The sequence below is a fragment of the Camelus ferus genome, chromosome 21 (genome assembly GCF_009834535.1).
Source record: "Camelus ferus isolate YT-003-E chromosome 21, BCGSAC_Cfer_1.0, whole genome shotgun sequence".
Lineage (NCBI taxonomy): Eukaryota > Metazoa > Chordata > Mammalia > Artiodactyla > Camelidae > Camelus > Camelus ferus.
The window spans coordinates 22,614,277-23,030,967 of record NC_045716.1 but is presented as its reverse complement, the minus strand read 5'-3'; the positions used below and the strand labels follow the sequence as shown (position 1 = coordinate 23,030,967).

Below are 416,691 nucleotides of genomic sequence, written 5' to 3'. Positions count from 1 at the left end.
TATCATCTTCAGTTAAAACCAAAATTCCTTAAGTCATTTATTGTGTTGATGTGCTCATGGCCTAGACTGAATTTGAACTTCAAGGGTTTTTTCCCTATATAGATGCAGTTTTTATTTTTCTCTACTTTCTTCTCTCTTTCTGTTCTTCCTTCCCTTCCTCTCTCCTTTCCCCTTCCCGTCTTTCCCTCTCTTTCACTCTTTTCTTTCTTTCTTTCTTTCTTTCTTTCTTTCTTTCTTTCTTTCTTTCTTTCTTTCTTTCTTTCTTTCTTTCTTTCTTTCTTTCTCTTTCTCTCTCTCTTTCTCTCTCTCTTTCTTCCCTTCCTTCCTTCCTCCTTCCCTCCCTCCTCTCTTTCTTTGTTTTCCTCTGGGTCTTCTAAAAACAAGCCATGCAATTTTTTTTCACATCTCCCAAGAATCACAAAATTTTAAAGCTGGCCAAGCCATCTAATAGAAACTTAAAGAAAAAAAAAAAGACTAATGACTTTATTGTTTTCTAGAAATGACATGCACTCATACAGAGGTGCAGAGAAGAAGTTAAAATCACCCCAAAATCTGCCTTTGAAATAGTTATTGCTAACATTTGATGAACATCATTCCAATGTGAACTAGAAATTGTTTGATGTTGGATATTTAATATCAACTCCCTTTATATTTATAGAAAAGCCAGTCTGCCTCTTGCCTCTTCTGCTGGCCCTGGCACTGCCATTCCTAGCCATGTAAAAGTCTAGTCTCTTCCAACAGCACTGCCTGCCTCCCCACCTCCCCCACCACCTGCCCCCAAATATGACATCTCTAGTTGGGGAAGGGTACAGCTCAGTGGTAGAGCACACGTGCAGGAGGTCCTGGGTCCAATCCCAGTACCTCTACTGAAAAACAAACAAAAGCCATAACATCACAGGTTTCTTTAGAGATTTCTCCAAGGTTCAGCTCTGAGCTCTGTACCATTCTGGGTGAGCTTCTGTGGGTTCATCCTGATTTGTCCACATCCTTTGACAGCCTGCCTCTTGGTCTGGAGCAGAATCATCCAGGTGCAGTCTGAGGAGTGCAGAGAGCAGGCAACCACCACACCTCCTGGCATCTGCCACATAACGGGTGATTATGGAATTTGGCCACACATACCCCTCCCTCCCTCCACCTCCAGTTTTTCTCACATTGCTGCTGTTAATCCAAGTCTCTCCCAACCTCTTCTCTGTTACATTTTAAAGTGAAAAATACCTGTTTTACTAAAGATTTCACATAGGAGATGGGGAAGAGGAGAGAGCACAGTATTTCTACCTAAAAACTCCATTAGACAGGTTTCTTGTCTCCTCAAAGTCCCTCTCCAGCTGGCCCCCAGCCAGGATGGGTCTAGTTTTTGTGGGGCATGAAGTGCATACATTTGGTGGACTCTGTTTAAGAAAAAAAGACAAACTTAAGTATGAAATATTTAATTAGAATGTGAAAATAAGTCACAAGTCACAAATCTAAAATTTCAAAAAATTGGCAAATATTCAAACGTGTCAAAACCTAGAAAAATAACATTAACTTGCCTGGCAGATGTCTGTAATACTGCATCCTTCTGTTCTTGTTGCATATTCTTTGGTTGCCTTTTCATATGACAACGATTTCATAATATCATTTTCTATGGAGGGAACAGAGAGGTAAATTCAGCCTTTCCTCTAGCAAAGTTAAGTGACATTTATTTATTTATTTATTTTTGTGAAATTTATTTTTTACTATCAGTAAGTGGGATGCATAAAACACGAAACTTCCTATACAAACTTGTAAAACAAATAATACAAAATTGTACTACTGCTGCAAGTTCATGCCCTGGAGCAGAAGCTCTGATGCTAAAATATAGTTTGCACAATTTCTATCAAAAATGAAAAAAAAAGATATATTTATAATTATATACTACATAACTGAGTATATTCCTGATAGGGAAGGACTTCTGTTTTGACTAGGCATCAATTAAAGTCGAATTCTCCTTTTATAATTTTACACATCTGATGATTGGCAAGATTTTCCATAGGCTAGTTTCTGGCTCTGTGTACTTCAAAACTGGTTTCTCCTCTACTAACCACATGCTTTCAGTGCTCAGCATAAAGGATATGTTCACATCCTATGTTCCAATAGCCTCTGACCCTGTGCCTGTCATAATGCTGGGTGAGTCTGCCTAGTCCATGGCAGAGGACTCCTGAAAGCTATTTCTACACAGAAGTGGTTAGCAACAACTGTGCATGAAGGGGACTGCAAATTATGAAAATATACCCCATTGAACTGAAATGAAATGTATTCTCAACCAAACCTCACCTTAGCCAGATCACCAGAATGCCTCTGGTCTCTCTCCTACTATACAGAAGAAGAGGAAGCCTGCAGAGGGGCACGAGTGGAAAAAAAGTGGTCTCAGCAAATTATAGCTAAAATAGCTCCCTTTTGCAAATGTTACAAACACACATGAGCACGTTGCTAGACCCCCTCCCAGGCCTTGGAAGCAGTCAGTGCAAGTAAGTAGCTCTGAACACTAAGCTTTATCAGTTCCGTATTAAATCTGCCTCTTCTATCTCCAGCCCTTCCCTAAAATTCCCCAGAATCCAGTTCCTAGAGGACCACAGCACCAACCCTTGTTTAATTGAGATGTAACTGACGTATAACATTATATTAGTTTCAGGTGTACAACATGATTCAATACTTGTGTACACTGTGAAACAGTCACCACAATAAGTCTGGTTAGCATCCATCACTATACAGAGTTACAATTATTTTTCTTGCGATGAGAACTTTGAAGATCTATTCTCTTAGCAAGTTTCAAATAGGCACTACAGTATCATTTACTATAGTCACCCTGCTGTGCCTTATATCCCCATGACATTTATTTTATAACTGAAAGTTGGTATCTTTTAGCCATTTTGCCATCCCCACCCCCACCTCTGGCAACCACCAATCTGTTCTCCTTATCTATAAATTCAGAGGGGTTTTTTTATTTTTGTTTGTTTTAGAGTCCACATATGCAATTTTGGGCATTTGTCTTTCTCTAATTTATTTCACTTAGCATAATGCCCTCAAGGTCTATCCATGTGGTCTTTTTTTTAAATTTGCATTCTTCTTTATTGAAGTATAGTCAGTTTACAGTGTCATCCATGTTGTCTTTTTTCTGAATATTTTATTTATTATTGTATTATTTAATTATTTTATTTTGGCAGGGGAGGAGACAATTAGGTTTATTTATTTTTAGAGGAGGAACTGGGGATTGAACCCAGGACCTCATGCATGCTAAGCATGCACTCTACCACTTGAGCTATACTCTCCCCCCATGTGGTCTTAAATGGCAAGATTTTCTTCTTTCTTGTGGCTGAATAATATTCCATTGAATATACATACCACATTTTCTTTATCCATTCATCCATCAATGGAAACTTGGGTTGCTTCCATATCTTGCCTATTGTAAATAATGCTGCATGCATATATTTTCAAGTTAATGTTTTCTTTTCCTTCAGATCAATACCCAGAAGTGGAATTGATGGATCACATGGTAGTCTACCTCTTTTAAAATAAACGAATTGAATTTTAAAGTCAGCAATTACACAGTTCAAGAATAAAATATGTATATAAAGATATGCAATGAAAAGTTTCTTTTGCATCTGCCCTGTTGTCATCTATACCCACATACATATAAGTAAGCACTTCCATTAACTTTCTTTTCGTCCTTACCAGTTTCTTTATGTGAACATGAGCACACACAAATATTTATTATGTTTTCCCCTCTCTTATATAAAAAGTAGCATCTTGCTTAGCTCACTTAATAATGTATCTTGGGACTCTTTCCATTTCAGTTTGGAAAGAGCTTCCTTATTATTTTTGAGCTGCATAGTATTAATTTTGTGGATATTGTCATAATCTATTAACCTAGTTGATGGACGTTTACATGTTTTCAATCTTCTGCTGTTATATATAAGACTGTGATGTTTAACCTCATATCTATACCTCATGTTTCATGCAATGTATCTTCAAGGTAAACTCCTAGAAGTGGGACTGCTGAGCAGAGGGTATATGTGTTTGTAGGTTTTATATCTATTTCAAATTGTCCCTAGATAGGGTTTACCAACCTGCACACCCACCAGCAAAGTGGGTGACTAATAAGTGTAACTAATTCCCTCAAACTTCAACAACTGTTTTCAAACTTTGGAATTTTTGCCAACCCGACAGATGAAAACTAGTGTCTCAGTTTAGCTTCATTTGCTCCATTAAAAATTTTGAGATAAAACATATATATATAGTAAAATGTACAGCTCAAAAAAATTTACCTATGTATGCCATCACCCAAATAAACTGTATAACCATCACCCAAATAAAGATCTGACTCTTCCTAGCACCTCAGAAGCCTCCTTCTTGTCCCTTCCCAATCAGTACCTCTCCCAACCTTCACCCTCTGAGAGTTAATTATTCTCCTATTGGTATAGATAACTTTTAGTATTCTTGAACTTTACATACATGAAATGATAGAATATATACTTAGTGTACCTGCTGTGTCCAGATTCTTTTTTTTTTTAAGAGCACTTTGAGGTCCCAGCAAAGCTGAGGAGAAGGTACGGAGATTCCCTACATACCCTCTGCCCCCACACATTCATAGCCTCCCCCACTATCAACATCCTACACCAGATTTGTACATTTGTAACAACTGATAAACCTACTTTGACACATTATTATCATCCAAAGTCCATAGTTTACCTTGGGGCTCACTCTTGGTGTTGCACACTCTCTGGGTTTGGACTACGGTATAATGACATGTGTATCCATCATTATAATAGCATACTGAGCACTTTCACTGCCCTAAACATTTTCTCTGTTCTGCTTATTCATCCCTCCATTCCCTCCACCCACCGGCAACCACTGATCTTTTTATTGTCTGCACAGTTTTGCGTTTTCCAGAATGACATAAAGTTGAAATCATACAGTATGTATGTAGCATTTTCAGAATGGCTTCTTTCACTTCGCAATATGCATTTAAGGTTCCTCCATGTCTTTTCATGGCTTGATACCTCATTTAATTTTGGTGCTGTGTCTGGATTGTTTCCATCAACATTATGTCTGTGAGATGAATTCAATGTTGTGAAAGTAATGGAGTTTGGTTTTTTACCACTATATAGTATTCCATTGTATAAATATATCTGTAATTATTTATCCTTTCTATTGTTGATGGGCGTTTGGATTGCTTCCAGGTTTTTTTTTAAGATTTTATTTTTTTTAGAGTAGCTTTAGGTTCACATTGTTTCTGTTGTTTTTTTTTTTTCTCATCAAACTTTATTTTAATGGGTCTCAAAATTCTGTGACAGGTTTTTCGTCAAGTTGTTTCCATTAAAAAAGTACTGATTTTTAAAATTAATGACTTAAAACTGCCACACACAAAAGAACAAATGGTCCACAAAACATTCTCCCTTCCAAAGGTTTCACGGTGCATTGTTATCATTAACTTGTCTTTTACTATTAAATGTAAATGGCCAATTGAGACAAACAGTCCTCAGATCATTCTTCCACCACTGATTAAGGAGGGTGGCAAGTATTGGGGATAATATTCATTTAGCCTTCTGGGCTTCCTGGGTGGACTTGGTGACCTTGCCAGCTCCATCTGCCTTCTTGTCCACTGCTCTGATGACACCCACAGCAACTGTCTGTCTCATGTCGTGGACAGCAAAATGGCCCAGAGGAGGATAGTCAGAGAAGTTCTCAACACACATGGGCTTGCCAGGAACCACATCAACATTGTTTCTATTTTTTTATTGTAATAAATAATGCTACTATGAAAATTCTTATACATGTCTTTTAGCAGAGACACACACTCATTTCTCTTGGCTATATACTTGGAGTGGAGTTACTGTATCTACCTTTGGTAGATACTATTCAACAGTTTACTAAAGAATTAGTCTAATTTCCACACCATCCAGCAGTGCATCATAGATAGTTCCAATCACTAGACATCCTCACCAACACTTAGTATTGTCAGTCTTTTAAACCTCATAAGTATTTAGTGGTATCTCATAAGGTTTTTTTTTATTTTAAAATTTTGAAGTAATTTTTAATTTACAGAAATGTTGTAAGGAGCATACAAAGAACTTCTATATACCCTTTAACCAGATTTACCAATGAACATTTTACCACACTTTCTTTATCATTCTCTCTCTGTCTCCCTTTCTATCTACCTATCTGTCTGTATATATCTATATATCCATATCTATAATATAAATGGTTAGGATTTTATATATATATATATGTATAAATATATTTATATATTATTTCATATATATTTATCTTACATAACCACTATTTATATGTCAAAATCAGGAAATTTACTTCTATCTAATCTATAGAAGTAAATTAAAATGTTTCTAATTTCTAGTTGTCCCAACAATGTACATTATAGAAAACAGGTTTTTTTTCTGTCCAGGATCCAGTCTAGGATCACACATTACATTTAGCTGTTATGTGTCCTTGGTATTTTTCAATCTAGAAGAGTTCTGCAGTTTTAAGTCTAAATGACCTTAACATTTTTGGATAGGGTAGTTATTCCATAGAATGTCCCACAGTTTGGGTTTCTCTGATTCTTGCCTAAGTCATTATTACTATGATTTCTGTCAAATGATGACTTTTCATTGTAGTTTTTAAAAATTATTTTTTACCTTGGTAAAATACATGTAACACAAAATTTGTCATTTTAACCATTTTAAAGTGTAGAAGTCAGTGGCATTAATTGCATTCATATGTTGTGCGACCATCACCACTATTCCCAAAATGTTTTCATCACCTCAAAAAGAAAGTCTATAACCACTAAACAGTAACTCCCCATTCCTACCTCCCCTAACCTCTGGTAACCTTTAATCTATTTTTGTGAATTTGTCTATTCTAGATATTTCATATAAGTGGAATCATGCAATATTTATCCTTTCATGTCTGGATCATTTCACCAAGCATATTGTTTTCAAGGTTACTCCATGTTGTAGCATTATTTGATTTGTATTCCCATTATCACTAATGATGTCGACCATCTTTTCACGTGCTTATTGGCCATTCGTGTATCTTCTTTGGACAAACGTCTCTTCAAGTCCTCTGCCTATTTTCTAATTGGGTTGTTTGGTCTCCCTGTTTGTTTTTGAGTTTTAGGAGTTCTTTGCTTTTTGAGGGGCTGCGATTAGGTTTATTTATTTGATAGAGGTACTGGGGATTAAACCCAGGACCTCATGCATGTTAAGCACACGCTCTACCACTGAGCTATACCCTCCCCCTCTAGGAGTTCTTTACATATCACAGATACTAAACACTCATATGACTTGCAAATATTTTCTCCCTTTCTATGGGTTGTCTTTTAACTTTCTTAATAAAGTCCTTTGATGTACAAAAGTTAAATTTTAATGAAGTCCAGTTTATTTCTTTCGCTGCTCATGCTTTGGTTATCATTTCTAAGAATCCATTGCCAAAGCCAATGTCATGAAGCTTTTATCCTATGTTTTCTTCTAAGAGATTTATGGTTTTAGCTTTTCTGATTAGGTTGTTGATCCATTTTGAGTTAATTTTTGTATATTGTGTGAGGTAGGGGTCCACTTTCATTCTTTTGCATGTGGAAATCCAGTCACCCCAGCACCATTTGTTGGAGACTGTTCTTTCCTGTTAAATGGACTTGATATCCTTGTCAAAATTGATTAGCTATATATACATTTGTCACTTTATCTCTGGACTCTCAGTTATATTCTGTTGATCTATATGTCTGTCTTTATGCCAATAGAACACTGTTCTCATTACTATAGCTTACTGTAGTAAATTTTGAAATTGGGAAGTTTGAGTCCTCCAACTTTGTTCTTTTTCCCCAAGATTATTTTGGCTCTCGTTGCAATTCCATGTGAATTTGTGGATTGGCTTTTCCATTTCTGTAAAAAAGCTGGAATTTTTATAGAGATTGCATTAAATCTATTGATCAATTGCTTTGTATAGTAGTGACCTCATAATATTAAGTCTTCTTACCCATGAACATGGGATGTCTTCCATTTGTTTACATTTTTAATTTCTTTCAGCAATAGTTTGTAGTTTTCGGTGTACAAGTCTTTCACCTCCTGTTTAAATTTATTCCTACTTATTTTATTCTTTTAATGATATTACAAACAGAATTGCCTTCTTAATTTCCTTTTCAGATTGTTCATTGCTGGTATACAAAAACACAATGGGGTTTCATGTATTGATCTTGTACCTACAAGTTTGCCGAATTCATTTATTAGCTTAGGGTCTTTCTTATGAATTCTTTAGGGTTTTCTATATATAGGATCATGTCATCTGCGTATAGCGATCATGTTACTTCTTCCTTTCTAATTTGGATGCCTTTTATTTCTTTTTCTTTTCTAATTCTCTGACTAGAATTTCCAGTATCTCATTGTAGTTTTAATTAGTATTATCGTAATTATTGATTATGTCCACAACCTTTTCATGTTTGTTAACCATTTGGATGTCTTTCTTTGCAAAATGCCAGCTTATGTCTTTTGTCCATTTTTCAAATGAGTTGACTGTCTTTTACCTATCTATATCACTATTTATATATCTTGTGATACACATCTTTTGTCAGATATGTGTATTACAAGTATTTTCTCCCAGTCCATGGCTTGTGTTTTACTCTCTTAATGGTGTCTTTTAATGGACAGTTCTCAATTTTAATGAAGTCCAATTCACCCATCATCCCATCATGACTTCTGTATGTATTTAAGAAATCTTTGTGTATCCCACTTCACTAATTTTTTTAATATTAATTTCAGGAACTCACATTTATCTCTATTTGTCTTAAATCTTTTTTAGAATAAGGCGTAGGCATGTAAATAAGTACACTTTTCATTATTAAATATCTTCTTGTTTAGTTCATTCTCTTACCTCACTAAGAACTTTTTCGGTGCAGTCTCATAATCCAGTCTATTAGTTAGTAATCGCATCTTTATATTTTCTGTAGATTTTACACTTGATCCTAGCCAAAAGGCTGAGATTTTATAAGCATGCCTTTTTAGTCTTCACCCAAATCCTTTCTTTAATTCATCATTCTGTCAGAGGTACGGAAGTTTCTCCATTGTCACAACCCAAAAGCCACTCAGGATTATGAGGTGTTTGGTTGTTTTTGATTTAATGGGGGAACTTTCTGCAGCACTGTGACTCTTTTTAATTTTTTCTTGATTATAGGGCCTTATTCTTCAATTCTTATTAATGATAACTAGCCTCTCCCCCTCTAAAAATTTTTGCTATTTGTAACCTCAGTTGCCTTCTGCATAGGGTGGATTTTGACAAATGGAAGGTCCTTTGTTCTAGAAATCAACTAGGTAGGGACAGGATCAGGAAAGAGCTCGATTTCTCCAGAGAAGAGGAGACTATTAAAGAGAATGAAGTAGATTTCCATGTTTTGATTTGGGAAAAAATGGCCATGATATAAACGTTAATTGAGCAAGAACCAAAAAAATTGTAAAACATAATCTCATTTTTGTTAAAAGCCTAAGGAAAGCAACCAACCAAAGACATAAACTGTAGATATGTTTCTGTATTTTGAGAAAGTAGAGAACTATATACAACAAATTAGTGACACTGTTGACTCAGATGATTGGATGGGATGAAAGGAAAAGAGAGGGTTCACTTCTCCCTACTTCAATGTTGGAATTGTTATAATGAGTTTTTATTGATTAGATAGGTGTGAGTCATTAAGTTCATAAAGGATTTGGGAAATTTAGTTGTCTGAGAGGGAAGTTTAGGAAGATTAAAGGTGTGGAGTGGATTGGAATCCATTGTAATTCCTAAGGATATACACACACACATATATATGTATATATACACACACACATTTCTATGTGTCTATATATATATACAAATTCCAAAAACATTTCTAAGGGAAAGATCAAAAGGCTTTTAGTAACTGAATATGGGATAAAAAAGAATGAATGTCAGAAACAATAAGCTTCTGCTCTTGGGATTGTTGGGGCAAATGCCAATACTAACACAGATAAAGCAGGGCTGTGTAGAGCTTTCAGAAGCCTTTCCAGTAATGAATCAGTGAGCAATTCTAATGACTTGGTGTGCACAAGTAAGCCCATGCATTTTCTTTTCTTTTCTTTCTTCTTTTTTTTTTTTTTTTTTTTTTTTTTTTGCAACGTCTGGCTGAAAACTGCACTGCACGAGCACATATACTTGCTTGCGTGATGCACTCCTAGCTCCAGAAGCTGGCTCTATACCATCTGATGACATTTGCTCTGGGACTGCTTAAGGGTTAAGGAATCCACTCCCTGGCCCTGCACTGTCAATTCGTAGCCAGGCTTCGGGTTTCCCTAAGCCACCCAAGAACAGTGCCCTGGTTCCCGCACCCACCCTAGCTTCAGAAAGAGGCAGGAAAGCAGGGCGGAGGCTGGCGCCGCGCATGCGCATCAATGCACGCAGGCGCAGCCTATCTCCTTCCTGATCACCTAGCACTCCCACCCCACCTCCGGGAAGTCGTTCCATCCCGCCCTCCGAGAGCAAAGGAGGGATACGATTGGGCACTCTGGTTGTCCATCAGACCAGTGTCTCTTCTGCTCAATACCATTGGCAGCCGGGGAAAAGGCTGGCGGGCCGACGTCGGCCTCCACCTTCGAGACTCAGCGCCACCGCGGAAGCCGCTATTGGCGGAGGCCAGGGACCGCGACTGCTCACTTCCGGCGCGGGCCTCCACGATTCCTCCCCCTCCCCCGCCGTCTCCCTCAGCCTTCCCACCCCCCGCTCTTCCACCATGGCCGCCTCTGTGTGGTGTAGGGAGAAGCTGGTCCTCCGTGTCCTCCTATAGCGCTTACTGCCTCACCCTCACCCCCTGGGGGCCGGATCCAAAGGAACCTCGCTCCCCAACCCTTGGGGCACCAGCCAGGAAGGTTTCCTATCCCCCTGCTTCAGGGGCAGGACTCTTCTTTCCCCCACCTCCTGAGGCAGAAACTTAGGGTTTTCCCTGCTTCTCTTAGTGTCAGAAGCCAGAAAGGGCCCCCTTTGGACTTTTCAGGGGCAGAAGCCTCTCCTACCCTTCCCGTAGGGGCGCAGACCGTCACCCCAGCATACTGAGACGCTAACGGCGTTTCCTCAGTACTGCCACTCCAGAGGCAGGAACTAGAGGCCCGTCAGCCTTCGCCTCCTGCACAGGAGCGGACTTTCGGAGAAGAGGGAGGAGTGGAGAGGCCAGGGACCCTTTCCCTTCCCTCCCCCACTTGTTCCTCTTGCCCTCCCCAGTGCCTGGCAATCCCGAGTTCCTCATTTCTAGGACTTCTCACCTGTCCACTCCCTGGCCTTTTCCCGTCTCCTGGCTGCAGCCATGGAGTTACAGAAGGGAAAGGGGCAGCTGCAGCAGCTGCTTCGGGAGCAGCGGGAGGTGGAGGAGGAGCGGGAGCAGGAGCCCCAGGAGGGGGGAGGCTGCTACTTTCAACCAGTTTGGATGCCAAGGATGAGTTAGAGGAGGTAGGTGTGAGGGTGGGGAAGGGAGTTAAGAAATGGGGTTGAGGAGGGATACTGGAGCGGATATGGGGTGGGGTGGGGGGAGGCCTTCAAGTTTTTTCTAAGGCACCACGAACACTGCTCCAGACTTCCTGCTCCTGAAGGAAGAAGTGTGGTCAACTTCCTGGGCAGGTTGTCATAGTAACAGCAGCCACTAGTATGAAAATGGGTGGGGGGATACTGAGGAAGAAGGGATGCAGCATCCAGATCTATCGCCACAGCTATTCTTAATATTTACCCTGTTTCATTCTTAGGTCATACATTGAGTTGGGAAGTAATATATGTGTGTGTAGGTGTCTGGGGGGCTGATAGGAGCTTACAGTAGACCTTGGGCCCTCCTGTTAGATAGTATTGGTTTCAATGTAGACACAGTCAATTGCCAGTGATGTTAACTGAGTGTTTAGAATGAGTGAAGACTTAAGGAAAAATGAGTTGTGTTTAGTTAGGTAGCATCAACTACAGCAGTGGGGTGAAGGATGAATGGACCTAGGGGCTCTCCTTCAGAACCAGATAGCACACACAGGGTAAGGGGTGAATGGACCTGGGGCTTTCCTTCAGAACCAGATAGCACACACGCAAAGGAGAAAGTACATAGATGTTGAGGAAGAGGGTAGGGTGAGGCGATGCAGTGGGCCTCAATGGGGATTTTAGACTACTGCATAGTTGACCCTCCCCTCCCCTACTGATTCCTCTTACTGTGTCCCTGACAACCCAGAGTTGATTATAAATCCCTTTCCACTGCTCTACATGAAGAGACATACTTAGGAATATGAGACCCAGAAGCGGGACATGATTGCTGAAGTGTTCATAAGACCTAATACGTTCAACTCAGTGGTTATCCAGGGACAGGACAAGTAAATTAATAGGCTCTGATTCTTCACTGCCATTTCCCTGCTTCTAACTTTGTCACTGTTCTTTAACAGGTATTAGAGGGCAGGCAGGCAGATAGGTGGAATTCATGGTTTAGATTTGAAAAAATGTTGGTTCAGATACAAGGTGATGGAACATAGGGGCAAAAATGAACTTAGTGAATCGAGAAGTGGCTGGAAAGCAACTTTGTGGATTATCCATCCGCAGATGTCTGCTTGGAGATTGGCTTCCCATCATACTCCCCTGTAATTCTGTGGGTATTTAGATAAATCAGAGTTTGTTTTCTGCTGTTGTTTTTATCAGCTAAGGTAGGCATAATTAGGAACATAAACAATGCTTCTAAAAGTAATGTATTCCCCAAACAAATTTAAATGGCTTTGCCAGGGTTGCCTGGCAATTTAAATTACCCACTTTTTTAGAAATGGCCACTGTCGTTGTCAGAGCATTTATTGAACCTTGTGTTCTAGCCCTGGAAGTCTAGAATTGCAGCAAGAAAATGGTCAACTACCTTTGATCCCTACGCCAGCTTGGGTGGAGGGGAGAAGACCCCAAGGGTTGGTGAAACTCTGTTTATTCCCCACCCTGGTTGCTAGAGGGGTCATCCTGCTATCGTTGGCACCACAGAATAATACAGCATCCTGTTCTTCTGAGTGATGACATGTTTGCTAGTAAACGAAATGATACGGCAGAAGGGGACCACAAAAGAGAGGAAGCATTTATTTTCTTGCTTTTTTGGACTGTCTGATAGTGAACTTTCAACTGTTTCCAGAGAGAAGTGGGGAGGAAGGGTCACCTTTTCTTTCCTGATATCCTTTGTGGTGCAGATGTTTCCCAGCATGTCTCGGGCTCCCCCCTTCCCTTCTTTGCCCTTTGTCCTTTGCATTTGAGTTTTCCAGCAAGCCTTGCCACTGTTTTTAACCCCATGTGTGTGGTTCCCACTAAACCGAGTGTCTCTAAGGGCAAGACTTGCTTTTTCCTTTGCATCTCCCCACAGATCTCGGTACACAGAAGTTATCAAACCCTTGTGTTTGTTGATCTCTGCTTGTTTAGGTTTGGTTATTTTCCAGCATAGGTCTACCTGTTGCCCAGGAACACAGTGGTAGCTTCCTGACCGTATATATTTACTGTGTGCCAAGTCTGATAGGAAAATAGGATGAGGGAGACCCAAGGTGTGCCTTCCAGAGCTTATCATCTGAAGACTGAGTTAACACACACGGAAGGTTAAAATGAAACAAAACAAAAACAAAACAACCCGGTTAGGTAGAGAAGAGACTGGGGTCATTACAGCTGGGTGTGTTGAGGAAAGGCCCTTTAGAGGCTTGGAGTCTGAAGCCCTGGTGTAGAGTGTCCCAGGCAGGGACAGGGACTCTTCTGCATGCCCAAGGGAGCATTTGTTGGATCCTTTCTGCTCTTTGGCCCTGTTCCTCTCTTTGAAGGGGGAATTCTTGCCCATCCCCATCCAGATTTGGGGAATGAGATAAAAATAGTGCCAAAGACTGGAGGCGCTTTGAACACGTAGCTCCTAGTCTCATGAGCCTTCAGTGGCTCCCGGTCATTCCTCTGTGGAGAAGGACCCGGTCCATTTTGAAGTCAGGCTAAAAATAGGAGCGGTGGCCCAAACAAGTTAGAACTTTCTCTTAAGCTATGGACAGGTTTCAGGGTTGCATTTGGTTAGAGGCATGTCCCTTGCAGGTTTTCTCCAAGGAATAACTCCCATCTGGTCTGCGAGGGTTCTCCAGGGAATGGGCATTGAGTCATTTCTCCTTTTTCCCCCTTATATCCTCATTTCACATACAAATGACTCTTGGTTGTAGAATCCTTGGAACCCAGGTTGTTCAGTAACTCTTTACGAATGTGGGTCTTTGGGGGTTTTGTAGGTCAGACCATATCTTCTTTTCCTGAAGCTGATGGAGTTTAGTCCCTCAAGGCCACTGACTTCCTATAAGGGGGCAGTATTTAATATATAGCTTTTACCAAACTGTATGTTCTTCTGATGGAGGCAGGGGAAACTAAAAGGTTAGACAGTCTTCTGACTTCAGTCTCCAGCTTCAGGTATATATTTGCAAACTGGAAGGCCTCCCCCTTCTCTGCCCCAACTCCATCTGCCGCTGCTGCCGTGGAAACCACGGTCAGGTGGTCTTAGTAGTAGAAAAATTATTTCAGAAACTCCTAGAGATGGTAAATATTTACTCCGATCTCTGAGGTGCTGTCATGGAGGGCTTACTCTGAACAGAGTCATTCTGCCAGCAGTTGTTGGCAACTTCATGTATGATTCCATCTTTACTCAGGGCCGCTGGAGACTGGTGGGGAGGTGCGTACTGCTACTTCATTGTAGGGATCTGGCTTCCTGCAGCCCTCTGTGAGGGGATGTGGTCCTTCAGTCACTCTGATTTGTTATTAGTTCTCCCATCTCTGTTTGGAAAAGTAATTTCTGTAGTTCAGGAAGCGCAGCATCTTTCTACTTCTGTTGCCTGGAAAGGACTGGCCCTCACAGTGCTCTCCTCATTGCTTTTATCCACGCATCCAAATTCTGGACTCTCCCACTTTCTACATCCTTAGCTGGGCCTCCCTGTTCCAAGAGGCCACTTTTCTCTCTTCACTGGGCAGTGACCCACAGAATTGACTCAGGCGTCTGAGTGGAGCTTAGAGTATCGAGGAGGGGCCTAGAGAAACCTGGTTCAGTCCAAGCTCTCTGTGTGTTACATCACAGCCAGAAACTAGACCAGCTCATAGGGCTGCATATCCAGCTTGCGCAAGGATCTTCTTGGTGTGGGGTCCATCTGTCGGGCCTCCTCTCCTCTCCCATACTCTTTCCTCTTCTCCTAGAAGGCAAAAACAGGAGAGAAATCTTTTCAGCCTGATTAGGGACTTAGCCATGCCCCGTGGTAGGAGGCTCCGTTTTCAGGAGTCTTTTGAAGAGATGCCATTAGAAATAGTGGCAGGGGGCTTGGGGGGTGATCTGGTCCTCTTGGATTTAGTTGTGTGATTGTTGAGCTTTTTCACACGTGGCGTAGAGACTAACTCAGCTGAGGCTAGGTGCTAGGTGCTGTCACATACGGTGTCTTGTTTAATCCTCAGAGCGACCTTGTGATACTGGCTTTATCCGAAAACCAGGATAAAGGATTAAGTTCTAGTAAGTTAAGTAGTGAGTGGAGTAACTCACCTAAGATTAGCCCAAGGCAAGCAAGTGGTGGAAGGATCCTTCTGCCGTGCTTGTCAGCTGGCTTGTCAGCTGGCTGCTCTTCTGACTTACCTTGCGTCGGTGTGGGCTCAGCAGAGGTTTCTTCCCTTGAGCGGGAAGTAACACCTAGGGTTTAGGGTGCCGCGGCTTGTTCACCGTCTCCCTCCACTCTGAAAAGCTGGTTAACCCGGGCTGGCTGAGCAGGGCCCCCCAGAGCTCCCTGGCAAGAACAGTCAATTTAGCAGCTGGGGGAACTGGTGCTCTGTCACTGATGACTGTCTTAGGTGGAGAGGGATAAGATTTAAAAAGAGAAAATCCAACCTGAGGCTTTTTTCTTCCCTTACCATGTAGGAGCTGGCCTAGGTAATGATGGGAGATTTGTGGGAGAGGCGGGTTGGGAGATTTACACCTCAGCTTTCATGTGATCTCACAGTTCCTCTTCTCAAGTATGCAGGAGCTGTTAATTATGGCTGAGCATGCTGATCTGACCTAATTTGGAGGATGACCTGATGTTGAATATTGTCAAACCTGGGTGGCTTTGGGCCTAATTTAGGTTGAATTTTTGTGGTTATAGGAGCTCCTTGCCCTAACACTCAGTCCTCCACTCTTAAATGTGGATGGATGTAGGCAACCTCAGAATGACGGTCTAAGGAGAAACATGGTTGTCTTTTCTTCCCAGACCTCTTTCCTGTTCTTATTTGTCAGTTCTTCACAATGCTGCAGTAGTTCTCAACAAGATGCTTTGCCATGACCTTTCGGATGGGGAAAGTCACTCGCCTTTGTCCCTGTTTTAGCATCCATTGATGATATCTGCCTGAATCAGTTATTACTCCTGTCATTCCTTCTGAATTTATTAGTGGGCATTCCACCATAAGGAAGAGCTTTCTCTTCTTTGTTTACTATGTATGTATGTATGTATCTGGCTTATCAGCATGGATTCTTAAGTTTATTCAGTGATTTATAATCTTAAGCCTCCTTTAATACATGGGTTTCCCCCTTCCTACTTTTTCCCCTGCAATTTAAATGCTAAGCCAGGAAACCTGTCATGGTTTATATGTTCTGGATTTTGCTGATAATATCCCCATGGTGACTTGTAAACTACTAGTTAGGTCTAGAGACATGATGAGATTTAAATTTCAGAAAACTTTTTGGGGGCCAGAAATGCTTCATAGGTGGTGGTGTGACACCCTCTAAATGCTTTCTCACCCCTTTGCAGAGGTTGGAAAGGTGTATGAGCATCGTGACATCCATGACTGCTGGTGTCTCAGAGAGAGAGGCCAATGACGCCCTCAATGCCTACGTGAGTATGGTGCTCTCCTCACTCCCGTCTCTGCTTCTCTGAAAGCTCTGAGACAGGATCAGAGAGGTGGAAGGGTTTCAATGGCTAAGAATTGGGGGACTGATGCTCATTTCTTAGTTCCCCTAAATCCGGCTTCCCAACTCCTTTTTTTTCTTTCTTAATGGAGCCCCAGGTCTTGGAGCCTTCAGTAACAGCTTTAAAAAATAACTCACAGTCTGTAGTGACTTTTTTCTTCGCAAGTCATTCTCACATATTTGACCTTTTACATTTCTTAATCAACCTGTGAGGTTGAAAGAGTTCAAAATAGTGCATGTAGAGGATTCAGAGTAATTCCTGGCACAAAGTGAATGTTCTGTATTTCCCACTTATTATGTTATTCTTATTATCATCACCTTACAAATACCAGGGATTCATTGGTTTGCCCAAGATCTTGTCTTGGCAGGTGTGCTTTTTACTCCATGAATAACTCTTTGCAGCTCCCTCTCTACTGAAGGCTGTTAAGATCTGGTAAAAGTGTGGAAGAGGATTTTTTTCTCCCCTCTTTTATACGCTCTTTTTATTTTCTGCTTCTGGCCTCCATCCAGCCCTGGGGAGAGCAGTATGGGTGTTTCCCTTCAGCAGCGGAGGCCCCATCACTTTGAGGAGAAGGAAGTCATCAGATTGAAGAGTTGATGATTCTCCTTTGCAGGTTACTCGAGAGTCCCAAGTTTTCTGGGAGCAGCTGTGCTCCAGAGCTTTCCTCCTGTGAGTGACAACTAGTTTTTTCCTCCCTCATTTCTCAGGTATGCAAAGGCCCCCCCCAGCATGAGGAAATCTGCCTGGGTCTCTTCACTCTTGTCCTCACTGAACCTGCCCAAGCCCAGAAGGTAAGGCTCCCTACTCTGGACCCACATTCCTTTCTCAAATGTGATCTGGGAATACGGTGGAACTATGGTTTAACTGGCATAGGACCAGACCCTTTGACCAGAGCTGGATCATCTTGTTCTCCAAATATAGCTACAGCTCCCTTTTTTACTCTCTGGCCATCCTCTGACTAAAGTCCTTTCTGTTTCTCTAGATTCTAAAGCTAAAAGGCAGTTGTGACAGAGAAAAGGCATTTAAAGGGTTTTAAATTTTTTTTTAATTTTTAAATTTTTTTTTTAGTGGGGAAGGTAATTAGGTTTATTTATTTTTAGAGGAGGTACTAGGGGATTGAACCCAGGACTTCGTGCATGCTAAGCATGTGCTCTACCACTTGAGCTACACCCTCCCCCTTAAAGAGCTTTAAGTTTTAGATTTATGAGTCAAGGCTAGAAGAGTTGGGATTTAATCCAGAGGAGAGAGGAGCACAACTGTAAGCACGTCTGTTGAGAGTTCGTATCCAGAAGAGTGTGACCCGTAGTTTGCAGGTTGTATCACTGCAGGTGAACAGAAAGCCGGTTTGACATTGCAGCAAGGAGGGTTTAAATTAGACAGCTTAACGTTAGGTGATTGATGCAGTAACAGCGTAGTGACTGAGAGAACACTGCAGTACACTGGAGTCTGACTTCCTGGGGAATACTGTATGAAAACTCGTCTGAGGTTCTTCATAAACAGAAGGCTCTCCTTTATGTAGAATAGTCTAAGCAGGGTCCTTCCTTGAGGGGAGGGACTGAGCAGGATGATCTCTTTGAATTCCATTCTTTTTATAATAAAGTAGCAAAATTCTATCTTTTACCTCTCCGGATTTCCACTTTCTGTGTCCTTTGAGTCTTGGCATGATGGTTTAGAAGCATACGTCTGGTATCTGGCATTACCTGCATGACTAACAGAGAAGCACTTAGAGCCGGGGAATTCAGTATTCTCCTCGGCCTTTCCTTGAACAAAGAGAGTGTGGAAGGAGACAAACATGCTCTGTGCCCAGCATTGTGTTTGGCTCTAACCAGACAAGATCTCATTTAATCCTTTCAAAAAGCCATGTAAAATTTGTGGTTTTGTTCCTTTCCCCCAGATTGCTCCCAATATACCTATAAGGCAACTGGAGTTCAGAGACTTTGTCATTTGTTCAAGGAGAACCGAAGGAAAATCATTCTTAGGGACAAGGACAGGACGCCCATGGCCCTCTGGCCTGGCTCTTGAACTAACCGCAGGGGTAGGATTTATGGGCACGGCAACCTGATGTGTTTGTACTCTGGTGCCACTTGGAGTAGGTTCTGGGGTGAGGGACAGTGGTAGAGCAGCAGGTATTCACAAGTCCTTGATCTCCCAGGCCATTTCTGAGCTGGGACCTTGTCAAGTTAAATTGGCATTTTATTTTCATACTGGATTTATCGTCATCAAGATCTTTGAAGACGAATGAATGTCTCCAGTTTGGTGGCATTAAACAGAATGTGAGCCAGCCCAGCCCTTCTATTTTAAAGAAAGTGTTGGCAAAGATGGGGGTGAAGGGTTGGGGGTTAAGGTTTAGTTTTCTTTTGTGTGGGTTTTTATAAATACAACTAAAATCTCATTTAGTCATCTCAGTGTAGATTCGTCTTGCCCACTGGTTTTATTTGTATCTCAGTGGGATCTGAATCAGCTAGGGTAAATCAGTAAACCTCAGTGAAGGGGGCAGGGTGTCTGATGTTTCCAGCTCTTTGTCTGGTCTGGCAGTGAGAGGCCACAGAATTGTGCATTATAAATGCTTATTATGTCATGAATTTGGCCCTCCGGGTATGACAGGGACTAGGGCACCTTGTCTTCCTTTTGCTCTATGACAGCCCCGTGAGGGTGGCCCAGGCCCTCGCCTTGGGTCTCATAGCTGGTTAATAGCCTCAGCAGGATTTTGTTCACATGCTAAAGGTTTCCAAGTAAACCCCCTACCTGGGAGCCTCCTAGGCTGCAGGCCCCCATGTCAGGCCTCTTCAGACACAGTGGGTAGGGATGCAGAATTAGGAGGGTACAGGTTTGGGCAAGTGAGGAACTGTCAGGTAGTGGCTCATTCAGAGACCCTGAGCCAGGTCAGAGGATGGGGGAAGAATTAGTGACCTATCTCTGTAGTTCTTTATCCTTCTCCCTGAAAGGTAATTATCTTGTGCAGTACTTTCTGGCCTGCAGAGGGTTTTTAGGTGGGAGTAACTGATGAGGATTGACCCTAATGCATTGTTTTAGGCTTCAGCTTAAAACAAGGGGAGTGTTTTCTAAGGGTTTATTTGGGGTTAAGTCTGTCTCTGGAACAGAAACCTCAGGGTAAATTGGAGATTCAGTTGTTCCTGCATTTCCACAGGCTGAGAGATGGGAGATGGGGATGGTGGAGAAGGTGGTAGTGGAAACTGAGTCTTGAACACATAGGAAACGTGCTCTGGGAAAGCATGAGCTGAGGAGCCCGTGTCAGTGCCAGCAGGCTGGTTCAGAGAGTGAGGGCCAGCTCTCTGGGACTTCTTAGTGGGCGGAGCTAACGAGAACTCAGCTGAGGGAAAAGCAGGTCAGGTACTGGTGGAGAGTGAAATATGCGGGGGGTGGATTTTGCTCTAGTTCTGCCTTTTTAACTTGCACCTGCCCTCTTGGCAGCTTTTGTGTTTATATTCTGTAGATTTATTTCCTATTTGATGTCTGAACTGAATAGCTGGGAGCAGCCCGCTGGGGCCTGTGCTGGCTCTAGCAGTCAGTAGATACAGGTAATAGGAAAGGGTTTAAGTCAATGCCAAGGTCCCTTTTCATCAGAGGGTCACGGATCCAGGCTCTGGCAGAAAGAAAGCTGGGGACTATGAGGGCCTAGGCTGGGATGTCACTACTCCCAACACAGTCAGACAGGTGTGCTGCCTCATCGCTGTCCTGTCACTTTTTTTTGAGGCCCTCTGCTTCTCTTTTCTCTCCCCCGCTGAGTTTTCTTCCATCTCCTTATCTTCCAGGCCAGTCAGCAAACTGGCACAGAGGTTGGAGAGACAACTGGCAGCATCAGGAATATGATATTCCTGGTACCCAGCTGCCATGTGTTACCAGCAGCTGTGGTCCGTAAGGTCCCAGAAGGAGCATGGAGCGTGGAATGAGGCAGACGAATCTGCTGCCTTCATTGGACCCTGTGTCTCCTGAGGGGCTTGTCCCTTCCTTGTCCCAGGTCTCTTCTGCATTTCTGGGATTTCTGCTTTCGTTTGAACAGACAGGGATCCTCTCTAATTAGCAGTGTCTCTATCTTTGGCCTGACATAAGTTTCTTTCTTCCTTTGCCTCCCTCATGCTCTGCCCATTCTGTGACTCACTCCTCTGGGGGAGGCTCCAGGGCTGAACCATCAGCATCCAGTGACCGGCCCATTGGCAGTAGTTCACTCGGTTCCTTATCTCTCTCTTGTTTCCTTGCTTGTACTTTTGATCTCCCAGTCCTCCCCCAAGATGGAGTCAGAGGATAATCAAATTCTCCTTTGAGTATGAAAACTTTGTAGCACGTGGGGGAATCTCTAAATGTCAGTATTTCCATTAGAGCAGTTGTTCTGCCTTAAGGACAACAGAGGAAGCAGAAGTAGCAATAACTGATCTCTTCGGAGTCCCTAGTCACACCAAGGCCAGGGCGCACCTGGTCTTGAGGAGTACTTCTCTTAGGATGAATGCGCTTGGAAATGTAGCCGTCTCAAAGCCACCAGACACTCTTACCTCCGTCTCCACCAGCCTCTTCTCCTCTTAGTTGTTTCTGATGATGCTCTAGGGGTGGTTAAGAGCATGGAATCTAGAATTGGACGGCCTGGACTTGAATCTTCCTCTTATCTCTGGTGTGATCTGGGACAAATTCCTTTAACTTCTCTGTGCCTGTTTCCTCATCTGTAAACACAGAGATGATAATAAATAGCATCTATTTCAGAGGGCGGTTATGTGATTCAGATGCAGTAACATGTATGGTGTGAAGTTGGTGCGCAGTGCCGCTGCACACTGACCTGCTACAGCTGCCGTGATTGTTGATGCTGGCCTTGCTGCTGACCTTCTGAGGCCGTGCGATGTTACCTACCTGATTGTTACCCTTAGTGCTGAGACCCTGACAGCATGGAACTCAGCAGGCTAAGGAGGTTGCTAATGAGGTCCAGGAGTGTGGTCTCTTTAGAGAGACGGAGTGAGAAAAGCTCTAGGGGGAATGGAGACGAGAGGTCTCAGAGGAAACCGCATGCCCCCCCCGCCTCCCCCCGAGGTGGGTATGCCGAATGCCCCTCCTTTTTTAATACTTGGCAGAAGCAAAGGGCAGCCCAGACTAAAGAGCAATGTTTAGTTAAGGAAGTTCCTTTTGGTTCTACCCTTTCTTTCCGGGACCCTGGTCCCTGGATCCTCTTCCCTTAATACTCCTAGCCCTTTGCTTCGTCTGGCTGTGTCAATACAAGTCTAAAAATCTCTTTGAGATCCTTTCCGGCCTGTTCAACCAAACCCATTCTGCAGTGACCTTTTACTGGCAGATGAAAAGCAGATGGCCTCCACCTGGTTTTGCTCAGCTGGTAGCATCAAACAGTATGACACTTCCTAAGAAGGGAGGTAGGGGGATCGGGAGCCTTTCTAAGCAGGCTTTTGTGCCTCATTAAGAGAGGAGTTCAGTCCCTCTTCCCACCCCTGTGTGACAGAGTGAGGGGTAGGCTTGGCGGGGGAGGAGCCCTATGGAAGGGTGGCATCTAGAGTGCAAAGTCTTTCATTGCCACTCATACCCCATTGGTGGGGATTAAGTTGGAGAGGCTGAGGGGCAGGGGGCCCACAATGGTGGAGTCAGGAGCCTATGCTCAACTTGCTGGTTGCTCACAAATCTTACTTCTCACAGTGTTACCGGGACTTGGCTCTGGTGAGTCGTGACGGCATGAATATTGTCCTGAATAAAATCAACCAGATACTTATGGAGAAGTACTTGAAGTTGCAAGATACCTGCCGTACTCAGGTAAGGCCAGAAAGAAGAGAGAGCTCCAGCTCAGAGACATAACAGGGAGGAAGGGAAGGAGGAAGCGGGAGCAACTCCCCCACCCTTTGTACACCTAAATTATGTGATTCGATTAGCCCCTTTCTCAGATTCACATCTGTCTTTTCCTCTCTCCTTTAGTTGGTGTGGTTGGTGCGGGAACTAGTGAAGAGTGGGGTTCTGGGAGCTGATGGTGTTTGCATGACATTCATGAAGCAGATTGCTGGTGAGTTGGATGGCAAGAGCGTAAAGAAGAAAGGAGAGGAGCCCAGAGCCTGAATCGAGGCAATGGAAAATGATTAAGTGCCCGGGGGACTCGATTCCTGGATTGCTTAGACTCTCTCCTTCTGACACAGGCACCTTCTGGCCACATATGTTACAGAAAGAAATTGAGAAATTACAGGGGGCCTTTTGAAGCAATAAGTCGTGCCTCATTTAGGAAAACTCAAAACTTCCTGCCAAACGCAAGGCCTGATGTAGAATAGTTGGCCTCTTGTAGCCAGTCCTTCCTGGGGTTTCATGGCATATTGGATCAGGAAGAGTCTGGAAGGAATAGGGAGAGAAGTGAGGGCAAAATAATTGGTTCCCATCACACTGTGCTTTCAGAAACCCAGACATCTCTGGCCCCACCCCAGTGTTCTGAGCACTTGGGTCCAATTTGAGGGACGAACTATGTCACAGAACAGACCCTGACATTTAGGTTTTGTTATCTTCTTGGCATCGGTGACATCTGTCTGAGCCACTGAATATCCAAGAGGCCTGCCCCTTCTACCTTTTCTGTTCCCAAGATTATACGTGGTTGTTTAGAAACAGCCCTGCCTCTCTCTCACCGTTGCCCGTTGGTTCTTTGCTTCCTCTTCAGGATTTTGTATAACACTGATGCTCCTGTTGTGATGTGTATAACCCTTAATCTGTGTGACGTGTGACTCTGTGAACATTGAATTTTTTAATTAGGATCTGGGGCAAGGCAAAGCGTTGTTGTGCTGGCTATTTTTATCCACTCTCCTGGCACTTTCCTCCCTCCGTGGCACGCCCAGTCCCCACTTCTCATCCTAAGACTTTGGTCTGGCATTACTGCATATTTAATTCTGCCCAGCAAGCATGGAAGACTTTTGACACCTGGAAACAAGAAACCCTTGGCCTGTCGTGAGCCTGACACGGGCTTTGGGACATCCAGTGGCTGGGCTGCAGTTGTTACTGGCCATCCGCACTTCTCAGGCCCTGTCTGAAACATCATCCTCTCTTTCCAACCATGGGCTTTTCATATCTCCTTCCCAGACACTCCCTTTCAGGGATTGAAGTATTCCCACTCAAGCCCCTAGTCTGAGGAAAAATAGCAGTTCTGGTTTCTGGAAAAATCCAGAACCTTCCCTCCCTTTCTTTCTGGAGGCAAAGGAGGAAACTTTAAAGCCTGACAGAACAGGAGGCAGATTTTCTAGCCCTCAGAATATCAGTGGTGGGATAACAGGGATGGACCAGTAGGATGGTTAAGACGTATACTGGATAAGCCGCGGTGCTGATCAGAACCATTCTGATTCTCTTGTTTTCTTCCCCTTTGATCAGGTGGGGATGTTACAGCAAAAAATATCTGGTTGGCAGAGAGTGTTCTGGATATCCTGACGGAGCAGAGGTAGAGTCTGCCGTGAAGGGTGGGGGAAGGAGCCAGATGCAGCCACGGTGGGTGTGAGTGTGGGAAAGGGGGATGAGAGGGTCACGGGAAGACTGTTAGGTGGCCGAACAACACCCTAGATTAGAGTGGACGAGGTGGGGAGGGGGAGGCCAGTGTGCTGATGGCAAGTGAGGGACTTAATGTCATGGAGTGGCCCCAGGGATGAAGGAGTGGGAAAGAAGGTCTTTGCTGAAATATCTCGGAGCCCAGGAAAAACTCATTTCATCTGATAAGGGTTTATTTTTGATCCAGACCTCCTTGGAATGTTTATCTTTGGGGGGAGGTAGGGGAGAATGAGCTCAGCCGAGCGGGCCCAGCCAACCGCCCAGGCCTGGCAGGTAGCGCTTTCCTCCCTTCCGGGACTGTCCGTCCAACCCGTGCCCTCCTTTAGTTGAAGTGGCTCGGTGGCAGTGGGAGTGAGGAGATTGCTGAGACCGGTGAGTCCTCCAGCCGTAGACAGGGCATGAGGGGGGATGCTGGGCTTTCTGACTGATTCTTTCCCTTCCCCGTCAGAGTAAAGTACCAGAAATTTTGTGAGGGCTGTTCCATATCTGAACTTGTTGGGGGTGAGGCCTACCTCTTGTCCTGTGGCCTCAGTCTTCCTGTTGCTTGATTTCAGAGTCTCTTTCTGGGTGAGAACACCAGAGTAGTCAAATAATTGAGAGGGCTGATAGTCTCCGTATTTCCCACGGTTTAAAAGAGTGGATCTCCTCCTTTATTCACACTTGCGGAAGAGCTGGCTGTGTTCTGTGCTCTGCCCAAGCTTGAGAACCGTGTCAGGTCTGCCGTGCAGCGCCACCTAGTGCCCTGGGCCTGGGCGTGCAGCTGCAGGTGCACTTCTTCCATCGTCGTACCATCGCACAGCACAGAGGTCCTAGCGGTTTCTTACCGGGTCTCTGCCTCTCTTAGGTCGCTGTGCCTTTCTAGCTGCCTGGTCAGAGGGTTTCACTTTTTCACTTTCATCTTTCTTCCTCTTCATTACCCTGTCCCAGGATTTAGATACATCCATCACCTCTGCTAGCAATCTTCCTAAAAAGTGATTTTTCTCATTTTGTCCCTGGTGCCACAAACCTCCTGTTCCCATACCTTAAAGCAGAGTTCCCCTCACGTGGGCACAGTCTCAGTGTGCAGGTGTCAGATGACTGCCCTACCTTTTCTCCTGCCGTCTGGGAAACTCACATCCTTTGATGCAAGTGAGTCCCTAGAAGTTTGAGACACCCTCCCTCTCACTCCTTCCCAAGTGTCTCTAGGACTGTGGGGTTAAAAGGTAGCAGGTGAGGGGAGGGGATCCACCCCAGTGTCCTTGGCTGCTGCTTACATTCTGTGAAAGGAAAAGGCCAGAGTCTCTTAATTAGGTGGCTTGAGCACTTTTCCGGAATCAGGATGTTGCCTGGTTGGATTAATTAAACTCCCTGCCTTCTTCCTCTGGTTCCCTGCCTTCCAGCAGGGGTGCCAAAGCGCTTACAAACTACTTGCTTGGAGGAGACAGCTCCCCAATTTTGGCACTTTGAGCCAGCATTGGAGTTTTTAGAATCTCCCCACTGTGTCTTAATACCTCTTTTCAAGCAGCAGGAAACACACAATTCTTTCATCACCCCCTTTTCCCCAGGGAGCTTCTTAAACTCCTGGGAAAAACAGACATTGCCATCCAAAATCATGTTCCTTTTTTCAGATTATGATTTAGGGCAGATGACTCATTGTCTGGGAGTAGGATCAGTGGCTAGAAAGCGAGCCAGGGACAGGTTTGTGACGTGGTGGGCTACTAATGACAAGCTGACACAGTGTGTTCTGCAACCTCCAGGGTCCGGAAAGGGTCTTGGTAATCCCTAGAGGTCCTTGGACCTCACTTTTAGGACTGCTGACTGAGGGACACTTACAAACCTTTTTCTTCATAGTCTGGTAGAAGCTACGGTTTATCTCTGTCCCTGGTACCTCACACAGTGCTTGATAGGCACTCAATTAATGTTTAAATGAATGAGTCAACAGACGAAATTATTTTATTGGAAGCCAAGTAGTTATGTGGCAGAGAGATTGCTTTCATTCAGCACTTATCTTTATTGGGCACCTGGTAGAATGGTAGGAAGTTGTCCCCACCTTAACCAGTTGATAGTCCAAGATAGATAATGACAGCACGAGCAAGCAATTAAGGAACCAAAAACCCTACTCCCAGCACTAATCAAGCATTTCCGAGGCACTAGAGCCAAATGCGGGGGCAAATTGGGAGGGTGAGCGGGTCTCAGCAGAGTGCAGGTGCCAGTGTCTTCCCTCCCTGCAGGGAGTGGGTACTGAAGAGCAGCATCCTTATTGCCATGGCCGTTTACACATACCTCCGCCTCATCGTTGACCACCATGGGACCGCCCAGCTCCAGGCCCTGCGGCAAAAGGAGGTGGACTTCTGCATCTCACTGCTTCGGGAACGGGTGAGGACAGAAACAAGGTGGGGAAGTGAAACCCAGGATGGGACACCTCTAGGTTCTGTGCAGTACCGGGGCCCAGAGATGTGCTGGAGAGATGGAACTGGTTCGAGGTCTGTTGTTTTTTCATCACTCTCAGATGAGGGCAGAAGGGTAAACAAATCAGTGTGGAATGGTCCTGGTTCCTAGAAATGTTGCCTGTTATGCTGGCATCCTGAGGATTTTCCTGGCTAGCCTCGCGGACACTTTTGTTAGCACCACTGACATAAGCTGCCTTGTGTGCCCGCTGTGAGGCTATCCTGGCCCACCTACCCACTTGGGTAGTTGCCACGGTCAAGTGGGATTGTGAATTGTCCACTGTCAGATCTCCCAAGAGAGACAGATCCTAGAGCTAAGTTCTCTGATGCAGTAGCCACTAGCCACATGTGGCAATTTAAATTATAGTTGATTAAAATTAGAAAATTTAAAACTCAGTTCCTTAGTTGAGTTAGACACATTTCAAGTGCTCATCAGCCACATGTGGACAATGGGTGTCCTTTTTCTGGACAGAAGATATGGAGATCATTTCCATCACCATAGAATGTTCTGTTTCACTGAGCAAGTTCTGGGGTCAGGTGCCTGGGGCTCGACTTGCTAGTCCCATCCTTTTGGAATCCTGGTCTCCCTTGAGCTGGATCTAAACAATTCTGGGAGGAGAGGGCAACAGATTAATGGGAAAGCCCACAGGGCTTTTGCAGTTTCCAGTAACCTCTCATCCTTAATATCAGCCCCTAACTTCCCTGACCAGGTAGAAGCCAATCCTTTGGTTCCAGAAGAAATTATATAATCCCTTTGACCCTCTTCCCTTCCCTCCCTTGAGCATGTTGTTTCTTCCTCCCTATGGGAGGTAGGCAGTCTGTGTTCTGCCTCTCTTTCCTCTCTCCTGCTGCCCACCCCATCTAGTTCATGGAATGTTTGATGATTGGCCGGGACCTCGTGAGGTTACTTCAGAATGTTGCCAGGATACCCGAATTTGAACTGCTTTGGAAAGATATTATCCATAATCCTCAGGCCTTGAGTCCTCAGTTCACAGGTAAGTAAGGGTTGGCGCATCCTGTCCTTGAGAGGTGGGAGGTCAGGATAGATAACACTGCTTGAGTCAAGAGGGTGGAGGTTGGTGGATAGGAGAGGCTTTGGCAGATAGAGGAAGTCTGGGACTGGGCAGGCTCCGCCGGCACAGCTGGACGTAGGAACGGCAGAGGCACAGAACAGTTCACGTGGTTCCCAGACAGCCCCTCTTTAGCAGACTCCAGCTGTCATTTAAGAAAAAGTGAAGCAGAGAACTATGATTCTCCTCCTCCTCTCCGGCAGCTCCTCAGGAGGTGAGCTGATGACCAGTTCCCAGCTTCCCTGAGTCTGTCAGGGGAGTCAGGGGTCAGCTTGTGAGACTGAGTCAGCAGAGGGGCTGGAATTAGTCCTGTAAGCGAAGGCTCCTCCCCAGGAGCAGTCTTGCCCCTGAATTCCAAGGATCCAGCTTGGCCAGAATCCTCTTTGGAGAAGAGAAAGAGTCTCTGTGTGTTTCCCCCGACAAGGTCCTTTTCATATCCTTTTCCCCTCCCCAGGGTCCTGCTTATGATCTGAACGATAAGGGTACAGCTTTGCTCCCTACCCCACCTCCAGCACACATGTGTGTGCGCATGTGCACATGTGATGTGAATGCAGTAGTGTAGGACCTGGGAAGTCAGGAAGGAAGAGAAGAAAGCTCTGGTTCTACCGTACTGTACTGCTCTTATGTTGAACATGGATTCAGTTGTTTTGAGCACCTGCTGTGTGCTGGACACATGTATGCTGACTCATTTAATCCTCAGGACCCCTGTAAGATGGATACTTTACTTTCCATATTTACAGATAAAGAAAATGAGGTTCAAAGGGATTAAGTAATTTGCCCAAGGCCACACAGCTAGTAAGTGTCAGAGGCAGGATTTGGATCCAGGTCTGTCTGACTCCAGAGCTCATGCTTATACCACAGAACCACACTGATCCCAGGACCCAGTGATGGGACCGTTGGGAGGAGGAGGAGAGGCTAGGGTTTCCCATATCTTCCCCTAACTTTCCCACGTGTTGCCAGCTGGAACAATGTGAGTAGGGGGCTCTGGATGTTCTGTAGATGAGAAGAATGAATATATCTGGGTCTTGGGGGTGGTGGTTGGTTGGAGCAGGTCATGCAGGTGCTGGTTGCAACCCCCACTTGTACCTGAGCTTGACCTCTCTGGGTCTTGGCTTAGAGTTTCCCTGTGAGAAAGACCACTGGCCATCAGTACTTGACCCAGGTTCCCTGTCTGCTTTCTGTTCCTTCTGGTCCTCAGTCTTCTCTCTTTCTCTTTCCCTCCACATTGGTTCAGGTATCCTACAGCTTCTTCAGTCAAGAACATCCCGAAAATTCCTAGCATGTCGTCTAACCCCAGACATGGAGACTAAGCTCCTCTTCATGACGTCCCGGGTAAGCTCACCTAGCGCAGTAGGAGGAGAGGCTGCGGGCGCCAGCTGGGCTTCTAGCCTCAGCCTGCGGGTGTCTTACTGGTGGCTACTGACTGGTGGAGCGGTGGTCAAGTGCGTGATTGGGCGCGGTGCTGAGAACTAGGGGTACAGTGTTGGGTAAGACAGGTACAGTTTCAGCTGTTAGGAAGCTTTCAGTCTGTCTAAACCAGTCGTTGTGTACAGATCATGTAATGTACAAGTGTGCAGTGTGCCATGAAGGGGTAGAATGAGAGTGTTCGTTCTGGAAAACTCACGATTCCTCTGAGTGGACCATGACCTCTCAGGAGGAGCGGTCAGGCCATTTGGTTTCCAAACATGGCTGAATTATGGCAGACTTGCTTAAGGAACGTGTTAAAAATACATCTTCCTGGACCTTCCTCTCCCAGAGAATCTGATTGAGGAATATGTATTTTTAACAGACTTTCCAGGCAGCAAACTCCTCAGCCAGTCTGGTGTTAGGGAACCATTGCTCTAGCCAACTTTCGGTTTCCCAAGTCATCCAGGAGAACTGTCTGGATCTGGGCTGCCCCATGTGGCAGCCACTAGTGCGTGTTACAATTCCAATTCGTTTAAGTTAAATAAAATTTAAAATTTAGTACCTCAGTTGGAGTAGTTACATTTTAAGTGCTCGGTAGCCACCATCATTGCAGAAAGTTCTACTGGACAGAATTGGTCTAGATGTATATATAATTTTTAATCTTTCTGCTCTCTGTTTTGGTTGAATTGGGGGAATAGAAGAGGAAAACTAGATCTTTCCCCGTGGGTAGTGTTGCTGTTGTAACCACTTAGAGTCTATTTAGGGGAAGGAATTGCTGCAAGGAGGTTTGGAGAGTCTGTGTGCTTTGAATAATGAGCCTGTTAGGTTATTCAGCCTCAGAAAGCTTCTAGTCAGTGGTGAGTCATCAACAGCATTTTCTTTTTTTGATTAAGGAAGATTTAAATCAGGATGTCTTCCCAAAGGAGGAGAGACTTGAAAGACAGTATGAATTAATGAATAAACTGTGGGAAGAAATTGAGGTCTAGGTCAAGCCTAGAGTTGACCGGTCCTCATTTTCCTCTGCCCAGAGACCCCACCCTCCCTTCCAAGTTTCTCTTTCTAACATCCCCTTCCCCTAGGTGCGGTTTGGTCAACAAAAGCGATACCAAGATTGGTTCCAGCGCCAGTACCTGTCAACCCCAGACAGTCAGTCTCTGCGCTGTGACCTCATTCGCTACATCTGTGGGGTTGTCCACCCTTCTAATGAGGTGCTGAGTTCAGATATCTTGCCCCGATGGGCCATCATTGGCTGGCTCCTCACTACATGCACGGTGAGGGCCTGGGCCATGGGGCAGACGCCGCTGGGTGACGAAGGGCCCCTCTTCCCTTGTGTCCCATATTTCCGTGCTTCTTCCTGACTTTCTGGGCCACGTGACCTCTTCACTCTCTTCCTCCTGAATGTCTCAGCCTTTGCCCCATCTCCCTTTCTGTCTCTGGAAGTTTCCCATTTGGGTTTGGGGTTGACCAAGTTCATCTATGCCTTTACTGCCAATCCCCAAGCCTGGGTTTCTGGGGCATTCCTGTCTTTCTTTTTAGCTTCCAGAAACCATATATGATTATTCCTCTGAATTATTCCTTTCTCAGATTCAGGGTTTGTGTTTCTTAGACCCTTACTTTCATGCCTTTTGGCATCAGCTTTGGATACTTCCCTTCCTCAAACACAGTGAATCTGCAAGCAGAGCCATTTCCTTCCCAGCGTTTCCTCCTTGTGCCCGGGGTGGGAAATTCTGTTCTCTGGCATCTAGCTGCCCTCTGACCTCTTCTGACGGGGTTCCCCCTCCCACCTCTGACTGGGTCCTTGGAATGTGCTGATTCAGATACAACAACAGGCTATTCCTTAAGGGTCTTTCCCTCAGGAATGTGCCTGGGGAGCTCAGCAGGGACAGCTGAGGGGCTAGTCTTGAGTGTATCTCAGCTCAGGCGTGAGCAGGGGACTCCCAGGCCCAGGTGTTCTCCCTGTGGGATCAGGGTTATGTTTACTGGATGCGTGAGAGCCCAGGCGGATCTCCAGCCCCCTTGGTTGGTGAGACCACGGCGTACTCACAGTCATACAGATTTGGGTGCCCTTCACCCCTGTGGAGTTTCCACCCTGTCTCACTAGAAACTGAATTCAAGTAGATGGAGCAGTTACATGGACCCTGGAATGTGCCTTGGGCTTCTGAAGGGAAGGGAGCTGGTTGATGAAACTAGCCCTCTTTTTTCCTCTTTCTTTTCCAGTCAAATGTCGCTGCGTCTAATGCCAAGCTGGCTTTGTTTTACGACTGGCTGTTCTTTAGCCCAGACAAGGATAGCATTATGAACATAGGTATGTGACCGAGACCAGGCAGCACCCCCCCATCCCCCAGGCCCCGCTGCCTTGTCTCAGCGATAGCAGCCATAACTCTCAGGGCAGCGTGGAGTGGAGGCAGCTTATCTGGGAGCAGTTGTGTTGTTCCTGTCAGTGCTCCCTTGACCTAGAAGGAAAAGTGCTTTGATGAGGCCAAGCGATCACTCCACCCCCTTGGCCCCATAGCCTGAAGCTTGGGCTTCGAGTGGGGAGGACCCAGGCGGAGGAAAAGGCTGTGCCATCTCCTGCTTTTCCTCTCCTGCTGCCTCCCTCCAAGCTGATGCTGGGGACCAGAAGGAAGATGAGGGCTACAGGCCGTGTGGGGGTCGTCTGCTTTTGGGTCTGCTCAGTAGGGGTCTGGGGATAGACCAGCTTTCTCTGGAGCCATTCATATTTATTGAGGTCTCGTTTTATGGAGCTGGAAACTAACTGTCTGATGTGGGTGGACCCTCTAATTCCACATTCTCCAGAACCAGCCATCCTGGTCATGCATCACTCCATGAAGCCCCACCCAGCCATCACCGCCACACTCCTGGACTTCATGTGCCGTGTAAGTGCCCGTGCCCCTTTCTCCCCACGCCTGCCCGGGCAGAGCTGAGCGTGCGACCTTCTAACCTTGTAGGTCAGTGAATAGGTCTTTCCAGTGCCCCTGGACCGTGGCAGCAGAAGTGGTCATAGGTCCTACCTCCCAAGTTAGTGAACAGCTTCCCTTCCATAGTCCCACTGTCTCCAGTTGGATCTTTCCATAGTCTCCATGGGGTTTCTCACTCAAGGAGGATGATTTAAGGTAGAATCTGGCTTCCTCGGGGAGCAGTCAGGTCGAGTAAGAGTCTCCCATTTTAGCAGCCCGGACCGGCGGGGGACATTGCAGTCCTGTCCTCAGCCATGCTCCCCAGCGTCTCCTGATTAAAACCGAAGCAGCTTTTGAGATCTAGTTCAGCAGGACACTCTGGATGGAGAGTCCTGTGCTCATTCTTCCCTCCTCTTCTTCCCGTCCAGATCATTCCCAACTTCTACCCACCACTGGAGGGCCACGTGCGGCAGGGTGTCTTTTCCTCCCTCAATCACATCGTGGAGAAACGGGTCTTGGCGTAAGGACTTAATATGTCTGAAGGGCAGAGAGAGGGGTTGTTTTCTCATTTAACACCAGGTCAGGGACATCCAGGTGCTGCTGTGCCACTGCTGCCCCCCCACCCCGTGAGAGGTGTGGAAAGTGCTGGCTCCGCTGCAGGCTGCTAGGCTTGTGTTCTCTTGAGTCTTAGAGGAATTTGTCTCTTGCAAAGGGACAGATGGCTTCCCTGTGCCCTGGTGACCCTTCCCAAGGATCTGAGTCTGGCCCAGTTATACTAGTTGGGCTCAGACCTGTTTAACTCCGTGTTGCATTAGAAGTGAGGAGCTCTGATGTTGACCTTCATTCACGTCCCCGCTAGGCATTTGGCTCCCCTGTTTGACAACCCGAAATTGGATAAGGAACTGCGGGCGATGCTGAGGGAGAAGTTTCCTGAGTTCTGCAGTTCGCCCAGCCCACCTGTGGAAGGTATGGAACACGCCCATTCCATCACCTAGTTCGCAAGCGGGATGGAGACGTCCAGGACGCTCAGACCAGAGCCCTTGTTTAGGATGTCACCCCTGTGCAGTGCTCCACCTCTGTGACACTGTCCACTTCAGTTTTTCCTTTTACTCATTTTTGTGTCATCTTCCTTGGCTCCCCCTCTCCATCTAATCTTACCAGATTTTCACTGAGCTCTCTTGTTCTCTTAACTCCTATTTTTTCTCTTACTAACCTCCTCTCTGTGAGTAGAAGGCTTTTAGCTTTGCCCATCTCTCCACCCAACCCTAGGCCCTGGCCTCTGATGAGAGCTTGTCATGTTGGGTCTCAAAGATTGCTTCCAATTCCAGACACACAGACGCACACACATACAGACACACACAGACACACACACACACAGACACACACACATACAGACACACACACACACACACACACACCTGCTTCCTTTGGGATCATGCCTGGTCTTATCTACTTGCTGATCCTCAGCTGAGCATAGAGGAGTCATGTCCTGTGCTGTTCTCATTCCTGGCAAAATCCCCCTGAAAGCCCTGGAGGGTTAAGGACAAGATGCCTGTCCTTCAGGGTTCATATTCCATTTAGAGCATGAACTTGTTATTCTCCCGCTTGCCCTCTGGTCTCCCCTTCCCAGAAGCCTGGGACACAGGAGACCATCAAGTGCCTTGTCTTTCTTTACTTCCAAGTCAAAATTGAGGAGCCAGTTTCCATGGAGATGGACAACCACATGTCAGACAAGGATGAGAGCTGCTATGACAATGCAGAGGCAGCCTTCAGTGACGATGAGGAGGATCTCAACAGCAAAGGTGAGGGTGGCAGCAAAGGTGGTCCAGGCTTGTGTCAACCCCGAGAGGACTGGTTGGCAGGAGCAGCTTCTCTGCAGTCTCTCTGTCACCTTTGCAGCTCTGAGTTAGCTTTGTTAACAGGGTTACTGGAGGAGACGCCAGGGTGCAGAGCCCTGCACTTGGCACTGAAGCAGGAGGGAAGCAAGGAGTGGTCCCTGCCCTTGTTTGCTTCTCGAGATTCGGACACGCACTCACTCAGGGAAGTGCTTCAGGCACGCACAGCTCTGAGTAAACAGTGCACACCCAGCGCGTGTGAAGAGGGCCGGACTATTCAGGGGTTGTCCCTGCTTCTGGTGTTTGGGCAAAGTGACTTCTTTCCTAAATCACTCCCTTCAGGAAAGAAGAGAGAGTTTCGCTTCCACCCAATCAAGGAGACAGTCGTGGAGGAGCCGGTCGATATCACCCCTTACCTCGACCAGCTGGATGAGTCCCTGAGGGACAAAGTGCTCCAGCTGCAGAAGGGGAGGTGGGTGCCGGCCCTGCTTAACCTTGGGAGGGCCAGCCCCGGGCTTCCAACTGGTGCTTATTGAGGTGGCAGGCTGGTGGGGTTGGTGGGTGTGTGTGGAGCAGCAGGTGAAGCTGCATGGGAGATGCCTTCTGCAGTTTAGGCTGGGAGGCAGTAGGCTAGGAGGGGGCAGCCTTGTCCCTCAGTGTCCGAGTTCTTACTCCAAGGCTCTGAGTAGAAGAGCCTGAGACCCAGAGCAGGACTGTGGGGGTTTCCCTGCTCTCTGGGCCTCTGCCCAGGGAGCAGCTGGTTCTGCCCTGAAGCCCCCCACTGCAGCCCGGATTCCCACAGAGCTCTTTTGTTTTGTCTCTGTGCACATGAGTGCACTTGTGCACGCTGTGCTGGGTGTGTGTCCTGCCCTCTGCTATCACTTACGTCCCTGAGATTTCCTCTCCCTTCTGCACTGCAGTGATACAGAGGCCCAGTGTGAGGTCATGCAGGAAATCGTGGACCAGGTCCTAGAGGTGAGGAGGAACCCACCCCCTTAGGGAGGAAGCAGCATGTCTGCCGCCGCCCAGCTTAGAGCCCCCCTGGCAGCTGACTCCCTCCTTCCCCTCTCGGAGATGGGTCCCCTCTGATGGGGGAGGGGCCTGCTGGTCCTGGAGGTGGAGGCAGATGAGTTCAGAGGCTTTGGGTAGTGGCGGCAGTGAGGCTTGGGGCTGGGTGCTGATTCCCCTCCTTGTTTCACCACCAGGAAGACTTTGACTCGGAGCAGCTGTCTGTCCTCGCTTCCTGCCTGCAGGAGCTCTTCAAGGCCCACTTCCGAGGGGAGGTGCTGCCGGAGGAGATCACTGAGGAGTAAGGCTCATCCTTCCTGACCGCCCCGCAGGCCTCAGGGAGCCAGAAATGTGCTCTTACGGCCTGAGTCCAAGAGGCACCTTGCTGTGGAGTTGAGAAAGATAATCTCTTCCGTTGTTTTTATTCTCACACGTACTCAATCATGTAAAGAGGATTTATTTTTGCCTGCTGAACACCGAGTGCACCGGGGCAGGGAGCTAGCCCCCGCCCCGAGTGAGCTGCCCCTGCTGCCGCCCCAGCGGCCCCAGCCTTTGCTGCTTCCAGTGGGATTGGACCCTTGGCCTGGAACCTCCCTGAAGGGCAGGCCTCTCAACTTTCAATGATGACAACCCAGACTGTGGTTCCATGTTAGGAACATGTTTTCTCTGTGAGCCAACCTCTGGGGCAGCAGGAAGCTTAGGTTTGGTTAGTAGAGGAGCAGGCTGGCATCTAGCCTCAAGCTGGTCCTCCGTAATACCTGCCTGCAGCCCAGCCTTCCTCCGCTCACCTGGACTCTCACATATCACCCTCCTTTTGTAGGTCCTTGGAGGAATCTGTGGGAAAGCCTCTCTACCTAATATTTAGGTAAGCATCCAGCTGTAGGAGACGCTGCTGTGCCATCCGCCTTCCCTCTCAGTGCGCGTATGCTTCTGTCCTGGGGTATCAGGGAGGAGGCGGTGCGCAGCGAGCACAGACAGCCATGCAGCCATGCCCCCCGGAAGCACCACAGGAGAGTCTTCCCCAGGTAAAGCTCTCTCCTGTCCTCCTGTCTCCCACTCCAGGAACCTGTGCCAGATGCAGGAAGACAACAGCAGCTTCTCTCTGCTCCTGGACCTTCTCTCTGAGTTGTACCAGAAGCAGCCCAAGATCGGCTACCACCTGCTCTACTACCTGCGGGCCAGGTGGGTGTTGTCTCCATGTTTAAGAAAGTGTCAGGAAGCATCCTGGAGAGCCTCTTCCTGCCATGCACTGATGCCCCGCCCCGCCCCGCCATGGCTGTCGTCATCAGGGCCTTGTATGTGTGTGTTTGTGTGTGTGTTTGTTTAATAACAGCTTTATGGTTTAGTGTTTAATATATTCACACAGTTGTACACTATCACTACTGTCTAATTTAGAACATTTTCATCACCCCGAAAGGAAACCCCATACCCGTTCGCAGTCACTTCCCCATTCTCCCTTTCAGCCAGCCCCTGCAACTACTGACCTGCTTTTCTATTTCTATAGATGTTTACGGGGTAGTTCATGTAAATGGAGTCATACGTGTGATTTTTTTCAAGACTGGCTTTTTTCACTTAGCCTAACGTTTTCAAGGTTTATGCTTTTTGCGCGTATATCTGTACTTCATTCCTTATGACCAAGGAATGCTCCACTGTGTGGAGATACCACAGTTTATTTACCCATTCAGCCACCGATGAACATTTGGGTTGTTTGCACTGTTTTGTCTGTTGTGAATAGAGCTGCTAATGAAAGTTCATGTACAGATTTTTGCATAGACATATGTTTTCAACTTTCCTGAGTATATACCTAGGAGTGGAATTGCTGGGTCCAAAGTTAACTGTATTTTTGTATTTTTAAATTTGTGAGAAACTGCCAAATTGTTATATCTTTTTTTTTTTTAATGGCGGTACTAGGGATTGAACCTAGGACCTTGCGCATGCTAAATAAGCCAGCACTCTACCACTGAGCTGTCCCTCCCCCATCATGTCTTTTTTTTTTTCTGTTCACTTTCTTGATGCCATTCTTTGAAATGTTGATCGAGTCCACTTTACTTTTATCACTTGTGCTTTTGGTGGCATGAGATTTACTCCTGTGTTTTCTTCTAAGAGTTACGTAGTTTTAGTTCTTATGTTAAGGCCTGTGGCCCGTTTTCAGTTAAGTTTTGTATATGGTGTGAGGTAGTGATCTCCATGTGTTATTCCTGTCATTTCTCAAAGCCCAAAAAGCAGGAGAGAAAGCTTTCTCTGGCCTGACCTGAGCACTCTCTCTCTCTCTCTCCTGTTCTTGACTCTCACCAGGAAGTAGCTTCACTAAATGTGGTCTGAGCCCTGTCTGGAGCGCTGTGGAAAGATGAGGAGAAAGAAGAGTGTCTCCTAGTTCCCATAAGCTACTGAGTCCTTGGCAAAGGCCGTGGGACAGATTAGCCCAGGGCATCTAGGGCAGCAGAGGGTTTCTGGAGCGAGGGTCTACTTAGGGGACGTTTGAGGCCGGGTGCCGGGTGCTGGGGTCAGGCTGCTGACTAAGGCCCAACTGGTCTTGCAGCAAAGCCGCCGCAGGGAAGATGAACCTGTACGAGTCGTTTGCCCAGGCCACCCAGCTGGGCGACCTGCACACCTGCTTAATGATGGACATGAAGGCCTGCCAGGAGGACGACGTGCGGCTGCTGTGCCACCTCACACCCTCCATCTACACAGAGGTCAGCACCTTTATCCGCGCCCACGCGGGTGGGGCCGCCGTGCAGGTGGGCTCGTGGGAGACTGTCCTCTCATCGCACGCAGCCCTGACTGTCCTTTGCCCATCCCTGCTGGCCTCAGTAGGCCCTTTCTTCCTCCACCACAGCCATCCCCTCCTTATGCCTCTCTTTATCAAATCGAAAAATGTTTAAAATCCCCAGAATTCTTACCCTGTGCTTTGTCTGTGGTGTGAGTTGGGGTCTGGGCCTACACATTTGTCTCCTCTGCTGTGGCCCTGTCCTCTGGACCCAGGACAGGGCCCCCCAGCCAGACCCACGTTCACATATCCCAAGCCCTCTTGCCACCTGGTGGCTCACCCTCTGGTTCTCTCTAATGGTTCTCAAAGACCAGGGCCTCAGGAGTGGACACTCACCGCTCATTTACCTGGTTCACTAACAGTCTTCTCTAGGAACTGGGACATAGGCGGAGGTATCAGCTCTTCCTCCTTGTGGTGAAAGCTCCCAGGAAGAGGGAAATCAGGGCACTGGGTGTGTGTATGACCGGAGGAACTGTGATGTCAGCCAAAAGCTGGAGGGAGGAGGGTGCAGGTGCCCAGCAGATGGCAGTCTCTTCCCCTGCTCCCTCCCTGAACTGGCCTCTGCAGAAGGGACCCTGCCTGCCCCGCACCCTCACACCCCGCAAACACACACACTCTGTACACCTTCTCTTTGGCAAGTGGCAGTGTGGACTGGATTCCTTTGCTGCCAGAGATGGAAATGCTTCTGTCACCACTCCACACACAACTGACCATCACGTCCAATCTCTTTCAGCTCTAGCTTTGTCTCTAGATGGTTCCAGTTCCTCTCCTTACACACACACATACACTCTCACTGTGAGTACACACAAATAACAAAAGTTGGGTTCTTTAAAAAGATTAAAATCCCAGCTTCATAGCTGTTGGATCTTTGTTTAGGGACTTCTGTAGGACACCATGTCTGCTAACCCAGCCATCCCCTGAGCATGCGGTAAGGACAAGGAATGGGTCATGAGGTAGCAGCTACGGGGTGCACCCTGGACTCCTGCTCCACTTTCCCTCTTTTTCCTCCAGTTTCCAGATGAGACCTTGCGGAGCGGGGAGCTGCTGAACATGATCGTGGCCGTTATTGACTCAGCGCAGGTGAGCAGAGAGCCTGTCATCCCAAGAGCCTGAGGGGCTCTGCCTCCCCACCAGCCTGCAGACCAGGAGCCCGCGCTCACGTGCACCCGGCTCCTGGCTGCAGCTGTGTGCACCTTAGGCTGGGAGGGGAAGTGGAGCCCCAGGGAGGCAGGCTGGGGCTGGGCCATTCCAGCCCGGAGTTCCCCTTACTCTCCGTATTTCGGGGGCACTCCTGTTCTACAGGGAAAGCGAGGGGGTTGGGTTTTTGTTTGTTTGTTTTTACCTCTCAACTGGCCTTCCCCTTGGCTCAGAATGAAAATGGTCAGACCATTTCCCTTTGCCCTCGCTATCACATGTAGGTCCTAGGAAGCTTTGCTTGTGTCCATTCTCAGGCCTAAACTGGGATCCCCTTCGTGCTCCTCCTTTCCACTTAGTTGCCCCATCCATAAGAAAGGAAGCTTAGCAGTCAAGGGTCCTTCTTTTGCTTTTCTCCTACCCACACCTATAGTCCAGCCTCCCAGGGCCCTTCCCTCCTCAGCACAGACTGGGATGGCTCAGAGGCCCAGACTACATCCAAGTAGAGAAAGAAGTTGCCCGTTCTCTCTCTGCCATCAGGATGTAAGGGGTGGTTTTCCTTAACTGCTTTTACTCCAGATAGGCCTGTGGTTACCACTGAAGCCTGTTGCTCTTTTGCCAGCCCCCTTCATCCTTCAGAGCCCGTGGCATCCATCATGTGCCAGTTCCTCCCTGTTCCTTTAAAACTAGGTTTTCACTTCCTCTGATTTTTCCCCGAATAAGCTCTCTTGCTTCTCCTTCCATACAAGCCTCCTGGCCCCTATTAGAACCAATGGGTTCTGCCTTCTTCCTCCTCTTCCTCAGCTCCAGGAGCTGGTCTGCCATGTGATGATGGGGAACCTGGTCATGTTTCGAAAAGACTCAGTCCTCAATATACTCAGTAAGTGAGCAAACCCTTGAGGTTCTCTGGGAGGAGAGATGGGTGGCAGCCCTGTGTGTTTTCTAGTAACTGGAAAGCTGGTTCTGGGGCTGAGAATGGGGTAGAACCTCATTCTGCCCTGCTGTGTGGTCCTGGGCAGTGTCTCTCTAGATCTGTTTCTGGCTCTGTAAGTTGGAAAGACTTCCTCCTGGCCCTCCGGCCTTGGGGCTGATGGGAATACAGAAACTATAGGAAGCCTTTGGAAATAGGCTTTGTGTGGAAAGGGAAAGTATCTGTAGACTTAGGATCGCTGTCGCCAGCCCTGTACCACCCCTGCTTGGGGCGCTGGTGTCAGTGGATTGTGTGTGTGTGTGTGTGTGTGAGAGAGAGACAGAGAGGGAATGGGAATATGAATATGAATGAATGTGTCTCTTCAGTCCAGAGCCTGGACTGGGAGACCTTCGAGCAGTACTGCGCCTGGCAGCTCTTCCTGGCCCACAACATCCCCCTGGAGACCATCATCCCCATCCTGCAGCACCTCAAGTACAAGGGTGAGTAGGGATGTGGGCAGGGAACGTGGGGGAGAGGACACTCGCAGTCTGGCTGCGGCAGGCCTTAGGCCTCTGGGCTTCTTTCTAGATGAGCCCAGGTCCACCACGCCCTTCCCCACCAAAGTGCCAAGTTTGGAGAGGCAGGCTCCTGTCAGTCACCTCTCCTCTGAGAGTAGCTGAGCCCTTCGGGCCGGTTCCAGGCCAGGCGCTGGTGGCTTGGGACCTCACAGGAGTAGGGGAGGAAATTGCTTTTCCTGGTTTCTTGTTGAAGATTATCCTTGCTCCTTCCAGTGGCCATTGGTTGGGGGATGGGAGAGGTGCCAGGATTTCTTCCTGGAATTTCACATTCCTCTGAACAGCCTCTCCCCTCCCCCACAGAGCACCCAGAGGCCCTGTCCTGCCTACTGCTTCAACTCCGAAGAGAGAAGTGAGTTCCACCCTCCAGGTTCTTTAGTCCTCAATCCCAACACACCAAGAGATGCTGCCGTATGGTATAAAGGGCTTCTGTGCTGCTCCTCTGGCCATGTTTTTCCCTATTGTTGACATCTGCTTCTTCTGCCCTTCCCTCAAAGAGATTTACAAATAAGCAGCTCCCCTGGGATCTGGGCTTCCTCTCGACTTTACCCCCCTGCCCACCAGGAGCTGCCCTCAGAGGTGGGGACCGGACATCCCTGTTTCCTGCTGCCACAGCAATTCTAATCCCTGGTGACTCCTGCTCCCCTCCCCCACACTCCTGAGGCCACCACATGGCTACTCCGAGAGGAGGAAGGGTCAGGGTAGAAGGGTCACACACCATCCCCTCCCTCAACCTGCAGAGAGCAGAGCCGGCTGGACCCCTGTGCGCCCTACCAGGGGCAGAGCGTAGAGGGAGAGAAGGCAGAGGCCCCTCCCTCCAGCAGCAGTTTTCCAGCAGCCCCAGATAAACGGGGTAACAGCTGTGTATCTTTTCCTTCCTACCTTCTTGCCTTCCTTCCACCTTTTCTCTTTTGCCTGAGACACTAGAAATGGTACAGCGTGTCCGAAAGGAAGTGCGAAGGCTGGGGGGCCTTGGGGGGCCTCCCAGCCCCCTCCTCTATACCTCCCTTGGGCTAGATACCAGGGTGGCTCACAGCTCTAGTAGGGCAGTCAGTGGTGGGAAGCGGCATGTTCACACACCACATGCTTGTTCTTTTGCCTCCCTGGCCCGTTTCCTGACTGTTCTGGGCAAAGTGGGGGATTCAGTGGGCCTCCATCCCAGCACACCTGCGCGCACACACACACACACACACCTACCACCACACAAACTGAAGAGTCTCACTTCTTGTCTCCTGGCTTCTGCAAAGGATGAAACCAGGCATTCCTTGGCCCAAAGAGAAGAGGGAGAGAGATGTGAGAGTAGGAAGCTACAGCGAGTTTGGGGTGGGGCAGGGGTGTGGAGGCTGGGGTTTGGGGGGAGAGTCGGTGGGAGAGCCCCAGTGGTTCTGAGGCCAGCTGTGCAAGAAGGGTGTCCCCCTTCATGCCTCCAGACCCAGTGAGGAGATGGTGAAGATGGTGCTGAGCCGGCCCTGCCACCCCGATGACCAGTTCACCACCAGCATCCTGCGGCACTGGTGCATGAAGCACGACGAGCTGCTGGCTGAGCACGTCAAGTCCCTGCTCATCAAGAACAACAGCCTCCCGCGCAAGAGGCAGAGGTGGGACACAGCCCCGCGGGCGCCCCAGGCCCCAGGGCGGTCCCGTTTGGTGTCCCGTAGGTCCCGGCCTGGCTTGTGGGCGACATCTAGTGGTGTGAAGCTGCCTGGCAAGCAGGACCACTGCGGCCCCTTCCCCTCTCCCTCGTGTTTAGGCACACCTCCTTCACCCTGCCCGGCCGCTCCCAGCCCCTTCTCTGTCTTAGGGAGGGACCCCAGTGGGGACAGGCGTCTCGCCCTCCTAGAGCCCTCACTGCGAGCTCAGACTCTGGCTCCTGTGACTTCCCACAGCCTGAGGAGTTCCAGCAGCAAGCTGGCCCAGCTAACTCTGGAGCAGATACTAGAGCACCTGGACAACCTGCGTCTCAACCTGACCAACACCAAGCAGAACTGTATGTTCTCCTGCCCCCTCCGAGTCTAGCGTGCTGGGTGCTGCCCTGGCTCAGACAACCCGTGGGTCCGGGTGGGGTAGAGGCAGGAGAAAGTAACCCTTGGGTACCATTTAACAAACTCCCAGACACCTCACTGTTCCTCCTTCCCCACTCTCCCTTCCTTCGTCTAGTTTTTAGCCAGACCCCAATTCTGCAGGCCCTACAGCACGTCCAGGCGAGCTGTGATGAAGCCCACAAGATGAAGTAAGGCTCCTTGCGCTTTTGGCCTTGGGAAGTAGTGGGAGAAGGCCTGGGGAAACCGGGGGTGCTGGCAACACAAACTTAATGACCAGCAAGACAATGGGGTTGAAGACAAATAAGAGACCGCAGCGTGGTGACCGTGGAGGATGGGAGGACGGCCGTGGGGCCGGGACGCTCTCCTTCGAGAGCTTGCTCTCTCCCTAGGTTCAGTGATCTCTTCTCCCTGGCTGAGGAATATGAGGACTCTTCCACCAAGCCGCCCAAGAGCCGGCGAAAAGCAGCTCTGTCCAGCCCCCGAAGTCGAAAGAATGCCACACAGCCCCCCAACGCTGAGGAAGAGTCAGGTTCCAGCAGTGCCTCGGTGAGAGCTCTGGTGGTGTAAGCCGTGCACAGGAGGAAAGGGGGGCGGGGTGTGGGCAGAGTTGGGGCAGCAGCTGCTCAGGCTAGTGCTTTCTCCCCCACCAATCTCTTCCAGGAGGAAGAAGACACAAAACCGAAGCCCACCAAGCGGAAACGGAAAGGGTCCTCTGCAGTGGGGTCTGACAGTGACTGAGGCCCTATGTTCCCCATCCCACCCCCAGTTGGACTGCCCTCCCCTTCTTGGTGAATCAGAGGTTAATAGGGGCTGGGGAGATAGTAGGGGAAGCACCCTGTCCCCATCCCAAAGCTCACCCTGTGAGAAGGATGAGCTGCCTCCACTGGCCTAGCCTGAGAAGCTGCCGTGCAGCCCCCAGCCCCTCCTCCCTCCTCTCTGGGGCCTCCAGCCCCATCACACTGCTGCTCCCACTGATACTTGGGTTCCCACTGAAGCCAGAGGCTGTACAAAACCTGGACTGTGGTGGAAGTCTTCAGCCCCCTCCCCACTCCCCTGGCCTCTGCTCCCAGTCCCCCAAAAGCTGTTTCAACAGGAGAAATGGCAAAGGGGCAGCTGGCCAGAGAGGTTAGGATGAGAGTGAAAACTGTGTGGATGCCCCTTCCAGCCTCCCCCTTCAGGTCTTGGTTTGCTCTGAACAGGCATTTTATAGTTGCCCCACATACACCAGTATGAAGTGGGCATTTAATCTGTGACATGGTCCAGCTGCCTTTTCCTCTCCGTGGGGCAAATGCCACAAGTGTTCGGGAAGAAACCTGAGAGGGAGGCCACAGCGCCACCTCGGGTGCCTGGGAGGCTTGTGTTGGCCTGAGGTCGGCACCTCAAGCTGGCCCAGGGCCCCGGGAGTCCCAGAGACATGCTCCCCAGAACTGTCAAATGGTCCCATTTCCTTGATTCTGCCTTCTTTCTTTTTTTTTTTTTTTTTTTTTCCTTTTTTTTGGCAGAGATAATTGCATTTTAAAAGTTGTTTTTAAATGACAATAAAACAAGCCAGAATCTCTTGTGCTGGAGTTGCTGCCCCCACCTACCCTGCGCATGTACAAGTGGTCTCAATTTAATTGGCACCCCCTCTTTGTTGCTTCACAGCTTCCCCTTTTCCCTTCCCACCTGCCCCTTTCTTGCCTGGACCAGGAGGGGCTTGGGTTTGCCCACCGCCCCCCACACCCCATCCTTCTGGCTACCACTGGCAGTGCGGGCCAGGCACCGACCTGTCCAGGCAGAAATTGATGCTGGCACCATCTCCCCAGTAGGCTCTGTCCTTACCTGTCTCAAGAAACTAGAGGCTTCCAGAAACTAGTGTTTGTCATGCTCCGATGCTTAGCAACTGCTGGAGGACCAGCTGCTTGGGGTGAGGGATGCTCCCAGCTGGGATCTTGAAGGACAGAAGTGTGCCTAGTCGAGAGAGTTCAGATACAAGGTAGAAGGGACCCTCTTCCAGTCTGGCCACTTGTCCATCCATGTGTACCAGCAGAAAAGAGCTCCTTGGCTGTGCTTTTGTTCGTAGTCCAGGGAGCTTGGGTGGCAGGCTGAGGAGAGGGGAGTGAAGTTTGAGCTGACTGCAGACAGCTCCTGTTTAGCCTGCTAATCTGTCTTTTACAGAATCCAGGTTCTCCCCTCAAAGCTGCTGCCCCTTCCTTTGAAAGTCTGAGCTGCCGTAGGGCCTCTCTTTTCCTTCTTCTCTCCTTCCCCAGTTTCTTCTGCCCCAATTAAAACTAGGATGGAAAGCATTTGCTGGCTGGCCCTAATTATTGTACCTTTGCCCAAAGGGAGGGGCCTCCGCCGTGGCCCCTCCAGAAATCTGGCCGTCTGGGCCTCCACCTTTCCCCCTGCTTAACTCAGCCCCACCCATCTCCTGGGGTTGCTGCTGCTCCTGGCAGCTGGAGGGAGGGCATAGGTCTGGCTATCTCTCCGGGACTTGGGGCACCATATGGGCAAGGGGCCGAGTTCTTAAGTCTCTTTTGGGAGAGAGCAGGGTGAAAATGGGATGTAAGAGGGAAAGATGGACTTGGAGCCTGAGGCCCTGGCACTAAGGCTGTGGAGTCCAACGTCCAGCCTTGCGCAGCGAAAACTTCAAAAAGCCCGGGGAGCCGAGGCGACCCTGAGATAGAAGGCGGGAGCACCGCCCAGGATCTGGTAGGGTGCGGGCCACGAGTAGCCCGGGACGGAGAGCGCCTAGGGCGGAGCGTAGCTGTGGGGAGGGCCGGGAGTGCGGGGCCGGCCCCCGCTAGCCCTCCTCCCGGGCCTTTGCTCTCCGCCCGTGGGGAGGGGGGCTGGGTGGGAAGGGGCGTGTGCCAGAGCGCGCGCTCCCGGGAACGAGAGGTCTAAACGCTAGCCAGCGGCCCCAGTTTTTCGGAAGGGAGTATCAGGGCAGTCTGCGAGCGCCTGGGGCCAGACAGGGCCGAGTGGAGGAAGAGGGCACCATGGCCGCCCTCCTGCTGCTACCCCTGCTGCTACTGCTGCCGCTGCTGCTGCTGAAGCTGCGCCTCTGGCCGCAGTTGCGCTGGCTCGCGGCGGACTTGGCCTTCACGGTGCGCGCCCTACGCTGCAAACGGGCTCTTCGAGCGCGCGCCCTCGCCGCGGCTGCCGCCGACCCGGAAGGTCCCGAGGGGGGCTGCAGCCTGGCCTGGCGCCTTGCGCAGCTGGCCCAGCAGCGCCCCTCGCACACCTTTCTCATTCACGGCGCGCGGCGCTTTAGCTACGCGGAGGCCGAGCGCCAGAGCAACCGGACTGCGCGCGCCTTCCTGCGCGCACGAGGCTGGGACAGGGGACCCGGCGGCGGCGGCACGGGGGGCGCAGAGGAAGGCGAGCAGCCGGCGCACGGCGCTCCAGACGTCGCGGCCGGAAGCGGAGCGGCGCGGGCCGCGCGGGAAAGGGATGGCGTGGCCCCCCTGGCACCTGGGGCCACCGTGGCGCTGCTGCTTCCTGCCTGCCCAGAGTTCCTGTGGCTCTGGTTCGGGCTGGCCAAGGCCGGCCTGCGCACGGCCTTTGTGCCCACCGCCCTGCGCCGGGGTCCCCTACTGCACTGCCTCCGCTGCTGCGGCGCCCGCGCGCTCGTGCTGGCGCCAGGTAAGGCTGGAGCGCTTGGCAGATGGGGGCGGGGCCACCCACGGAAAGGGGCGTGTTGCGAGCGGCAGCGACCGGGTGGGCTCGGAAGCGGGCCGCACGCTTTTCCTGGGGTTCAGAAAGGGTGGAGAGAGGAGTCTGGGTTTGCGAAGGGATGGAGCTGAGTCTCTGGTTCTCCAAGGATTTCCGAACAGTCGCGCTCCAGATCCCAGACCCGTGATGGACGTCCGCATTCCAGTCTCACCCAGGAGCAATAATACGGGTGGGAGGTGGAGGGGGGGAGTGAATAGGGTAAAGTGTGGAGAGGGCCTGTGGGTAGCGGCAGAGACATAGAGCTATGCTTTCCCACTCCACCCAGAGTTCCTGGAGTCCCTGGAGCCTGACCTGCCGGCCCTGAGAGCCATGGGGCTCCACCTGTGGGCTGCAGGCGCTGAAACCCATCCTGCTGGAATCAGCGATTTGCTGGCTGAGGCCTCAGCTGAAGTGGATGAACCAGTGCCTGGATATCTGTCTTCCCCCCAGAACATAATGGACACGTGCCTGTATATCTTCACCTCTGGCACGACTGGTGAGGGCTGGATTCAATGTTTACCTCCTAGAAACTAAGGTCAAGGAAGGCAGGGGTCTAAGAACAGGACCTGTGACCTCCTCTGCTACCAGGCCACGGCTTCAAAGCCCCCAGAGAGGGTTCTTAGCCCAGCGATCATATCCCCTCTCTCGCCAGTCCTCCCATCCCTCTTCATTTCTCTACCTCTCTGAACTTCCTCCATTTCTAAGACAGCTTGGCTTGTCTTCTCAGTTTCAGTCTTGCCTCTGTGGCTTTCTGTGGGAAACCCAGCAGGGACAAAGAGGGACACCAGGCTTGGAGCTCAGACCCTTCTCCTGATCTCCCCCACTACCCCACCCCCAGGCCTCCCCAAAGCTGCTCGGATCAGTCATCTGAAGATCCTTCAATGCCAGGGATTCTACCAGCTCTGCGGTGCCCACCAGGACGATGTGATCTACCTCGCCCTCCCACTCTACCACATGTCTGGTTCCCTGTTGGGCATTGTGGGCTGCTTGGGCATTGGTCAGTCTCCCCCACCCCAACCCCCGATTCAGTCCTCCAACAAATGCTCATGCCAGCAAACATTAAATATCCACTGTGGTACGCTCACCTGGGGATGCTTCCTGAGCCCTTCAAGGTAGAGAATCCAGGGGAAGGAGGAGGCAAGGCCTCCTCTCCAGGAGCTCCTGGTACAGTGGAGAAGCATCGCCTTCACAGACCTGCAGACTGGGCAACTAAGGCAGCCATGCAGCTCACAGAACTCCAGGGGCCAGGGCAGGGGAGAGCTGTGAGTGGCAGCCCAGGAAGAGGCAAATGGAGAAGAGGGTTGGGACTTGGAGGCAGGCTTCGGAGGATGGATGGCTTGGGGATGGGAAGTGGGAAGAGGGCATTAACCTCTCCAAGGCACAGGTGGGAAGGAAGGAGGGCCAGCTTGGCCTGTGCAAAGTGTGAATGTCACAGCCAGGCCTTTCCCAGGAACTACACTACAGGGGAGGCTAGTGCCTGGGAAGGAGGGGGTCAGGACTCCCCAGCCCTTAACCTCACCTCCTTCCTTCCTCCCCTCCCTCCCCACTTCTGGCAGGGGCCACAGTGGTGCTGAAGTCCAAGTTCTCGGCTGGTCAGTTCTGGGAGGACTGCCAGCAGCACAGGGTGACGGTGTTCCAGTACATCGGAGAATTATGCCGATACCTTGTCAACCAGCCCCCGGTGCGTGGGCACAGCTCCTTGCAGAGCCACGGAAGGGAGATGGGCAGTTGGCAGGAGCTGCCGAGACAGTTGTCTGGGAGTTGGGGGGAGAGGAAGCAAGGAGAAGAAAATGGCAAGAAAGGGTATGGGGTGCTAGGACTCTGATGTTTAGGGCATCCAAAGGAGGTCACAGTGGAAGGGATTTCTGGGGAATGTGAAACAGGGCTCCACTTGGAGGAGCTGGCATCTTGGCGTTCAGTCTCCTGCCCCTCTCCCCACTTGTCTCAGGACAAGGCAGAACATGGACATAAGGTCCGGCTGGCGGTGGGCAGTGGGCTGCGTTCAGACACCTGGGAGCGTTTTGTGCGGCGCTTTGGGCCCCTGCAGGTGCTGGAGACGTATGGGCTGACTGAGGGCAACGTGGCAACTTTCAACTACACTGGACAGCAGGGTGCTGTGGGGCGGGCTTCCTGGCTTTACAAGGTGAGTTGCAGGAGGAAACTGGATAACCCCTGGAACAATGTGGGGGGCTGGTGGGGCGGGAGCTCATGCAAACAAAATGACCCAGTGCCTGGGTCTCCCTTCTCCCAGCATGTCTTCCCCTTCTCTTTGATTCGCTATGATGTCACCACAGGGGAGCCAATTCGGAACATCCAAGGGCACTGTGTGGCCACATCCCCAGGTTTGTGCCAGGTGGTGTGGGCAGGGGTGGTGAAGCTCGCAAAAGAGGTTTGGATTTGGAGAGTGGGGCTGGGGCTAGGAGGCTCTGGGGAGGGTGGGCAGCCACCCCTGACTCCGGCAACTCTGCCAGGTGAGCCAGGACTGCTGGTGGCCCCTGTGAGCCCACAGTCGCCATTCCTGGGCTATGCTGGGGGGCCTGAGCTGGCCCGGGGAAAGCTGCTGAAGGATGTCTTCCGGCCTGGGGATGTTTTCTTCAACACTGGGGACCTGTTGGTCTGCGATGACCAAGGCTTTCTTCGCTTCCATGATCGTACTGGAGACACCTTCAGGTATCTGTCCCTAACTTTCTGATCCCTCTCCTGGGCATCTGAGCTCTGACCCAAGTCCTCTAAACCACAGTTCCCTAATCTGCCTAACTCAGCTCCTCATCTAACCTACCTCAGACCTCCTAAACACTCTTCCCTGTGACTGTCTGGCACCTCACCCTCATCTCTGACCTCTTTCCCTCCCCACCAAGCTCATAAGGCCCTGAGCCCTGACTCCCAGTTTCAAATCTCCGCTCTCTCACAGGTGGAAGGGGGAGAATGTGGCCACGACCGAGGTGGCGGAGGCCTTGGAAGCCCTGGATTTTCTTCAGGAGGTGAACGTCTACGGAGTCACTGTCCCAGGTGCCTGGGCATGGGAGGGGTCACCCAGCCCACCCAGCCCAACCCCCTATTACTTGGGCACAGGGAGCATGAATCCTCGTGGTGACTGGCTACCATGGCTGACCCTGCCCCCCACACCCACCAGGGCATGAAGGCAGGGCTGGGATGGCAGCCCTGGTTCTGCGTCCCCCCCACTCTTTGGATCTCGTGCAGCTCTACGCCCATGTTTCTGAGAACTTACCACCTTATGCCCGGCCTCGATTCCTAAGGCTCCAGGTAACCAGCCACTCCTGCTCTGACCCCTCACGCCCTCTATCTGCAGCAGTCAGTGCCTCCCAGACCCTACAAAAGGGCCCCCACATAACGTCCTCTGTGAATAGAAAGGACAGTTCTTTCCCAGACACATGCTTTTCACCCATTTCATCCTCCAGGCCTGGCTCTTCACTTCCCTGTCACCTCCTCCCCTAAACCCTGGCCTCATGCCCCCCTTCCCCAGACCTGCCCCTTGACAAAACTCAGGCAATTCACCTGAACCCGTGGGGCAGAACACCCCCTCCTTCAGCTCCCTTTGACACCTCCCCCTCCCCAGGAGTGTCTGGCCACCACAGAGACCTTCAAGCAGCAGAAGGTTCGGATGGCAAAGGAGGGCTTTGACCCAAGCACGCTGTCCGACCCGCTGTACATTCTGGACCAGGCTGGGGGCGCCTACCTGCCCCTCACCCCTGCCAGATACAGTGCCCTCCTGGCTGGGGACCTTCGCATCTGAGAGCCCTCCACACCAGGGCACCTGAGGGAGAGACTTCGTGGGGCGGGGGGATTGCAGGTGTATCAGTTGCTGTCAGGGATTTTTTTTAATACCAGATTTGTAATCATTTTGTAATAAATGTGGCCAGAGACAATCTGGCTGTGTCTTTCTGATCTACAGTGTCTGTCTTCCCTGTCTGTCTTGGAGCTTTTCCTCTGACACTTTCTACCAGCACAGAGCCACAGGCACTCCTGCCCTGACTTTAAGTGGGCCCGAGCCCAATGACTGGAACTTGGTGTTTTTCCCTCAGGTGACCCCATGTGAACCTTGTCCTTGGAAAACCCCTGGTGACTAATGACTGTGTGTGCTCATGTGTCTCCTGTCCCAGTTTCATGGAGGGCCCACACTGCTCTCTCTGGGGAGCTGGAGGACCCAAGCGGTTGGTGTAAATGGCAGAAGTGAACAGAGGCCCAGAAACGCTGCCCCCTGTGGCCAGCTGAAACATCTCCACAGACTCAGGTGTGGCTGGGGCCTGGGGAAGAGTCTCACCAGGCAAAATAAAGGTTTGATTTTGGGGAAGAGGATGCTGTAGCCGCCCCTCTCCCATCAGGGCTGTTTTTGATAAGCCAGTCGGTGACGCGGAAGGGTGGGGCCACAGCCTCCCGACTCAGAATTTCCTAATTTTACCTTCTCTTAGTCCTACCTTATCCCCAGAAGGAGCAACCCAGGTGGGGGCCCTCAGGTTCTGGGGAGAGCGTGACTGGAGGCCCTCCTTGGAGCAGGGCTCAGAGTGTGTGTGTGCATGTGGTGGCAGCGGGATGAGGGACTCAAAAAGAAAAGGGCTTTTCCTTGGCCCCTGAATGAAGTGTCAAAAAGGTTAATCATCTAAAGCTTGAAATGATGAAACTGCTGCTTCTCTTTGAACTAAAATCCCCCTCTGTTTTAAGCTCTGGGTCCTTGACATTTTCTGCTACTTTCCCCTGGGTTGTCTTTCCCCTTCCAATGCCTGTCCCCAACGTGAAAGTTCAGTGGACCTGCCTCATCACCAGCCTTGGGTCCCGATGGCCAAACCTCCTGTTCCAAACCGCGCACCTTGTCCCACTCTCCACCAACAAACCCAGCTCAGCCTTACTGACAGACCAGAGGTGCACACTGAGGTACAGATGATGTCTTCACACACTGACCAGCAAATGAGGAATTAAACCTTCTGCTCACCTCTTTAATCTGCTCTAGCAACAATACAACGGTTAGGGTATGCCTGCGGTGGCGTGGGATGGTGCCGGTAGGTGCGGTGCTTGGCAGCTGCCCTCTTATAACCTTAATTCAGCCCAGGTTTCCCAGGACTATGTGCTGAGCAGCTATCTCCTCTCTCGTGGAATCACAAACCACTTTCTTTTCCCCACAATCCCTGTTTCATTTGGTCTAAATCTGTGCAGTATGGCAGCCGCCAGCCACACGTGCCTAGGGAGTACTTGAAATGTGTCTGGTCTGCAGCAAGGTGCGCTGTAAGTGTCAAAAACACACCAGGTTTCGAAGATTTAGCACCAAAAATAAAGTAAAAGTTTCATTAATAATTGTTTTCTACTGTTTACATGTTGAAATACTATTTTGGATGCATTGGATTAAATAAAATATATTAAAATGAACTTTACTTGTTCATTTTTACTTTTGTAAATGTGGCTACTAGAAAATGCAGAATTACGTATTAGCCACTGTTAAATTTCTACTGCGTAGTGCTGGCCTAAATCCTGTCCCCACTCCTTCTGCAGACCCACAAATACCGGGTGTAACATGTGAGCTGTCTCCACATCATGCCTGCCTTTGAGCGGCTGAACTTTCCTAAGGACAGGGAGGGGAGGGGCTTCTTCTGTTCCAGTGGGCGGAGCCAAGTGGCTGAGGCTGGCACTCTGCCCTCCAGACAGAGCCGCAGCTCTGAACCAGCTTTGTGGCAGAGGCTGTATAACTGGTGGTAAGAATGGAGAGCTGCAAGAAGGCACACTTTGGATCCAAAAGAATTAGGTTTTCTATTTACTACAATTAAAAATAAAAATAAACTTTAAAAGGATTTTTCCTACCAAAGAAATCCAATGAAAATAAAATGGAATTATGAGATAATTTGCAAAGGTGAAATAGGTTGGTCCTCAAGTGGTGCGGCCCTTTTCTCAGGATGCTAGTCCCTGAGATGTTGGGACGCTGGAGTGGAAGAAGTGTGGAGCCAGAGATCGGCTTCACACCACCCTCGAATCAAGGTAATATTCTCAGCTTTGTGTCTGTGGATTCCCCGGGCTACTTAGGCATCGTGTCTTCGACAACTACAGAAACCTGTAAAGGGGCACTGGGGTCGGCAAACCATGCTTTTTTGCAGCCAGCGAGCTAAGAATGGTTTGCTGTTGTTGTTGGGTTTTTTTTTTTTTTTTTTACATGGTTGAAGAAATCAAGAGAAGAATATTTCATGAAATGTAGAAATTATATAGGATTCAGATTTCAGTGTCCAGAGTAGCTTTATTGGAACAGGCCACACTCATTCCTTTATCTATTGTCATGGCTGTTTCTGTACCACAAAAGCAGAGTTGAGTTAGTTGTGACAGAGACCGCATGGCCTGCAAAGGATAAACTATTTACTATGTGGCTCTTGAGGGAAAGACTGTCCACCCCCGTTCTAAGGCTGGTCCAGCCCCCGAAACAGGGCTCCGGTATTCCCCGCGAGCACGGAGCGGGAAAGCAGCTGACAGGGAGCGTCGGAAGCCCGGGGCGATGCGTGCTGACCGTTCCGGGGGCTTGGCAGAAAGCTCCCAGGTGAGGGGCTGCCTGTGCCCACTAGGAGCGGGGAAAGGGACTAACATGCCCCATCTGCTCACTTCCGAGCAGCCACGCGCCCCGGGCGGCCACGCGGAAGCGCGGAAACTGGGCCTCGGGGCGCAAGCGCAGATTGGCCAGAGAGGCGGGGCAGACCGAGGAGTGGGCGGGGTCGTCCTGCATGGGCGGGGCCAGCCCCTCCTCGCCTTCCAAAGCAGAAAGGCGCTTACGCACTTGTGCTGCCAACGCTGTGGCAGCCACTCCCGGAGACGAATGGAGGGGCGGGGATAGAGTACCTGGAGTTCTCTTTGGGCGTCTAAGGAGCAAACGCGGGGAGAAAGTTTTTTTTTAATTGGGATATAAATCATATACCATAAAATTCACCATTTTAAAGTGTAAAGTTAAGTGTTTGTAGGATATTCATAAATTTGTGCGACCACAGCCATTTATCTAACTTAGGACATTTTCATCACCCCTACCCGTTAGCATCCCCTGCTCACCCCAATTCCTGGCAGCCATCAATCTGCCTTCCGTCTATACGGCTTTACCTATTCTGTACATTTCATGTAAATAGAATTATATAATATGTGACCTTTTGTGTGCCAGTGGCTTTCACTTTTCGAGGTTCCTCCCTGTTGTGGCATGTATCTGGACTTCATTCTTTCTTATGGCCGAGTAATAGTCTATTCGGTGTATGTATATACCACAGTTTGCTTATCCATTCATCAGTTGATGGAATTTGAGCTGTTTTCACTTTTCGGCTCTTGGAATAATACTGCTATAAACATTCGTGTACAAGTCTTTGTGTGGCCATAATATTTTCAGTTATCTTGTGGGGAGGGTATAGCTCGGTGGTAGCGTGCATGCCTAGCATGCATGAGGTCCTGGGTTCAATTCCCAGTAAGTACCTCCATTAAATAAATAAATAAATAAACCTAATTACCTCTCCTCATAAATAAAAAAAGTTAAAAAGATAAAATAAAAATGTTTTCAATTATCTTGGGTGTATACCTGGAATTGGAACTGCTGGGTCTTTTAGAAACTCTGTGTTTAATTTTGTAAGGAACTGCCAAACTATTTTCCACAACAGCTGCACCATTTTACATTCCCACGAGCAATATATGAGGGTTCCAATTTTTCTGCATCTTTCCTAACATTCGTTGTTATTTGTCTTTTGACTATTGCAATCATGGTGTGATCTGGTATCTTACTGTGGTTTTAATATGCGTTTCCCTGAGGGCTAATGATGTTAAACATCTTTTCAGGTGCTTACTGGCCATTTGTATATTTTCTTTGGAGAAACGTCTATCCAAATTATTTCTTTGTTTTTTAATTGGATTATTTGCCTTTTTACTGCTGAGTTGTGAGTTTTTTTCCAATATATATTCTGGACTCATGTTCCCTATCAGATATGCGGTTTGCAAATATTTTTTTCTCATTCTGTGTGTTGTTTTCTCACTTCCTTGATAGTGTTCTTTGAAACACAAAGATTTTAAATTTTGATGAAGTACAGTTTATCTAATTTTTTATACAGGGAGAATATTGCAAGAGTTAGTTTTTTACCTAAGGACAAATAAAGACATAAAGATATGTTTCATTTTGTTTGGTAGTGTACCTGTTAATAGTAGTATTGGTGTTATTTGAACTTATTTTATGGCATATTGTATAATAATAAACATATTAGGAGTCACTGTTTCCAGAGCAAGAGAAAAGTTGTAAGTATAAAATAAAATAAAATAAGTAAAATAAAAATCTTGTCACTGAAAAAGCCTAAAAGCAAAGGACAATTTGACAACAGTGAGATCTCCTGGTACCCGGCTCTCTGTAGGAAAGGTTGGTTCCAGATCTGGGGCAGGAAATACTCAGAATGAGCCTTGGGGCATCTTGTGCCGGAAAGCAAACACACCAGAGGATGGGGAACCAGTAAAGGACACTGAGCTCCCATTGCCTAAGGCAGGGCAATCTGGACTGTCAGAAAGATTAATAGAAGGCACTTGAAACACTGAACATACAAAATGTAACCATTCAGACTGGCAGGAAAAGGGACGAGGAGGATAAAGGACTAGAACGGGAGAGAAACACATGGGACGAGCACCAACTCCTTACTCCAACAATTGGCAATTAAAGGAAAGAATCAAGCATTTGTCCCCCCTTTCCTGTGTGAATTTTATTTCAGGGTTACCAAATTGTCCTAGTTGATGAGGGAAAGTTCTTTACAAAAGGCTTCCAGTTAATGAGTGAGAAAGGAATTATAGAAATGGAAAATCACCATTTTGCAACCCCTAATGAAATCGCTGAGGCAAGCAATTATCATCAATGAATAAAACTATTAGATGAAAGACTGATGGGGAATTTTACCATGGAGCAATCTGGTTGTCACCACCTGAAGCCCCCATTCAATCTTAGAATCACTAAAAGTGGGACCACCAGACATTGCTTGCCTCCTGAAGACATGCAGTGTACAGCACACAGCACTGCCTGTAAGGTTTTCTTCCCTAAAAGGGGAGCCTGAAACTGACCAGGCCTCTAGGGCCAAGATCCATTTGTAGAGGAGCATGTTTAATAACACCAAAGAAATCAAACAGATCCAGAATACAGGTAATTCTGCTAGAAAACTTACCCAGTCTCTTCAACAACTCAATATATAAGAGGTGGGGAGTGGGGATGGGGCTTAGGGGACATAATCAAATAGAGTGTAGTATATGGACCTTGTTCCAATTTAAGGGGAAAAAAAAAGAATAAAAAGACATTTCTGAGACACTCAGGGAAATTTGATTATGGACTTGGTATTAGGTGATTATTAAGAAATTATTGTCATCGTAATAGGAAAGGAACTTTGTATTCTATTACAAGTTAATCACTAAAGGAATGTTGACTATAAGCTTAAATTATATGTAATGGTCCATCTCTGGGAACCCTGCCTCCCAGGTAATGGGCATTAAGCTAAAATACCTTTGTTTAGATCACAGGAAACATCCTGACCAGGCCCACCTGGGAATGGTTGCAGGAAGAAATTAGCACATGCCTTCTGGAGTCTGGAGGGAAGCAGGACTTTACCCCCTCCCCTTTCAGTATAAAAGCAGCCTGAATTCTAACTCAGGGAAGATGGTTCTTTGAGACACTAGTTCACCATCTTCTCAGTCTGCTGGCTTTCCAAATAAAGTCACTTTCTTTGCCCCAACAACTCATCCCTCAATTGGTTGGCCTGTTGTGCAGTGAGCAGTATGAGCTTGGATTCAGTAACAAATTTTGGCAAAGGCAGCCAGGAGCCTTGCTGCTCATGGCCAGCCATCCCTGTTTGGGGAATTTTCAGGTAAGTCCCAGCAGATGCTGGGACCACTTGTCCGGAGGATCTCCCCTGAAGCAGAACCGGCTGGCCCAGTGTTTGGCAGTTGGAACAAGGAATCAACATCTGGGAACCACTGGCCTCAACATAGGAGAAGTCACCGTGGTGTGTATAGTTGAAAACTTTATTTCCTCTCCATTTGGGGCTTTTTTCTCCAGAATAAGCCAGTTTGTTTTGTATTTGAGTGGGATACCATGTTGGAGAGAGGAAATACTTGCTGGACTTCAGCTGATTTGTGAACCAGTTTGTTTCTCTGGATGCTAGCATTTGTGTGTGCCTTTTGTGTTTTGTTTGCCTTTTGTTTCTGTCTTTAAAAATTGGGGTAATGTTTCAACTATCTTTAAAGAAATTCCTCTGGGGCACATTTTGGATAAGTGATCTGATTACAGCTATGAACCCATGACTGAGAGGAAGATATTTTATTGTAACAATGTGTGGCCACAGTACCCTGTTAGGATCTCCACAAGGGGTCTAAGCAGGGTTTTCTTGGGACCCTGTGTACCATGTGCTGTCACCCTTGCTGTGTTAACTACATTGTTTGCAGTCTCCTGTGTCATTGGTCTGGATCCAACAGCTCTCCAAGAAGTCACGTTGCATGGGGGTTGAGTTGATGCTTCTTGGCACATGTAAAACCCCGAGATCAAACTTGAGGGTTTATTTGGGGTTTTCTGTTTGTTTTTCAGGTTTTTCATTTCATTTTGTTTTGATACCATTTCTCCTTTTATAGACTGAAGTCAAATGGAGGAAAGGACATTCCTGGGGAGAACAGAAAGGTTCCACTTGGTTCCTAAAATCACCAAAAGCCCCATCCCAGACCTCAGCCTGGCTGGTGGATGCCAAGGCAAAAAAGGTACGTTTTTAATGGTTAGAGATGATCAATTGTTGTTTATGGTTTTACAGTGGCCTTTGAATGGCTCCATAGCTATTCTGTGAAGAAGCAGAGAAGAATGAGGAAATCCTCTATGTGCAAGCATTTGTGCTGGAACATCAGGGTAGGAGAAGGTCACAGTTGTCACCTTACAGTAAAAGAAACCCAAGGGAAAATTTGTCATACGGGAAGAAAAGAAAGGGAACAAGGGTGAGGATATGTTGCTCCAATCTTTGGCCGAGCCAGCTGTCCCAGCTGCTGCAGCCTTTATGCCAATATATCCACCACTTCCACTGCCTCCCATTCCTATCCAGCCCCAATTCCCAACACTGGGGCTCAGGAAGTGGCTGAACTGGCTCCCCTTCCTTATAGGGGTCAACTAGAAAATCCGGTGTTGGTTGCTGGGGCACAGGGTCCTGGTTTGGTATCACCATCTAAGACCCGACACGGCACCCAGTTTGGACCAGGAGCCACTCCCAGGGCAGGGCGGTTTCCCTTAGCCATTATCCCTTAGGGGGCCTAAGTGCAAACAGCCGGCCTGCTTGGTTTCTACAGCCCTTCTCCACCTTAGACTTGTTTAATTGGCAACCCTCCTTACAGGGAGGATCCTCGAGATGAAAGAATGATCTTTGATGAAGCAAGGGAAGAAGCACACCAGCTCCACCTAACAGACCCAAAGGTACACCTGAAGCCCACCTGGCAGTACCCACAGCCAAACAGGGACCACCCCCCCCCCAATGAGGGAGGAAGGCCCTTATTAGAGCACTGCTGTGAGTGCATCTTGGTAGGGCTTTGAAAAGGGGAACCAAAGAAAAGAGTCTGAACAAAATTCAAGAAGTTCAGCAAAAACCAAATGAAGATTTATCAGGCCTACAGACGTTGTACAGATGCAGATCCTGAGGCCCCAGGAAATACTAGAATGGTCAACTTGACCTTTTTTGGGCAAAGTGCCTCAGATATTGGGAAAAAGTTGCAAAATTTAGAGAGTACCTTTTGGAATGAACCTCTCTCAACTGCTAGCAACAACAGGGAACAACAGAAGACAGAAGATGCAAAAAGAAAACGCCACTTTTCTGGCAGCGGCATTGGCTTCCTGGAAGGTGAGTCACCGCAGAGAGGTAAGCCACCACTGGGGAAAGAATAACGAGCCTACTGGAAGGAGGAAGGGCATTGGAAAAAAGACTGCCCGTGGCCAAAATGTAAGGCAAACAATAAAAGAAAGATGGGAGCCTCTCATCTGATAGAAAGAGGAACGTGATGAATGAAGAGGCCCAGGGGCTTCCTTGGACTTGGGGCGTCCAATTCCAATTTCCCCACAGGAGCCCCGGATAAAATTGACAATGGGGAAGGAGCTGATTGACTTTCTGACAAACATGGATGCAACATACTCTGTGGTATAAACACCAAGGTGGTACAGAAAACATCTCAATCCATCCTGGTCATGGGAGTTTCTGGAGATGTACAAAATCGTTCATTCTTACAACCTCTAGAATGCCAACTAGGGGACCGCATCCTGATGTCCCTCATCATGTAAACAGCAACTAGTAAGCTGACCAAGCTGCAAAGAAGGCAGCAGAGGAAGGCGATTCTCAAGGCATGGTAGGTAGCATCACTTCTCTCACAGACTGGTCAAAATACCAGCCTGGTATTTTCAGAAAAGTACAAAGAGAGGGCCACAGAGTGGGGTTTCACTCTTGATCATGCCTTGCCTGGCAGGAAATGTAGTGCAGGAGGAATTGTTTTGATGCCTGAGGCACTCTTTCTGTTGTTGCTGTTGTAGTTTTTACTAATTTTTTATTGAAGTGTAGTCAATTTACAATGTTGTGTCTATCTCTGGTGCGCAGCATCATGTTTCAGTCACACATATACATACATATATTCCTTTTCATATTCTTTTTCATCATACGTTACTATAAGATATTGAATATACTTCCCTGTGCTGTATGGTAGAAACCTGAAGCATCCTGGACACTGCACTGCAGCACATTCATAATAGTGCCCATCAGGGGAGAGGTGCCACCTTACAGCGATTCAAAAGTATAAAATGGGGCTTGATCTACAGAAGACCATCCAGCGAGTCACTCAGAATTGCATGATTTGTGCTAAAAATAACCCAAAGCCTGCTATCAGACCTCCCCCGAAGGGGACTCAACACAGAGGAACCTGCCCCACCGAGGACTGGCAAATAGACAGACTTTCCTCAAATGCCTCGAGCTGCAGGGAATTGCAGATACCTGCTAGTGTCTGTGGCCACTTTTTCAGGATGGGTAAAAGCATATCCCACTCCGTCAGAAAAAGCCTCTGATGTGGTTGAAGCCCTCCTTAAGGAAACTAGCCCCTGATTGGAATTAAAAGCATTGTAAATGAATTGGAAACTACATTCATCCTGGAGACCACAATCAACAGAAAAAACTGAGAAAATGAATCATACATTAAAAAGGAGTATTATTAAAATGTCAAGAGATGTTTTTAACTTGGGATAAGACCTTGCCAGTTGCCCTGCTGTGGATCAGAGTGGCTCCCAGAAGCAAGCTTAAATTAATAAGCCCCTTTGAAATATTGTATGGTAGGCCGTTCCAGGTGCCTGCCCAGGTGGGACAATCTATAAATGCTCTAAAAGACCTAGCCAAGGTAGACAGAACCACGTCGTATCACTTACTAGGGCACTCATCTGTCAAGTTAGCTGGGGTAAAGCCATGGATTAATTACACTTGGATTAAAGCAGCACCACCGTCATCAGAAAACAACCCAAGTCCTGAGAGGTCTGGGAAACGATAGGTTTGTGAACTCTTAGAAGATTCAAGGCTAAAAAACAACATAACGTCATTTACAGCAATATAGATGTCCCTGGAGAATGTCATTCTAAGTAAGCCAGAAAGAGAAAGAAAAATACCATATGAGATCACTCATATGTGGAATCTAAAAAGAAAGAAAGAAAGAAAAGAAAAAGACAAATGAACATAAATACAAAACAGAAACAGACTCATAGACATAGAATACAAACTTGTGGTTGCTGGGGGGGGGGTGGGAAGGGACAGACTGGGAGTTCGAAATTTGTAGACACTGACAGGTATATATAGAATAGATAAACAAGATTATACAGTATAGCACAGGGAAATGTATGCAAGATCTTGTGGTAGCTCACGGTGAAAAAGTATGCGACGCTGAATATATGTATGTTCCTGTATAATTGAAAAAATCATGCTCTACACTGAAAATTGACACAACATTGTAAACTGACTATAACTCAATAAAATAGAATTTTTAAAAAGGAAGATTTCTTTTCACAAGTGTCAGCCGAGGCAGCCAATGCTGCCTGCCCCGCAAAGGTCGAGGCCAGGTTCAGCTCCAGCGCAAAGATCGTGAAGCCCAACGGCGAGAAGCCAGATGAGTTTGAGTCCGGCATCTCCCAGGCCCTCCTGGAGCTGGAGATGAACTGGGACCACAAGGCACAGCTGCGGGAGCTGAACATCACGGGGGCCAAGGAAATTGAAGTTGGCGGTCGTTGGAAAGCTATTATAATCTTCGTCCCGGTCCCTCAACTGAAATCTTTTCAGAAAATCCAGGTCTGGCTGGTGTATGAGTTGGAGAAAAAGTTCAGGAGGAAGCACGTCGTTTTCATCGCTCAGAGAATTCTGCCTAAGCCAACTCGAAAAAGCCATACCAAAAATAAGCAAAAGTGTTCCAGGAGCCGCACTCCGTCGGCCATGCACGACGCCATCCTGGAGGACCTGGTCTTCCCAAGTGAGATCGTGGCCAAGAGGATCCACGTGAAGCTGGACGGCAGCTGGCTCATAAAGGTGCATTTGGACAAAGTGCAGTAGAACAACGTGGAGCACAGGTTGAAACGTTTTCTGGTGTCTATAAGAACCTCATGGGTGAGGATATTAATTTTGAATTTCCAGAGTTTCAGTTGTAAACAAAAATGACTAAATAAAACAGTATTCACAAAAAAAAAAGGTAGAAGAAGAAGACTTAAGGCATGCCGTTTAAGAAAGGTAGGTATTGAGATGTAATTTCATTGTAGCTAAAGAAGGGTCAACCTACTTGTTTTAATCTTGTTCAAATGAATAGCACAGGAATCTAGGGTAATTATGGAACAGCTGGAAAGTTAAAATTAATAGTTATGAGGAACTGGAACCAACTGTAAATTAGACAACAAAGGCTAAGGGTTTCATCAGGTTCAGAACAGCTGTCGATCTAAGAGAACAGAGGACCGTGATGCTGACTGAAAGATTCTAAGGAATACTTCCTGTCCAGGGTGGATGGGTGCCACTCCATCATCACCTCTGCATGGCCTGTGTTCAGCAGGAAGAAGTTAGAGCCATCTTCCTCCCTCTTCCCATAGGATTGTGGAAAGGATCACGGACAGTGGGGAATTATAATAGGAAAGGAACTTTGTATTCCATTACGAGTTAATCACTAAAGGAATGTTGCCTATAAGCTTAAATTATACATAATGGTCCACCTCTGGGAAACCTGCCTCCCAGGTAATGGGCATTAAGCCAAAATACCTTTGTTTAGGTCACAGGAAACATCCTGACCAGGCCCACCTGGGAATGGTTACAGGAAGGAGAAATTAACACATGCCCCATGGAGTCTGGAGGGAAGCAGGACTTTACCCCCTCCCCTTTCAGTATAAAAGCAGCCTGAATTCTAACTCAGGGAAGCTGGTTCTTCGAGACGCTAGTCCATCACGGTCTTAGTCTGCTGGCTTTCCAAATAAAGTCACTATTCCTTGCTCCAACGACTCATCTCTCATCTCCATTGACTGGCCTGCCGAGCAGCCAATAGTAGAAACTTGGACTTGGTAACATTCTTTTTATTAGATATGCTAATGACATCATGGCTATGGGGAAAAGTTTGTATTTGTTTTTTAAGATACACATAAGTAATGAGATAATGTCCGGAATTTATTTGAAAATACTTCAACAGAGAAAGACGGAAGACCGAGGGAAGATGCACCTAGCAGAGGAGGAAACAGAGGGTGTAAAACCCCAGTGACTGGCAAGGTGGGAGCAGGTGGGGAGCCGAAGGACTGGCTGGTACCAGACCCTGCGGGCACTTGGGAAGAGATACCCTAGAGTGGGGGGGGCTCAGCCCCAGACGGACTCTTCTTGGTGGGCGGTGTCAGGGCGCATGCGCAAGCCTCGGCAGGAGGCGGCCCCCACCCGTGGGAACGCGCAGCCTTCCCTAACCTTTTGTCCCGGCTCTTCATAGGGCAGCCCGCACTGGAATTCGCCAAAGGGAGGTCTGGGCATGGCTTTGCAAGGCCGGCTGGCTCTCCTTCCCTCCTCCCTCCCCCAGTGCTGACCCGGAGTGTTAGGGGCTCTGGCTTTGGGCACGCAGCGAGACCACGTGAAATCCCTTCCCGGGTGGAGCTGGCATTCCAGCGGAGGAGAAGCGCGACAAACCCACGCAGAGGTGAAATGAGGCGTCAGGGGTTGGCAGTGTCAGGGACAGGAATCCTTTATCGCTCTCTTTGCTGCTGTAACAAGTTACCACAAACTGATGGCTTCAGACAGCACAAAGTTACTGTCTCAGGGCTCTGAAGTCGGACTCCACACGGATTTCTTGGGCTAAGATCATGGTATTCCCAGGGCTGCGTCCTTTGTGGAGACTGCGGGGGGACATCCTTTCCTGCTGGTTCCAGTTTCTAGAGGTCGCCCACATTCTTTGGCTCTCTGCTCCCTTCACCTCCAAAATCGGCAGCCCAGGGCTTGGCTCCCTCTCAGCAGTACTCTAACTTCTCTCCCTTTGACTTTTGCCAGCCGCTTCCACCTTTAAAGACCCTTGTGATGACATGCGCACACATGGATAATGCAGGATAATTTTTTTTAAGGTCAGATAACTAGTCACCTTAATTTCATCCGCAACCTTAATTTCATCCACAACCTTAATTCCCCTTTGCCATGTAACCAAACGTATTCATGGGTTCAGGGATTAGAACATGAATCACTTCAGGGCCCTTATTCCGCCTGCCACAGATGGGGAGACAGATGGAGATAGAGAAAGATAGAGGCAGGGGAAAAAAAGGGTATGAAGAGAGAGACAGATCCCAGGTGAGAGGAGGGATGGAGAGAGGGAGAAAGAGAGTGTCCAAGGTGTGCTAGGGGAGTCCTTGGGAGGGTCTCATCTGCCTGGGGGACCTTCCAGGGAAGTTGTTCCAGAAGAGCCTGGGGCAGTTCAGGGTCAGGCCAATTGCTAATTGTTGGGGAGGGAGGCAAAGAGGGACAGCTCTCCATAAATCAATTCTGCCAGCATTTCCTAAGGATCAAGGCTATTTGGGTCTCTCTTCCTGGGACAGCACCTCCCAACCTGGGGCTTGGGGTGTATGCAGATGTCCACGGGAACGCGAGTGTATCTCTGTCTCCTTGGTGGGAGTCGGGGGAAGCTTTCATCAAATTCTCAAAGAGGCCTGGGATGAATAAAAGTTAATTACTATCTTGAGGCTTATAAAAAGCAGTGCTTACAATGTAAACTGCTACAGCCATTTTGGAAAACAGCTTGAGAGTTCTCAAAATGCAGGGTTAACCAGAGGACCCAGAAATTCCATTCCTAGGTATGTACCTCAGAAAACTGAAAATATCTCCACACAAACATGAATGTTCACAGCAGCATTATTCATAACAGCCAAAAAGTGGAAACAACCCAAATGCTCATCACCTGGTAAATGGATAAACGTGGTATAGCCATGCAGTGGAACAGTATGCAGTTATAAAAAGGAATGAAGTACTGATACATGGATAAGCCTTGGAAAACTCATGCTAAAAACCTCATGCTAAGTCAAAGAAGCCAGACACGAAAAGACCACACGTCGTATGATTCCACTTATAAGAGGCATCCAAAATAGGAAAAGACAGAAAGTAGAGTGGTTGCCCAGGATGGGGGAGGGAAAGGGGGGCAGATGGGGAGTGAATGTTAATGGGTACAGTGTTTCTAGCGGGGTGATGAAAATGTTCTAAAATAGATTGTGGTGATGGTTATGCAGCTCTGGAAATATACTAAAACCACTGAGTTGTGCAGGTGAACTTTAAGGTATGTAAATTATCCCAATCAAACTCTTCTGAGGAGGAGGAGGAGAGGAAGAAGTGGCTCTTGACCCTTAAAGTGAAATGCATTTCACCTGTTCTGCAAGGCAGGCCTTGCCTTCTTCCCATCTTACAGGCAGGGAAATCTCAGAGGTGAGGGATACCAGCCCAAGGCAAGATGGCTGGTTAGTGACAGAGCTTGGACTCGAACCCAGGTCTTCTGTATTGGTCATTCTTTGTCCTGTGGGCAATGCTGGAGCGTGAATTCCGAGGTGATAAGGTAAGTGCAGCAGATAAGGAGGCATCTTCGTAGGTGTGGGAGGGGGGTTTTGACAGCAGCGGGGGAAACCAGATAGAGAAGAGAGGAAAGCTCAAACACTCCAAATGCTCATCTGGGCCACACTGTGTTCTAAGCCCTTGAACCATTTCATCCTCCCAGTCATGGCGGGAAGTTGTTTCTAGCACACACACACACCCCCGTCTTATCCATGAAGCAGGCTCAGAGAGGTGGGGCCGCCTACAGAAGACAAAGCTTGTATGCGATTTGGACTACGTCTGCCTGACCTCAGGGCCTGTGATCCTCTCCCTGTCCGGGCTGTTCTGACTCAGGAGGCCTCTCTGGAGGAAGGAGTGGGAACCAGCTTTGGCGGCTCCAGGACAGAGAGATATAGGGCTGGGTAAGGAAGGCCCAGAGGGGAGGCTGCAGGCTCTCTTCCCACAAGGCAGTAGTTTCGGGGTAGCCCAGGCTCAGATGCACCCCACCTAGGACTGCTGGTCTGGGAGGAGGAGCCGCTGAGCTGGGCTGGGAGAGGCAGTGTTGAGCTGATTCTGAATGCCTTAGTGCAAGGTGCGGGGCCAGAAAGGAGACTGAACAGAGAGGGGTGTGAGGGTGAAGACAGGGTGGGGGCTTGTGCTGAAGAGATGAGGGGCACAGCCTGAGCTAGGCAGGGCCAAGCCAAGGAGAAACAGTGAGGGGAAGGGGACTCAGGAAAGACTGGGTCAGGGGCCAGGCTGGCTGGAGCGGCTAGGAGCCTGGATGCTCATGGCCTTGTGTTCTGCCCCCACCAGGTTCCCCACCTCTGCTTCTCAACTTTTCTCACAGCCAATGCCCCATACTTTCTCTCTTATCTTTCCAGAAACTTTGCTTTTGGGGGGAGGCTGCAGTTTAGGGGAGGGAGATTCTGCAGAAATAGTAAGTCAGAAAGTCAGAGGAGCCTCAGGCTCCTCTGGCGAAAGGGCAGTCCCGCCCTACACCCCCCACACCCCCGCTTTTTGCATGTTTAGATGGTCAGCCTGGCAAGGGGAGGGGGCCAGGGTTTTTTCTTCTCTATAGGATGGGTTGGTGGAGGCTGGGTCCCCACCTCCTGCATGCTGGCCAACCCCCTTTTCTCTCTGTTCTTGTCTCAACAAGAACAGAGAGAAAAGCTTTGGAAAGTGACACTGTGAATGGTGAGGGGGCTGCTGGGGCCGTGACCAAACTAATGGGATGAGCTCCCCCATGCTGGGCCCAGATCAGCACCTGGGACAGCGACTCCCCTAGGAGGGTGGGGCTCTGCCCCCCTCCCCAGGACCCCAGTCCGTCTCCAGGCCTCCCCGTTGTGGCCCTGGATCCTTAGAGATGGGCTTAGAAGATGCCCCAAACTCCCTAGAACTTCACTCATTCTGTCAACGTTTGAGAGGGAGTAAGTGGTGGGTTGGAGGCTGGGAGAGGAGTCTGGAGGCTGGGAAAGGGGCGGGCTTGACCCCCCAACTTTGCCTCCTCTCATTGCCCCCCCCCCGTCCCCGCCCTAATTGTCTCGGTGTCTTGGTTCTGGCTCTGGGAGGAGGGGACAGTGGGGATGGGGGTGGGGAGGGGGCTCAGGCTGAAAGCAGAGAGAGACCCAGCTCCAGGGAGGACGGAGCAAAGGACAGCGGCCTCCAGCCTTGGCCCCAGGCTCCCCACAGCAAGGCCAGAGCCCCCACACTGTGCTCCCCGAGTGTGTATGTGGGAATGCCCACAGCCCAGGGGCCCCCAGGCTGAAGGCAGAAGACCAGGGCTGCCTGGGGAGCAGCCAGGGGCTGAGGGGGCCAGGCCTGTGGGGACATGGGGCGGGGGCTGCTGCTACTATTGTTGCTGCTCCAAGACTGGGGTAAGAGGGCAGGGCCTGCGGGGTATAAAGGGAGGAGGCAGAGGGGAGCAGTGGGGGAGAACCAGGTGGGAGGTGGGTGAAAGGCTAAAGGGAAAGACACAGGGGTGGGAGAGCTGGGGGGCAAAGTGGGGGAAGGAGGTGCGGAGGCACCTCGGTGATCAGAGCAGAGGAGCTGAAACCCTGTAGGTAAGCAGGAAGGACTGGCATGTGCCGGCAGGAAAGAGCCATGTGGAAGGAGAGCCTTGGAGAAGCAAGGACTTCGGCTGCAGTCCTTCGTCTACGCCAGCTGGGAGGGAAGCTGGGGGTCCTGCGGGCCAGGAGGGGCTGTCAGGCAGAGGGTCTTCTGGAGGCAGGGACCAAGAGGTTTCCCACAGATGTCCTAAGGGTACCGAGGCTGGCTGAGCCCTAGGCCTGTGGGCTTTGGCCCCTCACGGGTTGCCGTCTGCCCCTCCACCTCCACCCCCTCCACCCTTCCAGCCCTGTCCCCCATCTACTGGGTGGATCCCTGCCTAGGCTTGCAAGCTGAGTTACCACAGCCCCCCCACGGGTGTGCGTGTGGGCTCACAGCTATGCTCACACATTGCTGGGCCTGAGGCGTTGTTGTTCGTGGCCCTGAGTTTGTGTGCTTGTGACTGAGTCTGTAGGGACACCTGTATCTGTGTTGGGGATGCAAACCATCTGTCTGTGTCTAGGTTATGGGGTGGTCTGCGAGGTTGGGCTCTTCAGTCCAAGTGTGTGTGTCTGTGAGTGTGTATGAGGGCGCTCCTTCCCTGTGCAGGGGCCGGTCCGGCAGTGGGAGGGCAGAGCCGGGAGTCCTGGGAAGCTGACCCCGCAGGCAGGCAGGCAGATGGGCCGGCAGGGGAGGGAGGGAGCGACCTCATTGTCCCCTGGGGAGCGCAATGCCCAGCCTGGGCCCCTGACCTCGCTGTTGTGCCCGCCCCGCCCCCTCCCCATAATCACCGAGGTCCAGCCGGACAGCAGCCGGCCCGGCTCCTCCCTTGCTGGCCCAAGGTCCCCCAGAGTAAAGTCCTGCCTCCTCACCCCTCGCCCATGGCTGGGAGGGGGTCAAAACTGAGGGGACGCCATAGGCCACAGGAGGCCTCCATGTCCAGGCCTCACTCACTGTCCCCACAGGCCGTGCTGCAGGCTCTGAGCTGGCCTTCATGCAGGAGCCAGGGAACATGGTGGCTGTGTGGGAGCGCCCGCTGGTGCTGCTGCCTTGCCAGGTGGAGGGCAAGCCGCCCGTGTCCAGTTCCTGGCAGCGGAATGGGCTGGCTCTGGCCAACGACAGTAGTGCCACCCTGATGCCGGATGGCTCCCTGCATCTGGCCACCCTGCCCTCCCGCAGGAGCCTCCCCTCCCGCGCCCGTGAGTACCACTGCGTGGCCCAGAACCGCTAAGGGCGCCTGGTGAGCCAGCGGGCCCAGTGCAGCTGGCAAGTAAGTGACTGGGCTGCTCCTGGTGGGGAGGACGAGAGTGCGCAGGGCACCCAAAGATGGCACCCACGGGGCAGTCACCATGGTGGGCCTGGGCTGGGCTGACTTGGCCATTAGACATAGTATGCATGGTGCCTAGGGCCCAGGGTACTTTCAGGGGCCTGTGAACATGTTTGAATTCTAATTTCTTTAAAGCCAGAAGAAAAAATGAATATAATAATGAATATATAATGAGTTATAGTTTTATAGGGCTGGATTGTATTTGTCTTGGTACCAATGCAACTGTAAAACATAATTTTAAACATTTCTTCTGGAGGAAGGCAAAGTGCTCATGGCCAGCAACAGTCACAGACAGGAGACTGCAGGGGTCAAGCGGGTGGTCAGCAGGGAGTCGGGGGCTGGGGCCCTGGGATAAGGTTGCTGGTAGCGGAGCCGGGGCTGGCTCTGTGGGAGCTCAGGTGGTCCCCAAGTCCTAGGTCTGTCACGCTTCAACCAACATCCAGAGTCCGTGGAGGTGGAGTGAAGAGGAGTCACCCACTTCCAGTGCCTGATCCGGGGGGTGCCTGAGCCTTCCATTTCCTGGGAGCACAACAGCACGACCCTGAGTACCTCCAACCACCGGTGAGTACCAACCAGGAGTGTGGTAGGGCGGCTGGCTGTGGGCCACAGTACAGCCTCGGACCCCTGACTTCTGCATCCTCAGGGCCACGCTGCTGCCTGGTGGCATCCTCCACATCACCAACGTGAGCCAGGCTGATGTGGGCACCTACCACTGTGTGGCCCGCAATGTGGCCAATACCTGCCACAGCCAGGATGCCCAGCTGACTCTGAAGGGTAAGCAAGGACCCGGGGATCAGAGCAGGCACTGAGCAGAGGGGAGGGTGTGGGAGCTGGGGCCACTGCCAGTGGGTGTAGCTGATGTGGTCAGCTGTTTGTGGTGCAGATACTTTGTAAAGACAGACACTTTGAGCACTTGCTGTGTATGAGGACTGTGCTGGGTGCGGGAATACAGCAGCAAGCAGACTGAACATGCTTAGCCCATCACTGGCTCCCCAGAGCTTGCAACCAAGTGGAGAGGGAAGTGCTGAGGGAACCCAGGGCAGGGGCCTCTAACCGAGCCTGTGGGCTGTGGGCAAGGGATGGGCAGGGGCCCCAGGGAGAAAGCTGAGTGTTGAAGGGTGGGTGGAGAGAGGCTGGCCAAGGTCAGGGAGATAGGGTGGTATTCCTGGCATCGCCTTGAACAAAAGCACAAGGGTGAGAATAGTCAGTTCATGCAGCTAGTTCCATGTTGCTGGACCATAAAATGGGCAGAATTCAGAGTAATAAAGAATTGATGTAGAAAAGGTAGGTGAGGCCCACCGTGTAAAGGAGTGTGGGCTTGATCCAGAGAGCAGTGGGAGCCCTTGCTGGGTTTAGAGTAGGGGGCTCCTGTGTCTCAGCTGGGAGTGGTGGCCTGGGTGCACCTGTGTGTGTGCATGTGGGGTGTGTGCTTGTGTTTATACGTGGTGTGCCTGCGTGTACATGTGAGTGTGTGTGCACATTTGCATGTTTTCCTTCTTGGGGTGAGGATGAAAATAGCTTTGTACCTGAGATGGAACGCCCCATAATGACCCCAAATGCAGGCCAAGTGGGGTGGGAGAGTTCTGTGCCCGAAGTGAGGATTGCAGCAGAGTCTATGAAGAGTCAGTGCCTCGTGGGAAACCGAGGTTAAGACTCATACCACAGCCTGAGGCCCAGGTGCCACCGGGGATGTGAGGGGATGGCATGCCGGGATCATCCACTAGGGGGCCCCATAGTATCGGTAACAAGCGAAACTTGGGAAGGCATCTAGGTGCCTCTGCACACTTTAGTAAAATTTTGTCAGATGTTTTCAAAGGATGCATATTTTTTAAACTGAAGACTGAAAGGGAAGTGGGCAGCTGTTGTGTCTCTAATCCAGAGCTGACTTAGAAACTGAAAGCTAAGGGTGGGGAACAGGGGCTCCTCCCTGAGAGCAGAGGGAAGCCCGGGTGGGGCTCCTCTGGCCTCCCACTTCCCTTTCCCATCAACCATCTGGGGCAGGAGGGCAGGGCAGGATGCCAGGCTTCCATGATGATCAGTGCTTCTGGCCAAATGCCATGCTGTCCGGCCGGCAGGGGTCCTCATCCTGCTGCCTGCAGAGCCAGGGAAGTGAATGGTCAGAGAGCTTCAGGTGCGTAAGGAGAAGCAGAGGGAGCAGAGGGTCAGCCGGTAACTGAGGGTTCCTGGGTTGCCTAAATGTCAGGAGAGGAGCTGGGGTCAGTGTAGACTCATCCCCAGGGACTGAGCTGGGGACTAAGGCCCCAAACCATTCACTCCTAAAGCCCTTACCTGAGGCAGGCTTACCCTGGGTAAGCACCAGGGACACGGAATCCCAGACTTCCAGGGAGCGCAGTGGCAGGGGGATATGCTGTCAGCTGTCCGGTGCTTCCAGGATCCAGGTTTGAGTCCCACCTCCACCAGCCCCTCTGACATTGAACAAGTTGCTTAACCTCTCTGACACTTGGCTTTCTCATCTGTAAACTTGGAGAAATAAAAGCAAAGCGAGGATTAAAGGGGGCAGTGACTGTGGGGCTTACAGTATAATGCCTGGCACGTGGAGGGGTTCAGCCAGTGATGCTGAAGTGTCATTATATGGACCAGCTCTGCCTCGCTGAACGATCTGTCCAGGCAGAACACAGCCTCCTTTGCCAAGGCCAGGACATTCCAAGACAATCCACAGCCTGAACTAGAGCTTGTGGGAGGTAAATTGAGGAGTGCCTGGCCCACAGTAGACCCTCAGCATATGGTGGTGGGATGAATGGGTGGATGGATGAGTGAAATACTATTCTAGGCCTTGAGGCAGAATTAAAGATGTGGAAGACTTTTTTTTTTTTTTTTAACACCTTTATTGTGGTGTGATTCCTGCATAGTAAACTACACATATTTCAGATGTATAATTTGATGAATTTTGATAGATGTATATACATAGATGGAACCACCACCACGATCAAGATACCTAACATTTCCATCACTCCCCAACAGGTGTAATTTCAAATTCCCAATTTATCCCTCCCCAGCCCTTTTAACCTTTGTAACCATAAGTTTGTTCTTTGTGAGTCTGTTTCTGTTTTGTAGAAAAGTTCATTTGTGTCCTTTTTTTAGATTCCACATATAAGCGCTATCATGTGGCATTTTTTCTCTTTTCTTACTTACTTCATTTAAAATGACAATCTCCAGGTTCCATCCATGTTGCCGCAAATAGCATTATTTTATTCCTTTTTATGGCTGAGTAGTATTCCATTCTATATATGTACCACATCTTCTTTATCGAGTCATCTGTCAATGGACATTTGGGTTGTTTCCATGTCTTGGCTGTTGTAAGCAGTGCTGCTGTGAATACTGGGATGCATGCCTTTTTGAATTATATTCTTCTCTGGATATATGCCCGGGGGTGGGATTGTGGATCATCATATGGTAAGTAGTTTTTTAAGGAACCTCCATACTGCCCTCCATAGTGGCTACACCCATTTACATTCCCACCAACAGTGTAGGAGGGTTCCTTTTTCTAAGATGTGGAAGACTTTATAGCAGTCCTTGAGAAACTGTCATTTTAGAGACAAAATTTTATATGAGAAATTCTTAATATGGACATTTATGAAAAGGTTAAAGATATGTCACAAAGTCTCATGAAATACAAAGTGGCAAAATGGGGGTGACAAGATAAAGGAAAACAAAGGCCCCTCTGCCCTGTTGGTCACAGCTGTACCCCAGTGTGAGAAGAGTGCCTGGCACACGGCAGCACCCCCAGGGATGATTTGCTGAATAATAAGATGGGAGAAGGTGGTATAAAATGAAGATATGCTTTAGACCAAAAGAGCAGCATATTTCAAAAAACATTTGCATCTTTACTGAGCATTTGAGACAGGCTGAGTTCTCAGCGGGGCCTGACTTTCTTTTTGAGGGAGGGGTCTCCTGCCAGCTCTGTGGGCGACTTAGGGAAGGGGACAAGGCTCCTGACCCTGCCTGGGCAGTTCATGTTCTGACACTGATACATGCCATCTGGGGGTACCCTGGGCCCCCTCTTCTCTCCACCCCTCCAGTTTAACTTGGGGCCTGCTTAGTATGCCAAGTCTTCTTAGCCCTGATACAGGCAGACCTCAGAGGTAGTGTGCATTCGATACCAGACCACAGCAAATATGGTAATAAAACGAGTTACATTAAAAAAAAAAAAGTCAAATTTTTTTTGGTTTCCCAGTGCATGTAAAAATCATGTTTACACTATACTGTAGCCTATTAAATAGCATTATGTCTAAATAAACAATGTACATGCCTTTTTTTTTTAAGTTGATTGCTAGAATTGCTAACCATCATCTGATAACGCAGCGTTGTTGCATACCTTCAATTTGTAAAAAGCAGTACCTATGAAGCAAGATAAAACGAGATACCTGTACTTACTGCCATAGGACCTTGGGCAGGTAATTTTCTTAATCTGTAAACTGGAAGTAAAACAGCAACCGCTCTGAGGTCTGGTCACTCGAGGACTAGTAGGGGGCTCCAGAAATGCATCCTGGGTGCAGGGGGAGAGTCCGTTTCTTGATCCCCTCAACTTGCTGTTTCCACCTTGCAGTGGGAGCCCCGCGGCTGCTGCAGGAGCCAGAGATCCTGTCCGGGCCACAGAACCTGACGCTCGTGGTGCACCAAACAGCAGTGCTGGGATGCATCGCCACCAGCCACCCACGGCCACTAGTCTCCTGAAGCCGCCTGGGTGGGCAGTCACTCTGCCTCCCAGAGCCCCCAGTCCTTTGCCCTTTCCCAGCTCTGACCCCTTGCCTCCCTGCAGACGGCCGCTCCATCGGCGTGGAGGGCATCCAAGTCCTGGGCACCGGGAACCTCATGATCTCTGATGTGTTGGTCCAGCACTCGAGCATCTATGTCTGTGCAGCCAATCGGCCGGGTATCCGGATCCGACGCACAGCACAGGGTGTCCTGCTCGTGCAGGGTGAGCCCCAAGGGCCAGCCAGGGAGGGTCCTCACCCCATGGGAACCTGGATGGGGAGAGGGGCAGGGGCAGGAGGAAGACAAGAGGCCAGGCCTCATCCACCTGCCGTTGCCTGCCCAGCTCCCCCCGAGTTTGTCCAGTGGCCGCAGTCCTTGTCCAAGCCTCCAGGCAGCAGCGCCATCTTCACCTGCGTGGCCCAGGGCGTCCCTGAGCCCCTGCTGGTCTGGCTGAAGAATGGGAAGGGGCTGAGTCCTGGGAATAACATTCGGCTGACCCACAACAACAGGTACCCGAGGTACCGCTGTCCCACCCCTCCACCCCACCTACACAAAACACTCTACCTCTACTCTCTGCAGCCCACACAACCCCCTGCAATACCCCCACCCACAGGAGGCTCTGTCCTGCCTGTTTCATACAAGCAATACCCACACACAGGTGGTGTGTCCTGTCTCCGGGCAGGTCTGTGGGTCTCGCCGCCCCCCTGGGGGAGGGGGCTCGGCGGGAAGGAGCCCCCAGCGGCTGCATGTGTCTTTCCCTAGCACACTGATGCTGGCGGAGCTCTCAGCCAAGGGCGAGGCCATCTACCAATGCGTGGCAGAGAACAGTGCAGGCTCCAATCAGGCCAGTGCCCGCTTGGCTGTGACAGGGGACCCAGAGCCACCCCCTGTCCCCAGGGCCTGCAGGCAGTGACTCTCTCCACCTCTGCCATTCGGGTGTCCTGGGAACCACCCACCTCTAACGGGGACGTCATCGGCTACGTGCTGCACCTCCAGCCTGTGGGAGGTGGGTGTGGGTGGCTGGATAGGAGTCCCTGGACCTAGTCCACTCTGCCTCCAGCTGGGGGTGTCTCTGGGTAAGTTCCTCTCACTCTTAGTGACCCCCAGACCTGTCTGGGCTCTGGCCGGGCCTCTGGGTATGTGGTCCTCTGCTACTTCCTTCTGCTCATCAGCCCCTTTCTCACCCTCAGCCTTTCTTATCCTGGCTCCAACTTCTGCAGCCCCCTTCCCTGCCCTCCTTGGAGGCCTGGCTGGGGCTTCGTGCCCACTTTGTGGGGGTGGGGGATGTTTGTAGTGAGGGAAAGGGATGCTGGTTGCCAAGCTGCTCTGTTCCTCAGAGCCAGCTGGCCCGGAGCTCCAAGAGGCCGTGGGCAAAGGCACCTTTGAGCATGTCTTCTCCAACCTGGAGCCTGCCACAGCCTACTCCATCCACTTGTGGGCCTACTCAGCAGAGGGTTCCAGCCAGGACTCTGTCTCCATCCACGCCTCCACCATGGGCAGCAGTGAGTGACCACCTCTCCAGCCCTGTAGAGCCCTGGCCTCAGGCCGGCAGGGATGCAACCACCTCATCCCATTTCCTCTGCAGCTCCTGCCGCCCTGGGCTTCTCCACCAAAGTGCTCAATGCCACCTCTGTGCAGGCCTCCTGGGAGCTGCCACCCCAGATGGGGCCCATCCAGGGCTTTAAACTCACTGCAAGCTGCTGGCTGCCCACTTTGAGGGGCCCCTGCTCCCGGCTAGCACTGTCAGTTCCTTCCTCTACACAGATCTGGGTGAGGCCTCCCTCAGTCCCCCTCCTCAGTGTGGTCTCGCCCCAGGCACTGAGCTTCCTGGCCCACACAGGCCTGTTTGCCTCACACTACCCTGCTCCCCCCAGAGCCAGCCGCCCTCTATGAGATCAAGCTCCAGGCATTCAGTGGCAATGGGGATGGTAACAGCAGTGCCCGCTTTGTCTTTCTATGTGATGTGCCTCTGGTCAGCCCTGCTGAGTGGGGTCCAGTAGGAGGGTAGCAGGCCTGGGGTCAGAGCAGGCCCCTCCTGTAGGACCCACGGCTGTCAGTCTTTGAGGAGGAGGAGGGGCTGGGCTTTGCCTTTTGCCTGGTCCTCAGATGGCACTGTGTCCACAGGGTCCAAGGCTGGGTGCTCTTGCAGCCAGGATGAGAGCAGCTCACTGCCTGGTGTTGTGGTGGGCGTCCACGTGGGCCTGGCTGCCCTCATCGTTGCCTCCTCTGCCTCCTTCTGGGCTGGAGACACAGGTAAGGACCAGATGGCTAATGTGGAAAACGGCTAGGAAGACAGTCTGCACTATGGTGGCACAGGCCCAAAGAGTAAGAGCTTTTTATCCATTACTAATCCATTTTACAAAGAAGGAGACTGAGGCAAGGAAGGAGCACCAGTTCTTCTCAGAGGTGCATGGTACCAGGAGCGGGAGGCGGCCGAGTGGGTTGCACGAAGCCGGGTAGAGAGCACCGGGGTTCACAGGTGGCAGAAGTGGCCAGAGCCAGATCCCTGCCATCCTGCACACAAGGCGAGGCCCCCAGGGGAGTGTGGAACAGGATGAAGGGCCGGGGCCGATGGATGCTAAGCCAGAGGGACGCCTCAGACAGGTCGTGGTGCTGACCCTTCCTATCTGGGCAGCCTCTTCTGCAGACAGGGGTCTCGGGAGTGCTGGGTAGTGCCTCAGACTGCCATGGACAGAGCTGCACGCCACAGACGCCAGGCTCCAAGTGGGAGAAAGCCGGGGGAGAAGACTGAACTCATCACCCAGGTGAGGGGATTCAAGTGAGGAGGAGCAGATGAGGGGGAGCGGTGTGCTTGAGGCCGAGGCCTGACCGTCTCCTGACCCTCAGGTGACTGTGGAGCAGTCACCCTTAACCCAGGGCTCTCCAAGTTGGGTCCCTCCCAGATGCCACCAACTCCAGCCCCACCAACGAATCTACCTCCCTCACCTTTCCCTGCCACCCCTGGAGTCAGAAAAGAACCAAAGGTCCCTCAGCCCGTCTGGGGAGGGGTAGCCTGACCACAGGGCGAGAGGAAGGTGTGGCTTCTCTGCTTCTAACTTTTCCTCAAGAAATGGGGGAAACTGTCCTCCTCAACAAACCACATAACCTCAGACTAAGCCGTGCTCAAGTGGGCGTTCTCCCCAACCCGCTACTCCTGCCTCATGACTTCACCCAGTAAATCCTCTTGATCCAAACAGGAACCTGCCCAAAGACAGACAGCTTTCAGGGCTCCCCCAACAAGGGGAGGCAGGGCGAGGGGCTCTGTCATCACCTCCATCTTCCAACTCAAACCCCCCTGTCTGAAACCCATTTCTGTCTCCTCATGCCTAAGCTGAAGTGTGACCCAGGGACAGGCGACTGGCCTTCCTGGTGATCTGAAGAAGCAGGTTTGCAAAGGGGCTGCTGAGTTCCTTGCCCCCTTGTCCCAACAACAGAAGAGCACTGAACATCTGAGTTCACATGTGCTGTTCCTCTGAGTGACCAAATGCCCATCTCCCCCTTTCCAGCATCGGTCCCTTTTCAGGGGACATTCCTCCCAATCTGGTTTCTATTTTTGAATGGAGAGAATAGCTTGAGCTGAGGTTTTGGCGGCCTTGAACCCCCTGTCACATGAGCACAGAGGCTGTGGAACACCCCAGCCTCTATTCCCCTCAATTCTAGGTTTGCACAGAGCACCTCTTTCCCACTCTTCCCTCTGCTGACCTATGGCCCCCTGGCCCCCTGGTCTCTCCTCATCCAGTGCTACTATACCCTAGAACCAAAACCCGAGGCTCTCCCTCAATCTGTCTCTCCCTCTAGGGCTGTCTGGTATTGTGCCAAAAGTGGGGGAGGGTCTTGGAAAAAGGAAAACCTAGGGCTTAGGGGACCCCAAACTCTGTCCCCTCTGTGCTCCTGTAGGATGACGCTAGTACCAATGACAAGGCTCCAGCAAGGCTGGGCCCTGCCCCTCCACAAATGCTCCTTCTGCGTAAAGGGCAGAAGCAGCTGTAACTCAGAAATGTGGCAGGGGTTCAAGGGGTTAAGAACAGCCCCAAACTTCAAGTCATCGAGGAGATGGTATCCTCTCCTCTGGGTGGGCCTGGTCTAAGTGCTTTGTTGGAAATAAACCAAATGGAAAAAATAAATTAGGATCTGGTTAATGTTCTAGACTGAAAGGAAAATGTGGGGTGTCGTGGTGGTAAGACAGAGCAGTTCCAAGTTCTTCAGGGGATGCTGCCTTCAGACTAAGAAACTATATTCTGCAGTTTGCTAAGAAAAGAACAGTGTGAGCCATTGTTTAAGGTCCTCACCTGGAGAAACCAGCAAGCTATAAAGGATTTCGTTTAGAGACTAGAGCAGTGTGATGGGAAGAGCCAAGGATGGCTAGGGGACACCTCTCCTTAGTACAGAATGGAGATCTAGCATCTGGGTTAAATGCAGCCTCCTTCCAAATGCCTTTAGACCCCGAGTCATCAGGTAATTAAAGTGGGTTCAGTGGCTTCCAGAACATTGGATCTACATAAAGGTGGACAGGAACAAGAATACAGACGTAGGTAAAGACTTAATCATCCCAACTGAAGAAAAGTGTACAAAGTAAAGGGTACTCCATTGACTGGAGGGAGTACGAGCCATAGGTCATCTCCCAATCACCCCTTAAACTCTCCCACCAAACTGACGCCCCCACCCCTACCAAGACTAAAGCACAAGCCACAGGAAAGTTTAGAAACCATTCCTTTCTTTATTAAACATAGCTTGCAAGTGATAAATATTACAAAGTTTTTTTTTCTTTTAATCCTTTCTCCAAAAATTAGCTTATTATTTGACTCTGTCACTGCTGAAATGCTCAGCAGCATCTGAAACAGATGGGAGTGTATTTGCCTTTTTGAAAACCAGTTTCTATTGGTCTTAGTTTTTTTCATTTTAATTCCCAAACACAATGCAGAAAATTAGAATGAGTTTTTTTTTTTAAAAAAAGGAAACTTAAAGAGAGTTGTGCAAAAGGGTCTTGTTCCCCTCCCACCCACCCCATTCACAGAAGGCCATTCCCCATCCCACCTCCCTGCTCCCCACCCCCCACCCCCAGTCTATCCTTCCGCTTTCACCAGGGCTTCACCCATCATCCTGTTTTCTCTCCAGGCTTTACCAGCCAAGAACCTAAAGAGTATGGGAGTACTCAGCCCAGGCTGTGGGGACTTGGGCCCCTGAAGGTGACAGCTGTGAGACAGCTGCCTTAAGGGGGTTCCGATGAGATCTGAGGGAAGGAGACAAGATGTGGACTCTATCTGAGCTCTCCTCAGATGGGGGAAGTTCTGCATCCTGTAGCTCACAAAGGGTGTGAGTGCCACCGCCTGGGCCTTCACTGGTCAACCACCCTCCAGGGCAGCTGTTTGTGAGGTGGGTTTGCAGCCTGGTCCCTGCTCTTGGGATGACTAGAGGCATGAGGGCAAAGATGTCACAGGTCTGACTGATGTCCTAAACATCACTCTGCTGCCTTTCCCAAATCATAATCATAGCAGGGGCCTGGCAGCTCCCCAAGGGCACTGTCACACACACACCCACTTCAACACGAGTCACTTTGGTTTCCTCCCTGGGTTTTCAGCCCAACACTTTCCTCACCTTAAGTTGTTTTGTTTCGTTTTGTGGGTTGGGAAGGAAGCACAGAATAATTTTAAACTTGGTGGCCAATGATCCCCCCTGTCTGCCATCACTTAACAAATAAGAAAACTGAGACCCAGAAAATTAACTTTACCAAAGGTCACATGGCAGGTTAGCAGGAGAACTTGGGGCTAGACCCCAGGTCCCAGGCTGTGCTACCACCCCACCCCTTTGTGCTATGGTCCTCTTTCCTCTCCACAGTCTGGACTGGAGCCTTAGCTTTCACAGTAACCCAGCCTGACCCCAATTTACAAAGCCTAAAACTGTATGCAGATGGATATGGCTCTCCCTTGAGGAGACTTTCTAAGGATGACTTGTTAAAATGATTTCTATCATCCCCTGACAATCCACCTTCAAAGGCCCATGAAACTAGGTTCTTTTTTGGGGGGTGGGGGAAATCCCTTGCATAAGAAAGCTTGACACTGAATTTTGTTATATAGGTATATTGTATATATGCTGATGCAATCAGAGGAAAAAAAAAAAAAAACAGTGCAAATACAATTACAATTCATAATAATACTTGGTTTCAATGCCCCCGGGAACTGCCCCATTCCTCGGCTACCTCCCAACCCCCAGCACTTCCCCACAGTTTCAACCTAATGCTGGGGGATAGGGAGGGTGGGCAAGTTAGGGTAGGGAGTGGGCTCTGCCAAGGCAGTGCTGGTGACCCGGAGGGACTACTCCAGGGTGGGGAGGCAAGGCACAAATTAGGGGTGGGTGGTGGGGGAGGTGGCATCTCTAAGGAGGGATGGGGTTGGAGCAGCTGCCAGTCTCAGTGTGCTGGGCCCGGCCCACTCCCCTACCCACCCTCCACAGCCCTGCCTCCCTACCCCCTCCCCTTCCCCAGAAACCCTTTTGCACGGATCATACACAAACGGGCACATTACAAAATGACGTAACACAGTTTCACAATATCCATGGCTAGGGCTTTTTTTTCTCTTTTTCAGGTTTTTTTTTTTTTTCTACACAATGTACAATTCTTTTTAAATGGATCAAGAAATAGCTTATATACACGAATGAGTCCTTGTTATAACATCTCGGCAGCAAATATCATAAGCTAATGAAGGTCTTGTTGGAGGGGAAGGGAGCCTAGGACTGGGGTTGGGGTGGGGGGTGTGGAAAGAAGGTTATGCCTTCTGGAGGAGCGGGGAGAAAAGGAAGTGGTTGGGGAAAAGGAACAAAAGTAAAATATCAAGAAGCATCTTTACAAAGCAGTTCTATAGCTAATTCCTTTTAAAGGGGAAAGGAAAGGTAACCAAAGCAGGAAAACATTTATCTCTGTGTCTTAAAAAAAAATTGTCTACCATACATACATCCAAAAATGTGGAAAAAATACTTATTCCAGGGATGAAGGAAGTCCAGATGCTGTGGTCAAATGACAAAAAATAAAATAAAATAAAATAAAAAATAATAAAAAGAAAGAAAGAAAGAAAAGAAAAAGAAAAAAAATTTGACAAATAAGGACCTCTGTCCCTCACCTTTACCTAAGCCTTACCGCTCATCCACCCCTGTTTCAGGCTTCTAGGGAGTAAGCCACTGTCCATAAACTATTCTTAAAGCCTCTGGGGATGGAGGAAGCCAGGCAGAGCTGGTGGGATGCTCACTCTAGTATCACCTTGAGCTTCACTGCTCTAGGGATAAAGGAAAAAACTCTGAGCAAAAGGTCTTTCCTCCAATCTTTAGGGCATGAGGTTTAGTGTCTATAGGGCCCAAGACCTGGGGATGGACAGCAACAGACTTGGAGGGACACGAGGCAATCAGTGATGAAAACAGTAGAGAAATGAGGAAGACAGAAGGACAGGGGAGAGGGGTGAAGGGGAGGAGGTGGAAGGCTAATACTTTACCATGATTAGGGGAACCTCACCCCATCACTAATCCCTAGGAAAGGTGTGAAAATGGGGAGAAGAGAAGATAAGAAATCAAACCTCAGTGACTGAGCAAAGGGTCATGGAGCTATACTAGCAACAAGCAGCCTCTACGTAGCTGACCCTGAGGGGATAAAAACAGGGAAGACTCCACCCTCTCCCCTCAGTACCCTGGCAGGCACTGACTACAGGCCTTCCTTCCTCATCATCCCCATCTCTACACATCTTAACTTCCAAACCCCATTCAAAGGTGGCCTGGCTCCCAGGGAAGGGACTCAGCTCAGGGCAGGGACAGCCCCCAGCCAGACGGTATTGCACATTCTCTGTTCCTTACTTTTAATCTCAACTGACAAACTTGGGCACCTTGTACCTCTGAGCACCTCTGAGCTGGGGGAGGGGAGACATAACAGAAATGGCACTTCATCATGGGTGGGTGGGGCGGTGAGGAAGAGGCTAGACAGACATGCCATAAGGCAAGATGACTTACAGGGAAAACATTTTTAAAAAAAGCTTCCAATTTCGTGGAAGAGAGAAAAGCAAAACCAAACGATTTCTCCAGTGCTTTCAAAGCACAGAGGGCAAAGAAAAGATGTAAGAATATATCTTTATATATATATATATAATTTTAAAATAATCCCAGACCCAGTTCCATTAACCCCCCCTCCCTCTCCCACCACTTACAGTCAGGGGTTCCACATTCCCCAGAAAAATACTCGAAACGACCCCATCACTACCTGTTACTAGCGTCTCGCTTCCACATCATTTCACCACTGAGGGAGCCCAGACACGGGCTGCATCTCTACTCCTTTTTAAGTGCTCAATGAATTTGGGGGAAGGGAGGAAAGAAAAAAAGCCAGGAAGGCCCGTAGGGCCAGTATAATCACCCACAGTGGCTCTGGAGTATGGGGAGTAGAGGCCAGTGTCAGGGGAACTGAGCCTGATTCCAGCTCCTTCTCCCATCCCATCCCCAAACTTTACGGGGAAGATGTGCAGTTTGTATGTGTGTTAACTTTAAAAGTGCCTTCTTACTTTAAAAAATTATTTAATTTTAAAAAATAAACGTGGGGGAACTTCCCCAGGTGGCTTTCAAGGGCAAAATGTTAAACTCCTCTTCACACCTCGCTGCTGAGAGTATCCCTTACTCAAACTCTGGCAGCTTCTAGAGCTGAGAGGCAGGTGGGTGTATACTATGAGGAGAGCAGAAACTCCTACCTTTAAGGGGCTTCGCTTACCTCAAAAACAGCCTGGTCTCCTCCCCCTTCCCCCACGGTGTGGGCAAATGGGACGCTAATCTCCCCAATCCCCAGAACAGCAACATTGCACAATTCAATTCATTCTCTACATTAGTAGCACTTAATTAAAAAAAAAAAAAAAAGCACGATTAATAGAATTCTGGGGAGAAAAAAGACAACTACTTTCATAGCAGAGGTCCAGGACTGGTTTTGACATGACTTGTTTGGCTTTGAGCAGTTGGCTCTGCAGTTAGTGCAGCAGCATCAGGGCAGGGCTTCAACCTGACCAGGTGCCCTCACCCTCATCTCCTGGTACTCAGAGGGTGAAGGGAGAGATGAATGAGAAAGTCTCAATTGTTGGGAGAGAAACCCCTCTTCCTTCCTTTAAGTCTGTCTCCTCCCTTTGTCATCTGACTCATGCCCATTCCAGAACATCCAGCAAAATCAGGCTGGGAACCACCACTCCTCTATATTACAGTGGGCTGTGGTTACTGAGGGCAGGCTAGGAGTTCAAAAAAAGAAAAGAAAGAGGTGCAGGCAGGGGAGAATTTTACAAAGAAAGCAAGACAAAATAATTTTGGGCTACTTGGCCTGTAACATACTTCTCTGTCTCCACTGGGGTTAGGAGACCAATCTTCTTCCCCAGCATCCACAAGGCCAGGACCTGGTCTCAGTCCTCCTTGGTTCAACATTATGCTCATCGGCGTGCCCCCTTCTCCCCCTTCTTCATGGATCAATTCCAGGGTGGTTAACTTCTAAAGCTTCTCCTTCTAGGCTCTTTCCCCTCATCCTTAGAGAGCCCAACTTCAATACTAAACACTGCCTCCTGAACTGTCCAGCCAAGAGATGCTCCACAGCTGGTGTGCTATTCCTTCTTGTTTGATGCCGCCCCCCGCAACCCTGGGTTAAGTGCATTTAAAATTTCTGCCCCTAAAACTCTCAGTCATGTCTTACTTGGCAGTTGGGGACCCTACTGCAATGCTATCATTTAACTGAATGTTATTTGTGTTTAAAAAAAAAAAAAAAAAAAAAAAGACTAAAGAGAAAAAGAAAAATACTGGGGGGGAAATAAAAAGGTTTAACCGTCCACTGAACAAAGGGAGGACACACAACATCATTAAAAAAGATAATAATTATAGCATAAAAACGAACTTTAGACACACGTCAGAGGGCTTACATTTCTCCCCAGGACCTCATTCTGACCTCTGTCAGAGGCAAGGGTCCACCTCAGTGTTAAAGAAAACTGAAGAGAAGACAGAGCGGCAGAAGAACAGATCGCAGCAGTGTGAAACAAAGGGGAGGTGGCGGGGCAGGGCATGTGTTTTCTTGTTGATTTCTACTTTTTGTCTTCTGTTTTTCTGTTTTGTTTTCCGTGTATGGTAGGCACCAGTACAGGCACTGCATGCGACGGAAGTTGGGGACAATGGGAGAGGAGAGGGGTAAAGGATTCAAGGTTGGGGCAGTACAAGTGGAACAGGCGTTATTTCTGTCCACTGATGGACTGCGATATAGACCGGGGAGGGATCATGTCTAAAAGATATTCCCGCTGTCGGTCTGCCAAACTGGGGGCTTTGTGTCCTCCGATGCCAGTGTTCAAGTATGCAATGTTGACACCTAGACCCAGGAGACAAAAGTGGAGGGCAGGTATTAAAAGAGGAAATGACCCCTTCTTCTGCATTACCCTGGAGCTGCAGAACTGGCAATGAGGAGGAAACATCAGAAATTATCTACATCTGTCCAGACTCAGTTGAGATTTATTTCAGTAGCAACTACCTCCCTGCTCCCAAGCTTTAGGAAAAGAGGTCTTTCCAAAACTTCAGTCCTACCAAGAATAATAAACATGGACTGGATGGTGTAGAAGAGTCAGAGAAAATAGTGGTGAGAAGAAAATAATCAAGACAAAGAGAGAATTACTGAATCCGCTTTGGTTTTGCAGCTGCTGACTGTGGAGGAGCATCCTTGGATCATTCACAGGATTAGAACAGTTAACCCTTCATTATGGCCAAAAGAGATCAACAATCACATGCCCACCGAGAGGGCACACTAGATATTAAATTTATAATGGCAGGGACTATATCATTTTCACCACCAAAATCCTAGTGCACTGTGCCTGGCATGTAATATGGATTTAGCGAATATATGCCGAATAACAGAAATGAAGGGAGCAGGGCCTAAAGAAAGCAGAAAACAAAAGAAAGAACAATTCGCCTGAAGGGGCTGCTAAAGAACAGCATACTAACTTGTCAATCCCTGAGAAAGTTCTCAGATCAGCCCTTCTTACCTGGCATACCAAGGAGGCCACCTGGCACAGACAGCTGGGGTGCCTGTGCGAAGTTGGAGAGCATGGAACGGGCAGATGTGGGTATGCCACGCTGGAGGCTGCTTTGGGGCTGTGGAGCCTGCAACGATGAGGGACAAGTAATCATAACTTTGCCATGATGGAAGGTGAAAAGGGGAGGTAAGGGTGTGGGAGTACAGAAGAACAGTATGATTTCCCACAGAAGAAAGGACAGATTGGAATACATGGCTGACAAACCCTCAAGAGAAATCCTCACCTGCCGAAGCGTGTGATGTCTCATTATGGTCTCTTGTTTACTGACACTGGACACAGCTGGAGCCGTAGTAGGGGAAAGGGCTGCCTGCTGCTGTAATCGCTGTTCAATTTCCTGTTGGGAGTCATCAGGTCAAGTTGGGCAGGACAGCACCCAATTCCCTAACCAAAACCTAGAGGTCTTCTTACCTCTAATGTTGCGAGCTAGTCAGAGGGATATGGAAAAGGCAAGAGTCCGGTGGGGTAGGTGCACTAAGATCTCTGGGTACTAGTAATCTACATGCTTCACTGATTAAGGAATCCCTCTGTCTGAAAAAGCTGGCTCTCAGAAGTTGGCTGGAGACATCTGGGTGGTGGTACCCACCCAGAGCTGACTGATGTAATTAAGCCTGATGAGTTACTGAGGTTTTATTTTTGACTCTTGTCTATCCATTTTCTAGAAGGCCCATGATGTTACCCTAATGGGTCTGATGGGTGGCGGGGTGGGAAATGGGATAGAGGAAAAGGATCTGAGATTCCCAACATATCCTCCCTTCTCCGAGAAACTCTCATTCTATTAATACTATAGGAGAGTTCACACACTCCAGTAGCACTCATCTTCACTCTTCACTAATCTCACTATTTTATAATCTACCTTCTCCTTTGTTGTTTCTTTGTCAAATATGGACTGCAGATAATTACTTCTCTCGAAGAGATTTCTAGTACAAATATAAACCCCTTCCACCAAAATCCATTTGTTTGAGGAAATGAAGTCAAGAATAAAGGAACTTCTTGAGCGCTATCAGGGAAAGCCAAGTGTCAAGACTTTTGTCCCTTTCCTTTAACCTCAGCCATTATATGTCACTATGCTCGTACCCAATCAGAAAGAGTCAAATGGAAATGGGAAAGACAGGCTGGTAAGGAGGGAAAAAAGGGATCCCAGGCCTCTAGGTTCTAAGAACTTAGATGAGAAACCTAGATCACCTGGGCTGCGGGGATCACACAGACAACTCTTGTAAACTAGAAGGAACTACGTTTTGGGAAAACCCAACCTAGGCAGGTGGCTGGTAAGAAGTCAGAGTTCTTACCTGTTCCTGCTGTAGGGCTTTAACAAAAGCATTTTTCAGCCGGTTGGTGTGTTCTGCCTTTAGAGCCTTCTTCTGGTTGGAGGTCATACATTGCTCACACAGAATCTTACCATTCTTTTCTTGCTTCCAGTGAGGGGTGAAATCTGTGCGGCACTGGGCACAAACAAATGGTTCAACCCGCAGAAGTGAGGCACAGCTTTTCCCTAGATGCCAAACAAAAAGAATAATCAGCGGTTTCACATTTCCTCTCTACCTCCTGTTTCTCATCATCAGATGAATCTTTTTCTGAGAGTTTATTCTGCTGAATTGAGAAGACAACATCCACTGTCATCTATATGAACCTTGCCTCCCATATCCAACCCATATAGAGGGTTTGGATTTATAAAATACTGTAGTTTATAAAATACTTTTATTTCATTTGATTGCAACAACATTAGGGAATTAGACTGTACCATCCCCATTTACAAATGAGGAAACTAAGTCTAAGAAACACAGCTCCTAAATGACAAAGCTGGGACAAGAACCCAAGTTTTCTGGTTTCCTATTACATTACACTAAGAAAATAAGTGTCAATTCACAGCCAAAGGGTCCATGTAATCCAGCTAATACCTTTGCTTCTTAGCATCTCTTTACCTCAGACTGCACTTACCCCTATTTGTAATTTTTACCTATCAGTGTCTGAATTATTCACTTCACGATCTATTTATAGTCAATACTGAGCCCTTTAGGCACTTTACTATTAGGTGTTCCCTTAAATCCATATGTTTAGAAATTCAGGCTTGGGGGGAGGGTATAGCTCAGTAGTAAGAGTACCTGCCTACTATGCACAAGGTTCTGGGTTCAACCCTCAGTACTTCCACTAAAAATAAATAAATAAATAAATAAACCTAATTACCCACCCCCCAGAACAACAACAACAAAAAAAGAAATTAAATTCAGGCTTAATAACTTCCGTATGTATAGACTGTATGATGTTAATACTCTGTAGTCTGGTTCAGTGTTGTTTTACAGCTTTTATGTGGTCATAGTTATCCAAATCAGTCTATTATCTCAACTATAAGCATTCAAGTGGCAGGGACTGAATATAATAATGCAGCACAATGCCACATAAACACTGACATTAAAAGTAAGTGTTCTAGTCTTCAAATTATGCATGCATCATGCTAGGCATAATTTTAAAGAACAATATGTTGCAAAAAATTGGCAAGATATACAAAATACACAATAAAAAATAATAAGCTTAAAATATACATACAAAAAGGTTTTTGATCTGTTGCTCCCAAACAGCCTCCAAATAAGGGATAGGCGGTAGTTTGGCAATAGTAAGGAAAGATTATTTAATATTACCCAGTGCTCTGTGATCAACTCTGCCCATATCAGTCAGGTTTGGCAACCTCTCGCTTAGATAAAAAGACTGACCAGAAAAAACAGTCTTACCTTGACTGTCGATGACACTCTGTACGACTTCTTCCAAGCCTACCATGTAGATGAACTCGCTATTGGCTGCACTAGGCAGGAAGTGAAGCAAGGGAGCAGGTGGTTTAGGGGGTGGAATCTCCAGGAGTGTCTTTTCCAGCTGTTTGCGAAGGGCCAATTTGGCTGCAGCCTGTGAGTTGGCAGCATCAGTCATGGCGCTGGGGCTAGGAAGTGGTGAGGACACTCTGTTCACGGTCCCTGGCTGGATATGGGAGGCAAGGTTCATATAGATGGCAGAGGATGTTGTGCGCTGACAGGGAACAGAAGAACTTGACTGCTGAAATAGATTGATTATAGGGGTCAGTGATGGTATGTGGGAGAAAGGATCAATTCTTACTTTCATGGCAGAGAATACTATCTGATTCTAGTCGAAATGATTTAGCTTCCCCCAAACTCAGAAAAAGACAGGAGGTAGCCAACTTCTTCATTGAAAAAGAACTCTGGCACACAGGAAAAAAGAATGATACCGGTCATGAACTAAAGCTGTTAAGAGATAACTGAGGATGTAGGCTGCTTTGTCATACAACCTTATGCTACTTACTCCCTAAATTCCTCTCTTTCTCCTAGGCAGATTTTAGCTTACTGCTGCTCTGCTGTATATAACCTCTCTTCACTATTATATTCACATAATTCCTCAATGCTTACACTTCTGGGATCACTATCAACCCACTAAAATTACCTTTGTTGTCCTAGGCTTTCTCAGTGTTCAAAACTTAAAATCTATGGTCCCTTCAACAGGGAAAGCAAATAAAAGACTTCTCTGTTTCCACATTAGGGTTCCCCCTTACCGGCTGGTAATTGATGGCGGGATTCATATTGGGTGTTGTGGTGCGTACAAGGCCAGGCTTAGGTGGGCCCCGCTGACCCTGTAACTGGGCTGGGTTTGGTGCAATCACACGTTGAGACATCAACATGTGTGGGAGGGTGGTATTGGTCGCTGAACGGATGACACTGTGACCCTGAAAGAGACGAGGAGCAAAAAGTACAGTCATAGGTGGTAAAATGCCCCACAAAATGCCAAAGGGAAAATACATAGCCAAATGGAAACACAGAAAAATAGTCAGACTTGGTAATTCTACCTTACTGATCTATGAGATGAATCTACCATCACTGTAAAACCTGATTAGTGGTTAGGAATTCCCTGGCTTTTTTGGTAGAAGCTATCTAACCCTACATGGAAAAGGGCCAAGCTGGAAACCTATAGAGTACAAAGACTAGAGGGAAAAGATTAGTTATTTGTCCTATTGCAGACTAAATCATGCCACAAAGGATCAATAGGACTATCTATAGTAGTAACACCTCTATTAAAGCCAGGTTCTTCTATAAACCTCACAAAAGCCCCAAAACAGAGATAGGATAACAGAGTCCCCTGACACTAAGATTCCACTATGGGTCTCATACCTGTAATGTTCTCAAATTCTGAGGTTCAACCCCTTGGGCCCCGGGCCGAGAGGGAAGCTTGGATAGACCTTGCTGTCCTACATGGGCAGGAGATGGCTGAACAATAGATGCTGCATTCTGTACAACTGGAGTCTGGGAGAGAAGAGAAAATGAGACAGTGGAAAAGGCTAGTAATCACATGTAGCAATCTGGTCTACTTCTAGGCTTTTAAAGCTCCTTGTCAGTCTGAAGCTCCTGTTGACCAGGAGGGAAAATAAGAGTATCAGAATCAAGGTTTTCTCGAATAAGGCCCAAGATTAAAAAAAAAAAAAAAATCACTGTTCTTGGAGACTAAAAATCATGGAACCAGAGAAGAACGAGCCACCCAGCTCCATCTACCTGGGGCGGCCCATTCTCAAACCAGTTTTTCTTCGCTTTCTGCTAGTCCCTTATTTGTTGGGCATATTACCTTCTGGACCACGTTCTCTTTCTGTAGCTGACTCTGTCTCAGTTTCTTTAACAGCACCAGTCTAGCTTCTTCCAATCGCAGCTCATCCCTCAGCTGCTTGATGAGCTGCTGCCGTTCCTCAATGCCTTTCCCCTGAGGAAACACAGAGACTTATCAGCTATGGTAGCAGGTACTCAGAGTCCTTTCCTGCAAGATGATCTTCTCTTTTAGGTCTGAAACCTTCATCTTCCACAAGCACAAGTGGCCATGGGGTTGTTATCTTTCCGTTCCTACCACACAGTATGGTACAGTGTCTGGTATAGAGTAGGTGCTCAAAAATTGCTTACAGAATGAAAGGAGAGACCACACGTAAATGCTAATTAACCAGATTCCTGGCAAAACAGAAGTAAGGCCAAAGGGGGCTATTGTTTTTCTTTAAAATAATGTTTCTAAATCTTTCATGAAGTTACGTTTCCTTCAGAAACAAATAAAAACTTAGGAATTCTTCTATAAACTGAAACCCAGGACAGAGTGCAGAAGGTATCCTTTCAGCCAAGAGTTGAGTTTACATGATTTGGAAACATGAAGTTTTCATTTTCCAAAGATAAATTATATTGAATATGCTTTTCAAACTCTCTTCTCCACTTAATTCTAACAGTCCCCCTTAAAAGGGCATATCTTTGAGTTGAGAATCACTTATGAATAGTTTCATCAATAAGTAGTTATTTAGATCCAAAACTGGGAAATGGGATTCTCAGCAAATTAAAGAGAATAGCAGAAGCAAGAAATTAAGAAAGAAATCTTTTTTTTTCTTTTTTTTTTACCTTAAACATCTCTAGGTTGGCTGCTTTGAGTCTTTCTTCCATTCGGGAGCTGGAACGGGGACTGGAAGCCTCATTATCAGACAAAACAATGATGTCTGGGGAGGGAGTTAGCCTTCCTCGGTCTGGCTCACTAGAAAAGAAAAGGAAAAATTAAGGTATTTCCAACAGTGACAGTTCATAGAAAAGTTAAGAAAACTTATTCTCTACACTGAACAAAAAAAATCCAAGGGAACTTAAGTCTGTCCTGATTCACCCAGAGAAAGACAGAGACACCCAAATCCTAAAATAAAGGAGACATCAAGATATTGAGTGACGATGAAACCTCAGCAAAAGTACTTTCCCATCTAAATTCCTTACATAGGATGTAGACAGAAAGATACTGATTGGCTTTAGAAATGCAAATTAAGAGATGAGTGTTTTTTATCACATTGATTTTAATCAAAATTCCAAATATCTTCCACACATCTCACTCTCCTTTGGGGTGTTTCATTACTTACACAAAAGCTCAAGAAGGAAAGGGTTAGCTTGACAAGGGAAGAAGGGCAAAGGCAGTAGAGCCTACTTGTCCAACCAAGGTACACATGACACGCTGCTAAGGAACCATTCATGATACTGATATAACAACATGGTACTGGCTATCTGAGGATTTACAACAGAGGAGGTTATGTGACAACTCCAGTGACAGTCTATCTTGTCAAGAGTAAAAGCAAAAGAAGGTACTGCTGTCAGTGGCTTGAGAGAATGGACAGTCCTAAATAAAATATCTGTAACTTCCTGGAGGACTGAAACTCTAAAAATAAATATATGGGACTTGCATGTACTTGCCAGAGTTCTACTTAACATCTTCCTTCAGAAGTAAACTATCTAGAAATGACTCTGAAATCTAAATCTTTCACACTGGCTCCCCCTATGCCCTATCTTATTTACTACACAACTCTAGTTTTGGTCTTTCTGGGACTAGCCTTAAAAGCATCATACTTGTCCCTCTAAAATAATGAAAAATAGCACTCACTGCTTAAGACCTGGAATAATAAGACTCCTGTAAATACTAACTGCATTAGGTTCCCGAAGCAATGACCATATCCTCTAATTCTCCTTTGATTTCTTAACTCAGAGATATCTTCTCAGATCCTATTTCTCTAAGATCTATAATGCAGTCAGGAGCACTGCAGGTCTGAAACAATGTGTTCTTAGGTCTTATTTAAACATGTAACTCAAAACCTTAACTGCAGATCTTTAGTCCTAAAAGCCTCTCTATCATTTCTCAGGGTTTCCTGTCTCAGGTGTTGTTGGGACTTAGATGCCTTCTGAACAAGGCACCCTGGATGGTGGGGATAGGCATTTAATTTCTCTACAGGGTAAAACTGAGTCACTAGAATTAACCAAATTTAGCTCAGGAAATAAAATAGGGAGAGAGAATGATAATGATGACTATCTTGGGAACTATTAAGTTTGTCTGGGTCGCTCTATAACCACTGGTCAGAGACACAGCAAGCTGAGAATGCAGAGCTATAGGAAAAAAAGCCACTAGAGGGAGAAAAGAACCTTTCATTCTCTAACCCCAAGTTCCAGGAATGTCTGAATTAATTTTGGGGGTGATTTTATTTATCATTTCTGTATTCCTTCAAGTCCCTCATCCCTAACACTAAAGTGCGTGAACAACTTTGAGGTCTGGTAGATTTCTACTTCTATTTGATACCCTAATGTTTACATCAACAGTCAGAAGCTCTTTCCATTCTGGTCCTGGCTGGATACATACATCACAGATTATTTCTAAGATATGGAATTCTTCCTTTCTCAATCAAATGAGTGCCACCTACTGCTTATGGATTGTCCAGCAACAGAATAGGGACAGACATTCCTGGATGGAGATTTTGAAACTGAGTGAGATTTATCAGGAAGTTGTATCTGAGGAAAACCTAAGCGGTATTTTTTCCCAGATATAGTAAGACCCACATTAGATAGCTAGCACAGATAAGGAAAAGCCCAAGTCAAGATTCATTCCTCGATTTTTTCAAAAACTTGAAAAAAAAAAATTGGGGGGTAGGGCATGGTAATTAGGTTTATTTATTTATTTTTTTAAACTGAGGTACTGGGGATTGAACCCAGGACCTCTTGCATGTTAAGCATGGGCTCTACCACTTGAACTATACCCTCCCCACCCTGATTTTTTTAAACACTTTTGACCTGGGATTCTAGCCTCACTTATTAAACTTTCCAGGGATAAAAATTATGTTGCTACTTTCCCAAACACATATGATTTACAATATTTGGTGTTCTTAAACATGAAACTCTACCTATTAGATATTATTAAAAGCCTGACTTGCTGCTGACATCACTTTGTGACTCAGACTGGCAGATTTCCAGAAACTATAAAATTCCTTATCTTTATCCAGGTAGTAAAAACAAAGCCGGAAGAGAACGAACTGCCATGTCTCACTAGCATTCCAAAACACAAGCAATGCTGGTTTCACATATACCTCATTTCACAGATATCATAACTTGTCCAACTGATGGCACACAGACAAAAAAAAAGATATTTAGGCAATTAGGCAATTATGACTATCATGTCAAGAGCCCTTCCTTCTCTCTACTTTTAAATTATCTCCTCCTTTTATCCATATCAAAGAAACCATTGTTCTCCATATAGAGCAATCTATCAATCTTGTTCACTCTTTTAAAAAGCTTGAGGATAAATGGAAGTAGCCGTCAGTATATCTGGTCTGGTGAAAGGGAAGAAGAGTGACAGGGCCAACAGGGCCTGTTTTCCATGCAGACTGGAGATCTAGATGGTTTACATCAAGCTTCTTTTCCTGTAGGCCATTAAAACAGTTCCCAGTTTCCAAAAGTTCATCCCTCTAATAAAACTAAACACAGTGGTATGGTTGTCAGGGTAGTCTTAATTTTCAACACAGAATTATCTGAGATATAGTACAATTCCAACAGCACTAATCAGACCTTACCAAAGAGTGTAACAATGATTCTATGAAAAATATATTCAATTTCAATTTGGGATGTGAGGAATCCAGCTAACATGCTTCCTCTTCTTTGTCCCCAGTGAAGTAGAATTAGACAGTTGCTCCAGAAGTGTAAGGGTGATTATGGGGCAAGCAGGTTACTCAGGTGCATTATCTCATTCACCCACTTTTTTTCTATAAAGGATCTAAGGATCAATCTACTTTCATAACATTCTGCTGACACTACCTACAGCTCCCAAGGATTTTTCTCTTCTTCCACGACCACTAGAGAATTATACCTGAAATTTCCTAAGGGTTTTTTCATGCTATTACCAAGAATGTTCCCCCATTGGGTGTAGTTTAAAAAAATAATCCTGGTACAATACTAATAAGTAAACATTAAAAGGCAGAGAAATAAACCAAGGTAAGATTTTAACATTCCTTTCTTTTGCCTTCTTTCATCATCAGTCCACCTTAAAGATCCTGCTTTGGATCACTCCTAGGACAAAGTCAGCAAGGTTAGGTGGAGGGCAACTGAACACTGAAGAGTAATTCTCATGTCTATTATCTGTCTCTGAACCATGAATAAACTAACTGTTCTTAAAACGAGCATTGTCTATACTGTGATTCACTATTCAGGTAGGCTCTACCCTCAGCCAGTTCTAGGTACCTCTTCTTATTGCGTTCTCCAGAGCTCCAAGTACTCAACCTTGACAAAGGCCTGTGAAAACGTGTGCATGTGTGAAAAAGAGAGAAAGAGCACAAGCTTGGGGGAGGGTATAGCTCAAGTGGTGGAGCGCATGCTTAGCATGCACGAGGTCCTGAGTTCAATCCCCAGCACATCCATTAAAAAACTAACTAAATAAATAAACCTACTTACCTCTCCCTGCAAAAACAAACAAAAATTTTTTTAAAAAAAGCACAAGCTTAAGTGTACATGTACAAGTGAATGTGTATGCGTATGTGAGGGTTGGGACGAGTGGCACAACTCAAGTAAGAATATAAAGAATTGGCACATGAATTTCTTTGTTGACACAAGGAAAGACAGGCCACCCATGTTCTCTGATGTAATAAAAGCTGGGACTCCATAATAAACAGATCCTGAAACTCCTGGGATGATCTGAAGAAGACTTTTTCCCACCATTAAAATGGCCATAAGAGTGAAAGTGTACATTAACTTACTTCTAATGGGGTATCAACTCTATAGTGCCTCCTTTATCCAGAAATGGCCACTTTATCTTAAGGATAGTAATTACAATTTTCTGTATGCTAGTAAGCAAATTTTGGAGGCACCTAGCATCATTTGGAAATGCGAGGAATTCACGGTCAAGCCAAACAGCACAGGTATGTCTTCCTTCAAGAAGCTTTAGGATGAAAAATACCCTCCTCTCACTGGAATTCATTCCTTTTTCATAGGCTTAGTTTACGAGAACTAAGGAGGCAGCTGAACCAAGCCATACCTCCGTCTAGCACTCATATCCACAGGCTCATCATTGATGTTTTCTTTGCCTGGCCTTCCAGAAGTCCTGCTGTCTCCATGAGGCCTGAGATTCCCATTAAGTTTCTCTTCATAGCCCTTGACACCACTGCCATCCTGTTTGGTGGGCAAATCATGTGGCACCTCCAGATTTGCCAAATCCTTCCGTTTGAGCAGTGCCAACATTTTCAGACGTTCCATGGCCTCATGCCCCTCCATTTTGAGTCGCTTGGCCAGGACATCATCTCGCTCATCGGCTGGGTCCAAGCTCCGCTTCAACAGATTCAGGCGAAGAGCATCTTCTGTCATTCTATCCATTCTATGGAAAGAAAAATACAAGTGAGATCAGAATAAAGTCCCTTAAAAAGTCTATAAGAAAAAAGAGGATAGGGTGGTAAAGGTACTAAGAAGAATCACAGATATATATACATGGAAGTTCAAAATTAACTGAGCTAACATTCTACCCTGTATCTTCCTAGATGATCTATATTAAAGGAGATTTCGTCACTCAAGCTCAGCAGTGAAAGTAACATTCAAATGCTTTCCAGTCATCAAGGTCCCAACTGTATAGATGCTTGAAACCAAACACCATGCTCACCTGGATAGTCTATTAACAGTCTACAGCTCTCAAAAAAATAAACATTCTTTTATGACTGTTGGTTTGTACATGTATGCACAAAGTCAGATGCTTTGGTCTGAACTCTCATATCAAATTCTTCCCCTGGTAAAGACTCTTATGAATGGGAAGTTCTTCAGGTCACTCATGCATATCTTCAACTGGCCTCTTATTGATGGAGAAATATGAGAAAGATGAATTACATAAAGAACATCCAACAGGAACCTCAGTTGTCTAGATACAGCAAGGGTCAGAGGGACCCACCGTTATTGGCTCTTAATTCTATACAGATGCAGCTTTAATATCTTAGGATATTTGGCTTTGTTTAATGAAGAACTCAGGTGCTTAGGATGATAAGAAATAATATGTTCTTTTCTCATATAGCAAAATTATTACAGGCAAGCTAGTTATCATTTTTCCTTCTCATTTTCACACTAACAAAATTTTTCACACTAACAAAATCTAGATGCAGAATTTCTTCAACACTTCTAAATCCAGGGTTGTCTTCCTAGTATGACAAAGTGGCACTGGAAAGAAAAAATTTTGAGTCACAGAAATACAGGATTAAACTGCTACTTACTTTTTACAAGGTCAAATATTTAATAAGTTACTTTACATCCCCAAGTCTCAATTTCATATGTAAAAGTGGACACTCAGAAGAGTCTCAACAAAACTTAATTCCTATATCCTAAGGAAATGACTTCCACACCTAAGACATGAGATCATGCTTGATAACTTGTAGACTCAAGAAGTAGGACAGAAGACTTCCAATGTTAACTGGTGTTCTTGCAAAGATAAATATGTATGTGCTTGAGGCATCTTCCTGTGGTGCAGAGTAAAGCAAGAGCTGTCTGATTCTCTGCTAGTTATAATGAAGAAAAAGAGTAACCAACAAAAGAATTTCCAACAAAAGGAAACAGACCTTTTGGAGACCAGAGAAAAGCTGTAACTCAGATCTCTGAATTTTCAAATAATGTTTCTTAATTCTTTCTTTTTTAAAGAACAGCTCTGTTGAAATATAATTCACATATCATTGTAAACTGACTACACTTCAATAAAAAAATTCACATATCACACAATTCACCTATTTAGAGTGCATAACTGAATGGTTTATAGTATGTTCACAGAGTTGTGCAACCATCACCACAATCAATATAAGAACATTTTCATAATCTCCTCCCTAAAAAAACCATGCCCCATTAGCAGTCACTCTCCCCAATATACTTTCTGTCTCTAAATTTGCCCATTCTGGACTTTTTATATAAATGAAATCATATAGTATGTGTTTTTTGTGACTGACTTCTTTCACTTAGCATTATGCTTTCAAGGTTCACTCATGTTATAGCATGTATCATATCCTTTATGGCCAAATGATATTCCATGGCATAGATATATAGTATTTTGTTTATTCACTTCTCAACTAATAAGACATTTGGTTTTTCCTACTTTTTACTATTATGAATAATGCTGCTACTGAACTTTTATATACAAGTTACAAAACATATGCTACAAAACATATGGACATATGTTTTCAATTCTCTTGGGTATACACCTATGAGTAGAACTGCTGGGTCCTAAGGTAACCCCTCTTTTTAACACTTTGAAGAATTGTTAGGCTGTTTTCCAAAGTGGTTGTGCCATTTTACATTACCACTAGCAGTGTATAAGGGTTCTAATTTCTCCATTTCCCCTTAATTCTCTCGTAACAGCTTCAAATCTGAATCATATTACAGCAGATATAAACATTCTTTAGCTACAGGTCCCTCAAAGATTTGTTATTTTGACATGTGTTACTTCTGAAGTGGTTTACCTTTGAAAAATACCCCCAGTTAAGAGTGACTGTAAAGCTGAATGCTACAGAACATCAAAAGTTAAGCCCTAACTTCACAGTAACAATGTCCTGGGTAACTCTATCAACACCTCATATTGAGAATGACTGAGAATACCATGGTGAGTTACAGAGGTTGAAAAGTTTGTCACTCAACTAATTATACACCTAGATGCAAAAAGTACTTCAGAAAAGTACACAGCAAGATATACAAATATCTATTAACACAGTACAGTGTTCCAAGTTCCAAGATAAATTATATTCATGAGCACTGAAAATGTATGACAAAACGACAAAATTCAATAACCTGGAGCTAACTTGAGTTTGGGATGCCATCATCTTGGTTTTTTCAACTGAGTTTGATACAAATAGTTGAAATCAATTCAAATAAATTCCCTTTATTATACTCTGTCATAAACAGGTACACTGGAAGTTGGAAGAAGCCAGAGCCAGATATGTGAATGTCTGAGGTAAATAATCTTTCCCCATAGATGGCTTGAAAACTTTTGACCAATTTTCCTTGCCCACTCTTGACTTCACTATCTAAAAGGCACAACTTTATGTACTCAGAGCCATGCCTGTCTCAAAAGTCAATGAAATATGGATCAATCCTGAAAACAGCATGCTAAGTGAAATGTCAGACACAGAAGGACAAATATTTTATGGTTCCACTTATATGAGGTACGTAGAATAGGCATATTCACAGAGATAGAAAGTAGAATAGAGGCTGCCAGTGGCTGGGGGTGGAGAGAAGGTAATGAGGAGTTATTTAATGGGAACAGAGTCTCTGGGATGAAAAGAGAGTTCTCAAATGGATAGCAGTGATGGATGCACAACACTCTGAATGTATTTAAAGCTGAACTGTACACTTAAAAGTGGTTAAAATAGTAGATCTTATGTTATGTATATTTTGCCATAATAAGAAAAAAATCCAATGTAATTGAGACTGATTTTAAAAATGGGCACAAGAGATCTTTTTGGGGTGATGAAAATGTTCTAAAACTGGATTGCGGTGGTAAGTTGCACAACTCTGTAAATTTACTTTTAAAAAATTACTGAATCATACACTTACACTCCAATAACGTTGTAAAATTAGTATTCAATGTAAGTGTGTCACATAAAAATTCCTCTCCAAAAAAATAACACAAAAATTCTGTAAAATGAATGTTGCATGTTGCTTTTTAATGTCTAATCAAATTTTTCTGATTCTTCTAGGCTGCAAATAATAACAGCTAATATTTCTTAAGTACCTACTTAAAAGCCAAACATGCTACTAGGCACTATCATGTGTTCTTATTTAAATCTCCTCAACAAGTCACGTAAGTAAGTGATATTATCCCTACTTCAGAGGCAGAAAAAGTGTCAAATCAAGGATCCCAAGACTGTAAAGCTTTGGATTGTGAATCTGGAATTCCAACGCAGGTCTAGCTTACTTCAAAAATCTATTATATAGTACATCTCCTGGCTCAGAGCTAGATAATCTTAAGAAGCAGTGTTGTGTATTCATGTATTTATACATGCATCCAATTCTTCCATCCCCCACAAATATTAAGTATATATTATGTGCCAAGTTCAGGGCTAGGTACTAAGAGTAAAGATTAAAAAAGACTAGGTCAACGTCTTTAACAATTTCATTTGATAGGAGACAGATGTGCATATAACTAAAGTAAGTACTTAGATGTTTACATGAACTCATTTTCTCTGCCTTCCCTATATTCTGCTTTTCTCCTTCCTATCTCAGTGAAGAGAAATCAATTCATCCAGAGGCAAAAGCCAGAAGCCTGAGAATCACCCTTGACTTTTCCAGACTCTTAAATCTAAGTCACCAAGTTCTATCAATTCTATTCTTTTCCTCTGAATGAAAAAATATATAGCCCTGGAGTGTTCCTGCTGGCAGCCACCTTGTGACCATGAGGGAAGGCAGCCTGCAGATAAAGCAGACACTGTACACAGCAGAGCATTTAAACAAGAGCTAATAACATAGCTGTGCCACCAGATCAGACTACTCTGAAGCTAGTGTCTGGATTCTTGCTACACAGGCCAATAAATTCCCTTAATGTTTAAGCCAGTATGAACTGTGTTTTCTGTTACCTAAACTGAAAATATCCTAAAGGATAACTGTCAGAAGTGCTGAAATGAAATCAAGATGGAGATATCCAATAAATAGGCAGATACATGGCATACAAACAAGAGAGCCAGAGTTCAGGCCAGAGTCAGAGATAAATATTTGAACAGGTAAAGGAGGTAATTAATGAATGGGGCTGAGTGAAACTGCCCGGGGGGAGGGGGAAAAGTATATAGTCAGAAGGAAAAGGGTCAAATATAGAACCTTGGGCAATATCTACATTTAAGGATTGGTTGGTCAGAGAAAACTAAGAGTGACGAGGGGGAAACTAGGAAAGCATAACATGTCAATAAATTAAAGGAGAGTTTCAAGAAGAGTAGTTATTTGTGTCTAAGAATTACAGCAGAAGAAATGCAGGCAGCTTTAAATTTTCTAGGACTGTTGTAAAAAAACAAGAATGGTCAGATAGTAACACAGCTCTAGATTCATATTTGTCAAGTTTTTGACTCACTGTTACCCCCAAACCAAATTACAGGTCTGCAACAAAGACAGGATCTTGAGACCAAAGAGGATGAAGGGATAGAGAAGGTGAGCAAAGTGAATTAACATCTACTGAGTTGCCTGCTATTTACTAGGCAATGTATAAGGTCCTTTATATTTATTCCCCCATTTAATCATATTAGAGAATGATTTTAATTTCCAGCTAAGTCTGAAAACCTCCAATTCTCAAAAATGATGAAATTTAAACCTATATATAGTTATATAACATGACTTTTAAGTTTAAAGTAGCAATAGCCTAAAAGACTGTAAGATGGTTTTTATTTAATGAAGAGTTCCTAGTATTTATACTGAATGAGACAGCAGTCCTTACAAAGCAAAACAGTATTTCTTTAACACATAAAAAAAGTTTAAAAAAGTATTCTGGTTTCAAAATTCTAAGTAGGGATGTAAGGACTTTCTTTAAAAAAATACACCTTTCTCACAAATTCTAGTAAGTGTTTACCTTCTTAAAGTCTAAAGACTTTTAAATGAATATTAATAAGTGAGGGAAATTATTTTCATTTCTGTTTCTACTATTTTTATTTAGTGATTTCTCTCCCTCTGACCCAGTCTTCCAAATGGTCAAAATACAGAGCTGAAGAGAATTTTAGTGTTGTACCCAATGAAGAGAGTGTGTTCTCTTTATTATGAAACATCTCAATCATGGATATAAGCATAGAGAATAATAAACAGAAAATATTTTATCTGTATTTAATTTTTATTCAATTTTTAAACTTTGAGGTAATTGTAGACTCATATAAAATTTTAAGAAATAATACAGAAAGATTCCATATATCCTTTACCTAGTTTCCCTCAATGTTAACATCTTGCAAAACTATAAGATATCACAACCAAATTATCAACACTGACATAATCTACAGATTTTATCCAGATTTCCCCAGTTATACTTGTATTCATTTCTGCTAGTTCTATACAATTTTATCACATTCATAGGATCATGTATCCACCATGGTCAAGACAGAACAATTCCATCACCTCAAGGATCCCTCATGTTGCCCTTTATAACCACATTTACCTTATTTCCCCACCATCCCCAGCCACAACCCAAATCCTGGTGAATCTGTTTTCCATATTTAAACTTTTATCTTTTCAAAAATATTATATAATTGAAATCATCCAGTACTTTGGGACTGGCTTTTTTCATTCAGTGTAATTCTCCTGGAATTCATTCAAGTTGTTGCATATACCAATAGTTTGTTCCTTTTTTACTGCTGAGTAGTAGTCCATGGTATGGATGTACCACATTTACTTACCCACTGAAGGACAGCTGAGTTGTTCTTAGGTTTTTTAGAAAACAGTTATTTATTTATTAATTAAATAAGGCTGCTATGAACATTCATATACAAGTTTTCATTTATCTGGGATAAATGCTCAAGAATGTGACTGCTGAGTCATATGGCAAATGAATATTTCATTTTATAAGAAACTGCTAATCTATTTTCCAGAGTAGCTGTACCACCACAACCACATATTCCCACAATGCTTGAGAAGTTCAGTTTCTTCATATTCTGGCTAGTATTTGGTGTTGTCATTATATTTTAGTTAAGCATTCTGATAGGTATATAGTGATATTTCACTGTGGTTTTAATTTACATTTCCCTAATGGTTAATGATATTAAACATTTTTTATGTGCTTTTATTTGCCATTTGTAAATCCTCTTTTGTGGAACTTCTGTTCATGTCTTTTGCCCATTTTCTAACTGAATTGTTTGAGAGTTTTGTTTTTTCAGTTGTGTTTTGAAAGTTCTTTACATATTCTAGATACTAGCCATTTGTCATATATATGACTTCCTATTTTTAGTGAATTAAACATCACAGATAGTTGAAGCACCCCATGTAACCTCACCCCCAAACCATTCTCTACCCTCTTCTTCCCTCCCCAGAGAAAGGCATTATGATGGATTTGTTATCATTCTACTACACACATACGTATCCATAAATAATATATAGTACAGTTTGTGTTTTTATAAATTATATTTTTAAAAGTTGCTCTTGAATATATCTTTTCATTTTGCTTTTCAATATTTCATTTTTTAATATTTAAAATTTATCCAAGTAAATGCACAAAGCTCCAGTTCATTTAACTGCTGTGTAGAACTCCACAGCAAAAATATATGATTTAGTAATCCATTCTCCAGTTCACACTAAGGATCAATTTGTTGATGTTAAGGATGCTGTGAATTCCACTTCTGGCCAAGATGGTGTCAAACAGGCCAAATTTACCACCCCCCAACTAAAAAACAAAAAACCTCCAAACAAAATACATGAAACAAGAGTTTTCAAGATGCTGGACATCAGGCAACAAAGGACAGTGATATCAGAGGGACAACAAACAAACGAGGTGAACTCTACAGCTGCACTCATTTATTGCCAAAAGAGTGTTTCTGGGACATGATGTGGTCAGGGGGAAATGAGGTAGAGCCAGGCAGACTCTTGAGTTGAAGAGATGGAGATGAGAGTAAAAGGGTATAGAGAGACAAAGGCAACTAGATTTCAAAAAGGACAAAGTATCATAGAAGTAACAGCTGCAGAAAAATGGTTATCATAAAAAAGACAGATAGCACTGAATGTGTACAGAAACTGGAAACTTCATACACTGCTGGAAGGAATGTAAAATGGTACAATCACTCTGGAAAAGAGTTGGCAGTTCCTTACAAAGTTAAACATAGAGTCACTATATGACTCAGCAATTCCATTGCTAGGTATACACCCAAGAGAACTAAAAACATTATCTCCACACAAAATCTGTACAAGAGTGCTCACAGCAGCATTATTCATAATAGCCAAAAAGATGAAACCAAACATCCATCAACTGATGAACAGATAAACAAAATGTGGTATATCCATACAATGCAGTATTATACTGCCATAAAAAGGAATGATGTGTTGATACGTGTACAACATAGATGAAACTCAAAAAGCATTATGCTAAGTAAAGGAAGCCAGTCACAAAAAGCCTTATATTATATGATTCCATTTATATGAAAAGTCCCAAAATAGGCAATCTATGGAAACAGAAAGTAGACAGTGGTTGCCTAGGGCTGAGGAGAGGGGCAAAATAGTGAATGACTGCTAATGGGTATGGGGGTTCTTTTTGGAGTGATGAAATAGTTCTAATCTAGGATTGTGGTGACAGATGCACAACTCTGTGACTAAAACCACAAAACTGTACACTCTAAAAAGGTGAATTTTATGGTTATGTGAAATATATCTCAATAAAAGTTTAAAAATACAATGAATGATCTTAAGAGCAGATTAGATATAGGAAAAAAGGCTAGTGAACCAGAAGACATAGCAATAAAAACTCTAAAATCAAACAAAGATAGAAAAAAGAAAAAATAAGAAGAGCTTCAGGGGACTGGGAAACAACTTTAAGCAGCCTAGTATACAGATAATTGGAGTTCCTCAAAGAAAGGAGAAAGATGAAGTGAGAAAAAATATATGAAGAAATAATGGCCAAAATGAATGAAAACCATAAACCTATAAATCCAAGAACCCCAACAAACCCCAAACACAAGAAACATGAAAACTGTACCGAGAAACATCATAATCAAGGTGCTCAAAACTACTATAAAATCTTAAAAGCAGCCAAAGTGGGAGGGGAAAAGACATCATATGTAAAGATAAATTAGATTTCTTGTTGGAAACAATGTAAAAGAGATGACAGCAACACCTTTAAAATATTGAAAGAAAAAAATCTGACAATCTAAAATACCACACCTGTCAAAAAATGTCTTTTAAAAACAAAGATGAAATAAAAACCTTTCAGTTATTTTAAATTTCCTTATCAATCTTCTCCTTTACAATTTATATTTATTTGCAGATTAAAAGTTCCCCTAATTAATGATCTCAAAGCTTACTTTGTCTGTTATTCATACGGAGACATAACTTTCTGGTCAATATTTGCCTGGAACATCTTTTTCCATTCGTAATGTCAATTTCTTTGACAGTATTTACCTGAAACTGTTTTTCCATTCAATCTGATAATCTGTTTCTTTATCTAGTTTAGCCCATTTATATCTATCATGATTCCTAATATATTTGGTTTTATTTCTACCAGCTTCTGTTCTTTTATTCCTTCTGTTGACTGGATTTAAGTTTTCTTTATTCATTTTTCTCTTTTATTTCAGTCTTAATTTATTTTTAGCTCCTATCAAACTAGTCATTAGAGCATTATATATAGTCAAAGCTAGTTTAGATTTACCCACATTTTTTCCCCTGCCATTCCTACTGTATTCAGTTCTTTCTTCCCAATGCATATCCTTTATGTTCTTTTAATATAATACTTAAATGGTAAACTTGCTCATGTCTGCCTAAAAATGTTTTCATTTCATCCTCTAAAAACAGCATATAGTTCTAGCTGACTTATTTTCTCTCCATACTTTGAAAATATTATTTCCTTGGTATCTTGTTGTTGAGAAGTTTTAAGTATAATTTTCATTCCTTTGCAGTAATCTGTTTTTTCCTCTCTGGTTGCTTTCATAAGTTATTTGTCTTTATTTATTTATTTATTTTTTGGCAAGGGGAGGTAATTATAAGTTCTTTGTCTTTGATGTTCTACAAAACTATAGTATCATTAATGTGTTTAGTTTTATTTATCCTTTCAGAATTCACTGTTTATTCCTCAAGTTGAAGAAACATACATTAAGCAATTTTAGAAAATTCTTGGCCATTATTTCTTTGAATATTGCTACTCTTTCCATTTTCTCAATTCTATCCTAGAACCCCTGTAAGAGGTATCCTGGACCATTCCATTCTGGTCTCCATGTCTCAGTCTTTTTTTTTTTTTTTTTTTTGTATTTTCCATTTCTTTGTATCTCTATGACGCATTTTGCATAATTTCCTATTGCTCTTTATTCTCTCTTCAGTTATGTTGAATACACTGTTGAAAAAACACATCTGGTTGTTCTCTCTTCTGAGACGGACCGCACTCTGTCTATGCAGCATGTAACTCTGTAAATAAATCTACCTTCATTCAAAAAAAAAAAAATCTACTGAGATTTCACTGATATACTGAAGAACAGATAAACCTTGGATGTCTATTAGAATCATCCGAGGAAATATATACATTAAAAAAATTCATACCATAGGTCCCACTCCTAAAGATTGATTTAAGTGGTCTGCCATGGGACTCAAGCCTCATACTTTAATGAATTCCCCAAATGATTCCATTATTCAGCCAATGTTGAGAATCATCCCATTTTCATATTAACTTGGTATATTATTTCTCACCTTGAGAAAAATCTTCCTATGACCTCCTGTCCTATTCCATTTACTGCCCCATTTCCCTGTGCACTCTACAGCAAAAGTCCTCAAAAGTGCTATTTATGCTGTCTCCACTTTCTCTATTTTCCTCTTGAAACTACTTCAGCTAAGAATTTGTCCCCATTAATATAAAGAGACCATCTTTTTCCACATCACTAATTAACTTCATGTTGCCATATCCAATAGCTTTTTTAAAAAAATCAGTTCTCATTTTACTTGAACTTTCAGCAGCATTTAACTAAATCAATATTCCTTCCTTTAAATACTTTCTTCACTTGGCCTTCAAGACTTCACACATCTGGGGTTCTCATCCTATATTCATGACCCATGTATTCTTTCTTATTTTTACTGACATAATTGACATACAATATTATATTAGTTTCAGATGTACATAATTATTGATATTTGAATATACTCTGAAGTAATCACCACAGTAAGTCTAGTTAACATGCATCACCATACAGAGTAACACATTTTTTTTCTTGGGATGAGATCTTTTAAGATCTACTCTCTCAGTAACTTTCAAATACACATAACAGTATTATTAAAAGAATGAAAGACTGCCATTTGCAGCAACATGGATGGACTCAGAGAATATTATACTTAATTAAATCAGAGAAAGACAAATACTATATGACATCACTTATATGTGGAACCTAAAGAATAATACAAATGAATCTATATACAAAAAAAAGAAACAGACTCACAGACATAGAAAACAAACTTATAGTTACCAAAGGGGAAGGGAAAGGAAACATTAGGAGTATGGAATCAACAGATACAAACTACTATACATAAAACAGATAAGCAACAAGGATTTACTATATAGTACAGGGAACAATATTCAATATCTTATAATAACCTATAATGGAAAATAATCTGAAAATATATATATAACTGAATCACTTTGCTATACACTTGAAACTAACACAATATTATATATCAACTATACTTCAATTTTTTAAAAAAGTATTATTAACTATAGTCACCATGCTGTACATCTTTGTGATTTACTTATTTTATAACTGGAAGTTTGAACTTTTTGATCACCTTTAGCCATTTTGCCCTGTCCCCCCAACACCTTGGCAACCACCAATCCATCCTCTGTATCTATGAGTTTAGGTTTTTTGTTTTGTTTTGTTTAGATTCAACATATAAGTGAGATCATACTGTATTTGTCTTTCTCTGTCTGACTTATTTCACTTAGGATAAAGTCCTCAAGGGTCCATCTGTGTTGTCACAAATGGCAAGATTTCCTTCTTTTTTTTTTTATGGCTAATAATTCCATTGTATGTGTGTGTGTATGTGTGCATGCACACACATGCATACACATATATATCACATTTTCTTTATCCATTCATCCACCAATGGACACTCTTGTTGCTTCTAGGTCTTGGCTATTGTAAATACGACTGCAAAGAACAGGGGGGTACGTTATCTAGTCAAGTTAGTGTTTTCTTGTCTTCAGATAAAAACCCAGAAGTGGAATTGCTGGATCACTTGGTGGTTCTAGTTTTAATTTTTTTTAGGAATCTCCACATTGTTTTTCATAGTGGCTACACCATTTTACACTCCCACCAACAGTGCACAAGGGTTCCTTTTTCTCCATCCTCACCAACACTATAATTTATTACTGTCTTTTTGATAATAGCCATTCTAACAAGTGTGAGTTATATCTCAGGGGATTTGCACTCCCCTGATAATCAGTGATGCTGAGCACCTCTTCATGTACCTGTTAGCCATCTGTATGTCTTCATGACCATTTATTCTTACTCTCCTTCACTAGTTTCTACTCATCTTCCTAATTCTAACTGTAAGCATGCCCTTGGACTCAATCTTGTACCTTTTCTTTATTTGTACTCACTCCCTACATAATCTCACACATTCCTATGGCTTTAAAGAGCATCTAAATGCTAATTCCCAAATATATATTCCTAGAATTCATCTCTCCTCTAAAATTCTCTTTATATATTCAACTGCCTAATTAACATCTTCATTTGGATGTCACTTTATGAACAGACATTTTATGAACTTATGCCCAAAACTGAATTGCTGAACTCCCTAAATGAAAACTTTCTCTTCTCCTAGTGTTTCCCACCTCAGTAAACACCACCATCTAACCAATTGCCAAACCAAACACTTAGGAGCCATTCTTGGTTCCTTTTTCTCACACCCAACATGCATTCCATCTGTGAATTCTGTCAGCACTACTTTTCAAATATATTTCAAATCTGACCCTTTATCACCACTTTCATATTATTCTAGTCCAAGCTATTGTCATCTCCTGCCCAGACCACAGTAATTTTTGTTAACTCTGTTTTTCCTCTTGCTCCTCTTCAGTCTATGTTCCATAGAAAAACCAGAATGATCTTTCTAACACTAAGTGAGATTATATCATTCCTCTGTTTAAAATGCTTTAATGGCATCTGTGGTGGTTTACAAACAACGTCCCCCTCCAAATTCTCTGACATACCTCACATAATGAGGGTGTGCGTATGGGGGTGTCTATGTTCCCTTCCCTTGTATCTGGGTGGATTTATGACTGCTTCAACCAGTAGAGTACAGCAGAAGTGATGCTCGATGACTTCTGCCAGTGGGTCATAAAAAGCAATGCAGTTTCTTATTCCCTGGAACACTCAGGTCTGGAGCCCTGGAGTGCTTTCTGAGAGGTACAACTAGGCTGAGGCTGCCATGCTGTGAGGAAGCAAAGCCTCAGTGAGAGGTCACATGTAGACACTTCAGTTGGTGGGCCTACTCTCAGCCCAGGCACCAGTCATGTAAGTGATGATTCTTGCCCCCCACTAACAAGTCTTCCCCATTTTTGCATCTTCCCAGCTACAGTCTCAAGACACTGTAGAGCAGAAATAAACCATCATTGCTGTACCCAATTTAAATGAATTCCTGACCCACAGAATCTAAGAGCATTAATAAAACAGTTGTTTTAAGTTACTAAGTTTTGGAATAACTAATTTGTTATACAGCAATATAACCAGAACAGCATTCCAAGTCTTTATCATAGTCTATAAGGTCCCACATAATTTGGTCCACTACTGTTTCTCTTTGACTTTATATCTCGTACTACCCTCCCATCACTCCCTTTCTAGTCAGTTTAGTTTCCTTGTTTCCCCCTGATAGCCATGTGGCTTACTTTCTTATTTTCTTCTTATGTCAGAGAACGTTTTCCTAATGCATCTGTTACGGAAAACAAAAAAACACAGCATCTTCCATCATTACTCTGTCACCCTCTTACAATGCTTTTTTCCTATTCTTGGTAATTATGACTACCTGGCATATTATGTTTATATCTGTTGGTCTGTTCCCCACCCAGTAAAATGTAAGCTTCTTGGGACAGGTTTTTTGTTTTGTTTTTTCCTATTTCATTCAGTACCTGGCCCATAATATGTACTAGATAAATACCTGCTGAATAGAAGACCACAATCTGCATTTTTTTGATATTCTATTTACTTTTTTTTCAAATCTGTTTCCTCCAAAGTATATTTTCTTATTTCAAGTCTTTGTATTTAATAGTTTAAATATACTTATTTTATGGACTATAGTCAATGGATACATTACCTGAAGTTTTCAGTTTCTGCTGCAGGTTATATCTGTGACTCTTGTTGATGGTAAATGACTGTTTTCTTGTGCTTTTTGTCAATTTTTTAAGGGTACTTTGTCTTTATTGAGACTTTATCTGTAGGAATCCTGTGTGGTTTGGATTGTCAACCTGTTCCTCCAGAGTAGTTTTTCATGTACTTCTGCCAGTTACCCCAAGGGTATCAAGTATTCTGAATAATTTTTCTTATATTTATTTCTCAGTTTAGGGATCTCAGACAAAAATAATTTAAACTCATATGAGAGTAGGCTCATACTTCAATTTTCAGGGGGTATTCCTACCGACCCCTAGTCAGAGCCCAAGCTGAGACAGAAAAGTTTTCTTGTTTCCTTCAACTAGGGGATGGAATTTTTTATGGTCACCTCCTTTCCCTGAGCATGAGCGTTTAAGGTTCCTGGCTTTAGGGGATTTAAAGGGATTCTCACCTCCAACTCTGTTCCATACTGCCCTACAGCTTTGTTTCTTGGACCCCTCATGAGCATTAAAACCAAGTCTTTCAGTTACTGAAAGTAGAAAAGCCCCCAGAACTGTCACAGCTTTAAGTCACGTGCACACAGCTCATTTTCAGTTCCCTTTTCATTTGTGTGGTCACTGAGAACCTTCCTTACTTCTTTCAGACTCAGCTATGCATTTAAAAGGAAGCTTGTTTAAAAATAAAAAATTTTAAAGTTTGTTTTATTTTACCCGGTATCACTAGCTGTTCTGAAATGGAATTGCAAAGGGTTTTAATGTTATATGGTCTGTCACACTCCAAAGCCAAAAATGATGGTCTAGAAGAGGGAGAGTATAGCTCAAAGTGGTAGAGTGCATGCTTAGCATGTATGAGGTCCTGGGTTCAATCCCCAGTACCTCCTCCAAAAAAAGTAAATAAATAAATAAACCTAATTATACCCCCCAAAAAAACCAAAACTAAAAAGAAATCTAAAAAAAATTTTTTTTAAATGATGGTCTGGAAGTTAAAATTTTATTTTCATAGTAACTACTTCAGTATCCTTTCAGAGCAGATAGGCCTCCCAGCTTCTAATAAACAAAACACTACCACATACTACTAACTGCAAAGGGAATATACCTTAACATACCTTAACAATAGAGAGATCTTGCTGTCATCTTAACCCAGGGATAAAACTTAGCAATGTAAACAGTAAGACAATCAGATATTATGAGCTCCCTGATGGGATATTGCTTGAAATATACAGCCTCTCCCATAAAGTATTTTTCCCCAAAACATGAACTTTACATTGAAGTCCAATTTGTAGGAAAAACAGAATTAAAGAATAAGCTAAATGAAAAACCATACAGAAATAATCTAAGAAATCCACAATGCAGAATATGCTGCAAATCAATGAACCTGGTCTCTTCAAAAGTTTATACAAAAGATGGGGGAGTATTGACTGTTCTAGATTAAGAGACACTTACAGACATACCAAATGCAAGGTATGGTATCTTACTGGATCTTGGTTTAAAAGGAAAATCTACAAAAGATATTATGGGGAACAACTGGGGAAATTCCAAATGGACTGGGTATTAGATAATATTAGAGAATTATAGTTAATTTTATTAGGCGTGATAATGGTACTGTGGTTGAACAGAAAACTGTCCTTCTTGTTTGGAGAAGCAATCGTATTAGTTTTCTATGGCTGCTGTAGCAAATTACCATAAACCTGGTGGTTTAAACAGTACAAATTTAGTATCCCAGTCTGGGAGTCAGAAGTCTGAAATGGGTCTCACTGGGACAAATTCAGGGCAACAGCAGGGCTCCTTACATTCCTTCTGCAGTCTCTAGAGGAGAATCCATCTTCTTGCCTTTTCCACCTAGAGACTACCTGCTTTCCTTGGCTCATGGCCATTTCTCCATCTTCAAAGTCACTAATATTAGGCCCATACCTCCTCATGCTGTCATCTTTCTGACTCTCTTCTGCCTTTTTCCATTTTAAGGACCCCTGTGATTACACTGGGCCCACCTGGATAATCCAGAATAATATCCATATATTAAGGTTAACTGATTAGCAACCTTAATTCCACCTACTGTCTTAATTCTCATTTGCCATGAAACAGAACATATTCATAGGTTCTGGGGATTAGGATTTGGCAATCTTGGGAGAAAGGGCATTATTCTGCCTAACACAGCAATCTTAAGTAAATACTTAAGGTAATGTCTAAAACTTATTTTGAAATGATTCAGTAGAAATATGTATATGTTACATGTCAATGAAGCAAATATGACAAAACATTCATTGTTGATTGAAGATCCAGTTACAGAGCTATTCATTATACTACTCTTTACATTATTCTATATATTTAAACACTTCCAATTTTTTAAAAAATTGAAAAGGTTTTAAACTGTTTTAATTTTTAAAAAAGGTAAGCAGAACAGACTTTTCAAAAGAAGGCCTTTAACCTGACCACAGAGAACAGGAATGTAATGTGGATGTATGTAACATGGATAGTGTGTGACATTCAACAGAGCAGCACTACTAAGGTGAAGCGCATGTAGCTCTTGACACTGTAGATATGGTTACTGGCTGGGCTTGTTAGGGATTAAGTTGTTCTTTACATGCAGATGACAGGGTCCCACCTGAAGAGCAGGATCATTCTGAGCTAGTTGTCACAGTCCTACTAACTGCCTTGGGTAAAAAGACCCATTGGATGAGAAACCTGGACTCCTTATGTCTTGCTTTCATATTTAAAAGGAATAAACAGTATGCTTTATAATTTTTTTATAAATATAACTTAAAAAAATATATACATAAGGTAGCTCTGGCTTAGCTTTGGTACAGTGTTCTTTCATAGAACAAAGATTCCCTTTTCAACTGCAGGCACTAATAAAACTAGTTGTATCTGATAAAATTTTCATGTTGATAAAATATGTACAGATTAGTCATCAAATCCAGTAGATTCATCTACTCAAGTCTAAAAGTAGAGTGGTGAAAAAGAGGGCAATATAAGGAGAATTTAGATTACAGAAGCCTATGGGGCTCAGAATGGGACAGTCTTGGTAAATAAATACTTGTGACAATCATAAACAGGAAGTGTTGGAATCACCAACTCTTTACATCTAGAGAAGAGGCAATTCCTGGTTTGCTTTCTGCCACTGGGAGACATCAACCGAGGCCTACCAAGACCTCTTCACTCCCATGTAATATTATAAATAACTTCAAATTAGACAATCCAACAACACAGAAAAAGGTTGGAGATGAGGGGGTCAAGATTCAAGAAATCACTCAAACAGTTTTGAAGCACCTAGTATGTACATAGTAGTAAAAAGAAATACAAGTAATCTGAGGATGAATACAAGGATCACACAATAATTGAGAAATCTGGAGATGTGTTTATCCTCAGAGAAGTGGCCTGGTAATAAAGAGTGTTATAATGTGGATAACTTGAAGAATAGAATCCAGGTCTCAGACTAGATAGTTCTAATTTCTTCCCCATTCCTGCAAGATTCTTCTCGCTTCTCCCTCATGAATTATACAAATATGAAGAGGTATCCTTTCCGGTATCAATCTTATTATGTCTCTTGTATTCCATATTTACAGGATACCATCATTTCTTTGATCAAGTTAGAAACTCTAAAGTCATGTGAGATGATTCCTTTCTACTTCACTCATTTAACGAATTATTTTTTCATAGATTCTAATATACACATTTTCCTCCATTTTAACCTCTGATATCAGGGTGCATCTTATCATCAATGGCACCTAACAATGGACAGTATTTTTTCTTTCTTATTGGTTCATAAAATATTGATACCTCTTAAAATTAATGGCATCTTAGAGTCCATGAAATACAATATTTATGAAATGTCTAATATTTATTATTAGCATTTTTCTAGCACTGAGGGTACAACTCTGAATAGTCACTATCCTCACAGACTTAACATTCCAGTGGGGAAAAGAAACAATAAACAAATAACATGCACACACAAGTAGTGATAAATACCTTGAGAAAAGTTAAGTACGAAAAGGGGATAGAGAGTGTCAGATGAGGGGGAAGAGGGTATTCTTAAGAAGCACAGTTGGGAAAGTCTCAACTAAAAAAGATAACATTTGAGCTAAGTCCAGAGCTAAGTGATGAAGTGAGCTATGCATGTATCTGGGAGAGAATGTAACTTGTAAAGAAAAAAGCAAGAATGCTGCTTGAAACAGAATGATGCTTAGTATATGCTAGGAACAGTAGAAAGCTAGAAATGAAGTGCACATCCAAGAGGGAGAGTGGCAGAAAATGAAGTAGGAGAGGTAATTCAAGGGCCAAATTAAGTATCAGGACATACCTTGAAAGAAGAGCCAATAAAAATGCTGGTGTGCTGGATGTGAAATATGAGGGAAAAAGTAGTCAAGGATGACTCCAGGGTGGATATCTCTACAAATGAGTGAATAATGATGCCTTTTATGAAAATGGTGAATTATGGTATGTTTGGAGTGAAAAATTAGAAAGTGTAGTTCTAACACGTTAAATTTGAAATGCCAATGAGACACAAGTATAGAGTTAAGAGTAGATGTTTGGCTGAAGATACAAATTCAGGAGTCATAAACAGACAGACAGAAATTAAAGTCATGGGGGTAGACAAAATCATTTAACAAGTTAGTGAATGCAAACAGAAAGAGGTCTGAGAACTGAACTCTGGGGTACTCCAACATTTATAAATTGAAGACATCACCTAGCAAATACAATTGAGGAGTGGTCTGTAAAGTAAGAAGAAAACCAGGAGAGCATGGGGTCCTGAAAGTCAAGTGCCTTTTCCCCTACAAGTCTAAATATCTCTAAAGATCTAAATATCTCTGGAGTCTCTCAATTCTTTCCAACTGTCTTCCCATTCCTCAGTTTGGAATACCATCTTTTCTTTCCTAATCTACAGCAAATATTTTAAATGATTTTGTGGTCTCAGTATCTAAGGTCCCCCACCTTACCCCATCTTCATCTTTCATATGGTGTAGAGTGATCTTTTAAAAAAAATCTAATCTTACCATCCCATCCTTAATATCAAAGACTTGCCATTAGTTACAACAGTATACAAAAGTCCCTACATCATCTGGTCCTAATTTACCTTTGCAATCTTACCTTTTACTATTTCCGCCCTTAAGTATTTTATGGGCTAGGCACACCTACATATTATTTCATGCTTCTAAGCTTCTCTGTGTTATTTTATTTACCTAGTAAATCCTCCAACTCTTACTGTAACACTACACAAAGACATTTCTTTTATAAACAGGGTAACAGTATGTCCCAGTTTACATGGGACAGTCCCAATTTATACCTGTTGTCCCCTCCTGATGATTAGTAATGACTCTTTCACCTTTAACAATGTCTCATTTTGGAGGGTAAATTAGATGGTCATCCTATCTATGAAACCTTCCCCAATTCCCCAGGGCAGTTTTTCCTTTCTCCATGTTCTCAGAACATTTTGAACATGTCAGTACCTGTCTCATTACTGAATTCTTTGTCTTTTTCCCTTAAAAAATTATGAGCTCCCAGAGGTCAGGAACCTTATGTATTATTTTCTTATCTCTTGCACTTAATCTGTACAGAAAAGGCACTCAAAAATTCCCAGATTCAAGAGTCTCTATCTCCTGCAAACACTCTGAGAAGAGGAGATAGGCAGAAAAGAGAAATGGCATGGAGTTGGGCAGCAAGCCTGGCAGTGGGAGACAGTTGGAGAAGGGGTTATCTGCTCCAGGATCAACAGGAAAGGACCCATACACAAGGAGTACCACAAACTTCAACTCAAGAGTGCCTGACTCCAAAATGCTTCCAATCTATTTAGAGAAATATGTATACACTTTTAAAAAGTTCTTATTTCAAGCATTACAAAGAAATACCCCAAAGTTACATATTTTAAAAATATAAGCATGCTACTGGAGTTCAGAGAAAGGTTGTACAAGTCTAGAAAAATTTTTATGAAGCTGGAATTTAATCAGCTCAGCATACTGCCAACCTTATGTAACAAATATGTAACTGAATAGTAAGCTCCTGGCCATCTCTCTCTATATCCCTAGTTGCTAACAAAGTCCTTACACAAAAATATGTTCAATAAATGTTTCTGATGATTAACATAACTTCAGTTAGTTTTTCAGTTTGCAATATACTTTCACAAACATTACATTTTATATGAGGATAACAACCCCTACAAGACAGACACAGTAGTAAAACTGTCTCAATTTTATAGATGAAGAAATCAGGCTCCCTGGGATTTGTAGAAGAGACTAGGTTTCTAGCTCGCCAGTTTCAACACAAACTCATCTTCATTTTCTGAAGAGCAATGCTACTCAAAGTGTGGTCCACAGACTGGTGCTAGTCCATCAACCACTCTGCAATGAGATAACCAAAGAAGCTGAAAGTAAGCATTTAGAAACTTTTTCTTTAATTTGACAAAATAATTTTATGCCTGTTGAATCTAACAATAAAAAATATTGGGCTTTTTTAATCTGGGTATCTTTTTTTATCCTTCTTTTCCAGTAATTCATTTCACTATATTTACAAAAGTACTGATCCATGCTATATTAGAAAACAACAAAAAACTGGTCCTTCATCACAGAAGGTTTGGAGAAGTATTGCTGTAGAGGACAGTGTAGACCAATGTGTGTGACTCAAGGATGGAACTCAATAAATTTAGTCAATTTTATTTTACTTTAAATTCATGTTTCTCTTAAGTATCATTTTAGACCACTTCATCAGAATTACTTCAGATATGTGTTTAAAATGTATCCTTTCAGGACCATCAAAGTAATGAACTGGAATTTCTCAGGGAGAAGCCAAGGAATCTACATTTTATAATGTTTTCCTGGTGATTATTAGGCACTGTATAGTTTAAGAAAGACTGCCTTATTAAACTTTCACAAAAGAAACAGGTAAGTATGTAATCTAGGGAGTATATAAAGTAATAGGAGTTAGCCATTTTCCCAACCTCCTTCAGAACTTGTCTGTAACACTCTGTTTTACTTTGGGCAAAGTAGAAAAAATGTAGGCTTTCCTTAGAAATATTATAAAAATAATACTTAAGAAAACAAAATTTTTTTTTCATGTTTTATACCAGGGCACTAATAACAATGGGTGGTAGGAGGAGTTTTGAACAGCTGTGATCTTTCATACTGTCCTGAAAAACATGATTTCGTAGATACGTATCTACACACATGCTCAGAAGAGTCTCTTCTCAAATAAACCATTTTTCAAGTGATATATTCATCATACAAATCTAAAAACAGGGGAAAGTGCACTTCAACACATGGTGCAAAGGGGCAGGAGAAATAGAAGAGAGTAACATTTGAATGATGACTAAATATCAAAACTGAGCTAAGAACCACATAAACAGTATTTCATCTAATTTTCAGAACATTCATATGAAGTCCATATTATCCCCATCCTATGAATGAAATAACTGAGACTCAGAAAGACTAAATAAACCTGCCCAAGGTCACACAATAAATTGTAGAGTCATGATTAATAACTTCCATCACACCAAGGAAGTAGATTTTAACTCTCACATGCCAACTTCATTTTACTGATGATGGTCACCTGTAACATTCTGTTCCATCAGTAAAGACTTTTGTTCAATTACTGTCTGCTAGAGGTATAACATATGAAAACAGTAATATAAACACAGACCAAATATTTACCATATCCACACTCTCATAATCAGACTAGTAAAATCAGAGGCATTTGAATTCAGTGGCCTATAAGGGTAACCACATTTTTGTACTTTGGGGAAACAAGAGCTGGGAGATGGTCATGAAAGAGAAACAGCAGAGATCTGTAAGCCTTATGAAAGTCTCACAAAAATTTTTAGCCTCACAAAAATTTCTCCAGAATATCATTCAAGGATATTCATAGCTCTGCATAATAAATTACTCATAACAGAAAAGGGAGAATGTAATAAGCAGAAGCCTAGCTAGATATTTATTCCACAAAGAGCAGGTCTAATAAGTTTCTTTAATGAAAATTCTTTTTCAGGCACAAACATAACCATATAAATAAATTCAACCCCAACAGGGCATTGGAGATTAGTGGGCTCATGCTTTCTACTTGCAAATGTAAACTGAATCAATGGCCATTTGACTTCCATCAAACCGGAAGCAAATGGTACTTCTAGGTCCTGGCAAAAATCACAGAACAATGGTTCTGTTCTGCACATCTCTAAACCATCCTAATGCAAACCAAATAGCTGAGCTCCTTTCAAGCTATCTCATGCTTCCTACTGCCAATCATTCCCAGCATTTAACTCTGTACTTTCCTAGGATGGAACCTCTCTATTTCAGTTCCCTAAAGGAATTTAAACACATACAAACCAAACTGCAAAACAAATTCCACAAATGGAGGTAAAAGCACCTAAGGAAAAACAAAACGGCTACAAAATGTTAGATGCTACAAAGAGTAAAATTATCTCCTAACGTACCATTTTATTGGATCATCTTAGAAGTTGTTTCCATACGGTCCTAGAAGTAGCAATCTCTGGAATTCAGCAATTGGTGGACTAGAAAAGGTTATGGACAAGGGCTTGAGAAGAATATGCATCAATGTGGATATCTGAGCTCTATTAACTATTTCTCATTAAAAGGAAGTTTAGATAATAGGGAACCAAAAGAGACCACCCTGATCTCTGTATAGGACAAAAACACACAGGACATATCAGACTCTAAAGTGTTTATTATACAACAATATATCTAGCAATATTACCAACCAGAGGAAACAAACCTGGCAAATCAGAGAAAAGAACCTGACACAACTATAGAAGCCACTGGAAGATTACCACAAATATCACAAAAGCCGCTACAAAGCATCAAGCCTGCATAGAAAGAAGCTGGGATCCAAAGAGATCACAATTCATTTTTATCAACTTTCTAAGCCAAGACTTACTTCTCCAAATTAAAGTTGCAAAAATTACACATGACACATGTAGAATCTGTCCTAAGCCTTTCTTAGGTAGGGTATCATGGGTCCTACTTAAACTGATCCACACTGAAAACAAAGGCACACTAACCTTTTCACCTAAACCCTGATTTGTTTTTCTGACATAGTATGAATTTGGTTATTCTCTATCTCGTTCCTCCACTAACTTATAAACTCTAGGGAGTGAGGGGTTTGTCTACTTTGTTCACTGCTTTATCTCCAGTTCTCAGATAAGTTCCTGGTACTTAAAAAAAAAATCACTCAATAATTATCTGTTAAATGAATAACTGGACTCCTCATCTGCATGTTGTTTTGGTAGGGGACAGGGGAAGGGCATAAGACGGAGCAAATGCTACACAATTCAAGAGCAGAACTGATTTATTTCTGCTATTTCAGGATTATTCAGCCTTCTTACTAGACGGAGATTTCTGATGATTATTCTTTGTATAAAATCTTCCCATTTCTAAAGCAAGAAGCCTCAACCCAGGTAAATTATCCCTACCCTATTCCAGGTGGTCAACTAAGTTTTGGCTTTCCGTTTTTCATTTGGGTTTGTGGGCCAATGAGGTGAGGGGATATATCACGCAACTGCCATTCTCAGGGTCACATCAGAGAAATTTATGGATCAGATACACATATCTGGGTACTTAACATCAAGGCACCAAAAGGCCCTAAAATGACTTTTGTGACTACAATTTAGAGTGGGAAAATAACACAGAGCATCATCAACAGAGAACCTTAAGATCCTAACAGCAGTAGAGAACAGATTTTCAGTTGACTTCTTGCTGTTCAATTTATCATATATATCTGATAAGCCTTCTTGCCATATAATACTTTCCACTATTACTACCTGGTCTCCTGTACTCTGCCCTGCTAATCTAGCTACTCTGTTCCAATCTTCCAAAAGACAGTCTCACTTCTATATTTTCATATACCACTCTCCTAGACATGCCTTTGCCACAATTCTAAGTAAACTGTGAAGAATTCTAAGAATCCTTGTTCTTTATCTGATAAAACATATTCCTCAGTTACTTAATCCTATCTAAGTATTAATTTTTTCAGTGTCTTGATATTGTTGCTCACTACCCATCAAAATTAATTCACCCCTTCCTCCATAGTAATAGAAGTTCTGGCCACATGGCGGTTCAGCTCACAACATTTCCTAGCCTTCCTTGCTAATTGTTGTTAGGCTAAATTCTTGCCAGTGGAATAAAGAGGAAGTGATGTGTGCCACTTCCTGCCTAAGAACTATAGAAAGTAGGTAAACTTTCATGCTTTTCCCCCTTTCCTATTGGGTGCAACCCAGTTTCAAGCCTGCAGAGGAGGACAATATCCTAGAAGTTGATCTCCCTGCTAGCAGCATCAGCACCTCTTGGGACTCTGTTGGATATACGAACTCTTGAACCCCATTCCAGACCTATGAATCAGAAATTCTGGGCATAGGAACTAGGAACTGTGTTTTAACAAGCCTTCCAGGTGATTCTGATGCACACTATAGTGTGAGAACCAATGGGATCAGCAGAAAATCAGTGTAAGAGAACCTGAGTTCCTGAATTACATGGAACAACAGAGCAACAGGAACCAACCACCTCGGGCAACTACATGAAAGAAATACTTTCTACCTTGTTTGAGCCATTGCATTTTTGGATCTTTTTTGTAGCTGTTAGGCAAGCTCTCCAGGCCGTCAAAACTTTTTGGTCTCAGGATCCCTTTAAGAGGACATTCTTAAAAATCGAGACTCCAAAGAGATTTTGCTTGTGGGCTACAGTTAACATATTAGAAATTAAAACAGAATTTTAAAATTATTAATTCATAAAAAAAATCCACATTCCACATTACCATAAATGACATAGTCTGGCTTAATAAAACACAGTTGGATTCTCATAGCTGCTTCTGCATTCAATCTGCTGTGATACATTGTTTTAGTTGAAATATATAGGGGAAAAAATCTGGTCTTAAACAGATACGCAGTTAGAAAAGAAGAGTAATTTTTAAAAATTTAAAGTCTTTCATAAACTCACCATTAAAAAAAACTTTAAGCTTTGAAATAATTTTAAACTTACAGAAAAGTCGCAAGAATAGTTTAGAGAAGTCCCACATACTTTTCATCCTGTTCTCCCTAACGTAAACATCTTTTAAAAAGATTATTTTTTAAAGTATAGTTTTTTCATTAATTTTACTTTAAGTATAGCTGTAATATCAACATCTTATATAACTATAGTACAATTACTGAAACCAGGAAACAAATAGTGTTGATACAATACTATTAACTACTTTACAGGCCTTATTCAAATTTCACTAGCTTTCCTACTGATACCCTTTTCAGATCCAGGATACAATCCACAATCCCAAACAGTACTTATTGTCATGTCTCCTTGGCCTCCTTCAACCTATGGTAGTTTATTAGCTTTTCTTTACCTTTGCTTTTCTGAAGAGTACTGGCCAGTTCTTCTGTAAAATATCTCTCAGTTTGGGTTTGCCTGATGTTTTCTCATGATTAGACTGAGGCTATATATTTTTGGCAATGTCACAAAAGCAATGTTGTATCATATCAGGGAGCACATGATGTCAATATGTTGAATGTTAACCTTAATCATTTGACGGAGGTGGTGTCCCGCCATGCTTCTCTACTAAAAAGTTATTATGGGGTGATACTTGGAGGTTATGCAAAATGCCATTTTGCATCAAAATTTCACCCACTAATTTTAACATCCACAAATAATTTCTGCCTGCAAGAATTATTACTGTAGTATCTGCCTAATAATTTTCATCATTCTTACATGTTAATTAATCTAAATTTTACTATAACAGACAGCTGTCCTCTCTCTCCCATTCATTTATTTATTCAAGTTTTTATTCATAGCAGTATGGACTTGTGGATATTTATTTTATACCAGGGGTTATAATCCATTACTCTCATTACTTATTTTGTTCTTCAAATTGTCCCAGATCTGGTCATTGGAAGTTCTTTCAAGTTGGCTCCCATCTTTTTTTTTTTTTTTTTTTTTTTCTTTTAGCATTTCATTACTTTCTGGTACTACATGATGGTTCAGACTCACCTGAACTGTTTCTCTGCCCTAGTCATTTCTCCTAGGAGCTCTGGTTCTTTTTATTGGAGATTGGCATTTAGAAACCAAGAATTGGTGTCACATGTGCTCATGACTACAGTGGTGTCCTCTCAGAACAAGGAAATACATATTCCTATCTATTTTCTTCCCTTTAACAGAGGCACTGGGGATGGAACCCAGGACCTTGTGCACACCAAGCACACGCTCTACCACTGAGCTCTATCCCCCATCTCCATCCATATCTATTTCTATATCCATCTGTATAAATCTATGTGTACATAAACATGTACATAGATTAAAATTCATTCATTCATCTTGATACCAGAGAAGGGTATTCTCATACTCTTTTCAAACGGTCAGAATTGTGGATATCTTCATCTTTGATATACTCAAAACTCAACACATGTAGGCAAAGGACTTGAATAGACATTTATCCAAAAAAGACACACTAATGGCTAAAAAGCACCATGAAAAGATGCTCAACATCATTAGTCATTAGAGAAATGCAAACCGAAACTACAATGAAGATACCAATTCATACCCACTAGGATGATTATAATAAAAAAGACAGAAAATCAGTGTTGGCAAGAATGTGGAGAAAGTGGAATCCTAGTATACTGCTGGTGGGAATGTAAAATGGGACATTTACTTTGGAAAACGGTTTGGTAGTTCCTCAAAAAGTCACAATTCCATTCATAGGTAAATAGGCAAAAAAACCCCACAAAAACTGAAGAGAGGTATTAAAACAAAAACTTGTACAAAATGTTCATAGCAGCACTATTCACAACAGGCCACAAAGGTAGAGACAACCCAAATGTCCATCAACTGAAGAATGCATAAGCAAAATGTGCTATATTCCTACAGTGGATACTATTCAGGCATAAAAAGGAATAAAACACTGATACATGCTGCAACATGGTTGAACCTCAAAAATATTACGCTAAGTGAAAGAACACAGACACAAAAGGTCATGTATTGTCTAGTTCCATTTATGTGAAATATCCAGAATAGATAAATAAACTAAGACAGAAAGCAGACTAGTGGCTGCAAGGTGCTGGGGGATGGAGAAATGGGGAGCAATTGCTTAATGGCCACAAGTTTCCTTTCAGGGTGATAAAAATGTTTTGGAATTTGATTTAGGTGGCCGTTGTACAACACTGTGAATGTACTAAATTTCACTGAATTATACAACTTAAAATAGTTAATTGTTATGTGAATTTTACCTCAATTAAAAAAAATTAACACAGTAGTTTCAAAGGTTAGCTACAATGTGAAATGTGCAACCTTATCAATGAACTTTCCATACTGTTACTTTAAAATCCATTGTCTATCTTACACTCTGAATGGATCTTTTACCCAAACATAATTTTGTTACATCATGCATTAATCATTTGGAAAATTCTGGTCCACTAGGTCATGAAGTTTCAAATGTTGATACAGTTCATTATACAACATCAAAAAAAAAAAAATCCCACATTTGTCAATAACACCAATAATCTCATCAGAGAAGTATTTAAGTCCTGGGAAGCTGTTAAACTCATGGTTTAATTTTTATTTGAATTTTATCACTGGGAATAAATACAGTAAGTTGTTTTCTTCGAAAAATTCAAGAATATATCTGCCAAATACCCAAATCTAAAGGTGATAATCCATTGATTATTCTTCCATCAAGTAAAAACAATGTTCTAAGAAGAAAGCAGCTAGGTTGCTTGCAATTCAGTTGTACTTTCCCTGAGAAAGTCATTGTATTTCAATATGCAAATATTGAAATATTACACAAAATAATCAAAAGCCATGTTCTGAAAGGTCAAGATTAGATAAAACTCATTTCTACTGCTTCATCAAGAACATTCTTAAGTGAAACTGGATTTTTTTTTTTAACTGCATGTTTAAACTGCATGGCAATGAAGAACACAATGACTACTAGTACAGTTTGGCACCACTGCTTTGATACACACTAAGGCATCAGAGCAGTTTTACTCACCATTGCTTTTGGATTATCAGTGCAAACGCCAACAAAGGGAAAAGGCAAATAATGTCTTTGTAGTATTATGAAGATAGTTTTCATCTCAAGATTTCCCTGAAAGAATCTCGGGGATCCCCAGGAATTCATAGATCCCATTTTGAAAACTGCTAGCCTACTTTAACACAGTAGTTTAATAGGTAAACTACCAATTCATACCATTTTTCAGGCTTAATGCAAACTCCTCGGCAGCAAATCACTCTTTTTTGTACTTCCCTTATTACTCACTACTATGAAATGCCCCAACAGACTACATAAGTACTATTACTGCCTAACCAACTCCAAATGGTACTTTCCTTCATCTAACCCGTATCAGCTATGTCAATGGACCTCTTCTCACTATTCTCCAGGCTACAAAATCCCATTCCTAAAAACCTGAAATGATTAATTCCTTCTGGTCCACTTAAATCTACTCTATTTTAATTACTTCCCTTTTGATTTCTAGAACTTGCTTTCTGGCTCACTTTCCTAGGGGGAAAAAGACTCTTGATCTAGACCAGGAGTCTGCAAACTTTTTCTGCAAAGGGCCAGAGAGCAAGTATTTTAGATTTAGTGGGCTAACTACTCAATTCTGCTGTTGTAAGCAAAAGGGTATGGCTGTGTTCTACTAAAACTTTATTTACAAAACAGGCAGCTGTAGTTTGCTGACTCCTGATCTAGACTTTTCCAACATATAGGTCAATCAACTCAGTCTAACTAAAAAGATGCCAAAAGTTAAAAAAGGAGATAGCCACAGACAGACTGGCTAAAGAAACTAACAGGAACACTGAAAACAGTAGGAAACAAACCCAACAGATAAGAATATTAGTAATAGCCGCCAACATTCACTGAGCTCTTTTTATTTGCTAAGCACTGTGCTAAAGTGCTTTACAATGCATTACCTCATTTAAGCTCTTTAAAGGAGGACTTTAATAATTTAAATAATTCTCCTTTTACAGAACAGAAAACAGAAACAGATAAGTAACTTTCCAAGGTCTCACGATCTGTAAATAGCCAAGCCTAACTCAACCTCAACCGCAGGTCTTTCTTACTGCAAGGTCCATGTTCCTGATCAAACTATATGTTTATACTGTCATTTTTGGTATTTTAATCTAAACTGTTAAGACAGTAATTCTAAATAAAAATAGGCCATCATTGTTCAGTTGTTTTTACAGTGTCTTTTCTATATCATTGAGTTTACTATACAAACCTTGGCTCATATCCATGAATAGAAGAGCCTAGGTGACCTTGCTTTAGATGACACACTGTTTTGTTTAATAATATGCACCAAGGATCAGAAAGGCCCCCATGCTTAAATGTGACAAATTAGGGTGTGTTGCTAATGAATACGAGGTAAGCAGTCCTCTCCTCCCATTGTCACCTTATAATAAATCAGCATAAATATAACAGCATATACTAATATATTTTACAATAATATATTATAATGAATAATTATAATAAATCAGCGTAAAAGTTTTGACATATGCCAAAGGAAAGCTGCCCGACATTATGTAAAACAGGTGATATTAGAATGAAGGAGATACATATGGTCAAAGGACAGATTTCACACATCCTTCAAAACTACTCTACAGTCACTCTTAAACAGTAACTAGGGCCTATGGGAATTAAGGGGGAAAAAAAAAATCTGTCCATTCACAGAATGTGCTGACTCATGCCTCCCACTGATTGTAACTACCTAACCATAATCAGCTTTCAGGTACGAAGAGAAGAGTTAAAAGTAAAAGGCTGCAAAAGGTCTTCTTTGAAACCTATCAGTCTAATAAGCAAGCATCATATAGACAGAATTAAAACATGACAATACTATATATACACACCTGTGAAATGGCTGGTTCCTATGGAGAGCATTACCAAATAATAATATAAGAGGATAATAACAACTTAAAATGGTAATTATTAATTCTAAGAACTAGGGAATCTCACAACTCTGAATGAATCTCTATCTAGCCTCTAGATTTGAGCTATACTGGTCTCTGTTGCTGTTCCGTCATCTAGTACTCAATTGACTGAGAAACAGTGTCCCTTAATTCATTTATAAAAGAAATTTGGAAGAATGAGCTACAGCTACTTGTGGTGAAGAAATAACTGAAGGCAGCCTAAGAAATGAGCAGACCAGTCACTCTCTTAAGTCCCGATCAGAAACCTTTCAAGTATATAACCTCCTATGCACTTCCCAACACTTTCACCAAAATTCACATATCAAAGAGAAAAATATACACAGTATATTCAAAGACTGTTGCTTGTGAAATGTGGCAAGAACATATATTCATGGGCTATAACACAAAGATACAAAAAGACTGAATTAAGGAACTTCCTCCAGACTGCGACCTGACAAACCGTACTATAGGATGAACTAGTTCAGAAGTTCCCTCCCACTTCAAACACTCCCTACCTACATCAGCATCATTATCATAAATGATCAGACAGGAGCAAAAATAAACTCACATAAAGTAACTATAACAGTATGGCCTTCTTTTAATCAGTAATACTCTGTATTCACATTTCCACTTAACAAGAGCTATTTCATACATGTAACACACCTAGAAAGCACATGCAGAGAAATTAAGAAACTAAGAAAAAAAGACCATGGTAACTGGAGGCAAACTGAAATACAAAAAGACCACTGAAAGAGACAGCCATTCCAACTGAATCCTAAAATTGTGACACTTGCAATGTCTGGAAGCTTAGATTTTTCATTTTTCCTTCCTTCCATGTGCTGTCTGAGTTTCCCTTTGCACAACCCTAACTCTGCAGCAGATGGCAGGGGGAGAATACTGCATTTTTATACTATATTAATAGAACAACAACAAGAAATTAGAGAAAGGAGGGGGAGCTCAAAAGAGTAGCTGATAGATAATATTTGCTCTATTATCTGGATTTTTGCTTCTTCTTAAGAGCACCCCCCAACCCACACCCCACCCTGGACCCCTGACAATCCCAAATATTAGAAACAGTTCGGGAAAAAATTTTAAAGTATCTGACAAATTATAGCTGTTAAATCCAGGAGGCATTTCTCTTCTAGTCACCCCTCTTCATCAAGCACACACCTCTGAATGGGGGCAAGACAGAAGAGACTCAGAACAAAGTGCTTCACCTCCCAAAACAGTTACTACTTCACTAGGAACATGGTCACTATCACTTGGACAGAGAAGCTCTCTTTCATTTTGCCACAACAGAAATACCTGTTTTGTTTTAATTTTTTAATAAAGACAGGAAGGAAAAAAAATGTGTGTGTACATATATGTGCGTGTGCGTGTGTATCTCTAAAGGGTATTTTTCTTGCTCTAAGCCTTCCCCTTTTCCTTGTCCATCAGCCTAAATAAGCAGAGATGACGCAGACTTCCTTATATAATAGCCTGTGATTTCCTAGACTGCAGGCCTTTCCCTTTGTGTTCTGTATACACTTACACACGCGAGCGCGCGCACATTCTCATTGCTTTGCAGCCCCTGGCATGATGCCAGCACTCAGTCAGCTGGTTGACTCCATTCACAGAGCAGGGCTGGAGCTGACATGGAAAAAGGGGGGTGGGTAGTGAGGGTAAGGAGGAATTAAAACCATCATTTCTACAGACAAAAGAAATTTTTAAAAAAAAGAAAGAGAAAGAAACCCTTAGCATAACATTCCTCTCACAGCTTCAGCTCGAAGAAAACTAGAATCCACAGACCATTACAGCAAAAGGATGAAAGCAGAAGGGTTGAGGATCCAAACCGAAAGGAGCTTTGTATGAGAAACAATTATTCCGCAACAAATTTTAAAAAGCAACAATATTTATTACTTCAATCCCATCAAAAACCTCAGCATTATCACCTTCTACACATAGTCAGGAAAAGGTTGTGAAGAACTGAGTTTCTGCTTTTAGAAAAAGAAAAAAAAGGGAGTGGGGGAAGACAGTTAAATGTACTTACAGGTATACATTTTTCTGCTCCCTCCTCTAGCTGCCAGGAAAGCTGGAGACAAGAAAGGGGGGAAACAGAAAAAGGAGGAAAAGAAGGAATAAGAGATGGGTTTAGGTTTTTGTTTGTTTGTTTTTTTAGGGGGGAGGAGGGGAAAGGTTCCCTTTCTCTTTTCTATCGTAAGAGAAGCTCTTTCTATAGCACAGGAGCAGCCCCATACGTGCCAGCCCCCTTGAGAGACCTGCACAAACCCAGTCTCCAAGCTCTAAGCGGGCACTGCCCTGCCAATCACATGGCGTACTGTTATATTAAACAAAAGAAACAGGGGGATGCTTACTTTTACCCATGATGCCTAGCGGGGGCAGAAGAGGGGGGAGAAAAACCAGTTGTAGCCGGTTTATAACCTCAGGACATGGAATTATCTCTTAATTTTTTAAAGTCTGTGGTACAAAAGTCAATTAGTCTCCCCACCCTAACTATCACCCCCATTATTCTGGCCTAGTGCCAAACTTTGCCTTCATTCATGAGAGCTAGTTTCCTCTCAAATCATGATGCTTTAACCGTTTCGTTTCCAAAGCCAACATTCAAGACACAGCATCAATACCAAAACACACTCCAAATTACCAAAAAACAAAGACGTATTGCCAACCAAGCTCCTTTTCTTTATTTCTTATTGCCAGTGCTAGGGAACAGACACTGATAAGACAGTAAATGTGTTCATTAAAGATTCTTTCCCTGAAGCTGACCCACAGGTGTCTGATTTAGCCCTATCAATTCACACCACTCAGGGAAGTTGAATCCACATCTAACAAAAATCATATAGCAAGGTTTCACGGTGAATTAGTCATGACAGCATATGCACACTATAAAAATCGCTTGGGCCCTTACAATGCGTATTTTACAAAATTTAAGGAATAATAATAATTTTTAAATGGCTTAAGCCCAGCCATAGTATAATTGCAATATTATTTCATTTTTCTGTGTCTCAGCTAGACCACTCTTTCCTCTTCAAATTCCAGTAAATTCCTCACCCATCATGTACCATTTACCACACACATCCTATGTCATTGGATAGATCAAGACTCCGGACAGATCTGAGTCTGGTCTCCTGATTAACGTCTTTTCTTTTTCTTTTTTTTGAAGCAAATGTCTCCAATCATTTTAAGTTTTTATTTCCCAAGAGTACTGATAAGGGCTCAGAAAGTTGGGGAAGAAATCCAAGCAAATCAGAGGAGGTAAGGCAGTGGTAATTGTTTTGGACATCTATTGGCTAGGGGACCTTTATTCTAGGATCTTTGAGGAAATAAGTTCCTTATAAACAGTAACAAGGAATATGGGTGGGGAGGAGAGTTCATTAATTTTCAACAGATTTCAACTGGTATCACTCAAATACCTGCCTCGTTTGGGCCTCTGAAACTTGAATTATAACTGCACTTTACTTACTCCACCAGAATCTCTCACAAAACCGTTGTTTTTCCCAAATATTAAAGCTTCTAGAGTCTACAGAATATAGAGAAAATAATCAACACCCTTTCCAAAGATATTAATTTGTGAATAAAAGTCTTCCTGAGCAACTGAGTATTAACTTCAATTTTCAGAAAAGGAACACTGAGCTAAATCTGAAATAGGAGGTACTGACCACTGGCATAAGGCATTCAATAACTTATGAACTACAAAGGAAAACTACATCTACATCAAGCTAATTAAGCTTCAAGTGGCTGATGCGGTACCATCTCAGTCACAATAAGTTGTACTTAATAGGAGCCCATCAGAGTTCTCCAGATCTAGAAACTGCTATCATTTTAGAAGATAAAGGAAAACACGATGTCTGTGATAAATGGGGCAAAGAAAAGAATCCATTTTCCTCTTAGTCAACACATTTCCACAAGAGAGTAACTATAAATTTCAAATTGAAGCTTACTAGTTTCATGTTTAATCAGAATAGGGAAGATTGTGTATCTTTTAATAATCATTCAGAGCTCCTGCCCATTTAAGTCCATACATCTGACTGCATTTAAATACTGGTCAATTTTTTTCTGCCTTTAAGATAATATAAAAGGCTTAGATACAATTAAGCTGTCAGTAGTGATTATCATTTGCCAAAGTTAACTCTCCAACATTATACAGGCTAAGACAGTACACAATGTTTACTACTATATCTGCCTCTATATTAACTTGATTGGTAGTCAGTAGTTCAGAAGTACCAGAGATGCTCTCAAACCAACAAGTACTTTTCTTCAGGAACCCTGAAAATTAAGAACTACATAGTCGCCAGTGTCTGCGCTCTTTTCAGCTAAATCACAGTTATCCAAAACCAAAGGTATTTAATTGTGTGAGCTGAAAACTCTAAATTTAGAAATACTGCTTAGTAAGTTATCCAAGTGTGATGCTCTGAAGAATATCAAATCCTTTAAGAAACGAAAAAAATCTAACATTCACTGAACATTTACTGCATTAAACAGTTATTTAATCCACACAACAAACAAGAAAGGTAGGGTCTTTTTCTTGTTTTATAGATATGGAAAGTAACTTGGTGAAAATAAGAAATTTGAATGAAGTCACTCATTCAAGCTAAAAAAAGTAGATGCTGGCTCCAATGCCCATACTGGGTCCACTACAGCACAATGACTTGAGCATTTCTTGGCCAAACTCGAGAGACCAGTTCACTGTGTTTGCTGCGAAAATCTCCATTCTAAACCACTGGACTAAAGAAAATATCAGCTAAATACTCATGAATTCAAAAATACAAACTCTTTGGCAGGCATGCATGATTTCTACTCATATATTTCATCCAGGACTTCTTTTGAAAGGCTTAATAAGCATATACAATCTACATATGTACAAAAGAGACCTGATAAGACAAATGTCTGGGAAGGTCAAGTCATAAAGGGTAATCATCATAAGAAAAGAGGTTATTATCTATCTGGACTCAGTAAACAGGATTCAAATTAATTATAACTAAAAGCCTGAAGGTACTCCTAAAAGACAAATATGAACTTTATACAATCAAACACTTAAAAACACCTCAGGAATACCAGAAACATATTTGCAAAAACTATATAGCTATCCATCTTTGCTCTTCACAAATTTTATAACTAATTTGCTAAATTTTTTGGTACCAGTTTTAATACATATCCTTGGGCTCAGAAAACAAGTGGATCAAAATTAGAATCTCTGCTAAGGTTAAAAAATAAAGTCTACCTTTTTCAAAAGCCAACTTAAAAATGTTAAACTACACTTAGATTATTTTGTATAAAATTTGCAAGCTATTTATTGGTGTCAAAAAAAAAAAAAAGAAAAAGAAAAGAAACAAGCCAAAGTAACTAGCTGTTAGCCCTCCCCTCTCCTGCGAACTCCCTATAGCTGTTTTCAGTGGGTAAAGTCTATTTGGAGAAATCAGCTCATTACATTTCAAAATTACTACTATTACAACAACAATCAGATCACAGAACAGCACAACCCTATTCATATGATCAATAAGTGTCCATTTTTTATTAAGTATAAAAAAGCTCAACTAGCCAAAAGGAGACTTTAACTCTTAGGAGATGGGAGTTTTTCCACCACATATTTAGAAATAGTACACCATGCAATTAATCAGTACTACAAAGAAAACTATCTTGTTTCCCAAGCCCGACACACAAATTGGGAATTAAATCCAAAATAACACACTGATTTAGTCTCCAGAAACAGGTGATTTATGCTCATTAGGGAAAACAGAATTAATTTCTATTTTAAAAAAATTTTAATGTAGGTACTGGGGATTGAACCCCAGATCTCATGCATGCTAAGCAAAAGCTCTATCACTGAACTATACTCACCTCCTGAAAAATTACTATTTTAAAGGGGAAAAATCAGTCTTCAGTTACTTGGGAGTTATAAATTAGTGATAGATTGATATTAAAGTGTCTATCAATAACAGGAAAATGTATTTATTAAAAATTTGGTTAAAATCAAATAAAAACTAAATACAATGCCTTATAAAGCAGAATAATGATTGGGTCTTACACAGGTACAAAGGAAATGAGAACGAGACTCCCTATTTGGAGGTAGCATTTAAACTAAGGAGTATCATTTTTCTCAAAGTAGTATTCCTCAATGTGTTCACACCTGGGTTTATAGAAAATAAAATTGTTGTAGAGGCTAAGACCTCTACTAGCTCAAGTATTAAAAATAATCATAAAAAATTACTGTCATATCCTAATCTCAATGACTTAATCACCATATAGAAATACAGGGAGTAAAAATGACATCAACTATTTCCTCTTTGATGAGACACAAAATGTTCCTAGACCAATCTTTTCTATGAGGGTGATTTACCTTCCCAAGGGCACTGGAGAATTTCACCTCCTACCCTGAAGAAATTAAAATATAAAGATCATCTATAGCACTAAATTCGTATTCAGCACTTAGAAAATTATAGTTCTTCTCTTCCAAAAGACTAATAAGCACTTCTAGCGGGGGGGTCCACAAGGTACACAACTAGCATAGTCTTGAATCCCTAATTTATTCTTATCCTTGTATCAAAAGCATGCAAATGATTCCTTGTCACCAAACCTGAGAACATCTCATTTCTCAATTCTTGACTGCTGACTTTTCATTCTCTCCTATTTGTACCTTCCCTGTATCTTTCCAGGGGTACCAAATTTTCAGGCAAGGCAAGTCACAAATGTTCATATCTATCCAACAATAAAAACTCAACTCAAACATTTCAATGTGCTAACACCTGTCACCAACTAAATGCCACAGAGGAAATAGAGAAAAGTTGTGTTTCAGTAGTCAAATTAATGTTTTGCCCCACATTTTCTAAGCACTTGGATTCTTTTCCACCTGGCTTTTTTCTGTTACTAAGTATCCACCAGTGTCTCTCCCTCTCTAGCTTCCCAAGGGTAGAACTCCCAGTCTATCTATGAATAGCTTCTAATGGAGCTTCAGATATTTTACTTTACATTAAGCTTCTCATCTCTCGCTTCTGTTGACACGATTGCTCTTATCTTTATCAGTAAGGCATGAACAATGCCCCCCAAATATATATATATGTGTGTATATACCTTCTATATGCTGATGTTCCACTCAATCTGACTCTAAAAGAGCCTCCAACTATGAAGAAAAAACAGAGAATCTAACATAAGAAAATAGATTATCATAGCTACATAATAACTGCCATAAACTTTTAAAATCTATCCTCCACTTTAATAATTGCCACACTGGATTCCTATCCTCTACAGACTTTGCTAGAACTAGGTCTATCTATCCATTAATGATCAGAGTTGGAGAAATCATTTGGGAATCTAGCCTACGGTCCTGACTGGGCAAGTCTGGAATTCACTTCGATCTGTGACAATCTTCGTAGATTTCTGAGGCATCGAGTTACTAGAATTTCTGGACAATAACCTAGTGTTACACTAATAAGAAAAATGGAGGCTGATATAAAAGAAAAGATCTAGAAAAAAAAAGTAGTACATGTGTGATTGTCAAATTTAGAATAAACTTTCCTGTATTAAAATTTAAATACCTTCAAAACATGTTCTCTATATTTTCAACATTAAAATTAACTGTGGCAAAATGTTGAGATTTTTGAACTTCAGTGGTAGGTACATGGAAGTCAACTACTCTATACTATTTGGGTGTTCAGTTTAAATTCTTCAGAATAAAAAGGTTAAAAAAAAAAAGAAGAAAAGTCATTTTAAGTTTGTAACAGCTAGATTATCCACAGAAAGATACCAAGAAACAGGTAAGTTCTTCTCCAGAGAAGATGTCCTTTTTTATTTAAATCCTTTTTCCAACTATGAATAGTATACCATGTTATATATTACCTACCCAAAACTAACTTAAAAAACAAAAAAATACTAGTTGAGTTTAACATAGTTTCTGAAAGATACATATGTCCAACAAAAGAAAGGAACAGAGTTCCCAGGTCTAGCCATCAGCAAGACTCAATAGGAAAATAGGTAGTAAGACAATTATAGCATACAAAACACTAGTGTAGATACCCTAAAGGCTAAAGATCAGAGATGAAGGAAGATCTAGCTGACCAAATACTAAATATATTGGTAAATTAAAGGAGTCTTTCAGGGTCAAAGCAGCATTACTCATATCTGCGCAATTAACATGTAAACGGGTCAAAAGTTTTTCAGAATTGATAGAGGAAATACTCCAATGGGGCATTCTGAATGTTCACCACCTATATACAGCAATATATAAAAATATCAACCTGGGTATCAAAATCAACTGAGGATTAGATGTATATTTTACCCAGTAAGCTTGCAAAGAAACTTCTTTACTGAAATAAGGGATGAACATATTCATGCAAGAGTGAATCCAGTGCTCTGAAATTGTACCTAAACACAGGTCAAAGTAGAAAACCTGCCTGGTCTGGATTTCACCCGGGGGAACTTCTGGAAGTTCTATTAGCTGAGATTTGCCTATCAGCATCAACAAGCACATGAAGCCTACAGGACAAAAGGTGTCATTTTTCTTCAAGGGCAAAGATCTGCAATGGTTGGTAGGATATGATATAGTAGACAGACATCTGTTATTTTACCAGGCAGTAAATATTCTCTTTAAGAGTTCCCTGCAAATAGGGATTTTTTTTTTTTTGATGATTTCTCACAGAAGTTTCAAAAGCAGAATAGATTTTCAACAATTTAAAGTATCACTTATAGCCATAATCACTTCAGTAGGCTCTAGCTATCAGAACAAGGTTTCTCAACCTCAGTACTGGACCTCTGGGCCACATAATTCTTTGTTGCAGGGAGCTATCCTGTGCACTGTGGGATACTTACTCTCCAGAGCAGCACCACCCCCACTCCAGAGCTGAGTTTTAAGAACCAAAAATGTTCCCATACACAGCCACATGTAGGGAGGGGGCAAAATCTTTCCACTTGAAAACCATTACATTATGAGTAAACACCACCAACATGATTTTACCCTCAAGGAGGTCTGTGGCTATTATTACCAACAACCTCAACCCGGCAGTTTAAGACAAGCACTATCAGAGAAGTAAGAAAAGTAAGAATAGTGTTAACAGTTACCTTTGGGGATGGGGAAGGATAATTACTAGGAGAGAATATGAGACAGGCTCTTGGGTGGTGGTGATCTTCTGTATCTCTATCTAGGTGCTCATCTTACAAAACATTTCCAGTATGTTTATACCTCAGTTAAAAAAAAGAGCATACCAAAAAGCACAACAAAACAAAAACTGATAGATCAGAAGCTTGGTATTATTTTCTTGCTTCAGTGCTGCTAGAAATCAGGTGGAAACGGACAGACCAAAGACATCTGAGGGGTAGGAAGACGAGTCCCTAAATATTTCTGACGATACAATGATTTACCCTTGAATTCAAGATAGCTGACAGTATTCGGCTCCTTCTTTCAGCCACACAGCTCCAATTACCCATTCCTCTTTACCTATAAAGCGTTCTAAGATTGATAATCACACTGAGGTTAAGGTCATATATTCTGTTCACTGAGACTTTCATACTTTTGACTTTGGAATTTAAGAAAGGCTCTTCAAAAGCCCCTCTAACAAGAAAATCTCTAAGGAGCATTAAAGATGTTTCATGAGATCAGGTATGAAACATACTGGCTCCTAATATCAAGACAGTTGCCTATCTCCAAGCAAAAACACCATCGAAGAAGAACTGGATTCTCTACTCCAAGAAGTAAGGCAGTTTTAAAGGGGATAATCTGAAACAAAAAGGAAAGGAGAAGAGACCATAAAAACAGAATGGCTTGTGAGCCTGTAAGAGTGGAAAGGAAGATTTTCAGACCAAGAAAGCAATCCCTAATACTGACTGAAAGATTAACTACAGAGGAGTTTAGATCTTCCTATATGCTACTTGTACATCCATAATTTTCTTAGAGAAAAAAATGTCATCAGACTAAATGTTTATGTTTCATTGCTTTTTATATCCAAAGTAACTATATTAAGACTCTTTTTTGAAGGGTCTTTTAAAAAAGAAATAATGGTTAACCAAACATTTCCAATTAATTAAAAAATATCATAAGATACTACTATATATAAAATAAACAACAAGGTCCAACTGTATACTACAGGGAACTATACTCAACATCCTATAATTGACTATAATGAAAAGTATGAAAAAGAATATATATATATATATATGTATAACTAAATCACTATGCTGTACACCAGAAATTAACGTAACACTGTAAATCAACTATACTTCAACAAAAAAAAAATACTGTAGCTATGGCTTTGAAAACTAAAATCTCTTAAAACACTTTATAAGGAAGAAAAGATGAAGAACACTCAAATCATCTCATTTTGTCTTTTCCGTTTCTTCTAATATAAGCGCACAATAATCTTATGTAACCTGGGGAGAATGTGAACCAAATACAGTTACCTCAAATAGGATTACTTGACTTTTGATGCTAAATGTCTCAGACTACACAACAGAGTGCAAAAGAAAAATCAGTGCCTCTCAGGGAAATACTGACTATTATTAAGTCATTATTTTTCTACAAATAATCAAAATTACATCACGTTGCTCTGAAGTCTAAGTATGTGCCTTAGAACGGTTTCTTCTTTGGGGATTCAGCACTACATCTTTAAAAAATATCAACTGTACTGTAATGGATTCAAATCACTACACCTGCTGTATAGGTTAAGTTCCCAAAACTAAGCACTTGGCCAAAGTTTAATACATTTAAAACTAAAAGAAGGATTGCTGAATAAGATGCCCTTACTTCAGTGACTTTGTTATGTTTGCATATTTAAATATTACATTCCTTTAAAATGCTGCTTCTTTGCTGAAAATTCTTGGAAATAAGAAACAATAAGCTACCAAAACACCAATCCCAAATCACAAAGCTCTAGTAGGTATTTAAAACTCAGGATGGGGGTGGGTGGGAATAGCTCAGTGGTAGAGTGCATGGTTAATATGCACCAGGCCCTGGATTCAATTCCCAGTACCTCCATTAAACAAAAAAATTAAAAACAAAAACAAAAAAAATACAACCTGTCAAATATTCAAGATTAAATGACAATCAGGAATTTTAATAACAAGCAACTTAAGGAGTGATTCAAAGGGGGAAAATGCATTAACTTTAGACTTATTCAACAAGATGAAGACTACTATGGGGCAACTATTTAAAAACTTCCATAAAAGTCAGTATCTGGATGACTTTTCTTTGATTAAAATGTTCTTTCAAAAGATACAATCTGGGGATAACTACCTCCAACTTATTATAAGTACTCACCAAATAACAGCTCATTTGCTCAGTTATACCATCATTAATCTAGGACCAGAATTCACCTATACCATAGATTGGCTTTTTTCTGTAAAGGGACAGGCAATAAATATCTTAGGCTTTGGGGGCCTAATCTTTGCTGTGAGTAGTAACTCTGATGTTGTAGGAGTGTGAAAGCAGCCATTTAAAGAATGAATGTGGTGAGGGGAGGGTATAACTCAAGTGATAGAGCACATGCTTAGCATGCATGAGGTTCTGGGTTCAATCCCCAGTACCTCCTCTAAGAATAAATAAAGAAATAAACCTAATTACCTCCCCTAGCCAGAAAAAAAAAGAATTGCTGACAAACATAAGCAAGAATTAAAAAAAAAAAAAAGCAGGAGTGTGGTTATTTCCAATGAAACTTTATTTATGGACACCAAAATCAGAATTTTGCGTAATTTGTGCGTACCACAAAATATCCACCTTTTGATTTTTTCCAACCATTTAAAACTGTAAAAAGCACTCATAATTCTTCGTTCATAGGCTGGACAAAAACAGGTAGCAAAATTTGGCTTATCAGCCCTTAAGTTTGCTGACCTCTGATCTATACCCTCTCATTTAGTTTATTTAATTTCAAATTTACAAAAAAGTGTAGAGAATAATATAACAAACAACACCTTATTACCTAGCTTTAGAAATATAACACTATAGAGGGGAGGGTATAGCTCAGTGGTAGAGTGTGTACTCAGCATGCACAAGGTCCTGGGTTCAATCCCAAGTACCTCCATTAAATAAGTAGATAGATAGATAGATAGATAGATAGATAGATAGATAAGTAAGTAAGTAAGTAAATAAAACAAAACCTAATTACCTCCCCCTCCAAAAAAAAAAAAGGATAAAATATTGGGCTTTAAAAAGAAAAAAAAGAGTAAGAAAAATAAAAGTTAAAAAAAAGAAACAACTATAGACTGTCAAATTAAAAAATATTTTAAAAAAGAAAAGAAACATAACATTACAAATAAAATGGAAGCTCTCTGACTATTCCAATCCTATTTCCCTCTTCCTTTTCTCAAACGTAATCACTACGCTAGGTTTGGTGCTTATCTCTGCCATTTCTTTTTTTGTACTTTTGTGTGTACTGCTATATCTATATAAAAAGTATTATATTGTTTTGCAAGTTTAAGATTTTTATGGTATTATACCTCATAGACGTATGTGTATCACTTTGCAACTTACTTTTTCTTAACATTACCTTTGATATTTATCCAAGATGACATATATAACTAGATCATTCATCTTAAATGGTATACAAAATGCCAACTATGAGATATCATAATTTTTCTATTTTCTGTTCACTCAACAAATTAATCACCTATTACATGGCAGGCACTGCTGCTCTAGGTGCAAAGGTTACAACAATGAATTAGGTAAAATTCTTCCCTCCATCAAGTTTACTCTGATGGACACTAGCACTTTCTCTTTAATATTATCTCTGTCCCAAGTGAAGTCTCAAAAGTGGCACTAACCTAATTTTATCTAAAATATGGAAGAAAGTGAAGGGAAAAAAACCCATTTATATAAGTAAATGGAAGAGAAATGTTTCCCCCTTCACTAAGGTTTGTTTAGAGATGTTTCTTGTCAAGCTAAAAGAGATAAAAGAGAACTCCAGGAATAAATTTCGCTTCAAATATCACAATCATTAAGCTTTCAACATTTTAAAATTAGAATCCCCTTCACAGTTGCTTTCATTCAGGCTTATGCTATAAACAGGTAGTACTGATACGACAACTGAAGCTTCCGGTTTCTTTTCCTCAAACCAGTGAGGAAAACCAGTGAAGAAACCACTTCCAAAAACTAGTGTCAAGCAATAAGGAAGATAAAGATCAGCAATGGATCTAAATCTTTTGGTCAATCAACAGAAGGAAATATCATAGTGAATCCAAAACTTAACAGAACTGATATTAACAGGCCCAGAAGACAAGTTTTTTTGCTCCTTGGAAATAAAAGGGAAGACTTCCTGAATAGGAATTAAATAAGACATCATCACCACCAACAATTAATCTATGAAACAGTCTCCAATGTTCTTTTAATCCCAAAGGAGATGGTAACTTTGAACATCTCTTACCCTTGAATTAGTCAAATTTCCTGTCACTCCTTAAGGATATTTACAAAAACTAAGTCTGTTTTCATTTTACTTCTGACAGTGTCCTGAATATGGGATAACAGAATGTATGTGAGGTCATGGTACCAATAAAGGTAATTCCTCTACTCTAACCCTACTCTGGGCAGGTGAAGGCCTACGAATAAATTCTAAGTTCACAAAACAAAATTTAAATCTATTGAATAAAACAAAGCACCTTCACCCTAAAAGCAAAGAAATGGGATGAGGGGGAAGATGAGTAAGTGACTCATTGAGGAGCACAACTAGTCAGAAGGAAATCTAAGTTGTACAAGGCATTTGGTCTTATTCATCTTAACATCCCCATTTCCTGAAAACAGTATGACCCTGCCAACATGGCAGTGTTTGGCTCTCTGCCTCTGCCTACTGGGAGCTCAACAAAGTTACCTGAAGATGGTACTCATCACTGTCCAGCCATATTACTTTCCTCAAATTAAAATTTTTTTGTAAATTTTTTTGTCTGGGGAGGAGGTAATTATGTTTATTTCTATTTTTAGAGGAGGTACTGGGGATCAAACCCAGGACCTCATGGATGTTGAGCATGTGCTCTACCACTTGAGCTATACCTTCCCCCCTCTAACTTAGATTTAAATTGAGTTGTTTTAGAAATTCTCAGAGCCTGTTGGTGTGAATGTAAATTGGTACAAATTAGTGGAGGATAATTTAATAATATGTAATGAAATTTTAAATGTGCATGCTCTTCTGTTTCAGTAACTGTATTTTTAGGAATTTTACCTATAGATATACTAAAATGTACAAAGGTGTACGTAAGACGTTTCACTGGAACCCTGGTTATGACAGTACACACACACACAAAAACTGGAAACATCCTAATGTTCCTCAGAGAGAATATATTAAGTAAATTAAAGTATATCTATACAATGAAATGTTACAGACACTAAAACAATGACATAGTGTGTAATTCACACACACACACACACACACACACACACACACACAGGAAGAATACAGCATAATGCTCAAGAATTTCAGCTTAAGAGTCAGACTTCCTGATTTTGTATCCCAGCAATTTTACCTGCTAGATATGTGACCTTAGGCAAATTACTTAATCTCTTTGCACCTCAGTTTTTTTTCATTCATAAAATAGGAGTGATTAACAGTATCTACCTTTAGAGTATTGTGAAGATTAAACAAGTTAATCAATGTGAAGCGCTTAAAATAGTGCCCACACATAGAAAAGCCCGGTAAGTATTAGTTATTATTAAAAACATGTCCAAAGTATTAAATAGATATGGGCAAGCAATCACAATGGCTAAAACGAAAACAACAGAAGTTGGGATAGACACAAATAGATGGAATAAAGAGAGGTTCTAAAAGTAGAATTTTCAGGATTTGGTAATTTTAACCCACACTTTAGACCCAAGTTGTAAAAGGTGCTGATATGTTCTTCCTAATACGTTTGTTACTTAATTTATAAACATACTATATCTAGTATTATAGTTAATTTTAATACATGTCTTCTTCTGGACTATTTATCTTCTTGAGGAATAACGTTGTATCACTTACCTTTATATAATCTACACCACCTGTGTGTATGTCTTTTACATAGTAGATGTACAACAAATGTTCATACGAATATATGAATGATGGTCAGGCTTTTTCAGTTCCCCACAACCAGTGGATTTAGGTGGTTATAAAGCAAATAGAGCTCTGACACATAAGAAAAGAAACTCAAGTTTTCTCTTTATCAGAGTGATTGATTAACTGTTATTTTCCTAGACTGAACTATTCTAGAATAGAGAAAACCACTTGAAGCCTATACTCCAGGAACTGGAAAAATAACCCTATGTCACTGATCAGAGCCTTGGATTTTCTGACATAATTTGGGATTTAGGACTATAGGTGAAATTATAAAACAGATTTTATGAACTAGGTAATCAGCATTCCTAAATTAAGTTTAGGTGGTGCTCAAATTATGTTTATTCAATACCAAGAGAAAAATAGCAATGAAAGTCATTAAAAAGCAAGACTTGTAGGCAACAGAAAAGGTATACAGCCATAAATTCAAATATTCTTTCCCAATGAAGTTCTGATATTCATGAAAAATTTTTCACCCTTAAAATTCTCATTTAAAGAATAAGTAAATTCTCTACGTACAGATTTGAAAAAAGTATCCTCTATAATTAAACAAAAAAAAGGAAGATGCAGAAAACTATGCTATCTTCTACGTAAAAAGAAGTAAAACTAAAAATAAATTCACACTTGCTTGCATATATATAAAGAAACTGAAATGACAGAAAAGAAAGGAGTAACAGTGATAGGGCTTAAAACTAGGCAGGTGAGAAATGAGAAACTTTTCACCACATATCCTGATTTTTTTTAATTAAAAAAATTTTTTTAAAAACCCTATGACAGGAATCAGCTGCCATATTGTAGGAAGAGGATCCCATTCAGTTTAATTTTATATTGTTTAGCTCAATACAAAAAAGGATGTGAACAAAAAAACCTAGCCTAAAAGTCATACAGTATCTCAAGGAATCCCAAATAGCCAAAACAATCTTGAAAAAGAGGAGTCAGAAGACTTACACTTCCTGACTTGAAAATTTTACTACAAAGTTACAGTTATCAAAACAGTGTGGTACTGACATAAAGACAGACATAGAAATCAATGGGACAGAATAGAGACTCCAGAAACAAACCTCTGCATATGTGGTCAAATGATCATCAACAAGGGTGTCAAGACCATTCAATGGAGAAAAGACTGTCTTTTCAACAACTGGTGCTGGAAAAACTGGAAATCCATATGCCAAAGAATAAAACTGGACCTCTACCTTACAGCATATACAAAAATTAACTCAAAATGGATCAGAGACCTAAATATAAGAACTAAAACTATAAAACTCTTAGAAGGAAATGGGCAAAAGCTTCACGACATTGGAGTTGACAATAATTTCTTGAATATGACACCAAAAATATAGTCAACAAAAGAAAAAGTAAGCTGGATCTCATCAAATATAAAAACTTTTGTGCATCAAAGGACACTATCAACAGAGTGAAGAAAAATAACCCACAAAATGGGAGAAAATATTTGCAAGTCATTTACCTGACATAAGATTAATATCCAGTATAAAGAACTCCTACTACTCAACAATAAAAAAACAAACAACCCAATTTAAAAAATGGGCAAGGACTTGAACAGACACTTCTCCACAGAAGACATACAAATGACCAATAAGCAATAAAAAAGATACTCAAAATCACTAATCATGAGAGAAAAGCAAATCAAAACCACAATGAGATACAACTACTTCACAGCAGTGAGGATGGCTTTTATAAAAACAAAAATTAAAAAAAAACAAACAAACAGAAAATAGCAAGTATTGGTAAGGATGCAGAGAAACTGGAATCCTCCTACATCACTGGTGGAAATGTAAACAGTACAGTCACTGTAGAAAACAGTATGGCAGTTCCTCAAAAAAATTAAACATAGAATTGCCATATGATCCAACAATTCCAATTCTGGGTATATACCCAAAAAAACTGAAAGCAGGGATTCAAACAGATATCTGTACACTCATGTTCATAGTAGCATTATTCACAATAGCCAAAAGGTAGAAACAACCCAAACATCCATTGACAGATGAACAGATATACAAAAACTGGAATATTATTCAGCCTTTAAAAGGAATGAAATGTTGACACGTGCTACAACATCGATGAATCTTGAAGGCATCATGCTAAACTGAAATGACAAAAGGACAAATATTGTATGATTTCACTTATATGAGGTACCTAGAGTGGTCAGATTCTCAGAAACAGAAAGTAGAATGGTCGTTGCAAGGTGCTAGGGGGAGGAATAATGGGGAATTATTTTTTAATGGGACACAGTTTCATTTGGGGAAGATAAAAACGTTCTGGAAATGGGTAGTGGTGATGGCTGCTCAACAATGTGAATGTACTTAATGCCACTAAACTGTACACCTAAAAATGATTAAAATGGTAAATTTAAGTTATATACATTTTACACACACACAAACGATGTGCTAGGTTTACCATTATCTTTTGTAAAAATGTCTAACGCTTACTGAATTGTTACTATCTGCCAGGCACAGAGAAGTTAAGTTAAAGGTCTTACAACTAGTAAGTGGTAGAGTAGAAATCTGAACCCAGGACTTTCCGACTGCAGAGCTATATTCTTCACAGAGACCAAAAATTATTCCAGTTTTACCAAAGAAGGAACGGTTTCAACTAATTACATGAATAACGCCCCCTAAAATTAGTACCAATACTAGACTATTTTCTCATATCCAGACACCAGAATTCAATTTATGCATAACATTGAGAATGGCTGGTTCTGAGAGAGAGCAAGAGAGAGAGAGAGAGAGTGCATGAGGAAGTGCAACGCTTTCACAACAACCAGTAAAAGCTAATGTGGCACAGTCTAGGCAACACATGCAAGGTGTGCTAAACAGCCCCAATAACAACAAAATTAAAATGACCACATAAAGGCTTCTTCAGTTAATCCCTACAGCTATAAAACAATGAGTAAAAATCTCAACTGTCCTCCTCTAATAACCTCTCTGTACCATAAAAGTGTCCCTTATACAGTCCTTTTCACACTCTCAACACAACTGAATCCAGAAGACAGCACAGAAGTCACTCATAACTACAAACTTTCAAGTTTTATTTTTTGATACAACTTTTGTTTGTACACACAAAAAAATCATATTGTATTTTACTCCTTCCTGTGAATATGATCAGGTATTCAGCCTGCCAGAATAGAAGATTCAATTTGGAAATGAAGACTGCTCAGATTCTAACCTTGGATATACTCTTCCGAGACATCTACCACTCTATCTTTGACAAAATTGGGAATGTACAATTTAATACCAGATATACATCAAGGCTTTGGTAGTACAAATACAACAAGCAAAACAGTTAATAAGAGGTGGTAACTCTATGTATAGTAGTTATTAGATCTCAGACAAACTTTTACACCACTATTTAAGCTACAGAGATCTTACTCCACTGAATCCTCAAGGTTTTTCAAAGATGCAACTGCCCTTTTTAAGATGTTTCTGTCCACTGCAAACACAGCTGCAAAAGATTCTTTTCCGGTCACCCATGTTCCTTGAAAGCTTTCAGTTCAATATTAATGCATTATACAGAACTCAACTGGGAAATAGCTCTCAAGCAGAAGGTGAAGAGTTAAAAATGCAGGCTAATGAAAATTTAGGACTGGATTTTAGTGCAATAAGAGACCCATATTCTAGTTTCCATTCACTTGGCACAAAATATCTAGATTTAAAATACTCTAAGGAAGCAAAACTTTCAAATTCACAATTCACTCAGCTAAAGAAATGAGCATTCTTTATTAATGAATCATAAAATGAGAAAAGAATGGCACCAGAGTAACATAATAATTTATTCATGGACACTTATTAAAAGCCAAACACTAGTACATGGGAAGAGTGTCATGCTATTCACATCAAATTTCCGACAGAACCTAATATAGGGTCTTCTAGCCAATTTGTCCAGGGCAGTAGCAACAGACATGACCAACTGCTAATCTCGTTGATAGCAGCACATCAATCTAGCCTTATAAATGTTATTTAGAGTGGTTAGAAAACTGCCCCTCCCTCCAAAAAATGTTATCCTATTGGGGAAATATTTTCAGTATTTTTCACTGGTAGCTCAAACCATGGGATAAAAGTTTGTAATTCAGTGGTGAACACCAGTTAGGTAACCTTTATGCCTTTAAACAACGTAAGACAAGTTTCTCAAAGTTTTAATTTCAATACCAACATATCACCTTTAAAGGACTTTGTTCCTTCTCGCCTCTGATCTCCAGGTCTGTCTGCATGCCTCACAGAAGACAAAGAATCGTAGGCTTTACAGATTTCTTAGTGTGATACAACTATCTTTACAGAAAGAATTTCTTGCTCCTGGCTCAGAGATTCCACTCAATCACAAAGTTGAAACCTTACTCTCCTACTTTTTAGCACATTAGATGAAAGAAGGTGGGGGCAGCAGCTCAGTTACAGTTATCCTCCTGGGAACTCATTGAAGGTGAAGGCCAAGCTGGATGAGCTGTGCCATTTGCCTTATAAGATTCATGGGGGGAAAAACTGCAGCCTCCATACCAGTGAAGTTTCTAAAAAATATCTGGCCTAACACTACCATACTTGTTCTCTGGAAAACCAGCACACAAAAGCAGTTAATTCCCTCATTCAAGAATGACAACCCTTTAAAAAATATTTAACCCACAGAGGAACTACTGGGAAGCATAACAGCAAAGTGCAGTACTGTCTTCTCAAAGTATTCAGTGAGATCACTAGTACCTTAAGATGCTCTTTCATGGTCAAATAATTTTCAGAAGCTCTGCATCGTTCAGCCATTCTTTTACCACTCCTAATGTACAATGTTTATTTAGACATGTAAGGCTCTGGGAAGTTACACTGTTAACAAATCTGTGTTAATTTAACCCACAATTTTCCAAAACTGTATTTGAATTTGACCATGTAACTTTTTTCATATAAGACCTATTAACATTGAGGGGAAAAAATTTTTTTAAGGCAAAACAAAACCCTATGAGAAGCGTTAGGAGAATGGTAAGATCACAACTTTTGGAGTCAGGCACAGTTGTGCAAATACTGGATTCACTACTTTTATTATTAATCTTTGAGATTCCAGCAAAAGACAACCTCCCTGAGAATTGAGCTTTTTTATCTGTAAAATGATTATAGCATGTTCCTCACAGAGTTACTGTAAGAATTAAAATAGCACAAAGCCTTACACAAAGAAAGTGCTCAACAAATGAGTTTATATTTACATTTTAAAAATTCCCTTCAAGTCCCAAAAGCTGCAGAAATGCAATTTTTTTAATCTGAGAAAAAAAACTACAGAATTCCTGACTGAAGTACTCCTTGAGAAGTATAAACTCTCAGGATTTTACAACCTTTTTAATCCACTGGACTGCTAGGATAGCCTTTTAAACTTGCCACATTTAAGATGATATTCAGGAGCATACTACATCCACTGATGAAAATGGATATGAAGAAAACACATGCTGTCAAGTATTTATGGTTTCAATGACAGAAAGAAAGGGCCTTACATCAATATAAACAAGAAAAAAATAAGTTGTGAGAAAGTTCAGCTTGTGTCAGCACATAATAACATCTGTACAGTGCTTTACAGTTTATGAAGTATCTTTACATGCATAATCTCATTTGACTGACATAGAGACCTAGTGAAATAGATAAGGCAGCTATTGATCCTCATTTCTAATTGAGGAAACTACAGCTTAGAGACTTCAAGTGACTCAACCAAGGTCACACAGATAAATGGAACCAAGACTCCACCCTTGTTCTTTTGACCTCAGAACAAAAGGGGCATCTTCTAAATGTATGCAGCATTTTCTCAACCCACAGAATTATTTATATTTGAAAAAATCTTTTAGGTGACAGGCACCATTCTAGGTACTGGAGACATAATAGTAAAAAGACATCGTACCTCTTTATTTTAGAATGTTTTGACAGTCCACTGAGGGGAGACAAGTGATATTTATAAAACAGAGTGAGATCAAATTAGAAAGCATATCTAAGTCTCTTTGGGCAAGTCAAAGGAGACTTCCCAGAGAAAGGAAAACTTGACAGGAGATTTGAAAGCTGATCTGGGCACCAAAAGAACTGTATTTACTCATATATAAACTGTAAGGGAGAAAAGTAAGATTGGCTAGAAAGGCAAAGGCCAAGATTATAAAGTGCCTTTGATACTATGCAGAGTTTAAATTTTACCTTTAAATGATCTGAAACTATTGAATACTTTTGAGAAGGGGAAGCAGAATAAACAGATCTCTAAGTTAGACTACTTTGAAGACAGTATGATTGAGAGTTTAAAAGGGAATAAGACTAGGCTCACACAGGCACCTCTCTTCTGTGTAGCCCGCTGTTGTCTATGGCAGTGTGACCTAATAAACTCCTTTTCTATTCTCAAAAAAAAAAGGGGGGGGTAACACTAAAAACAGAGACACCTGTTACAAGATTGCGGCAGTATTTGAAATAAGAGTTGTTGTGATCCGGAATTAGGAGACCAGTAACAGAGATATAGGAAAAGGTAAAGATTCAGAAATATTTAGAAAGTAATGGATAAGAGAGAGAATTGACAGTGATCCTCACATTTCTGGCTTAGGTGACTCAATGACTCACGAAAGAGGAATAGATGATGATGTTGAGTGTCAGGTACCAATGGAAGACAGAGATGGATATGTCTAGCACACAGTAGACAACTGGAAACAAAGAGGGCTGGAATTTAGGAGAGACGTGATAATATATGCGAATATATTTAAACTTTTTTCCAATAATCAAGTATTATTTACCATTTCAATGGGAAGGCAATCGTTTTACCATCATTATTTGTCTAATGTTTCAAAGTTCAAAAGACATTTTAAGATCCTGTATCACACTTACCACATTTCATAGTTTTGTTATAAACAAACATGAGGTTAGAAAAAGTTATAATTCCTATTTGATCAAGAAATATTTACTGAATATTAACTATATGCCAGACACTGTACTAGGCATTAAACAAAACACCATAATAAATTCATGCCTTCATAGATCTTATACCAGGGGAACCAATAAGCAATGAATGTAACAAATAAGTATGTTAGAAAGTTGTAAGTACTATAAAAAAGGAAAAAAAAAAACAGAAAAGGATTAGGAGCGAGGGGTGGAAGCTGAACGTGCAATTTGAAATAGGGGTAGAATATGGTCTCACTGAAAAGGTGACATTTAAGCAAAGACTTGATTGAAAAAGGTATGAAAATTGGTCATATGTATTATCTCTGTGGGAAAACTCAGCTATTTCCCACTAGTGGGAGTAACGAGCGCAAAGGTCCTAAGATAAAGGACATGCATTTGAGGAACAAGTCAATGTGGCTGGAATGGAGTCAGCAAAAGGGAGGATGACAGAAGATCAAAAAGAGAACGGATGAGGAAGGGCAAACCATGTAAGACCTTAGAGTCCACTGTAAAGACTAGCTTTTACTGTGCAAGAAATGAGAGTTAAAAAATTAGGAGGCTTACCAAAGTCATATATCTAATACAGAAAAGCTAGAATTTGACCCAGAATTTCTAGACTCTCTATACCTGTGTTCTGATATTCCAGTTTGCCACTTATTAGCCCACAAACTCCCCCTTCCCAAAAGTCTGAATTTAAATACTATCAAAAAGCTAACTTTATAAATACCTTCTAGGTAAGAGATGCACAACCTGTCTGGTTAACATTTCGAATCCCTCACGACCATAATGCGAATTTACTAATCCTAATGTCTAATCTAAATCCTAACATTCCAGCCTTTATTTCGGGAGATTACAAATTCCATCTTCCCCTAAAATGAGACAAGATCAAGAAAGCTTTATCAGGAGGTTTATGGCAAGATTTTCAGGTTCAAGTAATGGTAACCTGAATTATTTTTTAAAATGTACATTAGCCAGATGTGAAAAGAAACAAGAGAATGACTCAGAAATATTGAAGTACTGGCATTTTCATTAAGAGTTTACTGGTTAGTATTAATAACAATTAAGTTCACATGCTGCCCAAGAAGCTTCTGCATTGACTATGTCTCTTTGATGTCTGGGATTTGACCATTTCATACCTCAAAAGCAACAAAATATTTGTTCTTATTCATCCGTTGCTTCTGATACTGTAACCCAAAACTCTTGATAGCTTCTTGCCAGTTGATGGCAACTTAAGGGAATGGCAAAGATGAGTGGATTTTCAGGGAGACACCACACGTTACTGAGATACCACCTAAGAAGTACATCAGACTGGTGAAACCCTAATGACCCTGGATCACTCCTTTCCTACTAGATAAACTCAAACAGTATAGAAATATTTCATATAATCATAAAAGAAAAAGTAAAAGATGGAACATGAGGAGGGAGCATTCAAATCAAATCTACTCTTCAGAGGCTTTCAACACTACAATTCGAACATGGGAGGCTCTCTGCTTCATGGACTCTGGAGCCGCCAAAATCCCTAACCAGTACCTACAGGAAAAGCATCACAGGGATTACTGAAGGTAAAACCAACAATATGCCTAATAGAAGCTCTTCCCTCAAAAGCCAGCTCTTTTCAACAGAAACTGAACTTCCTTATGTATCTTTTCCCAGCTCTAGCCAATGCAGGAGAACTGTAACTTTGTGTGGCACTGCCTGATAGGTTGGATTTTTCCTGAGCAAGAGGTGGACAGCTTTATGCCACCACTAGATTTATAGTCAATCTGAGTGTGTGTCTTTTTTTCCCGTTCCTCTCTAAACTGTCTCAGAAAATGCCTGGCTATTATGTCTTAATACATTAGGATACATGCCTAAGCACTGCACAGGGTCTGGAGAAAAAAGTCCTTTGGTTCCAGTTATGGCTCAAATCTTACAATTTCTCTAGCAATTGCTTCAATCAACCAAAGCTGGTTTGGTTTTTCTCAATGAGCTAAACAATATGATCATTCTGAGCTGAGGGGCTGCTTGTCAGCATGACTCTCAATGGGGTGGCTAACATGGAATATGCTCCACAGTCTAGAAACCAGGACAGCACAACTGCTGTTCCCCTATACATGCATCTCCAGCTTGGTGGGTAGGGGCGATAAGGAAGTAAGAATCAGTAAGTTGAAACAAGAGGCCTGGTTTACATACAACATACATGATAATGCTTAAAGCTAGGATGAATCCAGAGGCCCCAGCATATGATTAGGATACTATAATTGACACATTGACTCTTCTTCCACACTGCTGTTTTCTGATCAAAACCCAACCTGGAGGTCTGGCTAGGCCCAGCCAAGGGAAAAAACAAGGGGGGCTGAGCAGCACACAGGCTTTTGAATGCACTTTAAGACTATAAGAATCAGAACAAATTTCTCACATTTCCCTCCCTTCTCCACTCTGTGGCCTTATGCTAAACACTGCTGTAAGAGTTACTGCCAGAACTTAGATCTCAAGTGCTGATCAGGGAACCTGGTTAACATTGTTCCTAGACAAGTATTTGAATGCAGCCTCTATTCAGACCGCCTCTAAACAGGAAGTTAACAGACATCACACACAGTCAGGGAAGGCAAACCACAGTGCCATAAAGATGGATGCTGCTGTCAGCTACAAATCACTCTCACCTCATTCAAAATGTTCTCAAGCAAGGAACAGGCAGGACAAAAGTCCATAAGCCTCACCTCCTCTCAAACTGGGTTACTCAGCCTAAAGGTCCAGTGTTCTGATTCCCGTTGATTAATACTTATCTACTTCATTCCTTACCATGACTATCACTGCCACTAGACTAAAAATTATACTCTTCTTAAAACTGAAGACAAGAGGGGAGGGGGGTGGGAAGGGACAGACTGGGAATTCGAAATTTGTAGATACTGACAGGCATATGTAGAAAAGATAAACAAGATTATACTGTATAGCACAGGGAAATATATACAAGATATTGTGGTAGCTCACAGAGAAAAAGAATGTGACAATGAATATATGTATGTTCATGTATAACTGAAAAATTGTGCTCTACGCTGGAAATAGACACAACGCTGTAAACTGACTATAACTTAATAAAAAAATAAAAATAAAAAAACTGAAGACAGTACTACCAGATCAGTTATTCCCATTAACTCCTTATTTATATAGCCTATCCAAGGAAAAAGCCCAAGGAAAGACTATCCTTGACCCAATCCATTCCAAAACAGTCAGAGACTGGATATCAGTCACCAAAAAAGCACCATTTCCAACAGGTGTGGATTTTCCCTCAAAATACACAGAGCCCCTCCATGGCACCACCTTTAGCAGCTCCAGAAGTAGCCTCCTTCCCAACCAAGCACCAATGGAAATGCTACTCTAGGACAATATTCCATCAAGACTGATTCAGCACCAAAAATATGAATCCAAGTGGTTATCAGACCTCAAGGAAGAGTTTAGCTCAGTGTATCAAAGAAAGAGCAATACAGTTAGCACTGAACTCCCAAATAAGTTAATCTCTAACATACAGAAAACAACATATAGACTCCATGCTGCTGCAAGAAAACAATCAGGAGTCATCTGCACTGGGAGGAGGACTGGATGGCTGGAGGAAACAGGTGAGAAGATTTCTTTTCACTTTGATTCTATGCCTGCATTGTCTATTCAAAAAAAATAACTAAAAATTTTCAGAGAGAAATGTTTTAAAAACTCAAAAGCATCAGCTCTTCTCCTAACACAGATCTGCTAAACCTGCCTTTACTCGTGCTTCAAGTCCAGATCTCTCTGTTGCAGTCTGGCCTGAAAGCACTGCTCTTTTCCTTTGCTGAAATACACTAATATTAAGTATCTCCCAGCTCTCTTCGCAGACACACACACACAAGCCCTCTAAATAATCGTTTATCAGAAATGAAAAAACTGGTTCTCGGAAGGCTACCTGATTCTCCAGATGACAGCAGAAAAAAAGCGTGCTAGCTAGCTCAGTTAGCAGCCGCATGCCTCCCACCCACCAGCAATGCCTCCATCTCCACTTCAGTGCCAGCCCTATGAACTAACATCTTATGTCTGGAGAGAAGTTGATGCTGGGGAAGAACCCAAAGAGGCTACCATATCTTTGTGAGGGGGAAAGCTGTCCTGGGCTGGAGAATGGCACCCAAACCTCTGCACTCACAGGAGTGGCTAGCTCCTTAGTGTAATTTAGCTCAGAGAGGCAAAAACTACTCTAAGTCTGGGTTTGGTTTAGGGAAGGGTAAGTTCTGACTCCATTGACCCTCAGGCACTGAACTAGGATACAGATCCAGTGGGTCCCAGAAGCTCAGCTGAAGAAAGCGGTGGTTTAGTTGCTAGAGAAGTACCCACACAGACGAAGACAATTCCCTTCTCCGGGAGGACGAGGGAACGGTGCACGATGAAATAAAGGGGTAAGATTCTGCGCTCCTGATTCCTCTGCCTAAATCAAGATAATTATCCTGTGCTTCCTTCACCCGTAAGGATCCCCCATTTGTCCCAACCGCCGGCAAACACAAAACTGAGAGTAGGGAGCGGCCCCCGCACCCTGAGGGCACCACTGGGGGTGGATAGAGTTAAGGGGGGGCTCGTTAGAGAGGAAAGAAGGGGAGCATGGCGGGCATGAGGCAGTGAGTGAAAGCGGGGAAGGCGGGGGAAACGGGGCGCGAGGAAGGGGAGAAAGAGTAAAAGGAGAAGAAATGAAGGGACACGAGCTGGGGGCGCGCGAGGCCGAAGTGAAAGACCGGGGCGCGCGCGCGAGGAGCCGGGGGAGGGGATGAGGTGAAGGGGGAGCGCGAGGCGGGGGCGCGCGGTGCCGGGGTGGGGGGAGGGGGACGCAAGGCGGGGGCGCGCGGGCGGGCGTCGGCTCGCGGGCGCTTCCCCTCCCCCCGCCCCTCCACCTTTCCCTTCCCCCACCTCCGCCACCACCGCCTCCTCCCAGCCTCCCTTCCTCGCTCCTCACCGCCCCCGGGCGGGCGGGCGGCCAGGCCGGCCTAGGCCAAAGCTCCTCACCTGGCGGTGGCGGTGTAACTCCCGGCTAGCTCGCCTCCTCAAGCGGCGGCGGCGGCGGCGTCGAAAAAGGAAGAGGCGACAGCACAGTGGGTTCCGGACCCCGCTGACGGGACCGGGGGCGGGGGTGGGGGAGGGGGGCGGGCCGGACCGGGGCGGGCGGGCGGAGCAGACACTGCGGTACAGACGGGGGCAGCGGCGGCGGCGGCGGCTGCACCGGCGGCGGCGGCACCACACAAACAAGGACGCTGATTGGGCAGCTGCCAAGCGCCTCGGCTCCGCCTTCCCCACACGCCACGACGCCCATTGGGCGACCTAAGCCGGCCTCCCCGCCCTCCTCTTCTCGGCCATACCAATAGGGGATGGGATGCCGGGACTACACCCCACCCTTGAAGAGTGAGTGGCTGGAGAAGTGATGATTGGCGTTCTTAAGACCCAATCCTAAACGGAGGAGGGGGATGGTCTAGCGGGGGCGCGTTAATGGGTACCTCGGCCAGTCCCAGACACATCCGGGTCTTCAGCAGCCCATTAAGTGTCGGGGGTCAAAAAATCGCTTCAGGCTGCAACTTTACCTCAGAGACGTTTTGGTCCCCAGGCAGCCGCCGTACCCCAGTATCCCAAAACCGGGATTCCCCTTTGGCTAGCTCTCATTCTTCCAATTCTAAAGATGGAGACTGGCGAACGGCGCTGGGCTCTGCGCTGGGTGGTGTGTTTCATCGCGACAGAATCCAGGAATTTCACGATAGAAGTAGCTTGAGGCGCTTGGGCCTTGCAGTCTATTTGGGGCGTGGCCTGTCTCCGTCTGCCAAAGGCCTTAAGCTTCCCGGTCTTCATTGTATCTCGGCACGGTCCTCTCGTGACTAAACCACGACAGGAGGAAAAAGGGCTCGCCAAATTGCTGAGAAATTACGCCGTGAAGAGCCCTCGCAGCTCCTTCTCTCGGGATCTCCTGGTATGGTTAGGTTCACAGTGAGGGAAACAGCCTCCCACTCCACCGACTCCACCTAATCAACTCAAGGCCCAGCTCCTGCTAGCCTCCCTACTTCCCCGAAGCAGTTAGGGCCCACCTAACTCTCAGCGTTGCTCGAGCAACTAACCACAAGTATTGCTCTTGAACATCTTGACGATAGGGACCGAGTATCACAGAGTCAGTGTGTTGGGGAAAGACTGTAAGGCACTGTGCTATGTGTGCAGTCTTATTTATTCGTTTAAGAGGTTTACGTGGATTATTTATTCCTCGTAACTCTGTAATACTGTTATCTCCATTTTACAGATGAGGAAAATGAGGTACTGATCAAATGATTTACCCAAAGTTACACATAATTGGCAGAGCTGCAATTTGAACCGAGGTAGATCAAGAAAGGGTCTCAGAGAGGCTAAGTGACTTGCAAAGGTCAGACAGCTCATTAGTGACTAAGCAGTGGTTTAAACCCAGAAATAACTGGTTCCAGGAGGCACTAGAATGTGCTTTCTGAATCACTTAGAAGTCATGCTGTGCAATGGAAATGAAACTAATACAAACTACAATATACAAAGTAGAGAAACAACTAAGTCCTACTTTATAGCACAGGGAACTGTATTCAATAGCTTGTAATAACCTATAATGAAAAAGAAAATAAAAAAGAATATATATAACTGAGTCACTATGCTGTACACCAGAAACTAACATAACATTGTAAATCAACTCTACTTCAATTTAAAAAAAAAGAAAGAAGAAACTAATGAAGGGCATAGCCACAAAAAGACACAGGTAGACCTGGAACACACACAACATACAGAGACATGCCACAGTTCTTAAGTGGGTAAAAAAAACCTCATTCAAGTATAATGTCCTGGTAAAGAACATGGTATATGGAGTCAGACTGCCTGGGTTTGGATCTCTTACCAGTTGTGTGATCTGGGTGCAAGTTACTTAACCTCTCTTCTCTATGTCCTAGTTTCCTTATCTTTAAAATGGGGAGGATTGGTAAGTACCTAGTTCATAGGGTAATTGTGAGGATGATAAAATAACACATTGAAAATGCTCAGGACAGTGCTAAGGGTACAGTAAGTACTCAGCGAACATAATAGCAACTATTTTGAGAGTTTTCCTCACTTTTCCAAAATTTCACCCTCTTAAGTTCAAAATTCAGCTTCAGTTGTTATTCTACCTGTAGTACCTACCTTGTACTGCACTGAAAATTATTTCTCTACTAACCCTTCAATTTAATGCCTTCGCTGACTCAGTTATTTCCCATACATGATATAAGACCTATTATGTGATCAGACACTCTTCTGTGTGCTGGGGATATAGCAATAAATGGGACAAAATCACTGCCCTCATGGAAGGTACAGCCCTCTTTCCCAAACGTGCTGTTTTGTCTGTTATCAGTCCAATGCATTCTCTGCGTCTGAAGGGCCATTCTTCAAGGGTTGCAAGGATATGTGAGAAACACAGTGGTGGAAGATACCAGCCTGAGGAAGATACTAGTGAGGACTGAGGAAATGGCTTTCAACAAACTTAAAGTCAGGCCATGGAGGGGGGACTTTCAATCTGGAATGATTAAGCTCCAAGGAAGACAACTAAGTGAGGCCACTGGTGTAATGGACATGACCTTTGCCCCATGCAGGCTCTGCCTGTTTGTTCATTTTCTTTTTGGGGCTAACATTTATTTAGTGTGCTTAGCACTTTATGTGGATTATATAATTTATCTTTAAACAACCTCCCCAGTTTGCAGATGAGGAAAAACTGAGGCACAGCATTTAACTTGTCTGATATAATAAAATTAGTAAATGCCAGAAACAAGATTTAACTAAAATTTGTCATATTCAAACCATGTACACTCTGAAGTCTAGGAAGATAAATTGGGCCAGGTAATTTGGACATATCCTTTCCCCCATACAGCTCCCTAGGCCAAGGACGGAGATGTCAGATGCCATATGAGTACTTTGCTATTGGAATTCCCAGATACTTCTGTGGTTAAAGAATTTAGTAGTTCCACCCATCAGACTATACAGGCCTCTTGAGGAAGCCCCAAAATGTGAAGCATCAGCTGGGAGGTAAGGTTGATTATTGTTTGTGAACTGAGGGATACTCTAGACCAATAAGATTGTATGCTCTATTAAGGTAGGGACAGCCCTAAAATTCTCTCTGTAATTCCAGACAGTTCAGTACGTGGCTGGGCATACTACACTCAATAGAAACTTATGATTTCAGGAAGGCAGTTGCTCCCTTGCAGATGGCCCTTGGGGATGATACAGGGAAAGTCTGGTTCTAGGGAGTGGGTCTGATCAGAACCTGGGGTAACATGAGGGTTTCCTTCTGAAGAAGGCATCTCCTAGTCCCTAGCAAAAACAGATGGCATTTGATAAACAACAAGGACCTACTGCATGTTACCTACAGGGAACTATAGTCAATATCTTGCAATAACCTAAAAGGAAAAAGAATCTGAAAAAGACTGCATTTGTGTATGTGTGTGTGTGTGTGTGTGTGTGCACTTTGCTATGCACCTGAAACACAGCACTGAAGTTCAAAAAAAAAAAAATTAAAACAAACAAAACAAAACAGATGGCATTTTCTAAGTTCCTGCTTCCCTCCTGTGCAGCTCAAGATAGGATGGGGAAGCATCCTCTGGCTTGAAGTTCCCAGAATTCAGAAGCAGTACTGCTCTCTTCATCCCCTGATCACCCCTAGGAATCTGCACTGGGGCTCATGTAAGTTATTTCCTCCATTAACACTGCTGCCCTCCCTCCTTCCCCAAGGCATTTCTCTTTGGTTGGCTAATTCCCTTTGGTAATTGGTTTTGCAGCTCTGTTAGGAGTTGTTTCCTGTGTTTATTTCATTATACAGGAAAGAAAGGGAGAACTCGGAGTGGGCCAAAAGGATTAGAAAAATGATGCCTGGCTCCATGATGCCCACATGCAGTGAGCCCCTTAATCCTTGCCTCTGTCCTCCTGGTGCTGTCCCTAGGCTGAGACCCTGGCTGGAAGAGTATTGCCCGCAGCTAGAGCAACTAAGGAGGCCTAGGATGAGTGCCAGGACTTCCAGGATGCATGAGGGCTGCCAATACCAATGACCGGGGAGAGGGCTGTCATCCCTGTGGAGGTACTAGAGAAGCTGGGAGGGGGGAGCTGGGGGAGAGGAAAGAAGGCAGAGATGAGCTCAGGGCCCCCAGAGAATGGAGCCTTTGTGTGGGGTACAGATGAGGGACAAGGGGGTGATTGTGTGGGAGGGCCGGAAGTGCCACACAGACTGGCACCACCATAGCTAGTACTGGATTCACCCCTCTCCTGCCCTGAGAACTCCCTATGCCCCAAGGGACCAGTACTAGACCTGGTCAGGGAAAGCAGTGTGTGCCTGAAGGCAGCAAGGGATGGAAAGGTGGAAAGGAGGATGTGCAGCCAAGAGAAAAAGAGAGGTATCCCCCGCCATTACCCCAGACCCAGGGAACAGGAGGCAGAAGAAAAAAGACAGAAGCAGCTTTTACTATATTTACATCCAACAAAACTTCGCAAGGAACAATCCTTATTGCACAGTCAGGGCCCTGGGTGGGTGAGGCATTCCCCAAAGTGGAGTGGACAAGAAGGATCAGAACTAGAGGGGGCACCAATTCTCCCTAAGGGGAGCCTGGGACTCCTCTAGCTCCCATCTCCCGAATTTCAAGGAGCTCCAAACCACTGGACCATGGTGCCCCCATTTCCCTTCTCTTTCTCACCATCCATGAGAACCCCATAAGCAAGGGGGCTGTGGCTCCAGAATAAATAACTTAAAATAAAATACAAACACTTAAGGTAGAAAGGCATGGAGAGCCTTGGGCTCCTTCGACAACTCTAGGGAAGAGGGACCATCACTGATGGGGAATGACATCCCTCCCTCCCATTCAGGGCAAAGGCTCAGTAGCTCTATATCTTGCCAGTTGTTTTTTAAAACAAAAACTTATAAAAATGACCAGGGCACTGCAGATCTGTGGGTACCCTGGAGGGGAATTCCTGGTATAGGATGGGGAGGTACAGAGATGTGCCAGCTCCCCCCACCCCAGCCCCCAGGCCTCCTCCAACATCAGCATGAGCATGTTGGGCAGATTGGAAATAGGGGTTTTGTGACTTTTGGTAACAGTGGGTCCCTCTTCCTGCTGCCCCTGCTCAGAGCTTATGGCTGGGCATGCTTCCCAGCCTGTTCCCAATTCCTCTATAAAAGGAACAGGGAAGCAGTTTATCTCTAGAATCCTTTCTCCCTCACCTCCTCACTCCAGGCTGGATAAGGAAGCTTAAGGGTCCCTAGCATTCCAGAGGTGCTCCAAAATATTTTCGGCAATCAATGGCCTTTGGGGTGGGCATCTGTGCCCGCCGCTGCCTCAGCTCCTCCTTGCCCATGCTGCTGGCCAGCTTGTTAAAGGCGGACTTGTACTTCTTGTCGAAGGCCACTAGGGAAGAGGGTGGGGGTAAGTTAGTATATTAGGAGTCCAGCCTCCCACACCTGGCCCCAGGTCTCTAAACTCCTCAGCCCCCTGCCTGCTCCCTCACCTATATCCACATGGTCCTTGCCCAGAGCAGCCATCGTCAGGAATAAGATCTCACGGTAGATGCCCCTGGAGCAGAGGCAGGAGGGTATGAGCGAGGGAAAGGGGGCATGGAGCCGGGACAGACCAGTGGGAGCAGCATACCTCTGCAGGTGCAGGCCAGCGGGAGGGGGCCCTAGCGTTTCCAGAAGGAGCCCTATAGCCTTGTGCACCTCATTGAGACCGACATGGCGCAGCACCGACTCCAGCAATGCCAGGCTAAGGGATACAGGTACTGGGCCTGGCCATACCACCCGCTGGGGGATCTGGCCTAGGTGAAAAAAAAAAAGGTACCCAGGATTAATGAGCCCTCTAAGCGTGGGACCCACCCCTTCCCACCCTAGGCCAAATACCAGACTCACTGTGGACCCTCCAGAGCACATAGAGAGGTGGGCAACTACTGGGGTCAGGGGTCAGGACATCCCACAGCAGCCGCACCTGCACAGATGCTGGATCGGGCATTAGCCAAGGAGATGGGGCCTGCAGGGAACCAAGATAAAGGAGCCAAGCTCAGGGAATGGGAGGCAAAGGACAGGAAATGGACAGGCGATGTTCCCAGAGACAGACGGACATCACAGGACATAGCCAAAGAGAAGAGGAAAGGAACTCTTGTTCTCCACAGGAAGGCAAGCTCTGTGAGAGCAAGGACTTTGTTTTGTAGTCTGCTACATCCCTAGTGCCTAACGCTCTGCCTAGAACCTAAAAGGTGCTCAATAAATATTGGTGCAATGAATAGACGAGCATTAACGAATCATCACCGAGGTACCGGGCACTATACTAGGTGTCCAACAACAGACCAGTGAGATGAGTGCTTACACCTTTTTACAGATGAGAAAATTGTAGCTCAGAACAGTGAAATAAAAGGGCCAGGAGTCAATCCAGGTACAAATGACTCCCAAGCCTGTGCTCTTTCTATAGCACCAAGGACACAGAGGACTGAGAAACAGAGCTGGGAGACAAGGAGGGGAAGCAGGGACCACATCAGGGCACTGACCGGGGTGGGTGGGGGGCCATCACAGGAGGCCAGCACCAGGCATGGCAGAATACTGGGCAGGCGCAGCCGCTGGAAATACCACAGAAGGTTCCAGAAGATGATGGGGTGGGCAGCGGGCAGCTCAGGCAACGCCAGCACCTCACTGCCCTCGTTCTCTACCAGTGACTCCAGCTCCTTACGCAGCACCAGGGGGCTCAGGTATGCCCATGCCCCACCCTCGACCCGCCGGGAGGCAACCTGTCAGGCACAAAGGGGAAGGGCAGTGGAGGGCATGTACCATGGCCCCATCCTCAGAGCCACGCTTCCCACTGAGCCACCACAGCCAGCAGCTTCTGGGATGCCCCTTGCCCTCGATGCCCATCTCTCCCCAGCACCACTGAAGCCAACCACAGGGCAACACATACACACACAGCCCTTACCCCCATGTGGCCATTGCAGAGCTGGGGTTCATCCAGGGCAAGGCAGAGCCTGCGGTCACTGAGCACGGGGCCTGGGCCCCCAGGGACAGGAGCGTCTCTGTTGCCACTGGCACCAGCAGGCTTGGGGCCGGGGGCGCTGCAGGAAGACAGCGGGAGGGGTTAGCCCTTGGACCTTCACCTCCCTGGCCCACCCACCGCACTTTCCCCGCTTTGGGCACCTGGGTCGGGAATCAAGGGTCTGGACACTGAGCAGGGGCACAAAGGGGCAGGCGCAGAAGGGGCAGGTCGTGTTAAGGTTGGAGTCGTCAGGTGCCCAGCCGGCCATGATCTCCTCATCGTACACCAGTGAGTCACAGGCGCGGCACAAGGAGCAGCTGGACAGCAGAATCTGCAGGCAGGGAGACCCCAGGAAGCAGGCCCTTTTGGCATCCAGGCTCAGGTGCCCATGCTCCTTCTTCCCCTGCCCCTCTCACCTTCACATCCCAGCCCAGCCTCCCCACCTCCTCCCAGCCCCTGCCTGTGACAGAGTGAATGGGAGTGGTGTGTGTGTGTTCAAGCACATCTGTGTAGGAGGGGTTATCCTCACTTCCAGGGAAGGTGGTGGGAAGGATCCAGGGGTGTCGCTGAGGCGCTCTGAGGAACGGTGAAGGCTCACACTGCTGAGAGAGGATTCTGAGAGGTCCCACTCACTGCCCAGAGAGGCTGAGCTCTGCCATTACATGAGAAAGCACAGTTAGCCCACCCCATGCTCCTCTTCACCCAGGATGCTGGCTTCAGCCGCCCCTCACGGCCCTCTCTGGGCACACCTGGTCAGCAGCCCTTCCCCAGGCCTCCTGGTGCTACAGTGGCTGGACCCTCCCCTCACTGGCTACCTCGGACGCAGTGGATCCAGGGCGCTCCCGGGGGTGCAGAAGGCTGTCCATGGGGCTACGGCGGGCTGGGGGAGGAAGATCAGGGGGCAGCTCAGGCGGGGGAACGCGAGAGGCAGGGGAGCGGCGGGAAGGAGTGAGCAGCTGTTGGAGGCGGGCACCCAGCCCTCGTCGCGGTGTGCTGGCCTCATCCTGACGCCCACCAGTCTTGGGCACCCGCCCACTTGACCCTTCCAGGGCTTCAGTTGACTGGGTACTCAGGGCTGAGCCTGAGTCCCCTGGGCTGCCTCCAGCTGCTGGCTCCTCTCCGGTCAGGCTCAAGTCTGAGAGGCTTCCATCGTGCCAGGGTACAGGTGATCCCCGGGGTTCCAGTACCCCTAAGGCCTCTATCACTGCAGGGCAGAAAAGAATCAGGGAAGATGGAACTCAGCCCCTCCTCTAGGAACTGAGTAAACACAATTCCTGGCCTCACGAACTCTGGCACCACAACCCCCACCATGATGGCATTCCAGGCAAGATTCCCTCAGGGTCTACCCAGCACAAAGCGCCACCCCTCCATCCTGGCTCTAGTCTTCCCCTCTTTCACTGGCAAGTGGTTAGGAAAGCTGACAGGACTGAGGGGTGGGGGGTAGGACAAGGGTACTCACTGTGGGCCACGCCAGCCTCCACGGTGGGCTGTGCCCCTCGGGCACTACCCAGGCTGCCGCTTTTCACCAGACGCCCCGTAGGTGAGGCGGGGTCCCGCAGGCTTCGCCCAGCCCATGTAGTCTGGCGCTGAAGGGGGCGGGTTGGGGAGAGGCGCCCCAGATAGGGCTCTGTAAAAGATAGGGAGGGGGTTGAAGGCAGCCGGGTAGAAACCCAACCCCGGATTCCAAAACAGCTCCTTGCGTGGACCTGAAATCATAGGGCTTCTCCCAGGCAGAACTTCATGTCTTTTGTCACCAGCCAAGTGTAATTTCAATACCAACCACTAGGCCAGCCCCAGTTCTCTGTGACTGTCCCTGCCTGAGCCTCCCTAGTCCATCCCGAGCCATGTCACCAGTCCCTACCCACCTGTCTGGGAGCTGCCTGCCTCTCGTTGTGCTGCTGTCTCCGCCTCCTCCTCCTGCTTCGGCTGCTGCCGCCGCTGCCGCCGCTCTCTCAAGGGCTGGCGGAACTGAGCAGCCCCCATGACGACGTTCCGGAGCTTGGCCCAGCGCAGGCGCCCACCCGGTGTACCAGACGGCCACTTGCTTTCCAGCACCGCCTGCCAAGCACCATGCACATCAAGATGGCCTAGTTCCACACCCTGGCCCAGCCTGAGGCCCACTGTCTGACCTGGAGCCCCAAGGACCAGCTTCCCCTCCAGATGTCCTGCCTAGGACTGTGCTGCGTGGCTCAGCCAGGAACAAGAGCCCAGAAGAGGCAGCTGACAGGAGCCACCCTGTGGGGTTCTAGAGGAAGTCAGAAGTGATGGAGACAATCTGTATCCAGACTCTGCTGTTTATAAACTACAGTCTTTGATGAAATCAGTTCATTTTTGGTCATTAGTTCCCTCATCTAAAAAACAGGAAATAGTTTAGCATCATGGTTAAGGGCCTAAATTCAGGACACATCGCTATGCCTGTGTTCATACCTGAACTCCCTAACTTACTGTGGGACCTCAGACAAGTTACTAACTCTCTGTAACCTCATCACCTCATCTGTAAGATGAGGCTAATAATCATTCCACTTCATGGGGCTGTGCTGAAGATAAAGTGATTTTAAATGGGTAATGTATCTGGAACAGTGCCTGGCATATTGGCTCACACTATCGGTGATTACTGGGCGGTAGCAGTACTTGCCCAACCTCCTTGTCAGGGCTGTTGCGGGTGAGAATCAAAGCAGCCAAGTATGAGAAAACCCTCTGGAGGCACTAAGGCACTAGAGGGGCACAATGGATGACAGTGGTTATGGGACCTGGTTGGACTGTCTGGAGCCTGATCTCCAAGGACGGTGTCAGGGAGCAGCATCCCTCCCATAAACACCCCTGGCACAGGCTGCCATCCCACCCCTCACCCCAATTAGGTACCTTGTTATAGTAGCCATAGGTGATGGTGTTGGGCACAATGCCTGCCCGCCGCATGTCCAGCATGACCCGCACGGACAGCACAGGCTGCCCATAGTGCGAGCAGAGCTGCATCAGCACCCGGTAACACACCTGGGCCAGGAGATGCGCAGGATGAGAGCGGACTCACTCCCAACCCGAATCCTCCAGGCTCAGCAAGCACCGTCTTCCAGCCTCCCCAATTCTCAGACTCTACTGGCCCCTGGAAACTCCTGGGGTTGCCTCTGAGCCACCCACCCTTCCGGCTGACCCTGCCACCCTGCAGGCTCCACTTCTACACCCTGAACATGCTCATTAATTCAGTGAACGTAACGGAGTATCTGCCCAGCTCTCTGGCCTGTGTCCGTGCTCCCCATCTGCTTTCCCTGGTCACCAAGTCTCCCTCTCAGAGCCCCCACAGCTGCATGAGCCTTTGCTGGGGCTGGGTGAGGGTGCCCACCTCGTCAGGCAGCACCACCTTGCGGCTCTCCATCTGGCGCAACACCTGGTAGGCTGTGTGCAATGCCCGCACCCGGGAGGGCGCCGACCGCACGTAGGCGGGCAGACACAGGAACCACAGGCCATAGCAGTGGCCCAGCAGGCACCGGGCCCACAGCTCAGGCATGGCTGCTGACTTCTGCGCCATCCGCTGTGCGACCTTCATCTCCTAGGTAGGGCAGGGGACACACCGGGGTGAGTACGATGCCAGAGCAGGGCAGGTCTTAAAATAGTGTGGGAGAAGCAGTGCCCTCCCTGAGGAAGGGGCTGTACGCTGCTGAGGCAGGACACACAGCCCTGAGCCCCAAGGGAGATGTCCAGCTTGAGCCTGAGCAGGTGCCCAGGAAGAGGCAGCAAGCCCCTGGCTTCCCAGAGTTCTCAGAAAATGAAGATGAGGAAGGTGACAATGGTAATGAGTGCTAATGTTTCCTGTGCCTTTATGTGCCAAGCATGATGAAACCTCCTAACAACCTTATGGGGTAAGTACTACTAGATCCATTTTACAGATGAAGAAACTGAAGCAGCAGCCCTTGGTGTGAGCCAGATGCCTCTGTGGGGCCCACCTGCTGGTTACCTGTTTGGTACGGCGAGGGGCAGGACTGCTGGGGGCACTACGGGATGGACCCGGCACAGGCAGAGCCCCGGGTTGCTCTTGAGGAGACTCAAACAGCTCAGCCCGGAGCTCTGGGAACCCATCGTAGCTGGAGGGGCAGAGAGTTGCAGCATCAGGAGCAGTCAGCACTGTCAGCCTGTGGGGCCTTGGAACAAGTGAGGGGACGAGAGGCTCTCACCAGTACTGGGGAGTGGATTCACTGCCCTCTGGCACCGGGGGCTCCTCAGGAGGTGTGATAAAGACGGTGAGCTCACTTCCTGACAGCTCCTCCAGCTCCACCAAGGGTGTCGGCTCAGGCTTCTCCTGCTCTGGGTGGACCTGGAGCAGGATGGTAAGAGAGTGAGCATCAAGACAGTGGGCGTGACTTTACAATAGCTAAGAAATGGAAGCAACCTAAATGTCCATCCACAGATGAACAGATGAATGGATAAAGAAAATGAAATACTACTTAGTCATAAAAAGGAATGAAATAATGCCATTTGCAGCAACATGGATGGACCTAGAGATAATCATACTAAGTGAAGTAAGTCAGACAGAGAACGACAAATATCATATGATATCACTTATATGTAGAGTCTAAAAAATGATACAAATGAACTTATTTACAAAACAGAAACAGACCTGCAGACATAGAAACTAAACTTATGGTCACCAAAGGGGGAAAGGGGGTGGGGGAGGGATAAATTAGAAGTTTGGGATTAGCAGATACAAACTACTATATATAAATAAACAATAAGGTCCTAGTGTATAGCACAGGGAACTATATTCAATATCCTATGATAAATCATAATGAAAAGAATATGAACAGGAATATATATATTGCTTTATATTTTTAATGTAATATATTAAATATAATACATTTATATATTTATTTATATATAACAAATAACATAATTATATATAATAAATATACAAATATATTTAAATATATTTGATTTTTATATTATATTTATATTATATGTTTAATATAACATATATTCACATATTGTAAATCAACTATACTTCAACTTAAAAAAAAAAAAAGACTGGGCATGGAGCAGGGCCAGGGTGTCCTGAGGATGGCATCCCCCCAGGAAAGCACATCCATAGAGAAGAAGCAAATGGGCCCAGACTCTACCAAGGCCCTGGAGATGTCGCTTGAGATGGAGTAAGGAATGGGAAGATGGTTTAGGAAGCCCGTCATGTATGGCTGCAAAGGCTGTGCACTGTATAACTCCAAAGGCATCATCTCCACCACAGAGGAGATACAGAGTGTGTTTATAGTGACCCTGGGGTAGCAGAGACAGCCAGGATAGAGCAGAGGACAACAGGCACAAAGAGAAGGGGTAGTGCCCAATACCTTGTCAACACAAGAGTCAAAGAATTCCAGGGCAGCATGCCGAGCAGAGCCAAAAGAGCATTCCTCGATAAACTGCGAGAACATCTGTGTGTGCAGCAGCTGGGAGTACAGCTTGTGGCTGGAGCGTTCCCGGGATTTGAGGAAGCCTGAGGGATGAGAATGGAGCAGGGGAGGTTACCAGGGGTCCCTATCACGGCCACCCCCTTCTGAACCTTTTTCTTGGCTCCCTGCCAACTTGGCATCTAAGGCCATCAAAGCCATCCTCTCTTTGGCCCCTCTGGCACCCCTACACCACATGCCAAGCTGACCCCCTCAGCTCCCCCAGGACCATGGTCCCATGGAATCCTCTGTTTTGTCTGTCTGCATCTACTGCCTCAGACTAGGGGTTGTCCAAAGACAGGGTACCTAAAGAGAGTTTGGCCAGTGGGGGTGGCTCACCACAGGTGTCACTGTGTCCCCCAAGCCCAGGTCTTCCCAGAGGACAAGGCCACAGCCTGTTCATCTTTGTACCCTTATTCCCCCAAGCTCCCAAGAGCATATGGCTGAAAACTGATGCCCATAAAAACGTATGCCGAGTGAGGGAACAAGCAACTGTGTGGTTCCCAGTCCCCTCTGTCTTCCCCTGGAAGCCCAGCCCCTGGCCAACCCTCCCGTGTCACCCTCCCTAAGCAGAGACAGGCCCTCTTTACCCTGCAAGAAGAAGAGGTTGTCCACATCACGAGACCCCTCAGAGGGGGCCTGGGTGAGCGGGCGCAGGAAGTCCCGGTAGCCCTTGAGCAGACAGGCCATGAAGCGGAGGAAGGCTCCCTGGACTTCACGCTCCAGCCGGGCCCGGCGGCCACACACTGCCTCGTAGTCTGTTAGCAGGAATTCCAGGGAGGCCTCCTCCTCAGGTCCAGTATATGCTGGGGACCAGGGCAGCCGAGAATCAGGGCCAGCACCTGTAGGGCTTGCCTCAACCCTGCTCGTCACCCGGGAGTCCCCGCTGCCGCCTCACCACCTCCAGCTTCTAACAGACCTGGTGCCAACAGTGACTGAAAAATTACCTCCAGGTAACAGTTTCAAGCCTTCCCAATGGTAAGCTGGACCTTCCTGGCATATTTAGGTATATCCATATTACATGTCCCTCCCTTTTGCTTAAACCGGAATTTGAATTCCTCTCACTTCCACCAAATGAAATCCTAACCCCTCTAACCTCCTCCAGTAAGGTCTAACTCTGCACAGGCCTCCCTCCCCAAACTGGAGGTTTAAGGTCAAAGACAGTTTCCAGCCTCCCACCCCCAATCCAGGCTTCTCACTCTGATCCAGCTGCTGGTACAGGTTTGTCAGTGTAGCCAGCAGAACCTTGTAGGGTTTGCGGGGCAGGGTCCGAGGGGAGAGGGGCTTCTTCTCCGTCCTATGAGACAACAAAAGGAGAAAAGAGTCATAGGGCTCCTCGCCAGCCTCCTCTTTCTGCCTGAGGCTTCCTTCCCGCAGGTAGCACTTCATACACCAGCCATCTCCTGCCCAGCTCCACACAGCCCCCCGGATGAGACCCAGCCCTCTTACTGGAAGAGCATGTTGGTATCAAGATCAACACAGATGACATCAGCAGGCGGGTCATGCAGATCGAAGTAACTGGAGTGGATGCCCACGATGAAGGGCACGGGGGCGCTCAGCACGTCTGCCAGCACCAGCGGGCACAGCGGAATGTAGGGGCACTGCCAGTGCAGCGGGAAGATCATCTAAAGCATCAGGAGTGAAGACCAGTGAGCAGGGGGAGAGGGGGCATCAGCCTTGGCGGGTGGTGCCTGTTGAGAGAAGCTGTCTGACTTGGGCTCCAAAGAAGTGCTCCTGACAGAAGCTGTGTGTCCCGTAGACTGTACCCAAGGATAAGGCTGAGGAACCTTCCCCAAGGAAGGAAAAGTAAGGAGAACCAAGGCAGGGATGGGGGCACCAGAAAGAACATTCTGTGGAAGGCAGGCTAGGGAGGGTGGCACTCACAGAGACGAGGGCCTCGCAGACGCTGGTGAGCAGGTCCGGCCGCAGCGAATGAACTAGTAGTTTGTGCTCCGTGAGCACAGCCAGCAGCAGCGTGATAGCCAACTCAGGGTCCAGGCTCTGCAGCAGCTGCAGGAAGCTGGCACCACTGCAGGCAATGCCAAGGTGGGGGAAGGGTCAGCAGGAGGCCCTTCCCTAGCCACGGGGCGCAGACACCCCCGGGCCCAGCCTGCACAGACCTCAACAGCTGTGCCCATCTGCCTGGCTCCTACCATGGCCTTGGTCATCAAAGCCCCCCCAACCTGGGCACATACCTGAGGGGCAGGGGCGAGGATACAGGCTGGCAGAGGAGCAGGTTGTCATAGGGAGACATCTGGGAGGCAGAAGGGCCATGGGTCAGGGTAGGTGAAGGCTAGTCCCTGCCAACTCCCCTCCTCCCATCCAGCCCCTACCTCGGCCTCAGCTCTCACCTGCACCAGGATGCGGGGTCTCTGTGGGGAAGGGAAGGGGACATTATGAATGAAGTGGGAGATGTGCCTGGGGGAGAGAGGGATACAGTCAGAGGCAGACTCTCAGTCTACTTCACCGCCACATTCACTCTTCTCCTTCACCTGTCCACAAGAACCTTATTCCTCCCTGAATACCGCCTTGAGACCAATGTCAGCCATCAGAGTCTCCATTATATACAACATTTGTACAGCTCAGAAAGAGATTCCCTCTGGGCATGCACAGCCCCTGGCCAGGACTTAGTTACCAAGCGTAGAGTGGATTTCAGGCCCTGCTCAGCCCCTTTGCAATGGACCAACCATCCAGCTACACACTACAGCCCCATTCTCCACCCCCAGCTCCATCCTAATCTCTTCCAGCTCTCCTGGTCTCCTGATCCTCTTGTAACCCTTCCCGGTGTCAGGGAAGCCGTGCTCACGCTTCCAGGGGCAGGCGGTGGGGGCCTGAGACGGAGTAGCGGTAGAGGAAGGTGAGGAAGGCGCGGAAGGCAGGGAAGGCGGGCCAGCGGGACAGCACGGCAATGGCGCGGCGGGTGCGCACGTCTCGGCCCCCCAGCGCCCGGCCCCGCTCCACAGCGCTCAGCAGGCCCAGGGCCCGAGCTTGCCGCTCCGACAGCCTGGCCCTCGGGAATGCCTCGTAGAACTGCAAGGCAGCACCGTACACCTGGCAAGGGCAGAGGAGCAGTCAGGAGGGCCCTGTGGAGCCCGGACCCCTTACCACACTCCACACACCCACCTTATCACCAGCTGCACCCGTGAGCACAAAGGTGGAGAAGACGGGCACGGGGTACTTGGTCTGGGTAGGCCAGCACTCGATAGTGGCCCCCATGGGCAGGCAGAAGACGGGCACTGACTCGGGCAGCGGGAACGCCTCATTGTCCTCCTCTGGGTAGCGGCCCAGCAGCTCTGCACCCCCGGCAGAGTCGGGGATACCCAAAAGGAGTAGGGTCCATCAGACTCCAGGGGAAGGAACCAGAGGATCCCAGAGAAGGGCCAAGTGGCAAAGGGGAAGTGAGTTCTGGGGACACTGAAGGTGCCAGCCAAGAGGCACCAGGGCAGACAGACACAGAGGTTCAAGGGGTTGGCTACTCACCTGCCTCATACACGAGCGTGTTGGCCTTGGCCAGGCCCACCTTGTAGCACAGGTACACTGCTGGGCCCCACTGCCCCAGAAATGGCAAGAGACAAGCAGACACACGGCTAACAAAGATTTCTGGGGTCCATTTTCTCCACCACCCCTAAGTAGTCTTGGTGATTAGAACTTCCACTACTCACAGTCCTCCAAGACCAGACTCCCCTCTGGGCCCACCCTTGCCGATAGAGGTCTCAGTCCTAGGCTGCCCTTTGTGCCCAGGGTCCACACCCTCACAGGGAGATGGTGCAGGTCTCAGCTCTTAGCCGGGGCCCCCACTCACCATGCCAGGGTTGAGGTTGCGGGGCAATCGGCAGTAAGTATGAGGAGTGTCCTCGCCCTTGCTGGGCAGTACCAGGCAGAGGTCAGTGATGCCCAGGGCATGCAGCCCTGCCCCCTCTGCTGCCCGCCGGTAAGTGAGGTAGGTGCGGGGGTGCCCAGGGCCTGGAGGGGCCAGGTTGGCTGAGTGACTGTAGGGTGTCGTATCTAGCACTTGGAAGCCAGGCTTGGGACGTTCTTTCCCCTCGTACAACACCCTTGGCAGAAAGAGCAGAGAGATGTCAAGAGTTCAGGACAGAGAAGAAAGACCCCAGTCCTGCTAGATCTGCCTACCTAGTCCTATCCTACCTACTCAGCCTCGTCAAACCCTGACAGCACGATCGCTCTGCCCTCCAGATCCCCTCTTCTGCACTTGGCTCTACTTCTTGATCAGTAACAACCCCTCCAAGCCTTCCACAGCTCTCAGGCCCATTAATAAATGCTAAGAATAAAAGCTACCATTTATTGACTCTGTGCTAAGTCCCTTTACATGGATGATCTTATTTAATCTTCTCAACTACCCTATGAGGAGGTATTATTTCCCCCAATTTACAGATGAGGAAACAGGCCCAGAGGGGCTTCATAGCCTGCCCAAGGTCAGAGCTAGCAAGTAGCAGCACCAGTACACAAACCCAAATCTGTGAGAGGACTAAGTATATATAACTTCAGGCCCTTCTCCCTGACCCCCAGACCGCTCTCTTCCCATTCTCACTGTCCATTCCTCATCCCATACTCCTCCCTCTCCCTGCCTCACCCCGGAGCCCTTCCCGCCCTCCCTTGGTGCCTGCATGGGTAGGTGCACACACCCCAGCTCAACGAGGGGGGGCTTGTCACGGCCCCTGCGGTAGCAGATGACGGGTTGAGTTCCACCCAGGAGCCCAGCACTGAGTTCCAAGGGGTGGCCCCCAGCAGAAGCCTGGATGCAAGTGTAGCCCTGGGGCACCTCCTCGCCCAGTGCTCTAGCGATGACAGCCACATCTGTGATGGGCTCAGCTGGCCGGGGAGGGCGCAGGAGCCCACTGGGTTCAGGAACCCATGTTTCCTCAGGGATGGGTCCTCCGTTCCCTGCAAGCCCAGCTATCACGAAGTAATCCACCAGCCGGGGGGGCCGCTCCTCCGCCATGGCCCCCCCCTCACTCACTGCATCTGGAATGGTCAAGTAGGGCAGAGATGAAGCAAGGAAGGCTGGTGTTGCCATGGCAACCAGGGTGCACGCCCCCTCTTCCTAGTCCTTTCAAGGAAAGGCAGAATCAGTGGTCAGCCAATCCTGAACTCTCCCGCCTGTGACATCACCAGGCCCCCAAAGCCCACCACAGCTGCTTAAAGAGACCAGGACACTCCTTCAGTGGTACCGGCCCTCTCCCTAGAAAACCCAAACTCCACTGCACTGCACACAGCTAACCTGGGCTCTGACATCATATAGTTTCTGTATCCCTTTCAAAGGCCCCATCCCTCTTCACTCCCTAACAGAGAGCAGTCTTTTCGGTAATAGCCTGCAACGACAGCATTCATTCTGGCCATGACATCATGCCAACTTTAAACAGTCTTTTTATGGGTTCTGGCCTTCCTACTCTAGTTATGACATTCTAAAACCTCATGAGCCAGCTAATATTCTTAAAGAGCCCACCTCTAGGTTTTCATGAGGACCCCACAAAACCCAAGCTTTAAGTTTCTTTTTACCAGACTTAAGTGTCCTTTTTCCTAATCTAACTCCATTAATCTGACAAGAAAATTAGTGCCCTCCTACCTCCAGGATCCTTAGGTATCCCCAGTTAGGTCCAAAGCTGCTGTGGGAGACAGTCCCCGCCATCCCCAAGCCCTCCTCCGTGGAGCCCAGAGATGGAAACAGGCCCACAACAGCCCTTCAGTAACTGTTCTCACCTGCCTCCATGGCCCAACCCCAGGGAGTAGGAGCCCCAAGGGTCCCTGGGTGCCCCAGGGAGCAGAAGCTGGGAAAGCGCTTGGTGGGTGGCTTGCAGCAGAGGACAGAAGGCGTGGGGACTGCTTCAGAGGGGAAGGGAGGTGACTTCCTGAAACAGTGGAGGGGAAGCTGCAGCTCAGCGGAAGTCAGCCTATGGGTGTGTGCAGTGATGGTGGTGGTGGTGGTGAAGATAATGTTGAAGGCTCCAACACAGCATCATGACAAGTTGGAACCTTAGACTAAAGGACCTGCAACAAGGCTTAGAAAGCTCAGACTGGATCCAGGATGTACAGTCCTACCTAACCTCCCACTCCTCCCCAGGGAAGATGGGACGACGGAATCTCATGGAACCAGGCTGGTTGTCTCCTTAACCTGGGCTCTGGCCACCCCCCCCCCAACTCCTGCTAAATTTAGTCTCCACATCTGCGAGGTGAAGCCAGGAGTCAGCGTCAGCCTCCTGATTTAGCTCTGGGACACAGCCCCGTGTCTCGTCCAGTGCAGGCGAATGGGAGCCCTATGCCCCATGCCCCAGGCAACATGCGGGAGCCACGAGGTGGGACCAAGCTGAGGGGCGCGTGGTACCCATCGGCAGGACCTGGGCAGCCTGGCCTCCTCACCGAGCCAGGAAGAGTCCTGCAGAAGGCAGCCCTTTCTCATTGGGGAAGGCAAGGGGCAAGGGCGCCACTCTGGGTCCCAACGCCCACAAGCCAGGCGACGGGAAGTTCGGGTTGGGGCAAAGGGCGCGCCTAGCGGGAGGAGGCAGAGGAAGGAGCAGGAGGGCAGAGAGGAGCGGGTGCGTGGCCGCTGGGGACGTGACGGCAGCAGCGCCGGCCGCCGCGTGACCCGGGCAGGAGGGAGGGGTGCTCGGGCTCCGGACCCACGGGAGCAGGAGGGGTGCAGGGCGCCGGGGCACGGCTAGCTAACTCCCGGCTGCATCCTCCCCTCCACTTTCACTTCCCCAGGGGAGAGGAACCGGAACCAGATGTGCAGCGCCAGAGAACAGCTGGGGGAGAGCCCCCGCCCTGCCAGCGCTCCCTCCCTTCCTTCCCCGCCCGCTGCCCCGCCCGGTCCAGCCCCTACCTGCCTGCCCCGCGACGCTCCGGCCGGCCGGCCCGCGGGCGGGTGGCTCGGAGGGCGGGCTGGCGGGCCGGCGGGCGGCTGGGCTACCCGGCCCCGGACATGGCGCAACGGACTCGGGCGCCGCTCCCGCCGGGGCGGCGAGTGAAGGAAGAGGCGGCGGAGGGCTCCGGGGCGCGGGGCGCCGTGGAGGGAGATCCAGGCGATCCCAGCGTCCCCGCCGCGCTGCGCCACGCGGGGACTGTGCTTCCGCGCCGCTCGCTTGCGCCGCGCGATCGTCCCGGCTCCCGCCGCACTGGAGACCGGGTGCTCCTCCGCGCGCCCCGCTTTCTCCGCTCCCCCCACCCCCCTACCGGGCCGCGGGCGCCGCCGCTCCCCCCAACCCCCCTCCCCGGCCGGCGGCCGTGACCCTGGCAGCGCCTGCCCAGCGCCCAGCCGCCTGCAGCGCGACCCCTGGCGGCTGGGAGGGCCCCTTGCACCCAGGCGGCTTCCCACCACTCGGCCATTGCCGCAGGACACTGACCCCAGGCGGCCCCTGAAGTCCGAGGTTCGCTCCCATCCCGCCCTGGGTCCTAGTCAGATGTGGCTTGCCTGCCAGGGGGAAAGCCCTGAAAACCTGGTTTGCGGAGACCCTGGTAGCTCCCCCTACTTTCAGATTTAGGGTACACTGCATTCCCTTCTAGCCTTAGCCAGAAGCTCTCAGTTCTCTTTTCTGAAAATGACAACAGCTTTGAAAAGAGGAAGAGCAGAGGCCAGGACTGTAGGGTGTGGAAGAGCAGCAGAGGTGGGGGTAACTGAGGAAGGGCACTACTCTTCTGACTGTGCTGTGTGGGGAAGAGAAGAGGGCAGAAGCTCAGCTGGTCAGAGGGCTAGCAACCCAAGCCAGGAAAAGGAAACTATCAGAACAAGGTTAGCACTCAAGCATCTGTGAATCAATGAGTGGAGAGGATGGGGGAGGATGAAGTGAATTCACACATAGCAAGGGGTCAGGAATGAGCCTTAGGAGAACCGGGTCAGAGGCTGGCCAGGTAGATGTAACCAGGCCCTCTAGGCTTAAAGGCCATAAAGAGGGAGCCAACCTGGGGCCTACCTGGCATCAGCAGTTTTTAAATCTTCTCTTTGGAAGCCTTAACACTGAGGCCAGCTACCCTGGGGAAAGCTGGGGTCATTCTACCACCAGAAACATCCAGAGCCAAGAGCTCAGCCAGCAGTTGCTCCTCACCTCCCAACTCACTGCCAGGCCTCAGCGTTGAAGAAGGGCAGTAGCTTGCCTCGCCAGTCAGAGCCCCATCACCTGATACTACAGCAAAGCCCTGGGCAGATGAGAGGGCACGTGTGCTGCTAAAGGAGGCTACACCCAGCCCGGACCCCCATGTCCAATGCTGAGTACAAATTCTGAGGCTGGAGGCCCCTCCACAAACCACATGTTGAGAAGATGCCCAAAACTTAACAGATAAAAGGGTCCTGTGCCCCAAGAACTCCCCCAACCACGCCAAGGGTTTGATAATGATTTTTTTATTAACATATAATATATTTAATAAAAAATAATATCCACTCTGGCTCTCTCCTCCACTGCAAGGGGAAGAGTGGTGAGGAGGGGCTGGCACTGCCCACCCCAGGCATCCGGACAAGCCCTGCCTCTGGGGCTCCCCTCTGCCCCCTGCTTTCCAACAGGCTCTGACCTCCAGACAGACGGTTCAAAGTTACAAGTGCTTTAGGCCCTCCCTTGAGCTCCCCCAGGCCCGCCCCCTGTGCAGAACTCAGGGGCCACCTGGACAAACCCCTTGCTTTTTCTCATTCTTGGGATCCCTCATTCATGTTAGAAAGAGGATCTGGGGGCAGAGAGTGGAGTCTCTACTGGCCAGGGGGAAGGGAGGAACAGGACAGTGACGGGGAACAGGCCCCAGAAGAGGGATGGCGATGAGGAGCCCTCACTGCAGCCGGTCACTGCGGAACGAGTCCTCCACAGCAGGGTCGGGCAGCAGGGCACAGGGGTCGCTGAGCATGTTGAGCCCCTCCAGGCCCAGTGGCTCCATGCGCAGCTCCTCCTCCAGCCCCAGCCCCAGCTCAGCCGCTGACACCTCAAAGCCAGGCACTCCAGCCAGGGCCGCTGCAATCTCCTTAGAGAAACCGGGGGAGGAGTCTCCTGTGTGGGCAGAAGAGATGAGTGAGGACCCCACACCCACTGAACTCTTCCAAGACCCCCTCAGTCCCCTGCTGCGCCAACCAATGTATCACACCCTCCTTCCACCACTGCCCTCCTGCCCCTGTCACCATCCTCCCCTCTTACCTGTGAGGATGATGTTAGGCCCTGAGCCATGGCGGGAACAGTGGGTTAAGTTCTGGTGGTTGAGGGCATGGGGGTCCTGGGGGCCACTCACTGGCCCCTCACCCCCTAAAAATCCAGGCCCTTCAGAAAAGCTGGGGGGATCCAGCGCCAGGCTGGTGGATGGGTTCTCCACGCTGAACTGCTCCAGCTATGGACACACAGACAGACCTTGAGGAAGCAGGCTTCAGAACAGGGTGTTCCTGCCTGCCTTGGCCGAGCCCTGGGCTAATGCATCCCCTATGCCCAGTAATCTGCACACCCCTCCCCCCACCACCCCCACCTCGGGAACAAAAGCAGAGACAGAGGGAGACGGCAGCAAGCAGAGCGACGCAAGTGAGCACGGGGCCCAAAGTAGGTGTGGGCACCGTACCTACTGGGACAGAGCATGTGCGTGCCAGGAAGACAACAGGTCAAAGCAGTAGTCACCAAAGAGCAAGCTGCGCAGAGATAGCTGGGGAGAGGAGCAGGAGTGGGGTCAAATGCAGGAAGAGGGGGACCCCAAGTTGGCAGTGCTCTGTTAGGGGGTGGGGGGGAGGATCTCCCCCACTTAGATCTCCCAATTCAGAGCATCCTTGAGATACCACTCAGGCTCTTCTGACCCACCCCCATCCCCTCCCCTGCTTCCGAGTAGGGACCTGGGTACTCACACTCCCCAGGCTGAAGTCACTCATTGGCCGGTGGTAAGACTGCTGCCCATGCCCGCTGGAGCTGGGTGGGTACAGTGTCCCGTAATGCAGCTGTCTGCCCGGGGGCTGCCCACCTGACGGCTGCACTGAGCAGGCCTGGGAGGGCAGACCTGGCTGCTGTAGAGGCTTTGGGGTGGGTGGCTGGGTGGGCAGAACCAAACTTGGGGGGCTGTATGGGTATGGAGGCAGTCGCTGGTCAGTGGGCAGCTTACTGGTGTCCAGGGGGACGCCCTAAAGAGAAGCAAGGAAAAGGGGGGGCTTAGCCCTCAGTGCGCTCCCTAAAAGGAAGTCTTCATCAGGGCTTCCCAGCCTCTTAAGCTCAACACAAATCTGACAGCATTCCATTGGGCATCCCTGGGGTGCGATTACTCAAAAATTCATCTCAGAATGAAAGAGACTGAGTGAGGCTAACACGAGAATAATTTGGAATCCACTCCAGAAGTAAACTGTTCCTAAACCTTGGTACTTCAACTACTGCTAGTAATCAACCACTTGTGACAACTCACAAGCGACTGATCACACAAAAGTGATCTTGAGAACTACTGTTCTAAAGTCTTGAAGAGGCCAGAGGGAGCTGGAGAGGAAGGAGGGGAAAAGGAGGGAAGGAGAAGGGGAGTGAACCTCGCTCCAAGAGAGCAAAGCCCTTGCTGGCCTGGCCTTAGTCTTTCCTACAGGAAAGGGGACCTATGTAAAGATGGAGCACAGAACACACATTCCAGGGAAGAGCGAACAACAGAGAAGGAGAGGCGAGTAGGGCAGAGGAGAGGGAATGAGAGCATTAGGGTAGAAGGAGTGGGGAGCAGAAAGAGCAAAACAGAGAAGGATGGTGACGGAGGGAAGAGCTAAGGATTTGAACATTGAAGAAAAAATGCTAAACTAAGAAGCTTTAATTCTGGTTCCAACTGTTCTTAACGTGCTGTATAAACTTGGGAAAGTCACTTTCCCTTTGTGCCCCAACCTCCTTGTCTGTAAAATGTCCACAATCTGACAGTCTCTAACTCTCTGAAATCTAGGAAAGAAGGAGGGGAGATGGAGAGGAGATGGGACAGGAAGGAGGCAGGAGGGAAAAACAGGCAAGAAAAGAAGGACAGGAACAAAAAAGGGAGAAAAGGGAAAGGACAGGCTACCATCTGCTGAGCGTGCGACCAGGCTAGGTACAGGGCTGAGAACTTCACTTCCTTCAGTTCTGACAATACCAGCCTTGTCTTCTAGATGAGGACGCTCGTAAAAGTTAAATAACTAGCCAAGGAGACTGCTAGTAAGAGGCGGGGTGAGGATTTAACATCAGAAAGCTTAACCCCAGGGTTTGTACTCTAAAGTCAAGAGGAAACAAGATGAAAGGTGGGGCAGGAAGAGGACAGAGGAATGGAAGGGAATGGGACACCAGGAACATAGGAAGTAAAGAGAAGAGGGATTTGAGGAAAACCGGGTGGGAGGGAGAGAAGTTGGCAGGAGAAGAGAAGGGGAAGGGAGACAGACATGTAGGGAAGGCAGCCACGCATACCTGAGTGATGGAAGACAAGGTGGGTGACACTGTTGGCGAAAACTGTTTGGGCAGTTGCTGTTGGGACCTTCTGGCGTCGGCTGGGCCCGCGGGCAAACTCAGGGGGCTGAGGGGCACACGGCGGTGGCGGGGGGAGGCCCCAGGGGTAGAAGCTGGGAAAGGGGGGGCACCCAGCACAGGAGATGGAGCAGAAGAGGAGGAGGAGGAGGAGAGGGCCGGGGCACTGAGTGAAGGGTGACCCAGGGAGGTGGTGGGCAGTGCATGGCGGGCCAAGGAGGAGGCAGGCAGTGAGGGGTGACTGTGGGAGCCCTGGAGCTGGGGCTGAGGACTGCTCAGGGAAGCCTGGAGGTTGGGATTGCTTAGGGAGGACTGCAAGGATGGGTGGCTGAGAGGTGAATGAAGTCCTGTAGGCACAGACAAAAAAACCAGAGATGCCAACATTACTGATGGGAACTGGGCCCGTTTCTGCCCAGAATGGGGAGCAGTGACCAGACTATGGAAGTGGCAACACAATGTCCTCCCTACTCTGTCCCTGACACTGAGGTTGGCATTGCCCGCTTGGGAGTTGCTCTCCATCTTCTTTCTAGGAGAAGCCACACCTACCAGTTCTCCCTGGCAGAAAACTGCAGGGAGGGAATCCTGGGTTGGACAGGTGAGGGGCTGGTGTGGGCAGTCACAGGAGGATCCCAGGTGCTCAAGCCTCCCACTCTTTTGTCCCTCCAGCCAGACAGCACCCCATGGATACCTCGCTAGGACAGCCACTCACCTGGCGCATCATAGCCTGGGCCCAGGCCCAGGCCCCCACTGATGCCCAGGTGGGTCATGGTGTGGGTCAAATTGGAGGTACTGTTGCCCCCACTCAAGTTGGGGTAGGCTGTCTCCTCTGGGTCCAGAGGGATGGGCAGCGGTGGGGGAAAGTGCAGGTTGGTGAGGTCAGGTAGGGAGCCTCCCGTGTTCATGGCAGGTGGGAGGACAGGCACAGTGGCAGGCTGGTCAGGAGACGGAAAGATGCTGGGAAAGGAGAGGACAAGTTGTAAGTGGGAGGGGGCAGTGGACAGGGAAGAGCGGAGATCAGCCGCCCACATTTCCTGTTACTTCCCTCCCCCACCCCTCAGCCAACTTCATAGAGGTACTTACTTAATTCCAGGGACTTCACAGGACCGGGGTCGGGAGGAGGAAGAGGACAGCTGAGGAGAGGGAAGAATGTGGCAAATGAGGACAGGACTCAGTGGCGGACCCTGAAGACTTGCCCCAGGGAAAGAGGAGGGACCACGGGCCACGCCTACCTTCTTAGCATCCCATGGCTTCAGCAAATGCTTATCATCTAGCAAGTTCTCCTCAATAGCAGGGACTTGAAAGAGAAAGATTGGTGATGAGAGGGCTGGAGAAGCCAGTAAGGCAGGTCAGGGAGCAGAGGCAGGCAGGAGGGAGTCCCACTTCCGTGGCCCTGCACTAAACCCCCAGCACCGGCCCAGAAGTTCTCTGGCATGCAGCTCCCACCTGCTGAACGTGCTGACAAACACATACCTTTGGAGTCCATTTCACCATCCAGAAAACCTGCAAAGGAGGCAGTGGAGTTGGCTGCTATGCCCACCTGCCTACCTGCTTCCAACAAAAGCTCCATGGCTACCCGGGACCCTGGGACGTGGCCACTTACCTCCACGGCGGCTGGGCAGGACGCTGGGAGGGGCAGGGCCTGGGTAAGTGTCCTGAGGGCTGGGGTTCATCACGCTTGTGTGAAGGGCAGAGTCAGAGCTTGTCCTGTTGGGGGAACAGAGATGAGCTGACAGCACTGACAGGCTTCCTGGTCCTCATGCCCTGCTCAGTTGGGGAAAACACTAGCTGGGCTGGGACAGGGTGGGTTGAGGGAGTAGGGCCCCAGAAACTACAGAGAAGAAGAGATGTGGCCTAAAGAAGGCGAGGGCCATCACCTGTTAAGTGCAGATGGTAGTCGAAACAACTGCCCCTTCTCTGCAGGGAAATTGCCCCAGGGCATTGTCCTGGGATGGAAAAACAAAGTCATCAGGAGGAAGGCTAGCAATGGACCAGAGGCAGGGATGGGGGTTGGAAAATGTGGGGCAGCCAAGGTAGAGGGGGCTGGGCACCCAGGATCACGCCTCTTTCTGGTTCTTCTGAGATCTGTGATCCATGAACCCTCTTCCCAAACAACCTAGGAGACCAGGAAATTCTCAACTTCTATCTGCCAGGACAAGCTGAATAGGAATCTTGGAGCTCAGCAGCTCTGCTGGGAATGAGCATTAGGGATGAGATGGACAGAGGCAGGGTTCAGAAACCTACATGCCAGAATACTACGTCTGACACCCACTCTTGACAGGAGGCAGCCATTTTCACCTGCCACCTTGCCATTCTCCCCTCCCCCTCACACACACACCCCAGCTACCATTGGTCCTGCTCTGGTCAGACTGGGAGGCTTGGCCACCCGTGTCAACATGGCCAAGACCGGACTCTGACCCACCTACTCCACCTACCCCCTCCCCTCCCAGCCCTGGCATTAGGCGAGGAGATACTGCTGGAAGCCTAGCCCACAGGCTCAGACCCAACCCAAGCTCCCGCCAGAGACAAGTCAGAGAGTGGGCAGGAGATTCTGTCTGCCCTGGACACTGACCTCCGCCAGCTGGACTCCGGGGGAGGAGACAAGTAGGCAGGACTGTATGGAGAGCTGTCAATGTGAAGAGCATCAGTTAAGGAAGAGAGTGAGGAGGGGATGGATGGGAGGGAGACCAGATAAAAGTAGTGGAGGCAGCAGATGAGTTGTTTGAAGAAACAAACACCTTTCTCCTCCTCTACAAGGAGCAACAGAACAGGCAAAGAATGGAAGAGAAAAAGGGAATCAGGCCTAGTGGAGTCAGCAAAATATAGGAGAATATCTGGGCAGGGCTTGGGGGAGAGAGGTCTGTGGAGGTCTCAGATTGAAAGCTAAGAACAGAAATGTAAGGAAGAGGGACGCAAACCTCCTTTAGCAGGAGACATATCAGGGAGCCCTGCCTCTACCAGCAAAGAGCAAGCTGAAGTCAGGACAGTCAGCGCCAGCCAGAGATGGAGGGCACAGCCTCAGGAGCCGGCGCCAGCACTTGGGCCAGACTGTCACTTTTCAGGGAGGCTGGGTAAAGAACTTCTGGAGGATGGGTCTGGACAGTGCTTCAGGTCCCTCCCTACCACAAGTTCCTGAGGAACACCATCCCACTGCCCCCCAGACTCCCCAGACCCCTGTGAAGGATATGTGGCGGGGGTAGCGGCGAAGTGGGGACACCATTCTTCGGGGATCTCGCTGCACCCGTTCCACCAGCCCGTGGTGCCGAGTGCTCCGAGATGAATCCAAAGGTGAGTGGAGGGGGCTCTGCCAAAAGAGACAGGTGAGTCAACAGGGGGAAGCTGCCTGAGAGCCCGTGTTCTCCCAGGCTGGTGTCCACTCACCTGGAACTCAGCCAGGCCACAGCCAATCTGGTTCACGTTGGGCAGAGAGCCACCATAGTGGGAGCTCCTTGTGTATGCCAATCGCAGTTTTTGGGCCTGTAACTGAGACATGGAGGACAGATGGGAGTGTTAGGGAGGGTCTTGAGCACTGTTCCTGTGGCCACCCTGGCCATCCCTGTCTCCAGGACATGCTACTACTGCTGTGGCTTTTAAGAGATCTACCAGAAGAAAGACCAGCGCCAGGGGCAGGTCCACTGAGACCTGGTGCAAACACTGCCCTGGCTCCTCTGCACACTACCCTCATTGGTGCTATCACTAATTTTTGGCATCACTCTGCCAGGCGGAGCCTGACACTCTGCTCAGGGCCTGTTCCAGTTGGCATCAGTCTAAACAGAGTCCCTGAGGGGCGGCCAGGTGCCCCCAGGCTAGTCACATGGGCTAACTCCTGGGGAAGGGTGCCTATTAGGCACCTCTGCTTTCCCTTCCAGATGCGTCCAGGACTAATTGGAAGACAAGCGGAGGGCCACAGGTGGATGCCATGGAGCCATTAGTGCCAGCCTCTTTCCCTCCCACTCTGGAGGGCAGGCACAGGCTTCCCGGCTCTGCCGTTTGCCCAGCCTCAGGAAGGTTACAAAGAGCCTGCACCTCACAAACTCTACAAATAAGGAATGATGGCTCTCCTAGCTGAAAAAACAGTGCCCAAACCAAGAAGCATTCTTCTACCCGGTCCTAAAGCCCCTGAATTGGCAGGGGAGCCTGGATGGGGGTGAGAGAAGGCACGGTAGCCCACTCCAGCCTGGCCCAGAGCTATCTCCTTGGCCTCATCCCCGCTTTGGGGAGACATGTGCAGCAGTGGAGTAAGACACCACCACCCTCAGCCTGGCACAGTTTCAGTCTTCCTACAGATCCCGTGTCCCTCTGTGAGAGGTGAGCACCTACTTCTGAGGCTCAGCCACTGCCAACAGCCAAATAAGCAGACCCAGGGCAGTTGGTGAGTGGTGAGTTCTAAGAGCACACTGTTGTGCCTGGACTGACATCAGAACTGATTTTCTGTTCCAAAAGGTCAGCCCAGTGAGTCTGGTGGGCACTATGCTGACCTTTGGGCCACTTCAGGGCTGCTACTACTACATATGACAACCCCAGCCTCTTAGCAGAACAGGCCCCAAAGGCTACACCTGCCTCAGATGAGCCCTCCCAGATGGCCAGATAATAGGCTGGGCCCCAAGGTCTCCAATTTCTAGCCTTAGACTCTTGGGTCCCCAGGCCCTGACCATGTATGCCCATGAGATTTTTATGTTCAGAAGAGAAGTTACCCAGTAGGGGCAAGGTGGGTGGAGGGGATCTTTTGAAAGACCAAGGCATCACAAAGATAGAATGCTCAACTTTTGAGCCTTTCTTTGTAACATACAAGCCCCAAGGTCCAACTATGCCTCGCTGGAGTCACAGTCCAGAAGGCATGGCCTCAAGCTGCCAGCTGGAGGTCAGTAGTTTGCCTACCTTCTTGCCTCTGCCCCAACCATGATCAAAAGCTCCTAAAAGAGGAGCAGTGAACAGTCAGATCATGATCCTCATGGCAGTGAGAGGGAGTTATGCGTGCGTGCGTACACACACACAGGATTTGCTTCCCCACCTAACTTTCTCTGTTCTGACTCCCACAAACTAGGACACATGGTCTCTAGAGACTCAAAGGGGTAAAAAACACAAAAAAGACTAACAGAGTTAAGGGAGACACACACAAAAATACAACCAGAGTCCCAGTCATAGACAAGCTCAATGAAACGCAGCAGCGCTTTGAAATGTGGTATTTATGTTCCATCATCTCTCCATAAATTCCTCCTAGCTAGCTCCCTGACATGAGGGATCACTGCAATATCTTCACCTGCTGTTTTGAGAATAATGTGTCCCTAAATTAGGACTGCATACCAGCTGGATGACTTCCCACTCCTCACTCTCTCTGACATCCAGTCCTGGGAAGCAAGAAATCAAGGCTAGAGGGGCTTCAGAGGCAACTTTGCCAGGACTTTTTCCCTGAAACTTCTCAGGAATGAATATTTCCTACACTTATAAGACCCTCTAAGGCACCCCATAAGGGACCCACAAAGCAGCTATCTCTCTAATAAGTTCAGTAAACCATCAGGTTCTACACAACCTATAGCCAACTGGTTACCCTCTTTTGCGATTCAAAGCCCTATCTCTTCTCCAAGGCGACCAGGGCAAAACACCAAGCACCAGTCTGTGAGCAATGGACCTCACCTTCATTCACGTCAGGAAACCACAAGAAGTATTTGAAAAAGGAAGCAAAGGGACGGGACGCAGGAGGGGACTTCCTGCCCCATACCCAGCGCTGCCGTTCAAACCACTCAAGGGGCCCTTTCCCGGAGATAGTGAAGTGCCGAGAGTAGCACAACAGGACAGAGGAACCAGGTTAGAGGAGATCATCAACACAGAGGAGCCAGACGAGGGCAAAGAGGCCATCTCTCCACCCCATAACCCAACATCGGAGATGCTTCGGTAGAATCCCGGGGAGAACTCAATCAGGGATGCACGAGGACCACCCACCTCCTACCTCCGCCGGGCTTCGGGGACTACCTTCTCTCTCTGCTCACTCGCCTCACTTACTCGGTCCCAAGTCGTTCCCAAACCCTCAACCTCTCTGGTATTTTCGACCTCCTCCCGCAAAATCCGTCTTCCTGCCCCTCGGCCCTCCACCCGCGCCTCCCAGACGGCTGCGCCCGCTGCCCCTGCCGCGTTCCGCCTCTTTCGCCCCGGCTCCCGCCCCCGCCCCGCCTCTCGGCTCCTGGGTCGGTAACTGCTGAGCTCCGCTCCCGCTCCCGCTCCCCGGCGCGGCCCCTTACCCGGGTGGAGCCGATGTCCATCATCACCTCCTCGAAGGCCGCCGTCTCCTCGGCCTGACGCTGCTTCTGCAGCGCGATCTTCTCACTAAACTTGCGCGGATTAGAAGCTGAAGCCGTGGCCGAGCCGGGCCCGTTCGCCCCCGACGTCGCCATATTCCTCCCCCGTCCCTCCCCGCCACCCCCCCAATACAAGCCACGGCCTCCGCCGCGGGCCCCGGCCCGGCTCTTCCAGCCGTAGCCGCCGCCGCCGCCTCAGCGAGCACCGCGAACCCGGCCCCAGCCTAGCCCTGACCTGTTGCGCGCGGGGACCGCCGGGAATTGTAGTTTGTTTACGTGACTCCTTCATAGCCCCAGTCACGCTGTGAGGGAGAGGAAACGGACACCATTTCCCAACAGCCCTGTTGACTCCGGGAACTGGTAACTTTGCTCCTCCTCCTCAGCTCCTCTCTGCGCGGAGCAAGCTGGGAAAAGTAGTTCTAAACTGGTTCCGAGCCTACAAACGCTAACGGGTGAGGGATTAGAGAGGAAAGGAAACTGGGAGGAAAGGGAAGGGGTGGAGACAGGGAGGGAAGAGGAGACAAGAGGAATAATTTGGTCATCTTCAGGGAAGGGGACCAAAGGGGCCTGAATGAAAACAGTGAGACCAGGGATACTGGAACATCTCTAAACTTCTGGGGCTCAGGCCCTCTCAGACTCGCCACGTGCCCACCCCTTTCCCAAGACAAATAAGATACTGTAGAGATGTATACAAACATATTTTATTTGAGTAACATGTCCCAAAACAGGTCAATTAGTAAAATAGATTCTAGATAATATGGCCCTACACACAGCCCTCCCTCCCCAAAAATAACTATGGGGGTGAGCCTTTCCCTTCCCCCTTGGGATCCTCTGGTATAAAAAAAGTTTTGGCAGCTCAGTGTTTATCATCTGGGCATGGGGCACCATGTTCAGCATTCCTAGGGTGCAGCAGCGGTAGGGGACCATAGCTCTACCAACCTTCCCCCGACCCCAACTCAGCAAACATTTCTGCCCCACCCCAGGATCTGGGACGAAAACAAAGAGTAAGTAGTCACCCACCACTGAGGTGCTGGGCAGGGCTCAGTGCCATCGCTGTGCTTTGAGAAAGAGGGCGGGGACTTATTTGGCACTTTAAAACCAGAGGAGTGAGCAGGACTGGAGAAGCCAGAGAAAGTACCAAAACTGGCAGAAGAGGCTGTTTGGCACTAGTCCCTTGGGAGAAGAGAAGAGGAAAATAGATACGAGGGTAGGAGCAAAGAAAAGCAGGAGAGGTCCCCTCCAAGTGACAGAGGGCTGAAATGGGCTAGAACAAACAGGACTGCTGCCTCTGGGCCTGTGTTCTCTCTATACCTTTGTCTCACAGCAGCTGGGTGCCCACTTCCAGCCTCCTCAGTGTCAGCTTGTCCCTACATGTAGTCTGACCCGATACCAGCACTCAGTGTCTTCCCCAATACTAATGTCCCTTGATCATGTCTCTAGTGACTTGACCATCTTTTGTCCCTTGGGCCTGAGAGCCAGGCTCTTGTCTGTCCACTTCCCTCTCATTGGCCAAATAGTCCCAAAGGCTCTATCCCTACCTCCCAGAGAGCTCTTTGGTCCTCAATATCTCCCTGCCTCACTCCTTCCTATTCCCCACACATTGGGGGAGGGGAGGAAGGTCAAGGGCATGTGGTACCCAACCTCCCCTGCCCATCTTGGAGCCCCCTAGACTTGGATGAAGAGTAGCCCAGTGAGCAAGGCAAAGCCTGTTAGGAGCAGAATGACCTTGAGGATCCTCTGCTCGGAAGTGGCCAGCTCCTGGGGCAGGATTTCCAGGAAGGTGATATACAGAAAGGTGCCAGCCGCCATGCCCTCCAGCACAGACTGGGCCAGCTGGTGCAGTGGCCCAGCCGACTCTGCCAGAGCTGCCCCCAGCCCAATGCCCAGAGGTGTCATGCACGAGAAGAGGATCCCACAGCCAGCCACCACCTGTGCTCGCAGGTGGCTCTGCAGCAGCCGCAGGGACAAGCTAACTGCCAAGATACCCTTGTGGAGCAGCAAAGCCAGGCACAGCTCCATGGCCCGAGCCCGGTCTCGCTGCAGCCCCACCGCCAGGCCCTCGAATACTGAATGCAGGGCCAGGGAGAAGACCAGTACACAGGCACGCAAAGCTGAGGGCGCTGCAGGGGTTCCACCTGGCTGTGGGACCCCCGGTCCATCATGGCAGTGCTGTGGCCCACCGTTCGTTGTTCCCAGCAAAGCCCTCATCTCCTCTCGAGGTGGTGGTCCCGACTGCTCTTTGTAAGCCAGTGTGATCTGCTCCATCACCAGGACCAGGAAGAAGCCCATGGCCAGGATGAACTCTTGTAGGGGAAACTGGAGCTGTGGGCAGAGGGGGCAGCATGGAGTTCAGGAGATAGGTCAAGAGTGGGGAAGAAGAGTCAGATGCAGAGTCTAGGGGAGTCCCAGCTACACAGATTTGGTGTCCCACACAGACAAAACCACTCTCGTTTACACAGAAATACAGAGACACTTGGTGCCATAGACACAGAATGATACACAACCTTATGGATTTTATGGTGTCACTGACAGTGTTACATGTGGACTATGGTTTCTCAGCTTTGGCACTATTAACATCTTGGATTGGAGAATTCTTTGTTGCAGAGGGCTGTCCTGTGCACTACAGGATGTTTAGCAGCATACCTGGCCTCTCCCCATTAGATGCAGCAGCAAGCCCTCCCTCCCTGAGTTCGGACAACCAAAAATGTCTCCAGACATTACCAAATGTTTCCTGAGGGAAGGTGTGGGCAAAACTACCCGCAGCTGAGAGTCACTAATGTAGACAGACACAAAGTGCCACATGTAGGCATATAAACAAAAGGTCACACATTGGCCCATCTTTCCAAATGCTCACACACGGAGCCAAATACTGTCATGGGACAATCAGGGTTACACACAGTCACACAGAGACACAGGTCACTCAGTCACAGGCACACAGAGGGTTATAGTCAGTGTTACTTCCTCAGTTCCCCCAACTGTCTCAGTTTTTCCTGTGGGACTTTCCTATGCCTTGGACTTCATCTTCCCCACATCCTACTTCCTTGGGCTATAGCCTCTTTGGTCAGCAATACGAGGGCCCTGGGAATTGCCTCCTAGCCTTTCCAGGCCTGTAGAGACTTTTATCCCCAGCCCTTCAGGAAAGCAGTGAGAGGGTGAAGATGATTCTTGGAGTGCTATTAACTTCCTGGAGGCTGGAACTAAGGAACTGCCAGAGTAGGTCACACACCTGGTAATAAGGTTCCTCACACTGTCTCAAAGGGTACATAGGGGCACACAGGACTCAGGGTTTGGGGGGGAGGAGAACCCACAGAGAGAGTTAGGCTCTGTAACTAAAAACCACAACTCATAGGGTCACATGCCAAGAGGCTTCCACACACTCATGGCGTGACACATGAAGTGATCCATACAAACCACCTCTCCTAGAAGTATGTGATGGAACACCCACATACACAGGGTCACATGCAGTTGATCAGGACTTACCGTCACGTGCAGGGCCGCCAGAGCCTCATCTATGGCAGCCAGGTAGTCAGGCAGCAGGTCTAGGAGACATGTGGCCAGAAAGACACCACCCGCAAAGCAGCTTACTAGGCTCAGGGCTTTTTGGCGGGAGGCTGGGCAGGAGTGGACCATAAAAGGGAATGAACAAAGGAACCCCCTTTAGACCCCACTATTCCAACCCAAGCAATGGTCACTCCCCTCTTAGGTCGCCTTCCTTAGTCCCAGAGCCTCCCCTATCCCAAGCATCCATGGCAGCAGGGAAAAGACAAGGCTTACCTGAGGCTTCAGCGTTAGCTCCGGGCCGGCGCAGCACACAGATGGGCACCAGACTGCAGATGAGAGTGAGCACCAGCAAAAGCACCAGGGCCCCCAACTTCACCTCCAGTCCCACGGGCACCGGGGGCTCCGAGGCCACTGCCTCGGGGCGCCACACCAGGAGCTCTGGCTCTCCCCAGGGCCCCATGGTGGCTATGGTAGCTCCAATGACTCTCAGACCTAGGAGGACAGAGTGAGTGGGGGAGTGGTCACTTAGGAAAGACGGGGCCAAGGGAAGGGGAAGGCTGGTCAGCAGAATGCAGGTCCCTCACCCCAGCCGCTTCACGATCTTCCTTAACCCAGTATGACTCATCCACTCCTGTACTGGAAATACTCCCCTTTCCTCTCAGACTTTCCCCCTGTCAAGTGACTTATTCAGGGACCCAGCAAGGGGGAAACTGAGGCATGAGGACTGTGTGGATATCTCGTTTTACCCTTTCACCCAGAGCTCCAACAGAACTAGGGAGCTGGGGTGCTCTAAGCAAAGTAGAGGCCAGGCTCTCCTCTCCAGGAAGGAGTGGATGAAGCGAAGGGGGTTGGGGAGAGATGTCGCGGGTAGCTTCATGGACTACATGAGCCAGACGAGTTGGGGTGCTGGATCACTCTCCGGCTCCTATTTCCCCAGCGCCATCCCCCTGAAAGCAGAGTGACCACTTCACAGTCTGGGTCGTCTAGGCAGATGACCAACGAAGAGTGGCCCTAGGGGTCTGGGGTCCCGGGGCGGGCTGACCCGACAACTGAGGGCGGTGTCTGGAAGTCCGGGCTCCAGGAGGCGGGGTCTGAGATCGCCAGCGTCCCGGGAAGCAGAAGAATGTGAGAGCCGGGACTGGTTCGTAGGCCCCGGGAGGCCTGGGCAGCCTACCCCGATCTTGATTTCCGGGAGCCCACACTCACCTCTCGAGGGTCTCACTACACCGCATCCGCTCGGTTCCGGTGGGGAGTCGGGAATTCCCGCCCCCTCCCCATCGTTTCCCCCTCCCGCCTCAGCCGCCGCGTACCCGCCCCCGGCGGCCAATGACAGCGCTTGGAGGGCGGGGCCCGACTGGGAGTGACGTGATCTAGAAGCAATCAGAGACCAGCAGCCGGAGCCGGACGGAGGCGGAGACTAGCCGAGAGTTGGGGAGAGCAAGGAAAAGAAATTCCGAGAGGACCTGGGTGGGGGCTAAGGGCCTGGGGCTCTGCGGTGGATGTCTGGAGGGCGGAACTGGCGGGTCACAAAGGTTCGATCTTTTGGAGATTATAAAAGGGGAAGCTAGAAATCCCGTGGGCAAGGCTGGTGCTCTATATCCAACCCCCTTTCCCAAGTCTTCCGCCTACCACATTTTTAAGGGTATCTGCCGGGTCTTGGGCCAAAGTTCTAAGACCCCTTCTGTGCACCTTGGCGCCAAAGGGAAAGCATTCCCACCTTAGGACTGACTTCCTTGCTTAACCTTCCTCGCTAGCACCCACAAGGGGAAAAAAAAAAGACAAGGCAGACTTGGAAAAGGGGGGTAGCAAAGTGAGGGTATTTCCTGAATATCAAACATTGAACTACCAATGTTGTAGTTGGTACATTGAACGCCCGAGTTGACTTTTGTGCAGCCTTCTGCCTGCAAGTTGGTAAAGCGGTGGGACCCTTCTCAGGGGTTGCTGGAACACCACTCAGAGAATAGTTTCAGTACACTCCAATTTATCATCCTTACCATACCTCAAGGCATCTGTCCAGAGTTCGCTCCAAAGCCATCTGGAATTCTCCAACTTCTCTCCCTCCAGCCCTCTTGGCCTCCTTTTTGTTTTCTGTTCCTTGAATGAACCAAGGTATTTTCGACTCTGGACCTTCAGTGTTTCCTTAGCCTGAATTCTCTTGGCCCACATCCCTGTGCTATCAGAATCCTCTTCTAGTCTCATGGGAGGGTAGGGCACAAAGGAAGAAAATAAAGGGGGCTTAGTCTGTTCTTTTTTGCAAAGGTGAAAAGGCCTCACCTGAAGAAGGGACAAGGTGATGCCTTTGATAAGGCTCTGGAAGGGGAGGCAACTTCCTTAAGAAGAGGGGCAGGAGGACATCCTGATGGAGGGGGCCTAGGAGAAAAGAATCATTCTTTTTCTAAGATCAGGGTATAAGTGAAATGGGATATTTGTGTTCTATCATTTAATAAAAGAATAATTGTTGTTCCAAGCTCTTAATTAAAAGAGAAAAATTACTATTAGAGGCAACTCCAGATTATTCAAGGGAATATTATGCATGCTCTGGTCTGTCTGTGGCAAATTATGCTTTCAAAATTATTTTTAAAAAGATTATTGATGACTAGTAGCATTAACAAGGAATCATGGACTGGGAGTCAGGAGACCTGGGTTCTAGTCCCAGCGCTACCTTAATTTGATGTGTGATCTAAAGCAAGTCATTTTCTCTCTCAGGAGCTTGATAAATCAAGTGGAAGAAGGACGTTAGACTAGCCCACTTCTAACATTAATAGAAGCTGAATACAGTCAGTCCTCCCTATCTGTAGATGCAGAAACTGTGAATACAGAGGGCTGACTATGCTCTGCCATTTGACCTAAGGTATTTGAGCATTTGAGGAATTTGGTATTCACGGGGAGGTGGGTGGATTCCTGGAACCTATCCCCTGCAGATAACCAGGGGCAACTGTATATTTTCCACTTAATTGTCTCTACACATGCAGCCTGAAGGAAACTCTTTGAAACCTTTCTTGCTCTAGGAATGAGCTCAACAAGGACAGCTCTGCTTTCCTTGGAGCTCTGCATGAACCAGCTATGTCTCTTCATACTTGAGCAGGATGCAGAGAGATGAGCAGAAAAGACAGTGGGAAAATTTGAGAAAGTCCCAGCAAGATAGCTTCCTTCATATAGTGCAAAGAATATGGGCTCAGACATTCAAATCTTGGTTCAGCTACTTAGAGTAATCTTGAGAAAATTACTTACTCTTCTGCCAGCTGTGAGTTGCTATGAGAATTATAAGAGTAACAGGAAAATGCCTGACATATATCAATTATTCAATAAATATTAGACCCTGTGCTTGTCTTTACCCCTAGCCCATTCAAATTTTCGAGGGAAGAATTGTGAATCCACATCCCAAATTTTTGTGCTTTATTATTCACTCAGCTATCCTTTATCTGAAGTACTGTTGGGGAGGCAGGCAGATGAAAATCATACCTCTATCAGTATAGCTCCGTTATTTTATTTCAAGTGAATTCCTGGGTCATCAGTCTCTAGACCAAGGCAAAATGTTCTGAGTTTCCGTATCACTACATTCCAGTTGTGTATCTCCGACTCCTCATAGGTAAAATCGGAAAAACATCACCTTCCCTGTCTGCCTCAGAGCTGTTGTGGATTAAATGAGGAACAATGTTTATGAAAACATTTTGTAATCTATACACATGCAGGATATATATTGCATATTGTTGGTAATTATTCGCAAAAAATAAGACAGATTCCCAAACCAAATCCAAATGATTTTTTTAACCTTTTGCAGTTTTCTAGACCTTGTCTCTCCGTTAGTTAACAGAGTCCTGTGAGTGTGTATGTGTAACTGCTGTTCTTTATCAGTACTATAATGCTTGGATAACAGATTTGGATAACACACGACTGCACGACTTTCCGCCCGCTGAGTCAAAGCTGTGTCACTTAACTTGGGTCAACAAGTTATTTATTCCCGGCCTAGGGTTTCAGAGTCACGTAGCAAGCGAAACTAAACCAAGCTACCCACAATCCCGGAACTTTTCCCCGCTTCCCTACAATTTGTCTTCTGTCTCTTACCCTCCCTTTGGTCCCGCTGAACCCAATCCCCGGGGGACAAATAAGAGCCCTGGCCGCATTGGCCTCAGGCCGTCTCTGACAGCCCATTTCGACCAGTTACGGCGGAGCCTGCCTGGAGACGGTATCCCATTGGCTCAATGGCCTGCCCCTCAAAACCCCTATGTCTTTAGCTTCCAATCAGACTCAACCGTGGGAAGACGCCACAGGGTGGGGGAGGGGATGTCTCTGTAAGTCTTGAGCAATCCTTGTGGACTCTTCCCTCCTTTGTTTTCAACCCCGCCTTGGCCTATGAAATTGATGGCCAGAGAACACTCAAGCGTCCAGTGCTCCAGTCATCTCTATCCTTCCCTGAGGAGCCACTAAATCCTCAGGAAGATCTACTATCACTAGGAGAAACTCAGGCAGAAAGGGCAAGGCTGCTGTTTCCCTTAAGTTCCGTTTGTGGACGCTCAGCGTCTTAACACTGCTCCCAGATACTGCGCCCCTATCGTGGCTCCTGGCTAGGTGCAACCCACATTCGAACTGTTAAGATTGGGGGCGGGGCTTGGCTAGGCAGGTCCAGGATGCGAGATCCTGGAGAAAAGAAAAGGTGTAGTGTTTGGGGCCATCAACGGGCTACGCTGGCTTGGCACGGCTGAGCTCTTCGGAACAGGTAATACCCAGTGGGGAGCCTGTTGGTCTGAGCCAGAGATAAGGCTGGAGGAGAGAGCTCCGGGTGACAGGTGAGGGGGCTGCACAGGTGAGGAAGGGGGACAATGGAAGAGGGAGATGAACCCAGAAACTGTGGGGGAGGGAGGGGGAGAGCTATCACCCCATTTCTGCAACTTCCACCCCCCACCCTCCCTGCAGAAGCATGGATTTCAGAACCCCTGACCTGCTGGATGTGTGGCTGGAGCCCCCAGAAGATGTCTTCTCAACAGGATCCTTCCTGGAGCTGGGACTCTCTCTACCTCCAGAGGGCCCAGTAACTAGGCTGCAAGAACAGGGGCTGCAAGGCTGGGAGTCCAGTGGGGGCCATGGCTGTGTGAGTGTGATGAATGGAGGTGGGTGTGGGTTGAGACACAACTCTGTAATAAGAAGTCCAAGACGCTTTAGCCTCCACTCAGAGAGGTCTGAAGACAGAGCCCCTAAAATAGACATGAGCTGTAACTCTCCACCATTCTCATGTCCAAGGACAGAAGGAACTGAAACTGAAGCATGAAGGATCTAGTTTTGACATCGGATAGGACTTCCAGAATTCTTCCCTGTACACATATACACCCTCTTCTTCTGTAGGGTCTTCAAGAGAGTGAGTCTGAAGATTTCCTGAAGCTTTTCATTGATCCCAATGAAGTGTACTGCTCAGAAGCATCTCCTGGCAGTGACAGTGGAATCTCTGAGGATCCTGGCCATCCAGACAGTCCCCCTGCCCCGAAGCCACCCAGTTCCCCTGCCCTCTATGAGGTTGTCTATGAGACAGGAGCCCTGGAGAGGATGCAGGAGGAAGCTGGGACAGCTGTAGGGTTCATTTCCATCCAACTAGGTCAGTGTTTATGGGAAGGGGACAATGGCCTTTCGGGTCCAGCCCTAAACCTAGGGTTAAGGGGGTTTCCCCACCCTGTGCCACTACTCAGGCCCTGCAGCCATCAGGGTATACCCTGCATCTCCTTTCTCCCAATTCACCTATGTCTCCTTCAGATCAATGGAGCCCACCATTTATGGTGCCTGATGCCTGCGTGGTCAGTGAGCTACCTGCTGACGCTCATGCGCACATCCTGCCCAGAGCGGGCACTGTAAACCCAGTGCCTCCTGCAGCCCTGGTGAGTCTCGGGGGTCAGCTGGATTCAGTACTCCCTGATGTACAGAACTGGGGAGAAGGGGATGGGGGGGGGAACTAATGCTGAACACTGTCTTTGCTCCAGTTTTTGTGGCATCAGGCCTGAATGCCATGGAGATATGGGCAACTTTAAGAACAAGAAAGGACAAGAGGGACAGAAGCCCTCAGGGGTAAGGTGGTAATGCCTCAGTTAAGGAGAGGGTGAGGTGAGGGAATCCAGGGACAAGGCTCAGGAGAAAGCCCCAATCTGTGTGCACTGTCTGCTCAGCCAGGGCAATTGTCTCAGCTTTGGGTCAGGACTGTGGAAATGGGACAGGCCACCTGGATTCCAACTGGTTACTGGACACAGGGTGTAGAAGCAACTGCAACTAGGTTTATTACTGGAACAATGTTCAGCAGGCACCCACTGCCCAGGGTTACAGTGTAGGGGGGTCACACATCACACAGCTTCCCAAGACTGGCTGGGCTGGTTCCTGCAGTGGGGATGAGGAGGGGGCCTTGCTCAGGTCATTGTGCCTCCCTTTATCCTGGAAAGAACGCCTTGTGTGCAAATGGCAGGGAATGGGTTCTAGCCTCCCTGCAAATCTGTGGAAGCTACAACTGGACGCCAAGCCAAGCATCTTAGAATCTAGGCTGAGGAACCTTAAAAAGTCTGAGGCATCTAAACTTGACTATGTATCAAAAACACTGGGGAGTCTGGTAATATTTTGCCAAATAGTCACAAGAGCAAGAAGGGAACATCAGAAAACAGCAAAGATAGAAGTGGTATAGCTAAAAGCCAAAAGACCATCAGGAGGCAAAAACAAAAGCAAATTCCTCTTAAGTCACAAAGTGAACCATAAGTCTTTCAAAAAGGAATACGAGTTAGAAAAGCAAGTTATTCAGTTGATAGGCTCAGCTTACCAGATACCATCTACTCTCCCCACATACTTTTGTTATGAGAAGTTGTTCAGTCTGGTTGCCTTTGGGGAATTCTTTGAGATGGGACAGAACTTCAGTCTGAAAAGGGGGGCTCAGACTCTAGGGGAGAATGGGCCCTTGCCCCAGGGATTTCCCTGTGGTTGACAGGTAACTGGATAACACTCTGCCAAATTTAATGGCTGAAAGTGAATCATTTGCCTGCTGTTAAGATTAAGCAAACCCTACCTTAGTGAGTTACTCCACATCCTCTTCAAATACCCCTAAGGTCTGGGGAGACGTGGACCAGAACAGTCCCTCCCTAGCTTGCTCAGAGTGCCAAGGTCCTAAGTTGGTGGGCAAAGAATATGACAAAACCACCTCCCCTCTCCCTTGTCAGCCTCAAGAACTCCCTTTGGCTCAATCCAGAGTCTGTCTGAATTAAGGTCCCTGCCCCTCATCTCATTTCATGGTTTGTTATTCCTCAGTGTAAGAAACACTCTCCAGGAGGCATGCAAGGGGAACAGCCTGGGTACTGACAATGGCATGACCCTCTCTCCATTCTCATCTTCTCTTGTCCCCTACCAGCTGCCCTGTCCAACCTTGTTCCTGACAGATGAGGAGAAGCGTCTGCTGGGACAGGAAGGGGTTTCCCTACCCTCTCACCTGCCCCTCACTAAGGTAACGTGCTTCCCCAAAGAGTATCCCAACCCAGCAGCCCCTCCATGACCTCTGAGGAGTCAGGATACCAGGGGAGAGGTGGGGAATCGGGGGAGGTTAAGGGCTCAGGACTGATACACCCTGGGTCCCCAGGCAGAGGAGAGGGTCCTCAAGAAGGTCAGGAGGAAAATTCGTAACAAGCAGTCAGCTCAGGACAGTCGGCGACGGAAGAAAGAGTACATCGATGGACTGGAGAGCAGGTACGCTTGCCTCACATTGCTGGCTTACACATCTGGGCCCCCTTCCTTTACCAAGGGAGGTAAGGTCAGGGGCTCACGTGATTACAGAACCTTATCCTACCTTTCCACACTCCCTAGGGTGGCTGCCTGTTCTGCACAGAACCAGGAACTACAGAAGAAAGTCCACGAGCTGGAGAGACACAACATGTGAGTGAAAACACAGTATGCGTGTTGGGGGAAGGGTGCAGCATACAGGGTCACCATTCTTGGGCCCTGGTTCCAGGAGATCTAACTCTTCATTCCGTTTCCCAGCTCCCTGGTGACTCAGCTCCGCCAGCTGCAGATGCTTATTGTTCAAACTTCCAACAAAGCTGCCCAGACTAGCACTTGTGTTCTGGTACCATTAGTTTATTTCCCATCTCTCCCTCACCTCCTCCATCTTCTGCCACATTTCCATCCTGACACCCCCACTTCCTAGCCATACCTATCTTCCCATCACTAAAGACCCCAACTGCCCCCTGTTCCCTTCCTTTATTGTTCCCACAGCCCAAGTGTCCTCTTGCTTCTTCCCAGATCCTTCTTTTCTCCTTGGCTCTCATCATCCTGCCCAGTTTCAGCCCCTTTCAGGGCCTACCAGAAGCTGGGCCTGAGGATTACCAGCCTCATGGAGGTGAGAGGCAAAGGCAGGAAGGGATTCTGTTTTCCAGGGTAGTCAAGAGGTGGGAGGGAGATCCTGTTCTGTCTAGGATCCCCCAACCAAGGGACCACTATACTACTGCCCTTTTCCTTCACCCCACAGTGATTTCCAGAAACATCCTGACTCACAAGGACATGACAGAAAATCTGGAGAACCCAGTGGTAGAGTCTAGATTGGAGGGGCCACCTGGGGCCAAGGGTGCAAATGGCTCAACACAGACACTGCTTGAGAAGGAAGGGAGGGCAGGGCCCAACAGACACATCAGAACTGTGCTGCACGCAGATGAGATGTGAGCTGTAACACTTCCTGGCCCACTTCCCATTCACAATAAGGAATTCAGGGCTCCGCTGTGGTCCTGCTTCCCACCTGGAATTCCCATTCAGGGTTCTCTGGCCTCAGGGCTCAGGATACTCTAGACGTCTGAGCTCAGTCTGCCTATGTGAGGGGGTACCTCAAATACTTTTGTTATGTATCTGTGGTTTTATTTCTTCTTTGGAGATAGGGTTAAGGGGAAACAGACCTTTTGGCTGAGAAATAAACTTTTTGTTTTTTTGCTGAAATTGTATCCTGGAAGTTTTAAGTAAGTAGTAGAAGACAGGGAAGATAGATACTTGGTAAACTGGAGCCTGAAGTTGCCACCCCTTTTCCTCTCTACCCCCATGACTTCCTGCTCCAAATCCAATTACAGTAGGGAAGGAAATGATTCTACTTTTTATTCCACTCATTAGTGATTTAGATGAGGAAGATGGGAGAAAGGGGGTGCCACCATAAGGTTCCAGAGAACCAGGGGCATGAGTCAGTCCGTTCCACTTTCTCTGTCTGCAATAGGGTCTCTAAGACCCCATAAAAGGGGAGAAGGTAGCTATATGGACTCAATTTGCTTCCGGACCTTTTCCAGAGCCTTTCTGTCCAGCTGTCGGTGACGAACGATGACAAGGCAAGCAAAGACCAAGGCCACACTCACAACAGCCCCTTCAAATTTCCAGAATAAGTGTTGTTCCATCAGAGCTGAACGGCAGCTGAGGGCAAGAAGAAACAGTTATTTCCAGGGAAGGCCAGACAGCCTCTACCTTTAATCTCCCTCCTGCTTCATCCTAACCAAGACATATCTGAAGGGAAAAGAGGAAACCAGTCAGTCTTCTAAGGTGTTTACAGTATCTTAATCCCCCTCAAATATGTAATTTATTTTTTGGTGAGATAAACAGAGCTGGTATTAACCAATTTTGCTGATGAACAAATATGGCCAAGAATATAGTGCTGAAGAATAAAGGTGGGACTTGGGTTGAAGTCATTTGGCTCCAAATCCCCTTCCTTTTCCAAATATGCCCTGTTGCCCCTAGACAAAGAGGAAGAGGTGGGACTATCTACATAAAGTCATAGGAGCAAAGGAGACGATCTAGGAGGTTTCAAGACAGCACTTACCTTTTGAACTCGTTCCTCTTAGATGAGCTGCATGTGATTTTCTCCACATACCCTGTGGAACCACACTCAGGGGTGGTTTTCTGACAGGAGAAAAGGACCAAAGCACATGTTAGGAAGGGGCAATAGAAGCAGAAACGCTGCCATTCAGAATGAGCAGGTGCTCAAGTGCTATGGCTCAGAGCTGGTAGGCAACGGAGAACTACTGAAGAGTTCTGATGGCAAGGATGAGGCAGTGGTTGCATGATGCGGAATATGTGTTAATGAGAACACTTCAGGAACAATAGTCTAGGGGAGGTGAGGGCAGGTTCCGGAGTTTACTGGATTAAAAATGAACCGAACACGGTTATTAGCTGAATGTTGCCATTAACTTGGAAAGGAAAGGGCACGTGTTCAGGGGAAAAGACAAATTCAGGTTTGGCCTTAGTAGGAAAGGCCAAAGACAAAAACACAAGGAAAAGGACAAAAAGACAATGTAAAAGCACTCTTAGTTAAGACTTAGGGAGGAAAAGGGGAGAGAAGACAGATACTCACAGCCTGGAAGTTAGAACACGGAGCACACTCTTCTGCCACCACAAATTCTTCCACCAGCCAGCACGGCAAATTTGAGGTGCTCACTAAAAAGGGAGAGAAATGCAAGCCGCAGGTTTCATTCAGAAAACACTTCTCCGCAAAGTTCTGCTCATCAACTTCCCAGCCCAGCTGAACGCCCTCATTCCAAGTGATGCCGCCCTTTTCCACCTGTGCTGTTGACACATGGGAGAAGGTAGTAACAACAACAACAAAAAAAAATAGGGGCATCGGGTTCCCAGACCCATCACCCACCTGACAGCTTCTCCTCCCGCACGGGAGCCTCTGCTTGGCTGCAGCGGGTGAGGGAGGGAAAGGGGCAAAAGTCAGAAGCCAGAATACAGTGAACCGCCCACCTCCGCGGCCCCGGGACACGGTCTCCCTCAACCTGGGGGGCGGGAACGATCCGATCCTCCAGTCCCCTCCTTTTCCCAGTCCTCAGCCCCTCCTTACCAGAGCTTTAAAGTGAAAGCGCAGAGCAACCAGCAGAGGTGGCGGCCCTGGGGGGGGCCATGCCTCCCCGCGCCCGCAGGCATGGAGTGCTCAGTGTCGCACCTGTCGGGACAGAGGGACCTGCTTGACTGGCCTCGTGCCTCTGTCGGAACGCAGAGGCGGCGCTTACTCTGCAGTCCTGGGGAGGTTCCAAGTCGGGACTGCGAAATGCTATGGTTGCCTGTCAGTTCCAAGGCTCTATCAGGACGGCCCCATGGCCACGGCGAGAAAAGGCAATACGCATTTGCCTGACAGGTCCGTGAGTTTCCCTCCTCGGACCCGTAAGTTCCTCAGGAAAGAACGAGGAGGCGTAGGGCCTAGCACCCTGTCGGCTCCGCTTCCGCTCCCGGCGTGGCCATCTTGCCCCGCGGAGGATCCTGGGTGCCGGTCGGTTTTCGGCCAGTCGTCGGAGGCGGAGGTCCGCGAGTTGCTTGATGGGCTTTGTAGTCTTTCGAGGTTGGTGGCGCCGCGCCCGCTGCTCCCTGGGAATTGGATCTCACGGCATCCGAGCAGCGAGATGCGACGTATTGACGGGGCACACACGCGGTTGCACTATGGTCCTGGTAGTCTTGAATCTTTTGAGGGAACAGAGGAAATGGCGGTGGTGCGGCTTGTGGGCGTTCTCGGTTCCTTACTCCCTGCGCTGTTGCCTGTTAACCCCTCGGCGCTAGGTGAACAGCGAGACACAAAAAGGAACAATGCGTCACCCTCTCGGGGCTTTCTTCCCCCCTTAAAACCTTGGGATTCACCATTCAGCATCAGATTTTGACCTCCTTACCCTTTACAGTCAAGGGGAGAAGCTGAGTTGGCCGTCCAGGAACGGAGGCGAAACTGCACTTTCTCTTCTCTCTGGGGCCAGGAATGCCCGAGACCAGCGATGAACGTGAAGCCTTTTCCTGTCTCTGGGCTCCCACTCAGCTCTATTCAGATATCACCTTCTCTGATATTAATTGCTAAATCACTCTCCAGAGCCGGACCTTTGAATGACTTCCTCAAATGTTTTCAGCTCCCTTGCTCCTACATAGTGCAGTAAGAGCATGAGATTTGAACTCCCAAGAAGTGTTGAGTCTAGGTTCTGGTGCTTATTAGCAACATAACTTTAGAATGGTATCTGGCTCTCAGTGTTCTGTATAAAATGGAAATGCTAATATGCATTTTCTAGGTTTTGTTGGGTTTTTTTTTTTTTTTGCAAGGTGCAAATGAAATGTCTATGAAAATATTTTATCCTCTTCTAATTCTAATAATTTATCCTCTTCTATGTTGCCTCACAACATTTCTATCATACTTTTTGAATTCAGCATTTAGCTCCTTTTGATTCTCAGTAATCCTGAGGAGTCAGTTGGTTATTATCCCTTTTTGTGAATAAACTCAGTGTGTGTCACTTGTCCAAGGTCAGAGCTAGTAGGAAAGCTGAGGCGTAAACCTAGACTTTCACCTCCCAGGCTTCAGACTTGTGCCTGCTTTCCCCAGGGAGTCAAACCTTAACATACATCTAGAACTGCAGTGATCTGACCCACATTCTAGGTTAATGCTTTACTGTCTGGTAACATATCAGTCACTATCTTAATTCTGCCAGAATTTTCCTCCTAGTTTTACATATATGTATTTCTGCTGTCTCCCAGACAACTGGACCATATGAGTTTAGTTTTCTTGGTTGCTCAGTAGATACGTAAGAGGTATTTAAAAATAAACTTCATATAAATCTAGGCACTATTAGTTAATTTTATTAATTAATCTATATCCCACCTCTCAAAATCAAAGCATTTATCCCCATACTTTTTCCTTGTTAACTCTGCTCCACATTCTCCTCTCCCAACAAGTCTTTCCAGGCTAAAAAACATAGCCTACTCCCCTCCCCTCCAGCCTTAAGGGCTAGAACACACTATTTTGAGATTAACAGTATGTCTGATGCTACATCCCATGAATTCTGTCTTCCTATCAGACTTTAACCTGGCTTCTCAAAAGCAGGAACTGTCAGGCTACAAAGATCATTGGGTGAGAGTTGAAAAAGAAAAACCCAACACCTAGTGAGGGCTGAGCTTTAATTTTGCTTGAAACTATGTATTTGTTCCTTTATTATTTGTCTGTGTGTGTCAATAGTTTTATGTTATAGAAAGTAGGGTATGACTTTTTTTCCAGTACCTTTTAGCTATAAGAGTTTTGGCCGAAGTCTAGTATTCTGTTACTCCTTTCCCATTCCTACTATGTCTTATGACAAACTGAGATCTTGTAAGATCTCACTTCCCATAGCCATACCAAGCAACTGAATAAGATCTCTATGCTCAAACTGGACTTTAAAATATCTGCTCTGAGGTATGACAAAGATGTCAATCTTCTTCCTGGATTCACAAAATGCAAGTCTTTCCTCATCTGTTGAGCAAATTAAACTAGCTGGGCAGTTGACTACAGAGCTCAAACATAAGCCATAGATAAGGATCCTTACCCCATCAAAGCTTAGATACTTAATACATTTATCAAATTATTTTCTGAGTCCTTCTCCTGGCACTGTCACTTTTTTGCTGAGTGTTGTCTTTTACCAACAGAAACAGCAGCACAAAAACAAAAAGGCTTTGCTGATGATGAAGGTTGTGCCTTCCACACTGAAGGCTTGGGGATTTTTTAAATGCCTTGAACATCATATCCATGAATAAAAGTAATTTTTTTTGTCTAAACCAAATCTGACATTTTCATTATCCTGACACAAGATCAAGTCTGTGAGATAATTTTACTGTTTAAAACACGTTGTGTAAGGGCGAATGGGGGCTGCGTATACTTAAGGGGACTGTGTATCAAGCCTGAGTTTTTTGTTGGTGGTTCTGTTGCATGCCAGTAGTTTTGCCTCTTTGTTATTCAGTAGTTAGGAACTGTTTTTGTTGAATTTTACTAGTCCCTCTTCTTGTAAGTACCACCCAGAGGTTATAGAACATTAACTTGACCGTTGTGCTTGGCATGTAGTAGATGCTCAGTCAATATTTATGATTAAATCAACTTATTCTGTGTCTCGTTTTCCTCATCTATAAAAGCAGATAGTAATGCCACTAGTTACCTAAAGGGATTGCTGGCAGAATCAGAGGTGCCTGCAGAAATCACTGGAGAAAAAATACTGGTTCTACTATTTCCCTGAGGCTAGGGTTGTCACTCCCCTGGGGAGGCCCAGTAAAGAGCCCTTCTCTTTTGGAATCTCCTGGACAAGACTGCCCACACAAGGATATTCTAAACCCCATGCTGGAGAAAGGATGTCCAGACCTTCAGTTTCAGAGAAACTCTGTTCCTTGCTTTTCCTCACCAATTAAACATCTGGGGAAGGGAGAGCTGTAGGAAGGGTCTTGGCATAACAGGACCAGATTCAGGCAGATCAACCACCTTAGAGAGGCAAGAATTAGGTTTATGAGTAGAGAGCAATTCTGACAATGATGACAGTTACCCAAACCAGGGACATTCGTGCAAATGGTGGCCTTTAATACTGAGAAAGACCATGCAGAGTGACAGGATAGGACCAAACCTTCAGAGGGTGGTGCTGAGCCAGCCTCTCTCAGGACCCTAAAGCCTGATTCAGTAACAGAATAAATCAATTATTTATTTACATTTATGTTTGCCCTGGAAACCCAGAAAAGGCCTGAGGCCTAGGGCCATCTTTCTTTCCTTCTCCCTCTCTTCCTATCTCCTCACCTTTCACTTCCTCTATTCTTTTCCTTCTTTCTTCTCCTTCCTTCTCTATTCTACCTCCTTTTCCTCTTTCCTTTTCTCTCCTTCCTTTTTTTGTCTCCATTTCCTCCCCACTCTTCCACCATCTGCCTGTCTCTATCCCTCCAAGCCCCACTTGCTATTTCTCCCCTGCCCAGCCTCTCAGCCCTGCCTCCCTCATGTTCCGCCTCCAGGCTTAGGGTGGGGAGGGAGAAACGGGTCCTCAGCCCAGGGAGCACTTGTTGGTGTTCTTCTTGTCACAAGTTTTCAGGTCAGTGCTGGAGGGCTTGTTGCTGTTTCCCTAGAGGGAGAAGGGTACAGGGGTCAAGGTGAGAATGGCTGGCTGGGATCTGGGGCCATAAATGTCAGTTTTTGCTCCCAACACACACTTGTACTTAGCCCAGCAAATCCAACTAACTCACCGATCTGCGGCTTCCTGACTTGAGCAAGATGTCCCGGGCCAGGGAACTGAAAGCCTAATGGGGAAAGGAGAGACTGGTCAGAAGAGGTTGGAGGGGAGGATAAGCCTGTCTTCCAATACTTTATCTCTTTGAGGAGTGGGGGTGGGTAGGTCTCACCTCATCTACGTTCATACTAGATTTGGCACTTGTCTCAAAAAATCGGATTCCATGCTCCTGAGCCAACTGCAGGGGGTGAAGTGGGAGGAAGAGAGTTGGATGAAGGGCAGCAGCCAAGCCCTCTGCAGTCCGGCCTCATCCTGGCCCTCCCGGCCCAGTGCTGGAACGTTGCCCAGCCGGCTCTTACCTTATTGGCCTGCTCCTTCTGTACTTTCCTCTTGGCCTCCATGTCACACTTGTTCCCCAGTAAGAGGCGCTCAACCCCAGCAGAGGCATTCTGGGAGCAAAAGGGTAAGACGGACGAGTAAAAGTTGGGTCCTGCTCATTTTCACAGTCTGCTTCATCCTCCAGGTTCTACCCAATTCCCCCATCTCTCTGGGAGGGTCCTCACCTCTTTGATGCTCTTCATCCAGTTCTGAATATTCTCGAAAGATTTCTCATCTGTGATGTCATATACCAGGATAATGCCCTGGAAAGTGGCAAAGTTCACTTCTTCCCCTGTTTAGGCTTCCTACTGCCCTCTAAGTGACCCTGCAAATTCTATCCACAAGTCTAACGCTAGGCCATATGGGGCCTTCTGCAACCCATACTGTGCCTTTCCCCGTTCTTCTCTGCCCCAACTCCTGCCCCTCTGTATTCATATGTTCTATTGCCTCATGCCTCCTCCCTTGTCCAGAACCACACTTCATACCATGGCTCCACGGTAATAGGCAGTAGTTATCGTCTTGAATCGCTCTTGGCCAGCTGTGTCCCTGAAGAGGTGGAATATTTCATGGGGTGGGATAGAGGGAAGAGCTCTTGAAATAGAGAATCCCGCCCCCACGTCCTAAGAATTTAGCTTTTGCAACAAGGGGTGCTGAAAGGAAACAGAAAAGGAGAAAAGGGATGGAAGATAGCTGGGCTGATACTGAGAGATGGCTGAAGCCTAAGAAACAAGACCTTTCTGTTTTATTCATTGTTTATTCTGTGCTAAGCACTGTGTATGTATCATCTTATTTGTGTCATTTTACCTAATCTTCACTCTATCCTTGTGAGACATGTTTTACTGTCTCTATTTTACAAATGAGGAAACAGATTTGGAGAGGCCAAATAACTAACGAAGGTCATACTGTAAAAGAACCAGGATTGAACCACATTCTGCTCTTATCGTATCATAATGCCTCCATTAAGCCTCTTACCATTTAACACCGTCAGGGTTGCAGCTTCCTCAAGTCAGGTCAAACTTTTACACTTGGCTTTCTGAGCTCTCTGTAATTTAACAGGAGCACCAGACTTAGAGTCAAGGCTTAATTCTGCTACTTGCTATTCAACTGTATAGAGCTTGTTTCCACACTGCAGCTCAACAGCCAATTGTTGCCAAGTTCAGAGAATGCTCTAGAGCCGGGAGAAGCACGAGAATTATATATATATATATATAAAAAAGCTGAAAATAGTTGAGCAAGCAGGAAAAGCAGGAAGAGAGACAAAAGGACATCTGAGTGAGGTGACAGAAATGGATTAGAAAAAGTGCTGGAAGGAGCAATGGGGAAAGGGAGAAAAATGAGGCAAAATAGAAGAGAAAGGGCTACAGGAAGTAAATGAGGAAGCCTGGTTTAGGAATCCTTGGGGATTCACTCACCAGACTTGCAGTTTGATCTTCTTCCCATCTATATCCACAGTGCGGATCTTGAAATCAATTCCTAGGGGTGGAGAGTGGACACTGAGACTGAGACGTGTATGTACGTGCATGTGAAAGCGTGTGCTGAGAGAGACAGGAATGGAGCAGTGGCAGAGATTCTGCAGGGGACGCACCTGGGAAGCAATCATATTGGAACGGTAAAACTAGGAGGATTTTCTCAAAGCTGTATTTGTATAGCAAGCATATTGTTTTTACTTATATTTTATGGATTTCGTGGGGAAGATGATGATGAAAATTCTGCAGGAAGGTTCAAGGCCTTTAAGGCAACTTCTTGGATTCACTCAGCCATGCCAGCTGACAACCCTCTCAATTCAATGTCTCCCCCAAAGTATTACTTTCAGATTCCTTTTCTCTTCTGTTTTCTTAGAACCCTCTGCTCTAGGTTTTCCCACCCACCCTCCTGGCCCTACAGGGTAAAGATCAAGAGCGAGGTAAAAGGTAGCTGATGCCAGTCTATGTGAATTAACTAGTAGGCCAGGCTTGAAACCAAGTTTGAGGCCAAACAAGATTCCCCCTGAGACTGAATTCAGCGAGAGGGGCATTTTCCCATCCTCTTTCTAACCAGAATTGTCTGGAGACTCTCTTTGTCTTATTTCCCAGGCCAGAGGAGATTAGGAAAGATGAGAGGGAGGAGGGGGGACAATGTTCTTAGTGGAAACTTGTGCACCTCCCCCGAGCCTGTTGGGAGCCCCAGGGAGGAGGCTGAGTCACCAGGCTGACTCAGAGACCCCAGAAGTCCCCTCACTCCCACCTTCCTCACCAGGCTGACTGCATATTCATGATCACAGTCCAACACAACACAACCAGCCTCTCTGTTCCATCCTCCCCAACCCCCAATTAAGTTGAGGGGCATGGAGGCTGGAAAGTAGATGGTAAGGTGGGAATGTGATGGGAGAGTTTGCAACTCAGTGGGACAGAAAGAGGCCAGAAGAATTGGAAGACATATTCAGGGAAAAGGGGATACAGGATCAGGAATCCTAGGTGGATAGGGATGGGGGAAGAGGAGCGGAGAAGGAAATAGGGAAGGGTTCATGTGGATTTGGAGATGAGGGGCTCGCACAACTGAGGGGCTACCTGGAGGACTCAAAGGTTTGGATAACATCCGGAGACATACAAAGGGGGAGGGGTCTGAGACAGGGATTGAGGGACTGGAGTTTAGAAACCTGACTCTAAGGGGACTGAAAAGTGGGGTCACCAGTAATCCAAGAGCCAGAAGATGAGAGCATGAGGGAGCTGGGGATCTAGGGTATGGCCAGTGGGCTCACCAATGGTGGAGATGTAAGTGTTGTTGAAGTTGTCCTCTGCAAAGCGAATGATCAGACAAGTCTTGCCCACCCCTGAGTCCCCGATCAGCAGCAACTTGAAGAGGTGGTCGTAGGCTTTGGCCATGGCGGACACCGGGGGTGCCGGGGGAGGGGTGGGGAAGCGACGGGCACTGGTAGGCGGGATTGTAGGGTTGGCAGACACAGCGGCCCCGGAGCCCAGGCCAGGAAGTTTTCCTCCCTCTCCGCCCAGGCTCCGGGAAAGAGGAGAGGCGGCACTCCTCTGGGCCCCACCCCCTGCCCGCCCACCCCTTTCTGCTGTCCTAAGAGGCGAGTCCAGCCCTCTGGTCTCTGGGCTTTCCCTTCCCAGCGGCGCTGGCCTGTCTTCCCAGGCATTTCCCAAAGCTTTTTGCTTACTCCTCCTCCCCTCTTTTGACTTCACTCTTCCAGTCTGAGGCCAGAGAGACTGGAGCGATCTGAAGTAGAGGTTTAATCAAAATGACCAGGGGAAGAGGAATTTTGGATGAATTAGGGGAAAGGGAAAGTTTCTGGGAATAAGGGTGAAGGCCAGGATAACACTGGGAGTTGAGAAAAACTGAGGACTGATTTTCGGAAAGGCGACTCAAGGAAAATAGAATCCTTCTGGGGCAGTTCTAGAATTCTGGTGTTAGTCCAAGCCCTTAGTTTCAGAATCCCAACTCCTTTTCAAAAAAAGCGGGATGCCTGGAGTAGGCGGCTATTTGTTGAGTCAGTCTGCCCCCTGGTGTAACAGAGTAAAAATTAAAATTCATTATACTATAGAATTCGCACCCGCCTCCATCACCCACTTCCTCCTCTCCCCAACCCCGCGGCCCGCCCACCTCCCCCCACAAACCACACATACCTACCTAGATAGATTCTGGGGCTTCAATTTCAACAGCCTTTCTTCTGGGGCAGTGTATGTGAATTCTCACATGCCAGCTCAGGAAAACAAGAGATTGGGACTACAAATGTCTCGTCTCATTCTTCTGATGAGATGTGGATCTTTAACAGCCCTGCGGCAGTATTCCTGACTTCTCACTGAACAGACTGTGAATGCGTAGCCTTGGCAACCAGGAAACTGAAGTGTGAAGAACATGGCTATAAAGAAACAAGTTTATCTTTGCCTTTGGAAAAAATTATTCAAAATATCTGCTTTTCTAACAGCGAGTCAGTAGAATAGTCCTTGTATAAAGTTAGTGAGGAAGCATCTTTTTTGTCACTTATCCTTCTCAACTTTTGTGTCAATGTTTGTCTCTTCTCAAACACAACTATTCAATCCCCCTTTGTCCTTTATCTCACCTCTCATTAGGTCTTCAAGCTGTATTACTAACCTTGAGTTTTCTTTACTTTTCCTCACTGGCCAAACTGTCTCTCAACAGTCCTTTAAATTACTCTTTAATCTTTTAGGATTGTTCTGATAAAAATCCATTAGTTTTTTTCTTTTTCATCTTATTTTGTCTGGATCTGGACTTTTCATCCACAGCAATACATTATTCTTGCTCACCTCTCTAGACTGTACTTACGGGTGTATACCTCCATTCACTGGAACCTCATCTCCACAGTACTCTCCCCTTGGCTCTCAGAGCTTCCTCTACAATGCCTTTCCTCCTTCAATTTTGGCAGGCTCATTCTGGCCTCTGGTTTTGTATTCACAAGCTCTTCCTTCAACCTAGAAAGCTATTCCCCCAGATTGTTCCTTAGTTGGCTCCTTGTCTTTCAGATTTCAGCTTAAATGTCACTTCCTCAGAGATTTTTCCTGTCCATTAGTAGTGTGCTGGAACCAATTCTTACTGGCTCATGAGAACAGATTGTGCATCTCTCTTCCTAGATCCGTGTTTAATGATGTGACATTGGTAGTTTGAAATTGGCCATGGTGTGAATATTCACACCATTGAAATTAGGAAAGACAACAAATCAGGGCCTACTCTCCATAAAGCCAGTCGTTAAAATTTTTACCAGCCCACCCTTGACTGGAACTTATATTCCCTGCCCTATTCCATTCCTCTGGAATTAATTAGGTCCCCAGATGCCATTTGGATCATCTAGGCTCCTTCTTTATGAAAAATGGGCATTCTAACCCTTTGATCATCATTGTAGATTTGGTCTTCAGTTTCTCTTTCTTCTCATCCCGTCAAGCGTCTCAGTGCTGCCAAGATGAGAAATCCTGGAAATACAGTGCTGGTGAAAAATGCGGGGTAAAGGATGTGGGAATATAAATTAGCACAATCTTTTTGGAAGGCACTTCAGTAGCATACTTTGGACAATTTATTTAATGTCTCTGGGCATCACTTTCCTAATCTGTAAAATACTGATAATAGTAACCTGATAGAGTTGTTCGGAAGATAAATTAACGTACGAAAAGCAGTCAGAACAATGCACAAATAATAACTACGTAAGTGAGTGGTGTAATTATTAGGGGGAAAAGATGGGAAGGAGAGAATAAAATTCAACAATGGTTAGCCCTAGGAGTAGACTGGAGGTGGGGAAAGTATGAGGACTTTCTAAAATACTTACATTTCTTAATTGTTAAAAATGGGCAAACTAAACCAATTGGAAAATAGGAAAGAAATTTAATAAGTCTCATACATGGCTGAGTCTCGCTATTCTCCTAAGCAGTTCCTACTGTCAAAGTGCAGCCCGAAATTTAAAAATTGTCCATTTACTCCTCCACAGAGACCAAATGCGGACCTTAAGACAGCAAACTCACGTTTTCAACATGGCGACTCATCTGTGTCCTATCAGAGACCTTCTGTAAATGGCAGCCGTCTCCTCACCCCACCGCCCACAGACCTTGAGAGAAGGACCTTCCCAACATGGCGGCAGAAGGTCCAGGCGTCACTTCCTGCAGGTGGCGGATATAAGGGGGAGGATTTCCGCTTTCGCTCTTTTCCGGCGGTGACGACCTCCCCACGAGAACATGCCTGTGAGTTCCTTGGTCCAGGTTTCGGCGGAGGTCTCGCTCTTCTGTCCGCACGCTCCCCTCACGCTGATTTCGCATCGCAGAGGGCCCTCATTTGCCCTCCGCACTTCCCAGGACATTAACCACAGGGACCGCAGAGGCCCGCGGGGGCCCCTGCTTAGACGGGAGCGGAGAGGAGATAAGATGGCGGCCCAGCTGCGCAGACACCAGGGGCGGCAAGGGGCGAGCTCTCCCCGGTGTGTGGCAGTGGGGACTGTTTCCCATCAGCCCATGTTCGCCGTTGGTTTCTAAATCTTTGTATTTCTGCCTCTCTTAGCTCGCAAAGGATCTCCTTCATCCCTCTCCAGAAGAGGAGAAGAGGAAACACAAGAAGAAGCGCCTGGTGCAGAGCCCCAACTCCTATTTCATGGATGTGAAATGCCCAGGTGAGGAGATAAATTGTAGTAGTGGGGAAAGCACTGGACTCCAAGGATCGGAAAAGGGTATCCTTGAAGCGACACTAATTTTTAAAAATTCGAATATTTGAGGTGGGTAAAATTTTGCATTTTAGGAGGAGTGATCCAAAGCGATCTCTCTTCAAAAACTCCACATGCAAACTAACATTTCTTTGTTTTGGAAACACTGCTGTGGTCTTTTATGTAGTTGTACCTGGAAGCAAGGGGGTGGATATGTTGATCCATTACTGAGCATCCCTCCCAGCCAAGTAGAGTATTCTGTTTTTTGACTTTTGAATAATTTATGGTTCCACTCCTTTATCTTCCAGGCTCTAGATGATGATGTTATGAAGGCATTGTATGCTGGAAAAGCAAAAAATCCATAGGTGGGGGCATAGAGTCTAGATGGCTTCTGACTTGGCTTTAATGTATATGGCTTTAATGTATATGTAGAGCTAGGTAATCAGGTTTAGAAGGAAAGTTAATTTCAAGAATTTACATAACATGCTTGTCTTACAGTTAACACATGATAGCATGTGTTCAAGTGAAGAAAGGTATGGGAAGAATAGGTTAACTTCTTGATTTTTTTCTCAGGATGCTATAAAATCACCACCGTCTTTAGCCATGCACAAACAGTAGTTTTGTGTGTTGGTTGCTCTACTGTCCTCTGCCAGCCTACAGGAGGAAAAGCAAGGCTTACAGAAGGTAAATAATTTAACTAGTATTAGGATTTTGGGCTTTGAAACTTAAGAGGGATTGTGTGTAATGTGAATTACCAGACTGACTTATAAAGAGGGTTGGGCTCGATAGTCTTTTTTTATTTTTCCTACAAAAGCATTATCAGAAAGTATTTACTAACTTCAGAATGTTACTGATTAAAGCTGGGGTGGATGGGTGATAAAAGGTGCTTCACGTGACCTGAAGCTGATAATAAGGTCTTTAAGTGGCTAGGTAGGAGCTAAAGGAGTTGAGAAAAATACAGATGGAGCTTTCTTGTGGGTATCAGGCATCATTTTCTTTTGTGGGGGCAGGGTAAGTAGGCTGCTGTCAAGTTAACCTTCAGACACTTTTCTTCCAGGATGCTCCTTCAGACGGAAGCAGCACTAAAAGAACCCTCAATCAAGATGAATGGGAAACCGTCCCAATAAACACATTTTGGATACATCCTGTTTATTGTCTTGTTTTACTGCTAGGAAGTTCCTACCTCACGTATTCAGGGGCACCCAGAAGAGTGGACTACTAGAGTCATTTGGGGCAAGTAAGTGGCCAAGTATGTAAAAAGTTGATTTGGGACCTTTTCTATCCCTAGGCTCGTTGAGTAAATCTGCAGAGCTTGATTAAATACTGGGATAGTGTATAAATGGGGTATTTGTTTTGATTTTTAATATTTTCTTAGGATTAAAAACTGGTAATTGATCTTAAAAAATAACCCAACACACCACTTTAATACAAAACAGCTTAGGATCCTTTATTTACAGTTCTCAGAAGCCTTGTTTGGAGGCTCAGGAATATAGAAGTTGCTGCTACGCTCCTTGTCTAGGGCTAGAAATCTTCAGTACCCTACAGTTAAGGGGACTTGTCTGAGCAGAGATTAATGCCTTATACTCCAAAGCCAGTGTTGTAACCGATTATGGGCTGGTGGTGGTTGTGGACTCATGAAGGGAGGGGGAGAATGTGTAGATGTGTAAGAACCTAGAAGTAAAGAAGGAAGAGAAATAGATGAATAGTGAATAAAGGTGAGGGTGATATCAAAGCTTTTCAAAGATAAAGATAGTGATTCTTTACCAGACTGTGGCGTTCCTAGAGTTGGTACGTAAACAACTGGAACTGTCTGTATCTTGTTTACGAAGGCATTATATGCTGGAAAAACAGCAAGGGAGGATGTCACCAAAGAGATCAATTTTCATTGCAGGAAGGCCTTTAAGGGGCAAGTCAGCTCTAAAATTCAGAGATTTAAGTATTGCTAGATAAAAAAAGCAATGCTTCAAATTAAATAACTTCATAGTAATACAGGAAATTTTTACTTAGTGATTTTAGAGGTATTTTCTAACTCTTGGCTGAAAGATAGGAAATGCATGTGTAGACCATAGTTTTGTGTTGCTTAAGTCATTTCTAGCTATGAATTTGAGCAGAACTAGCTATAATAAAAGGTTTAGAAGTGATTTCCACTTCTCAGTGGTATTTGTTTGCCACATCTAGTTTACTGCTTGGTAGTAAGTTGGGCAGGAACTTCAGTCCACTAGGTGACTAGGGCTAGGGAGGCTAAATCAATTTCAGTTGCTTGTCCCAAATTAGATGTGATAAACAGCTAATTTTCATCCTCGTTTAGTTTGTGAAATAAAATGAAGGCAGTTTCCAAGTCAAAAGTCCACGATGCTGAAAATAAGGACTCCTTACCTAGAAAGAGGAAAGCTGTTGATGCCAACACCGCAAAGAGGGTAAAGAGGAGGATCTGGTAAGAACCCGTGAACTTCTGGAGGACACCTGAATCTTCACACTGACCTACAGTTTGGCAGAACAAAAGAAGAATATTTAATGTATCCAAGACAGATGTTGCACTTAAAAACTTGTGTGGTCCTAAGAGTATCTAGCTGAAGCACTCAAAATCCAGCTCTCTAGGAAATTCTTTTGCTTCTTACGAGAGAGGAGGAGGTGAACTGTACTTTGGCTCCTCCACCTCTGGCTTTTTACTGTCCCTACAGTAATAAACTAAATTCTTGAGACTCTTCTCTCCAGTTTACAAAAGAGCTACTTTTAAATGCCTGTTACTTTAATTGTGCACTTTTAACTCCAGGTGACATATTTCCCTTAAAGTTTGTGAAAGTCTATGGTGATTCAGCTTCTAACTTTAATCCCCCTAACCTGAAACATTTCCTTGGGTCACCAATGACCTCTTAAATCTAAGGGCTACTTGTCCTTTTTTACTCAGGTGTCATTTGTAGGGCACATTTTGATTTGTATATAACTTTGTCCTCAATAAAACTTTAGACTTGTCTTTGAAGCATACTTGGCACTTACCTTTGGTTATTTCAAATTCAGTGTCTAGAAATAAACTCTTCCCTGCTCCACCAAACTGCCTGAACTTAACAGGCCTTCCCTGATAAACTCGCCAGGCCCTCATACCTAGTTCCCTATTCTGCATCCTTTGTATGGGCACTCTAACTCTGGGCTCTGCACTGGTTTTACCTCCCAACGTACAACTGTTTTACAACTTCACACTGCCTACACGCTGCTTCACTTTGAAGAATAATTTGAGGTTGCCTACACTGAAAACAAGATACTATACTAACCCCTGATGAGGTCCCAATGTTGAGAGTCCAAATAAAACTGAAGAAACATATTAACTTTGATAGCACCTCTTTGTTCTGGCTACACTGAACTGTCTTTAATTGGGCCCTGCCTTAAATCTGATTTCTGTAACAGGTATCGTGCCTGTCTGGCGTAACAGTAGGCAATCACATGCTTGTATGAATAAGCTGAAATTCGTGTTCATATTTGTATCTAAACCACCAACCGTGGTTGTACTGCTTATCCCTTGTATCTCTGAGAAGGGCAGGGGTTCTTGAGTTTTGTTTCTGGTCGTGGGCAACTTTGGCAGTCTGGTGAAGTGGAGGGATTCCAATTCAAGTTTTTAAATGCAAAAGATAAAATGTAGGAATAAAGGAAACCTAATTTGTAGGATAGTTATATTGCGCAGTTAGCAAAATGTTAAAAGGCCTAATTTGTGATACACTAATACGTGTGTTTTAATAAGAACAAAAAGTAGCTTTAGGTCTGAAAACTAGTGTGTAATTTTGAGATGTGACAGTAGGAACACGAGAAAATCTATGGATTCCATTGCTGACAAAGTCATACATCTGATACTATTGTGACCTGTTGCCTATGCTCATAATCAGTAGAAATACTAATTTTCAGCTAGAGGTTAATTGAAAATAAAGATGCAGTTTTTTTTCCCATTCAAACCATGGACACCTTGAATTCTATCTGTGTGTCTGTGGAGATCCACAAAACCTCAATTTTAAACTCAGAAAGCACGGATGAATAGTTTCTGGTGGTGGGACCTTGACAAACATCTCAATTTCCTCAATACTCCTCCCCCCCCTTTTTAATATCCCACCCTGCCCCACAATTTCCTCAGCTCTTTAAAGGAAACATCTTTAGAGTTATAAAAAGTTCTTTAAAATCATGAGAATTAAAATCTATGTAGACCTACCATATAGCACAGGGAACTATGCCCAATATAATAACCTATAATGGAAAATAATCTAGAATATGTGTATGTGTAATTGAATCACTTTGCTGTACGCCTGAAACTAATACAACATTGTAAATTATACTTCAATTTAAAAAATGGTTTAAAAAACAAACTACATACAAATATGCTTAGGGTATTTATTGACCAGTACAAAGCATATGCTCATAAAAACGAAAACCTTTTCTCCCATTAGATGTATTAAGGTTCAGCCTAATTCACTCCTAGTAATTAAGAGAAGTACTGTTTCCCTTGAGGGATGGGCAAGTGGGAATGACAAGTATACGGATGGTTTTCTGGCTTTCCTAACGCCTCCTTCCATAATTGTTCCCATCCCACTCAAATTTGGCATTTCTAAACTGGGTAATGGTAGAATCAAGATTTAGGAACATGAAGTCTTGGTTCTAGGGTTATCACCATTTGTCCATTGATGCAAAAAGATCTGCTAAATACTTTTGAAAAAAGTGAAACTTCGTCAAGAGATTTAAAACAGGGTAAGAAGCCATGACATTTTTCACAGAACTAGAACAAATAATCCTAAAGTTTATATGGAACCAGAAAGAGCCAGAGTTGCTAAAGCAATCCTGAGGCAAAAGATCAAAGCTGGTGGCATATCCCTCCCAGACTTCAGACAATACTACAAAGCTACAGTAATCAAAATTGCATGGCATTGGCACAAAAACAGACAAGGATCAGTGGAACAGAATTAGAAGGAACAGAGCCCAGAAATAAACCCACACACCTACAGTCAGTCTTTGACAAAGGAGGCAAGAATATACAATGGAGAAAAAACTATCTCTAGCAAGTGGTGTTGGGAATGCTGCATGTAAATCAATGAAGTTAGAACACTCCCTCACGCTATACACAAAAATAAACTCAAAATGGCTTAAAGACTTAAATATAAGACATGACACCATGAAACTCCCAGAAGAGAATATAGGCAAAACATTCTCTGACATAAGTTGTAACTGTTTTCTTAGGTCAGTCTCCCAAGGCAATAGAAATAAAAGCAAAAATAAACAAATAGGACCTCATCAAACTTACAAGCTTTTGCATAGCAAAGGAAACCATACACAAAGCGAAAAGCAACCTACAGAATTGGGAGAAAATACTTGCAAACGATGTAATTGATAAGAGCTTAATTTCCAAAATACACAAACAGCTCGTACAACTCAATAACAAAAATCCAATCCAAAAATGGGGCAGAAGATCTAAACACATTTCTCCAAATAAGACATACAAATAAATGGCGAATAGGCCATGATGCTCAACACTGCTGATTATTAGAGAAACACAAAAACTACAGTCAGAGTGGCCATCATTAAAAAGTCCATGAACAATAAATGCTGGAGAGAGTGTAGAGAAAAAGGAACCCTCTTCTACTGTTGGTGGGAATGTAAACTGGTGCAGCCACTATGGAAAACAGTACGGAGGTTCCTTTAAAAACTAGAGTTACTATATGATCCAGCAGTCTCACTCCTGGGCATATACCTGGAGAAAACTAATTCGAAAAGATACATGCACCCTAGTGTTCACGGCAGCACTATTTACAATAGTCCAAGACATGGAAGTAACCGTCAACTCGGGAAGGAAGGACGAGGTATACAAATACAATGGAATACTACTCAATCCATTAAAAAAAATGCCATTTGCAACAACATGGATGGACCCAGAGATTATCATACTGAGTGAAAAGTCAGAGAAAGACAAATCTTATGATATCACATATGTGGAATCTAAAAAAAAAAAAATGACACAAATGGACTTTACAAAATGGAAACAGACTCAGACATAGAAAAATTTATGGTTACTAAAAGGGAAAGGGGGTGGGGGATGGATAAATTAGGAGTTTGGAATTAGCAGATACAAACTACTAAGTATTAAATTGATAAACAATACTGTACTATATAGCACAGGGAACTACATTCAATATCCTGTAATAACCATAGTGGAAAATAAGAAAAAGAATATATGTATATATGTATATGTGTATGTGTGTGTGTGTGTGTGTGTGTATACCTGAATCACTTTGCTGTACACCAGAAACTAATAAACACAACATTGTAAGTCAACAATACTTCAATTAAAAAAATGTAAAACAGGGTAAGAAGTACACTTACGAAGCTGACAAACTCATGTTAAAATAACATAATGATTCTTAAATATGTAAGTTAAGGATAACATCTAGCTAGTGATAAGAAAGCTATCTGAAGGTTTTATTTTATAGAGTAGGCTTGGAGAATAAAGATCCATGCTGCAGCTAGTTTGAGTGATCTTGGCCAAGTGGCTGAATGTTTCCCATTAACTAAACTGTAATACATTCTGTCTTTTTCCCTCTAGATTAAAATAGGAGCCCTCAATGCTCACCTGCACCAGGCTTCTCTTTCATAGCTCTCACTCGCACAGCCTCACTTTGACTGGTGAGCACACAGGAAATATTGATGAAAACAGGTGCTGCCATCTGCTGGAGGGAAGTGAAGTTGACTACTCTCACGGGGTAGATGGCCAGGCCAGGTGTGAGGGAAGACTGTCTATGGCCAGAGACCACTACAACTGGGGAGCTGGGGAAGACCTTGGAGAAAAGATAAAAAGGTACTTGTTTGAAAGATGAAAAATCAGTTTTGTATGAATACATTCCAATCTTAAACATATATAATAAGACATCTGGATGTCTAGTTCTAGCTAGCTGTCTGACAATAAGTCACTTTTTCACACTTAGATGTATTGAAGGGGAAGAAAACGATCTGTGAGAATAAAATAGACTTCAGGTGAGTGCCTCAGTTGCTGGTAAAGTGTGGCTGTTCTGTCCCAGTCCCGGTAGCCCCGCGCGGAGCAGAGGAGGTCTGGGGTCACGAGACAGCCATGGCTGAGGCACGTGGTCTTGGTTCTGGCCCGAGGAGTGGAAGGGGCCCTGTGGGCTTAAGCGAGGTTACCCTATGCAAGTGGTAAAGCAGGTTTGTAAATACCGCCTGCCTTGCTTGGCCCTGAATGCCTCCAGGGTCTCCTCTAGGTTGGGGCAGGAGGGGAAGGGCAAGGTTGGCCTCTGGTGCCCCTGGAGAAGAGAGAGGGCGGATGTGCCTGGGGTGGGGTCCTCTGAAGCTGTGGCTTGGGGTGGGGAGATAAGGCTGCTGTTTTCCCCTTGCTGCAGAAGTAGGATAGGGAAGGAGTGGAGGAAGGAAGGGGCACTTGGGATTCTGCTTTTGAGCAGAGTCGGTTATGCCCTTTGAGGGAAGAGGAGAATTGTAGAAGGAACAGTAAGTGTTGACAGAGATGTACGGATTCAGTTCCAGTTTCATGATGCGGTCCCTCTAAGGTAATTTTGCCCTAAACAGAGAAGCTTAACCCTTTTAAGATGTTAATGCCTAAGATATGTTTACACCTTTTGCTGTTTTCAAAGAGCATTCACAGTGGGATGCTAGTGAGGAAACTGAAGGGATAAATGACGTGCCCAAGGTCACACAGGTAGGGACAGATCTAAAAAAGAATAAAATAGACTTCAAAAAAAGTTTTAAACTAGCATTCTAAAATTGTTTTAAGATAGCATTGGTGTAAATATATGTATATATATTTAAAGCATTTGTGTTATCTTCCAGACTGACAAGGCACATGACCTAGATTTTGGACTCTGGGAGTCCCCTTGGCCTTGGGAAGGGGATACATTGTCTTCATTTTGTTTAAGAATTTTCTGTGGTGAATTTTATCAAGTCATTCAGTAACTGTTCCTTTACCCTGGACTGAGAATGAAAAATCCCCTTTTCAAAACTCTAATCTAGCGGGGAGGGCATAGCTCAGTGGTGAGTGCATGCACGAGGTCCAGAGTTCAATCCCCAGCACCTCCATTAAAATAAATAAATAGACCTAATTACCTCCCTCTGCCAAAAAAAAAAAAAAAAAAAGAAAAGAAAAGAAAAAGCAAAACAAAACAAAAAAAACCCTGCTCTGCTTTGCTTCAGTCCTTAACATACCTCTAGCTTCTCAAGAACTCTATCCACTCCCAGTACTCTTATCTCCCCAATGTCTTTTTTGTGGCTAAGAACCAATTCTGACTTGTTGATGTAAAAGGCTGGGATGAAAGGAATGAGGATTCTTTGCATTCCATTCTTGCTGTGTTCACTGACAAGTGTGGCCCAACCGTAGACTGAGGTGTCAGCCATGCTGAGGGCCTGGAGCAGCTCCTCTGACTGGGGTCGAACCTTGATTAGGCAGACATAAACCCCTGAAAACAAGAGGAGAAACTGAGCAGTAAGGCTCAGAGGCTCTATTTAGTCAACTGAATTAGGATAGGAAGGGAAAAATAGTTACATGCAAATTCAAAAGAAAACATGAACTCAATTTTTAGCAGTTCACTATTAGTACACTGTTGGCCACTATAGGGGAGGTTACCAGAGGAAAAACAGTCCCAGGGAACCCACGATTGAATTTAAGAATACTATCACTGGTAAATCGATATGTCAGAGAGTATTAAATAATATAGTACAAATGGAAATTAAGCGGATATAGGTAGGATAAGCAGTCATAGTTAGTGAGGTCAGGAAGGAGTTTGTGAAAGGCAAGCTTTGAACATGGTTTAATCGATTCTTTATCAAACCACCTCTTGATGGCCTTATTTCTGTTAATAGTATTGTTTTCCTAGTTACCCATGCTCAACCTTAGTTGTCTTTTGACATCCATTCCTTCATTCCTATATCCAGTCATTCTCCAAATCTTGCTAGCTCATCCTTTGAAATGTCTTACATTTGCCCCCTTAGTATTTCTCTGATTCTCTGGTCTAGACCCTCATCAGTTCATGCCTGGATTATTGCAATGGCCCCATTTACTAGTCTCCTTGCATCCCATTCTTCTTTCTTATCCATTCTGTGTACCCCCACTAGATTCTTTAAAAACTGCTTCAAACTTATTTTTGAAAACTCCCAGGACTCTGTATTGCCTGGAATGTCCTGTTCTCTTTGCATCTATTTCAGTCCTAATTGTCCTTCTAATGGTTATTTCCTTTGTGAAAACTGAGTCTAACCCCCAGGTTTGATGTAGATACTCCTTTTTTCTGCCATCCTATAGCATCCCACGTATATCTTTATTCTATAACTAGTTACCCTGTGCAGTACTAGTAAGAGTTAAAAGCCTTGTCTTAACTCCTTGTATGTCCAGTGCCTGACGTGGTACCAGCCATTCTGTTTGGTGCTCAACAGTTTGCTGAATGAGCCTTCTTTCAGTGGTTTCTCATTACCCGTACCATTCAAACTGCCTGACCTTGGAGTAGGAGCTCTCCCATGATATAGTACTACCTATTTACATTTGACATGAATTGTTTCATTTTAGATCAGTTGATTTATATTAAGTCTTCCCAATGTCAGGCCTATTTCTACTTTCTACTTTGTTAATGCTATTCTTCTGATTGGAATATCCTTCAGTTCAACAACATTCAAACATTGTGCTACTAGTTGGGGATAAAAGATAATGAGACATAATCCAATCCCTCACAGAGATAATAGGCTAAGAAAAGAGAAAATAGTAAGTTATAATAGAAAAGCACTGTATAATATAAAGACACATGTTAAAAGTTTGTTGAATGAACAGAACAAAAATGCTGATTGAGAAAGATTCCATGTTATAGAGCAGATGAAACTGGAAAGTAGAAATGCAATCCAGTAAGAATGTGACATTTGTACAAATATGAAAACAAGGGGGAAACCAGATTCAACTGGTGGAACCCACCTTTCTCCATGCTGAAATCTGATTGGACATGAAAGACTTCACTTGCTGGAATATCTAGCAAAGTATTACTGAACTGTACATGGCACAGAATGAGGGTCTCTGGAAGAAGCATTGTTGTAATGGCCAAGGCCTGACTTGGGGTGCAGGATCCTAATGAGCAGAAAAGAGGTAATTAGCTTTGTCAGTAACAATCTGTAAAAGGGGAGACTGTTATATAGAGGCAGTTTAGTATTTTTAAAAAAAAAAGCAAGAAAGAGGGTCAGTTCTGCTTTACTTGCTACAGCTGTCTACTTGCCAGCTCTGTTGGGTCCTACCACAATCAAGTGTAAGACCCTTGCCTCTGCTAGTTTGTGAATGATTATAATGAGACTATTATTATCAATATCATAGGTGGTGTCCTGTTTCAAAGGTTTTTGGAATTCATCAGTGGGAATAAGATTACAGAGAAATTGGACAGCTATTAGAAATAAAGTGCTACACTTGGGAAGTAGATTTTTAGTGTAGCAAGGTTTGTTTTCCATAACTGATTGCAGTGATTCAAGTCAAATATCTCTAGAAACTCATTACAAGTGGTGACTTAAACAGGAGCTGCATAGCACTGGCAAAAAATGGACTGGCGCCATTGATGGCATTAATTTTTTTTTTAAATGGAGATAATGGGGATTGAACCCAGGACTTCATGCATGCTAAACCACACCCTCCCCCTATTTAGATTAAACAGGAACTGGTGTCTTGTTAACAAGATTTTCCCCTGTACAGTTTCTTAATGGTCTCAGTTTACTAAAGCTTTCTCAATTGCCAGCAGTCCAGTAACCATTCTCATCTTTTGGAGACTATCAGCAATATTAAAGGAACTGCTTCATAAGGTTTCATAATAAGTTGTGGTTTAAGAAAGATTCTGCAGGGAAAAAAATTGAAATCTGTTTGTAAAATTAAGTGAGGTAGACAACAGTGAGTGAGTATGTTATGAAGAAACATTTAGTATTTTGTAAAAGAACCTGCAGAATTTTAAAGATCAAATATTCTTATTTATGCATACATACTTAGATGTATTTATAAGGTTAAATATTTTATCTGAAAATACGTTAAGTGCTTAAAAGTTGAAGGACAAAAAATGGTAATTAGAGTTTAAATTATCTTAAGTTTTATAGACAATTATATTCTGCTGTATTCTGGACTTCTCTGCTTGGTTTTGAGTGTTTTCTCGGCCAAAAAAAAAAAAAAAAAAATCTGGCATTTGTTCCTTTAAAAAATGGAAGGATGCACATGGACTTTGCTGTGGGACATAACTACCATTCCTGCCACTAACTGGTTGTTACCTTGTACAAGTTACTTGCTCTTAGACTCAGTATTCTCATCTTTAAAGTGATGATCATTACTACATGTTAAGATTGTTAAGTGAGATAAAAGATACAAAAATTCCTAACATAGCATTTAGAATCTATTAGTAGCTTCTTGTATTTTAGTAATCTTTCTGCACCCCTTTTTTGACAGTAAATCACAGCCCAATACAGAACAAAAAACCAAAAAACACACAAGGCAAATTTGCTGAGCAAATAACATTTCAGATGTCATCTAGTCCAACAATTCTCAAATCTGGGGAAGCTTTAGAAGAATTGTATCCTAGGCTCTATCCCAAACTTATTAAATTTCTGGATGGAGCCTAAAAATCTGTATTTTAAAAAAATTTCCTTGGGTAACCTTGAAAATCAGCCATGTTTGGAAATCCTTGGTCTAGGCTACCTCCTGTTCTAGGCAGGGTTATAAGTAGAAAGACATTAGTGACTAGGTTGAGCCTATTTCAAAACCTTAATCTAGTCATAATTTCTGAAGTCTCATAGCTCCCAGTGATTTCTTTGTAAAGGTAGAATCAATTTTGACATAAAAGAAAACTTGGATTGCTAATCCAAAGCGGTAAATGAATTGAGAGAGGATAAGAAAGATGGGAATAACCACCCACACCTATAAAGAGATTCCTCACCTTTAAGATTGACACCATTTCTGCCAGTGGTGATGAAGAGCTTGAACACAGTTGAACTGGGAGTATTGGTGAGATAAGTCTTGAGGTCATAACTGAGTGTGAATCTTGATGATGCATTGACTACCACCTGTCAGTAAACCAAAGGAAAATAGGTCCCTAAATTAGAGAATCTGGTTCCTTCCCTCTTCATGCCTCATAACTTATTTAACCAAAAGTATGTCTCACACAACAGCATATTGCCCTTCTAGTGATCACATATTTGAGAACCACAGAATCTGCTCACTTTTGAGAAGAAGATAACATTTTTTTTCTAAAAGGAGGTCTTTGTCCTTGATTCCTTCTGATATATCTTCCCTTTGTATAACTCCCTATTAAAATGCTTCTGAAGACAATCACAATTTTCTATTTATTTATTTTAACATTTTTTATTGATTTATAATCATTTTACAATGTTGTGTCAAATTCCAGTGTAGAGCACAATTTTTCAGTTATACATGACACAACTTTCTTTAGAAAGTTTTCTCTTTTCCTCTCTCTAGATGCATATAATCTCAACCTTTTCTGAAACTTTAAAGTACTTTGTTTCTCTCAATATACTTGTAATGTTCTGCCTTATATTGTAGGTATTTTTATACTTGTTAAAATCCCTCCTATTAGATTCTAAGTTCTCCGACTGAGAACTCTAATTTATCTTTGTACATTCTATACTGTGCCTTGAATATAAGGCAAGTGCTTAATGATTACAACGAGAGAAGATGATGATGGTGACCCTTTCCCCCAAATATATTTAATTTAAATGCAATTTACTTTCCAGTCTCCTTAGTACTACCATAGTTCTTTGTTTTTAAACTATTCAAGGACCTTAAAACCAAGTTAGTTACATTAAGAGCTCAGTGAGGAAAGGAGTTTTCTTTTCGTTTTTGTATTTCCAGAGCCTTGCACAATCAGACCCATAATAGGCTTCAGTGATTGTCTCCTAGTTAGTGAGTAATTAAATGAGGATTTTACAAAGTACACAAACTGGAAAAAGTGACCTTTTGACTTCTCTGTAGCCTCTGACACCATGGCCCATTTCCTCCCTTGCCTCTGTGACACCCTTTCTCTTTGCTTTTCTAGTACCTAGACCTTTCTCAGTCTCTTTTTCTAGTTATCTCCTCATGCTGCCTCTGTCCTCAACCCTCTTATCTGTCCATGATACAAGTTCTCTTTGAATGTTACCCAGTTTTTCCCTCTCTACCCTTAAAACTTAACCTGAAGCCACCTTGATTTATTCACTAGTCTACTCACACAACATATACATTTATTTGCCTTTGCACATATATGCCTTCTCCCCTTTTACCTGCCAAGTTACTAATCCCTAGACTCTGTTTAAATGTCATCTCTGGGAAATTTAGCCTCTAGGTAGAACTAGTGACTTTATTCTGTATTCTAAGAGAATTTCTGACATGATCATTTATGTTGTAAATTATGCCATCTATGTGTAATTATTTATGTTACCACTAGACTCTGAGCTCCTTAAAAAAAGGTACCATGTGGGCATTTATTGGACAATTTATTCATTTATAAAATTGCGATAATACTTTACTTTGCAGGGTTGAGAAGATTAAAAATGATAATTGTACTGCATGTAAAATCAAGATTTAAAAAATAGATGCAAAGTGCCAAGCCGATAGTAGATGCTCAAAAAATAACAGCTATTACATTTGAGAATGAAAAGAGGAATAAACAAGTTCTTTGGGCACAGAGGAAGGAGATATTACATGTATGTAAGGGGGAAATAGAAAAAGCTTTATGCAGACTACCTCCACTTGTTCACCTATCTCACCTACTCAAGGATATCACTTAAGCAATTCTTCCTCCTACATCAAATTTTCCTTCTCTACTGATTCATGATTTCTCCCATTTTAAACAATCAGCAAAACAAACCCTTGACTCCAACTTCTTGAAGAGGGCTGTCTTCAACTCCTCTTTTCAATTCTCCAAACTTTCACTCCCTTCACTCCACTGAAGCTACTCATCAAAGTCACCAGTCTCCATACTGCAAAAACCATCAGTCATTTCTCAGTTTTCATACTTGAGTTATCAATAGCTTTGTCATGGTTGATCACCCTCTCCCTCTCTGAAATACTTTCTTCACTTGCCTTCCAGGACACCAGTATCCTTGGGTTTTCCCCCCACCCCTGGTCATTTCTTATAAATCTCTCTTGTTGGTTCCTATTTGTCTCTCAGAGCTCTTAATACTGGAGTGCCCCCAGAGCTTAGTCCTTGGACTTTTTCTCTAATTACACTCATTCTCTTGGTGATCTAATGGCTTTAAATATCATCTGTCTGCCAATGACTCCCAGACTTTTATACCTAGCTACCTCAACACATTCATTTGACATCTAACAGACATTCAGTTTTACATGTGCAAAACTTGTCTTCTCTCCAAAACTATTCTGCCTACACTCTTACCCACTTCAGTTGATACCAACTCTATCCTTTTAGTTGTTCAATCAAAAACCATAAGTTATTTTTTATTCTTTCACACTCTACATGTAATCTGTCGGGAAAGGCTATCAACTTTACCTGTAAAATATACTTAGAATCTAATCAATTTTCACCACCTTCTCTGTTATGCCCCTGGTCCATCATCATATCTCACCTGGGTTACTGCAATAATAGCCTCCCAAACTGGTCTCTCGGCTTCTACTCTTGTCCCTACAGTCTAGCATCAACTAGTAGCCACAGTGATATTTTAAATCAGATTAATCATTCTTTTGGTTAAGAATCCTAATCACTATTTACCTTCATGTTCCAATAAAGTTTATTGGCTGGCTTAATATCTGATATGTGAATGTATTTCTTTTCTTAGGATTTGTTTTCTGTATGCATATCCCTATATATAGAAATTGTTGCTCTAGACTCTTCAACTTTTGTATCATTAGGTTTACCTCTCGATATGTTTTCACCAGTCCTGGGATGTCATGAAAGATTGTTGCTATTCCTGGACTCCTGGCCACTCCTACCCCAGTGACAATGTCTGTTTTTAGAATACTGTCAGTGGAAATCATCCATATCCCAGGTTCACCTAGGAAAAGACAAAAGAAAGCACTTGGCTACAACTTTTGATACAAATTGATGGTCATTGTAACCTCACTCAGAATCCAAATCAGTAGACCATTCAAGCATACATATATCCCTTCCCAAGGGGAACATCCAGCTTTGAGGATAACTTTGTTTTCTGAATGTTGGGTACCCCTTCATGTATTATGCCAGCAAAATAAAATAGGAACTACTGACTTTAAGAGTCACAAAAGGAGCTACTTAGTTGGAGAATGTAACTGTTCCCTTAGGAAAAAGAAAAACTCTTTTTACACATAGGGATAACTCTGATTAAACTTTGTATACACCCTGCTAAGGATTAATTTGCTTTGATCTACTGATTGATACCAGCAAGAAGACTGCAAGCAAGTATCAACTGGCAGAAGAGAGGATTGGTTTACTTTGGTTTAAGTCTCAAGGTGGCAGAAGAATGTCAAATGTTAGATTATATTACTGATCCTAGCATGTGACTCTTCTGCTTCCTCATCCATAGTGCTATGGGTTTGGGATGCCCCCAAAATTCCAGAATGGAAGACATAGGGACAATCCTGACAGAACCTAGGAAAAAGGAGTAAAAAAGCCTCTGTTTCATTGAGAAGAGATTAACAATCATAGTATTTTAAGCAGAGTTAGCTCATCGGCCCTGGATTACATGTTAGTAAGTACTTGCTTGCAAATCAGCTATTACAGGATTGGAGGATTTGACCTAGGCTGAATAGAGCTCCCTTTGTATCAAGTCCAAAATACACAGATAATGCTAAAGTCAGGCCCAACATTACATTACTTTACCCAAACACATGTATCCATAGTTCTCAAAAGAGGATGCAAAAACCAAAGCCACATACCACCGCAGCCAGCCTTACTTGGATGGATTATTTGGTTGCACACACCCAGTGTACACCATTTTGGGATATGCTACCTGTAAGTCCAAAGATATAATACACATTTCCTAACCCAAGACTGACTTTTTTTTTTTTAACTCAATAGTACTTAGAACAGAAATGCTTTGCTGATCAAGAGTATAGTGTAGCCCATTACAAGGCCAAACCTTCTTACAGTGATGGTGTATGTAAGGAGTTAGGCCTTCAAATGTGCCTCACAAAACAGTGTGAACACAACTGGTTCTTAGAACTAAAGCCTTATTGTCCTTTCCTTCCTTTTATTTCATCCTTTACTGATGTTCAACTCAGCAATTACCTTCCTGCAGAAGCTGAATGCAGGAGAAGGCACAGTACTCTACACTGCCTATATATTCAGTAGGCACTTGATAAATATTACTGGCTGACCTTTAATTAGCTGGCTATTGAGAGAAATGAACATTAAACAGAACTATCAGTTAACATGAAAAATAATAAAACACACAAAAGTATTTTCTTTCTCAGAGAACCCCTTAGATTTTAGATAACTTGGAAAAAATCCTCTAAGGGATGAGTTGTTTTTAATCCTGTCAGTTGTGAGGTTGAGAAAGAGAAGGTATCCAAACCATTCTGTCTGAGGAGGTGAGTACTGAAGCAGATGACATCTCCGACAAAGGTGAGCTTGGTGTCGGGTTCAATGGCATGATCTACAGAAACAGGAATATAATCTGCCATGCCTGGATGTCTCCGGTCCCAGAGCCCCACAAGTGTCACCCCTCTGTTCACAGCCTGGGCCATGTAAGTATAGTTCCTATTCCCTGGTCCAATAAGCAGCAGGTCATCCCTGAAAGTAGACATGAAAGGTAGAAATTTCTGAAAAGAGACAATAGTTAGGAAACAGTTCTGGGGGGCAGACCCTATCACAGTATTTTATATTCAACAGCTCAAAAGTTTAGATGGAATTCTGCAGTGGAGAGTAAGCAACTAGGGGCCATGGTTCAGGTCTATTACCTTCATAATATATAGTACCCAGTAAGGCTTTTTTTTTTAATTAAATTTTTTTCCAGTATGGCTTTTTGATAATACTTCAGTTAGCTCCCTAGAAGAGCTTTCTATGAACTAGGACTTGTCAAAGTCAAAACATCCTGAAATGTTTCTTCACTGAGCACTAATTCTGGATTTTTCCCCCATCTTAGTGAAAGAAAGAAAGATCAGATTCCAAGTGCAGAATATGAGATGAATTCGCTAGAGCTGCTGTATAATAGTAGGCTTATCTACAAGATTTCTACCACAGTGTCAACACCATTCCTTTGCCTTCCATACCTGTTCAAAGCCAGATAAAGCTGGGTATTGTGTGTGTGGAATTTCTCTCCGATGCTATTATAAAACTGAACAGTGAAGGTGAGAGACATGCCCAGTGGAAAGGCTGATAGGGTCCTTCCTTGAGCTGTGTATAGCTTGGGTTGGCTGCTCATTTGCAGGTATGTCACTGGTGCTACCTGTGGGAGACAAAATCTCCTGGTACAGAGAAGGATGCATTGGAGAAGAGCTGAGATTTATAATCAATGATAAAATGATGTTCCTCCTCTGTAGGAAATAGTTAGCTCTTGATTTGAGATGATTTAAATCAATGAAAAAAAAATATGACAGCACAGGCAATGGCTTCCCAAGAAATGTGAAGGGAAGCTGGAGCTTTTTGAGGAAAGGACTGCATTTTATCTATTTTGTGCAGAGTGTCAATATTTATTGTTAAATAATTTATCATTTATCAAGAATACTATAGATTCTGTCCTCACACTTTAAGAGCTAAACTATGATACAGTAAGAGAAGTCCAGCTTTGAATCCTAACTTCATCATTTCATAGCTTCATTTAACCATTCTAGGTTTCATATTTTTTATCAGTTTAATAGGGGTAATAATGCCTACCTTATAGGGTTTTTGTGGTAGTTAAAAGAGATAATATACATAAAAGGAACAACATAATATCTGGAATATACTAGATGTTTAATGCCTAAGTTTTTTTTGTTTGTTTGTTTTAAACTAACTTACCTCTAAGGTCCTTTTAATTCTAATTTTTTAAAAAAATTCTAAAAACAAAGCCTGATTTTGATAGCAATAGTACTATACTTCTCCCACACCAACCCTTTTGCCAAAGCTACTCAGGAGACAGTCATACCAATCTGAGGCTAATCCCTTTCACAACAAGGACTCTAAAGTCCACTTTAATTTGATGATTCATAACCATGTCAAGGTTGTCCTTTTATCTGAGTTCATTTCTGACTTCCAGAGAAGTTTCCAGTTCTTTTAAAGCCATGCTATTCCTTTTATTTTTTTGAGTGAGTGCCTGAACTCACCTGAACCCCAGTTATAGTTGTTTGGTTGACTCCAAAAGGTTCTATAGATGTGACTTCCAACACAGCAGTACCTGCAATGGAACCAGCTTTCAGGAGCCCTTCGCCGTCCTCCTCAATGACAGATGAATTAGGGAAACACTTGAGAACACGGGAACTCACAAAGGCGGCCCCTTCCCTAGGGAACAAATAGGGCAAGTGGCATCTCTTGGGGGCTCTGTTTGACCAGAAAGAAAGAAGTAGAGATTGCCAGGATCACTGTTACAGACTGTACTCTGAGGAAACTGCTTGCCATTCTCCATGTTATGTAGTTATTTTTTCCTCATGTAAAAGTGAGCCTTTGGATTATGCTTATCTCTTTAAAAATCAAATACTATTACATATTTATCATCAAAAATTATTTGGCCAAAAAAATTGAAAACAAGTACAGTCAGCTCCCGATAGCTGCGGGTTCTGCATCCAAAGATTTAACCAACTGCAGATTGAAAATTCCAAAAAGCAAAACTTGAAACATTGGCAACTATTTACATAACATTTGCATTGTATTAGGTATTATAAATAATCTAGAGACAGTTTAAAGTACACAGGAGGATGTGCACAGGTTATATGCAAATACTACACCATTTTATATAATGGATTTTTGCATCCGCAGATTTTGGTAGGGAAGTGAGGGTCCTGGAACCAATCCCCTGTGGATACCAAGGGACAACTGTATTCAAACAAACCCTTGTACACGAATGTTCATAGCAGCACTATTCACCATAGCCAAAAGGTGAAAACAGACCAAAGGTCCATCAATGGATGAATGGATAAACAAAATATGTTATATTCATAGAATGGAATATCATTCAGTCATAAAAAAGCATGATGTACCAATACATGCAACAATGTGGATTAACCTCAAAAACATTATGCTAACTGCAAGAAGCCAACACAAAAGGTTATATATTGCATGATTTCATTTACATGAAATATACAGTAGTTAAATTCATAGAGACAGCTGATTAGTGGTTGCCAGGGGCTGAGAGGAGGGGAGAATTGGGAGTGACTGCTTAATGGGTATGGGTCTCCTTTGGTGGTAATGAAAACGTTGTGGAACTAGATAGAGGTAATGATTGTACTGTGCATGTACTAAATGCCACTGAATTGTACACTTTAATTGTAGGTTATGTGAATATCACTTCAACTAAAAAAATTATTCATGGGTTAGAAAAATCACCCAGAAGGTAAATAGTTCTTTCCATGTGCAATGTTTCACTGAAGGTAAGGTTAGATCCTGGCCTGCCCTCTTCTCCATTCTCCTTACCTGTTGCTATGGAGTTTGAGCTGAGAATTCATGGGCATCAGAATTTGCTCAGGTTGGCACTCTGGATAGAAAAGCTGGAGTTTTTCAAACACCTATAATGAGAAAACTAGGCTTTTCTTATTTCCAGAAAAGACAAATGATGATCTTTATTCACAAATGAATAACTGCGAATCAAGTCTGCCTAATTTCAGTTTAGCCCAATGCCCCACAATACTCCTTTCCAAAAAGAGCCAGGCATTTAAAACATCTAGGTAATCTAGCATATATAACCTAACATTAGCCCTCCTTCTGACTACAAGGGAATGCACACGTGACAAAGTTTACACTTACCACATCCTCTGTATTACCTAGATACAGGTATAAAATAATTTTGAAATTTCTAGCTTTAGCTCTAGTAATCTGAAAAGAGGCTTGAGAACTAGAACCTATAATATTAAATTAGCAAGGGACACTATTCAGTCTTCCTCCTGGTAAAGTGCTCTTTCCTCTACCCACCACTGAATTAGGAACCAAAGCAAAAATAAAGGAGGAAAAAAAATTAGTCCCAAATTCAGAGACAGAGAAATTTATTTGCCCCACAAAAATGGTAGTTTTTCTTTTGAATTCTAGAAACAATAGGGTTATTTAGCTTTTAGCCTGAGAACATGTGTAGAAACTATTCCTAGTCTTCTACCTTACCAGAAGTTAGGATAGGATTTCATTTTACCTGTGCATGAGATAGTCCTAAGTTGACTGTATCATATTATCTATGTTAGACAGAACAAATCATAAATTAACCCCTCATTAGTTATTATGGTGTTCACACACTGTGTTCATTGTGTGGGGAGTTGAGGGGAGTTCATGAGCTGCAGTTTCTAATGTCAGTACTTACACAGAAGCAATTACCAGGGATAACAAAGATCTGGAAACCATAATCCTGTTCCAGAGATCCCTCTAGCAATTTCTCTATCTCTATCCAGATGAAGCTCTTCATGAATGATAAGAGAATATAACTTTCTCTCCTTGACATATTAAAAAGATTTAGGTTTGTGATCTTACCAGGATCTGAACTTCATCAGACAATTCCAACAAATTCCCCTCAAACTGCCCAGAGGAACTGTTCATACAGCGGACAGTGACTTTGATACTGGTCCGACCAGCTGCTTTTGTGTGGACAACCATGGCAAAGTTATTCTCTACTGGGAGTTGTAGAAAAACCTAGACAGTGAAGGGATGGATTAAGAAATATTCATGGGCCCGTCCCTCTTTGTTGTAACAATATGGAAAATATATGTTGGAAATAGCTATCTAGAAGAACTACAGTTCCAGGGCTTATTTTCATATTTATTTCTTTTCATATTCCCAGCAACATAGTCACCCCTAAAGTAAACTTCTGTTTTCAGTGTTCAATTAACTCTGCAAGACTCTTGTGCAATAGTTCTTATATTATCTTGAAGTTAATTTATTGACAGGAGAAGAAAGGAAATAAAGGAAAGGGTTTCTAAAATGGGTTCAGACAGTAGAACTTGAGACGGGAGAGAAGCAAGGCAATTGACTCCTGGAGTTCAGCGTGGTACCAAGGAAGGAAGAGGACAAGAAAAGGAAGCCACTGTTTTAGGACTATGCTAAACTGGCTGACCATCTCCCCACTTGCTTCACTCACCATTCTAGTCTAGACTGGATACAGATTAGCCCTTGACAGATTTCTGGTAAGAGGGAAAGGAAGGCTAACACTGAGGCAAATGTTGAAGTAGGCACTTGCCTACCTTTTAGGCACCATTTCATGTCCTATTTCCTCTGCCTTATTGTTGACCAGAGCCCTCAAGACCTTCCTTTTAGCTCTCTTGACTCACACAGAGTCTCAAGTTCCAAAATCACCTTTCCCTCCTCCCTTACATAATTCCCATTTCCTTTGTGCAGATTTAAATCATTTGTCTGGAAGAAAGTCTTCTGCAAAAGAATGAGTGGTTTATCATTTTTTAAAATAATTTTTTAATTCAAGTGAATTTCTAAACGGTGACACCACAGTGCAGGAAGTCTACCTTGTGGGGCATTAGAGACCTTTCTATTTGCCCATTTCATCACCCAGTTTGTCTATGTGGGGTCTAAGGCAGGGGAAAAAAAATCTTTGCATGGCTCTCAATCATTTCTTCCCCTAGAGAAGAGAGTAATTCTTTAGATAAGAAAATTATAGAGGAAGAGAGAAGTAGAACAGATGCCAAGACCTAGGCCATCCCCTCCTTTAACACAGTTCCTACTGGCCATTTAAAAAAAAAAAAAAAAAAAAGGCCAAATACTTATGCAGAACTCTACCAAACTAAGTACAGCTCTACCTCTCCTCAGTTCCAAGGATAACCAGGCTCTGGGCAGTTCATGGCATATAGAAGACCCAACCACCAGAGTCCCTAGGATATTTTTAGAAAATCAGAAGTAGATTTTTCTGTTTTTCCAGACTTTTCTTTTTAGCTGGCTCCAGAAATAACCTACTAATTCTAGCTTCTGTAATCTGTTCTCCCAAAGTCTAATTTGTTTTTGTGGGCACCTAGTTGTGACCTACTGGGTACTTTGGCCCCAGGTTCCTTCTTCCTAAGGTAAAGCCCAGGCCTAGGTGGCTGCCACTGACCTTGGACCACCTTTGGTGGGTTCCATTAATTATGATCAGGTAACAATGTTGTGAACTAGGTAAAGTTTGTAGCATCCACCTTTTTTTTGTCCTTTTGTTTTTCAGGGTTCTGAGTAAGATTTAGTGCTATATGTATTAAAACATCAAAGCTATTTTCAAAAACATAAAGACTTATGTTGCATTGTGGATTTACTCGAAGGCCATTCTTGGAAAACCAGTTTAATTACTTGTTCTTAAATTTGCCATTGGTATAAGGTACTCAGTCGAGAATCAGCTGCCAGTTGGTGGCCCACACTAGCTCCATGGCACCCACAGCACCCAACATGCTTGAGGTGGGATTCTAGTTCTTCCCCAGCTCCCAGGAGTGTGGGCCCAGGAATGTCCCCAGAATCCTCCTTTCTTATTCTTAATGTCAACTGCCCACCATGCAGCACAAACATGATTATTAATATAATTATGTCTAAACATGTTAAAAGGTTATACTATATATTTAAACTCCATGTATAAATACTTTATATTCATAATTTTTATTTGTATAACATAGTCATCTGCTTACAAATACAATATTATATAATAAAAATATATCAAAGGAAGCATTGCTTCCTTGAAAGTATATTAAAAATAATATAGCATTATCTGAATACTCAAATTTGGATTCTTCAAATGATTTGCAGTTTTCCAGCACTCACAGAACAGTAGGAAAAGCAGTAAGTAATAATATTGTGTAGTTTAGAAATGAGTCAGTCTAAAACTTATGAAGAAATAAAGTAAATTTAGTGTCAAGATCCCCAAGGTAATATAATAAACAGATAAATTCATACCTCTGAATGCCTGGGCACTAGATCCAATACATCCCTTTTGCTCATGGACCAATGGAATGTGAGCCCAGGATTGGCATTGCTGAAGGAGAAAGGAGTCTGGGTACTGGTCACTCCCATGACATAAACTGGCATCTGAAAAGAAGGAGTGTTTTGTGCTATATATCTTGTCCAGCTGGCATTATCAAAATAATGAACCTGGAACAGAGTCATCATACTGACCTTGGTAGCTGTAATGAGTCGAGTTGCAGCTGCAAGGATCCTAATAGCCCTTAGCTGAACAACTTCAATCTGCACTTCATCCTGCTCAACAGGGTGGAGAGCAAGCTTAGGCTAAGAGGGAGTGTCTGTTGAGGGGACAGAGATGCTTATGATAACTAGTCTGTTTGCTGTTGTTTGGGGCATTCAGCAAAAAAACATGCCGTAGATACGGGGTTTTTTTGTTCTTGAAACAATTCCTTAAGTGTTAGGGACTACATTATAACAATGCCAAGTACTCTGTGGGTTTTTCATTAAAGATTCCACATTTCCCAGTCCTGGTTAAGAGAATGCCAAATGAAGGAACTAAAAGGGTTTTCCTGGGCTGCTGACACCCTCCTTATCACTACTCCCTCCTCCACCTTCCAATATGGTTCCCAGATGGGAGAGTAAAAGCAGAGCAGAGAACCAATACCTGGGAAAACACAATGACTTTTCCAGTATCTTCATTTACTGTCTGGATGGTGCCGTGGACCACAGCTGTGCCAACTACCTTCCCTGTAACTTGGCCCCTCCTATTAACAGCAGCCACGGTCTGATTACTGATGGAGAAGTGAATGATAGACTGGGGCTGAGGGCCACCTTCAGACATTACCTGGAATTTAAACACATCAGTGTATGCCTGGAGCATGGGTAGAAGTCACATACATCTCTTTTCCCAGCACTCTGTCCAAGCAACTTGACTTCCTCATCATCCCCCACTTTCCAAGCAGCATATGCCACATCAATTCAAATGCAGGAGAAATGGAAGTGCTATAAATGATCCATGGGATTCCAAGAAGTGGTTCATACCATGATAATCATGGAACAAAGAAAATACTAATTTTCTTCTTGATCAGATCCTGTTGCACTTGGCTGGGAGTGGATAAGAGGAGGCCAATAGGAAGAGGTGTATGTGTATGTTTGTGTTGGTGCGGGGCAGAGGTGGGATAAGGAGAAACAGTAAATCTTATTTTTCTGGCTTTAGAATCACCTGCATCATGTTAGTCGGAATCAGTGTCATTTTCTCTGGAACAAGTCTGAATGGAGGAAATACCTTGAAGGAGAAAACCAAAAGGACAATGACTAATTAGAGTCAATTTCATAACAAATGATCAGGCAGCTTATTCTAAGGAAAAAAATCCTAATTATGTACAATGAAGTTATATAGGAAGACTTGCATTTTACTTTACTTATAAATACAAATTTTATTTATAATAGCAAAAAAATTATAAATTACTTAAATGAGAATACTTAAATAAGTTATTACATATCCACTTACTGAAATAATGGTGGTCATTAAAATTTTATTTATAATTAACTTTCTTTTTTACTTTGTTTTTTTAATTGAAGTATAGTTTTTTTTTCACATAAGGAAGCATTTATTTGAGGTTTAACATGAAACCATACAAATAAAATTTGTATAAACACAAATCCACATCAAGTCATAACACAGATAGCAAAAGACAAAGTAAAAACAAAGAAAACTAACTGGCGGCTATATACAGTTGGACACAGTTGTGTCTTGTACACTAGGAGGTCTTTTACAGAATTATCACCTTAGATCAACAGAAGACCAATCTTCAATGTCGTCCTGCAAGACGGGTTACTTTAGCATCTCCTGTTTTCTCCTGTGTTCTCCTTTAGTATGGCTGCTGGTTGTTTTGGTGATTGTCACCGCGTCGAGGCGCCTTGCCATTAAGTGCTCTGTTGGCCACAGTAGTCCGCATATCCCTGTCCATGTCCATAGTTCCCATAGTTCCCCCCAGCATAATCACAGCCACTGTAGCCACTATAGTTTTGATCACCACCATAGGCACAATTGTAATTCCCATATCCTTGATCATAACAGTTATTAAATCCTTGGTTCTGGTTTTGGCCCTGACCTCGTCCACGACCCCTGGTACCACCTTGCCCACCAGCTGCAGCATCTCTACCTCCTTTTGGTTGTTGCTGTTGCTGCCTATATACCTCTTTGGGCTGAGCAAGTTTAACTTCACACTTTCCAGAACCAATTTGATGAAATCTGCTTTCTAACAATTTCTTTACTGGCTCTTCATCTGTATATGCAAACAAAATCCTCTTTTCATTTGTTTTTGTATCCATGGGAAGTTCTATGTTTTCAATCTCTCCAAAGGCTCCAAAACATTCTTTAATTTGTTCTCCAGAAGTACCTGGGCTCAATTCACCCAAAAAAATATTTTTTGGGGTTCCTTCCCTTTTAAAGCTTTGGCCCTTTCAGGGTCTGTCAATTTGCTATCCAGTTTGTGTTCTTTCAGTTCCAAAACCTTATTAACACTAGCAGCATCTTTGAAAAGCACAAATCCAAATCCTCTTGATCTTCCAGTGACAGGATCTGTTTTAATTGTGCAGTCCACAACTTCCCCAAATCGAGACAAATATTCAGTCAGATCTTTCTTGCTTGTATCCCAGATCAAGCCTCCAATAAACATTTTTACCATCATCCTGCTGATTCTTGCTTGCATTGATCTTGGACCGCTCTGCAAATTCCTCTATGTTGCTGTACTGGTTCATGTCCTCCACGGCAGTGGCACTGTCAGCCGGGGAGTGCTGGCACACAGTCTGAGTCGCGGCAGCAGTGGCCTTAATTGAAGTATAGTTGATTTACAATGTTTTATTAGTTTCAGGTATACAACATACTGATCCAGTAATTTTATAGATTATACTCCATTTAAAGTTCTTATAAAATAATGGCTATATTTCCTGTGCTGTACAGGATATCCTTATAGCAGTTTTTTTTATTTTATCCATAGTAGTTTGTACCTCTTAATCCCCTCCCCCTATCTCCCCTCCTTACTTCCCTCTCCCCACTGGTAACCACTAGTTTGTTCTCTATATCTGTGAGTCTCTTTCTGTTTTGTTATATTCATTGATTTGTTTCCTTTTTAGATTCCACATATAGGTGATAACATACAGTATTTGTCTTTCTCTGTCTGACTTATTTCACTAAGCATAATACCCTCCAGGTCCATACATGTTGTTGCAAATGGCAGAATTTCATTCTTTTTTATGGCTGAGTAATAGTTCATTCTCCCTCTTCTTCATTCATTCAGCTGTTGATGGATCCTTAGATTGCTTTCATATCTTGGCTATTGTAAACAACGCTGCTAGGATCATTAGGGTGTATATTTCTCCTCAGACTAATTTTCATTTTCTTCAGATATATACCTAGGAGTGGAATTGCTGGATCATATGGTACTTCTACTTTTAGTTTTTTGACTCTGTACTGTTTTCCAAGGTGGCTGCATCAATTTACATTTCCACCAACAATGGTCCCCTTTTCTCCACATCCTTACCAACATGTGTTATTGGTAGCCTTTTTGAGGACAGCCATTTTGACAGGTGTGAGGTGATATCTCATTGTGGTTTTGTTTGCATTTCTCTGACAATTAGCGATGCTGAGCATTTTTCATGTGCTTGTTGCCCATCTATATATCTTTGGAGAAATGTCTATCCAGGTCTTCCACCCATTTTTTAATTGGATAGTTTGTTTGTTTGTTAGTTTTTTGATATTGAGTTGTATGAGCTATTTATATATTTTGGATATTAACCCCTTATCAGTCATATCATTTGCAAATGTTTTTCTCACATTTAGTAGGCTGACTTGTCATTTTATCGATGGTTTCCTTTCCTGTGCAAAAGTTTTAAAGTTTAATTAGGTCTCACTTGTTTATTTTTGCTTTAGTTCCCTTTGCATCAGGAGACAGGTCCAAAAAAATAGAGTGTTCTGCTTATGTTTTCTAGGAGTTTTATGGTTTTTAGTCTTATATTTAGGTCTCTAATCCATTTTGAGTTTCCTTTTGTATATGATTTTATAAAAATATTCTAATTTCATCTTTTACATGTAGCTGTCCTAGCATCATTTTTTGAAGATACTGTCTTTTCTTCATTGTATATTCTTCCCTCCTTTGTTGTAGATTAATTGATCATAGGTGCATGGGTTTATTTCTGGATTCTCTATTCTGTTCCATTGATCTGTCTGTTTTGTGGCAGTCCTATACTGCTTTGATTACTGTGGCTTTGTAGTAAGTCAGGGAGTGTGATACCTCCAGCTTTGCCCTTTTGTCTCAAGATACATTTGGCTATTCTTTTTTACTTTTTTCCAAACATATATAAAAGTAGAGAGAATAGTGTAATGAACTTTCAGCTTCAACAATTATCAACACATGGCCAACAATTAACTTTTAATGATATAATAAAATACTTTTTATATAAGATGAAGATGAAAAAAGCAGTATGATTCATCCATGTTAAAATAAGCATAGGGAAAAAAAGTGAAGGAAATACATTAAAATCTTAATGATGGTTGTCTCTGAGCAGTAGAATTATAGGTGATTTTCATTCTGCATCTTTTTTTTTTTCATTCTGCATCTTTATACTTTTTTGTGCTTTCCGAATTTTTTACAAGTGTATTACTTTTATACAGCAAAACAAAACCCCAACAAATATCATATTGTTTTAAGAGTTAAACAACTATCATGTTTTTAGTAAAATGATTTTCAACTTGCGCAAACTAAACCGAAAAAGATAAATAATGTTAAATAAGATGAAGTATGAATTTTGGATGAGAAAATTTCCTTACTTCAATTTGCCGAGGAGCTGATGTGAATTTTCTCCCCATCTTGTCCCTGGCAATAGCTACAAGTGTGGTTTGCCCAATAGTGATAGCTCGAAGGATATAATTTTCAGAGTATTCGTCCTGTTCCTCCATTAGCCTGCAAAGACCCATGTGTTTTTAGGTGAGAAAGATTTGGTTTTAAGAGTGGCCAGTTGTGCATATTTCTAAAGTGCTTAATATTTTCTACTCATTTTAACTCTAGTTAGAAGGAACTGCCAGAAAATAAATTTCCAGAGTCAAGACGAAGTTCATAGCAATGGTAGGAAGCTCCTGAAGGGCAAAAATTTGTTTTGTCTCTCCAAAGGAATAAGGGCAATATAAACATGGCAAAACTGCAAATACTAAACTGCCTTGGAATCCTTATATTTCCCCTTTTGCAGAGAATATCAATGCTTCTATTTCTAGATAGATTCTTTGAAGGTTCTCTAGCCTGAAGCATCCACAAAGGATAGCATCCAAGGAGAAGTTTCATAAAATGGAAATATTAATGAGCCACATGATTTTAGCCCCCAAACAAAACACTTGAGGAACTAGAAGGGGTATTTTGTAGAGAGCTGAATATGGGAAGAGAATACAGGCTGAAAGGTACTGGGACGAAAAAGGAAAGAAGAAAATCTGTAATAACCTAAGGGAGAGTTAACCCGGCTACCTGAAGGGAGATTCTCATGATATTAAGCATAGGGAGAAAGAAGTATTGAAATGGTACTCACGTCAGGGTGACAATGGCAGAGGCCAACTGCAGTTTGAGTTCCATGTTTCTGAAGTATTTATTTCGGAATGGGCGTTTCAAAGAGCCAAGAACCCTCACAGTTACTAACACAGTTTTACCTATTTCAACCTAGTGGTTAAAAATTAAAAAGATAATTTTAGTCGAGGTGTCTCATTCACCTAGGACAGTTTAACTCTTAGAGGTGGCAAACTCTTTGTTCATGCTAAATGTTTAGTCAGCCTTTGACTGAGCAGGCCTAATCTATGTGTACTCTTTGAAGTTGTTCTTTACTACTTTTTTAATCTTCATCATGTTTAATGTTGGAATGGTGTTCTTTAAGGGCAAGTATTTCCATTAACATTATCAAAGGACCTGGTATACACACACGGTAGCTGAGCATAGACTATATATTAAGAGACGTTAGAGAGGGAGAATGACGCCTGCTTCATTTATGAGATAAAGCAAACACCTCTCACCTTATCAATCAGATCAAGTTCCAGCTCTTGTATGTCTGACACCCTGAGGTGAGCCATTGCTGGACCCAAGAAAGCCAAACACAGATCATAGACCTCCAAGGTGAGAAATCCAGGATGTACTGGAACTAACTAGAAGGAAGAAGTTGGTAGCTGGGTAAAGTAGCAGACATGCTCCAAGCATAATCATGGCAATTATTTCCATCCACAGTGGAAAATACAATATCTTACTTTCTTTGTGATGAGAATCCTTAGAGGTCACATTACATGTTTCAGGCATAGCACAATATGTACCCTTAAAGTGATGTTTCAGCTTGTGGCAAAATATGTATCCTTAACAAATATTAACTGATGAAGAGCAGAGTTTTAAACTGATTGAATTCAAACAGAATCCAACCTACATATCCAGCTTCTTAATTATGAACAGGGAAAGGATATCATGAAGAAAATCAGGTATATTTGCGTTGCAATCCCAAATCAGGAGAGAAGGCACTGGATGGACTGACACTTGTTTTTCCTTCCTATACTACAGCTTTTGCAGAGCAGCGTGTTTTTTCACATCCTTTGCCTGCACATAGTGCCTCAATTTCCCCTTTTAAAAAGCAGCATTGTAACTATGGTAAATTAAATTCCTTTGAGCTTAGAAGGAAAGGAAGTAAATACATATATTAATGTAAGGTATTGTTTTCATTATTACAAGTCAACTAAAAGCAAGTCCCTTGGCATATTGACTATGGAGGCAGCTTAATATTTCGAGTCGCCATGTCCTGGCTGAAAATACCCATATACTCAGGTTATAAAGTCAATAGTACATCTAACTATCCACATAGTTCTGTGCATTGAAAATGATAAAAATGAACATTTTTTAATGGAAATCTTATAATTAGATGTCTCCTACACTGTCTCAGTTCAACCAGAACCAAAAATTGCCCCATATTGTAGCTAGTTACAGAAAAAAAAAACCAAACCAATTGTCATTTTTGGTTGAAGAATCTATGGTAGGTTAAAAATAGAAAGAGAGGCAAATGTTATTTTTGTAGCAAGTCTGAGACAACCAATGGAATTTTTCCAATCACTCTCTTAAGAAAGAACTTTGACCTGAGACTGTCCATCTGGAAATACCTCTAGAACTCACCTGGACAGAGCTTTCTGCTTCCAGGTAAGTGACGGTAACAATGTCTTGCTCACTACTGTTGACTAAAAAATAACCAGATCCTTCCACGAGGCTAAATATTTCCTATGGAAAAATCACACAAATAATATTCCATTCCCTTTGGTTTATAAATAATTCAAAGAAAATTACTTCTACTTACCTAAGAAAGAGTATGGTATTAAAAGATTAATGGACTAAACACAAAATATGATTATTAGAGTATTATTCCTAAGGATAATTATTACATATGCATTATATATGTGTAGCAGTGATTTTTAACATGTAAGTGAGATTTTTATTGTTATACTGTTTATTTTAATAACCGAGTACTCTTCCCTCCAATATGATTCTGTTTAGTTAGACCTGTGCTGCTTCTACCTTCACATCAGGGTGGTTATAGATGGTGGCATTCTCAGGCAATACAGTTACATCATCTACCAGGAGCAGCTCCACAGATGCAGATCTGGGCAAGTTGGAAAGTTCCTAGAAATGTAATTAGAACCACAAAGGTGAATATAAACTTTTAATTCCTCAGCTCAGTGAGCAAAGATTCCAGTACTCTTTCAAGTGCCAAAGATAACAGAATCATAGAGACTCATAGTTCTCAGATTTACATCAGTTATAAATGACTTCTAAGGAGACTTAAATTTCAGTTAATTAATATTTTTTATGTAACAATCTCTTCTTACCTTTGGACTTTTCTTCTCCGAATAGCCCACAAAATTGATTCCAATGAGTACAGTCCCTTTTTTTTTATGTACTTTAAGGATCTGATGACCTGGAGACATGCAGAAAAATACCCTGTGAGAAACAATAACATGTAGAATACAAAAGTGTCTCTAGAAAACCAAATTCTGCCCTATTTTTTTTTCAAATGGCGTTTTATTGCAGGGAGGAAAAAAAAAACACTGAATGGGGAAATAAATATACACAAAAAAACAGAAAACTGGGTTTTTGTGCTGACTCTGCCATTGTATTTCTTTTACTATGTGACTTGGGGAAATTACTTTATTTCTCAGTTCCTTTATTAAATGAGGGATTGGGCCAAACAAAATCTAAAATTCTTTTCAGCTCTAATGGTTTTGTGAATACAAAAATAGGCTGACAATAGTGTATGGGGAAATTTTTGTTTGATTTAAAAATGGAAGTGAGAAATAAGAGCCCTTCAGGACTTTTCCCTCTTCTAAACTGTTTTGTGTATGTAAATGTAATGTCGGTCTACTCAAAAATTTTAAATGGCTAACTATTCTTTATTAGAGCAATTCAAACTCCTTACACTAGTATTTGAAGCCATACATAATCTAACCCTGCTTTACTCATTCATTCTTTTTTCTTTCTTTTTAATTTAACAAAAATCTGCCACTTAGATCAATTCTTATTTTATCCTCAACACATGATGATCATGCATAAATCTATGAAGCATTTTCTCATGATGTCACATTCATTCATTCATTCAACAAAGATTTATTAAGGGCCTAATATATATTAGGCTCTATGACAATTAGAATACGGAGATGAAGAAGAAAACAATACAGTCCTTGTCTTCAAAGAAACCCAAAGCTTAGGAAGGTGACTGAGAGGTAAACCAATTACTGTACAGCATGATAAGTACTTCTACAGAAGTATATACAGAGCACATGTATAAGAGTATATAAGGGCACAAAGGAATATTTTCCTTAGATTGGGAATACAGAGAAACAGAAAACTCCTAGATTACCAGAGGAAGATTTCAGCCTAGTGAATATGCAAGAAAAGAGACTATATAACCTATGCAAAGGAAAGAGGTATGACAACCCTTGTCATGGTTAAGGATCTAAAGTTGTTGAGTATGACAAAAATGTAGGATATATGTGAGTGGTAATAAGAGGTGAAGCCAAAGAAGTAGGCAGCAGTCGTCCGTTAAGGTGCAACATATAAATTTTATCCGGAAAAACACAGTGACAACACACTGACAGTATAGTCAGTGGTTAAGTACAGGCTTTGATATCACAGAACTTGCTGCTTCATCGATTTATTATTATAATCTCAAGGCCTAAAACTGTGCCTAGAATATAGTAAAAACTCAATAAATGTTTGACAAATGTGTAAACTTACAAAAGGCGATAATATGCCAGTCTCTCATGACTGTTATGGGAATTACATGAGAAAATGTATATAAAGTATTCAGTGCAGTGCCTGGCATGTCATAAGAGCTCAGTAAACAGTAGCCTTAAATTCTTTTAAAAAGAATATTGAAAGAGATTCAGATTTGTATTTTAGAAAAATCATTCTGGACAGCAATGTGGAGGATGGAATAGAGGGTAGCAGAGACACAATGATATCACTTAGGAGGCTACTGTGGTAAAGTAGGATAGAGGTTATGAGAACATCAGTGACGAAGTTAGTCTCACTCACCTTATTTAGTTCTTTCTTTCTATTTCCTCTTTCTGCCATCCCTTCAAATCTCAGAATAAATGTTACTTTCTCAGAGCAGCCTTCTCTGTTCCATACTAGGTTAGGTCCTCCTATTATATGCTCTTAATGCACCCCATATTTGCTCTTCAAGACACGTAACACAATTGTAATGTTTAAAGTTTGGTTTCCTCAACTAGACTGTGAGTCTATAAGGGCAAAGGCTGTGAGTGTTTTATTCACCATTATTATCTCCAAGTGCCTAGCAGAGGGCCTTACATGTAGTAGCCACTCAATAAACACTGGCTAACAGATGAATATATCCAAAGTTTTAGGCAAATAATAGGCAATCATTAAATTTTAAAATTAATTTTATATTCTTATGAGAAATGTTGGACCCTAGATCCTAGCTTTGCAAATAAGGAAATCTACCTTTATGTTTTCTAAAAAATATAAAGCTCAAAGATGAAAGGTGAGATAGGATAAACTGTCACCCACAAGGAAATAGTGCAGAACCATTTAGGAGGTATATGAAAGGATCTATAAATATTTACAATACCATGTAGCCGGGTCTGCCCGCTGCCATCATCCTTTGCTATCATCTCCACAGAATGATAGTTTTCAAAATGAGCTAGTGTTTCATTTGAGGATTTCCATTCTAGCATTAGTGAACTGAAATTATCAAATTTTCTCCTGTGTTGATCAAACACTGCCAATTCTAGGACTGTGTCTCTCAGGCTTGATACAGGAATCTTCATTAAAACGAAAAGAAGCAAAAGAAAAAAACAATAGCTCAAGTGATTTCAGAGTTGCTACACTATGTTATTTAAGATATAAAGTTTTCAACAAAAATTATTAGCAATGCAAGGAAACAAGAAAGTATAGCCCATATGCAGGAAAAAAAATCAGTCAATAGAAACTATCCCTGAGGATGCCTAGACACTGGATTTACTAGACAAAGACTTTTAATCAACTATTTTGTTCAAAGAACTAAAGAAACCCATGCTGAAGTATAAAAATGATGTCTGATCATCTAGAAAAAATCAATAAATGAATAGAAATTATTAAAAAGAACCAAAAAGAAATCCTGCAGTTGAAAAGTATAAAAACTGAGATGAAAAACTGATTAGAGGAATACAACAGTAGATAAGAATAGGCAGAAGAAAAAATTAGAGAATTTGAAGATAGGTGAATTGAGATTATTTAGGCTGATGAACAAAAAGAAAAAAGAATGAAGAAAATGAAAATAAACAGCAACAGAGATCCATGGAAAACTATCAAGTGTGCCAGTATATGTAAAATGGAAATCCTAGAAGGAGAAGAGAGAGAGAAAAAGAGGAAGAATATTTGAAGGAATAATGGCTAAAAACTTCCCAAATTTGATGTAAAACATTATTCTAAATTGGCAGTTTGGGATTTCCAGCTACTAATTTATTAAATACTATTTATAAAATAGATAAATAGTAAGTTCCTACTGTATAGCACAGGGAACTATATTCAATACCTTGTAATGGCCTGTAATGAAAAAGAATATAAAATACATATATATCTGTATCACTGTGATGTACACCAGAAATTAATACAACATTGTAAATTGACTATAGTTCAATTAAAAACAACATTATTCTAAACATCCAAGAATCTCAAAGAACTCCAGGTAGAATAAAATCAAAGAGATTGGCATCTAGACACATCATAATCAAACTTTCCAAAGTCAAAGAGAAAGATACAATCATAAAAGCAGAGAGAAGGGACTCGTCACTTATAAGGGATCCTCCATGAGATTAACAACTAATTTCTCATCAGAAACCATAGCAACCAGTAATGAAAGAAAAAGACTGCCAATCAAGAATTCTATATTGAAAACAATAATTATTCAAAAACGGATAAATTAAGACATTCTTGGATCTAAAAAAAGTAGGTGGAATTTGTTGCTAGTGGACCTGTCCTACAAGAAATACTAAAAGAGGTCCTTCTGGGTGAAATGAAATGTTACTTGAATCCTCATAAAGAAACAAAGGGCCTAGTAAAGATAACCATATAGGTTAATATAAAGAACAGTATAAATATATTTTTGTTTGTAATTACTTTTCTCCTATCTTGTTTAAAACAAAAATGCATAAAGCAATCATTATTAATCTGGTAGGTATGCATGTATAAAGATATACGATAATAACAGCTCAAAGGAAGGGAAAGGAAATGGAGCTTTACAGAAGAGCTTGCATACTATTGAAATTAATCTGGTATTATTCCAAACTAGTTTATTGAAGGTTAAGATGTTAATTGTAATCCCCGGGGCAACAACTAACAAAATAACTTAAAATAATATAGTAAAAGGAAGGACAAGGGAATTACAATGATGCACTATAAAATATGTATTTAACACAAAAGAAGGAAGAAATGGAGGATTAGAGAAACAACAAAGGCATAAGATAGGCAGTAAAATGGTAGACATAGATCCAACCTTATCAATAGTCACATTAAATGGAAATAGATTACACACTCCAAACGAAAGGCAGAGATTACCAGAATGTATCAAAACACATGATCCAACTGAGGGGAGGGAATAGCTCAACTGGTAGAGTGCATGCTTAGCATGCACAAGGTCCTGAGTTCAATCCCCAGTACCTACTTTAAAAAAAAAAAAGAAGTAAACCTAATTACCTTCCCCTCCAAAAAAAAAAAACCATGATCCAACTATATGCTGTCTACAAGACACACACTTTAGATTCAAAGACACAGATTCAAAGTTCAAGGATTAAAAAAAAGATATGCCATACAAACAGTAACTAACAGAGAACTACAGTGGTTATAACAGTATCAAAATAGACTTCAAGACAAATATTGTTATTAGAGACAAAGAAGGACAGTTTATAATGATAAAAGAATGTTGTATAATAAAGAAGTTGGCTGGTCTTTGTCATCAGTTCCTGAGAAGTAACCCCTAAATCTTTGGAATTTCCTGAGTGATAGGAGTGTGTGTATTATTCAAGGTGGGTCCTTTGGATCACACTTCAGTTTATACATAATAAGATGACTCAGGATGGAGCTGGTCTCGACAGAAAAACCAACCATGTGTATAGAGTGATGGGGCTTTGAGCCAGGTGATATCCAACTGATCTCCAGGCAGGGGAGGCAGTGGGGGGGGCTGGAGTTTAACTATATGGTCAATGATTTAATCAATAATGTTTATATAATAAAACCCCTATAAAAATTCTGGATACCAAAGCTCAGTGGAACTTCCTGGTTGGTAAACACATTAGTGTTCCCACACAAACTTGATTCCTTGGGTAGAGGATACAGAAGCTCCACATCTCAGACTCTCTCAGACTTCTCCCTATGTGTCTCTTTGTTTTGCTGGCCCTTCATAATAAAACAGTAACTGAGAATCATTATAACAAATTATCAAACTTGAAGTGGTTGTGGGAGTCCCCAGAATTGTAGCCAGTTGAAGGGTGGGTGGCCTGTGGACTCCTGCACTTGTGGCTGGCTTCTGAAGTGAGGGCAGTCTAGTTGGGGACTATACCCTTAAGACTGTGTAGTCTGATCTAACTCCACTTATTATCAGAATTGCACTGTGGTATTGCAAAAGGTCAATCTATAAAAAAACACAATTAAAAACGCATATGCACCTAAAAACAGAGCCCCCAAATACATGAAACAAAACTGATGGAATTGAAGGGAGAGATAGATAATTCAACAATAATAGTTGGAGACCTCAATACCTCACTCTCAATAATGTATAGAATAACTAGACAGAAGATCAACAAGGAAATAGAAGACTTGAATTAACACTATAAACCAACTAGACCTAACAGACATCTATAGAGCACTCCCCCAACAACAGCAGAATACACTCTTTTCAAATGCACATGGAACATCATCCAAGATAAAACATTTAAGTCACAAAACAAATCTGAACAAAAATTTGCAAATAAAATATATTTATATACAATCCATATAAAATTTATATATAAATTCAAAAGGATTTAAATGATAAATTATATTCTCCAACCACAATGGAATTAGAAATCAATAATAGAAAGAAATTTATTATTTACAAATGTGTGGAAATTAAACAACCCACTCCTAAATAAACAATGGGTCAAAGAAGAAGTCACAAAATAAATTAGAAAATATCTTTTTTTCCCCTGTTTAGGGCACTTTGTTTGTTTTAATTTTTAAAACATGTTTTACTGAAGTATAGTTGATTTACAACATTGTGTTAGTTTCTGGTGTATAGCATAGTGATTCAGTTACATTTTTTTCATATTCTTTTTTCATTATAGATTATTACAATATAAAAACAAACAAAGAAACAAAAAACCCCCCAAGATACTGAATGTAGTTCCCTGTGCTATACAGTAGGACCTTGTTATTTATCTATTTTATATACAGTAGTTTGTATCTGCTAATCCCAAACTTCTAATTTATCCCTCCCCACCCTTCTCTTTTGGTAACCACAAAGAAAATATTTTGAGACAAATAGAAACAAAACACAGCATACCAAAAGTTAAGAGATTTAGTGAAAGCTGTACTTAGAGGAAAATTTATTTAAGAAGAAAAATTTCAAATCAATAACCTAAACTTCCATCTTAAGAGACTAGAAAAAATGAGGAAATTAAACTCAAGCAGAGCAAGGAAATAATAAAGATTAGAGCAAAAATAAGTGAAATAGTAAACAGAAAAACAATAGAGAAGATCAACCAAACCAAAAGTTGGTTCTTTGAAAAGATCAACAAAATTGACAAACCTTAGCTAGGATAACCTAGAAAAAAATGAGAAGATTCAATTTACTAAAATCAGGAATGAAAGGGGTGGACATTAGTACCATCCTTACAAAAATAAAAAGGATTATAAGGGGTTTCTGTAAACAACTGTATGCGTAAAAATTAGATAACCTAAATGAAATGGAAAAATTCCTCAAAATATACAAGTAACCAAAACTGACTCAATAAGAAGTAAAAATATCTGACTAGACTTATAACAAATACTGAGATTGAATCAGTAAATAAAGAAAAACACAAATGTCCCACAGTGAAAGTCGTAGGCCCAGATGGCTTCACTGGGTGAATTCTACCAAATGTTTAAAGAGTAACAAATACTAATTCTTTACAAACTCTTCTAAAAAGAGAAAAGAAGTGAATACTTCCCAGCTCATTCTATGACATCAGTATTACTCCAGTACCAAATCAAAGATGCCACAAGAAAATAAAGCTACAGGCCAAAATCTCTCATGAACATGGATGCAAAAGTCCTCAACAAGATACTAGCAAACTAAATCCAGTTGTATATAAAAAGGTTTACATATTACAAACAAGCAGAATTTATCCCCAAAATTCAATGGATAAATTCAATGCATGAAAATCAATCTATGTAACACACCAGAATTAATAGAATAAAGAGAAAAAAACACACAATCATCTCAACAGATGCAGAAGGAACATTTAACAAAATGTGAAACTATTTTGTGATAAAAACATTATACAGACTAGAAGTGAACCTAAGCATGAGAACCAAAGTCACTAAGTCACCAAGTGTCACTAAGTGTAGCCAATTCTAACCTAATTTAATCACCACTTCTCAGACACCATCAGGGACTGAATAACAAATAAAACAGTTTCCTTACTAACTTCAATAAGACAAAAGCTGTATTTCAGACATTTTATCTTAAAGCATGGAAGACAAAGGGCAAGTTAGTTGGAAACACTATACTTACCAGTTGTTTGTTGTGCTGTGGCAGAGGACATGGCTGGACACCAGCAGGCACATTATACACTGGAGTTAGTGACATGCTCGCAGGGTGGGCACATATGAAGTGTACCTGCACAAGCTCTACAGCTGGACTAGGGTTCAGGACACCTGGATGATTTCCAATTCGGAATGTCAGAATCTTTAAGAAAACACAAGGACAAGAGATAATTGTGGGTAGACACTTGATGTCAGTTGTGCCAATCTAAATGTGTTAGAATTATTCAAATTCAAGTATAGAGTCCCTTTGGATATTATAATCGCACAAATCCCTTAAAGACATTATATTTCTTAATTATCTGTGCTAAGAGAAACAAGGGTATCATAGAAACACAGGGAACTTTAAAAATCTGGCCAATTACTTTAGTCTTTTCCTCCACCAAATCTTTTGTTACCAGTTGGTAAAAAGTGGAAAAACTAATTTGTGTTTCAACTCATCTCTGGTGGAAATACTAATGAGTAACAGAATGTGAAGAAGAAGCTAGAGAGCTTCAAAAGGGGATAATTAGGCTTGAAATCACTAACAGCTAGTCACATATGCAATAGAATTCACTGGAGAAATTTTTACTTCTCCAGCACAGTTTTTATTAAGTTAAAATCATACATGGATTCCCACTAACATGGGCTAGTTAGCTGCGCTATGTTTCATAGTCATACATTACATTCTCAACCCCGGTCAAACTGCAAATCTTTGCTGGTTTTGACAGAAGCAAGGCACAGCTGTGGATAAATCCATCTCTACCTCTAAAAATAATCAAAACTAATTTAACTGACAAAGAGCAACATACTAATTACTCTTATCAGCACAGATCTAACCAGTTCTTTAAAATTGCTAATGACAGATGACACTTTAAATTTCCCTTCCTCTCAATCTTCAGAGGTGGGAAACCATATATCTTCTAGCCTAGACAACAAGAAAATGAATTATAGTGATAAAGTGTCTGAAGTAAGCTCATTACTACAAAAAGATCTTGAACCATTTAGTTAGTTAACTGTTGAAATTCTCAGATAAGCAAACCAAAACCCTTGGCTATAATTAAAGGATAGTGAAGTTTTTTAAAAAGATATTTTAATCAATAATTAGAAGTTTCCTATCTAGTCCATAAACTAAATCCATTAGAATCAGAAAACAAATGGATAGAAGTACAGAAGATTTGGAGTATTACTGCAAAAAGAAATGTTAGAAAAAGATCATTCTCCTACTTGCTCCCCTAAATCCAGGCACAGAACCCGGTAGATGTACTGGTTCTGTTTTCTCTTAGCTGGCAACCGGACTTGTGTTATTCCAATTTTTTCTGTCTTCTCAATGCTTAGCTCCAAAAAGAATCGGGAAGGCTCCAAGATCCACGGACGAGGTCCTCCTTCAAATACCATTTCCTTTACAGACTGCCATGTCACCAGTGCCACTTCCACAGGGTTTAGTGCCTGATGACATTTAAATAAATTAATCCCTGATTGGTTAGAGAATTCAACAGTTTTCTAAAGTGAAAAACTGGTTATCTGACTATGATGTAAATGTTATTAGACTTAATTCCCAAATAGAAACAAGTATGTCATGCCTTTTACTTAAAATGCTTCTCAACCTCTGTACTAATTTAGACCCTACCTATCATTCAAGCCTAACTCATGTGCCCTACCCATTAAGTAATGTCTAATCATTCCAGACCACAACCAGTTCTGCATCCTCTAAGCTCTTATAGAAGTTACCTCTACCATTCATTTGTATACTTGTTAATGCCCTAATGCTATTTAAGCATGTCAAATGCTTCATATATATATGTCTAATAATTCATGTTATGCTTTCTAGTTATATAAACTAAAGAGAAAAGAGCATATTATATGCAATACATTTGAAAGAATTTCTTTCTTAATGAGATTCAGTACAATGTTGTGCACATAAAAGATACTGAATAAAAAACTACATGAACATTTTTTCTTTTTCTTTTTTCTCTTAAAATTTAAGTATAATTGGCCTATAACATTATACTAGTTTCAGGTGTGTAACACAATGATTTGATATTTGTATACATTACAAAATGATCACCACAATAAATCTAGTTACCATCCGTCACCATACTACATAAGAATTTTAAATGGATATTTTACTAAAGTATCAAAGAACTTCTGCCCTAAAAGTATAAAAATAATACATCTATACAGTTCACACTATTTCTGAAAGAACTCTCACCTAAGAGGTAGTCAAGACAGGTATTACTCACTCCAGTATACAGAGGAGTTGTATCCTATTTATAGATGAGGAAACTGGTTTTAGGGCAATGAAGTATTCTCAAGTGCAGGTGATTTTTATATGGCACACAGTGTCTACAACAGTGACAAAGTCACAAAATGACATACAGAGTTGAAGTAATCATTCTAAAAATGTAAGTAAGCCATGCTTTAGTATTTCCTTCCTGAACTAGTAAATCATATTTATTATTGAATACTATTAACATTAAACATTTCTATGTTTAATGGCAATATTCCCTAAAACAATGTATATATAATTCAGTTCAACAAGTATTCATTGATGGCCCAGTGGTGATATAGTAATAGAAAGTCAAAACAAGGTCCTGCCTCACAGTGGAGCTCACAGTCTGGAAAAGACAGATTTGAAGTAGGTAAAGAGTAGAATGAGTGTTACAAAAAGGTACAATACACAGTGCCAAACAAGCCTCAAATAGAAGAAACTAAACTAGTCAGAGGCTTCCCAGAAGGCTTCCCTGAGAAAGCAAAATAGAAGTTATTCCTTTTTCCTAGATGTATACAGTCCAAAACTAACCAGAGCAACTGAATTGGACTGATATATAAAAGGACAAATTGAAAAATGCACCATGTACTGAAACATAATATTGATAACAAAGGTAGAACACATATTTTTTAGCAGCTAAAGGGAAAGATGTATGACCAAAGCACTAGGAAGGAGAAGAAAATCGTCATCTTACTGCCTTTACTTTGAGGACAGTTTTCACTCAGGGGAGATCTGATTTGTGGGCATTCAACAAATATATAATTAGGGTAAGGATAATGATAAAGCTGAGAAAAAACCTAATGAAATGACAACGAGCCACAGCCAAGCACTTTCACTTAATTAGGCAAGTAGGATGATCCATCCACTAAGAAAATGAATGAAATACATTCAGGCTCTATGTTTAACACTCATGCTGCACAATGTACAATGAGGCCAACTTAAAATGCAAATTTTAATGAACAAGTTATCTTTTTAAAATTAATAACTTACATTATTCTTTCATTGATGCTAACCTTTCCCCTATGGTTGCCTCCTTATCCCAAGAGGCACTGAATCAAGATTTGTCATTATCTATTAGCAAGAATCTATAGACAACAATTTTAGCTCCTGAAGGACTCAAAAATGTAGAAAGCATATCAGGCTCTATCTACTTTTATTTAAAATCATTGCCTGTCACAATATCCCAATTGTAATGGAGCAATCCTCAAGGCCCCAAATAAGGACTGTTGTGCTGAAAATTTGCAAACATAAAGGGTAAAAGATGATTGATTTCCCTCCCTAGTATGGAAGGTTTTCTTCCAGTGTTCTTCAAAAGAGAGTATACTAATATTCTATATCTTATTCAGGGTGGTGTTTACAGAGATATACGCATATGTGAAAATTCAAATAGCACCTTAAGATTAGTGTACTTTACATACTTTATATCTTAAAAAAAGAAGAAAGAAAGTAGAATATCTAAAACTTTCTGATACAACTTATAAATATTCCTGTGGCAGAAACATGAGAGAGTAAAATCCCTGATACTCAGATTTGATGAGGAAGTTGTAGATCTAAAAATGAGAGAGTGGTAAGCAAAGAGAACACAAATATCACTGAACTTTAATAGAGATTACAGATAGGAAGCCCCAAAATGGACATAATGGGGTCCATGAAAAGATGTGCCAATTCCTTACCATGAAATAGCTCACCTTTAGGGGTTCATAAGCAGCAAATGTGGCACTGCTCTCCAAGTACTCTTCATACCCAGTCACACTAACTGTTACCAAAGTATGGCCCAGAGATTTGGCTGCTATATGGGTACTGGAACAGTGCGTTGGTCCAGGTTTTTGAATACCTGCAAATCAAAAAACATGACTTCAGTAGGGTAATAAGCAATCAGTTCTTAAGGAAATCAGTCCATAGAAATATAAAAATTTTAATATATTAAAAAATCGTGATCTCACACACTACCAGGCCCCAATTATTCATATCAAGTTGATATAAAAATCTGTTCTATTAACAGATATATATCATGTAAGACACAATTCTGTTTACAGTGAGGATACAAATGCGAGCAAAGGCCCTGACCTCGAGGCATGTATAATTTAGAAAGGGAGAGTGAACAGTTATATAAATTAAAATATTAGTAGAAAATGGTAGACATTATAGAAGTCTAGAAAACGGAAAAATTACTTGTAGCTGGAGAGATCAAGGAAGGTTTAGACATGAAGAAGAGAGTATCTTAAGCTGACAAGTAAATGAACAAAGATAGAAATATAAATGAGATACAAATTAGTATGAAGAAGATATATGGGAAATTTTAACTAAAGTAGTTGGTTTAGCCGGAGCCATGTATGAGGCCAAAGTATGAAGTTATAAAAAGTAGATTTGGCTATATTGTAGAGGGCCTTGAATACTAAACTAAAAGGACTTTGGCTCTCGCCCACTGGCAATAAGAAGCCTCTCAAAACTTTTGAGCAGGAAAATTAATACTGAAATTCAGCTTCATTTACCTCCCCCTACAAAAAAAGAAAGAAAGAAAGAGAGAAAGAGAAAGAAAGAAAGAAAGAAAGAAAGAAGAAAGAAAGAAAGAAAGAAGAAAGAAAGAAAGAAAGAAAGAAAGAAAGAAAGAAGAAAGAAAGAAAGAAAGAAGAAAGAAAGAAAGAAGAAAGAAAGAAAGGAAGGAAAGAAAGAAAGAAAGAAAGAAAGAAGAAAGAAAGAAGAAAGAAAGAAAGGAAGAAGAAAGGAAGGAAGGAAGGAAGGAAGGAAGGAAGGAAGGAAGGAAGAAAGGAAGAAAGAAAGAAATTGAGCTTCATGAAGATCTACCTGGTAGCCATGATTATCAAAGGCAAGAACAGTTAGGAGCATATTTTTATATTCTTTGTGAGAGAAAATGAGGGCCTAAAAATGGGGACTGACACCCTAAGAACAGAGGAGAGGTGAGAGATATTACATAGCATTATCAGCAAGGGCAAGGGAGAATTCCAAGTTGATGGCAACTTTATAGATGTATCGTGAGAATTAAATAAGTTAATACATGAAAAGTACTCAGAACAGAGCCTAGCAAATAATAAATGCTAAGTAAATGTTAGGTGCTACCACTATCATTATTATTGATGAAAAAACCACGGTGACCAGGATCATACACAAAGTTCCATAACAGGAAACAATATTAATCTTTATGAATAGCTTATTCATACTTGTTTCTTATTAAAAAGGTATTTTCTCTTTTTTTGAATAATTTAATGTATACATACATTAAATAGCACTACATTCTTTTTAAAAAGAGGAATGATGTATATATTAAAGAAAGAAACAGGAAAAGAGCTTGAAGCTGGAAAGAGAAGACCTTAACATAAGCTGAAAACTGATACTGTCTGGTCAAAATGAAGCCTGGACAAGTTATTCAATTTCAAGTTGTCTTTGTTTCTACATTACATTATAATACCTACTACAAGGCAGTTGACAGGATAAATAAAAATATTGTAAAGAAAAGTAGTATGTGAATTTAGACTATAATTTGTAGTTTCTGAATTGATGATTGGTCCTTTAACTCAAAGACAAAGAAAGGAAAACATAAAAAACTGACTCTTACCTTCTTTGAGAAGAGTAAAGACTCCTTGCTTATCCATGTTCAGATCCAAGGGTAAATGAGAGCAGTCTGTGAAGGTGATGGCCTCTTTGGTTTCCTTATTTACATGATACATTGCAATGGGGATTTCTATAATCTGGCCAATCTCTACATCAGCGTGAAATGGTAACAGTTCCATTTTGTTCAGTTTAAGGACATATACCTGAAGGGAAAAAAAAATTATCTTTCAAGAAAGTTATGCTAGGAAAGTCTTAGAAGAAAAGAAAGCATTTCTTAAATATTTAAATACACATATACATGAACATATATGTATGTTTCATATACAAAAACATATACTATATACCATGTATATGTATATGTGTATGTGTCTGTTTGTGTGTGTGTGCAAGTTAGGTGCTGAACACATCACTCATTTCATTCTTTAATCAACAGATCTCTCTAAAACATCTAACACCACTCATTAGGGGGCTGGCAAAATATGACCAGCACACAATTTTCTTGGTTTTGGTAGGCTGAGAATGGTTTTTATATTTTTAAAGGGTTGTAAAATAAAAAATGACAAAAAAAGAAGACTATGGGGTAGAGACTGTAGGGGTAGAGAGAATGTGACCTACAAACATTAACATATTTACTATCTGGCCCTTTACATAAAATATTTGCTAACCTCTGATACAGAGCACTTCCTCTTTCTTTGTATCTTTTTAAAAAAAACCTTTTTTTTTTTAAGGGACCCTCAAAGCTCCCTAGGCCCCTTTGCGATATGAGGTTAAGGCAAAAAAACAGCCTTCTATGAACCAGGATGCTTTTTCCCTCACTAGACACTGAATCTGCTGGTGCCTTGATTCTGGCCTTCCCAGCCTCCAAAACTGTGAAAAATAAATTTCTGTTGTTTATAAGCCACTCAGTCTATGGTATTTTGTTATAGCAGCCTGAATGGACCAACGGACCAATAGAGTCTTTTTTTTTGGTTACTTTCTATGTTTCTTTTGCTAGTTCCTCTTACTCCACCCATGTCTCTTAAAATGACACATATTACACAGGGTCCTTGTTCTGTTCTGACTCTGTATGCTCTTCCTGGGAAATCTTATCCAGTTCTAAAACTTCAATGATCAACCATATGCTGATCACTCCAAATTTTTATCTCTAGCCCTAATCTTTCAGTTGTACTTCAGACACCTATTTCCAACAACAAACATTCATCTGGATGCTCCATAGGAGAGGCACACTAAATTTATCCAAAACTGAATTCATTATCTTCCTCTCTTTCTTTATTCTTTTCCTGTGTTTTCTATTCACCCAGCTGCCAAGCTTAATCTTTCACTTTTCTCCACTCCACTGGGCTTCAGATCTGACTAAGTCTACCTCTAAAACAACCCTCAATTTGTCTCCTTCTCTTCATTCGCAATACCATTTCACTAGTTCAGGCTTAACTGGATACTTTGCCTTCACTTTTTCCCTTCAATCCATTTTAGTCTACTAGTATACAGCATCAGCAACTATTTTTCATTCCTTTTTTAAAAATATAGTTGTTATTGTCTGACTATAAAATAATCAGATATCTCTCTAAACACAGGCTTTACCATATTATTGCCCTTATGAAAAATCTGTGTTGGCTTCCCCTTGTTGACAACAGGGGTCAGCAAATGTTTTCTGTAAAGGGCCAGAGGGCAAATACTTTAGGCTTTGGGGGCCACATGATCTTGTGGCAACTACCCAAATCTGTACTTGGTGATTGAAAGCAGGTATTGACAATACATAAATGAATGGCTGTGTTCTGATAAAACTTTACCAAAAAGGTAGCAGGCTGAGTCTGACCGTTAGGCCTTAGGTTGGCTCTAGCTTTCAAAGTCTTGTTCAAGTTCCCACTTCTTCATGATAGTCTTGACTAGTCACAGCCACAAGGATTTTTTTTTATTAACTAATAGTACTTTTACTACACAATTCAAATAGCTATCAATCATAAACTGTTTTAAAGTACCTTAAAATGTTATTTAACTTTTCATGTGTATATATCTTCCTAGTTAGACTTTTTCTTTAAAGTAGGAATGATATACTGTTTCTTTGAATGTCCTATGATACCTAATATGGTGCTAAGTACATAAGGGTACCCAATAAATGTTCACTGAATGACAACAACATGCTAAGTCCTGCAGGAAATGACAACATGTATTAACATATATTAAAAGTTGGAGAAAAAAATTTTTAAAAAGTGGGAGAAAATAGAAAATAGTAATATAATACACTGAAAAAGAGTTTTCAGTCTTACAGAAACAAGATAGGTAAACAAAAATATAAGACTATAAATAAAGTTTCTATGAAGGTCATATACATGATAATATTAACAAAGTACAACAAAAAAATAACAAAAATAGATAACATTAAGAATTGAATATATTCCCAGCATTGGGGTAAACATTATCTCATTTAATTCTGACACTAACCCTTTGAGGTAGATACTATTATTATCCCCATTTTAGAGATGAGAAAACAAACACAGACATTAAATAATTGGTTATTAAGTGAAGCAGGATTCAATCCAGGTCGAGGAATATTTAATGAATATGTACTTCCAAACTGAATTTGAGCATCATTTTTATTTTTATTTTTTTAAGCATCTCTTTTAAATAGCCAATTTGAAGAAACTGTACATGTGTTACTGTACTTAAATTTAGACAGCAATGTCTCAGAGGGGATATGAAAGTTGTTTGGGGAGTTGCTTACCTTAATTTCTCCATATCGGAAGGGATTTTGTACATCTCGGGCCAAAACACTACTGTTTCCCCTGACCTGACCTGCTGTCACAAATCCTTTAGTGGTTACCAGAGCCACTGTTTCATTAGAAGAGGTCCAAGTGAAGTTACCACTGCCTCCTTTTACCTGTGGAAAAATACAACTTTATATTAAATTAGTATAGGAGGAAAAACAAAATTTAAGTGAAGATATAAAATCTGGTGAAACAAAGTTTAGGAAATAATAAAACTATACAATAAATTATTTCTGGAACATTAAGAAACTGTGATGATTTACTATAGTAGCTAAATGGAGAAGGGAAGTACTAAAGGGAGATTTTGTAACAGCAGTGTCACAAAATGTCAAAAGGGGGCACAAGGGAGCTTGGCAAAACTTTATAAAATTTCAAGGAAAAGATATATGGAAGAGAGACAGAAAGTAGACCAAGTCTTGTTAGGATGACTGTATTCAAGAGCATGACTTGGTTGTCACCAAAAACTGAGTTATACTACTAGGATTAGGCAGGGGAAATTTAACATTAACCAAATATCAATAAATTAAGCTATCAGAGAAACTGACTTACTTCTTTACGAATTCTCATGATAGGATATCATACCTCTATTTTATGACGATATAACAATCCCATGGGATGATGAGGAAATGCCAGAAAGTTGGGTGTAAGCTTGATGGGAAAATAAACCTTCACTTCCTGCTGATTTATGACTGGAAATTTTATAGGCTGAATATTTTTATTCTATAAGAGCAAAAAAAAGGGGGGGGGAGCAAAACAGATTTTATAAGGACTATTCTTGTGGCCCATATTCATATTTAAAGCATTAGCAAAATGGTGTGTTAATAGATTACTCACCCAGTTTCTATCAATAAAAGAAATAAATAAATGCTCCTGTTCATTAAAGAAGTGCAGCTACTACAGTTCAATAATAATGAAAAGGATTTTGATGGACCTAAAATAGGTATCACAGTCATGGAAGGTACTTAAGATTTCCTGAAATAAGAGTTTTATCAACATAGACAGGGTAATCATAGTTTCAGAAAGAGGTTCCTGGACATCCATCAGGTTAGGACATAAATTGTAAAAGCAAAGGGATATTAAAAGCTGTTCAGAAGAAAAGAAAGAGAACATTTAAAGATACTAGGGTAAGACATTCTCCTCCTGCTTAAATACAAGAGTAGGGTTGTGGTCAGGGGGTATCCATACAGGTAAAATAGAATCCTCACACTCAACTCTGTTGGCGTTTTCTCCTTGAAGGCAAAAATCTATCTATCTACCTGTTTATCTATTTATCTCTTTTTTAAAGAAGCCATGAAATATTTATCAACTGTATCAAATCTGCAATAATGGCTCTGATTTTCTCTTCACTCTCTTCAGCTGGCTAGCTGGATCATATACTGAAAATAAGTCTTTCAGTTTAAAAGAACATTATTCTAATCCACATACCTACAGTTAATTAATTTTTGACAAAGGAGGCAAGAATATGTAATGGAGAAACAGTCTCTTTGGCAAGTGGTGTTGGGAAAGCTAAACAGCTGCATGTGAATCAATGAAGTTAGGACACTGGAATTGCCCTATGATCCAGAAATTCCAATTCTGGGTATATACCCAAAAGACCTGAAAGCAAGGATTTGACAAGATATTTGTATACCTGTGTTCACAGCAGCATTATTCACAATAGACAAAAGGTGGAAACAATACAAATATCTACTAATGGATAAATAATAAATAAAATGTGGTATATGCATACAATGGAATATTATTCAGCCTTAAAAAGGAATGAAATTCTGACATGCTACAACATGGATGAACCCTAAAGACATGCTAAGTAAAAGGAGCCAAACACAAAAAGGACTATTGTATGATTCTACTTATATGAGGTACCTAGCTTATTCAAATTCATAGAGACAGAAAATAGAATAGTGTTTACCAGGGAATAGGGCATAGAGGAAATGGAGAGTTACTGTTTACAGAAGGGGGAGGCACAAAAAGATGACAAAGTTCTAGAGATAGATGGTGGCAACTGTTGCACAATGTGAATGTACTTAATGCCACTGAACTGCACACCTAAAAATGGTTAAAATGGTAAATTTTATGTTATGTGTATTTTCTCACAATAATTAAAAAAAGACTTCTTATAAAGAAAATTCCAAGCTCAAATAGTTTCACTGTGAATTCTACCAAATATTTAAGGAAGAAATAACACCAATTCCACAAAACTCTTCCAGAAGATAGAAAAGAATACTTTTCAACTCATTTTATAAAGCCAACATGATATCAACATCAAAACTGACAAAGACATTACACTAAAAACAGGAGAAGGGAAAAAAAGCTTTAGGCCCTTAAAAACACCCATGCAAAATCCATTAACAGAATTTTAGCAAATTAAGTCCAGCAAGGAATAAGAAGATAACAAATTATAATGAAGTTAGGTTTATCCTGAGAATATAAGATTGATTTAATATTATAAAATCAATCAATGTAATTCAGCATATTTAAAGATGAAAAAAGAAAAACTATATTGGTCATCTCAGTAGAAGTAGAATAGCACCGACAAAATTCAGCACCAATTCATGAAGAAAATTCTCAACAAACTAGGAATAGAAAAGAACTTCAACCTAAGGATAAGCATCTTCACAAAGCCTGCAGCTAACATCAGACTCAATGGTGAAAGGGTTAATGCTTTTCCATTAAGATCAGGAATAAGGAAAACATGTCCACTCTTACCACTTCTATTGAACACTGAGGTGGAGGTTCTAGCCAGTGCAATGAGGCAAGAAAAAGAACCAAAAGACATATTTATTGGAATGAGAAGAGTGAACTGTCTTTATTCAAATATAACATAATTGTATATGTAAGAATTTCTAAGGAATCTACAAAAAATTACTAGAATAAGTGAATTCAGCAAGCTTTCATGATTCAAGATAATATGTAAACCCCACTATATTTCTATACACCAGCATGATCACTTAAAAGGAGAAAAAATTTTAAATACATATATAACTTATAAAATTGGGACAAATTTGATAAAGTGCAAAGAAATGCAACAGATTTCTGCATGTTAATCCTGTAACCTGTTACCTTGCTGAATTTATCAGCTCTTGTAGTGGAGTCTTTACGGTTTTCTATATATAGAATCAGAATCATGTCATCTGCATATAGTGACAGTTTTACCTCTTCCCTTCCAATTTGTATCTCTTTTATTTTTTCTTGTCTGATTGCTATGACTACGACTTCAAATATTATGTTGAATAGAAGTGGTAAGAGGGGGCATCCTTGTCCTTGTGTGGGGAGGGCTATGTGCGAACTCTGTATTTTCTGCTCAATTCTGTTGTGAACCCAAAACTGCTCTAAAAGAATAAAGTCTATTTGAAACAAAACAAAACAAAAAAATCACTGTGTATTAAATATTGTTGAGAAAACTAGATATATTTTAATAATGAATATAGATCTATACCTAACCACAAGCTGATGAAAGAAGCAAATAATAACAATAAAGTACGATGAGTATGATCTGAGAAGTTCAGGGAGCTCTGAGAACATATGAAAGAGGAAAACATGCCTGAGGAGCTGATGTTTAAGGGGGACCTGTATACTGAGTAGGGAGAAAATGCTGTAAACAAAAGGAACTACATTTGTTTATAAAAATGAAAATAAGTGAAAATAAACTTAGAGGCAAAAAGGAACAAGGCATTTTTTAGAAGCTGAAAGTTCAATATGGCTGAAACATAAGCTAGGAAGAGTGACAAGACCTGAAGTTGGAGAAGTTGTCAGGGTCCAATTATATAGAGTCACAAACTCAAATGCCTACTGGTACCAAGTAGATATCATAAACAGTTTTATCAAACTGAATATAAAATAACAGAGAATGGCAGGAAACACGGCAGGCTGAAAAATGTAGTCTAAATGGTGTAGCCACTATGTGTTCCAGCTAATCACTGTCATATTTTCATATAACCTAGAGAATCAGAAATCTTGGATTTTATTTAAAATTTCCCAATTAAAAAGAAACTTACACACCTAAATAAAAAACAAGACCATAAACCAAGATAGTCTGCAGGCCACCAATATGTGATCTCTCTCACAGAGGTTCTTACAAAACCATGTTAAGAAGTTTAAACTTTACCTTAAAATCAGCGGGAAGCCACCAAAGGAATTTAAACAGTAAATATGTAATAATTTTTACAGTTTTTGGAACATCACTCCAGCTATGGGCAATACTGGAATACCAGCTTAGAGTTTACTATGAATATCTAGGTGAAAGGCAGCAGTGGGGATGGTAAGAAATGGGTTTGAGAGACATTTATAAAAATTGACATGGTGTTCAATAATATATTGAATGTAGAAGGTGAGTGAGAAGGCAGAATCAAGGGTAACTCTTGGATTTTGTCTTAAACAGCTGGTGAAAGGGTCACTAGAGAAAAAGTAGGTTTGGGAGAGAGAAACAAATTTGACAGGCTATTAAAAATCAGATACTTTTACATTTTAGAGGCATTAGAAACATATTCATTCCTTATTCCTTTACCCAGTAACTCCATTTCTGGTATTATACCATATAAAAATTAACCAAAAAGAATAAAAATTGTACAAAGAGACTCAATTATACTATTTACAAAATTGAAAAACTTGTTAAAAACGCAAAAGTTCAAAGATGGCGGCATGGTTAAACAACTGGCATATTAACCTTTCGGATTTTCAGAATAGAAAGTACACTTATGTGGACCTGATGACACAAGGAAATGTGCATATGAAATAATTTTTAAAGGAATCTCAAATGACACATATACACAATGACCACAAATGCAGATATATGCCATAACAGAGATTGGATCAGAAAATCTGGGGGGAGGGTATAGCTCAAGTGGATCAGAAAATCTGTAGAGGTATAAGCTAGTAAGTGTACTGTTTATTAGTTTCTTTATTTTGTGAAAGATAAAGGTGAGATATGTCATATATGTGCTTGCAAATCAACAAGTCAGCCAAGTCTTATCAGTATTCTCAGGATTCAAAGACCGTTCTTTTAACTCCTACCTGGTAAATGATGGAGGTCAGGGATGCGTTTATCACGACAACACCATCTTTCAGGGCTTTTACTACGTGGTAAGATCCATTCACAGTAGTTAGCTGCTCTTCAAAGTACTCCCTCAGGAACGTGAACATAATCCTGAGATTCTGAAAATCAGCCCAGCAGAACACAAACCTGAGGAGATGTTTTTTTCCTAAAGCCATCTTAATCCCAAAGCATTTTTTAAAAATGCATTCTGAGGGTGAAGAAATAAAAACAAAATCTTTGCTCTCCCTCATCAAATTCTAATTCTAAGCTGGAGAGATGTAATTTTTAAATTGTACTAGTTTTTGAAAGATCCATTAATGGCAAGTAGTCAGAAGTACAAAGAGCCAAAGCTTATGTAAATGGTAGTATAATTTGTGCCATTCCATAAATTAACAGTTCTCAGAGGGGAAAAAAATGGATGCTAGAGAGTGAGTATAACACTTCATATCTAGTGTTCACACTACTACTCTCACCACTACAAAACTCTGGTACCATCTTTGAAATGAAATTGTAGAATGAGGATCCCCTCTAAAATGCTATTACTGGCGCTAACTTCAACTCTTCTATATTCTAACCAAATTATGTCTTTTCTTTCTGGTTTAGCATTCCTCAAGAACAGAACTAATTAATGATTATAATAAAGTAGTAACTTGCATTTCCAAAGGTAAAATCTGGAAGCAAAAGAAAAAAAAGTCTTCCAAGCCAGAAAGACTGCCCACTCAAGGAGTTACCTATAAAGGGGCTAGAAAAATACAAAAGATACACTTACATCTGAAATATAGACCTTTGTGCTGCTTTTATCAAATACTTCTACTGTAATAACATACACCTGTCCCACCTCTAGACTCCATCGGTCTCCAGGTTGGACTGTGAAACCTGTACAGAAATCAACAAACAAAAATATTAGAAGAGGCCAATATTTTTCTACAATGAAATAAAAAAGATAACCTTTAAAAAGCCATTTAAAGAGCAAAACTCTTTAAATAATAGATGAAGATGATTTCCAAAGTAGATCCTTTAGTCCCTTCTACTAAATTGTATAATAATTTGGATATCCAAAGATCCTGGTTTAACTTAGATCATCTCAGGTATAAAGAAATGCTCTCACCAGAAACAGAAAGAAAAATACCATATGTTATCACTTATATGTGGAATCTAAAAAAAAAAAAAAAGTTATTTACTTATTTACAAACCAGAAACAGATTCACAGACATAGAAAACAAACTTATGGTTACCAGGGGAGAAAGGGGGCAGGAAGGGATAAATTTGGAGTTCGAGATTTGCAGATACTAATATATATAAAATAGATAAACAAGTTTCCACTGTATAGCACAGGGAACTATATTCAATATCTTGTAGTAACTTATGGTGAAAAAGAATATGAAAACGAATATATGAAAGTTCATGTATGACTGAAGCATTATGCTGTACACCAGAAACTGACACAACATTGTAAACTGACTACACTTCAATAAAAAAAAATAAACAAAAACAAACAAATAAAAAGATATGCTCTAACTTAAATATGTATACAAAAAAAACCCCTCAAAACCCACAAGTTTCCTCATTCCTGATATGTCAGGTAAGATTTCAGCTTCTTTCAGTCATATTCATTGTTTCACATGGCTTAAGGACATTAGGTTTCTTTTTCCCTTGTATAAAGTGTCTTTTCCTAACCCAAAGTTGAATTACACGGATCTTGACATTTTTTCACAATATGTTTCAAGATGCTTTACTCTTGCAGAAAGCATTTAATCCGAAAAATGTGAGAAAACATGTCAAAGTAAGGTTGAATTTGAAATCAGTTAAGTCTCAAAATGAAGCACTCTAGTTTTTAATGCACTCATTTCAGTGAAATACTTTAAATTATTTGGATTTCTGAAAATAATTATCTAAAAATACCTAAAAATCCAGGCTCTACAACATATATGGTGCAATTTGGGAGTCCAGACACAGATCGCATATGGACATCTTAATTTTTGCTTAAGGAAATCATATAGAGTTTAAGGAAATCATATAAGCTAGAGTAAGCTACTAAAAATAAATAAATAAACCCACAAACAAAAATTCTATCTTTTATTATCCTTTGGAAAGCAAAACTTAAATGTGTACATGCTGAGGAAATACTGAGGGAATCACAGGAATCAGGTATTCTTGAATATCAAATACAAGGAAGATGAGAGAAAAAGATCATACTCCATGTTTTTAATATTCATTTAGCTGCAGAGCCCTTTCTCCAAAAAAATTCTTACATAGGAGCCCATTATGGAAAGCAGGACAAAGTGGCATTGCTCTCGGCTGAAGAAATGGACAGTGGTAGATGGAGAGGGAGGGAGAGGCATGACTTGCCATCCATGCCAGCAACTTGCCTTGGGCTCTGCAGACAGTTTTAAAAATCACTAGTTGAGTATAACTGAATCACAATGCTGTATACCAGAAATTAACACAATATTGTAAAATGACTATACTTCAATTTAAAAAAATCACTAGTTGATTTTCTATTATCTGAGGTAATTCCTTAATACCAAAATATTTTCTCTTTGCCACCAAAGATGCTTCTAGGTCACTTACACATCATACTACCCATTATTCCCTTCAGTTAAATTCTAGCAGAAATACAAATTTATTCTGTTATTGGTCTATACAGAATTGAATTAGTAATGTGCTTCTCTCTCAAAAATATACTACACCCAAAAGCTAAGAAGAAATTATTCCTGCTCTGAGAAATATATTTCTGAAATGACTGAAGACACTCATTATTTTAAAGTACAATAATTTAGAAATTCTATTAATTCAGTCATGTGTGAGGGTACAATTAAGAAGTATATTATCTACAGTGATAATGGAAGTAAAATATTTCACCTATTTCAGGGATCAAACTTTTAAAGCTGTCCCAGTACTCCAAGTAAGCTACTGAATATACATACAACTGATATGCTAATTAAAATTATTTGTATCTATTCGTTAAAACAAGAGATAGGCAATCTGTGCCAATCTAGGTTTGGTTCTGATATGTAGTATCCATAAAATATAATTACAATATTTTAAAACATAATATTCATAAATATAATATTCATAAAATATAAGCTAGAAGAAAATTCAGAAGCACATCATTCCTTTCACTTTACAGATGAGGAAACAGATCTCAGTAGGTCTATAAACCAGTTCATTCCTCCAATATCAGAATAAGATACCTGCTTTTCATCTAATCCTTCCATCTGCTCTGAATCTCATTTTCTCTTGCCCTTAGATATCTTGCTCCATCAACTGGCTCTTTTCTTCCATTATCTCTGCTCTCTATTTAACTTATAGACATGTTCCAGTTTCTCTTACCTCAAAAAAGTTCTCATATCTTTTTCAAACATCTACCTTGTTTTTCTTCTTCTTTTTAAAGCCAAGCTATTTTTATTGAAGAAGTGACCCAAGACTTCCTAGTTACTATAGGCTTTCAGTCTTTATCTTTATTTCAGTCTTTATCTCTGCCTATTTCACCTGAGGAACATTCTCTTTGTAAATTCCTCAGCTGGTTAACCAAGAAACTCCTCTCTCCTGGTTTTCCTACTACCTTTTAAACATTCTTTCTGGGCCTCCTTTAGAGTTCCTCCTCTTCCACATGAACCTCAAAAGCTGGCATTTCACAGTTCTGTCTTTGGCCCTCTTCTCTCACTCCATATATTCTCCCTAGTGGACTTTTGTCTACAACAATAGCTTCAATTAACACCTGTCTATAAACTGATAACTTTCAAATATCTACCCTCATCCTGAATCTTTCTCCTCCAGAGATATAATAAAATTTCTGCTTGGATGTCTATCCCACAGATACTTCAAGTTAATGTGTGAAAAACTAAACTAGTTTTCTTTTCCCTTAACCTGCTCCTTCTTTTATATTACCTATCTCTATGAACAGTACCACCAGCCATCCTAAACCAGACGCTGGAACAAATTATGAATAGTCACCATTCATGTCCTCAAGAAAGACATATAAATAGATAAATATAATTTATAAATATTTTAGTATTTACTACTTTGGAATAAATAACAATATGAACTGAGAATATGGAAAAAAATCATGGTAAATCTGCTTGGAGAATTCAGGGAAGTGCTTGACACAGAGCTATGGTTCAATAAATATCAAATGATGTATTTTGTAGGTACTACTGTATTTGCTGACAAATGCCCTAGGCACCTTAAAATGACTAGAGAACAAACAACTTTCAACCAAAACTCCTCAATATGTTTTAGACAAACAATATAAACAACTAATTAACACTATTCTACAAAAAATACTGTACCTTCCAAGCCTGATGGGTTCTTACTCAGAGTAAGCCTACTAAGCCCTACACAATTCACTTGCTCTCCTACTCTGTTACCTCTTCTACTACTTTCCCGACTCTGCACTCAGCCTCAGCGTCTTCCTTGCCCTTCTTTAGACATGCCAAAATTGCTCCTGGTTCAGAACCTTTGCAATTGCTGTTTCCTCTTCCAGGCGCTCTTTCCCCCAGATATCTGTATGGTTCATTGCTTCAATGTGGCCTTATCAGAGAGGACTTCTGTAACTACCTGAGCATAACAGTTTGTATCCTCTGCACTTACAACAACGTTGAACATACAAGAGAAACAGAGTAGGTATTTGCTGAATGAATTTATTTGGGATTCAAATATTCAAAAAATAGGAAATATTTTAAAATCAAACACTGAGAGAGAATTTTATGATTTTTTTGAATTCTCTGAAAATTTCAATATTCTGATCATTTAAATCTTTATACTGTTTTGTTTCCATTGACTATAGTAGAGCTCTATGTATCTCTCTTCGTTCAATTCTTACATAGCAGGTTTAGTGAATTTTTAAAGATTCTCTTGACTCAATTTAATGAATATTAATTATCTACCACAGACAATACCATCTTTTCTCAATTATTCATGTGAAAAGAGGAAAGAACAAGTTAAATAAAATTTACACAATTCCTCCAAACTCTGTTTTCCCCCAGTCTCCTAATTAGAATTTGATTGAGATTGCACATAAGCTCTGAAGTCAACAGATCTCGAGTTCCAAATACTCTTCTCTCCCTACCCTTTGTTAGAAATTATGACAATAATTTATACTGCTTGGTTAAATGTAGAACTTATAGAAAATGAGTGCAATAGTATTATAATCATGCTTAACAAATTATTTTACCAAGGAACATGTCCAGCATGCTCCAGGAAACATAGATTGACAGCTAAAACTTGAACAAAAGGATACTTTTATGGACAAAGACAAGGTTAGTTTGGCCCAGTTGGACAGCAGTCACCATGGCGGTTTTCTCATCCAGTAAAGCCACTTTCCCAGAAAGAGACACATTACATGAAACTCTATGGTCTTGCAACTCCAGTGTATAATGTTCCAGGGGAAATTCCACCTCTGTAAGACATGAAAGATACATAAATGTACCAAGAGCAGCCATTCCAACAGACAATGGTGTATTGGATTATAAGAGGAAGCAGGCCTAAAGAAGAGCATGATCTGCTTTTAATTTCCTTCCTACTATGATGAATTTCTACATGTAGCCATTTTGGGGAGAATACTATCTGAGTTTATTGTTGATATTGCTTGTATTCTTAAAAACCAGTAAACCAAGAGGAGGAGAAGGGATCCGGACTAGGTAAGTAAGTAAAAGACTAATGCTAACGGATGCTTTATAAACTCAGTGGGGCTTTTGGGGTCAACAGAGTATTAAGTTTTCAGTTAATGACCTGAGTTTCTTAAGAAACAACTTTCAGTAAAGATTATTCAGGTCCCTTCTGTGGTAAAGTTTCTGCACTTGCCCTATGAAAGCTAGTAAACTTTTGCTTGTTGTTTTAATAGACAATTCAGATGCCTATGGGCACAGAAGAAGAATAATAACTGAACAATAGCATTAGCCTGTTCAAGATATGGGGACTATCTCTGCTCAGTATTAGCTCAAGTACAGTAATTAAGGAATATGGTTGATCTTTGTACAACGCAGGAATTAGAGGCACTGACACCGGCCCCCTCCACCACCACCACACAGTGGAAAATCCACATACTAGTCAGCCGTCCATTACCCCAGTTCTGCATTCACACATTCAGCTAACCATGCATGGTACTGCAGTATTTATTGGGAAAAAATCCGCATATAAGTGGACCTGCACAATTCAAACCCATGTTGTTCAAGGGTTGACTGTACTTTATCACAAAATCTAAAAACACAAAGAAGTGTTTTGCATACATAATGTGGAGTTGCTTCTCTTATCAGCAGAAAGGGTTTGGGAAATGTTATCTTAGGAAAAGATTAATCACCATACCTGTCATTCTTCCCTGAACCATTTTTGCAACTCTGTATTTAATATATGCTCCTACTAAGAGATAAATATCATGGGATGGTATAAAAAATATATTCTCCAAAACAAGCAGACGTATCAGTGCTGCTGCCACTTTCTAAAAGAAGGAAAAAAACAGAGTTTCCACAGGCAAAATCCTCAAGGTCATCTTCCTTGTAATAAGTTTCTTCTAAAATATTTTATAAAGATTAAAAATGCTTTCCTAATCACAGGTCATAATTTCAGTTAGCCTTAAAAAGTGATCATGAATATTAATATGATATTAGCTTTCTAAGTCACTTATTAACTAAGTCACTCAAACAAAGAATAAAAAATGACAAGCTTTCTAAAGGAGAAGAGCAAGTAGATTTTTAAAAAAAAGGCAAGTATGCTGAAATGGGAAAAGGTAAGACTTATCTATATGTCACAGAAATTCTTTTAACCAACCTCCTGTGAACTGACTTTCCAGATTGTTACTCTATATTCCTTGTTGAACATATTGATTCTTGTGAAGTTTTACCCAAAATGAGGTTAGTAGGCTGCTTTCTAGGATGTCCACGCACAAGTCCCTGCCATTTGAATTAAAGGCTTACCAAAAGGCATTTGTTTTTCCCAACCCTGTTTATGTCAGTTGCAATTTTAATTATAACTATATATGTATATTTTTTAACTGTACAAAAAGATAGTTGTTATTTCTATAAAAAATTAAAATGTTTTGAAAAGGAGTTAAAGGCAAGTTGCTAAAATATACTATCAAATTAGGTGTAGGTGAGAAATGTAAAATAATTGGGGGGAAAATCCTTGAAAAATACAGAATTCTGTACTCAAATTGCTTCACACATGTCTAATTTTTCACTTGACTATAAAATAAAATAAAAATGAAAAAAAAAAAGAAACTAGAAATTGTAATTTATGCAAGAATGAGTATGTATATTTCTAACCAGAAAACCTGTAGCCAAAGAAAGGCCTTGGCCTTACACCAAAGAATTGGTGAATAAAATGCAGTTACAAGTTTTAAGAGAAAATGCCAGTTGTATTTGTAATAGTAATTAGGTAATAACATGTTTTAGGAAGACAAGTTTTTAAAAATTGTTTATCCACTGTAAACGACTTTTTCAAATAAATGACCAACTACTGGCCCAAATCACATCAGGTTAGACGGCTTCTACTATAGACAAACATAAACTATATTTTGCATAGGGAAGACTATTAAATGCAAGTTTATAGCATGAACTTTTTACCTTATAGAATGGTTCATAAATTCGAACTTTTATAACAGCAGCACCAGTTCTAATCCCAGACACCAAAATCATATCTCCTTGTTTCTTTTCCTTTTCCATCTCAGCTATATACACTGGGGGAGAATATTCTGCTTCAGAGTATTTCAAAATCCTAAAGAGATAAAATAAGGTCTGTCTCTAGTAGAATCAAACAATTCATCTTCTTCCAAAAGGCCCTAAGAGATTTTAAACAGTCTCTTCAATGTCTATATAGTGTAAAAAGTTTAAAAATTTGTTTTCCACAAGGACTAGACAGAAGGAAAGAATTTAATATGCTTCTGGCTAAAACTGTTGTAGGACTAAAACTTGGATTGTCTGAGAGCTATTACTTGGTACTGAAGACAAAATTTCATACTATTATCCACTCACTGTATTTCACATGTGCAGACAGCTTGAACAGCAAAACTGCCAGAAGACACACCTGACCCAAATAATTGTATAGTCCCCAGCTCATGAACTCCTCTGCAGTGGCTCAAATTAAGCCATGATAAAGTCACCTATACCCATACCATATGTCATTCTATCAAAGACATTTCCCCGTGGTAAATTTATCTGTTCCAAACAAGTCCAGACAAAAGGATTATCAAAGCCCACACAAATGACCACTGTTAAGTGTACCACCCAAAGGTAGATGTTTCCTTCAAAGTCAGATGGTTGTTTGGCTTCAAAATTACCTAATTTTGCTAGACAGTTCTTCTCTTGCTGATTCGTTATCCTGGGCAATGCTCCACTCAAACATCATCCCTGCCAAACTACTAAAAGTGTTTCCTGTAGAGCAAGCCAAAAGTAGACAAGCAGAATCACATATTTAAAAATATTCAGGTATCTTTAACAAGAAAGGGAAACCTAAACAGACTTACTTTTAGGCCTCCTTCATTAACAAATAGAAGCACTATCATTAATGAACTAAAACACATATACCAGGAAGACCCCTACACTAACAATATAAGTGCTGTTGCTGCATAAGCTTTCTGAAAGTAAAAAGGACTCAACCTGATTAACCTCTAGTTGACAAAATTATGGCACTCTTTCTGTTCCTTTCTCTATAAGGTCCACCTTATAGTCTAACTCAGGGTTGACAGGCATCCCTACATCCTGGTCCCTTCAACAAATTTTTAATAAAAACTTGATTTGAATACTTCTAATATATTCATTTTTTCAGATTTAAAAAATCACTCTTTGCTGGCTTATAAAGAAAGCAATACATTTAAATGTTTTTTATGTAATATAGCATTAGTATAGTATATTAAAAAGCAATATAAAATCAGTATCAAGAAAAATAAACTTTAAATTATAAAACTTTTTCACAGGTTTACATTTAATTTCCTGGCCTATAGCTAGTAAGCTGATCAAAACAGAGCTCATAATAAATTCTAAAAAATGTTCTTAATTGCTGATCTAGGGACCATTAGCAGAAGCTCAGCAGGAGAATTTGGATTTTTAAGAAAACTTCTGAGATAACCAATAATTAAATATAGTAGGAAATTTTTATGAAAGTATGTAGCTAAAACACCAAACCATCCTCAGAATGATTAATTCCTCATGTACATGAACTTCATATGAGAAAATAAAAATTATTTCCAATTTACTTTTATCTCTCAAGTTGCTGTTTCCAAGTGCCAAACACAAAGGAGTATTCTTTATTCTACATAATTTTGTTGAATCCTCTGATGTTCTTTACCTTCAGCATCCAATGCCCTCACCATCAGTTCCAGTGGTGAATCATCTACATAGAGTTCCCGGGATCGAGATATAATTTCAATGCTGTCTATCACATCAACCTTAACATCACAGCGCAGTTCATGGTCAGTCACTATGATGAAACCAAAAACTGAGAATTTAATTCAACAGATCATGAATCTATTAACTATCTCACACACTCATAAGTTTTATTCTAAATATTAAGAAAAAGAAAGGCTGTAACAGTTCCTTTCAACCTGTGGAAGAAAACAGTACAGCAACAAAATGTAAGAGCATCTGTTTACAAAAAGAACCACTAGACCAGTGGTTCCCAAATATTGATCTATAATGATGTTTTCATTCATCCATGGAAAAATGAGAAAAGAATTTTAAAATAGTAATAAAATTAAATGTATTTATTTTAAATGAACATACTTTATCCTTACATTCTATATTACTTTTGAAGTATTAAAACATTTTTTCTTTTATGAAATTATGATAAGAGTAGATTTCTAAAAAAATGTATTTATTTAGGAAAGTAAAGGGTGGCAACCATATGTCAGTCCTGCCTGCCAATAAATTTCTCTCTCTCACTTTATTTCTTTCAAATTTGTATTCTGGACCATGAGATTAAAAAGCCTTGGAACCATTTATTAGACCCAACTAGATTTCCAGTCAATATAGCCATAATGAAATTCAGAAACACAAATCCAAACAGTATGGAATGAAATGAGGATGAAATAAAAATTATTTTCTACTATCTTTTAACAATATTCCCACCTGTCACATTTACCATGTGTTAGAGAACCACCTACGTAGCCGATCTGTTCTGCTGTTACAACTATACATTTTAGTTTTAGCTTCATCTACAAGAAATAGAAAACAAAGTAACTACCACTACAATACCTTTAATTACTAATGGACATCAGGAGTAAACTCTGTCCCTAGCTGTAGATCTGCTTTTATGGAATTTTTTAATTAAAGGAGAATGTGAATCAGATAACATAGGTAAATGCCCCTCAAAAAAAGGCTAAGAAACATCAAAATATGCTATTTCAGGAAAAACCATATTCCTTTTCATAAGAAACATACAATTGAATTAATCATCTTGAAACGACTTTATATTTATATTAGAGCTCAACAAATAAGTAAATATACTGTAGATAATGAGTGTCAGGTTTCTCACTGTCAGAGAAAGAAATTACCCTGTGGTATAGGATTAGAACCAAAGATATCAGTATGAGCTCATGTTTAATACATGTCATGTTGCATATACATGATAGATAGATACAGAAATAAGTACAGATATGGGTACATACATTGGTTAGTATACATACATATATTTCCTAGCGCTCGTCTGCTAAGAGGGCCCAGAAGCAGTGACACTCCAGTAGCCATGAATACAGCAGCAAACAGATCTTGATTTCTAAATATAGTTCTCTAACAAAAAGAAACAGAACTCTGAGGAAGTGACTGGGCAGGAAAAATACAAGATGGGTCTGGTTCACCTTGTAGTGCTAAGAAGTAAGAAGTACTAAAATTAATTCCTTAATTAAAATGGGGGCAAGCCCAAAGGACACAGGAGCCAACCCAAAAGAGCTCCCAATCACCAAAGCTAGAAAAACTGGAGTAACAAAATGAATTACGATAGTATTGAATTATAAACCAAAACTAAAACAAATGTCCATGAGTCAAAATTTATGTAAATACTGAATGAACGAATAAATAAGTTATTTGTAAGATATAAGATGTCTTTCTTACAGAAGAGTGCTGTTAATAAATGTGGAAGGAATGAGGGAAATTGAAAATCACCATTAGAACTCCATAGTAATAACTACTACAGGCAAGATTCATGGATAAATGCAAAAACTAGTGGGCTAAACTTTAAAGAGAAACAGGATATATCAAAGTATCTCCCCAAATATTTATTAGTTACTGTGGTGGTTTTTAATGTATGTCCACAAATTTCTTTGACACATCTCCCTCGAGGAGGTAAAGCTTAATTTATCTTCCTTTGAATGTGGGCTGAACCTAGTGATCATTTTTAATGAATAGCATATGGAAAGAGAAAAATGGTAACTTTACAGTGGAGAAATATGATAAGCACTACCTTAACCAGCTGATCAAGGTTAAAATCGTTAGTGATAAGTCATGTTACTATCATATACCCCCTGATATAATGCAATGAAAGGCTTCTTCACTTCTGTGGTTTTCTTCCTAAAAATCAATGTCACAAAAAAGTGTCAAGGTCATGAAAGACAAGGAAAAGTTGAGAAACCGTCACAGATCAGATGAGACTAAGGAAACATGACAATTTAGTTTAGGAATGTGATGTCTTAATTGAACCTAGAGCAGAAAAAGGACATTACTGGAACATCAGGGGAAACTGGGTGAAAGGTATATGGGAAATCTTTATATTATCTTTGCCTCTCTTCAGTAAATCTAAAATTATTTTTTAAATAAAATACTTTAGAAATTAAATCAATCTTCGACTTGATTAACATTTAACTGAAGAACAGACCTGAAGGCCAAGGTATGAGGCCTATGGACAAGAACCGAGAGAAGTTGAAATCTCACAGGATCTGCTAGTAGAATATACCATTAAGGAGGTGTTCCAGGGATGGTAAAGGAGAGAAGGGTGAGCTTAAATAATATACACTAGAAAATCAGGCATTGGATAATAAAGCATTAATTAAATGGGAAATTAAATCCTTATCTTCTGTGGAGAAATGTGCAGAGCAATGGCAGAACAGAAGCAGCTGTGACCTTCTATAAATAACATAAAAAGTTTGTGCACACAATGCCTACTTCATCTGACTACTTCAGTAGCTGAAAGCTTTTCAATACGGGGCCATTGACCATAAAGAAAAAAAATTACCTTGTATGATTTATGAGTAAATTTAGAGTGATTAGGAAAAATATCAAACATTTAACTTACCTGCTTTTAAAGGTAAAAACAAATAACTTTATTAAGTAATATAATGAATATTCTTATTTACATGTCCATATTACTTCAGGCCCATACAGGAATGAGGTAATAAAGAAAAATGAATGAGACAAAGAGAAAAGTTGACCCAGGAAGATGAAGAAGGAAGGAGAAAAAATAAAGAGAATGAAGCCAAGATTGAGAAAACCAAAGGGATATATAGAGAGCCACAGACAAAAAAAGAGGCAGCAGAAGTAACAAATATTTCCTGCCTGCTCTGATTCTTGTATTTGTCCTAGCTTCCAAATCAACTCCTCTTGATTGTATAATTACAATCCACTGCAGCAACTAATCAAACAGTAAGTATTTACTGAACGTTAACCACATGCTGAGCACAGTGCAAAAAATACTGATCACCCCATTCTATATTCTCTCCACCAAAATCATCCAGTTGTCCAAAGCTTTTTTTCATCCTCCATGTGAGCTTCTTCATATAAAATTATGCCCTCATCTCCAAACTCTTCTACTTGTCCTGAATCTAAGATTGAAAAATCTAGATATCCCACTACAAAAAGGCATATACATGTATTCATAGACTACCTCTGGAAGGATACAGAAAAGTGGATGTCTCTTGGAGAAATTAGATTAGAGATTTACTTTTCACTATATAACCTTTTATATATTTTTTAAAGATTTTACCAAATGGAGGTAATATGTAGCCAAAATAAAACAAAAAGAATCAAAAGAAATCTAGCACTCTTACCAAATAGAACATGCCCACCTCAAGTCTCTCACCTCTATCCATCATCTCTGTCATAGCCCCTAATTTTACTGTTCTATCACCAAAAACATCATAAACAAAATTATAAGTACCTAAACACCAATGGAGTGCTTACATCTTTTTACCTTTACAGATGCCTTGTAGTTAGTAGGCAATTCAATAAATATTTGTCTAACAAATGAACAATTTCTCTTAGGTATGTTCTTTCCTTTCGAAATGACCCTTCCCTACCCACCATTTCAGAGTGCCAGTTCCCATTCAGATGAGAATGCACCTGTTAGAATACCAAGACTGCCACTGATCATTGGGAGTCTTCATCATCTACGTACCCAACTGTGTTAACAGCAAAATTGGGAACGTTTATTTCTAAACTAAGCTTTGGAATATTTACAAATTAGGTAAAACTAAGCTGAGAGCCAGATCTGACATTTTTCCTAGCAATTATGTGAATGAATCTTGTATCAGAATGCATTTATGTAGTTAAGAGGAATTACATTAAAAATAGTATATGTGACCAAAGCAATGCTTCTTTTCTGATCTTGGTATGCTTCTGTATTTATTGTAGTTGCCCTGCATGACATGGTCCTCAAAGATTCTCATCTTTGAGATTTCATATTTCACTGAGTCTAAGACACTCATTTTTTGGCATTCTAACATCTCTGAAATTGCGATTTTATCTTATAACTGATGACATCTAAGAATTGCTGTCAGTCAGGCAGCAGTCATGACATAGTTGTCACTGACTGCATACGTGAGAACTTTGAAAGGGCCAGCGTCAAACTTGCAGAATGGGTATTAGTAGTTGGAGAAAACTCGGTGAACAACAGTGAAGCACTTAGACTACTGGATACAGAATAGATAAACAAGGTCCTACTGTATAGCACAGGGAAGTATATTTCATTCAATAACTTGTAATAACCTACAATAACAAAGAGTATATATATATATATATATAACTGAATCACTATGTTGTACAGCAGAAACTAATGTAAATCAACTATACTTCAATAAAAAAATAATAAAATAAACACAATAGTGGAGCACTCTTTTCCTTAGGAACCATATGGTTAAGGAGACAGGGTGGGAGAAGTGGTGACTCAGATGTGCTAGGACCCTTTTCAAAGCTGGAGACAAAAATAGACCAGCTCTATATAATTGCAAAGCCAACTTATGAGTCCAAACTAGTACCTTTTAGATATTTTTGTTTTTAATTGATTATTTTAAGAAATGCTACATCACTAACAGTCTCCATGGCACTGAGGAAGATGTTATGGGGATAAACCCAAACTCTAATGATTCTTAGTCAAAAAGTGATTCTGATGAGGCAGAAATGTTAAAGTAGTGTCTGGAATATTTTAACCAGTTTATTTTATTCATATTTTCCTTGTTGTTAGGCATAAGAGTAATACATAATAAAAATAACCATCTAATTAAGTCAAAGAGTTCTACAGTAGGCATAAAGTAAAAGATCAAAGTTAAGAAAAGCACAGTGTAGTTGGCATGTTGTTCTTTCTTAATGGTACATTAAAAACAGCTTTACACAAAAATAAACAAGTGGGACCCAATTAAACTTAAAAACTTTTACATAGCAAAGGAAACCAGAAGCAAAACAAAGATAACCAAAAAAGAAAAAAAAAAGAAAAAAAGCCAAAAAGACAACCTATGGGATGGGAGAAAATATTTGCAAAAGATGAGACTGACAAGGGCTTAATTTCCAGAATATATAAGCAGCTCATCCAACTTAATAATAAAAAAACCAAACAACCCAATCCAAAAATGGGCGGAAGACCTAAAAAAGCAGTTCTCCAATGAAGACATACAAATGGCCAATAGGCACATTAAAAAATGCTCAATATCACTAATTATCAGAGAAATGGCAATCAAAACTACAATGAGGTATCACCTCACACCAGTCAGAATGGCCATCATTAAAAAGTCCACAAATGATAAATGCTGGAGAGGGTATTGAGAAAAGGGAACCCTCCTACACTGTTGGTGCAAATGTCAGCCACTATGGAAAACAGTATGGAGATTCCTCAAACACCTAAAAATGGACTTACCATATGATCCAGCAATCCCACTCCAGGGCTTATATCCAGAGGGAACCTTAATTCAAAAAGACACATGCACCCCAATGTTCACAGCAGCACCACTTACAATAGCCAAGACAGAGAAACAACCTAAATGTCCATCAGCAGATAACTGGATAAGAAGCTGTGGTGTATTTATACAATGGATTACCACTCAGCCATAAAAAATAATAAAATAATGCCATTTGCAGCAACATGGATGGACCTGGAGATTGTCATACTAAGTGAAGTAAGCCAGAAAGAGAAAGAAAAATATGATATGATATCACTTATAGGTGAAATCTAAAAAAAAGACAAATGAACTTATTTACAAAACAGAAACAGACTGAGACATAGAGAACATACTTATGGTTACCAGAGGAAGAAAGGGTACATTTGGAGCTCAAGATTTGCAGATACTAACTCCTACCTACAAAATAGATAAAAAAAAAAAGTTTCTGCTGTATAGCACAAGGAACTATCTATATTCAATATTTTGTAGTAACCTCTAATGAAAAAGTATTTGAAAACAAATATATGTATGTACATGTATGACTGAACTATTATGCTGTACACCAGAAATTGAAATATTGTAAATTGACTACACCTCAATTAAAAAAAGTTTTACAATAGATGGCATCTTCAATTATATGAAATATGGTACACCAAATATCTTGAATGTCTCTTTAATAATATAGTATAGATATATAATTTATCAAAATATTTAAAAGCCATATTTCTGGCCTATCAATATGACAATTAAATGCCAGGAACTCAGGGATACAAAGAGCCCTGCTTTGATTCTGGATACAAATAGCATTTCTTAAACTGCCCTGGTCTAAAACAGACTAGTGCAATGCTTCCCAAACTTTAGTATGTATGAGAATTGCCCAAAGAGCTTGTTAAAAACACAGATCCCTGAGCCCACCTCAGGGATTCTGATACAGCAGATCTAAGGTGGGGCCCGAGAATTTACATTTTCAACAAGCTCCCAGGTGATGTTGATGATGCAGATGATACAGGCTGACAGACACTTTGAGAAATACTAGTTTTTATACTGCCTTTTGCCTCACTCAAGACCAACCTCAGACCTTAACACCTAAGCTAGTTCTGCTAAGTAATTCCTTACTTTCTCCATTAATTCAAACAACCAGAGTTTCTTCTTTGTAGCAGGAACCATACCAGGGGTTGGATATACCAAAAAAGAAAAAAAAAGTCACAGAGTAGGATGCCACAATTAGGGTTTACATCGCAAGAATCCTCTTTTCTACCTTATCATTTGACACCAACACCATTTGTGTTAACCATCTATAAAAGACACCAGATTATTCCACTCTAGTGAACTGTTAACATAGTGTGTTTTCTCTCAACATACCTATCTCTCGAGCAAGAATAATACTGCTGAGGCGTATCGGTTGGGTAGATTCAGCAATGAGCACAGCTTTTTGGGAACATAAGGTGCCATTTTCATATAAAGGCTCAACAGTTACTGCATCATGATGGGTGGAATGCCTGCCAGAATAAAACATTTAAGAGCATGAAATAAGAATGTGGGTTAAAATTAACTTTTGGTGGAACACAGATTCCTATAGTTTTCCCATGTTACATACTACCAGGTGTATTTAAATGACACTCTTTAAAGTAGAAACATTGCTTAGAGACACAAGATTTAAGTGGGAGAGACTGATTAGAACATTTTCCAGTGATCCCTTGTGCAAAGTTACATTCCTCCCTCAGTATTTAAAATAAGATTGTTACATTCTTTCTTCCCTCAGTATGTAAAAATAGGATTGATGTGTTTCCAATGAAAGACTTGGCTTTCTCACACTCTGAGGAATGAATTTCCTCCAATCTTAGAAATTGGGCTGTTGCTAGCTAAGGTGGAGATGTTGCCTGAATTATGAGGTGTGAATCTCACTCAAAATACAATTTTTAAAATCATTATTATTTTTTGGATGGATGGGAGGAATACCTTTCACTGCTAGGTTGATGCCTTGCATCATCCTCTCAGTCAGGAAATACATCACACTGGGTCATTTTATAAGCCTGATTCCCTTATACTTCCTCATAAAATGGAAGGTGAACTTCTTACACTCTGAACAAACCTTAGTGCTTCCCTTTAGAGATGGTAATTAGAATGAACCCTATGATACCTTGCAGCCCACTTCAGTTAGGTTCCCTCAGACCTTAGGAAACCACACAACCCCATGGCTGGGCCCTCTCACACCAAAAAAATTATGTCTTTCCATCCTCAGTCAGAAAGTCATCCCTTCAGAGTTGACTATCCCAAAGTTGAGTGTGCACTTCAAGGGGGTACTCTCATATAAGGGAGGAAACGTATATAACAGGCAGATCTCATCTCCACCCAAAATGAATCTTCTCATATTACAAGAAGCTAATACTTCATCGTGTCGGGGCCTTGGCTCCCTCATCTGTAAAATGAGAATAATAGTACTTACTTCACAAGACTGAATTGAATTAGTACCTGCAACGTGCTTAGTTAAGTAGGCAATAATTGTGTCTTTACACTGAAAACCCCATCTTATTTAGTTCCTGGAGAACCCTCACACTCTAAGCCTCTCTGGCCCCTCAGTACATTTCCTCAGACCTTGGGAACTCCTTTTCACTCTAGTTGTTTACACTGGAAGTTCTTCACACTGGGGAGCCACCAATGCCTGAGGCCTCCACCACAGGGTTGTGCCCTGATAGCCCTTCACACAGGGACTACCCCCTCAACCCACACAATGAGAAGGCAGTCTCACACCCTGAGAATTTCTCATATAAAGACCCCACACATAAGCTGAAGATACCTCACAAGACAAGGAAAGGCGACGTCCGGAAGGGTTGGCCACTCCACTCCCACTGACACCCCACCCCCACCCCCCAGGCAAGGCCCTTCAGGCTGAGTGACCACACAGCATTCCTGTGGCGTCTTACGTTCAGTGAACCCCTCCCACCCTCAGTGGGTGGCCTGGGGGCACATATCCTCTTGTTCCCCACACCTCACCAAGTGTAGCAGCCCCGCTGTGCCTCCAGCAGGAAGGGCACCCGGCCTGGCTCCCGGCCGAAGGGTAGCAACACCTGTGGGACGTTAAGTTTGTTGGCCAGGGTCCCAAGAGAAAACAGGAGCAGCACCAGGAGGCGCCGTAGAGGTAAGCTGAACAGCCCGAAGCGTCGAGGCGCTGGCGATCCAGCGCCAGTCATGGCGACCGCCCGCTCTCGGTTCCCGCTCAGCTACAGCCGGGCCCTCAGCCCCAACACCAGCCAATCCGCAGGCACGACGTCAGCAGGAGGCGGGCGCCCCTTCTGGCTCGGAATTATGGGGGTTTTTATGACGCGCTCTAGTTAAGCCAACGTTATGGAGATTTAGCCCCCACTTAAGGGGCTACTTTCTGAAGTATTGGGTGGCATATCTTTTTAAGTAGAGGACAAGCATAAAGTCAAAAGAATTTCTCCCAGTTTGATTTTTTTCTGTTGCCTACCTTGTCTTTGGCTCCTAGAGCACCCCCCCCCATTTTTTTTCCAGTAATTTTCAGTCAGCATTGGTCCGTGCATATAAACGGAAAAAATTTTCCAGTCTCTAGTGTAAACAGCTGGACTTTGTCAAGGAAGCTGTGTCATTTTTGCTAGGAAGTCAGATTCATGTCCAGCCTCAAGGCCAGAGTACAGGAAATGCCAGGCACTGGCGTCTCAAAGGCAGCTTTGAAAGCTATCCACTCACAGTCTGTCTGAAAGCAAATACTCTGAGAGCACTTCTTGTTAAATTAACTTGTTTTCTCCAAATATCCAACGGAGTATCAGTTCAAAGGCTGTCTCAGGACAGTTTACTAAAATGACACATATAATATGTAATCAATGTCATATATTGTTGAAGTTGTTTAGGGAGCACAGAGCCTAATAAACCTATGGTTTATAAGAAATAATTAATACACGTGTAAAGGAAAATGCATAGTTCACCTCGAAGACGCCACTGTTAAATTAAGTAACCTGTAAAAGGCCTGGCGTATGAATATTATTTCTAATCTTCGTATTTACTCTAACAATTCTTATTATCTTTATTTTACAGATAATGAAACTAAATGATTTGTATCAGAATATACAACTAGGGGTCTGACAGCTGAGGCTTTTTTTGGGGAGGATGGGGGTAGTTAGATTTATTTTTATTGGAGTTACTGGGGATTGAACACAGGACCTCATGCATGCTAGGCATGCACTCTACCACTGAGCTATACCCACCCCTTTGAGAGCTGATCCCAGTTTTTGATCCCAGTTTTGGTTGGCTTCCAAAGTGTGTGCTCTACATCAAATCCTGTTACTAGTCACAAAGACCCGATTTTTACCCAAACTTCATAGTTCCTGTGGAGAAAGCACATTAGGATTAGGAAATAAAAGCAAGCAGGTCTCAGCGTTGGAGGGACTGGTTCTTTATTTCAAAAAGACACTTATCAATTTTCAGTATCAAAACAGTTACACTATTGGTTTCTCTTTCTTCCAATTGGCTCCCAAAGAGACCACACCAAAGGAGAGTACACTTTAAGCCAACTAAGCTGCAGGATGCACACCTAACAGACCTCACTGAAACCTCACCAAAAAGGGGGGATTGGGTAGGGAAAGAAACTTTAAAAGATCAGCACACTGCCAGCCCACAGACTGTAGAGAGCTCTCACAGCCAGAAAGGGTGACTGGTGTGTCCCAACCCCAAAGAAGCGAAGTTTCAAAATAATATAAAATTTAAAAACAGTTTTGTACACAAGCTATTCAAGATTTCTCCAGCACTAACTGATACAAAGCACAATGAGATGGCACTTTTAGAGACAGCAGCTTCAGACCCAGGAAAGGGTGATGAGATGTTTCATATGGCTAAATTAGTGGCAAAACTGATTTTCTTTTTTGTCTTTCAAGGAGGCAGAATAGCAAATAAGTGGTCACCTCAACGTAAGGAGCAGATGATCCTGTGAGCAGCTGGGAACAAGGTAGAGATGGGACAAGGATTTGGTCTCAGACAGAGGTCTCACCATCTTGTTTGGTCACTTCTGATGAAAAAAATAAAAATAAAGTTGCCCAAAGATACCGTAAAGCTGAAAACCTGAACAGCCCTTTTTTTTTTTTTCCTGGCTAGCTCCTCCTGGAATCACCTTTCTGGTTTGGCGGGTACTTTTTACAGAGCAATGAGGTTTCCTGTAATGGAATCTTTCTCTGGGCTGTTTGGCTCTCAGTAAGGCAAGCCCATACCTTTTTTCCCTCCTCTATGGAGAGGGCAAGATGCATTAAGCTGAGATGTTACCTTTCAAAAGTGAGAAAGGGATTAGACTGCTGCTTCAAAACGGGGAATTATCTGGAATGTTTTACAAACGGTTGCTATATCAACAACAACAAAAAAGGTAATTACAAAATGTGTACATCACAACATGCTTTTAAAGACACTTTGCATTGTGCTCACATTCCCTTAAATGTTGTTCCCAAAGGTGCTCAGCCTCTAGCCCAACTGGAATCTCTGGGGAGAGGCAGAGACAGTTTAGTGAAAAGGACACAGGGGTAGGGGTGGGAGAGGTGGCGAAAGGAGAAAGCAGCCTTCCAGTTAAAGATCAGCCCTCAGTTTAAAGGTCAGCTTCGGGCAGGCTGGCCTCAGGTGGAGTCGGGGTCAGAGGGAGGAGCAGCGGCAGGGCGGGACTGGGGTGCTCTACATCTCATTCAGGTCAAGCAGAGTCTGGTCCAGCATCCTTTGTGTACAGAGGTGCTCCTCTTTGGTGCATTTCAGCTTATCTAGTGGGGGTAAAGGAGAGACGTTATAAAAACTAGAAGCAAATTTCAAGGTCTACCCACTCTGAGAATAGCTCCTTTTGCAGGGAAACTGCAGACTGATAGAATAGCTGCCTTCTCAGCCACAGAAGTGAGCTGTTGCATCACTCGCTTTTGCAGGGCCTCGGGCTTGCTACCGAAGTTGCAGGTGTTGCTGTACTTCTGGGGGAGGGAGTGGGGGACCTTATCAGTCATTTCCTCTCCTTCCCACACCCAGCCGAGGCTTTCAGCTTTTGGCCACTTAAGGAGGTGGCCTTAAACATCAGCCATCCATTCTTTCTAGTCTTTGCCCACAGGATAACACCTACTTGAAATGGCTCACTGGAGTTTGACACATTGAGAACAGGATGGGCTTATTTCCACCAGTAGAAACATCAGAATCTCAACTTGAAGAGAGTACAGGAGGATCCTCCATGCACTACAGGCCTTCCCCCCAAAGTAGAAAGGTAAAGAATAACTAGTGGGGTAAATAAAAGAACCCCATGGCTAAGTCAAAGACTCTCTAAAGAAAACGAAGCCAAGAATACTACAAAACATATACCTGTAAGCAAAACCTTTTAAGTGAGATTTCTGCAGAGCTATTCATCAGAACTTGCCTGTGACACAGTTACTTAGAATTAAACATAAAACCAGGAAAGAGAAGCAAGTGGGGGGAAATGTCAGGAAGAAAACCAGCAGCTGAACATCAAGGAGAAGTTAATCTGCCCAGCAAGCAAACCACTCACAGTGCTCTGGGGGAGGTGGGGAAAATACTCTTCAACTCACAGATGGGGAGGGCAACACAGACCTATTCATATCCCACACCGTTTTCTTTCCCTTCCCTTGTATTCTACCCAGTCAGAACGACCCATCCCTGGGCCTGTAGATGAAGCAGTTACGACATCTTGTCAAGTCAGTCCTTTTATTGTTAGAAAACATCCATGCAAGGGAACATATCCTACAGTCAGTGCACAAGTGAAAGAGCAGCAAATCAGGGTGGAAAACAGAAAACTCTCCCAGGTTTTCACACTATAATCTCTCAGGCCCCTCCCTTCATCACCCATAATCTCTTAAAAAGGGAGAAATGCAGTATTAATATTAACTGTTCCCACTTAACAATGCAATTAGGAAGTCAACACTATTCTAACTGTCCCAATTAAAGAGCAATTTGCTTAGGGCCAAATAGTAACTTTTAAAAAGACAATCAGCTTTTTGCTGGGGTCCAGGTCAGCGGTGTGAGCCTTAAGCTGGGTTTAATGGGCATCAGTGAGCCCTGCCCATCAGTCACACAGATCATGCAGCGTTAGCTTCAGCTCATAAGAAAGCAGGCGGTTTCGCTCAAGTTGGCTGTAGAGACGCTCTGCAGCAGCAAAGGAGAGAAAACAAGAGGAGGAAAGGAAGAAGAGGAGGAGAAAGAGAAAAAGGGAAGGTTAGTAGAGTACCAGAAGTAAATTTTGAGACCTGGTATATATAACATGCATCTGTAAGGCCGGACGGCTGCAAGGAGGATTCAGACAGAGGGCAGTAAGAGTCAGTCAGTTGGTGGAAAAGACCAACTGAGGAATAAAATAAATTCAGACTGACAAGCTGATAGGATGACCTTTTGAGGGAGAAAAATATCTCCTTCACAGTGTTTATTCCCTGGATTGAAAAACTGAGACAAGTGAAACAGGACAAAGGAAGGAATACAGTTGGCTTATCAGAAATACATTTACAATAATCAAGGTTTGTAAGGAATCGAAGTGAATGGTTGAACATTTTTCTGCAAAAGCGTTCAATAGAGCATTACAAATGGGAGACTGGGATAAACACATCCACTCAATCCTACGCTTTCTGATGCTTCTTGTTCTAGGTGTTGGGTGAGTGATAGACCCATCATAATGGCCTAGTCAGTCAAAATCCAACTTTGCATTTTCCAAAAGAAGCTAAAACCTGTTAGAGCCATTAGTGTAGCCATTAGTCCCAGGAAGGTGAATTACTGGTACAAGCCAATCAAGATTATCCTGTTTTTCCAGCCTCCCTGGCAGCTAGGGGTGACCATGTGATTAAATTCTGGCCAGTGACATGTAGAGGGTAGTGTGTTGGAGGTTCTGGGAAAATTAGCTTTCCTTCCTGCCTTGAACATGGATGTGATGACTAGAGTTGCAAATTTCAACCTTAAAAGAAAGGTCCAGGAGAATCACAGAAACCCCAACTATATCAAACCACAGTTGCTCAAATCTAGACTTTTTATTATGAGAGAAAAATAAATACCATATTTATTTAAACTCCTATTAAGCTGTTCCTCATAACTGAATGAATCCCTGATATAACTACTTAAGTGCTCAGATCCCCTGGCTTTATCTGGATTTTCTACTTAAAGTACATCTTAAAGAGCAGGTAGAGACTGGTGATCGTTTTGTAACATACAGAAATACTGAATCACTATATTGTGCACCAGGAACATAGTGTTGTGGGTCAATTATATTTCAAAAAACAAACAAACTCATAGAATTTGTGGTTACAGAGGTGGGGGTGGGGGAGGGAGGATTGGATGAAGGTGGTCAAACGGTACAAACTTCCAGTTATAAAGAAGTACTAGGGATGTACTGTACAACGTAAGTATAATTAACACTGCTGTATGTTATATATGGAAGTTAAGGGAGTCAATCCTAAGAGTTCCTATCACAAGGAAAGAAAACTTTTTTGAATTAAAAAAAAGTGGGTACAGAGAATCTAAATCCATCTGACCAACACAGCGGTGTGGAAATTTGATCTTCCTGGTCTATTCCTAATGTCAGCCTCTGGTGTTCATAAACAAGTTTCTTTCTATGTTTTACAGTCTGTTTCAAAATGGTCTCGGGACCTCAATATGAAAAAGACTTTCCTGCCTTAAAATCAACTGCATCTGTGGGCTGACTGTGGGCAATGCTCAGGCACCTTGCCTTCTAGGTTGAGGAAGATCCTAGGGGAGGAATAACCAAACGTAATAGGTGTATTAAGGAGAAGAACTGGAGCCAATTTTTAAAACTGCACTTCCCACTAAACAAATGGTTCTCAATACCAGGAATAGTGCCCCGCCCCTCCTTGTAGAGGGGAATTTGGAGGGGGGGGCAGGTTTTAACTGTCACGGTAACTAGAGGGCCCTACAGATATTTACTGGACAAGGGACAGCAGTAAATAGGACTGTTCGGTACATCCCAGAATTATCCTGGCCTAAAACACAAAAGTCCACCATTGAGAAACACTATACTAGTCTGTACTAGTCCATGAGGCCTGGGATTGGACCTGTCTTATTCACTGGGGTACCCCTGACAAATAGTAGGGGTTCAAATTGTGTTAACTCTTGTTACTTAAACTTTTGGGAGTGTATCACATATAGAGTCCACATGCACCCTGACTCTTCCATAGCATCTATACCTAAGTTAGTGTAGTTCCCACTTCTGTCTTGGGTGTTATCAGGATCTTATCCCTCAAAACAGCCTGGTCAATGAGGTTTTTGTTCCACTTAGGGAAGAAATAAAGAGATAGAGAAGAAGTGGGAGCATTTTATTGCCTGATTATACCCTGGAACATATGGTTCCTTAAGAACTGCATGAAGTCAGAAAGGTAAACGCAGTTGTTCTCTCACTTTGAATTTAGTAATAAGAAAAAGGTTTCTAACTCTGATATCTCTAATGACCGAAAATTCAAGATCAGATAATAGTTCACTCAAGTTCTTGATTCCCTGATAACAGCAAACAAAACAAAACAAAAAAAGCAAGCCAGAGAATCCATTTGGTCTGATGTTCCTTTTAGGGAACAATCCCATGGATGCTATACATCCTTAGGGTTCCTTGGTCTGAATCAGGTCAATTTCATTCTGTAACAGGAAAAGGGAGGGTGTACTTGGAGCAAAGGGAACTATACCAGCTTTAAAGCCACAAAGTTCAAGGAATGAGGTAGAACAGATTTTTTTTTTTTAATTTCCCTAATATTAAGGCCGGGGAGTATTCAACCAATACCACATGAATGCAAGACACTGGGTGGGGCTACGACAAGGTTGCCCAACATTAATAGGACAGTTAGTTACACCCATTCATTATGTAAGTTGGGGTCCAGCCACGTTTTGTTTTTTCCCTCATCCTAACAATGGTAATGAGGAAAGGAAGAATGGACTCCAGCACATCAGCCTGCAACTCTTTCTAAGAAATTAAGATGAGGGGAGAAAATTAAGAGGTCAAGCATTTTGCTTTGCGATTGCCAATGATGCTTGATCCCATTCCCTTAGCTAGCCCAGGCACAAGTAACAGGATAGTTTCTATAAGGATACAGAACATTAAACAAAATAGTGAATTTATTTTATTTTTTTTAATGGAGGTACTGGGGATTAAACCCAGGACCTCATGCATGTTAAGCACACTCTACCACTGAGGCACTACCCTGCCCCAAAAGAGTGAATTTATTATGGCACAGTATTTCAAATTTCCCTCTGCTTCCTAGCTTGTTGGTCTCTATCCTTGCTTACACCAGACATGCCCATCGGGAAAGACAGGAGCTACAAAATATTACACCTCGCTTTTCTTCTAATCTCTCTTCATTCTCTCTTACTTCTTTCCTTTGTAAGGAACCTTCCTCTGTGCCAAAGTCAACTCCTTCTGCCTAAATACTAAAACATCTACAATTGTAATACTCAATGCAGTAGCCACTAGCCACATGTGGCTAATTAAATTTAGATGAACAAAAAGCAAATAAAGTTAGAATTTAGCTCCTCGGTCACATTAGCCACATTGAGTGTTCAACAGTCACATGTGGCTAGTGGCAACCATATGGAAATTCTTGCCAAAAATTCTGTTGGACACCATTAGTCTAGGCTGTACTTCATGCCTTTATTTTCTTTCCACCAATTCACTCTTCTGTTCCTCTCCTTGTCCTTAATGCTCAAAATTTACCCTCAAATTAATAAAACATCAATGATAACATCCTATCTTCAGTTATCTTCCTTCTCTACCTGTTGAAGTTGAGAATCACTGGAAACCATCCAGCACTGAAGTTTTTGAAGTACCAAAGCTACTCCTTCTCCCTTTATGCCTCTAACCAGTTCCACTGGGCTTCCTCTTCTACACAGATTTTCCTCTTTACTCAGTTTTTCTTTTTACATTTATAATTATCTTTTAGGGTTCGATTTTATTTCCATGGCCTAAACTGCTTGTCACCCTCATGGACTCCCAAATCTCTCTTACATCAGTCTCTCCCTCTCAAGTCCTAGGATTTGGTTTTCATCTGGATACCTGCCAGTTTTTCAGACTTATATTCTTCTCTGCTTTCCCTTGCATCATCAAACCAGGACCACGTGGTCTCCCTACACCTTTAAAACCACCATTTACCTAGGCTTGATTTCCTCCTTGCATTCAGTGGCCAGGCCATGCAAAATGCTCATGTTCAGCGCCATCCCCTACTACCGCTACTCTAGTTCAGATTATTATCTCTGGGAAAACTGCAAATCCAGTTTTTCCCAAAATGTGGTATAGTCACTGCTAGTGATATGCAAGATTTCGGTAAACATTTGTGAACTTTAAAAAAAGTATTAGCAGAGGATCGTGTAGCTCAGTGGTAGAGTGCGCTTATTTAGCATGTACGAGGTCCTGGGTTCAATCCCCACTACCTCCATTATCTGTCTATAAATAAATAAATAAACCTAACCCCCCCCCAAAAGTATTAGCTATGTTATTTTAATGTGCATTAGGAAACCCTAGCACATCAAAATCTTTGATTCAAATTAGAATTGTGCAGAGTAAGAATAAAACAAATTGGAAAATGAGTAAATTAAAAAATAATAACATAGGCAGTATGTAAATATGGCAAAAGCTATCAAAAGCGGTATGCAAATGAATGAAATTTTGGTAATCACCATCTTAATGGATCATTTTGATAACCTGCTCCCCCTTTCCAATATATTCTTCTTTATTTTTAAAATTTTTATACAATTAAAAAATTACTTTCTGGGGAGAAGGTATAGCTCAATGGTAGAGTGTGTGCCTAGCTTGCATGAGGTCCTGCGTTCAAACCCCAGTACCAACATTTAAAATAAACAAATAAACAAACAAACAAATCTGATTACCTACCCCTACAAAAAAAAATTACTTTCCATTTACAGTTATTATAAAATAGTGGCTCTATTTCCTATGTTGTACAATACATCCTTAAGCATATCTTACACCCAACAGTTTGTACCTTCTTCCAATATATTCTTAACTTAGCTGCCAAATTAACTCTTCTTACATGCAACCCAGGACATATCCTTGTTAAAAATCTCTAGTGACATCCCATTATCTATAAAATAAAATTAAAACTCCCCCTAGCCAGATTACAGCACATACCTGTTCCCTACTGTATCTAAAGGACCTTTATACCTATTGCCCTCTCTACACCTTTATTTTTGCTTCTCTTCGACCAAAATGCTCAATATCTACTTTGCTCAACCAGACTCTGCTTGTCAAAAATCCAATCTTTGCACAAGGTTCTGGGTTCAATCCCCAGTACCTCCTCTAGAAATAAATAAACCTAATTATCTCCCCACCCGCACCAACAAAAGATAAATTAAAAAAAATTTTTTAAAGAGACTAAAAAAAGTCTAATCTTTTGGAATATATATATATATATCTGAGTACTATGCTGTACACCAGAAATTAATACAACATGTAAATCGACTATTTTTCAGTAATTAAAAAAAATTGTTTAATGGAGGTACTGTGGATTGAACCCAGGACCTCATGCATGCTAAGCGTCTGCTCTACCGCTGAGCTGTACCCACTCCTATTTTTCAATAAATAAACAAACAAAAAATTAAACTAAAAAAAAATATATAAAATAAATAAAATGAGGAGACATGTTACTACTGAATTATCATGAAAAAAAGTAATTTTCAATCTTTTGGAACCCAATAAAAAAAATGAAGAGGCAAATTTTAACATGTTTATTAAGTACCTATTTTGTGCCTCCTTCCATGAGACTTTTCTAATCATCTCCACTGCAATCAATCTTTTCCCCCACCAAACTCCCACAACACTTTATTATTTGGAGTACTTATCACACTTCATCTTTAGTTTTAAATATACATTCTCTCTTCTAGATTTGGAGCAATCTGAGAGTAGGGATGGTACCTCGAGCTTTGATTGTTTCTGTCTCCACCTTAATACCCTGAGCCTAAATTAATAATGACTTAACCTGTACCTTAATCTACCTTAATCGTAAAGGTTGTGTGGCAAAAAGAAACAGTATGGACAGAAAGAAACCTGAATTCAATGAGACCCAAAGTTTTAAATTAGGGAAATTCTCTTTACCTGGCTGTATCTGTTTAAAAGAAAGGCAAGTTTTAAATATATACCCTGATGAGAAACTAAAGTACTAAGTGATCAACACTTAGGTGCTGAAAAAAGTACAACCAATGACTATCCTATCCAGATGAAACCATCTCTGTACATAAATTAGAATAGGATTTCCAAAAAGTCAGTATGTAATTCCATAATATAAACTAGGAACAATTTTACTAGCAACAATTTATCATATTTATGCACGTAATAAATTACTACCCTGTGCACATTATTTGAAATATACATGACGGGTTGTTTTTAGTTTTTCCAATAACAATCATTTACCACTTGTCTTACATCCCGCTAGCACATACTAGCAGGCAAATGGTAGTAAGCCTCAAATATGCAAGAAGGGCTTAAAGAAAACATTAAACTGTTGAAAATTTTACCTATTATGTATTCTTCTTTGACTTGGGATAATTACTCAGTTTTGTGGTAATATATTTGGGTCCACTGGGTACTCTGCGGATGCACCATTTGAACCTCTGGTAAAAGGTAAACAATTATGTACTGGGAGACATTTCAATGGTCTCTCAAAGGAGGAGAACTTGAAGAGAAGACTGAAACATTCCAGGCGGGATGATTTAAGAACCTGGTAGTAAAGGTCGATGATCTCATTCAGCTTGAGTACAAGGCTCGAGCTCCTATTCTAAGAGACCTCTGCTAGTCCACCACTCTGATAGACTCAATCAGTTGAATTTAAATGTCAAGAAAAAAATAGACACACACAAAAGTGGCTTTGATTATGTAAGTCAGAGGAAGGAGAGCCTACAATAGTTGCTCCCCACACCATACCCCCAAGGCTCCTTCTTAGGGACAGCAGCAGCTTTGTCAATGACACAAATGCAGGGTGGCATGAGGCTTCCAGCAGCTTAACATTTTAATTTGGGGTGAGGGGTAGAAGAGAATACATAAGTTGCTTTGTGGCCCCCCGCTCATCCTAATGCCTTGGGGACCAGCCAGGCTGACCCAAATGGAATCCAGAGCGAGAGTGGGGCGTTGGGTTCCCCGAGGAAAGGGGGCAGATCCAGAACAGAGCAGAAACGGTGATAGTTATCTGTATGAAAAAGTAAGGAGACTCTAGGTGAGAAGGACTAGCATCAACCTGGACAGCAGTTTGGGAAAGGATGAGGAGAAGAAGGAAGAGGCAGCAGTAGGAATGAGAAAAGAGAGCCAGACACTACAGCCTGGGTCCCTTGGCTTGTTTTCAGGGTTAGTGGGAAAGAGGCAGATTAGCATCAAGGATCAGGGATTCACAGCAAACAGATGAAGTCCCCAACAACTCTTTTTGGTGCTTTTTACTACCTGGCTTGTTCTGGGACTCAGCTCGATTTTTAGGTGAATTTGGTACTTCCAATCATGGGTGTTTCCCCTGAACTTTAATATCAGGGCACAAATCATACACACCCAGGAGGTCTGAATTTTGCTGTGCAACGTGAGGGCCCAAGTCACTGGCTCTCTGGGCCCTAGTTCCTTAACTGTATGATGACATGATTCTACCTTCAGCAGTATCCCTTTTGAGAAGACCAAATTTAAGACACAAATAGAAAAATACTGGTGTCATAATGAAGGGATTATGAATAAAAAGTGTAAGAATTACATAGATCAGTAATGTACCAATGATCCAGGATTAAATGCTTCCCCAGCTTTTGCCAACAAGTAACCAGCACCAATGTTTTAAATATAAGAGTGGAGAATCTAGTTTCCAGAAGACAAAACCAAAGCACGCTATGCACAGCCTGTACCCCCACCCACCCACAAGCCAAGGTCCCAGCCCCACTCTGCTGTCAAGATAGTTACATAGAGGTCATGTCATTGAGGGCGTGGTCCAGCTCCTCGCTAATGGCCTTGTACTTCAGTTTCTGGGCATAGAGCTCATCTGGACAGGCACAGGAACCACAGGGAGGAACGAGGGGACAGAGTGAAAGATATCAGAAGCAGATGAAGAGAGGGAATCATTAGAAATTAGGGAAAGTGTGACCATGGGTCTAATCCCACAGTTAGGAGAATATCTATCCTGACAGCCATGACTGGACATTTTCAGATCCACTATCCCCAGGACCAATTGGACTTCCTGACATCTCTCATCAATTGCAGCCTGGTTGAGAACCTGGGCACAGTCATGACTAGAAATTCCTATTACCAAAGGCACTTAAGAGGATACCACTCCCACCCAGTTAACCCAATTCCTAGCAGTGATCACACTGAATTTAACAAAAATAGAAAAAGGAGAAAATACACAACATTCAGACACTTCTCCACCTACCAAGCGTGACCAATATTCTTGGCCCCATTGCTCTACAAGTTGCCTCCCCAAACTTCCCCAAAGAAAGAACATCCTGCTACCCAGAGCCTACCAAAAGAGCATATCTCAGAGTTCTCAGAGTTCTCAGAGCAAGTACATTCTCCTTCGATCAGGTGGATGCAGCTGCCAAACTGTGGGGACCAGAAGTATCCAGAAAGCCCCTGGCAATGGTCAGCTCTGAGAAATGGTTATTCCACAGCTGTGTCTCTTGGTGAGGTCCCCCACAATTTGAGTGGTGAATAGGATTGCCAAAAGTAGCCATGGGATGACACAAGACACATTCTTGTTGCCTTCTGAAAATATGGCTACCATTTCAACCCAGATACTAAAGAGTTAGGACTACAAAACTGGAGGTGTGTGCCATTATCAGTCTCCTCCAAGGGAAGGATGCAAATTCCAGAATGTTAGGTAAAGTCTTATTATTCAGGGAAAGGATTAAACATAAAAATCCAGTTCCAGGGTTTGACCCACTTCACCCAGCTGTGGCACAGGACAGGGCATAGGATGCATGCCAAAGCTCTACCAACTCCCTTTGGTGTACAGGGAAAGAGGATAACGGTCAATGGGCAAGGTCTTCCTCTATATTTATTTTAATCCCTCTCCCAGGCTCCGTACCTTCCAAATCATCAATTGTCTTTTCCAGCTTGGCTACCGATCTCTCAGCAAACTCAGCACGGGTCTCTGCCTAGGGGAAATATGAAACCAGTCAGAATCTGAGATGAGTAAGACAATTAGAGAAGCATCTTTATTTCTTTCACCTTCTACTTCTACACCTTGCAGAACCACAGCCAGCCAGTCTAAGTCTACATTAATGCCTTATAAACCTCTAAATGTTGTGGGTCCTTCCTCAAATCCCCTCAGCTTACCTCCTTGAGTTTATCAGTAAGAATCTTTATCTCTTCCTCATATTTATCTTCTTTTTGAGAGTACTGTAAGAGAAATAGAACACACATTTCAGGATAGAAATGACTCACACGGAGAATGCCCCCCTCCCTACATTTACTTTTACATTGAATGTCCTCTTGGATTTAATGTGCTGAATGATCCATGAGAAATAGCAAGGCCCATTTCAGGACAACAGTCCTTAAAATCCACAAATCAGTGTCCTTGGCACCCTGATACCCTCATATTAAGAGTCCTCCTTTACTTTTGTAAATGGACCTAAGCTTTGATCTTATTCAAATCAACCCAAGGAGGTATTTTTCCTGCCTCCTGGTTAATGAGCAGGTGTTGTGACACCCCGAGGCCACATGGCTGAAACAGTCCCACAAGATGATAAAGACAAGTCATCTGTCTCAATTGCTCATTAGGTCTCAGATCTGGTACTACTGGTTGCCCCCATCTGTCAGCATAGTCATATCACCCTGAGGAGAACATGACCCCAGGCACCTGAGACCGGGAAGTTATTTTAACTGAAGCAATCAGAGTGTGCAGGAATTAGCACTAAACCCAGAAACTGGAGAGAGGATAGGTGGATACTTCTCACTGGATTACATAAGGAATGGGCTGCTCCAGTCTTTCATCAAGGGCAGGGCTGGGCCCAGGCCCCAAAGCCTGTCACTTTTACAAACCAGCCCCTACCTTCTCCGCCTGAGCCTCAAGAGACTTGAGGTTGTTGGTGACATTCTTCAGCTCCTCCTCCAGCTCAGAACACTTACTGTGAATATTTTAAATACCGCAGGAGAGGAAAGGGGAAGAAGAGAATAAAAAAAAAGGGAGAGAGACACACAGACATGAATTGAACCTATCTGTGGAGAGAGTTGGAAGGCATACTGGGGGAAAGAGAGGTTCCCGGGGCAACAGAGCAAGCGTCAACCCTCCTCCCGCTACCACAGAACAAGTCAGGAGTTGGACCTCCTGGGCTAGGCCTCAGAATGTTTGGATACTAATAAAGAAAACACTTGAGGGAAATCATTACAGGGAACAAATCATAACTGCTACCTGGGGTAGAGGTAGGAACAAATGCCCAACCCAAATAGGCCCCCAAATCACCCAAGGGAAGAAGAGGCCCTGTGAAGAGGCAGTGAAGCAACTAGGAAAGAGGAGATGAAAGATGCCAGGTAAGTGGAGAAGAATGGAGCATTCCATGAAGAGATGAGAGAGCACTCAACAAATCAACCGGTGGAGGGGAGGCAGCTGCAAAACAAAACAAAACCAAACAAAACCACACCATACACATAACCTCTCTGTGGGTTTAATGGTTAGTACCTTTTCTTCAGCAGCACTCAGACACTTCAGGTTCTGGTCCATCAGTCTGATCTGCTCATCCATCTCTCGGCAACGGCTGTTAGTGATAGTCACAAGGATCGCACAAGCCAGGTTGTGGGGAGGGAGAAAGGTCAAAAAGGAACACAGCAGGGAAACAAGCAGCAAAACGGGAAAAAAAAAAATCAAACAATGGGAAGAAAACATCACCATGGCCATGATATGTCATGTCTAGGAGAGGGGAATGCAAGGGAAGCACAAATAAATATGCGTCAGCACTGACTGTTACACAAGGCCCAGAAGGTGCCAGCAGGGGAGGGCATCACGTCTGCCTTTGCCCTGAAGTTCCCCAGCAGATTGGCAAAGTGGTAAAAACAGAGGCAGAGCTCAAGTCAGGACAGCCATTTCAATGCCTCCAGGAGAAGCAGAACCTTCAGATGGAAGGACCCAGAAGGGTCTGCCAATTAACAGCTCACCACTTTTAGGCTTCCTTTTTCCCCTTAGTTTGTAAACCCTCCCTACAAGAAGTCAGGGAGCTCCAATTTGTCACCTGTCACTGGTCAAGAGAGTAAAACCCAAAGCCATTCTTAGGGACTAAACAAAAGCATTCTGGATGCCTTCCACTCTCTAGGCCCTGTTTAACAAGGTTGAAGGAATGCTAGTTTATTCACATTAGTGCCCAAGCCAAAGGGGAAGGAACAGAATGGTACAGCAAGATTTGGGGAGCAAGATACTCACGACTCTGCCAGTTCAGCTCGTTCCTCTGTGCGTTCCAAGTCTCCCTCAATAATCACCAGCTTACGAGCCACCTATGGGAGAAGACCCAGGTACAGCTCAGAGAGGCTGAGAAAGAGCCCTCTCCCTCTCATGATTCTTTTCAGAAGCCCCACGCCACTGGAGAGAGAGAGAGACAGACAAACTAAAAGTGCCTTACCTCTTCATACTTCCTATCTGCCTCTTCTGCAATGTGCTTAGCTTCTTTGAGCTGGATTTCCTGGAGTTCCATTTTTTCTTCATCTTTTAAGGCTCGGTTTTCAATAACCTTCATACCTCTGTCAGAAACAATGCGGACAAATGGGGTACTGACATCCTGGGGAGCCTGTCATCAGCTCAGCTCCAAGGGACCCGGAATTGCACCTTTTAAAGCCCATTCCTCTCTGCTTGCCACTCAAAAAGAATTCCCACAGCACCCCCCACCTTAGTTTAATTATTTTATTTAAAGTTTTTTCTTATAAAAGAAACACACGCTTATTAAGAAATGAACTATTTAAGTGTATAGTCTAAGGGCATAAAGCAAAAGTAAGTCTCCCCAATTCTAGTCCTGCTCATCAGAGGTAATCTCTTACATCATAATCCTTCCAGAAATGTTTTATACAGATAAAATGCCAAAAATCGCATCTTCACTTCCCCACACCCCCAAGGAATCATACTACACTGCTCTGCAACTTGTTTTCCTCACTTTCTATAATTTGGATACTATTCTGTAATAGTACACACATAGCTGTCTTACTCATTTTCACAGATGCACTGCATTAATGCACTCCCAATAGGGAATTTCTAATTCTGAAAAGCCTTAGCTTGATCCTATGCAAGTCATTCCACACCTGTATTCTCCTTTAACTCACAGGTGGCAAGGAGCCAGCCAATTGGCTATTTTCAACAAAGATGTGTTGGTCCGAGGACTGTGGTTCTCAACCTTAGGCACACATTAAAATTATTGGAGAAGCTTTAAAGACACCAATGCCCAGGCCCCTTTCACAATGGATCTGGGGTGGGATCTAGACATTCTGATATATTTTTTTAGACTCCCCAACGATCCCCATCGTTCACTCCCGTGATTCTCACCATGCTGCCAGAGGTGAGAGAGCTTATTAAACCACTGATTGCTGGGCTCCACTTCCAGGGTCTCTGATTCATAGATCAGGCATAGAAGCTGCTGAGGATTTGAATTTCTACCAAGTTTCCAGGTGCTCCTGGTCTGGGACCTTACCTGAAGAACCACTACTTTCGGAGGCTTACAATTCACTCAGTGAAGGCTGTCCTGGTGACCCCATTTAAGGATCATTAGGTCAATTTATAGAGAAACACAAATTACAAAAGGGTCACGAGTCCAGGTAACCCCTACTCTGTCTTCATATGGAGAGAACATGTAGAACAGAAGAAAAGATCCTATAGAGACAGGTTACTGTTTTAAAAAACAGGTTTATAAGGAAATCTTGATCAGAGCCATCCATTATGACATCTTTTGAAATCCACACTTCATCAGGCCCCTCTACACACCTCTCACTCTCATCAGCAGCTTTCTCGGCTTCCTCCAGCTTTTGCAGGGCAGTGGCCAGGCGCTCTTGAGCGCGGTCCAGCTCCTCTTCAACCAGCTGGATCCTACGGTTCAAGGAGGCCACCTCAGCCTCAGCCTGCGTTTCAATGAAAAAAGAAAGCAGGGGCACAGTGAAGAGACACTGAACTAACTATGACACTAAGAGCAGAGTTGACCACCCCTGGAGGAAGCCAGAGTCTCGCAGGGTGAAAACTGTCTTAGCTGAGATGCAGTCAAGATCTAGCAGACATGATTACGTATTCTCTATTATTAGATGTATTTTCCTCCCTTTCCCATCAATGAATTCCCATATGTTCCACAGGAAGAGTGTTTTGAAACTTAGTTCCTTGCCCCATCCAGTGTTAGTACCACTCCCTTTCTGGACTCAGTTCAAATTCCTGAACACACTAGTGTCAGGAAAGGTAGCCAGTGAAGAGGTCCTTCTGAGCTCTGGCTTAGAGGTGTATCTCACTCTGCAGCAGCTTTCTTGTGTCTCATAAGGTGGAAAAATTAAAAAGCAAGCTTTTCTTAAAGAGGGAATCTTGGATTAGCTATTAATTTGCTCCTTAACTCAAGCTGTTAACCCTCTGATCACCTTACCCTAACAAACCAGGAGGATGACTAGCTAAGAGAATAATGTTTTCCAGAATAACCTTCCAGACCAGAAAGCAAAACGATGGAACTCTGGGATGCCTAACCCACATCCTTTCAACTTGCCTTCCCACCTCCCACCTTTTAAAACTTGACAAAAAGGAGCTTTTTCAGGCTAAAATTACCAGCTATAATGACATTACCAAAAAAAAGTAGGGGCCACAGAGAATGTTTCCTCCACGCCAACCACCACCCCTCCAAATTTCTGAATTGTAACTTGACTCCTTTCCACTCCTCTAGTGATCCCTTACCCTCATCCTCTGGTACTGCTTGACAATGCTCTCCCTGGCCTCCACCCCACAATAAAGCACAGGCTAGAGTCCAAGTAATCCCATGCCTCCTCCTTGGCCATAGAATAAGAAACAAGGAAAGGAGACAGCTGCACGTGCGTGAATTCTACTGGTGGAGTAGCCTCCCTCAGATGACTGCCTTTCCCCTCCCTACACCTTCAGTGGTGGCAAGTACAGTGACTGCCGCAACTGTACAAGAATTTAATCTGCCCTGCATGCTATCCAGTTCAGATGCTTATCCAAGTGCTTGGTTAACCCGATCTCTCTTCTACAGCCCAGATTGTGCCTGAATTCTATTACCCTGATTTCCTCCTGGCAGTCAGGGGTGGGGGTCGCTATAGAAGTAATCTGGGCCACCAGCCCCTATGGGAAGGGATATAGCCCAAAAGACTCCTGTTAAGAATCAGGTTATTTGGCACCAACTTTCCAAATACAAACATGGAAGATTCAAGGGACTGCGGGGCCAGGGCTATACAACCACTGACCCACAGGAAAAGAAAACCAAGACACCTCCATAAGCTGAGAGTACCACGAAATCGTTTGTGTCTCTATTCAAAATGGCACGAAGACAAGTATTCTCTGGTCCTGTCTCAGGAAAACAGGTGTACCCTAGGACAACACACATTTTGCCTTACAAGCTCCAAAAAGGCCAAGGACAGGTCAAGATTAGGAGAATGAGTCCCGCTATCAGGCAAGGACTATGAAACACTGCCAGTACAGCGACTTATCCCACCCCACGCCTCTTCAGATGCCTAGAACTAAAAAAGCGAAGCATGGACCCAGATTTGAAGGAGGCTTCTGAAACCCAAGTCCCCACCCAGCTCACCAGTAGTTACCGAAATGAAGCAGAAGATGACAAGCTATGGGGGCGGGGTGTACAGTTTCCATGACAACAAGCTGGCTAGGGCAGCTTCTCCCACAAATCAGCATATACAACAGAATTCTTCACAAGGCTGAAAAGGGAGGAGGAGAAAACACATCTCTGTGCCCTAACTAGAGTATGTGCACACTGAACAAGCCTGTATCAAAAGCAGAACCCAGGAAGGGAGTCCCAGCAAAAGCATCAGAGACCCAGTGGTGTTGAGGGTGGGGAAGGGAGGAAGGCTGTTACTGTTCTCTTTTTTCTACTCCCACAAAGGATCAGTATCAGTTCTCTTTACAATGAAACGAAAGACCTTACAGAATCAAGATCTGTTAAACGTTTGAAGGAATAAGGGAAGACACCCACCTGACTTTTCCTTCAAGCCAGAACCTATGCACAATGCTTATCCCTTTCAGGTCAGTCAAGTCCTACCAAGAGATTGAGTGGGACTAACTTCTGCAAATCAGAATGGGAAACATGGCCCTGGGAAACATTAACTTTACACTATTATATCATTCTAGGTTTAGCTTGCCTAGATGTTGTTTTGATCTTTCAGCCCGCCCACCTCTGCCCAACTTGGAGGTACACTCTGAGGTCCTTCCTTCAGGTAATAACAGGGTTCTCCACTGCCGAGGAAGCAAAGATCCCAAGGGAGGGGGTGGACACAGCAGCCTCTCGGTCACATCAGAAGATGGCTGACAACAGCTTCAGTAGTGAAATGAGTTTGGTTTAAATGGTACCATCCTCCACACTGAAGAGATTCCCAAAGCACGTCACAGCCATCAAGGCAAGAAACTGACAGGGCACTCACTGGTGCTAGGAGGCAGATGAGGGCCAAGGACAGCAGGGGATTAGCCTAAATCCGGCATTCTGCCACTCTAAGGTTTCTCTTTTTAGACAAAAGCCACAGATGAAATTCAAAGGAAAAGAGTAAAGGCAAAGTTAAGGCTTGAGCCCTGTGAGTAAAGGACTGCTCCAGTTCACCGTGTTCACAAATTTATCTACCCAGGGAGATACTGTGTCCTTGGGGACTTTAAATTTCATCAAGGGGGATGGAAGTTAGAAGGGAGGGAGTAGAGCTATCTGTCCGCAAGTAAACAAAGGTGGAGTCTAAGTGGAGGCACTCAGAGCAAAGGGCTGTTTGCCTCTCCCCTATGAGTATGTGCTCTAGTATGAAGGCAAGAGAAAGGTAATCAGCAGGAAAGCAAATCTAAACCAAAGTAAGGTGATAAAGCCTGTTGTTTAGCCCACCAGACCTCACAAATAGGCAAGCCACACAATAGTCAGACATTCTAACCACCACCACCACCCACCCCTTGCACACTAGGAATTTGGCAATAAGGCCAGAATCGAAACTGCTGTTGAAAGCCTACTCACTCCCTCCAATAGTATTCCTAAATTTTGGACCAGAAAAAAAGGCAGGGGGTGGGGAATACCAGGGAGAGTTACAAGTATGGAAAAGCTAAGGTGGACTGTACACTTAAAAATGGTTAAAATGGTAAATTTTACATCATGTGTATTTTTACCACCACCACCACCATACACGCACAAACCAGATAAGGAAAAAACACTACTTTTAAATATTATGTTGCAGTCTGTTTCAGTTTCGCAAAAATGTGCAAAGAAGATTCAAAATCGAAAGTGGATTTGACAAGGTACTAAATTATAAAAGGTCAGTCTCCAGGCCAAGGGCAGAAAACACAGATGATTCCACAACAACTCAGTCTCAGCTCTGGACTCTTTCAGCTTCCTAACAAGGGCTGGACGTTCACACAAAGGAACCAGAAAAGTAATTAAGTGACAGTCCCACTAACAGCATGCGATACCATCAGGGAGTGCTGAGCTTCCAGCTCTAGGAGGGAGGAGCCTGCAAAACCGACATTCCAGAATGCCCTAAGAGGATAACAGGTAGTTCAAGCACCCCCCTCCCTTCCCACAGGTGTCTTCAGGAGCAATTCAAAGTTCACTAGAGCAGAAAGTCAAAAGATTAGGCCCTCTCAAGCTGAAGAGAAGACACTTGTTTCATAAATATTTAACTATCACCCTACTTCCCCATTTGAGGACTTCCTCACTAGACCTCACTGAGCCCAATAAGCAAATTTGGCAGGCTCTGAGTGAGGGAAACATCTAAAGCTGCTCCCTCTGCTGCCTATCACCCCAGAGTCACCAAGGGTGGGGTAAAAGGACATAAATTTTCTTGCAAGGAAACTACCAAATCTTGGGGTGAGTGGGGGAGCACATGTTAGGGGGGAAACCAAATCCTGGGCATGGAGGGGGGACATCATCTACCCTAGAACTATCCCCAGGATGTCCATACTCAAATGTTAAGCCTAAGACTCTGGAGCTCAACACATGGCTAGTTCCTTCAAGCCATCTTGTCTTGCCCTTTAAGGGAACCTGGTCTCCAGAACAAGGGAGATGAGAAAGTGTCACTAGTCATAAAGAGTCACCCAGCCAGTCCATCTCACTTGAATTGATAATTAGAAGTTAGTGGCATAATGAACAGAGGAAAAATCCACTGAGAAGTGGGTGACTGAGGAAGACAAGTGCCAAGCATTTCTATGCCGTTTAAAAAAAAAAAGAGTATTCTAATAATCTTTACCTGGAGGGCAGCTGTCTCCCCTTCCCCTCCCAAAGCACATTCTCAGCCACTCCCCACAGGAGAGGCCAAAAAGGAAAACAAACAAACAAAACCAACTTACCAAGGGAAAGAACAAGGAATACCAATAAACCACAAGAGTTCTTTCATCAGGTCTTCAAATTTTAGCAAATTACTTTCCTCTCCAGCCTCAAGATCCTCCAAAACCAAAGCCTCAACTCAAATCAGCTCTACCCAATAGAATGCACCCTAGACCTTGGAAAATCTTATATAAGGCTTACTAAAACTAGTCGACCACTTCTAAAATGAAAGTGGTTTCAAGAATCACCACTCATTCCATTAATGTTTCATGTTTCAACTTTCAGTTGAACAAATACTTATTGAACTGGGGGGAAAAAAAAGGCTGTAGTGGACAATAGGGAAAGTATCAGAGTAACATCACTAGAGACCCCTCGGAACTCATCATTTTGTCTCCATCAACCAGAAACCTTGGCAGAAATTGGCACTCCATCAGATTCTCTGCCATATACACCCACTTATCAGCTCTGCTTGGAAGAAGTGTTTTTAACCGGTTCAGCTTGCACTCTTCACACTTCAGCAACAAAGGCCTGAATCTGGCAGAAGTTTCTGCCTTCCCGGTCATCATGGAAGCTGGGCAAGTTTGGCTGGCTCCTATATTTGTACTAATATAGGGAATAAAGTGCCATCTCCTCCCCTCCCGCTTCACGTCAACAGAAGGAGTGGGTTTAGCAGTTGCAAGGTCTCTCCTTAAGAGGAAAGGGCCCCAAGCCGGAGGATAGGAGGCGGTGGTGTGGCCTCAACCTCCTCCAGGGAGGGCACCGCGCTTCCTCTCAGGCGACTGCTGCCTCATTTCCTGAGCAGGAGGAGGGAGCGGAAAAGCTGCCAGCAGGCCAGGCCGGGGGCTTTCCGGCGGCTACCACCCCCCCAACCCCCACCCTTTCACAGTAAGTTCGGCTCTGCCCCTCCTAGACCAGAGAGGCATCCACCTACTCTCACCCCTTGGGCCGGAAACCTCAAACGAGAGCAAAGTCCCCCCTCCTTTCTACGGGGAAGTGGGGGAGGGAGAGGCCCCTGAGCCCCTCCCCCGGCCGCGCCCGGCTCCGAAGGGCTGAATGAATGAGCTGGGAGAAAAGAGAAGGAAAACCACTCTCCAGGCCCCATGAGGCTCAATTCCTTCAAAGGTCAAGCCTGCTCGCTGAAGCACCCAGTTCCCCCCTCTCCTGCTCGATGTCCAACTGAAGCTAAGCTCCACCCAGCCTCCGGGCTTCAACTTCATCTGCGAGTATGCTGCGCCCATAAGGACCATGCTTCACCGCAAAAAACAGGACCCAGTTCGGGGTCCCATCTGCTCCAGCGCCTGCCCCTCCCTCATGCACCTCGTCCTCTCCGTACCTGTTCCCGGGCCCGCCTTTCTCCCTCCACTTCCCGCTGGAGGCGCTCGGCCCTCTCCTCTGCATCATCGGCCTGCTGCTGCAGAACCTGGATCTTGCGCTTCACTGCCTCGATGGTGGTGATACCAGCCATGGTGCCCACCCAGCTCTTGCTAGCTCTCGGGCTCCTGCCTCCTCCGCTCGGGCTCCGGCCTCCTCCGCTCGGCGCTGCAGCCGCTTCTCACCCCTACTTCCGCCTGCTCCGCCCTGAAATACCGGAACTCACCCACCCGCCCGGATGTGAGGTCACCACCACCGCACCCTCCCACCGCCAGGCAGGCGGGAAGGCCGTCCACTGGAGGGAAGCCCGAGGGGCGGGATCTCTCAGTCGCCCTGGACGACCGCTCCCAGCCTCTCCCTCGGGCCAGTAAAGGGGGGCGGGGCTGGGAAGAGGGAAGGGTACCATGGTAACCGGAAGGCGCGTCTCGGTTAAGCCTCTCCAGCCACAGGGCAGGCTGCCCACAATGGTTGGTCTCTGCAGCCGTTACACACCCGCAGTTGACCCCTCACTCCCCCAATGCTGATCCTCCACCACCTACCTGCCAGGGCACCCTGTATCCTCTCTACAATATAAACATCCTACAAGCCTCTGCTTCCACCCACCCCACAAAGGCTCCAAAACCAGGTGCTGAGAAGAGCCTAGACTTTCTGGGCCTCATTTTCAAAAGAGCCCTGCTCTACAGCCTCCTTTTAAGTTCCGCTAAAGTAGGTTCTCTGCATCTTCTGAAAGTCAACGAAGGGAATTAAGGGAGGGTGAAGAGATGGGCAGGTTGGCAAAGTTCTCATTCTATTTGGCATCACTTGGAAACATAAGTGTTCCATTTAGAATGTTGGTCTTTTCCTCTGTTAACTTTTGAGAGTCAATGTGCACCAGCGATTTACCAACCTGCCAGCCTCTCCAAACCTTGAATGATTCAGGACTTGATAGTTAATCATCTCCTACAATTCCTTTTGGAGGTGAGGAAGATATCTTATGCCCCCCTTTTAACAGGAAGGAATCCTCTATTAAGGACTATTGTTACCAGATCCTTTGTGCAACAGCAAGGTATGAGTACCTGGAAAACTACAGTACTGTGGAACTCAGCCTCCATTCTGTGTTATAGCTTTCACCAATTTCACTGTCACTTCTGCTTCCAGGTACCCTAAGGAGCTATTTATGAGTTAGAAACTGCCTAAATTTTCTAGGCATTTCCATGCAGTTTTTAAAAGCACAGTAGTAAAGAGACTTGAGAATGTTTTTCTTCCCTCTGATTTCTTTGTATTCCTTCCACCTTCTCAGTAAGTAATAGTAATATCTCTCCTGTGGTACAGCTCTCTTTTCCCCTAGAGAACTAGGGTGTACAGCAGGATTTAAAATTAAGAATCCTAACCCCTGAAAGGATTGATAGGTAAGACAGGTGCAGCCCTCAATGCCTGGTTCTGAGGACACTGCCACCAGGGGCTCTGCCTTCCTATCTCCATTTAGAAATACTGAGCGTTGAGACTATTCAGAGGAAACAGAAACAAATAAATAATTTGCTTGATAGAGTAACCAGTACCCTTTGATACCCCCTACCCAGGAATTGGAAAGAAAAACCAGCCTCAGTAAACTCTACCCTGATGGCCTAAGAACTTTTCCAACTCTTTGGAGAAATCTGATGAGAGGGACTATGGAAACAAAAATGAGACTTTGTCATCTGGGTGCTGATCAGCAGAGGGCACTATTGCACCCCTCCTTTGCCCTAGTGAAGAAGCAGAAGACTTCATCTTGGACAACCCAAAGGAGCTTTGAGAGCACCACTGCATTCCTGGGGCTGGTAGATTTGAACAGATAATCTTCTCTTGATTCAGGAAAACAGGTGGATTGACTCCTAATGGCCTTTAAAAGTGTGATGGATGGGCAGCAAGGGGCCCAGTGCTATTGTTTTCCTGGTGACCAACAATACAACAGTAAATCAACGGGTGTATATGTCCATCCTGCCCCTCTTTTCCCCATTGCGCCCTACCTCCTGTCCTTAAAAAGGGGTGTTATGACTCAATGTCCTAACCATTGCACTCCTCTTTCCCTTTGTTTCACCCTAAACAGATTCTAATTTCATCTCAGGTTAAAAGAACTTCAGACATGGTTGCACAACATGAATGTTCTTACTGCCACTGAACTCTACTCTGAAAAATGGTGAAAATGGCAATCTTTATGTATACTTTTCCATAATTAAGAAACAAACAAAAAGGACCTTAGATGAACTGGGGAGGAAACAGATGAGTTTTGACTGATCTTGCCACACCATTGCCCTTTTCTTGATTCAAAGAGTCCTAGCAAACCCTATGCTTTCCAAAAAGGCTTCTCAGATCCCCAGAACTCCCTGGGTAAACATGCAGTTATTGACTCCTTCCTCCCTCCCTTTCCCTTATATCCACATCAGAGTAATATGCTGTTTGCTTGTTTATTAACCTCAAGGGTAGAAACTGAGCTGTGAACTTCCTTTGTATTCAACAGAGCACCCTCCCCTCAAAGATGCAGACATTTTTGCAGGGAGCAGGTAATTAGGTTTATTTACTTATTTTTTTTTTAGAGGAGGTACTGGGGATTGAACCCAGGACCTCCTGCATGCTAAGCATGTACTCTACCACTTGAGCTATAACCTCCCCCCAGAAACTTCTTCTGTAAAGGGCTAGATAGCAAATGTTTCCATCAATATTGGGACATCCTTTTGCTGCTGTTAAGATTCCTGTGTTACTTTTCCAAAAATCTTTTCTGTGTAGTCTCTCATTTATCTCTGTGGTAAACTTCAAGGTTGAAGATGAAGGAAAGTAGGTGATTATGAGATAAGGTGAAGTGGATAAGAGAATTTCTTTCGTTTTCAAATGGGAAAATTCAGCCCTAGAGAAGCTGAGTGGTTTAGTCAAGGTCACAGTGTAAGTTATGGTGGTGATAATTTTACCCTCTGAGAGTCCTTATTTCTATTATAGTCATCCTAAGATCCTCTCTGCTGCCCTATAAACAATGCTCCCTATGACATCTCTGTGGCATAAGGACAGATACCCACACTAGCCAAGGTAAATAAACCCATATAGGGCCAGGGTCAGTGTGACCTCCTTTGTACCATTGTGAAATCTGAGCTGGCTTTGCTGGGCAGTTGAGAGATGAGAGTTTCCCTATTAATACACATATCTACGTGCCAATCCTTGGATACAAAAGCTAAGAATGTGGCATGGGGGAGGAGGTGGGATAAGTGATAGCAGTCTGGACTTAGAGTCCCTTCCCTCTGTCCAAGTCCAGGGAAAGATAATTAAATTCCTGGGTTGGGCGTGAGAAACATAAGAATTCTACATGTCTTTAAGAAAGAAAGTCTATGCCATGACAAGGGTATGCCAGCATGTGATTATATGAAAAAATGCATGTGGGTGTCTATGTCTGTGTTCTGTGAATCCACAAGTATTTATGTGTCCAAGTGTGCTTAGAATTTAGTCATTTTAATGTGAAGATCTACGTGTGTGGATTCAACACCCCTCCTCCATCTCTCTAATACTCACATCGGCTGCTTTCTTCTCTGCCAGCTCCAGCTTCTCCTGGGCATCCTTCAAAGCTTCAGAATACTTGTCCAGCTCATCTTCTGTCCCCTTCAGCTTCTTCTGCATGGCTGCCAGCTCATCTTCCAGCTATAGAAGCCCCAAGAGTCACACACAAGACATACATACACAACAGTGCAGACTCAGACCCTGGGGTCTTGAGCCCTGACAGACCCCTGGGCCCATCCTCAGAGAAACATGAGTTCTCCCTAGTCAGTTTCAGCCAACCGCCCCAGGAGTTATGCTGTGGGCTTGGCCTGTGACTCTGTGAACCTTGACCCTAAGATGACCAAGCCATGCTTTTCATTTAGATACTGGGATGGTAAGTTTCTTAGGGTGTCGATGTCTGTGACTCCATTTAAGGGAAAACAGATGCTACATGCCAAGCTCCTATCTTTTCCTCTCAAAATCAGAGGTTCTTCCCAAAACATGATCCACTCCCACTTAAATCCAGCAGACATATGGTGGCTCAGAAGGGGCCACTGACTTCCCCAAGGTTACACAGGCAGTCTAAGGCACATACCCTAGATGACCTCTGCCTATCCAGTGAGACTGGGGAAGAAGAGGAGTCCCTCTCACCCAAAGGATGAACTGTTACCAGTGGTCACTGCGTTTCTCATGAAAACTTTCTTCCATCTCAGTCTTGTTCACCAGCAGGTGAGAGAGACCAAGGCTAACGCCTACCTGTTTACTTCGTTCTTCTGCCTGTTTCTGCTCAGCTTCAGCTTGCTCTGCCCGATCCAGAGCATTCTCCTTGTCCAACTTCAGCATCTGCATCTTTTTCTTGATGGCCTCCATTGTGAGCAGTGGCCGTTGGTGAGCTCACCTGTGAACACTGGAGGACTGGAGACTAAGGCAAGAAAGGAGGAGCTGCTAGCTGAGTGACTAATTCCCCAGACCTGAGCCTTTATCTATGCGTGTGGCTCCACCTCTCGCGCCTAATATGGTCTTTCTAGCTCCCTCCACCCCATGATTATTCTCTCGGGGGAACACAGGGTGAGACACTTTGATAGACTGACATCACCAGCAAAGAAAAATTTACGAACAGCTGAGGCTGATTTTAGACAATGGAAACTGGGGGAGGGGAAAGGTTCTCCCTGACCCTGAAGTGACTTTCCACTCACTCTGGGCAGCTCTATGGGTATTTTAAAAGAGCAGGGAGAGGGGAGGGGTAGAACATTGACATAGAGACGGGTACTTTGGCAATTCTAGAACAGTAGTTTTCACCCAGAAGGTCCTGCTTGCCCTTCAGCTTCCCCCTTACTCTCACCCGAGCTAGTGTTGGATGCTAATCAAATTCTATTTGTTGAGTTTTACCTTTTGACTCCTGGTATTCAGGGAACTTGAGCAAGTGAGGAGGGGCGGCTACTCATGATCCTTGACAATTCCCCCATATCCCCAGATCAAATTACTGTGCTATTTTGAGACTCTCTAATTGGCAGGGAGACTTCATTCCACCCCCTTAAGAGCCACAGGGACGGAGTAAGAGGGTAGGGTTGGGATCTGGAAGGCTATCCCAGTGCTTCAAGTGGGTCGGGGTGGCAGGGGACAGAAAAGTGGAGGACGGTCAGAGTAATCCAGATAGGATCATGTCCTCCATTTCCCCATAGTGATCTTTAAATAGAACTTTTATACTCTTGCTCTCCTCTTTTCCACACCCTCTGCTCCCCTCTTAACTGCCTCTACTCATCATCATAATCATCATTACCAGCTCTATTCTCCCTGGCTTAGTTCCAGGCCATGTTCATTCTTCTACTTGAACTCTTTACTGGCAGGTGGCAGTTGGTCCCAGACACTGGCACCATGCAACCTGAGAACATGCCAGGGGGGAGATGGGTGCTGTTCAAGGTGACCAGAGCTATCAGAGAAGAACATAAATGGCTCTGATTGTCATTATGTCAAAGATAGAAGGGCAGTATTAATACCAGGCCCCAACCATGAGGTGACTGAACACCCACTGGGAAGAGGGCAAAACTGGAGTCCACTCAGAGAGCTTCCAGTCACTAGAGGTAGATAGGCAGACAGACCATCAGCTGATTCTTGAAGGAAAGCAGAGAGACCAAAGACCTCTACTGTGGGACTAGGGAACAAGACAGTTTCCTGGACAGGAAGCAGTGGATAGTTATGGGGTGGGAGGGTGTTGAAGAAGAGAAGAAAAATACAAGGACAAGAGATCAGAGATATATCCCTTCTAGTACAAAGGAAAGATATAGGAAGATCTGATACTCAGACTCCAGCTCTCTCCTGCTCCCACACTAGCCCTCCAGCTTAAGATGGAAATCCACATAGGTTGCAGACACTGATCTTCCAAGGGGGTCCTGGAGGGAAGAGGTTCAGAAACAAAGACAGGAGCATCAGAGTCCCAGAGGATGAGGTGGGGAAGAGTGTGATGCCAAATTGCCTACTGCTGTAAGAATATGTTTGACATTTAGTTGGTTCCTAATTAAACAACCCAATATCAAACATATCACACAGAAGCAGGCAGGAGAGCTTTGCTGGTCATCTGCCTTCCTCCCCACTGCAAAGAAAGGACAGAGCAGAGACACCAACCACCGAGTATGGCTAGATGGAGAGCCATCTCCCTAGGGAAGGGCACTGACCCCTGCTCTTTGCCTCCCAAGACAGCCAATTCTTACTCTTCTGCTCTTCGTGCCATCCCTGTCTTGGCTCCTCTCCTACCAGTGCCTGGCCTTTGCTGGATCACGTTGGCCTAAAGCAGGAAGACTATCTGGCAGGGCTCCACATCTGGGCATCTATCCTTCCCCGAAGCTCCCCTACGGAGCTTCTCCGCCTGATGTCACGGCCCTGGTGCCCAGAGGATCAGCCATGTCATCAGCTCCTCATCAACCTTGCCACCTGCTCTCCTCAGCTCCCCTCCAGCTGCCCCAAGACTTTCCGGGAGTGGGGGTGAAGGGTTTGCACATCCTGCTTTACCTTTCTGACAGAGCTCCTAACCTTTCCAGACCGCTACCACAAGGCTGCTGAAGGCCTTTCAGAGGACACCAGCCTGGAACCCTCTTGCTCTTAAGTACTACAGATAAGTAACCGCGAGAAACTTCCAGAAGGCTTGGCTGCTTCTTCCCACCACCTTATCCCTTCTCACCTTCTCCCCATGTCCTCCAGGCATCCTCCTTAAAGTCACCTTGGATGTCCAGAAGAGAAGAGGGACCTCTGTCACTAGCAGGCTCTGGAGAAGACTTAGGTCTCTCCTGCCTGGCAGAACTGAAACTAAGACTTTAGGAGATCGAGGTGGGGGAAGAAACCCCCTCTGCCAGGAAACAGCCTGCAGCCCTTAGGACTCGCCTCCTCTTCTGGGGCTTTTTACAGCTCCTGGGCTGGCTTCTCTAAGGGTCTTCCCTCATAGAGATCCAGCCTGGTGCCTGCTTTTCTGGGAGATTTTTCTTCTGAAGAGAGTCCAGGTTTGTTGAACGTCATGTGGCGGGCAGATGCTTCTCTCTACTGTGGCAGAAAGGAGCCTGAGTTATAGCTGCACTGGTTGGGTGCGGGGCTTGGGTGGAAATGTGGGGGTGGGAGGAGGCTGCTCTGCTTCAGCCCCCAGGCCTGTTCCATGTGTCCTTGTTCCCATTAGTCCAGACACCCACCCCCAACACACACACACAAACACATATGCCAACTCGACAGTGCCCTTGATCCAGATCAATAGCTTGTCCCGAGCCCCAGTCAATTCCTACTGTGTGGCTCTTGCCTTCCAGGGGAAGACGAACAAATGGGCATACAAGCCCCAAGATAGGCACCTGTGGTGTTGCCTGATGTCCTTGTTCTTTTATGGCTCTCAGTTTGTAATTTTACTTTCTTGACCTTCCTTTTTACCCTTACTACCCCCTTTCCCCAGCCCTCTCCAAGTTCTAGTTCCCTTCTCTGGGAAGCTTAACTACCCTGGAGAACCAAAGGCTGGAGGGAGAGAGTCTGGGAAAGAGATTAGTAGGAACTGAAAGGACTTCAGTGTTTGGGGAGCTCGGAAAACAGAGCCAGAGGCTGGAAATATTGATGTAGGGGAGGAGCAGCTCTCTTAGGAGGAGACTGACAGGATGGCATAGCTAGGTGGAAACATCAGATGGCCTCTGATGCAAGCTTTCTAGCTCTCCTGGAAGTACCTTCTGTGCAGCCATTTCAAATAAGACTGAGAGTTTTTGAGCCTGAGGAGCTGGGTAAAGCACCAGTCACAGAGGGGAAGGGGGCTGATGGGTATGATGGGGTGAACTACTCAGCTGATGTGATGAGAGTGGACAGAGTAGGCAGAGAGGATCACAGGAGATGGGCTCCGTAGGGGGCCAGCCTGCCAATACTGGAGCCAACCTGACACTGACAAGCCCTGGGGAGAGAGGCCAAGGTCAGAGATCAAAGCAGAGGGGGTGGGGCATTTTGTGGGCCCAAATGAACAGAGGAAAGAGGAATTAAAGGGGCTGGTGAGGGAGGTTGGTAGGAGGTGGGGGGAAGCCAGGTAATAGGAAATAAAAAGAGGAAAACTATCATAGGGCAGGAAAACATCATTATGGGTTACCATTTATTGGACATTATATGTCACTTCTCTGCTAAGTGTTTTATTTAATCCCCACAGTAATCCAATGAGGTAGGTATTATCTCCATTTTACATAAACAAAACAAAACAAAACAAAACAAAACCCTTGTGACCCAGAAAGTTAAAGTCATTTGGTCAAGGCCACAAAGGCAATAAGTAGCAGTCAGGATTCAAACCCAGATTTGCCCTGTGAAAGCCTGTTCTCCTAACACCAGGCTACGCGGCACAAACATTAGAGGCAGGGGGTGGCTGGGAGATAGATTAAGAGGGAAGATGAAAGAAGTGAAGGCATGATGGCCCCATGGGAAGGGCAGGGAAGAGAAAGCAGGAATGGGAGACTCAGTCTTAGCTTTACAGGTCACATCCAGGACACATGTGTGTGGTTTTCTCTCCTATAAAACTCCCATCATACCTGCCATGACTTGTTCAATGCCTGTCTCCCCCACCAGCCTGTGAGCTCCATGTTTTGTTTGGTGTAACAACTCATGAGTAGTTATTGACTAAAGATAAGAGGGCTTGGGAAGCAGGGCTGATGGAGACTGGAGGATGAATGGACATATATAGGACAGAAAGAAAGACAGGCTTGGGATGGAGAATGACATTAGAGCTGCAAAACGGGGCTGGCTAGGGGCCAGCCGGGGAACTATGAAGGACCTGGGTCACCGGGAAACCTCCTAAGGGGGAAAAGGGAGGATACCTACTGGGGGCCAAGCACCAGGCTTGCTCTCTACATGTATTACCTTATTTAATCCTCATAATGATCCTATGAGACAGGTATTATCTTCATTTTCAGAGGAGAAAATTGAGGCTCAGAGATGTAACTTGTATGTGGTGACACAACAATTAACAGGTCAAGTCAGACTCTGAACCCACCCTTGACTCCAAAGCGGGTGCTCCTCTCTATATACCCTGCTGCCTCTCTGTGCTTGTCAGTGAGGTGTGTAGGGAGTGAAGGGGGAAGCTCTGACAGCTGAAATGAAAAACACATATTGAAGGATAGACACGCATTTGGGGGAGGGGGAGGAAGGGTGTCAGTTTTGCAGTGGAGACTGAGCTACATGGAGTTAAGAGCAGGAAATGATCAATCAGTGTGGAAGGATGAGTAACCATTGAGAATGCAGACGGCAAGGTGAGAGAACAGGGAAAAGTAGGTATGATGGAGATGACAGCATGAGTGATGGTATGTTCCTGCAACTGTTACTGGCTGCAGAATGGGAGTCTCTCTGGCTTGAGATGTCATTTGTATGTAAACTGGATCTTTATAAGTATGGTTCTCTGTGGCCTATAGATGGCCATGATTAATTAGTACTTTTCAAAATTTTGAATGCATTTAGATTTAATGTGTTCTTTCCAGTCCCCCATTAATCCCACCATTTCTTATCTCCTTACACCTGCTGTATTACCTGCCTGACCCCTGAAGGCATTTGAGTTTGGAGACCTGTCATTTTGCAGAGGTGGGAATTCAGGCAGAAATCCAGAGGAAGGAGACTTGTCCAAGGTCTCACAATAACTGGCTGAGTCAAAACCTAAAATCCAGGCCTCGTGACAGCAAGCACCACAGTGTCTGTGGATTAATAACCACATTCAGAGTTATTTGTCCAAGTATACAGAAAAGATCCGTGGAAGTGAGATCTGAGAGGTGGTGATCAAAATTCAGGAAGCTGTATTATGATTATGGCAGTTGTGAATAAGCAGTTTTGAAACAGATCAAGAGATAGGGTTGAAAGAATGAGCACAGCAATATAAGTTTGAATCTTTAAGAACTAGCTTTATTTCTTAAATGAAATCAGGATTCTCTGCTCACATTGTCCATCTATCTGCCTCCTCTCCCCGTGCTTACATCAACACTGCATATCTCATTCTGACCACAAGGCGTCACTCTTGTTTTTAACCATTGTGTCATAGATCGTTTCCCAAATAGCACCAGGGGTTTGACATGGATATGAAAGAGGTGAGAGTGGGAGCAGTCTTAAATTCTGAGCAGATAACTAGATCTGGGTGAGTTTGGGGAAGGAAGTTCAAGGTGGTAGGGGCTCAAGAAGGCTAGGTTAGCAGGTATGGTGAGAATGGAAAGACGATGTTTCAAATGCCATCAGAGTCGCTCCACATAAAAAGCTTTGCCCATCTGATTAAGTTCTTGCTGGTACTGCCGATGTTCCTTTTCAAACAGCTGGTGCAGGGCGGCTTGACGGACCTGGTGGGGAGGGCAGAATACAGCATGACGTTTGCCTTCTGTTTACACCCCTTTCTCATTCTTTCTTCCTGGTTGCTTTCCCATCACCCGTGTTCTCCTGGGATCTGGATTTAGCTGTGACATAAACTAGGCAGGAGCGTAGACGCTGAACTGCTCGGGGGAAGCCTACTCATTTTTTTTTTTTTCTCCATGAGTGAAGCCCTATGTTCAGCAAATATTTGCTGAGAACATACAGTGAATCAGAAACTGTTCTAGACATCTCGGATACAAAGATGGTGACATGACAGCAAGTGGGGACTCCAGGGAGAGAGAGAGATTCTGAGAGGCAGGTGCTGGGCACTAAGAAGCAGTTTTGAGTCTCACCAAGATGAGAGGAGCAGGAACTAGATTGCACTTTGGGACTTTAGAATGTGCCATCTGCAGCTGGATGCAATGAACTACTTAATGAAAAAGAGCGTTGGTTTTAAAGAGTTATTGCTCTGGTGTCATGGTGAAAACCTCAGAGGCAAGTAAGAGAGGTGAATAATGGCAGAGACGAGGAGCTTGGGAATCCCAGTGGGCAAAGGCCCTGGGCAGTAGAGGATGAAACTTCAGGTCACCCTTGCTAGTACTCACCATGAGTAGCTGCTTGTTGGCCAGTGCCAACTCCTGTACCATAGTGTCCTGCATCCTTAGGATAGCATATGGGTTCCTCCTCTGTCTTAATGTCATCTGCCACAGGCAATAAGTGTGTGAATTTTGCCACCTGCCGGAGGCATAAAAGTAGGGGTGGAATGGGTTAGACTTAGGAGTGGAGACAAAAACCCCATCAGTGAGGCTGTTTCTTCACCAGAACTTCTGTGCCAGTGTCAGAAGACTGCAAACTCCTTGAAAGAATAACTAGAACTGGCTTAGAACCTAGTATATATTAAGTATATTATGTCATTTAATCATCATAATAACCATGTGTCGTAGATATTAATATTTGCATCATACAGACGGGAAAACTTAAAAGTTCAGATGGTTGCCCAAGGTCACTTAATGGCAGACCCGGGTATCAAATCCAATCTAAAGATTAATTCCGTCCATCATACCAGTGATACTCAATCCTGGCTAGACACATTCCGGAATCGTTTGTTAATGTTCGTTAATACATTAAAGAAATATACACACGTTATCTTCTGTTCAGATAACCCTTGTTGACATTTTTTAAATCAAGTATTTTTTACAGAGGGCTGAAAAGTTAAATCCATACAGAAACATATACTAAATGAAAAGTGAAACCTTCATTCTTCTGCCCCAGTCTTTCTCAACAAAATTCTTACAGTTCTTACAGTTTCACAATTCTTCTAGCATATACCAGCAAGTGTATCTTTTAAATTTTTTAACATGAAATCATACATTTACATAAGCAGTATTACTTAACAATTTGGACTTTCATTCCATTTCATTTGCTTCATCCTGTTTAAAGTCTGCCTAGTACTTTTGTACAGTTTAACCAGCTACATTGCTTCTAGGTTTTTCACTTTTATAAACAATGCTGTCATGAATACTCGTGTATGTACATTCTAGTGCTTTTGCACCCATATGTATAATGTAAATAGCAGTAGAGTTTCCAGTTCGAAAGGACATGTGAATTTAAAATTTAGATAGATTTCATCAAACTACCTTCATAAAAAGACTACGTAACTCTTGACTACCACCAAAATTGTATGCATTCTTGATAACTTACATCCTTGCTACCTTGGGGTGTAACATGCCTTAAAACCTGGGGTGTAAAGCCTTAAAAAACAGATTTATCCTATCTAATCCCAGACCATAACTTACATCCTTGCTATCTTGGGGTGTAACATGCCTTAAAAACAGGGGTGTAAAGCCTTAAAAAACAGGCTTATCCTATCTAATCCCAGACCATTTAAGTCAGAATCTTCTGGGTGAAGACCTGTGTTTTTTCCAAAAGCTAACCAGGTGACGGAGATATTATAGTCTAGTCTTTTGAATCTTTGCATTCATTCATTCAACAAATACTGCATACTTACCACATGGTTAGTACAATGCCAGGCAACAAATACTTGAACTTTCCTTAAAAAATAAAAAAAGAAAACAACAGAAACTTGCTCCAATTTTCCTTCAGGGACTGTGGAGCAAGGGGCAATCTGCTTGTGAAGCAAGGGCTGCTTCTTGTCCCCTCCTTACCTGTCTGCCTTCTTGATGACCCCTAGCAATTTGGAGCAGATCTGAGAGGTGGCTTAGGGAGGACAGGAGTGTGAAAAGGTCAAGCAGGGTAAGGAAAGGGATAGAGGCAGAGATTACCTGTCAACCATCTTCTTAAGTCCCAGGACCCTTTGTAAACTCTGCAAGAAAAGGGGGTTTCTGTTGATCTGCCTTGATCTCCAGTACCTCCCCCCCAGTACCCTAACGTAGTGGGAGACACATAGACCTTTCTCTTTTGAGAGAAGCTGTAGCCAATTTCCTAGAGGAGGTGGGGAGAAAGTCCTACTCCTTTCAGAATGGATCAAAGGAAACATGCAGGGGTTGGTATGCAACAAATATTTGAATACCTACTATGTGCCAGACATAGTCTCCCACTCCTGTTACTGTCCTCCTGTTACATCAAGGGCCTCTCAGGAAACCATCCATTTCCAGTAAATCGATCAGGAAACTCCTCCAACCCAGCCCCTTCTTCCAGTTCTGCATACCTCTTCTACTTGTACCATCTTTTCCACAGACATGTCTGCAGACTTGCTTGACATGGTCTTGGGAGACTGAGCAGGCTCTCCTTTCTGTTTAGTTTAGTCACCGAGGTTTCAGTAGTCATAGCAACATTTGCGCCTCCAACAATGACCCTAGGCCCAGGACTTGATTGGTCACCTGGGCTGCTGCCCTGGAGACCTGAAGGGAATCCTGGGTCTCCAGCCTTCTATTTGCGACACAGGCAATTCTGTGAGCAAGGACCACCGTCCCAATTTTAGGATTTCTTCTAAAGGAGTGTCCAAAGGAGTGTCCATACGATCCTAGGTCCAGAGAGCATATCATATGCCTGTTTTATTAAAAACCAAATGTAAAGGAATGACTCATTTGCTTAATTTTTCAGTTGTTCATTTTATTAAATAATTTATAAAGTCAGACTAGTATATTGGTCTGACCATTTCTTCACACTATCCCACAAATGAGGAGGGGGTGGGGTTATGTCAGGTGTCAAAACATTACCTTTTCAATTTATTCATGACAGTATAGAATGAAAGTGGAAAGTAGATCCTTGCACACCAGGGAAGCTATGTTAATGTTTCAACACATCCTGGTTTAAGTGGAGCCACAGGGTGAGTTGTTCCACATACCACTCATGGCCTCATCCAACCTCCCCATCAGTTCTTGTCTGCCTTTCCCACCAATCAACTCTCACACCCAAATGGTTCCCATTCAACCGTGTACAAAGGGGTAGATACAGAGGACAAGACCCAAGCCCCGTCACCTCAACTCTCACTCTCGGGATTATTTATAGTCTGGAAAAGGGCAGATGAACCATGACCAAAACCAAGTGAGGATTTTTAAGGAAGCTTTGACAAATATTAAGAAAAAACATCTGAATTCAACTCCAGAGAAAAGTGCTACCAAGGGAAAATAAAGTCTTAACTAATGTTCTGAAACTGGCCACAAGAAAGGGTGGGAGAATGATCCTCTAGGCATGATCCACCTTGAGCTCTGAACACAGCCGGACCTTCAGCTGATCCAGTCTGGGCTGCTGAGCCAGACCTGAGGGTCACCTGGCGAGCACACTGCAGTCCATCTGGCTCTAGTAGCAGTGAGAGCCCGGCAGCTCCATCACAGAGTACTCTCCAGTGTGTTGTAGTTGTCCTTAAAGCTCTTCAATTCGAGGAAATGCTTGGCACGTTTACTCTTCTGACTGGAGGGGAGGTATGTCACCTGGATGGTTGTTGGGGAGACTTCAGGAGACTGGGTTAGGTCTCTGGCTGCTGACTGATGTTGTCGCTGAGAGCTCCCACTTCGTGCTTTGACCCTGAAGAATACAGAGAGGGCAGATCATGGACAGAATGAGGACTAACAGAAAACAATTCAAGGTTTATCCATTCTATAAACGCAGCTGTAGCCACAAATGGTCTCTGTCCTATTTTATACACTAGCTACTAAAAATCCCATCCAGTAGCTTAGAAACAGCAGAGAAACCATTTCTCCCACTGAGTCCCTGCCTCTGGCTCAACCTTGTCTTCATCTCACTATCCTTCAAGAAAACTTAATTCTGTTGATTCACCTAATGTCTGTATGCCACTAATATACTCTGAGTCCAAAGACAGTCCCTTGAAACAACTGAATACCAAAAAGTAATACTGAAGTAACTACTGAATACTTACCACGTTAGGACATTAAACTTGGCACTTCACTAACATCTAATTTACTAACATCCCACCTATATGGTGGTCATCATCCCCATTTTGCAGGTTAGGAAACTGAAGGTCCATTAAGTAACTTGCCTGAGGTCACAAAGCTAGTAAGTGACAGAGAGCTGGGATTCAAAAGTAAGTTTGTCAGATTTCAGTGCCTATATTCTTCACTATACCCACTGAAATTTTCTACAAACTAAAAATCAAAGAGACTGAATTTTTTAAAAAAATCGCGGTAAAATATACATAAAAATTTACCATCCTAACCATTTTTATGTTTACAGTTCAGCACTGTTAAGTACATTCACACTGTTGTATAACCAACCTCTAGAATTCTTTTCATCTTGTAAAAAAACCCTACTTATTAAACAACTCTCTAGTCCCCCTTCCTTCCAGCCCCTGGCAACCACCATTCTACTTTCTGTCTCTATGATTTTTGACCACTCTAGGTACCTCACATAAGTGGAATCACACAATATGTATCTTTAAAAGAAACTGAATTCTGAATAGGCCTCCTGCCTGATTTCTAGACCACACGTCCTCTTTCACTCTCTCCACATGTGCATTTTCATTAGTGTTCTAAGTAGTTTCTACCAGACCTTTTGTCTTTAGAACAAGCTAGATTATTTTTAAGAATAGAGAGAAGACAGAACAGACAAACTCTTTATCTTTAGAGAAAAAGTCATATTCGACAAAGCAGAAAACAGATGTATTCTTTTCATGGCTGGTAACTAATTTTTTATTCTAGGTTGGTTTTACCTCTTTACCTTTTCAGCTAAACATTTGCATAAAGAACATAATGAAGCTTTATGAGCGCATATTTAAAACATTCCCAGACAAAGGTCATTCTTCCTCTTCTATAACACAAACCCTCAACAGCTGACTCTTTATTGGTATTTTTTGTTTTAAACAGGGTTACTAATACTTTAAGTGGTAATAAACACAGCATGTAATTCTTACTTTTATCAGACCATGACATAAAAGGAGGACACTGGGACCCTGGAAGAGGAGGAATCTTTGTGTGCTGAAACTTTTTTCCCTTTATTGGTGTGATAGGTTACACCAATTCTGACAATTTCCTGAGCTGGACTGGAAAAGTAAAAACAAAAAGCCAAAAACCAACAAGAAAAGAAACAGATGTACATGCACAAAAGTAGGAGAAACTTCTCTTGTCAGCTTGTAGAGCAGTATCTGTTCTCCAATGTGAGTGAGAGGCAGCTCTAACAGTCTAGGACCTGACAACTCTGTTATCACAGATTTTGTTCACATTGCTTTTGAAGGTCATCTCACTGTGGGAACAGTCCAGCACCCCTGTATCCTCTAACCAGCTCCATCTGACACATTCCCCTTCAAACTCACACGGTGGCCAGCTCACTCAGGGCCTCCTGATAGCGCAGGTACTCACTCTGGCCAAAGACCTGAAGAAAGAGGAAGGAAGAATGAGGCTCTCAGTCTAAGGAACCCCTTTAGCTCCTCGGAGGAGTAAGTGGCCGTCCAGCTTACCCCTGTCCCATAGCGGGCTGTCTCATAGCCATCCAGCAGGGTATCCACGAGCGCCTTGCGCACACCCTTGAAAGGAGTACTAGTGTTTCGAAGATCTAGCAGGTAGGAGCGGAAATTCTTGCCCATTAAGGAACGGGGATGCCGGCCTTCAGCATGAAATGGGATCTCTGTGGAGATAACAGAACAATGATAGTCCCCCTTTGTCATTCATTGTCTTTCTAATTAATTTCCCAAACTTAAAAATGGGCCGATGAGTGAGTTGGGGGGAAATTCTAAAAGAATTAAAAAGACTAGCGGGGTGGGAAGGGACAGACTGGGATTTCAAAATGTAGAATAGATAAACAAGATTATACTGTGTAGCACAGGGAAATATATACAAGATCTTGTGGTAGCTCACAGCGAAAAAAAATGTGACAATGAATATATCTATGTTCATGTATAACTGAAAAATTGTGCTCTACATTGGAATTTGACACAACATTGTAAAATGACTATAACTCAATAAAATAAATGTTAAAAAATTTAAAAAAAAGAAAAACAAAACAAAAATGACTAAAGATACAGAGCTGTGTCTGGGTGGTCATATGGTGGTGGCAATACAACTGTTAAGCTGTATCAATGATACATGATAGTGCCAACTTCCTATCTACCCTCTTACTTATCCATAGTTTAAGATTTAACCTACGCTTTGGTAGAGATAGAGCATTTTTGATAGTGGTCATAGAATGGAAAAAAAACTCAAGAACCCTCTATGTAGGCTTGGTGAAAAGGCAGGTGTTGCCTGTCTTTTGTGGAAAAACAAGCAATTACCATCATCCAGTTGATGAAACTAAAGGTCTAGAGAGAACAAAACAAATCCAGGTTTTTTGGAGAAAAAAAATAACTTGCCTACATCATTTCCTTAGGTAAAATAGTAACCCAGTATTCTCAAAACTCTAGGAAATTCCTACTAGCCAGAGATGTGCAGAAATGACAAATTCTAATGTATAAAATGGGTTCCTCCCTCTCTTCCCCAGGTGAGCTTTCAGGATCCCGAATGGCCATCGAGCAGCCCTTACCAGAGGCACGGATGGCATCCAGAGCTTTCATCCTGTATAGGTAGTTGTAGCAACCTGCTGAGAAAGAGACTGGTCTCAGGCATAACCCTTAAAAGATTCTCCAAACTCCAGCAAGCCAATAAATGCCTCCCATATCTAACATATAGCCAGTAACAAGAAACCACTGGCAAACCCAGCAGCTATGTTGACCACCCTGAGAGAAAAGGAATTCTGAATTTGTGGAACTCCTCACTGGAGTGTCCTCCAAGAGCATGCTACCTACTTTGATTTCCCTGGGTTTCCAGCTGTAGCAGTCTTGCATCATCATCTGCAAGGAGCTGAGGTTCATACTTGATATCCTGAACTCTGGATAGTCGGATATCAATCTCTTCTTTTAAGTCCTGTTCATGGGGAGAAAATAATACATAACCACTTAGCCTGTACTTTGCTTCCCATCAGTCTGGAAATGGGACAGAGCAGGTGAACAGAAGCAGAGAAAATGCTCATTTGGCTAGTGAAACTGCCAGACAGGACTCAATAATTTAAGAATGGGACTGGCTTCTCTAAGAACCTCTCCAAACTGTACATCTCTAAGCTAGATCTTTTAACCTGCTAGAATTCCTTCAAGCTCTATAGCATCAACATTATGTTCAACTTTCAGTTGGATTTAGAAAAATCTTGGTTGGGTGTCATAAAGAATTCCTTGAACTGGGAAAAAAGTGGACATCAGCTAGAAGTCATAATCTACTCTAAAAACCTATACAGAGACCTCATGTGATTTATAATAGTTTGGGGACTATCCCTACCTGGTGGACCACAGGATTTCTACAGGCTTTCTTCCAGAGCATATTGAATTTTTTAAGTAGGTAATTAAAAGAAGATACTAAAGGTGTCACCCCCACTTAACCCAGAAGTAACCACTGTGAACAGCTTCATATTCATTTCTCTCATTTAAGAGGGTTGCCAGAGCCCCAGGAAATATTCTTTTTTCTTGTAACTTTTTAGAAACTTCCAGCATGAACCATATCATACACAGAATGCATATGATATATATGTTTATTTTAAATAATTATAAAATTCATTAAGATGGACACCTGTATCCACTATCCCGTTTATGAACTGGGACACTACCAATGACTTTGAAGCCTTGTGTGCCCATCCCTGATTGAATGCAACCCCCCAATCTTAATGTCAACAGCCTATTTTTCTTTACTGTTTTACTGCCTATTTCACCCTGAAAAATGTTTAGTTTGTCTGGTTTTCAACTTCATACAAATGGAAAAATACTTCTTGAATTCCTCTGCAACCTATCTTTTAAAATTTAAATAAACTTTATTGAGGTTGAATTTACATGCAATTAAATGCATCCATTTTTAAGTGTAGGTTGAAGAATTTTGAATACACCCATTCAACCACCATACCAATCAAGATACAGAACATTTCCATCACCCCAAAATATACTTCATATACCTTTCCCTCCCTGCCCCAGGCAACAGTGATGTGCTTGCTATCAATATAGTTCTGCCTATTCTAGAATTCCATACAAATAAACAGACTCATATGGTACATATTCTGCCTTCTGACATTTTTTCACTATGTTTTTGAGATTCATGTTTGTGATTCATTTTTTCCATTCAAAAATATTTTAGAGATTCACTGGTGTTCATATATTTATCTTCAGTATGTTTTCATTCCTTATAATATACTAGAATGTAAATATGTCATTATATATCCATTTTTAAGTGGACACTTAAGAGTAATAAGTTTCTTTTTAAAATATTACAGACAATGCTGTGAGTATTCTTGGACATGTCTTTGGGTACACATGAGCAAAAATTAATTTTTCTATGGTAGGAGTAGAATTGCTGGGCTGTGGATTAGGTACATTTGCAATCTCACTGGACAATGACCAAATATTTTTCAAAGCAGTTTTACTAATTTATACTTCCACAAACAATGGATGAGAATTTAGAAGAGAATTTTTTTAAAGCAAAAGGAATCTTTGTCTCATGTAATGGGGTGGGGAGGGAGGGGATCATCCTAAATAGTCAAAAGTTTTGATTGGTTCATGACATACAGGAAACTAACCCTATATCCCTCATATGGGAGGCAGTTGGCATTTAGAGAACTGAGGGAACGTGGAAGCACTGTTGACATCTTCCTTGAGGCTTTCCATGAAATACATTAGCCAAGAACAAGGAGGGGAGGGTTACAGCACTGAAAGAAATGAAAGCGCATTGGTCTAGGAACTGACAGAATTGTGTACCAGCTCAGCTCTCCCACTAACCTGCTTTTCACTCAGCAATGAGTTACAGACTGTATACTATGGGTAGACCCTGGCTTTACAGCAGTGAACAAAACTGGTATGGTGCCTACATTCTTGAAGTTCAGGAAAGAGAGAGGCATTAAACAAATGAATATAAAAGAAAATTTCTGGTAAAATGCTATCTGAAAACAAAGAGGACCTACTTTATAATGGGTCATAAGCATTCCTCTTTGTAGGAAATATTTAAGCTAAGATCTAAAGATCAAATGAGCTAGTCAATTGAAGACCAGAGGTAGTTCATTCTAGGCCACAGTAACAGCGTATGTAAAGATGAAAAAAATTCAACCAGTGTAGCTGGCTGCCAGTGATTAGGGGAGAGCCACACAAAAGGAGGTTGGTAAGGGCAGCAGGCACCTTTTACCCAGAAGCAGAAGACAGAAGAAACAGGGTGGGGGTGGTAGTGGGATATCAAGAGTTCTCATTTAGACATGTTGGGTTTGATATGCCTATCAGACATCTAACTGGAAATGTTAGGTACGCAATTGGATATACAAATAGGGAACTCGTAAAGGTTTGGGATAGAGATAAAATTTCATCAGTAGCTATTTAAAGCTGAGGAAAAGAAAGCAATTACCTCAGGAAAGCCTACAGACAGAGACTATTTGGTTTCTCACTTCCTGTATGTCCTTAAGTAAGTTGCTTCCTTTTCTCAGGTGTGTTTGTAACATGAATGATCAAACTAGATGATTTATGGGGCCCTTATAAATCTAAAGTTGTGCAAAGGCAACCCCTCTCACTGATCTGGGGCTAATTCTAACTACCCTAACCTCATTCTAAAACAAACAAACAAAAACTCCAAACCAGAAAACACTGGGTAGTTTAAGTTGAACCGGGAAAACATCTTACCACAGAGTTGGGAATTAGTTAACCTAAGACCTTCATTCTGCAGTGCAAAAAACTGAAATTCCTGGATAAGCTATATGCTGTGCCACAGCATGCAGCAGGTAAGCCAGGGCCAAGCTGACCTTTACTTGCTCAATATCCTAAGGTAAGCACATGGGTAACTGGCCAAGGAAACATGAGAAATCAGTCACTTCTAAAGGAAATGTCATTGTGGGCCATAATAGATCTGGAAAACCAGACCCATCTAGTGCCTTAAGGACCTACCTTGGGGGCATTGTGTCCCACAGGGACATGAGGTCCCCTTCGGGATTTCATTGCAAAGCGCATGATTTGCCTCTTCACAAAAATAAATAGCAGTACAAACACCTGTCCGAAAGATATGAGAGAAATAAAGAATCTTTAATTAAAAAAAATAGTTAAAAAATAAGGCATGCCTTCATTTCAAATTCCCCAATTCGGGCTCTCAGGAATGCTTTGGAGTATAAACTGTGGCAAAGCAAGGCCATCAGAGATGCGGTGGCTAAAGAGAAGCCTGGCGCGGAGAGGCATTGGGGGGGTCCTGTATCCTACGGTTTAGAGGGAGGGTTCTCGGCCAGAGGCGGGGCGGTCCGAGCTGCTGACTTTTGCTCCCAGGTACTCCTGGGATAGGCGTCAAAGCCCAGAAAAAGCGCAGGTGAGTGGGTGGAGAATGAGGACAGGGACCTGCTCAAGAGGAGGGTCTCTACCGAGTCAGACGCGACAACAGGAATGGGGTGGGGGTTCTCCTCACCAGGCTCCCGTAGGCCATCACCAGCACGACATTCACGCCGGACAGCCAGTTACTGCCGGACGCCATGGCCTCCCCACCCCGCGCAGACCTGCTCCGCTTTACCCCACTGCCCTGCCTCGTCAGCCCAGGCTCCGCCGAGGCAACGGCGCCTGACTCTCCCGAAGCGCCCCGGCCATTTCCTTACGCGGAAAGACCAAGGCTGACCCGGCCTGAAAACATGGCGGACGGGGGGAGGGCTAGGAAAGAAGAACAACGCCTTCCCGCTTCCCCCCAGCACGTGACTCAGGCAGGCAATGGCAACCGGGACCGGCTAGTGCGGAGACGCGGAACTACGCCAGTAAGAGGAAGCGGAGGCCATCCGTGCGTCACGTGGTGGAGGCGGGGCCGCCGTAGAGGAGGCGGGGCGGACGCACAGAGCCGGAGTGAGCTGTCTCGTGGCGAGGCGGCACGCGCACGCTTGCGTGCGCGTCCCTTTTCGCGTCACGTGCTGGGGGACGCAGGAAGGCAAGTGGGAGGGGGAAGGCGCGAGAGCGAGCGCTAGAGGAAAAAGGAGGGAGGGGGTGGGGAGGAGGGAACCTTATATCACGTGACAGGGGCGGCGCGGCCCGGGGTGTCAGTGTGGAGGAGACTGAGGTAAAGTTGGGAGCGCAGCGGCGTTGGCGGCGGCAGCGGCGGCAGCGGCAGCGCGGCGGGGCCGGGTATTGTCCGCGGCCCCTTTAAATCCGCGATCCCCCTTTTACCCTCCCCACTTTCTCCCCTACCCCTGCCGTATCCCCCTCCCTCGGTAGGCCCCCCCGCACCGTGTGTTCCCCACTGTACACCCCCCCTTCCTAGTCGTGCGAGCCCTGGCGCCCTCCCCCCAACCCCGAGTCGGCCGCTGGAGGTTTTGTTTATGGTTGGGTTCGCGGCCTAGTGGGCCGCACCAGAGCCGGGGCCTCGATTTGGGAGCGTGGCCGGGGCGGGGCTTGGGGCAGCCGGAGGGGGGGGGCCATGCGGCTAGAGCCTGAGAAGGGGGGGAGAGTGAGAAAGCGCGAAGCGAGCGAGGCCTGGGCCCCGCCTGAGGTAGGGCCCTCTCTTAACCCTGGCCGGTGCCTGCAAGAAGACGAGGGGGCCTCCTCCCTTTCCAACCCTCTGCGGGCCTCCTGTGATCCGGATCCGGCCTGGTTTGGGGGTGGCGGTAGGGAGGGAGGGCGATGGGGTGGAGCTGCCCCAAACTCCCCCATGTGGCCCTCAGTTTGGAGTGCGGGGGATTAATTTGTTCCGGGTGGGAGGTAAGGAGGCGATTGGCCCTGTGAGCTCCCGATGTGGCGCTGAGCCGGGTGAGCCTCCCATCCTCCACGCGTGGGCTTGCGTCCCCTCTCCGTTTGCAGCCTCTTTGTCAGCTCTTCTTATTATCCTTCCTTCTTTCTCATCGCCCTAGCTCTTGAAATAGTATTTTTTGCTGCTGTCTTTAGCTTCCTGTCGTCCATACTGTTGTTTTGGGTACCCTAAACAATTATGTTATTTGGGAAGCTGGACATGGAGGCCCCTATGGGATATATTACGCCCAAGGGACGTCACTAGAGCACTGAGGTGTATTCGTTCACTCTTCTCAAAATGGGACAGGAATTCCAAATTTCTTCAGACCCTTCATGTTGTGGACAGTCCCTAAATTGCTTTGCAAACTGATGTCACAAACAGGAGGCTGCTCCTTTTCCACCGTTCTTGAAATGTAGCCATCTCTGGTGTAGGATGTTGTGGAAAGAAAAACACCACAGTAACAGGCCTTTTTTTGTTGTTATTGTTATCCTTTTTGCCTTTGTCCCTGATTATTCTTTGGAGAACCTCCCCCCCCTTTTTTTTGTTTCCTCCCTATCCACCTTTCACTGCTCATATCCTGCTTTAGGGATATCTGATGTGACTTGCTGGGAGGTGATGAGGGTCAGTGACAACCAGCTTTTCTAGAGAGCGAAAACGTCTTGGCTGTGTATGGGTGGGTTGATAAAACTGCTTTGAGATCCTACAAGCATTGTCTTTAAAGATTAGACTATCCCAGTGATTATTTCCGTTGTGAATGGGAAGTTGGGAAGTTTTGCTCGCATGTAAGCTAATGATGAAAGGCCTTAAAATGTACTGTTTTGCTTTTGATTTTTAAAGCCCCTTCTTTCTCAATGTGTCCTAATTGGGAAGTACTCTTTTTTTTTTTTAAAAAGGGATGCTGGGGTCATTTCCAGAGCATCTAGGGGGATTAGTTGCTCTGTTAGAAGTAACAAGCCTTACCCACCCTAGTCCAGCTTCAGAGTTTCTGAATTGTTTCTCAAATTAGATTGTAAGCTCCCTGAGGGCAGCGACTAAGTCATATTGCTTTTGTATTTTTAAAGTACTGGACACATAGTAGATACTCAATAAATACTTGTTACTTATTTTTTTCGGTAAAATTTCTCTGGCTATTTTTTTAAGTAGCTGGTTTTCAAAAAATGGTCAAGGGCACTCCTGTGTTGAAACCTGTATTTGTTCCTGCACTATTCCCTTGGTCTCCAATACTTCTCACCTATTTCCTTTAAATATTTTTATTTTCTAAGAAAGAGTACTTAACAAGATTCCTCGTCTCCACTGTGATAACTCTGGGTATGTGTCTCTGCTAATTCTGTGCCCTCCAGTGATCCTTCCCAGATCACTTACTTTTGACCTGTTGCTCAGTGCTGTTACTAGCTAGGTGGTAAAATTTTCTTAGTCACACATTTCAAAGCATTTGTAAGCGAGAAATGGAAGTTAATAGCAAGAGTATACAGGAGGATTTTTTCCCCTCTAATTATGTGGCTTTTAAGATGACTTTTTAATATGTTTACGTTGGTACCGTACACACAGTTGTCCATATAGCTATTCATGCAATTCATATCTGCAGTGTAACTCATGCTCATGAATTGAAATCACATGTGGAGTAGAAAGCAATCAATACTTGTACCTTACTGGAGTGGCTACTTTCATGTTAGAATCTTTACCTTAGAGCCTCTTTTTAATAAAGCTTAGTAGTTTTCCTTTTTTTTTCCCCCTCTGATTTGAATCCAGGGGTACTTAGTTGAACAACACTTTTTTTTTTTTTTAATTAACTTGAAACTTGACAGTAATGCTGGCCTGGGAAAACGGACTACTGTGTATCAAATAATCCTATACTACCTAAACATATTTATAGGCCTTTTTGTGCACATGTGTGTAGGGGGAAGAGATAATAGTTAAAAATTAGCTCTGATTGAAGTTTTCTTAAAAATATTTTTATTAAAAATATCTTGGTGATAGGGAACGTAGGATTCTCAATGACTGCATTAGAAAATAAAAACCTATGTAACATATTGACCCAACTTGGTGAAGAATTTATCTACAGGAAAGTCAGCTTTCTTTGTGACCCCGAGAAACAGGTGAAATTCGCTTTCCTAATAGTTAATCCTTAACATTTTTTTTAGAAGCCCATCCCACCCTTCCCTCAAATCCAGCAATGTCTCCCGGGCAGTTAAGAATTACCCTGTATGAAGTTTCATTAATGAAAAAAAATTAAACATAGAGCAGAAAAGTATAAACTTGTCTTCTTTGGAAGGGAATAAAACAATGCAGAGTAACCTCTTATTTTGAGCACTCCGTCATATGATGAATGTTTTCTTTGTTTATTAAATGCAGCAGCTGAGATTGCATTATAAAAGTATGAATGAAGGCAACTTAAATTCAGTAGAATCCTTGCTTGTTAGAAGTGTTATAACAAAAACTGCTCTGGTTTTGTGAAGGCCTTGTGTGTTTCATGTCTCTTTTAAAGACTCAACAAAGTCATCTTGCTGGCAATGTTTCAAGTTTAAAATTATTTCCCAGAGGCACTTTCTTCCAAATAAAACTTTGGGCTAGATGCTTTTAGGACAAATTTGGGATTCTCTATGTATTAAGGTGAGTGGTGGAGGGTAATTGCAATTCCAGTGTCTGGAAACTGTGGACTTAGGAAACCAACAGAAACAGCCACAAAAGAAGTGTGTTGAAAGTATTATCCAGGGAACTAAGATTCTGGGCAAAGTCACTGGGGCTAACACATGCCTTGTTGAAGGCTGTGGGAGCCCCCACAGCATACTGAGAGGTATAAACTTGAGAGAGAAAGAGGCAAACTTGAGCTTATCCTTTCCCAAATGATGGAGGTCACATACAACTTACGTAAGGCAGGTAAGGCTGTTTACAAAGGTAGACTGAATACAGCATTTTAAATTATTTTTATTTGGAGTATAGACTAATCCCCTTTCCTAGAAGGCTTTTGTTTCCAAGCTTTGCTGATTATCTTTCCTTCTGTCAAAGGGACCTTAGGTATTTTTAGCTATTAGAAGGCTTTTGATTATTAACACTGTTTTGCTTACTATTGATATAGCAAAACTTTACAAAGCCTGCTTATAGGGGACTAGTAACCAAAATGTGCCCATAACCTAAAAACAAAAACCAAAAAAACCCATCATTTAACATACGCTTTATACATTTCATGTCCTACAAAAATGGGTCACTACCTGTAGTTCCCTAAGGAATTTGTCAAACTAGGTATGTTTCAAGAACAGGTGAATGTTGATTTTTCTTTGAAGAAATGAAAGTGTTTGGTGAAGGTACTGATGAAAAAGAGGTTGAAAACATTTTGCCCACATTTAACATCTAAACTTATCTTTCTTTTTTTAAAATCTTTCAGTATTCTACCTTGTAAATACTGTTATTTGTATATACTGTAAATGATGACGTCGGTGGGCACTAACCGAGCCCGGGGAAACTGGGAACAACCTCAAAACCAAAACCAGACACAGCACAAGCAGCGGCCCCAGGTAAAGAACCCAAGGAATGTGGATCGGCGGGGTAACCTTGCTGGTTGATAATGGTTTCCATCCAATACAGCATCATTCTGTGCTTTGGATTATTGGTTTGGGTTCTTTATTCTTGTTTTCTAATCCTTGCCTCTTTCCAGTTGGGGCCTGATAACTGTTAATGACATGCTGTGATACAGCATGCTTATTTTTTGTTGTTTAATATACTGCATTGTGAGGCTTGGAAAGAATGGGTCCTGTGCTTTGTATCTGTAAGATAGCATTTTCTTTCATTTATCCAAAATGTTTTAGCAATACATTTCTTATTTCCTAGATCTTCCGCCTTGATATCTCTCTAGCCAATCTTTGTCTTGCCACCTTTTTTCCTTCCTTTGCTCTTCTTTTCCCTAATTTGTCTTCTGTTTCCCTCTCTGGTCTCATTGCCACCTAATCTGGTTTTTCTTTTCCCATGAGGAGTTAGCATCTTTACCATGTTCCTTCAGAATTAACAAATGAGACACCCTAGAGTATTGCTCAGTTTTAGAGAGTAAATTAGCCTCCTGGGCACTGAGGTTTATGGGTTCTTTTTTTTTTTTTTTTTTTTTTTAAACTTGGATCTAGATGTGGTCTGTTTTTTGTAAGTGTGGTGGTGGTTGGTACCTGATATGAATGAATTAGCTTATACTTGGTTATGGTCAGATAAATTGAATATGTAAGACCAGAACTTTTCTCTTACTCATTTTTCTTTCACTTCTCTTTTCCAAGAGAATTTGTAACAGAATCTTAGTACTTAACCTAAGTTGGGACAATGAAATTTGTGATACCTTATAAATATACACTTGATATTCAGAAGATACACTTAGTGTGCCCTCATACTAAACCTTATGATATTCTCATCCCTGAGGAATAAGGGGTAGAATTGGTCATTACAGAAACAGGAACAGGGTTTACACATGACTTTGCAAACACATTAAAGTGAATTTAGGCACAGATGTTTCAGAGTGGTGTTGTGATCCCAAAATGAAAGCCTCTAACTGAACATTGGTGAAAAAGATTCCCTGCTTTTTTAGAGGTTGTAAAATGAAATAGTGGCAGCTTTACTTTTTGTTGTCATTTTGCTTATTTAAGCATCTTAAATGGTGGTAGTGTTTTATTGCTTTATCATTTGTAATGAGGAGAAGGAAATTGGGGTGGGAGATGGTGAATATTGACTACCTAGGTCCCTCTTACTTCTCTAAACTTTTGTCTCTTGATCATGCTTTCTTAGGCCACTGCAGAACAAATTCGACTTGCACAGATGATTTCGGACCATAACGATGCTGACTTTGAGGAAAAGGTGAAACAAGTGAGTGTATTGCTAATTTGTTGTAAACTATGGGAAAAGATATCAAGATTAAAGCACAATTAAGTAACATTGATGCCTACTACAATACTTTTCACTGTAGGTATTGAGAATTATGACCTGAAATATGATAGGTTAAGTGAGTAAATGAGTGCTTTTATTGTCTGATTTACTGTGCTCCTTTGGACAGACACCATGTTCAAAGATTTTTAATCTCAATTTCAACGTCTTGTTTATTGAGTGATTTTGTTGGTACCATTGTACAGCAATTCTGAGTGGTTGTGACATCTTGGAAATGTGGAAAGTCATCGTATGCTAAAGCCTGTGTGCTTCTGTGTTTGTTTCTTTATTAGGTACTTTATTGTTTGATCGCTTTTGTCCCATCCATAATCACAGGTGTTAATATTTTGCTTTTGGAATTCTGATACCAAAATTCTGCATATTTTATGTTTTAAAATCTGGTTCTTTCAAACTCAGTCATGTCTTCTCCCTCTTTTTTCACCGGGCTTCTTTTTGTGGGGAGTGCAGGTTCATGATGGTTGCTAATCCTTCTCTTGCAGTTGATTGATATCACAGGCAAGAACCAAGATGAATGTGTCATTGCTTTGCATGACTGCAATGGAGATGTCAACAGAGCCATCAACGTACTGCTGGAAGGAAACCCAGATACGGTAGAGTGCTAATACAGTGTTCTAGAAAGTGGGTCCCTGGTTGAGATGCTAGTAATCTAAAAATAGCAAGTGGGGTAATTCAACTTAAAGCAGAGTATCTTATTCTCCAAATAAAACAAGGAACTGTCTTGGAGATTATTTGCTGCAGTTTGCAAATACTTAAAATGTATGTACAATAAATAGGAGAAAACAGATAAAATCAGTCCCCTCTAATTGACCTGGAATAAATTACTCATTTTAGGCTAGCGACTGTTTGTAAGACTGGGTTGGTCTGAGTTAGAGGTGCTATTTAATAGCTTTAGTTACTAATTGTGAAAGATTTCTGCTCACCTGTTTTATTGCTGTTGAACAAAGCCACAAACTACAGGATTCTGATTTCAGAACACTCCCATCAGTATCAGCTTTACATTTCACAATACCTTTTCATCATGTGAACTTATTTTTGTTGCGGTAACAGAGAAGCAAACTTTACAGCCTATTGATTATCCCTAGAGATGTTAAGGGGATATTGGAGGAACTCGCCCTAGAGTACAGAGTTGCTGTCACCTCTTCCCCTTCTTTCCACTTAATGAGAATCCTATGTTTTGTTAATGCCTTATCATTGCATCAAATTTTAAGTCCCGTAAGAACAGGGATTCTGCCTTACTAACCTTTGGGATGTTACTGCAGTGTTTGGTAGAGAATTTTCTTACTGCTTTTTTAAAGAGTAGTGTATCATTTGAGATCATTTTCATTTACTTGGTCTTACACTGGGGATCTTTGGTTGGGGTAGATAACCAGATTTCATCTTTACTGACGTTACAGTGTCACTTTAGCTGAATGTTGAAGGTTTGTTGGTTTCTTTGAGACAATAGGAAAGTGGAAACTTTTTAATTACTGAATTTAAATTTGTAGATTTTTCTCTTCAGAAGTGTGGTCCTAGATTAGATTTTCCATTATTGGCCTTATTTGAAAATTACTGCTTGGATAATCAAATAGTAGTTTTGGTTCATTTTAGGTTTACTCCAGAGTAGTTGTCTAAAGATTTGGGGATGGAGGGAGGAGGTGGAGGTAGAGGTGGGGCTACTTATGCTTTTAAAAAGTCTGATTTTTTTTTTCCACTCAAATCACATTTTGTTTCACTTTCTAGCATCTTTTGCCTAGTGCTACAAATCAGATTTTCCACAGTATCAACAAGGAAAATAAACTAGTGATGTAGGTTTGTAACACAAATAAACCAGCTGCTAGCAAAACCAGTGGGAATCAAAGTCAGCTGCCAGGGATGTTGGATGTATTTGGGTGGATGAGATATCAGAAAACTGGTAGTGCCTTTGGGAAAATCATGGTAATTCTTTATAATTACAGAACCCATCTGTTGCTAGTAGTTGATGAATACCATACAGGAGGGGAAAGGTGACAGGTTTCAAGACAGACTAGCAAAAACTCTTTTAAGATCTGATTTGAGTCTAGTTTCAATGGTTCGTGATGCAGAGTTAGCTACAAGGTTACTATGATTTCTTAATTCAAGCTACTGTGAGCATAAAATGACCTACCAGCTGTACTGTGGAATCAGCTTGGGTTTGAAGAATAGGCAACAAGGAGCTAGCTGCCAAGTCTTAAGTAGATACTTAATTTTTAAAAAAATGATTAGTTTAATAATTTCTTATAGGCTCTTTAGAATATGTAGGTATGCTTTTACTATAGTTTTCTGTGTTTTATTTTTTAGTTTTTTGGGGGGTGGTGATTAGGTTTATTTATTTTCTTGTTTTTAGAAGAGGGAATGGGAATTGAACCCAGGACCTCTTGCATGCAACACATGCGCTCTACCACTTGAGCTATCCCGTCCCCATACTATAGTTATAAATTTACTTCCTTTGAACTTAAAAAATTTTAAATTGTGGTAAAATGTACTTAACAAAATTTGCCATTTTGACCATTTTACATATATAATTCATTGGCATTAAGTACATTCATAATGTGCAACCATTATCATGATCCATTTCCAGAACTTTTTCATTTCCCAAACAAACTATATCCAGTTAACAATTAACTCCCCATATCCCCCTCCTTCCAATCCTGGTAACCTCTTCTATTTTCTGTTTCCGTGACTTTGCTTATTCTTGGTACCTCATGTAAGTGGAATCATACAGTATTTGTTCTTTTGTGTCTTACTTCATTTAGCATGATGTTTTCAAGGTTTATCTATATTGTGACTTGTGACAGAATTTCACTCCTTTTTAAAGCTGAATAATATTCTGTTACATGTATATAGCACATTTTGTTTATCTACTCATCCATTGGTAGACACTTGGGATTATTTGGAAATAAGTTGTGGATATCATAGTATTTACTTTATCCCTTAAATTTTCAGCATGTTTCCCTTAAAGAAGGATGCTCTTTTATATGACCACAATATTATTATCAATCCTGAGAGAATTAATAGTAATTTCATATTACTATTCCATATTCTTAAGGTTATTAGATATTAGGTAGCTATTGATGAGCAGCAGGGCCATTGTAGTTCGAGTTATATCATAACTAGGAGAGTAAAGATCTGATAGTCTTTGCTGGTACTTGTATTTGTATACGTTTTCTGCAAAAAAGGTATAAATCAAGGTGTATGTGTATTGAAAACTTTAAATTTATGAAATGCATTTGCCTGAGGAATTAGTGTTTTGCAAGACTGTTTAGCTTATTTTCCTTACTGAAAATATTTCCTTCTGTAATCCGGAATGAACCGCTTTGAGGAAGGTTGAATTGGATTATATCAATCTAGGAAGTATAAAGACAACACAGTGGATAAAACCTGGAACAAAGGCTGCCTATACTCAACATGTCCCAGGGCTGGGGCTGTGCTTTCTGACTGCTATGTGGTCTTCTTTTAAATAAAGAAACTGGTGTTATGAAGTGGGTGGTTTGGGGAGTAGGTATAGTTGTTTTCCTCTTAAATTCTGGGTTGCTTAATTAAAGAATGTACCCAGGAGTCAAATTCTGTTCATTCATTTTGAATTCAAAGTTAACTTTTAGAAACATTCAGTTTTGTTTTGTTTTATTTGACATGAATAAAACTAAAAAATTGGGAGTCACTAAATCTGAAGGGAATCCGTTTTTTCAGCTAGGGAAACACTTGAAAGATAAGGACCAGTAAGTAACTATGTCCTTTGACTAAACTGGTCCAAGTGACTGAACTGGATAGAGATCTTGGTGACCTTTTTGGAAGTGATCCTTGCAATCCATTTGCTATGAACACCTCAACTTTTTAGTGATAGGTGTAGAATTTGTTTTGAGGTTCTTCTATATCCTCCATTTACAGAAGTAAACTGATAGACATACCTTAGATATGCATGCTGAGAGGAAAATGGTTAGCAATTGTCCCAGCTTTTATCTCTGGTTTCCTGATAGCAGTCTATATTGATTAGACATGAATTTTCTGCCCATCTTCAGCATTCCTGGGAGATGGTCGGGAAGAAGAAGGGAGTCTCAGGACAGAAGGATGGTGGCCAAACGGAATCCAATGAGGAGGGCAAAGAAAATCGAGACCGGGACAGAGACTACAGTCGGCGACGTGGTGGGCCACCAAGACGAGGGAGAGGTGCCAGCCGTGGACGAGAATGTATGCATGGGGCTTTAACAAAACCAGCTGTGGGTTAGTAATGTCTAGGCTTCAGGGATGTCAGGGCCCTGCTAGGTTAGACCTAGTAACCACTATATCACCCATTTGACTTTTTCTTACTGCCATCTGTTTTGAGACCTTGGCATCTCTTTCTAGCAATGGTCACCAGTTTGGCATGAAATTACCCTGTAGTCATTTATAAAATTGACTTACAGCTCTCTGTTGTGGTCATCACCATTACCCTGGTGACCAGCATGTCCCATCCTTCCAGATCATTCTCTCTTCTTTGTTTTTGTTCCCCTACCACCATATATACATACCATTTATATATTTATATATTTTCTATTGACTTTGCTCTGGCCATCTGTGGTGTTTTGTTCTGTTTTTTTTTTTTTTAATTTCAGTTCGGGGTCAGGAAAATGGATTAGATGGCACCAAGAGTGGAGGGCCTTCTGGAAGAGGCACAGAAAGAGGCAGAAGAGGTCGTGGCCGAGGCAGAGGTGATCATTTTGTTGGGGGTGGGGGAGTGGGGGGGATGGATACTGGGGACAAGGTACTCTTATTAGAGTAGGGGTCTACTCTGTTTAAAAACAGACAAATTCACGTGGAGTCTGGATACCTGAATTACTGAGGTGTCATGCAAATTCTAGAGATTACTGAGTGGACAGTGGGGAGGAGGTAGATGCCATTTTCTGTAGTCTTTATCATTGCTATTAACTATTTGCTTGAGGATCCAACCGTTTGATCAGCAGAGAGCAGCAGCAGAACAGTCTTGTCAATAATGATTGTCCTACTGTATTATATTAACTGATGTGCTACAGAGTGAGAGAAGGAACATCTGATGATACCCACTTTCCAAAGCTGCCTCAGTTGGCAATGTAGTTTTATATCAACTTCTAAAGTATTTCTCTCTTCCTCTTTTTCTCTTTTTTTAGGTGGCTCTGGTAGGCGGGGAGGAAGGTTTTCTGCTCAAGGCATGGGGTAAGTTTCATTGATCTGATGTCAAAGACTGTTTTCCCCTAGGCTTATCATAATGTCTTAGAGTGGCTAACATTCTGGTATCCTGAGGATAATAGGCAACCGTAACCAAAATTCAATCAGAAAGATTTCTAGACTGTTTAATCAGAACGTAGGCATAGGGCTTATTTTTGGGAGACTTAGCATTTACCACCTGAATTATTTTCTTTATCTTAATATCTTCATTTAAATACATATACCTGCTGTTTTCCCAAAATCTCCATGTGAATTTTATTATTATTGATGTCCTAGCCCAAAATGGATAGTAGTTTTATAAATTAAAATTATTTCACCATGAAACTTTAGGTAGGCTAGTAAATGAGGAGAAGTAGATAGCGTATAAGATTATACAGAATGGAGCCATGGTTGATCTGTACTAGAAAAGAGTCTAGATTCTGATTGCCCTCCTTTTTGTTAATTTTTACTGGTGCTGCCTAGAGCTCAGAGACTCTTTTAAGCTTTTTTTCTCTCCCGCCCACCAGAACCTTTAACCCAGCTGATTACGCAGAGCCGGCCAACACTGATGAGACCTACGGCAATAACAGCGGCAGTACATGGAACAACACTGGCCACTTTGAACCAGATGATGGGACAAGTGAGTGACTGCTTTATTTGTCTCTGGGAACCTAAGGAAATAATTTTTTTTGAGGTTATAGTCACATGAAAAAATGGAGGAATGGTTTTTGAGTGCTGAGACAGGGAGAGAAAGGTATGGCAATTGAATTACTGTGTATTTTCTTTATTTACTGTGTGCCAGTGGGCATATTATATGCACTATTTCACGTGATCTTCATCACTGTTTTATGAAATAAAGTGTTATTTATCATCACTGTCCAGATGACAAGACTTAGGCTGCAATGCTGGTTGTCAAATTTGCTAGTATTTGAATTCAAAATTGTTTGACTCTAAAAGCCTGTACTCTTTTCATTATACCGTGTGGCTGCCATTAGCTCCGGTTGTGTTTTCTAGTGTTTCTGTTAGGCTTGCTAGCTTTTCCTTTTGAAAGATACTTAGAATTAATTAATCAAGCCACTATAGAGATTAACAGGGCCCAGAACAAAAGCCCACTGTCAGTTTATTTGTTTTTCGGTACCAAGATAGCAATGTTATTTTCCCTTCAATTTTGGGAAATCTCAATATCTGGGCAAGAAGGAAATTTGGAGACTTCTCAGCTCTCTTTGTTGGATAGTCTTCTAAGTGTGGTAGAGTATTACGGAGTTTGCTAGCTGACTTTGGTGCATATCTGGGTAGGGTGTGTATATTTAAGAATGTGTTAGGCCTCTGGCATACACCAAGATGTGTTTGTGAGTTAAAGGTATTTTTACTACTGTAAGTAAGAGCAGCTTCTGGGTTCCAGAGTACTTTCTTCTGATGAGATCAGCTACCTTCTGGCTGAGCCAACATGTGGAAAACCTGAGACTTTTTCCTCTTATAAAGGGAGGAGAGGGGAATGGGTCAGTAATAACACTGTGAAAGAGACTTTTTGACTCCTAACCTGTTTAAATTTGCCTTGTTCCCTTTCGAAGGTCAGTGATCCTAGTCTTGCGTCTTTAGGAGGGTCTTTGGCACAAACGGCTTCTCATCTGCTGCCCACAAGAGCTATACCTCAGGTCCTAAATGTTACTTGCTTTTTGTTCATCAAGCTATCTTTTAAACTCATTTTGAACACAAATTTCTCATTGATGGAGGCCAAAGTTGAGTTATTGGCAAGATACCTTTTTTAATTCCCTCTTACTATTTGGCTATGAAGTATCCTTTTCTAACTTAGTGTACTTTGGAGGCATGAGAACTGCTCTTCATTCATCTCTTGATGGCTTTATAGAGCAGAGGTAACAGTCCATACAGCAAAAGTCAGTTTTTGAGCTCTAGTTAGTTCTTGGATGTTTGGCTTTTTATCATCGGCAGGAAAGATAATGGAAGTTGAGGGATTTGTTTTCAGTCACGGATAGAAAATCAGGCACGGAGTCCCAGTCCTAGATTGCAAGCCTTAGTTGTTTCCAATAAGGATCTGGTTGGAAAAAGAGGGAAGGGAGAGGTTTGTATTTATATATGGTAGAGAATACCATATTTGGGGGCTAGAATCAGAAATCTTTGACTTGTCGCTGAAAGAAAAATTATTTGATGCTGCTGTTATTTCGTTAGTGTGAAAGTGTTGGGTGTAGTTTCATACATTCCCATCATTGTTAGTTTCATGATACGAACTTACCTTCATGCATGATCTCTTTTTGTGTTTTCATGATAGCAAACTTCAAATTCCCTTTTTAATTTAAAAAGAAACTCCAATCTACCCTTAAAATATCCACAGGTACAGTGGGAATTGTGTATTGGGGGCAGACATTTCTCATTCACAAGCAAAATTTCACCGGTTGTTTTTTTTCTTTTCTTTTTTGTTTCAGGACTTGATTTCATTGGGGTTGAGGGGTCAAATTATCCCCGAAAATTTGAGACTGCTCCTGGTATGATACATCCAGGCGCCTAACTGCCCCGGATATTTTAATAGATTTTTATGAACTGAAATATCTGTGGATATGTCATTTTTCTGTTTTCCTGCTTTTTATCTTTCTGCCCTTTTCTCTTATATTTTATGCCTTTTTTTCTCCTTAAAAAAATTATAGTTTATTTAATGAATACTTAACATTTACATCGTCTGTTCCCTGTAATCTGTTCACACTATTTGAACTCTTTCTGCTCCTAAATGCTTATCAGTGTAGTCCTCCTCAGCCATGACTATATGTCCTATATAGGAAGGTACTGGGTAGCTTTCTACAGCCTTCCTTTCCATTCCAGATGCAATTGCTAGAGTGCAGGGGGGAAAGAATTCTTGCATTGAGAAATAACCTGTCAATAGTAAAAAACTTAGCTGGTCACTTCTAGCTCTAAGATTGTATTTATGTGTTAACCCAGATTTTGAATTTCTGTTAGACAGGGTGGGATGGATGTCAATGGGGAGGAAGAATGGTATATCACCAAAGACAGAAGAATGTGGTTTGTAATTTGTCTAAACTGAGATTGGACTTCAGTTTGATTTGGAGAATGTTGTCATTATTAAGTGGTTTGAAATTTCCCTGGTACAGTTTTAACATTGTCCTGGGAAAGGCACTGCACTAAACATTTTTCTCTAGGAAAGAGAATTTTTCATTATTAAATGTTTAGAAGAATTTCAGATAGATTTTGTAAATTTTTGAACGTGTCTCTTCAGTGACACTATTTGAATGCCAGACTTTCATTCTTGTAATGTTTTCTCCATTTGAAGAGAATACTTTAAGAATTATTAAATATATACTGTTACTCTAGAGAAGAAAATAAGGAGTTTTCTTGTCCTTTCTACAGATAGGTTCTTATTTCTTAGTGTTTTCCTTTGGTTGAAGGGAAGACTTCTGGGTCTATTAAAAACTCACCCATATTTGTTAAGAAAAGGCAGGTTCCCTTTCTGAGGATACTTATATATATGAAGCAAAACCGGGGGATTATGGAAGGTGGTTTGATTGCTTACAGACTTCTATAGAAACTGTATCCCAACAACATTATTACCGACATGAGGAGAATGTATTATCTGTACCATGACCTTGGCAGGTCGGGTTTCATGTTCTGTGGTTAGGACTAGTACGATAGCTAATACATATACTTGATTTTTCAGTCTCATCCAGTGTCTTCTGAAAGAACAGATCCTTCAGGGTTTCTTGTAGTTAAACCAGTGCAATCTATACACTTGACTTCTGCTGAGTGTGCATTTTAAATTCAATCCCCACAGCAGTTGGGTGTCAGTACTCTCAGTTTGGATTTCAGGGCTTTCCTTCTTCACTGCCCTTTCACTATCATGTGGCAACCATGTTTGTTCTTCTATCACTGCTGCCATCTCTTTGGACTGCCTGCAGCATTGTCTTATACCAAATAGGTGTAGTTTGCATGTTTTGGTTTAAATTGTCTGCTCCCATTTCATTGACCTAACCAGTAAGTCAGAAGGCTGAAGGGAGATTGCTTGGCGCATTGGGCCCATTGGAGTCTTGCTCTTTCTTGCACTTTGTTTTTCTCTTTTCCTCTCTTTCTGTTGCTCTCTCGCTCCCCTGTCCTGTTACAGCTATGAAACAACTGAAAGTAGCTGTGAAATAATAATCTTATTAAAACCCTGGTGTTCTGAGGCATCCCTTTCTAAAAAATGTCTTCCTCCCGCTGAAGCCCAAGAATCCCTTCTTATTACTAAATTCTGGTTACACTTTTGGCTGCCAAAAAGTTGAACACATTAGTGATTTCTGCACATGCTTTGTACTGGCACTTAAAGCTCCTTCATTGTTTTCCCTTTATTCCCAGGTGCATGGAGGACTGCAACAGAGGAGTGGGGAACTGAAGATTGGAATGAAGATGTAGGTATTCCTAGGTCATTCCTCATTAGTACCTTCTATCCCTAAGTGGTGTTTAGGGATAGAAAATGGGTATGTTTCTACCCTCAAAATTCACCCTTAAGATTCTGACCCAAAACTTTTACATCCAAAATAGTGTTCTGAGCCAGAACATTTCACATATGTTATATGAAGGAGACTGGGCATGAACAGGACTCTGTGGAACCAGACTATGGAAAGGGCAAGTGCACTTGTGTAAGTCCAATATCTGATTGTCGGATTTATCCCAGGAAGAGATGGTGGTTGGGTAGAGCACTAGAAATGGAGTTAGGCAGGCAGTGCATTGAGTAACAACTGCTGGTGACACATGACTCTCCTTGGAGCAAATCAGTTATTTGGTTCACATTCAAGCATTGGTGTATGGCCCTGTAATTGGCTTAGAGGTGGGTACAGAGTGAGAGTTAAGTATCAAGTCCTTAAATTTGCAACCTGGTTGGCTCTGGAACCTTTTTTTTTTTTTTTTTTTTTTAATTAAAGCCCAACTTGGTGATTATAGTTGAGGTGAATATGTAGGTTTGGCTATCTTCCAGCTTGACTCAACTTGGAAGCCTCATAGATGGGTGGCACAGAAACAAGCTCTCTGAATTCACCGGAGTAGTACCTGAGTAAAAGAACTCTGCTGGTCCCTGGTCACTGCCAGCTGTTGCTGTGAATTCCATGATCATGGATAAACTTTCCTATACTTGTATTTATTCAGGCAGGAATATCAATTAAATCAACTTTCAGGTAATAGGAAATGATGTGTCAAACTGTTTTGGTTGCCAGGCCTGAGGTTTAAAATTTCAGATGCATCAGCATCAGAGGGGGATTCTTTTCTGTTACAGTTAAGCTAGATTGCCTTGTGAATACTTTCTAAGATTTGGCTTGTCTGCTTAAGCTCCTTTCAGAGAATGGCATATTGGGGGGGTGGATTCTCTGTTTTTTCACAGGGAGATTTTAATCAAAAAAGTAAAACAAAAACAAGAGAAACAAACCAACTTTTGAATAGTAGGAAGAGTTAGTCCCTGCAATTGCTTACCTAATTTTAATGTTTTAATGGTGGAGAGACTAGGTATGATAAAATTAGTATTAAGTCAAAAATTGCATATTGTTAAAATTACCCCTGAGACGATCTAACGATCTTAACTCACCAGCACTTGGGCCTGTACCGATCAAAAGCCAAGAATTAATTTATTTCTGTCTTCATGTTGGCTGTGATCTTCCTTTTCTTGAGAGGAATAGTGGAAAATATAGTTTGGTTAGAAATAGGAGTTGGGAACCTACAGTGGAAATATATAAAGGGGCTTTCTCTTTCTCTGTCTCGTGTATTCATCTTCCTCTAAGTTCAGCGTGCATATTATGTGATTCACTAGATGTTACTGGGTTTCTTGATTTTACCTTCTCTTTTGATGAAACCATTGTGCGTATATAGAAGGGTCTTGGAAGGTCAATCCACTTAGGATTCCACAGGGTAAATAGTTCTCTCCTCTAAGGGTTTTCCCCTTTTTCTTGATGCTGAATTCTTACCTATGCCGGGTTTCTGACTGTAACCTGCCTAACACCAGGAGTGACTTATTCTGTTTTCCAGCTTTCTGAGACCAAGATCTTCACTGCCTCTAATGTGTCTTCAGTGCCTCTCCCTGCGGAGAATGTGACAATCACTGCTGGTCAGAGGCAAGTGTGTGGTATAATTCAGTATTCTTTCCCAAAGGGGTCTAGACCTACTAGGCTAGTGGTGAGGAAGAGTGGCAGTGGGCCCTTACAAACTCCCATGGTGTTGGTAATAATGAGCAAATCACATTAGGTTCCTATTTAGTTGATTCATAGATTTAGAAGAGTTGATACTAGTTAATCTAATAAATGGAAATCCATATATAATTTTAAAGCTAATTCTCCAAATAGCCCTTTAATTACATAGGTCATTCTTGTCAGCGTCACAGGCATTGATTAAAACTTAGAACAATATAAACTTACAGTAAATCAGGTAAAGAAAAGCTAAAGGTGGAAAGTTTTTATTTCTGAATTTGCAGAATTCTTCAGTAGCTTCTTCTCTAGCTTTATAATTATGATCTGCTCAGCCCATTAAGTATGGTGATTAATTTTTTTCCCTAGGATCTGGCTAATGAACTTTTTAGAACTTGAACATATTTCATTGGGATCAGTAGAGGAGGATATACTTGTCAGGGAATATTTTTATCCTCTAAAAATGTCTTGGATTATTTCTAGATCTGGGTATGATAGCTGTTGACTCAGAATGTCTTAAAGAGAAGTATGAGATGAATAAAATGTTAAGGATGTTATTATCAGAGGTAATGTGTGTGTTTTTTTTTTTTATGATACCAAATAGCTGTGATTTTTTTTTCCGCACCAGTTCTGCAGTTTGACATCAGCTAGGTGTTCAGCAGTTTAATTCAATTCTGACAGATTCTCCAGAATCTCCAGAGTTAGCACAGACCCAAGTTGACAGCTCAGTACCACAAGACTGCCTTTGCTTCAGAGGTCAGCTGCAAATGGGTGCCCAGGCTACCCACACATTTATGTCCAGTTGACAGCAAATTTGATGGTTCTGACAGTCCCCTCCTCAGGTTCAGTGATTTGCTAGAATGACTCAGAGAACTCAGGAAAGAGTTTTAATTGTTACCACTTTATTACAACAGGTACTCAGAAACAGCCAAATGGAAGAGATGCATAGGGGCAGGGTATGGAGGGGTGGGTACACAGAGCTTCTAAGCTCTCTGCTTTGTGCTGCCCTCCCAGCACATGGGTAGCTCACTGAACCTCATTGTTCAAGAGTTTTTAATCAAAGTTTCATTACATAGGCATGATTAATTAAGTCATTGGTGATTGAATTCAATCCCCAGCTCCCCTTCCCTCCCTAGAATTGAGTGGAATGTGGTGGGGCTGAAAGTTCCAAGCCTCTAATTACTTTCTCCATGTTTCTGGTGACCAGCCTGCTTCCTGAAACTCTGTGGGGACCCATCCTGAATAACTTTACAAGCATAAACCCTGGTTGAAAGGGGACCAACTACCAATAATGAAAGACCCTCGTATTACTCAGGAAATTTGCAAAACCTCTAATATATATCTTCATTGTACCACAAGTAACTTGAAATTTTATAAAAATTGGGGGAAAAAATTTCCCAAACCCTTCTTGTTTCAAAGCCACTTGAAGATGCCAGCATTCTAACATGCAGTTTTATGTATCTTAGATACTAGTAATAACAGGTATTCAGTATTAAAATCATGGGTACAAATTTGTAAATTTTCACCCAGTTAGCGAGCTGCTGAATTAAAACTAACATTAGATATTTCATTAAGTTAATTTCACTAAAATTATTTAAATAACATTATCATGGATGGCAACCTCATTGGAACACAGCTAGATACTATCATAGCTCTTATACATCAGTTATTTTGATGAATTAAGCATTTCAGGGCTTTGTGTCTCTGAGGAGTGACTTGATTTTGAACTAACCATATCCTGAGTTGGGTGTTGGGGAATGCTAGAATTTCTGTTGTTATTCATCAAGATCCCATCTCTCCACTAGAATTGACCTTGCTGTTCTGTTGGGGAAATCACCGTCTTCAATGGAGAGTGATTCTTCTAATCTGGATCCATCTCAGGCTCCTTCTCTTGCCCAGCCTCTGGTGTTCAGTAACTCGAAGCAGAGTGCCATATCACAGCCTGCTTCAGGGAACACGTTTTCTCATCACAGTATGGTAAGTAAGAAACATGATGTATCCTAACCAAACTTTTCTGCAACCCCAGCACATGTATACAGTAATTCCTTTCTGTGATACCCAGAGGTTTGGGGCAGGCTAAGATACCCTCTTTCGTCTTCCTAAGGAGACTTGAGTGTAGAGGTGTTGAGTTGGGTAGTAGGGGAAAGCTCTAGGAGAGGATTAGCTTTGGACAGACTGAATCTTCTTAAAACAATGAGTTAACATTTATAGAACACTCATCGTGTTGAACGTTGTTTGCTATTATGTTTGAAGAGACAGAATCAATGACAGCCAATTTTAACGCTTTTGCAAAACTGATTAAACTTTGATGGAAGATTGTAGCAGTTCCCTATTTCTTTTTTTTTCTTAATTGAAGTGTCAGCTTACAGTGTTGTGTCAATTTCTGGCGTATAGCATAATGTTTCAGTCATACGTATACATAAATATATTTGTTTTTATATTCTTTTTCATTATATGTTACTACAAAATACTGAATATAGTTCCCTGTGCTATACAATAGAAAGGTGGGGGAGAAGGGAAAGGGAGAAGAGGGACGTTGGGATTCAAAAGAAAAAGAAGAAACAAAATGGGACAAAGGTTGTAGGAAGGTGTAATGAAGATCATGAAATAACTACCAACCCACCCCTAAGATATATAACTGGAAAATGTGGTTAAGTGTTCTTTGTCAGTTTTAATTGTCTTTAATGTCTGAGATTTAAGATTTAAAATCAAATCCAAATTCTAATATCAAAAATAAGTTTTCGCTATACTTCCATTTCATCCTGACATTCTATTTAATATGTGTCATGTGATATGTTAGACTAAACATAAGTACTGTTCTGTTCTTTTTTATTATAAGTATGCTATTTAATGTAGTTCTCGTCCATTGAGAGTAAGTGTTAGAGGGTTGATTTCCCTTAAAATTTAGTAAATGTAAGTAATACAGGGGGTTCCCCTATGATGATATATGAATGTTAGATAATTTTCTATACCTTTAGTGTTTCACACTTGCAGAATATTTTGTAATTGTTGCTGTATTAGATCATCTCTATGCCACAATCCCATATTTTCAACTAGACTTCCAGTGTTTTTGTTTTTGTTTGTATTATCTTGGGGTATAGACTGAAATGGAAAAAAATGTCTTACTTTGAGTTGGACAGACTAGTTTTGTGTGGTTTTGTATAAGCAGTGCTCAGTGATGAAGATCATAATATGGTTAAATAAGAACCCAAGGAAGATTAGATTCAATCTCCTTGGAGGTTTTTTGGAATAGTCAAGGCCACATGATTAATTTTCTGGACTAGGCTAGTAGTTTTACTTGGTAGTAGGGAGTAGAGATTATCCCAAAAGCATTAAGAGTAAATTTTGCTTTGTTTTCATGATTATCCTGTAATATTTGGATATACACAGAGAAAACAATGAAATCATATTGACTCATTATTTGATTGTCTAGTATAGAAGTTAAGATGGCCCCTTAACTTTTCATCTCTATGCTAGTTATTGGAAGCATTGAGATGAGGCTCCAGTTAGTTTTTGTTCCTTTTGAGCTGTTTAGTTGAAGGGGCAAAGACCTTAATGGCTGAAGTGCAATTTTATATCATCTTCATGTTAACTTAATCAGATAGTGGTTGATTTAAAAACTTTAAAGGGGGAAAACCGCTCCAGTCCTTAAGTCCCTGAGAAGGAAGGAAGGGAGAGTGATAGTAGTGGTATAAATTTTAATGGCGCTCATTCTTTTTGAGTGCTTGCTATGTACCATGTACATATTACATGCTTTTTTGCATATGTTATTTGTTTACTCTTCCTACAACTTTATGAGGTACTACCTTTACTCCTATTTTCAGATGAGGAAAATGACATACGAATTATAAGTAATTTTTCCCATGATTATATAACCAGGATTTGAATCTAGACTGTCTGAGTCCAGAGCTTGTGTTCTAATCGACTATTCCATTTGGTGACATTCTTTACTTGTCTTATCAATACTGGCTCTTAACGTGGATAAGTGTCTTTTTTTACTAGCTGAACAAGGTTGCTGGCTGTAGGTTTCTCTAATCTCTGTGTTGATCTATAGGTGAGCATGTTAGGGAAAGGATTTGGTGATGTTGGTGAAGCTAAAGGCAGCAGCACCACAGGTTCTCAGTTCTTGGAGCAATTCAAGACTGCTCAGGCCCTGGCTCAGTTGGCAGCTCAGCATTCTCAGTCTGGAACCACCACCACCTCCTCTTGGGACATGGGCTCCACCACACAGTCCTCATCGCTGGTGCAGTATGGTGAGAAAGATGGAAACTAACTTGAATTCTTTAAGTGTTGGGGCATTACTGCCAGAAGACTGGCAGGAGTAGGGGAGGAGAAGGTCCTGAAGTGAGGAGAAGGGCAGCCAGCTGGCTAGTTTCCCACGTTGATTTCCCCTTGTCAGATAGGCTGAGTTCAGAAGCCTGGGGAGTAATGCAGAGTTGAGGCTGTGTATCTCTTTCGTCCGATGTAGCCATATCCATAGTTATAGCCTTCTGTTGACCTGGGGGTGTTTTGGATTTTTCCCTAGATTTATCTTTAGTGTTTGAAAATAACATACTGCCTTTGGAAAGGTTCACGGACTTTGCCATTTTAGGACCTTATACTCTAAATGGACAATTTCTAGATTTCTTTCTTACATACGCAGGGTAATAGTGTTGATTTGATTAGGTTCTGCTTAAGAACAAACATGATCCAAAGGTTGATACCTACAGAAATGAGACTAAGTCTTAAAAGAGGACCTGTTTATATGAGGCTCCAATCCCTGGGAACCTAGTTTATGGCTCTAGAGCAGGACAGTAGCTTTTTCTTGAGGTTCACAAGCGCCTCTGGCCTCATACATACTGATTTTCTTGTGCAGATTTGAAGAACCCAAATGATTCAACAGTGCACAGCCCCTTTACAAAGCGCCAGGCTTTCACCCCATCTTCAACTATGATGGAGGTGTTCCTTCAGGAGAAGCCACCCGCAGTGGCTACCTCCACAGCTGCACCTCCACCCCCCTCTTCTCCTCTGCCAAGCAAATCCACCTCTGCTCCACAAATGTCCCCTGGGTCTTCAGACAACCAATCCTCCAGCCCTCAGCCGGCTCAGCAAAAACTGAAACAGCAGAAGAAAAAAGCCTCCTTGACTTCTAAGGTATTTGAACTTTTAGATAGATATTATTTAGAGCAAAGGGGTGTGGGATTTGAGAATTGAGATAGTAAGGGCATGATTTGGAAGTCTGAAGCAAAAGTTTTTTATTAGTCTTAGAGTAAGGTTATAATAAACCATTACTTTATCTTCTCTACAGATTCCTGCTCTGGCTGTGGAGATGCCTGGCTCAGCAGATATCTCAGGGCTAAACCTGCAGTTTGGGGCATTGCAGTTTGGGTCAGAGCCTGTCCTTTCTGATTATGAGTCTACCCCCACCACGAGCGCCTCTTCAAGCCAGGCTCCAAGTAGCCTCTATACCAGCACGGCCAGGTAGAGGAAACCTGTGTCATAAAACTTTTTTTAGACTTTTCACTGCTTATTCTACTTTTGCTGATTCCTAGAACTCTGGACAGGCCATGCCTCTGATTGGGTGAAGGAAAAGTACTTTGGCATCTGCCGCAGCTAAAAATGCTTTTGATGCTTTTAGCCCTTTGGTGTGGACTTATGCCTATGAAAGGTGTAATTTTGAACTCCTGGGAAGGAGACAGCATTAATGTATTACACAATTAAAAGAAACCTTTCCAGTAGAGCCTTTCCTGCCTCCTTTGATAGCTACCAAGGAAGGCCATCTTGAGCAATAGGAGGTCCTGGCGGAATTTCATGGGACTAGGCTGGGTTTTTTTGTTTTTGTCTTTTTTCTTAGTAAAGGTAGTTTTACTTAGAGACGTACATACTGCATAGAGTGTAGGCTGTTTCAAAAGGCAAGAGAAGGGCCACGAGGTGTGGGGGTTGGGTGCTCAGATTAGAGTAAAAGTAGGTACACACTCCATAGACAGAGTGTGGGCTATCTCTGAAGAGGAGGGAGCAAAAAGGAGGCCACGAGGTGCCATGTTGCCAGTTTTTATGGGCTCAGAACACACTGTCTTTTCAATCCTTAGAGTTTAAAAATAGAGATGTCTGGCCCAAGCCGAGATCTATTGAATCATAATTGCCATTAATGCATGTGAATATTTAAAAGTTCTTCTCAAGAGAGTTTAGCTTAACAGGGTTTTTGAGAGAGCCAGGAGCTCAGAATTTCTTTAAATGAATATGTGCAAAAGGTGATTTTTTCCTATGCTTAGGATTCATGTTACGCTATATCTAAGGGACCAATAGTATATCCTTTCTACTGACTTTCAGCCTCTTTTTCTTATAGGAGAGAATGTAGGGGAACAAGAAACTTTTTCTCTTCCTTTAATAAGAGTTGAAAATGGTTTTAAAGTCCATTCATAGTTCAGATCTTTGGCTCTATAGGATATAGAAACTCCTACTGATCTGAGGAGGAAATTGTGGCAGTTTCTTTTATTTGTTTCTGGCAATTTTCTTTTTAATTGTGATCAACTTACTTTAGTAGATCTACATTAGTATCAGTGGGTCTGCTCTATTTGTTTCTCTGAAATTTTCCTTCTTTATTTCTCACAGTGAATCTTCATCCACAATTTCATCTAACCAGAGTCAGGAGTCCGGTTATCAGAGTGGCCCAATTCAGTCAACAACCTATACCTCCCAAAATAATGCTCAGGGCCCTCTATATGAACAGAGATCCACACAGACTCGGCGGTACCCCAGCTCCATCTCTTCATCACCCCAAAAGGACCTGACTCAGGCAAAGGTATTGGCTTAATGAGCCCCTTGACATTTGTTAGGAGAATATCAGTGTTTTACTTCTTGACAAATGATGCTAAGACACCTCTGAAGTGCTGATTGAGAAGCTGAACTACATTTTTGTGGTTAGTGAAATTAAATAGTTTTTTTCATTAAGCCTGGAGACTCAGAGCTGGAAGATCATTTTTTTTTTGCACCAAAGATTCTCTCTGATAGAATCAGTCTCAGGTACCTGTTTTCTCTTCTTAGAAGATCTGATTGCTAGAATTCTGGGTGCATATCAGTAGACCTCACCTTGCTACATCTTGGCTTGGTGAGGGGGCCAGCATATGCCAGAGGCAGTGTGGAGTGACTGTCAGAAGCAGCCGGCAGAATAGGTGGTTTGGCTGAACTGTCATACTCCCACATCCTCCCCCAGGGATCACTGGGTTTGGACCTTTCCTGTGTCTGTTTTGAGTTCGGGATCTCTTCAGCAATTTGGGGGTTGCCTTCTGTTGCCCTGGGTCACGCAGGGTTGATATATCTTATTTTTGTTATTTTTAATTTTTGTTAATTTGTTGGGATAGTCTGCCTTATGTTAATCCTTTTGTTAATTTGCAGAATTTCTCTGAAATGTTTGTTGACAGAAATTAAGCTGAGTCAGTGTGCTAACTTGACCTATTCACTTGAGTCTGTCTGTTTCTTCTCTTTTTTTTGTACCAGAATGGCTTCAGTTCTGTGCAGGCCACGCAGTTACAGACCACGCAATCTGTTGAAGGTGAGTGTTTTCCAGGCTTTTTCCTCTTAGTTGTAGTGTTTTTCCTCCCCTTTCGATAGTTTGAATTTCTTAGATTGTAGTGAAAAGTGCTCTGCCTTAGTGGTCAGAACTTCTGGTTATAGTTCTAGCTTGGTTCTTTCTGCCTTGCTGCTTAATCTCAAAAATTTTAGGTTCTCTATGTTATAACAGTGGTAATCATTGGACAACTGAGATCAGTGCTGTGAAAAGATTGGAGTTAAAAAGAAAAAGATTATACCTAAACATAAATGGTCCATTATTAAACAACTGAACTCTTTGGGATACCCTAGGACTGTAGTCACCTCTTAACTCCTTATAGACACTCTCTTTCCTCTGATGAGGTGAATTCCTGTCTTTATTTCCAGGTGCTACAGGCTCTGCAGTGAAATCTGACTCACCTTCCACGTCTAGCATCCCCCCTCTCAGTGAAACGGTATCTGCAGCTTCCCTGCTGACGACAACCAATCAGCACTCATCCTCCTTGGGTGGCATGAGCCACAATGAGGAGATTCCAAATACTACCACCACACAACACAGCAGGTGATTTGGGGTGAGGATGGAGGTTTGGGCTGGTGAGTAGTAATAACAGAGCTCTCTGGTTCTACCTTCTCTCTGCACCTGGCAGAGACCACATTAAGGGGTCACCTAAAAGCTATGAGAAGTAAAGGCAGAGGAAGCTTTTTTCCTTTTTTCCTTTTTTTTTTTTTTTTTTTAACACTTATTCCTGCTTTAACTGCTCACTATCGCTGGCTGGCCCTTGTGTTTACCATCTGATCTTAGGTCTCCTTGTTTCCACATTCTGCCTTATTTCTCTTGACTGAAACTCCAGCTCAGGTAACCGTAGCACTACGGCTGATGGCAACCTCTGTTTCCTTACTTACAGCACGTTATCTACTCAACAGAATACCCTTTCATCATCAACATCTTCTGGGCGCACTTCAACATCCACTCTTTTGGTAAGTGTGATGCTATGAAAGAGGAAGTGTGGTTTTCTTAACACTTATAACCATCCAACCATAAGATTCTTCCAAGAAGAGGCTCTTGAAAATTTCTTCATGAGGTGGCAAAATGATAATTGATCTGAGGTTGCTGGAAAGGAGTTCACGGATGTTTGAACCCAAGAGAGGCAGAAGAATTCAGAAATACTATAGAGCCAATTCTCAAAACCCTGGAAGTGACTTTCCTAAATATGTAACTTTTTTTTTTCCCAAGCACTGAAACTGGGTGGGACTTTTGTATGCTATGATAAATTCTGTAAGAACATCCCTTTCTAACTGAAACAGCCATTCCCATTCATTAGTCTGGAGTATGCCAAACATGAGTCATGAAAATAATCAGTGTGAATCTGGGCATCCTATGAAAGTAGAGGCCAGATGAGAGTTTGTGACCAAAGAGTTAATTTCACTGTTGTGATTTATAACAGCTATTTGTGGAATTAAGCTGAGATGGTAAGGAAGAAAACTAACTTCAAAAAGACCTGCTTTGGGCAAAGGTGTGTGGTTTGCCAAAAGCCTGGGGCAAGGTAGTGAAAGCTAAGACTTTCTTAGGATTCTCTTTTTCCTCAAGTATACTGTTTCAGGTTTAAACTCACTAGAGCTTACACTTTTTTCTAGCCCACGTACTGGTCTTTTGTGCTGAACTAGTGAAGAAGAGTGTGGGAGAGAAGGCTATGATAAATATTTCACACCTAAACTATCTCTAGTCTCCTCGCTGGCCAGTCAGCGTTGGTTTCTGGGGAGTTCGTCCCCACTAGGTCTGCTGCCTTTCTGAACAAGTTGATGATGTGCAGTGGACCTGTTGTTATCCTTACCAGGTGAATCTACGGGAATGTGTAGCTGGAAAATACTTAGCAGTATTTTGACAGAGGGCACCCTGGTACCCTGCCTCAGCCTTTTTAATTGGGGACTTGACGTGCTATAATCAACAGAAGGGATTATCTTTCCTGACCTGTTATGCTAATCACTGTTTTCTCCTCCTCTCTTCCACCGCTCCCCCTTTTTGAAGCACACAAGCGTGGAGAGTGAGGCGAATCTCCATTCTTCCTCCAGCACTTTCTCCACCACGTCCAGCACGGTCTCTGCCCCTCCCCCAGTGGTCAGCGTCTCCTCTAGTCTCAATAGTGGCAGTAGCCTGGGTCTCAGCCTGGGCAGCAACTCTACCGTCACGGCCTCAACTCGAAGCTCAGTTGCTACGACTTCAGGTAGCTCTGCATAAAGGGTGGATCACAGTCATTTGGGATGGGGGAGTCAAGTAATTGTGTGGCAGAATGAAAATAATAATTTTTCTTTTAGGAAAAGCTCCTCCCAACCTCCCTCCTGGAGTCCCGCCGTTGTTGCCTAATCCGTATATTATGGCCCCGGGGCTGTTACATGCCTACCCGGTAAGTGAGAGCGAATGGTCTTCTCCAAAGAGGAAGGCAGTGTGGCTGTTTTTTATAGCTCTGGCCTCAGGCAGAAGGCTATAATTAAATTATAAATGAGTGATTGTCACATGTAAGCAAACAGATTTTTGATCTTTGTAGTTTTGGAAAAAATAAGTTATTAGAGAGGAAGGACTAAAAGTAGAACAGGTTCTCTATTGTATATTTTCTCTGTGTGAGAACAGATTCTGGGGCTCAGAAGTCAGAGGGCAGAGTGTCTACCTGGAATCCCTTTCAGTTTCTTAAGAAAATTATTTTCTCTAGTTGGATTGATTCCCTGTCTTTGGGGGTCTTTGCTGGTTCCGACCTTGTCAGAACAGAGTTCCCTGACTCAGCCTGGGACTCTGAGAATAGGTGGCTGACAGTAGTAGCCTTTTGCCTGTTGTATCTTTTATCAGCTTCATGTATTCAGTACCTATTTAGATGAAGGGTGTTTTTAAAAAGTTTTTAAAACACCTGTTTTTGCCTTCAGAGAGTCTAGATGAATATCATACAAATGAAACATCCAGTAGCACTTTTTTAATAGTAACATACTACCTTAGTACTCAAAGAGAAAAGAATAAAATAAAGGAGGTAAATTTTAAGCCATATTTTGAAAGCTATAGGAGACAAAGACTGGTAGCATGGAGAGTAAAGCAGGCTGTTCATATAAGACTTGTGTGTCCCCTGCTGCTACCTAGAGGCCAGCCTAGTTGAGTCAGTATGTAGCTCAAGGAAAGCTTCAAGACCTTCCGTGGATCATGTAGTCTCTTTGTACTTCAGTTCTTTCTTCAAGGAAAAATATTCCTTTTCTTCCTAAGGATGAGGATGATATTCTGTTGGTTTATCTTGTCTTTTAGCTCCTTGGTTTGCTACTGTCAACCAGTTCCCACTAATTTTGTTCAATGCTTGTGCCTTTCAGCCACAAGTATATGGTTATGATGACTTGCAGATGCTTCAGACAAGATTTCCATTGGTGAGTACGTAGTTGTAGAACTTAGCGAAAGAAAGCTATCTTAAAATTAATGTTGGGATTATTCCAGGTGTTCAGTTGGTAAGTCACAGACTTAGCTCTTTCCCAACCCGCACCTCCATACACATATGTTGATTTAAGATACATTAGAATATAGGGGCTTAAAGAGTGGTTCTAACAGAAGATAACTTTTTTTTTTTTTAATCAGTTGTGGCATCTTTAAAGTAAACATTTTTTAACCTGGCCTATAGCTCAGAATACTCTGGAGCTCTCAGGATGCTTCCTGTATGTCTCTAACACTTTGATGGATTCCAGAAGGAAAGTCTTATTTTCTTAGTAGTAGTTGGCTATTACAGATAATATCTAGAGGTTTGAGAATATCATTGATAGTGATGGACCTGAAGTGTCTTCCTGTGGGCATACTTGTAGACCCTGCCTGACTGTGCCCGTGGCCAGGCAGGGGGGACAGTGTATGCAAAAATAATTTGGAGTTTGTGCTAGCTCTAGCCAGCTTAATCAGTGGCTGGGTAAACTGCAGTACTCCAACATTCTTCTCACTCTGTACCATGTATCCTCATGCTGGGGAATGAGTGGCACTGAGTCTCTGCTCCTTTTATTTCTCTTTTTCAGGATTACTACAGCATCCCATTTCCCACACCCACCACTCCGCTGACTGGGAGGGATGGTAGCCTGGCCAGCAATCCTTATTCTGGTAGGACTGGGATGGGGCTGAATGAAGAGAAATTGTGTTGACTTTGGTGGCAGAAACCTGATTAGTAGAAAGAAAGGGGTCCAGTTCTCACTGTAGTTAAGATCTTCGGCAGAAGTACAGAATGACTGTGGTGGATCATGGTAGATTCAGAATCCTGCTAAAGATGGGCATGTGGCAATTTTGCTTCTCATCCCACTTTCTGTTGTCTCCCTGTGATTCCAGAGGATGTCTTGACTTGGTCTTCTCAGCTATTCTTTGGCTTTTTTCAGGAAGGATAGTGGTTGAGCTGACCTTCCTCTATTCATGTCTGTTCCTGTTCCTTACTCATGTAGCAGTCTCATTGCTTGCTGGGCCATGGGCCTTCCTTTTTTTTTTTTTTTTGGCCTGACCTGTTATTGACCTATCATTTTCACTGGTCTGTTACTGTTTTTCAAGTCCAGCATGGAGTGTTCCCCATGGAGAGGAATGGGAAAGGGAAAGGGGGTTGGGATGGGGAAGAAATAAAAGAACATGGGTGGGCAGAGAAATCATACAGGAACTCTATTCTGGGAGCCTGTCTGCCACAGCATTGGGCAGTCATGCAACATCAGTTCTTGACTAGCACTGTGCCAAGTGTGTGCTGAGCAATGCTAAATGGAGCTGCAGAGAAATGTAATTCAAAGATGTGAATTTCAGTGGTCTTTGAGTAGGCTCTCCTGGAATCATGTGAAACCAGAAGAGGGATTCTGCATTGGTGTTGGGGGTGAAAGAGGTAGGTACATGTAGTCTCTCCCGTCACAGGTGACCTCACAAAGTTCGGCCGTGGGGATGCCTCCTCCCCGGCCCCGGCCACAACCTTGGCCCAACCCCAACAGAACCAGACGCAGACTCACCACACCACGCAGCAGACATTCCTGAACCCGGCGCTGCCTCCTGGCTACAGTTACACCAGCCTGCCATACTACACAGGGGTTCCGGGCCTCCCCAGCACCTTCCAGTATGGGCCTGCTGTGTTCCCTGTAAGTACTTGGGCTTGGTCTTTACTTGTGGTGAAGAATCCTAGCCCTGGACACTATCCTAGCTGCTTTCAAGGCTAAATGACTTTTTAATAATGAATGAAGAGGAACAATACCCACCTCTAGGATGTTTCTGACCTGGGAGAATGTGTGGCTGGCATTGGTGGTATTGGGGTAGAGATTACCCCTTCTTAGAATTAGCTACAGGAGGAATGTGATACACAGCTTTGCTTCCCTCAGACTGTCATTCATTCCCTGAGCCCATTTTGCTAAGCAAACTGTGGACAGCCTGCATCACGATGGGTAACCATCTGAATGCCCAGTCTCTGGAGGAGGGCAGATAGGGTGACTGGTACTCTGCTGCCATTTCACCTTAGTTCTGGTGTTTTTGCTCATCAGGTGGCTCCTACCTCTTCCAAGCAGCATGGTGTGAATGTCAGTGTGAATGCATCGGCCACCCCTTTCCAACAGCCAAGTGGATATGGGTCTCATGGATACAACACTGGTAAGCTCACCTTGACCCTGGCTGTCATTGGTGTCTGTAGGATGTTAATGAATGAGCTTCAGGGAGGAAGATTTGGTGCTTGAGAAAATGGGGTTGGTGAGGGTGTGCTGCTGCTCCATGTATGATTGTTAATGTTTGACTGACTTGAGTGTCTGAGCAGCACCATCAGAGGAGCTTAACACTAGAACATACATCCACTGCTCATGACAGGAATGCCCTAGGGCACAAATTGGCTATTAGAATATGTTGGCTGGCCTGAACTTTGGGTGGTAAGCAAGGGGCCCCAAGATTTTACTGAGATGTCCATGGAAGCAGTTGTTTCATTTAATACTGATAGTACAATAGAGAATATATTCACTGAACGGAAGAGTTAAATGGGTTCTAAACTAGCATGCTGTGGTAGGCTTGGCTTAAGTCTCTTGGTAGCACTACTTTTCTCATGTGTCCCCTTCTTATTCCCTAGCTAGAAGGCCTGAGATAGGGAGAGAAAGGAGAAGGGCATGAATGCTCAGGAGAGGGAGAGTTGGACCTTTAGGTTCCTTCATTTGTATAGCTGGTCTCTTTGCAAAGTCCATTTGCACATCTGATGGTAGGGAGGGAAGTACAGGCATCCTCTGAATGGGTGCTGACCTAAAAGGTGCTTATTATTAGCCTATCCTTTGATCCCATATCTGACACATGCTCTCTGTTTTTGGAAGACAGAGAATAAAGAAGAGTCTTTGAATAAAACAATTCCATCTACTTTTTTCAGAGCCTTGTAGATGTATATGGGGAGGAGTTTGTTGCCATTGCTTGGGGTTGGAGTTGAAGGTTGTCCTTTAAAATTCTCAGCTCAGTTATGGTTTCATGGTGATTTGGGTGGAGCTGCATCTGTGTTCGTCACCCTTGCATGGGCTCCAGGTGGTTAAAATTGCCCAGGGTTTTCAGTAATTGGGAAACTCTGAGCTAAGCAATGAGGGTAATAGGTCTGAAATGGACAACAACGAGGTGGAGCTTAACTGTGTTGTATGACAGAGTAGGTTGAGATTTAAACTAAAGAATCCTGAGATACTCCACTGAGATTTAATAATACCTAGACTCCTTGTGGCTAGGAACTCCTCTCATTGAGCATGGTCCACCCCAATCCTTGGTGGGGAAGATTATAAGCTTTTTGACTTGGAATGGCCCTATTCTGAGAATGTTAGATTTAGGTCTTAGATGGACCAGATTCAAGAATTTTAAGAGGTAGATGATTGATAATGTAAGAGAATGACATACCTGATTCTGGAAATCCTAGCTTCTTACCTCCCTGAAGATTTCAGAAACCTGTAACAGCCCTTTCTTTGAAAGCCCCCAGTTCCCAACCCCACAGAGGGCTCTTGTCATCCCATTCCTCATCAACCTCTAAATTCATTTATTTTTATGTATTTGATTCCTTTTAGGAAGAAAATATCCACCCCCTTACAAGCATTTCTGGACGGCAGAGAGCTAATTTGGCCCAAGGCTGGGGGCTGTGTTTTGTGTGTGTGTATAAATTTGCACTGAAGTCTTGTTTCAGAAACCAGACCACTGAGGAGAGCCTGCTGAGCTGTGGCCATGGCCTGCGTGGCTTGGGGAAATGAGTTGGTGGATACCTTCTGGGCTTTTGAACTTGCCCTTCTCCCATTTCCCTCTCCCCCATGTGTCTGACCCTGTCTTACCCATTTCGAATTCAAGCGGTGCAGCACCTCCGAAGCATCGATGCACACACCCGCTGTTGCTTTTGATTTCTGGAAGGCATGTAGTTTCAACTTGTAACAAAATATTTGTAGTCTTCAATAAACTGTGGTGTTTCTTTAGCTAACTCTGGCGTTCTTTCCGTGCATGTCTTTCTGGACACTAGGAGCCAAAGTTGTGCTGTGATAAAGGGTGGAGGGTGGCCTTTTCAATCACACCCCAGCATAGCCAAAGAACAGTTAACTTTTCAGTATGGTGGTTTTATTAAGGCGTGGGAGGGGAAACAGCCTGTTTCCAGCCTGTTGATTGGTTGGTAAAGAAAGCTATTTGTAGAAAATCCCTGATTCTCCATGCTTATTATAGCTCTTCCCTTTTCCATTTAGATTTTCCCCTTGTCTCTGACATAGCAGAGGGGGAAGGAAAAGTCATTGTGAAAGGCAGAAGAGATGGTGTTCAGAGCTGTTGTTAGGGAAGTACCTTTCAAGGCTTAATTTCCACACTTGGTTCCCAAAGGCCAGGTGACTGACTGAGCTCTGATAACGTCCTCAGTGACTGGCTGGTTGACGACTCGGGCTGCGGAGACTGCGCTGGCCTGGAACGTTGTTCTTAGTCCCTTGACAGCTTTTCAGGGATTGTGGATAATTAGTCGTTCTGCACTTGTGAGTGTAGATTAAGAATGTGTGGGAGAGGTTTGGTTAGACATCTCCTTGACTATGGAAATTCTCATCTCCACTCAGTCCAACTGGTACACCATCAGCCCTTCGCTGATAGAGTTAACTTGGACAGTGGGAACGCCATCCTTGATTATCAGATACTTCACTTTCTTTGTATTTGTTGCCAGCCCTCTGGAGTAATTTTGTCCTGTGAGCGTATCCAACTTTCCCAGGGGCTGCCGTGCTGGGAGAGATCGGTTCTTGTTTTTCCTCCCTGCTGTCCACATTGTGTTAGTGTGATCACTGCTTGGGAGTGAGGGATAAACAGGGTGTTGACTGTTGGAAGAAAAGCAAGAAAACTGTAGTCTGAGAAGCTTTCTAATTACTGGTGAATATAGATAGGGAAAGCAAAGCCCTTTGTTCTTTAGGGTCTCAGATACTTAGACAGAGGCTATGAGGGATACTACACAAAGTATCCTTTTTTCCTGCATTTCCAGTTGTTTTCAACCAATAGCCCAATTAAGACCTCTAAACTTGAAGCTGGTTGCTAGCTAGTCTAGCCTGTGGAAAGAATGAGACCAGGCAGGGGCACATTGGAACTAAATTCCTCCCTACCACCCAACTTGAGAATCAGCCATTTCTCCCATCCTGTATGGGATGACGAGGGGCTGTCAGCAAGATGTTTGAGCCTTTGCAGTAAAGATCACTGTCTTTGGGTTTTCCTCAGAACTGTTGTATATATATCCTATTACACCTTACTCTCAAACCCTTCCACACAAACATCATTAGCTTAGCCTTTTCCATAAATGAGCTCCTGTTCTTAAAGTTACACGAATTACCAGTGAGTTGCCAAATGGGCACCTGAGGGTTGAAAAGGGAAGAAAAAAAATTACCCTATTAGTTCCTGTATTGTCCCTTTTCCTTCAGTGCCTTTGAAATGTAGAGTTGATACTTTGGAGATGGAAAAGTATTTTCTCATGCTTGGTTTCTGTAGTTCTGTTCTTTTCCTAGCTGGTGTTTGCTCCCCCTGGAACTATCTCAGCTTGTGATGTGGGAGTGTCTTTCCAGGTTAAGATGCCACTTTTACTGGGAAGATTCTATAGTGGTTGTCCAAAGTGGGCTTAACGTTTGAAGGCTGCTTTTGTCTAGGCATTGGGAGGATTTGGGTCCTGGCGTTTGAAGGGAGATTGCTGTTAAACTGCAGGTAAATGGAGGATTCCTCATTTGTGATTTGGTCAGTTTACTATAGTGCTTCTAAAAAGAAAAAAAAACAGAAAAACAAAACCTCTTTCATCAAAGTGCTCCTAACAGCAGAAGAGAAGGATCTAAAGACATAGATTGAAATACAAAGTTTCTGAGGTTTCATTTTTATCTCACTTCATGAGAACTAACAGATCTTTAAAAAGCATGCTTTAAATTCCTAGTTAAATTTCAGTGACTTTTCCTCAAATGTTTGCATAGAGAAAATTTCTCTAGTAAGATGCTGGGCTATTTTACCTGATGGCTTTTTCCTATCCTTGGCTTATTGCCCCATAGCCCAGGAGGTACAATATGTGTATTTCACTTTAAGGAGTAGAAATTAAAATGAGGGATCATACTACTCTGGTTTACTTAAAAGTTGTAGTGGTGGTAGGGAGTTTTTTAGCAAGAAACTTGCAAGTTGCTGGAGTATGGATTAGAGCTTTTATCTCATGGAAAAGCTGAAGTTTTAAGCTAGAATGACAGTTAGATTTTGTGTTCCACCTAGGCTGTAGGAGATAACTTACCCCATCTACCTTCCTTATCCCTCTCTTCTCCCCATGCTTAAATTGCACAAATGGAATTTCACCTTTGTGCCAGCTCTTTAAAGTCTTTAAGTCTATAGCCTAGAAGCGCCAAGACTCTGGGGAAGCTGGACTAAGTAACCTGAGTCTCCGAGAATGAAGGTGCTCTTGGGGGTTGAGCTGCGCTGCTCCTCTGGTACTTACCTTATGCTGTGGAGGTGTGGTTTTTTGTTTTTTTTTTGAGGCGTGGATTTTGAACCCATTCAGGAGCCGGACTGCAGGACTGAGTGGAGTTTGGATGGATTGATTTGAAATGGCACAGAAGTGTTTTGAAACCATATGCTAGTGAAGTTTGTCTATAATCCCTAGTCCCTCCAAAAACAATGCACCTCACTCACGCAGGTAGTACACACCTGGAAAAAGCAAGAGAACCCTTAGGGAGCCCCTTTCTTTCATGAGCTCTTATCCCTCAGGACTGACCTGAAGCTGGAAAAACACCAAAATTCCCTTGCAGTGGTATAGCTAGAAAGGCTGCACACATCGTCTCCCCCCAGGGATGGGCCAGGCAGCCAGCCCAGCTAATCCTCCTGTCTGTTTCCTCCTCCCCCAGGTGTATCAGTCACCTCCAGTAACACAGGCGTGCCAGATATCTCGGGTTCTGTGTACTCCAAAACCCAGGTAGGTGCCTGGCTCTGGATAGAAGTGGCAAAGAGAGATGGACATAGAGGCGATGGAGCTGCAATGATAGAAGCACAGTGAACAAGAACAACCCAAAGAGAGGTGTCAGGAAACCCATCCTACTAGAAAAAGAAAAGAGAACAAATATGGAACTGAGGGAGGCTAGTTTATTCCATTGTTTGTAAGTATGTAACAGAGTGGGAAAGGACACAATCCCATAACTAAAGTGAGGCATCTGAATTATCCACAGATTTATATTATGTTCTCCCCGCTTCCCCCCATAAATAATTAAAAGTTTGACATAAATTATGAGGAGTTATGTTGGAGTGTTTCATGGCCGAGACCTTTAACACTCAAGATACCTCAGTGTGTATTCATTTCTTTTGAAATACCTAAGGAATTCTAATTTCTACCCAACTCCAGGGGGATCCTGATTTGTGCTAAGAGTAGTCAGCAGATTTCACTATGTTCATGAGTGATGTTAGATTTTACAAAGTGCTTTCACATCCATCCTCTCATTTGGTCCTTCCAACTGACAGGTCAGTAGCATCCCTGATTAGGTATGAGAAAACTGAGGCTGAGAGATTGAGTAATTGTCTCAGGATCACACAGCTATCTAAGGGTAGAACTGAGACTGAGACCTGAATATCTGAGTTCAGGTGCAGTGTGCCTTCTATGACACCATATACTGCTTTCTGAGGGTTGGGGATCTTGGGTTCAGAAATTCCAAGGATTAGTTTGCTGATCCCTTTTACTCTCTCTCCTCCCATTCTCCTGGATAGCAGTCCTTTGAGAAACAAGGTTTTCATTCCGGTACTCCTGCTGCCTCCTTCAACTTGCCTTCAGCCCTAGGAAGTGGGGGGCCCATCAATCCGGCCACAGCTGCTGCCTACCCACCTGCCCCCTTTATGCACATTCTGACCCCCCATCAGCAGCCGCACTCCCAGATCCTTCACCATCACCTGCAGCAGGATGGCCAGGTAATAGCCCTTCCCCTCTCTCCCTTCCCTTCGTCTTCCTTCCTGTCCCCTAAAACTACCTCCCCTTTCCTTTTCTTACCCTTCCTCACCAGCACCTTCACCCAATCCTCCCCAGCGCCAGCCATGGGCACACAGCACATACAGACACAAGCGCACATAACAGGAGCAGCCTGCAAAGGAGATGTCCGAGAAGGGGCCAGATTGAAAGCTTTTTTGCCCAGTTCCTTTGGTGCCTTTCTCCTCCACCTCCTCCCATAGCACAGCTGTCCTCATCCCATCAGACCTGGGTCACACCTCCCCTCTTACCTCTCCCAGCCTACCCCTTCCCTGACATTATAGCTTTCCCTTCTAATGGTGGAGTTCTATTGTCAAAGTTTGTCCCTTTATTTTCCATATATCCTGGTTCTGCCTCAGCTACCATATTTGCAGATGATTCTCTGTTGCCAGCGCCAGCAGGAGGAGCAGGTAATGAAACTGAATGATGATATGCTTGAATCCACTCCTTTTCAGTCCCCATTTCACCTCCACAGCCTCAGGGAACTTGAAAAGATTGCACGGTCACAAATCGGGATACACAAACACAAACACCTTGCTGAGCTCTCTGGCCTCCCATTCCTCTCTTGTCCTCCCCTCCTCAGTGCCCTCTTTTTCTTTCTACCCTTCCCCAACTCTGGAAACACTTGGTTACCGGAATGGAAAGGATTCTTGGGGCAGCATCTGGAGCCTGGGGCCTCAGACTGCCTCCTACCTTGCCTGAAATGGGCTCACATGTGATGTGTGGTAGGGGTGGGGAGCCATGGGGTGGTGCAAGTGACCTTTCCTCCTCTCCTCATAGGTGGCTGGGGAGCTGGAGTAAGGGCTTCCTTGCTCTCAAAGACAGCTGTCCAAATTGAGGCATTCCTGGGGATCAGTGAAAGTGAAACCACCTTGTGATCTCTCATCTCCAAGAGGCCATAACTGTAGAGTAGCCTCTCCTCAGAGCAGGGGAGGGTGGATTTTGGGGTTGGGGAGAAGGTGGAATTGAAAATGAACGGAATTGATTCACTATCTTGTCTCTAATGGTATCTTGCCCTCTTTTCATCTTTCCCTTATTTAAAGTTTGAAAGTGCTTTTTAACTTGTCAGAGGTGCTCCAGCTGCTATATAAACCAAATTTCCTACGGTTGAAAGCTTCAGAGTAAGCTTTAGAGTAGTTTCTAAGCAAGGGGAATGGGAGAGTATGACAATTTCCAAATCTCCACCTGAAGATGTCACAAATTTGTCCCACTAACTAGACATCTTTTTCCTCCCCATTCATCCTCCCATTCCCCTGCAGACGGGCAGCGGGCAACGTAGCCAGACCAGCTCCATCCCGCAGAAGCCCCAGACCAACAAGTCTGCCTACAACAGCTACAGCTGGGGGGCCAACTGAGGCCCTGACCCTCTTCTCCCGGTCCCATCTTCCGAGAGGGCTTCTCAGCCTGGCAACTATGGAAACAGCATCAAAGAGAGAAAGGAATGTGGGGGGGGGGGGTTCCGCTGCCCCCCACCCCCAGCGGCCCACCCCATGCCTCAGCTTCATGTCTGTCCCATTCCCATACCATCCCCACTCTGTTGTATGTATTATAGGATTTGTATTTTCTTTTTTTTCTTCTTCCTTTCCTCTCCTCCTCCCCCCTTGCATTCAAGATTATGAAACTTTGCTGTGGGCCCTGCCCTTCCTTCTCCTGTTCACCCTGGTGGTGTGTGGGGGAGGTGAGGAGGGGGGACCCCCAAATATATATCAGCCCAACAGCCCTAAGTCTCCTCCTTTATTATTAGGAAACAAAACAACAACAACAAAAAATGGCGTCATGAATATGAACAGCATTGTCAGATGAATTAGTTGAAGTGTTTTTTTTTTGTACTGTGTCCTCAAATTTAATGGATTACTGTGTCTTGTATATATAAAAAGAAAACCTCTACCTTCAGCCTCTGCCCATTCTTGCTTCGTCTAGGATCTCCTCAGTCTCGTCGATGACCAGCTTGGTGAATAAATATTACTGTACCAACTGGGCCTTCCCTAGCAGGCCCCGAAGGCAGTGGAATAAAATGAAATCTTCTCCCTTTAAGAACTCCTCTGACCTTAATGTGCTACTGTCTTGCCCTTGAGGGGATTCCCTTCTCTTCTTCCCTAAGAATTTCACAGCCTGGTGCTAGAAAGAATCACTACAGATCTTCATTTCCTCTAGATCTACAGCAGATTTTAGGCAATGGAGGGAATGGTATAGCAGGTACTGGGTGGAAAGGGAGAAAATTACGTAGGAACTGAAAGAAATGGCTTTGTAGAATCAAAGTTTTATTTAGATGGATCCAGGCAAATGAACTGGAAAAAATGAGGGCAACATGCACTGTTGGGCTGTTAGAACTTAAGGAGGAGTTCTTGCTTCTTGAGTGCTTTCATTTCACATAGCTAATTACCCCTTGAAAAGGAGTCTAGAGCGAGGCTGGCGTGGATTGGGGGGCGGTGGGGGTTGGGGGGCGGCGGGGCGGGAAAGGAGAGGCTTTCAAAGTCAACGATAGGAAAAAGGGAATAATTATGGCCCCAATTCTTCCGTCATGAGACTCTAAGCTAGATTTCCTTTGACCTCTTTATCCTGTTGGCTGCAGAGCTAGCCTCGAAGAATTAAAAGAATCCTTTATGGTTATGATAAACTCTAGTAGCTGGAGAGATGGCGTTAAGTCCATGCGTTCCTGTGTATTTTTCCCTGGGGAAGTCAATAATACTAGAAGGAGCTTAATACGTCTTGTCCATCTCTCATAATATTACACGTAACTGGCTCAGTCAAGAAGCAAACTGGACCGAGCAAGGGGCAAGGTGGCTTCAAATGGAACACTTGCCCGTGGGTGTGGAGAGTCGGCGGTGAGGGAGGTCCTCGGTCTGGTCCGTTTGTGCGGGTGGGCTGCCCTCTAGCGGCTGCGTCCGGTGCCGTCCGGCGTCAAACCTTCGAAACTCCCTATTGGACCGGGTTGGTCGGCAGGAAAGAGAATCAGCTTAGGAGGCAGGTGACTATTGGAAAATGAAAACTTAGTACGCCCACTCCCCTCACAGGAAACAGGTTCGGTAAAAAAGCCTTTCGCATTTGAGAGGACCGTCCGCCCCGCCCCCCATGGCCCTTTTACGGGTCGTTTTACGACAGTGTACGATCACAGGCTTGCTTTCCGGCAGCGTAGTCTGACGCTTCGCTCTTATTTCCAACAGCTGCCCCCAGGTGTGGGTGGGCATCGACAGGGTTTCGAAGGTTCGAGTCCCACTACGGGAATGAGCCTTTTTGACCTTTTTCGGGGCTTTTTCGGCTTTTCTGGTTCTCGGAGGTGAGAGCGGGTCCGGGTCAGACGGGGGGGGGTGGATCTTCTGAGGGGAACTTGACCCCTGACACCCTATTTTTGGAAAAACATCCTTTTCCCCACTTCCTTCAACTCTTGCTGAGAGGACAGAAGGCACAACATTGAGCACTCATCCCGCGACAGTAACCAAGGCGGTCGTTAAGAGGAGGAAAAACAGCCGCTTAAGCCTTTCTCCAATCTGGGGTGATGCAACAGGGGCCCGGGTGGGGAAGACAATGGGGCCCTGGGGAAGAGGACAATGAGCGAGTGAACAGGACCTTGGGAGAGAGGGGAGGGGAGAGAGGGGAGGGGCTGGGGAACACTGAAAAGCCAAGGGGAGGAGCCCTTGTTTGGGGGACCCGCGAGGTGAGGACTGACTTTGGTAAAAACAAAACAGAAACTTATGGCCAGCCCTCTAACCCTCACTTCAGATTCCCAGATCCCTGCTGTTGTCCCAGTTCGTCACCCATTAACTGATTTTATGGTTTAAGTAGTGCTGAAATCTTGGTGGCCAATCTGCCTCTACCCCCAGCCACAGAGATCCCTTTTTTGGAGGGATGACTCGCGATGATGATGAAGATGATGAGGAAGAGGAAGAAGAAGGAGCCACGTGGAGCCGTGGGAGCTCGAGGTTTGAGGGTCCCCAGCCTCCCGAGGAATTTGGCTTCGGCTTCAGCTTCAGCCCAGGAGGAGGGATGCGTTTCCACGATAATTTTGGCTTTGATGACCTAGTACGGGATTTCAATAACATCTTCAGCGAGATGGGGGCCTGGACATTGCCTTCCCGCCCTCCTGGTGTGTGGATGCTTCTGGGGGAGAACCTATGGTTTCTGCTGAGTCTGTGGGAGAAAAAATGAGCCTGCAGAGAGTAGGTGGGGGGTGGGGGGTGGGAAGTGTGAAAGAACTGATGATTTCAAGGAGATATAAAAGGGCCCAAGTCCTTTCCCACCCTTAGCATCATCTGCCACCTTTCTGCAGAACTTCCAGGTCCTGAGTCAGAGACACTGGGTGAGAGACAGCAAGGACAGACGCTTCGGGACTCAATGCTTAAATATCCAGATAGTCACCAGCCCAGGATCTTTCATGGGGGCTTGGAGAGTGATAAAAGAACTGAACCCCCCAAACCAGCACCAGACTGGGGATCCCAGAGACCTTTTCATAGGGTGAGTACATCTGGGCCCAAAGTGAAAGCCTGTGGAAGAAACTGGCTGCAAAGACTGGAATCCAACAGGGTTGGACTCCTAGGCCCTCCCCTTAGTGTATTAATCTGTTTTCTGTATTAAGCTTCTTGTAGGATTTTCTTTCAGGGGGAAATGGGAGTGCTGCTTTTTTCTTTAAAAAAAAAAAAAATTACTGGTCCAAGTAATTGGACAAGGCAGGGCTGTTGTGGGAGGACAGAAAAGTATCAGTTCAGGGATGCTTTTTGAGAGAAGGATACATAAAACAGAGAAGAGGAAGGGGTGAGTAAGTAAAGCTATCCTGACTGGGATTACTTCTGAGAAAAAGTAGTTCTGGAACTAGGGAATAGTTTGGGTTCTGTGACTCCTCCAAGTTTCAGATTGGAAGGTGTCATTTCACCTACTTTGGCTTCTTCTACAGTTTGATGACATGTGGCCTGTGACCCCTGATTCTCGAGCCAGAGAGGACAATGGTGAGTCTGGAGGGAGAGAACGTTTACCAGCCCTTTGTTCTCCCTCCCTTAAATTTCTTCCTGCCACACTTGTCCCCATCTTTCCCCTGGACTCCATCTTTCTTGTTTCCTCTCTCTGCCCTTCTAGATCTTGATTCCCAGGTTTCCCAGGAGGGCCTTGGCCCAGTTCTGCAGCCCCAGCCCAAATCCTATTTCAAGAGCATCTCTGTGACAAAGATCACTAAGCCAGATGGGGTGAGTTGGGAGAGAGGTGTGAAGGGAACCATGGCCAGAGAATACCCTGGAAAGGTCAACCTGCGTAAAGAAACCAGTGAACTCACCTTTAGTGATGTTAGGGATATGCTGGGGGCTTCTCCTTTTAGACAGTAGAGGAGCGCCGGACTGTGGTGGACAGTGAGGGCCGAAAAGAGACCACAGTAACCCATCAAGAAGCAGGTGGCAGTCCTAGAGATGGTAAGTGAAGAGTATGAGTCAAAGGGGGTCCATCTCTTAACTCCTTGGGAATGGGAAACCCATACTTTCCTACCTTTTAATATTACTCCTCTCCTTTGCCTCTGCCCAGTCTCTCATTTAGACTGTGTATATCACTTTCTTCCTTAGATCCAGAATCACCAACACCTCCATCCCTGGATGATGCCTATTCCATCCTGGATTTATTCCTAGGACGTTGGTTCCGGTCCCGGTAGCCTTCTTAACCCTCAGAGGCCTTTAGGTTCTTTCACCTCCCGCCCTTTGCTCACATCAGTGGGGCTTGTAGTTCTCCTCCTGGCACCTTGGGGCCTTGGGTGTGTGGAACAGTGAATTGGGGGTATGTCAGTATGTCACTCACCCAAACTGATCAATAAAACCTTTATTTATGCTAATTCTTTAGTCTTGGTTTTGTCAAGGCTGTCCCACTTTCTTGTACCATCAAGGGCTTCCTAAATTAAATAGGCCCACAAAAAATTATTACTTAATTTTTTGTTCCACTTCCAAAACCTGGTTTTGACTGGGGTAAGGTACCTGTAGAAAATGATTTTCCTTGTAAGGATATAACTACTGATAATTTCAGGGAAATTTCTGCATGGGGCTGCATCAGATTTAAAAAAAAAAAAAAAAAAAGCATGTTTGGAGGTATAGGGAAATAACTGCTTCCCTAGGTGTGACATCACTATGATTGGATGGTTCATGAGATATTTTGAGGAATTACATGGGTAAATATTTCTTCCTTTACTGGCTATGTTTTTATTTTTATTTTTTGTATATGTTAGAGAAAATATAACAAGCAAAACATAATTGGTCTCTTCAACAAGTGGTGCTGGAAAAGCTGGACAGCCACCTGTAAAACAGTGAAATTAGAGCACTCCCTCACACCAGATACAAAAATAAACTCAAAATGGTTTAGAGACCTAAATGTAAGACATGAAACTGTAAAACTCCCAGAAGAGAACATAGGCAAAACACTTTTTGACATAAATTGTAGCAATATTTTCTTGGATCAGTCTCCCAAAGCAAAAGAAATAAAAGCAAAAATAAACAAATGTGACCTAATTAAACTTAAAAGCTTTTGCACAGGAAAGGAAACCATCAACAAAACGAAAAGACAAAGACTGGGGGAAAATATTTGCAAATGATGCGACTAACAAGGTGTTAATATCCAAAGTACGTGAACAATTCATACAACTCAATATAAAAACAAATCCAATCAACAATGAGTAGAAGACTTAAGTAGACATTTTCCCAAGGTCAAGACATACAGATAGCTAACAGGCTCATGAAGAGATACCTAACATTGCTAATTATTAGAGAAATGCAAGTCAGTACCACAATGAGATATCACTTCACACCTGTCAGAATGGCTGTCGAAAAGTCTACAATTAAATGTTGGAGAGGATATGGAAAAAAGGGGAACTCTTGTACACTTGGTGGGAACGTAAATTGGTGCAGCCACTATGGAAGTTTTTTAAAAAACTAAAAATAGAACAATCATATCCAGCAAATTCCACTCCTGGCTACATATAGCCAGAATAAAAAGAAAATACTAACTTGAGAAGATACATGCACCCCAATGTTGATAGCAGCACTATTTACAATAGCCAAGACATGGAAGCAACTTAAATGTCCATCAACAACTAGGTTAAGAAGATGTCTGTATTGAAAGGAGAAGAGGGAGGAAAAAAGGGTGTGTGTGTGTGTGATGGAATATTACTCAGCCATTAAAAAGTGAAATATTGCCATTTATAGCAACCTGGGTGGACCTAGATAATATTATGCTTAGTGGAATAAGTCAGAAAAAGACAAATACTATATGAGATCACTTATATATGGAATCTAAAAAATAACACACAAGAATGTATACACAAAACAGAGTCCAAACAGACTCAGACAGAAAACAAACTTGTGGTTACCAAAGGGGAGCAAGATGAGAGGAGAGACAAATTAGGGGATGAGATTAACAGATACAAACTATTATGTATAAAATAGATAAACAACAAGGATTTTTACTGTATGGCACAGAGAATCATACCCATTATCTTATAATAACCCATAATGGAATATAATCTGTGAAAATACTGAATCATTATGCTGTTCAATATTAGTGTCAGGTAGTTGGCTATAACCAACTATACTTCAATTTTTTTAATTATTGGATTTTTTTCTCATTAAAAAAGTTTTTAGCACTATGGCTTAGAGTAGGAGATCTTACAAGTGCATTTTCTTCTGTTCCCTCTGGAAACCCCACTAAAATGACAAGGGATTTTTCTAAAGGCATATCACAAAAATATGTGTCTCAAAACATACACAGACAATCCTCAGTTTATGATGGTTTGACTTATAGATTTTCAACTTTACAGTGGTGCAAAAGTGATAGGTGTTCAGCAGAAACTCTACTTTGAATTTTGAATTTTGGTCTTTTCCCAGGCTAGCGACACACAGTGTGCTAACTCTTGTGATGCTGAGCAGAGACAGCAAATTGCAGCTCCCCGTCAGTCACAGCATCATGAGGGTAAACAACCGTTCTGTTTTTCATTTTCAATACAGTATCCAATAAATTACATGAGATATTCTACACTTTATTATAAAATATGCTTTGTGTTAGATGATTTTGCTCAACTGTAGGATAATGTGTTATGTATAAGGTAGGCTGAGTTAAACTATGATTTTTGTTGGGTTAGGTTATTAAATGCATTTTCAACTTATGATGTGTTTACTGGGACATAACCCCGTTGTAAGTTGAGGAAGATCTGTAGTTTTGTCTTTTATATTTAAGTTTTTTAATTCACCTAGAATTTATCTTTCTGTGTGGTATGAATCAGGAGACTAATTTCACTTATTATGCTTGGAAAAATATATACAGATATATGTACAAATACAAATACATATATTTTGTTTATATGTATATACACACACAAATATTTATATACCTTTGCTGGGTCTTTCCACTCTCTTCTATTAATCTATTTATTTATCTTTGTGCCCATATCACAATTTTAAATACTATAGTTGTATTCAGTAGAACATATCCTACCTTTTTTTAGCCTCTAACTGTTCTAGCATATAAGAATGCAATTGATATTTCTAATTAGCTTTTGGGAGTACCACTGTAAATGCTCTGTCTAGCAACACAAATGGAGCCAGAGATTACCAGAAATCTATGGACAGCCTCAAGATGAAGGATGGTGACTCACAAAAGAAGCAACTTGGAAGAAACAGACTATGCAGAAAGATGAAAATTTAGCAAGGACACAAATTATTAATGTATTGGAAATATGACATATCCATAAAACCAGAACAGATGCTACAAAAGGGGAATAAACAAAACAAGAACAAACTTTGGGGAGTTAAAAACATGACGGCAGAAATGAAAAACTATTTAAAAGGTTTGGATGATAAAGTTGAGAAAATCTCCAAAATAATAGACCCAATACAGAGATAGAAAATAGGAGTGGGGTGGGAGTATAGCTCAGTGGTAGAGCATGTGTTTGGCATCATGAGGGCCTGGGTTCAATCCCCAGCAATGAAATAAGTTGAGAAAATATCCTACAAGTGAAGACTATTACTTCTAATATGAAAGGGCCCACCACGTGCTAGATATCAAGGATGAAAATAAACCCACTCCAAGACACATTATATAAAATTTCAGAACACTAGAGATAAAGGATGATCTAAATGATTTGAGACAAAGAGAAAAAAAAAATAACAGAGGAAGAGGAATCTGAAACTTTAACAGCAACATTGGATTTAAAAGACAAGGGAGCACAATTTTTTAAATACTGAGGGAAAATTATTTCCAGTCTAGATTTGTACATCCAATTAAACTATGAATTAGATGTGGGGGTATAACAGGCATGTTTAGACATGAAAGAGGTCTGAAAGAGAGGTATCTACAAAAACTCATATGAAACATACTTAATGGTGAAAGACTGATGATTTCCCACTAAGATTAGGACAAAGTCAAGCTAGCTGCTCTCACCACTTCTATGCAACATTGAACTGGAAGTTCTAGCTAGGATAATAAGGCCAGAAAATGAAGTGAAAGACATGGAATGGAAGGGAAGAAGTAAAAATGTATTTACAGATAGCATGACTTTGTATGTAGAAAAAATCCTAAAGAATCAACAAAAAAATTACTAATAGTAAAAAGTGAGTATAGCAGTTTCAGGACACAAGATCATATACAAAAAAAAAAAAAAAGATTTCTCTATATTGGCAACAACCTGAAAATGAAATTAAAGCATTTCATTCATAATATTATAATTAACAATAAAATATTTAAGAATAATTTTGGGAAAAAAGTGCAAGAGTTGACCATTGAAAACTACAAAAATTGCTTTTTCTAAATAAAAGAAGTATACCATGTTCATGGATCAGAACATTTAATATTGTTAAGAAAACAATTCCGCCCAAATTTATATATAGATTTAATGCAATTTCTATCAAATCTTAGGGGGTTTTGAATATAAAAATCGAGAAGTCGTTTCTCCTCAATGTGGGGCCCTGTTCTGGAAGGGAGGCCAGGTGAGTTAGTTTTAAAAGGTCATAGGAACCTGACTGCCATAGCCCATTCACACTATCTTCTATAGTGCTCTTGAAATCACCCACTGTTGGAGGAGTGAAATCCATGCCAGTTTCAGTTGTTCTGAAACTGACCTACAGAACTTTTCAGGGAATACCTCAGATACCATGTTTCTTTTCTCTGCTTTTCTCTGTTTTTCTGTTTCTTGCACAAACCCTAATATGGTATAGGTCTGATGGCTGTTATATTGCCCCAACCCCAAACCCTGTTCTACTGGGTTTGAAAGTGTACTTTGTCACATAGTTTTAATAAAAATGTTTTTAATGAGTCTTAGGTTTTGCTATTTATTTGTTCTATCTTTTTATGTGGCAATCAAGAAAATCCAAAAACTAGGCTTTTATTGTTATTGCTATTCCCACCAAAATTACCTTTTTTTAATACAAAAAATTGTAAAACTTTATTTAGTATCCAGAAATGAAACTTATTGATAATATAATCTATCTATACACATAATAATTACATATATATGCATACATACTCAAATTTTCTATAAAGGAGAAATAAAAGGGAACTAACTTATAATAAAATAGTGTATTTGTCAATATGTAAATGTTCAGGCGTAACTAGAATCCATAATGAAATATCCTGACCAATATAAACATGTCACATAGCCACCCAAATACCATGAAAATGTAACAGCTTTTTCTAAAATGGTGAATGGTTTCCAGGACCTCTTGGCCTCAAAATCAAATTGCCCACATGTTTCACTGTGAGTGAAGGTAAGTGGAGGCTACTTGATTTCTATCCTGTATCTATGTAATTAATTCTCAGATCCATGTAATCTTCCTCTTGGGGACACAGAGTCATGCAGTTGTCATTGATTTAGGGTATATATTATGTTCTGGAGGATGGTATCCCATCCTCTTGGGGTTTCATCTTGAAGCTGTGTCTTTAAGAGGTAACTGAACTCCTCTGTCGGAATGGTGGCCTCTAGGTAGGACAGTGTAAGACCAGTGGATCTTTTGGTCATGTGCCCACTGCTATACCTCCTTTACTGTAATGTGGATCCCTTAGTCTAAAATAATGTAATGTGGATCCCATGTCAAGTAGTCTATGTGTGCATTTGAGTGTGGGTGTATGGTAACGGTAAAAAGGCAGATCCTTTGGTGACTCATGGACATGATCTCCTTGAGTTGACCAGTGCCCTGGACAGAGATATGCCTTTGGCTCAGTCTAGTCTCTCCCCTTTTTGCGTCTCACCATCCCCCTTCCTGACATTAATCCTCTGCTCATATGGCAAAGCAGTAAGGGTAAGTGCTATCCTCTTGCATCCCCCACCTGAAGCCTTCTGGGGTTCTTCTTTGCGCAGGACCTTACCTGCTCGTCCCTCAGACACACTGCATCACTGTGCCTGTCTGTAGCCTTGGGATACAAGTGCTGTAGTGGAAAGAGCAGACAGATCCAGGTTCAAACCTAAGTTTCACTATGTGACCTTGGCAAGTTGCTTAACCTCCTTGCGCCTCAACTTCCTAACCTATATGATGGGAATAGTAATATTTGTCTTAAGAGTTGTGAGGAGGAGTAGCAGTGTTACCTGGTGACAGTGCCTGGCAGTGACATTTAATGGAAATTTTTTTTCTTTTCTTGATCCTTGATGGGGCCCACCTGCATCCAGGCTTACCCTTGGCCACGTGATTCCTGGGACGCCTCCGCGGGGCCAAGTTTCCCATTTACTCCGCGGTGCAGCTACTGCCTGCTTTCCGTGCCTCTGGAGTCACCTACACTCTCTATTATGGTAACAGAGATCAGGGTTGGGGGCACCCATGTGTGAGCAAATGTGTCTCAGAACAGTTTTGAATGAGCAAAGATGGAAATCCTGGGTGTACCCCTAACTTGCAGACAACCTATAGAAGTATACAGATGGGAACCTGACAGTGACTGGCCCCAAGGAGACAGCCTCCATCTTTGCCACCTACCTTGCTCCCTATCTGTCCCTGAGCAATGGCTTCTTGGATCAGGTAGATGTGAGGGGAGACCTGGGAAAGCCCTAAACTTTGCCCTATCCCTTGGGACCCCAGCCTATTGTTCAGGTTCTGGGTGGGATGTGGGGTTAGATTTATCTTTGCACACCTTCCCCAGTTAGCCAAAGTCAGATGACATGGGGTGGTGGCCTGGATTGTTTGGGTGAAATAGGGCAATAGGGCATCTGGCAGCTGATGGGAGCCCCTCTGCCACTGTCAACTCCAAGGTTCTGGGCACCAGGATGCTGATTGTGGGCATCTTGGCCATACTAGACACATGGAACAAGGGAGTGCCTGCGGTCTGGAGCTAGTGATAGTGGGGTTGCTGATCCTAGCCATCAGGCTATCCATGGGTGCCAACTGTGGGTTCCCAATCAACCCTGCACAGGACCTGGGCCCACAGCTTTTCACCTATGTGGCTGGCTGGGGCCCTGAAGTGTTCAGGTGGGAGATGGCCTCCCCTGGTGCTGTCCTTCCACTCACATTCCTCTGCTAAGGGCTCTGACCCCAGATCCCCAGCTCTCTCCTCTTAAATACTTCTCTTGGCCTCTTAGGACAGTGTCCCTCCTCTAAGCCCCAGTTCTCCCTTTCTTTCTTGTCCCCTCTCTCCCCCTCCACCCTGAAACAGTAAGATGTAAAAGTTATGTTCTTGGGCACATCACATTACCCCTTGGGGCATGAGTGACCGCATCAAAAATGCATATATTCAGATAATTTCCTAAGGCAAGAGGCTGGACCAAGCTCTTCTGGGGTGTCCTCCTGTCTGAGTACTATGCTTTAGTGTCAAGACACCCTCTTTCTGGTGTCCATCACCCTAGGAACTGCTTTAGGGAATTCTCATCACTGCCCCCAGTCCTTCCAAGGGAAGGCTAAAGGACTCACCCCTGATATCTCTGTTCTTCTCTTGCAGCACTGGTAATGGCTGGTGGTGGGTGCCTGCGGTGGCTGGGGGGCCACCCTTGGCACAATCACATACCAGCTGCTGGCGGCTCTGCAACCATCCTGAGGACTCAGAGCCAGCTCAGAATCTAGACTGTGCCCATCCTGAAGCCTCAGACTGGGAAAGTCCTACCTCAGCTCAGATGTAGAAGTGTAAGTGGTGATTCTGACACGGCAGCCCTCACCTCCTGATGGGCATGAAGAGGGCCAGTGACCCATGCCTGGTGACAAGATATTTTTCCTCTTTATTAATACCCCAGGTCCTGGGCAGCTTCTCTGTTTACTCATCTAGACGTCGCTTCCTCCTAACTGAGGAGGATGCCTGGACAGGAAGAACTGATGAGGATCAGGTACAGGACCCAGGCTTTTCATTCTCTCCTCCCCCATGCAGGTTTTCGGACCCTGAGGACTTCCAGGAACGTAGTTCATCAAAGTAGCCACCAGAGGGTGCGCACCTTGGACACCAGATTGGGCAGGCTGCGGGAATCTGCAGGATGGTGGGGCCGACGGTCCAGTACGGAGCACAACCCTAGGGACTTCCTCCAAAGCTTGGTCCCCACTGCCTGACCCCTAGCTCTCGCAACTTAAGCGCCGCCCACCTTTACCCTCACCGGGGCGCCTCGTCTAGATTCAGCCACCCCCATATAGTAATTAGGGATGAGGAAACTGCCTCCACCAAGGGGGCGTGGCGGGGTGCGGTGTGGGCAGAAGAGAGGGCCAGCGATGCAACACAGCCATTCCAGCGCCTAGAGACTGGGAGAGCAAGGCGGAGAAACTGAGGCACGATACCTGGATATTCCGGGCTGTGTCATTCAAGGAGAGAGTGAGCTACAATGAGATAAGCCAGGGCGAGGAGAGAAGGCGAAGGAAATGAGAGCTCCGAGAGGAATGAGCACAGGGATAAGGGAAAGCCGGCGCTGAGGAAAATTCTTGTTGTTCACGGCTTCCCCAACTCTCACACACCTCCCCGAAGGAGATGCTCTTTTAGCAGAGAAGCAGCTTTCTCCTGTTTCCTTTCTTTCAGATAATATTAATAATAAAAATCTCAGCGCTATCTCTCCTCCCGACCTTTTTTTTCTTTCTTTTTTTCTTTTTTTGAAGCTGTATGAATCCAGGGCTGAGTGGGGCGGAGAACTCGGTCGGCATCGCACTGCTTTGCATCCGAGGGGTTAAGACCCTCCCCCTGCCCCGCACAAAGATGGCGGCTCCCGCCTTCGCTTGCCCTCATCCCTCCCCAAAACCCCCTCCCGCCCCCCGCCCTCTCCCGCCACCTCCGTCACTTCCGCCCCGCCGTGGCCGAAACTGACACAAAGTAGCGGGCCGAGGCCCCGTGAGGAGAGGGGCTGCAGCTGGGGGGGCGGGAGCCCGCGGGGAGCGGAGCCGAGCGCCCCCGCCCCAGCCCCCGGCATGGGCAGGACAGGGCCGCCGGGGCGGGCGCCGAGCGCTGAGCGCTGAGGTGAGGCGAGGCGGGGGCAGCCGCGGGGAGCGCGGGGCCGGAGGGCAGGGGGAGATGGGGAGATGGGGCTGCGGACGGGGACGGAGGGGCTGGAGGTGCGGAGGTGTGGGCAGGAGAGCACAGGGGACAGGGAGTCGGAGCTCTGGTGAGACGGAGGAGGGGGAGTGGATGATTGGAGAGAGGAGGGTGTTGGGTGCCTGAGGATGGGGGAGATTCGGGAGGCCGTCCGCAGGATGAGAGGGGTTGGGTGCTGAAGGGGCGCGTGGAGACCAGGAAAGGGTTGCGGGAGTGCCGAGGAGAAGCCCATGGAGCAGAGGAGAGGAGAGAACTGCCCAGAGAGTTGTGGGGGTGAGAGAAGTACCCGGCGCCCGAGGGTTTAGGTGCCTGGAGAAGGGAGTTCGGGAATGGGAGGCTTTTTCTCTGTAAGGTGGAGGTCTCTGTGCGTGAGGAAAACCAAGGGCGCAAGGAGAGGTGGGAGGTCTGGGAGTTCAGAGCTGAGGTCCTGGGTAAGTCCTGGGCTCTGTCCTTGGTGATGGAAAGTGGCCAGGTATTGGTGGCATGTGAGCTGGGGGTCTTGGATTCCAATCCTTTCTGTTTCCCTGACCTGCCCACAAATATCCCTGCCAGCTTCCCCTGAAAGAGGAGTCAGTCTTCCTGGGTTTGGGCTGGAACAGGGCAGGGGCCAGGCTTAGAGGAGGAGCCGTTTTTCTCCATGGAGCATTGCCTTCTTCCCAGAGCTGGCTATTTTTATCCCAAATGTGGCTGCAGAGGGGGCTGGGGCTGGGGCAGGGTGACGGGGCAGAGCGACGTGGCTGATGGGCCTGGGTTCAGAAAACCCATGCTGTGTGAGACTGGGAAGGAGAAGTGAGAGAGTGTCCCTGTTCCCAGGTCTCCCCCCTTCCTTCTCCTTCCCTATTATTGCCCCCCAGAGGGGATGAGGTCTGGGGCCAAGCCAGCTTTCTGTCTCCCCAGGGTCTTAGAGGTAAAACAACTTTCCTGGTTGGAATCCAGACTCCTGACTCCTGAGAGCCTGTGTGGCTCCTTAACTCTTTCGTAGGACTCAAATCCAGATTTTCAGCTGATAGTTCCTTTGATCGCCTCCCTCGCCGAGGGCAGGGCTGGCTATGGAACTTGTGATGCCCACCCTTGCATCCTCTCTTTTACTCTCTCTCCATTCCCCACCCTCCTATGACTCATACTCTAGACTGGGTGGAGACCCTGGCTGGGGGCCGTGGAGGAGGGCTTGGCATCTCTAAAACATAGATGAGGTTTTTCTTCCTGAGCCAGGCACCCTTGGTTGCCAGGGTTGTGGAGGGTCACAGAGGAAAAGGACTTCTGGCTCTCAGTATTGCCTGCTTGGTGTTCAGGAAGGGAGTCCAGAATGAAGACCTGGTGTGGGTGACAGGGCCTTGGCTAAAGTCTGTAATTATAGAGGTTGGGCAGACAGGCAATTAGTATCTCTTGGGGCTGACAGGCTGGTGGGGTGTTCCCCGTAGGCTGGAGACAGGAGAACCAAGGGGGAGGAAGACTTTCCACCCAGACAAAAAAAGAGGAGGTGACTAGAGGACTCAGGACCTGGCTGGCAGCTTCCTTTGGGCCAGGCTGGGCAATAGGGATGAGGCTCTGTGACCCTGTCTTGCAGTCCAGGCCTTTTGCCTTTTTAGGTGAAGGGAAGGACATGGCGAGATGAAAAGAAGTAGAGGCCTCTGTGATTGATGCTCCCTGAGCTTGCACTCAGTACCATACTGGCTGGACTAGGCTTTGGGGTGGGGGAGAGAGAGGAATGACTCCCCACCAGAGTTGAGAAGACCCCTCTGCTGGCCCAGAAGGGTGGCTGACCCAGACTGAGAGGAAGTGGTTTGGGGACTGTGTGCAGGAAGTGAAGGCCATGCTTCTAATGTGAGCTCCCCTGGAGGAGGTGATACTGGAAGCCCCAGTAATGGGGTGGGGGGATGGGAAGGTTATAAGCTTTTTGAGAAGGGTGGAGCCTGCCCACCCTGTTTCCTGATGCTCTGCCAGGTGTTTCCTGACTCATGTTCCTTCAACCCCACCCTTTGGTGGAAATTCTGCTTTCCAGTAAACACAGGCACCAACTCATTGCCACCAGGAGGGCACATGGGGGCATCCATTGTCCCTGGGATGGGTACCTTGAGAGCCGCGCCCCTCCTGTCAGTATCTGGCCTCATCTCTGCCCCCTTCCTTTCCCTGCAGGTCTTGGTTATTATAAACTGTCAGTCCCCCCATGTTATCCAAGGTGGCTCCGAAGGGGCACTAGGGGAGGTGGTGGGGAAGTCCCGTCTTCTTTTTCAGGGAGCCATCAGGGAAATAAGAGTAGAGTGTTGGTGTGGAGTTAGTGGGGATTGCTGGGGGAGGGGCAAGGTCAGAACTGGGGAAGAAGACCTTCTACAGGAGTCTGAAAAGGGGAATGAAGGGTTACCCTCAGCTTCCTGACCTCACGCATATGTCACCTTCCTGCAGGGTCTCCCATGGGATTGCTGGGACTTTGCTGGGTGAGATGGCACTGTGTGCAAAAAAGCGCCCCCCAGGTAAGACAGGCAGGGGGCGGGGGTGGGGGGAATCCCTTGGACCATCAAGTGTGAGTGTTATTTTGGCTCAGGGAGCAAAGGGAAGAGGAATGACTGGTAATGGGTCTGAAGGAGGGTAGATTGCAACCCCCATCCATCCTAGGGGGAGCCTTAGGAAACCGAATTCTTCTCCTTGGTCTCTAAGCTGAGTACCTGCCCCTCACCCCCAAGCACAGAGACTTTTATCTTGGGGCACCTGGAGCTCCTATCCTCTGGTCTGGGGAGCCTGAGGTGCTGTGTTCCCATCTCCTCCCTTACACCCTCGCACTTCGTCGCCCCCCCTCATTTTTCCACCCACCCAGGTCCACCTCGTTTTCCTGCGGGCGGGGGTGGGGGTGGGAGGTGGTGGGATGGAGTGGTTGCCCCGGACAACGCTGGCAGTCCCCTCACCCGCATTGGCCAGGCCGGGGGAGGCGGGGCTCCGCGCTGGCTTTCGCCTACGCGGCGCGCTGGCAGGCGGCTGCCCCTGCAGTCGGGGGAGCGGGCGGGGCGGAGCCCGGGGCGTGCGCGCCGCGTTCGGGGCCACTCAGAACGCGCCGGCGTCCGCGGGGGGCGTCGGGGGCGGCGGCGGGGCGGGCGGCCTCGAGGATGGCCGGGGCTGCAGGTGGGGCGCGCGCCCGACGGCCGGGGCTCCCCTCTGAGTGGCCGCAGCTCCTGTACCTCCCCGGGGGGCCGCCCCTTCGGAGCCCCTGAGGCGAAGGACAGACCCACAGTCTGCCCTCCCCTGCTCAAACTGGGATCATGACGGTCCCCAAGGAGATGCCCGAGAAGTGGGCCCGGGCCGGGGCGCCCCACTCCTGGAGCCGAAAGAAGCCTTCTTGGGGGACAGGTAACGGGAGGCAGTGACTGGCAGCTCTCCTGAGCCCTTAATTTCCCTCCTCCCACCCTCACATTCGCTTGTCCCCGGCCTCCCCCGAGCCTTCCCTGATCCTTTCCTCTCCAGACCCAGAGATGCTGGCTCTGAAGGGTCTAGTCCCTACCTCTCCTTTTGCATGGTCTTTGATGACTGCGCACGCAACTCAGCCTGAGGGATCCTCTCTGGGGAAGTTTCTGGGAGTAAAGTGACCACACAGGGAAAGAGCACTCTGAGTAGGCAGAGGATGCCGTGGTCTGAGGTTTTGTTACTGCAGCCTGCTCTGCAGGGGGCTTGGGAGGGCTGAGGGAAGGCGTCTGGAATGCTGCCTTTGGCTGCATGTCACCATGTTTACTGCCTAACTCAGGTACCCCCTTTTTCAGCCTGTGGTCACTGTGACCATGGGAGACCATGGGAGAACCCTTCGGAGGACACCCCCATGTTCTGGGACCCGAACTTGATGCCTACAGTCCCAGATCTGTGGGAGTTCTGAATAGGTGTAGTGACAAATGTGTTGTTGAAGGCAAGTGTTGTAGATGGCACAAGAAGGGTCGCAGTTAGACAGCAACTGCTTCAAGTACATCCCATTCCTCCCGCTTCCATCTCTGTCTCAGTCTGCATGAACCATATCCCTGACCTGCCCCTCCTCCTACTTGAAGATGAGCTTTGAAATAAGATGATGTCATTGTGGGCCAGTCAGAAGCTGCTGCTGGTGACATGTGACAAGCAGAGGCTTCTGTAGGGGGAGACTGCACGTGGGGCTAGGATGCTGCCGCAGAGCAGTTCCAGGGCACAGTGACCCTCTGTCTTGTCAGCCTCCCCACCCCCTAGGTTAGGAGGAGGGCAGTACCGAGGCTGGAGCTGCAGGGGTTCCCAAGGGAAGGAAGCTTAGTGTCTTCAGCTGCTGCTCCACTGGAGATTCATTCCCAAGACTGTTAATTCCTACAGCATCAATTAAATGGATGGGGGAGAGGAACTAAGTGCTTCTAGAGGAAGACCTTGACAGTGGTTGGTGAGGAAAGAAACCGTCTTGTCCTATGAGCGTAATGCCCGCAGAGCCCGGTGGTCAGGCTGGTGGTGAGAGGTAGACTAGAGAGAAGAACTTAGTGACGACTCAGGTGTGATACTAACTCCTTAAAACCATGCTGTGGAAAGAACCACAGGCCCTCAGTGGAAACCCCACAGAGTGGGGTGGGCCCAGCAAGGTGCTGGGCCAGACCTCAGTTTGCTCCTGACTGCAGCATCATTCTGTTGCAGAAGAAGAAAGGAGGGCGCGGGCCAATGACCGAGAATACAATGAGAAATTCCAGTATGCGGTAAGTGGCTCTAGACACCTGTTCCCTCCACCCAAGTCAGCAAGGGGACAGGTGCAGGAGCGTCCTAGGTTGGGACAGAGGGCTGGCTGGGAGAGTGCTTGGGGGAGGGGGAGGCAGCCTTCTCGCCACTCTCCATCTGCTACCATGCTGAATTTTTCATGCCTTCACCTGTCAGTGAAGCAGGGTACACTGACCTCATGAGACTCCCTTCTCTGCTCTTCTCTCCCCCCTCCCACACCTATGGTAGCGGCTTTCGGGGACAGAGGTTTGGGAAGTGCAAACGGAGGAGGCAGCCTCCATCTGGTTTGCAGTTGGGTTTGGAGGCTGCTTCATTATCTTCTCTCCCACTGTCACAGAGTAACTGCATCAAGACCTCCAAGTACAATATTCTCACCTTCCTGCCTGTCAACCTCTTTGAGCAGTTCCAGGAAGTTGCCAATACCTACTTCCTGTTCCTTCTCATTCTGCAGGTACGTGACCTGTGGTAGACCCTTTGCAACTCACAAAGCTGAATAAAGTCAAGGAAGAGAAAGGTCTAGGGGAAAAGAGGGCATAGGATGGGGCCTCAGAGGCATGCCTTCTCTTTCCTTTTTTCAGTTAATCCCACAGATCTCCTCCCTGTCCTGGTTCACCACCATTGTGCCTTTGGTTCTTGTCCTCACCATCACAGCTGTTAAAGATGCCACTGATGACTATGTGAGTTATTTTCATTCTGATACCTTTTTTCCCACCCCCATCCCCAACTCACCCTCCCCTACCCAAGATGGTTCCTTGGTGCCCTTGCCTTCCTTTACCTGGTCCAGCTAGATCCATGATATCTTGGCCAAGAGTAGGGAGGGGGAGTCAGGGAGAGAGTAGACCTGTGGACAGGTGTATCCAAGGTGGTACCCAGCATGCTCTGCATTCCACTGATCATCTAAGTCCCTTGGAGTGGGAGAAGGTGTCTTACCTTTCTTTCCTCTCCCCTCTTCAGTTCCGCCACAAGAGTGATAACCAGGTGAATAACCGTCAGTCTCAGGTGCTGATCAATGGAGTGTGAGTGCTTGTTGGAGACTAAGGGCCTTGGGGAGGAAGGGGGTCCCAAGGGAACTTCTCTAGCTACTGACAGCCTCTTCTTTATCTTCTCATGCCTCAGCCTCCAGCAGGAGCAGTGGATGAATGTCTGTGTTGGTGATATTATCAAGCTAGAAAATAACCAGTTTGTGGCGGTAAGGGACAAGGTGCCTCTCTAGGCCTGCAGGCTCTTCCTTTTCTCTGGCAGAAAGGGATGAGTCTTTCCTGATGGACAGTTGCCTTTTAAACACCCATGGAAGGAACCCTTCTTGAGTGGGAAGCTTCTGTGTCATGTTAATATGCCTCTTTTCTAGCCATTCATGTGCTTGAGACTAAGCAAACCAAGCATGCTTAGTGGGAGGAGGGGTCATCAAAGAGTCCATTGTGGGTGGAAGACTGGTCTGTGGCCTTCTCAAGAGGGTTTCTTTCTAGGCGGACCTCCTCCTCCTTTCCAGCAGTGAACCCCATGGGCTGTGTTACATAGAGACGGCAGAACTTGATGGGTGAGTTGCATTCTGTCTCCTTAGGAGTAAAAAGCTTGTTTTTGAAAGAGGTTCCCGGGTCTGGGATCCATCCCTTTTGGAAAATTTCGGGGTAAGAAAGGATTTGGGTGTATAGAAGTATTACCTACTCAGTAATGCATGGGGGGTGGTGATGCTTCGTGGTCAGGTGACCCCAGGTAGACACTTGAGGAAGGGAAGGGAACCAGGACTCAGGGACATTGTCCTTCCAGAGAGACCAACATGAAAGTACGCCAGGCGATTCCAGTCACCTCGGAACTGGGAGACATCAGCAAGCTGGCCAAGTTTGATGGTGAGTAATTCTGGAGAAGCAGCTTTCAGATAGAGGTGGTGGGTTGGGTTTTGGGGTCTAAGTTGCACCTTCTCTTTCTGGCTTCTTGTTGCTGTGCAGCTCCCTGGACATTTTTTGGGTTGGTGGTGACTAGGGGAGGTGGGGAGCAGTCAGGAGTGCTAGGTGGCCATCACTTACTTTTGAATTGATGGTCATTTCAAGAGATCTTCATGGCTGATAGCTCCCTGCTTGCTGTACATGTTGGGAGAAGTTCAAGTTATTCTGATTCATCTCAGGCAGATACTCCTTCTAACAAGACAAACTATGTAGTGTATATAAGAAGCAGTCCCACTGCCCTCCAGGTCTAGCCCCCTGAGGTAGCCAGGCCAACTGGCAGGTGAGTGTGTATGCACCCACACTCCTGTGTTCATACAGACATGTGAGCGTAAACCAGTGGGGTCGTACTGTACTAAAATCTCTGCAGCGTGCCTTTCTGTACCTATTGAATTCATCATAGGTATATGATCACATCACTATGAAAGAAATTGATCTCCTTTTTAATAATTACATCATGTTTCATAGAATTGCCAGATCATAATTTATTCAACTCTTCCCTGACCATTCAATTGTTTCCAGCCTTTCGCTATTCAAATAACGCTTCAATAAAAATTGTTGTGAGCTGTGCTATCATTTCCATAGAATGAGTCCCCAAAGTGGGATTACTGGGTCCGAGGGTATGTGTACTTAATGAGTTCATGCCACCTCACTCCTTCCCCCCCAAAGTTGCATCCGTTCGCACTCCCACCAACAGTGTACAGATGGGCCCATGTCCTAACACCTCCTTCCTTCAGCTGTGTTTTCTGTGTTGCTGTCTTGTGGTCAAGCTACAGACTGCACCTGGAGTGGGGGCACTCTTGTCTTCCGTTCAGGTGAAGTGATCTGCGAACCTCCCAACAACAAGCTGGACAAATTCAGCGGAACCCTCTACTGGAAGGAAAACAAGTTCCCCCTGAGCAACCAGAACATGCTGCTGCGGGGCTGTGTGCTGCGAAACACCGAGTGGTGCTTCGGGCTGGTCATCTTTGCAGGTGAGCCTCCTGGTGTCCAAAGAAAGACGGGAAAGAATTGGTGCCTCCACCCCCTGCCTCAGGAAAGTGGGAGGAGGCTGAGTGGGCTGTACAGAGTGTAAGGTGAAAAGGTGGAAACCCTCCAGCCCTGAGTCCAAGCCTCTTGCCCAGCCAGTGTCCCTCTTCCACATTGATGTCCTGTAGTCTGGGGACCAGGGAAGAAGCCCAGAGGCAGATTTGTTATTTGCTTTTCGTAGCCCTTCCTATTTCTTTCTAGGTCCCGACACTAAGCTGATGCAGAACAGCGGCAGGACAAAATTCAAGAGAACAAGTATCGATCGCCTAATGAATACACTGGTGCTCTGGGTAAGGCTTCCCACACGTGGTTCCTGCGCCTGCCCTTCTGGTTCTCCCTGGGCAGTTCCCTTTGCTCCCATCTCTCTTCTCTGATCAGTCGTCAGGCTTCAGGTTTTAGCTTTAAAGCCACTAGCAGGTCAGCCACTCAAAGGCAGTGTTTACTTCAGGCTCCTTTTGGACCTGGAAGATGTTATTTAAAAAACCTTAGGAACGTGCATGAATTAACAACTGAAAGTTAAAACAAATCTTTCCTTCTCTGGATTCCAGTTATGATGATGACTTAGTATAGCATGTGACCTTCTGTTTGCTTTTGCCAGGGACAAGGAGGCCTTCATGGGGATGGAGAGGGAATTAAAAGAAAAATTTCCATTTGAAGGATGGATAACGGGGTCTTTCCCCCTGAGTTCCAAGAGTGAAGGATCCCAAAGGAAAAGTTTCTGTTTTCATTTTTGGCAATTCCTGAATCCTTCTCTTGTTTGGCTAGAAATGTGAGCTCCTTGTCAGGCTCTCCTCCCCATCTTGCGCCCCTACTGCCTGCTGCCTGACCCCCCACATGCCAGCTTGGGAAGGCTGGGGCCAGCCTCTGGTGAGACAGTTTCCTACCTGGCCTTACAGGGTTTGCTGAAACCCAGCCTGTGTCAGACAAAGGCTCACATCGCCCCCTGGTGGTCCTTGGACATCAGGAGGGTTTCTGGTTTGTTTCAAAGCATCCAGAGTGGAGGCAGCTTTGGAGATGGATGTCTGAAATCACATAGTGTTCTCTCTCTCTCTCTCTCTCTCTTTTTGTCTTTTAACCACCAAAACTTTCTTATGATCCTTCTTCAAGGACTCCAAACCTTTTAAGTTTTTTGACTATCAAGAAATCTACATTTATGAAGACGTAATTTGTTTCCTTGGTTAAAAAATTTTTTTTGGCAATCTGTATGAGATGATGAACATTACAGAAACTTGGCATTTTTTTCTGGCTTGTGGAGGTTTAGCTCAAGTAAATGAGTGATTTTCAATTAGCTTTCCTGGTATATTGAAAGTAGTTCGTCCCCACTCTTACCATCTTTGCAGATTTTTGAGGGTTCTGGGATGTCAGGTCCACAAACATTTCAGCTTCCCCATCATACAGCTGAGATAAGCATCCAGCGGGAAGGCCATGGGATGGTCAGTGGCAGGCTGGAACCCATCACCAGTTCTGGGTGCTTCCTGCTGGATCATGTCACTATTTTAAGGATGCCTGAACTTTTGATGTTTCAGGGTAACGAGTGGTAACCTTCAGGGATGCACTTGGTTTTGAGGGCTTCCCAAATGGCAGCTTACTAGCCTCTGCTTCTGATTCCTTTGCAGATTTTTGGATTCCTGGTCTGCATGGGGGTGATCCTGGCCATTGGCAATGCCATCTGGGAGCACGAGGTTGGGACACGCTTTCAGGTCTACCTACCCTGGGATGAGGCGGTGGACAGTGCCTTTTTCTCTGGCTTCCTCTCCTTCTGGTCCTACATCATCATCCTCAACACCGTAGTACCCATATCGCTCTACGTCAGGTATGTGACTTCTCTGCCCCAGGGCCTCCCCAGGGAGCTCAAGTGGTCCCACAGCAAGGTTTTCTTTTCTGTGAAGATGCAGTCCTCGAGAGGGAGCTTGGGGTTCTCTCCTTCCTGTGCTGTGAACATTTTATGTTATCTGTTTATCTTTGTGTGCAAAGCAATCATTACCACAGTTTCCTGGCACTTTGGATTGTATTAGAACAAGAACCATGTTGATTTATTCAGCACGTATTTATCACATGCCGACTTTGTGCAAAGAAGCATGCTAGGTGCCGTGGCACAGACAAAATGTGTTAGGAATGGATCTCCTTCTCTCCAGGAGCTTGTCTAGTAGAGAAAGAGAAATCGAAACATGTTATAAAACAAAAGGGGAACTAGTGCTATAGAGTCATTGTCCCTGTAGTCTTAGGCTTCTGTGTGAAGCAAGGGGACACCAAGTGTGTAACATGGCCTCTGCCTTCAAAAGCAGCAGACCAGTAGGGGAGGAGAGATGCAAACAGTGTGAGACACCGAGATACCAGGCATCCTGCTGAGATACCACAGAGGCACCAAGTGCTGTGAGGGTTGGCAGAGCCTCCCTCCCGGTGCAGTTAATCCAGGAGGACATCTCTGAAGAGGTGGCGGTTGAACTGGGCTTTGCGTAGCAGCTGGAACAAAAGCACGGCGACAGGAATCTCGGGATGATCATAGAACCGTTTGGCAGGAGCATGGACCATGAGTTGAGGGCTGTGAGACAGAGAGCTGTCCCCTGTTGTGGACGGTCTTGAGTCTTTGCCAGTGGACTTTTACATAGTAAACCACTAAAAAAAGATTCTTTAAAAAAAAAATCTAAAGAATGCTTTAGGAAGTGCTGGCTGGCAGTGGCAGCTTGAACAGGAGCAAGAGGACATGTAGGATGTTTGTGGGCGAGAGCATGTGCGCCAGGCTGGTGAGAAGGAGCAGGAAGAGGGGGACGCCGGAGGAGGGAGAATGGCCGGGAGAGAAGAGAGAAGGCTCCTTTTGGAACCTAGTCCCTTGCACCTTAGATAGGGAAGCTGAGACATTTTTAAGGAAATGCTTTATGGAGACGCTCAGAACTCTTCCCATCTGCTGGTGTGTGTTCACACAGATTCCCCAGATAGTCCTCAGGTCTCCCCACCAGCCCCTGAGTCCTAGTGCTGATGACAGCGAGTAGGCGATGAGGGGTCTGTGCTGAGAATACAGTGTGGGGGGCTTTTATCGAGGGTTGGGAGGAGACTCAGGAGGTTTGTGGTTTCGTCTTGCTACTCAGTAACAACGTGACCTCAGACAAATCCACAATCACTCGGGGCCTTGATGTCCTCATGTAAAATGGGAGTAATAAAACCTGTTGCACCCTCTTCACAGGGACATCTTGGTATAAGATCCTGGATTGGAAGATACGTTTTAAAAATTCATTTACTATACAAATACCAGGTGGTAGCGTGTTCATTGTTGTCATCGCAACTCTGGTTCTTCACTACTATTTAAATGTTTTCTTGTTTCCAATCTGACTTTCCCCCCCTAATCTTTGGACTTTGCTGTCTGTGATTTGTAATCCAAGTTCACTCGAAGCCCATGGTAGCTGTCTAAGAAAATTTCTAAGCCTCATCAGGCTACGGTGTGTGTGTTTAGGGTGGGGAGGGGGTGCTTGATCAGCTGAGTGGGGAAAAGGCCATGAAGGCGTTTCCAGCCGGCTCATTTTTTGCGTGGTCACCAGATCCTGACAGCAGCCTTGGTTAGGTTGGAAGCAGGGCTCCACATGTGGCCCCATTGCTTAGTTGTGCTGGACTTGAACACAGGGCCCTTTCTGAGATGCTGACAGCCTGTATCCCAGAGGTAATGCCTAGTAAAGAAGAGGATGTGAACAGACCTGGGCTGTGCAGAGCGCCGCACCATTGTAAATTGGTATTATCTCCCAGACCCTCGAGGCCCTGCTTGCTTCTGGAGTCAGCATCTCAGTCTGCCTGGCGTTCCTCCTGAACACCCCAGGTCGGGTTGTGGAGCCCCGAGCCAGGTGGAAGGAGCCTGCTCGGCCTGTGTTCGGGCAGCGAGGAGCGGGCTGCAGGGCCTTCTTGGTTTCCTTTCCCTGCAGGGGCGCCTGTGTTGCTGTGGCCCGTGCAGCACCCTCATTATTTCTTTCTCTCTCTCTTCTTTTTTTCTCTTCCTTCCCTCTTATACTTTCTCTTGTTTTCTCTGCATGGTTTCTGTATTATTAGTCCTGAGGTAAGAACTGGTTGAGTGCCTTGTCTGCAGTCCCTTCTCCTCTGCCTGTGCCGTCTGTCCCGCCTGCCCAGGCCCATTGCACCTTTTTGTCTGGAGAGCATTGGAGGGTCGGGGTCGGGGAGCCCCTCTGCCGGCTGTGCATGGCCGGCTCCACCTTCAGGCTCTCCTTGCCCTTCCCAGCCCAGGTGTCCATGCCCAGGTGTCCGCTCTGTCTCGTTTCTCCCCAGGCGGAGGGCCTGCAGCGAGGGCCCAGTGTGGGTGGGGCACCTGCCCGCTCCCGCCCCGAGCCTCACCTCCTGTCCCCTGTGCAGTGTGGAGGTCATCCGCCTGGGCCACAGCTACTTCATCAACTGGGACAAGAAGATGTTCTGCATGAAGAAGCGGACGCCCGCGGAGGCCCGCACCACCACCCTGAACGAGGAGCTGGGCCAGGTGGAGTACATCTTCTCCGACAAGACGGGCACCCTCACCCAGAACATCATGGTCTTCAACAAGTGCTCCATCCACGGCCGCAGCTACGGTACGGCGGCGCCGCCGGGGCCCGGGGGCTCGCGCCTCGCGCCGGCACTCTTGGTGCTCCCACGGTTGTCTTCACTTCTGGGTTTTACTTCTTTTCTACTTGGGTCTGTGGGACCTGGAAAGAGTCCGCTCTGGGCCCTGTGTCAGGAAGCAGACACCAGCAGTGCCGCCCCCTCCTCTGCCAGCCGACACCCTCACCCTGATCTTGGCTCTGGGCAGCAGGGGCGCCCCTTGGCTGTTTGGAGTGAAGCCCAGGACCCTGGCCTCTGGGTGTCTTGGCCAGGTTGGACCTCGGCTGCCTCGGTGGAGTGCTGGACGCTCCCTGTGGTGCGGTCCAGGGCCCCTGTGAGTCTCTGGAATGTGACTGCGGTCTTTTCAGCGTGGCCGCACTGCAGTGGCCTTGTGGCTGCGCTGCTGGGACGGCTTGGGTCAGGGGCTGTGGGCTCTGACTTTTACGCAGAGCGAGTCCCTCTCCTGACTGCTTTCTGTACTAACCCAGGCCTCATGGCCAGTGTGTGAGGCTCTGTTGTGCAGGCCTAAAAGGCACCTGAAGTGGCTGTGGGGGCATGGGTATGGAACTGGAGCTGCCCTGGGTGGGGCTGGAGTGGGTGGCGGGGATGGGGATGGGGAGCAGTGTGTGTCATGGCTTCAGCCCTGGGGTTCTGAGGATCCAAGGTGCCTGTGCCTCTGGTCCCTCGAGTCAGCGTGTGAATCTATGTGACATTTACTCAGTGACGAGGGTTGCGGGTTCCAGGTGCCTGCGGGAGTTCTGTTCTGGGGGCTTCTCTGCCTGTTCTGAGAGATCTCTCACTGACGTTGCTTCTCCTTCTGTCCTGGTTGTGTGTAGGTGATGTATTCGATGTCCTGGGACACAAAGCTGAGTTGGGAGAGGTAAGGTCCAGACTCTCTAGTGATTCTGTGTGCCAGCTAAACTTGAGGTGCCTGGCCAGGAATGAGGTGGTAGAGTTAGGAGTGATGTGTTGTCTGGTCTGGAAATGGAAGCCACTTGGAGGAAATGAGTGTTTTAAAGAAGACTTGGTAGCAGAAGCGGTAACCTTGAGTTCCACAATGGATAAGGTCTTGGACGTTCCTACTGAGAGTTGGAAGGGTAGGGGACAGAAGGGTGGGGACAGACTCTCCTGACCCCTCCTCCCCAGGAGGCAGCCTGGCAACAACCCCTTGATCGACCCCTTTCCTGCTCCAGAGGCCTGAACCCGTTGACTTCTCCTTCAATCCTCTGGCTGACAAGAAGTTCTTATTTTGGGACCCTACCCTCTTGGAGGCTGTCAAGATGGGGGACCGTCATACGCACGAGTTCTTCCGCCTCCTCTCCCTGTGTCACACTGTCATGTCAGAAGAAAAGAATGAAGGTGAGCCCAGGAGCTGGCTGGCCCTCTACCCCACCTTACTCGTGCCTTTGGGCTCAGGCTGTGCTCTGCAGGGTGGCCACCGGGGCTCTCTGGGTGGGACATGCAGTCCAAGAGCGTGGCTACCACAGGGAACTGTATTCAGTATTTTGTAATAACCAGTAATGGAAAAGAATCTGAAAAAGGATATAGATGCATGCACGCAGGCACGCATGCACAAACATATAACTGTATCTTTTGGGTGCACACCTGAAACATTGTAAATCAACTATACTTCAATTAAAAAAAAAAAGTGTGGCCATCGACGCTATTCTTCCTTCCTACCCAGGGGAGCTGTACTACAAAGCCCAGTCTCCAGACGAGGGGGCCCTGGTCACCGCAGCCAGGAACTTTGGTTTCGTATTCCGCTCTCGAACCCCCAAGACCATCACTGTTCACGAGCTGGGCACGGCCATCACCTACCAGCTGCTGGCCATCCTGGACTTCAACAACATCCGCAAACGGATGTCGGTCATAGGTGAGGCCGGGCTCAGGGGGCTGGGGCGTCCAGGGGTGGCGTGCAGGCCCAGGATGGGTGAGGTGTGCTGGGTGACCCTTGATGTGTTCAGGTTGGGGCTTTTCACCTTCTGAATTTTTCTGGGGTGTTCTCTCCCACCCCACTCCTAGTGCGGAATCCAGAGGGGAAGATCCGACTGTACTGCAAAGGGGCTGACACCATCTTGCTGGAGAGGCTCCACCATTCCACCCAGGAGCTGCTCAACACCACCACTGACCACCTGAATGTAGGTGTGAGGAAGGAGGGGCCCTGCGGGTCTGCTGCTGTGCGTGTGGTAGGAGGGAGTAAGAGCCGAGCGTCTTGCCTCCTCCCTCAGGAGTACGCAGGCGAAGGGCTGAGGACCCTGGTCCTGGCCTACAAGGATCTGGATGAAGAGTACTATGAGGAGTGGGCTGAGAGACGCCTCCAGGCCAGCCTGGCGCAGGACAGCCGGGAGGACCGGCTGGCCAGCGTCTACGAGGAGGTTGAGAGCGACATGGTGGTATGGGCTGCAGAGTGGGCCGAGGGTGAGCAAGGAGGGCTTGTGCCTGGGACCCTCGTGCCAGGGGCCCTTGTGGTATTTTCAGCTGCTGGGGGCCACGGCCATCGAGGACAAGCTTCAGCAGGGTGTTCCAGAGACCATCGCTCTCCTGACGCTGGCCAACATCAAGATCTGGGTGTTAACCGGAGACAAACAAGGTGAGAGCCCAGCAGAGCAGAGAAAATTGCATCTGGACGCAGCCCTGTTGGGTCCTCGCACAAGCCCAGGACATCAGGCCGCAGAGCGCGCCGACCTTGTCGGGGGCCTGTCCATAGCGCCTGGGTTCTCTCCTGGTAGAGACGGCTGTGAACATTGGCTATTCCTGCAAGATGCTGACTGACGACATGACGGAGGTGTTCATCGTCACTGGCCACACGGTCCTGGAAGTGCGGGAGGAGCTCAGGTAAACAGGGGCCGAGGCAGGCAGACGCTCTGCGCTGTACATGGGTGTCGGGCAGAGGTTCCCTGATCGGGCTTGCATCCCTGCTCCTCTGCTGGCCGATGACAGTTCCATTCCCCCTTCACAGGAAAGCCCGGGAGAAGATGATGGACTCCTCCCGCACCGTCGGCAACGGCTTCACCTACCAGGAGAAGCTTTCTTCCAAGCTCGCTTCCGTCCTGGAAGCCGTCGCTGGGGAGTATGCCCTGGTCATCAACGGGCACAGCCTGGTAAGTGTTGCCGTCCTTCGCCCGGGCAGTACCTCTTCAGAGAGCAGCTCTTGGTTCTTACCTTGTTCCCACTTCCTTGGATTTCAGAGGGGAACTGGGGGGAGCTGACCAGGGCTCTCTCAGTGCCCTCTGTGTTCCAGGCTCATGCGTTAGAGGCAGACATGGAGCTGGAGTTTCTGGAGACGGCCTGTGCCTGCAAAGCTGTCATCTGCTGCCGCGTGACCCCCTTGCAGAAGGCACAAGTGGTGGAACTGGTTAAGAAATACAAGAAGGCTGTGACCCTTGCCATTGGGGATGGAGCCAACGACGTCAGCATGATCAAAAGTGAGTGGTCCGTTAGGTGTGTTGGCTGGGCAGTAGGGCAGGGAGAGGGGCCCAGGGAAGGATGGTGGGGAAGGGGGCTGGAACATGGTGGGATTCTGAAGTATTTGGCCGTCTTCATCCTCCTGTCATCTGTCTCCGCAGCGGCTCACATTGGTGTGGGCATCAGCGGGCTGGAAGGGATCCAGGCTGTCCTGGCTTCCGATTACTCCTTCTCCCAGTTCAAGTTCCTGCAGCGCCTCCTGCTGGTACACGGGCGCTGGTCCTACCTGCGCATGTGCAAGTTCCTCTGCTATTTCTTCTACAAGAACTTCGCTTTCACCATGGTCCACTTCTGGTTTGGCTTCTTCTGCGGTTTCTCGGCCCAGGTAGCGAGCTCCTCAGTCCCCTTGCTTCCCTCTCTGTGAGCTCCTTAAGGGCAGAGACTGTGTCGGTCCTGTTCATCCCTCAGTCCCCTTAGGGCCTAGCTGTTGTCTTACGCATGCCTTTTAAAAATGCTTGTTGAAGGAGTGAACAGGGAGTTCCGGAGCGTTCCTCAGGCCACATCGGCTATCTTCCTCCAGCTGGTTTGGAGTGAAGAAGGACTGCACGCTCACTCCTCTCTTGCTCCCTGTTCTCTTTTCAGACCGTCTACGACCAGTATTTCATCACACTTTATAACATCGTGTACACCTCCCTCCCAGTCCTGGCTATGGGGGTCTTCGATCAGGTACGAGAAGTTGCATGATGGAGCGGGCTGGGCAGAAGGACATGGCTGCGAGGGAGTCACCTGATAGTGGTGGGCCTGTGACCCTTGTGCCCACTGCCTGCGGCCCCTCGGAAGGCAGTTCTTTGAGCTGGGCAGGGTGTGGCTGGTTCTCCTCAGCTACACTGGACCTGAAACACCCCTGGGTTGCTGAACAAAGATTGATTGGGGGCAGTTGGCTTGAGGTTGGATCTAGCTGTCAAAGAATTTGGAACAAAGAAGGCAAGGGCAGAGTCAGCCCATGGCTGTCCTGAGTCCAAACTGCAGCTTCTGAGGCCTCCCATGCCACCTGGCCCTCCGCACACAGGACGTCCCAGAGCAGCGGAGCATGGAGTACCCTAAGCTGTATGAGCCAGGCCAGCTGAACCTCCTCTTCAACAAGCGGGAATTCTTCATCTGCATCGCCCAGGGCATCTACACGTCCGTGCTCATGTTCTTCATCCCCTATGGGGTGTTTGCTGAGGCCACCCGGGATGATGGCACCCAGCTGGCTGACTACCAATCCTTTGCAGTCACTGTGGCCACTTCTCTGGTCATCGTAGTCAGTGTGCAGGTATGAGGCAGTCTGGGAACAGCCCTCCCCTCTGAAAGGAGTGAGCCTCCTGTCCCTGGCCGTTAGAGTTCTGTTTCTGGGCAGGGGACAGAGTTTTGGGGGATGCTCCTTCTGCCTGTGATAACTGCTGTTTGCAGATCGGGCTGGATACCGGCTACTGGACGGCCATCAACCACTTCTTCATCTGGGGCAGCCTAGCGGTTTACTTTGCCATCCTCTTCGCCATGCACAGCAATGGGCTCTTCGACATGTTTCCAAACCAGTTCCGGTTTGTGGGTGAGTCCCTGTGGCTTCCTCTTGAATCAGTGAGGGATCACAGCTGTTCTGGGACCAACAGGGTGGGTAGGCATTTATTCAACATTCCTTGTGTGCCAGGTGTTCTGCAGGGTGCTGTGGGGATCTTGGTGTATCTGACCCAGGCTCTATCCTCAGGGGGCTTCCATATCCATGAAAATGAAGAGCAGCCTTGCCAGGCCGTGGGAGGTCAGGTCTCCAGGGGAGGTCGGGGTGGCAGACTTCATGGTCAGCGAAGTGACTGCTTATGGGATGGTCAGGGATAAGGCTGCTGGGAGTGGAACCAGGGCTGGGGAGACAGAATCCAAGTCGAAGAGCTGGGAGTGTGGGGAGGCCGCTTTTTTCCAGGAAATAGAGAGTGCTCCAGCAGGAGATGGGCAAGAATACCCATTGAGAAGCGGTGGAAGAGAAGCTAGAAAGGCAGGCAGGCCATTTGAGGTATCAGAATGCCAGGCTGTCAGGTGTCGGGTTTGCATTTAACTTGCCAGGAGTCTCTCTCTCTCTTTTTTTCTTCTTCTTCTTTTTTTTTTTTTTTTTTTTTTTTTTTTGAGGAGACAGTGGGGAATGGCATCAGAGGATTACTTTAGAAAAATGAATGTGGTAGTGGCCAGTGAGGAAGCTGCTATAGTGACTGAGTGCAAGGCTGTTCAGAACTGGTGCTGGGGTAGCAGTGATGGGTGGCCAGGAGGGGCTGGTTGGGAGGCATGAGGTCAAAGACTCATTTGTGAGTCTTGGCATTGGCTTCAGATCTGTTCATTCACTCATCCAGTGGGCATTCAGTCACCAGCTATGCTGGGTCCTAGAGATGCAGCAATTAGCAAAATCCTTGCCCTCCTGGATCTCATATTTCAACAAGAGAGACAAACAGTTTATAAGTTAACAGATACAATGTCTGAAACTAAGTCCTATAAAAAATATCGGCGACGTAGAGAGGGACAGGAGTTGTCAGCAGAGACCTCTTGAGGAAAAGATGGGGCTTGGCACAGAGAAATCTGAATAAAGGGAAGGAGCGAGCCAGGTGCCTCTCCAGGAAGGAACAGACCAGGAAGAGGAAGCAGTGATGCAGAAGCCTTAGATGAGGGCTGACGAGGAGCTGGGGGAGTAGAGGAAACCAGGTTAGAAGGTAGGGCCAAGGTAGGGGGCAGGGTTGAGAATCAATATGGATCATTTAAGCTCTTACAGGTAAAAGTATGAATTTTGATCTAAATGTGGTGGGAAAGCCATTGGAGGTTTTTGAGCAGGGAAATGTCATAAACTGGTTTATGTTTTAAAAGGATCACTCTTGCTGTTCTGTGGATAATAAAATGTAAAGGGCAAAGGTGGACATAGGGAGACCAGCTAGGAGGCTAGAGCAGTAGTCCAGGTGCGAATGACGGTGGCTAGGAGCAGAGAGAAAAGCAGTGGAATCCCACAAGCAGTTTGAAAATGGAGCCAGCAGATTGGATGAGGGGTCTGAGATGGGGAGTGGGGGAAGTCAGGTTGACTTTGGGCTTGTACTTGGAGCAGCTGAGTGGGTGGGGGCATTTCCTGAGCTGGGGAAGACATGGAGCAGATTGAGGTGGTGGCAACAGCAGTACTTTTTTGACCATGTGAAACTGAGATGCCTGTTAGACGTTCAACAGAGATGTCTGAGGTTGTGGGGAGAGTTTGGAGCTAGTGTCCAGTTTGGAGGTAGACATTTGGGGAGCGGAGAGGAGCGGGAAGCCAGGGATGACTTGGTTTTGAGACTGGGGAAGTGGGGCTGCCAGAAATAGAAATGGGGAACTCCGGGGACTGCCCTTCTGCCTGCTTTGTGACTCCCGAGGCCTCTGACTCCTCTGCTCCCAGGTAATGCCCAGAACACCCTGGCCCAACCCACGGTGTGGCTGACCATTGTGCTCACCACAGTCGTCTGCATCATGCCTGTGGTCGCCTTTCGGTTCCTCAGGCTGCACCTGAAGCCGGATCTCTCAGACACGGTGAGAGGCCAGGTCGGCTGCTTTGGGGGCTGGAAGCCCTTGGGCTTCAGCACTCCTGCAGCTGCAGTTTCTGTTTAGTGTATCGGTGCTGGTCCTCTGCCCTTCCCAGTCCCGGGTGTGCTGGGTCCCTTCCCCATGGTGGGGTCTGACACTGACTGAGGCTCCTTCCGTCGTGCTCCCCCTGCCCCACCAGGTCCGCTACACCCAGCTGGTGAGGAAGAAGCAGAAGGCCCAGCACCGCTGCATGCGGCGGGTGGGTCGCACGGGTTCCCGGCGCTCTGGCTACGCCTTCTCCCACCAGGAGGGCTTCGGGGAGCTCATCATGTCCGGCAAAAACATGCGGGTCAGCTCCCTGGCGCTCTCCAGCTTCACCACCCGCTCCAGCTCCAGCTGGATTGAGAGCCTGCGCAGGAAGAAGAGTGACAGCGCTAGCAGCCCCAGTGGAGGGGCCGACAAGCCCCTCAAGGGGTAAAAGCTGGGACGGGGACGCCCCGTGCCAGTGATCAGCGCACACAGGGCTGGCCAGCCACCAAGAGGACAGCATCTGGGAACTGCAGGTCCTCATCCCTTGCCTGGGTCCTCATCCCATTTCCCCGGTAGACTCTGTCCTGCTGGTCCCACTAGAAGTGGCTGGGGCTCCCCAGCCGAGGGCCCTCCTAGCAGCTGGGGGGTGCAGGGGGCAGGCCTCAAGGGCAGAGTCAGGGCTGGGGCATCGGGAACCAGCCCCAGTAGGGGATCAGATGTGGAACCAAAAACAGAAGAAAAAACTGTGAGAGGTTGTGTCTGCCCCTGCCCTTCCTGGGAGCCCACAGGGAGACTATGATCTCTGTATTTTTTTACTCCCGATCCCCATAGGGGCCCAGAGCCCCTGTTCCTGAATCACACAAGAATGTATCATGCCGGGAAGCCAGAGACCTGCTGGGGCCTTGGGCCCCTCACATTGTGTGTGTCACTCCTTGATTTGTGTTTGTGTCCAGTTTGGTTTTGTCTTTTTTGTTTGGCAAGTGGAGGAGGCCTTGATGTGACTTTTCTGTTGTGGTTGGTGTCTTAACTCTCCTGGGGAAGAGCAAGCCGGCACTCACGGGTGCCCCCGCCTGGCCGGAGGTGGAGTGGTGTAGGAGGAGCCCTCCAGCCACTGGTTCTCGTGAGGGACAGAGAGGCTGACCAGGGAGGGAGGGGCCTGTCAGCCAGAGGGTAGAGGGTGTCAGGAGAGTACACAGGAGGGTTTGGTCTTGTCTCCTTCCTCACCTTGAGAGTGAAGTGCTACCCCCTCCCCAACACATGTGTATCAATTCCTGGATTCCGTAAGTCCTGCTGGTACTGGGCTGGAGCCTGGCGAAGTGGCCCCATCCTTCTCAGTGACCCAAACATGGGTATGAAATTTAGTCCTAAGAATGTTTTCTTTCATTTTAAATTTAGACCCAAGTTCATTAGCAGAGTCTGTTCTGACTTCCCTTCTCCCTCCTCATGGGTATTTTCCCACACCTACCACCCAGGACCTGAGGCTGCCCGAAACGGGAAGCTGAGTGCCATGAGGTGAGGCTGAAGGGAAGCTGACCTCTGCTTCTCCCTTCTGGTAAACAAGGGCGCCCGCCCCCCAAGGCCCCCATCCGCGGAAGGTGGTGGAAAGGTGCTGGGTCCCTGTACTGGGAGCCAGGCCAGCAGGGGGAGCAGAGGACACAGCCGCCCAGGGCCGGCTTGGTCCGCACACATGGTCTCCCTCTCTGCCACCCACATCTAGGAAGCCCTTCCCCAGTCCAGGTGTCTCCCAAGTTAGTTGCTACCAAATCGGTCTTAGGAAGGATTTTTCCTCGTCTTTGCTAGCGGAGCGGTTACTCAGGAATGGTGTGGAGCTGGGAGTGGGGCACTGAGATCTCACTTGTAGTGTGGGAGTTGCAAGGGAACTGGAGTTGGGCTGCAGTGAGAAGGGTGGGGTGGGCAGGGAACAGGGGCGGGGAAAGCTTGACAGGGAAATTCCTTTAGGCCACACGGTTTACAAACCCAACATCATGTCTGTCTGTGTGTCTCTCAAGGTGAGAGTCTGATTTTTATACCAAAGAGGAAATGATTTCTTTTCATATTTGGTTTGTCTATATTATATAAATATAAATATAAATATATATATATACAGTTATATATATATATATTATTTTTTTGGTTCTCTCTCGTTTTTTAGGGAGGGAGGAAAGAACCAAGTTGCATTGAGCTGTAATTAAGGAACATTCTGTATAATTTATGACACATTTCTATACTTGCAAAAATTATATCATTTTATGGATATAAGAAAAAAATGCCTTTTTATAAAATTCCAATTTCTGAGAAGTGTGTAATTTGTCTCTTTTCTGATGTTTAACCAAGACTGGTGGTAAAAGTACAGACAGAAACTGTTTCTTGAATGGCACTGAGTGGGTGGATGTGGGCGGGAGAGGAGAAAACAGTGTCTGACTTGAGGTGGGGGGCACCTCCTCTGTGTGTGAGCCTCCCGGGGTCGGAGTTTCAGCTGGAAGGCGGGGCAGTGGGCAGGACTAAGGCAGACCGTGGGGGCTTTGTGTTCAGCTGATGGCTGGGTGCTAAGGACCTGGACTGTTTGCTTTTCCAGACACAAGCCAAACTCATTTCTAACACGCCAGATGGGTGGGTATGTGTAGGGGAAAGTACCGGGTAAATATTTTAAGTTTTTTCTTTCACTCCAACCCCAAGCCTTTTCTATTAGCACTGGCCTCATAGCTTCCCATCTTCCTGACTTTTCACAGAAGCAAATTTAAGGAGCCTAAGTATTAAAGACCAAGACTGCAGGAATTTAAGGTTAGCAGATAAAGTGAGCTTTCCTCCAGGGAGGGAGAGGGGGCAAGGAGTCCCAGGAGAGCTTGGGGCCAGTGCTGGATTCTGAAGTAGGGCTCCCGCTGATGCCCATCTGCCGCCCCCTGCCCCCAACCTTCCTCCTCTGACCTAACCTGTCTTTTCTGCCATGGCCACAATCATTCCACTTCCTCCCCTTCTTCCTTCTGAAAAATAGAGATTTCCAAGCAGGTGCCTAAGCTCGGAGGAAAGACATGGAGATAAGATCAGTTTCCCTCTCAAAGAGAAAACCCGGAGCAAGGGTAGCACTGCAGCCTGGCGTCTGCCTCCAGGCGGAAGAGCCTGTGCAGATACAAACCAGCCTTTCACCAAGATCCTTCTGGAATGCTGAGGCTTAGCGAGCAGGTGGCCTCTGGCCTCTAGTCCCCCACCAGCAGGATGCAGAAACAGGCCATAATCCCTTGAGGCTGGTTAGGCTCCCAACTTTCCTGTCCCTGCTGCCTTTTACATGGACCAAACCGCTGATGGCCCCTCGCCCTGTGACAATCTCAGTCATTGTCTTTTTTTTTTTTAACTGAAGTATAGTCAGCTCATAAAGTGTCAATTTCTGGTGTACATCATATGTTTCAGTCATATGTATACATACATTCATTTTCATATTCTTTTCCATTATAGGTTACTGCAAGGTATTGAGTATAGTTCCCCGTGCTGTACAGTAGAAACTTGTCCAGATCTTCCGTCTTCTCACTCAGCACCGCCCGCGCTTCTATCCCCACCCCCACCCCCCACTGCTGACCTACAAGCGTGGCTGCAGAGGACAGAGGACATACTGCTCACCCATGGAGAGAATGTCCCCCCTGCACCTCCTCAAGTGAGCCAAGGGGGAGGCCTCCCCCAGGATCCCGGATCTGAGGGGCAGGGCCCCAGTTACTTTCGCTCTCCCTACCACCCAGGTGTGTGTCTTCCATCTCCGAGTCAACAGGACTTTGGCTCTCCTGCTGCTCAGATAGCCCATTTGTTCTCCTTGGTTCCCTACTTCCTTCCCTGTACTCACTGAGGACTTGGGCACCCGGCTTACTGTCTTCTGGTGCCTTGTCCCCCATCACCCTAGTGCCTTCTCCGACTGTGTGGATGAGCAACCTGTCTCATGACCTCGCCTTGTCCTTCCTCAGCCTCCTCATCTCTGAGGGCATTCAGCTCCTCTCCATGAAACAGCACACTCCCCTGCGCCCTGCTGTCTTTGGGGGTGTCATTCCTGAGATTTTGCTGTCCAGCATTTGTGCCCTTCAGCCCCTCCGCCTTTCCACCTCCCTGTACACACTCTGACTCCTACCTCTTCTCCCAGCCACGGAGCTCCTTTGGCTTTCACTCGCTTCCCATCCCAGCTCAGCGCCTGTGGTCCGATGTTAACCACTCTGCCCAACCACACTCAGATGCTGGCTCAACCTGCGTCTCCCGTGCGAGCTGTCGATGTGAAAGGAGGAAGGAACAGGACCACGTTGAGCAGAGGGCTGGAAATTCACCGCCTCTGCCTCAGTAGGCTTGTCACTCCGAGAGGCAATGCCCTTCCTCTCTGGCTACTAGCATTCTCCCTCCCCTCACTGACGATTACTAACTTTAACCTCTTTCTGCAACTCCTTCCCACTGCCTCCCACCCTACCCTCAGCAGATGGTTCTACCTCCTACTTCACAGAGGAAAATAACTTTCCAGCTTGCTCCATCACCTGCAAGTCCCAGCCCGCAGAGGCGGGGCCGCGTGCCCTTCCGCTGCGCGCCGGGTCCCCCTCCTCTCACCTCAGCACCTTCCGCTATGGATGCCCCATCCATTGTCCTCTTTTTCTCGCCTCCCCCTCCTTCTCCGATGGTTCTTTCCTTTACCAAATAAGGATGCTCAGCTTTTTCCTCACTTCCCCACTCCTCACCCCTGTGAACTCCTTAGCCATATGAGTCCATGTCCCCATCTTCTCCCTGCACTCCCTACAGTCCGGCTCCTCCTTGACCCACCCCTGAAATATTTTCACCAAAATCATCTGTGACCTTCATTTGGCCAAGTCCAATGGACATTGCCAGGTCTGATCTTGTAGTTTCTCAGTCATTTGACTTTGTTGACTTCTTTTCTTGTGATTCTGCTTTCCATTGGCTTAAAAAAAAAAAAACAAAAAAAACTTCTCTCAGTTTCACTTCTGCCTCTCTGGCTTCTGCTTCTCATCGTCTTTTCCAGGAGCTCCTTCCTCTGCTCTTCCCACCCAGGGCGCCATCTTGACTCTGAGCTGAGCTGTTCTGGTCCGTGCAAGGTCCTTGAATGGCCCCATGCAAACCCATGGTTTAAATGAGATTTGTTGGGGAGCGGGAGGGTATATAGCTCAGTGGTAGAGTGCATGCGTACCATGCACGAGGTCCTGGGTGTGATCCCTAGTACCTCAATTAAAAATGAATAAATAAATAACCCTAATTACTTCCCCCCGCACACACCCAAAATAAATATATAAATAAAATGAAGAAAGAGAAATTTAAAAAAGAAGAGAGATTTAGGAGCGTCACCGTCGTTCATCTCCAGATCAGACTTCTCCCTGCTCACGCTCATGCTCTAGACCCTGTATTCAACTACCCACTGGACCTTTCCACTTGGATGACCCACCAGCACCTCATATTCAGCATGCTCCCAAATGAACATTATTCCCCTCAGCACCTGCTCCCCCTGCATCCTCTCTCAGTGGGTGGCACACCATCTCCCCAGTCACCAAAGCCAGACACACAAGTCCTGCAGAAAACTCTACACGTCTGCTCTGGTGCCACCACACTCCAGGTCATATATTATGTCTCCCTTGATGGTGAGCATGAAATGAATAAAACTGCATTGTCCTGAGCCACTATTTCCCAGTGATTGTGACCAGCCAAATTTCTGCCCCCAAGGAAGAACAATTTAGGTTGAAAATTCAAAACATAAAGACAGGATAATATCACATTCCTTGGTGCTGCGAGAGAGAATGTGGAGAGACCAGAGCATTCAGGTCAAACAGGCTGGCTACAGCTTCCCACCGTCGCCACCCTCTCCAGCAGGGAGTCACTGACCAATCCCAGGACTATGGACTGTGGTCGCCACTCCAGAGAGGTCAGCTATTAGGAGATTCACTGCACTAGCAGCTGGAGCTCTGGAGCTGAAGGGAGGAGCTGAATTCTCCCTCTTATCTCATTTCTCAGAACAAAGTCGGGAAGGCTGCACCCATGTTTTTACATTGTGTGGGGGAGACTTTGGGTTTGGAGAGCTACATCCTAAGGTCAGGGATGGGGGAGGCGAGGGTGGTTCCGACTATGTCCAGTGAAGGAAAAGGTGGTCTATTCTAGGCTTCAGTGCAGACTCTTCTCTGGGGCTTCAACCTCCTACCTTGAAGGATTGTGTTCTGACCCCAGGGAGGGACACTGACCTCCTGTCTGACTCTCCCAGCACTTCTGGAAGTTTTCCAGGTCTCAGTGAGCTGCCGGGAGCTGCCCTGCAGGGCAGCGCTGAGCCAGCTGGGGAGGGCGTAGCTTTCATCTTGCTGGGTTGAGACAGGGAAGTCTTTCCCAAACATTTCCTAGGGCCTAGACTCTGTCCATCCCCCCAGAAATAGTTATGGGGTGTTTCCCCTTAAGAATGAGCATTTTGGGGCAGAGATTATGGGGTTTCCCCTTGGCTAGGTCAGCTTGGGTTCTGCCCGGCCTGGAGATTCTGCAGAAATTTTCCATCCTTCTGTGACTGCAGGGACAGGAAGCCTGAAGCACCCTGGGAGAGGCCGGCTGTCTCTCCCCCAGGGCCCAAGTACTGGGAAGAGGCGGACAGGATGCTCAGGTTTACTCAAGGCCTGCAGGAGGTGAGAAGAGGGTATAGGTGGAAGGAAAAGACCATGTCCCACTCCCCACTCCCTCCACGCACCGCCCTCTTGGCCCTGCTGGGCCCTGTGGTGTGAGCCCATGGTGACTCTTCTTGGGTGTGGCTAGATCTCCTCTCTGTACCTCAATATGTGAAAAATTTCTTTTATCATACACCTGTACCTATTAAATTACAATGTCCCATCCCCTTCTCCCTCTATCCCCTGGCAGCTACCATTCTACTTTCTGCTTCTGTGAATTTCACAACTTCTATATACCTCATGTACGTGAATACAGTATTTGTCTTTTTTATGACTGACACCTCAGCATGATGTCCTCAAGCTTCGCTCATGTGGTGGCATGTGTCAGGATTTCCTTCTTTTTAAAGGTCAGATAATATTCCATCGTATGTATATGCCATATTTTGTTTAACCAGTCATCTGTCTGTGAACATTTGGGTTGTTTCCACCTCTTGTCCATTATAAATAGGGCTACAATGAACATGGGTGTACAAATCTCTCTTTAATATCCTGCTCTCAGTTCTTTTGCGGACTTACCCAGAGGCAGGATTGCTGGGTCATATGGTAGTTTTATTTGTAATTTTTTGAGGAAGCTTCATGTTGTTTCCCACAGAGGGTGCGCTGTTTTACATTCTCACCAGCAGTGCACAAGGGTCCCAGTTCTCCACTTCCTCAATGACACTTATTGTGTGAGGTTTGGTTTTTTTGTCTTTTGGTTTCTTCTTTGTAGCAGCCATCCTAATGGGTCTGAAAACTTTCTTGATACACTTCAACTAAATATCATATAACAACAGATTGGCTACAGAAGCCAATGTGAGAATCAAGCTGTATTTTTATAAACCAGACATTAAAGTAAAAGTAAACAGTGTAAGACAATGCCACTCTCATTTCTGGTTTTTTTTTTAATGAACAAACAAAACCCCAAAATAAAATGTTATTTGTAATGGTATAATTATTATTATTTTAGAGTAAATTAATGTATACATATTTTTAAACTGTCAGTTTTAACTTCTAATATGATAAATTTTGTTTGATATAATCCACATAAAGAAAAGCTGTTTGAGGCCCTCAATAACTTTTCAAAATGTGGTAATACAGATTGACATAAAACTTACCATCATAACCACTTAAAAATGTACAATTCGGTCACGTTAAGTACGTTCAAGGTTGTTTAACCATTACCACTATCCAGTTCCAGAACCTATTCATCATCTCAAGTGGAAACCTTGTACCACTAAGCAGTCCCTCCTATTTCCCCACCTCCCCCAACCCTCAGTAACCACTAACCTGCTTTCTGTTTCTATGGATTTGCCTATTCTGGATATTTCATATAAATGGAAACTTATATGACTTTTTGTGTCTCTGGCTTCTTTCATGTAGCCTGATTCTTTCAAGGTTCATTCATGTGACATATATTATTACATTCTTTCTTTTTTTTTGGCCAAACATTTCACTGTGTGAATATACCACATTTTGTTTATCTATTCATCTGTTGATAAACATTTGGGTTGTTTTCTCCTTTTGGTTAGTGTGAACAGGGTTGCAATGAACATTCATGTGCAAATTTTTGTTTGAACACATGTTTTCCATTCTTTTGAGCATATACTATGGGTGGAATTGCTGGGTCATATTGACAATTCTATGTTTAACTTACCAACGAACTGCATACTATTTTCCACAGTGGCTGTACCATTTTACATTCCCATCAGCAGTGTAGGAGTGTTCCAGTTTCTCCACACTTTCCCAATACCTGTTATTTTCCCTTAAAAAAATGTTTTTTATTACAGCCATCCATTATGAATGTGAAGTGGTATATCATTGTGGTTTGATTTGCATTTTCCTACTGACGAATGATGATGAGCATCTTTTCCTGTGATTGTTGGCCATTTATATAGTTCTTTGGGGGAAATATCTTTTCAAGTCTTTGCCCATTTTTTCTGTTTTGTTTTTTGTTTCCGAGTTGTAAGGGTTCTTTATGTATTCTGGACCCTTATCACATATATGATTTACAAATATTTTCTCCCATTGTGTGGATTATTTTTTTACTTTCTTAATAGTGTCCTTTAATATGTAAAAATTTTTAATTTTGATGAAGTCCAACTTATCTAGTTTTTTCTTTTGTTGCTTGAACTTCTGGTGCCATAATTTAAAAATCATTGCCAAATCCAAGGTTATGAATATTTACCCCTATGTTCTCTCCTGAGTCTTTATAGTTTTTGCTCTTAACTTTAGGTCTGTGATCCATCTGAACTATTTTTGGTATGTAATGTGAGATAAGGGTCCAACTTAATTCTTTTACATGTGGATATCCAGTTATGTTCTCAATAATTTTTGAGAGTCTAATGGGGTCTTTCAAATCAAGGCTGCAAATCAATGATATACTAATCAATTTTCAAGATTAGGAAAAAGAAAACCCAGCAAATTAAACCCAAAGAGAGTAGGAGGAAGGAAATAACAAATCTAAGAATAGAAATTAATGAAATAGAAAACAAACATATAATAATTGAATCAACAAAGCAAAAGCTGGTTTTTTGAAAGAACTAATAAAATTGATGACTTTCCTTGCAAGAATGATAAACTTTTTTTTTTTTTCCAAAAGGCACAAATTACCAATATCAAGAATGGAAAGGGAGATATCACAATAGACATTAAAAAGATAATAAGAGGTTATTGTGAATAATTCTGCTCAAATAAATATGACATTTCCAATGAAATAGTCAAATTCCTTGAAAAATACTTTTCAAAACAGAAACAACAAGTAGGAAATCTGAATCTGAGGAGTTCTATATCTTTTAAAGAAACTGTATCTAAAAATAAAAAATCTTCCAACAAAGAGAGCTCCAGGCTCAGGTGGCTTTACTGGTGAATGCCTCTAAACATCTAAGCAAAAAAGTAAAAACATTTTTACTCAGATTCTCCCAACTCATTTTGTAAGATCAGCATAACCTTGATAACAAAAACTGTCTTATCCCAATAGCTACAGAAAAATTATTTGATAAAATTCTATACTGTTCACAATAAAACCTCTTAGGAAATTAGAAGTAGAAGAAAACCTCCTTACTGTGATAAAGAGTTTAATAAAAACCCTACATCTTATGTTATGATTTAATAGTCAAAAATTGAAAGCTTTCTTCCTGCAATTGAGATTCAGACAAAGTTATCCACTATCATCACTTCTGGTCAATATTGTTCTGGAGGCTCTAGTCAATGCAATAAAGCAAGAAAAAAATATGTTGCAAGCATTGGAAAGAAAGAAATAAAGCAATTATTGCAGATAACGTGATTGTGTACATAGAAAACCCAGAAGAATCTATAAATAAACTATTAACATTAATAAATGAATTAGGAAGATTATGGACACAAGATCAAATTAAAAAATTGATTGTATTTTTATATACAATCAACTAGAAGGTGTTCTTTTAAATAAATAGTGCTGGAAGAATGGGATATATATGCAAAAAATAAATATTGACCCTTACCTCACACCATACACAAAAAAAATTAATTCAAAATGAATCACAGGCCAAAATATAAAAGGTAAGACAATAAAGCTTCTAGAAGAAAACAAAGAAGACTATTTTTATGACCTTGAGGTAGAGGGAGATTTCTTAAAGAGGACATAAAACATAATAACTAAATACTTAAATACTAAAGCATTAACTAAAGCTAAACATCTGTCTATTCTGTGACTAGAACATTCACTCCTACGTGAGAGAAATATGTGCATATGTTTATCAAAAGACACGTGCAAGAATGTCCACAGCAACTTTATTCACAAAGGACAAAAAGTCAGAACAGTACAAGTGGATATGCAACAAGTTAATCTCTGTACAGCACAGGGAACTCTATTCAATATCTTGTAGTAACCTATAAAGAAAAAGAATATGAAAGCACACATATGTATGTATATGGGTGACTGAGACATTACGCTGTACACCAGAAATTGACACAATGTTGTAAACTGACTATATTTCAATTAAAAAAAAAAGAACAGTCCAAGTGTCTACCAACAGAATGGATAAACAAATTGTACATTCATACCATGAGCTACCACATGGCAATAGAAAGAATAAACTATGGATACACACAGCAACATGGATTAATCTCAGACATTATGTTGAACAAAATAAGCCAGACACAAAAGATAACATTATGTATGACTTAATTTATGCCAAAATCAAGAAGAGGCAGAACCAACAGTAGTCATTCTGAGTAGTGGTTACTCTTCTGGGGAACGGGGATGGGGAAGAACCTTCTGGGATGCTAGAAAAATTCTATATCTATATATCTCTATATCTCTGTATCTTGATCTGGGTGGAGCTTTCATAAATGTATGCATGTGCAAAAATTCATTGAACTACACACTTGTTAGTGTACCTCGTGGCTATGTATAATATATTTCAATTTAAAAAGTATTTTTAAAAAAGAAAAATACTATTTGTAATAAGCTTCTGAAACAAATATCTAGAAATAACTTTAATAAGTGAACTACCCACGTAATCACATGTGAAACCTCCCTTGTGCTGTAGTCCAGAACTTTGCCCCCAATTCCCCAAAGGTCACCTCCATCCTGACCACCCACACCATGGAATCAGTTTTGCCAGTTTTTACACTTGAGATACATTGAATCAGGTAGTCTGTGATATTTTGTGTCTGGCTTCTTTTCCATTCTTGAGATCCCCCTTCACGTGTTGTACAGAAACAGTAGTGGGCCGGATGTGGCCCGAGGGTTAGGGTTTGCTGCCCCTGGGGTGGAGACTCCAAAGGTCAAATAGCAGTAAACCGGCTTCAGCTCAGCCGCCTCCAGTCAGCCTTTGGGTGATGGTGGTGGCAGGGGGCAATGTACCAGGGCTGGCTCCTCTGTCTTTTCCCAGGCCTCCCATGTGCACACAGAGTGATCCAGAGCAAGATGAAGGAGGTGTCTCCTGTGCCATCCATCGTGTCTGTCCTCAGACTGAACCACCTGCCCTGCCCTGAGCCAAGCATTCGATCAGGGAAGTGCTGTGCCGTGTGTGTGTGTGTGTGTGTGTGTGTGTGTGTGTGTGTGTGTGTGTGTGTGTGTAATATGGGGCATTCTAAATGTGGGGCCCATGGCAGGAGTCCCACATTCTCATGTCAAGTCAATGTTCTTGAATGGGGGGACATTGTTTCTTGTGGCTGGAGCCCAAACAGCAAGAAGAAAGTGGCCAGAGATGAGGCCAGAGATAAAAACTTGGGTAACCGTTTCTTCAGAACCCTTTTCTCTGCCAAGGCATTTCAGCCTCATCTTGGGAATAAGCCATAGCCCCTGAGAGGTGTGAAGGGGAGGAGTGCCTGCCCCACCCCAACTCAGTGGCTTTTTGGGTCCTTCTTCCCACATTGTCCTTTCCTATCGTTCAAGGAAAACAATAGGGCCAGCTTCCCATCTATTCATTTCTCAAGTTGTTCAATGAATCTAGAGTTCTTCCCCTTTAACCCCCTCCATCACCTTGGGAAGGATGGAGCTCCAGGAAGGAGACAGGGTGTGGTACCTGGAGGCAGAAGTGTGCATCCGGATTGTATAACCTGGGGACCCTGAGGGCATTGGGCTGGCGGCTGGGGAGGGGAAAGGAAGGCCCTGGGAAGTCCCTTGAGCCTGGCAGGTCACAAACCACAGCTGAGCACTCTTGGGGCGGGAGGGAGCCTGACTCTGGGAGCCAGGAGGAAATGATTGGCTGCGCCACTGAGGGTTGTCTGCAGCTGCAGCGCCATGGGCGTTTCTGTGCTGGGTGGCTGCAGACCTGTCCTTCCTGACTGAGCCGGGTCTCCCTGTGCTCAGGTGGCCTCAGAGCTCACTGCTGCCACTTTCTCCCTCCTGCAGATCCCACAGGTCTGTTCTGTCATTGGCCACGTTTTTTGTGTGCAGCTCCAAAATTCTCAAGGGTTTATTTCAAATGTCCTTATTTTACCCTCCTATTTGGTTTATATTTTGGCTGGGTAGAGAATTCTAGGTTGGGGATACTTTCCCATCACAATTTTGAAAGCATTGTTCCACTGCCTTCTTTCTTCTAGGGTTGCTATGAAGACCAGTCCTTTCTGATTCAAAAACATACAGTAATTTCTTTTTTTTAAAGTCTTTTTTTGGAGGGGAGGTAATTAGGTTTTTAAATTATTTAATGGAGGTACTGGGGATTGAACCCAGGACCTCGTGCATGCTGAGCATGCGCTCTACCACTGAGCTGTACCCTCTGTGCTTATATAGTGATTTAAACAGGGAGGTTTACTATTTTTTTAAAAAGTATGAAAGTATGACCAAAGCACAACTGTACGATGTGAGAGCACTCTATGGTATCTGAGCGCTGAGGGAGGTATCAAAGGAAGAAACATTTGGAAGGGATCATTCCCCATGGCAGGGGTTCAGACCTCACTGGAAGGAGGAGTTGCCGCTCAGTGGGTGTCAGAGATGTGTGCGGGTTTGCCAAGCAAGCAGGAAGCAAACTTTCAGGGCAAAGGTGAGCCCTGGCGGGGAGTCACCGGTGTAGCAGGCCTGCAGCGCTCAGAGTCCATGTCTGAAGGGGTGCAGCATCGGGAGGATAGTGGGGCACATGTCTGGATCAGAGCCCCCCAGCATGTCCTTCCACCCACAGCTCTGACCAATGGTGCAGCTGCTGGAACCTGCAGGAAAAGCCCCGTCCTCCTGCCGTGTCCCTCCAGCCCCGTCTACCTAGAAAGCTTAATATTGTGCTCGCTGTGAGGGAGATAATGCTGAAAAGAATCCCATCCATCATCTCCGAGAAGGTACTAAAAGGTGGACTTGGGGCTGAGAAGCAAAAATTGGTAACTGGCCCACTGATCCTTTGTGGCGGTTGCTTTTTCTCTCTTGCTGAATGTTTTTAAAGTCTTTGTCTTCAGTGTTCCCTCCGTGTGAGTCTAGTTTCATTCCCTGTTTTAGGCCCTCCCCTGGCCTTTTCAGTCCGAAAACTCACGTCCTTTAGTTCTGAGAACTCCAGACTTGTTTAAGTGATGTCTTCCTCTCTATTTTTTATCTTCTCTCTTATTATTCAAATAGTGTACTTCTGGCACTGCTTCCCTCGTTTTCTTATCTTTTCCTTTTACGCTCCCCACCCCCCACTAGCTTCTGGAACATTTCTTTATCTTTCACCTCTTCTACAGAGTTTTAAATTTCTGCTGTCATGTTTTTAATTTCCAAGAGCTCCCGAATCTTCTTCCTCTTTTTAAATAGCATCGCACTGTTTCATGAATGCAATATCTTTTAGTGCCTCTCTGAGAATATTACTGATACTTTTTAAAAAGTCTTCTCCCTACCCAGACTCTGTTTCTGCAAGTTGCTTTTCATTCTGCTTTTTGTTTGTTTGTTTGTATCGTCCACTGTTGGAGGCTTTTTACTCAGGTGTCTGGTAATCTTGTCTGTCTGGTTATTTCTGAGATCAGAACTGCCGTCAGTCAGATCTCAACAGGAAACAAAGGTTCATTCAAATTAGGATCATTTCAGGAGGGTTTATTTACAAAACAGCTGTTTACAAAGGCTGAGTGTAGGAGCTGTGCCTGAGACACAGGGAGCCTGGGGTGACATCAAAGAGGAACGGAGGAACGAATGGCTGGACCTCACTGCCTTTACTTTCTGTTTTCCTCCTGGGATTCACACTGGACGAACCCACCAGAAGCTGGGGGGTGCGGGGGCCTGCTCGTCCTCCATGCCTGGGAGCTTCTCCCAGCCTAGAGCAAGGCGGAGAGGGGGGTGGAGGAGCAGATGGGAAAGATCTGCACCAAAATGCTGACTGGAAACTCAGTGTGTGGGTATCTGGGTGGGGCTGTTTGCTGGGAAAATTCCCAAATGTCTGGATCTTTAGATCTTTCCTCTCAGATTTCCCGGAGAAGAATCCAGCAATCTCCTTCCTGGAGGGAACACTGGTCTGGTCCTCAGTGTTCTGGTTGCTGAAAGGAACACAGGGCTGCAGGCCTCGGTATGTGGCGTTCAGCACACACACAGTCCTCTTCTTCTCAGGACCACACCCATGTGTCTCTGAACTGGCGTCCCCAGTTCAGAGACTGTCCCATTTTGCCCTATTCAGAGAGTAAACTTGCAGATTTCTGTGAGAGGGAGACACTTATCCAGTAATGGGGGGAAGCGGATAGATTGAGACAATTTGTTTTCTTTTTACATTAAAAATTTTTTATACGGTTTTTAATTTTAATTTTTTTAGAGAGGAGGTAATTAGGTTTATTTATTTTCTCGGAGGCACTGATAATTGAACCCAGGACCTATGTGCATACTAGCCACGCGCTCTACCACTGAGCTACACCCTCCCCCATACACAATTTTAAAAGTTACGTTCAATTTACAGTTATTACAAAGTATTGGCTATATTCCTCGTGTTGCACAATGATACATCCTTATAGCCAATCTTACTATCAGTGGCTTGTACCTCCCACTCCACCACCCCTCCCCACTGGTAACCACTAATTTGTTCTCTGTATCTGTGAATCTGCTTCTTTTTTGTTATATTCACTAGTTTGTTGTATTTTTTAGATGACACATATGATTCTGTTGCCAAAAGATTGGCACCCCCATCCCTGACAAGCCAAATTGAAACTCAGAGACAGGGTCTTGGAGCATAGAAGAAAGAGACAGCTTTATTACTTTGCCGGGCAAAGGGGACTCACAGCAGGCTGGTGCCTTCAAAACTGTGAACCCATCTTGGGGATACGGTAGGGTGATTATACAGCCATAGTTCAAACAATAAAACATCGATAACAATCAACAGAATTATTTTCTCATCATAAGGCTTAGAGTGGCATCATTATGCCACCTCCAGGTGACCAATTCTATAGAGGCTAGAGGTTGTCATTTTTTTCCATCTCTTTATCCCCGAAGCGCCCAAGGCATGGTCTTCTTGGTATTTAGCTTTTTTTGTAAGGTTATAGTTCTGTGACCTTCTCCCTGGAGAATAACTCAGAAACCAACTATAAGTATTACTTTTGATTACTGGAATAAAGCAGAAACAGTAAAATTAATAGCTTTATTTTAACAATGGGCCTGGAGCTGTGAGTGGCAACTGGTTAATCACGTCAGTTGACCGTTTTAAGGGCAAGCATAAGAATAAACAATCTGTTAACCTAAAGTGGCCATTTTATTAATCCTCCTTCAATTCCATACAGTGTTTGTCTTTCTCTGTCTGACTTATTTCACTTGGCATAATATCTTCCAGGTCCATCCATATTGCTGCAAATGGCAAAATTTTATTCTTCTTTATGGCTGAGTAGTATTCCATTGTATGTATACACCACATCTTTATCCAGTCATCTGTTGATGGACACTTAAGTTGCTTCCATTCGTTGACAATTGTAAATAATGCTGCCATGAACACAGGGGTCAATGTATCTTTTCAAGTTAGTGTTTTTTGTTTTTTTCAGATATATACCCACTAGTGGAATTGCTGGGTCATATGGGAGTTCTGTTTTTAGATTTTTGAGAAACCTCCATACTGTTTTCCACAGTGGCTGCACCAATTTACATTCCCACCAACAGTGTACAAGGATTCCCTTTTCTCCGTACCCTCGCCAACATTTGTTATTTGTGTTCTTTTTGATGACAGCCATTCTGACAGGTGTGAGGTGGTATCTCATTGTCGTTTTGATTTTCATTTGCATGATGATTAGTGATGTTCAGCATCTGCACTTCCTCTTTGGGAAAATATCTATCCAGCTCTTCTGCCCATTTTTTAATCGGGTTGTTTTTTGATGTTGAGTTGTGTGAGCTGTTTGTATACATTGGACATTGACCCCTTATCAGTCATACCATTTGCAAATATTTTCTCCCATTCAGTAGGTTGTCTTTTTGTTTTGTTGATGACTTCCTTTGCTGTGCAAAAGCTTTTAACTTTAATTAGGACCCATTTGTTTATTTTTGCTTTTATTTTCTTTACTTTAGGAGATGGATCCAGAAAGATATTGCTGCGATTTATGTCACAGAGTGTTCTGCCTATGTTTTCCTCTAGGTTTTATAGTATCTGGTCTTACAGCCAGATATTTAATCCATTTTGAGTTTATTTTCATATATGGTGTTAGAGAATGTCCTAATTTCATTCTTTACACGTAGCTGTCCAGTTGTCCCAGCACCACTTATTGAAGAGACTGTCTTTTCTCCATTGTGTATTCTTGCCTCCTCTCTCATAGATTCATTGTGTGGATTTTTGGGGGCTGAGAGAGCTGCTTCTAAAATAGCTTTCAACCACCCTTCCTAACACACACACACAACACTCAGTTTCAGAGGTCTTTGGAATTGCTAACTCATGAGCCTTTTGAGGATTTTGTAGAATAAATTGGGTTGCTTCTTAGCTTTCCCTTCTGGCAGTTTAGGATTTGGCTTCCTCAAGTTGGCTAAGTCAGCTGCCGCCTGCACACAGGTGACTTTCCGGTTCCCAGGCTCTGTCTGAAAATCTCAGGCCTCCTTTGGCTGAAACACAGTCTATCCGGAGAGAGCTTATGGGAAAGAGGAAGGAAACCCATCCTGGGGCCAGAGTGTGAAGTGTCTTGAGGAGATGGTACTTGACTCCAGGGGTCGTGGGTTTGGGGAAGGGAGCTAAGTACTTTGGTCTAGCTACGTGGGCCCTTCCATAATTTTATTTGGGTCCCAATTTTCTATCAGCTCCTGTGTGATGAGGGGAGGGGAGGGTATGTGGCAGCAAGCAGTGAACTGCAAAGTGCTGTACTGTGATACGTTGTTTTTCGAATGCAGCCAGAATCTTCCTGTCTCTCTGTCTTTGCCCATACCATTGCTTCTGCTTGGAATTTCCTCTGTCTTCTCCCTCATCTCTCCATCTGTCATCTCTATTATAGAAATGGTACTTAAGGACCAGCTCAGTGTCAACTTCACAGTGAAACTGCTGCCCTCAGACTGAATAGGAACTCCCAAGCTCCCAAACCTTTAATGAAGGCCTTAATCCTCTCTCTTCCTGTGTGTATTAGCCAGAGACACAGGACCGTTAGGATATGTAGCTTATATAGGTATCTACAGATGGGTGGATGGATATATCCTGTGTGTGTACGCATCTCTCTATATCCTATATGAATCTTTTTTTTTAATGGAGGTACTGAGGATTTAACCCAGGATGTCGTGCATGCTAAGTATTTGCTCTGTCACTGAGCTGTATATACCCCTGCTATAAATCTCTTTTAATAAAGTGATTTATTGTAAGGAACTGGCTCATGTGATTTGCAGGCTGGCAAGTCCCACCACCTGCAAGGTGAGTTGGCCAGCTGGAGACCCAGGAGAGGTGATGATGTAGGAGTTCTGTCCCAATCTCACTTCCCCTTTTTGCTCTTGCGGCCCTTCCAACACCTTTGTAACAAATTCCTTACACATCGCTCCCTCAACTTGAAACATGTGGAGTGGTTTTTGCTTTCCTGGCCATCCTCTGACTTTAGGAAAATTAGGCTTATCTGTTTTATGAATACTATGATATTCTTCCTAGAAGTATAACAGTTTTGACTTGGTCTTTCTCCTTTCCACATTTTTTTTATTGTGGTAAAATACACATAACATAAAATTTACCATTTTAACTAGTTTTAAGTTCACAATTCAGGGACATTGATTACATTCACAACACAGTTTAAACATTACTACCATCTGTTTCTAGAACTTTTTCATCATCCCAAACAGAAACTCTTCATCCGTTAAACAGTAGCACTTCACTCCTCCCTCCTCTAGGCAGCCTTTTTTCTACTTTGTCTCTATGAATTTGCCTATTTTAGGTACTTCATATAAGTGGAATCATAATATTTGTCCTTTTCTGTCTGGCTTATTTCACTTAGCATAATGTTGTCAAGGTTCGTCCGTGTTGAAGCATTTTGTTTATCCATTCATCAGGTGGAGGACACTTGGGTTGTTTCCACCTTTTGGCTATTGTGCATCACGTGCTTATGATCATGGGTGTATGTAGATCTGTTCTAGTCCCTGCTTTCAATTCTTTTGGGTATATAACAGGAGTTGAATTGCTAAATAGCATGGTAATTCTATGGTTAGTTTTTGAGCAACTTCCAAGCTTTTCCACAGAGGCTGCATCATTTTACATTCCCACACCCATGCTCAGCATTTCCAATTTCTGTACGTCTTCACTAGCACTTGTTATTTTCTGGTTCTTGGTAATAGCCATTTCGATGGGTGTGAGGTGGTGTCTCATTGTGGTTTTGATTTGCATTTCACTATGACTGATGATGTTGAACATCTTTTCATGTGCTTGTTGGCCATTTGTATATCTTTCTTTGGATAAATGTCTATTCAAGTCCTTAGACCATTTTTGAATTGGGTTGTTTCTTTTTGTTGTTGTGCTATAGGAATTGTTTATATATTCTGAATATTAATCCCTTATCAAATGTATAATTGGCAAATATTTTCTCCTATTCTGTGGGTTGTGCTTTCATTCTCTTGATAGTGCTTTTTGATGCCCCAAAGTTTTTAATTTTGATGAAGTCAAATTTATCTACTTTTTCTTTTGTTGGCTTATTTTTTGTGTGTCATATCCAAATCCAATATATGAAGATTTTTCTGTATATTTTCTTCTAAGAATTTTATAGTTTTGATTCTTATGTTTAGGTCTTTGATCCATTTTGAGTTACTTTTTGTATGTGATGTTAGGTAAGGGCCCAACTTCTTCTTCTTTTTTTTAAATGGGGGCACTGGGGATTGAATCCAGGACCTTGTGCATGCTAAGCACACACTCTACAACTGAGCTTTACCCTCCCCCTCAGGGGCCCAACTTCTTTTTTTTGCATGAAGACATCCAGTATTCCCAGCACCTTTTGTTGAAAAGACTGTCCTTTCCCCATTGAATGGTCTTGGCACTCTTGTCAGAAATCAAGAGGCCATGTCAATAATATGTACCTCAGCAGTGCTGAAAAAAAATCAGTTGACCATATATGTAAAGATTTATTTTGGGGCTCTCTAATCTATCCCACTGGTCTGAATGTCTGTCCTTATGCCAGTATGACACTGCTTTGATTACTGTAGCTTTGTAGTAAGTTTTGAAATCGAAAAGTGTGAGTCTTCCGATTTTGTTCTGTTTTTTTCAAGAATGTTTTGAGTATTCCGGATCCTTTGAGATTTCATATAAATTTTAGAATGGGTTTTTCTAGTCCCTCAAAAATGGCATTGGAATTTTAACAGAGATTGCATCAAGTCTAGATCACTTTGAATAGTACTGTCATCTTTACAGTATTAAGTCTCTCATTCCATGAAACCAGGATGTTTTTCCATTTATTTAGCTCTTCTTTTATTTCTTTAACCAATGTTTTCTAGTTTTCTATATACTAGCCTTTTGCTTTGTTGGTTAAATTCATTCCTTTTACTTTTGTTGATGCTATTGTAAATGGAATTTAAAAAAATGTCCTTTTCTGATTGTTCATTGCTAGTGTGTAGAAGTGCAGCTGATTGGTGTATGTTAAGTTTGTATCTTGCAACTTTGCTGAATTCATTTATTAACTCTAAGTTTTTTTTTTTGAGTATAAGAGTGAAATCTTTAGAATTTTCTAATAATTAAAATCATGTCGTCTGTGAGCCTAGACAAGTTTACTTACTCCTTTCCAATTTGAATGTCTTTAATTTCTTTTTCTTGCCTAATTGTTCTGGCTAACACTTGTAGTACTATGTTGAATAGAAATGGCAAAAGTGGGCACCCTCATTTTGTTCCTGATCGTAGGGGAAAGTTTTCATTCTTTCACCATTAAGTACTGTTAGCTGTGGGTTTTTCATATATGGCCTTCATTCCCTCTTCCACTTTAATTAAAACAAAGACTTCTTGAATAAGGTCATGAACATTCATTTGTTTATTCATGCAATAAATATTTATCTAGTGTCTATCTTTGCCAGGAGCTTGTTTTAAGCACTGAGGATACAGTAATGTCTAGACAGACACAGAGTCTGGGAGAAGGCATGAAGGATGTTAAGCAGAAAAAGAGAGATAATGGTAGATGTGGACTAGTGTGGTAGCAGTGAATGTAGAGAGAGGCAGATGGATTTGAGATCTGTTCTGGATTGAGGTGATGTAACAAACTGGGTGACAGAGGAGAGAAGGCGGAGCTAAGGATGATTCCTAGGTTTCTGACATGGGCAAGGGTTTGGGAAAGTCCCCGAGGTAGAGAACATAGGAGGGACATTATGTAGTGAAAGGAAGATGATGGCTCAGTTTTGAATACATTGCATCTGAGCTGCACCTGAGACCTCAAAGTGGAGATGTCAAGTGTATGTGCTGGTCACAGTGAAACAGAAATATTTAGCTGAAGATAAACATTTGAGAGCCAGTGGAAGTGGATGAAATTGAGAGAAGGTTTGGGAGGAGAAGGTGGCATTCCAACACTGAAACATCAGGCTGAGGAAGAAGAGATTATAAAAGAGACTGGGCAGGGGGAGTGTAATAGCTCAGTGGTAGAGCGTGCGCTTGGCATGCACAATTGAAAAAACAAACTAACTAAAAGACAAAAAAAAAAAAAAAAAAAGATTGAGAAGGAGTGGCCAGGAAGGTGAGAGGAAAGTATGAGATTAAGAACCAAAAGAGTATATTAGAAGGAATGGTTAACTTGTCCGAGGCTACTCAGAGGTCAAATACAAGGGCCCTAGAGTATGTTTTTGTACTTTGCAAAAAAATTTTTTATTGAAGTGTAGTTGATTTACAATGTTAGTTTCAGGTGATTCAGTTATACATATACATATTTATATATATGTATTTTTTTCTTTTCACACTCTTCCATTATGTGTTATTACAAGAAATTGAATATAGTTCCCTGTGCTACAGTATAGTTGTCTTAGTTGTTTGTCTACTTTATATATTGTAACGCACATCTGTTAATCCCCAACCCCTAATTTATCCCTCTCTGCCCTTTCCCCTTTGGTAACCATAGTTTGTTTTCTATGTCTGTGGTTTATAAGTAGAAATTGTATTTTTTTTTAGATTTCACATATAAATGATACCATATGATAACTATCTTTCTCTGTCTGACTTACTTCACTTAATATAATAGTCTTTAGGTCCGTTCCTGTTGCTGCAAATGGCATTATTTCATTCTTTTTTTATGACTGAGTAATATTCCATTGTGTACATACACCACATCTTCTTTATCCAGTTATCTGTTAATGGACATTTATGTCATTTCCATGTCTTGGGTATTGTAAATAGTGCTACTATGAACATTGGGGTGCATGTGTCTCTTCAAATTACAGTTTTCTCCAGATATATGCCCAGGAGTAGGATTGCTGGATCATATGGTAACTCTATTTTTACTTCTTCCTCTACTCCATGGGGTAGATGAGATTACCACACATGTAGATTATTATTATTATCAGGGAAACAGTTACTAAGCAGTTACTGGGTGTCAGGACTGAGCTAAATACTTCAGAGAGATTTCTCAGCTAATCCTCACAATAACCCTGTGCAGTAGAAACTCTTACTATTCCCATTTTACAGATAAAGACAAATGAGGTTGGAAGAATGGGGTTTCGAAATTGTCCAAAGTCCCCAGCTGGTTGATGGCGGAGCTGGATTTGAACTCTGGCAATTTGGCTCAGGAATCTGCTTCCAACTGTATGTCTGCACGTCCAAGAATGATTGCTAAAGAGCCATCTAATGGATGCAAGTGAAGCGAATGATCAGCAATTTGAGGGGTAATTATTACTCAACCCTCGTTCTGTGAAAATCCAAACTATGATGCAGCCTTTGCTGGGAAGCACAAGAACAAACAGCTCATGTGTCCTGGTAAAATCCAAGTTTAGAATATCTTCCAGGAAAGGTGAAATGGCAGACAGAGCTAGTAACTGCAGGGCCCCAGCCCTGAGAAAGATTACTGTTGACAGCAGAGTCCAACCTGGCTGGAACTGTTAAGTCTGCTGGTAAATGGTTCTCTAATCCAGAGCACACTCAAACCCATGGAGTGCCGAAGGAGCCTCAGAGAGCATCTAATAACCAAATTCTACTGTAAGCTGTTCATTTTATGGGTGATACACTGAGCTATAGTTAAAAAGCACATTCAGATGGACTCTTCCGTCTAGAAAGAATGTGCTTTGGGAAAATTTACTTATTTACATTTAGTTAAACAAACACTCATACAGGACTTACCGTGTGGGGTGCATCGTTATATGTAGCTTTGACATATGTAACTAACTTAATTCTCATAAAAATTCCATGAGGGTACTTTTATTTCCCCTCATTTACAGGTAGAGACATTGAAGCACAGTGATGTTAAGTAATTTGTCTAGTAAGTGACAGAACTGGAAGTTAAAACCAGGCAGTCTGGCTCTGGAGGCTATGTACACAGAATTATACTGTATATTGCATTTTTAAAAGTCCACTCTTTAAAGGAATTTCATGTTATATCCTTTAATAACATAAATCATCTCCCCTCCCCCATTTACCCAATAATGTATCTATTTTGTATACCTAAATTTTCAAGCTCCTAGTTTGTTTAATTTTATAACTGTGATGCGTTTTTGAAATATGTGGTAAAAATGCACATAATATAAAATTTACCATTTTAACCATAATTAAATCTGAAGTTCAGTGGCATTAAGTACATTCACATAATTGTGTAGCCATCACCACCATCCATCTTCACAACTCTTTTCATCTTGTAGAACTGAAACTCCATACCCATTAACCAATAAGGTCCATTCCTGTCTCCCCTCAGCCCCTGGCAACCACCTATTCTACTTTCTGTCTCTATGAGTTTGACTACTCTGGATTCTTCATATAAATGGACTCATACAATTTTTGTCCTTTTGTGTCTGGCTTTTTTCATTTAGCATAATATCCTCCAGGTTCATTTATGTTGTAGCATGTGTCAGAATTGCCTCCCTTTTAAGGCTGAATAATATTCCATTGTACAGAGATACCACATTTTGTTTATCCATTATCCATAGATGGACACTTATACTTGGGTTGCTTCCAGCTTTTGGCTATTATGAATCATGCTGCTATGAACTGTGGGTATACAAATGTCTGTGTGTATATATATATAAATGTATGCCCAGAAATGGCATTGCTAGATAATATGGTAATTTTATATTTAATTTTTTTCTTTTTTGTTGGGGGAGATAATTAGGGTTTTTTTTTAAATGGAGATACTGGGGATTGAACCTAGGACTTGTTCATGCTAAGTGTGCACTCTACCACAGAGCCATACCCTCCCCACTATATTTAATTTTAATTGTGCTGCTTCTTAACAGTTACAAAATTATAACATTCTATAAATGTTACAAGAAGGGGAGATTTTATAACCCTCTTCTGAGAATGGTGCTAAAAGTCCCTTCTCAAAGATGTGATATACACCCACACATGCACACACAAGGGATACAATGGAATATTACTCAGCCATAAAAATAATGAAAATTTGCCATTTACAACAACATGGATGGACCTACAGGTATTATGCTTAGTGAAATAAGTCAGACAGATACTGTATATTATCACTTAACGTGGAATCTAAAAAAATAAAACAAACAAATGAATATAACAAAACAGAAAGGAGTCAGATATAGAGAACAAACTAGTGGTTACCAGGGAGAGGGGCAAGATAGAGGTAAGGGATTAAGAGGTACAAACTGCTATGTATACAATAAGTAAGCTACAAGGATGTATTGTACAGTGCAGGGAATACAGCCAATACTTTATAATAACTTTAAGTGGAGTATAATTAGAAATATAGAACCACTATGATGTACATGTGAAACTAATATAATGTTGTGAATAAATTATACTTCAGTAAAAAGAAATCCCTTCTCTGTGGGTAAACCCAACTGGTGATGTGATGAAAAATGGAACAGAAATTGTATTAAACTCTGCTGCACACTATTTGCAATAGCCAAGACATGAAAACAACCTAAATGTCCATTGATAGATGACTGGATAAAGAAGTTGTGGTATATATATACAATGGAATACTACTCAACCATAAAAAGCAGCCATTTGCTGCTACATGGATGCACTTGGAGATTGTCATTCTAACTGAAGCCAGCAAGAGAAAGAAAAATACTATATATCACTCATACGTGGAATCTAAAAAAAAAAGACACAAACAAACTTATTTACAAAACAGAAACAGACTCACAGACATGGAAAACAAACTTACGATTACCAGGGCAAGAAAGAAGGTGGGAAGGAATAAGTTGGGAGTTTGAGATTTGCAGATACTAACTGCTATGTATAAAATAGATAAACAACAAGTTTCTACTGTGTAGTGCACGGAACTATAGTAACCTATAATGTAAAAGTAACCTATAATGAAAAAGAATTTGAAAAGGAATATACGTATGTATATGTATGACAGAAACATTATGCTGTGCACCAGAAATTGACACAACATTGTAAAGTGACTAAACTTCAATAAAAAACAAAAGAAAACAAACTGCTGCAGATGGTGAATGGAGTGAGCCTGATCATTTTGTCTGAGCTGGGGACGCTGCATTCCTCCACAGTGAAGATGGAGAAGTCATCCCAGGCCCTGGCTGGGGCTTGATTCTGCGGGTGGGGTGGGGGAGTGGCACTGGTTTAAGATACTGAGTTCTGCTGGTTGGGAGGCCCTCCATATTATACCTCAGCTGGCCCACCTGCTGTCAACCTCCTCCCAGCGGATGAGAAAGGGGAGGGGATGGTTTCAGGGAATAAGAGCACCTTCTAGTAATAATTGATTATTCAGGGCCAGAGGCCAGGGGAGGGGGGTCTGCACATGACCCAACCTCACCCCCCTGCACTTCTTAAGATCATCATTGCCCCTAAAGGTGAACAGAGAACAAAGGGTATTGTTTTAAACTCTCCCAGTTGAAAATAGCCCTAACAGCAAGCCCAAGCCTGAGGGCAGGGAGGAGCAAGGCAGATTTTTTTTTTTTTTTTTATAAAAAAGACTCCTTTGGGTCAGGATAACTGGGATCTTGACCAGCTGTCACTAACAGCCAGTGTCACCTTTGGCAAACTGCTCCACCCCAGGAGGCCTGAGGGAGGAGGAGCTATGATGAATAAGTACCTTTTGGATTCAAAACAATCTACGTATTTACTTTATGGGGCCTCCAGCAGACCTGTGTCTGTGGCAAACTTTAAGTGGCTTAATCTCTTCAGGTCAGAGGTGAAGGAGGACTTGCTTGCTGGGAAGGTGTCTGGTAAAAGCAGTGTCAGTCCACAGCGCCCCCCTCTAGGGGAGACCAGGGTAACTGTAGGGACATGAACTGGGCTGGGGGAGAGGGCCTGGGAGGCCCAAGAAGGGGAGTGTCCCAAATGCCATGGACTCCCAGACTACTGTCCCCTCCCAACCTACCTATCCCCGAGTGCCTGCTGTGATGTCCTGCAGTGTCTTTGGTCCTGTGCCCACTGCACCCTCCCTCAGCGAGAGTTATGCAGTCTTGAACAAGTCACTTCACTTCTCTGAGCCTCAGTGTACTTATCTAAAAACTGGGGACAATATCTCAGTCCTCAGGGTTAAGAAATTCAAAGGAGATCAAGTTGTGAAAGCACTTTGTAAACAGCACGGTTACCCAAGAGAGGTGCCCAGGTTAAAGTCCTCGCTGTCCCTTCTACTGCAGGATCACTGCAGCGTGTCTAATGTCCCCAGACCCCAGGGTGCTTCAGCCCTGTCTGGTCCTCATTTCTGATTTCTGGTGATCCGATATCCCCATTTCCATCCCCATGGAACTCTTGCCAAATCGATATCTCAGGCAGGCTTGAGTCTCCGCCTCTTCCTGGGGATGAGAAGTGTGGCCTGAGACACTGGTGACCCCATGGGTGCTGGCATCAGGAACCAGGGCAAGTCAGGCTGAATTGAGCATGTATGTTTTCTTCTCTTCCTTATCAGTGTATTTCATAATGAAACCTGGGATGCTGGCTCATGAATTTTGAACCTCCACTTAGTGCAGAGTTCAGGTGGGGCTTGACGGAGGTCAGAGAGTTTGCTCAGACTGTACTACAGGGGAGGCCACATCTCCCAGACAAAGGCCCTCGCCATGTGCCTGGCCCTGCTCACCGGTGCGGCTGCAGAGCAAAGCTGAATGGTGTGGCAGGGAGGACAGGGTGTGAACAAAGTCAGCGTGGGCTTTTGAGGCAGCAGAGACATGGACCATCTAATCTGACCTCGTGGATGATACAATTCCAGAGATATAGGGAAGAGACCAGACCCCTTCCTGGAGAAGACACCCCAGCCAAATCTTAAGGGTGAGTAGACAGTAGGACAAAGGAGGGGAATTTCTGGCAGAGGGAATAGCTTGAACAAAGGCGTGGAGGTAAGAAGCCATAAAGAATATTGTAGAAACAAAATGCTGTTCAAGGCATAGGAATGCAGAAAATGAGGCTGAGAAAATAAAGATGGGCCAGATCTTTCAGTATAAACCACAATACCAATAATTTGCATATTGTTGCTCTCCTCTTACAAATCAAGAAATAGAGGCTCAGAGAGGTTAGGTAACTTGCCCAAGTCACACAGCGAGCAAAAGGCAGAACAGAGATGGGAATTTGATCTGTTTGACTGTAGAACACAGGCTCCCGGCTGGTGGATGAGAGAGTAGGAGGCCCACGTTGGTGCAGAAGCCGGCTGGGGTCTGAGACCTGCTCTTGCGCTTCAACATCCCTCTTTCACAACATCCCTCTTTCACAACATCCCTCTGTCTGCTATCTGAACAGAGGGCTTTCTGCAGCCTTCTGGTTTCAGGCTGGCAGTTTGTAGTCCCTCTTTGATTATTTTCAGGTCTGTATCTGCCACAAATAGAGGGGAAGGGGGCAACCATAGTGGGAACCACCTTTCAGCCTCCCTGAAACCTCATTTTAAATAGCAGGAGAGAGGGCTAGTGGCCAAAAGATCTACCTTCCATCATGCCTCCACCCCATCTGTGGGTGTGGCTGGAGCAAGCCCACTCAAACCCGCCTCTGTCTAGGGGTGGGTCAGGGCATGCGCCTGGCTCTGCCAGGCACTGTTGATGAGGGGTTCCCACAGAGAAACCCAGATGCATAGTGTCTGAGGCCTGCATTTCAGAAGCTCTGTTTCTTCATTCCAGGTCCTATCCACCGGGGGCTTCCCTCAGGCCAGGCCCAT

The 416,691-nt window shown here is 43.9% G+C and overlaps 20 protein-coding genes, 1 long non-coding RNA gene, 1 other non-coding gene and 1 pseudogene across 85 annotated transcripts; 12 read left to right on the top strand and 11 right to left on the bottom strand.

Moving 5' to 3' along the window:
* Positions 1-10,612: 10,612 nt before the first annotated feature.
* INTS3 (integrator complex subunit 3) lies at positions 10,613-44,787 on the top strand. Its single transcript, XM_006177189.3, is given in 31 exon segments — positions 10,613-11,336; positions 11,339-11,457; positions 16,761-16,844; positions 17,627-17,710; positions 22,566-22,679; positions 22,839-22,923; positions 24,261-24,327; positions 26,642-26,786; positions 27,723-27,852; positions 29,162-29,259; positions 30,414-30,605; positions 31,552-31,639; positions 32,131-32,210; positions 32,660-32,751; positions 33,091-33,197; positions 33,914-34,033; positions 34,409-34,538; positions 34,987-35,041; positions 35,272-35,375; positions 35,895-35,939; positions 36,137-36,256; positions 37,614-37,767; positions 38,853-38,921; positions 39,780-39,855; positions 40,272-40,385; positions 40,764-40,812; positions 41,891-42,058; positions 42,347-42,447; positions 42,618-42,690; positions 42,892-43,048; positions 43,163-44,787. Coding segments are annotated over 31 exon segments (3,120 nt in total). The 5' UTR covers positions 10,613-11,314; the 3' UTR covers positions 43,241-44,787.
* A 449-nt stretch (positions 44,788-45,236) lies between these two features.
* Positions 45,237-50,101, top strand: SLC27A3 (solute carrier family 27 member 3). 2 transcript variants are annotated; one of them, XM_032464217.1, is made up of 10 exons: positions 45,237-46,126; positions 46,482-46,691; positions 47,034-47,192; positions 47,752-47,876; positions 48,243-48,338; positions 48,447-48,537; positions 48,667-48,865; positions 49,107-49,204; positions 49,329-49,459; positions 49,773-50,101. In XM_032464217.1, exons 1-10 carry the CDS (start codon positions 45,481-45,483, stop codon positions 49,947-49,949), a joined length of 1,932 nt encoding a protein of 643 aa, XP_032320108.1. In that variant the 5' UTR covers positions 45,237-45,480; the 3' UTR covers positions 49,950-50,101. The 2 variants fall into 2 exon arrangements, with proteins under 2 accessions (XP_032320108.1, XP_032320107.1); XM_032464216.1 differs by having other exon boundaries at positions 45,239-46,126; positions 48,144-48,338.
* Positions 50,102-60,179: 10,078 nt separating this feature from the next.
* On the top strand, positions 60,180-60,897 carry LOC102511056 (40S ribosomal protein S7-like). The gene has a single exon (XM_032464741.1). It carries the CDS (start codon positions 60,370-60,372, stop codon positions 60,760-60,762), a length of 393 nt encoding a protein of 130 aa, XP_032320632.1. The 5' UTR covers positions 60,180-60,369; the 3' UTR covers positions 60,763-60,897.
* An 8,712-nt stretch (positions 60,898-69,609) lies between these two features.
* Positions 69,610-75,344, top strand: LOC102511276 (immunoglobulin superfamily DCC subclass member 3). The gene is given in 10 exon segments (XM_032464769.1): positions 69,610-69,725; positions 70,196-70,296; positions 72,162-72,226; positions 72,308-72,533; positions 72,654-72,819; positions 73,073-73,199; positions 73,202-73,316; positions 73,648-73,812; positions 73,896-74,563; positions 74,946-75,344. Coding segments are annotated over 9 exon segments (1,389 nt in total). The 3' UTR covers positions 74,204-74,563; positions 74,946-75,344.
* Positions 75,345-78,371: 3,027 nt separating this feature from the next.
* GATAD2B (GATA zinc finger domain containing 2B) lies at positions 78,372-150,030 on the bottom strand. 2 transcript variants are annotated; one of them, XM_032464213.1, is made up of 11 exons: positions 149,884-150,030; positions 93,205-93,540; positions 88,788-88,917; positions 87,985-88,116; positions 87,537-87,668; positions 86,924-87,094; positions 86,097-86,409; positions 84,660-84,862; positions 83,597-83,707; positions 83,323-83,440; positions 78,372-82,655 (listed from the first exon to the last, which is right to left on the bottom strand). In XM_032464213.1, the coding sequence occupies exons 2-11, from the start codon at positions 93,537-93,539 to the stop codon at positions 82,522-82,524; spliced, it is 1,779 nt and encodes a 592-aa protein (XP_032320104.1). In that variant the 5' UTR covers position 93,540; positions 149,884-150,030; the 3' UTR covers positions 78,372-82,521. The 2 variants fall into 2 exon arrangements, with proteins under 2 accessions (XP_032320104.1, XP_032320103.1); XM_032464212.1 differs by having other exon boundaries at positions 86,097-86,412; positions 149,884-150,029.
* Positions 150,031-150,291: 261 nt separating this feature from the next.
* Positions 150,292-159,330, top strand: LOC106728741. Of its 2 annotated transcripts, none has more exons than XR_004314004.1 (3): positions 150,292-150,832; positions 153,465-153,573; positions 158,940-159,330. It is a non-coding gene; the product is annotated as an uncharacterized LOC106728741 (long non-coding RNA). The 2 variants fall into 2 exon arrangements; XR_001365002.2 differs by lacking the exon at positions 158,940-159,330 and adding an exon at positions 153,710-154,465.
* DENND4B (DENN domain containing 4B) lies at positions 154,324-169,548 on the bottom strand. Of its 4 annotated transcripts, none has more exons than XM_032464207.1 (28): positions 169,156-169,548; positions 166,957-167,296; positions 166,116-166,368; positions 165,794-165,863; positions 165,437-165,606; positions 165,120-165,364; positions 164,665-164,731; positions 164,509-164,567; positions 164,198-164,342; positions 163,763-163,938; positions 163,513-163,610; positions 162,904-163,119; positions 162,215-162,360; positions 161,054-161,193; positions 160,837-160,963; positions 160,225-160,431; positions 159,750-159,878; positions 158,753-158,945; positions 158,347-158,514; positions 157,703-158,091; positions 157,417-157,539; positions 157,049-157,218; positions 156,831-156,966; positions 156,412-156,648; positions 155,780-155,897; positions 155,523-155,688; positions 155,383-155,447; positions 154,324-155,282 (listed from the first exon to the last, which is right to left on the bottom strand). In XM_032464207.1, the coding sequence occupies exons 2-28, from the start codon at positions 167,271-167,273 to the stop codon at positions 155,137-155,139; spliced, it is 4,476 nt and encodes a 1,491-aa protein (XP_032320098.1). In that variant the 5' UTR covers positions 167,274-167,296; positions 169,156-169,548; the 3' UTR covers positions 154,324-155,136. The 4 variants fall into 4 exon arrangements, with proteins under 4 accessions (XP_032320098.1, XP_032320097.1, XP_032320096.1 ...); XM_032464206.1 differs by having other exon boundaries at positions 169,152-169,547; XM_032464205.1 differs by lacking the exon at positions 169,156-169,548 and adding an exon at positions 168,032-168,568.
* Positions 169,549-170,647: 1,099 nt separating this feature from the next.
* Positions 170,648-180,200, bottom strand: CRTC2 (CREB regulated transcription coactivator 2). 4 transcript variants are annotated; one of them, XM_006177192.3, is made up of 14 exons: positions 179,662-179,680; positions 177,103-177,204; positions 176,909-177,025; positions 176,294-176,355; positions 175,599-175,667; positions 175,325-175,428; positions 175,195-175,224; positions 174,954-175,018; positions 174,805-174,854; positions 174,434-174,678; positions 173,668-174,071; positions 172,125-172,394; positions 171,439-171,625; positions 170,648-171,294 (listed from the first exon to the last, which is right to left on the bottom strand). In XM_006177192.3, exons 3-14 carry the CDS (start codon positions 176,939-176,941, stop codon positions 171,080-171,082), a joined length of 1,734 nt encoding a protein of 577 aa, XP_006177254.2. In that variant the 5' UTR covers positions 176,942-177,025; positions 177,103-177,204; positions 179,662-179,680; the 3' UTR covers positions 170,648-171,079. The 4 variants fall into 4 exon arrangements, with proteins under 4 accessions (XP_006177254.2, XP_032320102.1, XP_032320101.1 ...); XM_032464209.1 differs by lacking the exon at positions 179,662-179,680 and adding an exon at positions 179,958-180,198 and having other exon boundaries at positions 170,657-171,294; XM_032464211.1 differs by lacking the exons at positions 174,805-174,854; positions 179,662-179,680 and adding an exon at positions 179,958-180,200 and having other exon boundaries at positions 174,434-174,656.
* A 497-nt stretch (positions 180,201-180,697) lies between these two features.
* On the bottom strand, positions 180,698-184,871 carry SLC39A1 (solute carrier family 39 member 1). 3 transcript variants are annotated; one of them, XM_032464214.1, is made up of 5 exons: positions 184,722-184,814; positions 184,400-184,462; positions 183,789-184,007; positions 183,495-183,625; positions 180,698-182,336 (listed from the first exon to the last, which is right to left on the bottom strand). In XM_032464214.1, exons 3-5 carry the CDS (start codon positions 183,973-183,975, stop codon positions 181,680-181,682), a joined length of 975 nt encoding a protein of 324 aa, XP_032320105.1. In that variant the 5' UTR covers positions 183,976-184,007; positions 184,400-184,462; positions 184,722-184,814; the 3' UTR covers positions 180,698-181,679. The 3 variants fall into 3 exon arrangements, with proteins under 3 accessions (XP_032320105.1, XP_032320106.1, XP_006177255.1); XM_032464215.1 differs by lacking the exon at positions 184,400-184,462 and having other exon boundaries at positions 184,722-184,871; XM_006177193.3 differs by lacking the exon at positions 184,722-184,814 and having other exon boundaries at positions 184,400-184,551.
* Positions 184,872-187,815: 2,944 nt separating this feature from the next.
* Positions 187,816-192,434, top strand: CREB3L4 (cAMP responsive element binding protein 3 like 4). 4 transcript variants are annotated; one of them, XM_014552849.2, is made up of 10 exons: positions 187,816-188,302; positions 188,430-188,604; positions 188,856-189,102; positions 189,258-189,379; positions 190,882-190,974; positions 191,107-191,213; positions 191,331-191,399; positions 191,505-191,589; positions 191,766-191,862; positions 191,992-192,434. In XM_014552849.2, exons 2-10 carry the CDS (start codon positions 188,434-188,436, stop codon positions 192,180-192,182), a joined length of 1,182 nt encoding a protein of 393 aa, XP_014408335.1. In that variant the 5' UTR covers positions 187,816-188,302; positions 188,430-188,433; the 3' UTR covers positions 192,183-192,434. The 4 variants fall into 4 exon arrangements, with proteins under 4 accessions (XP_014408335.1, XP_032320093.1, XP_032320092.1 ...); XM_032464202.1 differs by having other exon boundaries at positions 187,816-188,232; positions 191,766-192,421; XM_032464201.1 differs by having other exon boundaries at positions 191,766-192,421.
* A 154-nt stretch (positions 192,435-192,588) lies between these two features.
* JTB (jumping translocation breakpoint) lies at positions 192,589-195,024 on the bottom strand. Its single transcript, XM_006177196.3, has 5 exons — positions 194,332-195,024; positions 194,134-194,171; positions 193,843-193,925; positions 193,312-193,391; positions 192,589-192,908 (listed from the first exon to the last, which is right to left on the bottom strand). Exons 1-5 carry the CDS (start codon positions 194,412-194,414, stop codon positions 192,752-192,754), a joined length of 441 nt encoding a protein of 146 aa, XP_006177258.1. The 5' UTR covers positions 194,415-195,024; the 3' UTR covers positions 192,589-192,751.
* Positions 195,025-197,808: 2,784 nt separating this feature from the next.
* Positions 197,809-203,771, bottom strand: RAB13 (RAB13, member RAS oncogene family). 4 transcript variants are annotated; one of them, XM_032464199.1, is made up of 9 exons: positions 203,672-203,771; positions 202,460-202,691; positions 200,251-200,311; positions 199,324-199,384; positions 199,024-199,101; positions 198,820-198,909; positions 198,633-198,698; positions 198,477-198,530; positions 197,809-198,355 (listed from the first exon to the last, which is right to left on the bottom strand). In XM_032464199.1, exons 4-9 carry the CDS (start codon positions 199,324-199,326, stop codon positions 198,278-198,280), a joined length of 369 nt encoding a protein of 122 aa, XP_032320090.1. In that variant the 5' UTR covers positions 199,327-199,384; positions 200,251-200,311; positions 202,460-202,691; positions 203,672-203,771; the 3' UTR covers positions 197,809-198,277. The 4 variants fall into 4 exon arrangements, with proteins under 4 accessions (XP_032320090.1, XP_006177259.1, XP_032320088.1 ...); XM_006177197.3 differs by lacking the exons at positions 202,460-202,691; positions 203,672-203,771 and adding an exon at positions 201,576-201,860; XM_032464197.1 differs by lacking the exons at positions 202,460-202,691; positions 203,672-203,771 and adding an exon at positions 201,576-201,711 and having other exon boundaries at positions 200,251-200,423.
* Positions 203,772-204,369: 598 nt separating this feature from the next.
* RPS27 (ribosomal protein S27) lies at positions 204,370-206,111 on the top strand. 2 transcript variants are annotated; one of them, XM_006177198.3, is made up of 4 exons: positions 204,370-204,516; positions 204,830-204,938; positions 205,542-205,652; positions 206,026-206,111. In XM_006177198.3, exons 1-4 carry the CDS (start codon positions 204,511-204,513, stop codon positions 206,052-206,054), a joined length of 255 nt encoding a protein of 84 aa, XP_006177260.1. In that variant the 5' UTR covers positions 204,370-204,510; the 3' UTR covers positions 206,055-206,111. The 2 variants fall into 2 exon arrangements, with proteins under 2 accessions (XP_006177260.1, XP_032320091.1); XM_032464200.1 differs by lacking the exon at positions 204,370-204,516 and adding an exon at positions 204,731-204,749.
* A 330-nt stretch (positions 206,112-206,441) lies between these two features.
* On the bottom strand, positions 206,442-275,162 carry NUP210L (nucleoporin 210 like). Its single transcript, XM_006177199.2, has 40 exons — positions 274,944-275,162; positions 273,312-273,448; positions 266,162-266,293; positions 265,155-265,248; positions 264,442-264,592; positions 263,186-263,318; positions 262,122-262,280; positions 258,782-258,850; positions 257,649-257,755; positions 256,858-256,998; positions 252,430-252,567; positions 251,805-251,960; positions 249,087-249,285; positions 247,201-247,346; positions 244,468-244,689; positions 243,233-243,406; positions 238,073-238,265; positions 235,812-235,900; positions 235,501-235,605; positions 235,105-235,206; positions 233,973-234,101; positions 233,498-233,625; positions 232,752-232,884; positions 229,143-229,205; positions 228,585-228,764; positions 228,134-228,214; positions 227,915-228,046; positions 225,530-225,688; positions 224,492-224,583; positions 223,189-223,363; positions 222,157-222,332; positions 221,460-221,677; positions 219,826-219,962; positions 216,893-217,019; positions 214,912-215,061; positions 213,165-213,415; positions 211,567-211,771; positions 207,345-207,449; positions 206,733-206,807; positions 206,442-206,639 (listed from the first exon to the last, which is right to left on the bottom strand). Exons 1-40 carry the CDS (start codon positions 275,138-275,140, stop codon positions 206,539-206,541), a joined length of 5,661 nt encoding a protein of 1,886 aa, XP_006177261.1. The 5' UTR covers positions 275,141-275,162; the 3' UTR covers positions 206,442-206,538.
* Positions 229,041-230,698, bottom strand: LOC102517587 (annotated as a pseudogene).
* Positions 275,163-276,338: 1,176 nt separating the features above from the next.
* On the bottom strand, positions 276,339-302,170 carry TPM3 (tropomyosin 3). 12 transcript variants are annotated; one of them, XM_014552851.2, is made up of 10 exons: positions 301,959-302,169; positions 301,239-301,364; positions 291,836-291,969; positions 290,490-290,607; positions 290,294-290,364; positions 288,932-289,007; positions 288,217-288,279; positions 287,966-288,035; positions 286,846-286,924; positions 276,339-277,699 (listed from the first exon to the last, which is right to left on the bottom strand). In XM_014552851.2, exons 1-10 carry the CDS (start codon positions 302,070-302,072, stop codon positions 277,696-277,698), a joined length of 855 nt encoding a protein of 284 aa, XP_014408337.1. In that variant the 5' UTR covers positions 302,073-302,169; the 3' UTR covers positions 276,339-277,695. The 12 variants fall into 12 exon arrangements, with proteins under 12 accessions (XP_014408337.1, XP_006177265.1, XP_014408338.1 ...); XM_006177201.3 differs by lacking the exons at positions 276,339-277,699; positions 288,932-289,007 and adding exons at positions 285,896-286,102; positions 289,559-289,634 and having other exon boundaries at positions 301,959-302,170; XM_006177202.3 differs by lacking the exon at positions 276,339-277,699 and adding an exon at positions 285,896-286,102 and having other exon boundaries at positions 301,959-302,168.
* Positions 302,171-307,561: 5,391 nt separating this feature from the next.
* C21H1orf189 (chromosome 21 C1orf189 homolog) lies at positions 307,562-310,936 on the bottom strand. 2 transcript variants are annotated; one of them, XM_006177212.3, is made up of 4 exons: positions 310,687-310,936; positions 310,301-310,341; positions 308,624-308,753; positions 307,562-308,008 (listed from the first exon to the last, which is right to left on the bottom strand). In XM_006177212.3, the coding sequence occupies exons 1-4, from the start codon at positions 310,738-310,740 to the stop codon at positions 307,907-307,909; spliced, it is 327 nt and encodes a 108-aa protein (XP_006177274.1). In that variant the 5' UTR covers positions 310,741-310,936; the 3' UTR covers positions 307,562-307,906. The 2 variants fall into 2 exon arrangements, with proteins under 2 accessions (XP_006177274.1, XP_032320085.1); XM_032464194.1 differs by having other exon boundaries at positions 307,872-308,008; positions 310,301-310,936.
* A 133-nt stretch (positions 310,937-311,069) lies between these two features.
* C21H1orf43 (chromosome 21 C1orf43 homolog) lies at positions 311,070-319,227 on the bottom strand. 5 transcript variants are annotated; one of them, XM_006177217.2, is made up of 7 exons: positions 318,866-319,227; positions 318,361-318,462; positions 315,211-315,328; positions 314,949-315,002; positions 313,891-314,057; positions 313,747-313,805; positions 311,070-312,005 (listed from the first exon to the last, which is right to left on the bottom strand). In XM_006177217.2, the coding sequence occupies exons 1-7, from the start codon at positions 318,929-318,931 to the stop codon at positions 311,810-311,812; spliced, it is 762 nt and encodes a 253-aa protein (XP_006177279.1). In that variant the 5' UTR covers positions 318,932-319,227; the 3' UTR covers positions 311,070-311,809. The 5 variants fall into 5 exon arrangements, with proteins under 5 accessions (XP_006177279.1, XP_032320082.1, XP_032320083.1 ...); XM_032464191.1 differs by having other exon boundaries at positions 311,074-312,005; positions 314,949-315,005; positions 318,866-319,127; XM_032464193.1 differs by having other exon boundaries at positions 311,807-312,005; positions 313,793-313,805; positions 314,949-315,005; positions 318,866-319,148.
* A 126-nt stretch (positions 319,228-319,353) lies between these two features.
* On the top strand, positions 319,354-357,386 carry UBAP2L (ubiquitin associated protein 2 like). 26 transcript variants are annotated; one of them, XM_032464171.1, is made up of 29 exons: positions 319,443-319,563; positions 323,547-323,676; positions 324,923-325,000; positions 325,558-325,668; positions 329,092-329,260; positions 329,665-329,760; positions 330,196-330,241; positions 330,760-330,872; positions 332,674-332,733; positions 334,586-334,638; positions 336,242-336,327; positions 338,202-338,373; positions 340,451-340,649; positions 341,252-341,529; positions 341,684-341,856; positions 342,988-343,177; positions 343,873-343,927; positions 344,311-344,485; positions 344,829-344,901; positions 345,950-346,145; positions 346,237-346,325; positions 347,266-347,319; positions 347,947-348,028; positions 348,809-349,026; positions 349,423-349,528; positions 354,250-354,317; positions 355,100-355,297; positions 355,712-355,762; positions 357,273-357,386. In XM_032464171.1, the coding sequence occupies exons 2-29, from the start codon at positions 323,587-323,589 to the stop codon at positions 357,309-357,311; spliced, it is 3,318 nt and encodes a 1,105-aa protein (XP_032320062.1). In that variant the 5' UTR covers positions 319,443-319,563; positions 323,547-323,586; the 3' UTR covers positions 357,312-357,386. The 26 variants fall into 26 exon arrangements, with proteins under 26 accessions (XP_032320080.1, XP_032320062.1, XP_032320058.1 ...); XM_032464167.1 differs by having other exon boundaries at positions 329,092-329,293; XM_032464164.1 differs by lacking the exon at positions 357,273-357,386 and adding an exon at positions 356,612-357,245 and having other exon boundaries at positions 329,092-329,293; positions 355,103-355,297.
* Positions 347,732-347,867, top strand: LOC116658854. The gene has a single exon (XR_004314145.1). It is a non-coding gene; the product is annotated as a small nucleolar RNA SNORA58 (small nucleolar RNA).
* Positions 357,387-358,469: 1,083 nt separating the features above from the next.
* On the top strand, positions 358,470-361,155 carry HAX1 (HCLS1 associated protein X-1). Of its 3 annotated transcripts, none has more exons than XM_014552862.2 (8): positions 358,470-358,629; positions 358,753-358,845; positions 359,174-359,436; positions 359,620-359,804; positions 360,241-360,292; positions 360,420-360,526; positions 360,655-360,745; positions 360,893-361,155. In XM_014552862.2, exons 3-8 carry the CDS (start codon positions 359,199-359,201, stop codon positions 360,976-360,978), a joined length of 759 nt encoding a protein of 252 aa, XP_014408348.1. In that variant the 5' UTR covers positions 358,470-358,629; positions 358,753-358,845; positions 359,174-359,198; the 3' UTR covers positions 360,979-361,155. The 3 variants fall into 3 exon arrangements, with proteins under 3 accessions (XP_014408348.1, XP_032320081.1, XP_006177282.1); XM_032464190.1 differs by having other exon boundaries at positions 359,136-359,436; XM_006177220.3 differs by lacking the exon at positions 358,753-358,845 and having other exon boundaries at positions 358,472-358,629.
* A 5,756-nt stretch (positions 361,156-366,911) lies between these two features.
* On the top strand, positions 366,912-368,815 carry AQP10 (aquaporin 10). Its single transcript, XM_032464768.1, is given in 8 exon segments — positions 366,912-367,083; positions 367,188-367,306; positions 367,537-367,603; positions 367,606-367,753; positions 368,220-368,254; positions 368,257-368,303; positions 368,305-368,401; positions 368,640-368,815. Coding segments are annotated over 8 exon segments (861 nt in total).
* A 705-nt stretch (positions 368,816-369,520) lies between these two features.
* On the top strand, positions 369,521-391,309 carry ATP8B2 (ATPase phospholipid transporting 8B2). 3 transcript variants are annotated; one of them, XM_032464161.1, is made up of 28 exons: positions 369,521-369,704; positions 372,183-372,250; positions 374,400-374,458; positions 374,815-374,928; positions 375,056-375,154; positions 375,432-375,493; positions 375,594-375,666; positions 375,944-376,014; positions 376,245-376,324; positions 377,233-377,391; positions 377,648-377,736; positions 379,063-379,259; positions 381,797-382,005; positions 382,852-382,895; positions 383,209-383,374; positions 383,700-383,888; positions 384,038-384,153; positions 384,244-384,408; positions 384,494-384,605; positions 384,745-384,850; positions 384,975-385,116; positions 385,257-385,440; positions 385,582-385,805; positions 386,063-386,146; positions 386,490-386,735; positions 386,873-387,011; positions 388,857-388,987; positions 389,181-389,459. In XM_032464161.1, the coding sequence occupies exons 2-28, from the start codon at positions 372,220-372,222 to the stop codon at positions 389,457-389,459; spliced, it is 3,570 nt and encodes a 1,189-aa protein (XP_032320052.1). In that variant the 5' UTR covers positions 369,521-369,704; positions 372,183-372,219. The 3 variants fall into 3 exon arrangements, with proteins under 3 accessions (XP_032320052.1, XP_006177288.2, XP_032320053.1); XM_006177226.3 differs by lacking the exons at positions 369,521-369,704; positions 372,183-372,250 and adding an exon at positions 373,031-373,118 and having other exon boundaries at positions 389,181-391,309; XM_032464162.1 differs by lacking the exons at positions 369,521-369,704; positions 372,183-372,250; positions 374,400-374,458 and having other exon boundaries at positions 375,432-375,455.
* The last annotated feature ends 25,382 nt before the right edge of the window (positions 391,310-416,691 follow it).

What these genes read in the sequence shown, in the direction of transcription:
- UBAP2L (XM_032464163.1), top strand. Translation starts at nt 323,587, where the DNA reads ATGATGACGTCGGTGGGCACTAACCGAGCCCGGGGAAACTGGGAACAA. An exon ending in CTGTGTACTCCAAAACCCAG is followed by an intron (nt 354,318 to 355,099) that starts GTAGGTGCCTGG and finishes TCTCCTGGATAG; the next exon opens with CAGTCCTTTGAGAAACAAGG. An exon ending in AGCGCCAGCAGGAGGAGCAG is followed by an intron (nt 355,763 to 356,611) that starts GTAATGAAACTG and finishes ATTCCCCTGCAG; the next exon opens with ACGGGCAGCGGGCAACGTAG.
- NUP210L (XM_006177199.2), bottom strand. Translation starts at nt 275,140, where the DNA reads ATGACTGGCGCTGGATCGCCAGCGCCTCGACGCTTCGGGCTGTTCAGC. An exon ending in CAGCTCCTCGGCAAATTGAA is followed by an intron (nt 229,206 to 232,751) that starts GTAAGGAAATTT and finishes TTCTCCTTCAAG; the next exon opens with GTATTTCCTCCATTCAGACT. An exon ending in GAAAGAGAAGCCTGGTGCAG is followed by an intron (nt 207,450 to 211,566) that starts GTGAGCATTGAG and finishes GCCAAACTGTAG; the next exon opens with GTCAGTGTGAAGATTCAGGT.
- SLC27A3 (XM_032464216.1), top strand. Translation starts at nt 45,481, where the DNA reads ATGGCCGCCCTCCTGCTGCTACCCCTGCTGCTACTGCTGCCGCTGCTG. An exon ending in CTTCACCTCTGGCACGACTG is followed by an intron (nt 46,692 to 47,033) that starts GTGAGGGCTGGA and finishes CCCCACCCCCAG; the next exon opens with GCCTCCCCAAAGCTGCTCGG. An exon ending in CTCGATTCCTAAGGCTCCAG is followed by an intron (nt 49,460 to 49,772) that starts GTAACCAGCCAC and finishes CCCCCTCCCCAG; the next exon opens with GAGTGTCTGGCCACCACAGA.
- SLC39A1 (XM_032464215.1), bottom strand. Translation starts at nt 183,975, where the DNA reads ATGGGGCCCTGGGGAGAGCCAGAGCTCCTGGTGTGGCGCCCCGAGGCA. An exon ending in AGCTAACGCTGAAGCCTCAG is followed by an intron (nt 183,626 to 183,788) that starts GTAAGCCTTGTC and finishes ACTCCTGCCCAG; the next exon opens with CCTCCCGCCAAAAAGCCCTG. An exon ending in TGGCGGCCCTGCACGTGACG is followed by an intron (nt 182,337 to 183,494) that starts GTAAGTCCTGAT and finishes CTCTGCCCACAG; the next exon opens with CTCCAGTTTCCCCTACAAGA.
- C21H1orf43 (XM_032464191.1), bottom strand. Translation starts at nt 318,931, where the DNA reads ATGGCGTCCGGCAGTAACTGGCTGTCCGGCGTGAATGTCGTGCTGGTG. An exon ending in GGATGCCATCCGTGCCTCTG is followed by an intron (nt 314,058 to 314,948) that starts GTAAGGGCTGCT and finishes TTATCTCCACAG; the next exon opens with AGATCCCATTTCATGCTGAA. An exon ending in CTGAGTGAGCTGGCCACCGT is followed by an intron (nt 312,006 to 313,746) that starts GTGAGTTTGAAG and finishes TGTATTCTTCAG; the next exon opens with GGTCAAAGCACGAAGTGGGA.
- DENND4B (XM_032464205.1), bottom strand. An exon ending in GTACCAGCAGCTGGATCAGA is followed by an intron (nt 163,120 to 163,512) that starts GTGAGAAGCCTG and finishes CCTGGTCCCCAG; the next exon opens with CATATACTGGACCTGAGGAG. An exon ending in CTGGATCCACTGCGTCCGAG is followed by an intron (nt 157,540 to 157,702) that starts GTAGCCAGTGAG and finishes ATGTAATGGCAG; the next exon opens with AGCTCAGCCTCTCTGGGCAG.
- RPS27 (XM_006177198.3), top strand. An exon ending in CATGGATGTGAAATGCCCAG is followed by an intron (nt 204,939 to 205,541) that starts GTGAGGAGATAA and finishes TTTTTTTCTCAG; the next exon opens with GATGCTATAAAATCACCACC. An exon ending in AAAAGCAAGGCTTACAGAAG is followed by an intron (nt 205,653 to 206,025) that starts GTAAATAATTTA and finishes CTTTTCTTCCAG; the next exon opens with GATGCTCCTTCAGACGGAAG.
- HAX1 (XM_006177220.3), top strand. Translation starts at nt 358,577, where the DNA reads ATGAGCCTTTTTGACCTTTTTCGGGGCTTTTTCGGCTTTTCTGGTTCT. An exon ending in CCCAGAGACCTTTTCATAGG is followed by an intron (nt 359,805 to 360,240) that starts GTGAGTACATCT and finishes CTTCTTCTACAG; the next exon opens with TTTGATGACATGTGGCCTGT. An exon ending in AGATCACTAAGCCAGATGGG is followed by an intron (nt 360,527 to 360,654) that starts GTGAGTTGGGAG and finishes TTCTCCTTTTAG; the next exon opens with ACAGTAGAGGAGCGCCGGAC.
- GATAD2B (XM_032464212.1), bottom strand. Translation starts at nt 93,539, where the DNA reads ATGGATAGAATGACAGAAGATGCTCTTCGCCTGAATCTGTTGAAGCGG. An exon ending in AAGAGAACGTGGTCCAGAAG is followed by an intron (nt 87,669 to 87,984) that starts GTAATATGCCCA and finishes CTTCTCTCCCAG; the next exon opens with ACTCCAGTTGTACAGAATGC. An exon ending in TGGCCTCCTTGGTATGCCAG is followed by an intron (nt 82,656 to 83,322) that starts GTAAGAAGGGCT and finishes TCCTGGGTCTAG; the next exon opens with GTGTCAACATTGCATACTTG.
- C21H1orf189 (XM_032464194.1), bottom strand. Translation starts at nt 310,515, where the DNA reads ATGTTTCCTTTGATCCATTCTGAAAGGAGTAGGACTTTCTCCCCACCT. An exon ending in CTTAAGAAGATGGTTGACAG is followed by an intron (nt 308,754 to 310,300) that starts GTAATCTCTGCC and finishes TGCCTCCGGCAG; the next exon opens with GTGGCAAAATTCACACACTT. An exon ending in CCAACAAGCAGCTACTCATG is followed by an intron (nt 308,009 to 308,623) that starts GTGAGTACTAGC and finishes CCTCCCCACCAG; the next exon opens with GTCCGTCAAGCCGCCCTGCA.
- TPM3 (XM_006177203.3), bottom strand. Translation starts at nt 302,072, where the DNA reads ATGGAGGCCATCAAGAAAAAGATGCAGATGCTGAAGTTGGACAAGGAG. An exon ending in CAGAAGAACGAAGTAAACAG is followed by an intron (nt 301,365 to 301,958) that starts GTAGGCGTTAGC and finishes GGGCTTCTATAG; the next exon opens with CTGGAAGATGAGCTGGCAGC. An exon ending in GCTGCTGATGAGAGTGAGAG is followed by an intron (nt 290,608 to 291,835) that starts GTGTGTAGAGGG and finishes TGTTTCTGACAG; the next exon opens with AGGTATGAAGGTTATTGAAA.
- JTB (XM_006177196.3), bottom strand. Translation starts at nt 194,414, where the DNA reads ATGCCTGCGGGCGCGGGGAGGCATGGCCCCCCCCAGGGCCGCCACCTC. An exon ending in GCTTTCACTTTAAAGCTCTG is followed by an intron (nt 194,172 to 194,331) that starts GTAAGGAGGGGC and finishes CACCCGCTGCAG; the next exon opens with CCAAGCAGAGGCTCCCGTGC. An exon ending in CGTGTTCTAACTTCCAGGCT is followed by an intron (nt 193,392 to 193,842) that starts GTGAGTATCTGT and finishes TTCTCCTGTCAG; the next exon opens with AAAACCACCCCTGAGTGTGG.
- ATP8B2 (XM_006177226.3), top strand. Translation starts at nt 373,031, where the DNA reads ATGACGGTCCCCAAGGAGATGCCCGAGAAGTGGGCCCGGGCCGGGGCG. An exon ending in CAGGTGCTGATCAATGGAGT is followed by an intron (nt 375,494 to 375,593) that starts GTGAGTGCTTGT and finishes CTCATGCCTCAG; the next exon opens with CCTCCAGCAGGAGCAGTGGA. An exon ending in CGACGTCAGCATGATCAAAA is followed by an intron (nt 385,441 to 385,581) that starts GTGAGTGGTCCG and finishes CTGTCTCCGCAG; the next exon opens with CGGCTCACATTGGTGTGGGC.
- LOC102511056 (XM_032464741.1), top strand. Translation starts at nt 60,370, where the DNA reads ATGAACTGGGACCACAAGGCACAGCTGCGGGAGCTGAACATCACGGGG.
- CREB3L4 (XM_032464202.1), top strand. Translation starts at nt 188,434, where the DNA reads ATGGATTTCAGAACCCCTGACCTGCTGGATGTGTGGCTGGAGCCCCCA. An exon ending in GTTCATTTCCATCCAACTAG is followed by an intron (nt 189,103 to 189,257) that starts GTCAGTGTTTAT and finishes TGTCTCCTTCAG; the next exon opens with ATCAATGGAGCCCACCATTT. An exon ending in AGACTAGCACTTGTGTTCTG is followed by an intron (nt 191,590 to 191,765) that starts GTACCATTAGTT and finishes GCTTCTTCCCAG; the next exon opens with ATCCTTCTTTTCTCCTTGGC.
- RAB13 (XM_006177197.3), bottom strand. Translation starts at nt 201,699, where the DNA reads ATGGCCAAAGCCTACGACCACCTCTTCAAGTTGCTGCTGATCGGGGAC. An exon ending in GGATGAAGAGCATCAAAGAG is followed by an intron (nt 198,910 to 199,023) that starts GTGAGGACCCTC and finishes TTTTGCTCCCAG; the next exon opens with AATGCCTCTGCTGGGGTTGA. An exon ending in AGTCAGGAAGCCGCAGATCG is followed by an intron (nt 198,356 to 198,476) that starts GTGAGTTAGTTG and finishes TTCTCCCTCTAG; the next exon opens with GGAAACAGCAACAAGCCCTC.
- CRTC2 (XM_032464209.1), bottom strand. Translation starts at nt 180,110, where the DNA reads ATGGCGACGTCGGGGGCGAACGGGCCCGGCTCGGCCACGGCTTCAGCT. An exon ending in CCCAGGCTATGATGCGCCAG is followed by an intron (nt 174,072 to 174,433) that starts GTGAGTGGCTGT and finishes CTGTGCCTACAG; the next exon opens with GACTTCATTCACCTCTCAGC. An exon ending in GTGACTTCAGCCTGGGGAGT is followed by an intron (nt 171,626 to 172,124) that starts GTGAGTACCCAG and finishes GTGTGTCCATAG; the next exon opens with CTGGAGCAGTTCAGCGTGGA.